Here is a 510,599-nt window from a genome sequence, read left to right as displayed (position 1 = left end):
GGCTCTCTCTTCACTCTCTTAATCATTTCCTTTCATGTACAGAAGTTTTTTAGTTCAGCATCGCACTTATTGATTCTTGGTTTTACTTCTTGAGCTTTAGGGGTCTTGTTGATGAAGTCAGTGCCTATGTCTATATAATGGAGGGTTGACCTCATGTTTTCTTCTAATAGTGGCATGGTTTCTGGTCTAATTCACCAGTCCAATCAGCTTTATCACCTTACTGTCTAATTTTCTAGAAGAATTGTGAAGACTGAATGAGATAATGGTTTGTAGCAGTATTTATTTATTATTTTTTAATATATTTTTTAGATGTTGATAGAGCTTCATTTTATTCATTTGTTTATATGCGGTGCTCAAAATTGAACCCGGTGCCTCACACATGCTAGGCAAGCGCTCTACCACTGAGCCAAAACCCCAGCCCCCCTGTAGCAGTATTTATTAAAGTAGAAAACTAGAGTATTCCATAATTCTACCCAACTGTCCTAAATTAGCCACTACCATTATTATGTCTTTTTTTTAAATTTATTTTTATTGTAAACAAATGGGATACATGTTGTTTCTGTTTGTACATGGAGTAACAGCATACCATTTGCATATTCATAAATTTACATAGAGTAATGATGTTTGATTCATTCTATTATTTTTTTCCTTCCCCCCCACCCCTCCCACCTCTCTTTTCCCTCTATACAGTCCCTCCTTCCTCCATTCTTGTCCCACTCCCACCACCCATTAAGAGTCATCATCCGCTTATCAGTGAGATCATTCCTCTTTTGGATTTTTGAGATTGGCTTATCTCACTTAGCATGATGGTCTCCAATTTCATCCATTTGCCTGCAAATGCCATAATTTTATTATTCTCTATAGCTGAATAATATTCCATTGTATATATATCCATTCTTTATCCATTCATCAATTGAAGGGCATCTAGGTTGGTTCCACAGTCTGGCTATTGTGAATTGAGCCGCTACGAACATTGATGTGGCTGTATCTCTGTAGTGTGCTGATTTTAAGTCCTTTGGGTATAGGCCGAGGAGTGGGATAGCTGGGTCAAATGGTAGGTCCATTCCAAGTTTTCTAAGGAATCTCCACACTGCTTTCCAGAGTGGCTGCACTAATTTGCAGTCCCACCAGCAATGTATGAGTGTACGTTTTTCCCCACATCCTCACCAACACCTATTGTTGCTTGTGTTCTTGATAATCGCCATTCTAATTGGGGTGAGATGGAATCTTAGTGTAGTTTTGATTTGCATTTCTCATTACTAAAGATGTTGAACATTTTTTCATATATCTGTTGATTGCTTGTACATCTTCTTCTGTGAATTGTCTGTTCATTTCCTTAGCCCATTTGTTGATTGGGTTATTTGTATTCTTGGTGTAGAGTTTTTTGAGTTCTTTATATATTCTGGAAATTAGTGTTCTATCTGAAGTATGAGTGGCAAAGATATTCTCCCACTCTGTAAGCTCTCTCCTCCCATTGGTGATAGTTTCGTTTGCTGAGAGAAAGCTATTTAGTTTGAATCTATCCCAGTTATTGATTCTTGCTTTTATTTCTTGTGCTATGGTAGTCCTGTTAAGGAAGTCTGATCCTAAGCCAACAAGGTGACGATTTGGACCTACTTTTTCTTCTATAAGATGCAGGGTCTCTGGTCTGATTTCAAGGTCCTTGATCCATTGTGAGTTGATTTTTGTGCAGGGTGAGAGATAAGGGTTTAGTTTCATTCTGTTGCATATGGATTTCCAGTTTTCCCAGCACCATTTGTTGAAGAGGCTATTTTTTCTCCATTGCATATTTTTGGCACCTTTGTCTAGTATGAGAAAATTGTATTTATTTGGGTTTGTGTCCGTGTCCTCTATTCTGTACCACTGATCTACCTGTCTATTTTGGTGCCAATACCATGCCGTTTTTGTTACTATTGCTTTGTAGTATAGTTGAAGTTCTGGTATTGCAATACCCCCTGTTTCATTCTTCCTGCTAAGGATTGCTTTAGCTATTCTGGGTTTCTTATTCTTCCAGATAAATTTCAAGATTTCTTGCTCTATTTCTGTGAGGTACGTCATTGGGATTTTAATTGGAATTGCATTGAATCTGTATAGCACTTTTGGTAGTATGGCCATTTTGACAATATTAATTCTGCCTATCCAAGAACATGGGAAATCTTTCCATCTTCTAAGGTCTTCCTTAATTTCTTTCTTCAGTGTTTTGTAGTTTTCATTGTAGAGATCTTTTACCTCTTTGGTTAGACTGATTCCCAAGTATTTTATTTTTTTTGAGGCTATTGCAAATGGAGTTGTTTTCCTCATTTCCCTTTCAGCTGTTTCATCGCTTGCATATAAAAATGCTGTAGACTTATGTGTGTTGATTTTATAGCCTGCTATTTTGCTGAATTCATTGATGAGGTCTAGAAGTTTTCTGGAGGAGGTTTTTGGATCCTCTAAATATAGAATCATGTCATCAGCAAATAGTGACAGCTTAAGTTCCTCTTTTCCTATTCGTATCCCTTTAATTTCTTTAGTCTGCCTAATTGCTCTGGCTAGAGTTTCAAGGACAATGTTGAATAGAAGTGGTGAAAGAGGACATCCCTGTCTTGTTCCCGTGTTTAAAGGGAATGGTTTCAGTTTTTCTCCATTAAGAATGATGTTGGCCATGGGCTTAGCATAAATAGCCTTTACAATGTTCAGGTATGTTCCTACTACCCCTATTTTTTCTAGTGTTTTCAGCATGAAGGGAGGGATGTTGTATATTGTCAAATGCTTTTTCTGCATCAATTGAAATAACCATATGATTTTTATCCTTAAGTCTATTGACATGATGGATTATGTTTATTGATTTACAGATGTTAAACCATCCTTGCATTCCAGGAATGAACCCCACTTGATCGTGGTGCACAATTTTCTTAATATGTTTTTGGATATGGTTTGCCAATATTTTGTTAAGGATCTTAGCATCTATATTCATCAAGGATATTGGTCTAAAATTTTCTTTCCTTGATGTGTCTTTTCCTGGTTTGGGTATGAGGGTGATATTAGCTTCATAGAATGAGTTTGGTAGGGTACCCTCCTTTTCTATTTCCTGGAATACTTTGAGAAGTATTGGAATGAGTTCTTCTTTGAAGGTCTTGTAGAACTCGGCTGACAATCCGTCTGGTCCTGGGCTTTTCTTGGATGGTAGATTTTTAATGGCTTCTTCTATTTCATTGCTTGATATTGATCTGTTTAAATCATGTATGTCCTCCTGGTTCAGTTTGGAAGGAGCATATGTCTCTAGAAATTTGTCATTGTCTTTGGTAGTTTCTATTTTGTTGGAATACAGATTTTCAAAGTAGCTTCTCATTATGTTCTGTATCTCAGTGGTGTCTGTTGTGATATTTCCTTTTGCATGATGTATTTTAGTAATTTGAGTCTTCTCTCTCCTTCTCTTTGTTAGTGTGGCTAAGGGTTTATCTATTTTGTTTACTTTCTCAAAGAACCAACTTTTTGTTCTGTCAATTTTTTGAATAGTTTCTTTTGTTTCAATTTCATTGATTTCAGCTCTGATTTTAATTATTTCCTGTCTTCTACTACTTTTGCTGTTATTCTGTTCTTCTTTTTCTAGGGCTTTGAGCTGTAATGTTAGGTCATTTAATTGTTGACTTTTCATTCTTTTCTGGACTGCGCTCCATGCAATGAATTTTCCTCTTAGTACCGCTTTCATAGTGTCCCAGAGATTTTGTTGTATCATCATTCTCATTGACCTCTAAGAATTTTTTATTCTCCTCCCTGATGTTTTTTGTTATCCATGTTTCATTCAATAGCATATTATTTAATCTCCAAGTATTGGAGTAATTTCCTTTGTTTACTATGTCATTGATTTCTACTCTCAGTCCATTATGATCTGATAGAACACAAGGCAGTATCTCTATTTTTTTTGCATTTCCTAAGGGCTGCTTTGTGGCATAACATATGGTCTATTTTCGAGAAGGTTCCATGTGCTGCTGAGAAGAAAGTGTATCCACTCATTGATGGATTGAATATTCTGTATATGTCTGTTAAGTCTAGGTTATTGATTGTGTTATCGAGTTCTGTGGTTTCTTTGGTTGGATTTTGTTTGGAAGATCTATCAAGTGGTGACAGCGGTGCATTAAAGTCACCCAGAATTGTTGTGTTGTGGTCTATGTGATTCTTCAAATTGAGAAGGATTTGTTTGATGTACAGTGATGCACCATTGTTTGGGGCATAAATATTTACTATTGTTATGTCTTCCTGATTTATGGTTCCCTTAAGCAGTATGAAATGTCCTTCTTTATCCCTTCTGACTAACTTTGGCTTGAAGTCCACTTTATCTGAAATAAGGATGGAAACCCCCGCTTTTTTACTGAGTCCATGTGTGTGGTAGGTTTTTTCCCATCCTTTCACCTTTAGTCTGTGGATGTGTTTTTCTATGAGATGAGTCTCTTGCAGGCAGCATATTGTTGGGTCTTTCTTTTTAATCCATTCTGCCAGTCTATGTCTTTTGATTGATGAGTTTAGGCCATTAACGTTCAGGGTTATTATTGAGAAATGATTTGTATTCCCAGTCATTTGGCTTATTTTTGGTTTTTAAGTTGGCTTGGTTTCTCCTTTGAGTGGTTTTTCTCTAAGGTAGTTCCTCCCTTTTCTGACCTCCATTGTTGTTTTTCATTTCCTCCTCATGGAATATTTTGTTGAGAACATTCTGTAGTGCAGGCTTTCTATTTGTAAATTCTTTTAACTTTTGTTTATCATGGAAGGATTTTATTTCATCTTCAAATCTGAAGGTTAGTTTTGCTGGGTATAGGATTCTTGGTTAGCAACCGTGTTCTTTCAGAGCTTGAAATATGTTGGTCCAGGCCCTTCTAGCTTTTAGAGTCTGGGTTGAGAAGTCTGCTGCTATCTGTATTGGTTTCCCCCTATATGTAATCTGATGCTTTTCTCTTGTGGCCTTCAAACTCCTCTATCTTTATTTTGAATGTTAGGCATTTTCATTATAATGTGCCTTGGTGTGGATCTGTTGTGATTCTGTGCATTTGGTATTCTGTAAGCCTCTTGTATTTGATTTTCCATTTCATTCTTCAGGTTTGGGAAATTTTCTGATATTATTTCATTGAATAGGTTGTTCATTCCTTTGGTTTGTATCTCTGTGCCTTCCTCAATCCCAATAATTCTTAAATTTGGTCTTTTCATGATGTCCCATAGTTCTTGGAGATTCTGTTCATGATTTCTTACCATCTTCTCTGTTTGGGCGACTTTATTTTCAAGATTAAATATTTTGTCTTCATTGTCTGAGGTTCTGACTTCCAAGTGGTCTAGTCTGTTGGTGATGCTTTCCATTGAGTTTTTTATTTGGTTTATTGTCTCCTTCATTTCAAGGATTTCCTTTTGGTTTTTTTTGAGAATCTCTATCTCTTTGTTGAAATGATCTTTTGCTTCCTGCAGGTGCTCTTTCAGCTTATTGGTATTATCATTCATTGCCTGCATTTGCTCTCTTATCTCATCCTTTGCTTCGCGAATCATCTTAATCATGTATAATCTGAAGTCCTTTTCAGACATTTCTTCTAACATACTGTCATTGGATTCTATTACTATAGAATCTAGATTTGTTTGGATCATTTTCTTCCCTTGTTTTTTCATGTTGTTCGTGTATCTTCCCCTCTAGCACTGCAGATCTGGGGTATTGCAGATTTCCCCCTATAGGCTTATAGTGGCCCTATAGGTTTCCAAAACCCTTTCTTTAAGGGGAGATCAATATTAGCAGTGTCCAAACCAGACACTATGCAATCCTATTCCAAATAGCCCCTATGGGGACAGTAACATCATGTAAATAAGGGAGAAAGCGACTCTGAGGGAACGGGTAAACAGAAGGAAAAGAAAGCAAGAAACGTAAAGAAATAAAAACTTAAATTTTTTTTTAAAAAAGGAGAAAAAAGAAAATCTACTGTATAATAGTCATATTGTAATGAAACCTCCCAGTGTTCAGTAGCCCAATGTATGAGGTGTACCTGAGAATGAGCTTCAAGCCTCCAGCAGGCATGGCAGGATGGGATTTGCCCCAACTGAAGATCGGAGCTACGGCTTCCAGGATTATCCAAGATGGCTGCTCTGGCTTCCAAATGTGTTGGCAAATGGGGAGCTGCAGCTCAGGGGTGGACGTGGTCAGCTGGAGGTCCTGGAGACAGGATGCAGTTGGTCCAGCAGGGTTCCTGGAGGTCCGGTGTGTTTGGTGTGGTTGTGGGATCCTGGAGGTCGGGTGCAATCAGTCAGTCTGGGGTCCCGGTGATAGGGCGCAGTCAGTTGGTCTGGGGGTCCTTTTCTTCCTCCCTTTCTTTCTCCTTCCTTTTTTGTTTATTTTCTTCTTTCAATGTAACAACCTGCTAGGGCGCGAGGTGCAGAAACTGTACGGACCACAGACCCAGAGGCTCTGTCACTGCGGGAGGCGAAGTCCTCAGCCTACTATGTCTTTATTGAGATATGTTTCCAGACAAATAAACTACTCATCCTCATGATTAACACTCAGTTATTATTGAGATGTTTGTAATCTCCCTTCTTGTCCCTATGACTGTAATCTACCTGAGGGAAGAGATTATGATTCATGTATCTTTATATACTTCATATCATATAGTTTCTGGCACATAGCATGTGGGTAAATTATAACACATTCACATAAGGTAGCCCTCAAAAACACTGACTTATGAGACTATTTCTGATATTTAATTTTTAAAAATAAAATTCATATATATATGAACCCATTTGTATAAAACAAAAATACAACTACATATACATATGGTTATTTTTATGTTTACAGCATAAAACAACAGGTTATGTTAGCTACAATGGATGAGCATTTTCAACTATTGATTTTTTTTTTTTTTTTTTTTTTTTTTTTGGCCGTACTGGGGATTGAACCCAGGTCCTTGTGCTTGCGAGGCAAGCATTCTACCAACTGAGCCATCTCCCCAGCCCTCAACTATTGATTTTTTAACCTAGAGGACAGATTACTTCCCCCCAGCTGTCTCATCACACAGTAATTAGCACGCTCTATGAAAGAAAGGTTATGTGTCAATTATTTCTGCATCCCAAGCAATTAGCATATTGCCTGGAACAGTGTATTCAAAATTAGCTGAGTAATAGTAACATAAGTATGTAAATGTCACCTTGTGAGACAGCTACCCTATTTTGAAAGCTTTATTGTAAGTATATCCTAGAAAATTCTTTTCTCATGTTTCCATTGGTTATTGTCATCATCAAACATTTATCCAAAGCCTTCTCTATATAGAGCATTGTATTGGCTACTAAGGGTGCAAATGGATACAGTGCTTTCCTTTTTTTTCCTCCTTTGCTTTCCTTCTCTCCTTTCCTTCCTTTATTCCTTTTCCACACACACTTTTTTCGTACCTTGAACCCAGTGAATACAAGACACACATTTTATAGGATGATACTTAACTTACACTACATGCAACATTCACTGTGCTATATATTCATATTTTCTAGCCCATCCAGTTCTCATCTGGTCAATTTTATTCTTTTAACTATCCTATTTTCGCTTACCTAATGAAAGTTTAAAAATGAAAAATTTTGTTAATTTTAAAATCTAGAGGATAGTTAAATGGGACTTATTACATTATTCTCTCTACTTTTGTACATGAAAAAATTACTTTTAAAAAAATTAGTGGGGGCGCTGGGGTTGTGGCTCAGTGGTAGAGCACTTGCCTAGCATGTCTGAGGCACTGGGTTTAATTCTCAGCACCACATAAAAAAATAAAGGCATTGTGTCCATTTATAAGTAAATATATATATTTTTTTAAATTAGATGACTGGAGTTGTGGCTCAGTGGTGGAGTGCTTGCCTAGCATGTATGAGTGACTGGGTTTGATTCTCAGTACTGCATATAAATAAATGAAAAAAATAAAGGTCCATCAACAACTAAAAATATATATAAATTTTTTTTTTTTTAATTAGGCTTGGGGTTGTAGCTCTATGATAGAGCACTTACCTAGCGCATGCGAGCACTGGGTTCAATCCTCAGCACTACATAAAAATAAAGATATCATGTCCATTTATAACTAAAAATATTTTTTAAAAAATACTCTAAAATTTATTTCAGTACTGAGGATTGAACTCAGGGGCATGCTACCACTGAGCTCCATCCCCAACTCTTTATTTTTTGTTTTGAGACAGGGTCTTGCTAAATACCCAGGCTGGCCTCAAACTTGTCATTCTCCTGCCTTAGCCTCCTGTGACCCTGGAATTATAGACCTGTACCTCTGCACCTATTTTTAAAATATACTTTTGAGACCCACCAATGGTTTGCAACATGCAATTTGAAAAACACAAATTCAACTGAAAAGAACAACAATGACAACAAAAAAACCCAAACACTTTAATTCTAGAAACTACTAGAAGTTAATCACTATTGCCTATGACAGTTGTCACATTTAGTCATAATAGCTTTTTTTTTTTTTTTTTTTTCTGTACTGGGGAGTTAATTCAGAGATGCTCTACCTCTCAGCTACATCTCCATCTGTTTTTTGGGGTTTTTTTGAGACAGGACATTGCTAAGTTGTCCAGGCTGGCCTCAAATTTGTGATCCTCCTGCCTCAGCCTCCCAAATTGCTGCAATTACAGGCATGCACCACCACACCCAGCTTCTAATAGCTTCTTTATATCAACCTTCATAGCAGACACTAAGCTATAGTAAGGACGGGAAACATGTCTTACTCTCCATTTTATTCCCTAGGGCCAACACAGTATCTGGCACATATTAGCTTCCTAGTAAACATTTGTTATTTTAAATAATACAGTGCTTAATACTTAAAAATACTTGAAACTTGGGCCCTTAGGTAGAACCTAGGTAGGACTTACAAGTTAGGAGTGAAGAAAGGGGGAGGTGTTTCTGTAGCCTCTCTCGGATCAGGACATCTGTTAAAGCAGTCTGTTTTCCCTGCAGACTTCAGAGTCAAAATGGTAATTTAAAAAAAAATCTCACAGTTACTATGAACCTAATATAGCACTGGTCACAAGGTAAGCACCCGATTTTTTAGAACTTAATTTAGAGTCGATGAGGACAATTTGCAAGGTCAGGTGGTAAAGAATACCTAGGAAATGTGCTATTTTAGCTCCAGTTCTCACTTAAAAGACAGTATGCTGACCCTGTCCTTTTCTAAGAAAAAGCAGAAATACAGAATAAAAGCTAATGTTCCTTTTCCTACCATATATACTCATATTAGCATTGATAGCTACTCAATGCAGTAAAAATTGTGGTATGTAATTGCTTTTATTATTTTGCTTTTAAGTTTAAGTAAACAGAGTGCCATTTCTATATTCATGTGCCTTGTGCTGAAAACAGAACAATCTTTTCTGCTTTTGTCATATGTGTTATAAAGATGTAAATGCTCGCTGGGGAGATAGCTCAGCTGGTGGAGTGCTTACCTGGTAAGCACAAGGCCCTGAGTTCGATCCCCAGTACCGCAAAAAAAAAAAAAAAAAAGAAAAAGAAAAGAAATAAGATGTAAATGCTCAATTGTGCTATTTGTCCCTATTCCCAATATTGAACCTTTTTCTGGCTCTCCCTTTAATCATCTAAATATAGAAATTACTTTTAAAACTGTTACAGTAAAAATAAATAAATAAGGAAAGGCACAAATTTGGCAAGACAATTTACCTCTCTGAAGATTTTATTTATTTATGGTACTAGGGAGTGAACCCAGAGGTGTTTTACTACTGAGCTACATTCCAACCCCTTTTATTTTATTTTTGTTTTTGTTTTTGCAATACTGGAAATTGAACCCTTGGGCACTTTACCACTGAGCTATATCCCTAGCTCTTTTAATTTTGAAACTGTCCGGCCAAGTTGTTGTCTAAACTGGTCTCAAATTTGCAATCCTCCTGCTTCAGCCTCCCGAACCACTGAAATTAAAGGCATGTGCCACTGTACCTGGCCTGAGTATCTTTTATTTGGGTGGGGGGTACTAGGGATTGAACCCAGGGGCACTCGACCACTGAGACACATCCCCAGCCCTATTTTGCATTTGATTTAGTGACTGTGTCTCACTGAGTTGTTTAGCACCTGGCTTTTTGCTGAGGCTGGCTTTGAACTTGCAATCCTGCCTCAGCCTCCCAAGCCACTGGGATTACAGGTGTGCACCACTGCATCCAGCTCATAAATTTTTAAATTTTAATATACTGCAAATTATATGCTTTACTAAAATTGAACAGAGTATTTGGAATCTATACATTTGCTTGAACCAAAGGTAAACTACAGAAAAAAAGGGAATTATTTCACCTGGATGTTGGAACATTTTGCAGTTATCTATTTCAATCTGATTAGGAAGCATCTGACAAAAATAGAAAGCCTGGCTTTTGGCCTCTCCCATTCCCAAAGCTCAAGTTAAAAGCACTATGAAGAGATGTTAAATAAATTTATAATATTCATTCATATTAAGCTTTTCTTTTTCTCAGCACAGACTTTTTCATTTCCCCTTCACTCCAAGTTCAGATGTTTAACAAAACCCCATTTATCCATAGGCAAAGTCAATGCCAACCTGTTATATATATGTGAAATATTTCCTTCATGTTTTTACCTTACATGACCCTTCAGAATGGATCAGTGAAGTATTATGATTCTAAAGTTTCTGTCCCTATCCCGAAGTCTTCCAAAGGAAACTCAGAGTAACTGAGTATACCAGTATTAATTATTGTAATAATAAGAAGTTTAAAAGTTCAGAATCTAGATTTACCTCGCTTACAGGTGAGATGTGGGCAGAGCATGGTGGGGCATACCTGTAATCCCAGCTACTCAGGAGGTTGAGGCAGAAGGATCAGAAGTTCAGGCCAGCCTGAACAATTTAGGGAGGCCCTGTCTCAAAAGAAAAGGAAAGAAAAAGGGCTGGACTTAGCTCAGTGGTATAGCACCCCAAGGTTCAATCTTTAGTACCACAAGAAAAGAAAGAAAGAAATAAAAGATGATAGATAGCTAAAATGGCCATTCACCAGCCATTTTAGGTGGAGTAGCTATTTTGGAGATGGGGTCCTATAGTTCTACAACTCCTAACTCTCCATCATGGCCAAATATGCATTAAAAAGATAATCCATCAGCACTGAAAAGTAATTACTAGATTCAAACTATTAGAATATCACACATTAGTTTTCTCTAAACAATGTAATAATTTTGAAAAAAATCTGGCAAGGTGTGGTGGTTCACACCTGTAATCCCAGTGACTCAGGAGGCTAAGGCAGGAGGATCACAAATTTGAGGACAGCCCAGGCAATTTAGCAAGATCCTGTCTCAAAATAAATAATAATTAACAAAAAGGGCTAAGGATACAGCTCAGTGGTAGAGCCCCTCTGGGTTCAAGTTTCAGTACTATTACTGTGATTATAATGTTAATACTCCCTAAATTAATATTTATTAGCCTTGCTTTCTTAGGGTCAGTTAAAAGGGATTTTTTTTGGGGGGGGGGGGGTTTATAATAATAAAATTTGGGATCCTGGCAGGTGTAAGATGTGAGGCACAGTTGGGATAGTAGCCATGCTTTCTTCAGAGGCAGCAGCAGCCCCCTGGCCCCCAAGTCTTTCCATAGTCCTTTTCTTTGTGCAAATGAAACAAAGAAGGCACAGTGCCAACAGGTTATATAAGTAAGTGCATGCTCACAAGCAGTGTTTATGACCTCAAGTATACAGGCTGAATCAGGGTGTTTATGATCTTGATTACATACTAAAACATAGCTGGCTGGAAGTTTTGGTGAGGGAGTCTAAACTATAGCCATCTTGGATCTGTCCTACACTTACCTTATGTCAAATAGTATTCAAATTGCTTTAAGAGTATTTGTTATTTTAATCCTCTCAACACATCTTTCACGTTTGATGGATGAGGAAGCTGAGACAGTACATGTAAGTAGCTTGTCCATGGTCACTGGTCAAAGAATGAGGAGCAGAACCAGTATTCAAAATTAGGGCCTGGTTCCAGGGCTCCCCTTTTTAATTAATTAATTAATTTTTTTGTAGTTGTAGATGGACAGCATGCTTTTATTTTATGTGTTTATTTTTAATGTGGTGCTAAGGATCAAACCCAGTGCCTCACACATGCTAGACAAGCACTCTTCCACTGAACTATAGTCCCAGCCCCCAGGGATCCCATTTTAAACCACTATATTACACAGTATAATAAGCTGTAAAGAACACAAGAATGAAAATAATCTCATGACAGCTATGACTATTCTTGCCAAAGAAATGAAACTTGAAGAATATCAATACCCTTAATTCAAACCTCCAGTTTTAAGCTGCATGTGGTGGCCTATGCCTGTAATCCCAGCAGCTCAGGAGGCTGAGGCAGAAGGATTGAAGTTCAAAGCCAGCCTCAGCAATTTAGTAAGTTGCTAAGCAACTCAGTGAGACCCTGTCTCTAAATAAAATACAAAAAAGGGCTGGGGATATGGCTCAGGGATTAAGTACCCCTGAGTTCAATCCCCGGTACCAAAAAAAAACAAACAACAACAACAAAAATCCCTCCAGTTTATAAGAAATTCATGGGCTAGGCATAGCAGTACATGCCTGCAATTCGTGATTTGGGAGACTGAAGCAGGAGAATTCCAAGTTTGAGGACAGCCTCAGAAATTTAATGAGGCCCTGTCTCAAACTTAAAAAGGGCTGTGATTGTAGTTCAGTGGTAAAGTGCCCCCAGTTCAATCCCCAGTAACCCCCCAAAAAATTCATGGGACAAAGGGGTATGTTAAAATATAACAGGGCTAGGTACATACCTCCTATTGATTTTTCTCTGGGAGACCCTAGTACAGGGATCTCCCCCCCCCCCAGATTTATTGGTTTCCTTTAATCTACCATCATATTAAGATTTGTATTAGCCAAATCCCTCAGATAATGTACACTATTTATAAAAAAAAAAAAAAAACAATAATTACCAAATGGATTCATTGCACAATTAAAGAAAGAAAAAGAAAAATGTTATTTATCATTCATATATATATATATATATATATATATATTTTTTTTTTTTTTTTTTTAACCAGGGATTGAACCCATGGGTGCTTTACCACTGAGTCACATACCCCACCTTTTAATATTTTATTTAGAGATGGGAATTGCTAAGTTGTTTTGAGTATCCCTAAGTTGCTGAGACTGGCTTTGAACTCATCCTCTGCCTCCTGAGCTGCTGGGATTACAGGTGTGTGCCACACACACCAAACTCTCACTCAAATCTTAAAACTTCAGAATAGAATCCAGATTAAGATTGTAGGGAAATGTGGATCAGTTTATGACAAGGAAAAGATATGGAAGTGACTTGTTTAATTGAAAACATCCTGCTGAAAACTGTATCTTCAGTGAAAGTGCAAAATCTCATCCCTGATTCAGAAAGATTTTATTGGGAAGAAAATAACTATGGATCAAAACAAAGGAAACTGAAGCTTTAGTCTTGGAAGTTTTTGTCAGTTGTCTTTCCATGTTTCATTTAGGGTTTTAGAATTAAAATAGTTCCTTGAAGTAGAGAGAGGTTGTCTCCATTTTTTCAGATGCAATAAACTAACCCAAGTACTTCTTTAGCAGGGGAATACTCAGGGACAGCTCTGTCTTCTAGTAGTGAACTCTTACCATTATGAAGTCTGTTCATTAGTAAACACAGGCCAATTGTGGCCTTAGCTGCCTTGCAGTTGCCCTCCTCCAGGACCTTGGGCTCCCCCAAAGCCCATGGACAAGGGCCAATTATTATGAGCGTATAGCAGTGATCTGTAACAAGAGCTGATAGGGAGGTTGTTTCAAGAGCAGAGAGCTTATTAGAACCCTATTTCAGTCATTGATATACTGGTTTCTCTCACCTCTTCTCCTAGAACAGTATGACCTAATGTGGTGTATTCCTCACTAGTTGTTCTAGGGTAGATTTAGGTAAAAATCTAATGGATATCTAATTTTCCCAATCTCACTTTAATTAGATGAAGTCTTAATTATAGTAATTTTAATATGATTGTCATGTTTTAACATGTAGCAAAACTTTGAAGAAAAAAATATTCCCTGGGAGGAAGAACAGAAGTTCATTGGAGTAGACAAAGGAGAAGGAAGGTAAGGGAGTGGGGATGGAAATAGACAGAAGAATGGGATAGAACTTTCCTATGTTCACATATGAATATGTGACCAGTGAAACTCCTCATTATGTACAATGGCAAGAGTGGGTTTGTAATTAGAATAAGTTATACTCCATGTATGTGTAATATGTCAAAATACACTCAACTGTCATATATATCTAAAAAGAGCAAATAAAAAATTCCCAAACTCAAAAGGTTAAGGGTTGGGGGGATGTAGCCCAGTGCTAGAGCCCTTGCCTAGCATGCAGGAGGCCCTAGGTCCAATCCCAAGCAGTGAAGGAAAAAAAAAAAAAAGAGTCAGCTTGGGCAATTTAACGAGATCCAAGATCCTGTCTCAAAATAAAGGCCGGGATGTGGCTCAGTGGTAGAGCACCCCTGGTTCAATCCCCAGTACCTCAAAACCAACCAATCAACCAACCAAAAGAAAACCAATAATTTGTTATAACATGAAGATTGCTTTTCCTATTGTTAGAGCAACCCAGGGTAAGAATACTATCCAAATGTCAAATAATAACAAGTGTTGATGCATATGTGAAAATGGGAACCTCTGTACATTACTGGTGGGAATGTAAGAGGGTACAACCACTTTGGAGAAGTCTAGAAGTTGCTGGAAGTATTAAATATACAGTTTACCATATGAGCCAGTAACTTCACTCTTAGGTGTATTTTTTTAGGGGGACCATGTCTTACTACATTGACAAGGCTTAAACTCCTGTGCTTGAGTAATCCTCCTCCTAAGTCTCTAGAATAGGTGGAACTACAGGAGGTGTACATTCAAAAGAATTGAAAATATGTATCAACAGTAACATGTATGTGCATATTCATAGCAACATTATTCACAAAAGCCAAAAAGTGGAAACAATTCAAATGCCCCTTAATTGCTAGGCACCCTGGCATAGCCTTTACATGCCTTTAATTCCAGAGACTTGAGAGGCTGAGGCAGGAGGATTGTGAGTTCAAAGCCAGCTTCAGCAACTTATCGAGGCACTAAGCAACACTTAGACCCTGTCTAAATAAAATAAATATTTTACAAAATGGGACTGGGGATGTGGGCTCAGTGGTTGGGTGCCCCTGAGTTCAATTCTTTGTATCAAAAAAAAAAAAAAAAAAAAAGTCTACATTTTATGGGTAAGACTCATTCATCCATGTATCCACAGTACCTCTTCTCAAATAAATGACCTATATTCTTCAAGAATGTGACTCCCAATATTTAACAAAAATTAATCACATTTGTAAAGGATGTGGAGAAAAAGGAACAGTTTTTACACTGTTTGTGGATTGTAAATTAGTACAGCCACGATGGAAATCAGTGTGGAGCCTCCTCAAAAGATTAGGCATATGACCCACCATATGACCACCATATGACCCAGCTCTGCCACTTTTCAGTATTTATCCTGAAGAATTCAAGCCAGCATACTGCTGAGATACATGCACTTCCATGTTTTCAGTAGCACAATTCACAATAGCCAAACTATGAAACTAGCCTAGATGTCCCCTCAGTGGAGGAATGGATAAAGAAAATATGTTATATATACACAATGGAGTTTTACTCAGCCATAAAGAAAAATGAAATTATGTCATTTGTAGGAAAATGGATGAAACTAGAGAACATCATGTTACATGAAATAAGCCAAATTCAGAAGGTCAAGGATTGTATGTTTTCTCTCATGTGCATAAGCTAGAGTGAAAAAGAAAGATGGGAGTGGATCTCATGAAAATCAAAGGGAGATCAGTAGAGGAAAGGATCAAATGGGAAGCAAGGAGGTAAAGTAAAATGTTGGGGAGTGATATTGGTGCAAATTATATTATGTGCATGTATGAATATGTAACAATCCCATCATTATATACAATTATAATGCACCAATAAAAAAATGTGGGGGAAAAACAGCCACATTCAAAAACAACTTTCAAGTGCTATATAGGAGTATTTTCTTCTTTTTTCTTTCTGTGCTTCAACTAACAGGTAAATACAGATCTTAGTATAACTACAACTGAACTAAGGTTAAGTAAAAGTTACCACTTTTTTTTGCCTCTCTGTTGTTAAAACAGGCAGCCATAGGTAGCAGAGCTTATAAAACTTGGGCTCAAAAGAATTAAGGGGATGATTATTAGCAGGGCATAGTGGCACATCCCTGTAATCTGAGCTACTCAGGAAACTGAGACAGGAGAATTGAGAATTCTAAGGCCAACCTGCAACATAGCAAGACTCTGTCTCAAGAAATGAAATAAAGAGGGATGGTTATTTAGGTTGTTCAAGGAAAGTACATTTCAAGGAAATTTGGTCCAAGGAAGTAAAGGATTAAGTTGGCCAGAAAGGAACTATAAATAAAAATACTTAAAAAAAAAAAAGGCGGGGGGTGGGGGTGTGGCTCAGTGCTACAGGGTGACTAAACTTCTATCAACATTTTCCCCTTGAATTCTCCGGAATAGAATTCTGAATGAAAGTGCAGGAAAAAAAATCTGAAGTATTTGAGATAGCTTGACAAACTGCCTTCTAGAAAAATTTTCAATTTAACTTCCTATGAGCCTACTATAAAGAGTCTTCTACCTTCCCAGTACCAAGCATTATCAAATAAATTACTGTGGAGGCTGGGGTGTACTTAGTGGTAGAGCACTTGCCTAGCATGTTCAAGGCCCTCGCGCCACTAAAATACAACAAAAAAAACCCTACACTTGATAGATCAAAACCGAATGTCTATAATCTCCAGTGACTTCAGAGGCTGAGACAGGAAGCAGGAGAATTATAAATTCAAGTCTAGCCTCAGCAACTCAGTGAGACCCTGTCTTAAAATAAAAAATAAAAGGGCTGGGGATATAGCTCAGTTGGTAGAGTGCCTGCCTTGCAAGTATAAGACCCTAGGTTCAATCCCCAGCACCACAAATAAATAAATAAAAATAAAAATAAAAAATAAAAAAAGGGTTGGGGATGTAGCTCAGTGACAGAATGCCCGAGTTAAATCCTAATCCCCACCACTATGGGGGGAGGGGTGAAAAAAGAAAGAAATTTGACTAAAAATTTGATGAGTATCAAGATTATTTTTTCTGATTTTAACATTTTATAATGTTTTGGTTAGATTCCCATACTCCTTTCTATTCTGTTCTAGAAAAATGATTTGTCTCCTACAGCCTCTTCATTCTTCAGAATGAACATCAGAATCAGTCTACCAGTGGAGGAATACAGGGTTCTTTGTTTAAGAACTGAATCTAAATTCCAGCTGTGCAGCTTAAAAGCTGTGGGAACTGCTGGATATGGTGGCATATGCCTGTAGTCCCATTACTCGGGAGATTGAGACAGATTAATTTAAACCCAGGAGTTCAAGACCAGCCTGGGCAATAGAGCAGTGAGAACTTGTCTCAAAGGACCAAACAAAAACAAAATCACTCTGGGAATTACAAGGCAGTTACCTAGCCTCTCTGGGCATAAGTTTTCTTTTAAACCCCAGCTGCCAAAACAAGGTTGTTCTGAAGGTTAAAAGAAATAACACATACATAAAAGTGTAGAACCTGGCACCAAGCAATCAAATATTTGTCAGCTAACATGAATAATTAATTCTGTCAGTTAAAATATTCCTTGATGGCAATGGTATTAAATCTAAATTAAGCTGGGTGTTGTAGCACATGCCTGTTATCCCAGCAACCTGGGAGCTTGAGGCAGGAGGTTCGGAATTTTGAGGCCAATCTTAGCAAGTTAGTGAGGCCACAAGTAATTAATTTAGTTAACTCCTGTCTCAAAATAAAAAAAAATGTGGTGGTGCATGCCTATAATCCTAGTGACTTGGGGAGGCCAAGACAAGAGCTGATTGAACCCAGGGGCGCTTAACAACTGAGCCACATCCCCAGCCCTTATTTGTATATTTTGAGATAGGGTCTCGCTGAGTTGCTTTGCTTAGGGCCTTGCTAAATTGCTGAGGTTGGTTTGGAATTCACAGTCCTCCTGCCTCAGTCTCAATAACCACCAGGATTACAGGCCTGTGCCACTGGACCTGGCTAGTCTACAAATCCTTAAAGAAGAGAAAATTACAGTTCTAGAAAACATGGGAAATCTTTACTCTCCTGGAAGATTTACAATGCACATAAGCCTTTAAAGTAGTTACATAGCTAATGTGGCTCCACTTGAGTCAAATTAACCGGATTAGACATCTCATAGTTTATAAAATCTAAGCCGTAAGTCTTTAGTTGTGCTGTTGTTTTAGGTACTAACAGTTGAGGGCATACCTCAGTGGTAGAACACATGCTTTTGGAGGCCCTGGGTTCAATCCCCAGCACTGCAAAACCCAAACCAAAAACACTATGGTAACAAATCTCATAAACTACTTAGGCATAGTCTTACCAAAATGTTACATATGGTAGGTCCTAATTATTCACAAACTTTGTAAGTCATTTACTTGCTAAATTTGTTTGTAACTACAAAATGATTACTTGTACTGTCAAGTCATACATGGGCACTTGCGGAGCAGCAAAAACTGTCACCTGATTTGCACCTTACCTGAAGAGGTTGCCTTCTTGTTTCAGCTCTCACATTAGGCAAATGTCCTTTTTGTGGTCAATTTTTTTTTTTTTTTTTTCAGCTCTGTTGTCTAAAATGGCCTCCAGGTGTAGTGGTATCTGGTGTTCCTTAGTTTAAGAAGGCTGTGATGTGTCCTTCAGATAAAATAAGCATATCAGATAAGTTTCAGTTCAGGCATGAATTGGTGAATGCAATGTTCATGAGTCATTAGCATATGTATCTTCAAACAGAAACACACAAAACAAAGTAACAAAAATGTGACCAGAGGCTTGCAAGAATACCCAGCAACAATGGCTCAATATTCATTCTACCACTGAACTTTATAAGCACGTTAACTACTGTGAATACCAAGAGCTAACTGCATTTGACAACTAGTAAGTTCACTCTCATTATATACTAATCTTCCCCACAATATGTGGAATATATACACCAAACTTTAGAACTTCACTTTCTGAAAGTCTGATGTAGTAGCACACACCTCTAATTCCAGTTACTTTGAAGATTGAAGCAGGAGGATCACAAGTTCAAGATCAGTTTGGGCAACTTAGACCCTGTTTCCAAATCAAAAGGTGTGGGGGTGCTTGGGATATAGCTCAGTTGTAGAGAATCTAGGCTCAATCCTAGTACCACAAAACAACTAAAAAGGGACTGGGGTTGTGGCTCAGCGGCAGAGCACTTGCCATGTGAGGCACTGGGTTCGATCCTCAGCACCACATATAAATAAATAAAATAAAGGTCCATGGCCAACTTAAAAAAATAAACTAAAAACCAAAGCAAAACAAATGAAAAACAAAGCCCAAAGCAACAAGAAAACTCAACTATACCGAGTAAAAAGCTTATTCAAGTAAATAATATAATGTTCTTGCACTTGCAGAATGTCTGGGTCCAACAGAATTTCACATTAAATAATACAGACCAATATCAGACATATTTTAACGTCTCCAGAAAATGTACATTATTGGTTTATAATAGAAATTATGTTAGGAAGTACTACCTAGGTTAGATGTTCAGGAATGAGCTTTTTATTAAATGTCATGCCTGTGCCACTGGGCCCGGCTAGCCTACAAGTACTGGAGAAAAGATTATGTAAATTGTTTGCTGACTATATTATTACATTTCAAAATAGCCATCCTTGCAAAACTCAATTTTAACAAAGTAAAAGATACTGTGAAATTTGATTTTCTGGTATTTCTTGGGACTTTCAGTCCATACTTATAATTAATCTTCAATTGAAAGGCTGAGACAAAAGGATCACAAATTCAAGTCTAGCCTGGTCAACTTGGCAAGACCTGTCTCAAAATAAAAAATAAAAGGGACTAGGGATGTAGCTCAGTGGCAGAGCAACACCAGGTTCAAGCCCTAGTACTTGAAAATAAAAATAAAATTATGTTTCAAATATAAAATCCTGGGCTTTAGATATCAGATGTGTACAAAATACATGGACTGGGCATAGATCAGTGGTAGTGCACTTCTTGCCTTGCGAGCATAAGGCCCTGGGTTCAATCCCTAGCACAGGGTGAAAAAATAAAAAGAGCAGCACTACGATCATATATGCACCAGGCTTGGTGACTCACACCTGTAATTCCAGCTACCCCTGTAATCCCAGGCTGAGGCTCCTAGGAGGATTGAAAGTTGGAGGCCAGCCTGAGCAATTTAGCTAGTGTGATCCTGTATTGAGAAGGTGGCCCAGGGATTCATTCCTGTAATCCCAGCAGCTTGAGGCTGAAACAGGAGGATGACAAGTTCAAAGCCAGGCTCAGACCTCAGTGAGACCCTATCTCAAAATAAAAAGGGGTGGGGATGTGACTCAGTGGTAAATTGCTCCTGAGTTAAATTCCCAGTACCTGCTTCTCCACCCCAAACAAAACAAAATTAAGAGCTGGGGATATAGTTCAGTGGTGGAGCATTCCTGAGTTCAACCCCCAGCACTGCAAGAAAAAAAAAAAAAATCATATATGCTTCTTTTGGGGGCTTGGGTGACAAGAGAAGCATGTTGTACTTGGGTCTGTTTTCTATTACATTGCTGGACTTCCTTTAAATCAGTTATAACAGCTTTTTCTTCACAATTTGAGCCCTTTCACATAAAAATGGAATGATGACCTCTAGTGGAAAACTCAACCTAGTACTCACTGTGGCGTGTTTCATCCAAGACACTAATCTCTCAAAATAGAAGTTGAAATCTTTGACATTTGACTAAAATCATAATGGGTTGCCAAGACATACTTTTCAAGTGGGCACAACATAAAATACTTTTTGGTCAATTTCCAACTTTTTATCAATTTGTATTTAACATCTGTTTCCCATTGAGACCATAAGCTCCAAGAAGGCAGGAGTCAACTAATTTATTATTTGTGCTTCTATTTGACCCTTTCACATCTCTTCTCCACTCCACTTGCGATCTGCTTGGATATAATCAAGAGTACCACACCAGATCACAAGGTAAAGAATGAGATCTATGTATTTATTCTCCCAAGTTTTTTTTTTTTTTTTTTTTTTTTTTTTTTAAATGTTTGTGGTATGAGGGATTGAATCCAGGGGCACTCTACCACCCCCCAGCCCTTTGTTTATTTTGAGACAGGGTCTAAGTTATGGAAGCTGCCCTCAAACTGGCAATCTTTCTGTCTCAGCCTTCAGAATCAGTGGCATTACAAACATGCACCACTTCCAGCCCAACTTAATTTACCAGAAAAAAATTGTGGAGGAAAATTACATTGGTTTTTTATCACACTGGTTTAATGTTAATGCAGTTGTCCCTTGAATTGGTTCCAGAATCCCTTGCAGACTAAAACCTTTGAATATTTTCCTATAACCTATGCAGTCTCTCACATACTATGTTTATTGGTGTGTGCGAGATTGAATCAAGGGCCCAATATGTGCTAGGGACATGCTGTACAACTGAGCTATGCACCCACCCACTCATATACCTTATCTCTTGAAGCTTATATCTAATAAAATTTAAATGCTAAATAGTTGCTATACTATATTATTTAGGGGATGACAAGAAAAGTTCAGTATAGACACATTTTTTTCCCAAATATTTTTGATTCTGGGTTAGTTGAATCCCCAGATGTAAAACCCATGGATATGGAGGGCCAACTGTATTTACTACTACAGAATATTAATAAGGTGACCCTAGGCTGGGGATGTGGCAAAGTGGTAGAGCTCTTGCCCAACATGTGTGAGACCCTGGATTTAACCTACAGCAACACACACACACACAAAGTGATTTTTTTTCCTCCCCCAGTATTGGTCATCGAACACAGGGGCCACTTAGCACTCAGCTCCATCTCCAGCCCTTTTTACTTTTGGGTACTGGGGATTGAACTCAGGGCATGTGACTGAGCCACATCCCCAGTCCTATTTTTGCATTTTATTTAGAGACAAGAGTCTCACAGAGTAGCTTAGGGCCTGGCCATTGCTGAGGCTGGCTTTGAACTTGAGAGCCTTCTGCCTTAGCCTCAGTGCTGCTGGGATTACAGGTGTGTGCCACTACTCCTGGCCCTTTTTGAGACAGGATCTCACCAAGTTGTCAGGGCTGGCTTTTAACTTGTAGTCTTCCCACCTCAGCCTCCAGAGTGGCTGGCCTTACACACATGAGCCTCCATGCCCAGTTTCAGTGGTCTTAATCATCATGAATTTGTGATAAAGCTGTCTGACCATAGCTAGGGTTATGATAAAATAATGATGACATGGTAATCCCAAGGACTGGTGAACAATATATGTTTACTGGGAATAATCAAGAAGTATTTGAATTTACTTGATGAGAGGAGGAAAAAAAACCAATTTCCACAAGTTTTATAGCAACTTCACCATACACACACACACACACACACACACACACACACACACCCCTGGCTTTTTCTCTCTCAATTTATGTAACTATTTAAAGTGGCTGCTAAGTAACAAATCTTTGTAGAAAATTTCCTTATTTAAAATATTAAAACCCAAACATGTATCAAAAATAATGAAAATAGGTTAGCCCCCCACCATGCTCAATGTCAGTTTTTTTCTTTAGCATTTAAACAAATGATAGTAAGCTTTACGAGAAGCTGTTATCTACTGAGACATTTTCCTGTAAGTTTATCCAATTAAAACAATTATTTAAAAATATTTATTAACAATTAGAGGGCTGGGGCTGATTCAGTGGTAGATGATAGTGCCTATCATGCGTGAAGCGCTGGGTTCAATCCCTAGCACCATATAAAAAACTAAATAAAAACAAAATAAAAGTATTGTGGGGACTGAGGATATAGCTCAGGTGGTAGAGTGCTTGCCTCACAAGCACAAGGCCCTGGGTTCAATCCCTAGCACTGCTTTAAAAGAAAAAAAAAAAAAAAAATACATATATATATATGTATATTTTTTTTTTGTAGTGTTCATCTACAACTAAAATATTATAATTATTTTGCAATCAAAAAGTTACTTTTTGGGACTGGAATTGTAGCTCAGTGGTAGAGCATGTGAGGCACTTGGTTCAATCCTCAGAACTACATAAAAATAAAGGCACTGTGTCCATATCCAACTTAAAAAGTTTTTAAAAGTTACTTTTCCTTTTATTCCTAACGGACTCCTTATAACAGTACTTGATAACTATATTCCATACTAACAGATTTCAACACTGCTCACAAATCTAGTGAACACTAACTGGAGTTTAAACACAAGAAACCTACAAAAGAGGCTGGGGATATAGCTCAATTGGTAGACAAGGCCCTGGGTTCAATCCCCAGCAGCACTGCAAACAAAACAAAACAAAACAAAAGTCTAAAAAAGCTGAAAAAAAACAAAACAAAACAAAAACAAACATTAACAATGACAACAAAATTAATGACTTCTGATTTGGATGACCATCAGCTTTTGTAAAGGATCTAAAACTGAAGAAAGGAGAAATAATTTTAGGCCCCCATTCCATAGGGACTGTAATTTCTTAAATGCCTAAAATAACTTATTTCACCAATAGGTGTAGGCTTTATGAAACAGAATCAGAGTAAAGCAATAAAAGGTATATTCAATACATGTGAAACGGAGATATATATTCCATGTGTATACACTGTGAAAAAATATTAAAGACTGGCACTGGAAGTGTGGCTCAGTGGTAGAGCACTTGCTTATTGTGTGAGGCCCTGGGTTTGACTCTCTAGCACCACAAAAACAAACTAATTTAAAGACTGAAATTAACTAGCTTTCACTGTTAATTTCATGAATGTACAGCAAACTACTAAAACTTTGATAGTCAACAGACAACTCTGTCCCACACTTATGTTTATTAAAAACTGACAAACAAACAAAACCTGTACAAAAAATATCCCAAGTCATTTATCACTTTCAAACAGTAATCATGAGACACATTATCGCCTAGGGCCCCCTCTTCCTCTTCCACGGCCGCGTCCTCTTCCTCTACCTCGGCCTCGGCCTCTTCCTGCAACTAAAAGAAAAGAAAAGCAAGTTAAATTGTCTTCTGGTCACCACAAAAACCATTTACATACAACCCTTCCCCCACTTTATCGCTCTTTTGTTGCTGCTCTTATAATACTGGGAACTAAAATCAAGGGTGTTCTACCACTGAGCTAGATCCCCAAGATCTCCCCAACCCTGCTTTCTTCTTCTTCTTGTTGGTATTGGGGATTTAACTCAGGGGATCTCTACCAAAGAGCCATATTCCTAGTCCTTTTTAATTTTTGAGACAGGGTGTCACTAAGTTTCCCAGTCCGACCTTGAACTTGGGATCCTCATGCCTCAACCTCACTTGTAGCTGAGATTATAGGCATGCACCACCATACCCAGCAACTCCTTTCCCTTCTTTTTGAGACAGTCTTGCTAAATTGCTATGGCTGGTCTTGAATCTGTGATTCTCCTGCCTCAGCCCCAAGCTGTTGGGATTACACCTGTAATCATTATATGCCACCTGGCCCAGCTTCTTCTTTAAAAAAAAAAAATTTGTAGTTGTAGATTGATATCATGCCTTTATATCATGCCTTTATTTATTTTTTTTTATGCAGTGCTAAGGATTGAACCCAGTGCCTCACATGTGCTAGGCAAGCACTCTGCCACTGAGCTATAGTTCCAGTACCTGGCCCAGCTTCTTTTATAGCTTCTAATTAGCAGCTGTAACAAATAAAACAGCTTCTCTCAAACATGTTAAACTTCAGAGTAAATGCCACCCCCCTGCCATCATGCTGGATGAAGAGCTGCAGGTAGAAAGACTATTATATTTTACCTGAATTTACCATGAAATTTGTCAAGTTAAAAAGCGTTTTTTCTTTGTATCTTAATTTTACCACAAACGGGAACATAAAATGATTTAGACCTCATGTAAGATTGAAGAAACATCAAAATAATAAAACATATGAGTGGAACAGATCATGGAAACCTTGTGTCAGATTTGTTACTCACTAAACTCCAAGCAAGTTAATAAAGTCAAGAAAATAACAATCTCATAACTTTAGAACCTTAGAGTCCAATCATAATCTGCTTTAATTCATATAGCAATATCCCTGACACCCTAGCTGTAACCCTAGCTGAAAATCACAGTAACAGAGGACTTGTCATACAAATATACTTATTTCATCTTTGGACAGTAATATTAGGAATACCTGATATGAACTGCATTCTAAAATGTCTACCCATTGATTCAAAGCAATAAAGAGTAGGTCTTTTGTGAAAGTAATGCAGATCAACCAGATTTATCTCCAATTTCTTCTGAAATACTAATCATGATAGAAAAGAGCTGGGGATACAGTAATTGAACCCCAGCACCACACACATACAAAGAACAAAACAAATAAAAAGCAGAGAAAACATAGTGGATAAAAGACTTCAAAAAATGTTTAGTCAGAAAGTAGAAGAACAGTAAATTCCACCCTCCTATCCCCATGCCAGGGAACCAAAGCCAGAACCTTATACATGTTAGTTAAGTGCTACACCACTGAATTACATTCCCAGTCTGCTGTAAATGTTTACTAAAGGAAATGACTTCTGAAAAATCTAGGACCTGGGAAGCAAGAGATGAGATGATTTGAAGTCGGGGGCTAAAAACAAACAAAAAAAAGTGGTTGGTAATCCTTAGGTGATTCAGTTATATTAGCATTTCTCCTCTTCACCTCAGAAAGCCAATCATTATTTCCCTGACAGGTAAGTAGGAAAGAAAAGGCAGAATGAATCAAAAGACTTTGAGATCAGAAGACTTCAGATTTGAAAAAACTTGCAAAGTGGATAGCATAGGACTGAGGGACAAGGGTTTTTCAAGGTATTTGTAACAACCAATTTTTTTTTTTAAACTGAAAGACAACAAAATAGGAAACTTGTATATTTCTGTGGGTAGAGAGCTAAACGCTCTCAAGTCACTATATTAAGTGAATATTTACAAAACACACAGCCCTTTCCTCCTGCCCTATTCCTATAATGCTGGCTGAAAATACTTATCCTAAAGAAGCAGAGCTGAGAAAAGGAGCTCTACAAAAGATTTCAGATCCTCAAATTTTGGGTCTCCTAGTGAAGAACCCAATTTACTTTGGGACAACTTCACAGTGAGACCCATTAGTTGAGGAGTCCAACCTTGTCATGCTTGTAATTCCAGAGACTGGGAAAATTAGTAAGACCCTGTCTCAAAAAAAGTGCGGAAGCAGGAGGATCACAAGTTCAAAGCCAGCCCTCAGCAACTTAGCAAGACCATCTCTAAATAAAATATAAAAGGTCTGGAGATGTGGCTCAGTGGTCAACTGTCTCTGGGTTCAATCCCCCAAGGGGACTGAAGAGGAAGAGGAATAAGAGGAGGAAGTGGAAGAGGAAGAGAGAAAGGAGAGAGGCAGGGGGGGGGGAGAGAGAGGGAGAGAGGGGGGGGAGGGGGGAGAGAGAGAGGGGGAGAGGGGGAGAGGGAGAGACGGAGAGAGAGAGAGAGAGAGAGAGAGAGAGAGAGAGAGAGGGAGAGATCTCTCTAACAATACATTACCAAATACAGAATAAAACTTTAAAAAGCAAAACTAACAATAATATCTTACCATAAAAGAAAAAACATTACATCTACAAAATAAGAACAAGATTCTATGAAAAATGATCAAAGGAAGAGGCTTGACCAGATATGTGTGGAGTAGAAGTTAAGTCAAAAACACTTTTCAGAAAGCAAATAAAGGCAAAGAGAAAACAAGACAGAAAAAATAAGAATTAGAGAATCATTCAGAAGCCAGCAAGGTGGCACACATCTATAATCCTAGTGGGGGGCCGAGGCAGAAGGATTGCAAGTTTGAGGCAAATCCAGCAACTTAGTGAAACCCTGTCTCAAAATAAAAAAAGGGCTGGGGATGTACCTAGACAGTAAAGTGCCCTGGGTTAAATTCCCCTATAGCACCAAAAATAAAACCTGTCAGAAGTGGTTTTTGATTTTGGTGGTTCCAAAGTAGGTTAAATTATTATGAATTCCAGGAAGAAAAGAGCAAGCAAAAGAAAAAATTACCGAAGTATAACTAGTAAATTTTCTTAAGTATAAGGGGCAAGAATATCTGCAAAAAAAAGGACCCACCAAGTACCCAGGACAACAACACAGAGGAGTAAAAAAAGAAGGGGATCCTATGCAAAGTCATAGGTATTAAGGTATTTTAAAATACCAGGCATAAAATCAATCTCCAAATCTTCTAGTGTGGGGAGGGTGGGGGAATCAGGCCATGCACAAAGGGACAAGATATAAAAGAGCAACAATCTTTTTCATAACTACACCAGGAGCTACATTTATAATCCTTTAAACTTACCAGCTTCCCTTTTCTTAGATTTCACCTTAGGTTCAACATCCACAAGTAGTGTATCCAGAGGTAAGCTGTCTGGTAGAATAAAGTATCGAATGTTATTTCCCCGAATACTCAATGTTTCTAGTTGTACAGGTTCTCTGTTCTTCAGGGTCATTTTCACAGCTTTAAGATGTGTATTCATGCTGACATCTACACCTAAAGGGGAAAAAAGTATACTATTAGCACAATAATGGAGGCAAACGATTTGTTAAGCCACAATTAATACTGCATTATAAGAGTACATCTTTTCTGCACAATGTTTCTTGACAGAATTTAGTACACATGCAATGAGTAAATTGGGGAATAACATCAGTGTAAATTAGGAATCTTTTCTTTATAGATTTTTCCCTAGCCATACTACTGTTTTACACAGCTAGGTATGCTTATAGAAGTACATCAGGGCTGGGGATATAGCTCAGTTGGTAGAGTGCTTGCCTTGCAAGCACAAGGCCCTGGGTTCAATCCCCAGTACCAAAAAAAACAAAACAAAACAAAACAAAACAAACGAACAAACAAAAAGAAGTGAATACATCAAGCACTAGAGGAGCCGTAACTGTTACATATGCCCATTATGCCCTGTATCCTTCTATCCCAGGTTTGGAAGGTGTTTACTGGCAGTTCTCCCACTGTATTTGCAACTTACATACATCACATTCCACCAATTATTTTCACCTTTGTTTTGAAAGTAAAGTCCTATAGGGCCTATAGTATTTTTCCTTACTACTAGGAACTTAAGGTATCTTTTTAACTGTTTTAGTTTGTTGCAATGCTGGGGATCAAACCCAGGGCCTGCTGCACATTAATCAGTGTTCAATGACTGAGTTACAGCCCAAGCTCTTGACTATGTTTTTTTTTTTTAAAGTTTGTTACTGTTTTTGCTAATACTTTTGATTATAAACCTTCAAAGTTTTTGAGTGTTCTGATCCAACCTATTTTCCCTTAGCCATTATTTTTAGTATGAGACTTTGTAAAACACAAAACAAGGTTTTTCAGAATGAATATATGGCATTATAGCAGAAACACCCGATTACTGAAGCCTTTACAAAATTAATTTGAACAAATGGGATAACTAAAGACCTACTTAATTTCTTGCCTTAGAAAGCTAAGGTCAGAAATCAAGAATTCTCTCAACTTTTCCAAAACTGTCTATAATTTTTCAGTATTACTAATCATTTCCTTCTCCTTCCCAGTGAGAGGTACAAGAAGACCTCTTTTTTTCTAACATTAATATGCTCGTAATACATTCCATCTCCTCAGGGACCTTGATCCATGCAGGGAGAGGGGTAAAATGTATGAAATCCTTCTACATTCCAGGAAGTGCATGCTAAGTCATTTTAATTTAATCACAGCTATTCTTATGGTGGAAAATACGATTGTCCCTGTTGTGGTAACTAAATGATTATGTATTGTTTACACTTATATATGATACAAGAAACTTTTAACAATGGTTTGTCAGTGTGAAGGGAATAAGATTCTTAACCAAATTTGCACCCTCAATTTACTGCAACTGCCCCCACCCTTGGGATATACATTTATTAAGTGCCTATTATATATTAGGTAAAACTAACATTACATTATTTATGTCTTTCATCATGAGATTCTGGGTTCCAAAGAGAGAAGAACACTGTCTCCTCCATAACACCTAAAACAGTGTTCTGAAGAGAACACACTAAATCATTACTTAAAAAAATTTCTGGGGCTGGGAATGCAGCTCAGTGGTAGAGCACTTGGCCAGTATGTGTAAGACTCTGGGTTCAATTCCCAGTACTGCAAAAATTAACAGTAATGCATGGGTTTGGGATGAGGCTCTGTGGTACAGTGCCTACCTAGTATATGGGAGGTCCTGGGTTCAATCCCCAACAACACATACCCACAATTTCTATTTTTGTGGGGTAGTGAGTTGAGGAGAGTAGGGAGGAACTGGGGATGGAACCCAGGGCTCTTTAACAGTGAGCTATATCCTCAGTCCTTTTTATTTTTAAGAATTTGAGACAGGGATCTCACTAATTTTTGCTTAGGGACTCATTAAATTGCTAAGGCTTGGCCTAGAACTCCTGTCTCAATTCTCCAGAGTTACTGGAATTACAGGTATGCGCTACTGCACCTGGGTAGTTATGAAATTTCAACAAGGCAGCAATTATACTTCCTAGTTATGATCAAAGACTGTATCACAACCTTATAAGGTTTTGATTTCCTTTCACAGCAATTAAGTTCTATAAACTGACACAAGTAGTGTCAGTTTAATACTTCACATTTTTCTTGGTTTACTCAGATACTCATAAATATAAATTTCAGTATTTTAGAGAATAGGAACATATGCTCCCAGAGTACTGTCTTTCATTTGGCCCATGAATTCTTTTGAAAATTCTGCAATTTGGGGGCTGGGGATATAGCATAGTGTACTTGCTTAGCGTATGTAAGGCCCTACTTCAATCTCCAAAATAGTAAAAAGAACTTAAAAAGCAAAAAAAAAAAGAAAAAGAAGAAATTCTGCAAAATTTTGGAAAGCCTACCGTGAACAAAGAAAATACTCCAAAATGTTATGTGAATAATAATAGCCTTAGGTAGATTAAATTATGGCCTCCTAATCTCCCTATTTTTTAAAAAAGATATTTTTAGTTGTAGATGGACACAATACCTTTATTTTTGTGTGGTGCACGACAAGCACTCCACCACTGAATCACAACCCCAATCCCTCCCACATATTTTTTTACACACACAATCAGACATGGAAACTCCATACTCTATCCTCAAAAATGTTACAATCTAATAGGGAACAGAAATCTCAATGAATAAAAACTCTGAAATATATTCTGAAAGAAACAATATTAAATACAGAGGAGCACACATAAGTAAGTAAAATCAGAAAAGCAAGAAAATAGGATACCTGGGGAATTCATTTTAGTTGTAGCTTAAGTACCTTAAAGGTAAGGCCCTTGTAAGGTCCATTAAATAATTCAGACCAAAAAAAAAAAAAAAAAAAAAAAAAAAAAAAAAAAAAAAAAAAGCAGATCTATACTAGTGTTAGGATAATGTTCATTAAGTAACCAAAAAAGAATTCTGGTCGGCAAGCACAGATAAGAAAAGGAAAAACGGGAGCGGGGAATCAACCCTAAATGAAAAGAAAGCATCTAAATTTAGATAGTCCAAATGTTTCCATACCTGTAATTGTTCCATGGACCTGTGTTCCATTCTTCAATTCAATGGTTACAGTTTCATGACTCAATTTCATCAAAAATCTGTGAAAATAGAAATAAAACCATTATCTTTCACCTTTAACACTTAAAAATCATATTTATAGGGCTGAAAGGATAAAAGTACCTGATGTTGAAAATCTGCTAAATGCTACCTGCATCAATATCTATTAGTAATCTGCATAACATTTTCAGCTATCCCTGAACTATACCCTCAATACTAACAAAGAATAATGTTAGCATCCTAACATAACTGTTATTTGGGCTGGGCACCTGGCACACACCTATAATCCAGGTGAGCCAGGAGGTTGAGGTAGGAGGATTGTAAGTTCGAGGCCAGACTCAGCAACTTAGTGAGTCCCTGTCTCAGAATAAAAAATTAAAAGGGGCGGGGATCTGGCTCAGTGATACAGTGTCCCTGGGTTCAATCTCTGATACCAAAACAAACAAACAACAACAACAAAAACCCAAACCCCATCCTGCAATTGTCAAACGCAATGTGAGACATACAAAGATATACTAGGAGCATAACATAGCATAGAGAGAAGTGAGTCAGATCTTCATGGACTTCTGGTAAAAGTTGGAAAAACAAGAACAAGATATATTGGTAAGAAGTATAGTGTAGCATATCATATGTACTTCTAATGGAAAAGTTCAAAAAAATAAGTAGGGAAGAGTAAGGCAGCTTCCTTTCCTGGAGACACTGTTTTGTTGAAGAATTCCCTTAGAATTACAAAATGTTTCATCGATGAAGTAGAATGCTCAGGTCATATTCATATTCCAAGGTGAACCTAGGGCAGATATTTTTAAAAATCACCAGTTTTTGATAGAAGTACACTCCATAGGAAGACAAATTAGATGGATAGAGCAGCATACAGGTTAAAGCTATAATAATCAGAATAGGAACCAATATCAATAAAACTGCATGGTGAGCCCCCAAAATTGACCCAAATTTATAGTCAAATTTCTACAAAGAAGTTAAAGCTAAAGTTTTCCAACAAATTTTGGTGGCATAACTAGAAATCAATACAGAAAAAAATGAACCTGCATCCCTATCTCATACCATTTGTCAAAATTAATTCATGATAGAGCCAGCCATGGTAGCACATGCCTGTCATTCCCAAAGACTCAGGAGACTGAGGAAGGAGGACCCCAAATTCAAGGACAGTCTCAGAAATTTGGCAAGAACCTGTTTCAAAATAAAAAATAAAAAGGGAAGAGGATGTAATTCAGTGTTAAAGTGCCCTGGGTTATATCCCCAGTATCAAAAAGTAAATAAATAATTAATTCATGATAGCTGGACACAGTGGCACAGGCCTGAAGTCCCAGTTCTTTCGGCACTGAGGCAGGAAGATTGCAAAGTCAAGCCCATGTTGGTAAACTCAGCAGAGACCCTGCCTCAAAATAAAATAAACAATAAACAAGGTTGGAGCTGGGTGCAGCGGAGCACACCTGTAATCCCAGAGACTTGGGAGAGTGAGGCAGGATGATTGTAGTTCAAGATTAGCCTTGGGCAACTGAAGGGCACCCTGTCTCAAAATAAAAAAGGCTGGGGGGCTGGGGTTGTGGCTCAGTGGTAGAGCACTTGCCTAGCAGGCATGAGGCCCTGGGTTCGATCCTCAGCACTGCATAAAAATAAAATAAAGGTATTAAAAAAAAAATGGCTGAGAACATAGCTCAGTGGTGAAGTGCCCCTTGGATTCAATCTCTAGAGGGGAATTAAAAAAAAAAATCATGAGAATGACCAATGAAGAGGTGAAGAACTGCTGGACACGATTAGTCATTAGGCAAAACGCAAGGAGGTATCACTACATACCCACTAAACTGCCTAAAATTAAAAAGACTGACAATAACAAATCTGGTGAGGATGAGGGGCAAATAGAACACATTAATGGTAGAGGTAAAAAAAAAAAAAAAAATGGTACATTCACTTTGGAAAATAGTCAAGCAGCTTCTTTTTAGGTTAAATATACATCTATAGGGCTGGGGAGATAGCTCAAGGCCCTGAGTTCGATCCCCAGCACCACAAAAAAAAAAAAAAAAGGGGGAAAAAAAATATATACATCTGTACTATGAGCCAACAACTCCACCCCCAAGTATTTACCTAAGGAAAATGAAAGCCATACCCACAAAAAAAGATTTATACAAGAATGTCCAGACACTTGCTTTTCCTCCTCCTCGCTTTCCACTCTCTCTAGTGCGCACCCTTTCTCTTTTCCTCTCATTTTCTCTCTTACCCTGCAGGGAGACACTCTGTAGTTATAATGGACTAATGTGTAGGAAAAAAAAAAAAAAAAGCAAAAAAATTTTCACAGAAAGAGCATATACTGAATAATTCTAAATAGCTATGGTTGAAGAAAAATTGAGGAAACTTTCTAAGGTTTTGGTAATATTTACACATTTTGACAGTAATTGGGTTACACAAATTGTTCAATGTAGGGTAATGTACACTGCACTTCATTAAATAAAATATTTATCTCAAAAGGGGAAATAAACCATGAGTGTGGAGAGGGGGCCAAACCTCAGTTGTGGTGAGTGGGATGAGGGGGGGAGGAGGATACTTCAGGCAGGAAAAATATATAATTGTCTCACTCTATCTGAACCAAGGAAGCACAAACATTCAATTATTTTCTGATGAAGCCTTCACTATCTGAATTCTTCCTAATTACTAAAAGTTAGAATCAAATATTCAGATAACATGGTGTCCTTCAGGATCCAAATTCACACTATGTGAACAAAGAGAACTGTTTGACACTTTTTTATTAGTTAAAACTGGCAAAACTAGCAGTTTATCAGACATCAGGAAGTTCAGGAGAAAAGTAGTCAATCTCCCCCTTGGTTATGGAATTGGGGAGGATAAAGATGATGGTCCCAACCAACAGAGGTACAGAAATAAATGGGCTGAAAATGTGAACTAGGTAAACATTCTCATGAGGCAGAGTAGGTTCTACAGTGAGAAATTTCATTTCTATATTGTACCAAAGATACAAAACAAGATTAAATACAACCATTAAAAATTATGCTTTGAATTAGGCAGAAGAGAGTGAAGGGAGGGTAGGGAGGAATAGGAAGGATAGAATGAATGGGACATTATTACTCTATGTACATATGCATGACCAGTGTGATTCTACACCAGGTACAACCAGAAGAATGAGAAGTTACACTCTATTAATGTATGATGGTCAAAATGCATTCTACTGTCATGTATAACTAATAAAGACAAATAAAATAAACTGAAAAAAATTACGAGAAAATTCTGTCATAACATCTTTAAATGAGAAAAACTGAATCAAAAAATACAGGAAAGCTAACTTTAAAAGATTATGAATTAGATTAGCAGGTATGAACAAACTGCAAAATGTACTTTAAATTCTAAGACTTTTTACCCAAAGTTTTCTAGTTCAAATAAACGAACGCGGCTGGAGGGAAATATGGAGGAGACCCGCAAAATGAGTCTTACTGTCTTCTCTACAAACTGCCCCCCCAAAAACAATATTGAAAATTTTGTTATTTCAAATATAGAAACTGCCTATTCGTCTGTCTTCAGCACTAAACATTAGGCTCCAAAATGGCAGATATTCTACTTTCTAAAAAATTCTATTACCTGTGTAACAAGTGCCCAGTAACTAGTCGACGACAATCCTTGACTCAACAAAAAAGAAACTACTTAAATAATCCTAACCGTTGGTTTAGTTATAACCCTCTGCCCCTATGTTCCAGGGGCCTCCAAGTCTTCAGTAGATTAAATTAACTGACACAGTGACAGAAAGAAAAACAGAGGAGAAAAACCTCTGTAATCAGCCCCAATTAAAGTGATGACTCTGCCCTATACTGGGAAATTTTCATAAATCAAAAGCATACCCTAAACGACAAATGTAGGTGGAATCATCAGTCACAAGTCTAGGGAATATAAAAAAGTTTTAAAGTTGCAAATTTATGAATTAATTTCTCTCAGACTTGCACATGGATTTCGTTAGTTCCAGTTAAACTCATGCAGATTCCAAGCAATATAGAATCGCACAATGAAAGCGGGTTACCAACCGCCAGGAGCCGCACCTTTAAGGCCTCTCTACACACTAGGTGGCAAGAAACGGCTCGGCCTTCACACTCACCTACTGGAAGATATGCTAGGTCCCGGGGCGACCCAGTCAGAAGCCCAGACTCCAGTCCCACTGGCGCCGCCAAGATGGGCGCGGGAGAGGCTGGCGCCGGAGGCCGTTAGCAGGCCGCACGCACGCGGTTTCCCGCCTCCCGTAATTGGAACAGCTCAGCTTCTGACCCCGGCCCAAACCCTCCCTTCACAGTCCCACCTCGCTCGGTCACATCCTCACCTCACGAGCTTCATCCTAGCGGCGCCGTTACCCTTTTGGTCCGATAGCTCACAATATCAGACAACCGAAGACCCTCCAACTAAGAGTTATGAATGGCCGGAAACGCCTACTCCGGACGTTCCGGACGTAAAGAGCGCGCGGAACCCTGAGCCATACGGCGGAAACCCCGAGGCCGCGCTGGGCCGCACTCTCTTCCGGCCGCGAGTGGCGAGACGGCGGCCCCTGGCGACTGGAGGACTGCATTTGCGGCTGTTGAGGGCGTGAGGGCTGATTTAGGAGGAAGTTTCCTGCAAGAGGGAGATTTGAAAGCATTAAATCCAGTTAGGCCTGTCGCCTTCAGGCTTGGGCACAGCAGGTCGCGGTGACCGAATACGACTTCTGAACGAAGAGAATTTCTGAGGGAAGCCCAAAGGATAATTCTAATTCTGTTCCAACATCAGGAATCTTAGCATTACTTAATGTACTTGAAGAAAATCAAACCAGTTAGCTGATTATCTGCATTTTAAGTTCTGAGTTCTGAAACAAAACGTTCTACTTCCATCTTAACATCTCAGCACCATTTAATTCAAACTCTGTGCTTTTGAAACCCCTTCCTCTCTTGACTGCAGGATGCCGAGAACACCTGGCATCTTATATAACTAGCTTATTTTTAGGGCTACTACCCCGGTTCATCCTTCTCTGTGGAACCATTACCCACTGGAGTGCTTGGGGGCTAAATGCTGTAGTCTCTTTTTGGATGCTTTCTGCTAAGGGGTCTCCAAAATTATGGCTTTAATTTTATCTGTAGACGGGTATGGTGGCCCACTTGTAATTCAGTGACTTGGGAGACTGAGGCAGGAGGATTGCAAGTTTGAAGTAAGCCTCAGCAATTTTGCAAGACCCTCAACAACTTAACAAGACCTTGTCTCAAAATAAAAATAAAAAGGGCTGGGGATGTAGCTCCGAGATAAAGCACACCTAGGTTCAATCCCCAGTAATAAAAAAAAAAAAAAAAAAAAAAGTATCTCTTGTCTGGACTGCAACTTTGATCACCAGAACTCTAAAATTTTAATGTGCATAGATTAAAATGTTAAAGGAATACTTTTAAATGCAAATCCCAATTCAGTTGTGGGGTCTGAAATTCTGCATTTTTAACAGGTCTTTAGTTGATGAAGATGCCCCTAATCCATGGACTGCAAAATCAGTTCCAAGGCTGTAATGAATATTTGTGTGCTGCCTTCTCTACATCTAACTCTTCTCTTCCCAAAAGTTTCTAATATTTTTCTGGCCATCCATGTGGTCCTGTGGAAACTGACTCTACCCTTTATACCAGTGACTACATTCCACTACTTGACTGCAACTGGCTTGAGATCTAAGCTGATCCAATCAGACGCTTGCATGAAATACTCTTCCCTTTGTGATGTGAATGGACAGCTTGTAGTCCCTGGATCTATTGGGAATTTCCTTAACACTAGTACTCCAGAGATTCATAAAATGTTCTTGGGTGTGGTTATATAAGATAAACTTAAGTAAATTTAAAATTTTAGTCTCTCAGTTGCAATAACCACACTTCAAATACTCAAAAGTAGCTGGGCGCAGTGGCAGACACCTGTAATCCCAGTGACTTCGGAGGCTGAGGCAGGAGGATCCCGAGTTCAAGGCCAGCCTCAGTAATTTAGTAAGGCCCTGAGCAACTTAGCAAGACCCTCTCTTAAAATATAAAATAGGGCTGGGGATGTGGCTTACTGGTTAAGTGCCCCTGGGTTCAATTCTTGGTACCACCTACAACTACTACTACTACTAATAATAATAATAATAAGAAGAAGAAGAAGAACTTAGCAATAGGTAGCTCTGACTACAGTGTATATATAAAATAATTCCATCATCATGGAAAGTTTGGATATTTTAACTTTATTTTTTTCGTTCTTAGCATTTATTTATTGCTTGAAATGAGAAGGTAAACTGAAAGCAGGGAATTGTGTGTTTTGTTCACTGCAGCACTCTAGCATCTAGAAAAATGCTTTGTATATAATGTGCCCTTGTTTCAGAACAACCCTGTGTATGAGAACCCCAAGGAGATGTAACACTGAAGAAAGAGACAGAGCCAGGATCACACAGAGTCTAGTCTATAGAGACTGAAGACAGAAGTCTGAGCTGGGAGTGGTGGCATACACCTGTAATCCTAGTCATCAGGAGGCTGAGGCAAAAGGATCACAAATTTGAGGCCAGCCTCAGCAATTCAGGGAGACTCTAAGCAATTTAGCGAGACCCTGTCTCAAAATAAAAAAAATAAAATAAAAAGAGCTGGGGATGTAGCTCAGAGGTAAAGCATCCCTAGATTCAATCCCCAAAGACAGAAGTGTGGCCCTGGGTGGCAATAAGACTAGATGGAGCTCTGTAATATGGGTCAGAAGATGGGGGGTTATAAAATGATCAAGGCCAGAGTCACTTCATCCTAGCCAGAGTGTACCTGGTTTATATCAAGCTAATGCTAATATCAAAGAGTCAGATACATTCCTGGCGCCAAGGTCTTGTCACAAAGCTCCACATGCTACTTTACTTTTTTTCCATTCATACTGTGCTGGAAAATTATTTGGGGGAAAACTTATCAGGGTAACTTGGGCAATTACAGTGGTTTTGACTCAAGACGGGCAGTCATATCCTGCTGAAACCATGTGCTCCCAATTAATACTGGTGAAATAACTAAATGCCTTCCCCATTAGGATGTACACTTTATAAGGAAGGAGACCTTGTATGTATTGTTCATCAAAGTATTCCTAGTACCAAGCACAGAGTACTCCTTCCTATTATTCAAAACCCCCTCTGAGCTTTGCCTTTTTCTTTTCTCTTTATTTTCTTTTTTCCTTTTTTTTACAGTACTGGGACCTAGGGGTGCTCTACCATTGTGCTACATCCTCAGTCCTTTATTTATTTATTTGAGACTGGGTCTTACTGAGTTGCTAAGACTGGCTTCAAATTTGCTATCCTCCTGAATAGCTGGGATGAGAGGAGTATGTCATCCCAACCAGCGTTGCGTACTTTTAATGCATTCCCTTTCCCCTAAACAGTATAGGAATATTTGAGTTCTTGCAATGCATCAAGCTCACTCTCCTCTCCAGACTTTTGTACATGCAGTTCTTTAGTCTGGAGAACACTTACTTGTCTTCTCTCAAATATGTGGGACCTGCATAATTACTTGTATTTGTTAGTGTAGGTCTCCCGGATGGCAAATTGAAATGCCATTGTCAGTTGATTTATACCAAATAGCTATAAATTTTGTCTTTGTTTTCTAACTTGAAGTTTTTTAGAATTTTTATTCTCTCATAGTATGGAAACTGTTGAGAGTCCTGAAATAAAGTCAGCAAGAGTGCAGCAAACAAAGTAAAGGCCTTTATTTGTTGCTAGCAGTAGGGCCAGTCTGAAAGTGAGATTGTCCTGTTCTATTTAAATTAGAAAAACATTTATATATATATATGTTGAAGGGATTTAGATTGGTCATGAGAAACAAAAGAAACAAGTAAACAAGAATATGATGTGTGGGGCAATGTGACTATTCCAAGATCAAGTTTTAGAAATACATGTCCTAATTATAAGCAAGTGCAGAAAAGTACATTCTGCAGTTTGGAGTCAGCAAGGAAAATAAGCAATTTAAACAAGCCCATGAGATTATGTTCACAGTTTTTAGGTTAGGAAGAGAGCATGAAGTTAGGGGCTATGAAAATGACCATTGTCACTTACAGAACCACAGTGTTGAGCTCTAATATGCATCATCTGGGTTCTAGCATTTTTTTCTAGCATGGCATGTGACAAAGTTGAACTGGTGTGAACTCTTCCCTTGGACTTCTCAGCTCTTAGGAACGGAGGCCTCTTTTTTTACTGGAATCAGTGTGTTGTGACCTTCCCCCAGCTGCCTTGTACTGATTATTAGACCCCGGGGTACTCTATCACTCGGCTACATTCCCAATCCTTTTTAAAATTTTTTATTTTGAGGCAGAGTCTTGCTAAATTGCAGAGGCTGGCCTCCAACTTTTGATGCTTTTGCCTTAGCCTCCTGAGTTGTTGAAATTATAGTCATGAATCATGGACTGGCTCATTGCAAGCTTTTGAAATCTTTTCTGAGTTGTCAGGAAAGCCTCCTTGAGAATGGAACTAATACAGATAGAAGAAGAGTGTAGTAGAGTATTTTGCTGACAGAATTTGAGCCTTAGGCTCAGGATGACATGAGATCAGCCGCTTCCTTACAGCTTCCAATTATGGTAGCAGTAAAGTCCTTACAAAACATGTTGCTTACGTAAGTTTTAGCCGAATTTCAATCATTTTCAAAGTATAGAGATCTGACTATTATTTTGTCTGAATTATCAAACATTTCTTTCTAAGTTGAATGCTTCCTATATGGTAGTTATCTGAAAGAAATATTTTCTTGCTAGTCCCAGATCCCCTCTGAACTAAATTTTATTTTTCCTTCTTTTGGTTGTGATTTATACTCTTCCACAAATTCAATGCTAATATTCTCATTGACCAATATTCTCAAAACCTGAATTCTTTTTTTTTTTTTTATTTTTAATTTTTTTTTAGTGTTGGGTGGACAAGAACCTTTATTTACTTATTTTTATGTGGTGCTGAGGATCGAACCCAGTGCCTCACACGTACTGGGCAAGTGCTCTACCACTGAGCCACAACCCCAGCCCCAAACCTGAATTCTTTACTCTTTCCTGGACAGACTGAAAGTTCAGTGAAGCAAGAAATTTATTCATGTGATCATGATTATTTTTTAGTAGGCAATCAAATTAAATGACCCAAATTCCAGAGCTCAAAGACAGATTGCTCTAGCAGGGCACAGGTGCACCTCTGTAATTCCAGTGATTTAGGAGGTTGAGACAGGAGGATCACAAATCAAAGCCAGTCTCAGCAACTTAGTGAGGTCCTAAACAACTTGGCGAGTCCTTGTCTCAAAATAATCATCCCTGGGTTCAATCATTGGTACCAAAAGAAAAAGGGGCAGGGGGAAAGACAGACTGCTCTAAAAGAAAACACTGATAGAAGGCAGAACAAATTTTGTTAAATACGATGTTACAGAAAAATTAAGATTTAGTCTATGAAGTGAGGCCTCTGATATTATCAAATCAGAAGTGAAAAATATTCCTCAAAATGATAAAAAGTAATAGTCAAAGTTTATTTTTTCCAAAAGCAAACTATTTTTTCATAGTACATTTAAGAACTGACTACGGCTGGGTGTGGTGGCTCACCTTTGTGAAATCTTAGCTACTTGAGAGGGTGAGGTGGGAGGATTACAGATTGAAGCCCAGACTGGGAAAAGTAAAAAATAAAAAGGGCCATGGATGTAGCTCAGTGTAAGGCCCTTCAATCAATCCCCAGTTCTGCAATTAAAAAAAAAAAAAAAAAAAGAAAAAGAAAGAAAGAAGGAAAAGGGAGTGTATACAGTTTTAGAAAAAAATCTAGAATTACAGATATGAGTTATACATCAAATTACTTCTGTGCCAAAAATAAATACATATGATTGATATGGTTATATTTATCAGGATTCCTATGCTCCTAATACAACAAAGTAAAACAGTGGAATAGATGATTTAGAAGCAAATGCCTATTTTTGTTATTTTGGGGGCATGGAAGCTTGTAAAAATGGCTGTGCCTATGTGTGTATGTGTGTGTGTACTTGAGTTATTAAAATGGTTCACCCAAATATAAGAAATTCCAGGCGGATGTGGTGGTACACACCTGTAATCACATGGACTGGGGAGCATGAGGCAGGAGGATTGCAAGTTCAAGGCCAGCCTCAGCAAATTAGTGAGACAGTGTCTCAAAATAAAAAATGAAAAGGGCTGGGGATGAGGCTCAGTGGTAAAGCACCCCTGGGTTCATTCCCCTGTGGCAAAACAGCAACAACAACAAAAAGAAATTCCATTAGTTGTTCAACAATTATAAGGATGAAGGCAAACAGACCAGATCCTCCAGTAATTACCAATTAACCAGGTCACAGTTTACTCCCGAGTCCCCCCATTCCCCAATTTAAGCATTAAAGTATATCAGGGGCTGGGGCTGGGGACGCTAGGTTGGGTTTTGCCAAGTAACACAACATATGGTAATGTGGGGAGTCCACCACTATGCTTAACCTGTAAAATCTCCCCCACTAAACTGCCAGGCAGCTCACTAAAATCTTGTGGAAGATGTTTTGTCAGAAAAGCATGAGGCCCGACAAACTTAAGAGCACATTTTGGTTGTACTTGGCTTCAAAGAAAGGAGGACAGGAAGGGGAGAATCCATTTACCGTCACCTTCTTCCTATTCTGAGTGGAGTACTTATTCTCGAAGCTCTGCAAATAGTACAGAAAGCATGTTTAAAAGCACAAATCCTAGTGATAAAACCAATCCTGGGTTTTATCTTTAGAAGTTTCGAAGAGCCAAAGCTTTGTCTGAACACTTGCCCTGAATAAATCTAGTAGAATTTACGGTTTCTTAGGGCCCTTGTGTTTTAGTGCACAAGGTGGAAAAGGTGCATTCTGGATGCGCTAAAGTCCAGTACAGGGAAAGGAGATAGAAAGGTAGTAAATCCCATTCTGCTTCTTTATATTGGCCCCTGTGGAAGATCAAAGACTTTTGGGCTAGATATTGGCAGATAAAAATACTGGAAACCTACAGGGAACCGGTTGCAACTGATTTCCAAAGGAAATCATTACCCCTGGGGGCCAGGGAGAACAAGGGGCCGCCGCCAGGGGGCGCCACCGTCTCCCAGCCAGGCGCCCACCCGCGGAGGCGCGCACGCGAGGTCTCCCACCGCGCCTGCGCTGAGGATGGACGCTGGCTCGCTTTTCCCCGACGCCCAGCCGACCGGGCCGGATTGAAAAATTGCGTGACACGCAACGAGCGTGGCGGCCATCTTCGTCTTCTGGGCACGTCAGCTGGGCTGGTTAGAGCTGAAGAGGACCGTTGCGCAAGCGCACCCAAGACGGTCACAGGTAACTCCCATCTGACGGGAGAGGCGTAGCCGTCGTCGCCGGAAGTTTGGTGTTTGCGCCGCGGGGAGGCGGCGACCGCGGCAGAAGCAGCTGAGTGTCCCCGGATACCCGGATGTGAGGCGATCTTTTGGCACCAGTCGGACCCGCGGCCAGGCAAAAGGTATGCGAGCGTTGCTGACGGTCCCTGAGCCCACGTCCTTACTTCCCTTTAGCCAGCCTCTCAGCAGAGCAAAGGCTCGTCTTCCTGTCCCAGCCTCAGTGTCGTGATTCCTCTCACGCCTCTTCCTAGTCTGGTCCCGGCTCCTCGCGCCCCTAGGAGGGAGGTGGGAGGCTCAGCGACGCCGTCGCCTGAGGTAGGCAGCTAACCTGCAGGTCCCGCTGCCCAGTCGCCGCATCACCTGTCGCGGCTTGCTGGACGGACAGGCGTACTGAAGGGCCCCGACCGCGTCGAATCCGAGACCGGCTTCCTGAGGGCTTTCCGAGCTCAGAGGTGGCGTGCAGCCATTGCGCCTACTGGGGCAGCATCGGTACTGGCCCAGCAGGTAGCCCCGGGCCTCGTCCCCGCCCCCGGCTTCCGTCCTTCCTGGCGTTTCTCCCTAAGCAGCCTCACCGAGAGCCGCGGGGCTGCGGTTCCTGAGGTTTGCTCTGCTGGCCCCGCCGCAGCCCGCTGACCTGGCATGAGCCCCGAGGCCTCTGCGGTCTGCGGGGCGGGATGGGGGGGATCTCGGTTCTATTCTTTACCTTGGGAGGGGTGGGTGTGGTGGCCGGGCCCAAGGTCACGGAGTAATTTGGGTGGGGGGCGGGGCGGTCTGAGCACAGGTACTGCTGGTCGGAAGTAATGGGTGCGTCTAGGGCGGTAATGAAGTTTATGGAGAGATGCTAGAAGAGGGAGTTGAGTTCTTGATTCTTATCACTGTTATTTTTTTAATGGGGACGTATTTTGCACAGGCAGAATGGGATAGCAAGTCCAAAAATTAGAAGCACCTACCTCGAAATGATGCATTGTGAAAGCACGGTGCGTGCAGAATTTTCCAGGGGGTGGCAGGTGGCGGGTAGAGAGGAGGAGGAGGAGGAGGAAAGAATTAAAACCTTGAGGTTTGAGAAGTACTATGAACCATGTTTTCTGTAGTCTTAGATGAAATGGGATTTTTTTTTTTTTTTAAAGCAGGGAGTAATTTTAGCATAAGTATCTAGTATTAGAAAATATTTTAATAAAGCAGCAGAAAATAAAAAATGCTACTTAATGGAATAATTAAACGTAGGCGGGTTTTTCTCCTTATAAACATTAATTTTTAAAAAACTGGGTTAGAGATGGGGGTGTAGCTCAATCGATCATGTGCGTAGCATGCACAAGGGCTTGGGTTCAGTTCCCAGCACCAAAAAATAAAATTTCGGGTGTAAACATGAAGGTTGCTAGGAATCATGCTACATTCGGCTTCTCTGGTCAGATGCTTAGTACCAAGTACCACAAACAATGGAATTTTTTTTTTTTTTTTTTAATTGAAAAACTTAGAAAATTTTCACCACCTAGGTAACAGTAGAATTCCTCCTAAGAGTAGGATGAGAAGTGCTTTAAAAGTGCTTAATTTGGAAACTGCAAATTCAGGCCTATACCATGGGAGGAAATGAGGAAAGTAGGTCTTTTATAGAGCCGCTTCTCCTTTTTAGGCAGAACATAGCTCTTAGGTCAGGTGTGTGACTTTGCAAGCATTGTCTTTGAACAAAATTTGCCCAGGCTTAGGAGTTTTTACTCACCTTAATCATTCCTTTCTGAGGAGAATGTTATTTCGCCTTGCTCAATCACTAGTATAATTTGGTAGTGAACAATTTTTTTAAAAATATGTAGCCAGTACAAGTTTTTGTGCTGGCATTTAAATTGATGTGCTTCAACTAAAACAGAACTCTAATTAAGGAATGTCATTAGTACTCTTTGCTTGATGACCCTTTTTAATTCACTAAAACACAGAGCTGATTGTATTTATTCTAATAATGAAGGTGACCAGGGTTGCCTATTTCAAAATAATGGATTGTTTTTCTAATATTTTCTAATATTCTACAACATAGAGTTCTTTGAATATTCTCCACTGAAGGTGATAATTTTATGTTGTAGAAACCAACTTGAATAAAATTGTTACCATGGATAATTCACTCTAGGACTGTGTTTGCTAACCTTTCCGAAACCCAGACTTTATTTTTCTTTGCATCATCAGTGAAAAATTCTTTGGTTCTATTCCTCTGTAAGTTCTGTATTATAGCTTTATATTATCTGACTAATTTGCAAAAGTAGCATTCTGTTTTTTAAAATTCTTTTTAGATAGGCATAACAGTAGAGTATATTTTGATATACATATATGGAGTATATCTTATTCAAATTAGGATCCCATGCTTGTGGGTTAGCTGTCATTTTTATTTTTGAGGGAGTGGGGCAGCTTTATTTTAAGCTCAAATTGCATTACACAACATTTGAAGAAAGCATGATTTATATCCTCTCTAGATAAAAACTCAAGGTTACCTTAACTGAAAACAAGATATTAAATACTACTATAATGTAGTGTGTTTTTTTTTTGTTGTTTTGTTTTAATTTTTATGTGGTGCTGAGGATTGAACCTAGGGCCTCACGCACGCTAGGCGAGTGCTCTACCACTGAGCCACAACCCCAGCTCCTAATGTAGTGGTTCTTAAACTTTGGTCTCAGGATCCTATTACTTTCTTTAAAAATGGTCTATTATTAGTATGCATAATAAATGAATTACAGGTTAATGTAAGTAACTTTTTAATTGAAAAACAACTATATTAAAAAATTTAGTAAAAGAATGAATGGTAACCGCATTTCTTTTTTGTAAATCTTAAATATTTGGTGGAAGAGGAGACAGTTGGATTCTCCAGACAGCTTCTGTGTTCAAGCTGTTGTTATATGTTCTAAGTTGGAGTATATGAAGAAAAATCCAGCTTCATAGTCAATATGCTGGGAAGAATATTTTAATAACTTTTCCACATAATTGTGATATTTTTCTTTGATACTGCAACAGAACTCAAGATGTGGTAAAATTTTAAAGTTACAATGTGGAATTTAAAACTTTTTTCTTATATTTTTTATACTACTACATTAAAATTCATTGGTCTGTTTTGTACTTTTGGTGTGCTGTGCTGGGGATTGAAACCAGGTCCTTGTACATGCTGGGTAAATGCTTTACCACTGAGCCACACACCCTCAGCCCCAGGTTTTGTACTTTTTTTTGGTACTGGGGATTCAATGTGGGGGCGCTGTACTGAAATACATCCCTAGCCCTTTTTTTTTTTTTTTTTTAAATTTTTTATTTTGAGACACATTCATTAAGCTGCTGAGGCTGGCCTCTTAATTTTGATCTTGCCAGAGCTTCCCAAGTTGTTGGGATTACAGGCATGTGCCAGCACGCTTGGCTTTCAGTTTTGTACTTTTAATTGAGCTTTTACCCTTATATGATTTTGATATCAGGAACTTCTTGAAAGGGCCTGTGGAATCCCAAGGGTTCCTATACCAAATGTTGAGAACTGCTGTCTCAAGGTATGCGATTGAATATTTAGAATTAATGCAGTTGGTCTTGGGATGTAGTTCAGTTCTATAATGCTTGCCTAGCATGTACCAGGCCCTTGGTTTGATGCCCAGTATCACCAAGGAAATAGGAGGGGGAATATGGTAATTGAAGCTGAAAGGGATGAGAATATGGGAGTGGAGTAGATGAAACCAGGAGTAACTAAGGAAATATTTTCTTTTTTATGCTGTTTTTTATTTATTATATTAGAAATACAGTTAATTATTACTTTAATACTAAGTGCTTATGGTAGGCACTGTTCTGAGGCTTTGTAGTAGGATATCTTTCTGTTGTAGTGTCTTTAATGATGATGACTGAGAAATAGGCAAATATTGCTGGGCATAGTGTCACACACCTATACTTGTTTACTCTTTTTTTTTGGTACCCAGGATTGAACCCAGGAGCGCTTATCCACTGAGTACATCCCCTGCCCTTTTAAAAAAAAAAAAAAATTTTATTGTAAACAAATGGGATACATGTTGTTTCTGTTTGTACATGGAGTAACGGCATACCCTTTGCGTAATCATACATTTACATAGGGTAATGGTGTTTGATTCATTCTGTTATTTTTTCCTTCCCCCCACCCCTCCCACCCCTCTTTTCCCTCTATACAGTCCCTCCTTCCTCCATTCTTGCCCCCCTCCCCGCCCCCATTATGTGTCGTCATCTGCTTATCAGTGAGATCATTCTCCTTTGGTTTTTTGAGATTGGCTTATCTCACTTAGCATGATATTCTCCAGTTTCATCCATTTGCCTGCAAATGCCATAATTTTATTATCCCTTATAACTGAGTAATATTCCATTGTGTGTGTGTGTGTGTGTGTGTGTGTGTGTGTGTGTATATATATATATATATATATATATATATATATATATATATATACCACAGTTTCTTTATCCATTCATCAATTGAAGGACATCTAGGTTGGTTCCACAGCCTGGCTATTGTGAATTGAGTAGCTATGAACATTGATGTGGCTGTATCTCTGTAGTGTGCTGATTTTAAGTCCTTTGGGTATTTGTCGAGGAGTGGGATAGCTAGGTCAAATGGTGGGTCCATTCCAAGTTTTCTAAGGAATCTCCACACTGCTTTCCAGAGTGGCTGCACTAATTTGCAGTCCCACCAGCAATGTTTGAGTGTACCTTTTCCCCACATCCTCTCCAACACTAATTGTTGCTTGTATTCTTGATAATCACCATTCTAATTATCCCCTGCCCTTTTTAATATTTTATTTAGAGACAGGGTCTTGCTGAGATGCTTAGGGCCTCACTAAGTTTCTGAGTCTGGCTTTGAACTCTGATTCTTTTCCCTCAGCCTCTTGAGCTTCTGAGATTATAGGCGTGCACCACCGTACCCAACTTCAAAATAATTTTTGAAAGACAATTTAGGCTCATTTTTTAAAATCTCACATACACTGGGCTGGGGTTGTGGCTCAGTGGTAGAGTGCTTGCCTAGCATGTGTGAGGCTCTGGGTTTGATTCTCGGCACCACATATAAATAAATGAATAAAATAAAGTTCTATCAACATCTAAAAAAATTTTTTTAAAAAAATCTCACATATGCTAAAGTGTATATCATTTCAGTTTTAATGTATCCTACCCTTAAAATATATAGCTGAGTAGTTTTTAGTGTATTTAGACCTATGCAATCATTATCAACGTATAATTTTAGGATATTTTCATCTACCTAAAAAAGAAACCCCCTATTACTTTGTCTATGTAGGTTTGTCTTCTGGACATTTCATTTTAATGAAGTCAATAGGCTTGGGGATGTGTTGCATACACATATCATCCCAATCACTTGTGAGGCTGAGGCAGTAGGATCCAAGTTCGAAGCCAGCCTCAGCATCTTGGCAAAACACTCAGCTACTTAACAAGACCCAATTTCAAAATGAAAAATAAAAAAAAGGCTGGGGGTGTAGCTTAGTGGTAGAGCACCCAGTTAAATCCTCAGTTCCACACATGCACCCCAAAGGAAATAAAAGAAATCAACATCAACAATATTGGACTTTTGTGTTTGGTTTTTTCTTTTAGCCTAATATTTTTAAGGTTCAACCATGCTGTACATTTGTCAGTACTTTCTTCCTTTCTATGGTTGAGTATAATAGTCTCAACCATAGAAAGATATCAAATTTTGTTTGTTCATCACTTGATAGATTTATGTTGTGTTTACTTTGGCTTTTATGATTAATGCTGTGAGCATTTAGGTTCAAGCTATTGTGTAAACATATCCAAATTCTCTTTTAGCTTTTCCTGTGCATTTTGCATAGTTCTATTTAAGGATTTATTTATTTATTATTTTTTTGGTGCTGGGGATTGAACCCAGAGCCTTGTGCTTTTGATAGGTAAGCACTCTATGAACTGAGCTATATCCCCAGCCCTGAATAGTTCTAAAGAATTTGTGTTTGTATATACAGATATGTATTTGGGAGGGTCATACTTTATTAGGGTCATCTTTATATTTTATCTAGGGCCTCCTGTGTGCTAGATAAATGCTCTACCACTTACTTAAGTTTCATGCCCCAGAGCCTTTTACTTTAGTCTTGCTAAATTGCTCAGGCTGACCTCAACTTGTGAGCCTCTTGTGAGCATTCCAAGTAGCTGGGATATGTCACTAAGCCTGGCTTCTTTGTGTACTTTTTTTTTTTTTTTTTTTTTTTTTTTTGGTGGTGCTGGGGATCGAACCCAGGGCCTCATGCTTGCAAGGCAGGCACTCTACCGACTGAGCTATTTCCCCAGCCCTCTTTGTGTACTTTTTGTTCTCACCTTTTATCTCCCCAGAGGTGATCAGTGTCAACATTTCAGTCTGTTATCCCCACCACCCCTGTAATGCTGGGGATCAAACCCAGGGCCATGCACATGCTAGGCAAGTACTCTATTACTGAGCTATAGCCTCAGCCCAGTGTGTTTTCTGTGTTGTGCATACCTAAATATGACAGATTAATTTATATGTATTATGGAATTACTTTATACTTGTGTAGTTTATGAACCTGTTATATCTAATGGCTGTCAAAATTCCACTTTGGCATCTTTATTTCTTATTTATTTATTCAAATATTAGTGATTTTGGGTGTATAGTTTTTCTTTTATTAAATTTAAATCTCCAGCTATTACTTCCACATAAATGAGTTGATGCATACCACCTACTTTTATTTTGGGGCCATTTGTGTAATAGATGTGTTCTTTTCTCTGCAGTACTGGGGATTGAACTGGGGAACACTCTACCCAGAGCTAAGCCCCACTAGTCTTTTTTTTTTTTTTTTTGAGACCTAACCTCAAATTTGTGACCCTTCTGCTTCAGCCTCCCAGGTGCCTGGGATTAAAGATATAAGCCACTGTCCAGCAAGGTTTACTCCTAATTTTTTCTTTTTGAGATGGGGTCTTGATACCTTGGCCCAGTCTGCACTCGAACTACTATATGAAGCCTCCTTCCTCAGCCTCCTGAGTAACTGGAATTACAGGTGTGGCATTGTACCAGCTTAATAGATTTATTCTCTGAAAGTTAGGAAAAATTTATTAGCGGCAGTACCTTGTGTTGTGGTGTGTATTCTGTTGCATTCTCTGTTAATGGTCTATTGTTGCTTCAGTTGTGATGTTTTATGTTTTTAACTATATTTTTGGTGCTGGAGATGGAATCCAGGGCCTCATTTTATGCCAAGCATGTGTTCTACCACTAGAATACCCCAGCTATGTTTTTAGTAACTAATAATTATTTTAAACTTTTTGTTCCTTAAAACAATTTTTAATTTCTTTTCTTTTTGGTACTGGGGATTTAAGCCAGGGATGCTTAATCACTGAATCACATCCCCAGCCCTTTTATATTTTATTTTGAGACGGGGTCTTGCTAAGTTGCTGAGATTGTCTTTGAACTTGTGATCCTCCTGCTTCAGCCTCCACAGCTGCTGGGAGTGCACCATCACGCATTGTGTCTTATCTTATAAGGATGTTTCTTACTGGATTTAAGGCTCTCCTGGATAATTTAGGATGATCTCATTTCAAGACCCTTAATTGTTGTCTGCAAATAAATTTTCTCCCTACTAAAATCACATTCACAGGTTCCAAGGATTAGGACAGAGATACATCTTTTTTGAGACCACCATTTAGCCCTCTACCAGAGAGTTTTAGAGGAAAGGAATGGTTTGGAAAAAGTCAGTTTTTAATTAGAGCTCGAAGGTAGAATTTGCATTATGCGAAGAGGTTAAAGGAAGGACACTTATTGGTTAAGAAGGCGATCAGCAATGGAAGGAAAGGTAGGAGGAAGGTAATAAGAGAAGAGACAGTAGACAAGGGGAGCTTGCATTTGATTGGTATAAATGGATCTGTATCAATTGAAGGCTTAAATGTAAGTGTGATTTCTTCTCTTGGTAGACCTTATAGTCTTCTTTGTGCCATGTTCAAGCTAAATATTGCTGAAAATTTGTTCTATTTTTTTAGAAATCTTTTCCAGTTGATTAGAAGGCTTCCTGAATTTGAGCATGGCATGGTGGTGCGTTTCTGTAATTCCAGCAGTAGAACGCTTGCTTAGCATGTACACGGCCCTGTATTGTTTACCTGAATTTGCATCAGTGTTTTATGGAATCAAAGAGGCTTTTGTAGTGGCTTGGGTGAAAAGTACTTTTGTAAATTTTGTTAGATTGAGAGATGTACTGTGCTGAATTTTACAGTTAGTCTTCTGATGGAATTACCACAACTTAAGATAGCTAGCTAGAAAGTTCAGTGATATTTGAAACATCAAGAGCAGATTGTGTAAAATATTTGTAGGGTTCTCATAAAGAAAAGAAGCGATTTGGGGACTGGGATTGTGGCTCAGTGGTAGAGCGCTTGCGTGGCATGTGTGAGGCACTGGGCTCGATTCTCAGCACCACATACAATTAAATAAAATAAATGTCCATAGACAACTAAAAATAAGTAAATAAAGACTGTCTGCTTGATGATCCCTGTTTACCTAACACTATAGCAGCTCTGCTTAAGAAAAAAAAACAAAAAAAAGTGATTTGGAAGAGGAAAGGGCCTTCATTGAGGTATTAGGGTAATTGTTTTTATTTGATTTGTTGGTATCTATTTGTAACTTTTTTTTTTTTTTTTTTTTTTTTTTTTTTTTTTTGCGATTCTGGGGATCGAACTCAGGGCCTTGTGCTTGTGAGGCAAGCACTCTACCAGCTGAGCTATCTCCCCAGCCCTCTATTTGTAACATTCTTAAAATTGAATTATATCTGCTCCTTTTACTGATTACACTTGGTAGTGGTAGACCATTTGGCTTAGCTCATGATCTGTTAAAAATGTTTTTGCTAGGGGCTGGAAGTAAGACTTAGTAGTAGAGTGCTTCCCTAGCATGCTTGAGGCCCTGGGATCAATCCCCAATACTGCAAACAAACAAACAAAAATTTTTTTGCTAATTTGTTATTGCTTTAGATTTTTTGAAGGTATGTGCACATTCTAGTTTTCGTATTAAAATTAATTTTGAGCTGGATGTGGTGGCACATGCCTGTAATCCCAATGACTGGAGGCTAAGGCAGGAGGATTGCAAATTCAAGACCAGTCTGGTCAACTTGAAGAGACCCTGTCTCAAAATTAAAAAAAACAAAAACAAAAGAACCTGGAATGCAGTTCAGGTGTAAAGTACCCTGAATTGTGTCCCTTGTACTGCAAAAACTAGTTTTGAGGGGGGTGTGTGTGTGTGTGTGTGTGTGTGTGTGTGTGTGTGTGTGTGTGTGTGTGGTGCTGGGGACTGAACAGAGCCTCACACATTCTAGGCATGTGCTCCTCCACTGAACTACACCCCCCAGCCTTCTGGAACAAAAAATTACTGGTCCTTTGAAAGCTGATATGCCTAGAACGCTTATTAGTCTTAGGAATGTATTTATTAAGGTATTCAAGGAATAGCAAAGAGGACAACTTGACTGGAGCAGGCCAGAACTAGAAAGTAGCTAATAGTTAACGTTGAGCCTTTGCTTTTACTTTTTACTTTGTAAAAAAATTTTGGCCCTGAATTGTTGAACCCAGGGTACTTTGCTACTAAACTTTCTTTAAATTTTGAGATAGGGTCTTGTTAAATTTCTTAGGGTCTTACTAAATTGCTGAGATTAGCCTTGAATTTGCCATCTTTATACCTCAGTCTCCTGAGTTGCTAAGGCATGTGCCAACTTTTGTGACCTGCCAACTTTTGCTTTTACTTTAAATGGGATGGGAAGTCCTTAGAGGATTTTGAGCGGAGAAACAAAACAGTCTGATTTAAATTTTATAAGAGCACCGTGGCTGCTACATTAAGAAGAAACTGAGGGAGAAGTAGGGAAGGGACCACAGCTGATTACAGGATTACTCATTAGGAAGCTAGTGCAAAAATTCTGTATAGGTAGCTTGGACCAGGTGATAATGGTAGACACACATGAGTGATGAGATTCTAGATGTGTTTTGAATGTAGATAGGACTTGTTAATGTTGAATTGATTGATGTGAAATTTTAAGAATCAGAAATAACTCCAAGAACAAAGGTGACTGTTTAGTGATTCATAGGTTATCTAAATAATTGTTAAAGGACTAGCAGTTGGTAAATATTGTTTGGGCCAAATTTGGCCAGTTATTCCTCTCAGCCCGCACTGCCCCAGCCCTTGAGCTAAGAATGGTTTTTGTATTTTTTTTTTTAAGGTTGTAAAAAGCAAAGAAGAATATGTGAGATATTGTATGTGGACCATTACAGCCTAACATTCTTGCTATCTGGCCCTTCACAGCAAGAGAATATCAGGTAAGCCCACTCATGACGGTAAATTTGGTCTTATTAAGCCTTGTATTCCATTGTTCTTGATCCCTGTGCCTTTCCCCCCATGGTCTTTTACCTTTGGAATCTATTCTCTTGTTCTCCATACTCCTGCCAATGATAAGTGTAGAGGCTCTTTCCTTCTACAATTGGTCTTTCATTTTTCTGGACTGCGTTGAGATCTGATTCTCTGTACCTGAGGAGAATTGGTATTTTCCTTTTGAGGCACCTGCTCCAGTTACAGTGACCAAAAGATGATCCTGGTTGAGGGTGGGATTCATTTGCAGGCAAGGACCATTCAGGGGAATTTGGGACATCTGAGTTCTCAGTCTTCTTTCTGTCTGAATTTGTCTTGAGTTCACATTTCACTCACATCTTGTCACAAAGAGCTAGGAGACCCTTTGTAGTGACCTGATGAACCTGATGAATAAATATGCTCCTCTCACTCTGCTTTTAGTGGTCTCACTGCCTCCCACTAACTATATTGAATCCAGCCACAAGCCAGAGTACATGCAAGTTTTAGGTCTGCGGTGATAGAGGCCGGTACTCTACCATTGAGCTACATTCTTAGCACTGAACCCAGGGGTGCTTTACCATTAAGCTACCCTTATTTTTCAAGACAGTCTCACTAAATTGCCCAGCTGGCCTTGAACTTGGGATCCTTCTTCCTGAGCCTCCTAAGTCACTGGTATTACAGGTGTGCACTACCATACCCAATGAGAGTAATAGATTTTTTAAGCATATTGAATCTTGTACTGTGGATGTAGATAAGTGGTAGAGCCAGTGCCAAACATGCATGAGGCCCTGGGTTTGATCTCTTACCACCACAACAGAAAGAATACTGAAGACTTCAACATGATACATCTTTTCACTTTTTAGGACATCATTAATTTCTCTAAGTAATGTTTTGCAGTTTTTAGTGAAAAAGTATTGTACATCTTTACATTTCTTTAAATATTTGATTTTTTTAATGCTCGTGTTAGTTTTATATATTTATTTTGCAAGTGTTGCGGGTGGAACCCATAACTTTATGCATGCTAAGCACGCATTCTACTACTGAACTACACCCTCACTCCCAAAATTGCTTTTGCCTTTTATTGGTTTTAAGATGAGAAAGAAGATTCAAATTACTGAATTAAGGAATGAAAGGGGGACAGTTGTAACAGAAATAAAAAAGTTTTAACAGGGAATACTATAAACAATAGTATGTTAATAATTTTGGTAACCTGTATAAATTTGGAAAAATTCCTAGAAAGATAGAACTTACTGACACTGACTCTAGAAGAAATCAAAAATCTGAATAGACATATAAGGAATAGACATTTTTTTTTTATTGTAAACAAATGGGATACATGTTGTTTCTCTGTTTGTACATGGTGTAAAGGCATACCATTTGTGTAATCATAAATTTACATAGAGTAATGTTGTTTGAAGGAATAGACATTGAATTAATAATAATAATAAAAATAAATATCACTCAGAAGAAAAGCCCTGACCCAAATGGCTTCACTGGTGAAATCCATCAAATGTTTATAGACATTCCAAAAACTAAGTTGAGCTTGATGTAGCTTAGTGGTAGAGTGGTAGAATGCTTGCCTAGCACGCATTTGGTCCTGGGTTCAATCCCCTAGTACTACAAAAAATAAGTAAATAAATAAATAAAATAAAACAAAAAATTAAAAGTTTCTCAAAAAATAAAAGAGGAAGGAACATCTCTCAACTTACTCTGTGTAAGGAAATTCCACGAAACCGCGCCAGACGTGGGAAATCACATAAGGGAATTTATTAAGCAAACAGAGTGTCTCCAGGCAGGGTAAGAGAGAAAAGGAGAGGAAAAGAGAAAGGAAAAGAAAGGGCGCGCGCTAGAGAGAAATCTAAAATGTAAGTTAAAACTATGTAACTAATAGAAGAAAAAAAATAGGTGGACATTTTCTTGGTCTTGGAGCAGACGCTGGTTTCTAGATGACACCTAAATTATATGCGAAGAAAAAATAGATTAGACTTTATCTAAAGTTAAAGGCTTTTGCGTCAAAGGACTCTGTCAAGAAAGTGAAGCTGGGCCAGTGGCACATGCTTGTAATTGCAGATACTTGAAAGGCTGAGGCAAGGGGATTCCAGGTTCAAGGCCAGCCTGGAAACTTGGTGAGACTCTGTCTTAAAATAAAAAAATAAAGCTGGGCCAGGTGGTGCATATCTGTAATCCCAGCGACTTGGGAGGCTGAGGTGGGAGTTGAAGAGTTCATAGCCAGCCTCATCAATGGCAAGGCACTGAGCAACTCAGTAAGACTGTCTCTAAATAAAATACAAAATAGGGCTGGGGATATGACTTATGGCTCAGTGGATGAGTGCCCTGATTTCAATTCCCAGTACCCCCCAAAATAAAAAATAAATAAAAAGAGCTCTGAAGTGACTCAGGGCACCCCTCCCTGGGTTCAGTCCCTGGTACCGCCAAAAAAAAAAAAAAATAGGTCTAATAATAATAGTTTAATTCCTCAGTAAAGAACTGTTACAACTCAGTGGTATAATTAAAAGATAACCAATTTTTAAAACAGGAAAAGGTGTGGCACAGTGATGCATGCCTGTAATCCTAATGACTTAGAAGGCTGAGGCAGGAGAATGGCAAGTTGAAAGCCAGCCTCAGCAACTTAGCGAGGCCATGTCTCCAAATTAAAAAAAAAAAAAAAAAAAAGGCAAAATAAAAAATTAAAGTGTGGCTCAGTGGTTAAGCACCCCTTGGGTTCAGTCCCCAGTACAAAACAAAACAAAAGGGAGGGGGTTGCAGCTCAGTGATAGAGGTCTGGCCTAACGTGTGAGGTGCTGGGTTTGATTCTCAGCACTGCATAAAAATAAGTGAATAAAATAAAGGTCTATCAACCTCTAAAACAAAAATATTAAAGCAGAACCCCCAGATAAATAACAACAAACAAACACAGGGAAAGAATTTGAAGAGATGCTTTTCTTATTCCTCACATGACCAGTATGCACATGAAAAGATGATTGTTATTAACCATTAGGGAAATACAAATTAAAACTATAATGAGATAGCATTATACACTCACAAGGATGACAAAGGTTTAAAAAAAAAAACAATAATGTTTGGACAAAGATGTGCAGAAATTGAAACTCTCATAAATAGCTGGTAGCAGCTGACTTGGAATCCCTCAAAAAGTTCAACAGAGTTACCAGAAGGCTCAGTAATTCTTGGTATATACCCAAGAGACTTGAAAATGTGTTCATTGAAAAACACATGTAGGGTCGTTCATAGCTTCACTGTTTGTTTATTGTAGAAAAGGAGATGCAGTCTCACATGTTTCAGTTAATGGATGTATAAACAAAATGTGATCTATCTATTTAGTGGAATAATATTTAGCCATAAGAAGAAATATAGTTACCATTCATGTAACAACACAGTTGAACCTTGAAAACCTTATGCTTAAATGAAAGAAATCAGTTACAAAAGGCTACATGTATGATTCTGTTCATATGAAATGTCCAGAATAGCCAAATCCATAGAGATAGAAAGTAGATTAGTATTTGCTATGGATGGAGCAAGGGCAGAGGGGATAGGGACTCCTAATGAGCATGAGATTTCTCTTGGGGGTAAGGAAGATATTCTGTAATTAGGTAATGGTGATTGCTACATAACTCTGTATTAAAAAGCACTAAGTTGTATACTATAAAGAGGTGAATATTTTGGAATGGGAATTATATCTCAATTATAAAATTTTTTTTAAACATTACTTTAAACTTAAAGAGCTGTGCATTGTGGTGTGTGTCTGTAATCCCAGTGACTGAAGGCTGAGGTAGGATTGCAAGTTTGAGGCCAGCCTTACCAATTTAGCAAGACCCTATCTCAAAATAAAATAAAAATAAATAAAAAGGGTTGGTGATGTAGCTCAGTGGTAAAGCCCTCTTGAGTTTAATCTCCAGTGTTCTACCCCCATACCCCACAAAGTCTTGTATTTTGGATGACAGAATACAAGAACATATTGGATGGTATACATTCAGAGTATGTTAATGATTAAAATGTGAGCACATTTCCTTATGAAGCAAGGTGGGAAGTTGGGTGTTCTCAACTTCTTATTTTCTAACATGTCTCGTAAATATCTTTTTTTTAAATAAATATCTTTCTGTAGGAAAGGGCAAATGTTATTGGGAATTTTCTGCAGTGTTCATTTTCTGTAAAGTTTAGTTATAATTTTTTGGTCCTCAAATTCATATCATTTTTTAAAAATTCTTTTTAGTTATATATGACAGTAGACTATATTTTGGCAAATTATACATACATAGAGTGTACTTTATTCTGTTTAGGATCTCATTCTTGTGGTTGTATGTGATGCAGTTACCCTGGTTTTGTATTAAAATACAAGACTAGGAAAGTTATGTCCCATTAATTCTTCTGTCCTTCCTGTTCCCCTCCTGCCTCCCTTCCCTTTGCTCCCCTTTGTTTAATCCAGTGGATTTCTGTTCTTCCCCTCCCCACCCTCTCTTACTTTGGGTTAGCATCCACATATCAGATATCAGAGAGAACATTTGCCTTTTGTATTTTGGCATTGGCTTATTTCACTTAGCTAATTCTCCAGTTCTGTCTGTTTACTGGCAAATGCCATTATTTCATTTTTCTTTATGGCTGAGTAATATTCCGTTGTGTGTATATATACCACATTTTATCCATTCTTCCATCCAAGTACACCTAAGTTTTCATAGCTTGTTTTTTGTGAATTGAGCTGCTGTAAACATTGATGTGTCTGCGTCACTGTAGTATGCTGTTATTAGGTCCTTTGGGTATATAACTGAGGAGTGGGATAACTGGGTCAAATGGTGGTTCCATTCCACATTTTCTAAGGAATCTGCATACTGCTTTCCAGAGTGGTTGCATCATTTTGCAGTCCTACCAACAGTGCATGAGAGTGCCTTTTTCCCAGCATCCTTGCCAACATTTATTGTTATATTCTTTTTTATTATTTTAAAAATATTTTTATTTGTTCTAATTAGTTATACATGACAGTAAAATACATTTTGACATATCATACATAAATGGAGTATAACTTTTCACTCTTCTTTCTAGTTGTACATGTTGTAGAATTATACCATATAATCTTGTATGTACACAAGGTAATAATGTCTGATTCATTCTACTATCTTTCCTACCCACAGGACTCCTCCCCTCCCTTTACTTTCCTCTGCCTGATCTATAGTGCCTCTTTATTTTTCCCTAACCCCCTCCTCCTCATTGTGAATTAGCATCCACATATAGAGGAAACATTTGGCTTTTTGTATTTTGGAATTGGCTTACTTTGATTAATATGATATTCTCCAGCTCCATCCATTTACTGGCAAATGCCATTATTTCATTCTTCTTTATGGCTGAGTAATATTCCATTGTGTATATATACCGCATTTTCTTTATCCATTCTTCTGTTGAAGGGCATCTAGGTTGGTTCCATAGTTTGGCTATTGTGAATTGAGCTGCTATAAACATTGATGTGTCACTGTAGTATGCTGGTTTTAAGACCTTTGGGTATAAAACCAAGGAGTGAGATAACTGGGTTAAGTGGTAATTCCATTCTACGTTTTCTGAGGAATCTCTATACTGCTTTACATAATGATTGTATCAGTTTGCATCCCCACCAACAATGTATGAGTGTACCTTTTCCCCCACATCCTCGCCAACATTTAGTGTTGCTTGTATTCTTGATAATTGCCATTCTGGCTGGAGTGAGATGAAATCTTACAGGGTAATTTTGATTTACATTTCTTTGATTGCTAGAGATGTTGAACATTTTTTTCATATATTTGTTGATTGATTGTATTTCTTCTGTGAAGTGCCTGTTCAGTTCCTTAGCCCATTTATTGATTGGGTTATTTGTTTTTAGAGTTCTTTATATATCTTGGAGATAAGTGCTCTACCTGAGGTGCATGTGGTAAAGATTTTTTTCCCAATCTGTAGGCTCTCTTTTCACATTATTGATTGTTTCCTTTGCTGAGAAGAAGCTTTTTAGTTTGAATCCATCCCATTTGTTGATTCTTGATTTTACTTCTCTTGCTTTAGGAGTCTTGTTAAGGAAGTCAGTTCCTTAGCTGACGTGGTGAAGATTTGGGCCTACCTTTTCTTCTATTAGGTGCAGGGTCTCTATTCTAGTGCCTAAGTCTTTGATCCACTTTGAGTTGAGTTTTGTACAGGGTGAGAGATAGGGGTTTAATTTCATTTTGTTACATATGAACTTCCAATTTTCCCAGCGCCATTTGTTGAAGAGGCTATCTCTTCTCTAATGAATATTTTCGGCGTCTTTGTCTAGTATGAGAAAACTGTATTTTTGTGGGTTTTCTCTGTGTTTTCTATTCTGTACCATTGTTCTACGTGTCTGTTTTGATGTCAAAACCATGCTGTTTTTGTTACTGTGGCTCTGTAAAGTAGTTTAAGATATGGTATTGTGATGCCTCCTGCTTCACTTTTCTTGCTAAGGATTACTTTGGCTACTCTGGGTGTCTTTATTTTTCCAAATGAATTTCATGATTGCTTTTTCTAGTTCTATGAAGATGTCATTAGAATTTTAATAGGAATTGCATTAAATTTGTATAATGCTTTTGGTAGTATTACCATTTTGACAATGTTAATTCTGCCTGTCCGAGAGCATGGAAGATCTTTCCATCTTCTGAGGTCTTCTTCAGTTTCTTTCTTTAGTGCTCAGTAGTTTTCATTGTAGAGGTCTTCCACCTCTTTTGTTAGATTGAGTCCCATGTATTTTATTTTGTTGAAACTATTGTGAATGTGGTAATTTTCCTAATTTCTCTTTCATTGGATTCATTACTTGTATTCTTTATAATTGTCATTCTGACTGGAGTGAATTGGAATCTCAGTGTAGTTTTAATTTGTATTTCTCAAATTGCTAGAGATTTTCAACATTTTTCCATGTATTTTTTTTGACCATGCGAATTTCTCCAGTGAGGGTGTTCAGTTCCTCACTCATTTATTGATTGGGTTATTTATTTTTCTGATGTTGTTTTGAGTTCTTTGGATAACCTGGAGATTTATGCTCTATTGAGGTGTAGGTAAAGACTTTCTCCTATTTTATGGGATCTGTGTTCATGTTCTTGATTGTTTCCTTTGCTGTGAAGAAACTTTTCAGTTTGATACCATTCCGTTTTTCTTAAATTTTTTTTTTTTTTTTTTTTTACTTATAGATGGATGCAGTACCTTTTTTTATTCATTTATTTTTATGAGGTGCTGAGGATCAAACCTAGTGCCTCACACATACTAGGCAAGTACTCTACCATTGTGCTGCAGCCCTAGTCCCATCCCATTAATTGATTCTTGATTTTACTTCTTGCGTTTTAGGAGTCTTATTGAGGAAGTTGGTTCCTAAGCTGACATGATGGAGAGTTGGGCCTACTTTTTCTTCTAGTAAGCACAGGGTCTCTGGTCTGATGCTTGGGTCCTTGATCCACTTAGAGTTGAGTTTTCTGTGGGTGAGAAATAGGGGTTCAATTTCATTTTATTACATATGGATTTCCAGTTTTCCCAGCATCATTTGTTGAAGAGTCTATCTTTTCTCCAGTGTATGTTTATAGCACCTTTGTCTAAGATGAGATTCATATCATTGTTAAGCTACTTTTGGGTTGTGGTGGGAGTTAGGTTAATTTGTCAGCAGATTAGAGAATGCATTTTGGTTCTCAGTTGCCAGGTTATATTTAATAGAAAGGGCAGTTATTAAGTTGTATAGTGCTAGATTAGTGATGACTTGGCATATAGGGCAAACTGAAATTAAGTGATTCTTAGTATACCTAACAGACTATTGACAATCACTGTATGTATGTATATCACTTGTTTTCCATGGTAGGTTCCAACTGCCAAATTAATTGCTATATTAAAATATTTGGAAATTGAAAAAAAATAAATTATTTGGAAATTGAAAGAAGTAGAAGTAAGCTAAGTAATTCGCTATTTTTTTTAAAGAGTGCAGGGTCTTTTGAAATTTTGGTGCATGCTTCTAATCCCAGTGATTTCAGAGACTGAGGCAGGAGGAGGCTTGCCTCTGTAACTTAGGCCCTCAGCAACTTATTTAGACCCTGCCTCAAAATAAAAAGCAAAAAGAACTGAGAATGCAGCTCCGTAGTAAAGCTCCCCTGGGTTAAATCCTAGTTGAGGTGGGGGGAGTTCAGGCTCTGTGTGGCCCTGAACTCCTGGGCCAAAGGTGTTCTGTCAGCCTCCTGAGACTGGATTATAGGTGTTGATATATAGTGCCTGGCTAATTGATCTTTTAAAAATTAAAATTCTTGGTGCTAAAGTAATAAAGGAACTTAAATTAACTTTGTTTGATTTTCAAGTTATTATTCCTATGAGGCTTAATCTTTGAGAAATTTAGAACAAACCAGAAAAATTAATAACACTTGCTGTACAAGAAACTTTCCAAACCTCAGTCGCTTACAATATCAGTCTTGCTAACACACCTGTAGCACACCTGTGACTGAAGTGATTTAGGTTAGGCTTGACTGATCACCTCTATTATAACATGTGGGTGTAGGTGAACTTTACTTCTCTCTGTGCATTTGATTTGGCCCCTCATTTAGAGATTGACTCAGTTCTACCCCCTGTGTTTATTCAGTGGCCTGGGCTGGAGAGGCAGCAATTTCCTGGTGAAACTCCTCTCTTGGTGATTACAGAGATATGAGGGGCAAGCCCAGATTCACAAAGACATATTAAAATGTTTGCATCATTGCTCCTAACATCTCATTGGCTAAGGCAGGTAAGGTGATCGAAGATATAGGGTCAAGAATGTATACTCTGTCTGCCTTGAGGCCAGAGTAAGGAGTGTGACCAAACTCAACATCAGTTGGGAAGGAGGGTATATTTCTTTCTTGGAGGTGGCAATTGTGGTAGAAGATGATGATTATTAAAAAAAAAAAAAAAATTGTGATTGAGGTGGTAACCATCTGGCAGTTGAGTATGTTTCATATACAGTAGTGAAAAATCATCACTAGACTGTTGTGTTGTCTAGCTTAGTCGAAGTTATTTTAGTACATCATTTGGAAGACTCTATTTTTTAGTATACTGTGGTTTTTCAATGTTTGTTTTATTTTAGCTATAGAGTTCTTTTTTTTTTTTAATTCCCAAATATAGGAAATAATTGGAAACATCATTTAGAGGCATCATCACTCAACTTAAAAAGGTGATATATGATTTTCTTTTCATTACGGTAAGCTGCTTATACTTTTATAATTTTATGTTTCTCAAGATGATTAGTCATTATGCCAAATATTTTTATATTTTCAGGGAAATGTAACACTTATTTTTTGACAATGGCATATGTTTACATAATCAAATATTTTGACTGTTCATGGTAGTGCACTCCTGTAATCCTGGTTGTTTGGCAGATAGGCAGGAGGATCACAAGTCTAAGGCTAGCCTGGGTAAATTAGGAACACCTTGTCTCAAAATTAAAAAGAAAAAGAGCTGGGCTTGGTGGTTCATGCCTGTAATTCCAGTGACTTGGGAGGCTGAGGCAGAAGGATTGCAAGTTCGAGGCCCTGTGAGACCCTGTGTCAAAAAATAAAGAAGGCTGAGGATGTATCTTAATGGTGAAGGGCCCCTGGGTTTGATCCCCAGGACCACAGTTAAATTAATATTTATTGAAAAGTAAGCTTTTCTCACATTCCTGAGTATTGGTTCTGTAGTTGTCTTTCCCAGAAATCATCACTATTGCTGTTTTTTACATCTCCACCTATTCTGTGCTTAAGCAAACCTATGGTTATATGTATTTCCTTTCTCCCATCATATCGTATTTCCCTTTTTATACAAATAGGAGTATGTTGTGTACCCTGTTCTGTACCTTGCTTTTTTGTCTTAATAATTTTTCTTGGCCATAAGTCCAAATTAATTTTAGTTTAGCTCTTTGTTTTTGGATGGCTTTTTGAGAGTATAATTCATATACAATAAACTTCACCCTCTTAAAATTGCAATTTAGTGGGTTTTGACAGATGTAAACACTCGTGGAAATCACCACTACAGTAAGATATTGAACATTTCCATCGCTGCAAAAAGTTCATCTCTCACTATAACAATCGACCCCAGGCAGTGACTGAGTTGCTAGCACTGTAGATTTTTTGTGTTTTCGGTATTGGGGATTAAACTCAGGGATGCTTTACCACTGAGCTATATCCCCACTCCATTTATTTATTCATTTATATTTTGAAACAGGGTCTCACTAAATTGCTGAAGCTGGCATCAAACTTGCTATCCTTCTACCTCAGCCTCCATGTAAAGACCCTCTCTCAAAATAACTTTAAAAAAGGGCTAGGGAGCCAGGTGCTGTGTAATCCCAGTGACTTGGGAGGCCGAGGCAGGAAGATTGAAGTTCAAAGCCAGCTTCAACAAATTAGTGAGACCTTAAGCAACTCAGTGAGACCCTGTCTCTAAATAAAATACAAAAAGGGCTGGGGATGTGACTCAGTAGTTAAGTGTCCCTGAGTTCAGTCCCTGCTACCAAATAAAAAAGGGCGAGGGCAGGAATTTAAGTGCTTGCTTAGCAGATTTGATGACCTGGGTTCAAACTCCAATACCACAGCAAACAAAGAAACAAAACAAAAAAAAAAACATGTGTACTTTATGTCAGTCACAATGATTTTTGCCTTTTTTCTTTTAGAAATTTAGGTTTGTGATTAACCTTAAGTTACTTTTATAGGTAGTGTGAGGTGAAGATTGTTTATCCTTTCCCTTTTTACCTTTCATTTGGGTATTCAGTAATTCTAGCATCATTTGTTAAAACATTCTTTTCTTCATTGACTCACCATGGAATCTTTATCAAAAATCAGTTAATCAGCCAGGCATGGTAGCACATACCTGTAATCCCAGCAGTTTGAGAGACTGTGACAGGAGAATTGCAAGTTTGAGGCTGCCCTTAGGAACTTAGTGAGACCTTCTCTCAAAATAAAAAATAAAAGAACTGGGGCTGGAACTCAGTGTTAAAGCACTCCTGGGTTAATAAATTGCCAATGCCAACCCCCCCTCCAAAAAAAAAAAACAAAAAAAAAAAAACCAAAGAATTAGTTAATCATAACTGGGCAGGGTGACCCAGACCTCTCATCTCAGCTCCTTTGGAAGCCTAGGGAGGAGGATTACAAATTTGAGGCCACCCTGGGCAATTTAGTGAGACCCTATCTCAAAATAAAAAGGACTGGAGATGTATTTCAGTGGTATGGAGTACTTGCCTAGCATGAGTAAGACCTAGGGTTTGATGCCCAGCATGTGGAAAATAAACCAAAAAATTAGTTTATCATAAATGCATGGGTCGGGATTTTCTATTTTGTTAATCTCTGTCCTTCTGTGGGTATTATATACTGTCTCGATTATTATAGCTTTAGATAGTAGATTTTGAAATGGAGGTGTATTTCAACTTTGTTCTTTTTGAAAAATGCTTTGACTCTTGAACATAGTTTGCATATCCATATAAATTTTAAAATTAGGCTTTTGCTTTTACTTTTTTTTTTTTTGTACTGGGGATCTATCCCAGGGTCTCTTTACCACTAGGCTACCTCCCCAGCTTTTATTTTTTATTTTGAGACAGGGTCTTGTTAAAGTGCTGAGGCCAGCCTTGAATTTAGGGATTCTCTTGTCTCAGGCTCAGTCACTGGGATTACAGGTGTGCTCCATCACACCTGGCCATTTTTAGTTTTTGTCGCCGTATAGTTTGTTTCTTCAAAGCTCCTTTTTCCCCCCTTCCATGTTAAGGTTTTCCTTGTGTTTGTGGTGATTCCTCAATATTTCAATTTTCCTTCGCAGAACATTTAGGCTTGGTTGTTATCTTCTAGTAGCTTTGAGTAGTCAGAGTGTCATGGGAGAAGAGATGTCTCCAGAGAAGGGTACGAGGAATTCCTAGAGGAGAGAGGGAACTCAACTCAGGATCTGCCGTGTTCTTGGCATACTTGACAGAAAAGAATTTGAGCACAAACCAGGCAAAGGCATCGATAGAGGTTATTTAGGAAGGTAGATAACACATTCAAGAGAAAGTGTGGATTGTCTTGAGAAGCAGGCCTGACTTGGGCTGGGGGGGTCCAATATTTATAGAAGGGCTGTTTCAGGAACTGGACTGAAGGTGGATGCTGGGTGGAGCTGCAGTATTGCACCATTTTTCCTGTCCTTATGTATTTCCCTCATTGTACAAGGGAGTGGGCCAAGGTTTGCAACTGTGTTTTCTATATCTCTATGACTTGATTCTGTATTTCAGTGGCTTGAGGGTGTGTTTCTCTTCAGATTCTGTATTTCTCTTTCCTTTTCCTAAATCCCTATCTCAAGAGGGTTGTGGGTAGAGGGGAGTAGGTTTTAGTAATCGGTTTGTATTCCTTCATTATCAGTACGACTTCTGCCCTCAACTGATCAAAAGATCTTTTGTTCCTCTCCAGAGATTTATACCTCCAGTCTTCAAGGGGTGATGCAAAAGCAGTCTTCTGGGTGCTAGTAATTAGAATGGCAATATGGAATTCTTTCTACTTTCTTGGAGTCCATTTTCATCCCTGATTCCTATGAAATGTGGTCATGCCAATTCCCTAGTTGGGAGTTCTGTGGTATGAATAGAGTTGCTTCTCAGCTTTCTCTCTTTCTAGCTTAGAATTCAGATTTTCTTGAGTTTGCAAGGTTAATTATTTGACTTCTATAGCTCCCATACTTAAAAAAAAAGTTTATATCAGCTGTATATTGCTTTTTGTCTTTTGGGTTAGTAGTTTTGCCTTACTATGTTTGTATCTCTCTCTTTATGTGAATTTTGGATGGAAATAGATGTTTGTAATTAAAACTCCCTTCTTTAACATTTTCCCCCCATGTATATATGTGAACTGCTTTTCAAATAGGATTAAAAAATCAAATAGGATTTTACTTTACCAGGTTAATCCATTTTATGTTTTTGTTAGGAATTGTTTTTGTATTTTAAAACTTTTTTTCCACAGCCCCCATTCCATTGGATGCATATACCATAGGTTCAAGGTAGAAATACTAGAATTAAGTGCTTTGTGTGAAGCGAGCTCTGAAAACTTAATAAGACTAATGGTAGGACAATGTGGATTTATAGAATGTTATATTTGACTGATGAGAGGTGAATGAATGGTTGCATCTCTTCGTCTTTTAAACCTTTAAAAAAATACTTTCTCTTTTAGGTGCTGTGTAATGTTTTAAGAGCAAGTTATAAGGAATGGTTTTATCAGATTTTCATGAGTTATGGTGGCTGAAACATCAGTTCTATCTTGTTGGAAAAGAATTGTAAGTAAACCTGAAGGAATAAGTAGATTTTCAACTATTCCATGTTTATGTAAGACGTTACTGATTATTTGTAGGAACCTGTTTGGTATCCTTTTATCTGTTAGTCTTAATTGTACACAGTGAATGTTTCAAAAGGAGGAGTTGGATTTTATTTAAATCAAGGTTATTTCTATGTTGTATTTATTAGTATTGCTCTTATTTTATGGATTGTACAAAATTTAATTCTTATTTTTTAATTTTTCAGAAATGGCAGCACAAAAGGATATCTATATTAATAGAGTATTTTGTTAAACAAAGGAGGTTAAATAAGAACTGCAAACCAACAGACTCAGCAAACAAGAAAAGAAACGTGTTAGCCATAAGACATGTTTCAAATGAATCAAAGTCCAGTAACTGTAGATTTCAGAAGAAGAAAGTTTTCAAAACTTTTGTCAAAACAGACAGGTTACTGGTAAATAACTCCTCCAGTTAATAGGGCTAGACCTGAAAGTAAAATTAATTGCAAATTAGCAAAACAAATTGAACGTGAATTAAGTTTCTTTTCATCAAAAAAGTATGAAAATATAAAATTAGAATTAAATTTTCTTCAAATTTTCATTGCCTTGTCCAGTGTAAAGGAAATATCAGCACTCATGCCAGCTTTCTTGTGTCCTAAGAATGACAGAAACCTTGCTTGAAGCAGACTAGTATTTTTGTTGAAAATGTATATTAGCATCAGTTAAAGTTGATTTTTTTAAGACCTGCTCTTCAGTAATAATACTAGATATTCAGCATTTTACACCAACCAGGACACAAAAATCCTCTTAAAAACTACTCAGAAAAGGAAGACTCAGGAATGATGTCTATTCAGGAGAAATCAAAAGAAAATTCCTCCAAAGCTATTAAAGAAAGTGAAGATAAGAATTTGAAAATAGAAATTCAAGGTTCTCAAAACAATCTAACAAAACAGTCAAGTTCAAAGGAAGTTGTAAAGTCACTGGTTAAATCTTCCACCAGAAGTAAATTAAATCAGCCTGAATTGGGAACTCGCATGAGTACAAGGTCAGCAAAGGCAGCCTCCAATGATAAAAAAGCTGCCAAATCCTTCGGTAAAAGTATGTTAACTGTGAAGGGACAGTCACAAGAATCTACCAAAAAAAAGAAATTATGTCAGAAAAAATTAGCACATGAAACACTTAAAGCAAATGAGCAGCTTAACCGGAGATCACAAAGACTACAACAGTTAACAGAGTGTTCAACAAGGTCTTTGCGTAGTAGAGAAATTCAGGGTGGAATTCAAGCAGTTAAACAAAGTTTGCCACCAAGAAAAGAGCACTGTAACAATATTCAAAGTAAACCTAATAAATTTAAAACAAGTCAAAAGCATGTGAAAAGAAAAGTACTGGAAATAAAGTCTGATTGTAAAGAGGATGCAAATTCAGTGGTTAATGAAGTAATAAATTCCCCAAAAGGAAAAAAACGCAAAGTAGAGCATCAGACTACTTGTAGTTCACAGTGCATACAAGGATCTGAAAAGTGTCTTCAGAAGTCTACTAGAAAAGAAGAAATAAAACCTGTGCCTGTAACTTCTGAGACAAAAAGATCAAAAGTGGCTGCTTCTGAGGTCTGTAAAAAGAATGAAATGAAGAAGTCAGTTCATACACAAGTGAATACTAGCACAAAATCCCAAAAATGTCTACAGCCATTAGTGCCTGAACAAAGTGTAGATAATGAGTTGGAACAAGCAGGAAAGAGCAAACGAGGTAGCATTCTCCAGCTCTGTGAAGAAATTGCTGGTGAAATTGAATCAGATACTGTAGAGGTAAAAAAGGAATCTTCACAAATGGAAAATATAAAGGAGGAGAAGCCTACAGAAGTAAAATTGGAAGAAACTACTGTTGAAAGACAAATACTTCATCAGAAGGAAACAAATCAGGATGTGCAGTGTAATCGTTTCTTTCCCAGTAGAAAAACAAAGCCTGTGAAATGTATACTAAATGGAATAAACAGCTCAACTAAGAAGAACTCCAACTGGACTAAAATTAAGCTCTCGAAATTTAACTCTGTACAGCAAAATAAGTTGGACTGTCAAGTTTCCCCTAAATTGGGCTTATTACAAACCAGTTTTTCACCACCAGTTTTAGAAATGCATCATGCAGTGACTCAGAGTGCATTTTTAGGGACAAAGCCACATGATAAAAATGTAACTTGTGGACAGGAAAAAATGAAAGAAATTAAATCTGAAAAAGTTAAAATTAATGATACTACAGGTGAAATTAATAAAACAACAAAAAGGGCTACTGAAAATTGTCAGTTAGATAACCAGATAAAATCTCCTGACCCACAGTTGGATAATCAGATGAAACATTCTTTTGAGTCAACACCAGATAAGGTAATCAGTTTTCATTATGTACATCAGAGGTAGCCTGAGTACTTTCTAATAAGAAATAAGTGTTCATAACACATTTTAACTTGAGAATGAAATCATAAAATTATTATTGTTACTATTATCTTTTGGGTACTAGGGATTGAACTCAGAGGGCACTCGACCACTGAGCACATCCCCAGCCCTATTTTGTATTTTATTTAGAGACAGGGTCTCACTGAGTTGCTTAGCACCTCAGCAATGGTTGCCCAGGCTGGGTTTAAACTCTCAATCCTCCTGCCTTAGCCTCCTGAGCCGCTGGGATTAGAGGTGTGCACCACTGCACTGAGCATGAAATCATATAATTATTAACCCAATCTTCTAGTGATAAAACTTAATGACTCTTTTCAATGTTTCACCTTTATGTGACTTCATCTTATTTTTTATTTTTCACCCTTCATTTTTATTTTATGTAATACATAAGCCTGTTGAATTGCAGCTTTTCTTTTAAATTTAACACGATTGCTTACTTTTTCTACTAATTATAACCACAGAAAATATATTTCTTTCCTTTTTTTTTTTTTTTTTTTAATCCCTTGCCATACTAAGTATTGAACCCAAGGGCTTGAACCTACTGGGCAAGTTGCTGCACTACTGAAGGACATTCCCCAGCATATTTTTTTTTTTTTTTTTTGGCGTGGTTGGGAAGAGGGCAATATAGGAAATCGGACCTAGGGATGTTCTACCATTGAGCTACATCCCCATCCCTTTTTATTTTTATTTTGAGACAAGACCTTTTGGTTTGATTTGTGTAGCCATTTTGGACAGTTGGCAATTAAAATGTCTGAGAGGTATAAATCAGTCTTCAGTCTAAGAATAAAATTGTAATGGCCAAGAATTTTTAAAATGAAAAAAATAAATTGAAAACCACCATCTTATATCTGAAAGAAACTTTAGTGGTTACCTTGAGAAAGTTTTATACTTTATAAAAGCAGCTCAGCCCTTTGCTGAAGTAAATCATATGTGAAATGCCAGTGTTTAAAACCAATAAGCAGGGCTGGGTTGTAACTAATTGATAGAGTGCTTACCTAGCTTGTGTGAGGCACTGGGTTCAATCCTTGGCAACACAAGTATAAATAAATAAAAATAAAGATACTGTATCCATCTACAACTAAAAAAAAAAAATATTTTTTAAAAAAGCTACAATTAAAAAACCGATAAGCAGAAATTTTATATACTTAGAACCTTGGTACTCTATAACGCAGATGGAAAAATTAATTTGTGTTTTATAATGAGAAAACTGAACAGAATGTGATTTAGGCCACATGTTTGGTGACACAATTAGGATTAGAATTGAGGTGTTCTAATTTTCAGTGCAGCTTTCTTGTACAACATACTCTGAACATTAGAAAATCATTTGAACAAAAATGATTTCCCTCAAATCGTTTTGAGGGCTGGGGATATAGCTCAGTGATTGAGTGCTTCCCTGGTATGTGTGTGAGACCCAGTACAGGGGGAAAAAAAGGTCATCATAAGAATAAAGTTAAGCCACCCTAAAGTTTTGAGAATGACTTCAAATTCTCTTTAGAGACATCTGATCTAGGAGCAAATCTAAGTGAATTAAAAGTCTGGACTTTATGCCAGAAACTATAAAAGTAGATCATTGTTAGTCTTTTATATTTTGGGCTGAGAATCAAAGTGAACTTAAAGAGAATAGACACCATATGGTACTCTTAGATTTTATTTTCTATACAAATAATCATCAGTTAAAAAATGGATTATTTAGGGGTTGGGGCTGTAACTCAGTGACAGAGCACTAGCCTAGCATGTATGAAATACTGGGTTCAATTCTTAGCACCACATAAAAATAAACGAATAAAGTAAAGCCATTCTGACTACTTACAACTACCAAAAAATTTTTTAAAAGATGATTATTCAGAAATATTATATGAGATAGTGGTAATAATTACAGATAAATAGTAAGTAGTGGTAAGAGTACTAAGTTGGGGTACTCAGGATACAACTCAGAAAAGAGCATTTGCTTAGCATGTCCTGTGCTCTGGGTTTGATTCCCAGCATGTGGAAAAAAGAAGAAAAAATTATGGTCTTTTGTAGAAACAGGGTGGTTTTTTATTTAGGATTTTGTCTCTAGGTATGACTGGAGAGTGTATTTTCTAACTCCTTGCTGCATAAAAGTCTTTGAAAACTCGGAAGGCAGAAGAATGAGAAATCTAATCCATTCCTTTGTACCAGACTATAGAAGAATAGAGATGTTTACTTGGGTCACATTATTTTGACCTTTTATAACATATTTACTAAAAAGTGCTTAGTTTATGCAGTTCTCTTAAGAAGCAGGCCTAGAAACTTGTGTTAAAATTTTTGTTTTAAAATCTTTTTTTTTTGGGGGGTGCCTGGGATGGAACCCAGGGGCTTTTGATCACTGAGCCACATCCCAGCATCCCACCCCTTTTGTTTATTTTGATACAGCTGGTTTGCTAAATTGCTTAGGGCCTCTTTAAATTGCTGAGGCTGACCTTGAACTGGTGATCCTCCTTTCTCTGCCCCAAACCACTGAGGTGGGCTTGAAATTCTTGAATATTCATTCAGAATACAGTGAAATTAACATTATTCTTTTGTATCAATCACCAAGATTTGACAAAAATAAATATATATATAATATATATATATATATATATTTTTTTTTTTTTTTTTTGCGGTGCTGAGGATTGAACCCCATGCCTTGTGCTTGCAAGGCAAGCACTCTACCAACTAAGCTATATCCCCAGCCCCAAAATGAATATTTTATTGAGTTACTTTAGATTCTTAAAATATGAAATATATGTTACAGGTGCAGATGAAGACTGTATCTCCCTCTTCATTCCATTCCTCTCTCCCCCCAGAGTTAAACATACTCCTTAAGTATGATGTGGATCATCTTTATTTTTATTTTTATGATTTTTGTGTGTATTTCTATAAGGGATACTTAGCTTTGTATTTTAGGTTTTGTGTGCTTGTGTTCGTGTTTGTGCAGGACTAGAAATTGAACTGAAGGGGCACTGTATTACTAAGCTATATCCCCAACCCTTAGTGAGACAGTGTCTCACTAAGTTGCCCAGGCTGCCCTCACATTTGTAGTCTTCCTGCCTTGGCCTCCTGAGTATCTGGGGAATTATAAGCATACACCATCTTTCCCTGTGTGTATTATAAGTTTTTAAATAATAACATGTATATGTAAATTTTTTTGCAACTGATTTTTTTAAACATTTTTTAGTTGTCAATGGACTTTTATTTATTTATTTTATTTTTTTTATGTGGTGCTGAGGATGGAACCCAGGGCCTCACACATGCTAGCCTAGGGCTCTACCACTGAGCTACAACCCAGCCCTGCAACTTGATTTTGTGTAATTAGCATTATATTTGATACTGGTGTTATAATAGTTGTAAAGGAATATACCACAAATTTATCTTTTTCTGTATTAAAGGACTCTTAGATTGCTTCCACCTTTTTTTCCACCAGTATCAAAAATGTGCTCCCTATCACAGGGTGATCAGTAAATGTGACTGTATCAGTTAAAATGTGCCTGAATGCCTGCTGGTACCAAAGAAGATATGAATTTTCTATTTTAAGGAATTTATTTTGAGAAAAATCACTTAAAAATTTCTCTTTATTACCTAAATATTAAAGGGTGAAGTAGCATGATTGAACCATTTGTCAGACTTAGCACATGCTGGGCAAGCAACTCTAGCGCTGAGCTGTATCCCCAACCCAAGTACTGACTCTTTTGTAGGCAGAAGAGTTTCATATAATTCTCAGCCAAAACATACACTGTAAGTTCAGTTGTTATTCACATATTACAAGTGAGGAGACTGAGGCTTAACTTAACCTGAGTGACATTTTTCAGTGAGAAAGCCATGGTTGAAAGTGAGATTGGCTGGTTTCAGAGCTAGCCAGATTTATACCTGGGAAGATAGGAGATACAAACAAAAACAAAAAAAATAACAACTCTTACAACGTTGAAAACTTTCTGTGGCTACCCATAAATTTACTCTTTGAATTATACAGTGTCTATACCTGCAGTTCTGTGAAATGATGTTTATAAAGCTAAGCATCCAATAAAACTTAACTGAATTTATGGGCTTTTTTTTTTTTTTTAGCTTTTAATTTTATTTTTGTGTTGGTGCTATCGATCAAACCCAGTGCCTCACACATGCTAGGCAAGCACTTTACCACTGAGCTTCAGCCCAAGTCCCTTGTGCTGTTTTAATTATTAAAACAATATGAATTTTAAAGCTCAGTTATTTTATGGTTTGCTTTTTAAATCAATAACTTACTAACTTCCTATTAAGGGAGAGTAGTCATTAGTAACGTCGTTGTTTTTTTTTGTTTGTTTGTTTTGTTTTAGATTTTTTTAGGTATTGATGAACCTTTATTTTTTATTTATTTATATGCGTTGCTGAGAATCGAATTGAACCCATTGCCTCACACACATGAGGCAAGTGCTCTATCACTGAGCCACAACTCCAGCCCCATTGTTTTTTTTTTTTTAATTTTAATTTTAATTTTTTTTAAATTTATTTTTATTGTAAACAAATGGGATACATGTTGTTTCAGTTTGTACATGAAGTAACAGTATACCACTTGCATATTCATATATTTACATAGAGTAATGATGTTTGATTCATTCTGTTATTTTTTTTCCTTCCCCCACCCCTCCCACCTCCATTGTTTTGTTTTTAATGTTCACTTTTTCAAAAATAAAATGTTCCGAAGTAATGTTACACATTCATGTAGCAGTTGCAGTACACACAAAACTGCTTCCCTCTGTCATTTCCATGAGTTAACCAATGACAATGGAATTTAGAGTATATTCTTTTATTAGTTACTAATAATCTGCTTTAGCAAGATTCTTAGAGACTGAAGAATGAAAAGATAGATAGATATAATAGTGTTCTTGCTTTTACAAGTTACCAATGAGTCAGAGAAATAACTGATTTCACATAGGGAGTGACAAGGGCACAAAAGAGGTATTAACGTAAGTAAAGGAGAATTAGGGAAGATTGGGAACGGCCTTATGGTAGAGGTTAAGTTTTGAGTAATGAGTTGAATTTTTGCAAGGGGAAGGTGTTAGATCAGTACTATCTGTAGAAATATAATGTGAGCCACTTAGATAATTTTGAATTTTCTGTAGCCACTTTAATGGGGCAAAAAGAAATAGCTGAAATTAATTTTAATATATTTATTTAGGTTGTTGTAAAAATACTGCCTTTTCAACGTAATAATTTTAAAAATTACTAATGACAGATTTTACTTTTTTGTGCATGTGTGCCTGATTTTTTGAAATTGGTGGAAGATTCATGCTTACCACACAGCTAAGTCATGTTAACCACATTTCTGCTTCTCAGTAGTCGGATATGGCAGTGACTACCATATTGGACAGTATAGTCTAGATGTGAAGCTCAGAAAAAGTGTAGAGACAAGCAGTGTATCTGTGGGTATGATAATGTTTTAAATTTAACATGATGGGAGGTAATGGGAGTTTATGCTGAGAGTATCAGTGTATTGAGATAAGCACCAAAGGTTGATATAAAAATCTTGAATTACATGTGTTCAGAATTTCAGCTTATGTGTGGAATCCAAACTGGAAAACAGTCCAGTAGAAAACACCACTGCTATTTCAGCTCTGCTCAGTCAAGCAAAAATTGATGCAGGAGAGAGTAAATTTCCAGGTAATACTTTGGAAATATTATTTGCGTTTCAAAGGGTTTCAGTGACATTTTTGTTACCGTTATAAAAAACTCTTATTATATATCAGATAGGCCTGTTAAATCACTTTTATTCTTTTTAAGATTATATCCCCCCCCCCCAGTTTTTTGTTGGTACATTCTAGTTGTATATATTGATGCAATTTGTTGTTACCCATTTGTACATGCATATAATATAACAATATAATTTGGCCAATATCATTCCCCAACATTGTTAAATTCTCTTTAACCATTGCTATATTTTCTGAATTTGTGATTCTTGTGATTAATACCTGTTCTTTAAGGCAAATTGCATCTGATTGGTTTGATAAATGTCTAAATACTGCTTTCTGACTCCCCACCAAAATTTCTTTTGTTTTTTATATCTCTTATTTTGGTTTGTGAGTTATTCTCTGGAAAAATGTTCCTTAATGAATTCCTTAAGTTGGTGGTAGCAGCTTATTTCTCATACTTTAATATTTGTGCTTTTCTATTTCAGGTTCTTACTTTTAACCCCTACTAAACTCAGTTTCTTCTATCTCGGAGAACTCTAAATTAATACATGCTGCAGATTTTCCACTTACATCATCTAAAAGCTTTATTTTGTAACGTTGTGAACATTTTTTTTTTAAACGACATATTACCTGAACACTTGGATTTGCTCACTTGTTTCAGTTGAAGCACCAGAGGGTATAGAAGTCTCTAATTCTATTATTTCTTTCTAGTAAAGAAAGATATACTTGGGACACACTATTGAGATCTGTTACTTACTGCCATTATCTACCATTTAACTTTTTCTCTGAATAGGGGAAGAGTAAATGTAATGTAAATATGAGAAATGTATTATTCATTAGAAAATAGATTTATTTTTGCACTTAGGTTATTTATATGGTAAGAATTCTAGAGATCATAGTTTTTAAACAAGGAAATGTTTTCATTTATTTCCTTTTAGAGTTTATTATAATTGTGCAGGCACTGAAACAATCTTCTTTATTTTTCAGTGCTAGTAATTTTTGGTGAAATTAGAGGTATTACCCTTCCATTACATCTCTTAGCAGCTCTACATTCTGAGATAGCCTTTCTGCCTCGTCTCTGAAGTGCAATTTCTAAGGAGGGAATTCTAATATTATCAAATGTTTTTTATTAAAAATAAAACTTCAGTGCACTAAATGTTTTATGGATAATTATGTCAAGCATTAGTAGTGTTATTAAAAAGTTTAGTGAATAACCCAGTTTTTTAAATTAAATTACAGGCTCAGCTTCCAAACAGCACAGTATACTCAATAATCAAACATCTAAGAACAGTGATAACAGGTAAGGTATTTGTTTAATATAGGGGTAAATTGAAAAACTTAAGGACTTTATACTTAAGGATTTTGAGTTTAGGGGATTTCCCCCTAAAAATTTATGTTAGCCACTTTTTTTTTTTTAATTGGGAATTGAACCCAAGGGTGCTTTACCACTGAGCTACATCCCTATTTCTTTTTTATTTTGAGATAGGGTCTCAGTAAGTTGCCCATACTGACCTTGAACTTGCAATCCTCTTGCCTCACTTTCCCGAGTTGCTGGGCATGTGCCACTGCACCTGGCACAAATTTGCTTCTTATTATACTTTTTTCTGTGTTTGATTTTCTCCTGGACTGGGAATCAAACCCAGGGCCTAGTGCATGCTAGGCAACCTTTCTACCATTGAGCTACAACCTCAGTTACTTACGAGGTTTTTTTGGTACTGGGGATGGAACCCAGGGGTGCTTAACCACCAAGCCACATCTGTAGCCCTTTTTTATATTTTTATTTAGAGACAGGGTCTTGATGAGCTACTTAGGACCTTGCTGATGAGGCTGGTTTTGAATTCTCGATCCTCCTGCCTCAGCCTCCCCAGCCGCTGTGATTAAAGGCATGCACTACTGCACCTGGCTAATAGTTTCTTTCAGTTAAGTGCATGAGCATCTTTTCTAGCTTCCAACCTCATTTATTTAAAAATTTTTTTTTTAGTTGTAGATGGACACAATACCTTTATTTTATTCATTTATTTTTATGTGGCACTGAGGATTGAACCCAGTGCCTCATAGGTGCTAGTCAAGTGCTCTATCACTGAGCCACAGCCCCAGCCCCAGCCCCAGCCCCAGCTCCAGCTCCCAACCTAATATTTTAAAATTTTGTTTTCAGTTTCATTATATGAATTTTTATTTTAACTGCTCTCAATAGATTTTAGTTGTTTCTAGTTCATTCTATTAATAAAATGTTCTATAATAAGACTTACCTTTTCTTGTGTGATTTGTTCTATAGGATAAATTCAAAACTGTAAGACTTACCCTGCCTTGCCTGATTTCTCTCCAAAATAGTTCCAGTTTGTACTCCCAGCAATAATATTTAAGAATTCTCTTTCCTCACACTCCTGGAAATATTGAGTATTATCAACATTTAATTTAAATAAGTGAAACAGAATTTTGTTTTCTCTTAATTGAAATTAAGCAAATTCTTTTTTGCCATTTGGATTACCAACAAATATTAGTTAGGACAAATAAAGTGACTCAGGTGGGTAAAACTATAAAACTTAGAGCATTCAGACTTTAGTAGGTGCTGCAGTTTTTTTGTTTGTTGAAAATTAGTTCTCTTGATTTTTTAAAAATTTTAATTAGCACATAATAATTGGACATTTATGGAGTAAACTGTAATCTTTCAGTACTGTACCAAATGTAATGATCATATCAGGGTAATTTGCACACCCATCACCTCAAACATATTTCTTTGTGTTGGGAACATTCAAAATCTTCTACTAGCTATTTAGAAATACTCGTTAGTTGTCAACCATAGTTACCCTGTGTGCTATAAAACATTAGAAGTTATTCTTCCAATCCAGTTGCATGCCTATACCTATTAAACATCCTCTCCCCATTTTTCCATCCCTCTCCTTTTCTAATCTCCGAGAACCACTATTCTATTTATACAATTGTTTTTTTAGCTTTCACACATAAGTGATTTCATATGATATTTGCCTTTTATTTCACTTAACAGCCATGTTGCTGCAAATGACAGAATATTGTCCTTTATTATGGCTGAATAATATTCATTGTATATTTATAGTACATTTTTTTGGGGTGGGGAAAAGACATACCATTTTATTGAAGATTTGTTTGCAAAATTCAGACATTGTGATTCATTGAAATAATTTTTCTACCATCAAATATACATACCTTTTCTTTATGCCGATAATTTTGTTTATTTTTGTTTTTCTCTTTTTTTATTCTGACATTTTTTCAATAGTAATGTAGACTTTGAAGTGAGACAAATTTTCATTGTTATATTTCAGAAATATTTTATTTTTGCTATGAAAAAAACTAAACATTGACATGATTTTCACCTATTTTTTATTTTCTTTAAGGAGTACTTTCTCAGTCATTAGTAGAGTTGTTTTGGGATCATATTTTCTTTATCCATTTATTGATTCATAAGTTGATTCCATATCTTAGTATTATTCCAGTTGATAATAGGGCCTTGTGCGTGCTTGATTTTTTTTTTTTTTAAATAAAGATTTATACAACTTTAGATCTGATGACTGGGAGGATCAAGGTCTGCATCTGGTGAGTGCCTTGATTTTTAACAGATTTTCTTTTTCCCCTTGGAGTTGAAATTTATCACTGTTGCATAGAAAATGTTTTTTTCTTTTCAGTGATTTGAAATGATAAGGATCTATAACATTCAGTAGGATTTTTGTTTGTTTTTTTAAAGGGAGATGCCACCAAACCATTCTTGGCTTAAGTGTAATTCCCATTTGGAGATAACAATTCCAAAAGACTTGAAACTGAAAGAAGCAGAAAAAGCTGATGAAAAACAGTTGGTTATAGTAAGTACACAACTTGACCTCTTTTTGGTGAAATAGTGTTTATAAGCATTCTATTTACCCAAGGTGTTAAAGACTAAATTTGTTCCTTTTTTCCAAAGGTCCTTTTCATCATCATAAGTCTTCATTATGGAAAATGTTCCTGGTATTATTATAACCCTCCCTGCCGAATGAAAAATAGTCCATCCTCTAGCAAATAGTAATAATTCTGTTTCCATACTTCTAATTTCATTTGTAACAAATTATGATACTCATATCTGTTACTTTCTTAGATATGTCATTTGATCACTATCCTTTCTCTGTAGTTGATTTAAGCATTAAAATAATGTAAGTATAGAATACATGATTACTTTAAAATTGCAGTTTATAGAAGGATAAACCAATAGTTAACTTGAAATAGAACATAAGTATTGTAAAGTTTGGTGGCAAGGTGATAAAAAGAGGAAGATGGTTTGATTGATTGAACACCTACTTTGAATGACTGAGAACAGGGTTAAAAATAAAAGGACCCAAAGTAATAGGAACACTTATTATAGTTCCATCAGTGTAATCAAAGGATTTTTTTGAAACTAGATGATGGATTGTAACTTTTTTTAATTTTATTTTTTGGCTGTAGATGGACATAATACCTTTGTTTTTTATTTATTTATTTTTATGTGGTGCTAAGGATCAAACCCAGTGCCTCACACGTGCTAGGCAAGTGCTCTGCCATTGAGCCCCATCCCCAGCCCCCCAATTATAACTTTTAAAAGAATAACTTTCCAAGAATTATTTAGAAAATTTTCAAGAGGCATAGTGAAAGGAAATCTTGTTTTTATCATGTAATATTTCTATTGTCAAATCAGTGTGGTAGTGAATCAGGGTTTAATAAAGATTCTAGATTTGCAGTGTACAGTGTGGTAGTCACATGTTCTCTTAGATACTTGTAGCATATCAGAGTTGAGATATCTCAATTAAGTGTAAAAAATGCATCCTGTGTTTCAAAGACATAAAAGAGAATGTAAAGTATCTCACTGTTAGGTTTTTAAAAATATTAAATATTAAATATATAATATTGGTATTATATATTTCATTAAATAAAATGTTATTTATTTTCTTTTGCATTTTTTAACATGGCTACTAGAAATGTAAAATTACACTTTTGGATCACATTTCTGTGGTCAAGAGTTGCAGATGACAGTGTTGCTGATGGAGACCCCAGATAATGGTTTTTTCTTTCCATTTTTTTATTGGTGCATTATAATTACACAGAATAGTGGGTTTCATTGTAGCATTTCATATTTGCACAAATATTATCAATTTCAATCCCGAGTACTAGTAATAGTTTTTGAATATATTATTCAATTTGCTTCATTTATATTAACTAAGTTAACCCTTACAGGAAAAGGAAAAGTATGAAACAGATACTGTCTTCCATTTTATGAATGAGGAAACTGAGGCAGAAGTGCTTTCTCATTACTCTGATAAGTACCTGTTCAAAGAGATATGTGCACATCCATGTTCATTACCAATAATAGCTAAAAGATCAAGCCAAGTGTTCATTGATGGGTGAATGTATAAACAAAATTCAGCCTGAGTACAAGGGAATATTATTCAATAAAGAAGGGAATCCTAACATTTGATACAACATAGATGAATCTAGAAAATATTATACTTAGTTAACTAAGTTACAAAAGACAAATATTGTGTGATTTCATTTATGAGAGGTGCCTGGAATAGTTAAATTCAGACATAGAAAGTAGAATGGTGGTTGCCAAGGTCTGGAACGTAGGGGAGAAAGTGAATTGTTCAGTGGTTATAGAATTTCAGTTTTGCATAATGGAGATTGGTTACACAACAGTGTGAATATACTTAATGATACCAAGCTGTATACTTAAAAGTGGTTAAGCTGATAAATTTTATGTATATTTTGCCACAGCTGCAAATGTTTTTTTAACTACCTGAAATAAGTTTCAGTTAACACTTTGTTAGTAGTTTGAATTCTTTAGAATGAAGTGTCCTGTCCCATCCCACTCCAAGGATTCTGTTGACCGTGCTGGCCTTGAACTGAAGGATCCTCCTCCAACCTCAGCCTATGGAGAAGCTGGGATTATAAACGTGTGCCAGTACAGCCAGCTTCCCTTTAGTCTTATACACAATCTTTTATTTACCATTTGATTTTTCTTGGCTTTTTGACCCAATTACAAGTTACTAGAGATACTGTTATCTTAGATCCTGTTCTTTTGAGTAATTAATTTAATTTATGTTGTACAATTATAATCAGAAAGACTAAAGGCTTTCTGCCCTTTTAATTTACTCCTACAGTTAGGTTATATTGCTAAATTTTTTTTTGTTAAATAAGAATTGTTATGCAGCACGATTGTGAATTACTGGAGTACAGATGATTGTATTCAGTTTTTTGTGCTTATTTAATACAGAGATAACATCTTAAGAATTTCTGGTGATGTCAAAATATTTAATGCCTGTAAACTTTTGAAAACTGTTAAAACAGATTTTTAAGACATTAAAAGAGTCTATAAAACACTCTTTCCTCTAAACTCTAGCAGTACGATTATTGCAAATAGGAAATTTATATTCTTATTTAATGAGTTTTGGTTGTTAAGATTTTTGTTCTGAATTTGTAGTGTTAAAATTTTTTCTCTATTGGGGAATCAGCTCAGTGGTAGAGTGCTTACCTGGTATATGCAAGGCTTCTTCCCTAGTACAGCCAAAAAAAAAAAAAAAGAGAAATTTCTTAGTTCTTTAAATTGTTATATGCTGTGAAAGGGAGTCATCAGGTTATTCAAATGGACATTTCTTAATAAAAATGCACACAGATTTTGGACTTTAGCATCATAGTATTTGTAATCAACACTGGATGTTACTCATTATAGAGTAAGTCCTTTTCACTTTATGTTCACATTATAGCCTTCCAGAGTGATGTTTTGGAACAATTCTTTTGGGAAGAAAGAAAACCTTTTGTTTGTGTTTTATAAATAGGACGCAGGACAAAAAAGATTTGGAGCAGTGTCCTGTAATGTTTGTGGAATGCTTTACACAGCTTCAAATCCAGAAGATGAAACTCAGCATCTGCTTTTTCACAACCAGTTTATAAGTGCTGTAAAATATGTGGTAAGTGGAATTTGTGAATTATAAAATGCTAAAATTAGATAATTGGGTCAGGATCTTAGATGAATTGCCAAATTTAAATCATTGAAAAGTTTCTGATTTTAGGAAATAATGTGTACAAAGCACATGTATGTATTATGGCTTATTTTTAAACTAATACAAATAGAAAAACCAGGTAATTTATTCTGACTGGTTTATATCTTGGCATTTTTAATTTGTTGTTTTTCTAAAAGTTATTGTATCTTTTCTAAGAGATAATGCTATTAAACTTGAGTATGTTTCTTTAGAGTTTCCTTTGATTTTAATAATTACTATTAATAAACCTATTTAGTATTCATGTAGCTTGGTGCAACATTGTATTTGGAAGTTGATAATATATATTATGTCAAATAGGTAGTTTGGGGATTTCCTTTATCTTGCTGTCATGAGTTTTTCTTTATATAATTAAAAGGAAAAAATACCAGTATATTACAATTCCACAAAGCAAATATGTTTTGGTATAATAAATTTTAGTGTAAAATGTTTTGTAATGTCTTTGAGCCATAATGGTTATTATTAATATTTTTTCTGGAAATAGCAAAATTTTTAGCTGTTTTGAACCATTTCAGATATCTTGTGAAAATAGTAATTTAATGTAATTGCTGTTTACCCATATCTGAAATGGAATCTGTTTTTATTCTATACATGTTACCTTCAGTACTGTACACTCACATTAATAAGACCTCCAGGATATCTGAACTGAGATCACCAATTCATTTCATATATGCCTTTATTATAGATACCAGATGTTGAATGACTTAGAGGTCTTTATTGGCCTTAGTTAAATTCATATGCTGTACTTTGGTAGAATGCTCATTTTCATTGCTTGATTTTTCCAGTTGTTTTTACTGAGTATAGGTGAGGTTTTCCTGTTTTGTTTTTTGATTTTTGGTTTTTCTACTGTGGTCATCCCTTATATTCCTTATTTCATTTGCCTTTTTCATACACATCCCTCCTGTTGCTTCACTAAATAAAATATAAGATGTGTGAAATAGAACATTTGATTTACCATTTGAAATTTATATTTTTCCAATTTGACTATATTAATATCTTGCATCTTGAAAAGAAAAATGGTTCTATCAGGTAGCTAAATTATTTTAGTCAATTTTATACACATGAACCTGGTAGATGTCATTTCTATTCAGTCTATATTCTGATGATCCCTTAGTTTACTAAAAATTTTGAAAGATTGTGTTTCAAAGACTTAATTTTTCACCCTAGAAAAATTCTTAATTTCTGAGGGGAACAGTAAGAAATCAACTAGAAAATAGTTGCTATGCTCTTCCAAGGTGTAAGAGGAAGTTGATTTATCTGACAAAGTGTAGTTATCACCTTCTAAGCAAAATCTGACTGCTACAAGGCTACAAAGCACTGTAGAGACCTGAGGTCAGTATCCCAGCTGACCCCTCCTTGTACCTCCTTGATGGGACAGAGCTATGGGTTATTTTATTTAATTTTGAAGTAAGCTCAAGAGAAGGAATTGAGTTTACCAGTTGGTCATTCTTCGCTAACTAACATCAAGGTCACTGTTCTTATCTTTTGCTGTTTTCAGATGTAGGTATACGTAGAATCTGAGGTAGGAACTATTCCAAAACATTGTAGAATTCTTATATATTATTTAGAGAGTCTAAAAACATCTTAATGATGATCTGTTGTGATGACAGCTCTGTATTTTGGGTTGTGACTTTAGAATATTTATTGACCCAGCGACTTGGGAGGCTGAGGCAGGAGGATCGCAAGTTCAAAGCCAGCCTTAGCTAAAGTGAGGCACTAAGCAACTCATTGAGACCCAGTCTAAATAAAATACGAAATAGGGTTGGGGATGTGGCTCTGTGGTTGAGTGCCCCTGGGTTCAATCCCTGGTACCTGCCCCCACCCCCCCACCCCAAATTTTGTTGAGCACTTTGTATTGTGCCTTGCACAGACATTAAGCACTTGTAAGTGGTTGACAAAAACATTTTATCTGTTATGTTTGCTTTTGGTAAAGAGCAAATAAAAAGTCCTTTGGTGTTCTGGCTTCATTCAATTCATGTTAAATGGACAGTGGTTAGGAACCGAAAATCTATTTAAGACTATTTAAAAATAGAATAAATTAGAAAAATGAATTTTACTTTTTAAATTTTAATCGAACATTCTTTAGAAAATAAATACCTTTTTCTTAGGATAAAAATTTACCCTAGACAAGTAATAATCATTGTGCTAATTAGGACTTGCTAATGTCCTATTTTTTAAAAGTTAAAACTATGTAGTCAGCTGGGTGCAATGGCTCATGCCTATAATCCCAGTGGTTTAGGAGGCTTAGACAAGAGGATTACAAGTTCAAAGCCAACCTTATCAATTTAGCCAGGCCCTAGCAACTTAGACTCTATCTCAAAATAAAAATTTTTAAAAAGGGACTAGGTATGTGTATCAGCGGTTAAGTCCCCAGTGCCAGTAAATGGATAGATAGATAAATAAAGTAGTCATAGTAGAAATTGATGTCCACAGAATATAATTTTGGCTGACTAAAGTATTTGTTTTTTCTCTTTCCTTATCTGTTATATTCTCATTGGTTTGTGGTAAGAGAACATAGGTAGAAACTTTCTTGATTTCTTCTTTTACCCCATGTGCCTCATTGACACCATTTGGGGAAATCATAATTATTGTTATTATTTTTTTCTTTTTAGGAGGCAGGGTCTATATTACTGCTCAGGCTGGCTGACTCAGAACCAAACTCCCAGTTTTTAGTGATTCTCTTGCCTCAGCCAGCCAAGTAGCTAGGACTTCAGGTATATGAAGCCATACCTGACTTAAGGGAACTGAATTTTTTCTGACTTTAATAGACTTAATAGACTCTATTTATGAAATAGGCTCTTTATGCCTCACTGGAAGGCCGAACTTGGATATAGACCTAGGAACCACTTCAGTTTCCTTCACAAACTAAGGTATTGTTTCCTAAAACTGTAATGAGAAAATTTCTTTGTTGTTAGGCCAGGAACCTATCAGGAACTATCAGAAATTCAGCTGTATTTTGAACTTTTAGTAATGGGTTCTTTGTAGACAAATTATTTTTAGGGCTTTGCCTTCAAGCTTAGTAACGGAGTCTGAAAGAAGTGAAAAGTTAATAATAAAAGATAAGTAAATACTAAAGCAATAAATCAATACTAATATTTAACTGTTTAAATAAATCATAAATTAACTTTGCAGGTTAAAAGTGACCATTTCTTTGTTAGAACAGTGGATAGAAGAGGAATTTGTTTTCATTGGTGAGGAAGAGTTTTAAAATGAAATCACCTGTGATTGACAGCATAGTATGACTGAAGGATGAAAAAGTATAACATCTTTGTGGGGAATAATGAGTAGAACTTTTAAATTGAGTCAGGATTTTGTTGGTAACACGATGAAAGTCAGATTGCGATATTTTGATTTTGAATGCTATTTGGACTTTTATTTTTTCTGTTCTTTTAGGTGTTGAAGAATTTTGAGCATTGTGAGTAATATAAATTTTAAAAACATTAAAAAATACTTTGGTAAAATATAGGGAGAGAAATATTTCAGTCGTATATATAGAAACAATAGTACATATATGAGGAATAGTGCTGAATTTACTATGACATTGGTGGAAATGGGAAAAAGTTGACTATAAGAGAAACTTCAAAAAACAATTTTTTTTTTGTAGTTGTAAATGGACAGCATGCCTTTATTTGTTTATTTGCATGCAGTGCTAAGGATTGAACCCAGTGCCTCACACATGCTAGGCAAGTGCTCTGCTATTGAGCTACAGCCCCAGCCCATAAGAGAAACTTCGAAAAAAGATTTGATGTGTCTCTAGTTGTATGCAAAGTCTATGTTATTCAGTTATTGCAGCCATTTAGTTGTTAAATAAAAAATGTTGTTCCTCAATCATATTTGCCAGTGTTCCATAGCCCATGTTGTTTGAGGCTACCACATTAGACAGTGTAGATACACAGAATATTTGTGTTATCACGAGTTCTTTTTACCATTGCTGTCCTGGGCAATATAGCAAGACCCTGTTTCCACCCCCTCTCCCCAAATGTGCATGTGTATATACATATGTGCATACATATACATGTATATATAAAGAAACATTATAAATTCTATATCAGTTGTTTTTCTTCATTTTGCATTCAAGCATTCATTATTTATCATGCTAAGTGAAATAAGCCAGTCCCAAAAAACCAAAGGCCAAATGTTCTTTCTGATATGTGGAAGCTCCCTCCACAACAAAGGAGGGTGGGGAGGGGAAGAATAGAAGTTAAGTGGATTAGACAAAGGGGAATGAAGGGAAGGGAGGGGGAATGGGAATAGGAAAGACAGTGGAATGAATTCGACATAACTTTCCTGTGGGTCATGTATGCATACATGACCAGTGTAACTATATCATGTACAACCACAAGAGTGGATTCCTAATTAGAATAAATTGTACTCCATGTATCTATAATATGGCAAAACACAGTCGTGTATCTAAAAAGAACAAATTAGAAAATATATACAAGTTAACTAGAGAAAGAGGGAAATAAAAGGATTCCTGAATTCTACTCAGTCTGTGAAAATAATTCTGTCACAAAAAACACATCTTTTAGCATTTTAATTTCTCTACTGAAATCTTTCACATATTTTTAACTTACAATAGCAGTTTAAAACTTCTTTCTGCTAAGTCAGATACATTTTCTTAACCTATTTCTTTTGACTTTTTTCCCTCTTGATTTTGGGTCATTATTTTCTATTTTTGTGCACAGTCTATTTTTCTAAAAAAATATTTTTTTAGTTGTCATTGAATCTTTTATTTTGTTTGTTTATATGCAGTGCTGAGGATAGAACCCAGGGCCTCACACATGCCAGGCAAGTGCTCTATCACTGAACTACAACTCCAGCCCCTCTCTCTCTATTTTGATTAGACTAGTTTTTTTGGAACTGTTTTAGATTCACAGTAAAATTCAACAGAAAGTGTATAGAGAGTTCCTGTGTGTTCCCTAATTGCAGTAACCTCCCCACTATCAACACACTTCATTAGAATGGTGTATTTGTTATAGTTGATAAATGTGTCAGTGTAGATTGACACATAATTACTCAGTCTATGGTTTAATTAAGCCTCACTTGGTTTTATACATTCTTTAGGTTTTGAAAAATGTTTAATGATACATTTATTGTTACAGTATCATAGAGAATAGTTTCACCACTTAAAAAAAAAAAAATCCTCTGTTCTGTACCTCTTTCTCCCTTCATGTGTTAACTTTTCATTACTGTGACATAATACCTGAGATATTTAACTTCAAGAGAAAGGATTTATTTTGGCCCATGATGTCAGAAATTTCAGTCCATAGTTGTTCGGTTCTATTATTTGGAGCCTGAGGCAAGGCAGAGGGGCATGATGGGTAGAAAGCTGGGAGACAAAGAGGAAGGGACCAGAAACAAGATTCCCTTGAACTTGGCCTACCTCCTATAGTTTCCACCACCTTCCAATAGTTCATTCAAATTCATCACTGATGAGTTAGAGCTTACCTCGGGATCCAGTCATTTCTTAAAATCTTCACCTACATTACTGCATTGGGGACAAAACCTTCAACATATGAACCACTGGGGGACATTCCAGATCCAAACCATAATACTCCTTCCCTCCTTAACCCCATTTATCTTGTGTCTGTAGTTTACCTTTCCCACAATGTCAGATAGTTGGAATCATACGGCCTTTCTTGCACTTAGTAGTAGTATGCATCTAAGGTTCTTAGTGTCTTTGATAGTTCATTTCTTTTTAATATTGCATACTATTCCATTGTTTGGATGTATGTACTATCGTTTATCCATTCACACTGCTGAAGGATATATTGATTGCTTCCAGATTTTAGCATTACAAATAAGATGCTATACATATCTGATTATAGGTTTTTTGATATGGACTTTTAAGTTTTCAAGTCTTGGGTAAATATCAAGGATCATATGGTAAGAGAATATTTAGTTGTGCAAGAAACTGCTGACTGTCTCTTAAGTGACTATATCATTTCAGATACCTACTAGCAGTGAATGAAAGCAGAGCAGTCCTCTTGCTCTACATCTTTGTCAGATCTTTGGTATTGAAAGTATTGTAGATTTTTGGGGGCAAGTGGTAACTTACTCTAGTTTTTATATTTCTCTAATGACAGAGTGATATGGAACTTTTTTTTACATTCTTATGTATCATCTCTTTTTGGTGAGTTGTCCTAGGTCCTTTGCCATTTTTTAGTCAGTTGTTAATTTTCTTTATTGTTAAGCTTTAAGAATTCTTTGTATGTGTGTGTGTGTGTATATATATATTTTTTGGGGGGCGGTTACTGGGCAACAGAACCCAGAGGTGCTTAACTACTGAGCTACATCCCCGGCTTTTTTTTTTTTTTTTTTTTAATTTATTGTAAACAAATGGGATACATGTTGTTTCTCTGTTTGTACATGGCATAAAGGCTACCATTTGTGTAATCATAAATTTACATAGAGTAATGTTGTTTGATTCATTCTGTTATTTTTTCCCTTCCCTCCACCCCTCCCACCCCGCTTTTCCTTCTATACGTCCTTCCTTCCTCCATACTTGCCCCCCTCCCTAACCCTAACTCTAACCCTAACACTAACCCTTCCCTCCCCCATTTGTGTCATCATCCACTATTAGTGCTTATCATTCTTCCTTTGGCTTTTTGAGATTGGCTTAGTCTCACTTAGCATGATATTCTCCAATTTCATCCATTTGCCTGCGAATGCCATAATTTTATCATTCTTATGGTTGAGTAATATTCCATTGTATATATATATACCACAGCTTCTTTATCCACTCATCAATTGAAGGGCATCTAGGTTGGTTCCACAGTCTGGCTATTGTGAATTGAGCAGCTATGAACATTGATGTGGCTGTATCTCTGTAGTATGCTGATTTTAAGTCCTTTGGGTATAGGCCAAGGAGTGGGATAGCTGGGTCAAATGGAGGGTCCATTCCAAGTTTTTCTAAGGAATCTCCACACTGCTTTCCAGAGTGGCTGCACTAATTTGCAATCCCACCCAGCAATGTATGAGTGTACCTTTCTCCCCACAGCCTCGCCAAAACTGTTGTTGCTCGTATTCTTGATAATAGCCATTCTAATTGGGGTGAGCCCCGGCTTTTTTTTTTTCTTTTTGAGGCACGGTCCCGCTAAGTTTTTTAGTATCTCACTAAGTTGCTGGTTTGGCCTCGAACTTAAATCCTCCTGCCTCAGCCGCCTGAGTCACTGGGATTGCGATGTTGTGCTTACTGTGCCCAGTTCTTTATATATTTTGGAAAACTTCGTTTATCAGGTATAACTTTTGTGATTATTTTTTCCAATCTGTGACTTTTCTTTTCTTTTGGCAGTATGCCTCCCAGTGCAGAATATTTAAATTTTAATGAAGTTTGGTTTATCAGTTATTTTCTTATTGATTAGTCTTTGATGGGTTATCTAAGATGTCATTTGACATCCCATAATCATGTAAAACTTTTTCTTCTGGTATCTTCTAGGAACTCTATAGGTTAATTTGTTTTACATTTGGGTTCATTTTGAGTTATTAATTTTGTGAAAGATATAAGATCTGTGGTTTAACATTTTTTGTATGTTTGGTGCTGGAATTGAACCCAGGTCCGTGTGCAGGATAGGCAAAGTACTTTACCACTGAACTATATACATTCCCAGCCCCAAGATCTGTGTCCTAGATTTTTTTTTTTTTTTTAACGTAGATGGCCAGTTATTCTAGTGCCTTCTTCATTATGTCATATTTGTTTGCTCCTGTATTCAAGATAAATTTACTATGTTTATGTGAATCTATTTCTGGGCTTTCTTGTGTTCATTGAACTGTTTGTTCTTTCACCAATACCACACTGTCTTGATTACTCATGTTAGAGTGTTCATAGTAGTGTCAGTCCTTCAATTACGTTCTCCTCCTCCATTTACTATGTTGGCTAGTCTGGGCTTTTCCCTCTCCACATAAACATTAGAATTAGTTTTTTTTTTTTGGTTGTTTTTTTTTTTTTTTTTTGCGGGGTGTGTACTGGCAACAGGACCCAGAGGTCTTAACTACTGAGCCACATCCCTGGCTTTTTTATTTTTTATTTAGGCACGGTTCCACTAAGGTTTTTAGTATCTCACTAAGTTGATACTAATAGCTTAGTATTATTACTAATAACTGTCAAGGAATAAAGATTTATTTTAACCACAAAATACTTCCTGAGTTTTTTTTTTGTATGGAGATTGAACACGGGCATTTAAACACTAAGTCACCATTCCCAGCCCTTTTTTTTTTTTTAAGTTGTAGATGAACACAATATCTTTATTTTATTTATTTTTAGTAGTGCTAAAGATCGAACCCAGTGCCTCACACATTGCCAGACACACTGAGCCACAACCCAACCCCTCCCAGTCCTTTTTGCTTTTTATTTTGAGACAGGGTTTTGCTAAGCTGCTTAGGGCCTTGAAAAATTGTTGAAACTGGCTTTGAATTTGCTATCCTCTTGCTTCAGCCTCCCAAAATGCTAAGGTTACAAGCCTGTACCACTGAACCCCATTTCCTGCAAGTTTGATTAGAATTTTATATGATGTCTGGAAAATATTGAATGTTTCTCTCTGTTTTTTTTGTAAGCTTTATGGTACATTGGGCATTATATATAAAAACAAGAAAGATTAAAGTAGGTAACATCCCATACTTGCGTTAACAGATCTTTCCCTTTCTTCTGTCCATTAACTGTGTGAGGGGCTGATCTCTTAGAGTTAATTATGACTGAGCTGGGTCGAATTGAGTTGAACCTTAACTTTCAGTTACCTTCTGCTTTTAAATTCTTTTTTTATGTAAGGTGCCTTTTTTTTTATTTATTGTAAACACATGGGATACATGTTGCTCTCTGTTTGTACATGGTTTTTTTTTTTTTTTTATGTAAGGTGCCTTTTTTTAAATTTATTTTATTTAAATTTCTTGAGGTTGAATCAGATGTCTCTTTCTAGTAGACATTGGGGAATTAAGTTTCTTACTGGGTTCTTCTACCTATTATAGGCTTGCTTCAGTCAGGAGCAATACTAATATTGCTAATTAGTCAGGAGCAATACTAATATATTGACTCACTAAGTTCCAGATGACTTTGAGATGAGAATGATAGGCAAATAAGTATTTTTTAAGTTTTTAATTGTAGACGAACATAATACCTTTAGTTTATTTATTCATTTTTTTGCTGTGCTGAGGATTGAACCAGTACTTCACCATGTGCTATAGGCATGCACTTTGCCACTGGGCTATAGACTCAGTCCTCAAAGTATTTCGTAACATTTGGTAAATTGTTGCCACCAGTTTGAAAGTGTTAATTTATGAATCCTAATATGAGATGTTTAGGATTCCTTAGCATATGAGCATAACAAAAAGTATCTCATAATTTCTCCTGTTTTTTAAAAAAATATTGTTTAGTTGTCAATGGATCTTAATATGTTTATTTATTTATTTATTAGTTTATTTATATGCAGTGCTGAGGATCGAAACTAGGCCTCACACAGGCCAGGCAGGCGCTCTACCACTGACCATAACTCCAGCTACTAATTTCTCCTGTTTGGACTTTACATTGTCTGACTCAAGTATATTTTATGAGAAATATTATTTCTATAATATATTCAGATATTGTAAATACAGTAGAGTTTCACTTAACTGACAGAATTGGGAGAATTGGGTGTAAGTTATACCAAACAATATGTAACTTTTGGTTGATTCAAGTGGAGATTCATCAGATTCTACCCAGTTAACAGTGGTTTAAATCATAGTATGTTTATTTTCTTAAGAAATTTGGCATGGTGTAGTCCTAGGGGTGTACCAGTTATCAGTTCAACAGTGTCATCATGAGCCATTTCTCCCATCCCAGTACGCACCAAGTGTAACCTGCTTAGCCTCCAGATCAGAAAAGATCCAATGCATTCAGGGTGGTATGGTTGTAGACAATGAGGGCTAGTTCTCATCAGCACTCTTGTCCTTAGTGTGGTGACTTCGCTTCATAGTTTGTTAACATCATGGATCTAAAGTTCTGCTGTCCAGATTCAAAGCAGACAGGGTTGTTGGAGTATTTTTTCAGAAAGTGTTCTTTCTTCAAGTGGTCTTTTCTTTTTATCAGTGTTTATTCAGCATTTTCCTAGAAGCCCCCTGTAAAATTTCCTTTGTCTCATTCTCCAAAAGTAGATATGGTAGCCACTAATTAGTTGTAAGAGAAGCTAGAAAGCAGAAGTCTGCAAAAATAAATAACATAATGATGATTGGTTTATGCCAGTGGTTCTCAAGTAGGAGAATGGAATGTTTGTTGCATAAATTTTCATTAGGAGGCATCTGAAAATGTTTTGGAGTATTGTTGACATTTGCATAGCAAGGGTCAAGAGTGCTAAATTTCCTGCAGTGTATATAAGACTGCTTAAAAAGGCATATCACCTAAAAATGTGAATCGCATCACGTTGAGAAAATCTGGCTTAGACTATCATATTTATTGTTGGGAATGCTTATGTTATCACCTGAACAAAATGCAAAGAACAAGGGAGAATTACTGTGGGATAGACAAAGAACAACGTTTTCTGTATTATCATTACATATAGACATAATTTAAAGCATTAGTAACTGTATATTAAATGTAATTGATATGGACAGACTATTGCTGTGAAGATGGAATCCCTTTTTATTTAGCTTTTTTCCATAAATCACACCCATAACCATCCTCTGTTTTTTGAAAAAAGAAAAAGTAGTACAAAAACTTAGACATTATAAAGTAATATGAGAATCTAGGTACAGAATCAATCTTGTTATGTTCCTAATTTTTAAAAAGAATTATAACATATTAGATGTTAATATATCTTATAGAAAATGAGCTCTAAACTTTTCTTCCCCTGAACAGAGTTATTTTAATAAAGGTTTTACTACTTTATTTTGAATTCTTTTCTTTTAATTGGCAGAGATTAAATGCCAATCATTCTAAGAGTCTTCCATTTTACCAATGAAAATGTTTTGCTATCAGAAGATATTTAAGCACCTTTCTTGAAAACCTGTTTCTCAGGACCTCAGTTTTCTTAGGAAATGTTAAAACTACCATAAAAAATACATATACCTATTCATATATAACATACATATGTCAGTATGTCTGTTGAAAAAATACACATTGGTCTCTAAGCCATTGAGTTCTTTACAAGTAATTTTTTTCTAAAATTGCATTTCAGTACCAATTTGATCTTTAATTATGAAAAGTGGTATTGAAAAATTTTTATTACCTTTTATCATATTACACTACAAGGAAAAGCATTTAAATACTTTCTTTGTTTTTCTTTCTTTTGTTTTGGGGGGGGGAGGGTACCCAGAGGCACTTTATCATGGAGCCACATCCCCAGCCCTTTTTATTTCTTATTTCGAGATAGGGTCTCTCTAATTTGCTGAGGCTGGCCTCACAAGTACTTCTTTTTTAACAGTTCTTTTAAGGGCATTTGTTTTTTTTCATGAGAAAAAAATTTTTTCCACATTTCTTTCCTTAAAACGATTTTAATTCAACTGTGTAGGATATAGCTCAGTGGTTCGAACAGTGGCCTAGCACATAGAAGGCCAGGGTTGATATCCCCAGCACCAAAAATAAAAGCATAGAAGAATAAAATAAAAGCATGAAAAGTAAAAGCATAAAAGAATTTTTTTGGTGGTGGTGTTTTCAATTTTGATTCATCAACTCGAGCCTTTTTTGAAAAAATTTTATAAAAAACTGTGTGTATACCTAGAAATGAAAATTAACTAGCATTTTAAGCTAGAAAATGATGAAAAAGAAAAAAGGGCCTCCTGTCTCTCCCTACCCCATTTCCAGTGCCATCTCCAGTGATTAAATACTTTTGTCTTCTAGTGTTTCTAACATAAATAAATAATGCTATATGGTGTGTAGCATATGTATCTCAAGCTACATATTATGTGTGCATAGGTTGTATAAAATCTTCTTTCCTCGCAGATTTTAAAGTGATGCTTCCATGTTTAGTTCTTTGGTTGATTTAATATTTATAAATGACATTTGACTTCCCATTGCTTGCATTTTGCTCCTTCTCTTCCTATTAATTTCTGTCAGTTATAACAAGGGCTATAGGTATCCTATATGATCAACTTATTTACTTCGGAAACAGTGAATACTGTTCATTCCTATATGAATTGTGAAACTAGGCACAGTGAAGTTAGATCTTGGTTTTAATAAATGAGGGTTTCAATCCTTCAAGCTGCTCCAGCCTTTCAAAAATAGATGTTTATTGAATACTTCATTTGCCCCAAGCACTGTGCTATGTGTTTGGAATATAGTGGTGTGCACACTGAGACTTAAGTTTTTTTGGGGATGTGTAGTCTCTATAGCATGTCTCACTTTAGTCTGAATGGTCCAGACATTATAAGCTACAGATCCTTATTGCTATCATTGCTGGATCAAAGAAATTGGTCCTAAAGATTTGATCAAACAGATACTTATTGTTACAATAAGTTTTGAGAAATTCAGCTTCTATTCATGCAGTTAAATTTTGCAGAGACCAGAAGAACATTCCCTGAAGTAGGTGCCTGCTATGATAGTATACATAAAGATGGTAGATCTATAAACTACCCTTTAGAAGCATATGAGTTGGATTAGCTGGGTGTGGTGCTGTACGTGTATAATACCAGTGACAGAAGGTTCACAAGTTCTAGGCAGCCTGGTCAACTTAGCAAAACCTTGTCTCAAACTAAAATTAGAAAAGTGCTTGGGATATAGCTCAGAGGTAGCACATTCCTGGGTTCAATTCCCAGTAATGGGAAAAAAAAAAAAAAAAAAGGAGTTCCTTCCATAAGTATAAGCAAATAAACTTCATTAAAGTTTAAACTTTAAAATTTCTGACTCTTAAGGTCTGCTATAAGTCCTAAAGTGAAAATGGCCAAGGGTGTATTCAGTGGTAGTGTCAAATCCCAGTAGCTGGGTGGGGGGTGGAAGAGTCATTTTTTCTAAAATAAAATTTAAAATCTTATATGTTCTTTGGATTCCTAATCACTTATTTGATGAGTGAAAAAATACTATGCCATGGACTTTTGTTTTTCTGAATAGCATCTTTTTTAATTATGAAAAAGTAATATAAACAAGTTGTTTTGTTTTTAGTAGTGAAGTCATTCAACTTGGGAAACTATAATCTGGAAATATTGTAGTGATAATAAACATGCCTGCAGATTTGATGGTTAAATTTAGATATATTGTATTTAGTTATGCTTAAATAGGACTGATGTCATGACTGTTAATGAGTCAATATTTAACACATCTTCATAGTTTTAAAATTCCCAGAAAAATTTTCTTTATAAATGTACATGATAAATAAGTTGAAACAAATTTCATTTATTGTACATCGAGGGCAATGATAATGATAACAATAGGTAACATTGGTTGAGGGGTTCTTATGTACTACTAGGGACTGATTCAGTCCTTTTAACTTCTACACTATTTTAATCCTCTCAACAAATCATGAGACCTACGTAGGTACAGTTAGTTTTATTTATAAATTAGGAAATAGGCAGGAAAGAAGCATAAGTATTTGCCCAAAGTCATGTAGTAACTAATAGAATTAGCTCTGGATGCCTTGAGTAATAGAGAGGTTTTGCCATTTTCTTTGAGTTTCAGCAAAATAATATTGTGTGTGCAGTATAGTTTAGCTCATAGAAATAAATTGACTAGTTCCTTTTAAACTAAAGCCCTGACTCCTCTTTGTTGTTCTGTTGAATTTAATGATATAAAAATTTGAGTGACATTGGCATGTTTTAGAATATTATTAATTTATGATTGGAATTGAAACCCATGTTATAATATCATTTTTGTTTAACTGTAGTCATATCAGTTTTTTTTTCTCAGAACCTTCCTTGATTTCTTCCTATTTCGGGCATATGAATCTCCACATTATGGCTCTTTCTTTTTGTTTTCTACATTTTTTTATTGGTGCATTATTAGTTGCACATAATAGTGGAATTTGTGTTACAATATTCATACATGCACACAGTGTAACAGTATAATTCAGCCACTATCACTCCCCAGCACTTCCACTTCCACTTCCACTTCTGGTCCCTTTCCTCTTCTTTAAAGTATATTTACTGAGTTGTTTATTTTTAATTAGTATAAATTCTCTTCTTGTAAGCCAAATCGAACTGATGATTGTCTTGTGCATGGTTCATAATTTTCTTTTTCTTTTTAGTTCATTTTTGTCCTACCTGTGGGAACACTTTCAAATTATCTGCCTTTTCTATGAATCTTTTTAAAAAATCCTTTCTAAAAAAAAAAATTCCTTTCTAATATCATTGAGAGTTTTCTTCTCTTAAAATCATTATAAAACCTTGCTTACATTTTTTTTGCCTTCTTTGGTAGGTCCCTGCTTCAATTTGCCAACTTTTTTATTTCCCCCTGAGGATTGAAATTACATTCTCTTATATGATAGGCACTTCTCTTCCACTCAACCACATCCCTAGTTGGTGACTTTAAAAAATTTTTTTGAGAATTAAGAAATATGTTTTATATACATATTGATATGATATCAGAAATGTTTATAAAGAGTTTGGTTTGACTGCAGGGAAACTTCCTTTCAAAACTATACCTTATCACATCTTGCACACATTTATACTATTTAATTCTTCCAGTAGATTTATATGATTCTGAAGTCATTGTGGCATAAAAAGAAAAGAATGTGAGCAGGGCTGGGATGTAGCTCAGTAGTAGAACACGTGTAGCATGCTCGAGGACTCTGGATTCCATCCCCAGTACTGTAAGAAAAACAGGAAAAAGAAAAAAAGTAGTAGAATGTGATCTTAAACTAGAAGATGTGGTTCTCTAACGAGCTACCTACTACTTATGTGACAGGAACAAATTTAAACTGCTTTCACTTTAAAGTTTTTTTTTTTTTCCCAATCTGTAAGAAGTATTTTTATGGGATAAACTTTTTCGGTTAATTTTTTTATTCAGATATTTATTAACTGACTTACTGTGCTCCAGGATCATAGTTTTTATTTCTAAAAATTTTTGTTAGTAAAAATGGTAACAGTCTTTCCTCATGTAATTCACAGATCAGTGCAAAGGATAGTTAAGTAGAGGTATTTAAATATGGAAAATTCTGGAGTAGTAGGATCTTAGAATGTATTTTCTTCTGGTGTCAATATAATCTTCAATATAATCTTATTATCTCCTAGTGTGAGATGCCTAACATTCATGTAATAGATATTATTTATTCTTTCTGTAGAATTCACTGTTCTAGGTACTAAAGAGATCATAGTTTTATAATCTGTTATCACATATAAATATAATGACCGTGCTATCAAGATTATCATATATCATATTCAAATTAGAAAGGAATATGAAATATGTAAGGCCAATGAAGACCAGCATTTCCTTTAATCAAGCTATATTTGTTAAAGAAATACCTCCCGAAGTTATATTTATGATATGCGATACTGTATATCAATGGACCTGTTCATTGTAACATCAGTATGAAACCAAACAAGCGACTAGAAGCATATACAGTAAAAACAAATAGTGTTAAAGGTTTATGTGATTAACCAAAAATATTATATTTAGTAAAATTATATTACCAGAAAGAATATTTTGGCACTACTAAACTTGTACTTATCAAATTATATAGAAACATGGAAATAAATGTTTTAAAAATTAAATAAAGAGAATGTACTGTGTGAATATAGAGCAGAGATAGAGATTGGAAAAATCAGATTACACATCTAAGTAGATTCAGAAAGAATAAGAAGAAGTCCCTTGAACTCCAGGGCATAGAGCAAAGGCATAGCAGGCCAAGAGAACTAATAATGTGAAAGATAGGGGAAATAAAGTATTTTATATGAACTTATGATTGTGTCATGTGTTGAAAAGCTGTAAGAGATGAGACTGGAAGAGGTAGATGGGAGGCCAGATTATAAGTGACCTTGTAAGGTCTGAGGGTACTGAAGATTTAAAAACCCACGAGAAAAAAATGTTAGTCACTATAATGATAATGGGAACTGTTATTTATTGGGGCATGTTACTGTGCTAGGCAGTGTGCTCAATATATTATGGTGTTTTTTTGTTTAGCTTTTCAACAATTTGTGTTGTGGTTCTACCATTTTATAGGTGAGAAAACCGAAATTTAGAGAAATTATTGCACAAGGCAGCGTAGCTGATAAGTACCACCTTGAATTCAAATCCAGCTCTTCAGTTTTTTTTTTTGGGGGGGGGTACCAGTTATTGTTCCCAGGGACCCTTAACCACTGAACCACATCCCCAGCCTTTTATATTTTATTTAGAAACAGGGTATCACTGAGTTGCTTAGGGCCTCGCTGAGTTACTGAAGCTAGCTTTCAACTCATAATCCTCCTCCTTGAGCCTCCCAAGCTGCTGAGATTACAGGCATGTGCCACTTTGCCCTCTTTCTGATTTTTAACATCCTCTTACCACTGCGCTATACTACCTGATCACATGTGAATTGCACTTGTGGTAGGTGGCTAATATATTGTTCCTAACTGAATTTCTCCATGTATTTGTCACTTAAAGTCTAATAGTAATATTTAAAACTAGGGCAGGGGGATGCAGCGGATTGGGTACTGGGGATTGAACCCCAGAGGTGTTTTGCCACTGAGCTACAATCCCCATTCCTTTTAATTTTTTATACCTATATTTTATTTATTTATTTTTATGTGGTGCTGAGGATCAAACTCCAGCATGCCTCAAGCCTTCTAGGTGAGCGCTGTACCACTGAGCCACAAGCTCAGCCCCTCAGCCCTTTTAATTTTTTATTTTGAAACCAGGCCTTCATAAGTTGCCCAGGATGGCCTTGAACTTGAGATCTTCCTTTATCAGCTTTCCATGTCTCTGGGATTACAGGTATGAGTTGTCATGTGCAGCACATCTAAAACTTTTTCAACACCTTTAGTGTCAATAGGGTCACTTTGGCTACATACACACTTCATCAGTATTAACACAAGATTGTTTTTGCTAAAAAATTTCCAAAACATTCATTTAAAAATAGTTGCTTGAGCTAGTTAAGCATATTAACATTTTTATTATGCTATTTTTTTAAAGGTGGAAAATAAGAAATACAGATAAGCTAAAGGAGGGGAAATTTAAGCCACTCTACCATTACTCAGATCACCGTTTATATTTTTGGTGACTTGAAATATATGTTAATGAATATTTACATTTAAAATTCATTTTGCCAGGTGTAGTATGTGCCTGTAATCCCAGCAACTTGGAAGGCTGAGGCAGGAGGAAAGTTATTTCAAGAGTATAATTTTTTTTTCACTGTGCAGTTTTTCTGCAGTGTATTGCCTTCTGTCTTGGGTATTGTCAAATAGAGCATTTGTTTCAATTTTGAATGAGTTCATTTTAATTCATTTTTGAAATTTTAAGATTTTATAGGTATGCTGTTGTACATACCTGTAATCCCACCTACCCAGGAGGTTGAGACCAAAGATTGCAAGTTTAAGACCAGCCTCAGTAACTTAGTGAGATCTTGTCTCAAAATATAAAATAAAAAAGAACTGGGAGTATACCTCAGTGTTAGAGTGCCCCGGTACCACAAAAACATAAAAATAAAATTCAAAACGTATGGTGTTTAACCCTAAAGCCACTTTTGTGCTCCTCTTGAAGTCACTACTTTTCCCAGCCCTGCATCTAACTACTATACTGATTAGATTAATTTTACATTTATTTTTCTTTTCTAAATAAATGGTAGTTTAAGCACACCTTGGTCTTTGGCAATAGGTGATTTGAATTATCAAAAGTAAATTCAATTAATCAGTCTCTCTTCATCTGCCCACAGAATGATGAATTTTCATGTACCTTTCACCCACCCGTCCACCTTCAACAATTTCAGTTCCTGTATGATCTTTTTTCTTCCAGCCTTCACAGATGTTTTTATATATATATATATATATAAATGTATTTTTTTTAAGTTGGCAGTGGACCTTTATTTATTTATTTATTTGCAGTGCTGAGAATAGAACCCAGTTCCTTGCATGTGCTAGGCAAACACTGTGTCACTGAGCCACAATCCCAGCCCCTTTCCAGTTGTTTTTTGAAGTAAACCCAGGCATCATGTTATGTTAGTTAGATCTATCTACCTTTCTTTCTTTACTTACTTTCTTTACTTTCTTCCTTCCTTCCTTCCTTCTTTCCTTCCTTCCTTCCTTCCTTCCTTCCTTCCTTCCTTCTATCTCACCTAGGATTGAACCCAAAGGTGCTTAACCACTAAGCCACATCCCTAGCCATTTTTATATGTTACTTAAAGACAGGGTGTCACTGAGTTGCTTAGGGCCTCACTAAGTTGCTGAAGCTAGCTTTGAACTCCTGATCCTCCTGCCTCAGCCTCTTGAGCTGCTGGGATTACAAGCATGTGCCACTGCGCCTGGCTTGTTAGATATTGCTAAAATGATGAAGATTACTGTTTTTTTCTTTTTGATTGTGGTGAACCTTTTATTTGTGTGTGGTACTGAAAATCGAACCCAGTGCCTCACACGTGCCAGGCATGCACCTCTACCACTGAGCCACAACCCCCAGCCCCAAGATTATTGTTTTTAAAACACAGAAAAGCTTTAATGAATATACCAACCACATTTAAAAAGTGAACTTAATATCAAGTATTCCATGGGGTTACAAAACTTCCCAATATCTCATAATTTTCTATACTGTTAAAAAGTAATATTGCATTAGTTAATGTGTCCCTTAAGCACTTCCCCCTCCTTTAAGTCTTTCTTACCTAAAGGTTTTCCTTCAGTCACTCTTATTTAAGCTACCTTGCAAAATTTGTTGACTTTTTTTTTTCTTAAAGCTTGTGTAATTTTGGGACTGGGGAGATAGCTCAGTTGGTAGGTGCTTGCCCTTACAAGCACAAGGCCCTGGGTTTGATCCCCAGCACCGCAAAAAAAAATAAAAGCTTGTGTATTTTTACTTCTGGTGTTCTTTCAAATATGTGGTCTCAGCCAACCTTTATGAAGGTGATTAGTAAGACTTTAAAATTGCGATATAATTTACACATAATTAAAAGCAGTGATCTTAAGTGCTTGGTTGATGGATTTTGACAGTTGTATCCACCAGTGTATTCACCACTCAGTGTATTTGTTTTCATTTTGTGATCTTTTTTTGATGGAAAAAAAGGAGAATCATTTTCTGTTCTGAGGGTCTAAGCTTTAGAGTCACTACAACAGGGCGAAAAGAATATCATTATATCATGCATCATTGCTTTCTGTAAAAATACAAATTAGACTGGACATGGTGGCATATGCCTGTAGTCCAGCAACTCAGGAAACTGAGACAGGAGGATTGCAAGTTAAAAACTTTTCTCAAAAAAATAAAAATGGCTAGGGATGCAGCTCAGTGGTCAATACCTCGGGTTCAAACCCCAGTATATTCCAGTCCCCCCAAAAAGAGAAGAAAGAAAACAAACAATAAACCTCAACTTGCATGAGAAATATAAATCAGATATGTAGAACTTTTTTCCTTTTAGCTGTCAGATGAATGAATTAAGAAAATTTGGTTTTGTTTTGTTAGCAGAGGTATGTACGTGATATTTTAAGATATAAAGGTGAGACAAGTGAATGTACTTACTGCATTGGATTTATATCTGCAAAAAGTAGTGATTGTTCTTTGCTATTGCTTTTTCCTTTCTACCCTTGATTTGTCCTATCCTACATTTTATATTTCTAATTTGTTGAACTTGCTGCTTTTTTTCATATGAAAAGATGACATTGCCCCAAGAGCCAAAAATAAATGGGAATTGGGGGGGAAAAAGTTGCGGTTGTTCCGTTATTCCTCTAAATTGCATGCATCCTGCCCCACACATTCCAGCTCTGTCTCCATTTCAAGCAGCAGACTTCAGCTCTTCTAAATTCTCTAAAATCAGGAGAATTATGGTTATTGAGATCAACAAAGCATTAACTGAAGTTGAGGCACATAAATATCTTGAGTTATAGTATTTGACAGACATTAGCCAACTTGGTTCTTTCATCTTGCTTTGTTCATGACTTGAATTTATTAACTTTGGAGATAGTTATTGATTGATTGCATTTTGTTAAGACTTAGTTGCATTGCTCTTAGTTTGATATACCAATAGGAATGGAGAATGGAAGTTTCTAAGAGTTACTGACTCTTGCAAACAGTCATCTTTAATATAATAATCCTCTGATAACAGCCATTTTTAGATTGCTTATATTTGAAAACAGAATCAGAGTGCAGTGATTTGCCCAAAGTAGTATATCTAGTAACTAGCAACAGGATCTAATCCTGTTACTCCAGAACTGTTAAAAAGTGGTCACTAAATATGCCGTCTTCACACACATTAAATGAAGCTTAAGCAATAGTAATTCTGCCTCTCACAGTTCCTGCTTCTTATGTGTAAAGGGCTTTCATTTAGTACATGAAAAGGCTAGAATAATATTTAAAATGTAAAATTATATCAAATTCAGTTGTGATAATTTTCCACATTGAAAATGCATGTTTCAAGAGTAAGTTTAGCAAAGTAATTTGTCTAGTGCCTATAGTGTGTAATATTATGATAGAATAGCATTGTTTTTAAAGACAATTCGTAGGAAAATAGTTCACTGAATTGTCTTCAGATTATTTTACCTCAGGAAGTATGGCTTTCTTATAACTTGAAGTTTCTTAAATATCTATTTCTTCATTGAAGTTATAGTTTAATTTTTTAAAGTCTAGTTTCTTTTTGTAGAAAATAGGTTCATTAAAAGCTTTTTCTAAAAGCAACATTGTTAATATAAATTTGTTTTAAATAGGTGTTTTTTATATCTTTAAAGTCATTTATATTCAGATCTGTATATTCAGATTGTCTTATATGAATAAAGAATGTCTATGATTATGTTTCTGCTTCTTTGCAAATCTTGAGCATTTTATCAATCATAAGTAATTTTAATCATCTGATTTTTACTTTTCTTTTGGAGTTCTTACTTTGTAAACAAATTTTGGCTTTTTAACATTTTAATCTAAATTGTTACATATATCAAGATTGTTACTAGAATTTTTGTCCCCAACTATGATCCCCCAAAAAAATCCCCACAAAATTATTCTAGATCCCAACCTCCTTTCAGACTTGCTGTAGTATATAAAAATTTAGTTGCCTTTTCTTGGTTTCATTGAACTTTTGCCTTCTTACAAGAAAATAGAAATCAGAAAAAAATGATTTTTTTCCAATACAAGGACAAATTGCTTTTGGAAAGGCCTTTTTATGTAAAGTTTGGTTGGGTAAGACAAATGGAACAACTAGTTAAGCTCATTCCTTCTGTACTTATTTTGAACTTCCAAAGTTCCTAGTTTAACCTCTGGTTCAGTCCCATCTTACTAGATTTAAGTGGCTTTTTGTTGTGTTTTTGTTTTTTCATGCAGGTTCTGCTCATTAATCACCACGAGTGTGGATCTGAAGAAGAGTTTATTACCTCTCTTTTTTTGAGTATGTTTAACTTCAGATACACACAACGTAGCCTCTCCTTCCCTATTAGATTCTTAGAAGGTAGTTATATTTTTTATAGTCTCCTTCTTGTGGCTTTGATAGTTGTGATCAATAAAAATAAAAACTATTCCTTTCATACTGGGCTACTGCATGCGAATCAGTTCACTTAAAACCTCCTGGAGGTCTTTGGCATGCCAGACAAAAAAAACTAAGAGTGTGTGTTTGTGGAGGTAACCATGTTCCAAAGAAATCTAAGCATTTAATTCTTTTATCAAGAATCTGGGAAAGTCGTTCTTTAGGTTCTGGGAATCACTGACTTTAGGGGCTTGCTTTTGGTTTGTGATTTTTCAAAGTCATTTAAAATGGGAATTGATATTAAACATTTTTGTGGTAGTAGATATGTCTCTGAATAATAAACATTAATTAGCATTGTAGCTACTGTATGCTTAACAATAGATGATTTATTATGCCTTTTTAAACATTAATGAGCATATATTTTTCATATTTCTAATTTTTAGACAAATTGATGTACCTTCCCTTTTGTATGTGAATAAGATGAATAAAATATGATGCATAAAATTCATTCTTCATTTTATACCTAGGGCTGGAAGAAAGAAAGAATTCTGGCTGAATACCCTGATGGCAGGAATAATAATGGTTCTTCCTGAAGACCCAAAGTATGCCCTGAAAAAAGGTAAATTTCCAGTGAAATGTTTTACAGAATCGATTAAGGTCACTTACCAGCTAAAGTAAAGAGGATAACATATTGGTAGCACAGTACATTTAAATACCAGTTCTGAAAACAAGAAATGATTATTTAAAAAGGATACAGTCCATTTGAAACATTGTGCCAAACCTTGCAGTAATCCAGAACATGTGAAATGAATTTTATGTTTTGGTATCAGGGATTGAACCCAAGGGCACTTACCACTGGGATACATTGCCAGCCCTTTTTATTCTGAAACAGCGTCTTGCTTAGTTGCTTAGGTCTCACTAAATTGCTGAGGCTGGCCTTGGACTTGGCAGTCCTTCTGCCTCAGTTTCCTGAGTCTCTAGGCTTATAGGCATGTGCCACTGTGCCCAGCTGAAATGAATTTTAAATGAATTGATTATTGTCCAGTGTTATATTGATTTGAGTGGTTAAGTAGATGACAGGCTAGTTAATTGAGTTAATGAATAATGACCAGTAAGTGATCTCAAGAATTAGAATTAAAATTCAAAGTTGAGGCCTGAGAAAATAGCCTAGTGGTAGAGCTCATGCTTAGTGAAATCCTAAACCAAAAAATCATAATTTAGAAAATTTTAAAAAGTGAAATTCCATTCTAAGCATAAATTTCTTTTTTTTTCTTTTATTTTGTGTCAGGGATTGAACTGGAGGCGCTTTACCACTGAGCCACATCCCCAGCCTTTTTTTTTTTTTTTTTTTTTTGCAGTGCTGTGACCGAACCCAGGGCCTTGAGGCAAGCACTCTACCGACTGAGCTATCTCCCCAGCCCCCTTCCCCAGCCTTTTAAAAAAAATTTTTTTTTGAGACAGAGACTCGCTAAGTTGCTTAGAGCCTCTCTAAATTGATGAGGCTGACCTTGAACTTGCGATCCTCCTGCCTGAGCTTCCTGTGTCTCTGGGATTACAGGTGTGCGCCACTATGCCCAGTTCTAAGTGTAAATTTCTAAAAGCTTATTATAGAAGAATATTTAAGAGTCAGTCATAGTAAAATTGAAATTAAACATGAGATAATTATATTTTTAAGGATAAAAAAGATGCATCCCAATTTATAAACACAATGTAGAAAACTTGAAATTTCCTCTTATCTAGTGTTAGCTAAGTTCACCTTAGGTCCGTACTTTGAGGGTTGAGTTTACTGTGTTTAGAAATGAACTAAAGAGATAATGAAACCTGTAGCTATTTTGTCATATAGAGTATCTCAAAGTCAGGAACCATAGGATAAACTTAATTGTTAAATAATATGTTGAGCTAGGGATGCAGCTCAGTGGAATACTGCCTGCTTAGCATTTGATACGCTGGGCATCTCTAACAAGAAAAAAAAAAATTTATCGCACTTTCAAACAATATACTCAATGGGGCTGGGGATATAGCTCAGTTGGTAGAGTGCTTGCCTCACAAGTATAGGCCCCCTGGGTTCAATCCCCAGCACTGCAAAAAAAAAAAAACAAAAAAAAAAAAAAATATATATATATATATATATATACACACACATATATATATATATACACATATATACATATATATACACCCACAGCACACACACACACACCTCAATCACTCAATGTTTTTCTTCATTGATACTTTTTCAGGAGAAATACCTCATAATATAAATAATGGGTCTAGTTGTTTAGAGTGTGGCCAAAAATTTACCTGAAAACATAATGGAAATAATTTTATTTACTGAACTTTAATTTCACAAACCAGAACATTTAAATTAGGAATACTTCACCTGAAAAAGACATTGAAGGAGAACATCTATTATTTGAAAATGTAGTTAGCATTCTACTTAAGGTAAAAATTTATTCTGTGGATTCTGACTTTTCAGATCCCCTGTGTATCTGGGCAATCCCAGATAATCAGATAAGCCCCTGCATTGCTTGACAGTATAGACAGTAGCATTTAGAATGAACAAAACAGGTCCAACTGTCTTGTATTCCAAAACTTTGATCCTTACACAAAAATAAATACTTGTTTAAAAAACAAGTAAATTGTGAAAAATAGTGGAATTTTTGTAATTCCAACTATTATTGAAAATGCACAGTGAGAAGTTTGCTACAACTACCTTATATGGCAGACATTTCTTATTGAGTCCTTACATTAAATGTTAATTTCCTATTTTAGTTTCTCAGGGCAAAAATTTGATTACCTGCTATTCAGTATATTATTAGTTAATAACCCATAGTAGGTTAAAAGTTAAAATCAAAGGAGTTGTGAGCAACTTACTTTTAGGAACTCAGTTAGGAACTGTAGGGCTTTAAAGGATTAGGAAGATTTTTGTTTTCTTCACTGAGTAGCATTGTGTGTTTTGGTATTCTGCATGTCCAGAGAATGAATAGTGATCTGTCCTAAGGGTTATTTGCATTTTAATCTTAGTGACACACATTAATGTTTATTGGACTGAACATTTGCAGTGTTTTTTTTATCTGAGGAAGTAACTAATGTGTGAGTGCCTGCAGAGGTCTTAACTTTGAGGACTACAAAAATTTGATTTTATTGTATTTGACCTTGCCTCATTCTAGGAGGTAACCTGGAAGATGCCAAGGTAACATTTGGGTCACACCCCTTGTCCTTGATTTTCTAGATGTTTAATATCTGATAAGGGAAATTACTTAATCTTTGAGTTTTATTTCTTTCATATGTAAAGTGAGGAACTATAAACCTCTACAGGATGTTGGATTTAAATGAAATAATATTTGTATGTTTTTGTTGTTGTTTTGAGACTGGGTCTTCCTAGGTTACCCAATCTGCTGGCCTTGAATTTAAGATTCTCCTGCCTTAGCCTCCTGAGCAGTTAAGATTACAGGCATGTACCACTGTGCATGATATATTTTTGATGAAGTGATACATTTTTGGCCCATAAATGATTCAGTAGGAGAAGTAAAACAAGAGGTTCTTTCCTTTGTGTCCATTTTTATTTTACTCACGAGTGCTCCCTGCAATCCTGCAATTTAGATATTTAAATTATATCTCTCCATCCATCTCATCCTTTCTTTCCTTTTTTGTAGTACTGGGGATTGAACCCAGAGGTGCTTTACTACTGAGCTACTTCTCCAGCCCTTTTTGTTTTTTTGTTTTGGGATAGGATCTTGCTAAGTTGCTGAGGTTGGCCTCAAACTTGTTATCCTTCTGCCTCAGCCTCCCAAGTCAATTGGATTACAGGCATTCGCCACTGCTTGGCTGATGAGAACACTAATTCAGACTTGGGAAGAAAAGTAGCTCACTTGCCTTACTGAAATTCTGGTGATGATCTATCCAGTTCACAAATCCATGATCCTGCTAATAGGAAGCCTTAATGTTCTTTTAATTAGTCTATGTAGGTGCTCTCACCCCTCTTTTTTTTTCCTGTACTGCTGGCCTTGACATCACTCTCCAGTTTTTTCCCTCATTTTGCTAAGTTGGTCTATAAGGTTCAGAAAAACAGTTTCTCATAAGTATAGTCATCCTTTTTAGAAGATATCCTGCGTGGAATAAATAGTCATATGCTGATATGTATATATTTTTTTACATTTATATGATACTTTCACTGTTAGAAAAAAAAAATTATGGTTTTTTTTTTTTTGGCAGGTTGACGAGATTAGAGAAATGGTTGATAATGACTTAGGTTTCCAACAGGACTCCACTAATGTGGCTATTCCAGAACTAAAACACTTCTCTTTATTTCTAATGATAAAAAAGTGGTTGGCTGCCTAATTGCAGAACATATTCAGTGGGTAAGTGACTTTTAGAGTGCCCATAAGTAGTTTTGATGTTTATGCAATACTATATAATTTTGAGTAGTATAATCCCAATAATTTGTTGTACATTTAGGTAAGGAAGAGTGTGACTGCAAGAAATCTTCTTTGTTAATTGTTTAATGTAAGGGGGGTTGTATCTTACATGGGAATTAGTTTTTTCAAGTCAAAAATTCTTTAAAAAAAAAAAAGTATTATTTTTTAATACTGGGGATTGAACCCAGGGGCACTTTACCACTGAGCCACATCCCCAACCCTTTTTATCTTTTATTTTGAGACAGGGTCCCCCTGTCTCAGCCTCCTGAGTTGCTCAAGTCAGAGATAATTCTATAGAATCAGAAGTACAGTTAAGGTTTTTTTCTGACAGTTCTGTGTTGGATATTAATGTAATATCTTTCTTAGTCCCTCCAGCACTGGACTCAATCAAGTGCAGACAAACTATAGTGGGTAAAATGTGGCCTGTTCTTGTAGGTAAGATTTTATTGTAACACAGCCACACCCATTTGCTCACTATTTGTCTGTGGCTGCTTTCATAGGTGAATAGTTGCAAAGAGACTAAGTGGACTTTATTTTATTTATTTATTTTTATGTGGTGCTGAGGATCAAACCCAGTGCCTCACACATGCCAGACAAGTGCTCTATCACTGAGCCACAACCCCAACCCCTAAGTGGACTTTGATGCTTACTGTATTTATTATTGGGGCCTTTATAGAAACTTTGCTACCCCTGGAACAGGTCACCACTTCAGTGGTTGAGCTCTGTTATGAGTAGTTGTTTTATTTTTAGGAGGCAAATTGTATAAGAAATAAACTGATAGTAGTAAAGGATGCATTCATAAGTGTTATTTAATACGTGAGACCAACATAAGAGAATGGAAGCTTCTTAACTCCCTAGTCATCCTCACTTTGAGGTATAACTGAATTTATTTTTAGTCAAGTTCTTATAAATTCAATGTGTACATCATGTATGACTGCTGTTCAGTTAGTATTTCCAGCATATTTTAAAAGGTGACTGCAAATGTGTGCTTTGTCATAATATTTTTAGTAGAGTAAAAAACCAAAACCAAGTCTACATGAATTAATTTCTCTATGTTAAGCTACATGTTTTAAAAATTTAGTCTGAAATTTTGTAGTTCTTATGAACCTTGCTAGGATAACAAAATTGGTTTTAAATAAATAGGTACTAAGTTTTAAAAATTTTAATTGCTTTTGTTTTTTGTGAGAAGTAGTATTGGGATATTAATTTAATGTAAAATGATTCACAGAATTCTGCCAGAGATTGAGTTATTTTTTACATAGTATAGCCAAGAATAGAAATTGTTGAAATTTCTATTCAACATAGTTCCAAAAATGACTTTAGGCAGTGTTGAAACTAGAAGGTAGCTATGTAATGTTAGTATTAATTGTTTTGCATAATGACTTTTTATGCTTTGTACCTTGTTTAATTAGGAGGCTGATCAGATTCTTTTTTGACAGCCAGATTGACAGAAGAGATATATGTTTTTTTTTTTTTTTTTTTTTTTTTGGGTGCTGGGGATTGAACCCAGGGCCTTGTGCTTACAAGGCAAGCTCTCTACCAACTGAGCTATCTCCCCAGCCCCAAGATATATGTTTTTTAAGCTTTTTTAAAAATTTTTCTTTTCCACAGCGTTTTATTGATACATTATAGTTGTACATAATGATGGAATTTATTGTTACATATTCATAACTGCACACAATATAACAATAGAATTTGGCCCATGTCACTCCCCAACACTAGTTACATATTTTAAGAGATCTGAGTGTGAGAAAACGACTTTTTAAATTCTTGATTTCTCAACTATCCCTATACCTAGTTCTTAAATAGCTGTGAAGCCAAGAACTATAGCAACCTTCACAGGAATATATTATTACTGCTGAGTTATGAACTTTTTTTTTCCCCCTTGTGGTAATGAGGATCAAACCTAAGGGTGTAGCACATGCTAGCAAGTGGTTTATCACTGAGATACATCCCCAGCCCTTTTTAAATTTTATTTTGAGATAGGGTCTCACTAACTTGCTTAGGCTGGCCTCTAACTTGTGATCCTTCAGCCTCCCAAGTAGTTGAGGTTACAGGCATGAACCACTGCCCCTGGTGTAAACATGTACTTTTGCTGGTCCTTAGAATATAGGAGCTGGAGAGAACTGGCATTTAGTGATGATAAAATGCTTTGTACATGTTACTTAATTTAATCTCTCAATGAGAGATGATGGATATTCCCAGTTTTTATAAAGATGAGGAACCCAAAGTTAGAGGAACTAAGTGACTTTATCTCATGATCATATAACTAGTAAGTCAAGTAGAACAGAATGCAAATTCAGATTTGTCTGTTTCCTAAAAATGAGAGTGAAACGTGTGGTTCCCATAGTTTGTTAAGAAACCAAAAGTATTTACCTCTGGAAGATCAGTTCTAGCTAATTGCCAGTTAACATTCTCACTATAAAACTTTCCTCCTAATTTTGACATCCATCAGGGCTATAGAGTTATAGAAGAGAAACTTCCAGTTACCAGGTCAGAAGAAGAAAAAGTCAGATTTGAAAGGCAAAAAGCCTGGTGCTGCTCAACATTGCCAGAGCCTGCAATATGTGGGATCAGTCGAATATGGGTATTCAGCATGATGCGTCGGAAGAAAATAGCTTCTCGCATGATTGAATGCCTGAGGTAACTTGCATATAATTCTTAAAATCATTTGTAGTAGTTTAGGATCTAAGCAGTTTTAGTGTAAAGATTGGTTATTTAATTATAATTTATAACATAAATTAATAATAAAGTATAAATACATATAAATTAATGATAAATATAAAGTATAAATTTTTCCTATCAGTATATGATCTCTCAGTACTTTTTGTGTGAAGTTAATTTGAGGAGGAAGAAACTAGGTTAAATATTATTAAACCATTTTGACTTGATTATTTGTACCTGTGATATCAGGCCAATATATAGCTGCATTTGGTACTGGAGAATTTTTTTTTTTTATTTTAGATTTAGCATTTATCGTAAGAATTACTCAAACATGTACAAAGCAAATACTTTAATTCTTGCATTTTTTACCTATATAGAGTTCTAAGACATTAAAAGAGGTTTTTCTTTTTGATCAATTAAGAATAATTGCAGAAAAACATGAGTGATTTTTGTTATGTAGGCAGATGAATAACCAGGAAGAAGTCTTGTGAACTAAAATCCCATTCTGATACAACTCCTTTTAGTATGATGAAGTCCGACCAATCCCCCTGTTGCCATAATGAAGTTCTTTTGGGTGGTTGAGATCTCTCCTTCATTTCTCTTCTTCTGGTAGACGTAGTGAAATCAGCTAGAGTTCTGTATCTCAGGGGAAGGGGACTCGGGAATGGAGAGGCATACATCTTCTTTGAAGACAGTTATGTCTGTGCAGTTTTCTTCTCAGGGCCAGATTAGCTGGTCTTTGTCCATGGATAAGGTGAAGACTCATCATAAAAATTAAAAACACACAAAAAAATTGTTGAAATCTCATTTTCCTGTCACATGCAAGTGGAGCAATAGCTCTTAAAGTAAATGAAACAATCTGTAAATAGCCTGCGCAATATCTGTGTGGCTCTCCTCACATTCTAATGACAAACCTCAGAGGACTGCCAGTTGCATTTTTCAGAAAGGTTAATGATTACATCAGACCAGTACTGGAGAATTTTAAGCATAACCAAAGAAATATGGAAAGTTTCTTGGGAGCTAACTTTTAGAGAAATATTTCTTAATTTAAGAATATTATCAGTAAACTAAGTCTCTTATTAGTTTTTCTTCTTATATTTCTTGATTGTTTGTCAAAGGCATAAAGAGGAGACACAGACAAATTATAGGTTTGGGTTTTTATTTTTAAGGCCCTTTGATAAAAGATTAATGGAGAAAGTTAATCATTCCAAGATGTTTTTAGGTTGGTTCATTTTTTTGTTTATGGAATCTTTGTCTACTCTTATCTTTGGGTGTAGCCTTCAAATAATTATTTTTAAAAGTAAGATCTGAAGGCTCTTAAGATCTTAGATCCTTAATATATGTGTGGTCTCTTTCCCTTAATTAATTAATTAATATTTGTTCTAATTAGTTGTACTTGACAGTAGGATGCATTTTTACACATCATACATAAGTGGATATAACTTCTCATTCTTCTGGTTGCACATGGTATAGAGTTATACTGGTCCCCTTATTTTTTAATGAGTCTTGATTCAGAAGAATTCAGCTCTTTTTTTTTTTTTTTTTTTTTTTTTTTTTTTTTTTTGGTGCTGGGGATTGAACCCAGGGCTTTGTGCTTGCAAGGCAAACACTCTACCAACTGAGCCTATCCCCAGCTCTTATCTACTCTTACCTACTCTTTTCATGATAAAGATGCATGTTTGTTCTTAGTTTTCATAACTAAACCTGGAAAATGAGCTGATTAAATACATAGTAATCCTAATGGAGAGTATTTTCCCCTCCTGTAAATCTTGTGGCACCTATAAATAACTCTAGTTCATGAAAAAGTAAAATAGTATAGGAGTTGTATTTATTCTGTGACAGAATAAAACACAGAGGGAGCTTACTCCCTATCTATTTATAGTTTTTTAATTTACTGTTCCTTTGTGTATGGTCCTCCTATTATTATTGTTCAGAACTCCTTGTGAAGATTAAAATATGAAAATTCTACTAGTAGACTCTGTCTTAGCTAAGTGTTAACAAAAATGTTTTTAATAATGTCTTTATTTGAAATATATACTATAAAATTCATTTATTTAAAGTTTTACACTTCAGTGGATTTTAGTGCATTCAGAAGACTATGCAACCATCACCACTGTCTGATCAGGATATTTCTCTCACACCACCCCCAAAACCCCATTCTGATTAGCAGTGATTCCCTGTTTCCTCCTATCCTCACACCCTGGCAACCATCAATCTACTTTGTGACTCAATGCATTTGCCTACTCTTAATATTCATATGAATGGACTCCTACCTTTTGTGAATGGTTTCTTTTACTTGGCATAATGTTTTAAAGGGTCATCATGTTGCAGTATGCATCAGTGTGCTGCATTCTTTTTGTTTTTACACTGATAAATAATAAAACCCTATGTAGTAGTACACATGTTATTTATCCATTAATTTGTGAACATTTGGGTTATTTTCATTTGTTGGCTATACCACTGCTATGACCATTCATGTACAAACTTTTCTGTTGGATGTTTACTCAGGAGTAGAATTGCTGGACATAAGCTGTGTATTTAATGTTTTGAGAAACTGCCAAACTTCACAGTGTCTGTACCATTTTACAATCTTAGCAATGTATGAGGACTCATAATTTCTCCACCAACACTTGTTATGGTTTGTCTTTTTTTTTTTAAGTAATTTATTTATTTTTAAATTTATTTTTATTGTAAACAAATGGGATACATGTTGTTTCTGTTTGTATATGAAGTAACAGCATACCATTTGCGTAATCATACATTTACATGACGTTTGATTCATTCTGTTATTTTTCCTCCCCCCCACCCCTCCCAGTCCTCTTTTCCCTCTATACAGTCCCTCCTTCCTCCATTCTTGCCCCCCTCCCACCCCCCATTATGTGGCATCATCCGCTTATCAGCGAGATCATTCGTCCCTTGGCTTTTTGAGATTGGCTTATCTCACTTAGCATGATATTCTCCAATTTCATCCATTTGCCTGCAAATGCCATAATTTTATTATTCTTTATAGCTGAGTAATATTCCAGTGTGTGTGTGTGTGTGTGTGTGTGTGTGTGTGTATCACAGTTTCTTTATCCATTCATCAATTGAAGGACATCTAGGTTGGTTCCAGAGTCTGGCTATTGTGAATTGAACAGCTATGAACATTGATGTGGCTGTATCTCTGTAGTATGCTGATTTTAAGTTCTTTGGGTATAGGCCGAGGAGTTGGGATAGCTGGGTCAAATGGTGAGTCCATTCTAAGTTTTCTAAGGCATCTCCACACTGCTTTCCAGAGTGGTTGCTCTAATTTGCATCCCCACCAGCAATGTATGAGTGTACCTTTTTCCCCACATCCTCTCCCACACTTATTGTTGCTTGTATTCTTGATAATCGCCATTCTAATTGGGGTGAGATGGAATCTTAGTGTAGTTTTGATTTGCATTTCTCTTATTACTAAAGATGGTGAACATTTGTTCATATGTTTGTTGATTGCTTGTAGATCTTTTGTGAAGTGTCTGTTCATATCCTTAGCCCATTTGTTGATTGGGTTATTTGTATTCTTGGTGTAGAGTTTTTTGAGTTCTTTATATATTCTGGAAATTAGTGTTCTATCTGAAGTATGAGTGGCAAAGATATTCTCCCACTCTGTAGGCTCTCTCTTCACGTTGATAGTTTCCTTTGCTGAGAGAAAGCTATTAAGTTTGAATCTATCCCAGTTATTGATTCTTGCTTTTATTTCTTGTGCTTTGGGAGTCCTGTTAAGGAAGTCTGATTCTAAGCCAACAAGTTGAAGATTTGGACCTACTTTTTCTTCTATAAGATGCAGGGTCTCTGGTCTGATTTCAAGGTCCTTGTTCCATTATGAGTTGAGTTTTGTGCAGGGTGAGAGATAGGGGTTTAGTTTCATTCTGTTGCATATGGATTTCCAGTTTTCCCAGCACCATTTGTTGAAGAGCCTATCTTTTCTCCTTTGCATATTTTTGGCCCCTTTGTCTAGTATGAGAAAATTGTATTTATTTGGGTTTGTGACTGTGTCCTCTATTCTGTACCATTGATCTACCTGTCTATTTTGGTGCCAATACCATGCTGTTTTTGTTACTATTGCTTTGTAGTATAGTTGAAGGTCTGGTATTGCGATACTTCCTGTTTCATTCTTCCTGCTAAGGATTGCTTTGGCTATTCTGGGTTTCTTATTCTTCCAGATGAATTTCATGACTGCTTGCTCTATTTCTGTAAGGTACATCATTGGGATTTTAATTGGAATTGCATTGAATCTGTATAGCACTTTTGGTAGTATGGCCATTTTGACAATATTAATTCTGCCTATCCAAGAACACGGGAGATCTTTCCATCTTCTAAGGTCTTCCTTAATTTCTTTCTTCAATGTTGTGTAGTTTTCATCGTAGAGAGATCTTTTACCTCTTTGGTTAGATGGATGCCCAAGTTTTTTTTTTTTTTTTTTTTTTTTTTTTTTTTTTTTTTTTTGAGGCTATTGCAAATGGAGTTGTTTTCCTCATTTCCCTTTCAGACGTTTCATCGCTTGCGTATGAAAATGCTTTAGATTTATGCTTGTTGATTTTATAGTCTGCTATTTTGCTGAATTCATTGATGAAGTCTGGAAGTTTTCTGGAGGAGGTTTTTGGATACTCTAAATATAGAATCATGTCATCAGCAAATAGTGACAGCTTAAGTTCCTCTTTTCCTATTCGTATCTCTTTAATTTCTTTAGTCTGCCTTATTGCTCTGGCTAGAGTTTTGAGGACAATCTTGAATAGAAGTGGTGAAAGAGGACATCCCTGTCTTGTTCCCGTTTTTAAAGGGAATAGTTTCAGTTTTTCTCCATTAAGAATGATGTTGGCCATGGTTTGTCTTTTTTTATTTTAGCTATCTAGTGGTATGCTGTGGCAATTCATTATGGTTTGGATTTACATTTTATGGTAACTAATGTTGAACATCTTTTCATGTGTTTATTATTGGCCATTAATAGATCTTCTTTAGAGAAATGCCTATTCATATCTTACATCCCTTAAAATGTTATCTTGTTGATTTGCAGTAGTTTTTTTATGTATTCTGGATACAAGTTCCTTGCTATGACATTTTCTACCATTTTTTGTGGTTGTTATTTTCTTCTTGTTGATGATATCCTTTGAAGTACAGTAGTTTCTTATTTGGATGAAGTCCAATTGTTATTTTTTGTCATTTCTTTTTTTGTTATATTTAAGAAGCCATTTTCTAATCCATGGCTACAAAGATTCATACCTGTCTTATTCCTAGAGCTTATAGTTTTAGTTCCTACATATAGATCTTTGATCCATTTTGAGTTCACTGTCGTGTGTGATACGAGGTAGGATATCATGTATGGGTATACTTCTTTCTTTTGCATGTGGATATTCTATTCTCCTATCACTATTGTTAAAAGGACCAGTCCCCCCCAAGCCCCTCCACACATACAGTCTTGGTGTGATTATAAAATGTTGTTGACTGTATGCCAAGATTTATATCTGGTCTCTATTCTTTTGGTTTTTTTTTTTTTTTTTGGGGGGGGGGGTGGATAGTGCTGGGGATTGAACCCAGGGCCTCTCATATACTAGGCAAGGCAAGTGCTCTACTATTGTGCTATACCCCAGCTTCCGTTGATCTGTGTATATCTATCCTTACACCAAGTATTGAACTCTGTACTTTTATAGTATGTTTGGAAATGAGAAAATATGAGTAATTCAGCTTTGTTCTTTTTTTAAAGTTGTCTTGGTTATTCAGCATTCCTTGTGTTTCTGTATGAACGTTAGGATCAGGTTGTCAGTTTCTCCAAAGAAGCCAGCTGTAAATCAGCTTGTGTACTAATACCATTTTAAAGATACTAAGTCTTCTGAGATGTCTTTGTATTTGTTAGTTCTTTCATTTCAACAACATTTAATAGTTTTCAGTTTATAGGTCTTTCACTTCTTTTGTTAAATTTATTACTAAGTATTTTATTCTTTGTTGTTTTAAATGGGATTTTTTTCTAAATTTTATTTTTGGATTGCTCATTGCAAGTGTATATATTGCAAGCAAATATTGATATTTGAATACCAGTCTTAAATATGCAATCTTGTTGAACTCATATATCTTTTTTGTGAATTCCTTAGGATTTTCTATATTCAAGATCATGTTACCTGCAAAAGAAATAATTTTTTAAATTTTTAAAAATTTAATCAAAAAATTGTTTTTGGTAGTACTGAGGATTGAACCAAGGGCTTTGTGCATGCTAGGCAAGCACTTTATTTAGCACTGAGCTACAACCTTAGACCAAAAGGGATCTTTTTTTTTTTTTTTTTTTTTCCCTTTCTACTCTGTATGCCTTTATTTTCTTTTTCTCATCTAATTACCCTGGCTAGAGTCTCCAGTATAATATTCAAGAGACAAGAACCACCTTATCCTGTTCCTAATCTTTGAGGAACAGTTTTCAGTCTTCTACCATTAAATCTGATGGTCTTTGATGTCTTCGAAAGTTGAGGAATTTCCTTCTTGTGTTAGTTGTTGAGTATTTTTATCATGACAAGATGGTGGGTCTATGTTTTTTACATTGTTGTTTGTATTGAAAACTTTTAAATCTCAAGTAATTGATAATATTTTAGAAGCACAGTTACTTGAACAGTAGAATAAGATGTTATCTACAAGTCTTTCTAGTCAAAATGAATTTGACAGTTTTTTTATTTTAAGATTAGAAATAATATTAATTTTTTAACTTTCCACATTCTCCCCCCCCCTTTTTTTTTAATAGGAGTAACTTTATATATGGCTCATATTTGAGCAAAGAAGAAATTGCTTTCTCAGATCCCACTCCTGATGGAAAATTGTTTGCAACACAGTACTGTGGCACTGGTCAATTTCTGGTATATAATTTTATTAATGGACAGAATACCACTTAAACAAATCTTGCCTTCAGTGCTAGAAGACATCTGTTGAAGAGAATGGATTGGTTGCTGACTTTAACCAGGAACTAGGGCCATTTTTATTACAATGAACTCAGGACTGGCAACAACCACTTGGTTGTTCCATTTTCATAAAATTGGAAACAATGCAGTAATAGCTTATTATTGTTTTGTTTTTTAAAGAAGATATTTTATTATCTTTTACAGAAATTTATGATTGATGTATTTTATCTATAGTTATTTAGACATGTTTACATGCAGCAGATAATTGTTCATAGTGGACTGAAAACTAATGCAAGGACTATGGTCTCAGTGATAAGTATATTTTGAAGTTCTTAATATGGAAATATACCAGTGTAGCTTGGTACTGTATTTTTTTATATTGATCTGCTGATACCAGTTATAGGTTTAAAGATTGTATTTTCGCAGAGTGGAAACCAATGTTTTTGAGTGATTCAAGGAGGTTTCAGTATTATGTGTTTAGGAATTTGACGCTGATTCTTAAAAGGCCTCGTATATACTTTGAAGAAATCCCTAAAGGAAAAGAAAGTTCCAAATAAGCAGAGAGAATTTGGAATAGTGAACTTTTCCTTCCATTTCTCTCTCCTATCCTTGATGGCTCAAATTGTAAGAGGGTAAAATTTGAGGTTTTCCTTCTTTTTAGAGCTACAAATGGCTAGAATTATGAAGGGTACCTTCTAAGTTCATTATTTCATTCTGAGTGTACCTTTTTTTTAATGGCAACTTTTGCCAAAACTGGGCTGTTAACATTCAAAAAGGCTTATAAAAATATGGAATAGTTGTAAGCTAAATATGGATGACTTGGTATCTGCTGTGTTATTCCTCAAAAATACTGCACTGAGTATATGCCCTCGTTACTGGACTTCATTTTGATACTTGTCTATCCTTCATAGTGCCCTCTACTTTTAAAGGGTTTATATGTTGAAAAACTGCTGTGGCCTTTTATGATCTGTATATAATGTAGAATAAAATAATAAAATACTTGCTAGTCTTTTCTAAGTGATAAATGTACTAAGATAATGTTGTTTTGTTGTTTGTGCTTATTCAGGGAGTTTCTTAGGTTTAAGTTCTTGAAATATGTTTAAAACACTGGGTTCTTTGTTCTTAAAAGGTAGTTTTCACCAGTTTGCCCGAGGATCATTATATCATCAGCAACTCTGCTAAACTTTGTCTCCAAAAGGCAGAATCCTTTATGATTATTTTAGTAACATTGCCTTTCTGATTATTTTAGTAACATTGCACTTTTCTGATCTTTCAAAGAAATAAAGGACCATAGCCCAAGGATGAAGAATCACTATGGTTCCACTTAGATTATTATTTTTTCATTATTTGGGGGGGGTTGGGTACTGGGGATTGAATTCGGGGGCACTCAGCCACTGAACCACATCCTCAGCCCTTTTTTGTATTTTATTTAGAAATAGGGTCTCACTGAGTTTAGTGCCTTGGTTTTGCTGAGGCTGGCTTTGAACTCACAATCCTTATTCCTCAGTCACCTGAGCCACTGGGATTACAAGCATGCACTACTGCACCTGGCTCAGTTAGATTATTTTTATGACTTTAAATAATTGCATCTCCCTTAAAAACTGACCAAAATTAAGGACTTTAATATTAATAGGTGTACATTTTATCCCCCTGTAGATTTGTGCTTTTATTATTTACAGAGTGGTGTGAGACTGTACTTTTTATATGAGTAGAACAGTTAAGACAGTAAATAATTCCTCTGACTCATCATAATAGCCTGACTTGAAACTCTTCTAGTCATCCCTGGTCTCATTGTTTGCTTGCATTTTGTTTTGTTTGTTTTTGGTACTGGGGATTGAACCCAGGGGTGCTTAACCACGGAGCCACACCTCCAACCCCTTTTTATTTATATATATATATATATATATATATTTAAATATATATATATATTTATTTTTATTTTGAGATAGTTCTCACTAAGTTAAGTTGCTCAGGGCCTCCGTAAGTTGCTGAGGCTGGACTCAAACTTGTGATCCACCTACCTCAGCCTCCTGAATCACTGGGATTATAGGTGTACACCACCGCACCCAGTCAGGTCCCATGAGGTTTCAAAACAAATTTTGGGGTACCATGCAGATCCTCTAGTATCTGATTAACCTCATAATACAGGTTCCATGTCCATATGTGCCATAATATAATACTTTTGATTGGCAAACCACACTTGGTTGTTTTAAGGAGACCTTGGGGTAGATAACTCTCTGTCTCTCTCGCCCTCTCTCTCTCCCTGTACTGGGGATTGAACCCAGGGCCTTGTGCTTGCAAGGCAAGCACTCTACTAACTGAGCTATATATATATCCCCAGCCCTGATTGGTTGCTTTAAATGTTACCATTTACCAGGAAAATAGTTTACTTTCATGTTTTTATTGGAAACACAGTCCCTCAAATAAATTTTATAATCTAGGTCTTTAAGAATAGTAGTACTGTTGTAGTACCTAACATTTGAGTATTTGCTCTGCCAGATTCTATGTTTGATGTGACATTATTTACCTTAATCATCATGACTGACCTATGAAGTAGGGCTTAAAAGAGAGGCATCTGTAATTTCAAAGATAGTTGATACTACTGTAACAATTGGTGTGAAAAATGCTGAAACACTGAACTGAAGCTCTGATATGGGGATGAAGAGGAGATGGGTACATACTGCAAAATGCAGTTGAAGTGGGTTGGAGTTTATGACAGGCTGGAAAAGTTCTATGGCAAAGAATCTAGGGTATGTGGGAAGTTTGGTTGGGTAATTAAGTATATGAATTTATTGAGATGGTAACAAGGAGAATTAGGTTGGGAGAATTTGATGGTCAAGAGTGAGCTCAGTTTTGGTCAAGATTTTAAGGTGGTTACAGAAGCTCCACGTGGAAATATTCATCTAGTGTATACTTGAAGATATAGATTTAGATTTAGAGTTTGAGAGAGGTTTGGGTTGAGCAAATAAATTTGTAAGTTCAGTTATTTGGAGTTTTTTCTCTCTTTTTTTTGGGGGGGGGGTAGTGGGGTGCATAACCACTGAGCCATACTCCCAGCCTCTATTTATATGTGTATTTATATTTTGAGACAGGGCCTTGCTAAGTTGCTGAGGCTGGCTTTGAACTTGCAGTCTCCTGCCTCAGCCTCCCAAGTCACTGGGATTATAGGCATGCGCCACCACACCTGGCGTATTTAAAGGTTTAAAAGAGATCATTCTGGGGTCTGTAAAAGGAGATTTGTGAGGAACTCCATTGTTTAAGCATCTTGAAGAGGAGTACCTGATATGAGCAGGGTAACAGCTAGAAGGGAGTGGTACAAAGCAAGAGTTTTAAAAATCAGAGAATGGTAAACACTGCCATACCACAAATGAAAACTGAAGAGAGTCCAAGTGGTGAAAGAGCCGTGTCTATGGGATGGTGGAAACAGCAGTGGCCACAGTGAGTATAGACCAGTAACCACAGTCAAGCTTCAGAAGAGAGTGATTTTGTAATTACTGATTACATAAAGGTGCCTATAAATTTTTTGTTAACATCCCTCAAATAGTTGTTCGTCCTTTATAAGAATGTCAAGCATAATGACAAAGCAACCATGAGATTTGATGGGTTGTCTTTATCTGTGTAGATACATAATGTTTATTTTCTTTAGCAAGAATTATAAAAAGCAGTATTTTACCAGTTCATAGTATGTAAGGTTGAATCTTAATGTATGACTGTTGTACAGGCAACGAGTGCAACAGCCTTGTAATGGTATTTTAATTGTTTTTGTTTATTTGGGGCAGCCCAGGTAGGGAGTCTTATCCCTTTGGATTGGAACATAGCCATATTCCTGCCCATTCAGTTCACCTAGGGTTAAAATTGCTGAGTTGATACCCAGGGTAGTCACTACAGAACTATATCTTTCTCATGATCCCTGAGCCTTCTGACAGAAAAAGGGAAGAATTCTGTCTTGTGGCAGTCCGTCACCTCCACCACCCTCCTATTAAAATAAAACATTTAGTACTTACGGAATGAAGTGGTCAGAGAACAACTAACTAATAGTTGCCCTTTTTTCCTTAGAATTTGTCCCATCTGTTGTCATAGTCCCTGAAGTAGACGTTTTATCTTCGAACTTGCTGGCTAAGAGCGTAGTGAATTTATTATGTGAAAGACCTTTTCTTTGACCTCACCAACCATTCCTGAAATCATCTTGAGTGATGGCTCTTCCAGTGAGGCCAGGGCTTCAGTTATAGGAGTATTCTACTTCCAGAGGAAGCTTAAGGGTCAGTGACCATGTCTGAAGAGAAGCCTGAGAAATTTTGTTCCTAGATTGTTATTCCAGTTCCAGGTAGTTCCATGTGAAGGTGTGGCCTCGGAGCATTATTAGGCTTTTTCAAGGCAGCCGCTTTGGAATGTTGTAGAAGGAAAACTGGCAGTCTGCTTTCTCTCAATTTATTATCAGACTTAGAAATATTTATAGCCTCTCCTGAGGTAATGATGAGGGGCCTTGGGCCTAGAAAAGTGTGTTCATGGGTGCTGTGTCAGATTCTATTATTTCACTATTCTTTATGTATCAGTGGTGAAAGGCATTTTTCTGGGACATTTCTTCTCAAGAGTTGATAACATTAGGTAGAGTTAAGAAATAAACTGGACGTTAGCAGTAAATACCTTGTATCATACTACACAGTTCTGATAATCCAAAGCTGTGTTTCTGAGGAGGATACCAATGTGAGAGTATAGTTGCCATCTATAAAATAAAAGATGGGGAGGTAGTGTGAATAGTTCTAGTTCTTTACTCATTTCTAGGTCTGTCATATATAATTATGTGCAAGTCTGCAAATGAGTCTGTAGATATTTTAGGTGTATGTATCTATTTGTATGAGCTACGGATTTTTATTCAACAAATATTTACTACTTTTTTGGACTATTGTGCTAGAATAGAAGAATCTTAGAGCCATTCAACCTATGATATTGGAATTTCCAACCTTTTTTGGATGTTGGCAGTCTGGGAGCATATTCTGTTTTTTTAACAAAATAGAAAATTAGTTTAAAGAAAACAAACTGTTTTGAGGGGTGGGGACTGGGAGAGAATTTTAATACATTCACCAAGTTAAAGGAAGGGACAAGAACAATACTGTAGGCACAACTTAAGACAACTTAGAATCATAAACAAAATGTGAGGTAGACTGACTAGTGAAATTCACCAAATTTTGGTTAAAATTTTACAGTAATAAAGTAACACAGGTGCCCCCTTTTCTAAAAGTCACAGAAAGCAGTTGCATAAATTACAGCCAAAATACATTGACTACAACAATTCTCATTCTAATTTTCAGTTTACATTCAGTATTAACCTGTGTGAACTGTCATACTGTAACATGACAAAGTTTAGCAAGTGTGTAGGTGAGTTATTGTGTGGGCCTAGTGAGTCCATTCACCCCACATCAGTGTTTTAAGGGGTGTAAAAAGCATAAAACTGAACATATACGTTAACAAATCATGGTGTCCTGTGCTTGTGCAATTTTACCCTTAAAGAGGACCTAACATTCTCTAAAGAATTAGAGTGATAAAGTGATTTAAGAGATAGGCTTTCAAAAAAAATTAGGCAGGTCAATTTACATTTCTTCATTATTGAATTGATGTGTTTGACTTTATTCTGGCATTTCTCTTCCACAGAGTTGAGTGGTAGGTGCTCATAATGATTTGAATTTTTAGAGTGCACCCCTAATGTGGAGTACCTGCATCTAAAGAAACTTTAAAAACCTCAAGACCATGAAATCATACATAAAACCAGAACAAACACTGAGGCCCTCTGCCCCAGGTAAAATTAGAACTACTTCAAGTATTTTATTTGCCCTATAGTAAATGTTATTGGAATATTGCACAAACAGTGGGTTTCTTGATATCATCTGCATCAGGCCCTTTCAACAAAACAGGAACAAGTGAAATACATTCATATCTACACCAATTTAGAACGTACCTCTTTGCCAAAAATTTTGCTATACTAAAATTAAGGAGTATTTTTAAAGCGTATATAAGGCAGGTCCTCTTTGAAGGACAAAATGGGGGTTAAAAGGAATTGTTCATTTCAGAATACATTTAAAGCATTATAAGTAGCTATATTAAAACCACGAGATCTGCAAACTGTTTTCAGTCTAATACATTCCATCTTTTTACTAGATGTAAACTCCTTGTTATCACAAGATAAAACACTATTTGTTCTAAGTAAATGCAGGCTTAGTAGGCCCCTCTCAGTAGTTTCAGGTCACTAGACAGATTCAAGTAACAAAGGCCATTTTAAGTGGGAATAAAGTGATACATGTGGGCAAATAAAAAAATCTCAAGAGATTGTTTACAATGATGAGAACTGGAGTAATTAATATAAGTATAAACTTCAAATAGACTGTTCTAGAATATTTTCTAGAATCTGTTCATTAAAATATTTGGCCTGGTACAAAAAAAAATTGGGGGGGGGGTGTAGAAATCCTGCTTTTTATATTGGTCAAACACCATGTACTGATTTTGAGTCAAAAACTCTCGGCATCTTTTTTACTCTTCACAGAAAAAGTCAGTGGTAGAATTAAAAGTAAAACATTTATCTCTCTTTCCATGGCTCTATTTCCCATTCCAGCACTTTCTGTGTCGTCAATGTAAGACAGCTAATTTTCAGTTTGTCTTTTTAAGGAAGGTTTGCTTGAGTTCCTGGGGGAAAAAAATAAACTAGTTCTACTCCACAACAGGTTTCAGCCTGACTTGAAGTTTGCTAGTGCTAGCCGCTTATTTTCAACCAAAACAGGGTGGGTACAGTTTAACTCTTGAAAGCTGCTTAATTGACCCAACTGCTTAATCAGGTTCTTGAACAAGATTAATCACTGTTCCATATTCTCATAGACATGGTGTGCTTAAAGACTGGAAACATTTTTAAAGAATGGGAAAAGCAAAGGAATTAAGCTAGGAGAATCTCCATAAATGTACACAATGCCTGCTCTGCATTTACTGATTTGTTTGTTCAGTTTAAATAGTAAACTTTAACTCCTGTGGAAATTTTGCCAAAAGTTTCAATACATATAAGATTATAAATCTTAAACTAACACTGCACAGAAAAAGACAAAGCTACTTCTTTTTTTAAATACAAATAACTTCTACATTCTATCATTTCAGACCCCTGAGTAATACTGTACCAAAGTACAGATCTGAAGAGAAACTGAGGGTTCAGGCCTCAAATGTTAATCTTCAATTAATTCCACACCAATGGCGTGTCTCATGTAACACATTCAAGCTAGCTAATGCTGACAGTTTTCCCCCCAACGTGGTATAGTAGAAAAAACAATGCAAACTCTGTTTGTTCTCCAAAGTGTATCTTCCTCAAGCTCCCACAGGCAGACCACATCTTAAGTAATTGCATAACTGCCTACAGTGGAGTTCACCTGAACTTAGGGTCCTATAATTAGAACTGAAGGACAGTGATGTCCCCAAAGACCTGGGTTAGATTTGGGGAGTTCTTTGGAGAATAGACAAATATGTTGCACTTTGCTCCACAGTGATTGTACTTTAAAGAAAAAAAAATCCCCCAATAATTGTTTCTGTCCCACCCCAGCTAGGAATCCCTTTGTGATTTTTGGTCTCTTCCAAAGCTCATACATGACGTCCAGTAAGAAAGTAGAGAGGCTTGTCATCGCTGCTGTTGGCAGTTTGAAACTCATCCCGGAGGCGGAACTGCCACTCATCCTCTAACTCTAAGCGGACAATTGTTTGGCGTAAGGAGCTTCTGTCTTGGCAGATGACACACAGGGTAGCACCTTCAGGGAAAAGGCAGAAATGTGTCTTAGGCTCTTGGATTGAACTCATAACCTATTTCTCTTTGATGTATTCCCAAACACTTCTGAGAACCAATATATAGGTAAGTAGCATATCAGAATTTTTCAGTTTTTTTAAGTAGTTTTGCAAATTCAAAAGTTTAGAGAGTAAAGTAAGAAATAACCACATTCCCTCCTTCCCTATGGTGACCAATTCGATGTCTCTTGTGTGTCCTCTGGAATAGGATTTCTCAACCATACCAGTTTTGGACTGGATAATACTTTGTTGAGTTGGGGGACTAGTCTTCTGTTTTTAAAAATGTTCAGCAGCATCCCTGGCTTCTACCCACAATATGCCAGCAGCATTCCCCAGTGTGACAACCAGAAATGTCTCCAGACAATGCCAAATGTCTTCTGGAAGTCAGACCCCACCTCCCAGTTGAGAACTACATATGTACACAAATAAATGGAGTTTTCCTTGTTCCCATGCCACACAAAGTGTTCCGAACCTCACTTTTTTTCACTGACCTTAAAGGCCATCATGTCAGGATTATTTGTGATGCTTAACCTGCAGTTTATTCTGAAGCAAATTTAACTCTATGATGCATACCTATTAAAATTATGTTTAGTTTCTGTACCAGAATCATAACTAAGATGTCTAAGGATGCAGTTATACACATTTATTGCAGTTGGTGTTTGACCCAGGCAATATGTTATGTTCAGATTACTATAAAATGTGTATACTCATTATGTGTAAGCATGGGTAGGTCCATTAACCTAAATTGTTTAAACTATTTCATATGAGAAGCATTATATATTCTTAAATTTCTAAAATTAATAGTGGCAAAACCCTATTCAATGTTGTTACACCTCTGACTGTTCACCTGCATTTAGTCTTAGGATAATAATGACTTGATCCTTTCTTCCCCCCAGTTAAGGAAATCAGTGGCCCTCATTTAATACCACGATATCCAAGTAGCCAAATTATTGGCCACAAACAGTGTTAAAGTGTTTCTTTCTTTCTTTCTTTTTTTTTAATATCTTTCAGTTCTGAATTTTTTTCTAGTGGGAATCAGTAACATTCAGTCAAGATACTAAATTTGATTTACCTTTTAAAAACTTAAATTTCTTAAGAAGATCAGCACCTACAAAAGAGTCACAGAGGTACAAAAGGAGTCCACTGAAAAACACCCCTTCACAGTTGACATTGCTGGAGTGGGGTCTGGAGCTGATGTAGCATATAGCCACCTGAAAGCAACAAGCAGAAATAGCATGGAGATTTCAAAAGCAAGCAGATCATCTACATCTTCGCTGAATGAGTTAGTACCTTCCTCTTTATTTCAGAGTAAGGTAAAGAAGCTGAATCTTTTTCAGTGTTAAGAGTGGTGGTTATTTAAGCTGTTTACCTCTTTTTTTCTAGTGTGCCAAGTTTTAACCTGTTTAAAATGTCACTCATTTCTCATCATAAAGAACTGTTGTATTAGATTTAATATTAATTTCATATTAGGGAAAAAGCTCCTCCATAAAAAGAATATAAAATTTTAAAAAGAACTACCTTTCATTTTAAAAAAGCACACTTAGGAAAGATTAAATATTTAGGTTACTTGAGAATAAAAATAATTTTAATTAGCTTGTCATCTAAATAAATTTTTCTTTTGGGTACCAGCTCAAAACAGTATGAGGGCAAGGGTTGTATGTCAGTGGTAGAGCACTTGCCTAGCATGCACAAGGACCTGGGTTCATTCCCCAGGGGGTGCAGACAGCATAAATTTAAAATTTTAGCCCTATATGGCTTCCAGGTTTCAGAATATATACTTCCCTGTGATTTTTGTGAAGTTATAAAGTAGTTGGGAGTTAGAATCGTGGAATGGCTAATGTCTGGGCCAGTTAGCTTGTGTTCACATACTGCCATATGGCACTGGGAAATGTGTTCTGTGGCACCTTAGTGTATCCTCATTTATAGAGAGAAAAATGGTACCTGTTTCTTAGGGCTATTGGTAAATTAAATTAATGTAAACCACTTCAGTAAGTGTTAATTGCTGTTAGTAATATAGTAGTATTGAGGTTGCCTAATACTGAGTACTTGGTCTGGTATAGTGGAATTGGGAGACCTGGGATACACATATAATTTATATAGATACCATCAAGAGTGTTATATCAAATGATTTTTAAGGTACTTTCTTCTTCTGAAGATTGCAATATTATGGAGCAGATTCATTAATTACATAGAGTCTGATAAACGTCAAGACAGGTGGGAGCTAGAAACTGCTTCTGCCCAATGTCAGTGAGGTAGGATTCTTATAGGATATCTAAGCTAAGCTATGGTTGATCAGTGGCTCATTTTGTAGAGGTGAAATAGGGATGGGAAGGGACAATTGCCATCACCTTTTATGTGAGCCTTTGCAGAATATGTCACGGGCTTCCTTTTGTCACCATTTAAATTTTCAAACCAAGTTAAAATGGGAAAGAAATGGATGTAGGTAAGCACAGTACTAGCCACCCCCACCTTTACCTCCTGTCCAATGTTAAGGTAGCAGTCAATGGCCAGCACAGGACTCTTAAAGTTATGAATGGCTTTGGGGAAGAGTTTATATGCAGCATGCTGAAGGAACTTTTCCAGGAGAAACTGTGCAGGGGCTGCCAGTAACGTGTGTTCACTGTCCGGTGCACAGACGTATTGAAGAGGCAAGATAGGCGCTAAGCTCTCTGATACCTGAAATCAAGAGCCAGGGTAATCATGGGAAATGTTGTGTCTGTTACTAGATGAAATGTCCAAGGATATGTTGTACTGCTGCCTAATAGGTTCCAGATACTATTCCCCCATATCCAAGGGGTTTATGTTTTAAGACCCCCAATGGATGCCTGAAATCCTAGATGACATCAAATCCTGTGTATACTGTTTTCTTCTATACATAATTACCTGTAATAAAGTTTAATTTATAAATTAGAGATTAACTCCAATGATGATGAAATGGGACAGTTTAGCCATGTACTGTAATAAAAGTTATGTGACTGTGCCCTTTTAACAGGACAGACACTAATATTTTCGGGCCATGGTTGACCATGGGTAACTAAAACTGCAGATAATGGGGCATGATTGCGTTTGCAATAGTACAGTGATATAAGTTTAAAAATTATGATAGTCATTTTTGGTCCTGAATTTTTCCCTCCTTTGAAAATAGTACAGTAGTATTTAACATAAATTATACACAGTAAGAGCAAGCTTGCTTTTTAAGTAAGCTCTTGAAATGTACTACATTTAACAGGTACACTGAACAGTTCAATAGGAAGTCATTTCTAATGCTGCTAGATGCCTATGGTTTGAATCCTATCCCCCCCCCCCCCCAAAAAAAAAAAAAGGCCAAGTGGTTTCTGCAATCCCTGGACAGTTCACATGCTGTAAATGGATCAGGCATTAGTAAGTCTCTTAGAAAAGAGTAGGCCCATGGAATTCACTCGTTATATATTTTATCTATATTACTATTTAAAAATAAATAAATCTGGGAAAGGACCAAACTAGCATCTTGATTTAAATTTCTCTCATGTATTACATAGGAATACCAAAATGTTAAAACTGCCATTTTGAAACTAAAACTTTGATGAAAACTTTAAGACTTAAATCTAAAGAAAAACAATTTTATTAAATGGTTAAAACTTGTGTTTTGGCACTAGATGAATCCTTAGATAGCGAATGAAACTGCAGAGTTGATATTAAGAACTCCCTTGGGTTACTTAACTTTCTACTAAAGTGGAAAGTGCTTAATGCCAGTGTCTAATAACAAAGATATAAGAAATAATTGTGCTGATTTTCAACAGAATGAAGCTTGCAGAACTTACCATGATCTTTGGTTTAATGATAAAATCCCTTTGCCCGCCAACCTGAACATGTTTCTTCATGAGGCTGAAGTTATTAAAGCGACAGATGAGCAGGCCACTACTGTTTGTTCTCAGGTTAAAGTCAACATCTTCACAGAAATACCTAAATCATAACCACAATGACAGATTTCTTTGCTTGTCACATCCTAACCAATGTAACTATACAGAGAAATTATGGCAGATGTTAGGGAGAGAGCCCAAAACAATTGTCCTTGCCCTTATGGAGCTGGTCTTCATAGCATTGACCCTTGAAAACTCCTGATTTGAGCATCACAGCCATTGGAAGGGGATATGAAATGCTTTTTGTTCCAAATGTGCCACAGGGTTTTAGATATTCCTGTGCAGAAATAGTAACGTATATTCTATATACTCTGGCTTCAAACAGGACAAAGCATGTGCCAAATTTAAAACATGGAAGTGAAAGTGGTAGTTAAATTCTAATAGCCACAAGGTCAGGGGTTGACATGGAAGGGGCTTTATGGTCCCTGATGATTCTCTTGGGCCTTCTCTGATTTTCCAGGAATGTGGGCATAATTTATTCAGGAGACAAGGCCAGGGCTAGCCTGCTCATCCCCATCTGCTGTTTCCTTAGAGGATCCAGATCTCTGGGTTTTACTAACATTTTGGGGAAGCAATTTTCTTGTGAGTTCAGAGGATGAGTAAGGATTTTAACCTTACATTTTTCTGGGTCCACATACTGATTTGTATTGATTTAACAGTTTTTGTGCCTATGTTTAGTTCTTGTTGGATAATACTATGCCTAAAGTGTGTTTTCTAAACATTTTGCACTATAACATCTATTATTAAGGAACTAGATAGTTTGAAGGGTGATAAAGGAGCTTACAATCCAAGACAGATGAAGAAATAAAAACATTGCTGAGGCTGGACCTGGGCAGAAACGATCGGTAAATGCCAGGAGAACTTGCATCCGTGAGGCCTGACCTACCTGTTGAAGTCATACTGCACATTCTGAGTCAAGTCTATGTTGAGAAGAATGAAATCATGCACATGGCACCTAGAGAATGGGGCCTTTAGGCTCTGAGAAGTCAGCTTGCTGCTCCATTTCTGTATGCCCAGGATTGCATAGTGGATGATTTTTGGTGTGGCTTCAATATGCTGCAAGACACTCTTCAAGGACACATTCTTACTGGACACTCCTGCTTCCATGGCCTGGCTATAAAATGTAAAGTTAGTTTATATAAAATTTCAATAAATTTACTATTCATATCTTTTATGAAGGACCAACACTTGCTATACAGTAATAATACTGTAATGGCTTATAATGAACCAACTTGCTTTGTATTATTAGACTAGAATACAGAATGATGGTAAGCCCAGTGTTCACGCTGCCTGTCACTACGAAGTTGCAGAAGCCTGTCTTTTTCGGGGCAGGATTTATCACATTAAGACAGAGGAAGAAATCCAGCCTGTGTTTGAAAGTAAATGAAGAACAGTAATTACCAAAGAAAGCCAGGGTTAGAAGCACAAAAGCATGTTCTGGTTATAGAAGAAGATATGAAAACTTCATTGGTTTCACATCCACAATGGAAACAGACTTGAAATCACAGTGTTTGAGCTGGAAAGGACCTAGAGGTCATCTGGCATAATATTTTGAGGGGGCACTACTGAATTCATGGGGTTATTTATTGTGTAGGACTTTACAATGTTTAGCATTCCCTGGTCCTGATGAACCCCCAACAACCACCCCCTAGCATCATGACATCCTCAAATGCTCTGTAGGAGAGCAGCAGTGTTCTAGGACAACTACTGATTTTGGCCCTGTCATAATTTTACAGGTGAAGGACTTGAGAGGTTAAATGACTTCACTTCTTCACCCACATGGTTAAGAAATAGCTGGGACTACAAAGCAGGTCTCCTGATTCAGATGCCAGCAATCTTTCTAGATAAATGATCATGTTTAACAGATTTATAGCTGACCAACTTTGTGATGCAGGAATGGTCCAGGAATTTAATGGCATACTGAATGTCTAAATAAAAAATCCTTAAGTCATCCCAAAATGTACTAGTGAGGGTATTGACCTTGCTCTGGAAAGCTGTATCTCTCTTTTTTACTTCTGTATGTAACTGCAGCCAAGAAAAGTATGTTCTTTATTAGCATCGTGTTGTACTCCCCTAGAACTACTTGGAAGAATCACTACCTGGTCTGCTCCTGAACACTGTGAATGTTCCATAGGACACATGAGTCGTCCATCACAACGATGAAAGGCCAGACACACTGGCGTTTAACTCCCAGCTCCTCCAGGCGGTTCCTCTCCAGTTCTAGGTTGTGATATGACAGCTCCTTAATGAGGAACCTAGCAGCACCTGGAAGGCAGCATAACCAATGGATACACACCCTTGACTCAAGCGTGGCTGAAACCCCTCCGTCACTTCCCCATTCTCTCCTGAGGCATGCCTATGCCTGTTCACTTGGTGTCCATGCAGGTTGGAGCCACCCAAATGTTCAGAGCACTGGTTCTTTAAAAATCACTGGGGACGTCAGTTTCAAATGTAGATTCCTGGGGCCCATCACCACAGATTCACTTAAATTTAGTAAACCAGAGATGATAATTGAAAATGCGTGAACTACCCCTTGAGGAGTACTGAGGAATCATTTCCCTGGAATGTTTATTGATTAGTTCCTCAAAGAATGTCAGTCTTGGAAGTATCCATTCACATATCCTGCGCTAGGGAGTAGCCAAGGCTGTGACTACTTGTACTGATGAGTCTTCTGCTTTAGATACCTTTAGTGAGTTTGCCAGCAGCATCTCTCTGAAGAAGATTCTGGAAACTTGCACCCTTCCCCTATATGTGCTTTCTGCAAGTGGTATAGTAAGGGAATAGATTGGAGACAAGCTCTAGCCTGTTATTGTGAACAAGTCAATTCCACTCAGCCTTCTTCCCCTTCTGTAAGAGGTGCTGGTAATGACAGGATACTGTCTAGCAAACAGTAAATACTCAGTGTTAGCTATTATTTAAAATGATGCTCATCAGGAAATAGCCAAATTTTATGACTGAGCCACCTTAAAATGAAAATGTGATAGTGCAAACAAAAAATACTATTCAACTGATGGTGGATGAAACCCAAGACAGTTTGGGTAAGTGGAATTTAGGAAAACCTACCTTCTAAGAATGTGTGTGTCATAGTTTGTATTCGAAACATAGTGCGAGCCCTGTACAAAAAGCCCATTAGTAACATCATTGTAGAGAAAGACCAAAGATCTTTGCTCTAAAATCAGAAACAAGGATGCATGCTTTCACCACTTCTATTTAAACAAGATAGAAGTCCTGGCCAGAACAATTAGGCAAGAAAAAGAAAAGGATCCAAATTGGAAAGGAAAAAAAATCATCTTTGTTCCCAGAAAACACATCCCTTATGAAGCAATAAGTGAATTAAGCAGTGTTACAGATTAAAAACAACACTCCAAATCAGTTGCATTTCTGTACACCAAAAATGACCAGTCATAGTATGATTATCTGACTGCACACTGAAAACTGCAAGTCAGCAAGGTGCCCAGGAAGGGGCTGTTTCCCCTCAGCAACAAGAGAACATGTCACCACCCATGAAGTTTGTACAAGAGTTGGGTGGGATGAAGTCTGGGTGAATAGCAGCCAAAGTCTGAGGAATTCTATTATTTTTAACATTTTTTATTTCACTGGTATTGTCTTCTGAGTTGATTGGTCCAAACCCCTCCCCATTATTTGATATCATATACTTTAATCCAATTTTATGTGTTAAAAAAATTTTTTTTTGATGGTACTGGGGATTGAATCCACGGCCCTGTGCATGTGAGGCAAGCACTCTGCCAACTGAGCTATAGCCTCAACCCTTAAAAATGTTTTAATTGGGTTTATTCTTGATATGTTTTTTCTAATCTTTTACTTTCTCCTTTTGGGAGAGACTCAAAATTTATGAGTCTGAAGTTTGAATCCTGAATCTTTGAGCCTTGATATCTTTTCTTCTACTTGATCTAGTCTAATGGTGACACCTGATTAAATTTGAATTACTGATTCTTTTCATTTTTAAGGTTTCCATTTGGTTTCAGAGTACCTACTGAAATATTCTTTCATTTCCTATATTTTCTCCCCTATATTCTTCTTTTAATTCATTGACTGCTTTGATCATCAGCTTTTAAAAATTCTTTGTCCAGCATTTTCTCCTCTTCACTATCTCTGGGTTCAGTTACTGGAAAGCTATGAACTTTTGGAAGTGCATGGACACCAAGTATCTTATTACCTTGTTTTCTCCTGTTTCCTGTGTTTCTATGTTGAGATTTGTGTATCTGCTTGGATTGATACCTCTTCAACTGTTACGTAGAGGTATTTTTAGTGAGTTGCCTTCTTTCTGCTTTGTGCCATGGGCTGGTGGTATATTTCAGCATCGAAGCCCACCATGTGTTCAATGATATGGCCAGTCCCCAACATCATTTTGAGAGAGATGATAACCACTAGTAATTGCAATCATTTGCAAGCAAACCATTAAGTAACAAGGCATAAGACCTTATTGAAATGTTCTCTACAAGTCCACTAACCCAAAAATGGAAAAGAGAACTAATACTCTAGTTAGAAAATTTTGGTATTAAAGGAAGTAAAAAAAAAAAAAAAAATAACACTAAACCATAGAGGGTATGAAAATAATAAGGAAAGAGGAGGAGATGAGAGATACAGATGAAAAAGGAGAAAGAAAAGAAAGTAAAAAGTTACAAAAAACATCAAGAATAAATCCATTTTGTTAAAATGGCCATACTACTGAAAGGGATCCACAGATTTCAATGCAATCCCCAACAAAATACCAATGACATTCTTAACAGAAGTAGAAAAAAAAAATCCTAAAATTCATATGGAAGAACAGAAGACCCAGAATAGTTAAAGCAGTCCAGAGCAAAAAGAGCAATGCTGAAGATATGACAATACCCATTTCAAATTACACTGCAGAGCCATAGTAACAGCAGCAGCATGGTACCGGCATAAAAATTGGTAAGTAGACCAACGGAACAGAAGGCGGAGACAAATCTGCGTACCTAACAGTCACTTGATTCTTGACAAAGTTTCTAAAATACATATATTTAAGATAGCCTCTTCAAGGAAACTGGATATCCATATGCAGAATAATCTTTATTCTGTTCAAAAGTCAGCTCAAATGGACTAGACTTAGGTATAAGACCAGAAATTTTGCAGTCCCTATCAAAATACCATAACTTTTTGCAAAAGTAGTAAAAGTCATTGTTAAATTCATGTGGAAACCCTGGGGACCCCAGTTGCCAAAACAATCTTGAAAAAGAACAAAGCTAGAAGTTTCATTGGTGTAGGCAATGCTTTTTTTAGATAGGATCCCAAAGGCACAGAAAAGTAAAAATAGAGAAATGGATTATATCATACTGAGAACCTTTTGCAGATCAAAGGAAAATAATCAGAATTAATAGACAACCTGTAGAGTGGGAGAAAATATTTGTGAAGTATTTATCCAACAGGGATTCATATCCAGAATATATAAGGAGGTCAAAATGCTGAAAAAAAAAAATCCCATTTTAAAATGAACTAGATTTGAATAGAAACTTATGAACTAGAACATGGAAAAATGTCACTAATATCACTAATAAGGGCAATGCAAATCAAGACCACAGTGAGATATCATCTTATTCCAGTTCGAATGACTTTTCAAAAAGAAGATGCGGGGCTGGGGCTGCAGCTCAGTGGCAGAGTGCTTGCCTAGCACGTGTGAGGCCCTGGTTTTGATCCTTGTCCACATTAAAAAAAAAAAAAAGATGAAAACAAAAAGACAAGATGCTGGCAAGGATGCAGAGATGAGGAAACACACACTATTGGGAATATAAATTCATACAGCCATTTTGAAAAACAGCACAGAGATTCCATTAAAAACTAAAAACTTTTAAAGTGACCCTGCAATCCCAATATTGGTATGAAATCATACCAAAGAGATATCTGCACTCCCATGTTTATTATAGCACTATTCACCATAGCTAGATGCCCATCAGTGGACTAATTGATAAAGTAAATGTGGTATATGTGCATACAGTGGAATATTATTCTACCATAAAAAAGAATGAAGTCTTGTCATTTGCAGAAACATGGGTGAAACTGAAGATCATTATAAGTGAAATAAGCCACTGAAAGAGAAATATCTATGTTCTTACTCATGAAAACTAAACAGCTGAGCTCTTAGAAGGATGGAGTGCAGTGGTGCTTGCTAGAGACTGGGAAGGGTAGCCAGGAGGGATGGAAAGAAGTTCAATGAAGGGCACAAACAGAAAAGGGATTATTAGTTCTGGTTATCTAGCACAGAAGGTTAATTCGCTAAAGCAAATTATGACTTCAAAATGACTAGAAAGCAGCACTAAATGCCCATCACATAAAAAGTATCAATGTTTGAAGTCCTTATTAACCCTGATTTGGTTCATTATACATTATATGCACATTGAATTATAAGGTACTCCATAAAGATGTACAAACGTCTCAGAAAATTAATTTTGTACTTAAAACTTGTATAAAACCATTTTTGTCAAAACTGGAAGTGACATAAAGACACAGAGCCCAGAAACCAACCCTCTCATATATAGTCAAATGATTTTCAACAGTGATGTCAAAGCCATTAAATGGGGGAAGGGCTGTTTCTTCAACAAATGGTGTTGGAAAAACTGGATATCTACATGCTGAAGAATGAACTTGCTTACTTTACACTGTGTACGAGAATTCATTAAAATGGATCACAGACCTAAACATAAAAGGTAGAACTGTATAACATTTTGAAGAAAATGGGAAATCTTCATGATATTGAATCAGGCAGTGATCTGTATCAAAAACACAACAAAAAGAAAAACTGGACTAAAAAGTCCAGTTTATGCATCAAAGGACACTATAAACAGTGAAAAGGCTATACATGGAATGGGTGAAATACTTGTAAATAACATCTGATATGGAGTCAATATTCACAATATATAAAGAATCCCTATAATTTCAACAACAAAATGATCCAACTAAAAACGGGCAAAGAGCTGGGGTTGTGATTCAGTGGTAGAGCGCTTGCCTGGTATGTGTGAGGCTCTGGGTTTGATCCTCAGCACTGCATATAAATAAATAAATAGAATAAAGGGCATTGACAACTGAAAAAAAATATTAAAAAAAAAAAAACATGGGCAAAGGACTTTGGGGGACATTACTCTAAAGAAGATATACGGATTGTCAAAAAGCACATGGAAAGATAACGTTCCTAATCTTTAGGGAAATGCAGATAAACCACAATGAAATACTACTTCAGACATCCACAGAAGCTGATGGAAAAATTAAGAACTACAATGTATGAAGTGCCCAAAATGGCTCGGTTCCAAAACAAGATTCAGTTAGAGGCTTCCCATCTATGTAAGGAAAATGACGTTGTTTTCGACATCTCCAGTGCCTCCCTACAAGCTGTCATACCATTGCCCCTTTGAGAAACTCATCCATTGTTTTTAAACTCCCTGGAGAAAAGCAGGAAAGACTCCTTCCAGGCAGGAATGATTCTTCCAATTCCCTGGATGGGCTGCAGTCTGCTAGGACTTGGTATGTGCCAAAGAGAATGAGTCAGGCTCTTTGGATCAGGTAAAACACTACCTCCCCTCAGATCATCTTAGGGTTACATTTTGACCTTGAAGGACTAAGTTCCTGGGAAGAATCTCAAACCCTTCCCAGGGTGCTCACTATACCAATGACTTCCTTAGTTACCAGTCCTTGGAAGTTAAAAATTCTGCAAAACCACAGAAAAGGTGGGAAGGGGCATGGAGGAGGAATGCAAGGAGAATCAAAAGACTGCTGGTCAGGAGAGCAGGACACTGTCCAGAGGTAGAGAAACCTTTGGACATTTCCTGGCAGGGGAATGGAAGTCAGTTTGTCTTAGCCTTTCTCCCCATCCCAAGGGTGCCCCTTACCCACGCCTGCATTATTGAACATGCCCGGAAGCACCAGCATGATGTGGTTGGGCCAGTACTTGCGGTACAGCGGCATCTCATATTCTTTGACCACCAGAAGGTGAAGGTGGCTGATGCCCTCCATGGCATGGAAAAGGTTTAGGAGTCCGTGCTCATGCCGACCACTGGAAGGAGTGAAAATAGGGCTCTTGACTGCATTCAAATTCTGCTGAAAAGGAAACGAGACCAAAAAAGGGAAAGTAAAGCCCTCGGATGTGAGCAGCTTGGAGAAACTGATCTAGTGCCCAATGCCTGGCAACCATCTGGACACTCTCACCCACCTTGTCTGAAACCAGAGGCAGCCGCATGCTCTCCAGGTGTTTGCCCTGCTTGCTGAAGACAAAATGACTCTCTTTGGATTTGGGAATGATGAAATAGAGCTGAACCTCTTCTCCCAGCATAGAGGAAGAAAATGTGAATGCATGAAGGGTGGAGTCAGACATCTACATTTGAAAAGAAGGAAGGGAATGTAAGCTTGGGGTTTCCAGACTTCCAGGTCCCTCCTTGGCCTTGTTATTAAGAGAGGCAAACTGACATGAACCTACAAGTGCCACCAGACCTTCTGGCTGTGAGTAGCAACATTTACTCGGAAGGTAAACACTTCAACATTTAGTAGCTGCCACTGACATGAGAGCTAGGCATCTTGTCCTGTGCAGCCTTTCCATGGATGAAGTAGGTGTTGCTGGCACTGTCTTTGCATTCTTCATGCCCTGGGGGCCCAACTGCTCAGCCTTATCCTGAGGTCAGACATTCCCCTGCTATGTTATGCTGTGTGCACATTCCCAAAGGCCGCCATGGTGGGGGAGGCATTATTGCTGTCTGGGAGTCAGGTTGAATGAACCGAGTTTGAGCTTTCTAAACAAAGTAGAACTGACATCACTAAATTGCCTCTCTGGCTCCATCTTTCCTGGCTCCATTGGAAGCTATAAAGGTTTATACAGTCATTTAGTCCCAAACTCTGGCTTTAGGGCAGGACCATTTACTCATTCTAGCCAAATATAAGTCTAACCAATTTTTAAAATTGGTTGCTGGGAAGTTCATGTGCTCTGAGTAACCTGTCTCTGAATAATTATATAATAGGTTCTTACATGCTTTTACAATGCAGATGATATTTGACTTAATGAAAGGAGAACATCAGTTTTTCATTAGGAACAAGAATCCAGGTAGATTTCTTAATAGTTTTAACCCAAATATTACATTTTGTAGAAAAACAATATTATACTCTTCCCTTTAGTTCTAGTTTATTCTGCTTCACAAATGTGGAAATGTATTACTTAGTACTGTAATCACACAGAAACTATATGAAAAAACCAGGAATAGTGGCACATGCCTGTATTCCCAGTGACTTAGGAGGCTGAGACAGGAGGATCACAAGTTCAAGGCCAGCCTTAGCAATTAAGGAAACCCTCAGCAAGTTAGTGAGGCCCTATCTCAAAATAAAAAGGGCTGGGGTCATAGCTCAGTGGTAAAGCACCCCTGGGTTAGATTCCCCAGTATCTAAAAATAAACACTTATATGAAGAGGGGTTTTAGTACAGAAATTTTCTAAAAACTTATGGTTTATAGGTCAGACAACTTGCATCTTCTATAATCCGTAAAGCATTAAAGCTGATTTCAAAGTAGCCCACCAAGAAAGTAAATGGTGTATAAAAGGTGATCTGTATTCCAGTTTTTCAGTGTGCCCCTTCTAGTGTCCACTTGTATTTCAGGGTGTGATGTGTGGGAACGGTGAGGACCTGGTCCTGGGGAGCAGGTTGGGTTATCCACTAAGCATGGCCTCAAAGAAGCAAAAGTTGTTTCTAGGTGCTCAGCGCCAACTCAATAAAATCAAGAAGATAAATTTGCAGAAAGCAACATGGACAGGCTCCATGTTTTACTGTCATTTGCTGCTATTCCCTTCTCTTGTGTTTAAAGATGCACTAGCCAAAAGTAATGGGGGTGGGGGTGTAGCTCAATGAGTGCTTAGCATGACTCTGGGTTCAATCCCCAGCACCCAAAATAAAGGGCAATTGCTAAGGGATATTGTCTCACTTTCTGTGTTTCTTTCTGTCAGTTCTCACTGCATGCAACATTTGACTCCACAGGTCAAAACCATCCCAAGCAGGAGTAATATGTGCCTTGACTGGTGAAAATCAACACACTTGTTAGGATCACAGCTTCAAGGGCACCCCATATGGATCTGTTAGACCCCTGCCATGTTAGTCAACAACCCACAGCAGGGAGGCTTTTACCAAGCATACCTAGTGTTTTTTCAGGATCACAGATGAACATCTCAGCTTTTTAACCTAAACATGATACATGAAGTAACTTAATCCCCTAAAACTAAGCTGCTTACCCCCTTGCAATCCCTGTTAAGTCCGAAGTTCATGTGATCATTGCTTCATGCATTTTTCTCACCAGTGAGTGGCTCTTTCTCATAAATAAGCTATCCTTTATCTCAGGCCTACGTTTTATCCCTCCACCCTTACCTTACATGCTTTTACAACCCTATCAGTAACAGAAGTCTAGGGCAGGGCAAAGGTGAGAGCCGCACCTGGGAGGCAGAGGTGAAGTCCATATACTGGTGGCACTGCTCACAATGGTGAAAGGTGTTGTAGGCAGCATATTTGGTCAGCATCATGGACACCGTTTCTCGTTTCCGGGGTTCCTCAGCTTTGCATTCCTTTATTACTTCTGTGTATAAAAGGGGCAGAAAACCATCATTCCATGATATGCATGTAGGCCCCTGTGCCTGGGAAAAGTAAGTCCTCTCTATTCCCCAAAAGGATTTTTTCCAAGAATTTTATAACTTATGCCCTGAGAGGAATGTATGAAAATCAAATGATGTATGTATAAGAGAAGAGAAAACTGGGAGAACTGTTTAAACTGCTCTTGAAGATTTAACTGCCCCAGGCCTCATGTCCTGATTTCTGGTCTCCTTGGATTTACAGGAGGTAAGCCTGGCTGCACTTGGACTGACCTTGTTTGATCCCTGCCAGCTTCTCAGTATATACCAGGCTCATCAGACTGTATTTGGGATCGTGCACACTGACGTCAAAAGGCATTTTACTGAAGCTTTCGATGTCAGGCCAGGGCTCTCCCTCTGACTGGCTTGCTTCACTGCTTTCAGCGTGATCTAGGACAAGAAGAAAGTGTGCAGAACAGGCAGATTAACCTCCCTCCCTCCACAGTGTCAGGGAGAGGTTTTCTGAAGCATAAAGCCCAGATGGGTAAACAAAGCATTTTTGAAAAAATGAGCCCTCTTATCCTAGGTAAAGTAAGCCAGAATTATTCCTTCAGATGCACACTGGGAGAAGTGTTCACCCCACATGAGTCTCTACAGACCAGTTCACAAACTCCTATATCCATAAGATCAACTGAGTTTCCCACCAAAAAAAATTTAAAAAAAAGGGCACGCTTGTTTAATTTGGATGATTTAAATTCTTAGAGCTTTAGCTATGGGGTTTTAGGATATTGACACCCAAGAGATTTCGGAATGAGAGTCTCAGTATCTACTGCACGTTAGAATCACCTGGAAGCTCATGAAACTCCACACTCAGGCCCACCTGCCAGAGCAGTGAAGGCAGGATCTCCTATTACCCAGGTACCTGCCATGCGGCCAGAGCTCCTTACAGCATTCCATTGTGCGGTCAAGGTTAGGCTGGGGCTTGAATCTTGCCCCTTACTGCTTTAAGAATCAAAGCCAGCCTCAGTAAAAGCGAGGCGCAAAGCAACTCATGAGACCTTGTCTCTAAATGAAACGCAAAATAGGGCTGGGGATGTGGCTCAGTGGTCAAGTACCTCTGGGTTCAATCCCTGCCCCCCAAAAAGAGGAGAAAAAAAGAGAACAAAAGAAACACACTTTGGGGGAAAATAAAGCTTAAAGCCTGGAAATGCTGTCATCATTTTAGCACAACTATTTTTATGCCCTGAGTAGAAGTTTGTATTTTATTTAAAATTTCAAGTTTTTTTTTCTAGTTTAAGGAGGTGCCAGTGCACTTCTCCAGAGCACCACTGTATTAACCCACATCAGGGTGGAAGGAAACCAAGGCTGTCCCATTGGAAGGGCTGGGACAGACAACCACAGCCTCAGCAGCAGAGACGAAGACTGGAGACCTCTGTAGCATGATCTGAGGATAAAATCCAAGCATGGCTTTGTTGCACTGTCAAAGAGCCTGGTGGGAGAGCTGGCAGGAACAACAGGGCTCTGGCTCCTGAATGCTTGTCTTTTTGGTCCCAGCCCCTCGCCAGGGTTTGGGGTGTTTTGAGGCCAGCCTGAAGCTCTGCTTCCCCTCTGCGGTGGGCCTGGGGATTTGGTGCAGCTCAGCTGGGGACACAGAGATGTGGATGGGGGAGATCATGTGTATGTGTCTCTAAAATCATGGATGTGGACTGGTGAGGAATGGAAACGACTGAAAACATAATAAAATGGTTAAATGTGGCTGATTTTTTTTTTTTTTTTTTTGTTCTGCACCCAGGAAGTTTTCATTTCATTATAGTAATCCTCCGCCTTCGCACAGACTGCGATTAAAATGTAAGAGGCACTCTGGCTAACTGACAAAGCACTAGAATTCAAAAAATAAATGCTCTCTGGATCCTTACAGAATTGAACACTACAAATTGGATTTTATAGGAGTTTGATCATCACGGAGTTAACCTGCCTGACAAGCCTTTATCAAATGCCTCTTGCCCTGCAGCCTGCTGGACACTGGAGAGAGGGCGGTCCTCCTCGAAGCTAGAAGAGGGCAGTTTTACTCAGAACTATTTGCTGGGCACACCGTCTTCAACCTTAAGATAACTGCAAGTTCCGTAACGCAGAACACCCAGAAAGCAAAAGCAAATACCCGGCACTCAGTGTCTAATGTGTCTGTATCCTGCGGGCTCAGAACTCACCAGCGTTGATCTCCTCCTCATCGTACACATCCACCTCCAGGAGCCGGATAAGCATGCGGAAGAGGATCCTAAGGAACTGTAAATAGGAGCCAGTCTTTCCCACCTGATGGAAATATTTTTAATTGGGGGAGGGTGGGGGAAGGGAAGAGAAAGAAGGGAAAGAGAAAAGAGATTTCACACCTCAGCTCCTGGGCCGGAAGGATGTCTTTCCTCGAGGCCTATCGCCCCCACCCACCCCCAGGAGGTCCCCTGCCTTCTCTCCACATGCAAGATGTGCCAACCCTAGGCTAAGCAGGGCCCAGCCTGGCCTGTCGCTACCTGGGGGGGCCCAGTGAGCAGCAGCCGCCGGGGATGGAAGGTCCGGGCGCCTGAGGCTGGGTCGGGCTGGTTGCTGAAGTCTGCGTGGTGCTGCCGGGCCGAGGTCCACTGCCGGTAGTAGAGGGACTGCTCCTCGCTGCTCATGTCCTTGTGCAGGAGTGGCCGCAGGGAGCTGACCCACGTCACGTCAGCATGGGGCAGTAGGGACGAGGAGGAGGGCAGCTTGCCACCCTTCTGGGAGCCTAGGAGGCTGTAGGCTGCTTTGGATAAGATCACGATTGGGGGCAGGCTGGCATGCAGGCCCCTACAGCCTCTGGGAGGTTGCCCTGGCCATGCAAGGCTCCTGGGTCCTGAGGAGGATGAAGAAGGCTTGGAGGTGGTACTGCTGGCCATTGGAGGGCCCAGGGAATCACACTCCTGCTTCAGAGCGTCCCCAGCTCCAGATGTGCTGGCTGAGACACCTTCGTCCATCCCCACACTGGTGGCTGGGCTCTGGAAGCTGGGGGTCAGGGACTGCTTCTGGGATTTGTCTGTGCTGGAGGAACTGACCCCGTTCTCCATGATGGAACCTGAAAGATGATGGACAGAACTTACCCTATACCCACTCATCGCTGTTGCCAAGGGAAAGAGGCAAAGGCCCCAGGGCAACTGGAACCTGGTGCAGCTCTGTGGGCTGCAGATACTGCTCCTCTTCCCTTTGCTCCAGTCTCCAAGTGGCTCCATCCTGCTCCCTTGCCCTGGCTTTTCTATGGGTTTGGCCAATGGGAGACACCAGCAAGAAGTTGGTTCTCCCTTCCTGTGTGGTCACCCTGGGTGGGTTCTTTACTGGGTCTCAGTAACTGCTCCTCCCTGTACTCCTTCAAGGCGGACGGTGGGTAGGGCTCCCAGGTTAACGAGGCTCCTGTTCAACTCACCTACTGCTCCTTTTCTAAATCGCGCCCACGTGGAAACAGTCCCGTTACTAAACTCTCCTTAAACCCACTCATTCGGGCAGGACACTGGATCCCTCCAGGACCTGATGGATACAGGCACCAGATTCAGGTCCTCTACAGTGGCAGTTGCAGCCTTGAGATGGGGTTCAGGGCTCAAGGCCTCACACGGCTGACGGCAGAGAAACTGCCCAGGGTGGGAATGTCCCCGTGCCCTTTCGTCAGCCTGTTCGATTTGAAGACAAACCAGAAGCTCCATCCACTCGGGGCTGAAGGTTCTTTCAGCTCAGACTTGCTGCCCAGGCGTGCAGGTCTAATCCCAGCCGTGGGAGATCCAGACCTGAATGGCCCTAAGCTGATGGTTATTAAAACCAAGTCACTTCACTGCTCCGCTGACTTTCACGACTCTTGAGTCTTGAGAGCTTGCGCTCGGCTCCATCACCGCAGAGGCAGCCCACGGGCGCGGCTGCGGGGCAGGAAACTGAGCGGCAGGGCAAATCACCTCCTCTGTGCCTGGAGTCGCCTGGAGCAGGAGCAAGCCAAACGCAGGAGCGCAGGAGCGAGGGGCAGGTACGCCCGGGGGAAGGCGGGAGACAGGTGTCCCTCCGCACCCACCTTTCCCTTTGGTGCCCTTTGTATCCTAAAGCTCCTAGAGGTGACATTTCCCTCCTCCCCTCTGTTACCCTTTACTATCTTCTGACTTTGAGTTGGTCTCGGAGGGAAAACTGGGGAGACTTGTTGTAATGGGGTTGAGGATGGTGGAGGGATAAACAGGGTCAGCCTGGCCCCGCGGAGGGAGAGCTGTGTCCAGGGAGAAGGGCGGGTCTCCTGCTCTTCCAGGCCCAGGGTGGCAAGGACAGAAAGCCCCACAGAGGGGCCTCTGCAGTTCGCAGAGAGCCACCCAACAGCCTCTGACAGAACAGACAGGAAGACCAGTACTGCCTTGGACACACAATTGTGCGCATGAGCGTCGGAGTGAGAAAATGATCTCAATAATAGTTTGAGGATAAAGGGAAAGGAGGAGGGACGGCAGCTCTGGCAGGTTACTGGGAGTGACCTCTGGTGGTGGGGTGGTTTCACTTTTAAGCTCTGTACCTTGTTACGTTCTGAGTTTTCTGCAGTAAGTTGTATACCGTCACAATCAGAAAAGACTAGAAAATGGTGCTGCATTTGCTGTACTATAATTTATTAGAAAGAAATTCTGCCAGGTCATAGAATGTTAAAAGAAAGGTTGGCAGGCTCCTGGAGGCTCTTCCCAGTCAACCCAGGGACACCGGCAGTGTAGGAACACTTGCCATTAGTATTGAGGAAAGTCGTTTATTCATTCACTCAACAAACATTATGTTCCAGGTACTAAGCTATTTAACATGAACTTACAGCTTCAGGCCCTGGCGGGGAAAAGGGCTTTTGTACAAATATGAGATGCAGAGTAACCCTGGGACGCAAGGATGGGAAGTGCTAGGGGACGGGTTTGGGCCGGGCTGATGAAATGGAGTATATTTAGTCTATTTTCAAGTTCTTGGTCACATTTTTACCCAGCGAAGTGGTCTGTGACTATTCTGCAGCCATACTTTCCAGGCATCCCTCCTGGGAAGCTGAGGTCTAGAGAGGGCGCAGTCACTGAGGCCGCTGTGGGCACCAAAGGGGTCAGTAAACAGCTCTGCCTTCCGCACCGACACACCTCCTCGTCTGTCCCTCCTGTGAGAAAGGAAACAGTGCCTACCCGAGGTTCCTGTGACCGCGCTGCTGTTGCTCTGTGGCCGCTCCAAGTCAATAAGCAGCTCCTCGGAGTCATTCTCAATGACGGGGGCCCTCTCTGGCTCCTTGCCACTGAGGTCCAGGGCCGCGGTGGGACCCCGAATGACCTCTTTTGAAACATAGCAGCATGCCAGACCCACCTCCTGCTCCAAGGCCGTGCGAGTTAAATAGCTTGAGTCAATTAACCGGAGGTCACAGTACTTCAAAGACCTGCACAGAGTTAATTGCATTGGTAGTGAGTCCCTGGGGCCAGTTGAGCAGTGATTGAGCTGCACCTGGAAGTCCTGTGTGTCCTGCAGCAGTGAAGACCAGGGGCTTCAGTGCTGGGTGCACCTTGATTCAGACCTCAGCTCTGCGCCCCCACCCCCAAGACATTACGACCTTAAATTCTTTGCAATTCACCTTCTTTCAAGTAGAAAACAGAGAGCCCTGCAGCGCCAGGAAGAACAGCATGAGACATGTAAGGTATTTGGGCACCGCCTGCCGCACTCCATAAGCATCCACTGATGCTTATGTTGTCAGAGCTGCATCCTAGATCCTTGAGGGGGTTGGGAACAGTAGATCAACAAAGTACTTTGGAAGAAACAAAAACAAAAACAAGCCTCGTGCAGTGGTGCACACCTGCAATCCCAGCTACACGGGAGAATGGAAAGTTCAGAGCCAGCCTCAGCAACTTAGTGAGACCCTGCCTCAAAAAATTTTTTTAAATAAATAAAAGGGCTAGTGGGAAAGTGACGCTGGGTTCAATATTCAGTACCAAACAACAACAACAAAAACCCCAAAAATAAACCCTGCTTTTCCTCTCAGCCTCTCTGGCTGCCCTATTTTCATGCACAGACATTTTATAATGTGGCTTTCTCCCATTCCCAGAATTGGAGGGTGCTCTCTGGAAAAGTGGAAAGAGACAATGAAGAAAGACAGTTCTATTCTTATATCGCTGCAAAAACCCAATCCTCTTCTCATTACCTGCCAGACAAATCTTAATCATCAGTGTAGCTGGCCACCTGGTGGCAAGTAGAATTTGGTTATTCAGACTGTACCTGGGAAAGGTTTCTCCAAGAGGGTCTTTGCCAGTTAAGATCACTATACAAGGCAGTCCTTCTAAATCTTGATATGTCCGAGGGATCCACTCTTCTGGCTCATTTCCTCTCCAAGTCTGTAGAGAGAGACCCGCGTGATGCAATTAAAACTCTCAAACTCCTTATTTAGGCTTCCACCTTTGTAAAGGTTTCTAGGTCCAAATTTTAGACCCACCATGCTCACTAATGACTTCCACTAAGTGTGTATATGTATATGCACATTCTAATAGCTACCTTAAAAAGCATCCCTGAAGCACTTCCATGACAATGTGGCCTTTAGTTTTTATCTGAATAGGATAAAATAGGAGACCTTGGTATGACTTAATGAATTAACCATATAGGTCGAAAAAACCCCACATTGTGAAATATCTTACCAGGGGTACAAGCCTTATAGACTATATCCTGGCTGCACTACCTGACTGTGAACACTTAAATATATTTCCTTCATATAATGAACAAACTCTTGGAATTGGCTGACTAAAAACAACAACTTCAATTGTGAATGACTTAGAAAAGAATCTGAAAAGTTCATCAGAGCAAACATTTTCACTGAAAAAAATAATGAAGTTAGCTACTTCTGATGGTTATTTTTTCTTTTTCTCACTTTATTGCCTTTAAAAATAACTGACAAGTAATTATTGGTTTGGGGCCTCCGAAGAATCTCTCGAGAGAATGCTAAAAATGTAGGCTGACCAGGCCAGACCAAGGAAAAATAAAACTGCCCTTACTTGAAAAAGTAATGCAATTTTCTCAAGGTTCCACAAAGAATCTACTGAGCATGCACTGGCCTTATATATTAATGTGCACACACATAGATGTACCTATCTGTATCTTTAACATCAATCTTGAATACATGAACCTGTCAGTGAAAAGGAAGCAACTTTGCCAGCTTGAAAGATGTTCAAAAGTAAAGAGAGCTCACAGATTTTTTTCTGTTTTAGAACAGGAATAAAATAGACCATCTCAAGTGGAAAAAGTGGCTTTTACCATTTATTACATATATAGCATGTTTCATACCAGGTATTTTGCAGGAGTTACCATAAGGAATGAATTGACATTTCTGATAATACTTTAAGGAACAAGGACTAAGAAGTAAGATGCTAAGTAATAATATACACAATTTTACTTTAAAATACAAAGGTATTTTCTTTGCTAAATGTGGTAAAAAATAATATAATTGGGTTTGAGTAATGATTTGTCCAGAAAGGACCCAATGAAGAAAAAAAAAAACAGTTTCTAAAAGTAAATATACCACAATTACTTCAAACAAAAATTTCACAATTTGTAAAGCTGGAAGAAAGAAAACCATTATGCTTTTGTTGCCCAATCTTTTTATATGCACATATGCATACCAAGGGACAACTAGTACATCTACATAAATAACCATTTAGAAGTTTGAGAGACTTACCATGTCTTAGGAAATCAGTGTCAAAAAGATTTAAAAATACTAGAAGATTCTCTACAAAAATTCAATTCTCCATACCATTTCATGTCAAAGGGAACCATGACATTACCTGATTGAATGCAAACAATTCCGAAATAGGAATGATTTTACTTATGGGCCTTTGCAATGGTTTCATGGTATCCCTGGACAATGGGATTCTCCCCAGACATGCTCTATCTTCCAGAAACCATCCATTGGTCAGGTTTCTACCAGAGTAATGAAGTTGTAGTGATGGGATAATAGAATGTTTTACTACACAAGGAGATTTATTTTCAGAAGACTATTAAACACATCTACTTCTCTTGGCCAACCAGAGCTAGCAAACCCACTATAAAATGCTCTCCCCCATAGCTACTTCTGATGAATGAGGATGGCTGCAGTTCTCCCATGGATCTGCCCTCAGGATTTTACTACAGAAATGCTTAAAGACAACCGAAAAGACTAGACAAGTGTTGAGTTCCAGGATAACCTGTGGCTCAAGACGGAGGAAATCTTCTGAAAGCTTCACCTGCCTTCTGGAGGAAGTGATTTACTTGGGTGTAAATCTGTATCCTTCTAAAGTGCTTGTCATCTCTTGCAAATTAAGCATGACACATATAGAATAATTAGGAATAAGCACAAACATTAGATCACATGATGGAAGCAATGTTAGATTTTCCCCAAGACTAGAGATAAAGGCCCAATGTCTTCTTGAGAAAGGTACAAGAAGCTGGTAAGTTAGAAATACACAGGTGAACCGGAATCCACCCAGCAAGAGGCAGCTTTGCTCACATGTCAACATCCCCATAGGATCTCACATTCTCACTCCCACACAGAGAGTATCAAAAGGATAGACTGAGTGGCTGGGGCTGGGGCTCAGTGGGGGAGCACTTGCCTGGCATGTGTGAGGCACTGGGTTTGATCCTCAAGTACCACATAAAAATAAATAAAATAAAGGTCCACTGACAACTAAAAAAAGTATTTTAAAAAAGGATAGATTGATGTGATTCAGTGGTTTTGAGAAAATGGGGCTCTCTTATGTCTGGGTGGTGTGTGGCAGCTATTCCTACAAATTGAGGGTCATATAACTGCTTTGAGACCCGTTCTGCATCGTGATCTCTTGGAACAGTGGACCCTTGGCTGCATCAACCAATCACCCTATAAAATCCCTGCAGGCGATTCTTTTGAGCTAGCTGTGAAGAACTTCAGCCCTTGATTATGGTTTTCAAACAACGGCCCAGAGGAACAAATTATTTAGGACCCACTGATGTGTACTGACCTAGAGACTAGCCCTTCCAAACCAAGACCTAAAACTCTGTGTGTCAATAAGCTGCACTGTCATAAGGGCTTCAGAAATGTTATTCATCCTGGGAATTCCACTGTAATGTGCCCTAGGACCTTAATAAAAACTGTGAACATATGTCATATCTGAGATATAACTGTTGCAACTTCTATTTAATGTAGGAAGGAGTTTCTATTTTTGGACAATTTCATTCATTCTAGTTGCTTATCAAGCTAATTCGAGATATTGTGTTTTATTCAATTTAACTAGTAATAATAAAAAGGTGCATATTTGCAAAATGATTAATGAATACTAAAAATCCCCAAATTAGAGCTCTTAGAAATCATACAGTTCAACACTCTCATTTTGCAAATGAGAAACTGCAAGCCAAGGTGACAATGCAAATCCCCCAAGACTACATGCCTTCTCTTCATGAAGTTCGTGCCAAACTAGATTTCTCGTAATCAGATTTACTTTAGGATTTAGTATGCAGGGTGCAGATGCTATGTCGTTCTAACTCAGACGTACAGTACCTAGCTCATTTCCATACCATTATGTAGTTGATTAAGTGCTTTTTAATGGCCAGGACCCAGTGGATTATGAACCTTTCCAGAAAAAAAAACTGAGCCAGGCATAAGGTAGGAAGTTAGGTTAGTTGATTCATGCCTGACAGGAGGGGTAGGGACAGGCAGTCAGTCCTGGCCGTGCAGAGACAGCAGTGAGGAGCTTGGTCATGCACTAAATCCCCCTGTAGGACGCCCTAAGTCTCAGTCCAGTCAAACCTGGGAGTGAGGGTCAACGCCAAAGTACAAAGAAACAACAAATTAATGAGAAATTCGCATGCAAGGGCTAGGAGTAGTTTTAGATGAGTACTGAAGATGAAATGGGATACTTTACCGACTCTAGCCATGAGCTGACAGATGGGCTAGATGGACAGAAAAGAATTAGTGAGTTGAGGATACTGAAAAGGATACCCCACAGAGGTCTGAGAGAACAGCTTACCTTTTGTTCCTGAGAAAACAGGTGGCCGTAGGCTAGATGCATCTTGAACAAGGTCAATAAACATGGGGTCAAATTGGGTCATCTCATTTTTTGCACCTGCAGTTGGAGAGCATGGAGACCAACTGCATGCACATGCTAGCAAGGGGGCTTGACAGAATATTTAGAATCTGGCTCCAATTAAAAAGCAAACATATCTCTCAGGTTAGCCCTAACACCGTTATGGAGACCACATACACGCATGTGCAAAAATCTACTAAACTCAGGCCTCTGAGCCACCTAGATAGGATTCCTAGAAAACAGAAACAAAGGGTATTTCAGAGGAGAAACGTCTGTCCTTTGCTAACCTTTAATCGTGCCACAAAGTGGGTTGCAACATTGAGTTCAGAGGCCGGGTTCCCAAGGATGATCTCAAATCGATACTGTAGACCCAGTTTGTCCCGCACCTCCTGCAGTCGCTCCTTGGCTAACATCGCCAGCTGCACCGAGGGCACCCTGATAATGAGCATGTGTCCCCTCCCACTTTTGTTTTTTCCTGGGGAGCTGATGAGGTCATCCATAATGCTGAGTGTTTCTGGAGTGCTGTGGTCTCGTAGTGACGCCATGGTAGTGAGAGCCATCAGGGCCTCAGAGTACTGCTGGATGAGAAGGTAGCAGCGGACGACCATGCTGTGCAGCCTGGGGTACCTTCAAAAGAACACAGGGAGCTGGCACTCTGCAGCAGGACCGGTTGGAACAGGGAGGGCTGGGCAGCAAAACGCAGATGGAGCATGGCAGGGAAGGGGCTACTGATCAGGGGTGTTAGCTCTAGAAGGACTTTGGATCCCGCATCACTAGAAGGAGAGGTTGAACTTCCAAAGCACGTGCGTGAGTAATGGCCTCTTGGGACAGGTAAAACAAAGAGGCTCAGGGATGGTTTGGTGACACAAACCATCTAGCTTCTCAAAGTGTGGGCTCTAGAGCAGCAGCAGCCACACTGAGGGCTTGTAAGAAATGCCAGACCTCCCAGCTTACTGGATCAGAATCTGTAGGTGATTCACATGTACATTAAATTCTGAGATGAACTGGTCCAGTTAGGTTACTTGTTGACAGACTTTTTTAAAAAACATTTTTGTAGTTGTAGATGGACAGCGTGCCTTTATTTTATTTGTTTATTTTTATGTGATGCTAAGGATTCAACTCGGTGCCTCACATGTGCTAGGCAAGCGCTCTGCCACTGAGCTACAGCCCCAGCCCACTTGTTGACAAGACTTATGGGATAATCCTTGGATCCTAACCTCTTGCTGGTGGCATTGGGTTAGAATGGCAATGTTGTCAACTTAGTTAAGATTACAGTAAAGGGAGACATTTTACTGTATTTGTGGAGTGTCAGACATAAAATGGCTAATTACTTCTAATTTGAGGTCAGCCCTACAGATGGCAGGAACTATAGCTTCCCATAAATGTGCCTTGTTGCTGGAAGCAGGGGAGCTGACTGGTGAAAGAGCACCCTCTAGTGGTGTGGCCTCTTATTGTTCGAGACCCAACTCAGTCAAGGGAGCGAAGCAAGAAAGACTTAGAAGCAACACACCTTGGTCCCTGCTTAGAGAGGATCACTTTGTTTAAACTGGCAAGTTCTAAAATTACAGAGCATGTAGAAAAATCTCTCATATAGGTGCTATTCCTCAGGAAGGCAGGCCTCATGACTAGATGAGTAGTTAGTTAATTAAGTAGCTAATTAAGTACATTCTAGCAAGGCAGAGCCAGGCCCAGGGCTGGCTGAGGCACACCCGTCGGGACAGGGTGAAGTGAGGCCGAGTCTGTATGCTTTCTTCCTGGCTGCCATCTATTTAAAATACAGATGATCCACCAGCCTGCACAGAACAGCCCAAGGGCAAATACAGATTAGGGTCATTAAATGAATAATGTGTCTTTGAAGAATTTCAGAGGGGAAAGGACCAGCAGTGCCCTGTATTCTAACCACTTTGTCCTTTCACAGCAGAATGAGTTCAGGTGCGGAGAGAAATTCATAGTGGTCTTGGACCATACAACTTGGAGACTGAGCTGTGTCTGGGTGTTTTCAGGTCTCTGACAATTTCTTCACACATCGTAAGGTTTTAGCGGGGAAGGGGGGAGAGTGAAGAAAAACTTCAGTTCAGCCAATCCTGGGCCAGTTCCTTCAGCTGTTCAGTAAATCATCGTTATTATTAGCCTGCGGAGACTGCACTGGAGGAGGAAAGCATAGATGATCTGTGTTTTAAGCTTAGGGTGTTTGTTCTGTTGTTTTGCTTGGCCACATAGAAAAGACAAACTTAGAATAAATGGTAACTTTGATATACAGGCATTTACCTTTCACACTCTGAAAGAATTATGAATTTAAAAGCGACTCGTGTCTCCAATCTGTTATGTTTACATTAAACTGTAGTTGCAGTTTTGTATTACAAAAGTTGTAATTGAAGCTGATGGGATCATCCTGTAAAGCACAAGTTATGAACCTCTGATGTTACTGGGAAGAGAAATGCATTCCAGGCTGGCACATGGAATGGGCGGCAGACTTTAAAAGGGAGACCCATGGATGGCTTTGGAAATTTAGGATAACATGTTCTGTGAAAGGATTAATGTCACAGTGTCAGCTAAGACTTCTCAAATCTAACTGCTGTGACGATATCAAATCCTGTTCTAGGCCAGCTCCTTTTTCCTGATGCAGCATTGTAAGTAGCTAGGATGTATCCACTTGTCTTTATTTTTATTTTATTTTTCCCTTAGCAAAATAAATGGGACAGATTTGTTAAACAGATAGCGTGTGATCAATTGGGGCCAGTTTTAAGAACCACAGTTACTAAACCTCACAATCTGCCTCATGTGATGGAGCCATGTTGTTCGGTTGTTGGAGGATCACAGACTACTGAGGCCGAGACAAGGAGGAACTTCTGTTAGGTTAGGGAAATGCCTTTGACTAATCTTTGAGTTTATGATTCAAGGTAAGAGAAGGAAAAACTCTTTCAGGGTTTGACCTGGAACTGAGGAATAACAGGCAGACAAGACAGAAGAATTATTATCCTTAATCTTAAAACATCAGAGACTGAAGAAGGGGCCCTAAGAACTGAACACACTGAAATGCTCTGATCCTTAACCTTCTTCAGTCTGTGCTCCACCTCCCTCATCCTCAAGTTTAGTTTTTACCAAGTCATCTGAGGATACTTTCCTGTGTCAACAGGAGGAAAGAGAAGATGTAAAAGCCTGAAGTCCAGGGTTGGGAGGCTGGAGAGAAGAGGAATAGTCTTTAATGAGCAAATCCCTTTCTGACCTTTCAGTCTCTGGCGGTAGCAATGAAGCTTCACTGGGAGACAATTCAGGGCACAGAAAGTGGGACTGTGTCCTACTTTAGGCCACTGTCTTCCTCTGATGGTCTTGGATGATCACATGAAACCCTGGGTCAAAGGCATCTCAGGAGAGGCTATTTTTATTTGGCCTCTGCATGAGCTCCCTGTGACACAGCCACAGAAGGTGTGTTGCTATTTTGGACACGAAAGTAGAGCTAAAGAAGAGGGCAGGAGTCCCTGTTTACCTCTCCAAGAGCGTGTTCACCATCTTCTCAAAGGTCTCGTCGCACCTCAGGAGCGGGCTGGTGACCCCCCACTGCAGAGACTTGCTGTACTCGTTCAAGCCGAAGTACAGCTTCTCCTCGCAGCCCGCGTCCTCCTGGTCGAGAGTGCGGGCGCCCGTGCACGCGCGCACACACACACACACACACACACAAACAAACAACAAAGGCCAGTGAGGACCAGATACAGTGCGTCTTATTTTCAGATGGGGTGGAGAGGAGGTTCCCTGTGAGAGGTTATTCCCTGGGAGGTGAAAAAGAAAGTTCTCTTGTTAAGGAACCTGAGACCAACTCTGCAGTCATCACTGAGGCACTAAGTGAAATGAATTCTTTTCACTTCAAGAGAATTTAGGGGCCTGGGTGTAGCACGCTTGCCTGGCGTGCACAAGGCCCTGCGTTTGATCCTAATACCACACACCCACATAATAAGAAGTCAAGAGAACTTAATATGTGATCAGTGGAACGTTGACACACTTTCTGGAGGCAAAACCACCTCCAGATAACTGTGATTCCATGCTATCTACAAAACTCTCTGGAGAGAAACTCAAAACCTCTTCTGTTACAGAAAACTTACCTGACATTATTTAATGATAACTCACAGAAGCGCATCCTTTTACAAAGTTTCTTTTTAAAAATGAAATGTATGCTGGGCGTGGTGGCCCGCGCCTGTAATCCCAGCGACTCAAGAGGATGGCAAGTTCACAGACTGCCTCAGCAACTTAGAGAGGCCCTATGCAATTTAGCAAGACCCTGTGTCAAAATAAAAAGGACTGGGGATGTGACTCAGTGGTAGAGCGTCCTGGGGTTTAATCCCTGGTACAAAATAAATAAATGGAAAAATATATGTATGTACTTTTACACAGTATTAATTCATTTCCTTCTTGATGATTCAGTCATCACTATGAAAACGAGTAACTATTTTGGGATGTGACACAAGGATGTCCTTAGAGGATCCTGAGATGTGTGACAAGCTGTTTGTCTAACTGGGAAACCCCAGAATATTAAGCCTTTTGACTTCCTATGTCTGTGATTATTTTTTGTGTGTGTGTGTGTAGTTTTCTTGTCTCCTTTCTGTACATTTTTTCTTGTTGTCATGCTGCCTGTGCATTTTAGTCTTTTATTCATTTTGTATTGATATTTTTTTCTTTAAACACTCTCTGACTTATTTTTTTTAAAGGAAATAAAACACCTTCTAAAAGCATAATAATGTAACAATAAATTAGGCAGTCAGAGGAAGAAAAGTAAGGGTAAGAGAAAAAAGATTGGGCCAGGTTAGTATCTCAAAAAAATGCATGTCAGAAGTTTCTGCACACTGTGAGAAACAGTCTACAAATTTGGCTCTGAGCTTTTTAGTAACCCAAGTAAAGAGAGGAGCAATTTTGTGATTTGTAGGGTTCAGAAGATAAAAATAAAGCACTCTTTAATGGGTAGCTTTTAAATTTTTTTGAGCCCCTCTAACCCAGTCAGCCTGCTCATTGGAACAGGATCCCCTTTGAGGGTAAATGGACTTTACAAGAGGCTCAGGACTTGAGGGTGTTCTTACAGACTCTGGAGGTGGAGAGCACAGCCTGACAGAGATTGCAAAGGCCTCGAAGCCTTTGCTTGTTTCCTCCTGGGCTTGGCTGTGTGCTGCCAGTGTAGCAGGTCCAAGAGAGTCAGTTCAGCGAGGAAAAGCCATTTATCTCCACTTCCCTCCTCACTGGGCTGCAGGCGCATGGCCACTGGGAAAAGCTTCATCTTGTGTGCACTTGGTCTTCATATTTCCTTCTCATTGTTGGCCCACTTCTTTGGAAAAACAGCAAATCCTATTCCCTGCCTGCTCCTTTTCCTGACACAGCACTATAACTTGCTAGAGAGGCTGTATTCTCCTGTCCTTGTTTTTATTTTTCTTCTCTTAATTCATAGCAAAATTATAAAGCAGATTGTTAATAATGTCTTGTGATGAATTGTGGTCAGTGTGGTTTTTGAGAACTACAAGTACTAAAAATCTGAATTAGAAGTGACTAGTTCCCTCCGTCTGATGTGTTTGCATTAAAGTGTTTCTGCACAGTTTGCAATACGGTGTCGTGGTAACTTTTGTGATATTATACAAATAAGTGGGGCTATTCTTTGAAACATGTCATGAAACTCAGAATTATTTTACTGTAAAAATATCTGGGGAGAAATGTCCCTTCTCATAATACAAAACAAAACAAAATAAAAAATGCCCCTTCTCAAGTCTCTCCATCTCAGTTACTGCCAGCCTACGAGTCCCCTGACCTCAAGTTGCCAGCTCTGCTTTTTCTATAGCCACTCTGCTCTCCTGACGCTGTTCCCTGGAAGGTCACCAAAGACTTTTGAGGCCAAGTCCAGTGGCATTTGCTTGTTAGTCCTTGGCCTCACTTCCCTCTCGGCCATTTTCTTCCTGATTTTCTTCCATGATTTATGAAACCAACTTACTCTGCTTTGAATCACAGTGACTTAGATATGAATTCTGCTTTCTCTGTAACCATTAGTTCTCAGGGTATTCTTTGAAGTTCATGAGTGCTGGACAATGTTTTTTTGAATTGAATTTCTTTGCTTTTTCCAATTATTCTTCGGTAGGACACTGGCTTCAAGACAACTAAAGGAGGTGAATCATCAGGAGCTTCTCCCCTGCATGTTGTAAATTAGATTCAGTGTAATGTAACACAGATCAATGTAATGTTTTCCTTTTCTCTGTGCTGACCTCTAATTCAATAGGATTTTTTCAGACCTTTAATTGCAGAAGGGTATAACTAGTCCCTACCCCTCAATTATTTTTAATAAATTCCTGGAATTATATCTTTAATCCATAAGTACTTTATCAAATATAGCCAAGGTAACAACTCTTTTTAAAGATATAATCACAATACCATTATTACACCTAAGATATTAACCATAATCATAGGAGTGACTTTTAAGGAAAATTAAGCCTGTTTATAATTTCATATAAGAAAAAAATAAAGGGCAGGAGCTATTAGCCCTTCTTGCTATCATGGAAGTGATCCCTTCTGGAAAAGACTGAGTGAACAAGGTATACTAGAATAGTGTTCTCTGTGCTATGTATAATAGGAGAACTATATGTTGGATTTAAAAATGTTAATATAGTCTTATTTTTAATTGACACATAGTAATTGTACATATTTATGGGACACAATGTGACATTTCAATACATATGTGTGTATATTGAATAATTTTATACATGTGTAATGATCAGATCAGGGTAATTGGAATATCTGTCACTTCGGACATATTTCTTGGTGTTGGGAATATTCAAAATCCTATTAGCTATTTTGAAACGCTCATTTAATTGTTGTCAACAATGGTTATCCTACCATGCTATGAAATACTAGAAATTATTCCTTCTATACAAGTGTACCCTATACCTGTTAACCATCCTCTCTCCATCCCGTACTTCCTAATACCCTTCCAGGATCTGGTAACTTCTTTTTACTTCTTTGAGATCAACTTTTTAGCTTTACATGTTAAGTGAGAACATGCAGTATTTGTCTTTCTGTGCTTGACTTATTTCACTTAACATAATATATATGTATATATACAATACATATATATATATATTGTTCCATACTTATCTAAACCATATATAATACAGTTCCAGCTATATTGCTGCAAATGACAAAATTTCATTTTTGTGGTGGCTGAATAATATTTGATTCTGGATTTATACTGTGTTTCTTTTATTTGTTCATCTGTCCGTAGACACCTGGGTTTATTCTGCATCTGGGCTACAGTGAACAGTGCTGCAATAAACATGCAAGGGCAGCTGTCTCCTCAGCATACTGACTTCATTCCTTTGGATATGTACCTAGTGGTAGGATTGCTGGATCATGTGGTAGCTCTGTTTTTAGTTTTCCATTCCATTTGTTCTGTTGACAATCCCACTGCATCAGAGCAGCCCACAGGCTCACCCTGTGCTTCAGAGGCAAAGGACTGTGGAGGCGCTCTCATCCCACCCCTAACTTGGCTACTCCACAATGGATGGAGCTGCCACAAAGATCCTGGTACAGTAAAAGCTCAGAGCAGTCTCCACAGAAATAGTTCTCATACACGGAAATAGTTCTCATACGGGAGGGGCTGCTGATGCCAAGCTGATTCTAGGAACTGAGCCTGCTGTCTGCAAAGAACGAAGCAATGTTGAGGATGAGAGCTCACCCTAAGGGACAGCTTTCCTGCTTCACAATAAAAGGAAATGCACTGGGGGGTTGATAAGTAAATGTGATTCCGATGTCAGACACGTCCGGTGTTCTAACCTAAACATGCTTATTTATTTATTTACTTATTTTTGAGACAGGGTCTTTCTATGTGCCCAGACTGGCCTCAAAATTGTGATCCTCCTGCCTCAGCCTCCCAAGTCACTGGGATTATAGGCATACCTGGCTGTAATATATTTATTTTTAAATATTCAATGTGTTCAATGTTTTTATACAGAGGATCCATGGCAAAATGGCTCATCTTTATTATTTTATGAAACTCATTTCTTTGGTAGTATATTTAGTGTAAATATATAGAAACTAAATTATAGAAAATGTTTTTCAGGTATTAGGGATTGGAATAAAAAAACATAAAAGCTGAATGTTTACATGCTTACTCTCAACCCATGCAATGCTTCTACCAAATTCCTTAAAGTACGGTGCCATCTTCCATAGTTGCAAACAAGAATCTGAAAACTGGTTGAAAGAAAAAAACCCAGTTGCTGAAGGGTGTTAACAGTAAAACAGATCAACCAGACTTGAACTTGACAAAGAGGCTACCCAAGAGGACAATAAAATTTCCAAGTCTCAGAGTAAAATAAATCATTTAAAGACACAAGGATGACCCATGATCTTGATAATGTTCTCAGATAACATCATATAAAAAACTATACAGGATGGATGATTTTTTATCTGCATGATATTAAAAAAGAATCTAATCAAATTTCCATAGGACACTACTCACTAGTTTTTAATCTTTCTCATAATTGTGATCAGCAGGGCATAGTGGTGAGTGCCTGTAGTCCCCACACTCAAAAGACTGAGGCAGGATAATGGCTTGAGCCCAAGAGTTTGAGACCAGCCTGGGCAACATAGTGAAACCCCATCTCAAAAAAAGAAAATTAAAACAAAAAAAAAATATGATCATCTGGAACTTTTAGAAGAGGAAACATTACATTAGCTAGCTCTTTGAACTCCTGAACTGTATTTTATAAAGCCATCACCACATTCAGTTCCAAGTTTCTGCCCCCCTGGGAAACTGAGGCTATGACCGTGCTCAGAAACTCACCACGGTATCCAGCTGTATCCAGTGAACCTCATTGCTGGAGCTGATCCGGGATTGCTGGGTCTGCAGCGTGTATGGGAAGGAGCTGACCTGGAGCACCAAGAGGTTGAAAGCGTCCAGAACTTCTCTGCAATTAATGACTCTATCAGCCAATCCATGACTGGGTTCACCGTGGGACAGAGAGCCCGAAATGACACTGTAGAAAAATGGAAAGTCATATTAATGCCTTCTAATTTAACTGACTGAATACGGAAGCGGACACCAACATTGAAATAAGGTTTTAGTTCTTATTTTACTAGCTCTTTTAAATTGGGGGGAGCAGATTCAATTGAAATGTAATTTGGAAGAGAAAATTTTTACACTTCTTATTACTTTGCAGACAGATTTTAGGGATTTTTTCAGTTTACCCCAGTATACCTCATAGTGTAAACTCATCCAGGCCAGGGATGGCTGCAGCTGTATTTGAGATGGAGCACTTGACTTTGAAAACTCACCTGGTGAGGTGCCTCTGCACCAGGACACAATACTGAGAGCCCTGCAGCCAGATCCCCGCACCCCCTATCAAAATCTTTCCTTTTCCTGCCTTGGGTTCGAGACTGGCAGGAGGTCTGGGGAGAGTTGTCCCTTTACAACCTGTGACCAAGACTCACATCTCTGAAGCTCTTTCAGTTCCTTTCAGTTTGCATAAGCTGGGTTGCCATGCATCCTCAAATACATGCACATTTATAGGTGAATTTTGTGTTACTGGGGACTGAACCCAAGGTGCTGCTCTGGTTTGGATATGAAGTGTCCTCCAAAGACTTCCCTGATTGCAGGTTTGGTCCTCAATGTATTCAGAGGTGAGCTTTTGGGAAGTGATTGGATCATATGGGCTCTGACATCATCAGTGGAATAATCATTGACAGCTGAATGGGCTATTGAGAAGTAGTGGAAATGGAGGCAGGTGGGGCCTGGGTTGAGGAAGCAGGTCTCTGGGGTGTGTCCTTCGGTCTGTCCGGTCCCCTTTCTTTCTCCCTCTCTCTGCTTCCTGACTTCCTTGAGCTAAACATCTTTCTTTTGCCAGATCCTTCTGCCATGCTGCTCTGCCTCACCTCAGGCTCAAAGCAATGGAACCAGATAACCACTGACTGAAATCTCTGAAACCATGAGCCAAAATAAATCTTTCCTTCTCTAAGTTATTTTTCTCAAGTTTTTGACTCAACACCCCCTACATCCCCAAATGACCACTGAGCTACATCTCCAGCCCTTTTTATTTTTTATTTTGAGACAGGATCTCACCAAATTGCCGAGTCTGGTCTCAAACTCGTAATCCTCCTGCTTTAACCTCCTGAGTAGCTAAGATTACAGGTGTGTGCCACGCCACCTGGCAAAAAAACATACTTTTAAAATTAAATAAAGAATCTTGATGACTCAGGGAGTTAAATACAGAGAGATTTAATGTGTGTCCTCAGAAATATTCCCTAAACTTTCAAAGTCAGGGTGTGTAAGGTTAGTGAGCTATTTCCACTCACAGCACGTTAGCAATGACTGAATAGATGTGGATAACATTTCTTTTCCCTCCTTTCCTCTCTCCTCCTCTTCCTCCTTTCCTTTCTCTTAAATCTAACAAAGTCACGTAAAGTCTTACTTATACCTACGCATGGCAGCATATCAAACCCATTCTGGCTTCCGAACAAGATTTTTTTGAATTCTGACATTTTTACCACAGACCAAAGAACTTCCAGATTCCTAACCTCAGTCTCTCCTGGAGGAAAGAAGATTTATAAGTGCTCAGTGATGCCTGAAACTTCCCTCTCCTCCCATGGTGAGGACAAACCACGATATGTCATACTTGATGGCTATTTGTCCCTCCCTTTTTTAAAGACAATTTTCCTTTTTAGTCCAAAGGAACAGAGACGCACCTCACCAGATGATTACAATGTGATCTGGGAGCAAAACTGGTTCTATCATTCCAAACATACTGTTCCTCATTAATAAGTCCAACTAAGAAATACAATATTCTCTTGTTTAAACTGGGAAACGCGAAGGTTTCAGATCTTCTCTCAGAACATTAAAGTGGCATTTTGACTACTTTTAAAGGTAAGAGGGAAAAGAGAAAAGGAAGGAAGAGGAGGCAGCATGGGAGAAGAAGGAAGAGAATGAAGGAAGAACCTAGGGAAGAGTAGAGAAGGACGCACATCTCCCTCCTGGGAGCTAGTTCACCTTGATCTCCTCCTCCCCATCCTCTCTCTGAAGCAACTGGGTTCCATGATGCTCTTTTTTTTTTTTTTTAAAGAGTTGTTTTAAATATATATTTTTTAGTTGTCAATGGGTCTTTATTTTATTTATTTTTATGTGGTGCTGAGGATTGAACCCAGTGCGTCACACATGCTAGGCAAGCGCTCTACCACTAAGCTACACCCCCGACCTCCAAGATGTTCTTAAGACAATATTTTTTTAACAGAAATTTCTAAATTCCTGCACAGTATATTTAAAATAAAATCATCACTAAATCGGAAAAAGAGTTGAAGGAGCAATAAAAGATTAGGAGTAAGTTAGTAGTGGGAAGATGCCAAAAGTTAGGGTCTCTGGGATTCCACACCATCTTTCAAAAGACTTCTTTGTGTAACAATGAGTGCCATAGAAGAAATACTGTGTTTGCTCACACGAAAGCAATCACCTCGTTAATTCCACGTGGGAGTTGTCATGAACTAGCACAAACAGTGTGTATGGGTTCTGTTTCACCCTCCTCATAAACACTTCAAACTTGCTTTGAATCTCATTGTCCAGGCGAACAACGTATTTCTCTGCTCTCTGATGAGCTGTCCCATTTTCCTCCAGACCCAAGTCTACAAGGACACCTGCCAAGAAGAAAAAAAGGAGTTTATCTTCCCACACACGCACGTAAACTTAATTGTACTGTTGACTGATACTGGGTACTAATCGTACACAGACATTGACTCCCTGCCAGAATTTTGAGGAGGAAATATCAGGCTTCTTTTCTTGAGAACATCCCATCCTGCCTCCCATACCTGAAACAAATAACAAGGAATGTTCTGATACATGAAGTAAAAGCAATTGAATATAGGAGACTTCTGTTTATTAAATTCTATTTATATGCAAAGTACTGAGAGCTATTATAGACCACTCAGAAAAAATTTGGCTTTGGACCACTGTTCTTGACCAAATTAATATAATTGCATAAATTTTCCTTACACCATGTTTAACAACAAAATACATAAAAGGAAAGGAAAATATACTGAGTCCAAAGATACATAAATTTGTGAGATTTTTTTAAGGTAATATTGTATTTTTTTCCTTTTTTTGGTGCTGGGGGTTGAACCCATGGCCTTGCACATTTAGACAGGCACTCTACCTTGAGCTCCATCCCCAACCTCTGTTATATAAGTTTTATTCTTTTGGTGGGGGTGTAACTAGAGATTGAACTCAGGGGCGCTCAACCACTGAGCTGCATCCCCAGCCCTATTTTGTATTTTTTTGTTTTGTTTTTGGTGCTGGGAATCAAACCCATGGCCTTGTGCTTGAAAGGCAAGCACTTTACCGACTGAGCTATATCCCCAGCCCCCCTATTTTGTATTTTTAAAGACAGGGTCTCACTGAGTTGCTTAGTGTCTCACCGTTGTTGAGGCTGCTTTGCACTAGTGATCCTCCTGCCTCAGCCTCCTAAGCTGCTGGGATTACAAGTGAGTGCCATCATGTCTGGCCAGTTTTATACATTGGTACGAAACATCTAGAGCATGGAGAAGCCCTCAAACATTGGGTTTATTATGTACCAAATTAATAAAATGAACTAAATTACTCATAATTACTGTAAAAACGTTAAAAACTGAAATGTTAGTATGTTGTCATTCACTTGGTCTATAATACAGACATCTATATATTAGACAACGAAAATAGTTAATGTGCATGAAGTTATTGTTGGGATTACTGAAACACCAACTACTCCTTTGAAATAAATAGACTTTTATGAATTATTTTGATTTAATTTTGTTTATCTAGCTTTTCTTTGAAATAATACCAACTCAATTAACGAATACATGTAGTTAGCATCTAGAAGCCCTAGATGATGTAAAAAAAGAGAGAAATGTTTTACCATATGAAAGATTCATGGGCTGGGGCTGAGGCTCAGTGATAGAGCATTTACCTAGCATGTGTAAGGCACTGGGTTCGATCCTCAGCACCGCATAAAAAAATAAATAAAGGCATTGTGCCCATATGCACTTAAAATATTAAAATAAAGAAAAATTCATTATACAAGAAAAGGTGTATAAGAAGATAATTTTGCTTTCAAACATTTTTCATAAGGAGCTTTTGCTTAGAGATTGTTTTCAATTTCCACCTGAATGTAATCAAAGTTTCTTGTGAATATTTCCAAAAGCAAGTCATTAAACATTTAATTTGATGGGTATTGTGATTTTTTTTGGAAAGTGGATTGCCTGTAATACTCATTTGACATTCAGTAACTATTAATCATCTACTGTGTGTCAGGTAACTATCAGGTACCCTGCTAGGCCTGGGGATACAGAGTAGAACAGGACAAGCAGACATCTTAATCTCATGGAGCTTATAATAGAGAAGACGAAGGGAGACAAAGTTACTATGGGATAGAGGAAGGCTGCAGTAGCAGACAGGACCACTTACTCTCTGGGGGCGTGTTTCCTTATCTGTAAATGGGGAGTAGTGCCAGTTGAGGCTTAGTCCTTAGGAAATAAGCAGTGTAAGTTAGGGCACCCCAAGATGAAACGATTGTAAATAACTCACAAAGAGGGAAAAAAAACCTTATAGAAATTAAGCGTTGATTACATTTCAGAACAAATGAAAATAAGACCAGAGGTATGACTTTGAGGGGTTAATTCCATATACATGCCCTCAATAGACCAAAGTCCCAGAGATCTAAGAGGTCATTTAGATATATTGTGGCATGTCAGTCCCTAATTATGCAGCCAGGAGGGCTCTGCAGTGGTGAAATTGGGTGGAGACCAGGTGGTAGAGGTATTTCCTTTATTTCTAACCGGGCATACTGAAGTCATGCTTACCTTTAAATTTATTTTAGATTTGCTTTTGCTTTCAAATTTTGTTTCTTGTTATGAAAGTTGATACTCATTTAGAAAAATTGTGTAGAGGTATGTTAAAAAGGGGAAATGTATCCGTAATTCTTTAACTCAAAATAAGCCACTGCTTACATTTCTGTGCTTTCCTTCTGTGGGTTTTTTATGAATATTTTCTCTGGCTCACATTTTGTAATTACATATCCTGATTTTTTTTTTTTTTCACTTGTAACTGTAAAGTAAGAAAGAAAACTACCACTGTTTTCTAATAATAATGTTTATAGCTTATATTTTCTAAGTAGTAATATGTTTGTGTAGAAAACACAAAATAATTCATGGATAAATCAATTAAATTAGTAAGAATTTAGTGAAGTTGCATTAAAAAAATAAACTTCCAGGGATGGAAGGTAGCTCAGTGGTAGTGTGTGCTTAGAATGTGTAAGACCCAGGTTCAATCCTCAGCACTCCCTGCTCAAAAAAAATTTACCAAAATTAGTTGTAATTCTATACACCAGCAGCAAACAGTTAGGAAATATATTTAAAAAATGTTTTTTTAGTTGTAGATGGACATAATACCTTTATTTTATTTACTCATTTTTATGTGATGCCGAGGATCTAACCTAGTGGCCCACGCATAGCCAGGCAAGCATTCTACCACTGAGCCACAACCCCAGCCCCAGGAAATATATGTTTTAAAAACTCAATAAAATAGCCAGTCTTAGTGGCATATGCCTGTAATTCTAGTGACTCAGGAGACTGAGGCAGGAGGATCACAAGTTTAAAGACAGTCTGGGCAACTTATTGAGACACTGTCCTAAAATAAAGAAGAAAAAGAAAAATGTGGAAAGAGAAAAAAAAAAAAGATGATAAAAACAGACAAACATAAAAAACAAATAAGGGCTGGGGATGTAGCTCAGTGGTAGAGTGCCCCTGGTTTAAATTCTGAGTACAACAAAAATATAAAAATTAAATTTAAAAAAATCGTAGGCTGGGATGCAGCTAAGCAGTAGTATGCTTTCCTAGCATGCTCAAAGCTTTCAGTTCAATTCCCAGCACTGCAAAAGAAAGAGAAAATTGCAATAACATGAAAAGTAGTAAGTATCTGGGAATAAATCTAAAGATCTTTATGGAGGAATGACAAAATTATTAAACAAGTTAAAGAAGACCTAAATAAAGCTGCATCATAAAATATGGTTAAATTCTCCTCAAAGATCCAAAGATACCACATGATGCCAAAAAAATTCTGCTTTTTTTTTTGTGTGTGTGTATGAAAAATAGGTTTTTAAAATTTACATGGTAGAGCTAAGGATCAAGAAAAAAAGTAGGTGAGATTTGCCTCTTTGCCTCGATAAAGATTGAGAATTTGAGCTGTATTAAGTGACAGGGCAGAAACCTAGAAACAGACCCTCAAGGCATATGGAAACTTGGTCACTGAAGATCAGGACTCTAAGGATCAGTGGCAGAAGGACGAGCTCTTCAATAATTAGCACTAAAGTGCAGCGACGTGGTGCACACCTGCAATCCCAGGCCCTCAGGAGGCTGAGGCAAGAGGATTGCAAGTTCACGGACAGCCTGGGCCATCTAACTAGACCCTGTCTCAAAATAAAAAATATGAAAGGATTGGGGATGTGGCTCAGTGGTGAGCTCCCTGGGTTCGAACTCCAGTACTACAAAAAAGAAAAAAAAGAAGAAGAAGAAGAAAAAAAAAGCACTGAGCAACTGGTTAACTCTGTGAAAGAAATTATATTGTATTTATTATTTTATTTTTAATTATTTTTTACTTTCTAGTAGATGGACACAATATCTTTATTTTTATGTGGTGCTGAGGATCAAACCCAGTGCCTTGCACATGAGAGGCAAGCACTCTACCACTGAGCTACAGCCCCAGCCCCTTAATTTATTGTTTATATTGAATTGCGTTATATGATACATGGAAAAACCCATGTGGATTAAAGACAAATGTAAATAACGAAACTCTAAAACTTTTAGAAGACAATATAGAATATCTATTGCCTTATAAAGGAATTTTTTTGGGGGGATACCCAAGGGCACTTAACCACCGAGCCACATCCCCAGCCCTTCTCTTTATTTTTATTTGGAGCCAGGATTTCACTAAGTTGCTTAGGGCCTTACCAAGCTGCTGAGGCTGGCTTTAAACTTAGATCCTCCTGCCTCAGCTTCTATTCATCAAAGACATCTAAACAAAAAAGATAAGCTTCCCAAATTTGTAACAAGTATAACTAACAAAGGATTAGTATTTAGAATATGTAAATTACTCTTCTAATTCAAGAGAAAATGGGAAAAAAAATTTAATGGAATTTCCTGGAAGAAAAAACCAAATGGCCAATAAACATATGAAAAGATGTTCAAATTCATTAATAATATGGGAAATACAAATTAAAATCACAGTGAAATGGAACCATGCCAAATTAATTTTTTAAATTTCTTTTTGGGACAGGGTCTTGCTATATGTGGTAAGTTGAGTGTGATACTGCTTGCTTAAAATTCCAGTGACCCGGGAGACTAAGGTAGGAGGATCACAAATTCAAGGACAGCCTCAATAACTTGGTGAGACCCTGCCTCAAAATAAAATAAAAAGGGCTGGGATGTAGCTCAGTGGTACAGTGCCACAAAAAATTAAAAATAAAAAGGAGAGTGTTCTGTAAATAGAATACTAAAGAGTAGTAAAATGAATGGATCACAGCTACACAACAGAATCAATATCAGGGATGTAAATGTGAGTATAAAAGGCAAATCATAGAAGAATACAGAGAACATGGTTCTACTTATAAAAGGATCTGAAGCATATGAAATTAAACCATCTATTGTTTAGGAGTTAAGGCATTGTAGTGTAACTACAAATAAAAGCAAGGAACTGATAAACGCAAATACATTCAGGATAATAGTTCCCTTTGAAAGAGGAGGGACATTTGAATTAGGCAGGGGACAGTGTCTTCAGTGTTCTTGTTGTGGTGGGTAATGGGTGTTTATCCTACTGTGATTTCTTTTCGTATTGTGATCTCAACTACTTTTTATCAATTTGATCTATTCAATAATTAATTTAAAACTTCTTAAAAGGGAGTATGTAGATATCTTTCCATATTCTAGAAACTATTTGAAGACAATAATTACCAAATTCCAACAGATGGCTATGTCATCAATGAAACACAACTGTCTTCCCTTTGTTTTCTATTTTTTAAGGGGCTGGGTACCAGGGATTGAACCCAAGGGTGCGCAATCACTGAGCACCAACCCCAGCCCTTTTTATAATTTTATTGGTCGCTAAATTGCTTAGGACCTTGCCAAGTCCCTGAGGCTGGCTTTGAACTTGTGATCCTCCTGCCTCAGACTCTTGAGCCACTGGATTATAGGCATGTGCCATTAAGCCCAGCTTCGGTTTCTGTTTTGAATGCTACAGAAATCGAAAAGACTAGTGCAAAAAATATGTGTATACCCTTCGATTAGATTAACCAATCTGTACTATTTTGCTACATTTGCCTTTTATCTTTATTATTTTGTATTGTTATTATTTTTAAATAATTTAAATAAATAACACATGCCATACTATTTCATCTCTAAAAACTTCAATATGTATTTCATCAGAGCAAAGAATTTTCCTATTCAAATACATTATTACTTCTATGGAACTGAACTAGCATCAAGTACAATGTCTGATACATGGCCTGAATTTGTGTTTCACTAACAGCTCAAGAGATTTATTTTTCATTTTTAGGTTGAGAATTCAATTAAGAATTAAGCAGGGGCTGGGGACCGAGGAGATTAGGGAGATGTTGGCTAAAGAACACAGTATTTCAGTGTGATAAGAAGAATAAATTCAGGAAGTCCATCATACAACGTGGTGATCAAAGTCAACAACAATGTGATATATACATGAAAATTACTGAGAGAATAAAGCTTTTAAAGTTGTCATCTCAAAAAATAAGTATGTGAAGTAACATATCTTAATTAGTTGATTTAGCTATATACTTATATAAAAATATTGCTGTTCTCCATAAAAATATACAATTTGTTAATTAAAAAAAATAATAAAAAGGGTTAAGCCTTATACTTGGTTGTCATGTCCCTTTATTCTCCATAATTAAAACAGCTCAACAGGTTCCCTGCCATTTCTTTTTTTTTCCTTTTTGGCCTTTCATGACATTGCTGTTTTTAAAAAGTCCAGACTATTGTGTAGAATGCTGCACCATCTGGATTTGTCTGAGACCTGCCTGTGATTGGACTTGGGTTAAATGCTTCAGGCAGTTACACCCCATTGGTGACATCATGCCCTTCCTTTTGCACTGACTGTCAATTTGGCCATAACTAGAAATGCCAAAATTTGATTACTTGGTTGGGATATGTCTCCTGCCAAATCCCTCCATTTTGTAGATACTCTTCTTTTCTTTCATTTTGTTTTGGTGTGTGTGTGCACGTGCTTACAAGCATGACACTTTTAGGCAACTGCTCTACCTCTGACCTACACCTTCAGCCCTTCTTTGTAATTTTTAACCCACGGAATGATACTTGAAGACTCTGAATATTTGTTCTCCAGTGACATTTTATCCAGTGGTTTTAGCATCCATTGATGATCCTTGTAGGAATCAATAATTACATTGGTAATACAATTTAGGGATTTTTTAACCCTATCATTTCCTCTACATTTATCAACTGGTGCTCTTTTGTAAAACAGGGTTTCCCCTCACTTCTGCCCCTTTTATTTTCCAGCATTGCTTTAGGTTCATGCATTTTTAAAGCAATTTCAATAGGTTACAATCCATTGCTGATATTCCTTTTGATGCTCAAAATCTGTAAACTTGTACAGTAAAATACCCTTCAGGCAGCCTTCTTTGTCCTTTTAACATGTCCCCAACAATTCTGAGTATGTTCTCACTTTCTGATACTACAAAATATTCCAGACCTGTCTCCACCTCAAGGCTGGGACAGCCAACATCTGAATGTGCTCATTGATGCTGGGATGTCACTGTTTGTAAGACCTTTCACTGGACAGAGGTAGAAAATATATTTAGTTCTTCAAATTATAAGCTCACACTTACATCTGCAATTTAAATCTAAAAGAAACATTCTTTACTTTTCCCCATTACATATTTGAGGCTCCCTTCTTTCATGTGAGAACCTTAGTTTTCAACAACAGTAAATTTGCTCTCTCCTATGATTACATAAAATAGTTTTAAATGATCAATATTACTCCCAAACCACGAACATACTAGTTATTTGCATTTTTTTGTGCTTAGGATATAACACATTGATAGTGTACAATAACACTGAATAACAGTGTTCAAAAATTCCCTGAATTAATTATTTTTGCTATGTGGCTGTGTTATCAATGTGGTATGCAGTTAGATTCATATATTTCTGTTTGTATTCAAGTTTAAGTCTGCCTTCCTCCTGTCATTTTAATTATTTAATTTTTAAATAAGTAAATCATTTTTAAGGATCAAAAGTCAAAATTATAAATGAAGTTATATTCATCCTGCATCTGTCACTTATATCCCACACAGATACAACTTTTTCCATTAGTTTCTGGTTTAGTCTTCATGTTTTGTTTTCCAAAAATAAGCACAATGAATAGAACTTGAGAACATCATGTTAAGCAAAATAATTTGAACTCAGAAAGTTAAGGGCCTATTTTTCTCACATATGTGGAAGCTAGAGAAGAGAAAGGAAAAGAAAGGTGGGGGGATGGGGAATTCATGAAAATTGAAGGGAGATCAGCAGAGTAGAGGAAAGGACAGGGAGGAAGGAATTCTGGGGAATAACACTGACCAGATTCTATTGTTATATCGTGCATGTATGTATACTGAACAATGAATTCCACCATTCTGTATAATTATAATGCACCAATAAAAATATGGGAAAAATAAATGCAGAGGGCTGGGAATGTAGCTCAGTGGTAGAGAGCCTGCCTAGTGTGCACAAATTAGATCCCCAGCACCACAAGACAAAAAATAAAAATAAGTCCAGAGAATCTAAAAATGGTCAGAAGTGCTGAGAAATGACCGGGTTTGACAAAGATCACTTTTGTCTGCTTTCCTTTTTATTTAATTTGCTTATTACAGTTCTAGAGGATTAAATAAAAGTTTATTTTCTAATAAATCATGAACAAGTCTGTCACATTTTCCAACTACACAATTAAAAAAAAAAAAAGATTTCAGCAGTTCCCATCCAGGATACCAATGGCAGTACCAAGAGGCTCAGCCAAGTCTACCTAAATATTAAATCCTACTTTTGACATGGTTGGGAACTGAGGAGGTATCATTAAGTCTTTTTTTTTTTTTTTTTTTTAAGTGGGGGATTGAACCCAGGGGAGTTGTACCACTGAGCTACATCCCCAGCCCTGTTTTGCTATTTTGCATTTTATGTAGAGACAGGGTCTCACTGAGTTGTTTAGCACCTCACTTCTGCTGAGGCTGGCTTCGAACTTGAAATCCTGCCTCAGCCACTGGGATTACAGGGTGCGCCCCTGCACCCAGCTCAGTAAGTCTTCTTTTATGACAATCTGCAACTCTGAGCTCTATGACAGCAGTAGTTAGGAATCCTGTGTTCCCTCAAGGCTATTTACCTCACCCTCAGGGAGTGCCAAGAGGCAGTGTGCCAGTCATGGGCATCCCTGCAGAAATAAATGTCCGTCTCTAAATATCCCTAGCCAGGAAGCTTCTTGGTGGGCCAAGGACTCCAAGCACCTAGATTAGAGCTATTTGTCTCCCCGCCCCCACCTTTTCTTTACTGAAAAGTTATAGAATTCAAATGTGTTTACAGAAAACTTGAGCATCAAACTCTATGCTTCTGGGATTAGAGAAAAAAACAATATTGTGTCCACTGAGGCCATCCTCCAAAACATTAAAGAGGAAGCAGCAACTTTTCTACAATTCAGTAGTCTTGAAGGGAAATAAAACCTGGAACTTGTGTCCTGTGACTTGTGGGTACCAGTGCCAAGGATCATGAAAGTGGGAGATCTGACCGAGCAGCCAGAACCCATCACTAGAAGAAGCTAATCAGTCTGAAATCTCGAGAAACTAATAAGGAGCAGGGCACAGTGGCACACACCTATAATCTCACTGACTTGGGAGGCTGAGGTAGGAGAATTGCAAGTCTGAGGCCAGTCTCAGTTACTTATAAGACTCTGCCTCAAAATAAAAAAATTAAAAGGGCTAGGGATGTAGCTCAGTGGTAGAATGCCTCTGGGTTCAATTCCCAGTATCACAAACAAACAAACGAAAACAAAACAAACAACAATCAAAAAACTGGCATCTGATGGAGGAGGGTATCTAAGGGAGGAGGGTATCTGAGGGAGGAGGCAACTCCCTGCACAAGAACAACATTCTAGACACACGCACTGTATACAACTCCAAATTCCTGCATACTGATAGACACACATAATATCTACACATCGAAGGTCTGCACTCTTGGCCAAAGCTGATTTCTGGAACATGTTTTCAATGAAAAAATTTGTTTTTGCCTGAGGACTACCAAATCTAAACTATTACTTCCATGCCTGTCTGTATTTCAAAATATATTTCAACTTAACATTCAACTCCGAAAATGTTACAAAAAAATTCAGTTTAGTAAATATTTACGAAGAGTCTGCTGGGTCCCTGCCCAGATAGATAGCCGTGTATTGCCTGAAGATTCACTTTCTAGATGAAGAGAAAGGTCATTCAATCATAAACACACAACTACAACCCAGAGTGCTGGGTGCCATGGCTGAGAACTTCAGGGGCTCATGAGGAGTGATGCAGGAGAAAAAGCTGGGAAGGTTCTGGAAGTCAAAGGAACTGCAGTGTTTAAAGGAAGGAATGGAGATCACAGGCTGCCAAGAGTTCAGATACAATAACGACTTAAAAGGCATTGGTCACACTGGTGAGAGAGCCAGTCTGCAGGGTGCTGTGCAGAGTGGAAGCGACCCCGTATGACTCCCAGTTTGGCAGGTGGCTAGAGGAGGAGAGCTGGAGGGCTCAGCAGGATGAACAGAGGCTTGTTTTGACTTTCAGAGTGAGCAGTTTTAAATTGATGGAATGAGTCCTTGGGAGAAAGCAGTTGAGGACGGCAATGGGAGAAGAGATCATCAATAGCCCAAGGTCCCTGAGAACGGGGACAGCAGTACCTAGAGTGAGGCGGGAGAGCCAGGCTTGAGGGGGGGGGCAGCCCTTCTGCTGATCAGGAGGGAAGGTGTGTAAACAGGTTTCTAGATCTGGAGGCGAGGTGTGTTTAAAGCTTCTGGGGTTCTTTTCTGTGGATAGGGGACCTAGGGAGAAAGAGGCAGCATTGGCATTTGTTAAGAGAGGATGAGGGGAGAGGTCTGAGTGAAATGGAGTCTGCTATAGCCAGGGTGGCGAATGGGAGAGAGCTTCAACTAAAGAGCCAAAAAAGAATTAATTATGGTGGCAAGTCGGAAAGGCTGAATCCCTCTTGCCCCGCAAAAGAGTCCAACACCTTGAGTATGCAGAAAAGGAATCCGAGGTCTGCAACTGGGAACCTTTGAACAGATGACTTCAGCATCCAGCAGGGTCTAGGATATGACTAGTGGGTACAGGTGATTGAGAATGAGGAACTGCGGGTCCTAAGCACTGGGTCCACCGGTGCATGAGCAGATATGTTCAGCTGTGTCCGCATGGAGGCACTGCTGCTGTTTCTCTTCCATCTTGTACAGTGTGGCATCCTGGGACTTTTCCCTCTTTGAACCTTGTTCCCTGCTGTCTTTATCATTGCCCAATAAATACTATCTTTTTTTTTTTTTTTTTTTTTCTGATGAAATTTTGGGTGACCAACAAAAGAATATAAGATTGATGAGATCAAGAAAATATATTTTAGAAAGTGAGAATGCCTTCCTCTCCCTCTTCACTTCCCCTCCTAATCACTGCTACTTTCTTAAAACTCTCGTATGTCCATTTGGATAGAGTAATCTACCTGTATATCAGCAGATGAGCATATCTCTCTGGCTCTTTTATATTTGTGTATGTGTTCAAGCACCACATTCATTCAGTTTCCCTGAGCATGGTAAACGACAACCCCCTGCCCTGGCCCCCAACTGGATCCTGCCCAGGCTGCTCCCATTTGCTGAGGGCTCCCACTTACACCATTTGAAAAGCAGAGGACGAGGAAAATACAGTCACTAATACTTCCTGTATTCACGGCCCCCTACATCTTGAACAGAGAGTGGCTTAATTTTGATTGCATCAGTACCCTAGTGTTCTGATGGGATATGGAGTCTCCTGAATGAGAAGAATTAATGCAGATTTAAAAACAAAGACCTTTTACAAAAGAAGACATACAGGCAATTAATAAATATATGAAAAAGTGTTCAACATCTCTAGTAACTAGAGAAATGCAAATTAAAATAACTCTAAGATTTCATCTTACTCCAATTAGAATGGCTGTTATCAAGAACACAAACAATAATAGATGTTGGCATGGATGTGGGGAAAAAGGCACACTTTTACATTGCTGGTGGAGTTGCAAATTGGTGCAGCCACTCTGGAAAGTAGTGTGGAGAATCCTCACTACTTGGAATGGATCCACCTTTTGACCCAGTTATCCCATTCCTCAGTTTATACCCAAAGGACTTAAAATAGCAAACTGCAGTAACATAGCCACATCAATGTTTATAGCAGCTCAGTTCACAGTCGCTAGATTGTGGGAACCAACCTAGACGCCCTTCAACAGATGAATGGATAAAGAAACTGTGGTATATATACACAATGGAATATTATTCAGTCATAAAGAAGGGTAATATTATGGCATTTGGAATTAAATGGATGGAATTGGAGAATATCATGCTAAGTGAAATAAGCCAATCCCAAAAAACAAAAGGCTGAATGTTTTCCCTGGTAAGTGGAGAATAATATATAATGGGGGTGGGGGGTGGGGAGTGAGAGAAGAATTGGGGGAACTAAGGATTAGGTAGAAGGAAATGAGAGGGAGGGGGGTATGAAAGATGGTGGAATGAGACAGACATTATTACCCTATGTACACGTATGATTACACGAACGGTATGAATCTACATTGTGTACAACCATGGAAATGAAATGATGTACCCCATTTGTGTACAATGAATCAAAATGTAGTCTGTAAAAAATTAAAAAATAAATAAATTTTTAAAAAGACCCTGAAACGAAAGCGTTTTCCATAGTCAGTATTAAGCAATCTCTCTCCACTGATTACCCAGCAGATACAAGTCGACTTTGAGCAAGCTGGAAAATGTTTATCCTCTTGCCTTTCTTTTTCACCTTCAAATTCCTTCTATACCAGTTTCTTTTCCCCTCCCTTCTTTCCTTCCTTTCTTAATTAGAATGAGAGTTCAGCTATCAAATGCTTCCCTTAGTGCTGGGTCTGCAACAGCCTGGTGGTTTCTATTTTCATCTTTTACTTTGAGCCACACATGGGCTGCCAAGGACATGCCCTTTCTGCATGACCTGGCAGCTCTTCCCTGCCTCGTGCTTTTCCTGGCAGGCTGGCTGCCTTCTTTAGGGAAGGAGGCAAATGGAACCAGGAGGAAGAGACCATGGACATCACTTCTCCCTCTGCCCATTCCTTTCTTCCTTCCAGACTTCCATTCAAACATCAGCTGCCCAAGAGAGACACCAAGTGAGACACTAGGTATTCGACAGTGAAAACATGACCCTTGCTCACAAGGTACTGCCCTCTGTGACCTCAGGCCAACTAAGCTCTCCACAGTTCATATGATGAAATTAAAGAAACTGCTAACTATTTATTTTGCCCTAAACAATTTCTCTTTACATCTTAACATGTGTATGGGTCTTTCTCTTCTATCAATTGGTAGGTGTTCTAAGAAGGTATTTAAATATTAATACAAATAAATTTTGGTGTAGTTAAAGCATTAAAAATCATGTATTTTTTAAGAATGTTGCTTACAAAAGTTTTTCATGACATGGAAAAATATGCACACGTGATGTCACAAAAAGACATAAGCAGGGAAGACAGGCATCATATTAGGTATGAAGTCATTTGTTAACAATTAAATATTTACAGTGGTTATCCTGGAATGGTGGAACTATTTTTTTTTTCCTGCTGGGGACAGGACCCAGGTTTGAGAGTTTCAATCATACACTCTACAACTGAGCTATATCCTCACCCACAAATGTTTAAATTTTTCTTTGTTATTTCCTTTATTTTTCAAAATAATTGTATTTTCCTATAATCAAATGAATAAAGTATTTTAAATATAAATAGCAGTGACTATATTTTTGTGCAAAAATTTCAGCATGTATGCCAAAGCCAGATGTGAATAATTTTAAAACTACGTTTTGCCTTGAATTTTCCAAATCTGTCCATTACACTGGTCCATGCCCCCACCCCTTGCAGATTCTCTGCTTATGTAAGTGGTTAGATTCTGGTAACTTTCGAAGGGGTAATAATCTTTTCTTTTTAAAAGCAATAATTTTATTTTGCTAATGAATGTGTGAGTTGGGGGTTCGGGTAGGGTTAGGGGTAATAATATGTCTATTTTAGAAAAATTCGAGAACACTGGAAGGAAACAGTAAAGACCTATACAACTGCTCCACCTATCAAAAATGCAAGGTTTTATTTAGGGACTTGCATTTATTAGGAAAGGTGAAAGTGCAGGTCACCAATAGGTTATTTCAGGAAAAGGCTCTGCAGATGATTTTGTCACTCTGAACAAGTGCTATGATATCTTTGTTCAAATATGACTTGGGCTATCAGATCACAAACAGGAAGGCGGCGGATGCCAACGGGTGGGAGTAAGACAGCTTAAAGAGAAGGCACTGCCTCCATGTATGGAAGCAGAAACCCCATAAAAAATAAAAGGTCTGGTTGCTGGTGGGTGTGATGGAAGCCCGTTCATTTCCACAGTGGAAGATGTGGGCAGAAGGAAAATCCAGAAATGGCCAGTAGCTGAGAAAGTGTAGCCATCTTCCCTCTTATTTCTGGCATTTGACCTTCTCTTGCTTATCACCTTCAGGTCATTTTGTAACTTGGCATTCAGAAATTTAGAGACTAAGAGAAAGATTGCTTCTGGGTCTCCAGAAGTTGTTGGCAAGACTCACCGGGGGCCAGTCATGGCCACCAAGAAAGGTTTAAGAGAGGGGAAAATCTATTGTCAGCTTATCTGACCTCTGGAACTAACAAGGGAAGACTTCTTATATAGCCACACTACTCAAAGTGTGGTCTTCTGACCAGCACATTGGCACCCCTTAGGACCTTGTTAGAAATGTAGACTCTGGAGCCTCCCCCAAATACACTGAAGGGAGATTCCCATGTTAACAAGATCCCCTGATGTAAGATAAAGTATGAGAGGCACTCTATTATAGGTGTGCAACATATAAGTCAAATTTAAAACACTTCTGAATTTTTCTGTTTCCTATTTTCAAATATATTGAACATAAAATTCTATAACCTGGACAAGATTCATCCTGCAGCTAAAATCTGTGTGTGTGTGTGTGTGTGTGTGTGTGTGTGTGTGTGTTTCTCCACCTAAGGTAATCAGAAGTGGCTGAACATTTATAATTTCCTTTTCACACCTAATTTACACAGGCTAGTATTTTCCAGTCGTCCCAATTTTCCAAACTCCTATGGCTTTCTGTAACTCTAAGAAAAATTTATTTTTGAAAAGGGATATTATTTGCCCCAGTCATGCAAAACTTTTGCCTTCTACCTCTACATTTTCTGGGGAAAATATTTTTCCTCTATATTTATTCTCTTAAAGTTACAGGTAATGATTCTAACTTTGTACTTTTTAATGAGACTTCTCTTTGATACATGGAGGAAGGTGCCCTGGTTTCTACGTTGAAAATGTGCTGGCAATATGTTAACTGTCCAAGAATCCACCTGTGAGAACCTGACCTGTTGGGGCGGAGAAGGCGCTCAGATGGCGCAAACTGCACCGTCCCCACAGGGCTGTCCTTGACTTCATAAATTTCTCTTCATAAACGAATGAGCAGATTTCCAGTCCCCTCGATTGCATCATGGATTTAATAGTATCTGGCAAACATGTCCATCAGTTTACCCTGGACTTTGAAAGGAAAAAGGTCAGAGTACTCTGAGGGAAAACTTGAGATAAACTCAAAGTCACACTTAATGTGATTTTATGATTTTTATTATTGAAAAACATTTTAAGTATCCTCTAAACAATTGAATTAAACAAAAGATAGAGGCAAAGGGACATCTCAGGCTGGACCGGGAAAGAATCCTCTCAGAGAGTTCACTCTTACCTGATTGTCGAACCCGTTGAAGAGTTTGCTGGACCAGAACCTCTGATCTTGGGACGATGATGATGAAGTCTACTTTGCTGAAGTGGCCGAGGTCCAGGCTCTGGCTGCCACTGTCTGCAATAGCACACACCTGGGATAAGAGTTTTCTGGCAACTGTAAGCTGTGGTTGATAAATTTGGAAGGTTTCATTATCTAAATCTAAAATTAAAAAAAGTTACAAGAACAAGATTAATTTACTTCTGTGATAGCCACTATCAGCCATAAGGGGACATAAAACACATGGTGAATTAATGTTCTATTACCAAGAATCCTCACTTGCTATTCTCATTCACTAATGAGTTTTAAAAGATTTGCCTACTTCCCCCCTGCAAAGCTGGCTGAGAGGTGTGCTCAGGAGTTGGATGTGGCACTTTTACCAATGTATTATTTAAAAATCAATGCACTGTCTTGCAAATGCCTACTTCGATATCCTTCAACATCCTTTGCCTGGGCTCAGAAATGGTGGAGACAGACTGCATTGTCGCAGCTGGAGCCCGGATTCATCTGTAGAAAGGAGAGAGTTTCCAGTGTTTTTAGGAATCTGAGTACAGGCCAGTACCCAAGCCCAGAACCAGCTCAGGGAAGGTGATGCTGTAACTATGATAATGCCGAGTTCCTTTGTGCTTTTCTGGATGGCACCAAAGTAAACATTTCCTCTTTAGCAAGTCAGTTGCAACACATTCTGAAATTCCCCTCCTGGTGACCAGACAACTTCGGTCATGCAGACATGACCCTGACCTTTCTTCCCACTAGACTTGACTTTGCCAGTGCTTGTGACCTGGCAGACCTAGGTGTTGTGGTCAATGCCAGCGCTGACGCCAGTACTATCTGAAGAGACCCAACATGACATAGCCAGCTGGCCTCTAAATAGGTGATGTATTCCAAAACATTGTCCAGATACTCTATGCATGTCAGTAGCTTTTTACTGCAAATTATAATCAAGCAAGCAATGTCTCATGTTGTGCAAACACACACACACACACACACACACACACACAATGAGAAACAAGCTTCATTGGTGAAACACCTGAGCAAGCAACTGCCAATCTTTTTTTTGTGTGTGTGTACTGGGGATTGAACCTGTGGTGCTTTACCACTGAGTCACATCGCCAGCCCTTCTTTTTTTTTCCCCTCTAATTTTTAATTTTGAGAGAGGATCTCACTTAGTTGCAGAGGTTGGCCTTGAACTTGCAATTCTGCCTTAGCCTCCCGAGTTGCCACCACAACTGGCTACCAATTTTTGTTTAAAGGCTATTTTTCTCAGGAACACATGTGAGCAGATTGGAACACAATCACAAGGCCCTAATTAACCTGTGCTAATTAATGTTTTCTAAAAGCAAATTGCAATGTAGCTGAGGCAGACAGTAGTCACAACACCCTACCTATAACTGCAAGTGGAAACTGATATAGAGAGAACCCACTGGCAAAGTTCAAAATTGTGAATTTTAATAATAGGGTTGTGGATGTAGCTCAGTGGTAGTGCATTTGCCTACCATGCATAAGGCCCTGGGTTCAATCCCCAGCACAAAAGAAAAAAAATGTTTTTTACCCACAAAGACTACCAGTCAAAACAGGTCTACAGGCCTGTCCTCTGATATGGCCAGGCTGCAACTTCATCCATTTCACAGGTTAGATGGGCAGGAACTAACATATATGCAAATTTATAGAATTAGCAAAGCTTGCAGTTTGCTTAATTATTGTTAAACAACATTTCCTAAATAGGGAACTGAGGATATGCACTTGGGGATCTGTAAGTACTCTGAGAATTTTTTAAAATATGTTTTTTAGATGTTAATAGACCTTTATTTTATTCATTTATTTATACGTGGTGCTGAGAATTGAACCCAATGCCTCACATATGCTAGGCAAGTGCTCTACTACTGAGCCACAGCCCCAGCCCCTACTCTGGGAATTTTTAAATTCTAAATTTATTAACCATTCAAAGCAGTTAATGTAAACACATTTTGGATATCTGGATGACTGCTTTTTTACCAAATACCATCCAGAAGTCAAAGCATTTTTATGGTCTGTATTTGCATTTGTTTTTTGGACTGAGCTGATGCCAAGCCAGGCTGCTTTTATTGCCTGAGGCCGTCCTCACATAGAAACCCAGGGGAGGCCAACTCCCTGTCAGCAGCTTCTGATGGAGGTCTGTTTCCTTTCATTCTTCCTCCAGTTAGTTTTTTTGTGTGTGTCTTTTCCTATGTTGTCCCTGTCAATTGGTAAATTGGGGAAGGAATTTAACCTGAAGGAATCCAATCTAATGACCCAGGGCCTCATCCCAGACCCACAGTCCCCCCTCAGGCCCCACTTGCAGGGCAGCTGACGTGCTGGATTTGCTGCTGTCTTCCAGGAAGGCCTCTCTCTCCCTGAGATAATGTGGGCTTTACAAGTTAGAGAATAAGTGAAGGAGCAGGAGCCAGGGGCCCTGCACAACCTACAGTCTAGTGTTTTTCAAGTAGTTCTTTGAAGCCCTCAGCAAGTGCAACAACCCTCTGGGCACAGCTGGTAGGGCAAAGGAAAATACACTGAGGATCCTAGAATCTTCCCAGGAAAAGAGACTATTTAAGATTAAGTGTTTGGTTTTAATTTTAAGAGAGTTTTACTAAAAACAAGGCCTTTGATCCAGGCCACACTAGGATAAGGTATTTTTTTAATTCAAAACTGATTTATCATGTAGACAATGAGGAAAAAGCCCTTCATGGTTGATGACTTGAGAATGCCTGAGAACCTGAGTAACTTAGCTTCAAGAATGTCTGCCCCAAGGACTGGCTCCCTCCTCTCAGCCTGAAGTGACATTACCCAGATTTTGTGTGGGAATCATCGCAGCAGCCTCCTGAGGTGACACACATTCATTAAGATCTCCATTGAAAGGGGTGACCACGCTGTCTCCTCTTCTTTGTTGCATTTTTTCTAGCAGCCTGTCCAGGTCATCGCCTATGTCAAAATAAGGTGGAGATAAGAATGTTACAAGAAGTGAAAGGCTTGTAATCGTTTTTATCAGTCTCCCAAATGGGGTTGTTAAGATTTGTGGGTCAGCCAGCAATTTGTGTCAGAGTTTATACTTGGCCATCTCTGCACAAGCAGAGCTTTACAGTGTCTTTACAGCAAGAGCTACCCTCATTGGTATTTACCTTGTGGGTGTCCTGCTTAAAACTGACATGCTTTCTTAGGTTGACTTCCATAATATTCAAAAGCAGGAAGAATGGGGAATTATTCTATCTCCACATGACATATCAGAAAATAGATCCAGGGAGAGAGAGACTTGCCCAAGGTCACTCAACAAAGTCATGGCTGAGCTGAGGCTTTGATTTTAGTACTGATTGTCCTTTCTCTGGACCCTATGCTGCTTCCTGTGGTGTTAGTCACAAAATACTGAGGATAAACCATTCCAAATGAAAGATCAGCCGACAAGCTTAAGCCCCATACTCATCTTGACAGGCTAAGATTTAAATTCAATCACGCAGCTAGGGGCTGGCAGCATTGCCAAATCTTACCACCACTCACCTAATGACGTGGTTTTGAAATGTGATGCCAGGAAACTGACCTTTCCTGTGATGAGCTCATAACTAATTTCTTTCAAAAACTCACTTGTGGTGAGCATGCTCTCTGCCAGAGCCCGGGACTGATGCTGACCTAAAGAACAGAGGACAGAGATGACTCATCAATGGGACAAATGTTCACTGGAACATTACTTATAATAGCCACAACTGAAAACAACTAACGCGTTAACTATATGGACTTGGATAAGAAAATCATGGGATGTAAAAAGATGTGGACAATTAAGTTGCATTTGAAATGTCACTTTGAGGACTACAGATAGCAACGGAAATTGTTTATAATATGATACTGGTGCTATAGGGATAAAATGATGTACCTTATGTTTTTCACTGTGAAAATGTACATATGCATGCATTTAAAGGCTAGAGAAGAATATAAGAAACCTTATATAACTGTGTTTGCATAGTTGTTATAAACATTTGTCTTAAAATATAAACTTCTGTTATTCTTGCAAATGAAAAAAATTAATGTATCACATTGCCTGGTGAAACTTTCCAGAAATATATATAACACAGAGGATAGGCAGACAGGTTTTGCCAAAGTGAGGGCACTTAGCTACTATGGTAGGAAGAGGGAAGTCATTCAGTACAGAGAGGAGAGAAGCAAAGTTTAGTCCAAGTGGTTACACCTGGTGGTGCCTGATTAAAAATTAGCACAGAGGGGAAAAAAAACCTGTACATTTTGTAATGTACTAACTTTCTGAACATCATCATTACAAAACAGACTGTTCAGGGAGGAAGGGAATGTATGAGCTAAGTTTCTGGCAAATTTAACTAACTGGCATTGACCACCTGTGGCACTGGCTTTATCACATGCTAGAGTGGTAACATTTCTAAAACCTTTTAAGGACAGAAGTTACATGAGACAAGGGTATCTGTTACTAGGGTGAGCTTTGACAGAATGCCCCTACAAACAGCTGACAAGGGCACTGGCCAAACTGAAGGCTACAACACTTGATCTGAGAAAAAGAAAAGTTAAAATTAGTAGGAAAAACTCAAGTGGAAGCATCAACCAGCAGTTGATCACGTAGATACCTGAAATACCCAATAACTATTTTTCAAATGGATGGATGACTAAATGAATGCATTAAACAAACAGATAAACAAAAGCATTACTCACCTAACACCACTACACAAAATTCATTTCCTCTGATTTTCGATGTACAAATTGCCACAACATAATCTGGTAGCTTTTGATAGTGTCTCATTTCACTGAGAATCCTCAATGTCTCTGAAATGCCCTCCGCCAAAGAGTTTTGGGTCACAATCACATGAACCAAATCTTGAGACACGCTGGCAATTAATCTAGCAAGCCAGGGGAGTTGTCCTGGAGACACGGGAATACACGGAGCGCCCATCTGCAGGGCTCGCTCTCTCAGAGTAAACTCCTGCATAGCTTTCAGCATTATTTGCTCAAATTCTTCCCTGAGAGGTATCTGATCAGGACCTATATTGGAGAGAATTGCAGCTAGAATTATAAAAACCACAGGTAGGAGAGAGAAACGCCCACCAATCCACCATTCTGCATTTCTCCTAAGCCTACCATACTCACTTGGCAAGGAGGCCCTTCTTCCCACAGTGGTACCACATAAGAGCCCCTACTAACTACTTCCCACTGTGAAATTTCTTTCCCTTTTGGCCTCCATTAAAAAAAAATTAGATTTCTATTCTCCTTTATTCTATGTCTGATCTCTTTAAAAGAGAATACACAGGGAGAGAACGTCAATTCCACTGTATGCCCAGGGAGCTGGTCATTGCAGATAGCATATTTTGCGACTTACAAACCTTGGCTGTATGGAAATGGTTAATGACCAATAAAATAAGAAGCCAATCTACAGGTATATAATAAAATTAGGCTCCATTTATTTCTCATTTTATTGTAGGTCCTTTGAAAAATGTTTTCATGTATTGACTCTCTACCTAATTTTGACAATACTATCCACAGGAAAATTCACTATTTCTCATTCCAAATTTATCTGTTAGACAGTCTCACACTTTTCCCAAATAGGGAATGCTTTCATCATCTAGTTATTCCCCTGCATTCTGGATTGTTAAATATGGTATTTGGTCTCTTCCACAGCCATGGTAAGAGCTAAGCTTATACTGCAGACTGGTAGACCCTGGAATTCAGGGGATTTTGTTTCTTACTCTCTTTAGAAACTCAATCTATTTTAGAACAAAATAAGCAATCCACCGTTTGGCTTCTAAGAGACACAAATTAACTAAATTTCTACATTTAATTTAAATTAAAACCAGTGAGAATGTATTCACTCATATTCTGTCATTTCTTTTGTTGTGTGAATCTGAGATTTGTAAATGGGCTCCTGGAAGGAGACACAGATTGCTGAGTGTCTGTGCTATGAGACCAAGCACTGACTTCAGAACCCAGGTCTCAAATTTCCATAGGGAAGAATATAGAGATAAGGACCTAGATTTCTGTTTGGGAAGAAGGAACCCCTCAATGAGTCCAAAATCATTCTTTCCTATGATGATGATTTAAGTACCCTCTTGGCCCTGCCCATCTTTTCTGGGAGAGTAAGAAAATGAGGTGTTTACAATGTTTTTTTTTTTTTTTTTTAAAGACAAGTGAAGTTGAATAAAATAGTATACAGTTAAAAATAAACAATTTAAACCAGGTGCCATGATGCATGCCTGTAATTCCAGCTACTTGGGAGGCTGAGCGGGAATTGTGGCTCAGAGGGTGAGTGCTTGCCTAGCACTGGGTTCAATCCTTAGCACCACATGCAAAACTAAATAAAATAAAGTTTAAAATTTTTTTTTAAAAAGTAAATACCTAATTTAAATTGGAAAATAGAAACAGTTTTTCCAGGATTGGCTGAGAGTTAGGAAGAGATGGGAGAGTGGATGTTTCTCTTCTATACATAGAAACAGCAAGTAAATTGTAATATTCAGATTATTTGTTTCTGATGTCCTCCCCAACCACTTGCTAGGGAGAGATGGATGGTGAGTGTTTTTTTTTTTTTTTTTTTTTTGAATCACCCACGAGTCACAAGACTTCTGATCTCCGTTCAGCTTTATCAAATTGGCGTCACAGTAGTGGTCATTAGGTACACACTTGGCAGTCAACTCACAGAAGTTAGATCTGTTCTGACTGCATCAAATGAACGGAAGGTGGTTATCCATTTAAAACTTTCTTCTACTAGAATATATGACAGCTCAAAAGCAGGTGGCCTCGTCTCCAATTCCCTGTTGTCTCTCATTGACAATCTGAAGGTTCCGAAGTCAAGTTTCTAGTTGTGTCTGTAAGACTCATTCCAAACTCATGCTCTCTTAGGAAACATAATAAATCTCAAATATAAAGGAATTCTAGGAAAATAAAATTATCCAGCATGTTCTCTGTATCTTCAAATTCACTTTTGAAGAGTTTTGGTGGGATTATTATTAGGAACTGGAAAATGGGGTGAAATGCATTCACGTTTAAATGAGGGCAGGGACTCCTTAGAGTAAAATGCCTTGCTTCCAATCATCAACCATCACTACTTCATCCTTGGTCTGTACAGTAAATTGCAGCAGCCTTTTCTCCACTTTCTGTGAGCTTGATAATAGTAATGTTTTTCCTTCAAGTCCTGATCTCCAGGAATTTAGTGAGGGTGGCCCAGGCAACAGTTCTCACATCTTTGCAGAGTAACCCTAATAGGAAAAGACAAGGTTCCAACAGACCCAGAGTCCTCTAACAATCTCTGAGTTTGCTGATTTCACTATCTACTTCAAAAGATTTCGAGATTGTGAAATAACATAAGCATTTCTTAAAAGTGACTGTAGTGGAAAGGCCTGTTCCCTCTGAAGAATCTTGCTTCTCTTCTCTGTTACCTCTAAGTAATTGGCCCACTAAAGTATTAAAAACTGCCCTTTTCAAAGTTTGGATTTTTAAAAATGCCTATGATCCAGGGCCGGGCTGGGGCTGTAGCTCAGTGGCAGAATGTTGGTCTAGCATACACAAGGCCCTGGGTTCCATCCCCAGCACTGGGGGGTAAAAAAAAGTAAATAAGAAAAGGAAAGAAAATCTGGGGCATATATCAAGATATTCTTGCTGCCTACTCAAAACCTCCCAAGAAAAATTATTTTGAAGGATTCTAGAATAGTTAGTTGAGGGAAAGAGAAAGTTTAAATTAAAAAAAAAAAACAACAAAAAAACTATTCATCTTGCACACTGAGAGACCTAGCTGACTGACTGAAAATAAAATCCTAAAGAGACTTAATCCTGCAGAGCAGGAAACAGTCTTAGAAAAATGTTTGAAATTACATATAAAAATTTTTATATGCATTTTCATTGAAATTTCTAAGATAAGAGCTTTCAGTAATGTAAAGGAAGACGCTGTTTGTGGTTCTAGGGATTGAAGCACTCAACCAACTGAGCTATACCCCCAGCCCAGAAGACATTGTGTTTTGACCATATGACTCAATTAACTTGAACTTTGGTTTTGGTTTTTTGAATTGTTATTAAGGTGACAAGGTAAGTGATTGATTTGCTTTGTTCTAATAGCATTACTCTAGAAGCTTTGTTTTACTGATTCTGAGTGCATGTAGAAGCTACTTTTGACAGTCCATTGTCCAAAGTTAGTATATAGCAATTACTATTATAACATCAAATGAGTTATAGATCCTGGTGATTTTTATTCCCTGCCAATAAGCATGATTTGCAAGTCCTAGGTTTGTCATGAGAGTGGCTATCATGCAAAATTTGAAGACTCACAAGTTTCAAAAACTCATGTTGAAGCTGAGCCAATGTCAAGGCAGCATGTTGGGAGAACTAAGGGTTCTAGTCAGGTTTGCTACCTGGATGCTCCAAAGGCTGAATCTGGCTTGCTGAAAATTTTCCTAGAAATACTGTGTATCCAAGTATTTTATTATTTCTTAACATCAGACTATTCTTAACATAAAATGTTCATGAAAATGCATGTAAAATTTTTTTATATGTAATTTCATACATTTTTCTAAGGAAATTAAAGGTTTGAAATCCTGGAGAGAGTATATAATTAGGTTATATATTTGATGGCATACTGAAGTCTGCAAATTAAAGAACATTTCAATCTGTAAGTGCTGCTGAACCACTATAGCATTGTAAGGACACCTGCTTATACCCACTTTGGGGTTCAGGAGGGTATATCAATAGAGGATGTGAAGAGACCATGACCTGTACATCTCCCTTATCCTAAAGCCTAGAGAATCTTCAAGGGAACTGGCATGGTGACACACACCTATAATCCTAGCAACTCTGGAGGCTGAGGCAGAAGGATTGCAAGTTCAAAGCCAGCCTCAGCCACTTAGTGAGGCCTCAGCAACTTAGCAAGACCTCCGGAATTTAGTGAGACCCTCTATAAAAGCCAAAAAAGGATGGGGATATAGCTCAATAGTAAAGTGCCCCTGGGTTCAATCCCCAGTACTACCTACATAAAGGAAAATACAATAGGACTACACAAAGGGGTGTAGTAGGAGAAAAAAAAAAAAATATTGGGTGTGGGGCAGTACATAAGCAAGATAGGAAGGTTAAGTGAGAAACTGGAAAATAATTGCCAAAGACAATGGCTAAGTTTGCATCTCAAATGGTAGCTGTGCTTTCAGACAGGTGGCCTGGCCAGACTCCCCAGGAGAAGTTAGCCATGGCACAAACCCTGAGAGGTTCTGCCTACATCAGAACTTTGGAGCTCTCTGGAGCATCATGAGATTGGACACTAGGGGGAGCAATTCATCTCTTTTAAGTCTCAAAGACAAAAGGAAGGGAGAGGAAAAGTAATGAGAGGAAAGGGAGAGGTCATAGAGGGTGGGGTTGAAGGAGAAGATGTTAGAAGTGAAAGAAGGAAGAGACAGTAGGGTGGATGAATGTGAGAAACTCTAAAATACAAAAAAGTATAAAACCAGTCACTAACAAGTGATTATCAAAAATAACTTACCCAGCCGCACAAGATACTGTATTGTCAGAAGGATCATGTTTTCCACGCTCAGGAGCTGGCTGCCAGTCAACCCTAATTGTTCCAAATCTTTGTTTTCCAACTGTGGGATCTTGTAGCAATTCACAAGCAGGGGACTCACAACAATGTCACTAACATTTCCATAGAAATAGGGTAAAGTGCCATAACCTGTCCCAATAGAAGTAGTTCAACATTTGTTTCTGAGGTCCAACCAGGCACATTACTCAATGAGGAGCAAAGATGCTTAACAAAATTCCCTGTTCTCTGAGATGGCTATTAAACAAATCACTCAAATATAACCATTCTAGGAAATTCACTTGAATGCTCCAAATTCTATTTCTATGTCAAATCAGACAAACACAAAGCAAAATATACAAATTACATTATCTGTTTCCCACAGAAGGGACACTAATATTATGTTTCTATCCTAGAAGATCGATGAGTTTGTAAAACATCTCCATATCCTTTGTAAAGCTGAGATAAAATATTTTCTGATAAAGTTCCTGTTCAAAATTCTTTTCAGATGAGAAAAAAAAAAAAAAACAAAAAAAAAAAAACAAAGAAGCTACAATAACGTGTTCTACTTCCTGAAGTTTTTTGGGGGAAATGTAAGCTAAACTCATTTATCAACAGCAATATTCTGCCAATAGCAAGTACTTGGAAATTCTTATTCCCTTGCTATCTTAGCAATTTTGGTTAGGTTTCTTCCTGAATGTCAGTATACAGTCTCAAATTATCTTAGAAGTAGATAAAATAAAAATATGCCCTGTTATAGAGATACGGCAGAGAGGAGAATTTCTCTGTGAGACTTTCTAAAAGAAAGGCACCAAAGGGTCCCTGTGTTCTCCATATCTTTCCAAGGCTTAGTTGCACTATGCTAATATTCAATAGGAACTTCCTGACCCATGTGGAATTTAAACAACTGGGATTCCCCTGATGCCTACAGATCCAGGATTAGTGGATAGGGTAGCCTGATAAAGGTCAGGGCTTGAAGCAAAACCAAGTTGGTAGACCCAGGCCAACCACAAGAACAGATAACAACTCATGTAATCACACCCACCTGTTTTATCCTGGAGGTTAAAGCAGACAGACTCCTGGCCTAGCCTAGCCCCAACTGAGGGGACTTTTGATGAGGCATTTAATTATCTTTGGAATCTAGCGGCCCCTGCATTTCTCTACCTCCACTTATAGACATCCTGGAAGGGCTCAGATTTTATAAAGACACTTTGTAAATACACTGATTCATAAGTGCTGCCCTGTGGTTCAGATCTACAGTTGTGGGGCTTCTTCATTCTCTTGGATGAGGTCTGGTAGCTGGCTTAGCTTATTTCCTTTCGCTATGGTTTGGCTCCCTGTGAGGGTAATGTCCTCACCTCCTTCTGATCCATTCTTAGCAATCTCCAGGACTTAAACATCACTTTGGAGTAGTCTTCTCAGACCCCTCCAGAGAGAAGCAAGCCCTACTCTGAGCTCTGGTAGATCTTGGCTGTGAACCTCTGCCAGCTCACTTATCCCGGTGTGTTGTAATGTTAGCCCAGTGTGTTGTAATGGCTGTTTACTGACCCCAGTGGTTAGCGAGGGGTCACACTCTCCTACTACATAGCGCTCCTTGAGGGCAAGAAGGCTTTGCCTTTTTCTCAGCTCCTAATCACATGTGTCATAGAGCATGAAGGAGCTGACCAATAAAAGCTGAAAAAAATCAATAGCAGGATCAATGAATACACTCACGAATGCATGAATAAACAAACCCACAGTGAAATGGAGAACATTCTTAGATTCCAGAGGACACAAGCAACTTGGAATTCCTTTGCCTTACCTATCAGAATTACTGGTCTCACTCCTGAGTTACTCAGCAGGTTTTCAGGAACAATTACCGTTTCCCCTGCAGGAATGGGCCGAGGTTGTAAAATTCCAGTTAATGGGGTCTGTGGAATTGGGGCAGATAAAAGGGGCTCTGGGAAAAAAAAAAAGTTGTTTGACAAGAAGGATTAGACATAAAAGCTAAATTAATAATAAAGGAAAGCACTGCAGTTTTAATAATTTTACTATATAAGTTTTAGAAGTGTAATGGTTTATTGGTTTTTTAAATTAAAGGATTCATGTATATTATATAAAATTAGAAGAAAAACAAAGGGAAGGGGAAAAATCAACCATAATCATACGATCAGGAGATAATTACCATTTAGTATTTTGGTAGTTTTCCTTCCAATTGTTTTTTTCCACATGCAATTTTTGGATTATGTTTTGGCTTTTATCTACCCCCCACTCAAATTATTAAAGGCATATTTGCCCATTGTGCAAATTGTGAAAAGAACAGAAAAGGAAAGAAGATAGAAGGATAAACTCATCATTAATCAGTACTACCTAGAGGCAACCACAGGAACATGCTGGCATGATTCTTTGTACATATACGATCGCTATTCAGTCTTTAAAACTACTGATTTGAATAAACTTAAAATTTTAAAGCCTCCCACCTATGTCTTAGAATTAGTATACTTAAAATTATCTACTTAGTACCACAGGGTAGACAAATATTGAACGTTTAATTGTAGATACCAAATGGCCACAGTTTGGGTAGTATGAGAGAAGGCCAGGTGGTTTTTCATAGTGTAGCCATGGACTGAACCATCCAAGCCACAAGTAACAAGCATAGGTTACAAAGAGAGCCAGATCACAGATGGGAACTCCTAAGCCACTACTGAAAAAGCAAGTGTATTTGTGTCCTATGGTGGTGGGTTGACTAACTCATCTTATGAATGGCTTATCAAAACCATGGGTTAAAACTAACCCCAAAATTGAATTAAGATCAGTAGTGATGGTACCTGTGCTTGCAGGGAATGCAGACATAATGAGGACAAAATATTAGCTACTATCAAGATCCTTACATAACACTGAAACATGATTGACTAAGGAAATTTATCTTTAAGAGTTCAGGGAAAGAACAGGACTAGAAGATACCTCTGCTGATTGAAAATAAACTATACAACCCATCATCTGCTAAATTCTTACCGGTTCTTTTTTTTTTTTTTTTTGGCGGTGCTGGGTATCGAACCCAGGGCCTCTACCGACTGAGCTATCTCCCCAGCCCCTTACCTGTTCTTGAAAGAGGGCGAATTGTAGGAACAGGTGCAACTAAACCAGGTTGGGGGACAGGTGATCCAGGATACCATCCCCGGTGTCGTTTCTTTGGTGGTCCGGAAGTGAACATGGTAGCTGAAAACAAAAAGAAAAGGCCTCGTCCTCAACAATGTGGAAGAAAGAAAGAATGCCAAAGTGACATATCACTTTACTTTGCTCTACTCAGAAGGTCTAAGTAAGTCTATTATAGCTAAAGATAAAATTAGAAAAAGTCACATTAATACCAACATCACACTAACAATACCTAACATCTGTATGTGGTTTTACAATTTACAATCTTGTGCAGATTATTTCACAACCCTGTGAAATTGTAGGTCAAGTATTGTTCCAATCACTTTGTGGATGAAGGAAGGCTCAGATTTGCCTAGGGTCACTCAACAAAGAGGAACTTTGAGTCCTACACTTTGGTCAACAAAAACCTTGTTTTTTCAAGATGCTTTCTTTATCTTTAGTTACAGCCTTCACTTTCCAGTTAGACTCTTCCATGTAGAATCACCAAGATATTTCATTATGAATGTTCACATCCATCATAAACTTTCAAAATGCTGTATGACAAGCAAAGTGAAAACTTCAGAACGTGAGCTGTCAGATAATTCGTCATTCAAAATCTAAACCAGGCATGGTGGTACACACCTCTAATCCCAGCAACTCAGGAGGCTGAGACAGGAGGAATGCAAGTTCGCGGCCAGTCTCAGCAACTTTGTGAGACCCTCAGTAACTTAGCCAGACCCTCAGCAACACAGAGAGACCCTGTCTCCAAAAAAAAAATGAAAAGGGCTGGGATGTAGCTCAGTGGTAAAGCATACTGGGTTCAATCTCCAGTACCAAAAAAAAAAAAAAAAAAAAAAAGAAAGAAAGAAAAGAGAAAAAAACCAACAAAAAACAAAAACAAAAATCTGTAGCACTTCTACCATAATTAATCGCATCATTTCTAAACCCTAAGACAGGTGTTGTACCTTGGTCCACAGATGTGTAGCCAGGTCGTGGTGACAAGGAGTAGTTCCCTGGGCGGGCTGGAGTGGAGCTGGATGCAGTGCTCTTCCCTCCATGGCTACTGTTCCCATTTGCAGCCTCTGTAGAACAGGAGAGGATCCTCTTAGAGTAGAGGCCAGCAGGAAACTGCTGTCTGTGAAGCAGTCTGATAAATTTCCTACTTGAGGATTTGAGGATTCAAGGAAACCTCACTGATAGATTCAGCTCAGCTGCATTAAACCAGCGACAACCATCAGAGTAATACTGTCATTAACATTAAACATCACTCATGTCAATTAAAAGAACTAATTTAAAAAAATAAATGTCACCTAAAAATAATTTCCTAGGACATAAAGAGATCTTTTAGCGTCATTTTTCAACGAAGTCTTTGGAGATGGTGGGTTGAGAGAAGGGAAAACTGTTATTTGCATTATTTTAATTTTGTATCATGAAAAATTTCAAACATATACAAAAGAAGAGAGAACAGTATGCAAACTTCTACATACCCACCATCCAGCTTCAACATGTATCAACAAACAGCCTGCCTGGCTTCACTTATACACTGTGCCTCCTTCCCCTGCACATACACACATACGTGCTCTGGATTATTTTGAAGCAACCCATTTTTCATAAAATTTCATCCATAAGTACTTCTGTATGTGCTGCTGCTAAAAGAAAATAACTCCTTAAAAACATAACTATAATATCATTATTATGCTTAAAATGAACAATTATTGATAATCTCTCATCAAGTATTTCATCAGTGTTCAAATTTCTCCCAATTATCTCAGATATGGCTTTTAGCTGGCTTATTTAAATTGGGATTCAAAAAAGATCCACACATTTGAGTTTATTTGATAAGACCCTTAAATTTCTTTTAATATATAGGATTTCCCTTCTTTTTCTTTTTTCTTTCTTACATTAATTTTTTTCTTTCTAATAACCTGGCAGAATTTTCCATTTTCAGGATTTTGCTGATTAGCTGAACTTACCTTTGTCCTCTGTATTTCTAATAAACTAATTGTTAGATACAGAGGCTTGGTCAAACCATGTTCAATTTGGGTTATTCTTTGGCAAAATAATCTCATAAGTACTATTATATATTTTGATTATGAAGCACATAATGGCCTCTGTTTGCAACGTTAGGAGTGATCCGTGGGTTCCAGAGGTGTCGACCTAATTCTTGTGTTATAAAGTTTTATCAGCCTTTACTCTGATGGTTTAAAGTAACCATGATGATTTCTGATCCATTACTTCATTGATTATCTTAGTGCATTTAAAACTTGAATTCGGTTTGCTTCAAGTCTGAAATCAAACCAGAGAGTAGATCCTGTAAGAGTTGTTGGGCTGGACTAGGAACACTGGTGGGCTATGTAAATTATGATGCCTAAGTGTTGAAAAGTTTCTAAATGTGAAACTTTCGTCTCCTCATTCTTCTCTTACCATTTCTTCTCTTTAAACATTGGACTCTTCTGGGATTCCATCCTTATTTCACAACCCGCTTTACACTCTCTCTCTCCTTGGCTGATACTATTCACCCCGATGATTTCAACTATATGTTGGTGGTTCAACCCTATCCCATCAGTCATGATTCCCCACTCTGGTGGGCTAAATGACTGTTGAACAGCTCCACTTGGATGTCTCAGACTCAACATGTGCACACAGTCTCCTCCTGGAGAACCTGTTCCTCCTCCTACATTCCATCTCAGGTGTACCATTTACCTAGAACGGTGGATGTCAGCTGAGATCCTTTCTCCTTCATGCTCACATTAATCAACCAAGTCCTGCTGATTTTACGTCCTGAGTAGTTCTCTAATTTGTCTCCTTCTTTCCAACTGATTATCACTCTGGTCAAGGACTTCATTATTTCTCACTTAGACTATTAAAATGACCTTCAACTAGTTTTCCTACCTGTTGAGGTCTTCTTACGTGTTACTGCCCAAATGATCTAGCTCAAGTCATTCTTCCACTCCACAAGTTACAAAGTAAAACCCATGTTTCCTGGCCTCTTCTCCCAGGACTCTTTCTTTGCCTGCTACTAGTTAACCTCTTGCCACTTTATAAGTTGCACATTTTATGGTTTAACAAGTCCAAACTGCTGGCAGATCTCATACGATCATAATGTTTTTTTTTCTCTTTCCATTCCTTTCTTTTCCTTTAATTTTGTTTCTGCTGTTCCCTGAATTTGAAGTGTCTTTCTTCCATGCCTTTGTACAGAGCAAATCTCTTCACTGTTAAACACCAAGTTCCTCCAAGAACTCTTTCTTGATTAGTCCCTAAAATATGGGGCTTCAGCACATTGAAAATGTCTTGTAGAGGCCCATTTCCTCCACTAGGTTACAAGGACATTTATGGCCAGGCATTAAACTTTATTTGTTTTTATATTCCCAGATCTTAGGTGCCCTAAGAAATGTGTGTTGAACAGAATCAAATTGCAATGTCTTTTCTGTGTGCCAAATGTCATTCTGACTCTTCTCGATGGAACACAGAGAACACAAAGCTTTGTAAAATATTACATTATTATAGACAGCCCCACGTCTGTCTTAATGTGGCAGGTGGAAGCAGCTTCTGTTTTCTTCTATCAATTTGTCAATTAAATTTCACACAAGTCTTTTAGAGACTACGTATTTGCTAAAGAAATATAAGTAAGGAAAACATCACCTGCAGCATAAGTCTTCCCTACAACCTGCAAAGATAAAGCCAGTGGTTTCACAACATTCTTATTCCGGGTCAGGTCCTGAGCTCCACTTAAATTGATTGCAGAATTAGCTGGACTGAGAACCGGCGAATCTTTAAAATGAAAGAGGTTGTTTAAATTAGCAACCATTTATATGTGCAGGAATGAAGTTACTTCAATAAGGGTGAATTGAAAAGCAGATTATAGGATTTCAGATCTTTCTTTGAACTATTCTGAAATTTTGGAAAAAACAGTTTCTCTATATTCAGGCTTAATTATTTCTTATTTAATGAACACTTACTACAAGTCACTATATGCTGGGTACTGTTTTAAGTACTTCAAATATATTAATTCAAGTATATAACAACTTCTGTGAGTTGATTAACATTACAAAATTGCCAGAAACTGAAGACAGCCCAAGATTTTCACATCTGAACAGAGTGAGTTTTATTACCTTAGGAAGTAGAAGTCAGACAAGGTCAGATGACCTGCTATCATTATGTTCCATATCAAAAGTATCTTCATAGTTCCCTCAAAATCATATTTTAATGAGATATATTTCTGTCTATTCAGATGAGTTTTTAATTTGAAAAGTGTCACAAAGTAACATTGCAATCTAGGAAAATATTTTTCTCTGAAGGAAAGTTGTGTTAGTTTTTAGAATAAACCAGAATTATTTATTGCAATAGTATGTATTCCCCCCAAAAAAGCTTTATTTTGGATTCAGAAAATAATTCAGCACAGAAAAACTGCATTCTACTTCAGAGACAGGCTATGAGAATGCAAAAGACTCATGCTAATGGGAGTTTTCCTTAGTAAGTAAAGACAAGTCCCTGACTTTACTCTGGCAGAACAACTAGATCAGTTAACACAGAAAAATGTCCAAAGGGACTGTTTAAACACTCCAAGAGTCTGAAAAACAAAGTGCTCTAAGAACAGGGTACTGATAGTGCTACATTAGAAATTATTTTTTAAAAATATTATTATTATTATTATTACTACTACTATTATTATTAAAGATTGAACCTAGGGACACACTATCACTGCTCTACATCTCCAGTTCTTTATTTTCAATTTTGAGACAGGGTCTTGCAAAGTGACTGAGAATCTTGCTAAATTGCTAAGGCTGGCCTTGAACTTGTAATCCTCCTGCTTAGCTTCCTGAGTCATTGAGATTACAGGTATGCACCACTGCACCTGGTTAAAAAATTATTTTTTATACTACAACATACCTGATTTAGTTTTTCATAAGAACTCAGAAGAATGAAATGGTCCCCTGTTGGCTCAGAAGAGTTAATGTGCCTCTCTGAGGGTACGACTCAACAGTAGGGAGAGATTTTAAGGTCCACTGAAAGAACAGGGGCTAGTAAGTACACATACAACATTACAAGGTAGCAGGAAGCTGAACACGGTCCTAGTTTTTCACATCTTACCAGAGAGGTTTAAAGGATAGGAATCCCAGGCAAGTTTGCTATGCTATTACACAGTTGGTCAGTATGTTTCAGGTCACAATCATGCTGTTTGGAATAAGACTGGCAGCTTATTTTACTGGTTAATACCTACAATTTTAGTATAATCCTAACTAATAGTGCAAGTAAACATATAAGCTAAATCCAGTTGACAAATTATGAAGTGCAGTGCTATGGTTTGAATATAAGGTATTCCCCAAAAGGCTCATGTGGTAGGCAGTGCAGGAATATTTGGAGGAAAATGATTAGATTATGAAACATTTAACCTAATTGGTGAATTAATCCATTGATGTATTAAAAATGTAAATGGATTACAAGGTGGTAACTGTAGTCAGATGGTGCAAGGCTGCAGGAAGTAGGACACTAGGGGCATAGCCTTGGGAATTATATTTTGTCCCTGGCTCCTCTCTCTCTCTCTCTCTCTCTCTCTCTCTGTTTTAACAAGGATAACATAAAATATTGATAGGAAGCAATAAACAAGAATAGCTGGAAACATTCCAAAAAATAAGAGAAAGAGGGGAAGCTAGTATGATGATATGATATAAAACCTCAGTGAATAAAACATTATGGTCTTGGTGCACTAGTATGCAAACAAAATACTGGGGAAAAAACTCAGTAAGAAATAGACACAAAAACACGTGAGAATTTAGTGTAACACAAAGAAAGATGCTCAAATCAGCAAACTGTGGGAAGCCATCCTTATTTAGCAGAATCAGACTAGGTTGAGCCATGCGGATGCAGAGGCCTGGTTTCCGGGAACCAAGAGCCACAGAAGTCTGTTCCAAATTGCCAGGACACATGTGGCGCTGTGTGGGAATGGTTCCCTAAGAGAATGGCTCCCCTACCTCCACCCTATCCTGTCCATCACAGAAGAAGCTCCTCCCGATCCTGGCCCCCTTTACCTGTGTATTATAAATAAAAGAGAGTTGGGCAGTTGTTGTTGTTGTTAGAGGCTAGAGCTGGTATGGCCAGACCCGTCATGCCCCCTCTCATTTAAGGAGAGTATTGGCTCTTGTGTGTTTATTGAGTAGATAAGTTTTTGGGTAATTGAGTGGTATACAGCCAACATCCTCCTCCAGCAGTTAACCCTTTTCTCATCCACGCGGGACGTGGATCAACACTCAACACAAACAACACTCAACAAATTGTGTTGAGGCACTTGTGTATACAGGAAAAATAGTTGCATACACATATTAGACCAAGTACCAAACAACATCAAATGGATCAAAGATAAAAAATTTAAAACTGAAAATACAAGAATAAAAGGAAAAAATATGGGAGATTTAATTATCACCTTAATATAGAAAAGGTCAAATCATTGCTCATAATGCAGAACACATAAAAAGATTAATAAATTCAACTACTCAAAAATTAAAAGATTCTGCATGGTAAAATGCATGATAATGAGGCAAACAGTAGCCAGGAATGACCACACTAATCTCAGAAAAAAACAGACTTTAAGCAAAAACTATACTGGAGAAAAAGAAGGGCCTTTTACAATGATAACAGAGTTGATCCATAAGGAAGAAATAATTATGAACATATGTGCATCTAATAACAGAGCCCTAAACACATGAAGCAAAATTTGACAGAATTAAGAGGGGAAATGACTATTTAATAATAATAGTTGGAGATTTCAATACCCTGTTTTCAATAATTGACAAAAGAAGCAGGGAGATTAGCAATAAGGAAACAGAAAAGCTGAATAACACAGTAAACCAACTGAACCTAACTGACATCAATAGAACATTCTTCCAACAAAAGCAAAATACATAATACATATTCTTCTCCAGTGTACAGGGACTATTCTCCAGGATGGACCACATGCTAGCCAAAAAATGTCTCAATTAACTTTAAGGAACTGAAATCAAATGAAATACAAATGAGCCACATCCCCACTCCTTTTTTTATGTTTTATTTAGAGTTGCTTAACACCTTGCCATTGCTGAGGCTGGCTTTGAACTCATGAGCCTCCTGCCTCAGCCTCCTGAGTCACTGGGATTACAGGTGAGCACCTGGCTTCTATATTACTTTTAATTAAACCTAATACAATGTAACTGGGATGTAAATAGTTGTTAGACTATATTGTTGAGGGGAAAATGACAAGTCTGAATAATTTAAATACAAATAAAATTTTTTCCAAATAATTTTGATCCCCAGTTGATCAAATATGTGGATGTAGAACATGCAGATGTGGAAAACCTGTGGATATGGGACCTGTGGACATGAATAGCCAACTGTACTTATAGAGAAATATATGGCTGTAAATGCCTATATGTTTTAAAAAAAGGAAGATCTCAAATAAAGAACCTTAAGAAACTAGAAAAAGAAGAGCACATTCAACCCAAAGCAAACAGAAGAAAAGAAATAATAAATAATGGAGTAAAAGTGAATGAAATAAGAAAGAGAGAAACAAATGAAAATCAACAAACTTAATGTCTGGTCTTTGAGTGGTAGCTAGAATGAAGAAGAAAAACAGAGAAGATGCAAATTACTAAAATCAAGAATGAAAGGGGGACTAGGATTGTGGCTCAGTGGTAATGCACCCACCTAGCACGTGTGAGGCGCTGGGTTTGATCCTCAGCACCACAAAAAAATAAATAAGTAAAATAAAGGTATTTTGTTCATCTATAACTAAAAAATATTTTTAAAAACCAGAAGAATGAAAGAAGTGGCGTCACTAGCAATCTTAAAGAAAGAAAGAAAAAAAAAGAATCATAAGTAATTGCTATAAACTATTGTATGCCATTATTATGGACTGAATTGTCCCTCCCTAAATCCGTATGTTGAGGCCCTAATCCCCAAATCTTAGAATGTAACCAGATCTGTAAATAGGGCCTTTAAAGAGCTTATTAAGATTAAACGAAGTCATAGGGCAAGGTTCTAGTACAATATTCTAATGTCCTTACAAGAAGAGAAAGAGACACCCAGATGCCCGAGGAAAGACCATGTGAGGACACAGCAAGAAGGCCACCATCTGCCAGGCAAGGGCAGAGGCCTCAGAACACACCAACTCTGCCACCACCTCAGTTTTGGACTTCTAACCTCTAGGACTATAAAAAAATAAATTTATGCCAGTGACATTGTGTTAAGTCAGCCCTAGCAAACTAACGCGGTCATCAAATTAGATAAATTTAATTAGATAATTAGATTAGAAATGAGAAAATTTCAGAAATCATCAAAAATTGATTCAAGAAGAGAAAAAAAATCTGAATATACTTCTGGCAAATAAAGAGACTGAATTGGCTAAAAGAGAAAAACAATATTCTACAACTAACCACAAAGAAAAACTCGAAGGTTCAAGGGCTTCATTAATTAACTCTACTAACACTGAAAGACATAATAATACTCCTTCACAAAGTCTTTCAAAAAATAGAAGGGAACATTTCTCAATTCATCTTGCCTGGTTGCTAATTACCCTCGTATCAAAACCAGACAAAGATCAAAAAGAAAGGCAAGCTACAGGTATAGTTCATGAAACTTATAATGTGGACACAAAAATGCTTACAAAATGCTAGCACATTGAATCTAGCAACACATACAAAGAGTTATAGCACCATAACCTGCTATAACTTATAGCAGGAATGGAAGGTGGTTTAACATAAACATCTCTTAGGGCCAGGTGCTGCGGTGGCAAACGCCTAAAATCCCAGTGGCTGGGAGGCTGAGGCAGAAGGATTGTAAATTCAAAGCCAGTCCCAGTAAAAACGAGGTGCTAAGCAACTCAGTGAGACCCTGTCCCTAAATAAAACACAAAATAGGGCCGAGGATGTGGCCCTGAGTTCAATCCCAGGTACCAATCTATTAGTATAATACATAATATTAATAAAGGACAAAAACCACATGATCAACTCAATAGACAAAAGGAATTTGACAAAATTCAATTCCCTTTCACGATAAAAACAGTCAACAAACCATGAATAGAATCAATAGTCCTTAATTTGATAAGAGGCATTTACATGAAAGTTACTGCTGATATTATATTAAATAGTAACAGACTGAATGCTTTCCCCCAAGATCTAATTACAACCTGAACCAAGATAAGGGTGTCCATTTTTGCCACTTCTATTTAATATTGTATAGGAGGTTCTAACTGGGTTAAGTAGGAAGGAAAACAAAATAAATGTATCTAGGTTGGTAGGAAGAAGTAAAACCACATCTATTTAAAGATGACATGTACTGGAAATGTACAGGACCTGTACAGGAAATCCTAAGGAATTCACCACAAAACTACTAGTGCTAACAAATGAGTCCATCAAGGTAGCTCATTAGTAGAGTGCTTGCCTAGCATGTGCAAGGCCCTGGTACTGATCCTCAGTACCAAAATATTTTTTTTTTTTAAATTGAATGTTATGTACTTACAATAAACAATCCAAAAATAACTTCAGGATAAACTCAAATTTATAATAGCATCAGAAATTGTAATTAATAATAAATTGAACAAAAGAAGTACAAAACTTTTCCAGGCACAGTAGCACACATCTGTAACCCCAGCTACTCAGAAGGTTGAGGCAGGAAGACTGCAAATTTGAGGGTAACATGGGCAACATAGCGAAAACTTAGCGAGACCCTGTCTCAAAATAAAAAATAAAAAGGGGTAGAGAGGTACCTCAGTGGCAAAGAGCTTGCCTAGCAAGTGAAAGGCGTGGGGTCGATTCCCACTACTGAAAAAAAAAAAGAAAAAAAGGATAAAACTTATACTATCAAATCTACTAAATGTTAAAGGAAACTAAAGAAGACCAATATTAATGGATAGACATTCTGTGTCTGTGGCAATACTCCCAAATTGTTCTAAAGATTCAATACGAGCTTCATAAGAATTCCAGCTGGCTTCTTCCTGGAAATTGACAAGCCAATTCTAGAATTTATACAGAAATGCAAGAAACTCAGAATAGTCAAAAACAATTTTGAAAAACAGAAGTACAGCTGTAGGACTTAAAGTTCCCTATTTCAGAGCTTCATACAAAGCTACCAACATTATACAGTATGGTAACAGCATAAGGACAGGCAGGTAGATCAATGAAATAATGTTGCGAGTCCAGAAATAAATCCTTTTTATTTATGAACAACTGAATTTTGACAAAAGTGACTAGAAAATTTGATGGAATAAGAAAACTTTTTTTTTTTTTTTTGGTGGATGGTTGTTTTTACAAATGGTTTTGGGACAAGTAGATCCATATGTAAAAGAATGAAATTGGATGCCTTCCTCATACCACATACAAAAATTAACCTAAAATCTAATAACTATAATATTCTCAGAAGAAAACACAAAAGTAATATTCATGACTTTGGATTAGGCAATGGTTTTTCAGATGTGAAACTGAAGCCATAAGTAACAAAAGAAAATATAAATTAAGTGGATTTCACCAAAATAGAAAAAACTTCATGCTTCAAGGGACATATCAAAAGAGAAAAAGACAATCCACAGAATGGGAAAAATCTTTGCAAATCCTATAGCTGATAAAGGACTTGTTCCCAAAATATTGTTTACAAAATAAGTAATGTATATTAATAATATATTATTAACCTATAATAAAAAAAACCCAATGGAAAAAATAGGCAGATGATTGTATAAACACTTCTTTAAAAAATATACAAATGCTGGGCACAGTGGCACACACCTGTAGTCCCAGTGGCTCAGGAGGCTGAGGCAGGAGGATTGTGAGTTCAAAACCAACCTCAGCAACTTAGTGAGACCCTGTCTCTAAATAAAATATAAAAAAGGGCTGGGAATATACTAAGTGGTTAAGCACCCCTGGGTTCAATCCCCAGTACCCCCCCCAAAATATATATATATATATATATATACATACATACACACACACACACAGATGGCTAAAAAGCACATTAGAAGATGCTCAGTCATTACACTGGAGGAATGCAAATCAAGACCACAATTAGATACTACTTCATGCCCACAGGATGGCTATAATCAAAGAGGAAGGTAACAAGTATTGGCAAGGGTATGGAGAAACTGGAACCCTCACACATTGCTTGTGGACATATAAAATGGTTTATCTACTTTGGCAAATAGTTTCTTAAACAGTTATACATAGATTTAACCATATGACCCAGAAACACTACTCCTCAGAGAGAAGTGAAAATGCATATTCATATAAAAACCTGTACACAAATATTCATAGCAGCATTCTTCTTCTTATTATTATTGTTATTATTTTGGGTGCTGGGGATTGAACTCAGGATGCTTTACTATTGAGCAACATCCCCAGCCTTTTAATTTTTTTTTTTAATTTGAGACAGGGACTCACTAAGTTGCCAAGGCTGGTCTTGAACTTGCTATCCTTCTGTTTCAGCCTCCCTAGGACCACAAGTATTCGCCACTGCATCAAGCCAATAGCTATATATAATAGCTATATATATATATATATATATTTTTTTTTTTTTTTTTTTTTGGTACTGGGGATTGAACTCAGGGACACTCGACCACTGAGCCACATCCCCGGCCCTATTTTGCATTTTATTTAGAGACAGGGTCTCACTGAGTTGCTTCGTGCCTTGCTTTTTGCTGAGGCTGGCTTTGAACTTGCAATCCTCCTGCCTCAGCTTCCCAAGCTGCTGGGATTACAGGCGTGCGCCACTGTGTCTGGCCAATAGCAATATTTTTAACAGTTTTCAAAACAGAAACAACCTAAATATCTACTAACTGACAAATGAATAAGCAAACTAGTTTTTCCATACAACAGAATATTATCAACGAAAGGGATGAAGTGAATGAAGTACTGATATATGCTACGGTGTAGAATAACCTTTAAACCTGATTCTTCATGAAAGAAGCCAGTCACAAAGAACATATGTAACATGTATACAACATGTCCAGAACAGACAAATCTGTGGAAATAGATAATAGATTTGTGGTTGCCAGAGGCTGGGGAAAGTGGTAAAACAGGAGTGACTATTTGCAAGTTCAGGGTTTCTTTTCAGAGTAATAAATATTTTGAAATGTATTATACAATTCTATGAATGTACTAAAAACAATTTAATTGCATATTTTTAATGGGTAGATGGTGGTATTATTATTGTTATTATTATTATTTATTTATTTTTTTTGGTGCCACAGATTGAACCCAGAAGCATTTAACCACTGAGCCATATCCCCGGCCCTCTTTTGTATTTTAGTTAAAGACAGGGTCTCGTTGAATTACTTAGGTCCTTACTAAGTTGCTGAGGCTGGTTTTGAACTCAGAATCCTCCTCCTTTAGTCTTCCAAGCCACTGGGATTTTCAGGCACGTGCCACCTTGTCCGGCTTAATAACTATATCTCAATGAAACTATTACTTTAAAATGCTATAAGTAGGGGCTGGGGTTGTGGCTCAGTGGTAGAGTGCTTGTCTAGCATGTGTGAGGCTCTGGGTTTGAGTCTCAGCACCACATGTAAATAAATGAATAAAATACAGTTCTACTGACATCTACAAAAATTTAAAAAATTAAAAAATGCTATGAGCAAAATTATAAACCAGGGAAAATATTTGTAACTAGTTTCACAGATAATTACACTCTGCACTGCCCTGCATCATATCTCATTGGTCCACCTTTGATTGCAGCGGACAGGAGGTCCAGCGGACAGTTCTTTATGAGCTCAAGATCCTACCTTAAGTTCACGTCTAGCTTTTTTCAGCTTTTGGTCTCAGGGCTTTCTTCAAGGCCACCACGCTCTCTCAGCCCTGTGTTGGTCCAGAGTGTGGGGGACTATTATGCTTCTATGGCAATCCTCAATTAATAGGGGACTTGAAAATGAAAGTCCCAGCCTCACATTCTCGAGAAGGCAGTTCTGGGAAGCACTCTGCATGCTTGCTGGAGAAGCTGGTGGAGGCAAGCCTTCCTGGTCTACAGAAACTAGGTAGAAAACCCACCCTTCTGGTGGCTTACTCTGGTTTCAGGTGTCAATTGCCAAATAAACAACCCAAGTCCTTCTCTTAGGCTCTGATTACATCAGAACCTAAACTATGACAAGCAACCACTCAAAAACTAAAGTGTAAAGAATATAAACTTAGAGTTCATAGGAAAGAAAGTACAAATAGCTTTTAAATAAATGCTAAGATGTTCAATGTCAATGATAATGGGAAATGCAAATTAAAACTACTATCATTTTCAGATTTATGAAAATCCAAAAGTTCAATAGTAAACTTTTAGTGGGCATCTGTGAAAATCCTGTTAGCATGCATGCACTGATATGACCTCCATGGAGAGTAATCTGACAGGCTATATGGAAATTTTAAATGAGCTTAAGTTTGACCTAGAAGTTCATGGTCATATTTTTTTTTTTGTACTGGGGATTGAATTCAGGGGCACTCGACCACTGAACCACATCCCCAGTGCTATTTCATATTTTATTTAGAGATGGGGGTCTCACTGAGTTGCTTAGCGCCTCACTGTTGCTGAGGCTGGCTTTGAACTGGAGGTCCTCCTGCCTCAGCCTCCCGAACTGCTGGGATTACAGGTGTGCGCCACCATGCCTGGACATTTATATACATGTGAGAAATTATTTATATTGAGGATATTCATCGCTGAATTGTTTGGAAACAATATATATCTATCAACAGGAGACAGGTTAAACAAATTATAGCACATCCAGATATCCTAATAGTATTCAGCATTAAAAAAAATTAATGAGGGCTGGGGAGATAGATCAGTCGGTAGAGTGCTTGCCTTGCAAGCATGAAGTTCAATCTTCATGGGTTCAATCCCCAGCACCACTTCCTGGGTTCAATCCCCAGCACCACAGAAAAAAAAAAAAAAAAAAAATTAATGAGAAAGCTCTCTATTGATGTGGAAAGGTCTCTTAATACATAGCAATATAAAAAAGTGAGATGCAGAATAGTGCATACAAAACACTGCCTTTGGAGTAACTAAGGTATAAAAATAAGAATCTGTATTTGCTTGCTTGAATAAATATAAAAAGAATCTAGAAAAATACACAAGAAAATAATTATAGTGATTACCAACAGGTAATGGGGGATGGGCATGTAGAAATGAGGTGGGATGAAAAGAAACTTACTTTATATACATGAATATAGATATGTGTATAAACGCATGCACATAGGTATTTTTTAAAAATACAAGTATTTCAAAATGGTGGAATGATTGTTGAAAAAAATGACAAATTGATTACATGTAGAGTGACACCTTTTGTCAGAAGAATTTCTTGAATATACAAAATTTAATTCAGTATTAAATTACATAGTGATTTAAAAAGGTAATTCCATTCAAAGGAACTGCTTCTGCAAAGCTATCAATGATCTAACACCCAAATTCGAGGGATATGTTTTAGCCTCTATCATACTGAATCCCTTTTCTTATTTATTCAACAATTTTTTGAACACTTACCATGTGTCAAGAAACTTGCTAAGTTCTATGGGTAAAAGGGTAAGCAAGCACTGAAGCGCTGTACTTACGTATGTTTTTCTGTGTTCTATTCTTGTATCTGTCTTATGACTCAGAATCCATGGTTTCATTTTTGAAAATTTATTTCATTTATACTGTTAGTCCAATTTTGTTTCATTGATATAAAATATAAAACTATAAATTATAGAAAAAATCAGAAAGCACAGAGAAATATTAGATAAGTCAGAACTTTCCAAAATGTAAGTCCTATTGTGATAGTCTTAATTTTTACCACTTTGAATACTTCTATTCTTGAATTTATTGTATATGGTTGCATTTGCATATTTAGTATTTAACGCCAGTGGTTTTGATTATTGGGGGGCAGCACTAAGTGTTCAAGATGTGATTCCCTGTAATCTTGAACAGATGTGAATTTGAACCTTGGCGCTGGGAGGATGCTGGGAAGAACCTAAGGCTTACAAAGTAAGAAGTCGATTGCTCAGCATCAGAGAGAAGGCCTCCTTCTCTCCCCTAGCAATTTCACGTCCATTTAAAGGGGAGGCCTGTAAACAACAGAGGATTCACAAACTTGAAAAATTTCACAAGCAAGTCACATGTTACAACTCTATGTTGTAAGTGGTTTGTAACCGGTTCCTCCCACTAGGTCATGAGCTCCTTGAGGACATTCCCAGCTGCTGGTACAATGACTGTCACATGCTGTCTAAAGAAATAAAATGGAAAAAAATACCAAAAATAATCTCCTGATCCTTTGTATGCAACAGTTCAATAACTTGCTGTTAGTGCACATATACTGGGGGAAAAACCGTTCTAAATAAAAGAAGTCAATTAAATAGTGAATAGAAAAGAGTTTGAATCTTGATTTTTTGCCACTTACTAGCCTTCAAAAAAATTTTTTAAGGCACATTCATACATTGCTGGTGGAGTTGCAAATTGGTGCAGCCACTCTGGAAAGCAGTGTGGAGATTCCTCAGAAAATTTGGAATGGATCCATCATTTGACCCAGCTATCCCACTCTTGGTTTATACCCAAAGGACTTACAATCAGCATACTACAGAGATACAGCCACATCAATGTTCATAGCTGCTCAATTCACAATAGCTAGATTGTGGAATCAACCTAGATGCCCTTCAACTGATGAATGAATAAACTGTGGTATATATATACAGTGGAATATTAATCATCCATAAATAAGAATAAAATTATGGTATTTGCTGGTAAATGGATGGAATTGGAGAATATCGTGCAAAGTGAAATAAGCCAAGCTCAAAAAAACCAAAGGTTGAATATTTTCTCTGATAAGTGGATGATGATACATAATGAGGGGGTGGGGGGAGAGAAGAATGGAGGAACTTTGGATTGTGTAGAGGGAAATGGGGTGGGAGGAGGTGGAGGAAAGAAAGATAGTGGACTGAGACAGACATTATTACCCTAGGTACATGTATGATTATATGAATGCTATAAATTTACATTGTGTACAACCATAGAAAAGAAAAGTTGTACCCCATTTGTGTATAATGAATCAAAAATGCAGTCTAAAATTTAAAAATGCAGAAACAGCATAATTACTATCCTCTCTATTGAGAGATTTTTCCATAAAAATGTTTTTTTTCCAAATATTAACCAAATATAGACTTTATTTTATGATCTGCAAAATGATACTAAAAACTGTATTTGGCACAGCGACTAAAACATAGTAGAAGTTCAATAAGTGTTTTAACCTGGTTAAACCTTTTTTTTTTTTGGTACTGGGGATTGACCTCAGTGGCACTTAACCACTAAGCCACATCCCCAGTCCTATTTTGTACTTTATTTAGAGATACAGTCTCATTGAGTTACTCATTGAGTTACAGTCTCATTGAGTAGCATCTCGCTTGTTTTTGAACTGGAGATCATCCTGCCTCAGCCTCCTGAGCTGCTTTATTTGTTCATTTTAGATAAATATGATAATAGAGTGTATTTTGACCTACTATACATGCATGGAGTATAACATTAGGATTCCATTCTTGTGCTGGTACGTGATGTGGAGTTTCACTGGTTATGTTCAATTTGTTAGGTTAAATCTTGTTAAGGGTTTTCCTGATGTCAAGAGCTTAAGACTTTATGAGCTCTCTTTTTGCTTTGGATTCCCTAGGGCAAAAGAGACTAAATGATTTGCTTTGTAGCAAATTGATGTAGACTCTCTAGTAACTTGCTTCTTTCCTGAGTAAAGTTACACTGGGCCTATTTTCTCTGCAATTAGAATAATGCCTGTCTAATACAGATGCCATATTTCCATCACTGCCCTCTGAGTCCTCATTAGTTATTTATGTCAGTTCTTTTACTTCTGATTAAGTTAAACTATTCATTAAAATATGAACTATTTCTTTAAAATGTATTTCATTAAAATATGAATATTTAACCTCTAGAATTAATGCTAATTCAGATATCTCCCTAACTTGTTCTTATATTGCTGATTTTTTAAAAAAAATATTTTTACTGAAGTATAACCAACAATAAACAACACTTATTTATTTATTCATTTTTTTTTTTTTTTTTGGTAATGGGGATTGAACCCAGGGAGGCTTAACTCCTGAGCCACGCCCCCAGTCCTTTTTCTATGTTATTTAGAGAAAGGGCCTCACTAAGTTACTGAGGCTGGCTTTGAACCTGAGATCCTCCTGCCTCAGCCTCCCGAGCTGCTGAGATTACAGGCGCCACCTCACTTGGCTTATACCACACATATTTAAAGTACTCAATTTGCCAAGTTTATATCAGCAATATAAGAACAAGTTAGGGAGATATCTGAATTAGCATTAATTCTAGAAGGTAAATGTATTCATATTTTAATGAAATACATTTAAAAGAAATAGTTCATATTTTAATGAATAGTTTAACTTAATCAGAAGTAAAAGAGCTGACAAGTTTCGTACCCATGAAGCCACCATCACAGTCAAAATAGTGAACATATTTATCATTACCAAATTTCCTCCTGCCTCTTTGTAATTCCTCCCTCTTGTGCGTCCCTTGCTATTCCATCCGGAAGCAATCACTGATCTGCTTTGTCACTATGGATTACGCTGCATTTTCTAGAGTTTTATATAAATACGGTCATACAGCATTTTTTTTTTTTTTTTGAGGGCTGACTTCTTTTACTCAGAATTCTTTTGAGATTCATCAGTGTTGCTGTCTGTATCAATAGCTCTTTATTGTTTTTTATTATATAGACATAATAACTATTTACTTACCATAATAACTATTTACTTACTTAAATGATAGACATTTGAATTGTTGCCAGTTCTTGGCTATTAAAAAAGAAAGAGACAGTTTGCATTGTATGCATATGTTTGTATGGATATATATATATATATTTCCTTTACTCCTGTGGAAACACTGAGGAATGGATGGCTACACAAGATGGCAGCTATATGTTTAACTTTTTAAGAAACTGCCGAACTCTTTGCCAAAGTAGTTTTACTCATGTAGGTTCTCAGGAGTGTGTTGGAGTTCCACTTCCTCCACATCCTCACCAGTGCTTGAAACAGTCAGTCTTTTAATTTTAGCCATTCTATTAGATATGAAGTGTATCGCTTTGTTATTTTTTTAAAAAAATTCTTAATTCTTTTAGTTGTCAATGGACATATATATATATATATATATATATATATATATATTTTATATGTGGTGCTGAGAAGCGAACCCAGTGCCTTACACTTGCAAGGCAAGTGCTCTACCACTGAGCCACAAACCCAGCCCCTCATTATTTTTTAATTTACATTTCCCTAATGACTAAAGGTGTTAAGCATCTTTTCATGATGCTTAATTACCATCCATATATCTTTGGTCTATTTAAAAAATCAGGTTGGTTATTATTATTTTTTATTATTGAGTTTCTACAGGTCTTTATTGATTCTGGATGCAATTCCTTTATATGCTTTGCAAAGGTTTTTTCCCAGGCTGTGGCTTTTTTTTTTTTTTTTTTTCATTCTGCTAACAGAATCTTCTGAAGAGCAGAATTTTAAAAATGTTAGTGAAATCTGATTTATCAGTATGTTCTTTTATGGGCTGAACTTTTGATGTGGTATCTAAGAAATCTTTGCCTATCTCAGGATGCAAATATTTTTTTCCTGTTTTCTTCTCTAAGTTTTATAGTTTCAGGCTTTACATTTTGTTCCATGAACCATTTGAGTTATTTATTTTTAACTGAAGCTGTTTTAACTCATATAATATACTTTTTCTTTTGTCACTACATGATCAGATATAATTTACTTTTAAAATTTTTATTTGTTCTTTTTAGATATATGTGAGAGTAGAGTTTATTTTTTTAAATATATTTTTAGTTGTAGATGTACACAATACCTTTATTTTATTTATTTATTTTTATGTGGTGCTGAGGATCAAACCCAGTGCCTCACACATGCTAGGCAGTCGCTTTACCACAGAGCCACAACAGCAGCCCCAGTAGAGTGTATTTTGACACATTTTACATATATGGAGTATAACTTCCCATTTCTTATGGTTGTGCCTGATGTGGAGTTACATTGGTCATATAATCATACATGAACATAGGAAAGTCATGTCTGATTCATTCTACTGTCTTTTCTATTCCCTTTCCCTTCCCTTCATTCCCCTTTGTCTAATCCAATGAACTTTTGTATTCTTCCCTCCCTACCCTTAATGTGTGTTAACATTCACATATAGAGAGAACATTCAGCCTTTGTTTTTTGGGATTGGCTTATTTCACTTAGTATGATAATCTCCAGTTCCAACCATTTACTGGCAAATGCCATAATTTCATTCTTCTTTATGGATGAGTAATATTCCATTGTGTATGTATTCCACATTTTCTTTATCCAGTCACCTGTTGAAGGGCATCTAGGTTGGTTCCATAGCTTAACTATTTGAATTGAGCTGCTATAAACACTGATGTGGCTGCATCACTGTAGTATGCTGATTTAAATCCTTTGAATATATACCAACAAGTGAAATAACTGGGTCAAATGGTGGTTCCATTCCTAGGTTTTGAGGAATCTCCATACTGCTTTCCAGAGAGGTTGCACCAATTTGCAGTCCCACTAACAATGTATGAGTGTACCCTTATCCCTGCATTCTCATCAACATTTATTGTTGCTTGTATTCTTGATAATTGCTATTGTGACTGGAGTGACATGAAATCTCAGTGTAGTTTTACTTTACATTTCTCTAATTGTTAGAGATGTTGAACATTTTTTCATATATTTGTTGACTGATCATATTTCTTCTTCTGTGAAGTGCCTGTTCAGTTCCCTTGCCCATTTATTGATTGGGTTATTTTTTTTTTTTTGGTGTTAAGCTTTTTCAGTTCTTTATATATCTTGGAGATTAATGTATTTGAGGTGTAGATGGCAAAGGTTTTTTCCCATCCTGTTAGATATAATTTTTATATGTGGTGTCAGATATGAATCAAAGTTAATATTTTTGCATATAGATATTCAATTGTTCCAACACCATTTGTTGAAAAGTCTATTCTTCACTGCATTATTATGCTTTCATTAAAAAATTAGTTGTATGTACCTGTGCAGGTTGATTCCTGGACTTTCTATTCTGTTCTGTTGTCTGATTTATGTGTCTATATACCAATACAATCCTGTTTTGATTATTATACATATATATGTATATAATATATATATATGTATGTATATAATATATATGTATGTGTATGTATATATATATGTATGTGTGTGTGTGTGTGTATATATATATATGTATATTATTTTGAGACAGGCTCTCACTAAGTTGCCTGGCTGGTCTTGAACTTGTGACACTCCAGCCTCAGCCTCCAAAACTGCTGGGATCATAGGCATATACCACCACACTGGCTCTAATATAAGTTTTATATATAAATTTATCCCTAAAAACTATTTTAGTGGCATCACACAAATTTGATACATTTCAATTCCATTTAATTCAAAGTATTGTGAATTTCCCTTTTGATTTATTGTTTAATAGATTATTTAGAAATGTGTTACTTTGCAAATATTTAGGGATTTTTCCAGAAATCCTTCTGTTATTGATTTATAATTTAATTCCATTTTAGGCAAAGAGTACACTTTGTAATGATCTGAATCCTTTAAATGTATTAAGACTTGTTTTATGGTCCTGAAGTATCTTATGTTTATTTTTGTCCTCTGTATATAACAGTCTTTTTTCTCTGGCTTGAGGAGAATGTGTACCCTGTTGTGAGGTGGAATATCCTATTAAATGTTAGTTAAATCAAGTTAGTTGATAGTATTATTCAAATATTCTATATCCTTATTGATTTTTTGTCTACCTGTTCTATCTTAAGAAAAGGATATTAGAATACCTGGCTATATAGTTCTCAAATTATTTTTGCTTCATGTATCTCAAAACTCTATTATAAGTACATAAGTTTTTTAGAATTGTTATGTCTTCTTGATTATTTGACTCCTTTGTCATTATAAATTACCTCTCTGATCTTGAGTAATATCCTTCACTCTGAAATCTATTTGCCTGATGCTAATATAGTCACTGAAGTTTGCTTTTGACTAGTGTTAGCATGGTGAGTTTTGTTTTAAAATACTTTTACCTTTAACCAATTTATATCTTTAGATTTTAATTATTTTTCATGTGGGCAGCAAGGAATTGGCTCTTTTTAAAGATCTGATAATCTCTGCTTTTGAAATGGGGTGATTAGATCATTTACATATAATGTGATTCTTGGTATGAATCCATCATCTTACTATTTGTTTTTTACTTGTCCTATCTATGCCTCTTTCAGCCATCTTTTGGCTCAACCAAGTATATTTTATGATGTCATTTTTATCAGTTTTAGTTGCTTATTAACTCTGGTTATTTTAGTTGTTGCTTTAGCATTTGTAGCATATATCTTACCACAGTAAAACTTCAAATGATGTTGCGTAACTTCAAAAATACTATAAGAATTTTACAAAAGTATACTTCCATCTTTCCCCTCCTGGCCTTTATGCTATTTGTCATTCATTTTATTTTTGTATATATAATGAATCTCACAAAATGTCATTATTATCTTGACATTTTAATCAATTAACTTTTAAATACTAAGAAAAAATTGTATATATTTACCCATGTGGTTACCATTTCCAGACGTTTTCATGGCTTTGACAGATTCAGATTTTCATCTAGTTATCATTGTCCATCTACCTGAATAACTTCCTCTAGCATTTCTTATAATCTGAGTCAACTGCTGTGAATTCTTTCAAGTTCTGTATGTCTGAAAATGTTTTTATTTCACCTTCATTTTGGAAAGACTTTTTGCTGAATATAGAATTCTGTGTTGTCTGCTCTTTGCTTTCTACACTTTAAAGGTGTTGCTTCACTGTATTGTTTATTTTGTTTCTCATGAAAAATATGATGCTATGCTCATTTTTGTTTCTCTGTTCATAACACATCTTTTTCCTCTGGCTGCTTTTAAGAGTTTCTCTTTGTTGTTGGTTTCGAGCGATTTTATTATGATGGGCTTTGGTATAGTTTTTTTTTTTCCTTCATTTTTCTTGTGCTTAGGATTCAGTGAAATTCCTGGATGTATAGGTTTGTAATATGCAGTAAGTTTGGGAAATTTTGGGACATTATTTATTCAAATTTTTTTTTCTGTTTCCCCTGCCCACCTCTCTTCAGGCATCCCAATTACCAGTGTATTGTTGCACGGCTCCTGGATACCTCTTTATTTTCTCTCTTTTTTTCCCTCTCTGGATTTCATTGTGGAAAGTTTCAGTTATTATGCTTTTGAGTCACTGACCTTTTCTTCTGCAGTGACTAATCTGTTATTCATCTCATCCAGTGTGTTGTTTATCTCAAATATTGTAGTTATAATTTCTAGAAGTTTGATTTGAGTCTTTTGAAAATATCTTCTATGCCCACTTAATTGTTTAAACATATGGACTCTAGTTAAAATAACCGTTTTGCTGTCCTCTTGTGTTTCATCTGTATCAGTTTGGGGTTGTTTTTGGTTAATTGATTGGTCTTCTGAATATTAGTTATATTTTCCTCTTTGCATGCCTAGTAATCTTTTTTTCCCATTTTTTATTGATGCATTACAGTTGTACAGAATGATGGGATGGGCTGTTACATATTTCATGCCTGGTATGAAATGGACATCAAGCATTGTTAATTTTTCCTTAGTGGGGGCTGGATATTTTTGAATTCCTATGACTATCTTTGAATTGTTCTGGAACCAAGTTAAATTATTTGTAAGCAGTTTGATTCCTTAGGACAAAAAATTCCATTCACAAAGGACTCTATTCCATTTCATTTCTATTACATTCAAGAAAGGGAGAACTAAACTATTTGAAGGCTGCATACACAGCATGATTACCTCTGGGCACACAGGAGATGGGGTGGGGAAGGGAGAAAGGTGGTTACTGACTGCTGGAAGTCTTTTGTTTTCCTTTTATGATATTTTTAGACAGTATTGAAGCAGTGCTTGGTCTAGAGCCAAGTATTCTCCATTACTGGGACAAAACCTTTCTAAGTACTCTATTCAATGACTAATGATGATAGTCTTCCTGTCTGGCTGGTGGGAACAGTCACTGTTCTTGGCCCTGTCTGACTGCTGAGCAGTTTCTTCTAATCCCCATGAGTGATACTTTCAATTAGCCTCGAGAATTTTCTTCATGTGTGGGTCCCATTTTCTTCTACTGAAGACAAGGAATCTGGGGTTCACCACAATTCCCCCTCCCTGTATCATGTTTTAGAAACTCTCTGAAGACAGTGAGCTGGGGCAATTGTAAGGTTCACGTTGTTTTCCATTTCTCAGCGATTGCCGTCCTTTGTTGCCTGAGGTATAGTGTCCGGAAAGCTGTTTTTCATGTACTTGTCTGGTACTTTCAGGTAGGAGAGTAAATTCCGTCCCTTTTCTTCCTTTTGGCAGAAGTAATATTGAGTTGATCTGCTGTTGATCCTTTAACCTTCGTGGTCCCCCTCTTCGCTTCCTGTTTCCCTGCCCCTTATTCTCCTCTTGAAATCTGAGACACATGAACATTTTACTGACCAACTTTTATATCTCCATTTCTTATTACCCAGTAAATACCCGCCTAAAATTGTTTGGCTGCGAGCAGAGAAATTCGAAATTCTGGTTTCATTACCATCTAGCTATATCATAGACTTGTCTCCATTAGGTACTGGCCTTTATTTTTGCTCATGCAAAGAATGCTGAAGAGAAATTAGTAAAATACAGACATTTTATACAGACCCATACATTTGGCCTAATTCTAAGAATTTCTCAAAGTTTAACCTATTAAAAATACAAAATAAAATTTAAAAAACAGAAACAAACATGCCAAAGTCTCACTTCTCTTACCTACTGTTATTATTTTTTTAAGCACATGCCTGTCGGTGTTTTATCCATAGGCTCTTTTGACATGATAAAACAAAAATAAGTTTTAATGTTACTTTTTGTACTTGGCAGAAGGGTTTCCTATGTAGCTGCCCAGGGTTTATGATGATAGTTTTGAGCATCTTTATCATGTGTGCATGCCATGATTTACCCAATTCTATACTAAGGTTTCTTCTTTTTAGTTAATGTAAAAGGGAATTGCACTGAATATGTTAACTCTCCTCTTGGGTTATAGTATTAGCTAAGCTCTCTAAAGTAAGATTACCAGACCAAGGAGTATACATATTTTTAATGTTCTTATTACATATTGCCAAATCGCTCTCTTAACAGTTCATACCACTCTTCACCTTCCCCAGCCTGGCTGAGAGTGTCAGTATCCTTGCCATCACTTTTAGTGTTCTGGGTAATGGAGTAGGTGAAAATGACCTCCCACTGTTATGACTTATAATTTCTTCATTTCTACATAGAGGGAAAGAAGTCTTCCTTATACTTGCTAAACAGTTGCATTTCCTCGTTCACAGACATCTCCCAAGCATAGTCATGGCCTTCAGACTTCCCTCCTATCTCAGAAGAAAGCAATAATTGGTTTTCTTCTTTGTCCCTCCCAAGCATTCATTCATCAAATATTTATTGAGCCTCTTCAATGTGCCAGGTATGACACTGGGGGATATGATGGAGGAATACAAGACATAATCCCTGCCCCCAAGGACGGAAAGTCTACAGGTTCTCAATATTTAGTTAGGAGAGGGAAAATCTGCCACCCAAAGTGTTACCACATGTAGGAAAAGGAGTTGTTTTTGGTAAAGCATTAATTGAATGTTCAAGAGGAACTAAGTTTGAAAACACCTGCTAGAGAAAATTTTGACTACCCTGCCCTTAAGGTTGTACCTAGAGAAGGAAAGAAGTTTAGCATCTGGAGAAGAATAAACCTAAAGAGGACAGAAATGAACACGGCTACATTGTTGGGACAGTTGAATGATGCTTTCTCATAGAAACTGCTTTCTGAGCAGCTGTCACTGGAGACGGGGGGGGGTCCCTGGGGAAGGGGATGGGAAAAAAGTGGAAAGGTTGCGTGAGCGAGGCAGGCCTGGATTGACACAATGCATCATATAATGTTTTTTAGACATTAAGTTCTTGGATGCTAAGAGGTGGAAGGAAATGTTGGGCATTTCCTTCCTGCCCCTTCCTGTCTCAGAAAACAAAGCCAGTAAGACTCCACACTGAAATATTATTTCGACTGCACAGTCTCACTGTTGAATTGCTTCCTGGTGAGCAGCTTTGCTGCATCACACACTCGACACCATGATGTTCTGCCTTGCCACAGGCCCCAAAACAATACAGCCAATTGCCCATGAACTGAATCTCTAAAACCATGAACTAAAATAAACCTTTTTCCATATAAGTTGATTATCTCAGGTATTTGTTACAGTAACAAAAATCTAACACAAACAGCAACTGAGTCAAGCAAAAGCAAACACACACACAAAAAAAAGAAATAAAGAAAAAGAAAAAATTTCAAAACACTGCCAGCAGCCAGTAATAACCTCCTTTCTCCCCTTCCCTATTCAATCTTCCTCCCTCTGCCCAGAAGTAATCACTGTGCTATGCATGCATCCCTAAAATAGCTTAGTTTTTCACCTTTTACAAATTTGATAGAAATGAAACAATACTGGAATGAATCTTTTGTGAATAGCTTTTTATTTGGCTCATCATCACAGTTATAAGATTTATCCCTAGTGTTGATGTAAGTATTTGTTTTTTTTTCATTGACTTATGGTATTTCATTAGACAAATATATTCAATTTTCTTCTCCATTCTATTGATGATATTTGGGTTGTTTTCAGTTTGAATCAATTGTGAAGAACACTGCTATAACAGTCCTGTTCATTTCTCTTGGTGCTCATGTACAAGGATTTCTTTAGGGAATGAAATAGCCAGATTATAGATAGGTACATTTTCTACTTTACTATGTGTTACAAATTACTTGGAAGTGGTACTATCAATTAACACTCCTCTATCAGAATTGTACATTAGTTCTTGTTTCTTGAAATGTTTGCCAACATTTATTATTACTATAACTAAATTATTCCAAAGTATTGCCAGTTTGGTAATGTGTCAAATGGCTTCTCTTATTTTTTATGTAATTTCCCTAGTTATCAAAGTGGTAAATCATTTTTTGTGTGCTTTTTGGTCATTTGGGTTCCCTCTTTTTGTGAGGTGCCTGCTGATATCTTTGCTCATGTTTTTTTCTATTGATGAGTCTTTTTCTTATTCATTCACAGGCATTCTTTATATGTTCTTGATACTAATCTTTTGTTAGTTTTATTATTGTCTTCCAATTTATGTCTAGGTTTTAAATTCTCTATAGTTAATAGAGAGAATAACTTCTAATTTTAATAATTAGAAGTTATATTTTAAAAATTTTTTTGGTATCGGGAATTGAAACCAGGGGAACTCAACCACTGAGCCCTTTTTTTAATATTTTATTTTGAGACAGGGTCTTGCTGAGTTGCTTAGGGCCTTGCTAAGTTGCTGAGGCTGGCTTTGAACTTGCAATCCTCCTACCTCAGCCTCCCAAGCTGCTGGGATTACAGGCATGCGCCACCATGCCTGGCTGAAATGTCTTTTCTTTTATTATCAGCACTTTCTATCTCAACTTGAAGATATTCTTTCTGACTCTATAGTCATGCAGGTATTTTACATCTTCTACATTTTTTTTTTTTCATTTTGGTACCAGGGTGCTTTACCACTGATCTACATCTCCAGGTTTTTAAAATTTTTTATTTTGAGAAAATTGCTGAGGCTAGCCTTGAACTTGGCCATCCTTCTACCTCAAACTCCTGAGTGGTTGGGATTACAGGTGTGCACCACTGGCATCTGATAGTTCGATAGTTTCATCTTATACTTTTAGAACTTCTAGCTACCTGGGATTGATTTTCGTGTATAGTAAAAAACAGGGGATCAATTTCATTTTGTCCACATGGGATATTCAATTTCAGAGCACCATTTATTGAAAGCTTCCAATGCTTAAGTCATATCTGTTAAGTCTGAAGTATACCTGTTATGTGAATCTGTTTTTGGACTTTTACTCTGCTCTGCTGTGTCTTCCTGTGCCAGCTCCACTTTGTCTTTATCAGTAAAGTTTTATGAGCTTGGCATTTGGTAGGGAAAGCTCTCTCATTTGTTACGTTCTCACCACTCTAATACACAAGGCTAAAACAGTAAGGGTGTTGTGATACTTTGAGCCTATAGTGGCTCACAGAGAGGAAAATCCCATCTCGCAGACAATACCTCTGACTCCTTCATTAGGCATAGCATATAGGGTCCATGACACTTTGAAGGAATCATGAAAATATTTTAGTTTATTTTAAAAACAGAAGAAAAGAGTGAACAACGTGTTTTGATTTTGTGGTACTGGGGATTCAATTCATACATGGTAGGAAGGTGCTCCACCACTAAGTTACAGCCCTAGCCCTGTAGAAAATGTCTCAATATATAATTTTAACAGATTCACTTGTATGCCAACATAATCATAAAACATAATTTTAAATATTGTTCTATGCAGAAATGGCCACATCAGCCAAGGTACCTAGAACTCCCACCACTACCCAAAAAAATTCACCATGCAATGGCCCTTCTTGGTAGTTTTCTTTAAAGTTATTCTATTAGTTACAGGGGCAGAGCTTGGGAAACTCATCCCTATCCTTTCCTATAAGCTAGGGGACAAAAACATGTGCCCTGCTAGTAGTAGATAAGCATATCATCTTTATTTGGAAAAATAGTACACAACAGCAACAGCAAATTAATAATCTTTCAAAACTATATACAAATTTAAATAAAAATGGAATTGAAATAATATTTATTTCTGGGCATTTGCCAGGTTCCAAGGGATACAGAGATAATAAAAATAAACATAAGGTTCCCAGAATATGAGTGAATATAGATGGTTAACAAATAATTATAATGAGAATCAATGCCACACCAGTATGATAGCAAAGCTGTCAGTTCTCACAAAATTGCAAAGCAGGTGTTGTTAATTTCAGTTTTTACAAATGAGGAAACAAAGGCACAGAACAATTAAGTGACTTAACCTAAACCTCAGTTAATATATGTGTCAGGTGTAGCATTTTAATAGGAGGACTCTGACTCCAAGATCTGGTCTGAGACAGTGCACATCTCATAGAAGACACTCAATAACTTAGGTGGTATCGAACTGAAAGGGAAATAGTGTCACACCAAGGACTGTACATTTTCTCAGAGCAGAATTTAAGTTTCTCTCTCTTTTTTTTTTTCATTGTTAATAAAAACATTTATTTTTTATTTTATACAGAACACCCTGAAGTCTGCATCATGACTTGATAGTCACCCAGGGGTTTACAGTGTGTCCATCTCAACAGCGTGGTTCTGGGGTTTGGGGATCAACACAAACACAGGCAGGAGTTTTGAGGGAAGAAGGGGGCACAGCAGGAGTGTATATCAATCCTTTCTCAAAGAAAAGGCAGTACAGCATTCTGAGTCACTGAAAACCTGTGCAAATGGGGCTTCTAAAACAAACATTGTACTGCAAGCTCTTAGGGATGGGGCAGAAAAAGACACTGATAAATAAGGGAACATTTTCTTGTGGTAGGGGATAAGGAAGATGGTTTACTACTCTTTTGAGTGCCCCCAGCCTTAAGACCTAATATCTGAAGATATATTCAATCTTGAATAATTTCTCTGTTCAAAAAGAAATGCTAGTACCTCTGGGACCAGATCATAAAGGAACTGGTCATTCCTGAGCCCGTGTTCTATGCTCCACAGTGTATTAACACAGGAGGAAAAAAGTCAGTGTAGTGGCTTATGTTCTGTGGAAGTAAAAAGTTTAATTCACATTAAGCACTCATAAAGCCAAATGACTGGAAAAGACCACAGATCTGACAAACCTGCTGAAAGAAGTCTCTGGTAGGGAACAAGAAAGGAAGGTCCAGAGAATCCTCAGCTTGAGGCATAGCAGGTATACGAAAGTCTGGAGGGAGGCATTAAAGTAGTAGGAAACAGAACACTACCAGGCCTTAATTTTAATGGAATAATTTAAAAAAAAGGGGGGGGGCATCAGTTGCAACAAATGTTATGCCTTTATGGTCACCTGGCAGCATTTGAAAAAAAAAAAAAAAAAAAAAAAGCCAAAGTAGTTCTAGCTAACCAATAGGTCTTGCTAGGAAGTATTTGTGTACATAGGAGAGGGCTGTGGGGGGCTTGGTACAGCTGACAATCCAACATGATTCCTATGGAAACAAAAGGGGCAGAGTCCTGGCTTGCTGACCCAAGGGCTGGGCAGAATAAAAGTAAAGGCTCCAGAGTGAGTGCAGATTCTTTGCAACCTGCTTTGACTCAGGAAGTGGAGTCAGATTCTCACTCTAGAAAAGATAGGAGGCCAAACCTAACCCATACCACATGCATTAGTCCTGGTTATCCTATAGTTGATGGGCAACTCATACCAGGAAGGGAAGGGACCTGGTTAGGGAAGAAGGGGTCACTTTTTATCTTTTAAAGTCTTAATTTATATCTTAACTTCAAACGTATTTTCAGTGCCTCAGATACAATTGAATCTTAAATCTTTAAAGGCCCCCCTGAAACAAAACAAAAGTATACTTTTTTTAAGCTTCCTCATCTTCTGATAGTCAATTTTATCCTGACTTAGAGTCCACAAACTTCATCAAACCATCTGTGCTCATGGACTTGGGCCTTTCTAAAGGGAAGCCTAGGGCTCCGCTCCAGATGAGCTGTGCCAGCACACCCAGTGCCCGTGACACCCCAAAGAGGACCGTGTAGTAATTCATCTCCGTCATGCCATAATACTGGAGTAGCACCCCGCTGTGTGCATCTACGTTTGGCCAAGGATTCTTGGCCTTTCCCTGCTCCAAGAGGATATTGGGCACAATCTTGTACAGCTGAGCAACAAGTTTGAACATAGGGTCATTAGGCAGGTGTTTCAAAGCAAACTCTCGCTGACAGGAATATCGTGGATCAGTCTTCCTTAGTACTGCATGGCCATAGCCTGGGACAACCCGTCCTGAATTGAGTGTGTTCCAGATGTAGTCTCTTAACTTTTCATCTGACACATCTTTGCCAACTTCCTTCTGTAGTTGTGTTAGCCAAACAAGTACTTCCTGATTGGCCAGTCCATGTAGAGGCCCTGCCAGCCCATTCATGGCTGCTGCAAAGGATAGGTAAGGGTCTGAAAGGGCACTGCCCACCAAGTGGCTGGTATGGGCACTTACATTGCCACCTTCATGGTCACTGTGGATGGTGAGGTATAAACGCATGAGCTCAGTGAATTGAGCATCAGTATAGCCTAACATGTTGGTGAAATTGTGGGACCAGTCCAGCTTAGAGTCAATGGCCCCAATACTGCTGCCCTCCCGGTAGAGATTCCGGTAGATCTTTGCAGCAACACAAGGTAGTTTTGCAATGAGATCCATACAATCTTCATATATTAACTCCCAATACTTGGTTCGGTTAATACCCTCTGCATATGCCCGGGCAAAGTTACTTTCACTATTGAGGGCTGTAATGGCTGCACTGAGTTGAGACATTGGATGTAGATTGGTGGGAAAGTTGTCCAGCATTGTGACCACGTGAGAAGGCAGAGCTGCCCTCTTTGCCCACTCCTTTGAAAGCCAAGACACCTGTTCCTCAGTTGGGATCTGTCCAGTTACCAGCAGCCAAAATAAACCCTCAGGCAGGGGTTCCTCCCCACCCTTAGCCTTAGGCAGTAACTTTTGGCATTCAGGGATACTATGGCCTCTGAAACGGATGCCCTCATCGGGATCAAGAACTGATGTTTCATATACAAGTCCCTTCATGCCTCTCATGCCACCATACATCATGTCCACAGTGATTTGGCCCACCACTGTCTTGCCATGTTGCTGCCTGAACGCCTTAATTCTGGCCTGCTCCTTAGGTATCAGGTTGGCCAATACATCTTTCAAATTCGTGGAAGAAGCACTGGCATGCCGGGCAGCAAGAACAAGACAGGATGCATTCTCTATCCTCTACAGGCGGTTCCAGTCTCGGCTCCTCTATCCAGGGAGGCATGTAGGATCTTAGACATGTAGGATGCCAGTAAGGTCGGGCTCCCCACCCGCCCCAGATTGCAGGCCGGCGCGGGCAGTATTCGCCTCACCCCAGGAGCCTGAAGGGCAGCGTAGCACATGGCCTTCGACGGAGGGCTGGCGGCAAGTCAAACTCAGGGCTCCTTTAAGACGCGCAAGGGTGCACGCGGGTGTGGGAGGGAGGGAGACCCCGGCGACTGAGGGCCTGAGGTCGCCCCAGCCCCACCCCAGAGCGGCGCGCTCCCTCCCCTAGTTGCTCACCTTGGCTCCCAAGAGCCGTGTGGCCGCAGTGAGTAAAGCCATAGCAGGCAACTCTAGGATCTGGTGGGGAGGGAAGGCGGGGAAAGAGATGCGGCAGAAACGGGAGCCGCCGCCGCTGCACCAGAGGCTGTGCCAACGGGTGGACAAGGTTGAAAGGAGGCGGCTGAGGAAAAGGGTAGACGAACCGGCAGCGGCGCCCAGCTCGGGGTCCTCCTAAGTTTCTCTTTTATATCTTTATTGAGGTATATTTTACATGTCATAAAATTTACCCATTTGAAGTATTTAATTTGATGGTGTTTAGTCATTTTGCCATGTGGTGCAACCATAACTATAAATCAATTTTAGAACTTTTTCAGCCCCTAGTAAGAACCCTCATGCCCATTTTCAGTTACTTCTTCATTCCCACTTCCTGATCTAAGCAAGCACTTATCTACTCCCTGTCTATAAATTTACATTTTCTATAAAACTGATATAAAATAAAACCATATAATATGTGAACTCACTGGTTTCTTTCACTTAGCATAAGATATTTAAGATTCATCTGTGTGCAGCATGTGTCAATATTTCATTCTTTGTTATTGCTAAAGGGTATTCCATTGTATGAACACACATTTTATCTACTTATTTCTGAGCTGACTAATTTAGGTTGCTCCCAGTTTTGACTATATGAGTAATGCTACTGCAACTATTTGCATGCAAGTTGTTGTGAGAAAATAGGTTTTCATTTCTCTTGGGTAGACACCTGGGAGTGGAATTATTGGATTTAACATTGAACTTTTTAAGAAACTGCCAAGTTGTATACCAAGCAGTGTATAGAGGTTCCATTTTTTTTCTCATTCACTGACACTTGTTTCCGTCTTTTTTATTCTAGTCAGTCTAGTGGGACCTCATTACGATTTTGATTTGTATAAGCTTAAAAACTATGATAATGAACTTCCTTCCATGTGCTTACTAGCCATTTGTACATATCCTTTGAAGAAATGTCTATTCTAAATCTTTTACATATGTTTTGACTGGATTCTTTGACATCTGTTATAGAATTGTAAGAGTTTATTTGTAAATTGTAGTTACTAATGCTTTATTAGATTGTGTTTTGCCAATACTTTTTTGTGGTTTATCATGTAAAAAGTTTTGAATTTTGATGAGATTCATTCCATCATTTTTTCCATAAATAAATCCTTAGAGTCAATTGTTTTTTTCTTAAGTGAAATTCACTGAGAAGAAGATAGTCTGTACAATAAATGGTCTGGGACAATGGATAACCACATGCAAAAAGATGAACTTAAGACTCTCACCTCACACCATACACAAAAATTAGTTCTAAATGACTCATAGACTTAAACTGTAAGAATAACAATAATAAAGTCTTTAAAAGAAAACATGGAAAATTTCAAGATCTTCAGTTTGAAAAATACTTTTTTTCCTTTCAATTCATGTCCTGATTTAACGTGCGTGTGTAGATAAAGACATAGCAACCTTTGGCAAATATGATAAAATATTTCACTGATATTGGTAATAAAAATTTAAATATCAATGACAAAAAATGTGGAAAAATATGCAAGGGATAAATGGCAAGTCAGCCAGAATGAATATTCAGTGCTTGGCAGGTGAAACTTAAGTCAATGCTGTGTAAGTCACAACTTAACTCCTTCAAATATTATACAATGTATACCTACATTTCAGGCTAGAAAACATTGATTATAAGCAGTCACCACCTGAAGATTAAGAGTAAGGAGAAACTCAGGGCTGGGGCTGGGGCTCAGTGGTAGAGCACTGTCTAGTATGTGTGAGGCACTGGGTTTGATAGTAAATAAAAATAAAGGTACATCAACAACTAAAAAAATATTTTTAAAAAATTTAAAAAAATATTTAGGAGAAAATATCCCTTATAGAAAAGAGAATCTTGAATCAGTTAAGAAGATGCCTAATGTTTGAAATGATATCATGAATTTGACATGAAATTCTATTTTTGGTACCAGGAATTGAACCCAGGGGCGCTTAGCCACTGAGCCACATCCTCAGTCCTTTTTATATTTTATTTAGAGACAGGGTCTCACAAAGTTGCTGAGGGTTTTGCTAAGCCGCTAAGGCTGGCCTCAGACTTGTGATCCTCCTGCCTCAGTCTCCTAAGCAACTGGGATTACAGGTGTGTGCCATCACACCTGGGGACAAGAAATTCTTATATCCTATTACACTGAATATGTGTCAGAAGAAACTACTAAAGTATCTATAAACATAAATTCATAAATAAAAACCAATTCTTCCAGCAAATTCTGTGGATTGCCCTAAAATTGTTAAGAATTAATTTCATGGTCAAATTACTTCTTCCATTCTGCCAAGGGACACACAGGAATACTGGAATAACACATGGCCACTTGTATTCACTGTGCATCAGTCAGTGGCTTCTCTTGCCTGTGTCTCATTATATCTTTGGATATCCAAGGATATCTTTGCTAAAGCCTGAATCTTTGCAAAAGCCTGATTTCATCTTTCAAAACAAAACTTGTTTTTGAAAAATATTTCCTGGTATAATTAAAATTATATTACTGCTTATTGATATTTTGATTTCATTATTTTCATGTATAACTTGTTATTTATATACCCTCTTAGGAAAGTTGACATGTTTTATTGTTCTTTAATTTCTCTGAGTGATTTTTAGATCACTGGAGTCATTAGTCAAGTACCAAACCCTGTCTTCTAGCATCTGATGAGGTTTGTAAAATATAATGAACCTTGCTGAAATGAAGTAAATGCTAATTTTTAACACTATCATTTTAAAATTACATTTGATTAGCTCTAAGCTTTAATGGCAGATAACACATCATGGAATCCATCAAATTACTAAAATAATATTGAAGAAGAGACATGGAGGTATGCCATTAATATAATGAAGGCTAGATTTTCAATGCCAAGAACTGAATGCCAACTAACGGTCCTGGACAGTTTAAAAGTTGGATTTTTAAATTCAGGATGAGGTGGACTTTGCTGTGACCACTATATGCTGCAGAGTCCACCACAGTAAGAAGTACCCCAAGTAAAGTTAGTCTTTATATTGTTGTTAACATCTGCTAATAATCACTTTCATCCTGAAAAGAACACAGAAACAATTTTCCAGTTCATCAGAAGCACACATAAATTTGAAAGAGGCAAGTTAACTAGTAAATGAAGAGTCTTTCTTTTTAAATTGTTATAGTTGAGTGGACACTAGCTAAGTACATATCCTGTGAAATTTGCATATTAGATGGGTAAAATGGTACTTCACAGAAAACAAGCGAACTGAAAACAATTCACAAATTCATTTAAATACTTTCCTTCTTGCCTAAGATACAACTATGCTGATTCTGAGTAATTTTCTCAGGTACTATCTGCAGTGATCTTTTCAGTTACAGCCCCAACAGCCACTTGGAGCCATGAAGTCCCAACTGGAGTCTTATTCTGACCTGAGGGCCTAGACCAGTGTCTACACTAGAAGAATTTTTAGATGCCTTGAACTAGTCACTAATCTGCTCAGCATCAGATCAGCCATTCTGTTGATCCAGCCCTGATACTGTAACCTGGTTTCAGATACTAAGTTTTATCTGGTTATTTGTAACCTTGCCCCTATCTTTATCACTAGAAACTAGGTCCTGGATTCATCCATTATGATCTGCAATCTTACCTTAAGACTTCACTTTGTATTCTAGTTGGTATACTACTACCTATAATGTTCTGTGGGCTTATGTGGAGTCCTGCTGTGGATTCAGGCTTCATGAATATGTTCCCAGTACATACCACCTTGTGCCTGTGATGTCTCCATTTCCACTTATTACCTACCTAGTATCAGACTCGCCTCATCACATCATATGCTTCAGCTAAATTATCTCCCAATTGTCAGTTCCTTTTTCCGTCCTCTGCCTGACACTGGTGGACTGTTGGGACTTGAGTTTGAGTTATCCACAGACTGACCCATCTCAATGCTGAGTTCTATTCTCTTTCTCTCTCTCTCTCTTTTTTTTTTTTTTTTTTTTTTTGCAGTCCTGGAAATTGTACCCCAATCTTAATGTATGCTAAGCAAGTACTCTGCCACTGTGCTATATGCCCAGATATTTTTATTTTATTTTGAGACAGGGTCTCACAAAGTTGCCCAGGTTGGTCTTGAACTTCTGATCCTTCTGCCTCAGCCCTGTGAAGTAGCTGGAATGATAGGTGTGCACCAGCTTGCCCAGCTTGAGTTCTGATCCTAATAGGAATTCAAGTAATACCTTTATTTAAAAAAATATATCTCTATTCACACGAGTCAGCAGTAAGTTTAAAGATGCTTCATTAAATATATATCTGCTGCTTGAAGTACAAAAGAAAACACCCCATACCTGTCTGAGTGAATCCTGTTTTATATCCATTGGTTGTCCCATTTTCTGGAGTCACAGTTGAGGACACTGAAGAGTTTGGTTTAATAGAGTGGCAAGTAGCAGAGGATTGTCGGCTTCTACATTCTGGAATGGAATAAAAATCACATTATGTGAAGAGACCAATATTCTTTTTTTTTTTTTTTTTTTTGTGGTGCTGGGGATTGAACCCAGGGCCTTGTGCTTGCAAGGCAAGCACTCTACCAACTGAGCTATATCCCCAGCCCAAGACCAATATTCTGTTTAAATAGGTGATGGGGACATGATTCATAAAATCCTTAAAACAAATGCTGCCTCTTAAGTGGTAGCCACTTTATTAGAGATCCCATTCCCCTAATCCTAAGTTCAACAAAATGTTCAGGCACATGAGCACAGTTCTTTCTAGGGCCAGATGTCATGCTTGAAAAACAAAGAACAATCAGACCTCTGTTCCGTGCAGACTAGTTCCCAGGGAAAAATACTCATAACCAACACAGTGGTGCTAGCTTTTTGGGTAAAACAGAGGCTAAATGATCAATAATTTATAAAGACAACAACAACAAATTTTACAAACACCAGTTAGTCTCCTGTCTAGGATTTACTTAAGTTTAGAACAGTGACCTAGCATTTGTTTACACTACCTTCAACCTTCTCTACTCAACTTTAATTTATGTCCAAACACAGAAGGAAAGAAAAAATTTATAGGTAGAAGAGAAAAAAAATTAGAAATACTCAAATACTTGTTATTTTCAAGTCTTGTTAAAAGAAATAGGTAGATGACACTCAAAGTGATAATAGATGATGCAATACCAACCCTGGTGTTACCTGATATTAGTGGGACTCTGGTATGATATTTTAACAGGGCTTTGTACTGATTCAGGTAGATGGTAAATACCATGACAGCCTGTGGGAACTGTAAGTTCTAACCAAATTATGCTCTACTAGTATTAGAAAGTAGCATGTGAAATGGGAATATAAATGATTGTGTGTGACGAAGTTAATTATAGAGGGTCCTTTAGAGGGTTTCTAGTTTAAAAGATATATGCAAGAGCTGAAGACAGTTTTCTCAAGCATCTGTGCTGTGACCTTATGGGAAAAGCTATTATATTTTGGCCTAAAACCTTATCTTCACATTATGTGTATTATATATATATATGTATATATTATATATATATAATATATACATATATTATACATATATTATATATATAATGTTTTTTATCTGTGAATATATGCACATACAATTTCAGTTTCAAAAGAGCAACTATTAAAAACATAAACAACATCATTCTCAACTAGGAGGGTAAATTCTCACTGAACACTAAATAAGAAGTTAAAAATATTATATGCAACCAAAACAAAAGCTAAAGAATAAAGTTAAAAGGTAAATATGTGATACTTATCCTATTTTTACTCTTTTATTAAGTTTCATGACATTCAAATTAATTTTTCAGAAGAAAATTCTTTAGATTTTTATTAGGATAAAGAGTTCTTTATCATCTATCATCTCTATCTCACCAAGCTTATGATTTAGCAGTGGCTAGCTTTAAGTTCTGATGATATCTGAACATGTAGCCATTGCTAAGGAATTATATAACAGCACTACAAATTGCAACAAAGAATGATTATGGTGAATGACTATCAGGCAAATCTTCTATTATAATTTGGAATGATTCATGGTCAGGCAAGTATCTTGTATAGGCAAGAAACAGAAACATTAAAGACAGTTATTCTATGGAGGGAAAAAAAATAAACTGCTTAACAAAATAAGGATTAGATACTCTATTGCATTAGAACAATGAATAGAATTTGTGGCAAACTCCTATAAAACACATGAGGATGTGACGTTTCAAATGGATTCATTTCTACAGATAAGGTAATTATGTTCTTTCTAATTTAAAAGAATAAAACTCTGTCAATTTAATAGTGAATGCATTTTCCCAGGTATTATGAAGACCACATTGTTATATTCTAAGTATGCTTTGGTCAAATTAAAATAGAGAAATTCAGAGGTTTTAGAATTGCCAAAGCACTTAAAGTAAAAAAAAAAAAAGTCCCTGAAAACTTCAAGATACTCTCCTTTCTAAATTATAGGAGCGCAAGAAAGGGTCCATTCCCCTCCCTGAGAGTGGCACCCCCTTCCCAGAAGACAAACACAGAGACGCCCGCCCGTGACGGTCACTTGTCACCATCATAAGATTCCCTTTCCCTCCCTCTTCCCTCCTCAAAGTGGACTACCTTTCCAGCAGATAAGAGGTCCCTTTGACAGTACACCCTGGGACGTTCTGACTAGGTAGTACTTTAAGTGCTTCTGCTTCTTTGGCTGGGTGGTGAGCTTCAAGTTAATGTGGTTGGAAAATTCCGTGAAATACCGAAATCCTCTTTCTCCACAGCCGATACAGTTTCCAGAGAACCCTGAATGAGGAAAACCAATGTTATTAGTGGCCTCATATACTTTTATGCATAAAAAGCACAGAAATATTTGGCTCAATGTTCCAATTTAAATTCAAAGGGAAAACAAAACAGGTACAAAATATTCTCAGCATAATTATTTTATAACAGTGAAAAACTGGAAATTATTTAAGTGCTGCTCTATAAGGGTAATGGTTAAGAAAATGGAATGGATATTATCAGTATCAGGTGATAGAATTTATGTAGTACACATAATAAGAAAATTTGGGCTGGGGTCATAGCTCAGTGGTAGAGTGTTTGCCTCATGTGTCTGAGGCACTGGGTTCAATTCTCAGCACCACATAAAAATAAATAAAGACATTGTGTCCTTCTATAAGTAAAAAAAAAAAAAAAAAAAAAAATTTTGATCCCCCAAAGTCCATTATTTCTACCCTCACGTAGTTCTTTCTTAAATTTTTGTGAAACTGTATCCCAGGTTGGGGCTATGTCAACCACACGTAAGCTAGGGTGTGGGAGAGTCAACAAAGAACCGTGAAGAGGAAGCTGTTCCAGGGAGAGTGGAGCAGGAGCGGAGAGGTGCAAATTCAGGCATTGCCGACTTCAGTCTCTATGAATTCTAGTTTTACTTTCTGGCACAAGCTCCATGAGATTTCTGTTTCCATTTTTTAAAAATATTTTTATTCAAACTAACCCTAACCCTACTTCCTTCAGTTATAACATCCAAACAATTCCTCACTCAAACTAATCCAACAAAATAAAACTTTCAGTTGGAGCAAGGGTATGGAAAGAGGAAATGGAGAAAGCCAAGAGAATGAAATCCATGCTTTGCTTTAATGAAAATCAACTTTTCAGTCCCCCTTTATACACAAAGGAGAAGGCAGGCAAGTAAGAGAGTGATTACCTTTGGTCGTACGATGAGGACATAACATATTTGCTGTCAGGTAGATGAATACCACAAAAGTGAGATCAAGAAAGGGCATTCCATATTGTCAAGAGACAATATGTCTCTATACAAATAACTAACTGAAAATAAATCCACTGGTGAAGTGACACTCTTTTCAAACCCTTAAACCAACCTGTTATGTAATTAGCAAAGCTAGGAAGAGAAGAGAAAGGCCAAAAGGATTAAAGAAAATATTTCACAATGTCCCCATCTTAGAATGCTGACCATCAATTCAAAGTATTTATAAATGAGCAGTCCAATTTATTGTTATTCTTTCAACAACTGAACTATATGCCGGGCATTTTTCTAGACACTTGAGGAAAAAATGGTGAACAAGATATAATCATAACCTCTAGTCAACAACTACAGAGAATTAATAGTTTATTACTGTCACTTTATACAATAATGAATGTTAATGTAATTTTATAAATTATTTGAAATATTTTCAGGAATGAATTGTTTTAGGGAGGGTTTGGTCATTTCTCATTAAAGCTATAGGCCAAAAAAAAAAAAAAAAAAAGTTATCAAAGGCTGCCTAGTTTGCCAAGTTTCTGATCACACATCTGTCCATCCACCCACCCAACACATACTTGTACTCTACAACGTGCTAGACACTGTTTCAGGTACCAGGTTTTTAGCACTGAACAAAGCAGACAAAGCTCCCACCTTTGTGGAGCTTATATTCTGATGGGATCCCCATGCCTTGATGGGAAGATACCTCACCAGCGAGGCAGATGTACCACACTCAACACACAGCAAGAAAAGCTGTCAGGACCTTTTAGTTGAAGTAATTAAGGACAGTGCTAAAAAGTGAGACTTATCTGATAGGTTCAAACAGTTAAGAAATGATTAGTGTGAGTTAGACTGAACAAGTTACTGAGGTTGAGTTTTGTCTTTATCTTTTCCTTTGTGAATGTTCTCTGAGGTGAAAAGCAAAAACATGGAGAGGGAAGAAAGCCACGAGGGTCTGGATAATCTACAGAGAGAACCTTTGTATTAGTGATTACAGTTAACAACATGAAAGAGTTAAACTTCCACTACTGTTCATTTTGGATACCCTGTGTGGTTTCAGCATTAGCCTTAGTTCAAGAGATTTTTATCTGCTCCAAGTTCTTGCTATCATCAGTAATAAAAAACACCACCTCTGCCAGGCACAGTGGCACGTACCTGTAATGGCAGCAACTGGGGAGGCTGAGGCACGAGGATCACAAGTTTGAGGTCAGATTCAGCAACTTAGTAAGACCTTGTCTCAAAATAAAAAGGGTTGGGGATATAGTACAGTGGTAGAACCCCTCTGGGTTCAATTCCCAGTATCAGGGAGGAAAAACCCCCACCTTCAACAGATGAATTACCTTTCTAATTTTTCTGGAAATCAAATCTTCTAATTCCATGGTAGATCTGGGGCATATGAACTGCCAGTTAGATCAATATATTTTAAAATAAGTGACCTCAGAATCTGTGGAATCTCCATAATTTATATAAAAATTTAGACAAATTGATATTGGGGGCCCATAGTGATTCTAGAATGTCCAAATCTTAAAAAATTTCCCTCTCTATCTTAGCATATTCTAAAATCATCTATCATAAGAAATACTGACTGAATGTTAACTTTTGGAGAACAGAGTACTGAACATTTAAAAATCTCAACAATGTGCTTATCTAAGAAAAACCTTCTACCATATTGTTGTTGCATTACATTTTCCCATGGAGAAGTGGCTGGAAAATTATGTCCATTTACAAGGTTAGATAAAGTAAGAAAAGTTCCAAGTCTATAAAGATATTTAATAAATATGAAAGCAGAACAACTACCATTTAAAGAACAAATAATATATGCTGGGTTCTGTGCTGAATGGGTGCCTTATACATTATCTCATTCGATCTTAACAACACTGCAAGGGTAGACATTATTTACCCCTGTATATAAATAAGAAATACGAGACTTCCTAAAATACTAGGAGGCAAATCTGGGATTTAACTCAGTTCTGATTCTAAAGCCTATGGACTTTTTTCTCATACTCCTGATTATGCAGGACTATGAACTATCCTGATGGTGTTTACTGTAACTTTCCCTTAATGTGTTAAAACAGGATTCTTGTAGTCATGGAGAATCACTGAGCAAAAGATGTTTGGAGAGATTTTTCAATGTCTGTAGTCAGACCCACATGTGATCTGTTCCATTAGATGAGATATAGTGTTTCTAAATGCTAAAAAGTTGTTCTATATCACCAACTAGTCCTAAGTTCCATGAGGGAAAGGACTGTACCTTATAAGTTTTGTACCTCTACATCATACTCTAGCATGATTCTAGCTGTCATAGAGTACATTTTAAAACTGCTGAACAAATGAATAAATGAATGGTTGGACCTTCTTTGCTAATTTAGTGCAATGTATAAGCTTTGCCATTAGATTTCTTATATTAAAGCATTTTCTCAGTTCCACCAAGAAAAAAAAATGACCACATTATTTTTTGGAGAGCTTAAGAATAAAGAAAATTGTTACTCCCACTAGATGCAGAAGTGCATGCCTGTAATCCCAGCGACTCAGAGGCTAATACAGGAGGATCTCAAGTTATAGGCCAGCCTGGGCACCTTAGTGAGACCCTGTCTCAAAAAAAAAAAGAGGATTGGGATGAAGCCCAATGGTAAAGCATCCCTGGTTCAATTCCTAGTATCCTCCCTCCAAAAGAAAAAGAAAGATTATCCCTTCTTTTCCTATGAACCAAGAGATGCCTCTGAACTGCAATGTAAGAAACATTCATAAAACATGTACAGGGTCACTTTCTGACTCAAGATATTGATTGATATATTCCTAGACTTTCTGATGATATAGTATAATAGGAAGAACTAATCAAACTAAATAAACCAAATTGCCACACAATCAAAACAATACTTGAATTCTTTACCCTTCTCTCTATTCTTTCTTTTTCCTGAATCAGATGCTAAAACATCTGATTCCATTTAAATAAAAGAAATTCTGAGAAATAAAAACAACTCTAGAGAAACACAGTTGCAAAAAAGCAACAAACTTCATATGTCATCTTGTCTTTTCAATTATTAAAAATAAGTTTTAAAATCAACTTTTTGTTATTCTTATAATGTTGAGAAGCTCTACCATGAAAAACTCAGCATTCTAAGTCATACCAGAAAGTAAAACAATTCTGAAGTAAGACTATACACTTTATATCATTTATATCTCCCTAGTTATTTTAGGTGAACTAATACTAAAAATAAAATTAGAATCACATCCATCAAGTAGAGATAGGAATAATGGGTAGTATGGAAAAACTACAAATGCCTTAAAAAGTAGATAATCCATAGATGAATAATTGAGAGTAGTCATTGGGTTCAGATGGATGACTATACACAGTAAATTCTACTTGATTTTATAACATATTAATATTTTTGCAGTGTCAGGGATCATGACAGGCATGACAGGCAAGCACTTCCCACTGAGATGTATTCCCAGTCCTAAAATATTAATTTTTGACAATTTGTATATTGTATTTTAGCATATGATAAAAAAAAGCTCTTAATTTAGGTGCTTCAAAAATTTTAAATGTAAACTAATTTTGGGCAGGGAGTACCTGGGATTGATCTCAGGGGCACTCGACCACTGAGCCACATCCCCAGTCTTTTTTTTCCTGTACTTTATTTAAAAATAAGGTCTCACTGAGTTGCTTAGCACCTTGCTTTTGCTGAGGCTGGCTTTGAACTCGACATCCTCCTGCCTCAGCCTCCTGAGTCATTGGGATTACAAGGTGAGTGCCAATACATCCAGCATGTAAACTAATTTTTAAAAAGTTACTAAAAATAGTTTCATGCTTGAACTAAACAATGTAAGTGCCAACTAATCCTTTTTTAATTCTGCGTAAATTTTAAATAAACTTGTATTTTAATTTCCTCCTCCTGGAAGGAATTTTACAGGCATGAATTACTCACCTAAAAGTGCATTTTTCCCATGATCATCCGGTAGAAATCGCTTGTCTACAGCACAAACTAGAATGTGTTCAGGAAGATTGGGAGACTTGGCCCCGACCAGGAGGAATCCTGCTGGGATGTCGATTTGTTCCATACACAGTGACACCAAACGCAGATCTTTCCCTGCTTGACAAAAACCTAAAACAAACAAACAAAAACAAAAAACAAAAAAACAAAAAAAAGAAAAAACCAGTGAAAACAAACACACAAACAAACAAAAAATCCAACAAAACAAATCAAAGATGCCATGAAATATTTAGCAGGGCATATGTCTTACCACCCATTGGGAGAGTAGAGTTATCTGAGGGAATCAGTATTAAGGACTAAAATTAAAATCTGCATCGTCTCACCAGAAGACAAATCTTTCATATGCGTCCTTCTAAGTAGAGCTAAAAAGACACTAACAGGAGATATTTCCACCTGGTTCTGCTAAAATGACAATTCCATAATTTCTGGACCATAAGTAAGGCAATGATAAAGATGCAACAAACTTTGAAATAGGCATATAATTCTTTTTGCGGTGCTGGGGATTGAACCCAGGGCCTTGTGCATGCAAGGCAAGCACTCTACCGACTGAGCTATCTCCCCAGCCCAAGACACATAATTCTTATGTGCACATGATAATTTTTACTTTCGACCCAGAGTCACTTATCTAAATGGGATACCATTGAACAGAGATGCTTTCAAAAATTTTTATGAAGGAAAAGACTGAAGCTCAGAGTTTGGTAATTCATAAAAAAATGGGTCAGAACTAGAACTCAGAAGCTGTTAGATTCTTTTCACTAGCTTTACATAATTACTTTGTATACCATAATATATTATTACACTAGTTGTTTAGTTCATCATTTATTAAATATTTGCAATGGGTGCTTCCTAGGTCTGGGGATACAGAATTGGACAAAATATATCTTTTAAGCACTTGCACAGTAGATAGAAGAATGCAAAGTAATCAATAATCCTGATCTTATAGAAGGCAGCTATTGTTCTGTGGCACATCTTCTGGGAAATGATCCTCTCTGTACTCTAATTATGGGATCTCCTGGAGAGTTGTGATATTCTAGATTTACTTGGAACTGACACCTGATTCAAGGTGGGCCACTTTAATATTTTACCTTTTTGGCTACAGTTGATTGGTCCATATGTGGGCCCCTGACATAAACCAAACCAATCAAAGATTTTCCCTAAGAATTCTGAACATGGAGCCAGAGAGAACATAGTTCAGTTTGCTCTGTAGCACCTGCTCTGTTTCTTGAACTTAGTGAGAAGTCTGTCAGTATAGATAGGAGGCTGGGGGAGGTAAGTGTAGCAATTTTTGGACCCCTGAAGCTCAGTCATATCTGCCTTTCCCATGGTTTGGTCATGAAACCTTTTTGCTTTGGAATTCTTCCAATAATTTCTTCATTTTACCTAGGCTAGTTCCTTCTCCTTCTTCTCCTCCTCCTCTTCCTCTTCCTAAGTTATTTCAATTGGATCTCTCTCAACAAGAGACTGAATACATGTATAATACATGCTGTTTCAGGGAGTTGTGAAAAAATGGAGGATGCATACCTAACGCTCCACACACAACCTGGGGAGAACATCATCATCATTGTTCAGTGACAAGTAGGGAAGAACCATATTAGATTCTTCTAGCATCATCTTTAACTAAATGTCAACAAATACTTAGATGCCATCATTAGTATATGAGAGATAAAAAAGAAAACTCCATCAAAACATTGTACACAGCTGAGGTATATATAAATCTGTCATATGTTCTGGATCATCAGACCTCAAAATGAAATTGAAAAAAGCTAACAGAAGAAATACTATAATGATAAATACAATGAGGCTTAACAATTTCAAGCTTTAACATTAACAAAAATCAATTTGTTTTAGAGTTCATGATATAAAAACATATTATACAAAAATTACTATGAGGGGCTGGAGTTGTAGCTCAGCGGTAGAGTGCTTGCCTAGCTGGGCTACAGTGGGATTAGGGAATACTGATCTTTTCTAATATTACTGGGTTTGATCCTCAGTACCACATAAAAATAAATAAATAAAATAAAGGTATCTAAAAAAGTTACAATGAGTTCTTTACCAATTTTAAATGAATCTGCATTTTATTATTCATAATATATATATTTATTTGAAAAATAGTCATTTATAGATGTGAGCCCTATTACTTATTTGGTTTATAAACATTTCTTAGAAATGTTGAACCGCCCTCCCCCAAATTTTGCTTCTTACATTCTCATTAAGGGACAGCACTCACAAGTTTAGAACTTAGAAACTGATGAGGAGGCGGAAGGTGATGTTGATGGCAGCTAAAATGTTTGAAGTACTTATCATAAGCCAGGTACATTGTAAACATCATATAGATAGTCTTATTTAATTTTCTCAACAGCTCTAGTACTTCTCCTCATAGGTAGAGAAACTGAGTCTCCAAAAAGGTTAGGGACTTGTACAAAGTTACATAATGAGTCCAGTAATGTTCAATGATGTAAGACATGGGAAGTTTGCTATTTAGATGATACAGTCATAATGGAAAATAGAATGCTTGAGGAGCTACCTGTCACTAAAAAGTAGTAATGCAATCTTTGTACAGCTTTGACCAACTCAATTTAGAAAGAACAGACTAGATGGAAACCACAAATTTGCACCAATTTGTAAAAATTATTACAAATTTTTTAGAACATTCGAGTTACATGGAATCTCAAGATAATTCGGCACAACATTTCTCAGTAAGTGGTTATCACCACTTCCCAAGGATTCTGAAGGGTGTTACGAGATAAGAACTGTAAACAAAATTTAAATATACATCATTATTAATTTCTAAAAACAAATTGATTATTCTAATGTCCTATTTTTAAAACAGAATGTACTGAGGACCTTTTAGTCTATGCATGTAGGATTACTGAAACCAGCTGAATGAGCTCATAACTCTTTCAGACAAACCCCATATCATCATGTGGTTTGGGCTATTATACAATTTCAAATTGTTGTTATTGATCCTCTAGGTATTTATTTAGCAGTGCTGGGGATTGAACCTATGGCCTCAGGCAGGGCAGGCCAGTGCTCTGCCACTGAGTCATACTTCCAACCCATTAATCGCATGTATTGACATAGTGCTTAATTTATATTCATAATGGGCTGTTGGTTAAATACAAGAAGTTCACCTAACACTGATAGTGTTAATGAACACACAAAAAAGCAATTTTACGAATACACCTAAATATGCTCATTGCTAGATATGGAAGTTACATTAATTCCCTGACCTACTCATCAAATTATAAGGTCAGATAAAATGCACCAATACACTTCTAGGAGATTAAAAAAAAAAAAAAAAAAACCTACTGTTATATAAAAGTAAGAAATTTAGTGATTATGGTCCAGTTTGTTTTTTTATAATGAGGGAAAACACTACTTCATTCAACAGAAAATTTCCTGCAAACAGCAGTTAAAAACTTCCTCATTTCATAGAATAAAAATACAATAATTATAAAAATAAATTTGTACATTGACTCCTAAAATGTAGAACTCTGGTGTCAAATAAAAAATTTGAAAAAATGAATTTGTATATCCTTTGAATCCTAAAATACAGAACTTTGGTTTTAAAAGTAGAATTTTACTTATTTAAAATGCTGGAAAACATGTAAATATATTTGGCTCCCCTCAAATGAAGTATATTTTATTTTTGAATTTTCGACACAATGTGCTTTTTTCTTACACATTCAATTCAAATTAAATAACAATTATTTATTTATTTATTTTTGGTACCCAGGGATGTTTTACCACTGGGACACATCCCCAGTCCTTTTTACATTTTATTTAGAGATAGAGTCTCTGAGTTGCCTGGGGCCTTGCTAAATTGCTGGGGCTGGCTTTGAACTCAAAATCCTTCTGCCTCAGCCTCCTGAGTCACTGGGATTACAGGCATGTGCCACCAAGCCCAGCTAAATAGAAATTATTGAATCACAGAATTAGACAATTTGTCCTGTACTGCATGAATATAAAAGAGTATATTATGCTGATCTAAAATAAATGTTTTCTACTTAAACCAAGTGTTTATCACAAGCAATGCAATGACAGAATTAGCTTTTAAATCCCCAAGGAGTTCAAAAGTTTCTATATTACTAAGAGATCTGTGAGTCAAAGATTGGGCAACACTGATCTATTCTAATCTCATTAATATGTAAATGAGAAAATGGCTCAAAAAGGTTAAGAAAATGGCCCGTGGTCAAATATTCACAAACCAGAAACTGTGGGACCCAGAACTCTGATCTCTTAGCTCCAGATTAGATGCACCTTCAACCTCATCAGTAGGTCATTGACTCATACATAATGTTTCACCTGCCTTCATTCTGAGGTAGAACACTCTTCTGTAATTGCTTCCTTGACTCTTCTGGCTGGGTCGTATCACCTGACTTCTCTGTGCCCATATTGAGCTGAATTCTGTGGGGCATTTGATATACCAGCCCCTGACAGCCACAGGACTATCATCATCCACGTATCTTATACTTGCTGATGGGTCCTTAAAATTCAAGTTTTTAGCCAGGCACAGTGGCATATTCCTATAGTCCCAGTCACTTTGGTGACTGAGACAGGAGGATCACTTGAGCCCAGGAGTTTGAGGTCAGCCTCACAATATAGTGAGACCCCACTTAAAAAAATACAAGTTTTTGCAAGCCACAAAGTCAATCAATCCATGCTTAGAGAGCGACATTTCTGATAAGATTTCTAAGCAATATATTGCAGCAAAAGTGGAATTAAGGAGGGAAAGTACAATGTTAGTTCTGGGCTAAATGGGGATAAAATCCAGAACAGTGTGGAGAATTTTCAGGATTTTCTAGGGAAGAAATATTTCAGGGCGATTTCTATGGCAAAAATGGACTACATCATCTGTTCAAATGAAGAAGCCCAACTAGTTCAGAGTATTAACTGCCTTTGAGAGATTTCTTATTTATGGTATGAGGACACCTAGAGGTCAAAAGTAATAATTACTAAGCAATGACTGAATTCTATGTGTTCTAGTTTTCTCTTAAAAATATATCTCAAGAGGTGCCTGTGACCAGAAGAGAAAATTTCCAATTTTATGATTAAAAAAATAATAACCACTCCACAATGATGGAGGTTTGTAAAAGGACACAAGAACCAATGTAAATAGCTCCCAATGTCTGAAACTGGAACCCTCTGAGCAACATTAAGTCTATTTTGTAAAATAAAATAGTCCTATTTCATCTTTTTATCCCCTAGTTACTTGCCAATACAAGTCACACAGGCAAATGTAATTAAGAAAAAAAAAAAAAAAAGGAGAAAAAGGGGGAAGGCAATGTCAAGTCTAGAGTAGGGTCAAGAAAAAATTCAATTTGAGGCCCCAAATGGTTACAAAATGAAGGGAAAGTTCCTCAGTTCAGTTTGTAGTTATTCTGAGAATATGTTCACTTGCCAAGATGTTAGTGTTTTGCTGTAAACATCTATTTACTGATTGTTTCTTCCAAACCCTCATCGCTGAGTTTCAAATCAGATATAATTACATTGTCATCAGGAATCCCCAGGAAATAAAAAAACATTATGCTGAGAGTAATATTTTTATTTCTTTCTTTTTTTTTTTAAGTGGAAAATTAGCTATGTCTGTAAAGAGTAGATAGCTACAGAATCTATGAAATGTGATTAGATTTCAGGACCTATAGGATTCTAATACGCAGTGTGGTAAGTAGTTGCATATTCCCACTATTAGAAATATGTCAGATTATTAAGTAATAAAAATCAGATGTTAAATCTCAACTAAAACCTCAAATTAAATGAAAAGAAACCTTAGTCCTCCTCTGCAGGGTTAATTTTGAATTACATCTAATGTTATTCTGAATGGCTGATGTGATCATTCTTTAGAGACTACTAGTAGATTGGGCTCAGATTTGCCTAAGGAAGGCTCAAAGTCTGTTTATTTAATCACAAAAAAAGATGGGACACAAATAATTTCACAAACTTGCCTCCAAAATAATTTCATTTTCTGAGAGTAATACTAAAATGCTGCCCTAAAACCAAAGCTCTTGTAGAACAGATAGTTTTAATTAAAAACTGGCAGGGGTCGGGTTGGCGCTAATAGTGGAGGGTCCTTCTTTATAAACTTTACCTGCATTTTCTTAAGAAAATAGCCAAGGTTTTCACTTCACAGAAACAATTTGCATTCTTCAATTATCTCCAACTTGAAGGTTACAGAGTCAACAAAGGGGGGGAGGGGAAGTTTACTGAAACAGCTGTAAACACAAGCTAATCAAAGCAGTATTTGAAGGCCTAAAATTTGGTTGCCCTTCACCTCTTTAGACAATCAACTGCCTCCCAGCAGGATAGGAACCTACACTATTCCAATAATTTACATAAGAAATTAGCAACCAAAATTTACATCTGAATGGTAACCCCCAGCAGTCCATCAGGTGTTAATATCTGCTTATCTAAATTGCCTCTAAAAATAGCTTTACCTTCCTTTAAGCCTTAGGTAAATAGAGGATTTCCCACGTAGGGAAGGTGGCAAGTTGCTGCAAGTTGCAACAAGTTCAGGCATTTGCAATGTTGCCCTATTTTGCTGCCGTTTTTATAAGGGAATTCTCAGAGATGCTTTCCCTTTGAGTAAGAAGATTCTTAGAATTATCTTAGAATGAGCCAGATTGAAAAAGCTGGTAAGCCATAGACAAATAATAAAGTACTTTTTGTTTTAAATGCCACCCCAGGCGAATTAAAAGGGGAAAATGTATAATGGATACTAATTATAAGAAACTAAAGTACCAGATATAGAAATCTGCTTTCAGATTGTATTGGAATTTCAGTGTCCTGCTTGGGTGGGGATAGATTTTTGTTCTCAGAAAGCTGCACTTCCTTTATCTTTAAAATAATGATTATACTTCCTGTATACTTCTTAAGTTCTCCTGTTTTAAACTTTAAGAAATACTGTCTTAGATCACTAGGTTTTTATCTTGCTGGATACTAAGCAGCTTTCCATACCTGATTATAAATAATACCAATGCCAGATACCTCAACAGAAAAATTAAAAACATATTTAGAATAACATGAAACAGAAAACCTCTCCCCTATTTTTTTGGTATAAAATTTGATTATTTAAAAATTATCCCCTAAAGCTTTTACTCTAGTTCTACTCAATTCTCAAGTATAACAAGATGCATAATGAGAATTCAACAATATTGGAAGCACTATTTCAACTTCTAGTTTGTTATTTGATAATTATGAGTTGATTGTTCAGTTAGATAAACAGCATAAAAATGGATATAAAGTCAATAAGTAGAAATAATACTGGTCATTTCCCACACCTCTACAGGTTTAAAGACTTGTATTATATCAATAATGAGTAAATCAATATATAAATATAAATAAATATTTATTTATTTAAATAAAAAGAGGTGGAGGGGAGAGGGAGAGGGAGAAGGAGAGGGAGAGATGCTAAGCAAAAGGAATCAATTGAAAGTGGAAGCAAATTCATAATGATGTGTTCAAGGCAGACCTAACTCAAAAAAACAGTGGTACCAATTAGAGACCACTTGTAGTCAATCAGGCTCAGATAAGCTAGCAGGAGCATTATTCAGGTCTCCATAGTCTGGGTAGGGGATTTTAACTCCTTTACTGGTTATCAGATTCTCAGAAGGGTTGGGGGAAGTCAAGAGAAACTAAAACGCCCAAATAATGCAAACTACTTATCTGGTTTTGTATATTTCTATCTTTAGTTTATGCTAAATTATTTGCACTTCAAACTCTGAAAGGAGACTGTCTGAGATTTTACTCCTGTTCTTCCCTTCCCAATGTCTTCTCCCCAAGATATTCATACATTGACATTACCTCAGGTCTATATCAGTCTAGTTATAAAAATTGCACTCTAGCTAATCTGGATAAAGTGAAACCCACACCTTATTAGGCTGATGGTCAGAAAGTAGCAACTCAGGGAGGAAAGTGGAATTTAAGATGCGATATCACCAAAACCACAAAACACCAAAAATGTTAGAAACCAGGGCGTTCTTACTAAAAATGTAGCTTAAACTTTGATGGAAGAGAAAGCTGACACAAGTAAAACGAGATTATCAAACTGTTTACATTTTTTATCATACATACATTTTTATATTTGTAATTTATAAAAGATAATTTTTGCCTCTACACTAGATAAGTGTTCAAGATAAACATAAAAGGTAAATATAAAGTATCTATTATCTCTTTTTATTTAAGGGTTGGGATGATGGAAAGAAGGAGGAAGAGGGAATATTAAAACGTTTCCTAAGACAGCAAATTTTTTGTTGTTGTTGTTGTTGGTACTGGATATTTAACCCAGGCATACTTTACCATTAAGCTATATCTCCAGATCTTTTTATTTATTTTTAAATTTTGAGACAGGGTCTTGCCAAGTTGCTCAGGGTCTCACTAAATTGCTGAGGTTGGTCTTGAACTTGCAATCCTCCTGCTTTCACCTACTGAGTCCCTGGGATTACAGGCATGTATCACCAGGCCCAGCTTGACAGTAGCAAGCATGCAGGAAGTACATGGAGTACTGGAAGAACCTTGACCTGTCTAGACTTGCCTTTGTACAAGTCCTCTCAGAGAAGTTATTCAAGTGTGAATCTCAATCTCTTAATCTATCAGATGGGGTAGATACCTGCTGTGAAGTCACAGAAGACAATGGAAATGAGTACATAACCACTCATTTCTTTCCATAATTACTGGTTTCCTGCCTCGAGCAATGTGTGGAATGATTGGAAACAGACCACCCAATATTAGAAGGAAAATAGCAAGAAAACAAAATTGAAACCCACCATCTGTTGTGCAAGATCCTTCTGGGGCAGGTTTTTGTGAATAGGGAATTGGTGGGCTGTTCGAATCAGACATTTCTTCATCATCTTCATCATCTTCCATTTCATTAACTGTTAGATTGTTAGAAAAATCTAGAGTGCCATTTTGAGTGTAGCGGTGTACCAAATCTTTATCCAGATCCTCTACCTTGGGCTTGACATCTGAGAAACAAAGAAATCAAAGTGAATTTAATAAAAAGATGCTTATGGAAAAATAGTCAGAAGAAAAATTCATAGTTCTGAAAGATAATGTCTGAGGAGAGACACTAGCATTTTCTAATATTTAGTCAATTTATTTTAGAGATCCTAGGGTTTAGAATCCCCACTTCTTTTCAAAGGAGCCTAGAAATGTATATGATTGAGGAACTTACCTGCAGATGAGAAAGGATGCTGGTCAGGGTCCAGGTACAGCTGGGAAAAAATTGGACGTGGTACCACGTTACTACATCGGAGTGAGGCTTCTATGGAGTTGTGGAGAGCTTCCTCAAATCGAGCAGATTTCAGTTGCCCAGCATATGAATTCCCCATGGTCTACACTCAGTCACCCCAAAGAAAAAGTGGGAGAAAGGAGAAAATTGATATAATTAGAGGTTATATGTCTAAAAAGTACATGTATTGTGTATATAAACTATATTCATATATCTCAAGATGTGAACTATAATATATATGTTAATATAACTTGTATAAGTTATTCATTATATCACCTGTACTTTGGGTCTTTATAATCCAAACCCATTTCAAAAATTTCCTTTAGGGGGCTGGGGATATAGCTCAGTTGGTAGAGTGCCTCCCTCACATGCACAAGGCCCTGGGTTCAATCCCCAGCACCACAAAAAAAAAAAAAAAAAAAAAAAAAAAAAAAAAGGAAAAGAAAAAAAATTTCTTTAAATCATCTTGCATCTAAAATTAAAGGTAATAAATGTTTTAAGTCAAAGCTCTCAAAACAGTAAATCAAAATTGATCTGTCAATCACAAAACACAACCTGGTTAAAAATGGGACCACACTTCTTTACAACTGGTGAACTGACATAACCCCATACCAACTCTGTCAGATATTTCAGAGTAAATACCTAATTACAACGCTCTACTAAAATCTACAACTCTGAAGAAAAAGAAGATTTTCTTCTGGAAAAAAAGAGAGAAAGCTTTATGATAATTAGCAAATTTCTGAAAGTAAAAATTGAGCCTTTACAATCAAAGTACTCACTTATGTGGGGCTAGAATTTGTTTGAGAAACACTGTTGTTTCTTTGCTTCATCTGAAGTACAATCTTTTTTGGGACCCTTCATGAGAGTAATAATAAGTTTTGAAGCCATGAATTAGAGTTCTCGTCACTAATATTTTTGTAGTACTCACTAGCTACAAAAATTTCCATGAATAATAATAACTACAGTGTACTGGGGCTAACTACTGGCTACACCAATGATTCCCAAATGGTCTGGGGACCCCAAGATACTTTCAGAGGTCCATGAAGTAAAAACTATTTCAAACTAACCACTAGGATATTATTTGCCTTTTTCACTCTCATTCTCTCATAGATGTACAGTGGAATTTTCCAGAATCTGCACGATGTGTGATACTGCAACAGATTGAATGCATATCAGATAGACTACTCTGCTCACTAACTTTTCTTTGGGGGAGAGAAAATTCTTATTTTTCATAAAACATTTATTTTAATTTATAGTGGGTAGTTTATTATAATTCTAAACATTAATAAGTATAAATTTTTTTTGTTTTAATTTCTAATACATATAACCTACATAAACAGAAACTTGATGGGGTCCTCATTTATTTTTTGGGGGGGTGGGTATCAGGGATTGAACTCCAGTGAGCCACATCCCCAACCTATTCTGTATTTTATTTAGAGACAGGGTCTCACTGAGTTGCTTAGCACCTCACTTTTTCTGAGGCTGGGTTTGAATCAAGATCCTCCTGTCTCAGCCTCCCAAGCCACTGAGATTACAGGCTCAATTTTTAAGAGTTTAAGGGACTATGAGACAAAAAGTTTGAGAACTATTGGGCTAGACAGTACACTAAGTCCGTGGTAAAAATTATCTGATTTAATCCTCAGAATTCTGAAGTAGTACGACTTGTTTAAATTTCACAAATTAAAAACAACATCAACAACAAAAATAAGAAAACTGAAGCTTGGAGAAGCTAAATGCCCTGCCCACTATCACTCGGGAAGGCCAGGAGCCACATATGGCTAATCCTGCACTCCTACTATAGAGGCTCAACTTGGAAAATCTCATTTCAAGACAGGTAATTCTCAGAATATCTTAGCTCCACTTCTCCCATCAAGGAGGGGAACTGATACTAAACCTCATCTGGAATGCCAACTCAGATTGACTCCTTGGAGGGAGTCCCTGGAGGTCTTGGTCCAGAAGGAGCCTGTACACCAGGAAAGAAAGCCATGATCCAGCATGCCAACTTGGAGCAGATACCTCTTGGTGATGCATAACATGTCCAAAACCCTACTCTTTTACGTTTCCCAGACCTACCCATAGGAGATTCTGGTGCCACTGAATTGCCTTAACATAGCAAAGAACTTCCTGGTAGCAGTGAGTAGTATACAGTGATTTTCATCAGAGTGGCTGGGTTTATGAAAGTCTTATTAGAGATTCCTATGACTTGCAGGAAAAAGGCAGGATCCTATGCTGGCTTTTTCAAAACAGGTAATAAAAAAACCTAGAGCGGGATGTGGTGGTGCATGCCTGTAATCCCAGCAACTCAGGAGGATAAGGTAGAAAAAGGATTCCAAGTTCAAGGCCAGCCTCATCAACTTTGCGAGGCCCTAAGCAACTTAGTAAGATCCCATCTCAAAATAAAAAAATAAAAGGGGCTGGGGATGTGACTCAGTGGTAAAGCATCCCTGGGTTCAATCTCCACTACCAAAAAAAGTTGGGTATATATACTACACCCAATTAAAAATGGCAAATGGGTTGGGTGCAGTGGCACACACCTGTAATTCCAGAGGCTCGGGAGGCTGACTCAGGAGGATTGCAAGTTCAAAGTCATCTTCAGCAATTTAGCAAGGCTCTAAGCAACTTAACAAGACCCCATCTCAAAATAAAAAACAAAAAGGGTTGGGAATGTGGCTCAGTAACTAAGTACCCCTGGCTCAGTCCCTGGTACCAAAAGGAAAAAAAAAAAAAAAAAAGGTAAATGGAAGAAAATCTATAAAGACTGTCATATGAAGTTATCCTAAATTACCAACTCTTTGGCTAAGCTCTTAAGATTCCCCACTTGTACAAGTATAAATATTTAAAATGTCTAAAGTTCAAATGCAATGTATTTTTCAACAGCACCACACATGATCAAAACAGGGTGAGTGCTGGAAAAGAAATGCGCTGTGCTACTATTTTATCTAAGTCAAAATCCAACAGCCACTTTACCTTTCTATTCTGCTAATGGGTGAAAAGTAGGGAACTACCAGAAACTAACATCACATTAACCAAGGGATTTCTTATCCATGAACAATGGAATAACTTCAAAGGTGGACCTTTCTCTAGAAGCACCAAATGCCTGGAAATCTTGCTTCTTCTTAATCTATTACCAACCCAACAAGTTATCTTCCTTCCATTATTGAATATCTCGATAACCTACATTCTCCAAGATATATTTTTAGTTTAATAAAGAAGGGCCCAATTATAAGTGAAGAAGCATATAATCTCAATTCCTTCCTCTCATAATTTAAGAAGTAACATGACAGATACATATATAGAGGGCAAATAAATATTGCTTTGAATAAAAATATTAAATCAACATAAAATTGAGGAATGGAGTTTCACAGAAGATATACATAATCCTTACAGGAGCATTAGAAATATTCAGGTGAAGACCAGGGAAAATATCCATTCCCTGCTCAGACTTGGTATAGTAAAATAAAGTAACTGTCTTTATTTAAAAAAAAAAAAACACAATTGGGTATTTTATTTATTTTCTTCCCTTCCAAAACAAATGTGATTGTATTGAAGTAAGTTATCTCTAAACTCATTCCATAGATTTTTTTATTAATAAGTATATTGTGAAAAACCTACGTTTGTTTTAGATTTCACATTTACAACTGAGTATTTTTAAAATGGTAATGATAATGATAATGTAAAAGGATTATGGAACTGACCCCAAACTTCTCTTGTGCTGACTATGGAGTTCTTCCCTTGACAGCCCAAGGCTATCCAAAGGAGAGTGGAGTTCAAAGGAAGCCTTTTTCAATTAATATATTCTAAATATCATATGCCATAACATTTAGGGTCACTGAAATTATTGCATTAGCCACTTAGTCTACCAGCTTTCCTTTCCTCTGAATCTCAAAGAGACCTGACAGAAGGCTAGTGTGAATAAAAGACTTCAAATAGAAGATGGAAAAATGTTTTTCAGAATTAGTCATTAAATCAAATGTATCAAGAAAGCAGACTTGTGATTTCCATTATATGCTTATTTTGTATATCTGATTGATAACAAGTTTATGAGACTGTTTTACATTGTTTTCCAAATTTTCATTATTGATTGTAAAATTATAAAATGACAAATATTATTAAATGTTTTGTTATGGCATAACAGACCTCTGAGATACTAATAGACACTCTTGTGATATTAAGGAAATGTCTAAGGAACAATAAACAAGATGGGCTCTTTCTGCACCACTAATTTATTGCTCACAATGCAGATGGGACCAACCATAAACCACCATGACGTTGTGGTTGGGTGCCTTTCTGCTCTATTTCCTTTTTCCACAGAAGGAAATATTGTGGATGAAGGATGGAAGTAAAGAGGGAGCATCTCTGGTGGCTTCAGGAAATCACATTGGAAAAGTGAAAAGAAGAGCAGCTTGGGAATAGGTGACTGCTAATGCTTCCATGGTCTCTCAATTTTCCTTTTGTCTCAAAAATGGAAAGGAAAAGCAATGTACTACCAAGAACTAATGGGTCATGTCCAAACACACAGGAGTCCAGATGAAGAGTTCCCATAGGTCAAAGATTAGAGAAACTGAACATACCAGAGAACACATGCAATTGGCCAAAATACACTAAAAATATAAAAACTCAAGGACTAATTTTGCTACTCAAGGAGAAAAAGAAAGAACTGTCTTAATAACAGAAAAACAAAACAAAACACCTAATGAATTGAGTGCAACTAGGAAAAAAAAAAGGATAGCATTTACCTTGCTCTTTTTGTACTTCAAAGTAACCAAACAGTTATAGTTATCAGATAGTGATTATTTTTTAGTGAAGAATTCCAGCTAATAGAGGTGCAAAGAATGATAGAAGTATAAAATGACCACTCTGCAACCCCAAATGAAAAATTCATGCATGCAATGATAATATGTGAAATTATTAAAAGGTAAAAGGTTGATGGAGAACTTAATAATGGAAAGATCAGGTTGTCACCTCTTAAACCCACTGATCAAACTTAGCCTCACTACAAGTGAGGCAGTGAGACACCAAGGCTTCCCCAAGGAGAAGATATGAGGCACATACAGCCCCTAGGAAGTATTCTTGCCAAAGGGTGTGATGAATCTGGTCAAACCTTGAGAGCAACTTCTGATTACAGGATCAAGGAACAAGTTAAATGAAACCATAAGACAACATGCACATTTAGAGTGAGGGACGGGTCTGTAGAGCAAATGAACTAGTTTCTGCAACAAGCCAGTCATCCAGTTTTGAAATAGTGGAACTTAGATTAAAATAACTCAAAAGTCCATGTTTTCCCCACAAAAACATGTTTGAAGCTGAAAAAAAAAAAAAAAAAAACCCAAAAAGGTGAAGTAAAGGTGGTATGGTCTGTTTGTGTGCAGTTATTTATGTGTGTGTAGTTATTTTTGTTTCAAGAGTAATATTTTTAAGTCACAATTTATTGACAATGTGCCAGCAACAGTACAAAAAAAAAAAAAAAAAAAAAAAAAACCACAACAGTATATAGCTTCCATGTTTTGCTATCTTTGTCTTTTATAGATACTGTCACTCACTTTCCAATCTTTAATAATCATCCTTCCAGCCAAATAGCATTTACAGAAATTCTAATGATTAAGCACATAGGCTCTGGAGTCAGATGACCGTAACTGAAATCCTACCCCATCACTCCCTGTGTGATACTGGGTAAGTTACTTAATCTCTCATCTGTAGAGTGGGAATTTGACTATCAATCTCATAGGTTCCTATAACAATACATGAAACTATGTATCTATACAATTTTTAGAATAGTGACTAGCACGGTTATGTTAGTAGTAACAGTAGTTTTTTGTTTGTTTAGCATTGTGCTACATTAAAGATACTAAGAAAAGATGTGCCTTTTCCTTTGAATGCATTAGGCACTACAGGAGATTTTGGGGCATTGTTCACAACAAATGAACATCAACAGTTCCAAAAGCTGCTATTTGGCACTATGTACAAATCACTTATTAAGAAATTTACAATCATATATATGAATCATGGGGTAACCTTTGACACCAAGAGCAGTGCTGGTCAATAAAATTTTCTGAGATGATGGAAATGTTCTATATCTGCACTAGGCAATATATGGTAGCCACAAACCACATGGAAGTTGGGCCCTTGAAATGTGGCTACAGTGACTGAAGAACTAAATTTTCAATTTTATTTAATTGTAATTAATTTAAATGACTACATGTGATAGGTAGCTATCATATTGGACAGTGCAACTCCATGTATATTCAATGACTAGGAAACCTAAGATTTAAATTTTAAGAGGTCTGGTTATATCCCTGGTGATCACTTAACCTTGCAAGCTTAGTTTTTTCATATGTAAGATCAGCATATAGAAGAGATTATTATTATTCCTTATAACAATAAAATTATTTGACTTTGTGTAAGAAAATAATTTGCTATTGCATTACTGATTGTATATTCTTTCTTTATTAATAATATTCACTGGATAGGGGTTGGGGCTGCCGCTCAGTGGTAGAGCACATGCTTAGCATATGCAAGACCTTGGGTTCAATTCTCAGATCCGCCCCCATCCCCACACCAAATTCAGAAGTGAGTGATAACGTGTGACTCCTGGACAAATAAAGCAAATGCAATTCTAGGAAGTTCTCATTGATTCTATAATCTGAAATTATAAACAAATGCTCATTCACAGTTCTCTCTCTTTTATGCTCTCTTAGCATCTCATTTATTTATTATTTAGTTTTGGTGCTGGAGATTGAACCTGGTGGCCTTGCACATGCTAAGCACTCGCCTTACCACTAAGCAACACCCTAGCCTCATTTATTCATTTAAATTAACATTTGTCACTCAATTATTTATATTGTGGGCCCTACCTAGTATTTTTCTAAACTCCATTGTTAGATTATGAATTTGGGAGGGCAAATATTTTGTTTAAAACAAAATATTGGTTTTATTTATTTATTTTTTGCAGTACTGGGGATTGAACCCAAGGCCTTGTGCTTGCAAGGCAAGCACTCTACCAACTGAGCTATATCCCTAGCCCAAAAATATTGGTTTTAAATTGAGCCAGATGAGGGAGCACATACCCATAATACCAGCTACTTGGGAGGTTGAGGCAGGAGAATTGCAAATTCAAGGGCAGCCTAGGCAACTTAATGAAGCCATCTCAAAATAAAAATTTTTTAAATGGGCTGGAAGTGCAGCTCAGTGGTAAGAGCACTCGTTTGAGGCCTGGGTTCAATCTCCAGACTGTCAAAGGCAGGAAGGGAAGGAACTGAGTTTTTAAAAAAATGAATAGATTGAGCTTTTGTGTCTTATCCAATTATACATTAAAGAGGTCCAAAGAGACCAAGTACATTCTGAAAAAAGCACAAAGCTAACCATGTATTCAAAACTAGTATTTTATTTCACTTTTATTCACCCTTCTTGCTAGAAATCTCTAGAAAATGCAAACAGATTAAAATAATTTTTCAACTTCTTTTAATAGTTCTGTAAACTTGAATGGGGACCAATCCATTTTGATAGCTTCTGAAGCCAAAAATACTTTATATACTGAAGTCAAAACCCAGTCCTAGTAACATAATTCTAAAATTTACCATTTTTAGTAATACTTTCTGATACACAATGTGTTATTGTAGAAATAATTACTGTGATATGCCAACTAATTTCATAATAATTATTGAAAACTATCATAATTAAAAATGAAATGCAATGCCATTTTTCCTTTATAACAAAGAGTTGCATGTTACTACTGGAAATCTTTATTTTCTTCCTTGAAATGCCAGAGATTCTTCTGTAAAATAAACACATCTTGTCAAGACTCTCTGGAACTAGCATAATTACCAGAGGCAATCCCTGAGTAAGATCAAAGAAACAAAACAATAATAGGCAACGTGTGACCTCTACCATGTCACCAGAGACCAATTTTTCAACAGGGAGAAGAGTCAATAATCCAGAACAGAAAACATTAAATAAGGAGAAATGCTTCCAAAGTGTGGCTCACCACATCCATCAAGGTTGCTGCAGAGAGAATTTAGAGTTGCTGTGGTTTCAGAGAACAAACTTCTGGGGATTTATCACAACAATCATTAAAATCTGCATAAAACACCAGAGGCAAAAACTAATTTCCCAAATGCAGAGTAGAATTTTGAAAGATATTACTACAATAATTTTCTCAATTTCGACTGATATTTTAAAATTATAGTGAAAAAGGCATCGATAACTACATTTTTTATAGAACACACCTAATTTCTCTAACTAGCCATATTTAATTTTCCTGTGATTGTTTGGAAAGTGGGCTATAATTAGTATTAATGCCTCAACGACTTCTACAGGGATTTTTGGTTTGTATTGTATTCGGTTTTTGGTGGATCACTAAATCCGAAACAGTCCCATTTGTAATGCACGTAGATGACTGAGAATTATAAGTGTGAAGAAGGGTAAACTCAAGAATGACACTCAGTAATCACAGTAAAATAGAAATACATTTAAAATTGACTTTTAAAAAGCATCGCACATTCTGGGCTGGGGTTGTAGCTCGTGGCAGAGCCCTTGCCTCTCGTGTGAGGCACTGGATTCGATCCTCAGCACCACACAAATAAATAAAATAAAGGTATTGTGTCCATCTACAACTGAAAAAAAAAATAAAAAGCATTGCATATTCAATTGTGCTTTAAAATGGCAAAATCCAACAATTTATCTAGGGTACTACCACATAACAACTGTTTTCTTTCAAATCAGATGAGTTTGGACCTTTACAAATTATATCTGAATTTTTTAACTTGTGAAACATGATCTGCTGTAATTCAGAGGGTCCTAGAAGAGGGAGATGTAGCTTAAAAGAAAAAGAGCTGGAAATTCAAAGCAACTGTAAACACTATTTTCTTATATGGATTTGTCGCTACTCCCCCTTTTTCTTTCCATTCTGTCATCTGCCCGTCTGTTCATCTTTTTGTCTTATTAACATTGCTAATTGTATCTGTCAGTTTCACCACAATTTCAGTGCTGCTTAAAACAGCTGTGGGGTTTTCTCTAGGCAATTATCAGTCACTACACTTAGGTTTCTAAATTAGTTGTTGAAAGGTGCTTTAATCTTGAGAAAATAGCACACTGTGTGCTAAGCCTCACATTTATGTGTGTGTCCCTTTTCACAGAAGTAATTATTTTAAATGGAATGAAAAAAATCACAGACATTATTAATAAGTATATTAATTGTAACTGTAATGCTAATTTATAAATTAGAAAATGTTTAACAAAGCCTATTGTATGCTCTTCATCATTTTATCTTTTTTCCTTACTATACATTTTGTCATATATGCTTTCTTTCTATATATGCATATGTACATATACGTAATGTATAAATTGAAGTATCAAAATACTGCCAAATCCCTCTATCAGTCTCCTTTCACTATCCATTTGCCAGGTGGCTAACACCTTTCAAAGGTATCCACAATCATATAAGTGGTCTCCTGAGGTCATGGGCTGTGACAAACAAAACTTTCACAACTTGTATAATTTTCCCCCTTCACCATTTCCTTTCAAAGAGAAAAATTCTGTATTATATTGCTTTTTACCTGCCATGGTGCTGGGATTGAACTCAGGGCTTCTCATATGTTGCTAGGCAAATACTCTACCACTGAGCTCCATCCCCAGACCTATATTACTTTACTTATTTTCTATTCTTGACTCTGACATTGATTTTCTTTTACAAAATGTATGAGAAACACATTGTGTGAGAAACACAAATTTAAGGTTAGTCATCAGCTGATACCCCCCCATATATCAATTATCCGCAACTAAATGTAAAAATCCATAAGCCAGGTTGGGGTTGTGGCTCAGTGGTAGAGCGCTCGCCTAGCATGTGTGAGGTACTGGGTTCAATTCTCAGCACCACCTATAAATAAATAAAATAAAGGTCCATCGACAACTAAAAAAAATATATAAATACATATAAATCCAGAAGCCAGGGTTGGGGTTGGGGATAGGTAGCTCAGTAGTAAGAGCACTTGCCTAGCAGGGGTTCAATCCCCAGAACCACCAAAGAAAATTTTTAAAAGATTTGGAAGCCAGAAACATTATACTTCGTGTGCCATTTATTTCCTTTATAAATTAAATTTAAAGAAAACTTTTTAGAGTTAACACATTTTGGAATTTTTAAAGGTTTCATAATAACCCGTATATGGGTAAGATCAAAAGTATGTAGAATTATTTTTAAATTAATGTAAACTCATTCCTTACTCTCACCCCCACTTTATGCTCCTGGGAAAGAAAAAGGTGATATTTCAACAGTGCAAAATTGTTCACTGAGACAGAAACATTAAAATGATAAACATTTTGGAAAGTACACTTCAAACCCACACTGTTCTTTCAGTCCTATATTGACTCTTATAGTCATTGCCAACATTTGGTAAAGATTATCCTTCCATTAGACAAAAGCGAGCATTCCTTAGATAAATCAGGAGTTTTTGCCATGAGACTCATAAAACCTTTTCACAACACAGATTTTCAAGAGAATCCTTTAAGGTTTTAGGAGGCTGCTCCTTTTACTAAGTAACAAAATACACCCCATGGTGTCTCACTGACCCCACTCAGCTGTCCTTTGACCTCGTCAATTGTTGGAGCCTAACTCCAGGGCCCACAGAATTTGCCTCCCATATCAAAAAGGCTAATGTTGCTTCCTCCCAGCACCTGGTGAAACAAAATGCAACAGTTCTCTCTCTCTCGCCTCCTCCTCTCCCTCTCTGACCATTTTCCAGATGTTCCAGGCCCAAATGTTAAGCCAACACGAGGTTTCAGTATCTGCATGGTCACCATGAAGGAACAAACAGGGACCAGGCTGAAGTGGCAATGACCCTCTTGTTCTTTTTGGCCTCAAAAGGATACAACAGGTCATAAAAGAGGAAAAGATCTTTGGCCTCTCTTGGAAATGCCAGGCTATTTAAGCACATTGTAACTTCCAAAAGGAGAGAGACCATCTTGGATTATGTCCCTCATGATAGAGAAGAGTTACCTAAAAGAGTAACCCTATATTCTCAAACCCAAGCAAGCTTTTGATTTTCTCTGACAGAAGAAGAAGAAAAAAAGCAGTATCTTTTTCTCCTTTTCTAAATTAAAAGTCTTATACAATTCCATATACATCATAACTGACAAATATACTGATATTCCTTCTTCCTAAATTCCAGTAAAAAACTCTTAAAGAGTCTATAACATACATCTCAGAATAGTGTTATATGAGACAAATATAAAGTATATGTAGTTATTGGAAACAGTTTGGGTTTTTCTACAGTAGCCCAAATCTAGAAGTTCCTCTCATTAGAAAATCTGAAAGATAAAATCACAACAAAAGGGAGTAAAAAACTGAATTCTTGGGCTGGGATTATGACTCAGTGGCAGATTACTCACTTAGCACTCGTGAGGTCCTGGGTTCAATCCTCAACACCGCATAAAATAAATAAATAAATAAATAAAATAAAGGTTTGTGTTCATCTACAACTAAAAAAATAAAAACCTGAATTCTTATTTTCTTAATTTAGGCATACAGGGAATATAGAGGTTGTTGTAGGGGGAAAAAAGCATTGCTCACTAAGTTTTGTTGGGGGAGTAGAGAGGGAGAGAAGGGGAAAGGCAAACACTATGGAGAGAAAGTAGAAGTTCATAGAAATATCTGCTTAACCAGTTTAAGGACCAAACAAATTAGCTTTATATAAATTCTAAATACACCTTCCTAAGACAAATTTGATCTTGAAAGATTGGGGGAACATAATTAAATGTACAATACCTTGGTTTGTTTATTAACATTTTTGAATCACATTCATGATTAAGTTGGGCGTCAACACTTCCAGGGAGCTTGTTGCCTAGAATACAACTTGCTAAGGTCTTTTCTGAACCTGTGAAAACATAAAAAAAATAAAAATATATACATACAAATAGTTTACAAATGCTTATATTCTATAATTACCTATAATTCTATAAAAATAACAATTAGAAATTAATGATTATCAAACTCTTATACAACTCCATATACATCATAACTGGCAAATTCACAGATAATTCCTTCTTCCTAAATACTCAACAAATAATCCCTCCTGATTATATGAACTTGAAAGTATTTTCTGTTGTTCTTAAGATTCTGCCCCCACTGAATGTAAGTTAGATAAGTCTATCTAGTCTGTATTTTTGGCAGGCATTTACCATAATGGTAAAAGCCCACAGAATATTTTAATTTTAATTTAGAAACCAGTATAAGGCAATTTTCTTATTCTAAGGAGTTTGAGTGCTTTATAATCCCTGACACCTGGTCAAAATTAATCTACTCAACTGTCAAAAATGTGAAACATAACATCAACACAAATTATTTTTCTTTTTGAAATTAGTGGTTTAATTTCCAAGAAGAAAGCCTGTAAAAAGGAAAAGACCTACTGTTTCCTACCCTCTTGAGCATTGTATTCTTAGAAGATATTAATTACAATTACATATAGTTGGTTGAGAACTAGTGTGCCTATTATTCTCTTCACTAAGTAAATTATGGTCCATATAAACTATTGCATGGAAAATTTGGGAAATATAGTTGTAAAGGATGAAGTGAAAAAAAAAAACGATCTCATTGATTTTTGTACATAATTTAGAAGCATTTCTAGTCCTTTGTTTCTGTGTCTAAAAAGGAAACAAAGATTTTCTAAGCAGTACTAATTTCAATGTGAATATTTCTAGCACTTAAAATACTTAAAGAAATGTTACCTTATGTTTTCTAAAGAAATGGTATTTGTTTTACTTTCCATTATGCCAACTTGAAAGAGAAAAGAATCATTTAAAATTCTGAAATAAAAACCTTTATCTTACCTCCCTTACTGTCAGAAGAATGTCTTCATGCAAAAGAATAATTAAAAATGCAGAACCTAGATTTTCAAATTCACAAACTCCCCCCACCCCCCCACACACAAATAGACATCTTTTCTGAGTCAGGAGCCTTGCTACCTACAGCCGAACCCAAGATTACCCCATATGGTCAACAAGGTCAAACTGCATTACTGCCAATGAAAACTATATGACTCCACAAGGACCTTAATGATTTTTTTTTTTTTAAAGGTCAGTAATCCAATTCCAATAGCTTTGGAGTCTAAAATTGCTAATTTTTGGCCACGTGCTGCACACTTCACCTGCTAGTAATGACATTTTTGTATTTTCTTCTAATTACACCCAAAGCTAAGACCTTTGGCCCTCGGCCACAGACCCCTATTCAGGCTGCACACATTCTCTTAAACGACCTGATCCTTTGTTGTCACTCTTACTCTTTCATCTATTATTTACACCCATAGAGAAGGAAGATACTCTACCATTTGTATAGCTTAAGGCTTCTAATCATCTTAATTTCTTTGCCTTTCAACCTATGGCTTTTTCATGGACAATGCCAAAAGTTTGACAAAATCATTTTTTTTTAAATTACATCATCCTCTTTCCCCTTTCTTACTCCCTAGTCAACCTCCTTTCCTGTTCCTTGTCATATACAGAAAGGGACTTTGTATTGGCCAGCATACAAATTTTGACCTTCACCAACAAAATGAATGCAATACAAATCTCCAATTTGTTCTGATCAGTAACAATTATATTTCTTTCTTTGATCAAAGAGTCCATTAAATGAAAATTGGAAGTTACTTGAAATAATTTAAAATCTGCCCCTTGCCTTCTTCAAGCATAAGCATAGAATTTTCAGGATTCCCCAAATACCGAAAGGCATTCAGAAAACAGTAAACATGTTAGTTATATGGCCAAACTTTTCAAACATTTAATATCTACAATTCTTCAGTTGATTAGAAAAGAAAACCAAAGTCTAAAGGTTCAATTTTAATCTAATTTAAAGAATATTTTCAAAGACAAACTAACCCACAGCAAAATCCTCATCCAAAACATTCTCTACCATTATTATTTCCCAACACTTTTCCCCAGACTTAAAAAAAAAAAAAGTCCAAACCATTTTGCAAATCTGAAGCACCGAATCGTTTACCATGATGCAGATGTCCTTCTCAGATCACGATAGCCACCAAAAGATTCTGATTCCCAAGATGTTATAAATAGATATCTGATCCATCTTTGCTCTCTTCCTCTATTGCTCAGCTTACTCTTGATTTCTAACAGTGTTTCCTTGTTGTCTGTCCTCTCTGCAGACCCTGAAACCCCTTGTCTTTTCTTATTTTCACCATTTGCTTCAACCAGCAGTTCACTGGAGACCCATCCATCTTGTAATGCCTAAAGTGACAGATGCTCTCAGGAATGACCACACTGCTGAGTGAACAAAAGATAACATCACCTCCAGGAACTCCAGAGAGAAATACAACTGCAACCTTAAGACAGGAGCTGACTTGACAGACATTGGACCATAAACCTCTTCTAAGCGAGAAAGAAAACAATTGCCACACACACAAAAAAAATCTGACACAATCAAAGGCAGAAAAGAGTGATTATATGTGGATTGCCTTTTCACTCTGTAACTCACTTTCCCCCCATCAATGCTTTTATATTGGGGCAATTCACTTGCCAAGAGGCAAGAAAAGTTCTTGGGAAAAGAAGTCGCTCTCAAGTATATTCTTTTATTCAATGATATTCAAAGTGAAATTCATTTACATGTGTGTTTCAGGAAATCTAAGACTTCGATTCAGCATTCTTAAACCTGACCCTTCTTGTTTGCATAAAGCAATATCTGGACTCAGACATGCTGACTCAATGCTACTGCAATGAAAGACACATGCATGCTTTGCAAATTAAATACACGTTAGAAATTAAAAAGCAACGTGTAACACAATGTCAACAATATGTGTAGCTCATTAAAAAAACAAAAAAACCTCACTATTCACCTTTCATTCATCAGGCAACCTCCAACTTGGGTTAAAAAGACAGTTAACAAGAGGATTCTGGGAAGGGCAGATCTCTCTTCTAACAAAGGGAAGGTCATATGAACATCTCCCAGTCACAAACTAATGACAGGGAAGCTGTAGATGGAGGGGACTCTGCCTCATGCCATCTAGGGTTTTGTGTTTTGTTGTTTAAAGCATCTTATTTAAACTCATCACATAGCAGTAGGAAATAAATAGTACTCTAATATTCAGATATCGAAAAGGGAAAATTCTGAAGAACACAAAAGCAAAAACCAACCTGGAGGTCAATTAAAAACATTGTGTGATCAATGTCAATTATGGAGATTAACAATTGCTTTTACAATAGACCTCAAGTGATACAGAAGAAAACCTGTATTGCAGGGAAATATGTTATCATTCTCAAAAAGGGCACACAATGCAAATATACATGTATGTTATACTCAAAGAGCCAGAATTCTCAAGAAAAGTTCCATCAACAATATTTCTAAGAAGTATGAGCATTTACAATGGCAATTGTTTAGTAAAAATATTTTCATTAAGTTTTGCACACAAAACCTTTAAATTTGTACACAATTGTTTTTCTTTGGAATCAGACTCCTTCCCCTTCCTCCCCCTTAAAAATATGTATGTATATATAACATTTAAAAGACATTTTATCTATTGTGTTTGAATTATTTGGGGTGGGTAAAATAAAATTTTCCAACTTGATAAGTCATCATATCCCTTATTTAAATTTTTTATGTCTCTCCTATTTCCTCAAACACTTCAGTGTATCTCTGCAAATGACGTAGTACAGTATTTCTCATAATTTTGTTTTTAAACTTGATTTATTTTGTACACATAGAATGGCATATGAAAAATTAAATGAATATGTACAATTATATAACTCAATGGAAAAAGATTAAATTACAGAATGCTCATTGTTTTGTAAAAGATTTGTTCTTGATATGGACTTAGTTTTTAACTAGAAGACTTTCTTTTAACACATACTAACCTAAAGTAGTCTGTCAAAAACTTGATTCAAAAGTATCACTCTGTTCAACATTCTCGACACTTTGGCATTATACAAGAGAGAGACATGACCTTGAAATGACAGCTCCATTGCAGAAGGTTTAAAAAAAAAAAAAAAATCAAAAACAAAAAACACAAACAAACAAACAAACAACCAATTATCTACTGTTAAACACAATAGGATCAATATGCATGCAGGAAAAGTATACCCCTGTGGAAAGTTCTTATTGCCTGACTGATCAAAAACAAAACTTTTCTTTTTTAAGGGCCCTTTCCAGATCACAGTCAGTGCCAGAAATCCGCACAGGAAAAAAATCCATCAAAATGAAACCCTAAAAGGGTTTACCCTTCACCATCCTATTTGCACTTCAAAACCCTGTTAGTCCTTCATTTAAACCCTAGGGCTGAACCATTTCAATAATAAGAGAGGTGGCCAGCAGTGATTTATCTCCCATTTGGCTTCTGGACAGAGCTGTAATGTCTAGAAAGCTTCCCCTCCCTGACTCAAACCCTCCCCCAAGCCTCTACCTTCAGTTGCGCAGCCTGGGATCTGAAATACCTTACAATTAGAATCAAGAACGGTCTGTAACTCAAGATTTGGGCACATTTTCTTGGCAATGATTTCACAACATGGAATGCTGCTGAGTAATCAGAACATTGCAAACACCATGTTAAACTGTAGGTGCTTTTTGTTATAAGTTGGGGCAGAAAAGGAACTTCCTAACTATAGCTCTGTTTTCTCACATATGTTAATTGTTATCAGAACTTCTTAAAATTTTCCCAGTTTATACCTTGATATCCTTTGTTTGAACCATATCAGTCAATTCCTGCAGTGTGGCATTCATCTAAATTTAAATCCTTGCACTATAAAATGTTTTAACAAATCCAAAAAAGTAGAGTTTTCACAGGTCACAGACTCCTGGGTCAAAAAGACCTAAAGTCAGATATCAGACCATTATGATTTAACTGATTTATTCTACCCTTGTTATCAAATATGTACTATAACTGTCACCCCACATACAGTTTTCCTCTAGTCAAATAGTGATCAATGTTAATAGTTATTTAGATTAGGTCCCAAAATTTATCACATGTTAAATATAGTGAAGTTATTTCTTAAAAATAGAGGATATCTTGTTACTAGGTGTGACTGATCTATTTCACAATTATGTTCACTTGCTTCCTAGAGAAGAGTATAAAAAGCGCATGCATTCTTTTTCCTATCTGTTCATGTTTTCTGTTTTATTTAAATGAGAGTTCATTTTTCTAATTTATTTGGTAAGTTCCATCTGAATGTCATATTAATAACCTGACCAAATGATTCCTAAAGTGATCACAATTGTACAACTTGAAAATTTTCAAGTTATTTCACTAACTTCACAAATTTAGAGACTCCAAAGATAAGTGTATTTCATTTACTCCTAAGAGCAATTAACAAAATCTTAAGAATAAGAAAAATAAGTATATGACTTATAATTAAAAATATAAAAAGTGCAAATTTTTTGTCAATTGACAATAATTATTTGAAGTCATTTATCAGTTAAAAATACATTTCTTTCATTAAAAAAATCCATCACATTCTTATACCTCGTGAGCAAATATTTTTCATTTTCAGAGATTCAAATACCACAAACTCTAGAAAAACCAATCCTTTTAGCAAATGACTATTGCATGCTATCAGATCAATGGTTTATATATGAGATGACATAAAGATTCAAACTATATAAATTAAACTAGGAAAAATAAGCAAAGGAAAACCTAAGGGACATGAATTTTTGTATCACTGATGTGTACTCTGGCATTGATAACATTCAGAAAAATAAATTTCTTACCCTATCACAGGACATTTAAAAAAACTGCCTTCCTCAGAGAATCAACAAAGTAATTGATCCATTACAGAGGAAATATTCAATCTTCGTTAAATATTTATTCACTGCAATAGACTGTTAGTTGCTATTTAGACCCCCTCAAAGAAGAAATAGTTCCTGTCTGGTTGGAATCATGTCTTGGAAGAATTGAATGGAGATGAAGCAGGTCCTCAAGTCATGACACTATACTTCAAAATTATGAAAAACTGATGTGCTATAAAATGTGTATTACTATTTTGAAATCTGATAACAAAGAAAGTGATACCTAAGGGAATATTAACTTTCACAAGATTTGACTGGGTGTGCAATTTGATTTCCTATTAATGTAGCACAATAAACTTGGCACACTCAAGACGTACAGTTTCCAACTCTGCTACTCGACCAAGTTGCCTATATTTTCTGGGTCTCAATTTCTTTATCCATAAAATGAGGAGGGGATTAAAAATAATACATTCTTAGATTAAAAATAATATGGTGGTCTCTGCAGATAACATGATCTTATGTATAGAAAACCCTAGGACTCCACCAAAACAATTTTATAATAAATTCAGCAAAGTTAATATAAAGAATACAATTGACACTAAAAAATCAGTAGCATTTCTATATACTAACATAAATTATCAAAAAGAAATGAATAAATCACCCCACAAATGTTAGCAACAAAATAAAATGAAATATTTAGGATAAAATGAACCAATAAAATGAAAGATACTGGGGCTGAGGTTGTGGCTCAGTGATAGAGCACTAGCCTAGCATGTGTGAGGCACTGGGTTCTATTCTCAGCACTGCATGTAAATAAATAAAATAAAGGCCCATTGACTAATAAAAAATATTTAAAAGAAGAAATAAATCTATGCATTTACCATCAATTGATTCTTAAGAAAGATTTCAAGAATGCACAATAGAGAAAGGACAGTTCTTCAATACATAGTGCTGAAAAAATTGGATATCCACATGCGAAAAAATAAAATAAAATTAGACTTTTATTTCACACCACATACAAAAATCAACTCAAAATGGGTTAAAAACTTAAATGTATGATCTGAAGAAACAGAGGAAACAGAGATGAAAAAATTCCCAGACAATGGCCTGGGCAATGGTTTTTATGGACATGACTCCAAAAGCAGAGATGGACAAATGGAATTATATCAAATTAAAACACATTTGCATAGCAAATAAACCAACAGTGAAAATAAAAACTAAAGAATGGGGAAAATATTTGAAAACCATACATTTAATAAGGAATTAACCCAAAATATATGAAGATCTCAAAAAAAAAAAAAAAAAAGAATAGCAAGAAAACTACCTAACTAAAAAATGGGCAAAGAAATTGAATAGACATTTCTTAAAAGAAGACATACAAATGGCCAACAGGTATATGAAATGCTCCTCATCACTAATCACCAGGGAAATGCAAATTAAAACCACATGAGATACCATCTCACATCTATTATCAAAAGATGAAAGATATCAAGCGTTGAGAGGATGTGAGAAAGGGAACCCTTGTATACTGCTGGTAGGACAGTAAACTAACACAATCGTTTATAGGAAACAGTATGCAGGTTCCTCAAAAAATTCAAATTAGAACTACCATATGATCCAGCCAGTCCTATTAGTGGTTATCAGTATCTTCCTTAGCCATAGTTCCACTTTTTGCAGTTTCAGTTACCCACTGTCAACCTGAGTTTGAAAATATTAAATTTTCCTATTAAATGGAAATTTCCCCAAATAATTCATAAGATTTAAAATAGCTTTTATTACAGTATATTGCTATTATTGTTCTATTTTATTTTTAGGAATCGTTAAGTACTTACTGTGCATAATGTACAAATTGAACTTTTTCACTGGTTTGTATGTATAAGAAAAACAGATGATCCTCAACTTGTGATGGTCTGACTTACAATTTTTAAACTTTATAATGGTATGAAAGCAATACACATGGTAGAAACTGTATTTGGAATTTTGATCTTTTCCCAAGATGTAATACAATACTCTTTTGAGATGCTGAGCACAGCCAATCAGCTACAGTTTCCAGTAAGCCATGCCATCACGGGGCAAATAACCAACACTCTACAGTATACGGTGTGAATGAGCTATGATGTTTGGTGTACTAAAGGCATTTCAATTTATAGTATTTTCAACTTATAATGGGTTTATTGAGCTGTAACTACATTATAGGTTGAGGAGAAATTATATAGAGTCCAGAACTATTTGCAGTTTCAGGTATTCATTGGGAGTCTTGGAGTATACACCCTGTGGATAAGAAGAGACTACTATATATCCAAAGAAAATGATTTTAGTATCTTGAAGAGATATCTGTACTCCTATGTTTGTTTCAGCACTATTCCCAATAGCAAGATGTGGAATTACATAAATGTTCATCAGTGGATAAATGGATAAAGAAAATATGTTATATAAACACAATGTGCTTTTAAAAAGAAGGAAACTCTGTCTTTGGGATAACATGAATGAAACTGGAGGACATTAAGTGAAACAGCCAGGTCCAGAAAGACAAATGCTACATCATCTTACATGCATGTGAAATCTAAAAAAAGAAATCATACTCATAGAAACAAAGAGTAGAATGGTGGTTAGCAGGGACTGGATTGTGAGAGTAGGAACTGGGAGATGCTGGTCAAAAAAATGCAAGATTTCAGTTAGGAGGAATAAGTTCAAGAGATTTATTGGATAACATGGTGAGTATACGATATACTGTATACTTGCATATTGCTAAGAACAGTTTTGTTTTGTTTTGTTTTTGGTGCTGGGATTGAATCCAGGGGTGCTTTACCATTGAACTATATACCCAGTCCTTCTCATTTTTTATTTTGAAACAGCATCTTACTAAGTTGCTGAGGCTGGCCTTAAACTTTCAATCCTCCTGCCTCAACCTCCCTAGTCTCTGGGATTACAGGTGTGTACCAGGCTTTTAGGGCAGATTTTAAGAGTTCTACCACAAAGCAATTAAAAATGAGGTAACAGATATGCTAAGTTGCTTGATTCAGTCATTCTACAATGTATACATATTTCAAAACATCACATTATGTGTATTTATATGTATAAATATTTATATGTATATATCACCATGGTGGTAGTGAAGAAAGGAAAGTTATATTCACAGTAACAACCAGAAAAATAATACCTAAGAATGATCTTTTTTTTTTTTTTTTTTTTTTCCAGTGCTGGGGATCAAACCCAGAGCCTCTTACACGCTAGGCAAGCACTCTACCAATGAGCTACATCCCTAACCCTGATACCTAGGAATCATAATGACAGATATATGATAACATTTTTTTATATTACCAAACTTTATTAGGTGATTTAAATGAAAATTTGCATACATAAATATACTAGGCTAATTAAGGAGAAGCCTAATCATTGTAAAATACGTATTTCTCAGACATAATAATAAACACCACAATTCTAATTAAAAGATCAGTAGAATTTTTGTGGAACTCTACTAAAACATCTCTAATTTCATAAGGAAGATTATCAAAGACAAGAAAAAAATCTTTATAAAAAAGTTATAAGGGGAGGTGAATCAGAACCATAGATTAAATTATATTATGAAGAAAGAGCTTTTGGTCATTAAAATCCATGTCACTACACTAATAAACATTGTTTTCAGTTCTCATCTAACATGCCCTCCTGATTTTTGAAACTGCCTTCTCTTCTTCTGGATATCATATCACTATTTCTGGCTTCCTTCCATCCATATGCTGCTTCTCAATTCCTTAGCAGGGCCAGCAATTAAGTGCTAGAGATTGGGTTTAATCTGTGGTGACCATCTTCCAAGATGGTCCCTAGTGATTCTCACTGTGTAAGATCCTCCCACACCGAATCAGGGCTGACTTATCAGTGAAATGCAAATTAAAAGCATAAGAGATATCACTAAAGAACCTATCAAAATGGCTAACCTAAAACATATTGAGAAATCACAAGATGCTAGTGATGCTGTCAAGCCTGATCAGTAAAACACTGAACAAGAGACAATGAGTGATTTCCAAGGTCATAGCAGATATAGCAGCTTCTGCCTTGCTCTCATAGAAGACTTGCACTGAGGGAAGTGTTGGGGGCTGTGCCATGTTGACGGCGCCTGATCACATAGGCAGCGAGGAGGTTAATTGACATAAGCACACTCAGGTGATTTATCGTCCACGCACACAATGTATGCGCATGTGTTCTCAAGCACTCCTAATTGTGCCTGCTCGGACATCTAGCATCTTGCTAATCTTTGCGTAAGAGGCATGGCCCTGCTCTCCGCCTCCTGGAAGTGATATAAGCGTAGGCTGAGCAAGACAGCGCAACACAGCAGCTAGCAGAAAGAAGCGCAGAGAAGCCATTAGCAGAAAGGAAGAAGAAGCTGCAGCAGCTAGTAGGGAAAAACACAGCAGCTAGCAGGAATAGGGCAAGAAGAAAGAAAAGACAGCAGAAGGAGCAGCTAGTAGAAAGAAGTGGCACAGCAGGTAGCAGAAAGCTGCGTAAGGCAGATCGCAGAGCGGAGAACTGAGACGCATCACTAAAGCACCTTAGGTAGACGCACCCTTAGTTCACAGGATGCAGGACGCACCAGTAAGAAGCAGCAGAAAACTAAGAAGACATAGATATCTCTGAAAGCAAAGTCTCTCTCTCTCTCCTCTCAAAGCAAGTAAGCCTCATTTGCTCTCTCCTCTATAAACAAACAAGTAAGAAAGCAGTGCGCTAAAGAGAAAGATAGAAGTAGCTCAGTTTCCAGTCCACCACCCATAAGACCCGTGCAAATTGTTGCTGCAGGCAGTGACAAATATCTGCGGATTTGGTACCGCAAAGAGCCAGCGACAGGAAGGACGTGCTGTAAGGACCTTCAAGCAGCTCTGCAGAAAGGCCCTCATGGATGCCAACTAAGGCCTAGTCCCAGGAACGGATACCAACGGGCCTAAATGCTCTCCTTAACTCCTCTGGGAACCGTCCAAACACTTCTTCGTATTACACTGCAAATAAAATCTTGCCAATCTTTTGCTGAAAACCTTTTAAGATTTTACCTTGTTCTCAGGATAAAAATTAATATCCTTAGTATTCCCACTCATTCTCCAGCCTTAACCTGTGCTTTTTCTTTCCTAACCCCTTGCTTCAGCAACACTGATCAACAAACACTGAAAGTCCCCCTGCCTGCAATAGCACCCACTTCAAAATTATTCTTTTAATGGTTCTGTAATAATGATCGATAATTTAAAAAGTAACCATTGAGAACAACATATTAGACACTAAAAATAAATTCCAGCGAGAATAATAGATTAAATTTAAATGTCTACACATAAATACATTTATGTACCTATCTATATCAACATATAAAAACAAGAGGAAATAGAATTGTTATTTATTGCCTAGCCTGGTGGTTCATGTCTGTAATTCCAGTTACTCAGGAGGCTGAGGCAGGAGAATCACAAGTTCAAAGCCAGCCTGGGCAACTTAGCAAGACTATTAGAAAGTAAAATAAGTTTTTAAAGGCCTAGTGATGCATCTCAGTGGTAGGGCACTCGCCCTGGGTCCAATCCCCAGTACCACATATACATACACAAAAAGAATGATTTTGTACTGATATTTATAACATCCATTATCAATATTTATTATGTTATCAGTGAGAGTTTGGCTTTTTAAAACTATAATCACAAAGGAGAAGACAGAAAAAACTGACAAGTAAAAACATAAAACTTTTTTTGTATGTTAAACCTCTAAAAAAAAGTTAATAAATGATCAGCTAAGAAAAATGTTTCTAATAGAGTTAATGTCTGTTATGAATATAATAAAGTAAAACATTAATACCCCCAACCTTGAGAACAACCTAATAGTCCAACAATACAACAATGGTTAAGCACAATAAGGGCAGTGATAATTGCTACTCATGTACCTTGTAAACACTGGTTCACTAACACTCAGAAATTCAGCCATAAGTGGAATACAATAAGAGGTACATTTCTTAAATATAAATATATTCATAATGTATGAAATGGAAAAATGTTGTAAAAGCAATGTGGTCCCATTTCTAGAAGGAAAAATATGAAAATAACCTGATAAGATAAAGGAATAAAGATATAAATCACATTATAGTGGGTGAAATGATTATGAGATATTTGTTTCCTTTATGATTACCTTTGTTTTCCAATTTTCTATAATGAAGTTGTTTAAAAATTTAAGCACATTGCAAACTTGGCTAAGCTTATATCTTTATTATTACTATCCTTACTGACTTTGCACACCTGATATTGCAAAACATGATTTTCTCCTTTGACAATACCTTTTCACATCAGTAAGTTTATTGGGTAGATGTCGAGTGACAAACACAATTTACGAATGCTCATATAGTAAAGACAATAAATAAATACTACAACTTGCTTTTACTATGCCTTCATATGTCATTTTTACTCTCACAAGCTAGTGAATCTGCTACATTTATGTATAATAGCCTGTTTATGTAGACTTTGCAGGAACTTTCCATGATGACATAGGAAGTAGTCCAAAACTCATAGTCCCTACAATAAAACACAAATTACACAATGTAGTGTTTGAAAACTTTTATTCATTATCTTTCTGTAACAATTTAAACTTATCATTCATCACACATACCCAGTCCATAGTATCTTTTACTATCAACTTGATTTTATTGCTCTCTTCCAAAAATAAGCCCACAACCATTTCTGTGCCCTGTTCAAATGGTCTATCTCACTCCTTCACTCAACTTTCAGCCAGTCTTAACCCTTTTTTTACTTTGCTCCTACTTAGGTTTCTCCTTGTGACCCCACATCATGTAGCATGGTTCTGGGACATACAGCTGGCACTTAAGAAACAAAGATAACATTCAACTATTTGCAATGTAATTCCTACCTATATTGAATCACTATGGAAGTTGTGTCTCTGTAGCTGTTTAAACTAAATATTTATATTTTAAATATGTAAAAAACTCTTTCTTTTAATTTTTTGGATAAATGATACGTTTACCTGATTAGAAACTCTAGAAGTTGAGAGGATTCTGGACATTTCCAAGTCCACACAAAGAAATGACAAATGTCTTCGGTGATAGATATGCCAATTACTCTGATCTGATTATAAGATATTGCATACATATACGGAAATGTCACATGGAACCCAACAAATAGGTACAATTATTATGTGTCAGTTAAAAATATAGATATATTTCAAAAATACAATGGATGAGGTAAGAAAAACATTTTTTTTGGGGGTGGGGGCAGTGCTGGGATTGAACCCAGGGCCTTGTACTTGCAAGGCAAGCACTCTACCAACTGAGCTATATCCCCAGCCCAAAATACATAATTATTTTTAAAAAACTAAAAAATCTAGAAGTAGGAAAAATACTGAAAGTGTCCCTTCAAACCTTTGTCCCACAATCTCCCCCCAAAGAAAACCACTTTTATTAGTTTGCTTAAAATACATCCATTATATTTTTATAAATGTATGTATAAGTAAGGACAAAACAAATACACTCTTTTGCACCTTGCTTTAAATTTAAAAATATTTTGGAGGATTTGGGGTATAACTCAGTGGTACAGCATTAGACTAGCATGCACAAGGCCTTGGGTTCAATCCCCAGCACTCAAGAAAAAAAAAGGTTTTTGGAGATCTTTTTATAAAGTGCATAAAGATCTTTCTTAATCTGTTTCATGGCTTCAGAGAATCTACTGACATGTATATACCATAATTATTTTAAAGTCATACCTTAATGATGGACATTTAGTTTCTAATCTTTGTTATTTCTTATTTTATTTTATTTACCTTAATTTTATTTCTTATATTATTATTAATATAATAATTGATCCTGCATTAATATACTTTGATTTTGTGCTTGTTGGATAAATACTTTAGAAGTGAAATTGCTGGGACAAAGAAAATAGGCAGTTTTAATTTTGTTAAATATTGCCAAACTACCCTTCATGAGGGTTGAATTAATTTACATGAATTTATATATGCCCCAATCTTTATCAACGTAGAATATTATTTACCTTTGGATCTTTGCCAGACTGACAAAAGAAAAATGATATCTCAATGTAGTTTTAATATGAATTTCTCTCATAAATGAAATAAAATATTTTTTCAAATATTTAAAATCCCCTAGGTTTTCTTATCTGAAATGTTTGGTCTTCATTTTTCTGATTGTTGATTTTATTATTGATTTACAGGAGCTTTTTATATATTAAGGATTTTTATTTTCTGGCTTTTAAGTTGCAACCTTTTCCCCAATTTTGTCAGAAGTTTTGACTTTTGAATGTGCTTATGCTGTTCATTGTCAATTTTACATGCAGTTTTAATATTTGTTTATTTAGTGGTGTTGGGAATTGAACCCCAGGTCTTGCACACTTCAGGCAAGCACTCTACCATTGAGCTACACCCCAACTCCCAGTTATTTTTATGCAACTAGATTTACAATTTGTTATATGTTAAGCAGTTGTATAGAAACACAGAACTCACTTTACCTGAGTAATCTACATAGAAAATCTACATAACAGTCTTATATTTCCTACAGGTCCTAAGAAAGCAAAGAAGTAGAATAGAGGGGGAAAGAGAGAAGAACTTAAATAAAAAGCAACTAGCTGGATAAATAGAATCCCCAAAGATTTTTTTTTCAATTTAAGAAAGAAATTCTTAAGCCTTGTCAGTTTATTGATTACCTTGTGAGGAGAACAAAACACATATTTCCACCCGGCCCATTCTCTCTTGCTATTAAAAGGAACAGAAACTGAATCTCCACTCCTCCTACCTCCATGTAGCAGAAGAGAAGAACCAACAAGATGGGTTTGAAGTAGAAGGCAGGAGCCTGCAACTTCCACTATCAACCTTTCCCCACCTTCCTATAAAGGTGTACTACTGTGTCTAGTCCACTCCTGAAAGACGTGATTCAATCAGGTGTTTCCTATTGTCTTTGCTGGCGACCCCTACATCTACATCATTCATTATAAAATATTTTCTGAGTCACTGCTCCCAAATTAGAAAAGATTAGCAACTTTGTGTTCCACTGTCCCCTCAATTTCAGCATGTCAACCCATGTCCAAAATGGATATGTTTAAAGCAACCCATTATTATTAGAATAAATTCATACACATTCCCCGATTTCATAATTTTATTCATTTATTCACACAGAAACAGTGAACTATACTAGGAATAATCATAAAGGTCATCCCTAATCTCAAAAGGCTCCCAGTCTAAAAGTGAAGGCAGATCTGTAAATGAGTAAGTGTCCAACAGCATCAAGAACAAAGTACTATAAAGGCTCAGAGGATGGAGCAACTCTGGAGAAATGGAGACAACATCGGAGAATCAGTGATATTTTGGATGCCTTCAAAAGATACAGTAGGAATTCATCGAACAGAATGAGGGCACAGTCAGCAGAACAGACTGCCAAAGGCATATTGTATTTTAGAAATACTGAACAATGCATGTGGGTCAGAGGATGGAGTGGCAAGAGAAGACAATAAAAAAGGATGGTCCCTCAGGGAACTTCTTTGCCAAATTAGGACTTTGAATTTAATTCTGGAAACAGGAGAAAGTCAATGGAAGTTTTCAAAAGCAAAATTAACATACTCAGATTTTTTTTTTTTTTTAAAGAAGGTAACTTTAGTGGCAGTGTGCTACTTGGATTAGAGACCAGATCAAAAGTTTCTGCATGTGTCTAGGAAGGTGATGGGGCTTGACATAATCAGGGGTTGAAGGAGCAAAGAGGAGGTGGCTTTTTCGGTAGGCAGTTAGAAACTTGCATTCAGGTATGGGGACTGAATAAACAGTCCCTGGTGACAGAGGGCAGCCACACCAACAACTGATATTGGTACTGGTAAAATGACATAGCAACTGCCTAGGTAGGGAAAGCATGTGGAATAAGAGAAAATTATGCAGTGAACCATGAGAAACAGTTATTTTAGAGTAAAGAAGAGGGAAAGGAATACCCAGCAAAGCAGATGGGGAAAGACTAGTAAAAGAAGTAGGAAGGGAACCAGGGGCAGACACTGTTGTGAAAGTCCAAGGAAAGAAGTTTCAGATTAATGGAAGGTGGAAGAGCTTCGACAGTTAAGAGCCGCCAATCAGGATTGAAAATGTGCATGGCATATGATTCCTCTTTTAAGAAGAGTGGTGAACTAGTGCGGAAATAGGTTGGTAATTATAGGAAAGTTAAATGGCAGGAAGGAATAATTTGAAGGAGTGATGCTTGCATGAATGAGGTTCTTCCCTCAAAGAAGAGAGAGAGAGAGATGATGGTACAGAAGAGAGGAGACGATGAAAGGAATAAGATCCTAGAATGGGCAGAGAATTGAGGGAGGATCAAGGATGGACACCACACATTGATAATAGGACCACAAGACACAAACCCTGATGATAGCCAAGATACTTCATGGGCCTTCGACAATTACAGAAACTTCTCACTTCTTGTTTAGTGTTTCCTGTCATTTGTAGATAAATGCAATTGGTACAGAAAGAAGGGAGTTAGAAGATAAAGAATAAGCAAGGGACTCTTAAAAACATGAAGACATGAAATAGCACAGTATGTTCTGAAGATGAGACTGTAACTAATCTGGCATTTCTAAACTCCTAGGTGCGAGAAAGGGGGTGAAAGGAAAGGAAGATGAAAATGTATGCACAGGTTTTAGGAGTTGAGACTTGATCCCATAGATCCAAGGTAGCCACACAAGGGCATTAAGCAAAAGAATAACGTTTCAGCTTTGAAGAGACTTAGTACTAGTCCGGAAGGCACTCATGAAGAGGCAGATGGGATGCAGGGACAGTGTTTATATAGAGTCCTGGTGAGAGGTCATGATAGCCTGGATAGGTACAGGTACAGTAGAGATACACAGAGGGTGAGATGGACCTGAGATGTATTTAGGGGTTAAATCAGTAGGAATTAGTGACTGATGACATGGAAGTGAAGAAAAAACCTGGGTTTCTACCTTGAATTTTATTTCGTCCATCTCCATCATTAGTGGCTTAATTCAGGCATGCCACTACCTCAATTACTCATTCAACAAATAGTAAATATTTACTAAGTACCTTCTTTGTGTCAGGTCCTGAAGACACAAAGGTGAACAAGTTGAAAATGATCTCTGCACTAACAAATCTTAGTTAAGGACACCAGTGACCAATGCTTCATCTCTTATATCTTATTTAATACTCAGGATGTCCAATAAGTACATTTTATTGCCTCTATTTTTTAGATGAAATAACTCAGTCTTAGTTTAATAATTTGCTCAAAATTACATAGCTAACTCATTAAGTGGTGGTGCTAGGAATTAAAAAAGACCCACCTTACTTCAAAAACATGTTTTAAATCACTTGACTATGATAATTTTCGTGCAATGATATCCAACATGTTAATAAGTGAAGCAGGAGGCATCACAATACCAGACCTTAAATTATACTTCAGAGGTATAGTAACAAAAACAGCATGGTATTGGCACCAAAATAGGCATGAAAACCAATGGAATGGAATAGAAGACACAGAGACAAACCCATATGAATAGTTAGTTCATGTTTGACAAAGGTGTCAGAAACATACTGGAGAAAAGATAAAAACATATGGTGCTGGGGAAACTGGAAATCTATACATAGTAGAATGAAATTTAAACCCTATCTCTCACCCTACATGAAACTTAACTCTAAGTGGATCAAAGACCTAGGAATTAGACCAGGAATTCTATACCTGCTAAAAGAAAATGTAGGCCCTTCATTCCAACATATCGGCACAGAAACTGACTTCCTTACCAAGACTCCTAAAGCATAAGAAGTAAAATTTTTTTAAAAATCAATAAGATGGAGTCAATTAAAAAGCTTCTTCATAGCAAAGAAAATAATCAAGAACATGAAGAAAGAGCCTATAGAAAGGGAGAAAATGTTTGCCACCTGCACCTCAGAAAGGACATTAATATTCATGATACACAAAGAACTCAAAAAACAACACCTCCCCCCCACCAAATAACCCAATCAATAAATGGGCAAAGGAACTAAAGAGACAATTCTTGAAAGAAGAAATACAGTCAACAAATATATGAAAAAATGTTAAACATCTCTAGCAATTAGAGAAATCCAAATTAAAACCACATTGGGATTTCATCTTACTCCAGTCAGAAGAGCAATTATCAAGAAAACAAGTAACCAAAAATGTTGGTGAAGATGTGGGGAAAAGGGCACTCTCATACATTGTTGGTGGGACTGTAAATTGGTGCAAACTCTCTGGAAAGCAGTATGGAGATTCCTCAAAAAACTAGGAATGGAACCACCATTTGACCCAGTTATCCCACCTGGTATATACCCAAAAGATTTAAATCAGCATACTACAGTGATGCAGCCACATCAATGTTTATAGCAGCACAATTCACAATAACTAAGCTATTGAGCCAACCTAGGTGCCCTTCAACAGATGAATAGATAAAGAAAACATGGCATTATACAAAATGGAATATTACTCAACCATAAAGAAGAATGACTTTATGACATTTGCCAGCAAATGGATGGACCTGGAGACTACCATGCTTAGTGAAATAAGCCAATACCCCCAAACCAAAGGTCACATGTTTTTGCTGGTATGCGGAAACTAGCCCACAATAATGAAGGAGGAAGAATAGAAGTTCAGAGGAGTAGACAATGGTGATTGAAGGAAGGAAGGGGAAATGGGAAAAGGAAAGACAGTGGAATGAATCTAACATAATTTTCCTATTTACATACATGAATACACCACAGTGAATCTCACCATCGAGTACATCCACAAGAAATCAATTAAAAAAAAAACTGGGTAAATGGTTGAAAGATTAATAGACGAAAGGGAGAGGAAGTGAGGAAGGAGAGGGAGAGATACTGGGGTCTGAACTGGAACATGATATATTTCATGCTTTTATTATTATGTCAAAACAGATTCTATGCCATGTATAACTAAAAGGAACAAATAAAAAAAACTATGACAGAGTGCACTGACTTGGATTATTGCAGTCTCCAAATTGTATACACTTTCTGCATTTGGCATGTTCCAGCCAGGGTAGTTTTTAAAAAATGCAAATTGGGGTATATGATGGTACCTTCTCTGATTAAGCATGTGTTGAGGAAGAAGGTGAGGTTTTAGATGAAAGGTGAGCCATTTGGTTTTTAGACATACTGGTTTTGAAATGGATATGAAGCATCCAAATGGGATACTCAGCAGTTATTTGATAGATGAGTCTGAAGTTCAAGGGGAAGCCTTGGTTGGAGATGAAGCACTCAGCATCATTAGTACCTGGGGGCCAGCTACCGTCAAGGCAATTACTGATTCTTCAGGGGCTCCTAAAAGTGAAAGGGGCAACCTGTTGAGACAAGGACAATTGGGTACAGGTTTGAAGAGAGTGGAATAGATTTGAAGTAAGTGATTAGAGAAAAAGCAGATCTTTGCCAAACACAAAGATATAATTAAGTAGTATTAGAATTATGGATAAAGAATTTATAGTGACATCCATTTGCAAGGATGAGAGATTTTTTTCCAATAGCAATTACCAAGAATAGGAACATTAGGAGGATCCAAGATGGTGGACTAGAGGGAGGCTGCATTCCTTGTTGCTCTGTAACTTGGGATTCAAGCAGAGAAAATATTGTTTTGCTGTCCACTGATACCCTGCTGTTTACCCCCATTCTTCTGCCATGATGGCCTGCCATCTGCCAGCATAGGCCCTGCCTTTTGAGTGCAGATCGCTCATTGACCACTGCCTATCATCTGCCATTTGCCTGTTTGCCTGCCTCTTGCCTTCCCATCACCTGCCTTTCACCTACCCATTGCCCATGGCCCAATGTCCACCTGGTGATCAATTGCTATTAGCCTGCAGACTGCCCGAAAACTGCTAGCGGATGGGCTTCTGCCCACTGTTACCTGGAAGTCCATTGTCACAGTACCTGCATGTTTGGTTACACACAACTGCTGCCATCTTGGGACACCAGGCAGGGTCTGCAGGTTTGCCACAGCCACCACTGCCATTTTGGAGTGTGGTCACCTCAGTCTGGGGACACAGGCTAGGGCTGCAGATATATTGGAGTACCTGCAGGTCCGGCTGCACCTGAGATCTTTCTGCTCTGTGTGCTAGTGGCCACCATCTGGCTGCCTCTTTGCAGGGTTGCTCCTTTGTTTGAGTGCATCCCTGGTGGTGTCTCTGCAACTTGAAAGGGTATTGAGATCTTTGGACTGCAGCAAGACAGGGCCTGGGGAAGCTGAAGCCCAGGTCCATCAGATTGCAGCTGGGTTTGCGTGGGCCAGTCTGAATCTGGCAAGCCTGTGGAAAGCAGGAGACTAGGGGCAGTTCCCCAGGGGGAGCACAGGTTGGCGAAACTGGAGAACACAGGGTTCTCTCCAGCTCAGTGAGTCCTGAAGTGCACAGGGATGAAAGGGGCCAGCTGCAACTGGTGGGAAGGCTGTAAGAGGATGTGAGGGCATCTTGCTATCTGCTCACCCAACCAGTCAGCACTGACTGGACTGGAGCTAACATCAAACTCTAGACAACCCCACCTATTGGTGGAGAAGGGAAGCTGAGAAAATTTTTGAAAGCCAATGGAAGCAATCATTTGATTTTACATTAGACTTTCCTTCTTTCCCCCCCCCCCACACCTCTAAAAATTTAAATCCAAATGTTTTTCATGCATTAATTTATTGAGGAATGGGATGTCTGAATAGTATATTACAGTTTTGTTTGTATTCTTATATTTTTACTTTTTTAAAAAAAAAATCTGTATATATTTTTTTCTCTTACCGGTCTCCCTGGATTCTCTTTCTCACTTCTCTCATACTAACAGCCAACCTCTATTAATTCCTCCCTCATTCGTACTAGAAATTTTTACCTCTGTGTTCTCTCCTCTCCCTCATAAACATCACATCTTACACTACTTCTCTTTCCTCATTGTCCATCATTTGATCCATAAATCCTTTAAACAAACTTACTGTTTATATTGTAGAAAATAATTGAACACTTCATTTCTGTTTATTGTGACAAAACGGCAAATGCCTTAATAGGAACCATTTGGTGTAAGGTGGTATATAGTTTGCATTGGGTGCTGTTAATATGGGTCTTCCCCTTAAAGGTGAGGTACTGGAATCTTCAGGGACACTAGAAGACTACAGAGTAGAATCTGTACTGCCTCTGCTCCATACCAGTAGATGAGAAGAACACAAACAACATGAAAAAACAAGGGAACAAAGCTCTTCAAATAAACCAAGATGTTCCAACAATAGAATCCATAGACAACACAGTAGAAGGAATGTCAGAGGAGTTTAGAAAATACAGTTTAATTGATCTTCAAAATAAAGGATAGTATTGGAGAGAAAATAATGGAAGTGAAAGATCACTTCAATAAAGAGGCAGAAATTTTAAAAAGGAATCAAGCAGAAATCCTTGAAAAGAAGGAAATACTCTTTTTCTGTTACTGTGGCGCAAGGAGCCATGAGCAGCAAAGTCTCTGGAGACACCCTGCACTAGGCAGGGCAGGAAGTCCTGCGCGGGAACCAGCGCAGGCGCCTCAAGTTTCTGGAGACGGTGAAATTGCGTGCAGATCAGCTTGAAGAACTATGATCCCCAGAAGGACAAGCGCTTCTTGGGCACCATCAGCCTTAAGTCCATCCCCGCCCCCACTCAGTTCTCTGTGTGCATCCTGGGGGACCGGCAGCACTGTGATGAGGCCAAGGCTGTGGATGTTCCCCACATGGACATGGAGGAGTGGAAGAAACTCAACAAGAATAGGAAGTTGGTCAAGAAGCTGGCCAAGAAATATGATGCCTTTTTGGCCTCAGAGTCTTTGATCAAGCAAATTCCATGAATCCTGGGCCCAGGCCTAAATAAAGCTGGCAAATTCCCTTCCCTGCTGACACACAATGAAAACATGGTGGCCAAAGTTGATGAGGTGAAATTCACAATCAAGTTTCAGATGAAGAAGGTACTGTGTCTGGCTGCTGCTGTTGGTCATGTGAAGATGACAGATGATGAACCTGTGTATAACATCCAGCTGGCTGTCAACCTCCTGATGTCATTGTTCAAGAAGAATTGGCACAATGTCCGGGCTTTACACATCAAGAGCACCATGGGCAAGCCCCAGTGCCTGTATTGAGGCACATCCTAATAAATCCTAGTGCTACCATCAAAAATAAATTAATTAATTAAAAAAAATAGACCAAGTTAAAAATTCAATGGAAAGTATTACCAACAGACTAGACCACTTGGGAAGACAGAACCTCAGACAATGAAGGCAAAATATATACTCTTGAAATTAAAGTTGACTGCACAGAGAAGACAGTAAGAAACCATGAGCAAAAACTTACAAGAAATATGGGATAACATGAAAAGACCAAATTTAAGGTTTATCAGAATAGATGCAGGTGTGGAGATACAAATCAAAGGAATGCACAATCTTTTCAATGACATAATAGCAGAGAACTCCCCAAATCTAAAGAATGAAGTGGAAAATCAACTACAAGAGGCTTATAGGACCCCAAATGTACAAAATTACAGCAGACCCACACAAAGGTGCATTATAATGAGAATGACTAACATACAAAATAAAGATAGAATTTTGAAGGCTGTGAGAGAAAAAAATCAAATTATGTATAGGGGGAAACCAACCCAGATGTCAGCTGATTTCTCAACCCAGTCCTCAATGTCAGGAGGTCCTTGAATAGCAAATCAAGCTCTGAAAGAAAATGGAAGCCAACCAAGAATTTTATATCCAGTAAAATTAAGTTTCAGATTTGAAGATGGAATAAAAACCTTCCATGATAAACAAAAGTTAAAAGAATTCACAACTAGAAAGCCTGCACTACAGAACATTCTCAGCAAAATATTCCATGAGGGGGAAATGAAAAAAAAAAAAAAATGAAAACCAGCAAAGGGAGCGACTACACTAAAGGAAATATCAAAGGAGAAACTAATTCAAGTTAAAAACCAAAAAATAACCAAAATGATGTGGAATACAGATCATATCTCAATAATAATCCTGAATGTTAATGGCCTAAACTCAGCCATCCAAAGACACAGACTGGCAGATTGGATTAAAAAAAAAAAAAAAAAAAAAAAAGGACCCAACAATATGCTGTCTTCAATAAACTCACCTCCTAGAAAAAGATATTCACAGACTCAAGGTGAAAGGTTGGGAAAAAACATATCACTTGCATGGACTGCGTAAACAAGCAGGGGTTTCCATCCTCATATCAGACAAAATGTACTTCGAACCAGTTAGTCAGAAGGCACAAAGAAGGACATTTCACACTGCTAAAGGGAATCATACACCACTGAGACATAACAATCATAACTATATATGCCTCAAACAATGGAACATATACATACATCAAACAAATTCTTCTCAATTTCAAGAATCAAATAGACCACAACACAATAATACTGGGTGACTTTAACACACCTTGATCACAAATGGCTAGATCTTCCAAATAAAAACTAAACAAAAAAACTATAGAATTAAATAATACAATGATTTAGACTTAATGGACATAGAGTATTTCATCCATCATTGAGTGAATACACTTTCTTCTCAGCAGCACATGGATCTTTCTCTAAAATAGACCATATGATATGCCACAAATCAACTCTCAGCAAATACAAAAAGAAATACTATCCTGCATTCTATCAAATCACAACAGAATAAAACTAAATATCAATAATAAAATAAAAAATAGAAGCTACTCCAACACCTGGAGACTAAATAGTATGCTATTGAATGATGAATGGATAAAAGAAGAAATCAAGGAGGAAATAAAAATATACTTAGAGGTAAATGAGAACACTGATGTGGCACATCAAAATCTCTGGGACGCTATGAAGGTGGTGCTAAGAGGTTCATTGCATTGAGCTCATACATTAAAACAATAAAAAGTCAACAAATAAATGACCTAACATTACATCTCAAAGCCCTGGAAAAAGAAGAACAGAATCAACACCCAAAGCAGCAAAAGACAGGAAATAATTTAAATCAGAGCTGAAATCAATGAAATTGAACATAAGAAACAATTGAAAAAATTGACAAAACAAAAAGTTGGTTCTTTGAAAAAAATGAATAAAATTGATAAACCCTTAGCCACACCAACAAAGAGAAAGAGAGAGAAAATTCAAATGATTAAAATTTGTGATGAAAAAGGAAATATCACAATGGACACTACTGAAATACAGAAGATAGTTGGAAATATTTTGAACATGTATACTCCAATAAAATAGAAAAACTCAAAGACATCAACAAATTTCTAGAGACATACAATCTACCCAAACTGATGCAGGAGGACATACACAATTTAAACAGATCTATTTTAAGTAATGAAATAGAAGACACCATCAAAATCCCACCAACCAAGAAAAGCCAGGACCAGATGGATTCTCATCTGAGTTCTACAAGACCTTCAAAGAAGGATTAACACCAATACTCCTCAAATTATTCCATGAAATGGAAAAGGAGGGAACCCTCCCAAACACATTCTTTGAGGCTAGTATCACCCTGATACCAAAACCAGACAAAGTCACATCGAGAAAAGAAAACTTCAGATCAATATCCCTGATGAACATAGATGCAAAAATTCTCAATATAATTCTGGCAAATCACATACAAAAACATATCAAAAAGATAGTGCACCATGATCAAGTTGGGTTCATCCCAGGGATGCAAGGTTGGTTCAACATACGGAAATCAATAAATGTAATACATCACATCAATAGATTTATGGACAAGAATCATATGATTATCTCAATAGATGCAGAAGAAGCATTTGACAAAATACAGCACCTCTTCATGTTCAAAACACTGGAAAAACTAGGGACAATAGGAACATACCTCAACATTGTAAAAACTATCTATGCTAAGTCCAAGGCCAACATCATTCTATATGGAGAAAAATTGAAAGCATTCCCTCTAAAAACTGGAACAAGACAGGGATGCCCTCTTTCACCACTTATATTCGACAATGTCCTTGAAACTCTAGCCAGAGCAATCAGACAGATGAAAGAAATTAAAGGGATATGAATAGGAAAAGAAGAACTCAAACTATCACGATTTGCCAACGACATGATTCTATATTTAGAAGATCCAAAAAATTCCACCAGAAAACTTCTAGAACTCATAAATTAATTCAGCAAAGTAGCAGGATATAAAATCAATACCCATAAGTCAAATGCATTTCTATACATAAGCGATGAATCCACTGCAAGAGAAATTAGGAAAACTACTGCATTCACAGTAGTTTCAATAAAAATAAAATACTCGGGAATCGATCTAACAAAAGAGGTGAAAGACCTCTACAATGAAAACTACAGAAATAAATTGAAGAAGACCTTAGAAGATGGAAAGATCTCTCATGCTCTTGGACAGGCAGAATTAATATTGTCAAAATGGCCATAGTACCAAAAGTTTTATACAGATTCAATGCAATTCCTATTAAAATCCCAATGACATTCTTCATGGAACTAGGAAAAGCAATCATGAAATTCATTTGGAAAAATAAGAGACTCAGAATAGCCAAGGCAATCCTTAGCAGGAAGAGAGAAGCAGGAGGCATCATAATACCAGACCTTAAACTATACTACAGAGCAATAGTAACAAAAATGGCATGGTATTGGCACCAAAATAGACAGGTACACCAGTGGTACAAAATAGAAGACACAGAGACAAACCCACATAAATACAGTTATCTCATACTAGACAAAGGTCCAAAAATATACACTGGAGAAAAGATAGCCTATTCAACAAACGGTGCTGGGAAAACTGGAAATCCATATGTAAAAAGATGAAGTTAAACCTCTATCTCTCGCCCTGCACAAAACTCAACTCAAAATGGATCAGGGACCTAGGAATTAGACCAGAGACCCTGTGCCTAACAGAAGAAAAAGTAGGCCCAGAGCTTCTTCATGTCAGCTTAGGACCAGATGTCCTTAATAAGACTCCCAAAGAGCAAGAAGTAAAATTAAGAATCAATAAATGGGATGGATTCAAACTTAAAAAGCTTCTTCTCAGCAAAGGAAACATGAATAACGTGAAGAGAGAGTCTACAGAATGGGAAAAAATCTTTACCACATGTACCTCAGATAGAGCATTAATCTCCGGGATAAAGAACTAAAAAATTTTAATACCAAAATAAAATAAAATAACCCAATCAATACATAGGCTAAGGGACTAAAGAGACACTTCACAGAAGAAGAAATATAACCAATCAACAAACATGAAAAAATGTTCATAATCTCTAGCAGTTAGAGAAATGCAAATCAAACCTACTGTAAGATTTCATCTCACTCCAGTTAGAATGGCAATTATCAAGAATACAAGCAATAATAAGTGTTGATGAGGATGTGGGGAAAAAGGTACACTCATATATTGCTAGTGGGACTGCTGATTGGTGTAACCACTATGGAAAGCAGTATGAAGATTCCTAAGAAAACTAGAAATGGAACTATCATTTGCCCCAGCTCTCCCACTCCTCAGTTTATGCCCAAAGAACTTAAAATCAGCATACTACAGTGATGCCACCACATCAATGTTATAGCAGCTCAATTCACACTAGCTAAACTATGGAACCAACCTAGACGCCCTTCGACAGATGAATGGGTAAAGAAAATATGGTACATATACACAATGGAATATTACTCAGCCTTAAAGAAGAATGAAATTATGGCATTTGCAGATAAATGGAAGGAACTGGAGAATATCATGCTAAGTGAAGTAAGTCAATCCCTAAAATACCACAAGGTCAAATGTTTTCTCTGAAAAGCAGATGCTGACCCATAGTGGGGGGTGGTAGGGAAGAATGAAGAAATTCTGGATTATGCAGAGGGGAGTGAGGGAGAGGTGGGGTGAGGGGGAGGAAGGACAGTAGAATAAGACAGACATTATTTCATACATGTATGAAAAAATAAAAAAAATTAAAATAAAAAAAATTTTAAAAAGGAACTGATGGTTTTTGGATTAGTTATTTATGTAAGAATATAGATTTTTGAATATTGTGAATTCAGATGTATTCAATTGATTAAACATTTTTTTTTTTTTTATGGAGGAGGAGGAGAACTAGCCCAAATTTTAATTTATCACTTTCTTTCTTTTCTTCCAGTCTGATTTAAGACATTTCCTGTGAGCTCCGAGAGCACCATGAATTTGACCTGCTATTAAACATTCATCCTATAAAACTTCCTAAGTCCATCTTCTCTTTGGACTTTGGAATCCTCGGTTTGTTTGTTATTTTCACTTCCAGCAATTCTCATTTGTTTCCTCCCCAGGTTAGACTCTAAACCCCCTGAAAGGAGGAAGTATGGCTTAATCATCTTCGCAAGATCGCCCCAGTACAAGGTTCCACACAAAGTGTACCCTCATGAAATACTTGTGAGATTGGATTGAATTTAATTTGGTACCTGCAACAGAAAAACAAACCAACTGTCAAGTCGCACTTTTAAGTTTTCAGACATGGAATTAACAGTCCCTCTTTCAACCTTTCACCCTCTGTTTTACATTAAGAGGTCAGCTCTACCCTGGTACCTGCCCACTTTTCTTTGGAGTTGGGGCTCTACTGGCAGCTCTGTAAATTCTGTGACCATGGATGAGCTACTAAGCATCTCTGGGCCTCTTGAATTCTCACTGGTAAAATTTAAAGGATTGAACTCAACAATTGCTGAGGTCCCTTCTTGCTCTAAAATCCAAGATTTCGTGACCCCTGGAAGACCTTTAAACTATACCTGTAACCACTGCCTTATGATGCACAGTGCAAACCTGGCTTCCCTACTGGAAATGGAAAATTCTTTTGTCTCTAAAATTGGGTAATAATCGACAAAGTATATCACTTCTACCATGAAGACCACATTTCATATTTAGCTACTGGTTTGACTGCTGGTTAAAATATTTTCTCAGATGTAAGCTTGCTTTTCAATAGATTTACCCAAATATCCAGTGAAGGGGCATATTAGATTGCTCTGGTAGCAGAAAGAAAAGAAAGCAGGAAGCATATGAAATAGTATGTGGCTCTCATATGCATCTCGTTAAAACACTCCTTTTTTTTTTTTTTTTTCCCTAGATGGGAAACTAAGAGTGTCAGTGATCTAATCAAAATTATGGAATGCTAAATAGCCAGGATGGTACCAGAGTCCAAGGCATTTTTTTTTTTTTAAACAACCAAATTGGTCAACAATTCCCGAAAGACAAAAACAGATGAAGGTAAAATGTCATTTGGTTGAGTTTAAACAGAGACTCCACTTTATTCTTTCCAGGTTCAAAAATAAACAATTCCAGTGATTAGCATACAGGGCTGGCAGATGACATTCTGACTCCTAAACAAAAATATTTGTATTTTTGCACCCCAGTTAGTACACCAATTGTTTAAATTAAAGTAATGGAAAACAAGGAGAATTAACAAACCCAGAACTCAATTTTCCTCCACTCTTTTGGAAGACAGATGGAAAAAAAAAAAAAAAAAAAAAATCCCTGGGGTTCCCTTCATTAGCAGCCAGGGTGGTGAGTCTCATTGTAAACCCCACTAATAAAGGCTCATGGCTACCTGCAGAGCCAAGGAGTACAAATCACATTAGTGAAGACACCAGATGACCAAAGGAAGCAGGGAGGGCCTGGTAAAGCTAGTAAACAAAAGGCAGCATTCCAAATGAATGCCATTGCTAGAATCTGCTTTGTAAAATGCCTGGATTTGAGAACCCTAAAGCAGATTAGCTTAAAACAACAAAAGATTCAAATAAGATACAAAGAACTCCTATTGACACATTAAGAAATTGTCTTCATTAGATCATCAGGTGCTTAAATGTAATTATGTAAAAAAATAATTGCATCTAAATTGTATTTGAGGCAATGAGGCCTAGAAGAACAAAAGTCTAAGCACAGTTCCTGATGTAACATGTTCATGACCAAAATTCCTGAACCTGACACACTGGCCTTTTTTTTTTTTTTTTTTTTTTTTTTTTTTATCTTCCTAACATTCTAAAATCTGTAATGACTTAAAAATTCATTGCCACACATCATTTCGGTCTTACCAACTCTACTCAGAGGGCTACATTAAGTATAAACTAGAAAAACTCAAACCCCCCTCCAACTGTAATTCTAAGATATATAATATTAGATCAGCTTTCCACCCAACATTATCAGATGGGGGACCCATCAATCAGTCTGAAGTTTTACAAATGTATTGCACACAGGTTACAATGGTTTGGATAATTTAAATCGTCTCCAACACCTAAAAGTCAAATTTTAGGTTTAATAATGGGACCCTTTCCTTGTAATTTCTTTCAGAGAACTGATTTCTCATCATCCTTCCTCACTTTTGTTTGACTGTAATAATCATCCCTTATGAAGAACAAAAGTAGCTCAGTTCCCACTTTCCTTTGAAAAGGAAGCCCATTGTTTCTTCGAACTCTAATAGGGTGACCAAGAGGGTTGCCCCAGCCACAGAAGGCAACAGTTCACGCCTAACTTAACCAGTTGGTGTCACCTGGAGCTTTCAGGGCAGGTGAAACCTTTGACTTCATTTGTGTTCAAGTGGAAAAACACTGAGAAAGTTCTATGAGTCTAAACTCCAAAAAGTTTTCTGGGTTCACCCCTATAGGTTTAAAAATGATAAGTGAATCACATCGGTGAATAGAGGGAAAGGGAAGTGTGGAGATAAAGGGACTGAGGCTGAGCCAGCCACATTTCAGGTTGATTGCAAATGAGAGGTACAGCCCCCTCCACCCTCAATGAAAGAAACCGTGGCCAATTCTATGGCCTCTCTGGTCTTCAGTTTTGTCACACAGACAAGATGCAGAAATCTATTCTGACATCTGTGACTAATATTTTTGCTCTGATTGTTCTTTATTTGCCAGCTGCAACATGGAGTATCTCCTTCCATTTTCTCAACTATTCCTTCCCTCACTCCTCAGTAGGCAAGAGGAGTCAGGACCAAGAATCATCCAACCTGTACTGTTCCCAAAGCAGGAAGACAGGCATGTGGCAAATCAGGCTCCACTCCTTGCTTATCACGTGAGGCTCATGATCTGTGAAATGGGAATGATAGCTCCTACCTTGTAGAGAAGGTAATGTATATGAAGCATTCAGTACATGTTGATACCCTTTCCTATAGCCATCCCTATCCATAGAAAGAACAATGCTTTTATACCTTCTAGAGTTTTATTGTACACATTTATCTCTGTTCATCTGTATCAGACAACTATGCTCATAAGTAGCCAACCTGATACTCAAATGCATAAGTCTCACTCTAGAACCAATGTTTATTATATTTTACTACTATTTGAGGTTCTGTGGTGATGGGGCCACAAAGATCTTCCTATATCATCATGTCCTGTGGGGTGGAGATGGGGAGCATGGCTTGAACTGGGAGGTATCCTAAAAGCAGACAAAGGAAGGGGGAAAAAAAAATAAACAAACAAACCCACACCACTTAGTAGGGTAACTGCTAGAGAGGTAAGCTGCATTTGAGGCTCATCAACAAAGTGTCCACATGGGAAGGCAATGAGAAGGCTGGAGCTGGAGCTTTGTGGCAGAACACTTACCTGGCATGTGTGAGACACTGGGTTTGATCCTTGGAACCACATAAAAATAAATAAATAAAAGAAAGGCATTCTGTCCATCTACAACTACAAAAAAAATTTTTTTTAAAAGATGATGAAAATGAAAGCATAAATATGATTATACCATTCTAGGTTCTAGATCTGTATAGGAATGTGATTGTTTTAGGTGGGTCAAAGAAAAGTTATAAAAATAATAGAGTTAGCAAATATTATCTTAGTCTAAAGTTGAGAGAGGTTTCCTAATTTTCTTTGGATGCACCCAATTTCTAATTAACCCCAAATTTCTAAATAACATCTCAGTTCTGCACTGGGAGCTTTGATACACTTTGTTTCATTCAATCCTCACAAGAGCATTCTGAGATAAGCACACTAGCACTGATGAAACAAGAAAAGAGACTCCAAAAGGCTGAATGAAAGTCACTAGTGCTGAGATTCTACTTTCAGGCCTTAAACTCTGTTATCTTATGCTCTTCAAACTAAGCACACTGTATTCCCTATGATCACAGAAAAGATTATGTGAAATGATCCAAACTGTAATCAAAATTGTTAATTAAAAATCAACAGAGAGGGGGCTGGGGTTGTGGCTCAGTGGTAGAGCATTTGCCCAGCATGTGTGAGGCCCTGGGTTCAATCCTCAGCACCACATAAAAATGAATAAATAAAATAAAGGTATTGTGTCCATCTATAACTAAAAATTAAAAAAAAAAAATCAACAGGGAACTAATGAATGAAAGGTCGGATAAATATGAGTTTACTTATACATATTGTGAAAATCCCTGCTTAGAGACTTCTGAGGTCAGACTGCCAGACAAAAAGAATTGGTGTAAATATGAAAAAAAAAAATTATTCTGGTCTACCAGAGAAGTCAGACTAAGAGAACATAAGATTCTAGTCTCCTCTTACATAATTCTATAATTCGGACTACTGTTGGTCTTTTCTAAACTTCAAGTTCCCTCCCTCCCTTCTTTCCTTTCTTCCTTTCTCCTTTCTTTCTGTGCTAGAGATTGAACTCAGGGCCTCACACATGCTAAGTGCATGCTAACAACTGAGCTATACCCCCGAATTATCTGATAAGATAAATTAAAAACTTAATCCAGGTGCATGCTCAGCATACAAAGTTTCTGGGTTCAATCCCACACATTTTGGGGTGGCAGAAATCCTAACCCCAAAAGACAATTTTTCATCCATAGACATGATCTTTACTTTCCCTTAAAACCTCTTGTTCTATTACCTACCCTGGGCAAGTCTTTGGGGAGAAGCACAATATAAGTAACCTCCTAAAGGAATCAAGGTAAATAAAGTGGGCTGATGGCATAAGGTGGGAGAAAAAGTGCTCTTTATTTTTTTGAATAAAAAATGAAGAAATACAGGAGAATCCGTGGAAGAAATGGCAGGGAGAAATAATGATCAGAGCTATGGCTGAAGATAACCAACAGACAAGTGAGGTGGAGTGGGTCAGCCCTGTGAACAGGGTGTCCCAGCTCTGTGAACGGGGTGCCCCAAATGGGCTCTGGTCTGATGGTGGTGGTGACGGCATAAAGTGCTGAATGATAAATCAGAAGCTGCAGCAAAGAACAGAACTTGTGTTCCCATTTGTTCCTGCAACTGTACAACACAGATATATTTGACCTGAGTGAAACAAAATAGAAAATCTGGTTGGAATCACTACTTGTTTTTCCTGCTGAGACCAATGTGGCTGGTATGACGCCTTTTAAATTCAGAATTGTTTAGATCAATGTTTCTCACAAAGTCTGGTTCAAGGACTGCAAGGAAACCACGTGAAGAACACTTCTTTTTTTTTCTTTTTTCAGATTTCTTAGTCTTTCTCCCAGAGATTTCTTAAGTAGCGTGTCTATGGAAGGACAAGGGAATCTGCATTTTGAATACCCCAGAAATGTTGCCAGATTTAGGAAATATGCACATGATTCTGTCATCTAAGAGTTTTTAAACCATTTATTTGGATTTAAAAAAGAAAGATAAATTTTTTTTTAAAAAAAGTTTATTTACTTTACTGGGAATTGAACCCAGGGCACTTTTATACTAAGCTACATTCCCAGACCTTCTTATTTTTTTATTTTTGAGACAGGGTCTTACTAAATTGCTAAGGCCTTGCTAAGTTGCTAAGGCTGGCCTCAAACTTGGAATCCTCCTGCCTCAGCCTCTTGAGTTGCTGTGATTACAGGCATGTGCTTACAATGCCTGGTGAGATCAAACTTTTGTATAATTATTCAATGGGATGCTTATTTGTAAGGATTAGGCAAACACATTTAAAGTAAAGGAGGGAGGGAGGGAGAGAGAGAGAGAGAGAGAGAGAGAGAGAGAGAGAGAGAGAGAGAGAGAGAGAGAGAGAGAGAAACAACCCTTACTGTCAAACTTGAGGGACTGGATTGTTGGTAGTTTCAATTGTCTCCTTTGGAAAATGGAAATCAATCAATCATGGTCCCTGCTAAGCCCCTTGCCATCCTGTGGGTCTGCTCACAAAGTGCTCAGAGGAGGTCTTAACAGCATGGGAGAGTTAGGAAAGCCCCTCTACCATGATGATAGTAACCTGCTCCTGGGATTATCACTGCATCCACCTGCCACTATTTCCTGGATGACTGGCATTTGGCCTTTACCTTTTCCTCCCAGCTGGCCCTGGCCAGGAACAAGCGCATGAAAAATAATACAAGTGAGGGCTGGATTGTGGCTCAGTGGTAGAGCACTTGCCTAGCACTTGTTGGGGCACAGGGTTCGATCCTTGGCACCACATAAAAAATAAGTAAATAGAAAAAAGCTATTGCTTCAAGCAACAGCGACACAAGATGGCAGCCACCATGGACTCGGGAGTAAAAGTCCCGCAATTTCTGACTGTTGGAAGAACTCGAAGAAGGCCAGAAAGGAGTAGGAGATGGCACAGTGGCTGGGGTCTAGGAGATGACAAAGACATGACACGAGATGGACAGGGATGATAATCGGGCCTCCAAGAACAATTTATGAAAACCGAATATACAGCCTTAAAATAGAATGTGGACCTAAATACCCAGAAGCACCCCCCTTTGTAAGATTTGTAACAAAAATTAAATGAATGTAGTTAATAGTTCTAATGGAGAGGTGGACCCACGGGCCATATCAGTGCTAATAAAATGGCAGAGTTCGCACAGCATCAAGGTCATCCTGCAAGAGCTGCGGTGCCTAATGGTGTCTAAAGAAAACGTGAAACTCCCTCAGCCGGAAGGACGGTGCTACAGCAATTAATCAAAAAGGAAACCACAGCCCCCATTCGATTTAAGCAGTCTTCATTTTCCACCATAGTAAATTTTCTAGATACATCTTGTAGACCTCAGAGTACTGGAAAGGAAGCTCCCATTCAAAGGCAGTTTAACTTAAGATACTGTAAATGATACTAATTTTTTTGTCCATTTGAAATATACAAGTTGTACTGTTAAAAAAAAAGAAAGAAAAAAGCTATTGTGTCCATCTACAATGAAAACATAATACAAGTGATTATCAATCAACTAAGTGTTTAACTATAAAACCTAAGATTTTGAAACACTAAGAATAAACAAAAAGTTCCAATGGTTTTATGGTAAATATTGTCCTCATAAAATTATTGGATGAAACATGATTCTTAGGATCCAAAAAGAAAAAAAAAAATTATTCCTCTAGTCTTTGCATTCTACTTTCCCACTCCAAATGGCTTCAACCAAGTTTTCAGGAATAATGGGAACCTGCTTTACATGAAGGGTGTATGTTCCTAAAGAATACCATAGGATGTTCAACTATGTAATGAAAGGCATCTAATCTGTGGTATTCTGAACTAGAGGAGGATGCAAATGATATTTGACATCCCCATTTATGAAAAAATTAAACGGAAAAATTACATTACTAAATACCAATTACTCAAGTATTTCACTAGAGAAGGGATGTCTAAAAACAGAGGAATTCTGAGAATGTGATCCAGAGCAAAGAAGGGTGGAGGTAAGAATAAAAAGACATATGGGGCTCAAAGGATTTTAAATCAGCATACTATAATGCTGTAGCCACATCAATGTTTATAGCAGTTCAGTTCACATTATCTAAGCTATGAAATCTACTTGGTGTCTTTCAACAGATAAATGGATAAGTAAAATGTTGTACATATATATAATGGAATATTACTCAGAAAGATTACTTTATGAATTTTGCTGGTGAATAAATGGAACTGGTGAACATTATGCTAAATAAAATAAGCCAGTCTCAAAACAAACAAAAAAAGACATCTGGGTTGGCGAGGATGTGGGGAAAAAGGTATACTCATACATTGCTGGTGGGGCTGCAAATTAGTGCAGCCACTCTGGAAAGCAGAGTGGAGATTCCTTAGAAAACTTGGAATGGACCTACCATTTGACCCAGCTATCCCCTCCTTGGCCTATACCCAAAGGACTTAAAATCAGCATACTACAGAGATACAGCCACATCAATGTTCATAGCTGCTCAATTCACAATAGCCAGACTATGGAACCAACCTAGATGTCCTTCAATTGATGAATGGATAAAGAAACTGTGGTATATATATATACAATGGAATATTACTCAGCTATAAAGAATAATAGAATTATGGCATTTGCAGGCAAATGGATGAAATTGGAGAATATCATGCTAAGTGAGATAAGCCAAGCTCAAAAATCCAAAAGACGAATGATCTCACTGATAAGCAGATGATGACACATAATGGGGGCTGGGAGGGGGGCAAGAATGGAGGAAGGAGGGACTGAATAGAGGGAAAAGAGAGGTGGAGGGTTGGGGGGGGGAGGGGAAAAATAACGGAATGAATCAAACATCATTACCCTATGTAAATGTATGAATATGCAAATGGTATGCTGTTATTCCATGTACAAACAGAAACAACATGTATCCCATTTGTTTACAATAAAAAATAAATAAAAAAAAGACATCTGGGGAGTCTGCAAAGATAAATTTTGACTACTAGAGGCATCCTTACGTTCAGTAAATGCCAAGGTGCCTCAGAAACCATAGCATTTCTGCCTGTGACATCTGCTGTGGTTGCCAATGTCAGTATATGCCATGAAGGGAAATGAATTACTGGATAAATTGCAATGTTAGTAACATTAAGTAGAGTGCACACACAGGAATAAGTATAATCTCACTTGATGTAAGTGGGACCCAGCAGAATTTATTTGCTTATTCAAGTTTTCTCACTGCATAATTGTTATAAGGCCTTGTTGCTTTACTGCTAACAGATATGTGGCAGGCTAGATTGAATGTTATCTGACATGGTCCTCAATGCCAAGGACTTCATTTTGTTTGTTCTATAATGATAGTGGACTACTGGTAAAGCTGTCTGGGACTTTCCTTAAGATATTTATAGTCACCTTACAGACGGAGGGGAGACACCTGCTTTGCATGACCAGGCACAATGAAGGGAGCTTGTGAACTTTCAACAAAAGAGGAAGCTTTGTACCAGATGTGAAGAAGTAAAGTTTATTTTTCCAGTTAGTTCATTTACATAAGTAAGAAGCAAAGAGACAATGGCTGTTTCCCATTCCAAACTGCTCAGGGCATGACTTCTGTTTCTTTACAAATGGACAAAGTTTTGGCTACTGCAGTTTCCAGAGAGAACTGGAAAGGAATCAAGTCACTAATAATTATATTTCATCTGTAGCTAGTTTAACCTTTGAAACCAGCCAATAACAGAGGAGACCAAGAGAGAAGGTCAATGCAGCCTGTCCTTCTAGCAATCCTCTCAATGTTCAGATGGAGAACAGTTTATTAAGAAGATTCTTTTAAGAAATGCAAACACATTATAGAGACAATAATCAAGGTCATCAGAAAATCTGTTTCAACATCTAGAAGCTGAGAAATTCTCCGGTCTTAGGTGCTTATTTTCCCTTTTAATCTTTATGTAGAAGTGGAATGATAAAGCTTCCACATTTAAAACAAAATCACCAAAGAAAAATATTTTTTGTCCTTGATTCATCTCTCTTTTCACATTATTTTGGTCTGACAAACCATCTGTTTGTAGCATGAAGACAGTCTTGATATATGCCGAAAGACACACAATCTTTTTTTTACAGTGTTGAAACATTCCTCTTAATCCTGAAGGTATGATATGCTACTAATAAATACAAAAAATACAACAGCCATTGTTGATGTCAAAAATATACCTAGCAGTCACTGTTATTTCAATCATGCATTATCAAAAACGCCAGGCTACAAAATATTAAATAGCCTTCCCTGATTCTACATTTTATACATCCATTTTAAAAAAATGGGACATCCTCTTATTTCTCCATAATAACCCCTTTTCCTACTTATTACAGGGAAAGTGAGAACATGATCACCAAGATTAATGGAGCATGGGTAAAGTATTTTATTTACAAATGACCCACTTTTACGTACTGCCAGAAAAACTCAGCAAGGGTTCAGAAAGGAGAAAACCTGAAGTTCTTTTCCATTGAATTGAAGCAGCTAGTGGGTGATAAATTGATTGTTCTCTTTGGATGGCAGTGTCAGAAAGACAAAGAGAGAAACATTTTCTATAACTGGCTATATTTTTTATTAATTAGTTTTTTTTTCTCTTCAAATGCTCTGTTATTGAGATGAATTACCTTCAGTTTTAATTACACTCTCTCAAAGGTCAATGCATCCTGCTAAAAGAGCAAGAGGATCATAATGGGATGTATTTTCTCCAAAAAGACAGAATGCAACAGAATCATCACTTCCTTTTCCATAAAGGAAGGAGAAAGGAGATCAAACTTACCCCTTGGACTATTATTTTCCTGTAACTGGTTCTTTAAAACTTCATGTGTTTTTTGAAAATCATCTCTTTGGTTTATCATCTTCAAAAAATAAAAACTAGAAATAGAATTGGTAGTACATTAAAGTTTAGATCACATTGAATGTTCAAGAATTCTAAATTTAAAACTTATCTAAACTTATCTAACTATGATTATCAACTGGGAATTAAAGTAAAATTTGCAAGTGGGCGTGGTAGCTCATTCCTGTGGTTCTAGCTACTTGGGAGGCTGAAGAAAGGGGATCACTTGAGCCCAAGAGTTTAAGACTAGTCTGGGCAACAAAGCAACACCGCATTTTTAAAAAAAATGAGAGAGAGAAAGAAAGAAATAAAAGAAAAACAATTTTTTTTTACATACTTGGTCTTGGTCATGAACTCTCATAAAAAATCTGAATCTGACCCTATAGGCACTACAGTTATTATAAAATGCTACTAATATTAGCCAATATTTAATGCCCATTTTGATGAATTCCCCCCCATCAAATCTAACAGTTAATCTTTATCTAAAACTAAGGTGTAGCTATCATTTCATGATAGTAGCACTGGGGTCCTAGGGAAAGCAAGACAGGAGTGATGGTATAGCTGCTGCAAATCTTGTCTCAAAACTCTGATGTAAGAAAGTGCCACTGGTGATCCATAATCAGAATCACTAAAACAAAACATTATACACAGCACTAATACTGAACACAATTAACAAATGAACCCAGATATATGTGCATGTGAGTGTGCACAACAGCATGCTTCCTTCCAGATGTCAAGACTACTGGGAGACCTCCAGCACCTAGCTTAGAAAAAAGTCAAGTACCTAGATATAAAAGAAAAATGAATTTTTACAGAGGGATAATTGAAGAAATGGAACTGTCTTGTATTGGCGGAACAGGTTCATCCTTATGTATAAAGCAAAATAGCAGTTTACCAGCATCATGACACAAAATCCCAGGGAGAAATGATAAGTCACCTGGAAGGAAGAGACTTCATTTCTACAGAAAATGACAATAATATAAAAATATGGCTACTCAGGCCACATGGTTATAGAGGCAACTAACCCTCTACTAAGGGCCTTAACAGTCCCTGAAGACATCATTGCATTTCAAAGCAGCACAATAGAGGATCTTTATAATTATGATCCTGAGTCAGTCGGTGTGCATTATTTAAAAGGCAGAGTATTAACTAAAATACATTGTATTTTAGAAATATTTTTTACTGAAATAACTAATTTTAAGAAACTTGAATTTCAGTTAGTTGGAAAATAAAATTATTTGAAGCAACTTTACTATCCTTATGTTTTATGTAATGTATTCTATTTGTAACTTTTAAAGGTTTTTCTGAATAGATTCATTACATTCAGTAACTGTAAGTAATGAATTTTCCATATTATCACTATTGTCAATTAGATTAATTCATACAATCGAGAGTTGAACTTTTAAAGGATATCTTTTCAGATTATAAAATTATTTGCTTCGCTAAAAATTCTGTTACTGATCTGCTATACAAGTTTTTGGTAGTATTGTGGTATCTCTTCTTTCCTATTACTATAAGATACCATTCCTGGCTTATAATAAGTCTCACCTATTCTGTGAGTATATAATTTTAAAAGCTGAACTCAGGTATTAAGACCCCTGAAGAGATCCTCATGAGGAACAAGTGGAGGGGTTGTTTGAAACAAAGAGTCCCAATTCATTAGTGACTTCTTGAACATCACAATGTCATGGATGTAATCCAAGGGTCTTGGGGGATTCTTCGAAGACAACAGAATAAGAAGATTTCAGAGTAGTTGAAATCTTTAACTCTCTTTGAAAATCTTCTGTCACAAGTCAGAAGGATAATGTCTCTTTTCACCCAATGAGAAAGCTGTTCTCACACGAGCATAATTAATCTTCTGACACCATAACAAAGAAATTCCTTAAAAGGATTTCTCCGATTTCCTCTCAAGACAGAAGATTGTCTTTATCCATCATCTGTTCTTCCTGATCCCTTCTTTTTGAATATCCACATCAGCAGAATTGTCCATCAGAGGAGACAGCAGGAGGGAAATCTCTGCATGATTGATAGGGCCCCAATGCTCTGCAGGCCTATTTAAGTGCAAGCATCTATTGTTGCAAACTTACTTTACAGCAGTTAAACAAATATAATGGTCACCAATTCAACCATTGTGCAGCTCAGACTTGACTAAAACTAGCAAGTGAAGTTTGCTAATGACAAGGCACTGATTTTGAAGCCAGATAAAGACTGCAGATAAATTAGCCTGATATCTAAGTTACAGAAAAGAAAATTTTCAAAGCTGTGGAACTGCAGATGTATACTAGTTTCATACACTATACTGTATTTCCATGGACATTCCCTTTAAAAAACAAGAAAATGTCTAATACTTGTTTAATATTGAGGAGTTTGTTTTGGTTTTTATCCTAACAGTCACTCAGTACTACTGACCCATACAGTGGCAATATGGAGGAAGGGAAAAATCCACATGTTATCATCCAAAAAAATCAGGTGAGTCCTTTTTATTTATTTATTTATTTATTTATTTATTTATTTATTTATTTATTTATTTATGTTAATCATAGAAACTTTTGCAAAGACAGATTTGGATTCCCCCTGCATACCTGGCACTACTTCCTTGAGTAAAACTAATGAATCAGAGGAATATAGGTCAGTTTCAAGCAGAGGAGCAAAGCACACTAGGCAAAGGTGCAATCCACAGAAAACGCAAGCCTAGTTCCACTTTCAAAGCAACTTACATGAAATGGAAACAGATCCAGAGATTTCACTAAGCTGCTGGATGAGCAGCCCCAATATCAGTAGTAGAGGTCACAGCACACTCCTTGTTCTTTATAGATGCTGCCAAGAAAGGACACTTGAGCCCAGACACTAGGACACACTGACACTATGAGTTCTGTTTACACCACAGTGACCTTGACAACTCAGTTCTGGACGCACCCTGTGAAAATATTTGTTTATAACTTCCAATCCCCAAATACTGAGGCCAGCCCTCACAAGCCAGGGCCTAAGCTTCATGGTGCTCTCCTTGACATGGTTAGAAGAACAGACTGACATTGTCTGTCTCAGGTAGGGCTTCTTCTCCAGCTGACCTCTCAGCTAAGAGGACCAAAACTGACAGCTAGCCCAGAGCCTGAACCCATGTATTCTCCAATAAGTAGTGTGGTTTTCATTATTCTTAAAATACAGAGTTAAATCCTTGGTTGATTATCCCTTTGAAGACTTATGGAAAAAAAAAATTATATCCAGGATAAAAATGTAGGAAAATCCTGTGGATAAAGAGGATGATAAGAAATTTAAATGAAGGATATACCTTATCCCAGAGTTTGAACATAGAGAAGCTGGAAATCAATAGAGAGTGAGCTGGTTGTGAAAGTAACAAAGGAGAGAGGGCTAGATGGCTGATGTGTACATATATCCCAGAGGGGTATTCCCTCCCCAGTGGAGGACCAGAAAGCTCTGGAGGGCTCACATCACCAACAGCTTCACAATGGTGATTAACAGTTCTTTTATAAATAGCCAGTCTTCCCACTAGGATTGTGAGGTTTTTTGTTTTTTTTTTTTTGTTTTTTTTTTTGTTTTGTTTTGTTTTGTTTTTTGTGGGGCGGGGTAGGTTGAAGTAGGGGCAGGAACCAATGCTTATCATTTCTTTTTTTTTTTTTTGTACCAGGGATAGAACTCAGGGGCACTCAACACTGAGTTACATCCCAGCCCTATTTTGTATTTTATTTAGAGACAGAGTCTCACTGAGGTGTTTAGCGCCTTGCTTTTGCTGAGGCTGGCTTGAACTTGAGATCCTCCTGCCTCAGCTGGGATTATAGGCCTGCACCACCACGCCCAGCAATTCTTATCATTTTTGTTTGTCAGTAAAGGTAAGGGATAGCATTTTGTTAAGAAGATCAGCAATAAACACTTATTAGCTGGACCTGTTAGGTTGGAACTTGAGCAACAGGCTATTAGTACTGCCCACGGTCAGGTGTATAAGACCCAGGAGGGGGACAGGCAAATCTTCCCAGATACAATGAGGTTCTTGAGATTAAGTCCAAGTCCAAAGAAATATCTTGCCTGCAGTGATCCTTGGGAATTAAATCCTGAAGGAGAAAACCCCACCAATGTAAGGGTGTGCACATGCACACAAACATATATACAATATCCAGGGCAAAACAAGCATTTCAATCTCTTTCCCTTCAGAGACATCTTTGTAAGACTGGGGTTAGTGTTAATGTGGCTTCTTAGAATATTTTAAGACAACTGTGCTCACAGCACTGATTTTGGATTAAGACAAATGTTTAAGACAAGTGGATCACAGCCCTCCCACTGTCCCAGAGCGCACATGATTCAGTCTTTCTTTCTCTGCCTCAGTTAACTCATGTATGAAATAGGGATAATAATGGTGGCTGCGCTCCACAGGGTGCATTTGGCATACAGTCACTATTATTCATTCTGTGTTGTCCCCCACTTTCCCCTCATTCACACAATTCTCTACATGGGCACATCCAGTTCTATTTCTGGGAGTTTAGGCTGAAATACATACATATGTATACACACACACACACACACGTAATAATAGACACCACAGCCTTTAGTGCTAAGAAAGGAGCACTCAACAACTTGAGCTTTGTGGACGCTTCTGAGCAAGAGAGAAGCAAGAATGAGGAAATTAGGCAGAACCAACAAAGAATAGGATTGTCAGGATGATGTGAAGGTTGGAAACACACAGTCCTCCAATCTTGATTTGAACAACTGCAGACCATGAGCGCCTCACTCTGAGTCCAACAGCTCAGCCTCACCACCCCGTTTCCTGGTTGTCTTGGCACTGATTTCAGTTGTGTATCCAGGAAGAACTCAGCTACCCAAAGCACATCCTGTACTTGCTTTTATTTTGTTCAATTTAATTTGTTACTCTGGGTGTCAAGTACTAGAACAGATGCTGAGGATTTGTATGTGACTAAGACCATACTGTCCAGAAGTTCTCAGAGGGACCAATTCGACAATTCCATACAGTGGGATTAGAGCTCTCATGAAGGAACACACATGGTGTCAGGAAGCCGGAGTGAGGGTGGGAGGGGCACTGAGTCAGGACGTCAAACATGAGCAGCACACATGACATAGGAAGAGTGAAGACATTCCACATAAAGGACAGAGGGGACAAAGAGTGGTAAATGAAGTAGGTGCCACTTTGTGTGTGACTGAAAAGTTAGGCTAGAGCTAAGAAGGCAATTGGGATTTCTTTTTTCCTTTTACAAAGGGGAGTACTAGAATACCATAGGCAAAAGAGGGACATAATCCAATTTTCCTAAAAGATATTCATGGACCAAATGGAAGACACTGGAGAGGGAATAGGAAGAGGAACAGTTAAAAAGCAGAGAACTTGGAGAGGAGATGATTAAAATAGTATAGCCTAGAGACAATGAGGGATTAACAGGACAGTGGAGATGCCATGGCATTTATTGACCTCCATGGGATGTAAAATTGACAGGGTTCAGTGACCCCACCACATGAGACATGAGCAGAGGAGGAGAAGTCTAGGATAACTGGGAAATACCTAGTTAACACTCCTGTAAATGTCATGTCATCAATCTGATGGGGCAGGTAGGTAGTAAAGGGAGTGTTGCCCTATGTGCCATTTGTGTGAATTTGTAGAGTAACATGTCTCAGGTCCTCTTGTTTACCCTGTTTCACTAACATCTGGGACTCCCCAGGAGGGAATTTAAGAAATGTTAAGAAAAGTAACATTTTTCAATTTGTTGTTAATAGGTATTTTTCTACTTCCTTTCCAAAGGAATCCTATAACACCCACTGGAAACCCCAATTAACAGTTGCCCCAGAATTTCAAAGTTGCATTATTTATTTCATAAAATGAATGGATCAATGGATTTTGTGCCTAGTCTAGTCCTTAAGCATGAGACAGCTAGGTGAAAAAAGAAAAAAAAAAAAAAAAAAAAAAAAGACAACCAGACATTTGCCAAAAGGCTACAATGTGCCAAATGGGAGATGAGAGCAAAGTTGAGAGGAGGAGGAGGAAGGAACAACAGGCAGTTAAAACTTGCATTTTACTGCAAAGGGGGTTTCTAAATGGGAAGACTGGGCTTAGGGATGAGTTTAATATATAGAGGTCCTGGCCAAAGAGAAATTTTTAGAAGGTAGTAATCTTAATGTTATTGTTTTATATGTATTTATTATATCAGAGTAGAAGATGATTTGAATTGATAATTAAAGTATTACAAATCTAAGCAAAATTAATATGGCATTTTAATGAAAAGCAACTTGGTTTATTCACTAAAAGTCATAATTACCCAGCACATTTACTTCTATAATGAGGATATAAAATGACTGGGAGAGTAGGGGAAGGGTCATGGACAAGATGGCTGGAGTTTGAGCAGCCAGTTTTCTTGGACCATGAAGTGTCTTTGGGGGGAACTGACAACATGAGTCACATCTCAGGCCTAGTTTGCCTCTCTGGATTTCCTAAAAATGAGAAAGAAATAAACTCTATTTTATTTAAGCCACTATTTCTTAGCTTTGCTACTCATTGCTAAACCTAATTATAACAAAAACAATTCATTTTAATATTTTTCCCAAATAATTTTACTTCTTGTATTGTTTTTGTGTATGTGCATATAATTTCTATCACAAAAAGTAGGTATCATACTGTATACACTGTTTTTTTTAAATCAATTGACAGTATTTTCTTAAGCTAAAAAAAAACCCTGTGATAAGACTTGAAGATATCTTAGAATGCATCATTGTTCATATAACCAATTCTCAATTTGGGGACAGTTAGTAAGCAGTACCTATCAGTGGACTTCTGCAATTTATTAAAATTTACTAGCTGACATCAGGGCCAAAAATTATGTAGCTGTTCCTTTAAATAATAAGCCAGTATGATAATACTAATATAAGTAAATACAAATTATAAATATTTTCTGATTACTTGCTTGCTTGCTTCATTTCTTCTCTCCCAGGGATTGAACCCAGAAACACTTTACCACTGAACCACATTCCCAGCCCCCCCCCCCCTTTTTTTTTTGACACAGGGTCTTAGTAAGTTGCTCACTGTGTTGTGAGGCTGGCCTTGAACTTGTGATTCTCCTGCCTCAGTCTCTCAAGTCCCTGAGATTACAGGCCTGAACCACTGCACTGGACCCACCCACTTTCTGTTGGATTTGACCACAGAAGAGAAGCACAAGAAGGAATCTAGCAATTGTTGGCCAATAAGGTGGAGAAAAACAATAATGATAATGATAATGCTGCAACTCTGTATAAACTTATTATAACTAACATTTTCCTAAAAAAAAAAAAAAAAAAAAAAAAAAAAAAAAACCTTGGGACTAGAAGGTTTATCCCCATAAAAAATAATATCTTTATAAGCTGTATGGCAACTTCCTAAACTAATTGGGCAGAAATAGATAAAATGTAGGTAGGATTTCTCTACTAAAGAGATTCTGGTGTTATTGTGAAACTCAAAAACTATAAAATTGTGTTTAAATTTGATATGAAATAAGGAAAGTATCAATTAAAATAAATTCTTACAAATAATTTTATTTAAAACCTTTATAAAATTTCAGTGAGTACACTGAGAACAATACAAAGTCAATCCTATATATTAAGTTATCAGGATTTACAACTACACTATTACATACCTGCTGTGGAGTACTGTGACCCATTAATTAACCTTATGACAAACACAAAGAACACAAAGTAGTGATTCCACTTAAAATCATTAATAATAAAGATTAAAACAACAAAATTTTTTTCTGGTTCACTTTCAGACAAAATTTGCCAGTTACCTATAATTTCTAGTTACCTATTATATTATCACATAAATACTGCCTTTCACATTTAATCAAGATCTATCTATCCCCCAAGAGTCAAAGGACACCATAAAAATTGTACTATATCTGCATTCAAACTCCCACAAATTCAACTCACCAATGCAGTTTTTATTCTTATCCAGGATGATAAGATAATGTGATGCTTTTTCAATAAGGTTCAGTAAAAGTTAACTGGAAATCTATAGTCATTTCATTAAATATTTTTAGTCAAGAAGCATAAGTAAGTACATACCCAAATTTTCCAACAATTCAAATACAGTAATAACTGCTCTCTCTAGGGGTCATTGACCCAGAATTCTTGTCTACTGGAAACAGTGCCTAAAAGTAAACATGTAAGTATATAAACAGACACAACAGATAGCACAAAGTTCACATTCTAGTTATTTGCACTTCATTCAAAGGAAGCCAGTAGATACTAACTCAAACTTATTCCCTCTTATCTTACTTGAAGAAGTTACTTATACGATCCCTAGCTTTTGGCAGATCAAAAAGGTGGGATGTTAGGAGTAGGGAAAATAACAATAAGAAAAAAATGAAGCTTTTAATCTGACACTGACAGTGAAGACAGAAAAGTAATTTTAAAAAAGAGAAAGAGCTTAAAATATACAACAACCCGAAGCCATTCAGTTTAGGGTCTGTTTCTAGTCTATAGCCTGTGTCCAAACTAAGATGTTGAAAATAACCTCAATAATAAAGACAAAGGTACACTTTTAAGCAATTAATAATCTACAACATTTTGGAGTAGTTCTATAAAAGTATTGCTTTCTAAAAACTTGGCATTTAGGAGGATAAAACCTGAAGGTTCTATATAACTTAAAAATTATACATTCATGATTCTCTGAAAATTTTAGGAACTCTTCATTCTCCAATCTTGAAATACATATGCATTTCTCTTAAAAATTTTAAAACTAATACTTTAGTATGTAGAACATACCTGTGATGTGTGTGTACATATATATACATCATAAAAAAGCAACTTTTTCCCACTCAGTATCTCTCCCTAGAGATAACCACTATTACCAGTTTTTGTTTCTTGGTCTAAGGGAAGATGGTGTGTAATTATAATATAAATACCATGTGTATATGTTGACACAAATTGTAGCATACAAAAAACACTTCTGCATCTTACATTTTGGACTTCATAGTAGATTTGGGAGATTTTTACAAACTAGAACATAAAGAGCTTCCACCCTCTTTTTATAGCTATATAGTATTCCATGATTGGTTTGACCAGTTCACTAGTGAGTAGCCAATCTTCAGCTATAACCAAGAAAGTTGAGATAATTAATTATATATATGACTATTCAAACATATATAGTGGGATTGCTAGGTATATACATCTAAAATTTTGATGGATAATGCTAAATTGTTCTCCATAGGAATTACTACTTTATACAACTCCCACGAACAATGTATGAGAGTACCTGATTCACCATATCTTCAGCTATGGAATGTTATAATTTTTTAGAACTATGATTATTTAGCTGAGAAAAACTGTAGCTCATTGTAGTTTGTATTTCTCCTAAGAGATGTTAAGTATCTTCTCAAGATTAAGAGCCATTTGTATCTTCTTTCTATGAATTTTCTATGAAATGAATGATCATATTCTTTACCTATTTTCTCATCTTTTGTTAGTTGATGTCAGAAGCACTCTTCACAAAGTAAGGACATTAGGTCTTTGCCTGTGATATGAATTACAAATATTTTTTCAGTTTACCATTTGTCTTCTGACTTTAAGCCCACCTCCAGATGCTGGTTGTGTATCCACTCAGGCAGCTACCCTAAGGCAACAGGTTCCTGTAGGCCTCTCTAGGATGTGAAAGCCTCTTTCAAAAGCAGGCCATGCTTGGCTTTCACAAGGTCCTATTTGTCCACTCATACCATTGTTTCAGGATGACTGGCCAATGATTAGGATCACCTGACTCCTCTGTCAGATCTTCATTTCGCCGTTCCTCTCAAATTCGTGTAATTCCTAATTCTTAAAATAAATATCCTATTCTTCTAATATTCACAGGGGCTCTCTTTTCCTGATTGAAACTTGACAAAGCAGGGGCTTGCACACACAAAAAGATCCATTTATACATTTAATTTAAAACATAAATGTAAATTCATTGGCCAAGCTTTGAAAGACAAGAGCATTTGCTCTGAGTATGAGTCAGCAGTTTGTTTGGAAGGTCCCTACTATGGACTAATTAAACAGATTTAATTCTATAGACATTATCTATAATTTCCAGTTTCCAGTTGTTTAGAGTGAAATAATACTTTGAATACACTTATGAAACAAAAAGTCCAGATATTTCTATATTTTTATGATCTTCCCTACCAACTCCTTTTTTTAAAAGTATTTTTATAGTTGTCAATAGACCTTTATTTATTTATATGCAGTGCTGAGAATCGAACCCAGTGCCTCATGCACGCTAAACAAGTGCTCTACCACTGAGCCACAATTCCAGTCCTCCATTCCTTTTACAGCACTTTCACCACACTATTTCAACAAGAAATATTTTTGGTAATTCACCTTTATCAAGTCTTTCCAAATTGTTCAACCTAGTTTTCATAGAATTGGTACCTATCTTTGTTGTTAGCTTACCTTTCATTGGTTATTTAATGTCTAATTAAAGTGTGCATTTATAATAGTAATGGTAAATGCATGTTTGGGAACAAACATAACTCCTAGAGGGAAAAACGCTTGGAGTACTAGATTGTAGCTTAATACTGTGACTATCCAGCATCTGGTGAGCATGTCACTCACAGAATGGAGATACCTGATTACTTTTACAAAGTAAAACATGCTAAGTTCTAAAACGGCTATGTTCACAGTATTCTCTAATTTAACACTTACATCAATCCTGGGAGATAGGATTTACAAAGAGCTGTCACTAGAGGCTGAGGACCTGGGGGTGTAGTTTAGAGGTAGAGCCCTGCCGGATTCATTAAGCTGTCACTACACTCTGAATCTGACACATCCCACAGATTGTTTTTGGAATGCATCTCTGATATTGGTATGTTTACTTGTTTGCTTCAACTTCATGAAAGCAGAGAATATGCATGAATAAGTATTGAGTTTCAAACTCACTGGACTTATATTATTTTGAGTTTTCAAGTTTTTAAGTATTGGAAGGTAAAGACCAATTTTGACTAGGTTTTGATATGTAGATGTGGATCTTGTACTCAAGGTCATACAATTCTGAGGCAGAATTTAGACCAACCTTTAAGAGGTGTACAATTAAAAGAATTTAAAGAATATTAGAGCCTTTAATATCAGTATGCTGTCTACATCTATTTGGGAGGGAAAAAAAAAACTGTATAAGACATCCTTATGGACCATGGAGACTTCATCTGAATTGAATCCATGGTACTCCACATTACTTGCTGCTTTTATCCTTGACTTGCTTTTTTTTGCTGTGGACTAAATATCTAAACTCTAAATGTCTAAACTCTAGACACTGAGTACTTACTTCATACTAAGTTCTGAAATGGCTGTGTTCACAGATTCCTCTAATTTAACACTTATGTCTATCCTGGGAGATAGGATTTATCCTATTTTCTCTCTGAGGAAACCAGATCAACAGAGTTGGAGACCTAGTCAAGGTCACGCAGATGTCAGCGGCAAAGCTGAAACTGACTCCAGAACACCTCAGTGGCCCTCTGTTCAGAGCAGAAAGGAACATGAGTGGAAGATCCCATGAAAGTTCCATGAAAGACAATGGACAAATTGATGTTTGTTTTTAAAATTACAAAATTATTATATAAAGAGTTTGCAATTATTTTTTAACATATGTAACCATGGATAAGGGAATTTAAAATGTTTTAGAAAAGAAGATGCCTGTCTTGATACACTTACATCTAATTGCCAATAATGGTAATAACAAGACCAATTTTTTAAAGTCATAGTAATAAGCGATGGTAACAATAGTGGCAGGATAACTTTGGGTTTATATAGATACTTTCTTTTCAACAACTTCTGGAAAAGTTGCCTATATTTTTTACAACAGGCCAATAGCAAGGAGGTGATTTTCATTGCCGGGTAACATGGGAGAAAGCAAGCTCAACAAGTCCCGAGAACACAAAAACAAACAGATAAGGCAGGAATAACAGTCTCTGCTGGTGTTCTGCCCATTAGCCCTGGTTCCATCTCGTCAGCCACCATCAAAATGAGTCACTGCCATTTGGCAGAGACAGAAAGATCTGGGAGACAAATTTCAGCTGTAATCTTAAGAGTATTCTGATATAATATTGCACTTTCTCTGGTTTTCTATAATTTGAGCCAGATCTCTCTCTTCCACCACTCAGACAAAGACTGCAACAAAAGGAAATTGCTCATGCTCTAATTTTCCTGATGCCTTAAATAATGCAAGTGCTTTAGGTGGCAGATTGGTTTTCTGCTTGTCACAAACAGGCTTCCTCTTTTACTGCAATACGACAGCTCGCAACTCACTCTAGTAAAATTAATAGCCATATCCTCCATCTAGCCTAAATGAATTTTGAAGAAATGTGTATTTTTTGTACCCTTCTATCCAATTAACAAACATACCCAAGACCATGAGAAAGCCAATCATATTCTTTGGCAAGTTCTGGGTTTAAACCTTCTGGTTTGAGTTATTTTGACATACATGGATTTTGCATAAACATCACCTATTTGGGTGAAACTCTCACCAGATCCAGAAAAAATGAATTGTTAATGGTCCCTACCACAAATCATGCCCCCACTTTAGTTATACTCTTTGAACTTAAATACATTTTGTTTGAATACTGCCCTTTAGTTGATCATCATGTGTTTTATGTGTTATCTTTTCTATGAAGAGCAGATATCCTGAGAGACAGATATCTCACTCAAGTCACAGAATGGGGGAGGGGCTGGCAGGGACAGGAAAGTAACACTGATGGTGTATTGTGTGTCAAGTCATCTTCTTATGCTAGTACAATGACTTTCTATAAACGGCTTATGGGATAGCCATTATTATCCCCATTTTCCAAAAGGAAAAGAAAATAGGAAACTGAGGTGAGAGAAGCTGGAAGATTTCCCCAAAGTTACACAGCTAGTCAACAGTCAGGATGATATCCAAATCAAGATATGCCTCTCTTCCCACTATCTCACATTGCTTTCCTCCGCAAAATTTCAAAACCACTCATTGTAAGACCTTTATAACAAAAGACAATAAATGCTATTTTAAACTATAAAAAGGAAGGGCAAAAAATAACCTTTTCCATTCTCCTTAGAATTACTGCAGTACACTCCTGCATTTATTAACTCTTGGCCAAAATTTTAGGAAGTATTTATATTACCTTCCCCTGATTATCAATGCAATTCATGCTCACATAGGAAATATGGCAAGTAGAGCAAACCTTAAAAAATCCTTTTAAAAGTCACCATAATCTTAGCACTTGGATATAACTACATTCAACATTTTGGCGTGTTTTCTTCTGGTTTTGCTTTTTTCCTTCCATATCTTTTTGTATGCATTTCTCCTCACAAAAGTGAGATCACTCTTCATTTTCCTTATAAACTTCTTTTACATAAAAGCATATTGGAAAGTGTCTCTGAAATGGGCTCTTTTACATAAAAGCATATTGGAAAGTATCTCTGAAATAGGCATTTCTGCCCTCCAACCAGGCAAATGCCCTGGACACTGAATTTTATAGGAATCCTGCTCTGGCCCTCCTTACTTTCATCCCTTACCCAAGATGAGGGGTCCACAGAGAAAAGAGGATGTATCCACACAATCCATGCCATACTTCTAGATCACAAGACACTTGGAATCCTGAAGTACCACGACCAAAAGGCCTTGCTGAAAGGCAATAAGTACTATTTTAAGCTGTAATCTGCATAGCACTGTGCACCCCAGACCCACCAGGGTGCAAGGAGTCAGAGGATATTGATGGAACTTGAATGTGAGGGTTGGGTGTTCCATAAGGGTATGTCAGCTCCCTCTGGGTTCAGGGCTGAAACAGGACTGGGCAGAGTAGGGGGCCACCACATTCCAGCGTGGCATTCCAGGAGTCTGAGAACTCTAAATTTAAATCGAGCCTTCCAGTTCATGAGGAAGGTGTATTTGGCAAAGTAGGAGGATGAAACATACATTAACAGTCTCTTAGCTTGATATATAACCTTTAAATATTCAGACATATGTTATGTGGGTTTCCTTTTTTCCTCTTGCCCAGAGCCCCGAGAATGCTGCAACAGAGAGGGGTTGGTAACAGATGTATATTTTTATGTGGGCATATAATAGACATAACCATTTCTTTAATATTAAATATTTGAGACATTCCTTTTTATTTTAAATGACATATGTCAAATACACATAATTATTTGCTTTCATTGTTTATTATTTCTTAGTAAAAACTAAGAATAAAAATTCCTGGGTGAAAGGATCTAAACTCTTAAAAACCAACATCTTAAATTAGATTAATAAGCTATCTCACTGATTATATCCCCTGCCTCTCTACCCTCTACCTACATGTCAAATTCACTAACCTACACTAATATTTAAAAACTCTTCTATCTGCTCATTTTCTTTCAAAATAGGAAGCTGACTTAAAAAGTATCTTTTGAAATGAAGTCCATTAAATTTCAACCTTAAAATCAGGGATGGGTGGCTCAGTGGTGGAGTGCTTGCCTAGCATGTGTGAGGCACTGGGTTAGCTTCTCAGCAACACATATAAGTAAATAAATAAATAGAAGTCCACCACCACCACCAACAACAACATAAATAAATATATATATATATACATATATATATATATTTATAAAAACCAGGGATGACAAATCCAGTCCACAGACAGTTTTTGTAAATAAAATTTTATTGGAACACAACCATGCCTACGGCATGGCAGAATTTAAGACTCTGCAACAGAGACCATATGTGATTGGCCTACAAATCCCAAAATATTATTCACTTGGCCCATAAGAGAAAACATTTGTCAACCCCTGATCTAATATTATCAGAAAATACAAGCCATAAGCTGGGCATGGTGATACATGACTGTAGTCCCAGCTATGTGGGAGGCTGAGATGGGAGGACTGCCTGAACCCAGGAGTTTGAGACCTGGGTTCAATTTAGGCAACAAAAGAAGACCCCATCTCAACAAAATAAAAAATTAAAATTAAAAACCCCAAGAAATAGGAAATTAGAAAATACTGAGTCATAAATCTTCAACAGATTGTTCTTCCTCATTTCACAAATCAGATGTCCTGGTCTTGTCCTGGTATTCCTGATGACATCTTAATCAAACTGTCATAATTTCCCATTTAACAACATTTATCAAGTGCCTACTATGTGGCAAGTTGTCCTTTTTCTAAGTGCTAAGGGATTATGAGAAAATAGTTCATTGTGTTTGGCCTTGAGGAATTTACCAGTTTTCCAAGCATCTGTGTCCAATTCTTCACAAAGTCAATGGGATCTTTCCAGTCCTCCTAGACCATCTCCCACCAACTCTGAGATTCTCAGAACAGGTTATGTAAAGAGAATGTATTGTAAAGTAACTATGGCAAAGAGTAGATTCGTCTTCACCATAGCAACATAAGAGTGTGAGGCACAATAATTAAGCCCTGGTGAAAAATCACTGATAGCAGACACAGGAAGAACAGGCAAACAGACAAAAGACAAACAATTCCTACCTCCCAAGAAATCCTTCCTGTAGAAATTCCTTTATTGTTTCTACTTTAGCCAGTCTAGGAAAAGAACTGCCCACTTTTAACATTAGGATAAGCAAGTGAATGGTTATTTTGTTTACTTATAAAATTAAAATTCCAGGCTGGAGGTAGGTTCAGTGTTTGAGTGTGTGCTTGGCATGTGCAAGGATCTGTGTTCAGTCTACGGCATCCCCCAAATTTTTTTAAATTTATATTTAGGAGAAGAAAGTCCATACAAGCATAATGAGGAAAGAAAAAGAAAAGAAGCCAATAGTATTGATTTGCTTTCCATAAGAATGGAGAAATAACAGTTTAATCTGGCTGTTGGAAATGCTGTAAACCTGAGCCAAGTATTTCAGAGGATTCTAAAAAATGTGATTTGGATTCAAGTCTGAGGGGAGGTTTTCTTTTTTTTTTTCATTTTTCTTTTTTCTTTTTTTTTTTTTTAGTTCAATAGAAAGATAAAAAGGAAGAGAAAGTATTTACAGTCCAGATACTGTCTCACTTCTTTTTGGCATGATTAATGTGTTATAAAATTGCATGAGGAAACTACAAACCAAAAACAAATGTCCTGAATCCTCTTTTGTTTTGGGTTGTAGCAGGTCTGACCCTTCCACATGATAGGGTAAAAGAAAAAGAGTCTGTTGTCTATGGATTTGCACTCCTCTTTTGCCTCTTGTTAGCTGGGCAACTTTGTGTGTTTCCTCACCTCTCAAAGTCTTGTCCTCTGCAAAATGTTGATATCACTTATCTTGCTGGGTTATCTTGAAGATTAAGTGAAGTGCACTAGTTAGCTCATAAACTATTAGTATATTCAGTAAGCACCAAATAAAACACATCTTCATAGTTGTCATCATAATGTACAATGTATCTTAAAGTCTCCAAAATAGTTTTCAGACAGCAGCCTCCATAGTTTAACTTGGCAGTTACCTTCCTGACACCTATTTTTATTTCAGTCACTAAAATTCTACCGGAGATGTTTTTCTTTGACTACTGAAATCCTTTCTGGTGCTGAGATGCATATACCTCCGCATGCTTGAAAAACGCATATACCTCTGCATGCTTGACACCTTAACATGTGCAGAGCCCTTTCTGATTAGCTGGCATCTAGCAAAACATAGGATCTTTTAAATAAAGTTGCCATGGTGAGCAAGCAGCACATGTACCTAAGGAGGAAATGATGTATTGATCAGGTAGGTAGATGGGTGTCACTTTGGGCACAATTTATCATTTTTCTGGGGACTATTTCCAATAGCTCATTTATGAAAGTAGGTTCATCTGTGAAGCAGCATTCTATTTGCTAAAGGAGAGGCTAGTTCTGCCTGATCATACCAATTCAAACCATTACAAGAATGACTTGCTCAGACCTACTTAGGATAATCAAAATTCCATGCAACTATTAACTATGTATTGCCTGATAGTTATAAAAATACCATTCTCAGAAAATCTCCAAAATATTGATCAAGGACTTTATTGCTTTGTTTATTTTGCTTTGGGGAAAGAAGTCAAAGATAACTAATGTGTGCATTCATAATTGGCTTCTTTTAAAGCGTCTTGATTCAAGCCGGGCGCAGTGGCACGTACCTGTAATCCCAGTGACTCAGAAGCTGAGGCAGGAAGATCACAACTTCAAAGCCAGCCTTATCAACTAAGCAAGGCTTTATGTGGCTTAGTGAGATCCTGTCTCAAAATTAAAAATACTTTAAAAATAGCTGAGGATGTGGCTCAGTGGTTAAGCTCCCCAAGTTCAATCTCTGGTACCAGAAAACAAAAACAAAAACAAAAGTATCTTGATTCAAGCATCCCTTCTGCTTGTCTTGCCTGGCCAAGAAAATTAATTATCCTTCCATCCTTCACAAAGTGGTAGAGTAAGCTTCTCCATCATTCCCTTCATTCCTAGTAAATATTACTTCTGTATTCACTTTATAGATGTTGTTTTCTCCACCTTAGACAATACAGGCCCTCTACTCACCAAACCGAAGACTTCACGTTCAGCTTCATCCTATACAACAAGGAGTCTACTAAAAACTGTGGGCTGTGGAAGGCAACACATGGGGTTCTGGAAAAAAAACTATTTTAATCTCTTATTCATGTTTTTAATTTCAACCTTAACCTTTTTGTTTCGTGTATTTTTACAACATTATATCAATATATTAGAGGGAATGGCTACTCAAATGCTTACTAATAGAAGATGAATTCAACGAAATTTTATAGTCCCTTTTTCGTTATAGCAGTTCTCAAAGTGTGGTACAAAGATCCAAGGGGGTGTTTGAGACCCTTTCAGGGTATCTGCAAACTAGTTCTTCTGCAACTGTTTTCATAATAATAATAAGATGGATTTTTGTCCCTTGTATTCATCCTCTCATGAGTATACAGAGGAATTTTCCAGAGCCTACATGACATGATGATGCAACATGAACGCAGAAGCAGATATGAGAATCCAGTTGTTTTCTATTAAGTAAGATGGTGAGACTCGTAAAAAAATATAAAACACAAAAAAAGAAATATATATATGTAAAACAACAGTATTCTTGTCAGATTTGTTTCATAAGATAATTATTTTTCTTGTTTCTTGTTTCTTTATAAGGTCTTTCATAAAAATGTGTTATTTATGCTAGCATGTAATGAATTATTATTTTCAAATGAAACAAATATTTTCAAGTCTTAATTTTAAATATCAAAGGATAATTATCAATAGCTATCCAGCAGTGTGTTGGAACTGGCTTGTACCAGTTTGCAAGAAATCTGTTCATAGCTTGAAATAGTCTGTGGTGGACTTTATACCATGGAAGTCAGGAAACATCACAAATCAGAGCTTGTGTTTTGTTTTGGATCATTGGTTTACCAGCACACCACGGGATATAACTCACTTAAACAAAAATTCTTCAGGATCTGTCACAATTATTAAGGGCATAAAGAGTTCCTAAACCAAAAAATTTGAGAATCTGCAGGGAAGACCATTTAACTGTTAATTGGTACAGTCTAGGTACTCCATCCACACACACTCTCACCTCTGTCTTCACCCCCTAACTACCTACCCTTGATGTGGCTACCACATCAAGGTACAACAGAACCCTCTTCTACACCTCTGATCCATATTCTTCACTCCTTCCATTTCTCACTAACCTGACAGAGTACCAGTCATCCTCAAATTAATTCAGTTTCAAAAACTTTTCTGTGTTAAAATATTGTGCTTCTCAAAGCACATCAGGATCAATTGGGGTGCTTATTAACAATAAATATTGTTAATATATTTAACAATATTTAAATATTGTTAAATATAATTGTATCACCCCAAATCTACTGAATCAAATCTCTGCAGGAGTACAGCAATCAACAGCAATCAGTTAATATCAAAGGGTGATCCTTGGGATGATCCTGAGTTTGAGAAGCCTCTAATCCTCTCTTTTTTGGGGATCTCGCACACTTCCACATCCCCTTTATTTTTTGGGGGGAGGAACTGGTGATTGAACCCAGGGGCCCTTAGCCACTGAGCCACATCCCCTGTCCATTTTTATAAATTTTTTTTGAGACAGGATTTTGCTAAGTTGTTTAGAACCCCACTAAATTGCTGAGGCTGATCTCAAACTTGCAATCCTCCTGTGTCAGCCTCCTGAGCTACTGGGATTACAGGTGTGTACAACAGTGCCTGGCCCTCCCCATCCTTCTCTTCTTTATTTCTTTAGTCTTAGCTCCTAGGCTCTCTAAACATGCATCTTTAAATGCTCCCATGACATTTCTACAGGCTGTCTTGCCACCACTTGGAGCTTCAACATGCTCCAGACATAACCCTTCAACTTCTGAAGCAAATCTGTTACTCCTTCTGTTTTCTCTTCCTGAGTTAATGACACCACAGTCATCATAATTACTCAGAACTGAACTACTAAAATGGTTCTACCTTTCTTTGTGGCTGCCATGTCTAGCCAGGTGTCCAGTCCCATACATTCCATCTCTAAACATCATTTCTATCTCTTCTGTCCATTTTTGGCCTAGTTTAACTTCTTACTTTCAGCCCTGGACAATAAAATCAACATGTTAAGGAATTTCCACAAGTTCAGGTTCTCAGTGATTTGTAAATCAACACCTTTTTATGCCCCTGTGATTTCTAATGCCACCTGCTAGTAAGTAAGTATTTTGTAAACTCTTGGAAAGTAATTCTGAAAACTCTATTGTGTGGTCAGTCATGAGTCATTCACTCTGTCCCCACGTACAGGTACAGGGCTGCTTTCAGCACAGAAAACTGAACTAAGTGTAGGCAGAAGATACAAGGCTCTGGTTCAAAAGAGAGCTGGGATATATCTCAGGCATGGGTTTTTTGCTGTTGTTGTTTTCTTTTATTTTTAGGAGGCTAAAGTGGTAAAGAGCCCAGGAAGTTCTGTTGCGAGGCAGGCAAAGCACAGACACTGAGAAATCATCCCAAAGAGTGACTTACTTACTTCATGTCACTTGCTGGATTTAAAATAGTCTTAAATGTAAAGAACAGAATGGGGCTAACAAGAGAAGGCTAAGTAACAGTGGGAAAGTTGGAAGGAGAAGGTACAATGGGGGAAAGAGAGGTAAGGTGTGCTAGATATTCCTTACGTTGTACCAGAAGGCTGAACTGTGTACATCCTATCCACCAAGGTAACCTATGCGCTGGCTTCTGGCTGGGGTTGGCCCACGGGAGGTAGAGGAAGTAAAGGAGGAAGAAAGTGAAGTCAGAGTACCTTCCTACCTGCAAGATCTGCTATGGCTACCTGAATCCCCCACTGCAGACTGTAGCTCCCACCCATAGCCCTTCCTCACAGTCGTCCTCATTGCAGGCTTCCAGGAATGGCTCTCTCCCCTAGCATACAACCTAAATAGGGTGAGTACACCCCACCATTACCAACCCTGGGGACCTGCATTATCTTTCCTGCTCCTCTATGTTACTTTATGTTTTTGTTACTGGATTTGTTTGTGTTGTTTATGTTTTATTTTTTGAGATAAGGTCTCACTATGTTGCCTTTTGAAATTATTCTTGCATCTCCTTGAAATTTTGTATCCTTTGACCAACTTCTCCCCAATTTCCCTCCCCTTCTCCCAGCCCCTAGTAACTACCATTTTACGCTCTATTTTTGTGTATTTGAATATTTTACATTCCATATACAGTTGAGATCATGCAGAATCTGTAACACAAGGTTTGGAGAGGCCTTGTCATCAGGAAGTTTATATGAGGCAGGGCCTAGAAAGCCACCTGATACCTTATATTGAAAGAAGAAACCACATATATTTAATTCAGAAGGGACAAGAGTTGGATAAACTGTTCAGGAAGAGAAGTTTTGGCTTGTGAACTAAAAGGGATGGGTATGGAGGAAGTAAATGCTGATGGATGAAGTAAAGTAATGGGGAAAGTGAATAAAAAAATATAGAAGGAGAAAAAGTAAATTATGATGAGAGAAGGGCTAGAGGAAGAATGAGGTCAAAACTAGTGAAGAGGTGTTTCATAGAGGAAAACAAGTTATCAATTTTCTTCCTCCTTTGAAACTCTATTTAGTGTCATTGGCTCTTTCTTTCTTTTTTTTCCCTACACCCAGGTATATCAATCAGGGTCTCAGCAGGAGACACATGACATACCCAAACCATGATGATTCAAGGAGAGGTTCATAAAGCAACATAGTAGTTGGACATGGTGGTGCATGCCCAGCTACAAGGGAGGCTGAAGCAGGAAGACTGCTTGAGTCCAGGAGTTCAAGACCAGCCCAGTGAGACCTTATCTCAAGGTCTTATCTCAAGCATAGCCAGACAGGCTGGTGATACCTTACTTTCTTATTAAGCTCTCATGGCCTGAGATGATTGAGGATTAAGGAGGGCCCGCAGAACTGTGCAATGTAGGGATACAGAAATCAGGCCACATGTAGAGGTCATTAGTGGGTGCTCCCTCTGACAGTTCTCTCTGAACTTAGCCTTCAGGTCATCCTGCCAGAGCATTCTAGAAAATTCTAGCCTGCAGTCATTCATCTTCCCAGTTGAGTTCCTAAATAACATGGACAGAGATAATGTCAAACTACTCTGTATGGTTAGAATTACTAACCCACAGAGTATCTAACAACTACAACAACAACAACAAAACCTGTCTTGAAGACACACTCCCCTAGCAGCTTTCTCTAAATTTCCTCACCAATTCTCCCTTCTACCAGGTACCAAACTTTTTCGTCCATCATTTTTTAAAACAAAGTACTTGTACAGGGGACCCATGGTCTAGATTTGCACTACCTTCTACAGTTGCCTGTAGCTACAGTGCTATTTAAATGAAATTAAAAATTCAGCTCCTCGTTTGAATACTAGTCACATCTCAAATGCTCAGTAGCCATACAAAATAGTGACAACTATATAAAACATTTCTATCATCACTGATAGTTTGTTGTTTTTGTTTGTTTGTTTTGGGGTTTGTTTGTGTTTTTTTTTTTTTTTTTTTTTTTTGGTACCAGGGATTGAACTCAGGGGCACTTGACCACTGAGCCACATCCCCAGCCCTATTTTGTAGTTTATTTAAAGGCAGGGTCTCACTGAGTTGCTTAGCACCTTGCTTTTGCTGAGGCTGGCTGTGAACTCGCGATCCTTCTGCCTCAGCCTCCCAAGTTGCTGGGATTATAGACAGATAGTTCTATAGGACCAATTAAGGTCTAGATTAGGGTTTCTCAGTCTTAGAACTATTGATGTTTTGAGCCAGATAAATCTTTGTAGTGGTGGGGCATCCTGTGTATTATAGGATGTTAAGCAGTATCCCTGTCCTTTACCCACTAGATGCCAGTGACATGTCCTCAGTGTGACAACAGAAAATGTCTTCAGACATTGTCACACCCTGGTTGAGATGAAACTATATAGCTATTGACAGTGTTCTGCTCACCCAGTGGGCAAAAGGTAAGCTGAATCAGTAAAGAACAGAAATGCTTAGAGCAGGTTACCAGACACACAGGAAGGAAAAGAGCCCCAAGGCTAAAAGGTTTATTACATTTTTTTACTTTTCATAACAAGTTCTATTCATTCAGTAAGGTGCAGTTAATTTCCTTCTGGTTGTCCCCATGGCTGTAGGACACTCAAATAGGGTCATTGTGAGGTACAGTGCCCCCACCCCTGCAAATGTAAGGCAGGGGGTTTTGGCTGCAGTGTAAATTGCTGATGTCTCCTATTTAGAGCATAAAGTGCAAGGCTGACAAAACCTCATCCTTTAATGATGCTAAAGATGACCATGAGGACTTACTGAGTAGGGTCACTCAAACACATTGCTCCCCCAAGCAATGGATGGAATGTCACACACACCTTTCTTCACCTGCCTATACACTGCATCATCTCATTCTGACAGCTCTTCTGGTGCAGCAAGCATTGGAAGTGATGTAGGTAGAAGTCATGCAGCCTGAGGTTCTAGAGGATACCATTCAACTATGCAAAACAGGCTTTCCTAAAATGTGGTCAATGGCCCAAGAAAGGTCCCCCAGTGAAGAAACATTTTAAAGACAATTGGCCAAATCTATTTGGGCTCCTTCTCCTAAAGTGCACCCACTGAATGTTTTGCCCAATGCTGACATAAAGAAAAGGCAACTTGTGCTCAACTGAAATCTCCTATCCAACTAAAGGGTTTCCTTGACACTGCAAGATTTCCATCCAACAAGATGGAGATCAAGGCACAAAAGAAGCTCAGGAAATGGTCAAGCTTGAGAATTGCAAAGGTTAACATACAGAACTAGGCACTGGGGACTAAGAACTGAAGAGGCCAAGCATCAGGCATAACCAGACAGTTTGGTACTTTTCTGTTTTCTTATCAAGCTGTCAAAGTCAGAGATGACAGGACTAATGAGAGTTCATAGCACCATGAGCTGTAGGGACACAGAAATTAGGCTGGCTCCTCCTTCCTCAGTCCAGGGTCACTAAGAGCACTGGAAAAGGTTTAGGAACCAGGCATTAGAGAGGTTGTAACTATTAATATGACCCAATCAAACACAATAAACCACAAGGTGAAAGACTCCTGCAGGTTCAAACAAGATGTGTGGTGCTAACACTTTAAAGAGAATTAAGGCAAAGACCAGGCCCTCCACGTGCAGTCAGCGCCTCATGGACCAATGGTGATGATGACTATCTGATGGTAGTGATGATACCCTTGGCTATTGTTTAATTCTGTGAATGTGTCAGATTGTGATGTAAACTCATCTCTGCCTTGTCCGGGATTGTACATTGTAATTATCTGAATATACAGAATGTTCTTAAGTACGCAATTAAAATAAAGATACATAATATCCCTGCTTTCTATTTGTCTGAAATGTGTACACCATGTCTGGTTTACAGGAGCCGTTCAATAAATGTTGACTCTAAAGAAGGCAAAGAAGGTGCTATCTATCTCGCATGATAGATCCCCCAGAGGGCAGTGATGCTTTCTATTTTTTGCCTACTCCCTGGTTCCTAATTAAGGTAGTATCTATATAATAGGTACTTGGTCAAAAAATAGTTGATAGTATACAAAATTCAAGAAACATTATTTGCATCAGACAGGATCCCACAGGAAACTGAGGGCATATTCAAATCTGGATCATCTATGGAGATTTATTTGAAAGGGACTATTTGTAAAGATACAGACGTGGTATAAGGGACTACAAGAGATATTGCCTTAATTTGACACTGGTGACAGTAGACCTGTTACCACTCTGGGGTTAAGTAAAGAGATGAGAGGAAGGATTGATTACAAAAACCCAAAAGGAGAAAGTCATACAGTGAAGAACCATGACCTTTGGTCAAGGGATATAAGCAGCCCAAGGCAACCCCACAAGGAAGGAGCCAGGAGAATAATTAACCCGACCTCACTCTCCTCCCACCCTTGAATCCCCTGCTGGGATTCCAGACAGGCACAGGGATGCTGCTGTCCTCATGGGCAGCCTCCCGGGTGGTGAACATCAGGGTAGAGAAGGGTGGTAAGAAAAGAGAGATATTTTTAACAGGAGGTGATCGGCTATAGTTCAACTGGTGGTGTCTGGAAATTTCCAAGATGCTGATTAACAATCAATCCATAATTCAATGGAAAAGAATCACTTTTACACTCTAATCCTATATGAAAATTCAAAAATTACTCTCATTTATAACCAGGATTGCACCCAGGACAAAAAATCATTTCAATCAAGAAGAAAGTTAAATTCAAATAGAATTGTGAACCTTAATTCTGCCAGACCTGAAGCAGTCAGTCACAAATAAAACAACTCTGGATTCCTGGCTAGTGACCACAGGGGGAACTGATCAAAGGGTTAATGGGGATGGCTGCATATAACTAAAGCTTTTATTGTGCAGAACTCAGATCTGAGGATTTGCCAGCAGAACAGGGGGAAGGAGAGGTGCCCAACACTTCAAATAAAGATTACTACGATGGAGTAGGACACAGAGACAGGTGAGCCAGGGAAATTTAGGACGAAAGCTGTTGGGAAAGTCCCTAACTTCAGATGCTGCTACTTTTCCTAAAAAGGGAAAACATTATTGATCAAGTGACAGAAAACAACACAAAAAGAAGAATCTAAGAGAAATTCTGGAATGGTCTCAGAAATAAAAGCAAGAAAACCAAATCATCCTTATCTCTTAAATTTGGTGAGTCTGTGGCTTCTAATCTACTGACATTTATTAACAAACTACAGAAGAGAAAGAAAAAGATCTTCCATTTTCTCCTCTCCTCTGCCTTAATCATAGACACACATCCAATTTATTATACTAAATTTGCAAAGATTCAGTCACAAGATAAATGGCAAGTTTTCATTACATATTCATTGAGTCTCAGATAATCAGTATGTATTCAGAAACGTTGCAGTTAAAGAAACTGCTATTTACTACATTTTGGTGTTTTCTCTCTTGAGAGAGATGTATGCATGGTTACTACTTGTTTGGTGTAAGCTGTTCTCATCATAGTGAGTATTTACCACAATTTCACTTATCTCTGTAAGGAGTACCCTTTGTTCTATTGTTTGAGTATACAACATACACATCAAGTTGCAAATAAATGATATGCAGAACCGATAAATGATCATTTTATATGCACAGATCTGCAAGAGAAAAAGTCAATTGACCATGATTGTTAATTTCTTTTTCCTGGTCACAAATTGATAGAGTACCCAGAAGACAGAGATCTGTTCCCTTGCCTCTGGGTCACCTAATTGCAAGATTTGGCCAGACTATTCTCACTAAAATATAATCCATACTATTCTTTAGTGATTCAGCAGTTTATATTCCTCACAGGACAAAATTAATTTGATTATGAACATTTATTAAGCACTTACTGTATGTACTAGGCAAAGTTACATGGGGGATACCTCAGTGGACAAAAGAGACAAGGTCCCTGCCCTCATGGGATAATAAATTATGCTAAATAGGTATAAAACAGGAACTTTAGATAGTGATCTTTTCTAGGAATCAAATAATAAAAGTTAATGGGATGAAGTTAAACATGGGAGGGAAGAATATAATTTAGATGAAATGTTCAGGGAGGGTCTCGAAGGAACTGACATTTTAGGCAAAGACTTGAAAAACAAGAAAAAGTAAACCATGTGAAGATCTAGGAAAGGGTATTACAGGACAAAGATCAGCTAAGACAAAAGCCCTGAGGTGGGAACGAACTGGGTATGCTTAAAGAATAGTAAGAAAGTCAGTAAGTGAGAGGAAAGTGATAGGAGATAAGAGAAGAGAGGTAGCCAGATACCAGACCACGTGGGGCCTTGTAGGCCAAGGAATTTGGATTTGTTCCAAGAGTGATAGGAAGTTGCCTGAGGGTTTTGAGTTGGAGAAGATCTGACATCTGCTTTAAAAGAATCATCCTGGCTCTGCATGGAGAATAGTTTTTTTGGAGAAGAAGGTTCTGGCAGTTATTCAAGTAAGAAATGATGGTGGCTGGAAATATGGTGGGAAAATATGAAAGACTGGGACCCTCTTCTAGAGGTAGGCCTCCTGGCAGACTGAATGGGTGATGCAGTGGGAGGGAGGAGAGAAAAAATAGAAAATAACTCCAGAGTTTTCAACTTGAGCATGTTAGCATTGTCTGTAACTGAAAAGTGGAAGAAGTGGAGTAAAGTAAGCATGAAGTAGGTGGGAAGCTGATGAAAGAGAACCAAAAGCTATATTTGGTACATATTATATCTGCAAACCCCATTAATATCCAAATGGAAGTCTAGAGTAGGCATTTGCATGTATGAATCTGGAGTTCTGGGGAGAGGTCAGGCATACTCTTTAAAAAAAATTCCAGTGAAAAAATATTATTAGAAACATGCTCAAGAGAGGTAGAGTTCTATCTCCTTGTCTATGGGCCACCTAACTGCAAGATTTCAGACTTATCTCTGCAAGGAGGACCCTTTAAATTTACTCTATAGGCTGTTATGCCTCACAACTGAAGTACTTGGAAAAAAAAAAGAACAGGATATTGGGAAGTAGTAATCGTTAACATCAAAAAATTGAAACATAATCTTCTATTAGTTTGCTCAGCACGCTTTTCAACTTAGTTCAAGTATTTTCCCACCAAAAATTATATGACTGACAATTAAGTGTAGCAGAGAATAATCACAGTCAGGAAAAAAAAATAATAGGGGCTTAGCAAATGAAGAATGGAATGCAAGTCAATGTAATATTCTACTGCTTCCGAACCAGAAGCATGAACACAGTGGTCACTCACAGATGATATCTAAGAAGAGGCATGACGAATGCAGGATGTATTGCTACATCATAAGTTGTTCTATGACAGGACAACTCACCAAAAGGTGTTAATATTGCATGAATGCTATCGATTTATTTACCTATCTATTCACTTATTTTGGTTGTAGAGCAAAGGAATCTCACAGAAATATGAACATATTCTGACCTAGTGTCTCCCTATCACAGTATCAGCTTCCTGTTGACAGGCTCTTATTTTATTACACAATTCATCAATAAGGAGAGGCAAAAAGCATTTCAACTTTGAATCCCAGTAAGTATCACCTTACAAATGATACAATTGAACAGATTCAAATGAGAAGCAAACATGCTTAATTTAATAGATATGCAACTATCAAGAATTTTTACTTGGGCTTGGGATATAGCTCAGTGGTATTTCAAAACCATACTGCAAAACAAACAAAATAAAAGAATTTTTACTCGGGCTGATTTCTTTACAGATGGGTCTAAACCTACAAAACCCCTTTGTAAGGACAATGGGACAGGAAGTGGCAAAGTCATAATCAGTGAGTGACCTTAGATCTTTTTGAAGTGCAAAGAAGCAAAGTAACAGCCTACAGGGTAAAACTAACATCACACCTTTGAATCGGTAAGTGAAGAGAGAAAATCATTAACAGCTAACTGAGTCTGAGAATTTCAAAACCAACTAGAAAGTCCCTGGATAATGTTAAATTTATGCTTGGTAGTTTAGTCCTTCTGAACATTCATTTGCAATAAATTTCAGAATTAAAAGTTTTCCAAAGAACAATAATTTTCCATTTGGGAACTTATTTTTTTTTTCTACTTTCAGTTTAATAAATATCTGAGGTGGTTTCTGAGCAAATTGAACCAATGACAGTAACTTCACCAAGAAATAAGAAGGATGAACATAAATAAATACTTCAAGTTTTGCCTTACAGGAATCCATCTGCAAGAAGACTTAGACTTCAAGAACATAGTATGCTCAAAAGGCTTGGCCACATAAACAGAAGGTAGTAATTAAAACCCTCTGCATACAGACTCTCTACTTCCTAAACAAAAAAGAGTACTGCTGCTTAATACTCCCCAGACAGTCTTTAAATTGTGGGATATGTTTCTTCTAGTCTTTCACAGAAGAGAAAAACTTGCATATCTTAGTCTATTTTCCCTTAGTTTCAACATAATTGTAACCATAAAATGCAGCAGGCTTGGGGAGTGGGGAGAAAAAAGAAAATGGCAGGAAGAAAGTAAAAAGCCATTAATATTCATTAAACATGCCATAGTTGAAAAGTGGGCAAGGCTGTCAAAAGTATGTGGTTTGCCAGGTTCTCTATGTTCTCGGCCCCCCTCTCTGCAGTTTCCTCCTGTAATCTCACCTTTACTTGGTTCTTCTTCCCTTTAGCCACCTCCTCCAAGTCCTAATCTTGATGTTACCAATGGCCACACCATGCAAATTTGACCAAAAATTCAATTATGAATGTGTTTCAACAGTCTGAATAGATTAGTGCAGCGTATTGGAATTGGTTACCTTAAAGGTTTGTTAACTGGCCTGAATTGAGCTACAAGGTTAGTGATTATCATTCAATGAATTTGGGAAAAGACAAAAAGATGGTCTATCCTCTCCAGAGATCATAACCATCAGTAAAAGACTGATAGAATTTGTCTAAGATCATGTTATCAAGTTGCATCCCACGAACTATTTCTAGTGTTTCACAGAAAAAAGGATCATATAAAACCTAATTAATATGTCAGTTCCATAACTTCCAGGCTTTTCCCCTAAATTTCACCAGCTTTTGGGGTTCTAGAGCATTAAATTAATTCAGAACCTCAAACACTTTCAATTTATGGACCTAAAGTTCTTTGTAAGTGAGGTATAATGGATACCACTTGCTAAAAGAGGTAGTTGGCCTCCACAAAAAGCCTTTCAGAGGAATCTGCTAGGAACTACAACGTTCTGTGACAAAAGACAGCCCCTGGGAGGGAAATTTTCATTAACTTCCCTTCCAGGACACCAAAACCTCAGGTAAAACCAAGGAGGCACATCAAGTAAAGACAAGGAGGGTTTCCTCCTGCTACAATATTTAATGCAAATAAATAACCTGTTTTCATCCTTACTCCTATAATGCACACAGATAAGGTAGACCAAAATCCCTTTAGAGTCAATGAAATAAATATCAATTATCTCAATTACACAAAATGATTCTAACATGAACTGCAGGGGCATTTACATTTTCTTTCCCAAATAGCATCCTTCCAGAAATAAACACTCTACAAATAATATGGAGAGCATTATGCTACGAAATTAAGCATAGGCTCTATTTCAAGAGATAAACATCCAAATGTCAAGACAATACCAGAGAGGCTCGAACTTCCTTTAGGCATATGTTAGGCATGACTAGATCTTGGGTAAGTCTTAAAGTATCAGAAAGGCCTCAGTAAAAATATGGTGGGGAATAATTTTCCAAGAGCAAGAGCCCATGATATATGATCTTTACTCACATAGGCAGCCTGGGTACAGGGGCAGTGCATGAGGATTTAGTATTTCATGAAAAGATGAGGAGAAAAAGGAGAAAATAGGATAATAGTAAGAATATAGCAGTGAAAGAAGCTGTCCATACTAGTGTTGTATAATGCCTGTCATGTAGATGAACATACAAGTTGAAAATGTGTGCCTGTCTTTCTGCTTATTTTGGGCTGATTTTATAGAGCAAAACAATGTAATTACATCAAAGCATCTGCAAAGATAAAATCTAGGAACTTTACAAAACCAGAGAATGTTTGGAGAGGGGGAAGGGAAAGGGAAGAGGCAACAGAAGTCAGAGCAGGATAAGACACAGTCACAAAACTGGCTTTTGAACAAAAGAAAATAGGAGCATAAAACATTTATGAGAGTTTTTATTCATGCTCTTTCTTCCTAAATCAATTAAAACATTGGCTTATGATGGATTTACACCACAGAGAAACTCCTGACAACTTCAAAATCAACTTCATGTTTGGGTTCCATTCTTCCAGGTGATGAATAGTAGGAAATCGGGGAAGGAATGTCACTTGAAGTCAGCCATTTATCATGAACCAAAATGGCTAAGTACCCCATAAACCGCAATGATCCATTTCCTATTAGCATCACACAACAGAAGGCAACCTCATCTGCATTAACAATTTTTATGACCTCCGTAGGCAGAGAGGCTAATGTTAGGAAATGGCTTATTTTTGTTCTGTTATAAATGTTCATTATTATACCATAAATATTTCTTTAAGGGCATAAACTACTGATGGATTCATTAAGGAATTCTTTTAAAATGTTTTCCCCAGTTTAGACTTTCTTTTTTTTTTTTTTTTAAGTTGATTTAATCTTGGTTAAGTAAGTTCACTTTCTGATCAAGTGCTAGCTGGTTTTTTTTTTAACATGATATACATACTTCTTTATCACAGTATCTAAAATCATAACAGACTACAATTGAAACCATTTTTTCCCTCAAAAGGGTCAGTGAGGACTGACAATTTTCAGTCTCCCAAGTTTCAAAACATACATGTCTTTTGAATTTTGGTGAATTCGAGGTTTCTTACTTCCAAGAAAAGACATAAAATAGTATGTCATGATTTGAAACTAAATAAAATTGTTAAAGCAGTGAAATTCAACCAATTACCCATAAATTCAATTTGACGGTTTAAACATCTCAGTGGGTCACATCTGAATGACTAGTGACACTCTTGACTACAGGCATGGCCAGGAGTTACCTTCCTACAACAAATGGTACCACTTCTAAACAGGAAAGAAAGAAAAAGGAACCCATATGGCAAGAGGAGAAAAAGCAACTAAGGAAATGGGTATCATATAGAAAAATCAGAAAAACAGGAATATTTACCAAGATTCTAACTTTCATAATTTTTAAAAACTCATGTTGAAATAAATACAAAAGGATCCCAATATTTATCTTATTCATAAGTATCTGTTTTGGCAATATACATTAATATATTATGTAGTTTTAAATACATACTGCAGTTTTACAGTCTTTAAAAATTCTGTCTTTCCTTCCCTCCCCCCTCCATTCTTTTTTTTTAATTAGATACACCAACAAACTTGGAAAACAGAAAAAGCAAATTTTTTTTAATCGATTAGATTCAATTATGAGAACCCCTGAAAAAAGTTATTTCATAAAGTCACAAATCCCCTAAGGAAATGACAGGTCTTAGAAAATCACCATTATTTTATGCATTTACCAAAAAAGCAAAGAAAGCCCTAGGGAGACAAAAAAGAAAAAGACTTGGTTCATGTTCTTTAATTATCTATTTTAGGAGGTAGTATATAATTCTAAATAAGAAAAATAAAGTAAACCATAAATGCATCATTAGAAAATAAGTAGATACCACATTTGTGTTCCAGCTATCAGGGCAAAAAAAAAAAAAATGCTTGTTGAATTATTAAAGAGGATTTCAGGAAGTGAGAGAAAAAGATGTGTGAGAGAGGATAATGAACACATGACAGCACACTATGAACTGAAGCAACAAGGGATGAATTCATGGAAGAGTACAATTTCAGCTTGGCCTTGAGTAAATCCATTTAACATACTAACAATTTCAACATTTTTTTCCCCCAAACAAAATAATCTCCTGGAATGTATGGGTTCCCCTGTGAGTATTGTCCCTGCTAGAATGTATCATCCAGGTCCTGCACAACAGCAAGTCTTTCATACTTGGACTTTTAACCTCTCCCTCTCCTGAAACTCCTCCTCGCTGCCCAGTCACCAAATGATGACCATCATTGTTTTCCTTTCTCCTTTGAAATCACCAATAACCCTTAAGTCAGATGATCCCACCCACCTAGAACTAGGAGATCATGCGGAGTAGGGCTGAATGTTTATGACCTTATTTGTGCCAGGAAGATTATAATCATCAGAAACTCTCCCCACTCTTGGAGGAAATGCCACACAAGGATAATCCAAACAAAAAGTTGCATGGTATCTCCAAAAAAGTACAGAAGAATCTGTTGTCATTCCTTTCCAGCTCTGTTCTGAAGATTTGGGGAAGGGTATTTAAGTGCTATTTAGGTTTTTCTTTTTTCATTTTTCACTTGGGGATTGAACATAGAGGCACTCTACCCCAGTTTTTTTTTTTCCTTTTCTTTTCTTTTTTATATATTTTGAGACAGGGTCTTCCTAAGTTGCCGAGGCTGGCCTCAAACTTGGGATCCTCCTGCCTGAGCCTGCCAAGTAGCTGGGATTAGAGGGGCTTTATTTTTATGTGCTGAGAATTGAATCCAAGACCTCAAACATGCTAAGCACTGTACCACTCAGCTACAACCACAGTCCCCCCAATTCAGATTCTTATGATTATTAGATTCTTCAGTCTTGGCTTCTTTCAATTGCATGTGAATTATTTAAAATTTCCCCTAACACATCTCCCAAAACTCAGAACATACACACTCACACCCACCCCATTTCATTCTACATCACAACATGGCACACACAACATCTTTTGATTAAAAAAAAATCTTTAGGGGATCTTTACCACAGACAGGTCCAACTCTGGCTAATGCTTCCCTGGCTTTCTCTCTCAAGACACCCACATAAAATGCATTATTATTTGGGGGCATGGGAATAACATCAGGAGAGTTGCTGACAAGAAGTAGAAGCATCCTAATGGCGTGAGAGGAAAGCATTATCACTCCACCCCTGAAACCCATTCCCAGTCCAGCACAAAGGCCGGGAAAATCCGATTAGGTAATCTGGTCCTCTCAACCCTATTGCTCATTCTTTCTCTATAGCAGAGCTTCTCAACTTCTATGTGCATAGGGATCACCTGGGATCTTGTGAAAATGCAAATTCTGATTCCCTAAATGTGGGATGGGATGAGGCCCAAGAGTCTACATTTCTAACAAGTTTGCAGGGGAGGCAGGCTCTGGTGGCCCACAGGATAACTGTGTAGAGATTCTAGCAGTGGTCCTCAAACATGGCTGTATATTAAAATTCCTATGAAATTAAAACCCTGGTGCTAGGCTACACCTCAAGATCAATCAAAACAAAATCATTAGGAGGGCTAATTTTAAAGCTCCCAGGTGATTCTCATGTGCAGCCAATGTGCCTTTTTCTACCTCAGGTGAATCACCTTACTCATTCCCTGTATCCTGTGTCCCTGCCAAGGCATGTGTTCCATGCATAGTCTGCCCTGTCTCTCCTCTGCTAACTCCTGCACTCCTGGTAGGATCTGACACCAGTTCTCCCTTTGCCAAGTATCTCTGACCCTGGATATTCACTAACTACATCTTCCCAAACCCTCTGGGGCTGCTGGTCCCATTCTTTAATCTCTCTTCTGCATTAGTAGCAGAATGTGCACCCCTTGAGGCAGGAGCTGCTTCTTACACTTTATACTCTCAAGTCTTGGCAGGTACAAATATTACATGTGCCTTAATATGACTTTGAGACGGACTTTTAGAAAAATTCAGCAAAAAATAGCAAGTGAGGGTGTTTTTGATTTTTGCATCTGAAAAGAAAAAAAAAAAAAAGAGTTCTCGCAGAGCAGGAATGCTTTTTCAACCATGATGGGATACAGGCTAAGCATCCCTAAACCAAATATCTGAAATTGGAAACTCTTTGAGCACTAACACTCAACAATCGAAATCTATGCAAACATTCCAAAATTCAAAAAACTCCAAAATCTGAAACACTTCTGTTCTCAAGGATTTCAGATAAGGGATTCTCAACTTGTACTTTCAAGACTTGACCATGCCTGCCAGACAGGTGCAAAAATCCAGTTCCTCTTAGTTAAGAAAAGCAAAGCCTCTATCCAGTCCCTAAGATGTGCTCTTAGAAAAGGGTAAAAAGAAAGAAAAAAGTCAGCCCAGGGTCATGACCTTTAGGTTAAGATGTGGAGGGGCTCAAATAACAAGCCATTCCTCACCACACGGAAGCAAGGATACTCCACATCATGGTCACAAGAGCTCATTCAAATTTGGGAATGAAAGGACTGGGTCCTCCAATTTAACTGACTAATTCCTTAAGTACTCCATTTTAGGATATAAAAGCCTCCTAGTGCTATAAATATGCAGAAAAAGGAAGGAGATTGTTAATAGAGCTATTTACAAAACCTGAGTTCATGAAATGTTTCATTAAAGAAACAGACTATCTTATACTGTCTCTTAGCCAGAAATCATTTTCAATATGAAATCAGAGACAAAAAAAAAAACAAAAACTAATAGAAGACTTCTAGTGGTCAGAAACAAATGATGGAAGACATACTTAGGCAAATTCATCACCATTTCCAAACTCAGAAAAATTTAAATTGGGAGACTACCGACAAAGGAATTGATCTCTAAAGTCAAACAGTCAAGTCCTGACTTTTTCCACTTACCGTGTGTCCTCGGGCAAATTTCCTTTACTTTCCAGGCCTCCCTCAGTTTTCTCTCTGTGAAATGATGATCATAGTGATAATTTTTCTATCTATTTAAAATGATAAACACAGCAGTTCCTCTAACATTGTATGCCATACAATAAATGCTAAATTTGTTGCTAATCTGTTCAAATAAGCCTTTACCACAAGCAATGTTATATGGCGATTATATCACAATAAGCTACACTTTGACCCCATCAAGCCATCCCTCTTTTCCAAAACTTGCATATAAATCTATAATGCCTCAGTGGCTTGCCTCAGAATGGTCTCTGTTCCCTTCCTTCCTTCCTACTATCATTATTATTGTTGTCATTATTAGCATTATTATTTATGTATATGTGAGCATTATTATTTATGTATATGTGTGGTGCTGGGAATAAAACCCAGGGCCTTGAACGGTCCAAGCATGTGCTCCATCTCCGAGTTATACTCCCAGTCTACTTCATTTTTAAATCTCACCTTCATCCTATCTCCTCTCCTTTGAATATTTTTCCTATCACCTCTACCATCAGAGGTTGTCTTTTCAGTTTCTAGAGCATTTCGTATTGGAGTATGTACATCACACACTGAATTGTGAGCCTGCAATTCTTTCATTTGGAAATTTCTAGAACCAGGCTGTCCAACATGATAGCCACTAGTTTCACATGTCACTAGTGAGATTTAAATAAAAAATAATAATAAAAATAGGGGCTGGGTTGTGGCTCAGTGGTAGAGCACTTGCACTGGGCTCTAGCCTCAGCAACACATTAAATAAATAAATAAATAAATAAATAAATAAATAAATAAATGTATTGTGTCCTACAACTAACAAATTAAAAAAAATGCAGTTCTTTAGTTATATTACTTGCATTTCAAATACTTGAGAACCACATATAAGAGTAGTACATTGGGCCGTGCAGACGAGAACCTCTGCATCAGCATGGAATGTTTTATTGAACAGTACTATTCTAATCTATCCACCGGGACCAGGTCTTTTTCATTGGTTCAGCCTAACTCTAACTATGGTGAGTTTGTAAATGAATGACTATATTGACAAACACAGGTATGTTTACACATATCCTTTTGTCTGAATGAAAGGGGATTAATTATTCCCTAATGTTTAAACCTGCAAGAGAACACATTTATAAGATATGTAGCATGGAGGTCATTATTTAGCAGGCAGTGAATCCAGGAGTTGTTTAAGTCCAACCCCTTGCCTTCTGATAATTCATAACACATGGTCTGCCAGGAGACCACTATGGAGATTTTGTGTTAAGGGATATCACTAGTCCTACTTAGTAGTTGGGTTGGGTTTTATCTGCCTAGTCTTACCAAGTCTACTTACTCCTTAAATTCAGAACCAGAGTCTATCACTGTCATGTGAGAGTATGGAAATCACTTCTATGACATCTCTGACAAACTCAAGACAGGCCAACAGCACAGTCAACAGAAAACATCTCTCCCAAGGCCATACATAGGAGGACTGCAAAATCCCTCCTTTTATGGTTACCACTTTCTTGCCAATGACTTTCCTGCCCCTCCTTTTTACTCCTCCATCCTGAACAAAGATTCTTGAGATGCTCAATTACTAAACTGCTCCTGCTTCACGGTGCCACTTGATCCAGTGTTAATCCTCTCTTTCCAGGTTCCTCTTTAGAATCATTCATTGTGAGTCCAAACCTCTACCAAAAACCAAAAAAACAAAAAACTAAACCTTTATCTTGCTGAGATGCCCCACCGTCTGCCTGCTGTGCTCTTTCCCTTGCCTCATCAAGTTAATAAAACTAAGTATGGCTATAGGAGCACTCCTGCCTGAGGTCTTCCCCATGACCAAACTTAAGGACCAATCCTGTAAGGACTGTCACCTCACTCCAGAAAATTTCCCATAGCACAAAATAACAGGATGCTTTTTGCTCGTCTGATGTGTGTGTGCGTGTGTTACTAGGGATGGAACCCAGGATCTCATACATGCTAGGCAAGTGCTCTACCACTGAGCTACATCCCTAACACTTTTCATTTTTTTTTTTTTTTTTTTAATTTTGAGATAGGTTCTCGCTAAATTGCCCAATCTGGACTCAAACTTGTAATCCTCCTGTCTCAGCCTGCCAAGTGGCTGGGATTACAGACCCTTGCATCCAGCTTCTCATCTGATTTGATTTGATTTTTTTGGCACTGGGGATTAAAACCAGAGGTGTTTAACCACCGAACTATCTCCCCAGCACTTTTTAATTTTTTATATTGAGACAGGGCCTTGCTAAATTGCTGAGGCTGGTCTCAAACTTGCTATCCTCCTGCTTCAGCCTCCTGAGTTGCTGGGATTACAGGCATGCACACGGCACTTGGATGCTTATGTTATTTTTTTGTTTTGTTTTGTTTTGTTTTTGTTTTTTTGTTTTTTTAGTATCTTTTTTTTTTTTTTTTGCTTATGTTATTTTTGATCAAGAACTGTTTCTTAATTGGGCCTTAGAAAGGAATAAAGTACTCATCCATGCTCCTCCATGGATAAAGTTTGAAAACACTATGCTAAATGAAAGGAGCCAGACCCAAAATCCATTTATATGGATTATGCAAAACAGGCAAATCCACAGAGATGGAAGATATTGAAGGTTGCCAAGAACTTGGGAAAAGGCAGGAATGAGGAGTGACCGCTAATGGGTATAAGGTGTCTTACTGGATGATGAAAATGTTTGGAATTATACAGTGGTGATGGTGGCACAATCTTGTGAATATACCACAAACTGCCACACTATACTGAAAAGGGAGATTTTTGGTATGTAAATTAATTCAGTTTTTTAAAAAGGTTATATTTATGCCTTTGCTGGAGAGTACAGTTTTCTGAACAAGTGTCAGAGCCCGCTTTATCCTCCTTAAAAAGCATCAGTCATCAAGGAAGATGCAGTTTCATAGACAACTTTGCAGAATATTGCTTATTGATCCCAGTAGCACCTAACCAGCTTCCCAAATAAATGTTTCTACCTTGTCTTTATTCCTATTCATCCCTAGCTTGTTTCTCCCTCATTCTCTTGTATACACCTTTTTCTCTATAGCTCATCAGTTTTGTGTTTTCTGCAATTTTACCATAAATCTGCCCCAGCAAATTTTAACTCCTCAAGTATTGTTCTATAACTAAAACTGATGTACAAACCTAGCTTATCTAGTGTACTTGTTGCCACCATACCAAAATTACGTTTCCCAAGATAGTGTTGAGTGTTGAAGAGTTAAAGAGGAATGCTCAAGATGTGTTGGTATCAGAACAGGTCTAATGTACCAAACAGGACATATCAAGGTCTGTGTAACAGGGGATCCCTTTCAACTGGAATTAAAAATAGGAGCAGAACTTCCCTCAGAAAAGGCTTAAAACACTTCTTCTATTGTCACAGTGCATGAAGCACATTCATCTCACAGAGAAAAATGGCCAAGAGACCACTGACAAGAAAGAAGCACAAAATGGCAGGAACATTAACTGATAACATAGACACTAGTGCTGGACAAAGCACTATGGAAATCTAATGGGGGGATGGTATCTAAGACCATATTCACTAAAAAATGAGAACTTTTCTATGTTTCTATGACATGTTTTAAGACTCTGGAGCAAGGGATGGACATTCCCAGATAGAAGGCTTTGCAAGCTGGTGAGCTGCAACACCAAGAAGACAGAGTTCAGTCCCGATCTGACAGAGAATGCTCACAAGGTACTCATAGGCCACTTCTCAGAAAGGAAGAAACTGAAAATAACATCCCAATCCATCCAGTGTCCCTTACAGTTCATATTACATAAGTATTCAGTGTAAACTATGTAGACTGGCCATTCTTACTTCAGAGCATGAGTTTTATTATTCTTAATACAGCTTTTAGCCTTTTGGTGTCATTGTAATAGAGATACCTGCACACGTGGGATGTGGTGGTGGTTTCGGAGACCCCAGAAATTCATGATCCATTTGTCTTTCAGTAAGGTTTTATTCCCCAGTGAAATGCATACATTCAATTTTATGAGCGAGGTCTAGGGAACAATCTGCTTCATAATTTTGTCTAAGGTTGCCATGATTCCCAATTTCATCATGTTTCTTAGTACACAGGCATCATGTGTGCCCTACTTTCTGGTAATATGGGTTCCTCTCTTCCTTTCTCCTTTAGCAGAAAGTAAATATTTATTTATAAATAAATAAATAAAAAAGAACAGTTGGGCACAGTGGTTAGGACATAGTTGCAGTCCAGTCACTTGGAAAGTGGAAGCAGGAAGATCACTTGAGCCTAGGAGTTTGAGGCCAGTCTGGGCAAAAGAGCAAGACCCTGTCTCAAGTACTTTATCATGGTGACACAGACATTGTGTGTCCAACCTGGAAATGTTCCAGATGTCTTGAATATGGGAGGTTGTTTTGGTTTGGACGTGAGGTGTCCCCCAAAAACTCACGTGTGAGACAATGCAAGAAGGTTCAAAGGAGAAATGATTGGGTTGTAAGAGTCTTAACCCAATCAGTGATTTAATCCCCTGATAAGGATTAACTGAGTGGTAAATGAAATGGTGGGGTGTGGCTGGAGGAGGTGGGAATTGAGGCGTGGCTTTGGATATGTATTTGTATCTGGCAAGTGGAGTCTCCCTCTGCTTCCTGATTGTAAGGTGGGCTGGTTCTCTCTGCCACACTCTTCTGCCATGATGTTCTCCCCCACCTAGAGACCTGAGGTATGGAGCCAGACTAAGACCTCTGACACTATGAGCCCGCAAATAAACTTTTCCTCCTCTACAATTGTTTTAGATCCTTCAGTTACAGCAGCAAAATAGCTGACTAAAACACGGAGTAAATGATGAGTCAGGGAAGACATCACCAAAGAGATAACCTGGAGTTGATCTGAGATAGGTACTCACCAGACAGACATGTTTGTGTGGAGCAGAGGTGGGGAGAATACCCCAGGTGAGCACAAAGAACAGTGTGGTGCCTGTGATTTTGCTGAAAGGTGAGGATGCTTGGGTTTCAGGAATAGCGGAGCAAGTCCTCTTTGGAGTTAGGATATAGCTTTGGACATACAGGAAATGGAACAGAGCCATAATATGATGTGTGACCTGACTGAAGAATAGGACAGATAGAATAGTGGTCTGGGAATCATTTTAGTTGATGACATCAGTAGAATGAATATTGAGAACTATGTTTAGAAAACTCCTACCAGACAAATGTTGCTTATTATAATCTACTTTCAAAAGGGAAAGTCTTGTTACATAAGTGACAGCTAATAATGTTGGCTTGTACTGTCTGCTAAGCGTTATAGGTCTTGAGTCTATAGTAAAGGTCAACATAAAGTTTAAATGGTCTATCTTAAATGAACTTTGATTTTGGGGAAAAAAAACATCTAAACTATGATTTAGAAAAAGGAAGTGGAGCCATATATTCAGTAGTTAAGGATTAGATAAGCATTTATACAAGTTATATTTTTAAAGTAATAACATTTATATTAGAGCTTTGTGATGGCAGAGTAAAACTGATTTAAATATCAAAAACAGGACTCACCATTTCATCAACAAAAAAGCTTGCTTGCTTGAAAAACAAAGGTTAAAAAACTTATTTTATCCTTGGGAGGTATACAGTTCTACCATTAGTATTCAGTGTAGCCCTGCACTCTCTTATTTTGGCCACATCTGGGAGGTAATTAAAATGATTCATTTGGGTGTTGAATGAAGAAGTAGGATAGGAAACCAGGTATTCATGGTATTGTAGTCTCTTTAGAAACACTTCAAGGCCAAAGCACACTCCACATTTTCCATTTCCCAGAAGCCAGGTAGCAGCATAGCTTTTCTTAGTGATCACAAAATAGAACAGTAGCAAGTCACTAGTAAACTGAACAGCTGCATCTGTTTCAGTCACCCCAGTTAGTGAGCGGTTGGTTCTGAGTGAAGTAACTCTGACAGAGCCCTTTTTGCATTTTCTATAAACTCTATGCATTGTTAACATTGCCTTTATAATTCTGGAGATAGTAAGCAGCAAACAAGAATGTAGCCTGTTGCTATGGCACTGAGGTACCACCATCAAAAGTCATCTGTGAATAAACATACAATTCTGATACATAACAGAAAAATACACAGAAAACACAATCCGGGTTATCACATAACACAGAAAAAACAATCCAGGTTATCACAGTGACTATACTTTTGTCTTTCAAACAAACATGAATTTCCCCCACCTCCTATGCTAACTCAAGGGCAAGACTGAATGCAAAGGAAACTGGAATCAACTTATACCAAATAATTATTTAAGCTAATATCTGTAAATGATAATTTACATTCTATTCAAATAGGTACATAAATGAGTCTAGTGTGGTGGCAGGAGCCTGGCATGGTGGCACTATCTGTAATCCCAGCAACTCAGGAGACTGACACAGAAAGAGATCAGGTCAAAACCAGCCTCAGCAACTCAGCAAGGCCCTAAGCAACCTAATGAGACCCTGTCTCTAAATAAAAACAAAAAGGGCCAGGGATTTGCTCCGTGATTAAGCACTCTTAGGTTCAATCCCTGGTACAAAAAAAAAAAAAAAAAAAAAAAGAAAGAAAAGGAAGAAATAAGCCCTTTGGCATTTCTCAAGGCTGAGCTTCCCTTCAATCATTAATAGCCAGTACTGACTCCGACTCCTCCCTGCAGAGGAGTGGTCCTTGGACCCAAAGCAGCAATCTGACTGCAGCTCTGCATTGGACAAATGCACTCACACCAGAAAAGAGGGGCCAAGAGAGCTCCACCCCACAGTCAGACACATTTGCCCCAAGCAGAAGAAAGACCACAACTCTTTCCTCCACACCCACCCCGATCCCTGGATAGTCTCCTTGCTCGTCTCCAAGGAAAACCTTTTTGGATTATTTTCAGCTAACAAAACCCAAAATGTCTTATAACCATCCCCCCCCCACAAAAAAAGAATAAAAAGGGAACAACATTAAATTGATTTTTAATGTTAAAAGTCATTTTAACTTAAAATGTTAAATGGAATCAACCGACACAAAATAATTATTTAAGCCAATATCAGTAAAATGGTAATTTACATTTTCTAAGGTTAAGTTCATGTTGATATTCTTTTCTCCTTATCCCCAGGCTGCTAAAACCTATTATAGACTCTTTCTCTACTTCCCCAGAGTTAGCAACTCTACCCAAACGAAAAGATGGTGACTTTTAACTCTTATGCTTGATATAGAAATATATTCAACAGCAGTATCCTCTTGTTAAATGTAGGAGTGAGTCATAAAATACTTACTTGGCTGTTGCAAGGAACAAAAACATTATGTCTGTGTTTTAAATTAAAATTAATATTTAATAAGATAAGAAAAATGGCAAGGAGAAACAGATGACAGAGCTGAATATGAATGTATGATAACAGACAACTGCAAGTTTGAGGTCATTTGTTATAGAATATACATTGAAAAATGAATATCACCAATGACAACAAACATATGCTCCTGAATAACAAAAGACTTCTCCCAGACAAGTTGTTGTTGGCATTTACAGAGTGCCAGTAGTGTGATGGAGGGTGTAGTTCTTTAGAACAACGTGTACAAATTCTTGGTCTATGTTCTGGTATGGAAAAAACAGCACATACAACTGATTAAATGATCTATTTTATTTCTTTTCTGGTTTTGAAACAGACAAAAATGAAAAACACATACCAAATAAAAATGTCTTGATTCTATGAGAGGAGCAAATCATTTCAGAAAGCATGGTACCAACAGGTCTTATAGCAGGCTAGGTGAAATACTTCTATCATATGCAATCATTAGAGAACTAAATGATTAGAATTAGATTATAAAATGTCACTTATAATGTGTTAACACCCTAGGTTAACATCCTGGGTTCAGTGTTAACAGCCACCCTAAGTTTAACCCACTTCACCAGGGCTATGTTGCTCTGACGGCGACTGTAATCCTCAGAATTAACTGCTTCCTGGTAAGCCATTCCATTCTTTCTATTTAAGGTCAAATCTCTAAAAAAGTTTAAACAAAACGCACTTGAAGAGCTAAGAGTGGTTAACAGGCTAGGTGGTACCAAAGGATAATGTCACCTTCTTAAGTTCATGGACCAACATGCTAAGCAAGATTTGCCAAAACCACTTTATTTGGATACTCATTTCAGAACCTAATAAATATGTGTTTTGAGTTACATACTCCACATATTTGAAAGTCATGAGACCTTGGGGCAAGTTACTTAACTTCTTAGAGTCTATTTCCACATCTGAAAAATGAGGTTAACAATACTACCACATAGGATGGTTGTAAAGATTAAGTAAGATAGCATACGTGACATGCTTTGTAACAGGGCTCAGTAAATATTTTTGCTGCTGCTCCATATCCTCAGACTTGACCAGGTATGCATTATCTTTTGCCTGAACTCTCAGGTTCAAGGGACTTACTTCTTGAAAGTCTCATTGTGTTCATTTTTCTCCCTAAATTAATCTTATACATGAAAATTATTTTCGAAGGTGTCATTTCCATTCTATGACACCTTCTTCCTTCCTGCTCAAATCTCTTCACCCTACAGAACAAATAACAGCTAATTTTTTTTTGTTCTGGTCTCACTTCAAGACACAAACAAATCCCATTTCCTTTAAGTGTTCATTCAAGTCAAAGAGATCTTATAATCAAGTCCATTATAGAATATCCAAACTGCTATATGAGCTTATCAAGACAGTTAACAGCCTAAACCAGCATTACTCAAAGTGTAGTCCATGGACCAGAGTTAGTACTTGATCAGACAAGTACAGGACAGCAATTTATAAGAGTAATTTTATGTCTGTCAAATCTAATATTAAAAATTGGGGGTTGTATTTTATCTTTTAAATTTCATTTTTCTAGTTATTATGTTTATTGTATTTTATGAAATTATTGCTCTACCTCATTTGAAAAGAACATCAACTGATTTCCTTATCAGATAATTTGAGAAGCACTGCACTAACACATGCCTTGCTCTACTGAACACTGTCTTCCTAGGTTCCCAGAGCCCAACTAGTCTCCCCTGGCCAAAATGGCAGTTCCAGATAACTAAAAGAACATACTCTACCTCAGTAACAGTAACAAACAAAATCATCTAATTATATACATGTATTCACTGTAATTTTGCTCACTGGAATTTTGCTAGATGACAACTTACTACGGCATGGAATTTGACATAGAGATGGTACGTTTTGGTCCCCTTCCAGGCATTCCCCAAGTTTTCACTCATCATTTTACTTTATTTTTTCTTTGTTTGCAGTGCTGGGCATCAAATCCAGGGCCTTGCACATGCTAGGTAAGCACTCTACCACTGAGCTACACCCCCAGCCCCATTCACTATTTTATTGAAATGCTTTAGTTAGAAATTAACTTCAGAAAGTAGACTAAAAACATAAAAAGAAAAACTTTTCAGGAACTTTGGACCAGCAACCCTGCAAGGTTTGGAGATATCTCTAAGGTCAACAATGCTAGGCCGAGATCTTTATGGTTTTCTCTGTAAAAATAGCCCTGTTTGATAAATATTTCCCTATATGCACATTGCAAAGTTATATTTGTGGAACACATATAAATATACATATAACCACATTAAGTATGTATGTGTATATGTAAAATACACAAATTTATTCATGTACATTTGTAGCTCTACTTGCCAGCGTGGGGATGCTTCATCATATCAAATTAAAGAAAAGCCATCAATACACTGTTTTTATAGAATTATGTACACACACACAGTTATAAATATACATTTCTAATAAATAAAAACAGATATATAAAAAAGGAAAATATTTAAATAAGTGCTCCTATACCATGAACCCCAAGGAGGGCATTATGAGAAAGTTTCAGTTGACTTATGCTTTTTTTGGGGGGGGGGGGGGGGGGTGTTAAGGATTGAACCCAGGGCCTTGTGCTTGCAAGACAAGCACTCTACCAACTAAGCTATATCCCCAGCCCTAACTTATACTTTTATTAGTAGTTTAGAATTATCAACATTATCTCCTTATCTATAAAAGGAGGTTAACAGTGACTTCCACATGAATTATCAACCCCAGTGCCCTGGTACAGAGCACTCTCAATAGGTTTCTGTTAGGAGCTTTTGATGAACTACTCCCAGTCAAGAGCACAAAAATGTCTACTACTTAAGTTTCTTCTACCTTGAGTAGGAAATTTAATTTAGCAAACATATTTAAACACGCTACATATACAAAAGAATTGGCAAGGAGGTGAGGATGGACCACTATTAACAACACACAGTGCCTGGACTCAAGGAACTTCAAACTAAAGGGAACATAATACAAGTACACAAATAACTATTATACAAAGTGGCATCAAGTAGGTGCTGTGAGAGGTTTATAAGCCTCTTTATGCAGAAATTCAAATATCATCTCACATCTAGTTGGGATAGGGTTTATGGAAGTGTATTTGAAGAGAGCTGAGACAATGGATAAGACATCAACACCTAATAGCATCACATGAAGAAAGAAGAAATGAGCACACACAAATACAAACTCATTAATTTATTGCCCATAAACTTCCTCCTTGATGTCTATATGGCTATTACACCAAAATCTATTACTTCATTTGTGAAAGTTATAAACTTCACCACTGGACTATATTCTGTTAACTCAAAAAGTAAGTATCAGAAATCAGATTTCAAACATAAGGAAAAGGACAGTATACTCAAAGAAATTTAAATATACATTTATAGTATTAACAAGGTTCTTTAATTATAAAACACTAACATCAAATTTTTTTAGGTTTACCAGAGGTGAAAAAGTCCAGAGCTATGTTAAAAAGTGAAAGATAACAAGTCAAAACAGAACATATAAGTGTCCCCTAGGAGTCCTCAGATGCTTGGGGAGGTGAGCAACTTACTTAATTGAGTAAGTCAGTCCACTCTCTTTAATAAAATGAGCTCTTCCTACAGGCTGGAGAACTTGTGTACATTAGGGTCATAATAAAATAAAGCTCTGCATAATCCCCTCTATCTGACACTTGAATGTGGCAGATACTCCAAGCTTTCTTCTATCTGTCAGCTTCTGAGTGAATGCAAGTCATAAGCATCATAGTAAAAAAAAAAAAAAAAAAGCTACCAAGTCCAAGAAATGGAATTGTTTAAGAATAAAAAAAAGCTATATATGTATAATTAATAATATATGTAATTAATTATATATACTTATATATACTTATAAATGGAATATGTATATATGTTCCAAGAGTTGTTTCTTAACTTGGAGTTTAGAAATTACACATTTTCAATTAAGTTTTTGTTAGTGGTAATTATCACTTGCTACATATTGCAAATATTCCCCTTGTTTTTTATGCTTTAACCCATCAAACATCTGTCAATGTAGTGGAAGAACATGGGCTTTTGAGAATCAGATAGGTGCAGGTTTTCACAGAAAGTACAGTTGTACCTGAGAGTAGTAGGAGAGGAGGCCAATGTGGGCAGGAATTGTAGACTTAATCCAAATACCAAGAGTCCTGGGAATATAATTATTACTGTGAAGCAGCATTTATTGAGTGCTTACCAGGTACTTCATAACAATTCTCTCATTTATCCTCACAACATACTGATGACACAGGCACACATGTAACCCTATTTTATATATAAGAAAACTAGGATAGAGAAAAACATATTCATATTAACAGAGTTCTTCCTTTTCTTTCAGGACTAATGTCAGTGATAACCCTGCCTTTTGAGAGAACAAGAAAGGCAGAATCAAAAGGTTCTACTTTGGTGCCCAAAGAAACCACATAAAACAGATGCTTGAAATATACAAATTTAATACAATTCCTATCAAGATCCCAGGTGACTTATTAGCTAAAATTGGCATGTTCATTCTAAAATTCACACAGAAGTGCAAGGGACCAAAAGTAGTCAAAATAATCTTCAAATAGAACAAAGTAGGAAGACTTCCAAATTTAAAACTTAACACAAAGCTACACCAATCGAGACTGCTACTGGCATACAAACAGACATATAAATCAGTGGAATGCAAATAAGAGTTGAGAGAAAAAAACTTTATCCTTTAGTCAATTGATTTTTGATAAGGGTGCCAAGATAGCTCAATTGGGAAAGAAAAGTCTTTTTAACACATGACACTAAAACAACTAGATATCCAAATGAAAAGAATGAATTGAGACACATACCTTATACTATACATAAAGATTTACTAAAAATCAGTCATAGACATAAATGTAAGAGCTAAAACTATTTATAGTTAATTTTTTGAAGAATATGTAGGTATAAATCTCTATGACCTTGAATAAGGCAATCTTAAATAGAACCCAAAAAGCATAAGTGACAAAATAAAAACCAGATAACTGGATATCATTGAAATTAAAAACTTCTATACTACAAAGGACACCATCAAGACAATCAACAGGCAACACAGGCTAGGGCATATTTCCTAGATGTTGAGAATTTCTGGTGTCTTCTCCAGAGTGCCCATTCACTTGGACAAGGAGTGATTCAATAATGTAATTAAAAATCTAATTTTTGGTTTAAAAGATGGTTTCTCAGCATGTATCTGGTAAAACATAGCTGTAAATCAATGATAAGATACTCCAGTACAATTACTTAGGATAAACAGGCATTAGGAATCTGACCTAACTTAAAGTGGGTACTATAGTCCAACCTAAAATGGATACTCCTCCATTAGGAAATTTTAAATAGAGTAAAAACACCAGGAGAGTGCTACTGTCTTTCGGCAAGAGAATATATCTTTTGTTTTATTTCAGAGAATTCCTGCCTTTCTTCACTTCTTCAAATCAGTATACCTGATAATTAGTGGTAAAATATCAGAAGTCATCATGTAGAATAACATAAAAATAACATAAAAGATAATAACCATCAGGTGTGTGTCCCAGCAACTCTGGAGTCTGAGGCAGGAGGATTGCAAGTTCAAGACCAGCCTTGGCTACTTAAGGAAGAGGCCCTATCTCAAAATAAAAATAAAAAGGACTGAGGATATAGCTCAGTGGTAAAGCAGCACTGAGTTCAATCCACAGTCCAAAAAAAAGTAATAGAAATTCCACATATGTGGAATTTTCTGAAGTAAATCAAAAGAAAATTATATATGACCCAATTTGTGGTGTTGGGGTTGTGGCTCAATGGTAGAGCACTTGCCTAGCAAGTGTGAGGCAGTGGGTTTGATTCTCAGCACCATATAAAAATAAATAAAAATAAAGGTTCATCTACAACCAAAAAAATTATATTAATTATGTAAATATATAAATTATATAACTATATACAATTTGTTTTGCTCTGAAGTTAAGTTCAAGAGCAATAGAAGCTTTCTAGGAATTCATCCTAAGTAGATTATTACAGGGGTTGGGGGCAGGCAGAAACAAAATGTATAAAGTTATGCAATTACATATTATTTTTAGAAGTAGAAATTTTGAAAGTCTAAAACTCAAACCTAGAGAAATGAGTAACTAATATATGACACATAAATTATGTGAGTACTATGTAACTTCCAACAACACATACAACATGGAAAAATGGCTAAGATACTATTTTATAATCACAAGACTCAATGATATCATGCACATTATACATGCATATAACTATGCAAAAAATATGTAATCATATAAACAAGAATAGAAAAAGGCAAGGAAAAAATATATTATGAAAGTGGAATTCCATGTGATGTTTTGTAAGATGAGAGGAAGAATTGGAGGAGATATGTGACAATTAAACATTAATTAATTAATTTTAATTTGTTTTCATAGGTCTAAACCTGCTGACATCAAATGTGTTCACAATAAACTTTAGAATGAACAAAGATTTGTGATATAATGATTGAGCTTTTGGCTGGGGATAGTGGAAAAATTTTTAACAATTTTGTCGACTTGTAACTTACATTTCATAAAACATACCCATTGTAGGTGTATATTTCAATAGTTTTTTACGAACTTGCAGAATGATGCAACCATCACCACAATTCAGTTTTAGAGCATTTCCACATTTCCATCAGCCCAAAAAGTTCTCTCATGCTTATTCATAGCCAATCCTCATCTGTATTCTCATGGATCTGTTTTCCATCTCTATAAACATAATTGTATTTTGGACAGAAAAAGATGAAAAGGAATCACATGCTTATGTATTCACATAGTAAAGTCAAAATGAACATGTACCAGAATTATGTGCAGGTTCATTTATAGGCAATATTAATACAATTTTCAAAAAACAGTTTTCTGAAGTTTTTGACCAATTAGCTTCAATTACCTAGAAAGAAGATTATTTTTACTTTCCTTTTAAGTATGAGAATTTCACATAAATGTAGCAGATTGTGCAAATGCATTTACCTTCACTGCCAACCAAAACTCAACTAAATGTATAGTAAAGGCTTCTTTAAAGGTATGAAATAACAAGGACAAAAGAGCAGCAAAGGGAACACCAACAAAATGCATCAAATCAAAAAAAATGGACAAGCAATAGTTGACCTTGCAGAACCAGAAAATTGAATCCTAATGTAGCAGCAGGAGAAGCTTAGAAACAACCAGATTTACCCAGTAAACCACTTTCCCTGAAAAGGCAACATCAGGTCAGGTTTCACATATGGGAATAAAGGTAAGGTTAGAAACAGGGAGTGGGGACCGGGGACGTAACTCAGTGGTAGACTGCTTGCCTGGCAGGCATGAGGCCCTGGACTTGTCAATCCTGGGCTCAATCCCCAGTACTGAAGAAAAAAAAAAAAAAATCAGTTAACTCTCCAGATCCCTTTCCCCAACCCAAGCAGGCAACTACATCCCTCTTATTTTACAGAAAGCTGGACAGGCACAGTTGAAGATGGGGGTGCCATTCTGCAAATAAGGACACTAGGTTAACACTGTATGCCTTGAAAACTGAATCTACCCACCTCTTTTCAACTCAGCTCCCAGAAAAGGTAACCAGTCCTACAACCATAGAGACAGGAAGTTATAAGATTTTTCTATGTAGAATCCAACAAGCAAGAAAGACTTAACACACTGACTGGACATTTCTCCACAGGTGACAAGCTTCATGGTGGGATCAGAATTTCTTATCAGCTTTACTGGGTACTGGCATTAAAGAAGAGCAGACAACCAGGATTATCAGAAAACTAAAAAGTATCTCAGACATAGTACATACAAACTCAAATAAAAAACCAAAAAGCAACCTGAAGAAAATAAGAGAATCTGCAGGGAGAAAAAAGTGTTTACACATTTATTTCATTAATATATTCAGGGACAGAAAAGAAAAATTACACACATATTAAACAATAACATGTAAACAGAAAACATATAGTTTTTAAATGAGTTGAAAACATGTCTACACAAACATCTTGTACATAAATGTTTATGGCAGCTTTATTCAAAATTGCCAAAACCAGAGGCAACCAAGATGTCCTCCAGCAGATAAATGGATAAACTGTAGTAGAACCATACAGTGGAATATATTATTCAGTGATAAAGAGTTATCAAGTCACAAAAAGATAGCAGGAATCTTAAATGCATATTGTTAAATAAAAAAAATGTAAAGCCTACCTATCAAATATGCCAATTACATCATGTGTCATGTGTCACTTATGACAATGATGTTCTGACAAATGCATCATTAGGTGATTCCATCATTGTGTGAACATCACAAAGTGTACTTATACAAACTAAGATAGCTCAGATATTACTAAGGAATATAATCCTTTGGGACCATAGTTATATGGGCAGACCTCCAGTAACTGGAACATCACATAACTGTATATGACATTCTGGAAAAGGCAAAACTAAGGACACAGTAAAAAGATCTATGGTTGTCCAAGACCTGCAGGGAGGGAAAGAGGGATGAATTGGTGGGTTCACAGGATTTTTAGGGCAGTATATGATAATGGGGGATAGATGATTTTATACATTTGTCAAAACCAATAGAACATACAACACATAGTGAATGCTAATACAAACTATGAACTTCAGTTAATAATGAAGTACCAATATTCATTCATCAATTATAACAATTTTACCACACTAATGCAAGATGTTAATAATAGAAACTGGTAGTGCAAGAGGGGGTATAGGAAAGTCCCTTGTACTTTCCACTATATTTTTCTGCAAACCTAACAGTGATCTAAAAATAGTCTATTAACAACAAAAAAAAGGACATGTCCTTTTTAAAAAGTCTGCTAAATTAGCAATGAAATGGTTATATTTCAGAAGGAACTATAAATTGGAAGGATCATTTCACAAATCATTAAGATAATACATATCTAAAAAGTACAACCTTCAACTGGGCAATTTTATTTTTAGAACTCTATCCTAAAAAAATTTACAAAGTATAGTGGGGAAGGATCCATAAGTACCAAGTAAAAAATTGGATCTCATTTAAATTATCAAGGATAAGTGGTTAAAATATGGTATATCATTAAAGATATTAGGCTGTTATAAAAATTATAATAATGATTATTTTAGTAACCTCACAGAAAAACATCCATAAGAAAATGGATGTTTTCAAAAGAACACAAAATTACACATAGTTACAATACTGAAAAAAAAAATTCCTGCAAAAAACTGTGTGAAACTTATGGCATTGTAGGTGTCTTTTTTCTCTATTTCCCAACCTTTCTAAAATGTTATATTTTTTTCAACTAGAGAAGGGGTTTGAAGTGATGAAGAAAACTGCAATTTAAAAGTAATTTAATATAAATATCAGATTTGGAGATGTCCTAATGATATTTTTAACCCTTTGGAAGATTTAAACTGTGAATGTTTGTTTTTTTGTGATAACATATTTGTCAGACAAATTAGAGAAACATGGAATTGGCTATAGATAACATTACTTCATAGGACACACAGAGTTGTATAAGAACTATTGTTATTCTAATGTAATGGACTACTGTAATATTCATTAATTTCAAATTTCCAAGTCTTGAATTGATTTTTAAAGTAAAACATTATTTTGATATTAAGATGATCTGAATTTGAAAAATAGTTGGTTTCTGGACTGAGTTTGGCACACATTTTTTAAAAAATTTGATTGCTACTTTATGAATTCAAACCTTGGTTATGCAAATCATAATCTTTCTGCTTTATGATATAATGTGACTGGTGTCTATTTCTTAATTTTATAGTTGGTGTTATGGGTTGATCAAGGATGAGTGTTCTGATTTAAACATTTTTAAAACACTTGATGTGAGAACATTTTACACCCAGAACAAGTTACACTGAGTGTTCTTCGTACCACCAAGTGCCCAACTCTCAGGGACTAAGCTTAAGTGTGCTAAGTGCTAAATGTAAAAATTTCAGTGTGTAATACTAAACTTCACATTTTAAGGAGATACTTAGTATCCTACAATTTATAAGCTTAGATGATTTTATTGCTAAATAAAAAGTCATCTGTCATAGCTACATCCATTTAAACAGGCCTCATGAGTTTTTGTTGTGTTTTATCAACAAGTGTGGTAAGAACATCTTTGGTGCTTTATCTTTCAGCCAGTATTTCAGACACACTTCATTTCAGAGGACAATCCACCAAATATTTATGAATTCTGTTGGCAACACTTCAATCCAAAGTAAGTTTCATCCTTTCTTGTTTTCACACGTTTATTGAGAAAACTTGTTGTACTAGACACTCCAAATACAGAGATGAAACATGTAGTTCCTGCCCTCAAGAAATTCAAGATGGAATTGGTTAGAAAAGCAAGTCACAGTACTGTGGTACCGTGGTTCACATGGTACGACAGGCACAGCATAGACTGGCAAGGGAGAGGGAGAGAGGGTTGCATTTTGGCTGTTCAGTTTGAGACGACATTAGAACATTTAGATGTGGGGCTATCTGAGCAGGAACATGATGGAGGAGTCTACGAAAAGGTCTAGGCTAGGAATAGAGATTTGTGACTTGTTAGTTAAGAGATGATGGGATTGCCTAGGAAAAGTGTGTCGAGGGACAGAAAAAGGGACAAAGGAGAGAATTCTATTTCAGGGGTGGGAATATGAGTAACAGCCTACAAAACTCTTGAAGAAAAATAAAAGAGGAAAACCAGAAGAGAATAGTATCAAGGACAACAAAAAGGTAGTTTTAACAATGAGATAATAGTCCACTGTATGGCAATTTCAAATGAGTCAAAGAGGACAGGGATGGAGGGGTACACCCAGTGGTTGTACTGGCAGGTTGGCCAGGACAGCTTCGCAACCCTCACAGGACAACTCCTATGGCACTGCATGAGGAACTGGTGAAAAGTGGCGAGCCTGTGTCCAAACCCCTGGGCTGTGAGGGCAGGAGAGATGTGCAGGACAGTCGTGAGGAGTGTAGGGTCCAAAGAAATATGAAAAGAACTTCCTTTTATTTATTTCTTTCTTCCACCTCTTTCTCTTTCTCTCTTCTTTCTTCTTCCCTCCCTTCCTTCCTTTCTTATAAAAAGAATAGAGAGGACCTAGTTTATAAGTTGCAGGAAAGACAACATTTGAGAGACAAAACGTTGGCAATATGGCACAGAGAAGGTATCGTGAATGGATTCCTCACTCAGAGGAACAAGAGAGGTTAGGATCCAGTTCTCACTGCACAAAGGCCTCCATATTCTCTGTGAAGTACAAGATGAGAGAATTTTTAGAGAGCTAGGAAGGGGTGATGGAACAAGGGAGCTGAAGTGAAAGAGAAAAATTAGGCTGGCCAGCTCTTAGAAGCCACTGGAGACGAGCTGATTTGGAATCATGTTAGATTTCAAAAGAAGATTCCCAGAAGACCATGAACGTAGCCATACTACCCTTTGCTCTGGTTGTGTGAATTCACCTAACAAAAGTGGGTAATCTGGGTGTAAGAATAGAGAAGAGTAGATGATTGCAGCATCAGGAGTTAATAAAAGTCAGAAAACATGTTTTGAAAAAAACCTGAGGACCCTAAGGTTTGTTTACCATAGAAAGAGCAGTGCAGCAGAAGGGACAGGTAGAAAGGACAGTAGGAAAATAGAAACCATGAGGGGAAATGCTCAAGAAAGGACAGATGCCTTCAGGCACTCACATTCACATATAATAATCCAACCAAAGATGAATTCAATATAAAACAAGACAGGCATGGGAGAGGAGCCATAAGAGTCCATGTGGCCCATTCTCCTGCTGCTGAAGAGGACCACCAAAAGCCCTTCTAAAGAGAAGGGCCTCGATGGGCACGGTGGTACACACCCGTAATCCCAGGGGCTCAGGAGGCTGATGCAGGAAGATTGCAAGTTCAAAGCCAGCCTCAGCGACTTAGCAAGGCCCTAAGCAACCTAGCAAGACCCTGTCTCAGAATAAAAAATAAGAATGACTGGGGATTTGGCTTAGGGGTTAAGCACCCTGGGTTCAATTCCTGGTACAAAAAAAAAAAAAAAAAGAGCGAGAGAGAGGGAGGAGACAGACAGACAGACAGACAAAGAAGAAACTCTATGTTATCTTTTAAGACTACCACAAGTGGATAATCCTCTATATCAGAAATCAGGGAACCTTTTTCTGTAAAGGGCCAGATAGTAACATTGCCGGCTTCAGTGTCACACTCAACTCTTGCCATTTTATCTCAAGAGTAACCACACAAAATATGCAAATGAATAAACATGACCACAATCCAATAATACTTCATTTTTAAAATAAGATGGTAGACTGGATTTGGCCAAGGATAACTCTGTCAACCTCTCCCTAGACCTTTTTTTTTTTTTTTTTTTAAGATTTTTAAAGGATTTGTTATTTTTTGTTGATTGTAAAATATTAAAACTTTGTCTTACTACATTCATTGACAAATTTTTTTCTTTTTTTTTTTGATATTTTGTTTTGGATATTTGGAAAAAATGTAAAACTAAATAAGTGCATGTGCATGTAGTCAAATCTATCAATTCCTTTCCCTTGTTTTTGGCTTTACAGCCATGGTTAGAATATTATAAACATAGTACTTTTCACCAAGATGGCACTGAAAGCTAAGAAGGAAGCTCCTGCCCCTTCCAAAGCTGAAGCCAAAGCAAAAGCTTTGAAGGCCAAGAAGGCAGTGTTGAAGGGTGTCCACAGTCATAAAAAGAAGAAGATTCGCATATCATCTACCTTCCGGAGACCCAAGACGTTGCGGCTCCTGGGGAGCCCAGATATCCTCAAGAGCACCCCAGGAGAAACAAGCTTGACCACCATGCCATCATCAAGTCCCCCTGACCACTGAGCCAGCCGTGAAGAAGACTGAAGACAGCAACACACTTGTGTTCTTTGTGGCTGTCAAGGCCAACAAACACCAGATCAAACAGGCTGTAAAGAAGCTCTATGACACTGATGTGGCCAAGGTTAACACCCTGATCAGGCCTGATGGAGAGAAGAAGGCATACGCTCGACCGGCTCCTGATTATGATGCTTTGGATGCTGCCAACAAAATTGGGATCATCTAAATAGAGTTCAGCTGTCTAATTCTAAATATACCCTTTGTTTTTTCAACCTAAAATAAATAAACAAACAAACATAGTCTCTGACTTTGTATTCCTAGAACTAATAGAGGTAGCATGTGTGTGTGATAGATAAGAACACAGACTCTGGACATTTTCTTTTTTTTTTTTCTTCATTGTTGTTACATGTGTGGTGTTTTTTTAAATTTAAAAATAAAATATTATTTACTGTATCTATTTATGGCCATGCCTCACTTAACCAGAGTGGCATATTCTGAGAAATGCATTGTTGGGCAATCACATGGCTGTGTTAACATCATAGAGTATACTTTCACAAATCTAGATGCTGCAGATCAATCTTGGTGTGGCCTCTCAGCACAATCACAAGATGCAGTAAACATGAGATATGGCAAACATGAGATTTGTGAGATTGTTGCCAGTGTAACACAGCACAATGTTTTACAGTTAACTTTATTTAATAAGAGTAAAATCTAAAATAATGATAAATACATAAACCAGTAATGTATCATTTATTATAAAGTATTAAGTGCTTTACAAAATTGTATGCACTATAATTTATAACACTGGCAGTGCAACAGGTTTGTTTACACCAGCTTTATCACAGCATAAGAGTAATGTGCTATGCTGTGATATCTCAACAGCTACAATGTCATTAAGCCATAGGAATTTTTCAGCTCCATTATAATCATATGGAACACTGTCATACATGCAGTTCACTGAATGAAACATTGTATGTTGCATAACTATAATTGGAATTTGCCACAGCCTCATTTTGTGTCAATGCAAAATTCATATGTTGAAATCCTAACCCCCAAGGTGGTGTTATTAGGAGATAGGGCCTTTGGGAGGTACTTAGGCCATGAGGGTGGAGACCTCATGAATAAGATTAGTGCTTTTACAAAAGAGGCTCCAGAGGGTTCCCCTATTCCTTTATAGCTAAAAAGCACTGTCCATGAACCAGGAATCAGGCACCTTGAGTTTATATTTACCATCCTCTGGAGTGATAAGAAATAAATGTTTCACGTTTATAAGCTACCCCATTTATGGTACTTTTGCTTCTAGCAGCCCTAAGGGACTAAGATGATATTTATATATTTTATTCCAAAATGATGGCTAAAGAGTCAGGCTAGAACGCTTATTATATGCTGCCATCTGAAATAGTAAATTTTCTGGGTATGGTGGTACATGCCTACAATCCCAGCTACTTGAAAAGATGAAACAGGAAGATCACAGTTCAAGGCTAGTCTTAGCAACTTAGCAAGACCCTGTCTCAAAGTTAAAAATAAAAAGGTTGGGGAAGTAGCTCAGTGGTATAGCACCCCTGGGTTCACACACCAGTAATGCAAAAAATAAAATAGTAAGTTCTTTATTTCTCCTTTTTAAATCACACAAGTTATTTGCCTTTTTTTTTTTTTTTTTTTTTTTTTTAATGCAAAAAAGCAAAGGTCCAATGCCTTAACATGGCTGAAGAGGCCCATGAGATCTGGCCTGTGTCTGTCCCTCACCTTTCCCCAGCCCCCAAAACCTGGTGCCCTGGCCCTCTTAGTCACTTCCCCTTGTCAAGCACTTCCCCTCTGAGACTACATACTTTCTGAAACTCTCTTCCTAACACATCATCTAGATTTGTTTCACTCTCCCTTTTCATCTCCATATACAATACCTCCTCAAAAACATACTTAAATCTCCAAGACAAATTATGTACTCTCAGTTACTCTTTTCCTTTGCAGCCCTCACTCCAATTACAGAATCATCTAGTTATATAATCACAGACCAGTGTTGATTATTATTGCCTTCTATTTGAGTAGGAATGTTGGCTGAATGAATAAAAAGTAGTTAAGGGGGCTGGAGTAGTAGCTCAGAGGTAGAGCACTTGCCTAGCATTTGTGAGGCACTGGGTTCGATTCTCAGAACTGCATATAAATAAATAAATACAATAAAGGTTCATCAACAACTAAAAAAATATTTTAAAAAAGTAGTTAAGGATTACAAATATTACTAATGGAATAAAAACCTCACATTCTTCACAGATGTGAAATTTAAGGTCACCCAAACTGAAATGAATGTTTGCATGTTTCTTCTACTTCTGAAAAAATTTAAGATCTTTGACTCATAATCACTTGAATACAACTAGATGATACTAAATATTACCACAATTAATGTTGATTATTTGTGAGCCAGTTCAAATTATCACTTATGCTACAGAGAAAAATATTTTTTATGAAAATTCTTTAAATCAAAATTTTCATAAGTTTAAAACTCCTTTTAATTTGAAGTTTTACTATTGTCTATACATTTATTCATGCACTTACACATTTAATCATGAATTCAACTATGTATTTATTACCACATTAGCATTAAGACCTGGTGACTCAATTTGACCCAGTTATCCCATTCCTTGGCATATACCCAAAGAACTTAAAATCAGCATACTATAGTGACGCAACCACAGCAATGTTTATAAGCAGCTCAATTTACAACAGCCAAGCTATGGAACCAACCTAGGTGCCCTTCAACAGATGAATGGATAAAGAAAATGTGACACATATACACAATGGAATATTACTTAGTCATAAAGAAGAATGAAATTATGGCATTTGCTGAAAATGGATGGAACTGGAGACTATCATGCTAAGTGATATCCCCAAAAACCAAAGATCAAATATTATCTCTGATATGCGGATGCTAACTCACAATAAGATGGAGCGGGGGAGGGGGGCGGATAGAAAGTCACTGAATTAGACAAAGGGGAATAAAGGGAAGGGAGTGGGATGGAAATAGGAAAGGCAGTAGAATGAATCAGACATAACCTTCCTATGTTCTTATATGAATACATGATCAGTGTAATGCCACATCAGGTACAACCACAAAAATGGGAAGTTATACTCCATGTATGTATGATACGTCACAATATGTTCTACTGTCATGTATAACTAAAAAGAACAAATGAAAAATTAAAATAATAAAATAAAAAAAGACCTAGTGATTGAAAGATGAATTGCAAATAGTCTTGGCCTCTGAGAGTTTTGAGCCAAGTGAGATACATGCCGACAAGTTAATGTAGCTAAAGAACAGCACAATATAGAGGTAAGTGTAGTGGGCTTCTTATTGTCTGGAGAGGTCAAAGAAGGGTTTTTAGAAATGATATGCTTGAAACTTTACCAGTTATATTTTAAAATTTATGAAAAGGAACATGAGGTGAAACATATATATATCAAAAGATAGTAAATCAGGTTGTGGTTGTAGCTAGTGGCAGAGCCCTTGCCTTGCATGCATGAGGCACTGGGTAAAATCCTCAGCACCACATAAATAAATAAATAAAGGTATTGTGTCCATCTACAACTATAAACAAAAAGTTTTTTTTAAAAAAAGATAATAAATCCCATTCATTTATAACTTCTTAGGAAAGTCACCTTTCACATTTGTAGGTAACTTTTATCCATGTTGTTGACTGTCTTCAATGATCAATTTCACTCAGCTGCAGTGTGACAGAGGCTGGCTAGATGCTCACCAAATCTATTTCCTCTCCCTGGAGACATGAGCACACATTTCCTTGTTCTCATGATGGAATGCGTCTGATGTGGTAGCCCAAAACACTTCCTTCCCTAAACTCTCTCTTCCACAGCAGTCTTGGAGTCCAGAATTGGAAGATGGCAGCAGAACAGGATGAAAGTGACCTGGACCCATGAGCAACTGCAAGGAGAGGTGTCTCTCCATGTCAGACTGCAAGGTTAGCATGTAATTAAGCCACTGAAATTCTGAGGATATGTGTTACAGCAGTTAGTTTATTCTAAGGAATAAGGTGAGGGTAGCAGGTGGTCAAAACAGAGTTTTAAGAAACATAATGGGGGGTAGGAGGGGGGCAAGAATGGAGGAAGGAGGGACTGTATAGAGGGAAAAGAGGGGTGGGAGGGGCGGGGGGAAGGAAAAAAATAACGGAATGAATCAAACATCATTACTCTATGTAAATGTATGAATATGCAAATGGTATGCTGTTACTCCATGTACAAACAGAAACAACATGTATCCCATTTGTTTACAATAAAAATAAATTTTTTAAAAAAAGGTGAAAAAAAAAAAAAAGGAAACATGAGGATGACAGACACTCTTAGTCCCCTTTTAAATACCTATCCTTCCTTTTGCTAACAGGACACTGATTTTGTTTGGGATACCCACGCACACAGCTCCAGGTGAAGGATTTTGATTGATCTAAGCTTATCATGAAAATCCTGTTCCCCATCTTCCTACCCTCCCCTGTGGTGAGGGATGGCCACGTAGTCCAGTTCCAGCAAAGAAGACCTAATTGGAAGTTTGCTACAGGGATTTCTGAGAAACATTTTCCTTTTCTGGTAAAAGCAGACCTGCATGATGGTCCTCATCCCTTCCTTCCCTTCCTTGCCTTAAACAGGAACTAAATGACTGGAGTTAGCATTCTGAACTAACAAAATAAATAAACTACATTAATATCACATGTAATATCACAACATAAATAAACTGCACTAATCTCACATCTCCACCAATGCCATAAATTTGTGGGTTGACATGGGACATGCATAAAAGAACACATGCCCCATCTAAATGCATTCAAAGTTAATTTTTATTTAAACACTGAAATGACAAAAGACTCAATGAGCCCAAAGCCAATCAGTTTATAAAATTTGAAATATAAAGGTCTTAAACTTCTGTCACCATCTATTGAATATACATATTTCTCTCTCACCATTTCTTTTTTTCCCTACGTGCCTTTTTAGAGTTAAATTTTTTAATCTTTTTTAATTTGTTCTAATTAGTTATATATGACAGTAGAATGCATTTTGACACATAGTACACAAATATATTTGAGTATAACTTCTCATTCTTCCAGTTGTACATGATGTGGAATTACACCGGTCATGTAATCATACATGCACACAGGGTAATAATGTCCAGTTCATTCTACTCCCCTTCCTACCCCTTACCCCCTCCCCTCCCTTCAATCCCTTCATACCCCTTCCCTTCTCACCATTTCTTAATGTGCTTTCTTTAAATTGGAATAATGTACTGGCTTAGAGTTCAGGCTTTGGAGTCAGACTGACTAGATTCAAATCCCTGCTCTGGCACTTACTATACAAATTTAAATGGTACTAAACTTCTGTTTTTCTTATTACTAAGATGAAGATAATCATAACATACATTTCTAAGGATGGTGACAGGATAAAATGACACAATCAATATAAAGTACTTAGTAGAGTGCTTAGTCATAATGCTTAATAAACATAAGCTTTTATTTTTATTACCTCTAAATTTCAGCATATAGCTTCAAGTAGGGAAATAATCCATTGTCTGTGAGGGGGGTCCTTGCTCCCTACATGTCTAAGGGTGCTTTATGTCCAGAGCCTCCTGCTGAGTCAACTAAAGAATAATTAAGGTTGCCTGACAGCCTATGGACTGCTTGGATTTTAAGCAGGGTTAAAATAACATCATGGCTAAGTTGTTTTAAGTAAAGGATTAGAGTCAATGACTAAGAGTCAAGGGTGGAATGAGAGAGGACATTCAAAGAGTGGGGTATGTGCCGTCTCCTGTCCCTGTGAGCGCCCTAGGCTGTAGACTCTGAGGCCTCACTCCAGCCAAGATGACAAAGACACAAGAGCCAAACAATAACCACAGATGATAATCCTAACAGCCATAGGGGCCAGGCTTCCCCTGTACCACTCGGCTTCCCCATGCTTCTCCAAAATGGATTATTCATCCTATAAGCATGTAACCGACATTTTTCTGTCTACATTTCAGCTCAGATGCTATCCTACTCCCTGCAAAAATAACCCTCAAAAGCTATCAGCCTATCTCTGCATGTCAAAACCCTATTTATTTCTGGGTCAAGTGTAAATGCCTCTTCTTTCAAAATCACATCTCTAGGCCAGGCGTGGTGGTGCATACCTGTAATAGCAGCAGCTCAAGAAGCTGAGGCAGAAGAATAGCAGGTTCAAAGCCAGCCTCAGCAACTTAGTGAGACCCTGTCTCAAAATAAAAAATAAAAAAGGTTTGGGATGTGGCTCAGTGGTTAAGTGTTCCTGGGTTCAATTCCTGGTTACCCCCCCCCCAAAAAAAAAAAAAAAACCCGCATCTCTAGTTTTCCCAAATAGTGTCCCTGACTTTTTTAAACACTTGCTGAACTTTATTCATTCCAAAAACATGTTTACTACTATGACCTTAGAATTATTCTAAGTGCTGAGGGGGCATGGTCTTGATTCTTAGGAAAGGTTCAATATCTATAATAAATTGAATTTATTTGAATCTTTTTTATTCCCTAATAGGATGTGCACAGGCTTCCAAGAATAAATATGCACCATGTAGAAGAATAGCAAAAGAGTGGTTAGGGATGTAACTCAGTGGTAGAATGTTTGCCTAGCATGCATGAGGCCTAGATTCAATCCCCAACACTGCAAAAGAAAATACGAAACAGAGAATAGTAAAAGAGAGTTCAGGTTCAGGAGATAGAAGAAATCATATATACTAAACAGTATATATAATTAGTATGTATTAGTATCAGTGTAGTCAGTATCAATGTTAGCTCTAACCTTCCTGGGAACAAGGGCAAAAAGGTGTACTCAGTGTTCTATCAACAGGGAAGAGGATGCACATCAGTTTTTCAGGACAAAAAAACCTTAATCCTCTTCTTAGAGTATCATATAACTTCCCACTTTGGATACTACAGAGATTTCCAATGATTACATTTCAGTATAAAAAGAGCTCAAACAAGCCCCGTGTGATGGCACACACCTGTCTTTCCAGCAGGTCTGAAGGCTGAGGCAGGAGGATTTACAAGTTCAAAACCAGCCTTGGCAATTTAGAGAGGCCCTAAGCAACTCAGCGACTCTAAATAAAATATAAAAAAGGGCTAGGGATGTGGCTCAGTGGTTAAGCACCTTAGGTTCAATCCCCAATCCGGGGGTGGGGGGTGGGAAGCTAAAACAGCTTTGCTTTCAGCACTAAGCCCCAGTCATGAGGATGGTCAGGCTTCAGAAATGAACCTCCTCAGTCCTCTGCTGTGGCAACAGAAGGTCTGGTTGGACCAATGAAATTGCCTTTGCCAATTCCTGCCAGCAGATTTGTAAGATGATCAAAGATCATCATCTATAAGACCATGTCCATTCCGAGGACCCATGCCAAAAAAACAAGGTACCACAAGGTACCTGAGAAGGTAACCAGGATGAGAAGGATGGAAATGCTATACCAGTTGCTTACAAGGTACCCAACTAAGAAGACTGACCACCACATGTATCACAGCCTGCAGACCCAGGAGAACATGTTCAAAAACAAGCTGAAAGCAGACATAGCCTACATGAAGCTCCAGGTTGACCAGGCTCACAGATCTGAGACAAAAAGAAGTATGCATACACCACAAGGAGAGATTCCAGGCCAAGAAGGAAGACAGCATCAAGATTCTGTCAAGAAAGGAAGAGTCCCCCTTACCTATACATAATGGCCTCAATGATAACAGAGATTAAACATTCAACAAAACATCCATTCTATATTAGGCATTATAATGTCATTATTAAATAATTTTTGCCTTCCAAAACAAACAAAGCCTCCTAAATCAGAGGCATGTACAATATGTTATAGGATACAAATGAGTACTCTACCTTTCAAATTCCATAAATGTAAGAACTATATTTATTAATAACAACAATACTGTGTTGGAGGGTAATTTACAAGAACACCATCCTAAAACTATTTTTCAGAATTAAACAGCTGAAATTGTGTACAAGAATTTAAACATATGCCAATCACAGTTCTAATTTAAACAAATGCCAATCACTGAATGGTTCTAATCTTACAGCACTGGGGATGTGACCATCCAGTCCTAAGTGCGAGAACATTATTCCCACCCTTTCAACCACAGATTTTTATCTGAGTGTCTTTCCATCATTTCAACCTTCATCTAAAATCAAATGTATCACCTCTCTCTCCAGAACACCACCTTGTCTCCCCTACTTCTGTTAATGGCAACATCTTTCTCCCAGGCAATGGACTTGAAAACTTGGAGTCATCTGTCTAGTATGCCTCTCTCTTGATTTCAAAATCCAATCAGCAATCCCCTACCTCTTTTCCTTTTATTTTTGAGTCTCTTTCTTTCTCTTTCACTTCCAACACTAACAACATTCGGGTCCATGTTACCATGAGCCCATATTTATGCAGCTGCTTAGAGTCACTTTCTATAAAACACAACACTGTCCCATTCCTGTTTAGAAACTTCAGTGGGGCCCTTGTCACTTCCTAAATGTAGATTGAACCACGGACCCTGGAATTCTTCTACATCATAACGTGGTCTCAGCCTAACAGCTGACTCCCCATCAACGTCTGATGATCTCCACTTTAATACTGTTCTACCCACTGCCTTTGTGTTCACTTACTTTCAGTGTTCCATAATGATGAACTGCTCTCCTTACCTCTTCCCTAATAACTGAATTAAATTCTTCAAGGTTTGGTACAATCTCACCTCTTAATCAAAGTTTTCTTAGACATCACCCTTTGTTTAAATCACGTACGGTCACCTACCTGGCTCATTCAACAGTTCTTTGGATATATCTTTATATCACTCATTTTGTCTTACAGAATTTTTCACATTTACTCTGATGCTATAATGTAAGCATATATCTTAAATTCCCAACTAAACTGTCCATTATTTCTTTTTTATTTTGTTCCCATCATGCTAAGCACCTAGTGGGAACTTTGATATGTCACAGAATTTGAGAGGAAAACCTTCAATGTAATCTATCGCCCATTTTCACTTGGGATACAAATCCCTTCAACACTCTTCACAGCCCGTCCTGCAGCCTCTGTTGAATTCTCTAGTGATACTTCTCAGCTATATCACAAGACAGCCCGTTCCACTGCTGAAGAGCATTAGATAATAGGAAAGTTTTCACCTCTCTCCAAAATACAGCTAATTGAAAATGCAAAACATCATGCAGTATGTTCATATGCTTCCTTATATGCACGCACATGCCCAAAATGCTCAGGAAAGATCTACCAGAAGCTGGAGTTATCTTTGGTAACAGTGGTTGGAAGACAAAAAGTACAAGAACAACTAATTTTAAATATTAGGCTCTGGCATATTTAATAATAAAGTAAAACATGTTTTAAGCTCTTTCTTGTTATGTTTAAGTTTTCTTCTGTGAAACTTTTATCCTGACCCTATTTCTGATCTCTAGAGCCACCCAGTATAATTCACAGATGCTGATTGATTAATGAACAATTTAATGAATCATTGTTACATAAATATGCACACACATTTGAGGCTAACTACAGCCTTAAATATGACATGCTCGTTCTTGGGGCGTAACACTTTGGGGGAGTGCTTGCCTAGCATGCATGAGGCTCTGCATTTGATCCCTAGCATCACACACACACAAAAGTAGCGTATTCTTTTAAATGACTTAAAAATGTATCCCAATATGCTTTAATATGCTTGAACAATCCTTTTTATATGGTAGACAATTTCCAAATTGTCTTAATTAAATTTTCTCCATAGCTTTATATTCTATTTTTATTGCTTCTGACATAAGACACTTGCTGCCTAAAGCATTATAGTGTTATGTGCTACATGAACAGATTTATGATGTTCTTTATACTCATCGTGCCCTTTTTATTAGTTGTAGATGGACACAATACCTTCATTTTATATATTTATTTTTATGTGGTGCTGAGGATGGACCACCAGTACCTCAGACATGCTAAGTAAGCACTCTACCACTGAACCACAAGCACAGTCCCTTATCATGTCCTCTTATTACATAAAGTCCTAAGATACAGGATATATTAACTTACATATATATTAGTATATCCTTCTATTAACTTATATATATATATATTAATATATCCTTAATACATTATGCAGAATTCAGAATTATACAGAATTCCCCAATTACAAAATTGCTTTGAAAAGAAAGATCATTTCTAAATATTATGAAAAATAACAGAATGAATAAAGATATCCTCCCTCACCATTATGAATAGGTATTTATATTAGGAATCAATGATCTATGCACTAATCCTGGCATTTGAAATATCTCTGGGCTGCCACCTTCTCTATCATGTGTAAAATAAACACAGGCATTAGAACAGTTTTGAGAGTAGTTCCCAATCTAGCTTTTTGTCTTATTATGACATCATCACCCCAAAAGATACTCAGGTATTACAGTGCACACACCTAGAATTTATAAACTACTCACCTAATGAAAAGCATTCCTTTTTCCTGGGGTCATGACAATGCTTCCTGGCTCTAGGCATTCCTCTTGTCATTTATCAACACTAGACAACTTGTACAGAGATTTTTACAAGCTTTTTTGTGTTTTCAGATATGACCTATATCCCCATTTGGACTGTAAGATACTGACTTCATGAAACTTGTCCCTAATCTCATGTGAGTTTGTAGAAGCATGTGGGCTTCATGAAATGATGACTATGATCACCAGCTACAGTGTACAACATAGTCTAATTGGCTCTGAGAGTTCCATTAATAAAATTCAGCTCAATTTCATAAGCTCTGTTTTAGTGTCTGCTAGGCATAAGGCAATATATCAGGAGCTGGGGGAACACTTGACTCTTTTCTACCCAGTACAAAGGGAGGCAATATGAAAGGCCTCCTAGGAGTAAAGGGCTGCTTCAGATTACACTGTGTTTATCAAGCACCTGTCAGCTCCTATCGATTCTACCACAATTACTAGATTCCAATCTTGCATCTGCAAAACTTTCCTGTAATTCATACCTTTAGTTCTAGTTCTCAGTAAAATCAGAACCAACTGAATCATAAGGCAAAAAGTCCTGAAGCCCAGGTAGCCTGAAATCCTTTCATAAAGTATTCCCATATCTGCACTTGGAATGCAGGAAATCTCACTTTCTCCTTCTGTCGTGCCTCAGTTTCTCAATCTGTATGGAAAGTCAAGAATTCCACACTCAGTTTTTTATCTAGTAGGTTCAGGGAGCCATGTCCACTTTTTCAGACACATTAGTATCCTGGCCTCCTGGACAAAAAAAAGCAGAGTATGTGTGCTTATCTTAAATCTCCTTTGTCATTTCTACTATTCCTGAAGGGCAGAAGGCAATAGCAGAAAAAATTCCTGCAAATACCTTCCCTTATCATCCTTTATGTTGGATGGGGTCATAAGGCAGCCAAGCAAGTGTTTCTTGTAGTCATTTCATGTACCAACAGGTCTTTCCTGGGCCCCCACATCTACATTAGGATCTGAAGAATCCGAAAACAGCAAAAACAGTATTCCTTCTTTCTAGAAGCTCATGATTTCATGGGAATAATAGTTTACCCCAGAACCCAATGGAGAACTGTTAGGTGCCAAATTATCTGATACTGACAGTAAGAGAAGAAATCAACTCCACAATTTTAGAACTCTTTTAGACAGGATGACCCAATCAAACCTTCTCCCCAAGCAGAAATCTCCCAATATCATTGTCGAGGTCACTAACCTTCTGACTGAATGTAGAAGTCATCTCACAAAGCGGTTCATTTGATTTTTTCGAAGTCTCTTATTGCTAAAACATTTTATCCTGATTTGAAACAAAACTCTCGCCTATTATTCTATATAGCAGTGATCGTTAAAACTTTATTTTTTTTAAAGCAGTGCAATATGTATTTAAAAGAAATATTAGGGGGCTGGGGTCATGGCTCAGTGGCAGAGCGCTTGCCTAGCCTGTGTGAGGCACTGGGTTCAATTCTCAGCACTGCATATAAATAAACAAATAAAATAAAGGTCTATCAACAACTAAAAAAAAAATTTTTTTTTAAAGAGAAATATTAGGCATCTGGGCCTGTAATCCCAGCAGCTCAGAGGCAGAGGCAAGAGGATCCCGAGTTCAAAGGCAGCCTCAGCAATTTAGTGAGGCACTAGGCAGCTCAGTGAGACCCTGTCTCTAAATAAAATACAAAATAGGGCTGGGGATGTGGTTCAGTGGTCAAGTGCACCTGAGTTCAAGCCCCAGTACTTAAAAAAAAAAAAGAAAAGAAAAGAAAAGAAAATTAGGCAAAAACCCAAAACAGAAAGCAGTTAAAAAAGGAACTCTTCTATTGGCTGCTGCAATGGGGAACTCAGCTTGTCCATCAGTCCTCTCTTCTCAGGAACATCATAAAATCCCTGCAGCTCTGCAGAGCATAATTTGAAAACCACTGCTTTAAAGGTAATTAGAGTAAATCTAATTCCAACAGCACACATCAGCCCTGAAGACAGCTGTCCTGTCTCTTTTGAAATCTTTTCTGAATTAAAATTGCCCATTTCAAATGATCCTTTCCCTTTCTGTTATTTTCCCTCATGTCTCTCCTGTCCTAACCATTCTCTGCACCCCCACAAAAAAAAAAAAAAAAAAAAAAAAAATCAAAACTGTATCTGAACACAATTCTTTAGATACTGTGATCAGCTGAGGATACAGCTTCTCTTACTATCCGGACACCAGAACAAGATGAAGAGAGGATTTAGTGAATGAAGAAGGCCCTGAGCTGGACCTTGAGAAGCATAAGATTTATCTAGGTAGAGAGGAGAGAAGATAAAATTCCAGGCTGGGAATCTAGCATGAACAAAGATACAGAAATTAAAATGAGGGCCTTCTGATACATTTTGGCCACTTCTCTTCCAGACCCTTATGGGTTCTTTCTCATTCAGCCAGCTGCTCACTTATTTATTTCTCAAAAGAAAATTAAGCTAGATCTTATCTCTATGAATGCAGGCTTTTATTGTGTTGGGATGAAATTAGTGAAGTGATCTGATCAGTACTAAAACTAGGTTATTTCAATATTCTAGTTTCTAGTCATTGCCACAGGGGAAAGAGTACTTGATGAAGATGTTTGATAAATCTGTGGAAAAAATGGTGTTATCTTCCAATGAGTCAACTCTTGACAAGAAGATTTGTAAAGGTTATAACACTATTGAAGCACATCCCTGGGGATTCTCAAATCTAAAGCCAACCCAAAGAACACCTTGTCTGCCAAAATTATCTTTTCTTTATTATTTGTCAAACCACAGATAATATGTGCCCCAAATAGATTTAAAAAACAACAGCGTTTTCATATAGATGAGTGCTAATCTAATCTACAAAGGCAGAAGAACATCCTCTGAAAACAAATATTAAAAAGACAAGTTTTTTTCAGTAAATGTTTATTATAATCCATTTGATCATACTGTTTGATTTTACCATTTATAGATAAGAATTCAAGCACATCACTTTTCAAATAATTTGGTTTTTCAGTCAAGAAGAAAAAAATGCAAAGACAGGCTATTTTACCACATACTTTTTTCTCTTAAGATGTATTCTTTAGTGATTATATGAACACTTCCTATTACACATTACAGAATGGAAATTTCATGTACACAGTACTCCCAAACAGAAGGAAATCGATCTTGCTCTAAGTTTTAATATTTGTTATGAATCTAAGGATTTTAAGGCATTAAAAAATAGATCTTATTAGCATTCACAGTAATTGATTCAGACATTTTATTTCCATTATTTTCTCTTTTTCCTTCATCTCAAAAGGAGATAATCTGAATTGCTCTAATCTGAAAAACAACAAAAAGTGTAGCAAATACTTGACAATGAAGATGAAAAGCCTCTAAAAATCTGTTACCTTAGTAACAGCAAGAATGTGGAAGAATAAGAATACACTGTCAGGACATCATTTCAGATTCCACAGATTTGAAGCCTGAATACAGTCAGCTTTCATTAGCTTTTTGTTTTTCCCAGCAGGTCCTTGGACTTTGAAACAAAACCTGAATGACAGCTATGAGCAATTCCAGCCTGGCTCCTGATTAGCTATGCCAAACAAAACAACTCTCTGCAGTGTAAACTTTCCAGGCATCTGCAACCAAGCCTCTGTAGAGACTATAATTCCTCAGTGAGATTTGAAGGAGAGTCAGAGGTTGGGGGGTGAAGGGTGAACAGGAGGGGGAGGGGGAGAGAAAAGGATAAAAACCTTCCCCTCCACCTCGAACTAGTTCCCTGAACTAGTCTCTGATTGAAGCAAGGAGGAAAATAAAGTAGAACTTGTCTTCATGTTGTTGTGGCTTCTAATTGTGCCTTATTCGACTATTTAACTAACTAGTTCTCTAAATCTAAATATTCGACTCCAGTTTACATTCATAACATACATGCATCCAAACCACCCATGCATTTAAGCCAAACAAGCAATTCTGAGGCCTGATTAGTATCAAATAGAGCAGTCTACTAAAAAAATCCAAACGAGGGAAACTACAACATATGAATGGACAGTGTCCCAAATGGATGCAAACTAAGATTCTGTGTCATTTGTTGTCATTTGCTTTTGCTGGATGTGAACCTAAAAGTAATTATACCAAATGACACTGAACTGTACCATGTGGTCCCATCTGCTACATAATTAGATCCCTGAGGAACTAACGATTAAGCTTTTTTCTTATGATCAGGCCCCTTGATTCTACTTAAAGAACATACCTTTATCTACACAAAAGAATTTGAGATTAGATTGCAAAGCAGCCACTTCTGATCACATGTTTGATTTTAGTTATAAGTGGTTTTAGAAAAAGTTGTCTGCAGAAAATTCTGTACTGGAGTGATAAGCGGCAATTCAGCAACAAGGAGATGGAGTAAAGCCAGAGTTTGGCTTAAAATCTGCCAACAATTCTCCTATCACTTGAGAAGTAAAAATGTATTTTTTTGGACACATAGCAAGATGGTAGCATTGAAGTTTGCTCTTGTTTTCTGAAAAGTGGTATTTAACCATACTCTGATCTCTATTGCTTCTGAGATAACCTATAAAAATTAATGGTTGTCTTAGTTGGAATGCTAAGCCACCAAAATTCCCTACTTCTAGTCAATATTTTTTTTAACAGTATTATGATAATTAGGCAGCTTTTAAAGTAAGAAAAATAGCTCTAACTTCCTGAAATGTAATTTGCAGATATATGTCAACAGATGTCACAGAAAACTTACTATGTATGTAACTACATCATAAAAGTCTTCCTTAGGTTTAGCACAACATTAAATTTAAATCATTAAAGTTTCACAAGAAAAATTCGAGTTCAGACAAAGGGAATTCTATGTAAACTCATAAAAAAAATCACAATCAGGGATGTACTAATTTTGGAAACTAAAGATAGGGAAATTTCAATATTTAAGAACTGTAATACCAAACTAGAAAGCTACATTTCCAGTTACTTTATTTGATGTGTCTGTAAAACCACCCACTCTATCATAAAAAAAGAACCTTAAAAATATCTTCATAACTAACAAAGACAAGGAAAGTGACCTCAGAACAATCGAAAACTCTTCAATATGAGTTTATGCTTACAATTGTAAACCAAACCTGCTGATTCAGCACAAAGTCATCAACGGAGTTCTTATCTGGAAAAGGAACAATCCATTGTCTGGTTGAAACAAAGGGCAGTGCACAGGAAATCAGCCAAATCTGAGCCAGATGGTCACTGATTCAAGTTTCTTTCTCCCCATCCCCCACTCACCCTGGCACTCCAAAAATAGACTCAGATAGCATTTTTAGTTACCAGGTAACAACCCTGAGTGTGAGGTATAAACCTTTTACAATTACCTAGGCCACCCATTTCAACACCACCTGTGTTGCAGAATGTCCTTGTAAAAATTAAATGATGAAATTGCTATGTAGCAGTTATTGAAAGGAAAATACCTCTAAAAACCTACACTGTTTCTTAAGCAAGGCATGAAGTTTTACCAGATGGAATGATTAAAAATACTCATGCTAATTTGTTCTCATCTATGATTTTCTCAAATCATGACACAAAATAGAAATAAACCCAGAGAAAGTTGACTTATCTTATCATTTTCTGCAAGCTGATATCACTGGGCCATCACCTTCCAAAGGGGCTCACCATTTGTAACCTAGAAAACACTTTTACAACTCTCAATGACAAGTTACCAACAAAAATAACTAATATATATGAATATTCATTTCCAAATGATATTAAGAAACAAAATTTTTGTTACAAAATATGTGTCTTAGACTTATAAGGCTTTGACTCAAATAATGAAGTGAGTTTCATTATTAGTGTTCTTTGTCTAACAATGAAAGTAACTGTTTTGGAAAGTAAAAGTAACCATGGTGTAGTATTTTTACAAAGTATTCACATACACTACCTGAGATGAGAGACTCCACCACACAAATCCTCTACAAGGTCTGGCATTCACATAGAGAAAGACTAGTTTTTAGAGTGTACTTTCTCCAAATTTCAGGAGCTTAGAGGATGGGGAGAGAATTGGGGAAGGAACAAAAAAAAAAAAAAAAAAAAAAAAAGAGAGAGAGAGAGAGAGATTTGTTTGCAGGGAGAGTTACTTCTAAGAAGGGTACTACTATTCCTGTTCTCAAAGAATATAACTCCTCTTACCTCACTAGAATTACAAAGAAAACAGAAGAAAAGGAATCCCTTATTTTTAGGGCTGGGGATGTGGCTCAGTGGTCCAGTGCCCCTGAGTTCAGTCCCTGGTATTTCCCCTCCCTCCCCCAAAAAGAATCCCTTATTTTGATTATCAACCAATGTGTCTGACCTCATATCCTAGAATCTGTAAATTAGAATACTACTATAAATACACATTTCACACCCCAACTGGTTACTGTAAAACTGTTTTAAATTCTAAATGACAACTATTACTTAGAGCAAAATGTGCAGTTATGTCTTAAATCTGCAAGTGTTTGATGGAAACTTGTATATTAAAGAGTGGCATAAATAAAAATTCAAGACTTCTCAAAAATGTTTGGAAAAAAACTCCTTTACTTCTCCTGTGAAAAACAGATATTTAGAATAAACAAAGGTGTTTTTCTTTAAAGGGAACCCTTGACTCCATAGGGGTTGCTTGGGAAATATTTACATCTAGGTGGCTTAAGTAAATTTTATCAACCAACAAATATCAATCCCTTCAGTAAACTTTATAATCCTTTTTATAATTACTCTGGAAATGTCAATGCAGGAGTACATTTTATTGGCATGATACAGTGTCACTTTTCCAAAATTTACATATAGAAAGGTTAGGGTAGATCAAAGAGGTTTTGGTCTATTTGTTTGTTTTTTTTTAGCACAAGATAATCACAGGCTGGTAACACAATGACTACAGACAGAAATGAGCTCAAAACATGCAATCAACAGCAAACTCTAAAAAATGACCTGTTTTATTGTAGGGAAGTAGAAAAGTTTGCTAAAGACAACAGAAGGTAACCTTCCTTGGGAGAACAGTCATAGTAGCTTATTTGACCCCAGCAGTGTGTACAAAATAAAGCAAATATATGGAGCATAGAATCTGGATCTTCTGTCTTAAAGAAACCAGTGATAAATGGAAACTTCCTTGAAAACCTGTTCTCAAAAATTGCTCCTAGAAGTTGATTTATAATTATAGTATTAGACATTTTAATCAGTGATTAAACCATACATCAGTCTAACAATATACACAGTATATAGATATATATCATACAAATGTCAGTGGACTTCTGCCACCTTCAATAGTCATTTTTTAACATCATATTTGTAATACAAGCTCACTTCTGGCTGAAACACTGTTTGCTTTTACATGGCACTGTAAAATAATACTTAGCATCACACTGGACATTGTTTAATTCTTGCCATATATGCTTTAATAGCATATAAATTAGTTTTCTTCTTATGGAGTTATGTAATCTTAGAAAAACTGCTAATGAGAGAAAATTGATAATCCATTAAAAACCTTAAAAAAAAAAAGCAGTTGAGTGTTGGCTGTTTAATAAGTTTTTTTTCTCTTTTCTTTAATGTAAAACAGGGATTTCAGTATTCATGAAAAACAAAGAAAATGACTATTCACATTAAAATTCTCTACCTTCTGAGCTCATCTTTAGAGTCTGTAAGATAAATTTACATTTAAATGAAACACACACAAAGGCAGCTGGACTATCATAACCATCCCACACACATTAATGTTTTCAGAGATTTAAATCTCTAATTCCTAGGAGAAAGAAAAGTTGTGACTACACAACTATTTTTAATCAGTCAACTTAATACATCGTTTCAGTAGGATTTATATACCAATGCTTTAACTGAAGGGTTAAGAGGAAAGTACCTTTCAGCAGCTAAGTCAAATTACTAACAAAAGTCAACCGAAAACAGACTTCCCAAAGGCATAAGTTTGTTTTAATAAATAAAAATGATATCTACAGCAATAAATGACTACATAAATGTAATGAGCTACAGTTTAGCAGACTCAAATCTTTTCTTTAATGGGCCCTAATTTAAAGGACTAACAGTTTAAAACTAAAATACTATTATATGTGAAGTGAATTCTAATTATTCCTTAAGTTTCTTTCTTTCTTTCCTTAACCTGTACTTTCCTTCTTTGGGGGTTCACAAATCTGGTAGAAAATTAATTTCATCCAATTAAAAGAAAAATTGTATGAAGATAATATATTATGATAAAATGACATTGATTCCATCTTATTACTTTAAAAATACTGTACATAGAAACATTTCAAGGGCCAAATTAGAATGTACCTAATTTTCATTGATCAAAATTTTTCAAGAATCTAAATTAAGGGAGAAATGGGAATGGTAGTGGAACTGAACCCAGGCGTACTCTACCAGTGAACTACATCCCCAATCCTTTCCTTTTTGTTTTTTATTTTGAGACAGGGTCTCCCTAAGTTGCCAAGGCTGATCCCAAATTTGATTTTCCTGCCTCAGTTTCTGGAGTAGCTGGGATTACCCAAAGGTATGCACCACCCTGGCCAGCATGAATCTAAATTTCTCAAGAGTGAATTATATTTATAAAGAAATATTTTAAGATCTATGCTTTAAATATTTATTATTTCTCATAATTTACATGTATCAGCAGAATAGCAATATATTAAATATTCTCATATAATTGTAATGTGCTTTCAATATGATCTGAAGGTAAAAATGAGCTTTCATTCGTTTCCTTTCTAAATGATAATTTCATCTGCCTTAAATTTACTACATAAATTTAGTAGCTCAAAAGAAAAATATTTACTAAAATTAGTTTCTCTCTGTAAGACACACAAAAAAGGATATGAATTGAATAGTATTTAAATTCATATCTCCCCCCAAAAATGCATGCCACAGTTTCATTTGTATTTATAGATACTTCAATATCCATGAAGCATCACTAACCAACTTAAAGCTCATACCATAATTTCCTCAACATCACCAATACTGTTTCAAATTTCATATTCCATGCCTCATGAAAACATTTAAAATAAACTTTCATTTAAAAAAAATGAAATGGACGTTAAAACTTAAGTAGATATCAATCCAAATAAATTCTTTTATCATTTTGGTATTGGGGAAGAAAACAAATAACACCCTTATACATTATGCTATATACATCTTTTACTACATCAGTAATGGTTTGAGGAACGTGGTTTGAATAAAATTAGATCTGGGTCTACAAAACCACAAGCCATATTACTGTCTATTAACTAGATTGTAGCTTTCCCCAGGGGCAGGGACAGCTCTTTATTTTCCTTTCTCCACAGCATCTATTCCAATTATAGGTGCCTAATAAAGACTTATTAACTTACTTTCATTGTTAATTTCCTGCCCAGTGGCGAATTCTATTATCCCCACTAGATATGAGCCTCTTGCTCAATAGGAAAATCATGAAGAGAAAAATTATTTTTTAAGGAAGTGACAAATGCATTTGAGAAAATAATTACTTTTTCTCCAAATGAAAACTGAGAGATGGTTTGATACTATAATTACAGTTACCAATTACAACTTCAAAGCCTTAAAAAATCAGTACTGGTTAGACACATACCTTAATCTAAATTAGGATGATGGTGTCTATTTGCAATACATGAACTTTAGTTTCCCAAAGACAAACATCGTAACAGATGTCTGGTAATCTCTGGTGTAACAGTACCTAAAATAAGCTCACACTGTTTTGATTTTGGAAGTTTTATCACTTTAAAACAGAATAAGCAATGCAAACTGTAACATTTAAGAGTACAAGAATTTTTTCACATTTTTCAAAACACTTTTTTCAGACTATCAATTACCATGCTCTATTACACCATGCAGTTTTATCCGGGAAATAAATGGCTTCATTCTTTTTTTTTTTTTTTTTTTTAAGTGATACTGGGAATTGAAACCAGGACCTACCACAGGCTAGACAAGCACTCTACCACAGCCTGTGTCACCGCCCATACTAAGTTACAGTCACAGCCCTTTTTATTTTTATTTTTTAAATTTTGAGACAGGGTCTCAAAAATTTGTCCAGATGGCCTCAAACTTATGATCCTCTATTATCAGCCTTCTTTTATTTTTCAATCTGTTCTTTTTAGATGTACATGACAGTACAGTGTATTTCGACCTATCAAACATACATGGAGTGTAACTTCCCATTCTTGTACAGGATGTGGAGTTATTCTGGCTTTGTATTCATACAGAACATAGGAAAGTTTCACCCAATTCATTCTACTGTCTTTCTATCATCAGCCTTCAAAGTAGCTAGGATTATAGTCATATACTACCACATGGATTTTCCATTATTATTATTATTATTATTATTATTACTATTATTCTTTTCTTTTTTTTTTTTTTTTGTGGTACTGGGGATCAAACTCAGGGCCTTGTGTGCTTGGGAGGCAAGCACTCTACCAGCTGAGCTATCTCCCCAGCCCCTACTATTGTTATTAACGAGGATATTTATTAGAAAATTCAAAGCCCATATTACCTAAATAATAAGTAAATTTATAAGTAAGTAAATTTGAAGATAAATTAAACATGCATGAAGGATTGCAAAGACATTACCATTTTGTAAAATATAAAAAGAAGAGAGAAATTAAATGTATTTCCCTTCACCTTGGCCATAAAGTTGTTTTGGATTTATTTTTTCTGTTCCCATTGTTTATTCAAAAGATAATGCTGCTGACAGCTTCCAAAAAGCATGGACCTTGCCTTGATTCTTCTAGTAAAGGAAAAAGCTTGTTTTTTGTTGTTTTTTTTTGTTTTTTCTTCCCCTCTTCCCACCAGTTAGTCAGTGGCTTAGACCTGAAAAAAGTCTGACTCAGGTCAAAGAGGGAATATACAGTCCTGGAGTAAATCTAACAGCTCCCCACAGATGTCATTCATTCATTCATGCATTAATACATGTTTATCAAGGGACAACTAGGCACTTGTCCTAGGTTCTATAGGTGAAGCAATGAGTAAAAGGGACAAAACATCTAGTCTTGGAGCTTTCATTCAAACTTGGTAAGAAAACAAAGACTTGACCCTCATTGGCACCATTCTTTACCAACCAAGATACAGCCTTGTACAGTCCGTTTCCCCAAAATGTGGCATTGAATCATTCCCTAAGGATATGAAAGAGTTAATGTATATTTTTAGCACCTACCTATGGCCATCTTCAGTAAGAGCAGCAACATTTGTAACAAGTTACTTTTCTGGGTAAGGTAAAACATTTTAAGACACAATTCCTGACTTCTAGATCTTACAATCTACTACAGTTACATGTACCTAAGAGTAAGACACAGAGGAAAGAATAATAACTTTGAAATCAACCAGCCTTAGGTTTGAATTCTGACTTTATACTATCCAAAGGCTCATGTGAAATATTCTTGACCCCCTTCAAAGCCTTTGTTTTCTCAGCTGTAAAAGTCAGAATGATGCCTGTATCACAGGGCTGTTGTAAAGATTAGAAATGATGTTTGCACAATGTGTATGGTAGAATAAAATAATTTGTATTAATTAAATTATGGAATTAAATGATTAATACTTGCTATGAATTAAATTATTAAATAGGAGATGAATAGGTAGGAATAATTATATGGATCATAAAGACCTTTATGACTTTTTTATAATTAATGACTGTTTTGGGCAATATACTCATATACTGACAGACACGTGTGTGTGTATATATATATATGTATTTCTCTGTTCTCTCTCTCTCTCGCTCTCTCTGAAGTTTCAGATATGCAAGTATGCCATGTATTATACTGTTTCATCACAGATCTTGCTCTGGAGGTAAACATTGAGATAAGGCATACCACTGGCTCGGGGGTCTTTACAATGGCATAAAACCTCAAACATTTAGAATATCTGAAATACCATAAGACAGATACTTCATTTACAGACTCCAACAGAGCTTCAGTGGATTATGCAGATGGTCTATTTACTACAACTTCTGACCAAGAATACTGTAAAAATATCACACCTAGTATTTGATTGTTCCATTCACATGAAAAAGGAGAAAAATAGGGGTTTTTACATGGTCTAATTTTTCCAGAAAAGTAAGAATTTAATATATGAGCCTACCAGAGAATGTACTTGTTTGTTTTTACATCAGCCCATAGAATGATACAAACTTTGAAATTATGCACAAAAATTTCTCAAATTAATCCTAAGTGAGATTCTGCAGCTCATAACTACCCTATTACTATTCTACAGGATCATTCACTGTTTTCCAACTTGTGAACAAGTAGACTGAGCTAATCCCCAATGTGTCAAGACCTTGCTCCGGCATTCTGAGGCCATTAACAAATCATCAAAGTAGAGCACAGAACAGCTACCTGGGACTATGTAGTTAATTGGGAGATGAACCCAATTCACCTGGGGAGTGCATTTGCAACTGTAGCTCTGGAGGTTTGACTAGTTTATGTTCCACAAAAGAATCAAGAACTCAGAGCACTTTAAAAACAGTCACTCTTTTCTTAAATGCTGCAAATCTTAACTATATAGGGTACATCTTCATATGATACTCAGAAATATAACTATGATCGTCAGGCTTACTTCCAATAAATGAAATTGAGGAAAATATTGAGAAGTACTTTCGTTATCATCCATCTTTTTCAATACTGCAGATCTATTATTTTTCAAAGAATTAGCAACTAAATATAATAGACTCTAGATTGTCAATTCTATAGAATATCATTAATTGGTCAATACTTTGTAACCAATATTGCATTAGATATTTTTGTATAGGACATTTTGGAAAATATTATGCCATAGTACCTCTTCTTAAGGGGCTTATACTCTAATATTGAGCAAAGAATACTTTTTGAAACACTGTAATTCTATATGCTGAAATTCTGAAATATATAAACTCTGAATGCTCTAGAAGTTTAGAGCACAAGAAAAATAATAGAAACTCCTCAATAAATTTCCATAAAAGAAAGAAACTAAACTAGACCTCAAAGCAAGGTCCTTCATATTTTTAAAAATCTTTTCTTAGTTGTTGATGGACCATTATTTTATTTATGTATATATGATGCTCAGAATAGAGTCCAGGCTTCACACATGCTAGGCAAGTGCTCTACCCCAGCCCAAGGTCCTTCATCTTTATTGACATGAAAGTGGTCTGGGTCCTATTCCCAGGGCTCAGAATCTGCATTTAAACAGCATCTCCAGTTGATTCCCATACAGATGATCTATAGTTTGGCACACGCTGTGCTAAATAATAGGCATGGTTTGCAAAAATCTCTAAAGCAGTGCTGTTCATCAGAACTTTCTGTGCTGATGGAAATATTCTGTATTTTTGCCTCTCTAAAACAGTAGCCAGCAGGATTTTGAAATGAGACTAGTATGTATGAAAAATTGAATTTTAAATTAAATTAAATTTTAGTTGAAAGATGCACATCTTTCAACTAAAACAGAAAGGATTTTCTATGAAAGAGAAACAACCTGAATTAGGCAATAGGTAGGAATGCACAGGAGCAGGATGTATAGATACAAAAGACAATTGATTGGCTTATGTAGAATAGAGGTTTCATATTAGATTATCATGGGGTCAAATTATGAAGAGTCTTGAAAGGAACTGAGAAAATTCAGTTTTATGGCACACACTGGCTGTCTGCCTAATTATTCCATTTTCTGATCTTCTTCCATATTAACAACCCCAGAGTGTGTGCATACTTACCTCAGATAATGGATCCTTCCCCATCTAAGAAAAATCTTAAATATTCTACAGAAGTCATGGTAATTCCATTTTCCTTCTTGGTGAATGGGTTATGATGAGTATGTGGTAAATTCTGACCGAGGACATTTGGGACATCTGTATCTGTAGTTAAACTTTTTAGCATGAAGAGTCAAAGCTACGTGAGGTTATGAGTCTTAAGTGTGCTTTTAACATTCTAGGAAAATGAAGAGACAAGCTGAAGACAAATGCCAACAGCTGAGGGTGGCAATGTGACCAAAAGAACCTGAATCCTTGGCATCATCAAGCATCTGAATTAACCCAAAACTGCTCTCTCCCTCTTGCCTAGACATTTTGGTGACATAAAAAATTGACTGGCAAATATCCTTAGTTTTTGGTTTTGTTGCATATAGCTGACAGCATTAGGCTAGGGTCCTAATGTTTAGGGCAACATCCTTTGGGAAAGGCTAAGGTAGTGACAGTCACTGAAGGTTTTTGATCAGGTATGGAAACCGATACAAAACAATGTTCAAGACTTAAAAATAACATGCATGAAAAATAAATTGAAAAAAAAAAAAAAAAAGAAAGAGTTGATTCAAGCAGACCATTGAAAAGCCTGAAAGTCAAAATTACCAAAAGATTTGGAAACATTAGAAAAATGTTATGGTTCTAGTATATAAAAATCTTTAACACATACGGATAAACTCTTAAAATTGAAGTAACGGTCCATTTTGTTAGGGTGGTAGGACTGTAAGTCATGTTTATTTTCTGACTTTTTATAGTGTTCCCATATGATATTATTCTACTTAAAAATTCCACTTAAAATCTGATCGTATTAATTTCCCCCAAGAGTTCAATATTTTTTGAAAAAGGAAACAATCCTTAATGTGATTTCTCTATGTTAGCTGCAATTAAATGTATGAGAAGACATTGAGAAAAAAACATGGCAAATTAGAAAGCATGCAGAACTAGACAGGTGACCTGAAGCAAGTCACAAAACCCCTGTTGCATTGTTTTCTCTCCGGTGGATTACCTATGGTTGTAAAATGCAACGGCACTCCATTTTGAAATGGAAGAAACCCTCTTGAATACAAAAGGTCATGCAATTGATTTAAAAATATACTCAGTGGTAGAGTGCTTGCCTAACATGAACAAGGCCCTGTGTTAAAAATACCCAGCATTACAAAAATAAAAACAAAATAAAATAAATTTAATTTATTTTTTAAAAAAAAGCCTCACTTTGCTGAAGCTGACTTTGAACTCCTGATCCTCCTGGCTCAGCCTCCTGAGCCACTGAGATTACAGGTGTGCACCACCATGCTCAGCTAAAGTTCTGTTTATAAAATATTTTTATTACCATTTTGTAATAGTTCCTTATATACCACAGATGGTAATCTTTTATCTGCACATATAGAGATGTTTTCCCCAAAATTTGTCATTTGTCTATGATATTTATCATGATTTTTGCTTTACAAAGATATTTTTAAATTGTCTAATGAGATTTGTCTATCTCTTACTATATAACTTTAGTTCCTTGCTTAATTTAAATAAATGTCCTTCAGTGAAGTAATGGTTGTTTAACTGTGATATATATATATATATATATAACCCTGAGTTCGATCCCCAGTACCGCAAAAAAAAAAAAAAAAAAAAAACCTCAAAGACACTTGGTAGAGAACCACAACTTCCATCTCACTTCCTAATTCCTCTTTCTGCTTTCTTTTCCTCTAGCGGTCCGCTATCTAAAAGGCGGCCAACTGTACTCATTTTCTTTTGCTTATTGTTTGACTCCCACGAGGAAGGGTATTTGTCACTTTTCTTCACTGCAGCATACCTAGCACCTAGAATAGGACCTGGACAGAGTTCAGGATCTAACTTGGTCTAGGGTAAAACAAATGCAGCTTGAGCAACTCAGTGATAGGAGGCAGATACAACTAGTAAGCACTTTGTTAATACACAGATTCCTGGGCCCTGCCAGAGAGTCTGACACGGGAAATGGGGTTGGGGCCTGAGCCTATGAATTCCTAATAAAAATTCAGTGAATACTTATGAAATTTAGAGAGTTGTCAAGTACCTCTGTTCATTTTTAAAGTCAATCTGTTATACTACTCGAGAAGAGAGGTATGTAGGATGAGAAGGAAAAATTCTGTCATACTCATGCATTTTTCAGAAGAGAAAAATTGTTTCCTTAACCTCTTATACCTAAGCTTCTATCCCCTCCCTGCAAAAAAGATTCTACAACAGGGATATTTTCACTTAACATACTTAACATTGTTTTCATAGATATTTATGGCCTGGTTTTCAAAATGGAGTTTGAATTGCTTTTAATTTTTTTACTCTCATAAGTAATGTTTCAGGGGATATTTTTGTGACAGGCCTTTATGCATTTGTCTATTTCTTTCCAACAAATTCCTAGAAGGGAAATTTCTGAGTCAGAGTTTAAACCAGCACTTTCTAATAGAACTCTCTCCAATGATGAGAACATTCTATATCTACACTGTTCAACACAGCAGCCACTAGCTGAATGCAGCTACTGAGCACTTGAAATCCAAGGCAACTGAGAAACTGAATCTGTAATTGTAGATGATGTTATTAATTAACATTTAAATGTCTACTTGTGACTAAGAGCACCACATTAGACAGGAGGTCTTGATATGCAATGCCAAATTGCTCTCAAGAAAAATTGTAATTATTTGCCTTCACTGTTAGTATATGACAATAACTACTTCTTATGACAATAACCTCTTTATCCAATCGTCAACACTAAATTTTATCTATTAAATCTTTATAATCTGAAAGTTGAAAAATGTCTGTGTGGTTTTATTTTTATTTTTATTTTTATTTTTACTCTTTCTTCCTTCCTTTCTTTCTTCAGTGCTAGGGATTGAACCCAGGTCCTCACACATGCTAGGCAAGTGCTCCCCCACTGAGCTACATATCCCCAGTCCTAAGTGTGGTTTTAATATGCACTTCTTTTAACTACTAATAATTTTTAATGGGTTTATTTCTTTTGTCATCACACTTACTTAAATTATTTAATTCAGAGGTCAGAAATTACCTGGCTTCCAAATCTGTTTTGCTGGGACTGTAGGTTTTCTTTAAAATTCATTGCCACCATTTATGTTCACATAAAAGTGTGACTTTCCAGCTTCATTTAAAAAATTAAGTGGTCTGGCAATAGTGCCCGCACTCCCGAAAGGCAAGAGGAGACTTACACATTCTGATACCTTTAGACTTTCTTGTCAACCAGAAATCATCACCTCCTTTACTTTACAGGTGTCCGTTTCATCACTCAAGATTACTGTTTGGCCCCTCCAGACATCTGTGTTTACAATTCCTACCTGAATTAAATTCTAATACATTAAAAGACAAATAGTGGCATATAATAATAGCTAATTTTCAGTCCATGTCTAGTATGCAAATGTGATTTTTATAACAGTTCTGGATTATTTCACAACTAATATTTAACTTGCAGAAGAATATGTCAGTGGTTGTTGAAGTTTCTTTCTCACTAGAACAGTGTTGGCCCGGGTGGACCCTAAGAATTTCCATCTAACCCCATGGTCCAAGTGCAACTTCACATTGAGTCAAGGTTTCCTCAAAGATATGGACACTCCTAGAAGGGTAGTGACAATATGTAATTTTGACAACACTACAATTTTGTCCACACTCTTTTCTAAAACAAGTCTACATTATTTCATTTTTCTAAAACAAATCTATATTTATTATTTCATTTTTCTAAAACAAGTCTACATTTATTATTTCATTTTATCTTCACACACACAAAAATGTTCTCTGCAAAAGATGGATAATTAGAGCACTAATCCCTAATCCCATTTTACAGAAGAAAAGTATGACATGAGAGTCAAAGAAAATCCTCTAAGCACACAAGAAGTTAGAAGAATCAGAGCAAGCAAGTTTCCTAACTCCTAACCTTGGTAAAATAAAGGCCAACACAGCAACACAGGACACAACTAAAGTTTGCTCCTACAGATTGGTACCATAAAAATAGAACCATCAGGAACAGAGAAGACAATACAAGATATGGTTCACTGCAACAAACATTTATCAAGTGCTGGTTCTGTGTTAATCTATGCTAATCATAGCTAGTCTCCACGTTGGGACTGTTGATACTCATTGAGCATAAGGAAAAATAAAATCTGAAACCACAACCTTGAAAAGAGAGCCAGTTTTCTGTATCATAGACAGGACAAAAGCAAATACACTGAAGAAGGTCGAGGTAAATATGGTGTTGGGTAGAAGAGAAAAGGAGTTGCTATGGGATTTCACATCTGGACTTGGAGGAGTGGCTATCACCAGTCAGTCAAGAATGGGAGGGAAGAAGAGTACACAATAGAGAGCCCTCCTGGAGCTCAACAGCACAAAGAGCTGCTGTTATCCACGATGGGTGTGTGTTTGCCAGAAATATCAGGGTTGCTGGAACTCCAGAACTTACAAGGGCATGCTTTTGTGTAGTCTAAATTACCTTGACTATATAAAACTCAAGTCAGAGGGCATAACTTCATGATCCATTTGTAGCCAAGAGATAACCTGATTAGAGATCATAATTTTTCTCTCCGCCTTTTTTCCTCAAGTTTTGAGCAGCATTCCTAATAAAAAGTTCACCAAATTGTGATCACAAAACTATTTGTAAATCGGCCCTTCAAGGAAAAGAAGAGAGGATCGTATTTTCACTTAAATCGGACTTAAAACAATAGCAAATAAACATTAAATAGACAAAAAATATTTTTTAAAATCCTACAATTAATTTTTGAAAGCCTATTGAAAATTTTAGTTTACTCTTAATTAGCATGGAAACTGATGTCTCCTGTATGTCTATCTTATAGTCTAGCTTGAAAGCAATGAAGCCTCCACAACTACATTTAGAAAACTGTCAGCAACACTGCTGAAAAAACTATTCCTCACTCTGCACAAAACCAAAGAAATGCAAACCAAGACAAAGGACTAGAATTTAACACTGATCAAGTTAATAAGAATAATTAACTATTTCAAAATAACATAAGTGCATATAGAGTTGTTAATGATTTAATATACTCTTGGATAACCCCTGTAGAAAATAATTTCCAGAAAATCTGGAAACTTTCTAACAAAAATAAGTGGTAACATTTGATGTGTTTTCATGTGTTATTGCTTTTTATCTTAACAATTTTGTAGAGAGCTATTACTATATGCATATTACAGATTAGGAAGCTAAAGTTCTGAGAAAATAAATTACTTGCCCAATATTGCCAATAGATGATACAACTAGGTTTGAACTCAAAATTTCTAATTTTAGAGCATACTCATTTACGACAACACTATCCTGCCTTTCCAAGGAAACAATCCTAGGAACATTTAAAAAAAGATTACATTCATGAGATGGTCATTATATTTTTTAAAAATACTGGAAAATCCCAAAGTAGAAAGGGTTAAGAAATTTGGGACCGTCCAATATATAAACTATTATAAAATAATTATAAAGCAGTAAATTACTGAAAATTTTTATGAAAAAATCAGAATAAAAATGTGTCTGCAATATGACATCTATGAAAATATACACTCATATTTCCGGATTGGGAAGTTCCGGATTGGGAAGGGAGCTGAAAAAATTAAAATTATTGCCATTTTAGAAGAATTTCACTACTGGTACTCAATTTCCTTTTGTTTTTATCAGTTTTGTCAGCAAATCAAGCACTCTTACAAATTTGTTCTTCTAATTCATATTTTAAGCATCCCAAACAATTTTTTTAAACTTCACTATAACTTATTTGTTACAGACCTAGTCCAAGTAATTACATAATATTTTTAAATCACTGGTTCTGAAACTTTTCTTTAAGTATGAGATCTCCATCTTAACATCAATGACTTTTGCATACAATCACCACTTACAGTGTACTTTTGAAATCCCTTAATTAAGATCCTCCACAGTAACCAAAATTAGCAAATTCTTTTTACTTTCACAACTTTGTAATCACTCCTTGACTCCTGCACCCAACCAGAATCATCAGCCCAGAGGTTGTAGATGTTTTAAAGATTAGGAAAGATTCCTACTAAGAACATGATCTCTAAGTGCTTACAAAGTTAACTAAATATCTTAGCTGTGAGGGATATTCATACTCTAAATATTTTTAAGAATTACTAATTAATTTATGTCAGGTGTCTTTGAAGTAGGTAAAATGAAATTTATTTCCAAAAAGAAGAGATTATTTTGGAAATTTATTTCCAAAAAGAAGAGTTTGGTAAGAGTAATCTCCCTATAAATGGCACCATAAACTGTGAAGAGAATTCACTCTTAGCTATACAAGATGACATGCAGAGGCTCTTTCAGCACAGGGGTTGGCCTCTATCAGCAACATAAACAGACATTTTGTGGGAAAGTCAAGTAGCTGTTCTCCAATGATATCAAACTCATTAAAACAGAAATGTAATTCAAACATCTCTAACCTCTTTATTATCTACCCACAGTCCAACTGGATTTTCCTTAGCCAGTCTTAGGACTCCAACAGGACTATGTTAATCAGAGAATTTTGGAGTTAGAAGGACTTCTAAGAGGCTGGAGTTGTAGCTCAGTGGTAGAGCACTTGCCTAGCATGTGTGAGGCACTGGTTTGATCCTCAGTACCACATAAAAATAAATAAATAAAACAAAGGTATTGTGTCCATCTACAACTAAGAATAATTTTTTTTTTTAAATAAGGGCCCTTAAAAACCACATAGCTTAATTCCTTTATTTAAATGAGGGGAAAACAAAAGAATTTCCAAGAAAGTTATTTCCTTTGGCTAATGCAAGGCAAATCCAGACCTGGAACTAAGAAATGTGACCAAAGTCTTAAACTTGGCCTCCATATTTCTCCTGACTTTTCAAACATGTCCATGGGAGTACACATGTTCTTTCAGTGTTTTCAGGTATACACTGCAGTGGCCAGCGTAAACTATAATTATCATTCTCTACTTCATAAAGAGTTCCAAGAGGGAGGAAAAATTCAACAAAGGTCATAAAAAACAGAATAAAGAAACTGGAAGTGAGGGATAATAGTTTAATAGTTCTGCTTTCCACTGAACACTTGTTCTAAGATTTTTCACACTCTGATCTTCAAGGTAGTATCAGTCTAGGCCAAATAAAAGATTCTAATGTCATCATGTGTGGATATCAAATTAATAGTCATCACCATTAACAGAGTCCAGTCTTATGTTCAGTTCCTTTCATTCTTGATTTCCATAATGTTATCTCCATTTTAGTAGAAGTTTATGGGAAATATACCTACAAGAAATTTACAACAGTTTGCCTCTGGGAGGAGAAGTGGGGTTTGGGGGGAATGGAAAGCTGTGTGGGGGGAATTGGTGAGAGAGAGCTAGCTTAGTTTGCACTGTATATTCTTCACTGTTGGCTAAAAAATTTACCCTATTCTTATTAGTTTTCCACATTCATTCATTAAATTTTTCTTTCTCAATGCACAACTGCATGTAATGTTATTACCACTTTCAATGACACAACTACTTTAATTTTTCTCTTTTAAATAAGATTTTGGTATTACACTTTGCAAAATCTCACAGAAATTTTCACAAGGGAAAAAGAACCAACACCATCGTAAAACTCAGGGCAGAATTCCAGGATTTAAAGTATAAATACATAAACAGAGGAATATGAGGTTTTTTAAGGGGGGCGTTTAGTTGAAAAGCCTTTTGAAAAGGAAAAACTCTTGCCTGTATTTAAATAGCTAGGCTTTAGAAGGGTGAATAGGTTTCTCATCTCAAGGGGGGCACTCATGGTGCAAAGAGTAGAAATTAAAATGTGATTTCTATCGTCTTAGCCTGGGACGGAGGGACAGAGTAGAGTGGATAAGGACCTTGTAGCAGTCACGTTGGCCAAAGAAAGAAGCCTGACTTAGGAGTTCCTCCAGGATCCGGCCGCCTCAGTTAGAGGCAGCATCGTGTTCTGGGACGTTCCTGGAGCTCGGTTTGAGAAACCGCACGGCCCTGAATCTGTACAAATGATTTTCCTATAAGGGAGCTCAGGAGAGGGATTGCGGTGATAGATTTACTTTAACCACCCATTATCACCCTCGCCTGGCCAGGGAACACCTCACCTCGCTGTCTACCTGTGTCAGGGTCAGCTGTCAACACAACCCTTTGTGTCTCATTCAGAATAAGAGTGGTCCTCAGTCACTCGCAGAAAAAATGGAATTGACGGCCGGAAGACATGCGCGCGCGCTCGTGACGAAGTGACATTTGGCGTGGAGGAAAGAAATCCATGGACACAGAGCGAATGCCTGGCCGCCCCTAGACGCTCTCAACTTTCCCAAGCCGAGCTCTATCCATCCTCTCCCGGGTTACCTCCGCGTCTCCCTACCTGTCGTCCACCCGCTCCAGGGACCCCCTCACTGCCCTCCTGGGCTCCGGGAACCGGGGCGCACCCGCTCTCAGCCTCCACTTCTTTGCTCCCGGAGCTCTGCCGCGCGCCGCAGCCTCCCTCATCCCACGCTCTGTCGGTCCGGCTCCCGCCACAAAGGCAGCCAGTAGAGCCCGGAGTGACAGGCCTTTGGCCTCTGAGCGCCGACCGCACAGGCTGAGTCCCTTCAGTGGGCTGACGCAAGGCGGCGGGCAGAGAACGGGTGCGGGCTTCGGGCTGGCACCGGCGCCTACCCTACCCACAGAAATGCACCCGCGCTTACACCCCGCTTCACTTTCCTGTTCCTCTGGAAAAAGTCAATCGCAGCGCTCCGCGGCGCAGGCAGGGTGTCCGGCCCGCCAAAGCGCAGCTCCTGACGGGGAGGAGGCGTGCGCTCGCGCCGGCCTCGCGCCATCTCACCTCTAGCCTCCCAGCACCCACGTCCGGGAGTCCCCCCAAGCCGCTCACCTGGCCCTGGCAGGGCGCGAAGGCAGAGGACCGGGGGTGGCCCTCGCCTCGACCGGGCTGGTTTCCCCACCCCCAGTCCGGATCCAGCGCTGCGCTCCACTCGCTTCAGCTACCCTCCTCCGAGGTGCTAGCGCCGCCGGCGGCTGGCGTCTCTCTGGCAGGCTCGCTGGCCGCGCGCTCAGTTCCCCGGGGCGGAGCGAGGCGGCGGCCGCCGTGGCCGGAGGCGGATTCCTCAGGTGCTGCCCCTCCCGCTCGCCCAGAACCTACACCGCTAGGACCCCCGCTTTCCCTCCCGGAGCCCCGCCTCTAGCCCTGCCGCAGCCTCGACGCCTGCGAGTGACCTTTAAGGCCCCCTAGCCCCCCTCGAGTGTAGTGGGCACACAGTTCCTTACGCACCCCCTCCAAACTCGTTCCCACCCACACTGTGGAGCCCTCGGTGCACTGTCCTCACGCCTCCATTTCCAAAGTCCGCGCACAGATGTGTGTGGCCACTGTGGCGTGTGAAGGTGGGGGTGTGCAGGGGGTCTCCTAGGAAAAAGGATTGCTCCCCCTGCCCCAGTGCTGCTGACGTGCGCAGCCAAGAAGAAAAATTATTTTCTAGCCGAGTCCGCGTTCATTCATTGAGTGCTCTCGCTTCACTGCGCGATTGCTTTCTCTGTTCACTGGACGGCGGCTAAAGAGCCCCAAGCGTGAACTCAGCCTGGGCAATGGTGGGTCAAAAACCCTTGGCCTTTTGCACGAAGGGAGGTAAGGCGGGGGCAGGGCGCAGACAAAACCAAACAAACGCAGGATCTCCGGGCCAGGCAGACTTTTGCACCTCCGGGATGAGCAACCTGAGGGTTGCTGGACCCTGGCCTGGAGTTCACGCCAGCGGCTTGGGGACTCAGCGGCGCGCCATGGCTGGTGCGGAGCTCTCCAGGACCACAGGGAAACTCTGTCTAAGGGTAGCCACTTCCATCGGGGCCTGGGCTTTATTGGGTGCTGCAGTGACAAACGTTCGGGGGGGGGGGGGGTTGGTGCTGCCGAATAGTAACAGATGTGACTCCACTTTTCACAGCTGACATCTTTTGTTATTAGAATGCAGTTCAATTTTCTTAAACCATAATTGTTGCCAGAGATAGATGACTATACCTTGTAGAAGAAGATCCAAAGCGGTTGGATACAGAAAAGTTTATTTCATTCAGCCTGTTGGTGGGAGTGGGGTAGGCTGCAGCAGCGCCGTCCCAGGTGAGTTGCTATCAGCCTTAAGTGTTAACATATCACTGTCAATTATTTAAAGACAACATCAGTTAAACTAGATCACATATGATCTCTAAGTCAGTACTTTAGTTTGTCTCGCTTTAAAATTTTTTCCCTAGAACAGAAATACATTTTTTTTTCTCTATTGGTCAACAGAGAAAGAATTGATAGAAGTCTGTAATCATCAGAAGGTAACTCTAGGCATAGTTCAATTGTGACTAGCAAAAATAAAAGATTTGTTTGCTATTTGGATTGTCTTCTCTCCCTCCCAGAGTGGGAAGACGTACTCGAATTATTGTTGTTGTCGTTGTTGTTTGACCTTGGGATTGAGCCCAGAGGCCCTGAGTCACCCACATCCTCAACCCTTTTTTTGTTTTTTTATTTTGAGACGAGCTCTCGCTAAATTACATAGGGTCTCCTTAAGTTGCTGAGACCCGCAATCCTCTTGCCTCAGCCTCCCGAGTCGCGGGGATTACAGGTATGTGCCATCGCTCCCCACTAAGTGATTTTTTTCAAATACTTGTCTCCTGTACACTTAAGGAACTGGAATGTTTCTGTTGTTGTTTTACCATTGAATTCCTGTTATCTGTATTTTAAAAACACATAGAAACTTTTTTAAGTGCTGAGAAGGCAGGAAACATGGCTTTCTCAATCACTGCTGTATACCACAGCTCTGGGTCTTGCACACAATGTAGACTTCGAATAAAACAAAAGTTTTGAAACTATAACATAGAAAGGTGCAGATGATTGGCAGTTTAACTCATCAAAAAAGGAATCCAATATCAGTTGGCAAAATCATCATGAGAACTGGCCACACACATGGAGAAGGCAGTAAGTCAAAACCTGATTCCAAATTCACCTTGTGTATATAAATCATACTCATAAGAAGTTAAAGAGAAAAAGAAAGTGAAAGCAGATGAGAAATACTCAGTCCTTTACAAGGTTTGTAGAGTTGGGGGAAAGGAACACCTTCCATATTAAAGATAAGTGAAACCACAGTGCAGTTTTCCCTCACTTTAATTTAAGGACAATTTTCTCAGTGCCACCCACATAGGACTGCAGATGTCATAGCAAATGTGGCATAGTAGTTCAATGACCTGAATCTAATACCAGGATTCTGGTACTCATTCTTCATTCATTCAACATTTATTGAGCACCTAGTATGAACCAAATGGCTTAGTACATCAGTAGTATTGGTGATTCATCAGTAAACAAGACTAACAAGAGAAAAGTTAGTGATAGTAACCCATTTACATCCTGGTAGACTGAAAATAGTTCAATGTCACCTTTATTAGATAACACACCCTAGTTCTGAATTTGTGCACATGCCTTATCTCCTATTTGGGTTTTGTGTATACCTCATTGTGCCCACTAGTCTTCAGTGATTAAAAAGTATGGTAAGACTATGAATGAACACTGGACATGCACACCATAGATTTTAATCCTGGCTCAACAACTTACCTATTATGTATTAGGTAGTGGTTGTATGGATTGAGATCATTCTTTCATGCCTGGAACATATTAAATATTAACTGCTATCACTGTCTGTGAATTCGTCCACTCTCCCTTGTACTAATGATTTCCAAATGCTTAGCACCCCAAGTTCAGTGAAAAATGTTAAAGCTCATAGCAGAGTTCATATAAATGGTAGAGCCTTCTAAATGATTATTATAAAAATCCTTTTCTTGGTCATGGGAGAAGTTCTATAATTACATCCTGGTTTGGCTCTCAATGATAAATACCCCTTTGCATTAATTTCTTTGACCTTTAGCTCCATACTCTGGACTATTCTTCCTTATTCATTATCCTCCATGGCCAAATCCGAAGTGGGCACTGGAAAGTAAATTCTCTTGCAAAACTTCACAGGTCTCACAGCCCATTTCCTGCTGGTAAAAGTTTGAGTCCTAAGGGTTCTTTTACAGTTAAAGTTGTTTTGTTTGGTTGTTTTTGTTTTGAAAGCCAGATTTGTGAGGCTGGAGTACAGCTCAGTGATGAATGCTTGCTAAGGTTGGGGGGAGATGTTTGTAGCTGACTTGGCCATAAAATTCCCTGAAACACTTAGTAGATTTAGTATTTTCTTTCATTGATTTCCGTGTGCTATTAATCACATCCAAAGTTCTTTCCTGGGTCAAGTTTCAAACACTATGCTCTATTTCTTTACTTCCTCATCCTTTTCCTCTTTCTCTCAGCTTGGGTTGCATGCATCTTCTCTCAAGAAGGATCTACTACTTTTCCACTCAGAGCCAATTCATTGCATGGGAAAGCCAATCTCCAACCTAATACCATCTTCAGAGGGTAAGACAACATGGAGAATTGAATAGAGGTTTAATTCCAGATGAATTACCACTTACCAATGCTGAATGATCTAGATTTCCACTCACAAATATGAACAGAAATATCACTAATAGAAAAAGAGAATACGCCATCTGAAGACTAATTTAGAGCAAATATCACCCACTGAAAAGGAATTAATGTAGGAACAAAACCTTTTAAAAAAATCTCATGTATGTTCCTAGTGCAATTTAAAGAGTAAGAAGATCAGGTTGTCAAGAAAATGAAGCAATCAGAACCAGAATGTCATGGAAATTTAAAAATAGATGAATAATTAAGCTAAAAGACTATAGAAGTAATATATAAAATAGATAACTGCTGTAAACAAAATTAGCAAATTATAAGACCAACTAAAAAAATCATTCCAGAGTTCACGGCAAATTAAAGAAATAGAAATTGTGAAATAAAAGAAATATAAGAAAATAAAGCTAAGTGTGCTGACACATGCCTATTGTCCCAACTACCCAGAAGGCTGAGTCAGTAGAATTGCTTAAGCCCAGGAGCTGGAGACCAGCGTGGGCAACATAGTGAGAACCCCATCTGAAAAAAATAAATGAATGAGTGACTAAATAAATAAATAGTAAAACTAAATCTAGGAGATTCAATATTTATGCATTGATTGTTTCTGAAGTAAAAATAGAACGAACAGTATGCACTGTAAATTACAAAAACGTCATTAAAATAAACTAAAGAAGGCCAGTATTCCCAGTGGTGCATGCCTGTATTCCCAGTGACTCTGGAGATTGAGGCAGGAGGATCATAAGTTCAAGGTCAGCCTAGGCCACTTAATGAGAACCTGTATGAGAATAAAAAAATAAAAAGGGCTGGGAATGTGACACAGTGGCAGAACTCCCTGGGTTCAATCTTCAGGACCAAAAAAAAAAAATCAAGAAGACCTAGATAAGTGGAAAGACATCACGTGTTCCTGGATTTGGAGAACTAAAATTAAGATGGCAATACTCCTATCATTGATCTGCATATTCAATACAATTCCTATCAAAAGTCCAGCTGCTTTTGCAGAAATTGACAGACTGATCCTGTAATTCATAAGGAAATATAAGGGACTTAGGAGAGCATAAACCACCTTGGGGGAAAAAAGAACAAAGTTAGAGAACTACACTTCCCCCTTTTAAGTCTTATTACGAAGCAACAATAATCTATACAATTGAGTCCAGAAATAAACCCATGCATCTAGGGTCAATTGATTTTCAACCATAATGTCAAAATAATATAATGGAGAAACAATAGTCCTTTCAACAAATGGTGCTGGGGCAACTGGATATCCACATACAAAACAATGAAGTTGGACATCTACCTTACAACAGGTATAAAAATTAGCTCAAAATGGAACCTAGAGGGCTGGGGATGTGGCTCTGTGGTAGAGTACTTGCCTAGAATGCATGAGTCCCTGTGTTCGATCCCCACCAAAACAAGAAGAAAGAGAAGGAGGAGGAGGAGAAGGAAGAGGAAGAGGAAGAAGAAAGGAACATAGACCTAAAAGTAAGAACTGAAACTATAAAACCCTAATTACAGAGTTCTTTGACATCAGGACAGGCAATGATTTCTTAATATGATACAAAAACACAAACAACAAGGAAAAAAAAACAGATAAATTGATTCATAAAATCTTTCGTGCATCAAAGGCCAGTATTAAAGTAAAAAGACAACCCATATTGTGGAAGAAAATATTCACAAGTCATGTTCTCATAAGAATCTAGTATCCAGAATTTATGAAGAACCCTGTGATACAAAGACAAATAATCCAAATTAAAAATGGATAAAAGATGTTAAAGATATACAAATGACCAATAATCACATGAAAAGATGCTCAACATCAGTAGCCAAATAGGAAATAACAAACTATCACAATGAGGTACTTCTTCACACCCATTAGAATGGCTGTTATCAAAAACCACAAAGAAACAAACAAAAAAATCCAGAATGCAACAGAATACTTACAATGAAATCTTAGCCTTAAGAAAGAAGGAGATTCTGACTTGTCATAAAACATGGGTAAACCTCAAAAATGTTAGGTGAAGTAAGCCATTCATAAAAGTACAAATAGGCATGATTCCACTTAATATAAAGTATCTGTACTAGTCAAATTCATATATACAGAAAGTAAAATGATGATTGGTAGAGTTTAGTTAAAAGAAGGCAATAATGAGGGTTTGTGTCTTTGTTTTCGTGCTTTTTTTTGGCGGGGAGGGATAGAAGGGGGATGCTGGAGAACAAACATAGGTTATGAATACAGATTTTTTTTTGATGATGAATATGTTCTAAAATTAATTTGGTGATGGTTGCCCAACTCTGGGAATATACTGGAAACCACTGGATTACATACTTTAAAGGAGAATTTTTATGTATGTGAATTAAGTCTCAATAAAAATGAAATAAAGGAGAAACAACATTCATACAAATAATGGGAGAAAAAAATTTTCCTGAAAGAAATAAAAATTTGTGCATTTGGTATGAAAAGGCAAGTTTATTTGAAAAGGAATCACAATCATATCCTTCTGAGCTGGTATGGTGATGCATGTCTATAATTCCAGTGACTTGGGAGGCTGAGGCAGAAGGATCGAAAGTTCAAGTCCAGCCTGGGCAACTTGAGACCCTGTCCCAAAATAAAAATTTTAAAAAATAATTTAAAAAGAACTGGGGATGTAGCTTGGTGGTGGAGCACTTGCCTAGCGAAGCCCTGGGTTCAATCCCTAGTACTAATGTATATATAAGGAGATACATCCTTGTGAAACTATTGAATAGAGTCCATGAACTTTCAGACTTCCCATAAAATACTATATATAAATAAAAAATAATCAGGTCATCATCTTACATTTTGTCTGTAATGTTACATGGAAGAATATTTATAGGATCATGTTCTGAAGGAAAACCATATTAATTTGAATTCCAGGCAAAGCTGTAGCATAGCTGCCTCTTGAGCAGCCCACTGGGCAGCTTCTGCCACGGAGTAGCATTGTGACAATTCTGATTAACATTGTAATTTCCTTCCCTTTACCCCAGAGATTGGATCAGGGATTCTGTGGTTGAATGTGTCTCCTCCAAAATTCATTGAAAACTTAGTCCTCAAGCAACAGTTCAGGGAGGCAGGGCCTTTTGGAAAGGGTTTAGGACATGAAGAAAGGATTAATGCCGCTATGAAAAGTGCTTAGAGGAACGAGACCAAAGGGAGGGAAGAGGGGAAGGAAAGGGGAACACTGGGGAATGAGTGACAAAATTATATTGCTATACTGTGTACGTGTAATGAACACATAACAACAAATCCCATTATGTCCAACTCTAATGCACCAATAAAAATTATAGGGGAAAAAGTGCTTGTGGAGCAGGTTCTGTCTCTCTTGCTCTTCTGCCAAATGAGAATATAGTGTTCTTCCCATCTAGAGGACACAGTATTCAAAGTGCCATCTTGGAAGCAGAGTGGACCTTAATATACTGGTGCCTTGATCTTGGACTTCCCAGCCTCTGAAACTGTGAAAAAGAAACTTCTGTTCTTTAAAAATTACCCAATCTGTGATATTCTATCATAGCCTCATAGAATAGACTAGGACAGGGAAGGACAATAATATAAACCTAAATCAATGAGTGAATGAAATTTCCTTGCCTCGGGGTTTGGTTTGGCTTATTCCAATGAAAGGAAGGACAACATTTTATTCAATAATTAAAGAACAATGTTTCTTCCCTTCAAGGTGTATAATGTGCTTTTGTGAAGCCTGAATTATAGCAACTGTTATGATATGAGGGAGAGGGAAGCTAACAAAAGAAGAGAGTAGATTTGAGAAAATAAAAATAGAGCTGGAACCCTCATCAAACTGTGCTTGAAACTTGTCTCAGAACTATCTCAGTTAAATGAGAACAAAATATATTTACTAGTAATGCCTTTGATATTACTTGCAACTAAATTAAAATCTCAATAAAGAAAAAGATAAGAGTATTCAAAAATACTGTAGGATAAAACCCCAATGGAAATCTAAATAATTATTGATAATGTTTTTATAAAATCTAATGTAAGTGTTAACGAGGGGGTTCATAACATACAATACTAAAATATGAAAAATAATTCAAAATTAAAATTGTATTTTATTGAAAAATTGTTGGAGATATGGTCCCTAAGGAGAGATTTAAAACTGTTCAAAATCTTATCTTGTTTAGGAAGAGAATGAACTATAAGGAATAGGTACCATTTTTTCCTTGATATTTATAAATATATATTTATTCGATTATGTATGATCTATCAAAATGTATAAATGCATTCTACTGTCATGTACAACAAATTAGAACAAATAAAAAATTTTTAAAACTTTAAACATAATAACCAGAGTTGGTTGTAGAACTTCAAAATAATTTGAAGAAAAGAATTGAAATAAAACATAATAAAAAGAAAACAATTTAAATGTATGAATACATTCTGGACATCAATAAATTGAGTGAGGTAAATTTCACTATGAAAAATCTGAATGAAAAAAAATTTTAACTATATTCTCTTTATGGACCATATCAGAAAAAAGTGACACAAAAAGATAGAAACAAGTGCATAGCCAATAAAGTTATAGGCAAATGCAAAAAAAAAATAATAATCAAAAGTAGCAACATAAAATCAAAGTGATTGCCAGGTACAGTACATGCCTATAGTCCTTACTACTTGGGAATCTGAGGCAGGAGGATTGCTTGTGCCTAGGAGTTAGGGGCTACTGGGTAACATAGCAAGATAGTCTTTAAAAAATAAAGAAAGAAGGGCTGGGGATGAAGCTCAGGTGGTAGAGTGTTTACCTTGCAAGCACAAGGCCCTGGGTTCAGTCCCCAGCATTGCAAAAAAAAAAAAAAGAAAGAAAGAAAGAAAGAAAGAAAGAAAAGTTTGATTTTTTAAATCAAGTGAAATTCATGATAAGTAAGCATCAAGTAGAATGATAAGACTAATTTATTTGGATTAAAAGGTACAATGAGGGCTGGGATTGTGGCTCAGCGGTAGAGCGCTTGCCTAGCATGTGTGAGGCACTGGGTTCGATTCTCAGCACCACATATGTTTAAATAAGGTTCATCAACAACTAATAAAAATATTTTTTAAAATATTTTTTTAAAAAAAGGTACAATGAGAAGCGCAAATATTTCTCGAATTCTCACTACATCCCAGGTACTTGGCTGAGTTTCACATGCATGTTCTCAAGTAATCTGTACAACTCTATAGAATGACTGTGGTTAATATTTCCATTTTGCTAATGAGGAGGAGGCTTGAGAGAGGTAATATTCTCAGTGTCTCACAATAATAGATAGGCACAGAACTCCAATCCCTGATTCGTTAATTACAAATGCAAACAAACAGCACCAAAATATTTAAATAAATGATGGGACTAAAAGAAGAATTTATTTTTAATCCATCTCACTAGGAATTTAACAGCTCACATAATCAAAAATAAATAGAAAAAAGAAGGTTTGGAAATATAACTGTATTAGTCAAGCTTCTCATTGTTATAACAAAATACCTGAAATATCGCCAAGCAGCACATGGTGGAATAAGCTACTACCTCATGGTAGCCAGGAAGCAGAGAGACAGGAGTGGCCCAAGTCAAACATCCCTTTCAAAGGCTTTCCCCCAATGACCTTACTTCCTTCTACTAGGCTTCACTTCTTAAAAAAGTTCCACAATGTCAGGCTAGGGTTGTGGCTCAGTGGTAGAGTGCTTGCCTAGCCTGTGTGAGGCACTGTGTTCGATTCTCCATACACATATAAATAAATGAATAAAAATTAATGATCTATCAACATCTTAAAAAAATGTTTAAGAAAAAAAATGTTCCACTATATCCCAACAGTGACACTGGAGACAGAACCTTTAACATATGGGCCTTTTGGGAATATTCCAGACCCAAAATAAAGTAGAAACAAAACACATGTATAATACCTATAGATGATTTGAAACTCTAAAACTATAGATTATATGTTCTTTTCTAAAACCCAAGAATATTTACACATACTGAAATGTTCTAAGTCACAAAGAAAATTTTATGAAATTATGAAGAATGGAAATCTAAGGCCTAAGCCATATTTTTACCCCAAACAAGAAAACCACAAATTAATTATAAGACTATAACTAAAATCAATGAGCCTGATGATTGAAACACCTTTCTATATAAAAAAAAAATTGAATTTTCAATTATGGATTGGTTAAAAATTGTGAGTAGTGAGAACATACCCTGGGGGTTCATGACATTGGATTTGTCAGTATTTCTTAGATATGACACCAAAGACACAGGTAACAAAATGGACTTCATCAAAATTTAAAACTTGGCATTCCAGGGCACAAGGAATAGAGTGAAAGGGCAACATATGGAATGACAGAAAATATTTGTAAATCACATATCTGAGGTCCACTTCCCTTGGATTTACTGTAATACGTAATTTGATCTCTGTAGGAACATTCTCTGCTTTTACTGAGGTGGATCCACCCTTCAATAAAGGGATTGTAGAAATGTTTTCAAGTCTTGTACATTGTCTATCACCTAGAACTTGAGGAGACTCCTAGTGAATTCTTAAACACCCTCTTTCTTTTGATCTTCAGCTCGAACAGCATTTGGCAAGCATATTTCATAATTTAGAGTTAGGGAGTGTGAATTTGATGGTTGGTTATGTGTCAACTTGAATAGGCTAGAGTACCCAGTTATTTAACCAAGTACTAATCCAAGTGTTACCGTGAAGGTATTTTGCAGGTGTAGTTAAGATGTATAACCAGTTTACTTTAAGTAAAAGAGATTATCTTTGATAATGTGGGTGGGCCTCAACCAGTCAGTTGAAAGACCTTAAGAGCAAAAGAGAAATTCTGCCTCAAGACGGCAGCATCAGCCCTGACCTGAGTTTCCAACCTACTGGTCTACCCGACAAATTTCTAGTTCTCACAATCACAAAATTCCTTGAAATAAATGTGTGGGTATGTGTGTAGGTTGAAAATGCCATTTTCCATTCTGTATTCTATCTTTTCACTCTATGGTATCTTTGATGGGCAGAAGTTATTAATCTGAACCTGTATTTATCAATCTTTTACCCATCATAGTGTATACTTTCTGTTTAAATCTTTCTCTACTCTGAAGTCTTAAATACATTTGCATACATTTTCTGAAAGCTTTAAAGTTCTAATTTCACATTTGCATTCCTATTCCAGCTGAGTTTAATTTTTAAAAAATAAAAGATAGAGCTTCAACTTTATTTTCTTTCATATGTACCACCAAAACTCTCAGCACCGTTTAATGAACAGTATATCCCCCCACCACACACACATCTATTCGAATTCCCCCTCTCTCACTTAGCACATTCCCATATAGGTACAAAATCTGTTCCTGGGTCCTCTATTATCCTGTCATTTTAAATCTGAAATTCTACCATTGATTTTACAAATGCTTATATAATTTTAGATCCTTCAGGTCTGTCTGCATCATCAATGAACAAAGATTTGGCATCCTAACTGCCAAATCAGATCACAGGCATGCACAACCACACCTGGTAAATTCTATAGTATTTTCTGAGTTCTCATTTTTTTCAACTTCCAGGCAGTATTTTACATACTTTGCTATTTCCTCTCTCTTAATACTATTTCCTGCTTTTATTGTTCTGTTCTATTTTATTGTTCTGTTCTGTTTTATTGTTCTGTACTGTTTTGGTTATCTTCTTATTCTTCTTTTCTGTCTCTTCGGTAACTCATTTGAGAATTTGTCTCTCTCTATTTATTTCTTCAACGATTTCTTCTTTTTTTAAAAAAAATTTTGATACATTATCTTACCGTGTTGCCAGGCTAATCCTGAACTTCTGGGCTGAAGCAATCCTCCTGAGTAGCTGGAACTATAGGCATACACCACTACACCTAGCTTCAGACCCCTTCTTGAACTCACCATAGGGTTTTTTGTTTGTTTTTGTTTTGTTTTGATTTTGCACTGGGGATTGAACCCAGGGGCGCTCTACCACTGAGCCACATCCCCAGCCCTATTTTGTATTTTATTTAGAGACAGGGTTTCACTGAATTGCTTAGGGCCTGGCTAATTTGCTGAGGCTGGCTTTGAACTCGAGATCCTCCTGTCTCAGCCTCCCGAGCATCCTCACTTTCCCTTTTTGAGTCTCTTACCTTAGTTTATGACTTTCTTAGCTCCAGCCACATGGCCCTCTCTGGAGATCTTTCAAGCCCCCTCCTACCTCAGGGCCTTTGCCCTTTCAGTTGATTCTACTTGGAAATCTATTCACTTGGAAAGTAACATACTTCCTAATCTTCTATTCTCTGCCTAATCACAGTTTCACAGAGACGCCTTCCCTGACCCTGATACAGAAGATAGCATCACTGCTTTACTCCTTTATATTGCTTTATTTTTCTTCAGGATATCACGACTATCTGCTACTTAACTCTGCATTCATTTGTATATTGTCAGTCTCCTCCACTAGAATCTTTGCTTCATGAGGGCAACAACTTTTCATCTTATATTTGTGCCATATTTTCAGCTTCTAGAACAGTAATTGGCAGAAGGCAGGGGCAAAATAGATATTCATTGGATAGTTAATTCTGCTTTGTTTGCCTATATGTTTCATGGTGCTACAGATAGAACCAGCACCTCACATATGCTAGGCAAGTGCTCTACCATTGAGTATATCCCCAGTCTCTCTGCTTCATTGAATAGCTCTTGGTTTATATCATTGCTTTGCTTATTGAATTATAGATCTTTGTGGTGACTATCAAGATCTTACTTGGATTTATAGACCCAAGGCACCTAGCATGAAGCTTTGTGTTTCATATGTAATCAGTAAATATTTTTAAAGTTGAATCAAACCTACCTCCTTTGTCTCCTACTCATCACCCATCATTCTACAAGAATAAGTCACCTAAGATGCAAGCCAATCACATCTCTCCTCTACTCTAAATCCCTATTTACACTATGTTTTGCCATAATTTTCCTGGTATTCAAATAGTTTCACAATATAGAGGAGACAAGCGAAATCTATCCCTATCTATCATTTTATTACTCTTCCACAATAGACAAAAGTTACTATTAAATCTTAGCATTATATCCTTCCTCTGAAGTCTATGTAAATAAATAGGAAGAAAGCAATTAGTCAACCACAGGAAATAATTTAAAAGGAAATCATAATGCACTCCATGAAATATTTTTAAGCTATTGAAAATAATATCTGGCCAGGCAAGGTGACGCATGTCTGTAATTCCAGCTGCTTGGGAGGTTGAGGCAGGAGGATCTCGAGTTCAAAACCAGTCTCAGCAAAAGCAAGGCACTAAGCAACTCAGTGAGACCCTGTCTCTAAATAAAACACAAAAAAGGGCTTGGGATGTGACTCAGTGGTTGAGTGTCCCTGAGTTCAATCCCTCGTACCCCACCCTCCACCAAGAAAAGAATATCTATATGCTTACTTTGAAATACATTTAAAAAATAAGATGAGCCAGGAATAGTGGCACACATCTGTTACTCCGGTTGCTCCAGAGGCTAAGACAGAAGGATCTCAAATTTAAGGCCAGCCTGGGCAACTTCATAAGACTCTGCCTCAAAACAAAGAATAGAAAGAGCTAAGGATGTAGTTTAGTGGTAAAGAGCTTGCCTGACGTGTACAAGGCCCTGGGGTTCAATGCCCAGTGCTTGATGAGTATGTAGGGAGAGATATGATAGATTATTTCCAATATAATGTTAACTGTACCTAAGTATTTAGATGATAAGTTGTTCATAGTAAAATGTTTTCAACACTTCTTTATGCTTCAAAATTTTTATAATAGAACTGTAGAAAAAATGTGTTGAATAAGAAAAAACCCATAATAAATTAAATACTTTAAAAGCGTGAGAAAACTGTATTTAAAAATCATTATAAATGTGTAAAAAGAGATTCTTCTCCCTCCCAAAGAAAACTAAAGGAAAATTACTAGTCCTTGTTTTGGGATACCATCATATGGGCAACTTTTATTTCTTCCTTTTTGTACAATTGTTTAATGAGCATGTTATCCAATTCTAAAGAGAAAAAAAAGGCATTAAAAAACAAAATATATACAGTAAATTGCACTTTATACTCCTAAAATAAAATTAGCAGGATATATGAGAGAGAATGGGAATCAGTGGATAAGGCAAGCAGGTAAAATGGAGAATTGACCCAAAACTGCCTCTTTACTTTGATAAATATTTCCTCATGTAATTATAGGACTACCCACTCCTTTTACTGAAAGATTTCTGCTACTAAAATATGTGTGTTCATTTTTCATTGTTTCTTTCCTTTCCTTTCCTTTTTTCTTTACTCATAAAGACCATTTCTGTAGAACTCTTTGTAGACCCCTCTAGGTACTGTTACTTAGACTGACTTATATTCATGGTGCCCTTGACAACAGCTATCCACTATTATCCACTTTAAATGTGTAAGTGGAGGCTCCCAGTCATAAGTTGATAGTTTGAGACTTTTAAAAGGCATATTCCTGAAATTCTGGCTCCCTACTGTTAAAATAAATTAATTCTCTACACCAGCATGCCAGAATGGAGTTGGGCTTTGGAGCTAAGGTCAAGGGTAGGGTCAATCAGCAGGGGTCTTACAAAATCCCAGAAGGTGACATTTCAGTGCAGAGTAACTTTTTTTCTAATGCAAAAGTGAGTGTTTGCAGATTCTTGAAACAAGCAAACAAATGTAACTTGGTATATTTTTGAGGGGAAGAACAGGATTAAAAAAAAAAAAAAAACTCTCCAGCAGTTACAAGATGGTAAAATCATAATTAAATGAAGTTCCAAGTCTTATTTAATAAAAAGGTAACTTTCCTTTAGTTAACTATTGTTTCAATCGGGTAATTTTCCCCTTCATTTAATGGAAAAATTTAAAAAGTTGTCTCAAAGGGAGTATCTTTGGAAAAAAATCATCAGAGAATCAAGAGACCATAAAATTAATACTAAAATTATCAAACTTCAATTTTGTATGTGGCACCATTTCAATGTTTTAGTGTAAAATAGATATACCTGTGATTGCAATTGGATTTAAGTTAACTGAGTGAGGGGAAATGAACATATTCTCTACACTTGGAAAATAAGAAAACTCATATAGTTCTTATCAATTATGAGTGAAATTAGCACTAGCAATTAGGTTTCATATAGATCTACAAATATGCATTTCATATACAAATGTAGAATCACAGCTTTTTCAGCCAGAAAAAAAGCTATTGTAGTTGCCCAAATTGAGTTTTCAGAACACAGTTCTTCATGATGCTTCATGAAGAAGGTAGTCTATGGTCAAACTTGGGAAATGATACATGCTTTACCCTCATTTTGAAAACTCGGAATTCAATCATAAATCTGCAAGAAATTCTATGATAAGAACCCAGTATAATTTTATTTAATTCAAAGTTTCTGATGGCTAACTGGATGCATAATTTCTAGAAACATTTTGTGAAATATCTTTGGGAAACACTGCTTTAGACCCATGCTCTCATTTTTTAGAAACAGGACACAGAAATAAACAGATTTCCTGAAGGAAAGAGTACTTTATTGACTTAGAGAAACTCATAAGTAGGTAAGATACATGGAATTTTAAACTTAGAAGCAACTAAAATTATTTCTTTCTATTGAAACTTTATTCTGAATGATCAGTGATCACAAATTGGTCTTGGTTTCTGCAACTAGTCTTTTGGTGAAAAATACTACATGTTCTACCTAGTCTTAAACAGGATTATGTGAGTCAACTCAGCACCTCATGTTAAGTTAAATTGTTTTGAGGATATAAGTTACCTGTTAATGATCTTTTAATGAAATTGTCACCATAAATAGCCCTTTTGAGATTCAATACAGTTTCCACTACCCTACAAAGTCTTCTCTGACCAATCCCAATCACACTGATTTTTGCCCTTCTCTGATCGATATGTAATCAAATTCTGTCTTCTATTGTTACTTACCTGCCCTGTGTGTATATCTTATCTCCCTAAGCAGGTTGCAAATTCCTAGAAAACTAGAACTAGCTTTGAATCACCTTAGACACATAATAGTTATCAAGAAATACTTTTGAATGGCTCACAAATGACCAGTTGAATAGGGAGAAATGGTCAGCATGGTCTGCCTTTTTATTACCTTCAGTGCAGAACTCCCGCTGTATCTCAGTTTGTATGATTAGCAATACCGTCTTGACAGTTTTATCTAGGTGTCCACAGAAAACTAGGCTGTAGCCAAGCGTGGTGGTGCACGCCTGTAATCCCAGCAGCTAGGGAGGCTGAGACAGGAGGATCTCGAGTTCAAAGCCAGCCTCAGCAAGAGCAAGGTGCTAAGCAAGAGCAACTCAGTGAGACCCTGTCTCTAAACAAAATACAAAATAGGGCTGGGGATGTGGTTTCATGGTTGAGTGCCCCTGAGAACAATCCCTAGTACCAAAAAAAGAAAAGAAAAGAAAAAACAAAATTAGGCTGCCCTCGCTTAAGGGATGGTGCTTGATCCTGTTAGCATTCCCATCAATCAGTGAGTTGCTCATCAAATCAGCCAAATGAGTACATATCATGCCCCAAATCTGTTTGCAGATCAAATGGACCTTAATAATAAAATGGAAGTCTAGTTTGGCCCATGATTAATAAGGTACTTTCCCCCTAAAATTATAAGACAACTGCTTTTTGACATCCAGTTAAACTGTCATCCTCAAAGAAAAGCTGATCCCAGAGTAGGGACAGTTCTAAGCATTGATTTAGCTTGCTTTATGGCAAGATCCTAGAGAAGTTGAAGAGCAAGAAAGGAAATTCCCTATCCCTCCTTGTTGGTGATGATCCAGCAGACTTTGTTTAGAGGATAAGTTCTGCATTGAAAAATTTAAACAAATCTAGGATCCACAAAATGGGATCCACTGTTCCTAAGAATTATCACTGTTGTTACATACATGTCTTCAATAGATTTGAACTAATATTTTCAAATTAATTAATATTATTTGGGAGTAGTACTGGGTGTTGAATCCAGTGATGCTGAGCTACACTCCCCCTTTCTATTGTTTATTTTGAGAAAGGTCTGAAAATAAGTCTTATTAGTCTTGCTAAGTTGACAAGGTTCACCTTGAACTTGTGATCTTATGTCTTGGCCTTTCAAATTGCTGGGATTTCAGGTATGTGCCACCATTTCTGGCAGATTAATTAAATTTTTTTTTCCTACAAACAAATCTGTGAGTGTTGAATGTGCAGTACCATGTTTTCAGCACTGCTGCAAGTACTGTGAGGGATTTACACTCTAATGCGGTGAGATAAGACTAACAATGAAAATAACTGTAGACAATACAAAGTGATATATGTGATCCCATGCTAACTTGGGGGCCTTGGACTTTAACTGCAACAGAAATTCAGTGCGGAGGGTGGGGAAAGTCACTGGGAATTTCAGTAGTAATAGAAGACTTCCTGAAGAAAATATGACATGAGTTGAACATTGAAGGAAAAGACGAGGTTAGAGGAAAAAGTAAGTGTAGGTAGTCTAATTCTTTTTTTTTTTTTTTTTTTTTAGGCACAGGATTAAATCCAGGGGTGCTCTTCCATGGAACTATATCCCGAGTCTTTTTTATTTTGAGACAGGGTCTTGCTAAATTGAAAGGCTGACCTTGAGTTTTCCATCTTCCTGCCTCAGCCTCCTGAGTAGCAGTGATTACAGGCCTCTGCCACTGTACCTCACAAAGCCCCAATTCTTGATTGCAATAAGGCAGAAGGTATATAAACACACTTTTAATCATCAGACTATTACTTTTATATTTATTTTTATGTGGTGCTGATGATCAAACCCAATGCCTCACATGTGCTAGGCAAGCACTCTACCACTGAGCTACAACCCCACTCCTTACTTACTTTTTAAAAATTACCTTAAATATACAGTTATTTTAGCCAGGTGCAGTGGTGCACACCTGTTATCCCAGCAGCTTAGGAGGCTGAAGCAGGAGGACTGCAACTTCAAAGTCAGCTTCAACAATTTACTGAGACCCTAAGCAACTTAGCGAGAACCCATCTCAAATCAAAACAACAAAATAGGCTGGGGATGTGGCTCAGTGGTTAAGTGCCCCTGGGTTCCATTCCTGGTACAAAAAAAAAAAAAAAACATTTATTTTAGTGGTCTTCAAATAAATTTGTTTAATTTTCCATTACCCATTTGGCAGGGTAAGGTCAATAATTATATCTTATTAGCTTTAGAATTATTAATTACATGGATGTAGTTTATTAATAAATAAAGCCAAAGTGTTTACTATGTGCTGGGCCCTGTGTTGGAGGCTTGGAATAAAATAATGCATAATCAATATGCTTGTCAAGTTTAAATGGGATGATAGAGACATATCAAAAACAACATGATTAAAAAAAAACAAAACAAAACAAAAAAAAAACAACATGATTATAATTATACTACACGTCATCAAATAAAAATACTGAGAGCTTTGAAAGCATATATCAGGGAAATCTAATTCCAGTTGGAAAGGCAGTGACAAATTTCTTGAGGATTATAACAGTTTGGGCTGAGCCCTGAGGTATGTAGGAAGTAGAGGTAGTGGGGACAGAAATAGGGGCTTCTAGGAACAGAAAGGCAGCTAATGTGCTTGGAGGGTAAAGGGACATTAGAATGGACAAATTAAGTAAAGCTGGGTCATGCTTTATCTATATTATCAATATTTTATAAATTATAGCATGGTGGTGCCTGTCTGTGGTCCCAGCTACTCAAAAGGCTGAGGCAGGAGGATTATTCAACCTCAGGGGTTCAAGACCAGCTGGGCAATATAAAATCCTATCTCATTTTTTTAAAAAAACTGAAAAATTCAGCAGTAATAGCATCTAATTTTTATCCTTTTATCACAAGCTTCAATGAAAATTCAGTTTCTCCTACAATGAAAACAATTTGAGAAGATGAATTAAAACAGAAATCCTTATTTCATTAAATGTTGCCTTTAACACAGTATACATCTGCAAGATACAAATAAAACCTTAAAATTCCAGCTAAAATGGTTATCTCTAGGCAAGCGCTCTACCACTGAGCTACACCCCAGCTCTAAATGGTTACCTCTAAAACTATGAGATAGACTGTAAGTATTCAGTCCTCCAGGAGGAATATAATGAAGTAGGTAGGTGAAAGGGATTTTGGAAGCAGATTTTCTTAGTTTGAATTCCAGCTCCCCTAAAAATTAGTTCTATGACACAAGGCAATTTGAGCCTCAGTTTTCCTACTTTTAGGATGGGGATAAACTGTATTCAAAGCAAAAGCAAAAAAAAAAAAAAGATACATTGGAATTCATCAAAATTTAAAACTTCGTTGTTCAAAGGACAAAATTAAGAAAGCAACCCACAGAATGGGAGAAATACTTGTAAATCATATATGTGAAAAGGGAATTGGATCTAGAATGTATTTTTAAAATCTGTTATGACTCAATAATAAGAAGATAACCCAATGAAAAAGGGCAAGTGATCTGAATAGACATTTCTTCCAAAGAAGATATATGTGCGGCCAGTAAGTACATGAAAAGATGTTCAACATCATTAGCCACTAGGGAAGTGCAAATCAAAACCATAATAAGATACCAATCATATCAACTGATATGTCTATAATTTAAAAATATGGACAATAATAAGTGTTGGTGAAAATGAGGAGAAATTTAAACCCTCATTCACTTCTGGTAGGAATATACTATGGTTCAGGCACTTTGGAAAACATTCTAATACTTCTTCAGACACTTAACAAAAAGAAACCAGCAATCCCACTGCTTGAATTCCATTGACCCAGCAATGCCACTTCTAGCTGTATACTCAGCAGAAATGAAAACATATATTTACATAAAAACTTGTACATTAATGTTCATGGAAGCATTATTGATAGTAGTCAAAAAGGATAAGTAACCCAAATGCCTATCAACAAAATGAGGTATATCCATTCAATGGAATATTATATGGCTATAAAAATAATGAAGTATTGATGCCTGCTACAACAAGGATGACAATATGCTAAGTAAAAGATGCCAGTTACAAAGGACTACAAGTTATATGTTTTTATTTATATGAAATGTGCCAAACAGGTAAGTATACGGAGATAGAAAGTAGATTGATGGTTGCTTAGGGCTGGAGAGACAGAGAGACTAAGAGATGACACTAAGGATCTAGGAGACTAGGACACACTTTAAATGGGTAACATTTATGGTATGTGAATTATTTCTCAATAAAACTGGTTTCTTTTTCAGATGGGGATGGAGTAAATGAAACTAGACTAGAGACTGCTTCTTCTTTCCCAACACCTTACCATTATGTTACTAAAAGCCTATTTATATCAGTTCCTTTGACCCTGCATACCATGTCTTGCTATTCAGACGAAATAAAAAATTAAAAAACAGTAAGAAGACACAGAGCAAACATCAGAACCAGATATGCAAGACATGTTGAAATTATCAACTTGATAAAGAATAACTATAAAACCTATAGATAACATCATATTTAATGGTGAGAAACTATAAGCATTCCCTCCAAGATCAGGGAAAAGATGAGCTGTCCCCTCTCATTACTCCTTTTCAGCATTGTATTAGAAGTCCTAGATTGTACAATAAGACAAAGAAATAAAAGGTATACCAATTGGGAAGGAAAATGATTGCTAACTGGGCATGGTGGAACAGGCAGGTAATCCCAGCTACTTGGGAGGCTGAGGCAGAAGGATCACAAGTCTAAGACTAGTCTGGGCAAGTTAGCAAGACCTTGTCTCAAAATAAAATAAAAATTACTGGGAATGTAGCTCAGTGGTAGAGCTCTTGCCTAGCACCAGTAAGGCCATAGATACCACAAATACACACACACACACACACACATACACACACACACACAGTTTGTCTATGTAGAAAATCTGAAAGAATCAACAAAAAACCCTGAAATTAATAAGCAACTATACAGAAGTCAATTGTTTTCGTATACCATTAAAAAGTGAAATTTGAAATTTAAATTACAATGTCATCATTAGCACCCCCCAAAATGAAATACTTAGGTATGAATGTAACAAATTATGTACAAGACCTATAAAATTGATAAAAGAAATCAAAGAAGTACTGAATAAATGAAGAGATAGTCCATATTCATAGATAGGAAGTTTCAATATTGTCAAGATATCAGTTTTTCCCAACTTGATCCATAGATTCAATGCAAACCTAATAAAAACAAAATCCCAGAAAGTTGTTTGGCAAATTTTAACAAATTGATTCCAAAATTTATATGGAAAATCTTAAGATCCAGAATAGACAACACAATATGAAGGAGAAAAATTGGAGGGATGGTATCATCTCACTTCAAGACACTATAAAGCTATAGTAATCAAGATAGTGTGGTTTTGGAGAAAGAATAGACAGATCAATGGAACAAAATAGAGAGCCTAGAAATAGACCCACATAAATAGAGTCAACGGATCAATTTACTAATGAAAATGACAAATTCAACTTATTCATTTGTTTTTTATCCTATTGAAACTCTACTCAATATAATAAAGGCATTTATTTAAAGACAGAAATCCTCAGGGTCACAAAGGACCAGAAAGGAGACAGCAGGAATAAACTTCTAGAACCTGGAAAGAAATGAATATATGACAATTATTTTAGTAGATTTAAGAAAGCTATCTCCCAAAATGGCAATGGTGGAAAGCCTAAAGCCAATTCAATTTACAAGAACTTTCCAAAGATTTATCAGTCAGCTGGTATGGCACTGTTTGGAAGTTAGGGCTCAAAACAAGTGGCTATGTTGAATTTCTATGAAGTGGTTAAATTCCCAGTTCTCCTCCTCAATTCCACAGAGCTAGATGACTGTCTTCTTCTCTCACCTGGAAAAATAGTGTCAATTTATTCTTTGAAGAGAGTGAAATAGATAGTTCTGGGCCTTGGGCATGGTAGGCACACATCTATTGAAGAGTATTTTTCTGAAGACAGGTGTTAAGTGAGTACTTTTGTTTGAATCCTGTAAGTTCTAGTCCCCTATTAAACTCACAGAACACTACAACTACCCTCTAGGAAAATGATTGGAAGATCTTTGCTGAAGAAAGCTAACCACTCCCACTGAAAGGACCTAAAGGTATTGATAGAGGGATTCCCTAAATTATTGATCCAGCTAGCTCATCCTTTATTGAAGCCCTACCCATGTGATCAGACATTTCTGTCAACTTCTTAGTGCTCCTTTTCTTGCTCAGAACTAAAGAACACAAAATATTAGTGAAAAGTCTCTGGCATGAAAGATAAAAACCAAAACAAACAAACTGGAAATAGAAATTTGGAGAAAACAAAGCTATGCATGGAAATGAAAATGTCAAATAATTAATATTTTAAAGAGATAAGAGAAGATATTGAATACACAAAAGAAAAGGATTATGTAAAGAGAGCTCTTGAAAATTAAAAATGTGATAACATCAATAAACATCTAAATAAAAAAACTGGAAAATAAAATTGAGAAACTTACAGAAAGTAAGCCAAAAAGACAGAAGTGGAGAATTAAATACAAGAGTCAGAAAAATTAGAGGACCAGTCTCACAGATGCAACATACAACTAATAGAAGTTCCAGAAAGAACAGAGAAGTGGATGAAGAAAATCATCAAAAAAATAGTTCAAGAACATTTTCAAAATATGAAGAATATAAATTTTTGAAATGAAAAAGAAAAAACAATTATGTGAATAAAAATAGACTCATTCAAATCATACCAGGCTGACAGGTATTAAAACTACAGATACAGCCAGCATGGTGGTGCACACCTGTAATTCCAGTGACTCAGGAGGCTGAGGCAGGAGGATCCTGAGTTCAAAGCCAACCCAGCAATTTAGCAAGGTCCTCAGCAACTCAGCAAGACCCTATCTCTAAATAAAATACAAAATAGGGCGGGGAATGTGGCCTGTGGCTCAGTGGTTAAGTGCTCTTGGGTTCAATCCCTGGTAACAAAAAACAAACAACAACAACAACAACAACAAAACACTAGGGATACAGAGAGGATTCTACAAACTATTGCAGAGAGAAAAAGCAGATCATATACAAAAGATCAAGAATCAGAATTGGTTTACACTTCTACTCTGGAATACTGTAATTCTAGAATCTAGAAGACAATGAAGTTCAAATTTTTGAAGGAAAATTATTCCCAAGTAATTATTCTAGACCCAGCTAAACTAACAAGTGGGGGAAGTCTAATAAAAGCATTTTTACTCATGCAAGGTCTCAAAGCTTTACCATCCGTATATTCTTTCTCAGAAAACTGCTAGAGAATGTGCTTCATTAAAACAAATGAGGGGCTGGGGTTGTGGCTCAGTGGTAGAGCACTTGCCTAGCATGTGTGAGACACTGGGTTCAATTCTCAGTACCACATATAAGTAAAAAAATAAAATAAAGTTTCATCAACAACTAATAAAAATATATTTTAAAAAAATGAGTGGGGCTGGGGGTGTAGCTTAGTGGAAGAGAACTTGCCTAGCATGTGTGAGGCAATGGGTTTGATCCAGCACCACATAAAAATAAATAAACAAACGTATTGTGTCCATCTACAACTAAAAATATTTTTTTAAAAAATGAGTAAGTCAAAACCAAGCAAGATGTGGGATATAGGAAACAAAGAATCCGACATAATTGAGAGGCCACTGAATTCTCAGAATGGTGGTGAAGAAACATTCCAAGACACTGCCAATCTGCTAGGGATAGATGTGCAATTGGTTTAAATTGGAACAAGTCAGAGAGCAAAGGGAGCCTTCTTAAGAAGATTAAATCTATAGAACACCTGATGCATGTGAATGTGTTAAGAGATTTAGATAATTAGCAGAAATTCTAGGGTTGACTTAGTGAAAATATACAGAAAACAAAGCAAACAAAAGAAACCGCAATGTTACTTCTAAAGAAAAAAAAGACAAAGCAATCATAATTATGTATATAGCTTATCTGTGAATAGTAGTTACATAATCTATGTTATTTATTCATATATAATAAATAGTTATTGTATACATAATATAAATTAACAAAAATTACAATAAAACCATCTTGGGAGGATGAGACGATGGAAAGGATGTAACCATGCTGTGGAAACATTGAGGAAGAGGGTGTGAGGGGTCTAAACTTTTGTCTTCTGTAATGGAGTTCCATTTATAATATCTAAAACTGACAAGTTGAAGTAGCAGTATAATCATTATTTAGATAAATGGAAGTTAATACCAAAAGTATTAAATAAGAGGAAAAGTGGTGGGGATAGCTATTTTTCCTAATTAGTTTTATAGAAATCTGGGTTCTTTCAACTCTAAGCATGTATAATTTTGATAAGAAGTAAAAAGTTTATATGGATAGCATGGAGGAAAAAGTAAATAGTATCTGATCCCTGAAACTGCTGATGGTCCACTTCAGGTGGCATAGACTAGGCTAATGTGGGTAAGGGTAAATGTGACATGCCCCTAAGAAGTCACATTTGAAAACTATGGAAATCCTGGGGAGAAAGGGGGTACAGTCTTTGGAAATAAAAACATTTCTCTTGTCTGGGGAGGAAAGTATGGTCTGATTTGATGGAGCGTGCAGTACAAGCAGGATGTTCTGAGCAAGAAAGCTGGGGAGGGAAGTTAAGGACAGACCTTTGGCTGACCTTATATATTACATTAAGTCCTTTGGAAGGCAATGGGAAATTGTTAGACTTTTTGAACATGGGATTGATAGAATCTGAGCTGTAATTTAGGAAGATCATCTGGCAGCAGTACATGAGTTGGATAGAGAAAAAAAGAAGGTAAGAAAATAAAAAAGAACCTAAGTCAATAACCCAGAGTCTAAACTTGAATAATGTTGGTGGAAATTGAAAGGCAGGGATGGAGAAAAGATTTTTCAGAAACAACAGTCAAACCTGCTTTTAATAATTCGTTCATTTGTTTCTGCTTCTCTTCTGTTGAAATTCTTAATGTTGACTGTGACTTTAATTGGCTGATATAGGAAGACCAGGAGTCAAATAAACCATATTGACTTGTTTATTTTTTGAGAACCAACTAGTTAACAAGCCCTAGAACATTCTGATCTTAATACAAATGCTTGATGTGCTTATTCTTTGTAACATTACAGCATATTTTATTTCAGTTGGTTGCTATACTATTGACCAAGGACTTTGAAAAGAAATTATGTTCCCTATTTCATCATCTCATTATCTTGTGAGCCGAATTACTTTAAATTACACTAAAATAATAACATAATGGCAAAATAGTTATGTTTTACCACTGGAGTGGGCTACTTAGCTATTTACACTGATTTAATCTCTCCTATATTCCCAATCTACCATTGTTTACAACATTGTCAGATTAATGCTATTTAATATTTAATTACCCACTCAAACTTATTCAGTGATTACCTAATGCCTGCACAAAAAACTACACATTTTCTGACATTCAAGGCCTGTGAGATCTGGTCTCATTCACATTTGTACCTTTACTGTCAATGTAACACCTCCACTCCATCCTAGTTGATATCTCTCTTTCTCTTCTCTCTTTTCTTTTTGGTACTGGGAATTGAACCCAGGGGTGCTTTACTACTGAGCTACATCCCCAGCTCTTTTTATTTTGAGATCAGGTCTTGCTAAATTTCTTTAAGTGCCCGAGTTTTTAGTACCTAAATTGCTGAGGTTGGCCTCAAACTTGTGACCCTCCTGCCTCAGACTTCCAAGTTGCTGGGATTATAGGCATGTGCCACTGAGCTGGTCCTGGTTGATCTTTTAGTATCCCATACCTTCAACATAAACACTCACACCTCAGTTTTGCTTTCAGAGTTTTCCTACCTGAAATTCCCTTCCTTAAGCTTTATTTACCTTTATTCAAACTCTTACTTGCCCTTTAAGGCTGACTCCAATTCTACCCTCTCCATTATCTCCTATTCAGGTACTTCAGAGAAAGTTAATCTCTGTATTTGCTAAATTATATACATTTAGAGTCCATACCATATAATTTGGCATTTAATGATCTGTTTCATTTTTATATATATTGGCTGTCTCATTTCCAAACAGATTATTAAAAAACAGATTATCATGCACTTCACCTGATGCCCTCTACCTTTTTATTCTCTGAATTAGCCAGGACTATTTTGGTTGCAAGTGGCAGGACCTTGATAAAAATTAGTATAAACAAAGAAGGGATTATTTTACCTAGTATAGATAAGGAATCCATGATTAGAGCAGAATTTAGAAGCATTTTTGAACCTAGGTGTAAAAACAACATTGCCACAAATAAATCTTTTTCCATCTCTGCTTTCCTCTGAGAGAATCAATCAGATTCTTCCCAAATACTAACAAAGGTGGTCCATAGCAATTCAGAACCTAAGTATGAATAGTTTAGTAAGCTCAGAAGAAAGAATGCATATATTTCTCCATGGTTCTAGAAAAAGAACCAAACCTAAACCAATCATAGTATCTATGATTAATTTGGTCTGGGCTACATGCTCAAACCTTGAATTGAGGGAATGGAGTCTGCCTCGCATAGATGCAAACCAAGAATAATGGAAGGGTAATAATTTTCCAAAGGAAAATCAAGACATTGTTGTCAAAAGAGAAGGAAATTACTCTGGAGAGGTAAAAATAGCAGATGTCTGTCATTTTCCATGTCATTTAGAATATCACAGAATCTTCTTTCAAATACCTAAATAAGATATACTTTCTTAAGCGATAACTGTATTTATTTATTTTTGAACTACTATGGTAAAAACATGTACAGCAAAACATAGCATCTAAAAGAGTGGAGAGTTCTCTTTATTCTCATTGTGCAAACATTAGGAGTCTTGTTGACCAGCACTTACAATAAAATAATACTCGGTCTTTGATTCAGACAAATTTGACTAATGTGATAGAAAGCATCTTAACTAAATCAAGAATTTTGTTCTTGCTTCCTGTGCCATTAGGGTACACACTGAAACACTTCAAGAATAAAGACATTCACATTTTGAAAAGTGTATTCAAAAATAGAAAAATCTGGTGATACATCATAATAACTATAGTTATAGTAACTTTATTAGACATAAAGACTAATAGTAAGTTAGCTTTTGTATCATTATAGCAGCAAAGAAATTTTTAAATTTTTTTCCAGTTGTTGATGGACCTTTATTTAATTAATTTATTTATATGTGGTGCTGAGAATCGAACCCAGTGCCTCACACACACTAGGCAAGTGCTCTACCACTGAGCCACAACCTCAGCACAGCAAAGAATTTTTTATTTCTTTCCTCTTCTGATGTTGTCAGAATCCCTGTCCCTACCTCACCTCAGATAATTAGACCCTAACTGGATAGTACCTTTGGTGGCTGTCACCGTGAGAAAAGCCAGGGACATCAATGGTGGGGTAAAGGCCAGCAGCTGTGAGTGATAAAACGGATGCACTTGTACAAATAAGTCATTAACAGGTCGGACATCCAGGTGTTGAGAACTACCTTATGAACCAGAGGGAACGTAGACTCAAAAGTTCAGTTTGGATGGATTAATCATTTAATCTCAAGAGAAAAAAATATAAGGGAAAAAGTATCATATTGTTTTTGAGTAGAAGATAGAAGCAAGATGATTTACGGGGTGGTGACCAAAAGGCTACACTATGCTTGAAACACATTTGTTGAGTGGTTAAACAACCGAAGGTGTTATTAAAACCAACTCACAAATTTGTGTCAATTTGGCATGGGATAGGGCTAGGAGTACATAAAATATCCCAAATTAATACTTTTGTTAGTAATCCAGATGATGGAAAAAAGTATGTGTCTGTTTTTAATTAGAGAGGAGAGTGGAGAGATGGGAAAAGAAAGAGAAAAATTGGAACTTTGAAATTAGAGATATCCCTGTGTGTAAAATGGGAAAAATAACAGAATAAAATTCATAGGTTGCTCTAAGTAGTAGATAAGAAAATGTATGCAAGATATTTAGCACAATAGCTGAAATATAAGTGATTTATTATTGAATGTTATATTATTATTATGCTGACAGGTGAGTTCTTTGAAGGAAAGGATGAACTATCCAAATGTCTTTGCTTTGTGGAAGCAGCATTAGAAACAAATCCAATTGGCTCAAAGGAATCAAAAACTTGACAGCATAAATCAAAATGGGTCCGGCTAAGGGTTGTTTATTTATTTGTTTATTTTTTTATTTATTTATTTTTTTTTGGTGCTGGGGATGGAACCCAGGACCTCACACATGTTAGGTGAGCACTCTACAGCTACATCCCCATCCCTAGGCTGAATTATTTATTTATTTATTTATTTATTTATTTATTTATTTATTTATTTATTTAATTTTTGGTCGTTGATGGACCTTTGTTTTATTCATTCATTTTTACGTGGTGCTGAGGATAGAAACCAATGCCTCACACATGCTAGGTAAGTGCTCTACCTCTGAGCTGCAACCCCAGTCCCCTAGACTGGGGGACTTTAGCAAGGAAGAAGCAGGGTCCCTCATGGATGGAAGCAGGTGATAGCCATGAATTATTTTGTAAAAGCAGGGATTGTGGTGTCTTCTTCACATTTGGGTGTATCGTGTGCCATATACCAGGATGCATATGTAGAATAAATGCAAGAATGACTTAGAGGACTTATACTCACTTGGAAATCACGAAATATCAGATAAAATCTGTATCCAAATTTTATAAACAATCTGTAGTTTCTAGAAAAGGAGAGATTAAGACGACAATACCCATCTTTCTAAATGATCATTGTGTTTGAATGAAAACTTCCTAGTAGCATAGGGAACCTTAGAAATCATCAGTACATCAACCTCAGTTTTTATGCCATCGCTATTTCCAGAATACTTGAGCTCTGTGTAAATACAAGGGCACAGCAAGCTATGAGGCTGGGGTCAGGTTTAAAGTATGATTCATTTTCAAATTCAAATACACTGAGTGTATGCTCAGTTTCCACAACTCAAAACCTCTTTAATTATTTAGGTCTATTTTCCTAATCCCCCACCCCCGCTTTTTTTCCCTGCAGTATATCTGCTTTCCATGTTCAAATCCTCTGCTGACTGCCATTTGGGAAAATTACTTAAATGTGTCTTGAGACTGTTTTCAAATAAAGCATTAGCAACAAAACAAATTTTAATCAGTAAGCCTTCACATTTAAAAGATTATATATATTAAGAAAGCAATATATAAAGTCGTAAAAAACTAAATAGCTTTTAACAATTACCTAAATGTCCAAATAAGGATGAAAGTGGTCAGCGATTGACACCAGTTATTTGTAAAAAATTCAGTAGTGTACAATGATGTGACTATTACAGTCATTCTTCAGTATCAGCAAAGAATTGCTTCTAGGAACCCTGCTGCTACCAAAGTCTGCAGATGTTCAAGTCCCTCACATAAAGCGGCATAGTATTTGCATATAACGTGAACATATTCTTCCATTTATTTTAAATAATCTCTAGATTACTTATAATATCTAATACTATGTAAATGCCATGTAAATAGCTCTTATATGTATTGTTTAGAGAATAATAACAAGAAAAAGAAGTCTGTACATATTTAGTACAGATGCAATTTTAATTTTTTAGAATATTTAAAATTCATCATTGGTTAAATATGAAGATTTGAAAACTGCAGATATAGAAGTCCAACTATACACATTTTTTAAAAATAATAAGCACGAGAATTGACATTCTCCTTTAAACAAAAGAAGTATTCCATAACTATGAAACACATTTTGGCTAAAGTTATTAGGAAACAGAAAACTAAATGAGAAGATGGGTAAGGAAGACTAATATAAAAGAAGAAAAATAGATTATACATAAATATGAGATCAGAAGGCATACGATTGATTAAAGGAGGGGATAAAAAATAAAACTTTGATGCTGGGGATGTAGCTCAGTGATTGAGTGCTTGCCTAGCATGGGTAAGGTACTGGGGTTCAATCCTGAGTAACACACACACACACACAAAACTTTGATGGTCTTGTTGAACCTGAAATTTTGAAGAGGAATAGTGAAAGTAGGGTGTTAGGAGGAGGGGAGGATTCTCTAGTCCTCCATATCAAAGAGAAACCAGGATTTTAAGCCCACAGTCTGAAATTCTCTTGGGACTCTACACCGACCAGCATCTGTCACCATAATTACAAAAGGTGTCATCTGACCAACCTCATGCTACAATGTTAGGCTAGTGGTGTGAAACAAAACAAAATTTTACTTTCTTAACATCCTTTAAATAGGTGTTACTTCCCTTAATAGCACTGCTGTGCTTGGTCAAGGAGGAAGAGAAACCTAAATTCTCATTCAGAAGCCATACTAATGTTCCAACTATTATTTTTAAGTCTGTGTATTTTTCCCTCCAAAATTTTCTAACTTCTCTAAAACTTAAGTTTCATGGATTTTTTTCTTCTTACTTAGATGCTTTCAAATTATTTTTAATTCACTCTTATTCACTCTTACTAGAAGTTCTTTAAATTTTGCCTTTGGAAAGCATAATTTAAAATTCTAAGTTTAAGTTTCCTTATAATTAGAACAAAATGATTTCCTTTAATTTACACAGCAACTAGTTTCCAAGTATTTTTTTCCTGTTACAACTGAATATCACAGTTTATTTCAGGATAAAAACAGTGAGCGAAAGAAAAGGGATATTTGGTACCAAACATGAATTTAATGTCAATATTTTACCTGGGGTTATTATTTTATTCCCTTATTTTTATCCTTATTTGGATAAAATATAATTTGTATATGTGTATAACTCTGGCCATAGGTTAAATGAACAATACTTTCAACCTCTGGTGAAATTTTCATCTAATATCCAACATTTCTTTAAAAAAAAAACTTCTAAAAATTGTGGAATGAGACAGACATCATTACCCTATATACATGTATGATTACATGAATGGTATGACTCTACATCATTTACAACCATAGAAACAAAATGATATACCCGTTTGTGTACAACGAATCAAAATGCAGTCTGTAAAAAATTTTTAAAAAATTAATTAATTAAAAAAATAAAGTCCATAAAGTGGAAAAAAAAAAAAAAACAACCAAAAACTTCTAAAGAATAACAGAAAATCTGAGGAAATTCCTGTGAATAAAATAATAATGAATTCACTATTTCTAGTTACATTTATGTTTATTTTCCTTTTTTAAAAGATAATAGCTATACCCATAAACTAACCTGATCATCAATCAGGAGCCTTAAGGGATAATTCACTTTCTTTACTTGTAGTCATCCGTCCTTAGCATTCAGCCTGTGTTAGTGTCCTAAGGCACTACTCCTAAAGTAGATCCATCAGCCTAAACTTTCATCACTTCCCTGGGTGTCTGAGCAGAGAAGGACCAGCATTCAAGGGTTGTTCAGGCTCCTAGAGAGCTATAGGACTCTTGCTTCCCTCACAAGAACACAGTGTCCTGCAAGACTGCAGCTTCACTACTAACCATCATGGGCACAGAATAACAGAGACAATCCATATGTAGAATATAAATACTAGTACAGACTTTTTAAAATTATTAAATGGAGTACCTAATTTCTCAGGTTAATTTTGAGAAATGTTTTCAAAGTCTGAGGATACAATTTAAAAAACAATCTGGCAAGTTCTTTTTAACATTGTTCACTTGGCTCAGACAAGATCTCCAAGATTGCACTTCAGACTAGTTTATTGCAAAGGACAGAAAATGCCAAAGATTCAAAATTTCCCAAACCCTTGAAGCTTGTAAGTTATTCTTATGTCTATTTGAGAATATTTTTAGAAAAAGACATGAAAGGAAGTATAGAGTAGTTAAAAGAAACAAACAAACATACTTTGGGTCCAGAAATAACTGGGTTTTAATTCCTGCACTCTCATACTGGCTGTGTGGTTTGGGGTAGATTAACTACCAACTTCAGTCTCCACAGTTCTAAAACAGGAGAATAATAAGTACTTGGTAGACTTGATGTGAAAACTAAAGAAGTTAAAGAGGAAAACACAGAAAGTGCCCAATTCAGTCACTGATGCATAGAATATATTTGATAATTGGTAACTAATATTATCAGATGAGTTTGGCACATTCAGGGTGGTATGACTGTAGATGGTAACCAATATTATTGTAAAACATATTAAATTAGGGAAGAAATACCCAAAATACAATTCCTAATTATAGTGTAGGCTACCATAATCTGGACAATTGCTTTTTACCTCACCTATTCACTTGGAAAATAAATATTTTTATAATAAAGACAAAGACTTTAAAAATAGTTTTTACACAGATATTAGAAAACAAATTTATTTTAATTTAGAAGCAAAAACTTCGATACATTAAAAGTGGTACCTACGTATGGTTTTCAGATAGTTATGTGTGCTTTATGTTCTCTGTGCTAAACAGAAGATGGAGGAACATATCTGGCCAATGAACATGGTGAAAAATAACTAGAAGAAGAAGATCCTGAGAGACCAGAAAAATTGAAGATGTTAGGAACACTTCATTCCAATCCTTCAAACAATGATTCTCAATTTCTCTGTTAGATTAGGCTACGACACACAGATATTGTTTAGTTTCAGTTTGGTAGTTGATCAGATGAATGAAGTTAAAAATAAATTGTCTGGAAATTTTAATATATCGGTCTGCCTTATACTGTACTCAGTAAATTTTATAGGAGGAATCAGCCCTCTTTAAGAAGAAGAATAAAATGCTCTGATTCTAACTCAATCACTGTAAATTACAATGAAAGCAGAAGTGTATCAAATATGTTCTCCAACAGGACGCATTGCAAAGTAGCTACAGTGATTAAAATAAGAAGATGAAATTTCCAATTATTTGCAGAAGTTCCATTTGCCACATGACAAAAAAACATCATTGCCACAAGAGAAATACTTTCAAGACTCGGTGTTCTTTCACTAATACAAATAACCCCATTTTGGCAGTTCTGAACATTTAGAATCCAGCAAAGAAAAGAACATTGTCAGTAAGTCTCCTGTAAAGAAAGATAGTAATTCTCTTTTCTTGAACAACTGAGGACTGAGGTGGCATTGTGACGTTCTTAGGACTAGTTGCCTCAAGTGTTCTATAGTTGTTTTCAGTATTTGGGCTTTTTTTATGTGCAATTTGAGTCAAATTGCAGAGGACTTTCTACCTGAAGTTGTTCTTTGAGGAGTCTCTGTAGAATAGATTTAGAACGGAGTTGGTCTCTCTTTCTCCCACATTGTTTGGGGTTCCTAATGATTGGAACAGCTTGGACAGAGAGAGAGGAAGAAGACTCTTGCAACAAGTGAGAGGCATTGCACAGAACAGGGAGACGACTGTGAAGATAAAGTTGTGGAAAGATTGGATATATTTTGAAGGCAGAATCAACAGTTATTATTAATGATTCGGATATAAAAATGAGGGAAAATGAAAAAGCAAGGATAAACAACAAAGTTTTGGGATAATCATTAGGTGGGAGTGGAGTCACTTACAAATCTTGTAAATTGTTACATTTGAGAAGGAAAATAATAGTTAATATGTATTTCCTTATGTATAATAAAAAAAAAACACTTTAAAAAATCAAACCAGTATCAAGGGCTGGGGTTGTAGCTCAGTGGCAGAGCACTTGCCTAGCAGGTGTGAGGCATTGAATTCTATTCCAGCACTGCATATAAATAAATAAAGTCCATCAACAACTAAAAAACAATTTTTTTTTAAATTAAAGCAGTATCAAGACTTTACTTTTGAAAACAGTTTCTAAATTTTGTCCTTGGTTTGATATTGTTTTTGGTATTTTCTTCAGGCCTCTTTAAAACTGTTTTAACACTTTGATAATTCTAGCAAAAATTATAATAGATCATAAAACTTTATAACAATAAAATCTTTTTCTATTTGTTCTAATTAGGTATGCATGACAGTGGAATGCGTTTTGACACATCATATATAAACGGAGTATAACTTCTCATTTGTCTGGTTGTACATGATGTAGAGTTACACTGGTCATGTAATCATATATGTATGTAGGTTAATAATGTCCAATTCATTTTACTATCATTCCTACCCCTATACCCCCTCCTCTCCTTTCACTCCCCTCTGTCTAATCCAAAGTACTTATATTCTTCCCTACTAGCTCCCTTATTGTGAATTAGCATCGGCATATCACAGAAAACATTCAGCCTTTGGTTCTTTGTGAGTGGCTTAATTCACTGATCATGATAGCTTCCAGCTTCACTTATTTACTGGCAGATGCCATAATTTCTTTCTTCTTTAAGACTAGTAATATTCCATTGTGTATATATACCACATTTTCTTTATCCATTCATCTGTAGAAGAGCACTTAGGTTGGTTCCATAGTTTGGCTATTGTGAATTGAGCTACTATAAACAATGATGTGGCTGCATCACTGTAGTATGTTGATTTTAAGTCCTTTGTGTATCAACCCAGGAGTGGGATAACTGGGTCAAATGGTGGTTCCATTCCAAGTTTTCTGAGGAATCTCCATACTGCTTTCCATAGTGGTTACACCAATTTGCAGTCCCACCAGCAATGTATGAATGTATACTTTCCCCCACATCCTGGTCAACATTTATTGTTGCTTGTAGTCTTGATAATTCCATTGTGACTGGAGCAAGATGAAATCTTAGAGTAGTTTGGATTTGCATTTCTCTAATGACCATAAAGTCTTTTTGCAAAGCCCAGTGTTTATCATTTGTGAAGATTAGAAGTTTGAGCCAAGTTTGAGTCAGGCACAGTGGTGTACGCCTGTAATCTGAGCTACTTAGGAGGCTGAGGCAGGAGGATCACAAGTTCAAGGCCAGTCTGTGCAATTTAGCTAGACCCTGTTTCAAAATAAAATAAAAAGGGCTGTGGATGTTGATCAGTGGTAGAGCACTTGCTAGTATGTACAAGGTCTGGGTTCAATCACTACCACAAAAATACTTTTTCCCCTCAAATTCTCTGATTTTTAAAAAAACCTCAAAACCATGTATTACATGCCTTTTAAAATGAATACATTTGTTTTGGTAGTGCACAAATACTAGGTGAGTTGGCAGGGCTGAACTAATTAGCTTAAACAACAGGATAGTTTTTGCTTTGGGATTTAACCAAATCCCCAAATCCTTATTGATCCTAAGCAAGTATATAAATATTTAAAAAGGAGGAGGAGGAGGAGGAGGAGGAGGAGGAGGAGGAGGAGGAGGAGAAAAGGAGGAGGAAGGGGAGGAGGAGGGGAGGAGAAGAAGGAGAAAAAAACTTTAGGACAGGATTTGTTTTTTTTGGTTTTTTTTTACTCTAAGATTTAACCAAGAGGTGGGAGAACAATTTTAAAAACTGAATTCATTTTTCCATTATTTTATTGATGCATTATAGTTGTACATAATGGTGGGATTCATTTTTATTCATTTTTACATATTCATACATGCACACTGTATAGCAATATGATTTGGATGATATCATTCCTCAGTCTTTCCCCTTTCCCTCCTCTGTTCCCCTCCACCCTGTGTCTGGTCCCTTTCCTGTACCTACTGATCTCCCTTCAGTTTTCATGAGATCTCCTTACCCACAACCTTTCTTTTTCTTTTTCCTCTCTAATTTCCACATATGAGAGAAAACATATGACCCTTGACATTCCGAGTTTGACTTACTTCATTTAACATAATGTTCTCCAGTTCCATCATTTTCCTGCGAATGACATAACTTCATTTTTCTTTTTGACTGAATACAACTCCATTGTGTCTATATACCACATTTTATTTATTCATTCATCCATCGATGGACACCTAGGCTGATTCCATAGTCTGGCTATTGTGAGTTGTACTGCTATAAACATGGTTATGCATGTATCACTATAGAATGATTACTGGTTCTTTAGGATAAATACCAAGGAGTGGTATAGCTGGGTCATATGGTGTTTCCATTGCTAGTCTTTTGAGGAACCTCCATCCTTATTTGGTTTTTTAAAAATATTTTTATTTGTAGATGGACACAATGCCTTTATTTAATTCATTTATTTTTTTGTGGTGCTAAAGATTGAACCCAGTGCCTCACATGTGCTAGGTAAGCACTCTATCACTGAGCTACCACCCCACCCATACAGATTTCCATAGTGATTGTATTAATTTACAATTCCACCAACAGTGTAAAAGTATTCCTTTTCCTCCACATCTTTTTCAGTGTTCGTTGTTGTTTGCATTCTTGATGGCTGCCATTCTGACAGGAGTGAGATGAAATCCCAGTGTGATCTGCATTTCCCTAATTGCTAATCGTGTTGAATATTTTTCAAACGTTTGTTGGTCATTATGTATTTCTTCATTTGAGAAGTATCTGTTTAGTTCATTTTCCTGTTTATTAATTAGGCTAGTGGGTGCTAAGCTTTTTTAATTCTTGGTATATTCTGGAATAGTAAATCCTCTGTCAGTAGGGTAGCTAGCAAAGATTTTCTCCCATTCTGTACTGAAGATTGAACCCAGGGGCTCTTAACAACTGACCCACATCTCCAGACCCTTTTGGTTTTTTATTTTTTTATTTAATAGATTAATTAATTAACTAATTAATTTTTACCGTGCTGAGAATTGAACCCCCTTTTTTTTTTATTTTTAAGACAGAATCTCATTAAGTTGCTTAGGTCCTACTTGCTGAGGCTCACAATCCTCCTGTCTCAGTCTCCTAAATTACAGAGATCATAGGTGTGTGCCACCATGCCCACCCCACATTTGCTGTGCAGAAGCTTTTTAATTTGATGCCATCCATTTATTAACTCTTGCATTATTTTCTGAGTTTCAGGGGCTTATTGAGAAAGGTGTTGCTTGTGCCTATATGTTGGAATGTTGATCCCACTTTTTTTCCTAGGAGTTGCATAGTAAAAACTGAATTTAGTGATTCAGTTTAGAATTAATGGCAGGTCATTTGCTCAAACAAAAGATAAGAGTGACACCTAGTGTTCAATAGGTGTATCTGTAACTTTGATTACTGTTTTCATCAATTTACCTTACCTACAAGATACTGAATGTTGCATAAAAATGCATAAGAGGGAGACAAATAAAGAAGAACATCATAATAACCAGATAAATAAAAGTAGGCACATAATTTCAGAAATCTCAGGGAGGGTTCCCTGCTCTGGTATCAGAAAATAAGGAGTGGTACTCCTGAATTGATAAAAGAGGAAGGAGGAAAAAAACCACAGGACAAGGCTACTAAAAGCACTGCTGTCAAAGGTGACAGAAATATGAATCAAAGTAGGAAATAAAAGTGCAGCATGACATCGTGGGATACATTTACGTGCATGACAGGAAAAGGGAATAGCGAGCGTCGGGAGGGGAGACTGGAGAGGAAGTCGAAGCCACGATCAAGGACAGTTGTACTTTCTACATAATGGGAAGCCCCTCGAGAAGTAGCCTTGAGATTCAGACAGAGCTCTGGCAGCATGTGGAGGGTATATGGGGGAAAATATTCGAGACAAAAATTAGGATGTAGATAGATAATGGTAGTGCTAAGGAGAAAAGAGTGGATTTAATAAACAAATGGGAGATGAAAATCAATAATTAGGCTTAATGGCTGGATATCACCTTATTTTAGAGTTCATGTAGATGATGTTTTCATCAATTAACATTTTAAATAACAAGAAGGAGAATTAAGTTAGTGGGAAAGATTATTATTCCATTTGATAAATTACCCTTGAGGTATTGACATGGGGTCAGGTGTAGCATTTTCCACTTGTGACATTATTATAGTACTTAGAGTTTTAGATTTTGGAGAATTTTAGATTTTGGATTTTCAGATTAGGAATGAAGTATAAAATGCTCATTCAGATTAGGAATGAAGTACAAAATAAGAGCACAAATAGAAAAGGCATTGCTAATGCTTAGTATTGTTTTTTTCTGGGGATTGAACCCTCAGGGTTACTATACCACTGAAACAAGTCTCCACTCATTTTTATCTTTTATTTTGAAACAGGGTCTTGCTAAGTTTCAGAGGGTCTCAGTTGCTAAGGCTGACCTCTAACTTGCAATCCTCCTGAGTCACTGGGATTACAGGCTTGTGCTACCATGCCTGGTGCTAATGCTTAGTTTTTTAAAAAACTGAAGTTACTTTCCAGAATATTCTCGAAAGAAAAGAGACAATTTCTTCAATCTTGAATTATAATTCACTGAAAAGGATCAGTATTTTGGAGGTTGCTTGCTGAGATCTTTCTGTTCAACTATCGAATGAATACATTTTCTACTTATTAACTATATTACTCAAGACTCCTTCAGTAAGGAATTGGAACTAACATTGCAAAAGTAGTTCACAGAATTCCCATATAATCTTTACCCAGTTCCCCCTCATGCTAATTAACATCTTAAATAACTCTAGTTCAATCACTTGACAATTTATTATCCCAGAAAAGACTACAAGCATTCTAAAACACTGGTATATGACTCCCTTAGCAAATAAGATAAGATGTGACTGTTATATTTAATAACATTTTGTTAAAAAATAAAGAAAAATGCCTGGCACAGTGGCACATGCCTGTAATCCCAGCAGCTCAGGAGGCTGAGGCAGGAGGATCTCGAGTTCAAAGCCAAACTCAGCAAAATTGAGGTGCTAAGAAATTCAGTGAGACCCTGTCTCTAAATAAAATACAAAATAGGGCTGGGGATGAGTTCAATCCCCGTACACCGCCCCACCCCCAAACACACACACCAAAGAATTTCTTTAGAAATACAAAAAACAAGGGAGGTGGTAGAGGACATTCGAGACTTATGCAAGTACATAATTAAACTGTACTTTGCATTTTTCCTTGAAGGACAAGGTATTTCATCAATTTTCATGTAAAATTCTAGACTTCTTTGAATCACAAATATGAAAATAGTTTATTACTTTTGAGCTGGATAATATTATTCATTTAAGTTAGATTCTTCATGTATTAGCTTTATGTTTGTTAAATACTTATGCATTAAAAACTTATAAGGTTAAAGCATATTTTAATTTGTATTTTGTATTTTAAAATACAAATAGGGCTGGGGGTGTGACTCAGTGGTCAAGTGCCCCTGAGATCAATCCCAGTACCAAAAGAAAGAAAGAAAATTAAAGAAAAATATTTAAATCTTAAAATTCTCAAAGTAAAAAATATTCGCTATATTTCCCTCCTTTGCAATTTTGTTTTATTTATTTATTTCTTGCAGTGTCAGTGATCAAACTCAGGGTGTTGCACATGCCAGGCAAATGCTCTGAGTACAGCCACAACCCCAAAGGCTGCATCCTGCAATTAATTATATTTTAGAGTAAAAAGTTAACATGTCTAGACAATAAATTGAGCTTTATTTTTTTCCTCCACTAGAGAACTGGTGAAAAGTGATAGAATAATGACTGAATGTTAGAGAATGCCAAAAGAGAAATGGAAACTATAAGAAAAAGAGCCAAACATATGTTCAATAACTGAAAAGTACAATTTCTGAAACAAAAACATTCACTGAGTGGGCTAACAGCAATTGCAAATAGCAGGAAATAGGGTCCGTGTGTTAATCTGGATCTTCCAAGCAGTAGACACCAGGAAGAAATTAAGTAGATAAAGATTTTTCAGTGGAAATGAGAGAAAATGGGGAGGGAGCTAGAGGAGACTGGGAGAAATTGTGATGCAAGTCTGACCCCAAGTGAAAGAGAAAGGAAAGGTAGTTTTGATGGACAGATTGTCCACGCAATCTAAGAAAGATTTGGAAAGGACACTGGAGAATCCGTGAGCCAAATCAGTCATTGGGGGAGTCCATTGTCTCCCAGGAACAAGTTTGCCTTAGTTCTGTGGCACATTCATCTGTCTCAAGCACACCCAAAATCAAAAGCAGTAGTAGATTTCAGAGTCTAGTAGCTGTGTTCCTTGAGCAACTACCCTCACTAATGTTGGAAATCTAAGAGGTACATTCTCATGACTGCTGCAGTCTACCACTTTTACTCCACAGAGTCACTTCTCACAGGTTTGAGAAATAGCTTATGTTTCCTGTGGGCCTTCTTCCTAACAGGAAACTCAAAAGAGGGAAGTTAGTGTGATAAGCCATACCCCTATAGCCATTGCTCTGAGAGCCACAATGCTTCCCAGATTCTCTCTCCTCCCCATTCCATATTTCAAGATCCTGTCTTCCCCATTAGTGCTCTGACCTTCACCCAACAGATTTTCCTTGGCTGAGCATGCAAATTCTGCAATTCTAACAGTTAGATTTTCAGCCTGCTACTTAAATGTGTGTGCCTTTCCATTACAGAGCCCCTTTGTGAAGCTAGGGGGTGAAGATCTGTGACTCCATTCCCTTAGTACTACATTCTTTTTAACAATACCCAATCCTTCATTACCCTTCCACAGAACATCAATAGGCAATAATCACCCAATTCCACTGGCTTCGTATGCATCATGCCCCGTATTTTTCTAATATCTGTGTTTTCTTAACTTTCACAACATTGCTCTTCACTGATCCATTTTTCTCATTTCACCACTACTAAATATTCAGCAACTGAGGTGCTACCATTTCCCAGGGAGTGTCCTTGCTCTACCTGCCAATGAAATAGCATCCTATTTGCCTGACAGGCTGTGGATGAGTCAGTCCTAGATCTTTACTTTACCACTTGCTTTCTCAAACCACTCCCTATTTTCTTTGTGTTATTCAGGTGCCCCCTCAAAGTAGAGATCATGAAGGAATTTAACATGAATGGCTTGTATTCAGGGAAATGTTTGTTACAGCAGTGCATGAGAGGTTTGGTAAGGCTTTGATAGCCACTAGATCACTGGATCTAGAATGAAGAAATGAGGGAGGAAGGTTAGGTAGAAGTTTTGTAAGCTATCTTGAAAGACTAATGAAAATTATGAAGGTCATCAGGGAGTCCTTGAGCCAAAGTCAGTCATCAAGGCAATATTTAGCATTTGTGCCATGCTCCCTGTTCCATTGGGAGCAGTCTGTAGGAAGTGTAGTCTCAAACATGGTGATGAATTCCTCGGGGTAGAAATGGAGTCTATTATACTCCCTGTGGCTAGAAGCCTGGGAGGCAATTCTCAGGACCATCGCAATCCATAAACCTGAAAAAGACCATTAGAAATTAAAAATTTGAAAGAATGCGACTAAGATTGAAAAAATCTTTTTCACAAAGATGGTACCGAAAGCATAGAAGGAAGCACCTGCCCCTCCCAAAGTCAGAGCCAAAACAAAGACTTTGAAGGTCATAAAAGGCTATGTTAAAAGATGTTCACAACCACAATGGAAGAGAATATTTACATCACCCACAGTAAGTGGCCCAAGACACTGTGACTCTGGAAGCGACCCAAATAACCATGATGAAGGCCTATAGGAAAACATGATTGACCACTATGCTATCATTGAGTTCGGTCTGACCCCTGAGCCTACCATGAAGAAGGCAGAAGACAGTGACACACTGTGGTCACTGTGAATGTCCAGATCAACAAGCACCAGATCAAACAGGTTATGAAGAAGTTTTTTGATACTGAAAAGGTCGAGGTCAATACCCTGATTGGGCTTCATGGAAAAAAGATGATATATGTTCAACAGGCTTCAGATTATGATGCTTTGTATGTTACCAACAAAATTGGGATTGTCTAAACTGAGTCCAGCTGGTTAATTCCAAATATATATTTTTAACCATAAAAAAATGAACAGAGCCTCAGTGATATGTGGAACACTTAAAGTGATCTAACATTGAATCCAAGGATATAATGAGAAAGAGCTCTAATGGAACTCAAAAAGAGAGCTAAAGAAGAAAATAGTTGAAGTGTCCTCAAATTTGATGACAACAATCTACTCACTTATCCAATAATCTCAAATGAATTCCAACAAGATAAATAAGAAAATTACAACTAGGTACATTATAGTTCAGTTACCAAACATGAAAGTAAAAAAAAAAAAAAAAAAACCGTATTGAAAGTAGCCAGAGAAAAAATTACATATATTACATACAGATAAACAATAATATAAAAGGTGGATAATATTTCACAAAAAAATAATGGATGCCAGAGATAATGGAAAAGCATTTTTTGTGCCTTTAGAACATGCACCAACATGGACCATGTGCTAAGCCATTAAATAAGTCCCATGAGGGCTGGGGTTGTGGCTCAGTGGCAGAGCACTTCCCTGGCACGTGTGAGGCACTGGGTTCGATCCTCAGCACCACATAAAAATAAAAATAAATAAATAAGTCCCATGAAATTTCCAAAACATTGACTTTTTATAGTGTGTTCTCTGAACACCATGGAATAAATGTTAAAAACACAAAATTGAAGAAGTAAAATTGTCTTTATTAATAGATGATATGATTATTTATTCAAAAACATCAAGAAGACTGCAGGAAAAAATTCCAGGTCTAATAAAGGAATTTGACAAGGTCAATATTCAAAAATCAATTCTATTTCTATTTATTGGTAAATAATTGGAAAATGAAAATGTTAAATACCTTTTACAATAACATCAAAAATATAAACTGGGTTGGGGATATAGCTCAATAGCAGAGTGCTTGCCTAGCATGTGCAAGGCCCTGGGTTCTGGTCCCAGCACTGTCAAAAAAAAAAAAAATTAATTATACACACACACACACACACACACACACATGCCCACACCACTTAAGAGTAAATTTAGGGTTGGGGTTGTGGCTCAGTGGCAGAGCACTTGCCTAGCATGTGTGAGGGACTGGGTTCGTTTCTCAGCACCACATATAAATAAATAAAAAATGAAGGCATATTGCCAACTAAAAAAAAAAAAAAAAAAAGAGTGCCTCAGGAGGCTGAGGCAGAAAGATGGCAACTTCAAGACCAGCCTTAGCACCTTAGCAAGGCCCTATGCAACTTAGTGAGACCCTGTCTTAAAATAGAAACTTTAAAAAGGGCTGGGGATGTAGTTCAGTGGTAAAGCACCTCTAGGTTCAATCCCTGGAACCCCCAACAAAAAGAGTAAGTTTGAAAAGTTATAAAAATTATTCAAAACATTGGAAAAAATATTAAAGAAAATCTAGATGATGTCCTAATGCTGGATTAGAAGACACAACAATGTTAAGATTAATAGAACAATGTTAAGATTAATAGTCTTTCCATGTAAATCAATGGGATAGAATAGAAGACACAGAGACAAACCCGCACAGCTATCGCCACATGATTCTTGATAAAGGGACCAAAACACGTTGGAGAAAAGATAGTCATTTTAACAAATGTTACTGGGAAAACTCCATATCCAAATGTAGAAGATTAAAAATAGATTCCTATCTCTCAACCTGTATGAAAATCAACTCAAAATGGATGAAAACACCCCAAATTTTGAAACTATTAGAAGAAAACATGGGGATACATTTCAAGACATAGATGCAGGCAATAACTTTCATTATCTCAAGATATAATAGAGGGCTGGGGAGATAGCTCAGCTGGTAGAGTGCTTGCCTCACAAGCACAAGGCCCTGAGTTCGATCCCCAGAACCAAAAAGAAAAAAAAAAAATAAATAAATAAATAATAATAATAATAATAATAATAATAATAATAATAATAGCAAATAGCAAACAAATGAATGCTGGGAGCTGTGGCACACTCCTGAATCCCAGTGACTCAGGAGGCTGAGGCAGGAGGATTGTGAGTTCAAAGCCAACCTCAGCAATGATGAGGCACTAAGCAACTCAGTGAGACCCTGTCTCTGAATAAAATACAAAATAGGGCTGGGGATGTGGCTTAGTGGTTGAGTGCCCCTGAGTTCAATCCCTGGTAAACCACATCCCCCCAAAAGGAATCAAACAAATGAGACTGCATCAAATTAAAAAGCTTCTGCACAGCAATGTAAATAACAGACTGAAGAGACAGCCTGCAGTATAGGAGAAAATCTTTTACCAGCTACTCTTCTGACAAGAGACTAATATCCAAAATATGTTAAGAACTAAAAAAATTTACCAAAACAAACAACCCAATCAAAAAATGGGCAAATGAAATTAACAGACACATCTTACAAGAAGTACAAATGTCCAATAATTATAAAAAATATTCAATATCTTTAGCCATCAAGGCAATGCTAATCAAAACTACACTGAGATTCTATCTCATCCCAGTCAGAATATGTATATCATCAAGAATACAAAAATAAAATAAAACTAAATAAAATAAATTCTGGTGACAGTGAAGGAGAAAAGGAGCCCTTCTACACTATTAAGGGGAACATAAATTAGTACAGCCACTATGGAAATTGGTATGAAGTTTCCTCAAAAAACTAAAAATAGAATTACCATATAATTCAGCTATACCACTCCTGGGTTTATACTCAAAGAAGGAATTAAAGTCAGTACACTAGAGATCCAAGATGGCAGACTAGAGGGAGGCTGCATTCCTTGTCACTCAGTAACTCCGGTTTCAAGCAGAGGATATCTGCTTTGTGGTGAGGCAGTTTTTGCTGCTTATCAATCCCCTGCTGTTTACCCCATTTGTCTGCTGTGATCACCTGCAATCTGCCAGCATATCAACGCGTTCTTTGAGTGCAGATTGCTCACTGTCAGGCGTCTATCATCTGCCATTTGCCTGCCTCTCACTTGTCCATCACCTCCATTACACCTATCCATCACCCACCACAGGAGGTTCACCTCCCCATCGTCAGACAACGGTCAGCAAACTGGTTGCCGACTGCCAGTGGAGCACCAGCTGCCTGCTGTTGCCTGGAAGTTCACTGTTACAGTACCTGCAGGTTGATTACACATGGCTGCTGCCTTTTGAGACAACGGCCAAGCCCAGAAGGATCCCTGGCCGGACTGACTGAGCCCCGTCTCCAGGATCCCTCAGCCTGACTGATCACTCCCTGCCTCTGGGGCCCTCACATCAACTGACTGCTCCCTGCTGCCAGGACCCCCAGACCAACTGACTGTGCCCTATCACCAGGACCCCAGACTGACTGATTGCACCCAGCCTCCGGGATCCCACAACCACACCAAACACACCCGACCTCCAGGACCCCTGCCTGACCAACAGCATTCTGCCTCCAGGACCTCCTGCTGACCACGTCCAGACCCTGAGCTGCAGCTCCCCATTTGCCAATACATTTGGAAGCCAGAGCAGCCATCTTGGATAATCCTGGAAGCCATAGCTCCAATCTTTAGGTGGGGCAAATCCCATCCTGAGATGCCTGCTGGAGGCTTGAAGCTCATTGTCAGGTACCTCTCATGCATCAGGCTACTGAAGACTGGGAGGTTTCATTACTATATGACTGTTATACTGTAGATTTTCTTTTTGTTCCTTATTGAAAAATTTTAAGTTTTTATTTCTTTACTTTTCTTGCTCTCTTTTCCTTTTGTTTACTGTTCCCTCAGAGTCTCTTTCTCCCTTTTTTGCATGCTAACATCCAATTTCTTTTGATTACACTCTCACCCTTTCTATTATCTAGAACTTCTGTATATTCTTTTCTTATCCCATTAACAGCCACATTTTATATCCCTCTGCATCCTCTTTGTCCTCCATTAGAAACTGCAGACCTTATTGCAAATCTGTTTGTTTTACTGAAGATAATATTTGAACTCATTCTGTTTATTATGACAATTTTGTTATTGTCCTCGTAGGGGCTATTTGGTCTAGGATTGCACAGTGTCTGAATTGGGCACTGCTAATATTGATCTCCCCTTAAAGAAAGGGTTTTGGAAACCTATAGGGCCACTATAAGCCTATAGGGGGAAATCTGCAATACCCCAGATCTGCACTGCTAGAGGGGAAGATACATGAACAACATGAAAAAACAAGGGAAGAAAATGATCCAAACAAATCTAGATTCTAGAGTAATAGAATCCAATGACAGTATGTTAGAAGAAGTGTCAGAAAAGGACTTCAGATTATACATGATTAAGATGATTTGCAAAGCAAAGGATGAGATAAGAGAGCAAATGCAGGCAATGAATGATAATACCAATAAGCTGAAAGAGCAACTGCAGGAAACAAAAGATCATTTTAATAAAGAAATAGAGATTCTGAAAAAAAAAAAAAAAAAAAAAAAAAAAAAAAAAAGAAATACTTGAAATGAAGGAAACAATAAACCAAATAAAAAACTCAATGGAAAGCATCACCAAAAGACTAGACCACTTGGAAGACAGAACCTCAGACAATGAAGACAAAATATTTAATCTTGAAAATGAAGTTGCCCAAACAGAGAAGATGGTAAGAAATCATGAACAGAATCTCCAAGAACTATGGGACATCATGAAAAGACCAAATTTAAGAAGTATTGGGATTGAGGAAGGCACAGAGATACAAACCAAAGGAATGAACAACCTATTCAATGAAATAATATCAGAAAATTTCCAAAACCTGAAGAATGAAATGAAAAATCAAATACAAGAGGCTTACAGATCATCAAATGCACAAAATCACAACAGGTCCACACCAAGGCACATTATAATGAAAATGCCTAACATTCAAAATAAAGATAGGATTTTGAAGGCCACGAGAGAAAAGCATCAGATTACATATAGGGGGAGACCAATACGGATAGCAGCTGACTTCTCAACCCAGACTCTAAAAGCTAGAAGGGCCTGGAACAACATATTTCAAGCTCTGAAAGAACATGATTGCCAACCAAGAATCCTATACCCAGCAAAACTAACGTTCAGATTTGAAGATGAAATAAAATCCTTCCATGATAAACAAAAGTTAAAAGAATTTACAAATAGAAAGCCTGCACTACAGAATGTTCTCAACAAAATATTCCATGAGGAGGAAATGAAAAACAACAATGGAGGTCAGCAAAGGGAAGAACTACCTTAGAGAAAAATCACTCAAAGGAGAAACCAAGCCAACTTAAAAACCAAAAATAAGCCCAAATGCCTGGGAATACAAATCATATCTCAATCATAACCCTGAACGTTAATGGCCTAAACTCATCAATCAAAAGACATAGACTGGCAGAATGGATTAAAAAGAAAGACCCAACAATATGCTGCCTGCAAGAGACTCATCTCATGGAAAAAGACATCCACAGACTAAAGGTGAAAGGATGGGAACAAACCTACCACGCACATGGACTCAGTAAAAAAGTGGGGGTTTCCATCCTTATATCAGATAAAGTGGACTTCAAGCCAAAGTTAGTCAGAAGGGATAAAGAAGGACATTTCATACTGCTTAAGGGAATCATAAATCAGGAAGACATAACGATAGTAAATATTTATGCCCCAAACAATGGTGCATCCCTGTACATCAAACAAATCCTTCTCAATTTCAAGAATCACATAGACCACAACACAATAATTCTGGGCAACTTTAATGCACCACTATCACCACTAGATAGATCTTCCAAACAAAAACTAACCAAAGAAACCATAGAACTCAATAACACAATCAATAACCTAGACTTAATAGACATATATAGAATATTCCATCCATCAACGAGTGGATTCACTTTCTTCTCAGCAGCACATGGAACATTCTCGAAAATAGACCATATGTTATGCCACAAAGCAGCCGTTAGGAAATGCAAAAAAACAGAGATACTGCCTTGTGTTCTATCAGATTATCATGGACCAAGAGTAGAAATCAATGAAAAAATAAAAAAACAGAAATTACTCCAACACCTGGAGACTATATAATATGCTATTGAATGAAACATGGATAACAAAAAACATCAGGGAGGAGATAAAAAAATTCTTAGAGGTCAATGAGAATGATGATACAACATATCAAAATCTCTGGGACACTATGAAAGTGGTACTAAGAGGAAAATTCATTGCATGGAGCACATTCGAGAAAAGAATGAAAAGTCAACAACTAAATGACCTAACATTACAGCTCAAAACCCTAGAAAAAGAAGAACAGAATAACAGCAAAAGTAGTAGAAGACAGGAAATAATTAAAATCAGAGCTGAAATTAATGAAATTTAATCAAAAGAATTCAAAAAATTGACAAAACAAAAAGTTGGTTCTTTGAGAAAGTAAACAAAATAGATAAACCCTTAGCCACGCTAACAAAGAGAAGGAGAGAGAAAACTGAAATTACTAAAATCCGTGATGAAAAAGGAAATATCATGACAGACACCACTGAGATACAGAACACAATGAGAAGTTACTTTGAAAATCTGTATTCCAACAAAATAGAAACTGCTGAAGACATTGACAAATTTCTAGAGACATATGCTCCTTCCAAACTGAACCAGGGGGACATACACGATTTAAACAGATCAATATCAAGCAATGAAATAGAAGAAGCCATTAAAAATCTACCATCCAAGAAAAGCCCAGGACCAGACGGATTCTCAGCCGAGTTCTACAAGACCTTCAAAGAAGAACTCATTCCAATACTTCTCAAAGTATTCCAGGAAATAGAAAAGGAGGGTACCCTATCAAACTCATTCTATGAAGCTAATATCACCCTCATACTCAAACCAGGAAAAGACACATCAAGGAAAGAAAATTTTAGACCAATATCCTTGATGAATATAGATGCAAAGATCCTTAACAAAATATTGGCAAACCGTATCCAAAAACATATTAAGAAAATCGTGCACCACGATCAAGTGGGATTCATCCCTGGAATGCAAGGATGGTTTAACATCCATAAATCAATAAATGTAATCCATCATGTCAATAGACTTAAGGATAAGAATCATATGGTTCTTTCAATTGATGCAGAAAAAACTTTCCACAAAATACAACACCCCTTCATGCTGAAAACACTAGAAAAAATAGGGATAGTAGGAACATACCTGAACATTGTAAAGGTTATTTATGCTAAGCCCATGGCCAACATCATTCTTAATGGAGAAAAACTGAAACTATTCCCTTTAAAAATAGGAACAAGACAGGGATGTCCTCTTTCACCACTTCTATTCAACATTGTCCTTGAAACTCTAGCCAGAGCAATTAGGCAGACTAAAGAAATTAAAGGGATATGAATAGGAAAAGAGGAACTTAAGCTGTCACTATTTGCTGATGACATGATTCTATATTTAGAGGATCCAAAAACCTCCTCCAGAATACTTCTAGACCTCATCAATGAATTCAGCAAAATAGCAGGCTATAAAATCAACATGCATAAATCTAAAGCATTTTTATATGCAAGCGATGAAACAGCTGAAAGGGAAATGAGGAAAACAACTCCATTTGCAATAGCCTCAAAAAAAAAAAAAAAAAAGAAAAAAAAACCTGGGAATCAAACTAACCAAAGAGGTAAAAGATCTCTATGATGAAAACTACAAAACATTGAAGAAAGAAATTGAGGAAGACCTTAGAAGATGGAAAGATTTCCCATGTTCTTGGATAGGCAGAATTAATATCGTCAAAATGGCCATACTACCAAAAGTGCTATACAGATTCAATGCAATTCCAATTAAAATCCCAATGATGTACCTTACAGAAATAGAGCAAGCAATTATGAAATTCATCTGGAAGAATAAGAAACCCAGAATAGCTAAAGCAATCCTTAGCAGGAAGAATAAAACAGGAGGTATCACAATACCAGAACTTCAACTATACTACAAAGCAATAGTAACAAAAATGGCATGGTATTGGAACCAAAATAGACAGGAAGATCAATGGTACAGAATAGAGGACACGGACACAAACCCAAATAAATACAATTTTCTCATACTAGACAAAGGGGCCAAAAATATGCAATGGAGAAAAGATAGCCTCTTCAACAAATGGTGCTGGGAAACTGGAAATCCATATGCAATCCCTATCCTATAAACCCCTATCTCTCACCATGCACAAAACTCAACTCACAATGGATCAAGGACCTTGAAATCAGACCAGAGACCCTGCATCTTATAGAAGAAAAAGTAGGTTCAAATCTTCACCTTGTTGGCTTAGGATCAGACTTCCTTAACACGACTCCCATAGCACAAGAAATAAAAGCAAGAATCAATAACTGGGATAGATTCAAACTAAATAGCTTTCTCTCAGCAAAGGAAACTATCAGTAATGTGAAGAGAGAGCCTACAGAGTGGGAGAATATCTTTGCCACTCATACTTCAGATAGAGCACCAATTTCCCGAATATATAAAGAACTCAAAAAACTCTACACCAAGAATACAAATAACCCAATCAACAAATGGGCTAAGGATATGAACAGACGCTTCACAGAAGAAGATCTACAAGCAATCAACAAACATGAAAAAATGTTCACCATCTTTAGTAATAAGAGAAATACAAATGAAAACTACACTAAGATTCCATCTCACCCCAATTAGAATGGCGATTATCAAGAATAGAAGCAACAATAGGTGTTGGAGAGGATGTGGGGAAAAAGGTATACTCATACATTGCTGGTGGGGCTGCAAATTAGTTCAGCCACTCTGGAAAGCAGAGTGGAGTTTCCTTAGAAAACTTGGAATGGACCTACCATTTGACCCAGCTATCCCACTCCTTGGCCTATACCCAAAGGACTTAAAATCAGCATACTACAGAGATACAGCCACATCAATGTTCATAGCTGCTCAATTCACAATAGCCAGACTGTGGAATCAACCTAGATGTCCTTCAATTGATGAATGTATAAAGAAACTGTGGTATATATATATACAATGGAATATTACTCAGCTATAAAGAATGATAAAATTATGGCATTTGCAGGCAAATGGATGAAATTGGAGAATATCATGCTAAGTGAGATAAGCCAATCTCAAAAAACCAAAAGAGGAATGATCTCACTGATAAGCAGATGATGTCACATAATGGGGGGAGGGGGCAAGAATGGAGGAAGGATGGACTGTATAGAGGGAAAAGAGGGGTGGGAGGGGTGGGGGGGAGGAAAAAATAACAGAATTAATCAAACATCATTACCCTATGTAAATGTATGATTATGCATCTGGTATGCTATTACTCCATGTACAAACACAAACAACATATATCCCATTTGTTTACAATAAAAATAAATTAAAATAAAAGAAGTCAGTACACTATAGAGATACATGCATACCCATGTTTATCACAGCACAATTCACAACAGCCAAGTTACAGAATCAGCCCAAGTGTCCATTAATGAATGAATGAAGAAAATATGATATGTATACACAATGGAGTAATACTCAATCATAAAGAAGAACAAAATCATGTCATTTATAGGAAATTGGATGGAACTAGAGATGATCATATTAAGTTAAATAAGCCAAATTCAACAAGTGTCATGTTTCCCCTCATACATGGAATCTGGGCAGCGTAGTGAGGTAGGGAGATAACATGAAAGTAACATGGACAGTATTAGAGAAGAGAAATGGATCAGAAGGAGGGGCAAGGAGAGGAATGAGGTCTGATCAAAATACGTTATTTTCATGTGTGAATATGCTATAATGAAAACCATTATTTTCCACAATTAAAATGCACTAATAAAAAACACATACTATAAAAAGGATTAATAGTCTTCCAAAAGTGGACTGTAGTTACCACAATTCCAATAAAAATACTAACAGACATTTTCTAGAAACTTAAAAGTTGACTCTAAAAATTTTATGGAAATGCAAATAACAATCTAAAACAATGGTATAAAGGAAAAACAAAGCTGGAAGTTAAACACTACCTTATCACAAAACTTTGATTAACACTACAGATATGAAGACAGCATGGTAGGGCTCTAATGTTTTAGTTAAAAGGAACTAAAACAGAAAGTTGAGAAACAGATTCATGCTTATATACTTAATCTGTGACATAGGAACCAAGGAAATTCAGTGTGGAAAGGAACCCTTTTTTTCAAAAAAAAAAAAAAAAAAAAAAAGGTGTCCCACAAATTCTAGTTCCCTTGGCCTCCCCAAATGCTGATACCTGGCTCTTCTATTCGGCAAGTCCTCTGGGATCTGGTTGGATTATTGCTCCCTGCAAGAGCCTTGGAAACTGCCTCTGGTAGCCTGGGACAGTTATGGGGACTTATTGTTTAATTTCTCTCAGGAATAGCGGTCCTGCACAGTCAGCTGTCTAATGTCTGAAAACAGTTGTTAAATATATTTCATCCAGTTTTCTGGTTATGGGGTTAGGTAAATCCAGGCTCTGTTATTCCATTGTAGCTGAAACGGAAGCTTTTTTCTTGATTATGAAAGTACTCACTAGCTGTGATGAAAACAATAGATCGTTATGAAGCAAAAAAATGGAAGACACGAAAACAAGGAGTCCAGTCAGGAAGCATTGCGTGGTCTAAGTGAGAATGACGATGCTTAGATTAGTGTAATAGTAGTCAAAAAGGGGACAAGTTGGCTGCCAGAGACAACAATCCCAAAAAGGAATTGGCAGTGCCTGCTGATGGGGTTGGATAGGGGGCAGTGAGAAGGGGACAGACATAAACAGTAAGAAAAAAAGCAGGGCTGGGGTCATGTCTCAATGGTAGCACGCTTCCCTAGCACGTGTGAGGCCCTGGGTTTGAGCCTCAGAACCACATAAAAATAAGATAAAGGTATTTTGTCCACCTACAACTAAAAAAAAAAAAAAAAATTTTGAAAAAAGAAAAAAAAGCAGAAGTTTTTGACGTGAAAAACTGACTGAATGTCATTTACTGAGAGTCGAGGACACAGTATGGGAAAAGTCAGAATTTTTTACAGAGGAGGGTAAAGAGACTGAAACTGCCATATTCCTCTCCCTGCATAACTGGGTTTTAAAAATACGTTTTAATATATTTTGTTATATAGTACATAATAGTGTTTATGACACTTTTCTTAGAGCATGAACGATTTAAAGAAAGGGGCATTGACTTACTTATTTTGATGTCACGTGAAATATACATAAAGATGTGGAATCTGGCCTGCATGATGGCACATGTCTGTTGTTATGGTTTGGATGTGAGGTGTCCCCCGAAAACTCATGTGTGAGACAACGTAAGAAGGTTCAGAGGCAAAACAATTGGGTTATGAGAGTCTTAACCTAATCAATGAATTAATCCCTGAGCGGATGAACTGAGTAGTAACTGGAGGAAGGTAGGGTGTGGCTAGAGGAGGTGGGCATTGGCGTGTGACTTTGGGATATGTATATATTTGGATCTCTCTCTCTCTGCTTCCCGCTGAAGTGAGCTGCTTCCCTCTGCCACACTCTTCCACCATGATATTCAGCCTCACCTCAAGCCCCGAGGAACGGAGCCGGCCTTCTGTGGACTAAGACCTCTGAAACCATGAACCCTCAAGTAGACCTTTTTCTTCTTTATAACTGTGCTGATCAGATCATTTAGTAACAGCAGTGAAAAAGCTGACTAAAACACCTGTAATTCTAGCAATTTAGGAGGCTGGGCAGGAGGATCACACGTTTGAGGCAAGCCTCAGCAACACAGAGAAACCCTGTATCAAAATTTTAAAAAACGAAATAAAAAAACACTGGGATGTAGCTCAGAGGTAGAGCACCCCTAGATTCCATCCCCAGTACCAAAGAAAAATGAAAAAAAAAAAGTGTAAACCAATTTAAGAGGCCAGTAAGGGTAAGAAAGTGTGTTAAATTATCAATACTGTGTGTTTATATAACCTTAGATGGAAATAATCAGAAAAGATGTCTCATGATATCCAATCTTTTGTCTCCATAAAGAATAAAGATCCTTCTTTGAATTGAAAAGCACAGGGGAGGGGGAGGGTGAAATGGAGAATAGTCTCAAGTAAGTGTCTCATAACATGCTGACACATCTAAAAGCACCACACGAAAATGAGTCTTGCTTGACTGAGTGCTGTAGTTTATAAAGTAACTTTTCATGTAGTTTATAACAGCTTTTCCATGGTCATTGATGGTTTTATCTTCATCTTTTACTACAATGTTATAAAATGCCAAATGGATGCTGCATTCTGTGGGGATGAATAGGAGGAGAAACCTAATCCCAACTGGCAATGAAAGGCCCCCAAAAGTTTTGTTTTATTTGAAAAATTCAATATGAAACTCAGTATTTGGGTTAAAGTCTAAAAGTCTTAAAAATAACCATTAGGGATTTTTTAGTCTGAGATAGCACAGTAAATATTATCTAGTAGAGGTAATGTGTATGCAGTAATTGCAAGCATATTGTATCATAGACCTTCTATGATATACCACCTTTTTATCTCAGGCAAAAGAGGCCTAAGCTCTCCAAGCCTCAATTTATTCATCTATAAAAAGGTACTAATAGTGTTGACCGTGCCAAGTTGCTGTAAGGATTAAATCAGCAGTGACTGTAGGCCAGGAGCAGCAGAAGTACATGCCAGTGACTTGGGAGGCTGAAGGATCTCAAATTCAAGGCCAGCCTCCACAATTTAGTGAGACTCTCAGCAACTTTTTTTTTTTTTTATCAGTTTTTTTTATGTTTGGTACTGAGGATTGAATCATGGTGGGAACACTGAGCTACATGTCCCCCAAAATAAAAATGACTGGGCATGTAGCTCGGTGTTCCCACCCTGAGTTCAATCCCAGTACCAAACATAAAAATCAAACAAACAAACAAACAAAAACAACAACAAGAAATAAAGTTTCTCCAAAATAACTCTTAGTACTTTTTGTGAGATTAAAAAAAGAGCAGAGTATAATGAATGAAGACCCTGGGCAGGTAAGTTTTGATGAAATAAGGAGCTGGGAACAGCCTCAAGCATAAAGAGTAACCATGGAAGGAAAGAAGAAGCCGTGTCTGAGGACATTAGTGAGCAGATACCACTACAGGGATTCTCAAAGGCACTGGGGACACCCTGGAGGAGAAACAGGAAGAGGCAGGGTGTGTGTGTGTGTGTGTGTGTGTGTGTGAGGCAGGGTGTGTGTGTGTGTGTGTGTGTGTGTGTGAGGCAGGGTGTGTGTGTGTGTGTGTGTGTGTGTGTGTGTGTGTCTGTGTGTCTGTGTGTATTTCCAATAGAAGATTAGGAGCTGGTGCCAAAAAATCACACCTACTTGGCAATTTTATTTAGGATGGAATAAAATAAATACTCATCTAATCTTAATGTAGAAAAAAAGTTTTCAAAACAATGAAAAAAGTTTACACACAATGAAAAAAGTTTTACAATGAAAAAAGTTTTAATTTTTAAAACTCCTAACTTCTGCCAGACACAGTGGCCCACGCTTATAATCCAGAGACTTAGGAGGCTGATGTAGGAAGATTTGAGGTCACTCTCAGTGATTTAGGGAGACCCTGTATAAAAAATTAAAAGGGCTGAGGATGTAGCTTAGTGGTAGAGCACCCCTGGGTTTAGTCCCTAGAACTGCAAATAAATAAAATATTAAAAACTCCTAACTTTGGTACTTAAAAAATATTTAAAGAATTAAAAAGTGAACAGAAACTTCATCAATGGAAATTCTGAGTTTTTTTTTTTTTTTCTTTGTACCAGGGATTGAACTCAGGGGCACTCGAACACTAAGCCACATCCCCAGCCCTATTTTGTATTTTATTTAAAGACAGGGTCTCACTGAGTTGCTTAGTGCCTCAACATTGCTGAGGCTGGCTTTGAACTCACAATCCTCCTGCCTCAGCCTCCTAAGCTGCTGGGATTACAGGTGTGCACCACCATGCCCAGTGGAAATTATGTTTTTAAGATCTCACAGAAGGCTTCTAGGTAAGACAGTGGATTACACGCAGACATCTGTTTTTGTTCCTTCTCAAAACTCCACTGGAACAAGAGTGAAGTGCTTGTTATAAAGGCATAAGATGGAGAGAAAAGGGAGAGGAGACAATAGAAGGATTTGGGAACTGAAAATTTTGAAGCTATGGAAATTTTGAAAGACGAAAATGGGTTAGCAACACATTCCACTATCACCACTAAAACAGAATCTTAAATCAGCAGCAGGAAAACTGAGACTAATCCTAGTTTCACTGCAGAATCTCCGAAGGATTCAGGCAACGGCCGCATGGTTCCTGTGGAAGTGGGGCTGAAAGTTAAAAATAGGATACTTGATTGACAGTCTACTTAAGAAGTAATAAGTAAAAGTTCTTCCCACTCTGCAGTTGTGCCGCTGTCCTTCCCTAACCCTGGCCAGACCAAGGATTTTTATTCTCAAAGAGATTAGAACTGAAGGATGTTGGGCTGAAGGATAGAAGGCTTGAATGAAAATGGGCATATCAAATTACATTGTTATATTGTGTGAATATACAAATATGTAACAACAAATCCTACCATTAGGTACAACTCTAATGCACCAATAAAAAATATGGAGAGAGAAAAATAAAAAGTGGGGCATACATAGCACTGAAAGCATAGTTAAGGAAAAATATATCTGGATCTTAAGGCACTTAACCCTGGTTGGCCTCAGGCCCCTGTCTTTAGGAAAGATCAGAAATTTTCTTGGAGAAATTTGACCAATTCTATAAAACAGATTTAAACATACCCACAGTACTTTCCCAACTAAGCAATCTGGCTAAATCACTCCATTGTGAAGGTCACATTCAACAAGCTTCTGTTTCTGCACCCCAAACCCCACCTCAAGAGCCTACAAGCAGTTTTTTAGTTCATGCTCTCAAAAGTATGGGGGAAAATAAGGATTACCAGACATCTAAGGGAAAAGCAGACAAGAACATGCAAGATTCAGCTAGAAAAATCTAAAAATCCTAATAACTGGAGTTCATGAAGTAGAGAAGAAGGATTGGGAATGTATGTAGCTCAATGGTAAAGTGATTGCCTACCATGCACGAGGCCCTGGGTTTGATCTCCAGCAGAGAGAGAGAGAGAGAGAGAGAGAGAGAGAGAGAGAGAGAGAGAGAACAAAGAGAGTGTGTTAGAGAGGAGCATTAAAAGAAAGATTACAATAAAATGTCTCAGAACTGAAGTGCATCAATCTATAGATCAAAAGAATTCACTGAGAGCACAGCACAATGGATAAAGAGGCCCACACCAAAATACATATGATGGCTACTTTTATGTGTCAATTTGACTGGGCCATAAAGTGCCTTGATATTTGGTCAAACATTGGCCTGGATGATTCTGTGGTGGTATTTTGTATGAGTTTAACATTCATATCAGTGGACTTTGAGTAAAGCAGATTGCCTTCCCAATATGGATGAGCCTCATTCAATCAGGTGGAGACCTGAATGAATAACCCCACTGCCCCCCCTACTCTCACCCCCATACCCCCCATAAAACAGAATTCTTTAGTGGATGACTTCCAGACTTCCTCTTCAACACTAACTTTTCCTGGTCTGCAGTAGACAGCCTACAGACACAACTGGGACATCAACCCTCCAGAGTCTCCAACTTGTCAGAACACCCTGAAACATTCAGACTTGCCAGCCTTCATAATCACACGAACCAGTTCTTTACTTAAAAAAAAAAAAAAAAATCTCTTTATATATATTGTATTGGTTCTTTTCCTTGGAGAACACTGCACATAACATAGCACATCATTGTGAAAATCAAAACATTTTGGATGAAAAGATCTTGCAAATTATAAAAAAAAACACAAATCACATGTGAAAGGATTAAGATTAGAATAGAATCCAAATACCTAGTGCATCTGAATTTGGTGAAAAGATTGGAGTTGAATTAATGAGGAGTACATTAAAATTAAATAAACAGGGAGCTGGGGTTATGGCTCAGTGGTACAGTGCTTGCCTGGCATGTGTGAGGCCCTGGGTTCAATCCTCAGCACCACATAAAAATAAAGAAATAAAATAAAAATTAAATAAACAAACTAACTAAATTTAAGTTATTCTGAACTCTAGAGTAAGCAAAATGTATAGAAAAGGAAAAGTAACCATAACTTCCTACATGTTTACAAGGTTGTAACAATGTAAACACTATCTAAAGATAAATCAAAATTAGAATATAATTATATTGGAAGACAGTTATTTTGTGGTAGGATCGAGGTTGATAAAAAGAACTAAATACCCATGTAACATAGGATAGAATTCAAATATAGGACTTAAAATTTAAGAAATATAAATATGTTTTATTTAGAGACTTGCAGGTAAATTCCAAAATAATGACCTAACTGGAAAAACTGATGGGTCTGGTCACGGGGAAATATAGAAAGAAGAGCAAAGAGTACTGTTTTTTGTAACAAATCTAGCAAAATTCTTTGTCTAAACTATTTATTTTGATTAATTTTGTGTATAATTACACACATTTTGATTACAAATGAAAGCTTAATTCAAATATAAAAACTCAAAGAAAATCTTTAAGATATGATAAATGTGGCTTTTTTTTTTTTTTTTTTTTTTTGACTAGGGATAGAACCTAGGGGCACTTTATCACTGAATCACATCCTCAGCTCTTTTTTGAAACAGTTGAATGCCCTCAGTTGCTCAGGGCATTACTATACTAAGTTGCTGAGGCTGGCCTTGACTTGCAATCCTCCACCTCAGCCTCCCGAGTTGCTGGGATTACAGGTGTGCACCACAGGGCTCTGCAAATGTGGCATTTTAAATTAAGAGGGAAATGAAATATTAAATTATGATAATGGGAGAAATGTTTGGCCGCATAGAAAAAGAGTAAGAATTCACAGTCCATATCTTACTTTAGGACAAGTTCCTAATGGATCAAAAAATTAAATTATAAAAGCACTAGATACAACCAGATGAACTTTTAAAAAAAATAATGTCAAAGTGAGAAAGTCTCTTTAAGAATGATACAAAATCACCGGGTGTGGTAGCCCATGCCTGTAATCCCAGTAACTTGGGAGGCTGAGGCCTGAGAATCTTCAGTTCAAGGCCAGCCTCAACAATTTAACGGAGGCCCTGAGCAACTTAATGAGACCCTGTCTCAAAATAAAAAGGGTTGGCAATATGGTTCAGTCAAGTGCCCTGGGTTCAATCCCAGGTCCTCCCGCCTCAAAAAAAAAAAAAAAAAAAAAAAAAAAAGAAAGAAAAAAAGAAAGAAAGACACAAAATCCATGATAGAAAAAAAAAAAAAAAGACTGACAAATTTGGCTTCATAAAAATAAATTTTTATCATAACTGAAGAACTATAAACAAAGTTAAAATGCTACCTATAATCTAGGAAAATGTGTAGATCACAAGAACAGAGATAATTTCCTTATTATATAGAGAACTATTAAACAACATAAGAAAATACCAATAATGCAATCTAAAATTAGACAAAAGATGTGATCAGGAAGTTCACAGAAAATAACAAATAAACTTGATCATATAAGATGCCCAATTTCATATATATAAGAACATAAATGAAATTAGCTCTTCAATGAAATGTGGTATTTTACTTATTATATTCACCATGACAAAAAGTAATAACACTTTATTGTCTAGGGATAAGGGAAAGTGAGGAAACAGGTATTTTCATGCATCTGAGCATAAATTGGTATCATTTCTCAGGAAGGTAAGTTGGTCCAGGGATTGCACTGAATTTATATTGTAGCTGCATTCTCAGAAGTACAAAAGAACTCTTGGCTATCTAACAACTTTGTCCAAATTCTTGTACTGAGAAACTTGACCAATCCTAGCACAGCTTCTGTCAGCCTTAAGCATGCCTCTGGGACAATCCACTTTCCCTTTGAATTCCTATTTGAAAAAACTCAAGCTCAGTTTGTTCTAGCCAACACCTGACCCCCTCTTTCTTTTCTTTTCTTCTTTGAAAAATATTTTTAGTTGGAGATGGACACACACTTATTTTATTTATTTATTTTTATGTGGTGCTGAGGCTCAAACCTAGCACCTCACATGTGCTAGGCAAATGCTCCATCCCTGAGCTATACCACCAACCCCTGACTCATCTTTTTCTTAGAGAATTTAGTTTTTAAAAGCTTACAATTGTAAATCCTTCCTTTGTCCCTTTGAGATATGCATGTCTCCTAAAATGTATGTGTATTTATTTTTCTCAAGGCTGTGAAAGTCATTACTTTGAAATGTAACCATCAGGAAGAATAGGACTTGTCTCTCAGTCATGAGGGAGGGCAGAATCCTAGCTTCACTAATTGCTACACAGCTGGCTTCATCACATTTGTGCTAACTTTCTTATAAGCATTTTGTAATTTTTCACTTCCCAAACTTGCCCCTGCTTGCTCCTCCTCCCCTTTTCCCTTGTTCTTCCTTGAAAGTGCCCAGTTACTGCTGCACCGATTGGAATGGAGCTCAGCTCTTTCCCCTACAGTCAGTAGTTACCACTTTTTAAGTAATATCTGGCTTTGATTATCTTTTAATAATTCCCACATATTGAAAATGACATTCATAATAACATTGTTTGGAATGGTTAGATTCGCAACAATCTGCTTGTATAATGTTAGTACGTCTACACAAACAATACTGTTCAACCATAAAAAAGCCCTTTATGGAATGATTGAAAGATTGCCAAGATATGTAGATAAGTAGGGGGAAAGGAAGCACAGAACAGAATGTATAGTAGTTATCCTTTGTGTAGCAAAAGAAAAAGAAAAAATACATAAATATAGCTTATGTGCCACATATATATGAGGAGGATATCCAAGACATGAGAACAGTGGTTGCCTGTTAGAAGGAGATGGCATTTCCTTCTCAGCACAGAAAGACAGGTAAGCAAACACCTGTAATCCAGAGGTGGGCAGGGGCACAGGCATCTCATGCTTTGTAGGTTGGCTGCTTTGTGGGCAACTGATTTGGGACTTTGCAGAAGGCGATCGGCAGTGGCATGTGGACAGCACGAAGAACAGGCTTGAAGAGATCATAAGGTAACTTTTGCAGCAGGCAACAATCAATAGGGCCAGGGTTAGTGGCCTTTGAAGGAGAGTGACTAGAGGGAAGCAAGCAGCAGATTTGATTATATTGAAGACATTACTTGCTCCGAAGTTTGAGAGAGGCAGAAGAGGGAAGGTCACTTAGCAAGTGGGAGGCCTGCTAAGACTCAGCTCCATTTAACTAAGATAATCTTATTATATATTCTAGTAGATTATTGCAAGGACTCGCTGGTGGGGGGACATGAAAATGCACGGTTTGAATTTCCTAATTCAGAGAAAAAGGTTGATGGGGAGCCTCAGGTGCTGCTCCTCAATTCACTCCCACGTTATTGCTAACACCACACTACTCCAACCTTCTTTGCCAAGGACTGATTATGGTCAGAGATACTGGTTTAGGTCCAGAATGCTTCTCTAATAGGTGACTTTGACCGGAGGGTTCCCCATCATCCTGGCCAAACTTTCTTAGAACTGAAGCTTCCTTCCTTCCTTCCTTCCTTCCCTCCTTCTTCCCTCCCTCCCTTCCTTCTTTCCTTCCTTCCTTCCTTCCTTCCTTCCTTCCTTCCTTCCTTCCTTCCTTCCTTCCTTCCTTCCTTCCTTCCTTCCTTCCTTCCCTCCTTCTTCCCTTCCTTCCTTCCTTCCCTCCTTCTTCCCTTCTTCCCTTCCTTCCTTCCTTCCTTCCCTCCTTCTTCCCTTCCTTCCTTCCTTCCCTCCTTCTTCCCTTCTTCCCTTCCTTCCTTCCTTCCTTCCCTCCTTCTTCCCTTCCTTCCTTCCTTCCAGTCCTCCTCCTTTCCCCCTTTCCTTTCACAGTAGACCAGCACAGTAGTCTGAGGGCACTTCCTGTCTACACCTGCTTCCCTCCCTTGTCTGTCATAGGAGTTTCTCCCCATCAGTCTCTTAAAATTCTTAATGTTACCTGCCTGATACATGCTTATCGAAGCACCCAAACTAACACAGACTTTTTATTTTACACTGCTGTTCTCCTGACCTCTACAAACATTTGATTTTATTTTTAATTATTATGTTCTGAGATAGAGGTTTTATTAAGATCCAAAAATAGATTAGGGAAAAAAAAAAACTTTATTTAAGACCCAGTAACTGGTGGAATCTAAAAGATATTTGGAATTTACCTAAGGAATTCACAGCAATAATTGAGGAAAACAACTCTGCAATGGGAGCTCAGAATTATTGACATTACAGTATTATTGTCAACAATCCACTTCTCACACGCACGTCTTTTAGTAAAGAAGACCGCACGGGTCTCCTGGTTTACTATTAATTCTTTCATCTCTACCTAAGGTGGTCTAGGTGGTTCAGTAATAGCCTCACATTTGACTTGGAATCACTGTTCCCAGATACTCAAAGGAGGCAAGGTCTGGCCAGCCTCCAGACTTCTTTTCTCATGCTAATTCCCCAAGAGCCTTTCACCTCCTTTATGATCCTGTTCTTGTCATTCTTCTACCCCACTCCACCTCAGTCCCCAACACCTGAGTCCGTCCTTCATGCCCAAGTGTGCAGAAAGTTTAATTCCTTTTCAAGGACACTTGAGCCCTGTCAAATATGGAAATGTGCCTGGGTCTATGTTTAAAAGTCCCCAAACATTCCATTTAAAGCAAACATACAGTCCTTAAAGGAGGTGTTTCCTAATCTCTCAGGGTAACCTGGCTCAACTTCAGCTCCCTTCAGGCAAGACAACTTAATGATTCAATACAGTTTAATGTGGAGTCCTAATTTTATACTCCTGTTTTCCTGAACTTTGCAGCCATTTTATTTTATTTGTATATAATTATGTTCTGAGTTTTTATCAATGAAGTCTTTAGCATTTGTACAGAATTAAAAGTACATTAAGGGGGGTGGGGGGAAGGGAAAAAATAACAGAATGAATCAAACAACATTACTGTATGTGGATTTATGATTATACAAATGGTATGCCTTTGCGCCATGTACAAACAGAGAGGCAACATGTATCCCATTTGTTTACAATAAAAAAATGCAAAATGCAAAAAAAAAAAAAGTACATTAAGGATGTCATCAAATTAAACTGAAGCCAGGTATGGTGATGCATACTGTAATCCCAGCTACTCAAAGACTGAGACAGGAGGATTGCAAGTTCAAGGCTAGTCTTGGCAATTAGCAAGACCTTATTTCAAAATAAAAAATGAAAAGAAGTAGGGATATGGTTCTGTGGTACTGGATTCAATCCCTAGTTTTAAAAAAAAAGCAAAACAACAACAACAACAAAACCCACTGAAGTACAAAAGCAATAAAATCATTAAACTTTCTCTTTAAAACAGCAGGTCATTACACTCTTTAAAAACCATGGTCCCACTATCTCAAAATACACAAGACCTTAGGCATTTATTACATATTCCAAGGAGGACCTACTCTACCATATGGTGCCTGACTAATGACATCTACTTATATAGTCCTGCTAGTATCCTTTGTACTTGTGTTAAACAATCAAGGTGAAATGACAACTAACTAAGGAGAGGTTGATTATAAGCAGTTGGAACCTGAAAAAGAGTTGTGATATTGCCAGGTGTGGTGGGGCATGCCTGTAGTCCTCCCAGCAACTTGGGAGACTGAGTCAGGAGGACCCCAAGTTTAAGGCCAGCCTTAGCAACTTAGTTGGACCCTCAGCAACTTAGTGAGATCCTGTCTCAAAAAATAAAAAAGGGGGCTGGGGATATAACTCAGTTGGTAGAGTGCTTGCCTTGCAAGCACAAGGCCCTGGGTTCAATTCCCAGCACCGCAAAAATAAATAAATAAATTAATTAATTAAATTAAATAAAAAAGGACTAGGGTTATAGCTGAGTGGTTAAAGCACCCCTGGGTTAGATCCCCAGTATCAAGAGAGAAAAAAAATTGTGATATTTACTTTCATTTTACATTCCATTGTTTTTCTGAAATTACTTTTCCTGCATGGAAGTTATGCTACCACAAGATGGCAGCACAATGGCATTCTGGTGGTCTAAATTATAAGGAAGTTTAGACTGGCTTGAAGACTCCATCAACCTGGTTGAAATATAGAACTGAGAATCACATTGTCTTGATACATACATCCATTCATATACCCATACATCCAACAAATACGTATTGCCTTTTAACAGAACTGTTGATAATGATCCTCTTGAGTTTAAAACATTATCAAAACCATATTAAAAGATAACTGAAGGAGGTCAGACAGAAAAGAAACAGACTAAAGTACATTGTTCCTGCTTAATTTTTATAGGTGGGAAAGTTCCAAAATAGGTGCCAGAATGTCTTCTAGCATAAGGCATCAAGTATTAGTCCAAAATTGGGAAGGTGGTGAGAAGTTAGCAGTTGACTCAATGAAGGAACTTTGAGAATCATTTCTTGGAATGGGATCGGACACCCCAACTGAAGGTCAAAATTACTTCCGGAAGTAGAGGTAGCACATAGTCATCTGTCAGGAATAGGGTGGTGGAGATGGATTTTGGTTGTTGGCTTCCTTGTGAATCCGGGCAATTTTATAGACCTCTCATACACTTAGCAGCTGACAAAGGCAATTTGGTAACGAGTTAACAAGTTTTTAACTACTGTTATTTTCTTTTTATACTATCAAAGACAGAAATCTTTGGGTGTTTTTGTTTTCGTATTTGCTACTCACATACATTCTTCCTGCACGTTGTTTCTTCCCCATATCTGCTAGTTTTCTCTTCTCTAAGAGACCTTCGTAAGACCACCCCTAAAGACTAAGAAGTGGGTTAGTCTTCCAACCTAACTGCTTTAGATCAAACTGCCTTCCTCAAACACATCCAAAAAGGGCAAAATTTGGCATCTATTAATGATCAAAAAATGTGATTTAATTAATTTTTATATAAAGAAAGAATAGCATAAAATAGAGGTTGGCTTTGCCCTCTTTTAGAAGCTGGCCCTCCATAGGAAGTACATTTTAACTTGACTGTTTGCTCTCGAATCCCTCCCTTGTTCTGCTGCTATGTAACAGAGATGCTGATTCCAAGAGGCTGCATTACTGAGGTTCTCCCAGTTGTCAATTAACATCTGACTGAGTCCAATCTATACAAGATTCTGCCACAGCACTGAAGAGTGGGAAGAGAAGAAACGCTTGGATTATTCTTGCCATATTTCTTTGTCTGAAGTGCATGTTTGACAGTGGCTGCGTTTCCTCTCTGGCTCCCATTCTAGCCCAAATGATCCCCCATATGGTTTCAAGATTGTTCGATATACCCAGCTCTGAGATCCAAGAAATACTGCACTTTTTATCCCTCTAGTCTAAAAGTATCAGTGGTTTCTGCCATTGCTAATCAGATTGCCTCACCTTCCCCTATTCAGTTCTCAGATTTTTTATCATTTCCCTAATTAGTTTCCTGTATTAAATTCCTTCTGTTAAAAAACATTCTGACAATGGTTTCTGTTTTCCTGACATGTGAATTCAGGACACACAAACATACATATATGAAACTTAAGCAAATTCATTCCTAGTCATATTCTGCTTACTGTGTACAATGTGAGGCTGAGGCAGGAGTTCAAGGTCAGTCACAAGTTCAAGGACATTCTGGGAAACTTACACCCTGTCTCAAAATAAAAAATAAAAAAGGCTGAGAATATAACTCAGTCGTAGAGCAACTCTTTGTTCAATCTTAGTATTAAAAAACAAAAACACCAACCAGAGAGAGAGAGAGAGAGAGAATGAGAATAGAGGGATCTGGGGATGTAACTCAGTAGCACAAAATTTGTCTAGCATATGTAAAGCCCTGAGTTCAATCCCCAGTACCAAAAATAACATTTTTATTCTTTAATAATTACATAAAGACATTAAAATAATGCATATTAATGGGTGCCATGTGATGTTTTCATACATGTATACATTAAGTAATATTTAAATCATTTAGAAAAAAGTAAGAAGTTCTGATGTGCTTGCACAATAGGATAACTATAGATATTTCACAAAAAGCTAGAAGAAAGAATTATGAGTTTTCTTACTACAAATTTTGATAATTGTTTCAAGAGACATATATTTAACCTGGTATAAATAATAAACAATGCAAAATAAAGACAGGATTTTGAAGGTCACGAGAGAAAAGCATCAGATTACATATAGGGGGAGACCGATACGGATAGTGACCGACTTCTCAACCCAGACTCTAAAAGCTAGAAGGGCCTGGAACAACATATTTCAAGCTCTGAAAGAACATGATTGCCAACCAAGAATCCTATACCCAGCAAAACTAATCTTCAGATTTGAAGACGAAATAAAATCCTTCCATGATAAACAAGAGTTAAAAGAATTTACAAATAGAAAGTCTGCACTACAGAATGTTCTCAACAAAATATTCCATGAGGAGGAAATGAAAAACAACAATAAAGGTCAGCAAAGAGAGGAACTACCTTAGAGAAAAACCACTCAAAGGAGAAACCAAGCCAACTTAAAAACCAAAAATAAGCCAAATGACTGGGAATACAAATTATTTCTCAATAATAAGCCTGAACGTTAATGGCCTAAACTCATCAATCAAAAGACATAGACTGGCAGAATGGATTAAAAAGAAAGACCCAACAATATGCTGCCTGCAAGAGACTCATCTCATGGAAAAAGACATCCACAGACTAAAAGTGAAAGGATGGGAAAAAACCTACCATGCACATGGACTCAGTAAAAAAGCGGGGGTTTCCATTCTTATATCAGATAAAGTGGACTTCAAGCCAAAGTTAGTCAGAAGGGATAAAGAAGGACATTTCATACTGCTTAAGGGAACCATAAATCAGGAAGACATAATAGTAAATATTTATGCCCCAAACAATGGTGCATCCCTGTACATCAAACAAATCCTTCTCAGTTTCAAGAATCACATAGACCACAACACAATAATTCTGGGTGACTTTAACGCACCGCTGTCACCACTAGATAGATCTTCCAAACAAAATCCAACCAAAGAAACCATAGAACTCAATAACACAATCAATAACCTAGACTTAATAGACATATATAGAATATTCCATCCATCAATGAGTGGATTCACTTTCTTCTCAGCAGCACATGGAACCTTCTCAAAAATAGACCATATGTTATGCCACAAAGCAGCTGTTAGGAAATGCAAAAAAACAGAGATACTGCCTTGTGTTCTATCAGATCATAATGGACTGAGAGTAGAAATCAATGACAAAATAAAAAAAAGGAAATTACTCCAAGACTTGGAGACTAAATAATATGCTATTGAATAAAACATGGATAACAAAAAACATCAGGGAGGAGATTAAAAAATTCTTAGAGGTCAATGAGGACAATGATACAACACATCAAAATCTCTGGGACACTATGAAAGCGGTACTAAGAGGAAAATTCATTGCATGGAGCGCATTCCAGAAAAGAATGAAAAGTCAACAACTAAATGACCTAACATTACAGCTCAAAGCCCTAGAAAAAGAAGAACAGAATAACAGCAAAAGTAGTAGAAGACAGGAAATAATTAAAATCAGAGCTGAAATCGAAGAAATTGAAACAAAAGAAACTATTCAAAAAATTGACATAACAAAAAGTTGGTTCTTTGAGAAGGTAAACAAATAGACAAACCCTTAGCCACACTAACAAAGAGAAGGAAAGAGAAGACTCAAATTACTAAAATCCGTGATGAAAAAGGAAATATCACAACAGACACCACTGAGATACAGAACATAATGAGAAGCTACTTTGAAAATCTGTATAACAACAAAATAGAAAGTACCGAAGACACTGACAAATTTCTAGAGACATATGCTCCTCCCAAACTGAACCAGGAGGACATACACAATTTACACAGATCAATATCAAGCAATGAAATAGAAGAAACCATTAAAAATCTACCATCCAAGAAAAGCCCAGGACCAGACGGATTCTCGGCCGAGTTCTACAAGACCTTCCAAGAAGAACTCATTCCAATACTTCTCAAAGTATTCCAGGAAATAGAAAAGGAGGGTACCCTACCAAACTCATTCTATGAAGCTAATATCACCCTCATACTCAAACCAGGAAAAGACACATCAAGGAAAGAAAATTTTAGACCAATATCCTTGATGAATATAGATGCAAAGATCCTTAACAAAATATTGGCAAACCATATCCAAAAAAATATTAAGAAAATTGTGCACCATGATCAAGTGGGGTTCATCCCTGGAATGCAAGGATGGTTCAACATTCGTAAATCAATAAACGTAATCCATCATGTCAATAGACTTAAGGATAACAATCATATGGTTCTTTCAATTGACGCAGAAAAAACTTTCCACAAAATACAACACCCCTTCATGCTGAAAACACTAGAAAAAATAGGGATAGTAGGAACATACCTGAACATTGTAAAGGCTATTTATGCTAAGCCCATGGCCAACATCATTCTTAATGGAGAAAAACTGAAACCATTCCCTTTAAAAATGGGAACAAGACAGGGATGTCCTCTTTCACCACTTTTATTCAACATTGTCCTTGAAACTCTAGCCAGAGCAATTAGGCAGACTAAAGAAATTAAAGGGATATGAATAGGAAAAGAGGAACTTAAGCTGTCACTATTTGCAGATGAAATGATTCTGTATTTAGAGGATCCAAAAACCTCCTCCAGAAAACTTCTAGACATCATCAATGAATTCAGCAAAATAGCAGGCTATAAAATCAACACGCATAAATCTAAAGCATTTTTATATGCAAGTGATGGAACAGCTGAAAGGGAAATGAGGAAAACAACTCCATTTGCAATAGCCTCAAAAAAAATAAAATAAAATACTTGGGAATCAATCTAACCAAAGAGGTAAAAGATCTCTATGATGAAAACTATAAAACATTGAAGAAAGAAATTGAGGAAGACCTTAGAAGATGGAAAGATCTCCCATGTTCTTGGATAGGCAGAATTAATATCGTCAAAATGGCCATACTACCAAAAGTGCTATACAGATTCAATGCAATCCCAATTAAAATCCCAATGACGTACCTTGCAGAAATAGAGCAAGCAGTCATGAAATTCATCTGGAAGAATAAGAAATCCTTAGCAGGAAGAATAAAATAAGCAATCCTTAGCAGGAAGAATAAAACAGGAGGTATCGCAATACCAGAACTTCAACTATACTACAAAGCAATAGTAACAAAAATGGCATGGTATTGGAACCAAAATAGACAGGAAGATCAATGGTACAGAATAGAGGACACGGACACAAACCCAAATAAATACAATTTTCTCATACTAGACAAAGGTGCCAAAAATATGCAATGGAGAAAAGATAGCCTCTTCAACAAATGGTGCTGAGAAAACTGGAAATCCGTACGCAACAGAATGAAACTAAACCCCAATCTCTCATCCTGCACAAAACTCAACTCACAATGGATCAATGACTTTGAAATCAGACCAGAGACCCTGCATCTTATAGAAGAAAAAGTAGGTCCAAATCTTCACCTTGTTGGCTTAGGATCAGACTTCCTTAATAGGACTCCCATAGCACAAGAAATAAAAGCAAGAATCAATAACTGGGATAGATTCAAACTAAATAGCTTTCTTTCAGCAAAGGAAACTATCAGCAATGCAAAGAGAGAGCCTACAGAGTGGGAGAATATCTTTGCCACTCATACTTCAGATAGAGCACTAATTTCCAGAATCTATAAAGAACTCAAAAAACTCTACCCCAAGAATACAAATAACCCAATCAACAAATGGGCTAAGGAAATGAACAGACACTTCACAGAAGAAGATCTACAAGCAATCAACAAACATATGGAAAAATGTTCACTATCTTTAGTAATAAGAGAAATGCAAATCAAAACTACACTAAGATTCCATCTCACCTCAATTAGAATGGCGATTATCAAGAATAGAAGCAACAATAGGTGTTGGAGAGGATGTGGGGGGAAAAAGGTACACTCATACATTGCTGGTGGGGCTGCAAATTAGTGCAGCCACTCTGGAAAGCAGTGTGGAGATTCCTTAGAAAACTTGGAATGGACCCACCATTTGACCCAGCTATCCCACTCCTCGGCCTATACCCAAAGGACTTAAAATCAGCATACTACAGAGACACAGCCACATCAATGTTCATAGCTGCTCAATTCACAATAGCCAGACTATGCAACCAACCTAGATGCCCTTCAATTGATAAATGGATAAAGAAACTGTGATATATATATACAATGGAATATTACTCAGCCATAAAGAATAATAAAATTATGGCATTTGCATACAAATGGATGAAATTGGAGAATATCATGCTAAGTGAGATAGCCAATCTCAAAAATCCAAAAGAGGAATGATCTCACTGATAAGCGGATGATGACACTTAATGGGGGGGTGCGAGGTGGGCAAGAATGGAGGAAGGAGGGACTGTATAGAGGGAAAAGAGAGGTGGGAGGGGTGGGGGCGAAAGAAAAAAATAACGGAATGAATCAAACATCATTACTCTATGTAAATGTATGAATATGCAAATGGTATGCTGTTACTCCATGTACAGAAACAACATGTATCCCATTTGTTTACAATAAAAAAAATAAATAAAATAATAATAATAAACAATGCAGCCTGGCATAATGACACATGTCTGTAATGCCAGTGTCTTGGGAGGCTGAAGCAGAAGGATTGCAAGTTTGAGGCCAGCCTCAGAAATTTAGTGAGGCCCTCAGCAACTTAGTGAGAACCTGCCTTAATATAAAACATTAAAAAAGGGCTGTGGATGTTGCTTAGTGGTAAAGCTCCCCTGGATTGTATCTCTAGTACCCCCCCCCCCAAAATTACACAGTGCATACATATATCAGAACATTGCATGGTAACTCATTATATATATAATTTTTATGTTTTGGTTAAAAAATAAATTTAATTTTTTTGTGTGTGGTGTTGGGAGTTGAACCCAGGGCTCTTTGTGCATGCCAGGCACACTCTACCACTGAGCTACATCCTCAGCCCCTAAAATAAGTTTAAATTTACATATGCCAGGCATGGTGGCATGTTCCTGCAATCCTAAACTACTGGAGGCAAAGATGAGAGGATTGTACGTTTTGAAGTTAACCAGGCAATATGGTAAGACCCTGTCTCAAACAAAACAAAACAACATTTTAACGTCTTAAAAATTAAAATTAAAAAGATTAAAAATAGGAGCCTGGAACTGTAGCTCAGTGGTAGAGTGCTTGCCTAGCCCGTGTGAGACACTGGGTTCAATCCTCAGTACCATATAAAAATAAATAAATAAATAAATTAATTAATTAATTAAAGGTATTAAAAATTCTAAAAATAAACTTGAGAATTTACGAAAAAAAGAAAAATCAGTTGACTTTTGTGGGTTTACTATGTCTGGATACTCAGTTTTGTTTCATTCATCTTCTTGTTTGTTTTTTTTCCATCAATTCCACAATGTCTTGGATACTATAGCTTTAGATTAATGTTGAAATGAAGTTGTGAATTTCCAACTTTGAAAAATATTATTTTGACCATTATAAGTCAGAATTTTACCTACAAAGTAGTGCTAGATTTTGATTGAGATTACGCTGAGGACAATTTGGAGAAGACCATATTGAGTCTTTTAATCAATGAACATTTTAAATTATAGAGACTAATTCTTTAGTCCAAAATTAATGTTGTGTTTTTGGTATTTATTTAGTAACCTATTTGAAACCACAGAGAACCTTAACTGCTGGGCCTTGATAAAGGTATGTGGGTGGGAGTTCATCACAGAATAACCTCAGCTATTTTTGTGTTCACTCAACTATTTTTATGTTCACTCAACTATTTTTATGTTCACAAACAAAAGTTCTGTAAACATAAAAATAGTCTTCTTTAGGACTGAATTCTGCATCCAACTCTTGCTACCTCATGATTTTTAGAAATTACTTAGCTTGAAGTACTTGTTTCTTTATCTGTACAATGAAATGATAGAGGGGTGTAACTCAGTAGTAGGGTGCTTGTCTGGCATGTGCAGGACTCTGAGTTCAATCTCCAGCACAGGAAAAAAAAAAAGGTGGAATGGTATGATTTTTTGGTCTATAAATTGGATATATGATATTTTTTCCAATGTCTTCCTGAATCAACTGTTTCTTATTATGCCTTCAAAATTAACATTTTATTATATCTTATATAGAAAACAGATTAGATTATACAAAGATGACCATTCAGATTTGAATGATATACCCCTCTGAGAAATGATGACAAAATGATGACAAAGACTTATTTTTGTGTAAGTCTTTGTCATTGCTTCTGTAATAAAGGATGATTTAATTTATAAAACACTATTTCACCTGACCCTGAATGTCAGTGCTTAATATGCACCAGGCATGCACATTCTAACAGCTTTTGTGTTAGTATAATGGACCAGTGAATTCTATTTAAGGCCTGGGATTCAATTGTATCCTACAAACAAAGACAGATTGTTTTGAATTGGTGTCTGTTAAAGAAAGATGTTCAGTAGTTATATTAACTATGTGTGTTTTAATCAACTTGAGCATGTTATTCAACAAGCCGTATTTCTCTGTAGAATGAAATGTTCCTTTATGAATTAGATAAACTGAATAGCTGATATATATCTACATATTTAAATCAACTTGGAGCAAAATTTTGTTATTTTTCAAAAACATATCTTGGGACTTTCAGGAAGCCATTAAAATGTCAGTGTCACCAAAAAAAAAAAAAAAGAAAGAAAAGCATTAGTCATGGTTAAACAATTTTCTGGGTATTTCCAGCCAAAAACTTTGTTAAAGGGCCTGAAAATAATATACTATCATCCATTCTGTTATAAAATATTTATTCTTAGAATTGTGATTCCTGAATCTTATTCCCCTGAATAAGAGTGAGTTTATACTCTACTAAAGAAGCAAAGATTCAAATGCATAATTTATAATAAAATAAAGGCAGTGGTATAAACAAGAAATTAATTCATTAAAACATTTTGGGGGGCTGGGGAGATAGCTCAGTTGGTAGAGTGCTCGCTCTCTCAAGCACAAGGCCCTGGGTTCGATCCCCAGCACCACAAAAAACCAAAAAACAAAAAACATTTTTGGGGGCTGGAGTTGTATATCAGTGGTACAGCACTTGCCTAGCATGTGTGAGGCACTGGGTTCAAGCCTCAGCACCACATTAAAGAAATAAATTAAATGAAGGTATTGTGTTCATCTATAATGGGGTGAATTTAGTGCTACCATGTGCTACTCCCCATACTAGCTATTAAGAATAAGATATAAAACTTTAAGAATTTAGGGCTGGGCATGTAGTTTAATGGTAGAGTGCTTGCCTAGCATGTGTGAGACTCTGGGTGATCCCCAGCACACGTACACACACATGCAAAAAGACTTTAAGAACTTGTAATTTAGGGGCTGAGGTTGTGGCTCAGTGGTAGAGCGCTTGCCTAAACGTGTGAGGCACTGGGTTTGATCCTCAGCACCACATAAAAATGAATAAATAAGGGCTGGGATTGTGGCTCAGTGGTAAAGTGCTTGCCTAGCACGTGTGAGGTACTGGGTTCAATTCTCAGCACCACATATAAATAAATGAATAAAATAAAGGTCCACCAACAAATAAAAAAGAAATTAAAAAAAAGAACTTATACTCTAATTGTGGAGATAGACAAATATAGAAGAAATTACCAAAACTACCTAAGAAATTACCAAAGTAATTAACTACCTAGCTAAAGTATCAATGGGAAGCAGAGAAAGCTTTCAATAAGTGAAATTTAAACTGAGATTTGAAAAGTTAGCAGGATTAAGAGGAAGAGGAGGAATAAGGATGTTCTGAGCAGTAAAGAAACTTTTGCAAAGGTACAAAAGTGAAGAAAACTGCAACTCATTTAATAGTTCTGGATCATAGAGTACGTTGGAAAGTAGCAAGAGATGCATCTGGGCCTGGAGTGGGGGTGCATACCTGAAATCCCAACTACTGGAGAGGCTGAGAAGGACAATTTCAAGTTTGAAGCCAGTCTGGGTAACTTAGTGAGACTGTCTCAAAATAAAAAGGATTGGGGATGTAGCTCAGTGGCTGCGTACCTTTGGGGTCAATCCCCTCTACTGAAAAAGAGAGAGAAAATGACAGAAAAGGGGAGAGAGAGAGAGAGAGAGAGAGAGAGATGCAGCTGGGATGAGGAGAAGCCAGATAATGAAGGGTTGTGTGTATAGTTCTAGGGTTTGGGCCTTATCCAAATGATCAAAGATGTTTCAACATAGAAGACATACACACCTATACATATAATCATAAATATGTATATATACTTTATTGAAATATAATTCATATACCATAGTGTTTGTATATTCACTGAATTGTACTACCACCACCACCACAATTTTAGAATATTTCATAACACAAAATTAAGTTCGGTACCCATTAGCAGTCACATCCATTCCACTCCTACCGGCTATAAGCAACCACTTATTGTTCTATATCTATAGATTTGCCCATTCTGGACCTCATATACATGGAATTATATGCTATGTTGGCTTTTGTGACCATATTCATTCAATTAGCATAGTGTTTTCAAGGTTTTTCCATGTTGTCCCATGTATCAGTACTTGTTCCTTTTTATTGTTGAATAATATTATATTTACTTTACTTTTGTATTGTTGCTATAAAAATAAACACAAATGTAAAACAATGCAAATTTATTATCTTACAACTCCATAGGTCAGAAATTTGATGTTGGTCTCAGTGAACTAAAATCAAGATGTTGTCGGGGTTGAATTCCTTCTGGAAGCTCTACAGGAGAATCTATTTCCTTGCCTTTCTCAGCTCCTAAGTATTGCCCATATTCCTTGGCTAATGGCTGTCTTCCCACATCTTCCAGGCCAACAACAGTAGCCTGTTCTCACATCACATCACTCTGATGCTTTCATCTGCCTCCCTCTTCCATTTTTAAGGACACTCATACATGCTGAATGTTACATGAACATGGAAGGGAACAAATAGCACATACTGGTGAAGGGCTCAGTCAGAAAATAATTAAGCTGGATCTTTAAAAAGTTATAAAATAGTATTGACTTTTATTCTGATTCTAAAAGTAACAAATTCATTATAGAAAAACATAGAAAAATTTCTAAAATAAAATAAAAATCACTTAATACCTCCCCACCCAGGGAAAACCACTGTTAACATTCTGTAGTACTTCCTGTGTGTACATGAAAATAGTTCATATTGTATATAAATTTTTATTTTCCATTCTTTTCAACCAATATTATGTCATGAGCACTTTTCAATATCATTAACTACCAGAGACAATAAAGATGGCTGAATGGTATTCCATAATAAGAAAATGCCAACAGATCTCCTTATGTCCATATCCTGAAGAATGTAAGAATTGAAGTGTTCAAATCAAGAATCATAAATTAAAGGTTAATTTGTCTATGTGTGAAACAGAATTCTTTTTTAAAAATATTTTTTAGTTGTAGATGGACACAATATCTTTATTTATTCTTATGTGGTGCTGAGGATGGAACCCAGTGCCTTGCACATGAGAGGCAAGCGTTCTACCAAAATTCTTGATGATACAAAATTTCATCAAGCCATGATAAAAATCTATCATTGACACTGGTAATTTAAAACTATCAATTTAGCATTGGGTTCACCAAATTTCATCTCTTATGTCCCAAGTGTTGTTTGTGTTTTTTAATTGTAGATATTGCACAGTTAACACAAAAACAAACTTAATCAGTGAAGTCATATCAACTGATAGAAAACTACTTTTCATTTTAAAATTGAATTTCAGGGCTGTTGCCTGGAAGCCCATTGTCACAGTACCTGCAGGTTTGGTTGCACGTGACTGCTGCCATCTTGGGACGCCAGGCAAGGTCTGTAGGTTGCTGCTGTCACAGCTGCCTCTTGGGGCACGGCCACCTTGATCTGGGGACAAGGACAGGACCTGAAGATATATTGAGGTACCTGCAGGACTGGTTGTACCTGATGTATTTCTGCTTGGTTTGGTAGTGGCTGCCATCTGGCTGCCTCTTTGCACAGTCACTCCTTTGTGTGAGCACATCCCTGGTGGTCTCTCTGCAAGTTGAAAGGGCATTGAGATCTTGGGACTGCAGCAAGACAGGGCCTGGGGACGCTGAAACCAAAGTCCATCAGATTGCATTTGGGTTTGTGTGGGCCAGTCTGGGTCTTGCAAGCCTGTGGAAAGCTAAAGGCTAGGGGCAGTTCCCTGGGGGCAGCACAGGTTGGCAAAACTGGAGAAAACCAGGCTCTCTCCAGCTCAGTGAGTTCTGAAGTGCACAGGGATGGAAGGGGCCAGCTGCAATGAGTGGGAAGACTAGAAGAGGGTGTGAGGGCATCTTGCTATCGGCTCACCCACATAACCAGTCCAGCACCCACTGGACTGAAGCTAACATCAAACTCCAGACAACCACACCTATCTGCAGAGAAAGGAAGAAGAGAAAAATTTTAAAAGCCAATGGAAGCAATCATTCAATTTTCCACTGAGATTTTACCTTCTTTTTTTTTTCACCCTCTCTCTCACACCTCTACCATTTTTGAATCCAATATTTTTCATGCATCAATTTATTGAAGAATGGGATGTCTGAATAGTATAGTATAGTTTTTTGTTGTGTTTTCTTACATTTTTACTTTAAAAATTTTCTATATATTGTTTCTCTCATCTTCCTGTCTCCCTGGATTCTCTTCTCACTTTGCTCATATTAATAGCCTACCTCTATTAATTTGTCCCTCACTCTTACTATAAATTTTTACATCTATCTTTTCTCCCTCTTCCTCATAAACATCACATCTTACACTACTTCTGTTCCCTCATTGTCCATCATTTGAAACAATAAATCCTTTTAGCAGACTAACTGTTTATATTGTAAACAATAATTGAACACTTCATTTCTGTTTATTGTGACAAAACTGTAAATGCAAATGATAGGAATCATTTGGCTTAAGGTGGTATATTGTGCAGAATGGGTCTCCCTTTCAAGGTGAGGTACTGGAAGCCTTCAGGGACACTATAAGACAACAGGATAGAATCTCTACTACCTCAGCTCCACACTGCTGGATGAGAAGACACCCAAACAACATGCAAAAACAATGGAACAAAGGAATACAAACAAACTGAGATGTTCCAACAATAGGATCCATAGACTAAACAGTAGAAGAAATGCTAGAGAGGAAGTTTAGAAAATACATAGTTAAATTGATCTTCAAAATAAAGGATGGTATTGGAGAGAAAATACAGGAAGTAAAAGATCATTTCAATAAAGAGGCAGAAATTATAAAAAGGAATCAAGCAGAAATCCTCAAAATGAAGGAAACCATTAAACCAAATTAAAAATTCACCAACAGACTATACCACTTGGAAGACAGAACCTCAGACAATGAAGACAAAATATATACTCTTGAAAATTAAGCCAATTGCACAGACAAGACGGTAGGAAACCATGAACAGAACTTCCAAGAAATATGGGATAACATGAAAAGACCAAATTTAAGATTTATCAGAGTAGATGAAGGCGTGGAAATACAAACCAAAATAATGAACAATCTTTTCAATGACATAATAGCAGATAACTTCCCAAGTCTAAAGAGTGAAATAGAAAATCAACTACAAGAGACTTACCAGACCTCAAAGATATAAAATTACAGCAGACCCACACCAAGGCACATTATAATGAGAATGACTAACATATAGAAATAAAGACAGAATTTTGAAGGCGGCAAAAGAAAAAAATCAAATTACACATGGGGAAAACAATTCAGATCTCAGTTGATTTCTCAACCCAGATCCTCAACATCAGGAGGTCCTGGAATAATATATATCAAGCTCTGAAAGAACATGGACGCTGTTCATGGAGAATTTCACATCCAGGAAACTAAGCTTCAGATTTGAAGATGAAATAAAAACCTTCCACGATGAGCAAAAGTTAAAAGAATTCACAACTAGAAAGCCTGCATTACAGAACATTCTCAGCAAAATATTCCATGAGGAGGAAATGAAAAAACAAAAGATGAAAACCAGCAAAGGGAGGAAATATACTAAAGGAAATGTCAATCAAAGGAGAAATTAATTCAAGTTAAAAACCAAAAAATAACCAACATGACATGGAATACAAATCATATCTCAATAATAACCCTGAATGTTAACAGACTAAACTCATCAATCAAAGGACATAGACTGGAAGATTGGATTTAAAAAAAAAAAAAAGACTCAACAATATGCTGTCTTCAAGAGGCTCACCTCCTAGGAAAAGACATTCACAAACACTGAAGGTGAAAGGTTGGGAAAAAAACGTATCACTCACATGGACTATGTATACAAGCAGGTGTTTTCCTTCTCATATCAGACAAAGTGAACTTGAAACCAAAGTTAGTCAGAAGGAACAAAAAAGGACATTTCATACTGCTTAAGGGAATCATACATCAACGAGACATAACAATCATAACTACATATGCCCCAAACAATGGAGCATCTACGTACATCAAACAAACTCTTCTCAATATCAAGAATTAAATAGACCACAACATAATAATGCTGGGTGACCTTAAAACACCTCTCTCACCACTAGACACATCTTCCAAACAAAAACTGAACAAAGAAACTATAGAATTAAATAATACAATCAATGATTTAGACCTAATGGACATATATAGAGTATTTCATTCATCATTGAGCAAATACACCTTCTTCTCAGCAGCACATGAATTTTTCTCTAAAATAGACAACATGTTATGCCACAAAGTGACTCTGAGCAAATACAAAAATATATAAATAGTACCCTGCATCTATCATATCATAATGGAATAAAACTAGAAATTAATGATAAAATAAAAAATAGAAGCTACTCCAACACCTGGAGAATAAATAGCATGTTATTGAATGATGAATGAATAAAAGAAGAAATCAAGGAGGAAATAAAAAAAAATACTTATAGGTAAATGAGAACACCGATGGGGCATATCAAAATCTCTAGTAAGTTGGTTATATGTATGTGAGACAATCAGTTAAAGCTATTTAAGGTTTTTCCTAAGGTCAGATACTAATGTACTATAAACCAAAGTTTAATCCATATGTTAAAATGACAAGTATTTCTTTAAAACACTAATTTACTCTTAACATTGTGTCAGTTAAGTTTTATTCTTTAGAACAATTAGTCTTGAAAATTAGGGTTTGTACAATTATGGTTAAACAACAACTATTAGAGTATTATACTGTGTTACAAAGTCTAAATTTTTCTTTAAAAGCTAAACTTAGTTAATATAAAAACACCAAGATAATTGTGCTATTGCTCTTCTTTGTATATTAAATATGTTCATATCTTCCAGGTATACAATTCTTCAAAGCAGAAAATTTATCAAGCTACTGTTCTCCAAACTAAATTTGTCTATAAACTTATAAGAATAGTGAATTTTATTAGGGATTTATTCATATCATTTAATGTTCTATAACAGAATCTGTTATTAATAGGATATATGTAAAATTTTATGTTGCCTTCTACACTGGGATAAAAATGTAAATGTATTTCTAAAAGTGAGATCCTGATTTGTTTAAAAGTTAATATCGTGAAACATGAAAGCATTTTGCCATTTTGCTACATGAAAGGAATGTTAAAAGCTCTCTCAGCCTCTCCTTGATTCATGTATTAGATGTAATGTCATATTGTGTTGACTGACATTCATGCAGACTTGGGAAACAATGTATGTAAACATTGTAAGATGATGCTTAAATAGGAGGCAGGGATCTGCATCAGAACTAGAACACTTAGGATTTGTGAAGAGCCCCACCCTACCTGAAATAAGACTCTGCCTCCCATCTTTCTGCATGTTAGAATGACTCCAAAATAAGCCAGACTTCAGTTCATTTAAAGATATATTCAAAAGATTGTTATTTTTGTTGTAAAATTACTGTGATCTCAAACAGGGGATATAAGTATAGCTCAGCCAAAATTCAAGATAGCTATTACACAAACTAAATATGTTTTTACTGTTGTTAATTCCCTTTTGTATTTTCCTTGTAGACTCTATAACTGTTGCCTGATTAATGTTTTGCAGACATACTGCTTCAAGAACAAACAACTTAAATTAATTTCAGATAATAAGGCATCACCTACAGAACAGATAAGATAATATAGAACTCAATTAAATAAACAAGGGGGTAAATAACTATAAAAGTATAGACACTGAAGTTAAAACCCAGTACTCTTACTTCATGACTGGTGAGACTGGCTTACTGGATGTTTAAGATCAAACTTAGAGATTGAGACTAAAATAAAGGGCCCAAAAAAACCAGTATTTGGCTTTTGCCCTGAGAGTCAGTCTGAATCCAGGGAACAAGAGAACTTCTCTAAGAAGCTTTGCAACGCCGGGCTACATGACCTGCCAATCAAGGAGATTGATGAGATCACTAGAGGAAGAAAAATCAATCAGTGCACCTGCTGCCCAGGAGGGTCATTGGAAAAGGGAGGCATCTCTGATGCTTCCAAGGGAAGCCGCCTCACCAAGGAGACCCTACCTAGTGAACGGTAGGTACTAAAGGAGCTAAGAAGCTACTCTCAAGTTTGCCACATGTGACTCCTTTTGGGACTTAACTGACCCTTAAGAGACAGGAACAGGTCAATTTGACCAGATTGGTCTTAAATACTTAGCAAAAGAGTTAAAACCAAAACATAAACATTCTTGGGCATTGAAAAAAGAAAACAATAGTTAAATGTCACTTAAGATGTACACTTGTGTTAGCCCTCTAGAACAAGTAAAGACTGGAGGCTACAAAAGACAGAATACTCAATATGTTATTTCTCATTGTCCAGCTGTTTTTGCAGTATTAGGCTGTCCATTACAGATCAAAACTGATAATGCTCTGGCTTAAACTAATTCTTCTTTTCAACAGTTTTACCACCAATTTCATTTTGAACACAAAACAGGTGTTCCTTATAATCTTCAAGGTCAAGCCATTGTAGAATGAGCTCATTTATCTATTAAGCTACAATTGCAAAAACAAAAAGGGGGAGATAAGACCTTGCAAAATAACCTTAATCATGCCTTATTTGTTTTAAACTTTTAAAATTGTGATTCTGAAGGTTACATTGCAGCTGAGAGACATATGTCTTCCACCTTGACAGGTCCATTGGGTCTACTTTGGTGGAAATATATACAAACAGGACAGTGGGCAGGACCAGATCCAGTAACAGTGGGGGTAGAGACCATGCTTGTGTCTTTCCAGAAGGAGCATTCCACCCTATTTGGGTACCTGAACATGCCATCAAGCACGGAGGACATGGAGCCAAGGTTCAAACAATTGAAGGTTGAACAAGAGACATCAGCCCTGACTTCCAGGGAGAACAGGAAGTCAAAGAGGAGAAGGAAGAGGCAGAATCAAGTGAACCAAACACTCCACCTGCCATTGTGGGGACAAATGAAGAATCTTATTCAACAGACTGAAAGTATGACTGAAAAACAAGGAAAAGTTAAATCTCCAATCACAACGTTGGTAGCCATGTTAGCTCTATTGAACTGTCAGGTTGCCATACCTTTAGAACCAAGAGCGAGGACCTTGAAGCAGCTCTTAGAACCATTTTCAAAAAATATTAAAAAGGGGGAGATGTGGGAAGCCATCCTTATCTTGCAGAATCAGACGGTTCCCTATCTGTTTCCCCAAGAGAATCGTTCCCCTAACTCCACCCTATCCTGTGCATCACAGAAGAAGCTCCTCCCAGTCTTGGCCCCCTTTACCCGTGTGTCTATAAATAAAAGAGAGTTGGGCTACTCTGGGTTGTTGTTGATAGAGGCCAGAGCTGGTATGGCCAGACCTACCATGGACCCTCTCATTTAAAAAGTATTGACTCTTGTGTGTTTATTGAGAAGATAAGTTTATGGGTAATTGACTGATTTATAGCCAACATAATCCTCTGGTGGTTAACCCTTTTCTCATCCATGTAGGATGTGGCTGAGAGACCCCATAGTGCTGGGCATGGTGACGCTTGTAATCCAAGCAACTTGGGAGGATGAGGCAGAGGATCAAGAGTTCAAAGCCAGCCTCAGCAACAGTGAGGCACTAAGCAACTCAGTGAGACCCTGTCTCTAAAATAAAAAATAGGGTTGGGGATGTGGCTTAGTGATTGAGCGCCCCTGAGTTCAATCCCCTGTACCAAAAAATGAAAAATAAAAACCAAATGCTTTAAACAACACACAAAAGAAAGAATCAATAAATGGAATGGATTCAAACTACAAAGTTTCTTCTCAGCAAAAGAAACAATCAATAATGTGAAGAGAGAGCCTACAGAATGGGAAAAAATCTTGACCACATATACTTCAGGTAGATCATTTGTCCAGGATATATAAAGAATAAAAAAAACTTAACACCAAAGAAACAGATAACCCCATCAATAAATGGACTAAGGAACTGAACAGACACTTCACAGAAGAAGAAATAGTTGATCAACAAATACATGAAAAAATGTTCATCATCTCTTGCAATTAGAGAAATGCAAATCAAAACTACTATAAAATTTCATTTCACTCCAGTCAGAATGGCAATTATCAAAAATATAAGCAATAAGTGCTGGCAAGGATGTGGGGAAAAAGGTGCACTCATACATTACTGATGGGACTGCAGATTGGTGCAACCAATATGGATATCAGTGTGGAGATTCCTAAGAAAACTTGGAATGGAACCACCATTGACCCAGATCTCCCACTCCTTGATGAATACCCAAAGTAATTAAAATCAGCATAATATAGTGATGCAGCCACATCAATATTTATAGCAGCTCAATTCACAATAGCTAAACTGTGGAACCAACCTAGATGCCCTTCAACAGATGAATGGATAAAGAAAATGTGGTACATATATACAATGGAATATTACTCACCTTTAAAGAAGAATGAAATTATGGCATTTTCAGGTAAATGGATGGAATATCGTGCTAAGTGAAATAAGCCAATCCCCAAAAGCCAAAGTCTGAATGACTTTCTCTGAAAAGGGAATGCTAATCCATAGTGGTGAATAGGTAGGGAAGAATGAAAGAACATTTGGATTATCCAGAGAGTGAGGGAAGGGGTCGGGCAGGTGGGGATGGAAAGAATGGTAGAATGAGACAGACATGTATGAAAAAATAAAAGATTTTTTAAAAATAAAAGTTTAAGAAAAAAAATCTAGATAAACCTTTTTTATAATCACCAAAAACTGAATACAAATATCAAAAAAAAAAGAATGAATAAACAAATTGGGTATCTGCATATAATGGAATAGTATTCTGCAATGTAAAGAAATGGAATATTAAGGTACATGACAACATGAATAAACATAAAACACACATTGAGCATTAAAAAAATTGAATTTCAGGGGCTGGGGTTGTAGCTCAGTGGTACAGTACTTGCCTAGCACATGTGAGGCACTAGGTTTGATCCTTAGCACCACATAAAAATAAATTAATTAAATGAAGGTATTTTGTCCATCTACAACTAAAAATTTTTTTAAAAAATTGAATTTCAGACACCAGAAGCACATAAGGAATATAGTCAAGAAGAGCTGAATTTTCTGAAATCCTTTAAATACACCATGAAGTGGTGATTGCCTACCTACATATAAGATATGGTTCAATGATGAAAGTGTCAAAGAATTCTATGATTACAGTTTATTGAATGTGACATCAAAATGTGTAACAATACTTCAGCAAAAAAACTAAGTTGCTAAGTACGTTGGAATCAATACAGCAATATTCATTTTTTTCTCTCCAGATTCTTTTTTTAATTTATTTTTATTGTAAACAAATGGGATACATGTTGTTTCTCTGTTTGTACATGGAGTAATAGCATACCATTTGCGTAATCATACATTTACATAGGGTAATGATGTTTGATTCATTCCATTATTTTTTCATTCCCCCCAACCCCTCCCACCTCTCTTTTCCCTCTATACAGTCCCTCCTTCCTCCATTCTTGCCCCCCTCCCACCCCCCATTATGTGGCATCACCCGCTTATCAGTGAGATCATTCATCTTTTGGATTTTTGAGCTTGGCTTATCTCACTTAGCATGATATTCTCCAATTTCATCCATTTGCCTGCAAATGCCATAATTTTACCATTCTTTATAGCTGAGTAATATTCCATTGTATATATATATATATATATATACCACAGTTTCTTTATACATTCATCAATTGAAGGACATCTAGGTTGGTTCCACAATCTGGCTATTGTAAATTGAGCAGCTATGAACATTGATGTGGCTGTATCTCTGTAGTATGCTGATTTTAAGTCCTTTGGGTATAGGGCAAGGAGTGGGATAGCTGGGTCAAATGGTGGGTCCATTCCAAGTTTTCAAGGAATCTCCACACTGCTTTCCAGAGTGGCTGCACTAATTTGCAGTCCCACCAGCAATGTATGAGTGTACCTTTTCCCCCCACATTCTCTCCAACACCTATTGTTGCTTGTATTCTTGATAATTGCCATTCTAATTGGAGTGAGATGGAATCTTAGTGTAGTTTTGATTTGCATTTCTCTTATTACTAAAGATGGTGAACATTTTTCATATGTTTGTTGATTGCTTGTAGATCTTCTTCTGTGAAGCACCTGTTCATATCCTTAGCCCATTTGTTGATTGGGTTATTTGTATTCTTGGTGTAGAGTTTTTTGAGTTCTTTATATATTCTGGAAATTAGTACGCTATCTGAAGTAAGAGTGGCAAAGATATTCTCCCACTCTGTAGGCTCTCTCTTTGCATTGCTGACAGTTTCCTTTGCTGAGAGAAAACTACTTAGTTTGAATCTATCCCAGTTATTGATTCTTGCTTTTATTTCTTGTGCTATGGGAGTCGTGTTAAGGAAGTCTGATCCTAAGCCAACAAGGTGAAGATTTGGACCTACTTTTTCTTCTATAAAATGCAGGGTCTCTGGTCTGATTTCAAGGTCATTGATCCATTGTGAGTTGAGTGTTGTGCATGGTGACAGATAGGGGTTTAGTTTCATTCTGTTGCATATGGATTTCCAGTTTTCCCAGCATCATTTGTTGAAGAGGCTATCTTTTCTCCATTGCATATTTTTGGCCCCTTTGTCTAGTATAAGAAAATTGTATTTATTTGGGTTTGTGTCCATGTCCTCTATTCTGTACCATTGATCTACCTGTCTATTTTGGTGCCATGCTGTTTTTGTTACTATTGCTTTGTAGTATAGTTGAAGATCTGGTATTGCGATACCCCCTGCTTCGCTCTTTCTACTGAGGATTGCTTTAGCTATTCTGGGTTTCTTATTCTTCCAGATGAATTTCATAATTGCTTGCTCTATTTCTGTAAGGTACATCATTGGGATTTTAATTGGAATTGCATTGAATCTGTATAGCACTTTAGGTAGTATGGCCATTTTGACAATATTAATTTTGCTTATCCAAGAACATGGGAGATCTTTCCATCTTCTAAGGTCTTCCTCAATTTCTTTCTTCAATGTTTTGAAGTTTTCATTGTAGAGATCTTTTACCTCTTTGGTTAGATTGATTCCCAAGTATTTTATTTTTTTTGAGGCTATTGCAAATGGAGTTGTTTTCCTCATTTCCCTTTCAGCTGTTTCGTCGCTTGCATATACAAATGCTGTAGATTTATGCATGTTGATTTTATAGCCTGCTATTTTGCTGAATTCATTGATGAATTCTAGAAGTATTCTAGAGGAGGTTTTTGGATCCTCTAAATATAGAATCATGTCATCAGCAAATAGCAACAGCTTAAGTTCCTCTTTTCCTATTCGTATCCCTTTAATTTCTTTGGTCTCTCTAATTGCTCTAGCTAGAGTTTCGAGGACAATGTTGAATAGAAGTGGTGAAAGAGGACATCCCTGTCTTATTCCCGTTTTTAAAGGGAATGGTTTCAGTTTTTCTCCATTAAGAATGATGTTGGCCATGGGCTTAGCATAAATAGCCTTTACAATGTTCAGGTATGTTCCTACTATCCCTATAGCAATACTCATTTTTAATTTTAAATTCCATTGGTTTTTTTAAATGATACCCTTTGCTTTTAAAATTTTTTATACATTTAGTATGTAAAATTTATGCAAAACTTCATTTACTTAATCATTCTATGGAGTGAGAGAGAGAGAGAGATGGGGAAAATGGCATAAAGGCAAACCAATGTGAAAATGAATTATAGTATACTTTTTCTCCTTTTAAGTCAGTAGGCAGCATAATTAAGTACTTGTAAATAAATGGAAGAGTGGATTAAATCGTAACAAGTAAAATAATGAAAGTATAGCTCAAACTAACTTTACTAAAACTAGCTTAAAAGATCATTGCTGTGCTATTCTTTTCCTAGTCAATCTGGATTCTGCCAAAATTTTACCAACTTTACCAAGGACTTCCCTCTTAGAAAATTTAAGGAAGAAAAAGACTAGAAATCATAGGATGAAATTAAGCAAAGGATCCTGATGCAGTAATGTTTATTCTTCTAGAAAGTAAGGGATTGGTGATAAATGTGAGCTGTCTAAATCCTAGAGACAAGAGTACAGAGGTATTGGGGGTAAGATTTCTGGCACATACGGGTTCCAATAGAAAGTTAAGATCAATGTATTGAAGTTAATTTCCATAAACTGAATCTTCCAAATTTCTTCTACCAACATCCTTGTAATTGTTCTCTCTAACTTTATGAGATAACAAACATTCTTAAAGTTCTGGTAATTATTTTGATAAGGTGGGTTTATCCTTAGATGGGGGAAGATAGAACAGAATTAAATGGTGTGTCAGGGGGCTGGGGTTGTCACTCAGTAGGGTGCTTACCTAGCACGTGTGAGACACTGGGTTTGACCATGGCACCACATAAAAGTAAATAAATGAAATGAGGTATTGTGTCTATCTATGATTTAAAAAAATTTTTTTAAATGGTGTGTCAGAAGTTGTTTCTAGTTAAAAGAGAGAGATATTGTCAAAAAATTCATGACTGTATTAATGTAGGTGATTGGTATCCTATATAAATTTCACTTGTTAGCATATATGACTCATCTACTTATTAATTCTAGACCAGATTTATTTGTTTTTTTGGCAGGACAAATTTCATCTGTTTCAAAGAACTTTCACATAGAACAGTCAATTTCTTGGTCTCCCTGTCCTGGGCCAAGAATTTGGGGTCAGAGCAATACAATATTTGAAGTGGATTTTATGAGTTTGTCTATGTTTGTTTTGATATTCCAGGAGAACAAGGTGTGAACAAGGTGTGTCCTTTTGCAGACTTTCTGGTTTTTGAAAATAATCTTATTTGTTTATTTTTTCTTTTATATGTCATTATTGTCATAAATCACAAGTTTAAATAGATGCCCTTATATTTTTCTCTTTTTTAGAGTGAAAATATCCTATGGAAAAGGGGAAGAACTTGTTCAAGTAGACAAGAGTTTTAAATGACATCATCCACTTCTGTCCTCCCCCTTTGCACTGCATTTATTATTTTCCATGCAACAGGAAGTGCAAATCAGTTCTTGACTCTTGCTCAATTTATCCGCCTCTTCAGACTCTGGGGCATAGTGATCTCTAAGAGGTCCCTTGCACTAGAGCAGTGTTTTCAAAAAATGTACCAATTCAATGCAATCCCCTTCAAGATACCAATAACATCCTTCACAGAACTAGAAAAAACAGTCTTGAAATTCATATGGAAGAATAAAAGACTCAGGATAACCAAAGTTATTCTGAGAAATAAGAGCAATACTAGACACATCACAATTCCTGACTTCAAATTATACTAAAGAGCTGTAGTAACACAAACTGCATGGTATTGGCATAAAACCAGACACTCAGACCAATGGGATAGAACAAAGTGCACAGAGACAAATCCACACAGTTACCATTATCTAATCCTTGACAAAATTGCCAAAACATAAATCACTGGAGAAAAGACAGTCTTTTTAACAAATGGTGCTGGGAAAATTGGATATCCATATGCAGAAGGATGAAACTAAATCCTTATCTCTCATGCTGCACAAAAGTCAAATCAAAGTGGATCAAAGACCTAGGAACTGGAATAGAAACTGCAACTGCTAGAAGAAAACACATGGTTAAACTCCAATATATAGGCACAGGCATCAATTTCCTCAATAGTCTCCTAAAGCTCAGGACATAAAACCAAGAATTAATAAATGGGATGGCAACAAAATAAAAAGTTTTTGTAAAGCAAAAGAAACAATTAAGAGCTTGTTTCAGTTAAGGAAGAATCTACAGAATGGGAGAGAAATCTGTGCAATTACTCTTCTGACAGAAGATTAATATTCAGGCTATATAAAGAACTCAAAAGGCCGAAGATGTAGCTCCGTAGTAGAACACTTGCCTAGCTTATGCAAAGACCTGGATTTACTCCTCACTACCCCAAAAATAATTTTGAAAAAGAACTCAAAAAACTTAATATACACACCTCAAAAAAAAAAGACCCAATAAATGGGCATACGAACTAAACAGATATTTTTCAAAAGAAGAAATGACCAACAAATATATGAAAAAACACTCAACATCTTTAGTAATCAAGGAAATGCAAAGCAAAACTACCCAGATTTCATCTTACTCCAGTTAGAATGGCAATTATTAAGACTACAAAAACATAATAAATGCTGGCAGTAAGGGGCAGGGACAGACACTATTGGTAGAACTGAAGATTAGTACAACCACTATAGAGATCAATGTGAAGTCTAGAAATGGAACCACCATATTACCCAACTATACCACGTCTTGGTATTTACTCAAAAGAATGAAAATCAGCATTAAAATCAGTATATGAGAGTGACACATACATACTCATGTTTATAGCAGCACAATTCATAATAGCCAATTTATGGAACCAATACAGGTGTCCATCGACAGATGAATGGATAAAGGAAATGTGGTATGCACACACAATGGAGCCATAAGGAAGAATGAAATGATGTCATTTGAGGAGAAATGAAGGGAATTGGAAAATATCATGCTAAGTGAGGTAAGTCCAAACTCAGAAAGCCAAGAGTCTTAAATTTTCTCTCATTTGTGAAAACTAAAGAGAAAAAAAGGAAAGAAAAGAGGTCTCATGAAAACAGAAGAGACCAGTAGAGTAGAAAAGGAGGATCAGGAGAGGAAGGAGGGGAGTGAAAGAGGAGGTACAGGGGAATGAAACAGACCGATTTATGCTAGGCGCATGTATGAATGTACCACCACAAGTCCCACTGTTATGCATACTTATGATACACCAATACAAAACTTTAGAAGCTATTTTTTGGCAAATAATAATAAGTTTATATTTCTAGCATTTGTGATGATAGAGTGTGGGATGTAGCAAAATTTGGCTAGCAAGGAAGAGCCAATGCTGGAAATCCAGGAAGCAAGAAACTATGTCATAAAAGCACCCTATACATTGTCTGGTTGGTATTAATGGCTAATTTGGAGAAAATTTATATGTGATTAAAATACAACTACTAGATGTTTGAATTATTTTTAGAAAATTTATACAAGTATACAATCATCACCTCAATCCAGTTTTAGAGTACTTCCACTACTTCAAAAAATTCCCTTACATTACCAATTTGCAGTAAATTCCTCAGCCTCAAGCAGCTATTGATCCTCTTTTTCAGAACAGCCTTGAGCCTAGGATAATTTAACCTCACTCCTGAGATAGCACCTTTTTGAAGCCTGCATCCAGTGTTGGTGGGAACGTGAACTATCCACAGCCCTGTGGGACTAACCCTCTAATGTTCCCTTCCTTGGTTACTTCTTCAGTCTTGGTAGTTTGTTGCACTTAGCCTAAAATTAAAGAGAGACTCTGCAAATCTCTGAGACCCTCTCTGTGTAGTTCTCTCTTCTCTGATACTAAGCCTATAAATTTTAGTTGCTCTGCCCTCCCAAACTTCCAACTTTGTGTCCTCAACCCAGGAGAATCTAGGACTTTGCCTGTGTTCCCCCTGCTTGCAATGTGGCCAGTGAGCTGGGGTCCTCAGAGGCCTCTCACCTCACCCAATCCCTTTTTTCAGGGATCACTGACTTGTACTGCCTATTGTCTAATGTCTGAAAATCATTGTCTCACATATTTTTTTTGTCCAGTTTCCTAGCTGTTTAATGTGGGAAGGTAAATCTAGTCTTTGTTATTCCATTATGACTCAAAGTAAAATTTTAGTTTGAAGAGTATTTTCCTATTATTCCCAAATACCATCTATCTGTGACCAGTTTTGTATAATACTATGATTTCTCAATGACTCAGTGATGTATTAAACCAATTGTGAACTCGGACATGGCAAATACAGACTTAGGTGTACATCTATATTTAAAAAGAGTAAAAGTGATAATGGATCTGTGAAAACCTCTACATTTTGCTATGGTCTATAATATTTGCCATATTATGTCAATCTAGTGATAATCTATGCTTTCCAATTATATGTACTCAAACATTATCTTGAATTTCATGTAGAACAGGGAGTCAAATGATTAATTTGCTTTTTTGTGGGGGAAGTGCTGGAGAATGAACCCGTGCCTTGTGTATGTTAAGAACGTGCTTTATCACAGAGGTTTACCACCAGCCTGATTCATTAGTTTTAACTTTTAAAAATAAATGAATTTATTTTGTAACTTCGTGTATGACCTGGTGAGTATGCTTAGTAGAGAGGAGATAAATGGCAGTGACAGAATGGTGGAAGTGCTGTGTGGGACAACCCACATCCTCCATAAGGTACTTAGAGTGCTTTCACTCAGACCATTGTTTCGTATGTTATTCATACTTGTAAATGACATTTATAGAATGATAATGGTGAGTTCCAGAGGAAAACATCATGTGTAATCTTTGAAAAGCTCATAAAAAGATGTCACTGAATGAGCCTCATGTAGGACAAATGTTAGGGTGGCCTCAGAAATAGCCTATGTTGACAAATCCTCTGTGGCACATGGTAGACTACAAAGATCACAATGAACCTCTTGATCATGTAAAACTCGTTGTTATATATGAAGACTTTTGTGTCACATGGATATGTGAATTCCCTTTTGACAAATCAAAATATATTTGACATATTATTTTCCTCCTATAAAGCTACAGAAGTGTACCTATGCAGTTGCGTTATTACCTAGTATTTGCTTTACAATAAAGAAAAACAAGCATATTTGTCAAGGAATAGGTGTATGTGCTTGCTATTAGTCAAGAGAGTAGCAAACAGCAGTGGCCTGCTGCCATGGAAACAACCTGGTGTCCTAGCAACAAGCATATTCATTTGCCTGGCTGCCTTGTGGAGTTCTGTCAACACAGGTAAAGGGCTTATCCATAGAACCCGAGTGACAGACTTTCCACTTCAGAATAAAGCTGCGCTCACTTAGGTCAATCTAGAGGCAGAAGAGAAAGCAAATTATTCTGCCAGTCTGCCAGTGATTTGGGATTCAAAGGACAGCAATATCAGAGTTAAATTTATTCATATCTACTCTTCATTCAGATATGCCAGAAATAGGTCTTTTTCTGTATTTGTTGGCTCTCCTAAAGGAAGGATAAAAAATTCAGTGGCAGTGGCTAATGCCATGACCTATGACTCTGTTCCAGTACCCTTCTTTGGATTAAGAAGTGTAGTATTTTCCCGAAACTTCACTTGACCCTTCCCTGTATATTTTAAGCCACAAAGACTATGGGGAAGCAGGAAGGACATATCCTGGTGGGAAGGATTGAGACAATTTTTTTTTTAAGTAGTTCTGCGGTTGAACTCAGGACCTTACTCATGCTAGGTAGGTGCTCTTCCACTGAACTATATCCCCAGCTCAAGATTTTTGATCTGAAAAATGTTCAAAATATCTCATGAGACCCAGAGGAAATTTCAAATTATTGGAACCTAGTTTGGAAGATCAAACATCCTGCACTGTTATAGCACCCAGAGAAAAATTTCTGAGTTCCGAATAGAAACTTTTTTTTTTTCCCAGATAATTGCATTTATTCAGAAGTAAGTCACTGTGAAATGGTTATTGCCTAGGTTTACATCAAGAGCAGGGTAGATGAGTACAAATAATTTAAAATACAAGTAGAAACCAACTAAACACAAAAAAATCACAACTACAAAAAAATCCATGTGAAAAGGTCAAAGTAATATTACAATCTCTGTGAGACTTGCACATTCTCAGGATATGAAATATACATTTCAAACATACAGCTCACAGCCAGATGTGATAGCAAACCTGCAATCACAGCTACTCACAAGGTTGAGGCAGGGGAATCAAGTTTGAGGCCAGTCTGGGCAACACAGTGAGAGACCCTCTCTGAAAACAAAAAGTAAAAAGGGCTGAGGTGTAGCTCAGTGGCAGAACCCTTGCCTAGCCTGCGGGAAGAATTAGGCTCATTCCCAATTAGCTAAAAGAAAGGTAAAAATCTATTCAAAAGATCAGAATTGTGGAAGCCCCTGATGTGTTTTGTATGCCCGGGATGGATATGACTTTGATGCACAAGTACGTGAAGGCCCCTCCAACTCCAGCACGTGACAGTTTGATTGCTCCAAAAGTGCCTATGAGGGGCATGTGCATAAGCAGACTCCAGGGTGATCGTACCTAGTGCACTGCTGAGCTGCTTTGCCAGCACACGTGTACAGCCTGATCTTTTTTTTTTTTGCTGATTTTAAATCCTTTAAATTTTTTAAAATTTATTTTTATTGTAAACAAATGGGATGCATGTTGTTTCAGATTGTACATGGAGTAACAGCATACCATTTGCATATTCATATATTTACATAGAGTAATGATGTTTGATTCATTCCATTATTTTTTCCTTCCCCCCCACCAATACCACCTCTCTTTTCCCACTATACAGTCCCTCCTTCCTCCATTCTTGTCCCCCTCCCACACCCCATTAAGTGTCATCATCCGCTTATCAGTGAGATCATTCCTCTTTTGGATTTTTGAGATTGGCTTATCTCACTTAACATGATATTCTCCAATTTCATCCATTTGCCTGCAAATGCCATAATTTTATCATTCTTTATGGCTGAGTAATATTCCATTGTATGTATATACCACAGTTTCTTTATCCATTCATCAATTGAAGGGCATCTAGGTTGGTTCCATAGTCTGGCTATTGTGAATTGAGCAGCTATGAACATTGATGTGGCTGTATCTCTGTAGTGTGCTGATCTTAAGTCCTTTGGGTATAGGCCGAGGAGTGGGATAGCTGGGTCAAATGGTAGGTCCATTCCAAGTTTTCTAAGGCATCTCCACACTGCTTTCCAGAGTGGCTGAACTAATTTGCAGTCCCACCAGCAATGTATGAGTGTACCTTTTTCCCCACATTCTCTCCAACACCTATTGTTGCTTGTATTCTTGATAATTGCCATTCTAATTGGGGTGAGATGGAATCTTAGGGTAGTTTTGATTTGCATTTCTCTTATTACTAAAGATGGTGAACATTTTTTCATATATCTGTTGATTGCTTGTAGATCTTCTGTGAAGTGTCTGTTCACAGATGGTGAACATTTTTTCATATATCTGTTGATTGCTTGTAGATCTTCTGTGAAGTGTCTGTTCATATCCTTAGCCCATTTGTTGATTGGGTTATTTGTATTCTTGGGGTAGAGTTTTTTGAGTTCTTTATAGATTCTGGAAATTAGTGCTCTATCTGAAGTATGAGAGGCAAAGATATTCTCCCACTCTGTAGGCTCTCTCTTCACATTGCTGATAGTTTCCTTTGCTGAGAGAAAGCTTTTTAGTTTGAATCTATCCCAGTTATTGATTCTTGCTTTTATTTCTTGTGCTATGGGAGTCATGTTAAGGAAGTCTGATCCTAAGCCAACAAGTTGAAGACTTGGACCTACTTTTTCTTCTATAAAATGCAGGGTCTCTGGTCTGATTTCAAGGTCATTGATCCATTGTGAGTTGATTTTTGTGCAGGGTGAGAGATAGGGGTTTAGTTTCATTCTGTTGCATATGGATTTCCAGTTTTCCCAGCAGCATTTGTTGAAGAGGCTATCTTTTCTCCATTGCATATTTTTGGCATCTTTGTCTAGTATTAGAAAATTGCATTTATTTGGGTTTGTGACCGTGTCCTCTATTCTGTACCATTGATCTACCTGTCTATTTTGGTGCCAATACCATGCTGTTTTTGTTACTATTGCTTTGTAGTATAGTTGAAGGTCTGGTATTGCGATACCCCCTGTTTCATTCTTCCTGCTAAGGATTGCTTTAGCTATTCTGGGTTTCTTATTCTTCCAGATGAATTTCATGATTGCTTGCTCTATTTCTGTGAGGTACGTCATTGGGATTTTAATTGGAATTGCATTGAATCTGTATCCCACTTTTGGTAGTATGGCCATTTTGACAATATTAATTCTGCCTATCCAAGAACATGGGAGATCTTTCCATCTTCTAAGGTCTTCCTTAATTTCTTTCTTCAGTGTTTTGTAGTTTTCATTGTAGAGATCTTTTACCTCTTTGGTTAGATTGATTCCCAAGTATTTTATTTTTTTTTTTGAGGCTATTGCAAATGGAGTTGTTTTCCTCATTTCCCTTTCAGCTGTTTCATCGCTTGCATATAAAAATGCTTTAGATTTATGCATGTTGATTTTATAGCCTGCTATTTTGCTGAATTCATTGATGAGGTCTAGAAGTATTCTGGAGGAGGTTTTTGGATCCTCTAAATATAGAATCATGTCATCAGCAAATAGTGACAGCTTAAGTTCCTCTTTTCCTATTCATATCCCTTTAATTTCTTTAGTCTGCCTAATTGCTCTGGCTAGAGTTTCAAGGACAATGTTGAATAGAAGTGGTGAAAGAGGACATCCCTGTCTTGTTCCCATTTTTAAAGGGAATAGTTTCAGTTTTTCTCCATTAAGAATGATGTTGGCCATGGGCTTAGCATAAATAGCCTTTACAATGTTCAGGTATGTTCCTACTATCCCTATTTTTTCTAGTGTTTTCAGCATGAAGGGGTGTTGTATTTTGTGGAAAGTTTTTTCTGCATCAATTGAAAGAACCATATGATTCTTATCCTTAAGTCTATTGACATGATGGATTACATTTATTGATTTATGGATGTTAAACCATCCTTGCATTCCAGGGATGAATCCCACTTGATCGTGGTGCACGATTTTCTTAATATGTTTTTGGATACGGTTTGCCAATATTTTGTTAAGGATCTTTGCATCTATATTCATCAAGGATATTGGTCTAGAATTTTCTTTCCTTGATGTGTCTTTTCCTGGTTTGGGTATGAGGGTGATATTAGCTTCATAGAATGAGTTCGGAAGGGTACCCTCCTTTTCTATTTCCTGGAATACTTTGAGAAGTATTGGAATGAGTTCTTCTTGGAAGGTCTTGTAGAACTCGGCTAAGAATCTGTCTGGTCCTGGGCTTTTCTTGGATGGTAGATTTTTAATGGCTTCTTCTATTTCATTGCTTGATATTGATCTGTTTAAATTGTGTATGTCCTCCTGGTTCAGTTTGGGAGGAGCATATGTCTCTAGAAATTTGTCAATGTCTTCAGTACTTTCTATTTTGTTGGAATACAGATTTTCAAAGTAGCTTCTCATTATGTTCTGTATCTCAGTGGTGTCTGTTGTGATATTTCCTTTTGCATCATGTATTTTAGTAATTTGAGTCTTCTCTTTCCTTCTCTTTGTTAGTGTGGCTAAGGGTTTGTCTATTTTGTTTACTTTCTCAAAGAACCAACTTTTTGTTATGTCAATTTTTTGAATAGTTTCTTTTGTTTCAATTTCATTGATTTCAGCTCTGATTTTAATTATTTCCTGTCTTCTACTACTTTTGCTGTTATTCTGTTCTTCTTTTTCTAGGGCTTTGAGTTGTAATGTTAGGTCATTTAATTGTTGACTTTTCATTCTTTTCTGGAATGCGCTCCATGCAATGAATTTTCCTCTTAGTACCGCTTTCATAGTGTCCCAGAGATTTTGATATGTTGTATCATCATTCTCATTGACCTCTAAGAATTTTTTTATCTCCTCCCTGATATTTTTTGTTATCCATATTTCATTCAATAGCATATTGTTTAGTCTCCAAGTCTTGGAGTAATTTCCTTTTTTTACTTTGTCATTGATTTCTACTCTCAGTCCATTATGATCTGATAGAACACAAGGCAGTATCTCTACTTTTTTGCATTTCCTAAGGGCTGCTTTGTGGCATAACATATGGTCCATTTTCGAGAAAGTTCCATGTGCTGCTGAGAAGAAAGTGTATCCACTCATTGATGGATGGAATATTCTATATATGTCTATTAAGTCTAGGTTATTGATTGTGTTATTGAGTTCTATGGTTTCTTTGGTTAGTTTTTGTTTGGAAGATCTATCTAGTGATGACAGTGGTGCATTAGAGTTGCCCAGAATTATTGTGTTGTGGTCTATGTGATTCCTGAAATTGAGAAGGATTTGTTTGATGTACAGGGATGCACCATTGTTTGGGGCATAAATTTTTACTATCGTTATGTCTTCCTGATTTATGGTTCCCTTAAGCAGTATGAAATGTCCTTCTTTATCCCTTCTGACTAACTTTGGCTTGAAGTCCACTTTATCTGATATAAGGATGGAGTCCCCCACTTTTTTACTGAGTCCATGTGCGTCGTAGGTTTGTTCCCATCCTTTCACCTTTAGTCTGTGGATGTCTTTTTCCATGAGTCTCTTGCAGGCAGCATATTGTTGGGTCTTTCTTTTTAATCCATTCTGCCAGTCTGTGTCTTTTGATTGATGAGTTTAGGCCATTAACGTTCAGGGTTATGATTGAGATATGATTTGTATTCCCCGGCATTTGGGCTTATTTTTGGTTTTTAAGTTGGCTTGGTTTCTCCTTTGAGTGATTTTTCTCGAATGTAGTTCCTCCCTTTGCTGACCTCCATTGTTGTTTTTCATTTCCTCCTCATGGAATATTTTGTTGAGAACATTCTGTAGTGCAGGCTTTCTATTTGTAAATTCTTTTAACTTTTGTTTATCATGGAAGGATTTTATTTCATCTTCAAATCTGAACGTTAGTTTTGCTGGGTATAGGATTCTTGGTTGGCAACTATGTTCTTTCAGAGCTTGAAATATGTTGTTCCAGGCCCTTCTAGCTTTTAGAGTCTGGGTTGAGAAGTCGGTCACTATCCGTATTGGTCTCCCCCTATATGTAATATGATACTTTTCTCTCATGGCCTTCAAAATCCTATCTTTATTTTGAATGTTAGGCATTTTCATTATAATGTGCCTTGGTGTGGATCTGTTGTGATTCTGTGCATTTGGTGTTCTGTAAGCCTCTTGTATTTGATTTTCCATTTCATTCTTCAGGTTTTGGAAATTTTCTGATATTATTTCATTGAATAGGTTGTCCATTTCTTTGTTTTGTATCTCTGTGCCTTCCTCAATCCCAATACTTCTTAAATTTGGTCTTTTCATGATGTCCCATAGTTCTTGGAGATTCTGTTCATGGTTTCTTACCATCTTCTCTGTTTGGGCGACTTTATTTTCAAGATTAAATATTTTGTCTTCATTGTCTGAGGTTCTGTCTTCCAAGTGGTCTAGTCTTTTGGTGATGCTTTCCATTGAGTTTTTTATTTGGTTTATTGTCTCCTTCATTTAAAGGATTTCCATTTGTTTTTTTTTGTTTTTTTTTTTTGTTTTTTTTGAGAATCTCTATCTTTTTGTTGAAATGATCTTTTGCTTCCTGCAGTTGCTCTTTCAGCTATTATTATTCAGTATTATCATTCATTGCCTGCATTTGCTCTCTTATCACATCCTTTGCTTCACGAATCATCTTAATCATGTATAATCTGAAGTCCTTTTCTGACACTTCTTCTAACATACTGTCATTGGATTCTATTACTCTAGAATCTAGATTTGTTTGGATCATTTTCTTCCCTTGTTTTTTCATGTTGTTCATGTATCTTCCCCTCTAGCAGTGCAGATCTGGGGTATTGCAGATTTCCCCCTATAGGCTTATAGTGGCCCTATAGGTTTCCAAAACCCTTTCTTTAAGGGGAGATCAATATTAGCAATGCCCAAATCAGACACTATGCAATCCTAGACCAAATAGCCCCTATGGGGACAATAACAAAATTGTCATAATAAACAAAATGTGTTCAAATGTTATCTTCGGTAAAATAAACAGGTTTACAATAATGTCTGCAGTTTCTAATGGAGGACAAAGAGGATGCAGAGGGATGAAGAATATGGCTGTTAATGGGATAATAAAAGAATATACAGAAGTTCTAGAAAATAGAAAGTGTGAGAGTGTAATCAAAAGAAATCAGATGTTAGCATGCAAAAAAGGGAGAAAGTGACTCTGAGGGAACAGGTAAACAGAAGGAAAAGAAAGCAAGAAAAGTAAAGAAATAAAAACTTAAATATTTTTTTAGAAAGGAGAAAAAAGAAAATCTACTGTATAACAGTCATATACTAATGAAACCTCCCAGTGTTCAGTAGCCTGATACATGAGAGGTACCTGACAATGAGCTTCAAGCCTCCAGCAGGCGTCTCAGGATGGGATTTGCCCCACCCAAAGATCGGAGCTACGGCTTCCAGGATTATCCATGATGGCTGCTCTGGCTTCCAAATGTGTTGGCAAATGGGAGCTGCAGCTCAGTGGTGGACGTGGTCAGCTGGAGGTCCTGGAGACAGGATGTAGTTGGTCCATCAGTGGACCTGGAGGTCGGGTGTGTTTGGTGTGGTTGTGGGATCCAGGAGGCTGGGTGCAATCAGTTGGTCTGGGTTCCCGGTGATAGGGCACAGTCAGTTGGTCTGGGGGTCCTGGCGGCAGGGAGCAGTCAGTTGATGTGAGGGCCCCAGAGGCAGGGAGTGATCAGTCAGGCTGAGGGATCCTGGAGACAGGACTCAATCAGTCCGGCCAGGGGTCCTACAGGGCCTGGCTGTTGTCTCAAAATGGCTGCAGCCACGTGTAATCAAACCTGCAGGTACTATAACAGTGAACTTCCAGGCAGCAGCAGGCAGCTGGTTCTCCACTGGCGGTCTGCGGTCAGTCTGCTGGCAGCTGTCGGTCGATCAGGAGGTGAACCTCGAGCGTTGGGTGATGGATAGGGGTAAGGCAGGCAAATGTCGGATGATAGATGCCTGACAGTGAGCAATCTACTCCCAAAAAAGGCGTTGATAAGCTGGCAGATTGCAGGTGATCACAGCAGACAAATGGGGTAAAGAGCAGGGGATCGATAAGCAGCAAAAACTGCCTCACCAAGAAACAGATATCCTCTGCTTGAATCCAGTGTTGCGGAGTGACAAGGAACACAGCCTCCCTCTAGACCGCCATCTTGGATCTCCGGATAGAAAATAGGACATGTACCCTGTCCTTGTTCAAAAAAGTTCCTTCCTCTTTCTATACTCCTTTTTTCCATTTTTCCACATTTATTTAATATACACTAGGAACTAGTTTAAGCATAGTGAACCACTATTTTTTTTTTTTCCTAAAATTTGAGAGATACACAAAATCAGCAAGTACCTACAAGCAAATGCTGATTTTCAGTTCAGGGATGATATGTTCAGTATTAAATCAAATATGAAATCCGGATTAATTGGGAATTTCAGTGTTGCCATTTAGGGGGATTAAATGTTATATTTAACTTTTCAATGCATTCTCAAGAAAATTTATTCTAAAACGGATTTTCTTTTCTGAAAGAGAACCTATCTTGAAAGTAGAAAACAGAGTACATTGAATATGAATATTTTTCTTCTGCTCTGTGTATGCAGCCATATACAGACACACCCATATATAGTACATAAATAATTGTAATGATTGAATTTTAAAAATTGAATACCGAAGTCAAACTTCTAATCCTGTAACACCTTTATTAGTAATCATAACTTAGTAAGTCTTATAAACATACACAAAATGTTTAAAAGGTTTTCCTAAGTAAATCACTAGAAGACCTACCCACCAACACACAAAACCACTTTTTTTTTTACACACGTAAAATAAGACATTTATTATGTTAAGAACAGATTTTATTCTCCATTTTCCCCAACACTAAAATAGCACATGGCATAGTAATGTAGCACACAATATAAATTGATATATGCAATCAGTTATCCCCCAAATAGCTGTTTTAAGTCTTGCTTTGGGAGTCCTTAAAAACTTACACTTTTAAATGACCTTTATTAATAAAATCATCAATGAACAACAAAACGGGTCACTTCAGAAAAATCTTAGTGTAAAAGACCTCAACTCTTAGGACTTTTGTAAAGGAGATTCTTGATTTGCCTCTCTACATCTGAGCCAGAGCAGAGAGTCTCCAGTTCCTTTTCATTTAGGGTAACACTGCTAGGGTTCCTAGTTTGAGATGATTAAATTTAATATTGCAACTTTCACCATAGGGCCTCCATTTAAACAGCACTTCAAGTGGAAGGAGTGTGAGAAATCAAATTTTGCTGCAGACCAGAATTATTCTATGAGATGCAGAAATGGCAACAGCTTGCCATGAGCTCAGCAAGGTTTAATAAAAATATAGTGGGTAGACTTTACAAATATTCACTTTCAGGAGGTGATCAGAGACAAGCTAAGGAGACAAGACAATGTCTGGGACAATAGCCCTTTGGAATGGGTAGAGATCTCAAGATACATAGAGTATTTCATGTTAAATCACCATATGCTCATCTGATATTAAACTGGATATATAAATAATCACCCGAAAGGGTTTCCCAATTCTAAGTATCTTTTAAGCACAATTTAAAACATGCTAAAAAATTTTCTTCTGCATCCATCAGCTTTTGGTGAGTGAACTCAGTTTATTCTCTACCTGGTCACACAAACCAAAACAGGATCTGAGTGGCTAAGCTGTCTGCATCCAGACTTAATGGGAAAGAAATCATCCTAAGTCAACTTGTAAAATTAATCTACTATTTTTATTATTCTGCTTGTACCTTAACTATGGCATATGGGATCTGCTAACTGAAAAGGCTGTAGAGCCAGTAACCCCAGTGTTATCTGCAGACCATTTGAGGTACTTTTTACACATGAAAGCATTTTCTTATATTCTGTTGTTTGTTCTGAAAACATGGGCTTTAAATGGTCAAGGAAAACACATCTTGTCTCGTCCTCTAGGAGTACTTCAGGACTGGAGTGCAGTGTTGCAGGCAGCACAGAATGCAGGCAAGACAGTTCCGACTCAGAGCCTACTCCCTCGTGAGGAGCACTTGGTGGTTCACCCTTAAAAACTCCCATTTCCCACAGTTTTGGATGGACTGGCTGTCCTGACACCCAAGGCTCTCTTTTGGGGCACTGTCCTTTGTGGTTGTCTATGGCTCTGGGCCCACTTCTTAGCCAGTCCCTCCCCAGAGCTTCCCTGACACGGAGGAACACCCCAGCAAGATGCTCTTCTGCAGAAGCAGAGAACAGACCCATGGCCTTGGTCGGAGCAGCTGCAGGAGCTGAATTTCTTCCCATTGATTTCTTCAAATATGGAAGCTCTTTGTTGCCATTTTGAAGCAAAAGACCAGTGTCACTCAGATCGTTTTTCCTTTCCAATGATAACACCTTATTCTGTGAATTTCCATTTACGTCAGCCGCAAACTTATCCATCCAGAAAGGTACATCTGCTGGGCAAGGGCTCCCCTTCTGCGTTCTTTCCTTAAGGCTACATAATTGTTTATCCCAGTCATCTCCTCCCTCTCCCTTTGCTTTTGTCAGGCAGGTGCTGAGGATCCCTCCTCCGTCCCTCATGCTTTGTGTTCTTTGATGCAGTGAGCCTGGGGTGACACCTTTTTCAATCAGGGAAGGGCCTTCAGTGGATCTCAATATGAACCTGCAGGCGCACGTTGAGCATCATGGAAGCCACGATGTAGAGGTAGGGGAAGTTGATGCGCAGTCGCCAGGCCAGGTCGAAGAAGATAAGCAGTGTGCGGGTCAACCCCTTGCAGAAGACCCCATAGGAGCGGGCGGCGGCCGAGCGCGAGAGCCGGACAGCCAGGCCCGACAGAGCCGCCGCCATATAGAGACCGGCGCTCCCACTGCCCGCCCGCCCGCGGGCGCGTCGTCCTGGGCCTCCGCCCCGGCCGCTGGCCTGCGCACGGCGCGCTCAGGGAACCAGGGAGGCGGCGGTAAGGCCGGCGGGCGGGCGGGCCACTGGGGAGCCGAGTCCGCGCGTCACGCTCAGGAAGCGCCTCCGCGAGCCGCCGCCTGGTCCCGGCCCGGCCCCGCGGCCTCACAAAACCACTTTAATAGTGAATCTCAGCTCTTTATTTCTTCTTTCTTTCTTTCTTTCTTTTTTTTTTTTTTTTTTTTTTTTTTTTTTTTTTTTTGTTTGTTTGTTTGTTTGTTTGAGTACCATGGATCAAACCCAGGGCCTTGCACGTGTTAGACAAGCATTCTACCACTGAGCTACATCCTTAGCCCTTCTTACTCTCATTTCTAAAAAAAAAAAAAAAATGTAGGTTTTCATATTGACTCAAAAATCTCAAAATAATGATATATAAATTATTTTATAGCAAATTATTATTTAAAGACAAAGTTTGTTTATGACAAACTATAAAATTAATTTAAAAGTTCAAGTTTTGCCTAAAAAGTGTTTTTGGTAATTCAGGAGATAATTGCTATAACAAAGATGATTTGAGTAATTATTGTTATTATTACAAAGCAGGGTGGTGTTGTTATTGTTGTTGTTGTACCAGGGATTGAACCCAGGGTCGCTTAACCACTGAGCCACATCCCTAGCTCTTTTCTTCAAATTTAGTTTTTTACTTTAAGACAGGGTCTTGATAATTGTTTAGGAACTTGCTAAGTTTCTGAGGCTGGCTTTGAACTTGCAATCCTCATGCCTCAGCCTCCTGAGTCACTGGGATTAGAGGTATGTACTACCCAAAAAGCAGGTTTTTGAATGAACTATTACACAGAAGGTTATTTCCTATCCCCAAGTTGATGACCAACTCAGAGATTAAAACTAAAGAAAATTATATTACATTTCAGTGGATTCATCTTAGTTAATTAGTAAAAGGAAAGGACAAAAAGGACACTTTTCCGGGAATATAATTGACAAGGAATGCATGATTGTATAATTCATGTTTTAACACAGAATAAACTTGTAATCACAGAGTCCATAGGGATAGGGGCAGAGAGTCTTGAAAAAGGCTTTCTTTTGCTATGACTACAGAGAAGTTATACATGTGTATATTGTTGATAACTTGAATACCCAAATATATAGTATTTTAAGTCATGTTTTAATTAAGTATACACAGCAAACTCAGTAGTTATGTCAACTTCTATTTTGGTAACACGTTTAAAGCAGATTATAAATCTCTTAGCAACAATGTAGCCACAGTCCTTGGAAAAAAAGTTTCTCTTCAGTAGTTGGTTCTGAAAGACAATATATTTCAGGAAATGAAGTTTAATACCAAAGAGATTTTATTTTTGGGCAAATTTTGTGAATTTTGATTTGCAGTGTATTTCTTAAAAATGTATTTAATTTTCCAAAGTACAGTCTCTTGAAGGTTAAGCATAAGGTTTAGAAAAGTTTTAAAGTTCTCCTAAAGATTTCCTAAGAGCTCTCATCTCTCTTGCTCATTTTACTTCTGCTTCTCTGTGGTCACTAGTACTGTGCAGGAAGCAATTTTGCAAGCATTTCTATGGCTGTGAGCCATGTGTGAGTCCATTAGATTGCCTATTTTTCAAATCTAAGAGTTTACAGAAAGGACTAACCCCTTCTCTCACACTGCATCAGGCTTGGATTCTGCCCTTTTGAGGAAGAATACATTAGAGCAAAAGAAGGGGGGGAAATGCATTTCAATGAGATCGGTGCAGAAAATATCAAACTCCTCTCTCTTCTCCTTTTAAAAATGCTACACAAACTCCTCCTGAGATCTATTTCAAACACACATGCAATGCTCAGATAACAGCAATTCTGTAGTTAAATAGGGTCCAACAGACCCCCCCTCCTTCAACCCCTTATTCTTCTAGATTTGTTTGTTTTAGGTTGACTTAGCTGTGTTGCTTATCAAACTTGCAAATAACATCCTATAAGAAATCCCTTGTATTCCATGAATACAGGTGTATACAGATAGAAAAGAAAATCAGTCATATAAACACAGTTTATTTGGTATCACTCTAAGTCAGTATTTTGCTAAGCTAAATATAATGGACTAATAAAAAGATTAACGTGTAATACAAAAACAGGAGGTAGAACAAAAATACTCTTAATTGCCTTTGGGGGCAGCAGTTTTGCCTTCCTTCCTCTTTTTCTTCCTTCCTTCTGACCTTCATTCCTATGTGATGATAAAGCTAATATTAGTATTAGTTTGCATTCCCTGAGCACATAGGAGATGCCTAGTCTAGTTCTGATGAGAACTAGACTTAATGTCCTAAAATAATTCCACCTGGAATTTTTGCTTCATGTTTTTGTCTCATAGGAACTTAATGTGCCTACTCTGGTAAGATAATTGGATGCTATTTTATTCTACATGTATGATCCACAGAAGGTGAGGTATTGATGTTGGCTTTTAGTTACATAGGAGGGACCAGGGATTGGACCATTTTTTACTCATCTTTGAAACCCAAGAATCTAGCAGAACATGGCATAGAGTAGGCACTCAACAACTATCAAGGGATAATGTGGCTTTGTTTTATTTTTTTCTGAACATTTACATATGCAAATAATAAAGAAAATAGTATTTAAATAGCCAAATTATTTATCCATACCCAAACATACCATGTTTTCTTTCTCTTATTTCCACCCATGTTTTACTCAAGTAGAATTTCTTTTAAGTAGTCTTACCTAAAGATTCCTATTTAGATTCCTAATTAGTCCTCAAATTTCATATGGAGCAATCATACTCCTGTGATACTTCTGCAGACTCTTCTATTTTCTAATGTTTCTTCCTTCACAGTGCACAGCACCTGGTACAGGCTGCTCTATATGATAGTGTGATTGCCTATTGACTTCAAAGAATGCCCGTCCCTATGCTATGAATTTCTTAAAGGTAGTTATGATGGTTGATTTTATATCAACTTGACTGGGTCATGGAATGCCTAAATAGCTGGCTAAACATTATTTTGGGTATGTCTGTGAGGGTACGATGAATCAGATACGATCACCTCAAATGCTCAAGTGTTAAAGGATTGGACCCCAGGGAATATTGTTGGGAGGTCCCTTAAGAAAAGGGATCTATAGGAGAGATCCTAAGGACACTGGGGGCATGAGGTAGTTCTCCTGTGATCCTTTAAGTTCACATAAGACAATTGTTATAAAAGGAGCAAGTGTGGCTCCTCTTATCCTCTATCTTCTCCTGGTTCAAGGTATTTTGCTTCTGCCTGTGCTCTCATAGCTATTTGTGCTATGAGATGATACAACCAAGGGGCAGCCTTTGGCAGAAAGCCTGCACTATACTACTTGGACTTTAAACCTCCGAAGCTGTGATGTACACAAACCTCTTCTTCACAAGTAGCCTGTCTCAGATATTTCGTTATAACGATGAAAAGCTGACTACTACAGAGGGTATTTCTGGAAGAGATTAGCATTTGAATAGGTGGACTTAGGAAGCAGAAGGACCTCCCCAATGTGAATGGGCATCAAATAATTTATTGAGGATATGACTAGGACAAAAAGGCAGAGGAAGATGTAATTCTCTCTCTGCTTAACTGCTTGAGCCAGAACATTGATCTGCCCTCAGTTCTCCTGGTTATCAGTCTTTCAAACCTGAACTGGACTCTACATCCTTGGCTTTCTGGTTCTCAGGATCTTCAAACTATACCATTGGTTTTCCTATGTCTCCAGCAGACAGCAGATGTCTCAGCGTTCATAATCACTTGAGCGGTGGTGTGTGTATTGTTGGGAGGGGGACGGCTGTCCTACTGGCTCTGTTTCTCTGGAGAACTCTGCTACAGTAGGGAAAATGTCTTTTCATCATGGTTGCCCCAATTCTAGCATGAGTTTGATTTGAGGAACTAATCCAACACCAATGGAATCAAAACCCATTTCCTTTCATATTCAAACAGGAAAGTCAGATAGCTAATCAAGAAATTGGAACAAAATGTGATACATACTATAGTAGAAATATAAGTAAAGTCTCATGGAGCACAAAGAAGAGGATGGTTATTTCTTCCTGGAGGTTAGGATTAGATTGCATAGAGGAGGTAACACTCGACCTGGTCTTGTCATATGAGAAAAACTCCGCTAAGTGGATAATCTAGAAGAGGAAACTTTTTGAGCAAAGACAGGAAGATTTAAAAGTGTACAGTATGGCAACTGGAATTCTGCTTCCGGTCAATTGAATTTATCCTCCCACCCGAAACAACTGAAAGAACAGACAAAATACATGAACTGATGGTTTCAAGATACTAGACACAGGTAACAAAGAACAGTGACTGGACCACTCGCCCGCGCTGCCCCAGCTGCTCTGCGCTGGTGCGCCACCCGGCGGGTGCTGGCCCGTATGGCTACACACGCTCGGCCCTCGCAGGACCATCTCGGGCGCCCGGGCCCTGGCGGCCAGCGAGCCCAAGGGTGGTGAGACCCACAGCAAGATTCTTGAGGAGCCCCTCGGACACCCTGACTTCTTCAACGTTAAGGAGCTGTTTTCCGTGAAAAGCCTCTTTGGTGCCCGCTTGCACCTGGAGCACAAAGCTGGCTGTCAGCACAGGTTTATGGAGCCCTACATCTTCCGGAGCCTCCTAAACCATGACATCATCAACCTGGAACTGACGGCCTCGCACCTCCATCTGCCCTTGAATTTCACTGCCCACGTGGACTGCTGCAAGGGCACCAACTTGTTTGTGAACCACAAGCGGCAGTTCACACGACTGTTCGAGAACACTGCCCGAGACTGCAGCGACTATGCCCATACCCTCTACTTCAAGGGTGGCCTGCTGACCAACACTCCGCTCCTTTTCGGCCCCACAGTCCACCTATCTGACTTCATCATCTTCCTGCACACACTCAACAATGTCTTCGAGCCCTACATGACTGTAAGAAATGTAACCAAGATGAACATTCCCACGGTTGGCATCGCGGACACCAACTGTAACCCCTGCTTCATCACCTATTTCTTCCCTGGCAACGACGACTCCCCACCATCTGAACAGCTTTTCTGAAGGCTCTTCCCAACAGTCATTATCAGGGTCAAGGAGAAACAGCGGCAGGTGGAGGCCCTGTGTCCATTGCAGAGCCCCAAGGAGGCAGAGGGCCACTGTTCTCCCAGAGTTAATGTGAACCATTCCCTGTGATGTGCCACCATCCTGTCCCAAGTCACTCGTGAGGCCTGATCTGAGCTGGAAGTCCCTTGCATTCTCAGTCAGAGGCTCTTGTTAGTGACAGCATTCAATATCCCTGACCATCCCAGGGCCAAGCTTGAAACTTGACTGCATCTTAGTGGGGCAGACATGCAGGGCAAATCAAATTGCATGTCCCCAATGGCCTAGTTAGGACATGAAGGTGGATGCCTTGACTGCTAGAAAAAGGGGTTCTCCCTGGCCCCTGACAAGTCCTGGCTTCTACCTTGACGCTGGGTGTTAGGAAGATTCAGATACCAGCTCATTTCATATCAACCAGAATACCCCCGGTGGGCTGCTTTCCTGGCTTCAGGGGCCTTTTTGCATAGTGATGTTGTGGCATGAACCCCTGGGAAGCTCTGGTTGAGTCAGGCTGAGCAAAGCAGGTGGCAGAACTCCAGCAAAAATAAACTTACATTTGAGTAGAAAAAGAATGAAAGAACAGCAATTGATACAAGGTGGGGAAGTAAGATGAGTCCTGTAATTGTCCAAATTTACCTGGTTTACAGACCATGGTGCAGGGCGAAGGAGCTCAGGAGCCATTGATCTCCTTAAGTTGAGGAGACTCCCTAATCTGGGATTCTCAGGGGACCAAGGTTGCTAGAGTCTACAAGGAAAAGTACTGGGGCTGCACAAAGAAAGAACTCTAGAGACCTGAAGAGATTCCCTCTAGAGTCTACAACTGAGTGCTGGTCAACACATACATGATGAAAAAATTACCTGAGGCTGGGAAAAGAACAACCGAAAGGATTAGAGGGAATAATCCTTGGAGCTAATCCATCTGTGGAAATAGTTCCTGTTCCCATAGCCAGGCTGAAAAATCTCATTATTCACAGAGAATTAGACAGAAAGATTTTACCTCAGAAGTAGGGGAAAAAATAGCCCTAGACATGAAACTGCTCTAGAAGGCTAAGGATATAGCTCAGTGATAAAGTGTTTGCCTACTATACATGAAGACTTGGGTTCAATCCCCAGCACTGCAAAAACAAAACAAAAACAACAGCAACAGCTCTAGTCCTGCTTAACAAATCTCAAAACAAAGCAAACAATGTGCCATAAACACTAGTGTGCCAAATAACACTAGAGGGCTGGGGGCTGGGGTATAGTTCAGTGATAGTATGCTTTTCTAGCATGCACAAGGCCCTGGATTTAGCATGCAGGAGGCCCTGGGCTCATTCCCCAACACCAAAACAATGAGTGTATCTCACAGTTTCTGTGAATCCTGAATCCAGGTAAAAGTTAACTGGTTCCTCTGCTCAAGACCTCACCAAGTTGAAATCAGGGTATGGCTATGGCCGTGAGTTTCCTCCAAGGCTCAGAGTCCTTCAGCAAGTCATTCAATTCTTTTCACTATTTGCTTTTTTTTTTAGTTGTGGGATGAAGGTCCCTGTTTTCTTGCTGGCTATTGATTAGGGACCACTGTCAGTTCCTAGAGGGTCTCTGAGCAACAGACCAGTAAGTCTCTCTGATGTTTCATCTTCTTTTAAAGCCTCCACTGATTTGATCAGGCCCACCCAGAATGATATCTCACTGCCTGATGTGGTTCTAAAAGTACATAAATATTATATTTGCAAGAATCATATTAAAAGCAGGGAGATTAAATATATGTGAAGTAAAGCATGGTTTCTAAACTTTATTTGAATTAGTAAATTGTAAACACCAGTAAAGGCAGGTAAGTTGTATGTATGTAAAATGTAATACCTAGAGTAATCACTAAAATGCTATTTCTTACCCAGAATCAATCCTATTCAAATGTGCCATAAGGATAAATGGAATTGCAAAAAATATTCAAGTAACCCATAGGAAAGCAGGATAAAGAAAGTGGAGAAACAAAAAGCAGAGAGAAGAAGCAAAACAAAATAAAATAAAATGTCAGACTTAAGTAACAATAATGATGCTAATGTAAATAGATGAAAATACCAGTCAAGACTTACTATAGGAGCTGGGCGTGTTGGCATGAGCCTGTAGACCCAGCTACTCAGGAGACTGAGACAGGAGGAATGTTTGAGCCCATGAGTTCCAGCCCAGTGTGGGCAATATAGTGAAATTGCATCTGAATGGGAGAGGATTAAAAAAAAGACTATAAATCTACAATAATCAGGACAGTTTGGTAACAGTGAAAGAATAGACAAATAGATTGACAAAATAGGATAGAAAGCCCAGAAGTAACCCACATAAATATAGTCAACTGACCTTCAACAAAGTCAAAGACAATTCAATAAAGAAAGGATAGTCTTTTCAAAAATGGTGCTAAAATAACAATAACCATGTTTTTGGGAGGAAGGAAGAATCTGGACAGAATCTTGCACTTTTCACAAACTTAACTCCTAATGGATCAAAGACCTAAATGTAAAATGCTAAAACTAAAAAATGCTTGGAAGAGAGGAGAAATGGAAATGACTTCTGCTGTATCCAGAGTAGGATCAACACAAGAGATAATTGATAAAAATGGACTTCATTAAAATTAAAGATGTCTGGTCTAGAAAAAACTGTTAAGAGAATGAGAAGACAAGCCATAGACTGGGAAGAAATCTTTGTAAAACACATAACTGATAAAGAATTCTTAAAAATAAGAAAACAAAGAACCCAACTTAAAAATGAGAAAGATTTGAATGGACATCTTACCAAAGAAGATAAGCAAATAAAAAATAAACATATGAAAAGATGTTCAACATCACATGTTATTAGGGAATTGCAAATTAAAACAACAGCGAGATACCACTCAAAATTATTAAAGTAATATAAAAAAAACAGTGATAACAGTAAATGCTGGTGAGGATATGGAGCAATAGGAACTCTCATTCATTGTTTGTAGGAATGAAAATGTTACAACCAGTTGAGAAGACAGTTTGTCACTTTTTTTATAAGACTGAACATATTCTTACCATAAAAAATTCAGTGATCATGCTCTTTGATATTTACTCAAATGGCATGAAAACTTTCTTAACAAGTGCACAAGAAATGAAACCAAGAATCAATATGTGGTATGCCATCAAACTACATAGCTTCTGTATAGCAAAAGAAATTATTAAGAGTATGAAGAGAGAGGCTATAGAATGGGAAAAAATTTTGACCAGCTACTCCTTGGACAGGGAATTAATATCCAGGATATATAAAGAATTCAAAAAATACCAAAAACAAACAAACAAACAAATAACCCAATCAATAAATGGGCAAAAGAACTAAACAGAAACTTCTCAAAAGAAGAAACACAAAAGGCCAATAAATACATGAAAAAAAATATTCAACATCTTTAGCAATTAGGGAAATGCAAATCAAAACTACACCAAGATTTCATCTCACTCTAGTCAGAATGGCAATGATCAAGAATATAAAGAACAATAAATGCTGTCGAAGTTGTGGAGAAAAGTGTACAATTACATGTTGTTGGTGGGATTGCAGACTAGTATAACCACTCTGGAAAGAATGGAGATTCCTCAAAAAACTAGGAATGGAACCACCATATGACCCACCTATTCCACTTCCCAAAAGATCTAAAATAGGACTGCGGTTGTGGCTCAGAACGCTTGCCTGGCACATATGAGGCCCTGGGTTTGATCCTCAGTACCACAAATAAATAAATAAAATTAACATCCAGGTTTGATCCCCAGTAAAAAAAAAAAAAAAAAAATTAACATCCACTGACAACTAAAAAAAATTTAGAAAAAGATCTAAAATAGGCATACTACAGTGACATAGCTACCTCAATGTTTATAACAGCACAATTCACAATAGCTAAATTATAGACTCAAACCAGATGCCTGTCAATAGATGAACGAATTAAGAAATTGTGACATATATATATACAATAGAGTTCTACTCAGTCATAAAAAAGAATGAAATTATAGTATTTGCCAGTAAATGGATGGAAATGGAGACTATCATGCTAAGTGAAATTAGCCAAACTTAAGAAATTCAAAGGACAAATTTTTCTCTCATATGTAGAAACTAGAGTAAAATAAAGGAAATGGAGAGGGAAGGACGAGATAACAGAAAGAACCAATCAAATACAAATTATAGATGACTGAAAGGAAGTTTAGTAGAGTAAAGGAAGGAGACTGGAAGAGGGAAGAGAAGATGGGAGGGAAAAGTGGGAAGGAAAAGAGGGAACCATGAATTGAAATCAATTTCAGTATATATATGAGTTTGTCAGGATGAACCCAACTACTATGTATAACTATAAAATCCTAATAATAATAATAACAAAAAATATATTAAAAGCAGGTACCAAGAGGGGATTAAATATGAGAGAACATGGAGAGGGTGCTGAGGAAGACCTGGAGAGCCATCAGACATTTATTCAGGCATGTCTACCTGAGTAAAAGAGAGAAGATTCATAGTGTACAGTGCAATTATAGGGAAAATTCATCAAGCCCATTGTTAACTAATGTTGTTGGCAAGAGGATTTCCTGTCTTTCAGGAGTGGATTTTAATATGCCTGTTTTACCCAACTGTTGGTTGACAGCAGCCTTTGGGAAGCACGGCCATGTGTCAAAGCAGTAATGGATTTCAGAGTCCACAACTGGTTGTCACTTGTGCTTCTGGCTGGGTGTGGTGGCACAGGGATTGTAGAATCCCAGTGGCTCAGGAGGCTGAGGCAGGAGGATCAAGAGTTCAAAGCCAGTCTCAGCAACTTACAGAGACCCTGTCTCTAAATAAAATACAAAATAGGGCTAGAGATGTGGTTCAGTGGTCAAGTGCTCCTGAGTTCAATTCCCGGTACCAAAGGAAAAAAAAAATTAAAATGTAAAAATTAAAAAATAAATTTAAAACTGATATTTGTGAGTTATTTAGGTTGTTTTACAGCATTTCTAAAATTGATTTTTTAACCACTCAGAGAAACTTTGGGTTTTCAATTTTTTTTTAATATTTCTATCAAGATAGAAGATAATCACAGTCCATTAAGGATGGAAAATGAACAATAAAAACATAGATATACTCAAAAGATATACAATGTGAATATATGCCTCATATATTTTTGAAAATTCTTAACAATTATATAAATCTTTGGTCCGTTATAATTAGATACTAGCTTCCTCTTATAGTAAATTGAAAATATTACAGAGCCTTTACTTGTATATTAATACACACACATACACACACACACACACACACACACACAAATACATATAAACACATGCAAATCCACAGATTATGAAGTCAGAGACCTCTGTCAAAATTATGGTTCTGCCCATACAAGCTTTCTGACATGGCACAAGTGAATTCATATTCTGAGGCTCAAAGTCTTTATCTATAAAATGGAGATATGGCAGTGGGTTATGAAAAGTTAATAATCAGATAAAAATCTAGGACTATACATGGCACATGGGACTCAATAATTTAATAAATATTATTCACTAAAATTATTAAACTATTATTATATTCAACACATTACTCTGATGTTTTATTCCACTCACATTATAAATTTTAAAATAAATAATAGGGCTGAGTAATGTAGCTAAATGATAGAGTACTTGTGCATCATGCACAAAACCCTGGATTTGATACCTAGCACTGGAAAAACTAAACAAAAATAAATAAATAAATAAAATAATATGTCTTTGTGAAATACTTATATTTGCCTCTTAATTACAAAAAATGCAAAAAGTACTTTAATTGCAACTTTTAATCCTTTGGGAGCATTAACTTGAAAATCTGGTCATTCAATTTTAATAGAGAGAAACTGAATAATTAATACTGATATTCAGAAACTTAAATATGAATATTCATATTTATAATTATTATTTTTGTTGAGTTTTTTTGGGGGGGCACCAGGGATTGAAATCAGGGGCACTCAACCACTGAGCCACATCCCCAGCCCTATTTTTCTGTATTTTACTTAGAGACAGGGTCTCAGTGAGTTGCTGAGGCTGGCTTTGAACTCTTGATCCTCCTGCCTCAGCCTCCCTAGTCACTGGAATTACAGGTGTGCACCTCTGTGCCCTGCTTCATATTTATAATATTTAATATAAGCCTACAAATGCTTATTCATGTTTTATCTTTCAAAAATGCCAATTCTATGTCGTTATGAATGTATTTTTACTTCTCCAATGCAAAAAACTCTTGTATATTTAGAGTGCAAGCAATTGAGAAAATCAAATAACTGAAAACTTTCTACATTTCATACTTGCAAAGAAAAGTTTGACAAAAATGAATTCCAAATAAGCAAACTGACTTGGAGATCTTTTCCTTTTTCTTTCTTTTTTTTTTTTTTTTTTTGAACTTTCCAGAGTATGATTTCAAGAGTATTCCATAAAGCTTTTATCAATGGTCATATTCATGCAGATATATGATGTTCAAAGTGATGATGCTAACATACATGAAAATCTTTAAATTATTTTGAATAATGTAAAAAAAAGTCAGTGTAATTTGTTTTTTGGGGTGAACCAAGGGCCTTGTGCATGCTAGGCAGGCACTCTGCCTCCAAGTTAAATCTCTAACCACCATCAGTATAATTTGTGCTAAATAAATTTAAAATATGGCATATTTTAATTACTTTTATCAAACTCACATACTTACAAAAAACACATACTTTATGTCCAGATTTTATTTTTTTAAATTTTTTTTGTAGATAGACACAATACCTTAATTTTTATTTATTTATTTTTATGTGGTGCTGAGGATCGAATCCAGTGCCTCACACATAACAGGTGAGTGCTTTACCACTGAGCTACAACCCCAGCCCCTAAGAGCAGATTTTAAAATTATGTCTTGCATAGACTGAAGATTACATAGTGAAGCCTTATCTGCAACTGGCCAACTGGCCTTATCCCTTATCTCCAATAGGAGATTTTATACACACACACACACACACACACACACACACACACATCTTGAGCAGTAGTGATGACTAGATATGAATTCTGAGAACATGAAGACTAGTATTTAGAGGTGATGTATTTTAGAAATAGCAGAGGAAAGATTTTTAGGTGCAGATGCACTTGTGTGAGAGATTCCTGCCATCTTCTTGTGCTGTGGGGCAAAGCTTGTTCCTCTCCCGCTCAGCCGCCCAGGTTGAATTGACCACAGCAATGATTTTGGAGAAGCCTAGTCCCCTGTTGGTCCGGCAGGAATTTGTGAGACAGTATTACACACTGATGAACCAGGCCCCAGATATGCTGCATAGATTTTATGGAAAGAACTCTTCATATGTCCGTGGGGGCTTGGATTCAAATGGAAAGCCAGCAGATGCAGTCTATAGACAGAAAGAAATTCACAGGAAAGTAATGTCACAAAACTTCACCAATTGTCACACCAGTATTTGCCATGTTGAAGCTCATGCTACTCTAAATAATGGTGTGGTGGTCCAGGTGATCGGGCTGTTATCAAACAACAACCAGGCTTTGAGAAGATTCATGCAAATGTTTGTCCTTGCCCCTGAGGGCTCTGTTGCAAATAAATTCTATGTTCATAATGATTTATCTTCAGATACCAAGATGAAGTCTTTGGTGGTTTTGTCACTGAGCCTCAGGAGGAATCTGAGGAAGAAGTAGAGGAGCCTGAAGAAAGACAGCAGACAGCTGAGTTGGTACCTGATGATTCTGGAATGTTCTATGATCAGGCTGTCAGCAAGGACTTGGAAGAACATTTAGAGGACTTGGAAGAACATTTGCTGAACCGGAGCCTGATCCTGAACCAGAACCAGAGCAAGACCCCGTATCTGAAATCCAAGAGGAAAAGTCTGAGCTGGTATTAGAAGAACCTGCTCCTGAGGATGCTCAGAAGAGTTCTTCTCCAGCACCTACAGACATAGCTCAGGCAGTACAGGAAGACTTGAGGACATTTTCTTGGGCATCTGTGACCAATAAGAACCTTCCTCCCAGTGGAGTCCTTCCTGTTACTGGGATACCACTCCATGTTGTTAAAGTACCAGCTTCACAGCGCCAACCAGAGTCTAAACCTGAATCTCAGATTCCACCCCAGAGCCTCAGAAGGATCAAAGAGTACGAGAACAACGAATAAATATTCCTCCTCAGAGGCGACCCAGACCAATCCGTGAGGCTAGTGAGCAGGGTGATGTTAAAGCCCGAAGAATTGTAAGACACCCTGATAGTCACCAACTCTTCACTGGCAATCTGCCTCATGAAGTGGACAAATCAGAACTTAAAGATTTCTTTCAAAACTATGGGAATGTGGTGGAGCTGCGCATAAATAATGGTAGAAAATTACCCAATTTTGGCTTTGTTGTGTTTGATGATTCTGAGCCTGTTCAGAAGTTCCTTAGCAACAGGCCCATCATATTCAGAGAAGTCCGACTGAATGTGGGAGAGAAGACTCGAGCTGTCCGGGAAGGGGACCGTCAAGGGGACCGTCGAGACGACCGCCTGCGAGGACCTGGAGGCCCTCGAGGTGGGCTGGGTGGTGGAATGAGGCCCTCCCCGTGGAGGCATGGTGCAGAAACCAGGATTTGGGGAGGGAAGGGGGATTGCTCCAAGGCAGTGAATTGCTCTTCACTGATCTTCATGAAGCATAAAAACTCCAACTTCTGCAGAATGGTGAATTTCTTCAACCAGCCTTTGTTATCTGGGAGTTATGATGATCTTAGTCTTATAAACTGCTTAAGTTTGTACAATTTTACTTCTTTTTGTGTTAATGATGTGTGCTCCCTCTCTTCTCTCTTCTCCTGGCCTTTTAGTTCTTCACTTCCAGTTTTGTGGAACTCTATTTTAGGAGTAACTGATTTTTAAAGAAGAAAAAAAAAAAAAAATGAAAAAACTGAATTTCCTTACTTTGCATATACAGATTGGAATTTTTTTTTAAAACAGACATTTCCCTCAAAGGAATGTATTTTGCTTATTACTGACATTTGGTATGTTTCATTCATTGGAATATTTCTTACTTATTTCCTATGTGTTTCAAAGCCTGTGAGAAAGGCAGGATTTGACGAGCATTTTGGAGGCAGGAAAAATCCAAATGGTTTATTCTTTGAAAGTTGACTACCTTCTGATGTGGAAAAATTGCCATTTGGAAAATTTGGCATTCGATTCTCTCTGATGTGGTTAAAAACTGAATAAAAGGTGTTAATAGAACTTTTTTCTTTTGATATTTGATTAGAATTATTTTGTGATCAAAATAATTCTATAGAATGCTTTTCTTGAACTGTTAGATTCTTTTAGAGTTTTTTCATGTTTCATTTGTATTTGTAAAAAAAAAAAAAAACCCAGAAAACAAACAAAAAAAACCCCAAATCCAAATAACAATCAGAGCAAAACTGTTGTGCCTTCTTAGTTTTTAAAGAAAAATAATTTTAAAAAATTTAGATTTGTTTTATTAGGTTCCAAGTATGTGGGGAATTGTAGAGTTCCTCTTTTCATCACCCTGTATGTCTTTTGTTAATATTTGCTATACCTTATTTTAAAACTGAGTCTCAAACTGGAATGCCTTGGAGGACAGATGCTTCTGTAGAGGTCCTTTGACCTCTACATTAAGCATTTGTATTAAGTTTTATTTTGGTATCTAATCAGATTTTTAATCATAGACCATAAGAAGGAATGCAACTTTAATATTGGACTTTGCTGATGTGCTTTAGTGTCTGCAATTTTTTTTCTTTAAATCATAGCCATATGGTAAATTTTCTATTTTGTTATGGTTCTCTTTTGATGGGCATGTGGTGGGTGTTTCTTGGAAATGGCCAATTTTTATTAAAATATTTCTGGAAGAAAATTAAAAAAAAAAAGACTTTTAGCTTTCTGATTTAGTCTCTAAAAGAAAAAATGCACCACCCAGCACAGTAGTGCATGCCTCTAATCCTAGTCACTTGAGAGGATGAGGCAGGAGGATAGAAAATTCGAGGCCATCTTCAGCAACCTAGTGAGACTCTGTCTCAAATTTTTTAAAAAATAAAAATAAAAAGGACTGGGAATTTAGCTCAGTGGTAAAGTGTCCCTGGGTTCAATCCTTGACCAAAAAAAAAAAAAAAAAAAAAAAAAAGAAAAGAAAAGAAAGATAAAAAGATAAAATGTACCATGTATGTTTGTGAACATCTTTTGTATACTTAAAATAACCTCAAATGAACATTGATTTATTGAGAACAATGTGAATGGATGGAACCATTTGGTTGAAAATGAAAAGTAGAACAGAAAGTATTAAGCATAAAGGACTTTTAACAATAATTTGCTGAAATGCCAACTCCTTCCTAATGTAAGCAAGTAACTTGAAAGAAATAAGAAGTATCAACTTTTTCATTGAGAAATTATTATGATGATAAAACATATTGGTGCATATAAAAAGGAATGTTAATAACTAACATTACTTAGAGTTTTACAACATAATAAATTCTTTCAATTATTTCAGGCATTATCATAATCTTCATATTCCAGAAGTGAAATCTGAGATGCAGAAAGGGTACTCCCCCTTTTTCATATTTAACCTTTCTGCCAAATCTCACCAAAAATAGTGTTTTCTCTCTCTCTTCAGTTGTAAGCACTGTTTTCTGGTTTATGGCCTCCTTCTCCCCTTCCTTTCTGAAAGGCCTATACCAAGAAAATAACAGCCATAAGTAAGTAGTTGCAGGGATTACTATTTCCTCCATGAATTACACAGCAAGCTATGCTAGCTTATGCTGCCTTGTTAGGACTAAAAACAACCTGACAAAATTCTCCACTATTCTGAGATCTAGAAATAGATATCAAGTAGATCTTGGCTCCCTCAGGAATTTAGGTTGACATTTAGAGAGTGGGAGTGTGTGCATTCTGGCACTGGGGATCACTCTGATGCTCAGTTCCACTAATGTTTACTGGAAAAAAATTAGTTTCAAGAAAGTATAAACAAGTAATCAAGCTAGAGCTCTCAAAATGTTGGAAAAAACACATCAGGGGTTACATAGAAGATTTGGAACTTTATTCACTCAATTAATTCCACTAACTACCACTGAATGCTTTCTAATACTTTTCTCTTTTGATATGCCTTATATTTGGAAGTTATATGCTTTATTCACTACATAGTTCTCAACTTGTTCTAATAGTTCTGTTTTTAGAAACATGAAAACTACTGAATATTCTGACTAAATTAGATTAAGATATGTGACTGGGGAATATGAGGTGAAGTACTTCCAGTTCATGATTTTGGAGAGCTTAGATTGAAAAGAGATTTGAAAAAAGTATTGTTAGTTATAAAGGAGACATAACATAATTAAAATGGTTATCCCATCAAAATAGGTAATAATCCAAAATGTATATTCATTCAACAATAGGGCTTCAAAAATATATGAAAGAAAAATAGGAATAAGGGAAAACTGGAGAAATACACATGTATAATGAGATATCAACAACTCTTCAGAAATCAATAGAACAATGTAATTTTAAAAATTAGTAGGGATTAAAAGAATAATACTACCCACTAACTTGACCATATTTACTTTAAAAAGTACTTCACCCAACATCAGCAGAGCAATGAACATGGGATCTTTACCGAGATAGAATAATATGGACCATAAAATAAATCTTAACCAGTTCAAAGAATTAAAAACAGACATAGAATAGGCAATTCCAGAGACAGAAAGTAGATGAGAGATTACAAGGAACTGAAGGGAATGGAAAGTTATTGTTTAATGGATATACAGTTTCTGTTTGAGAAAAAAAAATTTCTAGAAATGGATAGTGCCGATAGTTACACAATATTGCAAATGTGCCTAAAGTCACTTTATTGTACACTTAACAATGATTAAGACAATAAATTTTAAGGTATCAATATTTACCACGATAAAAAGATCACTTGGGAAAAAAGAACCATATACACAATACATTATCTAACCAGAACAGGATTAAACAAGAAAACAAAGGAACATCAGGAAAATCAAGTACTTGGAAATTAAATGATACACTTCTAAATAAATGATGTGTGGAGAGGTCATTTCAAGGAAAATTTTAAAATATTTTAATTGCATGAGAATGGAATATAACATATCAAAATTTATGGTTATAGTATAGTTAGAAGAAATTTACAAAACTGAATGCTCATATTGGACAAAAATCAAAAAAGTATAAAATAAATAGCCAAAACTCCTAGCTAGAAAATGTGCAAATAAATGCAAAGCAAGCAGAGGAAGGAAATGATAGAGTAAAAATTAATGAAATTGAAAACAAAAATAATAGAAAAAACAATGAAACCAAAAACTGATTCAATAAAAAGATGGATAAAAAACATAAACAGTTAGCCAAACTAACCAAGAAAAAAGAAGACAGAAATTATCATATTAGGAATGGAAGAGAGGCCATCACCAGGGACATTACAAACATTACAAGAACAACAGGGGAATATGATGAAAAATCTATTTCCAGAAATACAGTCATTTAGATGAAAGGGCTGGGGATATGAATCAATGGTAGTGTTTGCCTAGCATGTACAAGTCCCTGCACTGAAAATAAATAAATAAAATTAATTTAAAAAATAGATGAAACAGACTAATTCCATTAAAAACACAAAATAGCAAAAAGCTCCCTGAAGAAGAAACGGATGACTAAAGAACCCTATGTCTATTAAAGAAAATTAATATATGATCCAAAAATTTTAATAAAGAGAATTCTAGGTTTCATCAGTGAGTTATAATATTTAAAGATATTATGACCATTCTACACACTCCACCAGAAAATAGTAAAGAACACTCATTGTGATAATAAAACAAACAAAATTAAAAGAAGGAGAAGGAGAAGAAGAGAGGGAGTGAGGGTAAGAGAAGGAGAGAAAACATGAACATAGTCACAAAAACCTTTAAAATATTAGCAAACTGAATGCATTCACAAAATGTTAATACTTCATGATGAGTTGGGGGTTTAATCTAAGGAATGGAATGCTAGCATAACATTTTAAAGTGAATGTAATTTACTATATCAAATAAAATGAAATGAAAAACCATATGACCATCTCAATAGAAGCAGGAAGACATTTATACTTACATTTCTAAAAAGTTTATCAAACAAAGAATAGAAGGAAACTTCCTCCATTTTACTAGAGGGCACCTGTAGCTAACAAAATGATGAGAGATTGAAAGCTTTCCCCCAAATCAGGAAGGATGGTCAGTTTCTTTGTTTGTATTCAACACTGCATAAGCTGGGTGTAGGGGCACACACCTGTAATCCCAGTGACTTGGGAGGCTGAGGCAGGAGGATTGCAAATTTGAGGCCAGCTTCAGCAATTTAGTGAAGCCCTAAGTAACTTAGCCAGACCTTGTCCCAATATAAAAATGAAATGTCGGGATGTAACTCAATGCTCAGTTTCTTCTGGGTTTAATCTTCAGTACCAAAGAAACAAACAAAAAGGCCTGACCAGTGCAATAAGAAAAGAAAAAGAAAATTAATGCAGATTAAAACTAAATAGACCTGACGTGATTCCATCCTGTTCTCCAGAGCAGTTGTCCTTAATTACAACCTGTTTTCTTTTTCTATCTCAACTCACTTTACTTACCTTTCAATTCTGTCTGAAATGCTTGGAAAACCTCAGAGTTTTCCTTACCTACACCCTCCTCCTCATGCTTGCTGCTACATTATGAACTTAGTCAAAAATAAATAAACATATATTCTTTGTCCCAAGTACCTCATAAAGTGAAATCATACAATATTTGCATGTGTGTATATTTCAATCACGCATCTATAACAGTGTATTTGCGTACATGCACATACACACACTATACCAAATTCCACATATATGAGGTACTGGAATAGCCAAATTTATACAGAAAAAAAGAAAGAATGGTAGTTGTGCCAGGCGTGCTGGCACACGCCTGTAATCCCAGCGACTCGGGAGACTGAGGCAGAAGGATTGCAAGTTCAAAGCCAGCTTCAGCAACTAAGAAAGGCCCTAAGCAACTTAGCAAGACTGCCTCAAAATAAAAATAAAAAGGTTGGGTATGTGGCTCAGTGGTTAAGCTTTCCTATGTCCAATACCTAGTACCAAAAAAAAAAAAAGGTACTTAAGTCAAAAATGAACAAAAATAAATCAACCCAGAACTTGGGATGTAGCTCTTCTATGCACAGGCCCTGGGTTTGATCCCTAGCACTGGGAGGAAAAAAAAAAAAAAGGAAAAGAAAAAATAATAACAGAAAAGACTCGAAATCATCAATACCAAGATCAACAGGTCAAGAATCCTTCAAAAAAATAGAAAATACCAAAAGAACCTAGTTCTGTAAAGGGCAAAAAATGTAAGTAAGAATAAAAGCAGCACACTGAACAGTCCTGGGCACTACTGGTCAATTAAGCCTAAAGATGGGGAGAGAGGAAAAGGAGAGACAAATATAGTCCATACTAAAGCAACAATCCAGACTGATGTCTTCTGTTTTAATCAAATCCCCTCTCCTGACTTGCCGCCCATGCCCTCTCCTAGACTGGAAGAAATCTCTCTTGATTTCTTTTTTCTTGCGGGGGTGGTGCTAGGGATTGAAGCCAGGGCCTTGTGCATGCAGGGCAAGCACTCTACCGACTGAGCATTATCCCAGTCCCTCTCTTGATTTCTTGAAGCACTTTCTTTTGACTGCTGTGATTCAGTGAATTTTACATACTGCTATTAACATATATACTTCATCTCTTTTACCATGTTTTAATCACCTTCATATCTCCTTAGCTGCTCAATAAATATTTGAATGAATAAATAATTTTCTCTCTACTAGCTGACATCCTAATTATCTAAATAGAAAACCCCAAAGATCTGGGGTCAGTGGCGCATCCCTGTAATCTCATAGAATCTCAGTGACTCCGAAGACTGAGGCAGGAGGATTGCAAGTTCAAAGCCAGTGTCAGCAATTTAGTGAGGCCCTGAGCAACTTATCGAGACTCTGTCTCTAGTTAAAATATTAAAAAGGGGTGGGGGTGTGACTCAGAGGTTAAGTGCCCCAGGGTTCAATCCCCTATACCAAAGAGAAAATAAAATAAAACCAAAGAGTGCATAAAGTAGCAGCTGAGGTTAATAAGGGAATTTAGGAAAGTTCACAGGATTTAAGGTCAATATGCAAACATCTATTATATATACTTGTATAAACTAGCAATAAACGATTAGAAATTGAAATTTGTAAAGAATACCTCCATAATATATAAAACACTTAGGTAAAATCTGATGAAATATGTGCTAAAAATTCCAAATTATTTACATAAGAAATAAAAGAAGATCTACATAAATGGAGTATATATTGTGTTTGTGAATTGGAAGACTCAATATTGGTAGCAAGTTAATTCTCAATTCTCCCCCAATTGATCTCTAGATTAATAAAAATCCCATCCAGGTATCTTACAGAAATTTGTAGCTAATTCTTAAATTTACATGAATAAACAAAAGACATACAATCGTCAAAACAAGTTTGAAAAATAAGAACAAAACTGGAGCAATCACACTACTTTAAGACTCATAAAACTAGAGCAATCAAAACAGTGTGGTGTTGGAAAATGACAAACGTAGGTAAATTGAATAGTATAGAGAGTCTAATAGACTCACACAAAGTTGGTCAATTGATTTTCAAAAAGTATCCAAGAAATTAAATGATGAAAGGAGAATTTTCAGTAACTGGTGGTCAAAAAATTTAATATCCATATGCAAAAACAAAAAGAACTAGCTTTCATTGTTCATTTCTAGTATCATCTTAACATGGTCAGTTAACATACTTTATTCTTTTAATTTATTTGAATTTGTTAAGGTTTGTTTTTACTTTGTGTATTTTAAAATCTTTTTGGTAGGCATAAGCCCTTTAAGGATTGTTATTTCTCCTTGGTTAGTTGAACATTTTATAAATCCGTAATATCCTTTTTATCCCTAATAATCATCCTTGTTTTTGAAGTCTACTTTAATATTAAAATAGCCACTCCAAATTCCTTTTGATTATTGTGTGCATGGTATATCTTTTCCATTCTTTTACTTTTAACCTAAGTTTGTATATATAAACTAGGTTTCTTGTAGGTTTTTTAAAAAGGTCAATATAACAACTCTGATCTCTTAATTGGTATGTTTAGACTATTTACATTTAATGTAATTACTAGTATGGTTGGATTTATGTTCATCCTGTTATCATGCATTTTCTGTTTGTCCTGTTCACTTTCTATTTAGTTTCAAATTAAGAAGCAGAAGTGATATCTGATGCGTAAAGCATCTTTTGACAGGAAACACAGCAGGAAAAGGGGTAGAAAGAACTTTGTCATAACTTCCCTCAATTTCCCTTACTGTATAGTTTGGGAATGCAGAGCTTCATTAATGAGAAGCTAGGTAGCCATGGCCTTCACTATGTGCAAAGAGATTTCTAAATGGTCAGAGTATCATTAATAGCCCCTTTGAATTAATTCAGTTTCAACAATTCCCAGTGCATAATAAGGCTAGGACAGAGAGTGGAGATCTTGGGATTATAGGAGTTTTCTCAAAGGTAAAGAATTTCAAGTAAGGCAAAGGTAGAGGAATCTGGAGGAGTTTTCATTCATCACTCAATACCATTAAAGTGTAAAGACAGCTAAATTCTCTAGATTACACATCCTCTTTCTTTTTTTAAAATCATACATTTACATAGGATAATGATGTTTGATTCATTCTGTTATTTTTTCCTTCCCCCCACCCCTCCCACCCCTCTTTTCCCTCTGTACAGTCCATCCTTCTTCCATTCTTGCCCCTCTCCCACCCCCCATTATGTGGCATCATGCACTTATCAGTGAGATCATTCATCTTTTGAATTTTTGAGATTGGCTTATCTCACTTAGCATGATATTCTCCAATTTCATCCATTTGCCTACAAATGCCATAATTTTATTATTCTTTATAGCTGAGTAATATTCCATTGTATATATATACCACAGTTTCTTTATCCATTCATCAACTGAAGGACATCTAGGTTGGTTCCACAGTCTGGCTATTGTGAATTGAGCAGCTATGAACATTGATGTGGCTGTATCTCTGTAGTATGCTGATTTTAAGTTCTTTGGGTATAGACCGAGGAGTGGGATAGCTGGGTCAAATGGTGGGTCCATTCCAAGTTTTCTAAGGCATCTCCACTCTGCTTTCCAGAGTGGCTGCACTAATTTGCAGTCCCACCAGCAATGTATGAGTGTACCTTTTCCCCACATCCTCTCCAACACCTATTGTTGCTTGTATTCTTGATAATCACCATTCTAATTGGGGTGAGATGGAATCTTAGTGTAGTTTTGATTTGCATTTCTCTTATTACTAAAGATGGTGAACATTTTTTCATATGTTTGTTGATTGCTTGTAGATCTCTGTGAAGCATCTGTTCATATCCTTAGCCCATTTGTTGATTGGGTTAATTGTATTCTTGGTGTAGAGTTTTTTGAGTTCTTTATATATTCTGAAAATTAGTGCTCTATCTGAAGTAAGAGTGGCAAAGATATTCTCCCACTCCGTAGGCTCTTTCTTCGCATTGCTGATAGTTTCCTTTGCTGAAAGAAAGCTATTTAGTTTGAATCTATCCCAGTTATTGATTCTTGCTTTTATTTCTTGTGCTATGGGATTCCTGTTAAGGAAGTCTGATCCTAAGCCAACAAGTTAAAGATTTGGACCTACTTTTTCTTCTATAAGATGCAGGGTCTCTGGTCTGATTTCAAGGTCCTTGATCCATTGTGAGTTGAGTTTTGTGCATGGTGAGAGATAGGGGTTGATAGGATAGGGATTGCATATGGATTTCCAGTTTCCCAGCACCATTTGTTGAAGAGGCTATCTTTTCTCCATTGCATATTTTTGGCATCTTTGTCTAGTATTAGAAAATTGCATTTATTTGGGTTTGTGTCCGTGTCCTCTATTCTGTACCATTGATCTACCTGTCTATTTTGGTGCCAATACCATGCTGTTTTTGTTACTATTGCTTTGTAGTATAGTTGAAGGTCTGGTATTGCGATACCCCCTGTTTCATTCTTCCTGCTAAGGATTGCTTTAGCTATTCTGGGTTTCTTTTTCTTCCAGATGAATTTCATGATTGCTTGCTCTCTTTCTGTGAGGTACATCATTGGGATTTTAATTGGAATTGCATTGAATCTGTATAGCACTTTTGGTAGTATGGCCATTTTGATAATATTAATTCTGCCTATCCAAGAACATGGGAGATCTTTCCATCTTCTAAGGTATTCCTCAATTTCTTTCGTCAGTGTTTTGAAGTTTTCATTGTAGAGATATTTTACCTCTTTGGTTAGATTGATTCCCAAGTATTTTATTTTTTTTGAGGCTATTGCAAATGGAGTTGTTTTCCTCATTTCCCTTTCAGCTGTTTCGTCACTTGCATATAAAGATGCTTTAGATTTATGCATGTTGATTTTATAGCCTGCTATTTTGCTGAATTCATTGATGAGGTCTAGAAGTAATCTGGAGGAGGTTTTGGATCCTCTAAATATAAAATCATGTCATCAGCAAATAGTGACAGCTTAAGTTCCTCTTTTCCTATTCATATCCCATTAATTTCTTTAGTCTGCCTAATTGCTCTGGCTAGAGTTTCAAGGACAATGTTGAATAGAAGTGGTGAAAGAGGACATCCCTGTCTGTTCCTGTTTTTAAAGGGAATGGTTTCAGTTTTTCTCCATTAAGAATGATGTTGGCCATGGGCTTAGCATAAATAGCCTTTACAATGTTCAAGTATGTTCCCACTATCCCTATTTTTTCTAGTGCTTTGAGCATGAAGGAGTGTTGTATTTTGTCGAATGCTTTTTCTGCATCAATTGAAATAACCATACAATTCTTATCCTTAAGTCTATTGACATGATGGATTACGTTTATTGATTTACGAATGTTGAACCATCCTTGCATTCCAGGGATGAATCCCGCTTGATCGTGGTGCACAATTTTCTTAATATGTTTTTGGATACGGTTTGCCAATATTTTGTTAAGGATCTTTGCATCTATATTCATCAAGGATATTGGTCTAAAATTTTCTTTCCTTGATGTGTCTTTTCCTGATTTGGGTATGAGGGTGATATTAGCTTCTTATTATGAGTTTGGTAGGGTACCCTCCTTTTCTATTTCCTGGAATACTTTGAGAAGTATTGGAATGAGTTCTTCTTTGACGGTCTTGTAGAACTCGGCTGAGAATCCGTCTGGTCCTGGGCTTTTCTTGGATGGTAGGTTTTTAATGGTTTCTTCTATTTCATTGCTTGATATTGATCTGTTTAAATTGTGTATGTCCTCCTGGTTCAGTTTGGGAGGAGCATATGTCTCTAGAAATTTTCATCCTCTTTCTAATAGGGAATCAGAAAATAATTCTATTTCATTTCAAGGGAACTCACAAATTTTTTGCCTGTTAAGTGATAAACAGTACACTAGAGATTCTGCACATCAAATTACAGACTATTAGAGAAGAACAGTCTATCAGTATCTTAGATGGTGAAGGAACTAAACATCAAAACTGTATCATATCTGTTTTCAATCTCTGGACTTTGATATTTTCCTTTCAGTTCAAAGTTGAGATAATGGGGGTGGGGCAGGGAAATGGGGGTGAGGCCTATGGCAAAAATATGAGCAGTATAAGACAAGGAAAATAATAAGAATTTAGAAAAAAAAGTCTTCATCTAATACTAATTTTTCTGCAGAAACAGGAAGATATTTTAGAAGAGTTAAAAAAAATTTAGGCCTGGGGTAGAGAGCACTTGCATGTTTGAGGCCCTGAGTTCAATTCCCAGAAACACACACACACACACACACACACACACACACACACACACCAGTCATTTATAGATGAATAGGTAAGCAAAATGTGGAATATAATATAAGGGATTATTATTCAAGTTCTTGTACATGGATGAAACTTGAATATATACCAAGTGGAATAAGTGAGACATAAATGAACAAATACTGTATGATTACACTTATATGAGTAAAATAGTCAATTATATGACTATAAAATAGGTAAATTCATAGACAGAAAATAGAATCATGGTTGCCAGGTGTTGAAGGGAAGTGGAAATGGGGAATTATTATTTAATGGATACAGAGTTTTAGTATGGGAAGATGAAAAAGTTCTGGAGATGAATGGTGGTGATGGTTTTACAATAATGTAAATGTATTTAATGCCTCTGTACTGCACACTTAAATTTTATGTTAGGTATACTTAGCACAACAAACAATGCAAAAAATTCCACTATAAATACCAAAGAAGTAATTCACAAAGATGTACACTGTATGATTCCATTTCCATAAAGTTCAAAAGCAGACAGAACTAATATACAGTGATTAAAAAATCAGAATATTAATTATCTTTGGTGGCCAGGTGGGTTCTGAGCAAAGGGAATAAAAAAGTATTTGGGAGCACCAGAAGTATTCTATATCTTGATTTGGACAGTGTTCACATAGGTATAACATATTTAAAAATCCCTTGATTTGAGTTGTACACTTTAAGATTTGTGTTATTAGATATGTTATAACTTGAAAAACTGTGAACAAATTTAAAAAAATTAAAATCATCAAAAAAATCTGTGCCCATGAAATATAAACAAGCTATTAAAAAGAGAGAGCAGAGCTAAAATGTGATTAAAACAGTTGGAGATGGAAAGAAAACAGGCTATAAAAGACTTCAAGGAAATAATATTTTTAAATGCAATAACTCAATAAAATTCATTCTGAACAGTTTATAGCACACTTCTCAGTGCAGAAAAGCAATGAAAAGCTTTCCCAGAAAGCCAAAGGAGGGAGGGAGAGAAAAAAAATTAAAGAGAGAAAAGGAGGATAGAGATGGGATTCTAAATATTGATGATAGATGTTCCAAAAGAAAAAAATGAAGTGAATGAAGTATAAGTAATAATTTAATATATGAAAAGAAAAGTTTACAGAGGAGAAAAAATAGTTGAGTCTTAAAGAGTTTTCTTTGTAAGAAAAAAAATACAATTAGAGATCTATTCCTAGGATTATAATAGTGAAGTTTTTGAATTACAGAAATACATAAAGAGGGTAGGGGAAGAGAAGAATGGAGGAACTTTGGATGGTGTAGAGGAAAATGGGGAGGGAAGTGGTAGGGGAAGGAAAGATAGCAGACTGAGACAGACAGTATTACCCTGTGTATATGTATGATTACATGAATGGTGTGAATCTACATTGTGTACAACCATAGAAATGAAAAGTTGTGTACAATTAGTCAAAATGTAGTCTGTAAAAATAAAAATAAAAATAAAGAAATACACAAAGAATCCTACAAGATCTAAGTAGGAAAATGCTCCCTATACAGTGTCAAAAACAGGTTGTTTTTAAACCTTTCCTCAGTGGCACTAAATCTAAAAGATAATGGTACAAGTTTAATGAATTTTGGGGGTGAAATTTTATGAACTAAAAAATGATCTATTCATCTTGTCATTGATGTATGAAGACAACAGACATTCTTAAATATGTAAGATCTCACGTTAAGTATTCTTTATTTTAGAATTATTTGAAGTTTTACTCTAGACCATTCAAAATGAGTCAATATTAAAACTTGAGAAAACAGATTCTCTACAAGGCTAGGAAGCAAATATAGAAGCTAGGAAAAAAATTAGTCATCATTTTCTTACAAACCTGAAGTAATATTGTAAAACCTGAAATATGATAATGTTTTAAGATAAGAAGAGAGAAAGATAAAGTCGATAAGAGTAAACGCTAGTTTCTCATAGTAATAGAAAGCTGTCACAAGTTTTATTTTTAAATTTATGATCATATGCATGTAATACTCAACACTGAAAAACAAGAATTCTTTATTTCAAAATCCAAATTATTAAAGAAGGAAAGAAATATAAACACAGTATTTGTATCAAAATATAGAAAGCGAAAATAATTAAGAAGAATTCTTTTTCATGGCGCAGTTGAACTTAGGGCCTTGTGCATGCTGCATCTGCAAGTGCTCAACCACTGAACAATATTCCCAGTCAAGAAATTTTTAATTTTTTAATTTTTTTTACTTTGTTTTTTCGTACTGGTGGTTAATACCAGGGGGACTTTATCACCGAGGTATATCCCCAGTCTTTAAAAAAGGATCTTTTTTGTAGTTGTAGATGGACAGAATGCCTTTATTTGCTTATTTTTATGTGGTGCTAAGGATCGAACCCAGTGCCTCACACATGCCTGGCAAGTGCTGTGCCACTGAGCTACAGTCCCTCAGCCTTTTTAAATTTTCTGTTTTGAGACAGGGTCTCACTAAGTTAGGGCCTTGCTCATTTGCTGAGACTGGCTTGAATTTGCTATCCTCCTGTTCCAGTCTTCAGAGTTATGGGATTACAGGAGTGCACCACCACACTTGGCAAGAACTTTTAAAAAGTAAGTAATGAATAAAAACTGCAGTATCTCTGAGTCCTTTGAGAAAAAAAAAAAAAACAAAACCTATTAAATGAAGAAAACATTCAAAAAAGGGAAGAATCAAACAAATCATGAGTGATTTATGCCCAAAGTTATTCATTCCATGATTGTTTATGATAGCAAAAAGATTGGAAGCCACTTAAATGCTGATCAGTGCAGTATTGGTTAAAAATTTTTCCATGCATGCTTATGATATACTACTCTGGAACTATAGAAGAGTGGGGTGACTCCATATTTACTAGTTCAGGACAATCTTCAAACACACTATTAAAAAGTCTGTATACTAAATTTTAATATGATTGTGAACTTATGAAAAGAATACAAGAAACACAATAGTCATTGCATTTTATAAAAGTGGCTTGTGGATAGAGGAAGGAGGAAGAATTACTTTTCATTGTATGTCCTGTTGGATCTTTTGTTTAATGTGTCATATGCATGCATTAACTGCCTGAATAACAATGGTATAAATTTACAAAGTAAGGATTTGAACAAGAGATAATTCTCAACCTCTGTTAGTATTTATATTTACTGTATATGATCCTGAAGTTTCTATTTTTGGCAGGGAAAAGAAAAATGTACACCCACAAGAAGCAAAGATGAGAACCATCTAGGTCTGAAATGACTGACTGTCCTTGGTTCCTCAGAGCATCTCAACTCCTGATGACAGTCTCTCATAATGTCCAACTGTACTTACTACTTTTGACTAAGTTGGTTTAAGTTGTTTTCTATTTCCTTCAACAATCACAATAAGGTCCCTAAAGCCCTGACAATAAAAAATTATACAAATAGAAAAATTCTAATCAGAATGAGGGGGAAAGAGATGGGGAGAGGGATAGCCCTAGAGTTATAAAGGTAATGTAATATTAGGAACTTTTATACAATACTTATACCAGTTATTAGCTTAAGTAAGACAAAAGCTGTGTAATAACCTTAATACAGAAAAAATAGCATTTGAGACAAATATCAACACATTCCTAACAAAGTTTCAAAACAGATTGAATAGATGATTTTAGATGGGACTCAGTTTTGACATTACTCTATTTAAATTCTCTCTATAATCTGATTTTTTTTTTCAGGAGAAATTTAAATTTGGTACTCTAGTATATATTTTTAACACTTTTCTAATGTTTGCTAATGTTATTTTTTTCCTCAAAAAATAGACATTAGATTCAGCCATAAGCAAGCAAAAGAATTTCATAACACTGATTTGTATTTTATTTGTTTTTATAGTTGCTTTCTATTTATGGAAAGTGATTCCATTTTTCCATCTTCCACAATGGTATAAAGTTTCCTTGCTAACTAAATTCAAGTCTAAAAAAAATCACTCAATTAAAGAAAAATGTTAAGTAAATAAAAGCACATGTTGTAATAGATATGTTAGTATTAGATTGACATCAACATATCAGTAAATATGTTGAAAGAGACCATCTTAATATGATAGAGTATTTATTTTAAGTCAAAAGCTAACATATATTTTAAGATGAATTATTTCTGTGTAAAACTATCAAATACAAGGATTATTTTTATTTACCTCTATCTACTGCTCTAGCTAAGACATTGAGACCTGAAAGAGATATGAGGTATGATTACTGGTGATTAAGAAAGAAACTGATTCATTATTTAGATGTATATGATATCTTGTCCTATGTAAGATTTGTCCCCTTTCATACTTCAACTCTCCAAATTAAGATACACCTCCAAATTGATAGCTTGTCACAGTGCTTTTTGCCTTGGTATTATGTAAAATAATTACGTATCTTACAAGTGATGGTGTCATACTTTCAATGAATTATGGTAGTTATCAAAATTTATGCAAGAATTTCAAAGTAATCAAGGAAATTTTATGGATACAATAGGAATTTTAAAACTTGGCTGGGCAAAAGATGTTAAATATATCATGATCAACAATACTCCTTTATACCAACAATCAGGAGACGGTCAAACAAAGGTCCTTGTTAAGACGGCAACAAAATAGTTAGAACACCCAGAAGTAATCTCAGTGAGAAATATGCTTTGCCAAGTTGATAAAAATATGTAAAATTTTGTTAAGAAATATTTTCTAAAAATTTAGATAGAAGTTACCAATTACTTACTAATTGATAAGATGGAATACCACAAGTATTTCTTTCCAAATTAAGCTAAGAATTTAAAATATTTTGCCAGACACAGTGGCATCTGCTTGTAGTCCCAGTTTGGGAAGCTGAGGCAGGAGGAGAGCTTAAACCCCGGGAATTCAGGGCTAACCTTGACAATATAATGAGGCCCCATTTTTTAAAAATTAAAATATTTTCAGTTAAAATAGCAATAGAATTTGGGGTACAGTGAAGAGGTTTTTGAAAAGTCAATTTGAAAAATCATATTTAAGAATAACTGGTTAAAAGGGCTTAGAGAACCGGGCATGGTGCTGCAAGCCTACAATTTCAGCAATTCAGAAGGCTGAGGCAAAAGGACTGCAAGTGCAAGTTCAGCCTCAGAAACTTATCAAGGTCCTAATAATGTGGTGAGACCCTGTTTTAAAATACAAAGTAAAAAGGGCTGGGGATGTAGTTCAGAGGTAAAGCATGCCTGGGTTGGATACCCAATACTAAAACAAAACAAAACAAACTTTAGAAACTTTTTTTGGTGGGGGGCTTATTGGGGATTGAACCCACAGGTGCTTTACCACTGAGCTACATCCCCAGACCTTTCTTAAGATGTTTTATTTTGAGACAGGATCTTGCTGATTGCTAGGCTGGCCTCCAACTTGGGATCCTCCTGCATCAGTCTCCCACGTCACTGGGATTACAGGTGTGTGCCACCATGCCTGGCTAGTTTAAAAACTTCTTTAAAAATAAAAGTAACAAAGGAGGACTGGTTTTGGTGAATGACTGACCATATATATGATGGTGGTCCCATTAGATTATATCGAACAGGGCTGGGGTCTAACTCAGTGGTAGAGTGTATGCTCAGCATGAATGAGGCCCTGAGTTCAATCTCCAGCACATAAAAAGAAAAAAAGAATCAAGATTATATAGTACTGTCTGATGATGTTCATAGTGGTTAAGTACTCACTGTATTATGGTTGCACAAAGAAAATGCCCAACAATGCATTTCTCAGAAGACAGCCCTGTTGTTAAGAGATACATGACTCTGTGTGTGTGTGTGTGTGTGTGTGTGTGTGTGTGTGTAGAATAGTTCAGGAATTAATACAATTACATGTAACAATTCATGTATGGTAAATGAAGAGAACATAATAAGAAAAGTACTAATGTTTAATAAATGGAGTCAACAGAATTATGTAGTATTTGAAAAGGTTCAATTAGATTCTCACCATATTCAACATATCAAAATACATTACAATTAAAATTAAAAACAATATATGGAAAACTTAGACATGGAAGGAACATAGGGGACAAAAGAAAATAGAAGTAAATATACATCAAACTTTTCAAAGAGGGAAGGGCTTTCTAAACATAAAAATAGCAACAGAAATGTCTTTTAAAAGTTACAGATTTGACAGAAATTTTAAAAGGAAATTCTTTTTTGTCAAAAATACATTCCAAAATTTTAAAAAATATTTAAAAATTGGTGAAAATTTGTAATTAGGAAAGCAAACATTAGTATCATATATTCATAGGTATTCCTACAAGTCAATAAGAAAAATTTCAAGAACCAATTGATAAATAGGAACAAAACATAAGCAAATTAATTTGTAAAAGAAAAACAACTAGTCATCAAACATGGAAAAACATTCAACATCATAATCAAAGATATGAAAATTATTACAATGAGCTCAGGTATAATAATGACACATTTAGTACTGGGGAGAGAATGATAAAAAGCCACACAAACATTAAAAGTGTTAAACTATTTTGGTCCACTTCTGAGAATTATTTCTAAGTAAATAATTTTAAATTAAGAAAAAAACTTTATATAGTAGCACCACTTGTAGATGAACAGAGTAATGGTTAAAGAAACTATGGTAAATTTCTGGGATGGAATATTACACAGGTATTAAAAGCTACATTTAGGGTAAATATTAGCTGAAAAAAAGTATACAAGGAACACACACACACACACATACATAGAGAGAAATAGCATGAAAACAAATGTTTGCAGAGGAGAAAAAAATATTAAAAGAAAACCACCAAAACATCTACAGTGATTGGAATTGAGTTGTGGGAATATGGGTGATTTTTATTCTCTGCTTACTTTTCCATATTTTCCAAAATTTTAAAAATAAGCATGTACTATTTTTATGATGAAAAGAAAACATGATTATTGCTTTTAAAGTCCTAGTCTATGCCCTAGGGAATGTGTGAAACAACAAAGAAGAAAACATATAAATAAAATGTACAAATTCAACTAGTGTTTACACTATATAAAATAAAAAGGGGTAAAGTACATAAGGTATCACAGTTATTAAGAAATAATAGGGCTGGGATTGTGGCTCAGTGGTAGAGTGCTTGCCTAGCATGTGTGAGGCACTGGGTTCAATCCTCAGCACCACATAAAAAAATAAATAAATAAAATAAAGACCCATCAACAACAAAAAATACTTAAAAATAAATAATATATAAAATCTATATGGGTAACATTTATATATTGATGGGAAGGTATGAGGAACGAGTTCCTCTATTGCAGTTGTAAAAAATTTAAGGAGGATGTTGTTTTTTTTCTTTTTTTTGTAATTGTTAATGGACTTTTTAAAAATCTTTATTTACATGTGGTCATGAGACTCGAACTCAGTGCCTCACGCATAGCTAAGCAAATGCACTACCACTGAGCCACAACCTCAGCCCAAGAATGTTGTTTTAGGAGGTGTTTGAATGATGGCAGGGAGGGGAAAAATGGGATGATGTCAGAAGCAAATATTTTTCCTATTCCCAGGTGTTAGGTATGAAAGTTTAAAGTTGGTACTGAGATGAATGATAAAAGTCTTAACAAATAAAAAAGGGAAGTAAATATTGGGTGAAGAGCTTGTCATTACCAAAAAAGGCAATTTACCAATTGAAGGGCCCTAAAGAGGAAGATGTAAAAATCTAAAAAGCAATGGTCAGAAAGCACGCTTGGCCTTGGAACTCAGTGGCATGGAGCTAGATAGGAGGAAAAAAACCTGGATAGGAGGCTGTTGTAAAAAATGAGAAGGGGTATGTAACCAGTTATGTGTATTTATTATTATCTCCTTTATATGGGTTTTCCTCACACATGTACTGCCTCAGGGGCTCCACAAACATAACAGTTCCTATTCTTGGAATAAATTGTTATATCAGCCATTTACATGTTTGGACTTTTGAGTGTTGTAGCAGTAGGGTTCTCAAGATGGCAATGGCATAAGCAGAGAAATCATTGTTTTACAGAACTCTATTTCCTTCTATTTCTCCATTCTATTTCTAGGGTCACTACAAGTATTTTTGCAGTTGAATGGAATAGCAGCTTTTAAGAAATAAAAAACAGATGTTGGAGGAAGGCATTCCAGGGTGAGTCAGGAGAAGCCTTAAGGGTGCTCACAGCTTGCCCTACACTTTTCTTTGCTGTAGATGGCCTCATCCCCAACTCTGCCAATGCTGTAGTAGGTCTAAAAATGTCAAAATGCATTTACTCCCAAGACTAAATGTTCTGTGGAAAGAAAAAAGCTTGGCTCATCTCAAATGAAATACTCTTCAAAAAAAGAACATATTCCTTCCAATTCACTTCTTAGATCTAGAAAAAACATATACAAATAAAATGCTTGGTTAAAAATCATATAAAACCAACTTCTTGGGGCTGGGGAGATAGCTTAGTCAGTAGAGTGCTTGCCTTGCAAGCACAAGGCCCTGGGTTTGATCCTCAGCACCCCCCCCCCCCGCAAAAAAAAAAAAAAAAAAAAAAACAGAATTGAATCTAAATTCTC

The 510,599-nt window shown here is 37.0% G+C and overlaps 7 protein-coding genes, 1 long non-coding RNA gene and 5 pseudogenes across 26 annotated transcripts; 7 read left to right on the top strand and 6 right to left on the bottom strand.

The window, feature by feature from the left end:
• Positions 1–23,830: 23,830 nt before the first annotated feature.
• SNRPD1 (small nuclear ribonucleoprotein D1 polypeptide) lies at positions 23,831–35,044 on the bottom strand. 2 transcript variants are annotated; one of them, XM_079108356.1, is made up of 4 exons: positions 34,888–35,044; positions 30,525–30,601; positions 27,327–27,518; positions 23,831–24,010 (listed from the first exon to the last, which is right to left on the bottom strand). In XM_079108356.1, exons 1-4 carry the CDS (start codon positions 34,899–34,901, stop codon positions 23,934–23,936), a joined length of 360 nt encoding a protein of 119 aa, XP_078964482.1. In that variant the 5' UTR covers positions 34,902–35,044; the 3' UTR covers positions 23,831–23,933. The 2 variants fall into 2 exon arrangements, with proteins under 2 accessions (XP_078964482.1, XP_078964483.1); XM_079108357.1 differs by having other exon boundaries at positions 34,867–34,998.
• A 6,605-nt stretch (positions 35,045–41,649) lies between these two features.
• On the top strand, positions 41,650–116,980 carry ESCO1 (establishment of sister chromatid cohesion N-acetyltransferase 1). Its single transcript, XM_079108362.1, is given in 14 exon segments — positions 41,650–41,999; positions 52,056–52,152; positions 65,311–65,413; positions 65,658–67,784; positions 73,370–73,484; positions 74,753–74,813; positions 77,232–77,346; positions 80,323–80,454; positions 102,521–102,565; positions 102,567–102,611; positions 106,209–106,263; positions 106,266–106,354; positions 108,867–109,054; positions 115,818–116,980. Coding segments are annotated over 11 exon segments (2,529 nt in total). The 5' UTR covers positions 41,650–41,999; positions 52,056–52,152; positions 65,311–65,413; positions 65,658–66,248; the 3' UTR covers positions 115,966–116,980.
• LOC306643294 lies at positions 58,033–60,318 on the top strand. Its single transcript, XR_013758877.1, has 2 exons — positions 58,033–58,110; positions 58,153–60,318. It is a non-coding gene; the product is annotated as an uncharacterized lncRNA (long non-coding RNA).
• LOC306642538 (apelin receptor early endogenous ligand-like) lies at positions 109,100–110,601 on the bottom strand. The gene has a single exon (XM_079108361.1). The coding sequence runs from the start codon at positions 109,881–109,883 to the stop codon at positions 109,719–109,721; it is 165 nt and encodes a 54-aa protein (XP_078964487.1). The 5' UTR covers positions 109,884–110,601; the 3' UTR covers positions 109,100–109,718.
• Positions 116,981–121,766: 4,786 nt separating the features above from the next.
• GREB1L (GREB1 like retinoic acid receptor coactivator) lies at positions 121,767–376,900 on the bottom strand. Of its 13 annotated transcripts, none has more exons than XM_079108278.1 (35): positions 376,679–376,899; positions 254,129–254,406; positions 251,906–252,014; positions 240,094–240,253; positions 239,687–239,884; positions 230,859–231,035; positions 225,804–225,980; positions 223,551–223,673; positions 191,653–191,781; positions 188,976–189,092; positions 187,975–188,094; positions 186,698–186,835; positions 184,864–185,049; positions 180,072–180,398; positions 178,899–179,027; positions 178,194–178,328; positions 175,353–175,550; positions 159,756–159,936; positions 157,100–157,292; positions 151,784–151,917; positions 148,584–148,923; positions 144,494–144,609; positions 143,419–143,663; positions 140,767–141,335; positions 140,449–140,551; positions 138,536–138,691; positions 138,110–138,249; positions 135,859–136,020; positions 135,539–135,746; positions 129,776–129,941; positions 128,563–128,790; positions 127,578–127,719; positions 126,253–126,453; positions 124,850–124,988; positions 121,767–123,743 (listed from the first exon to the last, which is right to left on the bottom strand). In XM_079108278.1, the coding sequence occupies exons 4-35, from the start codon at positions 240,248–240,250 to the stop codon at positions 123,580–123,582; spliced, it is 5,898 nt and encodes a 1,965-aa protein (XP_078964404.1). In that variant the 5' UTR covers positions 240,251–240,253; positions 251,906–252,014; positions 254,129–254,406; positions 376,679–376,899; the 3' UTR covers positions 121,767–123,579. The 13 variants fall into 13 exon arrangements, with proteins under 13 accessions (XP_078964404.1, XP_078964405.1, XP_078964399.1 ...); XM_079108279.1 differs by lacking the exon at positions 376,679–376,899 and adding an exon at positions 255,991–256,015; XM_079108273.1 differs by lacking the exon at positions 254,129–254,406 and having other exon boundaries at positions 140,449–140,524; positions 376,679–376,900.
• On the bottom strand, positions 217,497–219,408 carry LOC306642531 (citrate synthase, mitochondrial-like). Its single transcript, XM_079108354.1, has 2 exons — positions 219,202–219,408; positions 217,497–218,871 (listed from the first exon to the last, which is right to left on the bottom strand). The coding sequence occupies exons 1-2, from the start codon at positions 219,241–219,243 to the stop codon at positions 217,513–217,515; spliced, it is 1,401 nt and encodes a 466-aa protein (XP_078964480.1). The 5' UTR covers positions 219,244–219,408; the 3' UTR covers positions 217,497–217,512.
• On the top strand, positions 273,277–275,671 carry LOC306642669 (large ribosomal subunit protein uL1-like; annotated as a pseudogene). Its single transcript has one exon. The product of its transcript is annotated as a large ribosomal subunit protein uL1-like (transcript).
• LOC306642881 (ubiquitin-conjugating enzyme E2 variant 1-like) lies at positions 284,784–286,621 on the top strand (annotated as a pseudogene). Its single transcript has one exon. The product of its transcript is annotated as a ubiquitin-conjugating enzyme E2 variant 1-like (transcript).
• On the top strand, positions 326,059–374,507 carry LOC306642533 (large ribosomal subunit protein uL23-like; annotated as a pseudogene). The gene is made up of 2 exons (XR_013766867.1): positions 326,059–347,181; positions 374,375–374,507. The product of XR_013766867.1 is annotated as a large ribosomal subunit protein uL23-like (transcript).
• Positions 376,901–475,260: 98,360 nt separating the features above from the next.
• LOC306642919 (protein FAM220A-like) lies at positions 475,261–476,979 on the bottom strand (the record flags this gene model as incomplete). The annotated part of the gene is made up of 1 exon (XM_079108731.1): positions 475,261–476,979. The coding sequence occupies one exon, from the start codon at positions 476,977–476,979 to the stop codon at positions 476,182–476,184; it is 798 nt and encodes a 265-aa protein (XP_078964857.1). The 3' UTR covers positions 475,261–476,181.
• Positions 476,980–477,040: 61 nt separating this feature from the next.
• LOC306642920 (small integral membrane protein 10-like protein 3) lies at positions 477,041–477,301 on the bottom strand (the record flags this gene model as incomplete). The annotated part of the gene is made up of 1 exon (XM_079108732.1): positions 477,041–477,301. Exon 1 carries the CDS (start codon positions 477,245–477,247, stop codon positions 477,041–477,043), a length of 207 nt encoding a protein of 68 aa, XP_078964858.1. The 5' UTR covers positions 477,248–477,301.
• A 4,310-nt stretch (positions 477,302–481,611) lies between these two features.
• On the top strand, positions 481,612–482,469 carry LOC306643119 (small ribosomal subunit protein uS2m-like; annotated as a pseudogene). The gene has a single exon. The product of its transcript is annotated as a small ribosomal subunit protein uS2m-like (transcript).
• A 7,019-nt stretch (positions 482,470–489,488) lies between these two features.
• On the top strand, positions 489,489–491,217 carry LOC306642835 (ras GTPase-activating protein-binding protein 1-like; annotated as a pseudogene). Its single transcript has one exon. The product of its transcript is annotated as a ras GTPase-activating protein-binding protein 1-like (transcript).
• Positions 491,218–510,599: the final 19,382 nt, after the last annotated feature.

Source organism: Sciurus vulgaris (genome assembly GCF_902686455.1).
Source record: "Sciurus vulgaris genome assembly, chromosome: 13".
Lineage (NCBI taxonomy): Eukaryota > Metazoa > Chordata > Mammalia > Rodentia > Sciuridae > Sciurus > Sciurus vulgaris.
Note: the sequence above shows the minus strand (reverse complement) of the source record. Positions and strands in the feature narration are given on the sequence as shown.

What these genes read in the sequence shown, in the direction of transcription:
- SNRPD1 (XM_079108356.1), bottom strand. An exon ending in GGTCCATGGAACAATTACAG is followed by an intron (nt 27,519 to 30,524) that starts GTATGGAAACAT and finishes TTTCCCCTTTAG; the next exon opens with GTGTAGATGTCAGCATGAAT. An exon ending in ATCTAAGAAAAGGGAAGCTG is followed by an intron (nt 24,011 to 27,326) that starts GTAAGTTTAAAG and finishes CTTTTCTTTTAG; the next exon opens with TTGCAGGAAGAGGCCGAGGC.
- LOC306642538 (XM_079108361.1), bottom strand. Translation starts at nt 109,883, where the DNA reads ATGAGATTTCAACAATTTTTTTGTGTGTTTTTAATTTTTATGATGAGT.
- LOC306642531 (XM_079108354.1), bottom strand. Translation starts at nt 219,243, where the DNA reads ATGGCTTTACTCACTGCGGCCACACGGCTCTTGGGAGCCAAG. An exon ending in CACGGCTCTTGGGAGCCAAG is followed by an intron (nt 218,872 to 219,201) that starts GTGAGCAACTAG and finishes TAGAGGATAGAG; the next exon opens with AATGCATCCTGTCTTGTTCT.
- GREB1L (XM_079108283.1), bottom strand. Translation starts at nt 240,250, where the DNA reads ATGGGGAATTCATATGCTGGGCAACTGAAATCTGCTCGATTTGAGGAA. An exon ending in TCCCACGTGGAATTAACGAG is followed by an intron (nt 157,293 to 159,755) that starts GTGATTGCTTTC and finishes ATTTTTCTACAG; the next exon opens with TGTCATTTCGGGCTCTCTGT. An exon ending in GCTGGCAGGGATCAAACAAG is followed by an intron (nt 138,250 to 138,535) that starts GTCAGTCCAAGT and finishes TTTTATACACAG; the next exon opens with AAGTAATAAAGGAATGCAAA.